Source organism: Aquarana catesbeiana, linkage group LG12 (genome assembly GCF_042186555.1).
Source record: "Aquarana catesbeiana isolate 2022-GZ linkage group LG12, ASM4218655v1, whole genome shotgun sequence".
Taxonomy (NCBI): Eukaryota; Metazoa; Chordata; class Amphibia; order Anura; family Ranidae; genus Aquarana; species Aquarana catesbeiana.
This window is the reverse complement of record NC_133335.1, coordinates 102,634,669-103,138,446: the sequence shown is the minus strand read 5'-3', so window position 1 is coordinate 103,138,446 and position 503,778 is coordinate 102,634,669. Positions and strand designations below refer to the sequence as shown.

The 503,778-nt window shown below is 44.4% G+C and overlaps 1 protein-coding gene across 5 annotated transcripts; it reads left to right on the top strand.

Moving 5' to 3' along the window:
* Nucleotides 1–39,095: 39,095 nt before the first annotated feature.
* On the top strand, nucleotides 39,096–401,381 carry MLLT6 (MLLT6, PHD finger containing). Of its 5 annotated transcripts, none has more exons than XM_073608237.1 (20): nucleotides 39,096–39,359; nucleotides 74,865–74,944; nucleotides 154,470–154,524; nucleotides 164,995–165,104; nucleotides 165,180–165,283; nucleotides 223,181–223,274; nucleotides 224,102–224,203; nucleotides 224,288–224,383; nucleotides 245,199–245,328; nucleotides 246,414–246,857; nucleotides 247,084–247,232; nucleotides 248,991–249,096; nucleotides 266,681–266,747; nucleotides 274,480–274,604; nucleotides 278,320–278,481; nucleotides 283,845–283,921; nucleotides 307,758–308,080; nucleotides 329,324–329,408; nucleotides 329,690–329,872; nucleotides 399,997–401,381. In XM_073608237.1, exons 1-20 carry the CDS (start codon nucleotides 39,188–39,190, stop codon nucleotides 400,036–400,038), a joined length of 2,706 nt encoding a protein of 901 aa, XP_073464338.1. In that variant the 5' UTR covers nucleotides 39,096–39,187; the 3' UTR covers nucleotides 400,039–401,381. The 5 variants fall into 5 exon arrangements, with proteins under 5 accessions (XP_073464338.1, XP_073464337.1, XP_073464340.1 ...); XM_073608236.1 differs by lacking the exon at nucleotides 399,997–401,381 and adding an exon at nucleotides 330,391–333,742 and having other exon boundaries at nucleotides 223,181–223,289; XM_073608240.1 differs by having other exon boundaries at nucleotides 39,203–39,359; nucleotides 223,181–223,289.
* The last annotated feature ends 102,397 nt before the right edge of the window (nucleotides 401,382–503,778 follow it).

Below are 503,778 nucleotides of genomic sequence, written 5' to 3'. Positions count from 1 at the left end.
AAAAAAAACAAGAGAAAAAGGCTCCGATAGTGTAGTAGGATATAAAATTTATTGTAGAACGCAGGCAAGAAAAAACAACTCCGCCATACAATGATTAAAACAAATGTAAAAAGCCGGCATAAAAAGCGAACAACCGCGCAAACATGGGGTGAACGACGTGATGGCGTACAGTGCGTAGCCACGCCCTACATGTTTTGTCATAAATGACCTCTTCAAAGGGGCACGGGCGACACACTGAACCATCACCTATATAGCGCTGGACAAAAACCAAGCCTCGATCTCGTCTGGGTGTCGTACAGCGCTAGACAATAATAAGGAAGCACAAGCGAAACCAGACCTCAATCTGGCATTCACCACCCAATGAAGGCTCCATATTAGAATTCCCAATAGAGGGGAGAAAAAGGGCAAAAAAACGAATGAAAATGAAAATGAAAAACAAGGGACTTATATAAATAGATAAGTCCAAGATTTGGCCCGATATATATGAGTCCAAATCGGATGTAATTATAACTCACTAAATAAAAAATGAAAGAATATTGTAACTAACCGATTGCGATTTTTAAAGTTAGTCCACCTCTGCTAAAGTAGCTCTAGATATTTAACTCGCATTAAAAAGGATGGACATTATTATTAATAATAATAATAAAAAAAAAAAATATATATATATATATATATATATATATATATATATATAATTATATCTTCCTGTTCTGCCGATCAACTGATCGTAATAGAGAGTGGAGCCTCCATCTGAGTGGGGGACACCAGATAGTGTAAACATACATCCTATGATATGTAGTCCAAAAAAGGCACAGGTTTAGGGGGAAAACTATACATACAAATCATATCTTAGGAATTATCAATAAACGCGTTTATCTCTATATCCACATTTAATCCCAAAGGTCTGAGGCAGCAAATTTTATAGATCCATTCCATTTCTAATTTGGAGATAGCACGCCGTTTAGGTCCCCCTTTCCAAGGTAATTTAAGTCTATCTATACCTACAAAAGTAGTTCCACTAGGGTCCTGCTTATGTACCTCAAGATAATGTTTGAAAACTGGATGGCCTTTAAAGCCCCTTCTAATGTTCCCAATGTGCTCGTTAAGTCTCACCTGTAGGGGTCGCACAGTGCGTCCCACATATTGAAGCCCGCACGGGCAGGTGAGGAGATACACGACATTGGTCGTGGAGCAGGTAATAAAAGACTTCATGGAAAAAGCTCGGGAAATACTATTAGCGTGGAACTGGCTGACCTTCCTTTCTTTGATGGCATTAACGGACACACCGCACAATTCCTACACCTATAGTACCCTACCAAATTTTGGAAGGACATAGGTTTTTTGATGGGAGGGTCACAAACACTAGGGGCTACACATGATTTTATTGAAGGAGCTCCTCTAAAGACAATTTGAGGTCTATCAGGGAGTAATGGTCCCAGTATGGGGTAATTTTTAACAATATGCCAGTGTTTGTGAACCAATCTTTTGATTGTGAAATATTGATGAGAATATCCCGTAATGAAGGGACAAGTAAAATTGCCATCAGTGTTGATGCCTTTCCCTGTACTCTCCAAGAGAAGATGATCACGATCAAGTTGATCCACTTGATCCAATTTCTCTTTGAGGAAATGGGCCTCATACCCTTTCTCTAAAAATCTGTCTGTAAGGACCTTGGATTGGGCCTTAAAGTCAGTAATTGTAGAGCAATTCCGCTTTATTCTAATATACTGACTTTTGGGTACTGAGTCTAGCCATGCTTTATGATGGCAACTGTCACGGGGAATAAATGAATTGCGGTCTGTGACCTTAAAATGAGTAGAGGTGAATAGAACATCTCCTTCACTCCAAATCTTAAGGTCCAGAAAATTGACGGTTTGTTGGCTGGCCTCAAATTTTAGTATGATACCTCTATCGTTCCTATTGAGACCTTCTATAAATGAACAGAGGGATTCATGGGTACCATTCCAAAGGACGTTGTCTATGTTTCTCTTGTTTTTTTTTGCACGTACGGCCCCCCCCCGGGCCCGGCCGGCGCCCCCTCCAGATTAGATGCGCTGGAATCGTCCCCTATTGGAACGTTGTTCACATCGGCTGATCCGGACGTCACCATCCAGCTGTCCCTGCAGAGGGCTGTATCTGCATGCTTACATGACCTTGCTATCAGGGAGGTCCACCATCCTTGGTAAGGGTCCATCTGCAGTATCCCCCGGAGTCACTGTCTGTCTGGATATCCCCTCACTCTACCTTCCATTCCTTCTACACTGGTGGTTTTCAAAGAACTGTGGATATGTGATTCTTCCTAACGTGACTGATGCATCTTCATTGAATTTTCTATGAATGAACTTTACTTTTTATCTACTCTTACCACTCAGGACATTTGGACCCCTCTATGTTCATTCACATGTTTATTATTTTTTATTTATTATTTATTGTGCACTTAATTCATTATTTAAGCTCACTTATCTCTAAGCTTTTTTTGATTGTGTTATGTGATTCACTAAGCATGCACAGTATATATGCACTTAAATATTTATGCAAATAATATATGAATTTAGATCAGTGATCATTTGATTGCAAGCGGACTTATATTTATTTTACTTAGGCTTATTACACAGATATTAGTGTATTTTTTGTTGCAGCTGCAGTCTAGTTTGTTTCTGTTTATTGCTTTTTAGCGCAGGTTTTTCGTTTATATTCTTACAATCTCCTGCTATGCGAATTGGATGCGGGGAGCCTTGGACTAATGGTAAAGCACTATTGGTGCAAGCTGTCCAATAAAAAAGCTGCAGTGGAGGCTGTCCTCTCACTGCAGTGTCATAGAAGGGGGCATGTGTCTAAAAGACACATGCTCCCTTCCAGTCCAACCCTCTTAACTAGAAGGAAAAAACAAGGGTCCATGGCTATAAAATTTACCCATATTCCCATGTTTTTCTCACACAGTTAAGAGGGAGAATGAAAATCTGATGCTGCTAAAAAGGTACTGTTTTAATCAAGCTAAATCATATATTATTATGTTATATGTTATAACAAGACTTTATTATTTATCTATTTACTGTGAAATTACTGGTTTGAAGATATAACTTCAAACGTCAGTAATTTGTCAGTTAAGCCACCTGCTTAAATACAGTTTTTGAAAATATAGTAAATTACCTTAAAAACAATAGATAATAATTATTTGTATATTACTTACTTATGGTAATTACCAATTGCTTACAGGGCACTTAAACCCCCTTCCTGCCCAGACAAATCTTCAGCTTTCAGTGCTGTCACTCTTTGAATTACAATTGTGCGTTCATGCTACAGTTTACCCAAATTCAATTTTTATCATTTTTTTCACACAGATAGAGCTTTCTTTTTGTGGTATTTAATTGCTGCTGGGTTTTTTATTTTTTTGCTAAATAAAACAAAAAGGGTACCGATATTTTGAAAAAAAAACAAAACTGTTTCCTATTTTGTTATAAAATTTTGAAAACAGGTAATTTTTCTCCTCCACTGATGTGCGCTGATGTGGCTGCACTGGTGGGCACTGATAGGCTGCGCTGATGGGCACTGATAGGTGGCACTGATGGGCACTGATAGGCACTGATAAGGCAGCACTAATGGACACTGATAGGTGGCACTGATAAGCACTGATGAGGTGGCACTGAGAGGTGGCACTGATGGTTGGCACTGATGGGCACTGATGGTTTGCACTAATGGGTGGTACTGAAGGGCACTGATAGGTGGCACTGATAAGCAGGGCTGATCGGTGGCTCTGATAGGCAGCACTGATCTGTGGCACTGATTATTAGACACTGATGGGCATTGATGGGTGGCACTGTGGGCACTGGTAGGTGGCACTGTGGGCACTGGTAAGTGGCACTGGTGGGTACTGATAGGTGGCACTGGTAGGTGGTACAGTGGGCACTGGCAGGTGACACTGGTGGGCACAGCCGCGGCTTTCTGAGTGAGGGACCGATGTCCCTCCGACAGAAGCCGGTGATCAGCTTTTTTTTCCCCTCACGCTGATAGCGCGAGGAAAAAAAAATACAGATTACCGAGCTTCTGTTTACATCAAGTGATCAGCCGTCATTGGCTGACAGCTGATCACATGGTAAGGGGCCGGGATCGACCCCTTACTCGGATCTGTGATCAGCTGAGTCTCATAGACTCGGTGATCACAGAGCACGTCGCGCGCGACCCGCAGGTTCGCGCAGACTGCGTTTGCTCGGGAAGACGTCCATGGTCGGCCTCCCGGCATTTAAGGCCTGTGCTGCAGCTGTCTTTCGCCTATAGTGTGGGCGGCAAGAAGTTAACCACTTGTCACCCCAAACAAATTCTGACACTTCTCTCCTACATGCAAAAATCATAATTTTTTTTTGCTAGAAAATTACTCAGATCCACCAAACATTACATAAATTGTTTTAGCAGACACCCTAGGGAATAAAATGGTGTTCATTGCAACTTTTTATGTTACACGGTATTTGCGCAGCAATTTTTCAAACAATTTTTTTTGTAAAGAAACTTTCATGAATAAAGAAAAACACTTATGCCCCGTACACACGATCGGACATTGATCGGACATTCCGACAACAAAATCCATGGATTTTTTCCGACGGATGTTGGCTCAAACTTGTTTTGCGTACACACGGTCGCACAAAGTTGTCGGAATTTCCGATCGCCAAGAACGCGGTGACGTACACCACGTACGATGAGTTTAGAAAAGGCCAGTTCAGAACCAAGCGCGGCACCCTTTGGGCTCCTTTTGCTAATCTCGTGTTAGTAAAAGCTTGGTGAGAGACGATTCGCGCTTTTTCAGACTCGTGGTTTTCAGATTGTTTTCTGCTGTTCAGTTTGTGCTTGTGGGTTTGTATCTGCTCTTCAGTGCATGCAGCAAGTGACGCGTGACTCTTGTCATTCTGTTCTTGTTTGTTCGTTACTGTTTTTCAGGTCGCTCTTTACAGGCCTTGCTGTTCTTTAGTGCGTTAAGTTACTTCGTTCTGAGCAGCCGACCGTTTTCTAGCCATGTTGCGTATGCGTACTCCTCGTAGAGTTCGTGCTGTGCGGGGGCTTGGTGTTGGGGTCCTGACCTTGACACAAGTCCAGTCCATGAACAGGGTGGGAAGGAGTTCATGGACCAAGAATTGGTTGCTTCAGCGTGACCAGTTCTGTCATATGCCTTTGCTCCGTGAGATCCATGAGAATAATCCTGATGATTTCAGGAACTGTCTCCAGATGACGGACCCCGTATTTCACCGTTTGTTGGCTTTGCTGACCCCCTATATCAGCAGGCAGGATACCTGCATGAGGCAAGCCATCACTCCGGAGCAGAGGCTCGTCGCCACCCTGCGGTACTTGGCGACGGGGAGAAGCCTGCAGGACTTCAAGTTCTCGACAGGCATCTCCCCCCAGGCTCTGGGGATCATTATCCTAGAGACCTGTTCTGCCATAATACAGGTCCTGCAGAAAGAGTATATTAAGGTAAGATTTTTATCCTTTGATATAACATTTTATTGTATTTAATGTTTGATAATATATTGTATTTCTTTCCTCATTCCCTAATTACCATGATTGGAATATGCTGTGAATGTCCCCTTTGTCCTCATGCATGCTTGATATTTTTGTAATTATTTTTGTTGTCCTTCATACATATTTGCCTTCACTTACCTCCCCAGCATGGTCTCCTGGCCCTATATTCACCTCATGTAGTCACTTAACAATTTATTTTATCAGCTCCATAGTTGTGCTTTACCCCAAACACCCCTAAAATGTTTTGAAATGTGATTTGTGCTTTAAATTAAGGCAGAGTGCCAGAGGCTTTTTTGGGGGGGTCCCCAAATCATTTGGAACCCTCCCTTCCCCCAACTGCTAAGTCAGCTGATACCAATTCTCTATCTATCCTCAATCATCTATCTGCTGACTTTGCCAAACCCATACACTAGAGCTGCACGATTCTGGCTAAAATGAGAATCACGATTTTTTTGCTTAGAGGATAGATCACGATTCTCTCACGATTCTCGCGGCGTAACATCATCTTTCACATTAAAACAAAAAAAAAATTGCGCTAACTTTACTGTTTCTTTTTTTTTATTTATTGAAGTGTATTTTTTACCAAAAAATTGCATTTGAAAGACCGCTGGGCAAATACAGTGCGACATAAAATATTGCAGCAATTGCCATTTTATTCCATATTATAAAATATTATAATATATATATATATATATATATATATATATATATATTTATATATTTTATCTCTAATGTTTGGGGGTTCCAAGTAATTTTTTTAGCAAAAAATATTGATTTTAACTTAAGAAAGAAGTGTCAGAAAAAGATTTAGACTTTAAGTGGTTAAACTTCCTGCATTTACACGTTGTTTAAAGCTTGGCAGATTGCCCAGGTTATTTGTTTACACAGAGAAGTTTATCCCTTTGATCTAAGAAGGAAGTTAGATACAATGTTTCAAGTTCTAAACTTGGCAGAATGCCTGGATGTTTTCTTTTGACAGCTGAGTGAGCAGATAATCTCTCCACTTGTTTATATGAAAGAATCGTCAAACTCAGCAGGAGAGATCGTCAGGGGAGGTGAATCGAGATCACGATTTTTTAACGATTAATTGTGCAGCTCTACCATACACACTATACCCATCTCTTTTGTGGTCAAATGTATGGATGAATTCCCCAAAGCATGTAGTGCAAGGGCCTGCCTGTATACTTTAAAATGGTAATGTTTACAGTTTTTGTATCCTATTATTATCTTAATAGGTAATAGCAGAATGTCCAAATGTGCTCAAAGGTGTACAGTGTGTATTTATATCTTTGTATTATGACACTTCTTACCTGTCCAGTGGGCTGCCAATAGTGTAACTAAGGAGGGGCTGTTCAAAGTTATACCCATTATTTAGGCATTCATCTCTCAATGAAGTGGAGAGGGTTACCTATCCAAGAGTTCCCCCCCCTATAATGTTAGAAATGGCCCATGAGAGGGGGGGAGGGGAAATATGATCGGTGTACCTTATACTTTGGTCTTTAAAAATTCCCATAAATAATTGTTATCTTGATGTTGGCCAAGAATGTTTGTGTCTAATCTGCTTTCCATGTTTATGTGCAAAAAGACAATTTTTTTATTTTTTTTTTACTCCACAGTTTCCTTCCACGCCACAGGAATGGCAGACTGTGGCCGCCCACTTTGCCTAGTGGTGGGACTTTCCTAACTGCGGAGGGGCAATTGATAGGAAACACATCCACATCAACCCACCACCCAACTCGGGGTCATACTATTAAAATTATAAGGGGTTCAATAGTATTGTGATGTTGGCGGTGGTGTCAGCTACTTATGAATTTCTGTATGTGGACATGGGGAAGAATGGCCGGATGTCCGATGGTGGATTCATCGCACAGATGGAGTTCTACAGGCATCTCCAGAATGGCAGCTTGGACTTGCCACCTCCAGAAGACAATGTGGAAGGACTCTCATTCGTCTTCCTTGCGGATAAAGCTTTTGCGCTGGGGGACCATCGTATGCGGCCATTCCCGATGAGGACCCTCACCGCAGACCAGAGGGTTTTTAATTACCGGCTGACCAGAGCCAGAAGAGTGGTGGAGAACACGTTTGGAATCATGGCCAGCTGGTTCCGCCTATTTCTTACACCCATATATATGGCGGAGTACAAACTGAATCACATTATCCTGGCGTGCTGTGTTCTACACAACTTTTTACGGCAACATTCTGCCAACTATGCTGGCTCAGTTGGACCTGAGGCCGGAATTCAAAATGAACCAACCCTGACAGTGCTTGAAAGTGGCCGTCCTGGCTTGCCCCCCCTGAGTGCCGTGATGTCCGGCTAAGATACCTTGAATTCTTTGCGGGTAGGGGGGCTATCAATATGCCCGACAATGTGTAAAACCTTTTTCAAATAAAAAAACAAAATAAGCAAATCTTTGGTGACATTTACTGCTTGTGTTTGTTTTAGCTGACCCTGACAGAAATGTGGTGAGTCCTGAAAATGGCGTGATTGTGTAACCTTACAAAGCACTGTTGGGTGTTATTTACTAAAGGCAAAGACACTGCAAAGTGGATTTGCCCTTAGGAAATAACACCCATTGTCACAGAAAGCAGCAATTAGAGCACCCCAAAAGTGTTGTAGCGTTGAGACAATAATCCACACATTCTTGATTAACAATCTTTTTAATACCTGCACAATCACATGTGCATTTAGAAAAGGTTTTTAAAACAAACCAACATGTTTGTTGTATAACAATTTTTGGGGTCACATTAGAAAAAGTAGAAATGTCCATTTAAGATAAAACAGGCATGTTTAAAACCAACAAGAAAGACACAAATCTTGAACTTACAAAGTTCACATTTGGTAGAACTTGAAGGCAATATCAGACATGAGTATTTAGAAATTGTGTTTTTGATATTGCGTTCAGATGGGGTGAAGTCACCCCCGGAAAAGCCAAATTTTGAAGATGCACACAAATAGCCGAATGTCAACATGTGCTAGCTGCCATCTTGGGGGATCAAGGGACGTGTTTTGGGGGAGCAACCCATTCCTCTCAGCTACTTTATTATTGAGGAAGGGGTTGCACCCCCAAAACGCGTCCATTGATCTCCCGTGATGGCAGATAGCACATGTTGACACACTGTGTGCCTCTTCAAAATTTGGCTTTTCTCCAATTTGACAAAAAATGTTAAAATTGTAGCACACCATAAAACAAAGGGATTTGGAGGGGTTTTAAACTCTCCCCAAAACATCGATGATGTTCTTATTTTTTTGAAGAACATCATTGATGTTTTTCTTGATGTTTTCCAAGTTCCTATGATACCCCATGATCTCCCCAATCAGGATCTGTGCACTTTCCGAGGTGAAAGGATCTGGATCCACAACATCACGATCACCTAAAAAGATAGAAACCAAAAAAAAACATGTATTATAAATATGCCGGCCTCCATCTCTTACCTGAGCCTGTGGTCGCAGACACTCACCTGTTGTGGTGCCAATTTCCACTACGTCTTCCTCCTCCTGCTCTGTTTGTCTTGGGTGGATTTCCCCTTCTTCCAGAGGTGGGGGGTCTCTGGTCTCCTCGGATGAGGGGTGTCCGAGTCTTTTCTCCCCTATGTAAAAAAAAAAAATGGTATACTTAGCACACAGATATTTAAGGGAAGAACTATAAATATAAAACATTGCTTGGAAGTGGGGTACAATTGTCTGTTTTGGCAGAGTTCCAAGATGTAGAATTTTTAGTGTCCTTTGTCAAGCTTCAATACTTTACCTGTTTTGTACAAGCCTCACAGATGGAGACACCCCTATAGTATACACTGGAGCACCTCTGGGCCTCCTAATAAAAAGGGTGTTCTTGTGTCCCACACTAGTGCTCCAGCGTCCAGATGTCTAAACAGCTGCTGAGTATCCTCTCCTTACACAGAATCTAGTTTGCATTTCATTCTAGTAACAAACCCATCTACACAACCAAATTATTTTCAGACAAGTAGGCCCTAAAAAATGTGGGCAAATGCATATGGCCAAAACAATGGTGTCTTATAGGCCGAAAGAAAAATGTTTGATACGAACAAATAATGTGCCCATGAACATGAAAGTTGACATTTTAAACTGGTTAACAGTTAAGAAAAGCACATGGAGCAGCACAAACGTAATAAACACAAAAAGACTAGGAACACAGCACAACTACTTACTTTTTTGCAGCACTCTCCGGATTTTTCTGTACTGCTCGTGTTCTCTTAATTTTAGGTCCGACCTTTCGATCGACGTACCCCTAAATTCCGGTGCAGACTTTTGACCACTTTCGCTATGATCTTGGCCTTTCAGACATTGGGGTTGGGGTAAGGTCCATACTTTCCATCATAGTTGGCCTTCTTCAGGATGTCGACCATCTCCAACATCTCCCCAAAGGACATGTTTGATGCCTTAAATCGTCTCCTTCTGGATCGGGACGTTTCTGCCTCCGGGCTTTCCTCCTCCTCCTCCTCGTTGGTGTAAATATCAGACACCTGCTCTGACTCCGCCATGTGCTCTTCCCCACTGCGCCGAATGAGAAGGGGCGGGGAATAGACTAGAAAGAACAACAGGGGCGGGCGGAGTTTCACGTGTCTATAAAGCGTAACACGCGTGCGTAGTACGTACGATCTGTGAGCGGAGGAAGGAGTAACGGAGGCGCCGATCGTGATAACGAAAGTAAGATTTAACATTGGGCCTATACCGCTTCTAGATTGAGGCCTGTATTTGCACAAGTTTAGAAGACTTTAGGCTGACATTAGGGTTTGTCTTGTGTTGTGTCTTGCAGTAAAAATGGATATCTTGAAAGATAAGGACTTTATGGCAATCTTCATTGATATGTTCAGGGAGCTGCCCTGTCTATGGGAGATAAACCACCCTGAATATAAGAACCAAACAAAGAGGAAGGCAGCGCTGGATAATTTGTTGGAATTTGTGAAGACGGTGATCCCCACGGCAGACATCACCTATTTGAAGATCCTAATTGGTGGCCTGAGGAGCACTTTTCTAAGGGAGCGCAAGAAGGTCCAGGATTCCCAGAGATCAGGAGCTGCAGATGACATTTATGTCCCCAGGCTGTGGTACTATGACAGGCTGAATTTTCTGGCAGGCCAGAGTGAACCCAGGCCAGCACTCTCCACTCTTCCTTCCACGCTTCCCCCCCCCAGCTGAGGCTTCTGAAGCCCAACCTGGGCCTTCCAGGCAGCAACATGTGGAGGAGCCCAGCTTGAGCCAGGTATAGCATTCCTCTAAATATTTCTGGTTGTCCCATCAATGATGTTAACTAGATGTTAGTTTGGAGTACTAATTTATGATTGTGATTGATGATGCAAAAACTACGACCATGTCCCTTTTTCATACACAGGGAAGTCTCAGTAAGGAGGTGGCCGGGCCAAGCAGGCTGCCTGATATCCAGGTCTCTCCCCTACACCTTCAAAGACAAAGTGGCAGGAAGATGAGTAACCTGGAGGAGGCTGCCATAGGCCTCTTTTGGAGGGCTACAGAGGCCCTGAGAAGCCCCCACAGTGTGGAGGAGGACTTTGCTGGCCTAACTGCCTGCAAAATGCTGCAGATGGAGGAGGGCCAACGACTCCTGTGTGAGTCCTTAATTTTGGAAGCTCTCAATAAGGGGTTGAGGGGCCAAATAACATGTGCTACCCACATTTGTAACCTCACACATAGTCCTCCTCCTCCTCCAAGTCCTACTACTCCTCCTCCTCCTCCAGGTCCTACTACTCCTCCTCCTCCAGGTCCTACTCCTCCTTCTGCCACATCTCCAACACCAGAGCCACAGCCGGGAAGAAAATGTGGAAAGAAGACCAGAGAGTGATGACCCTGGGTCCAGTCTGGTCTGGCAAAAGATGCAGCCTCTTGTAGTACCACAGCCTGGGGACACAGATGTCATCTGCTGCTTTCCGTATCTCTGGGACTTCTGGACCAGACTGCACTCCGTTAGATATGGACTCCTCAGGCCACCAATTTTGCAGGAAAAGATTTGATGTCTGCCCTGGAGTGGTGCAGGGTATTGCAGAGTATTGCAGAGTAGTGCAGGGTATTGCAGAGTATTGCAGGGATGGCTGAGCATGGATGGATGGATCCATGGATGTGACTGCAATTGTCACTGAGCAGCGCTGTGGGCACTACACATGCAGCCCTCAGCGCTGCTGCCATCCGATCCCTCCCCCTCTCTTCTCACAGTGTACCAATCGGTACAAAGAGGGGAGGGAGGAACCGGCGTCATGACATGATGCCGGTTTGTTTACATGTGATCGCTCCGTCATTTGGACTCGGTGGTCACGGATGTTCTCGCCCCCAGGGGGCGCGCGAGAGCGGGATTCTGGGAGAATGTCCATGGACGCCCATCCAGAATAAGCTGACCGCGCTGCAGCCATCTTTCGGCTTTGGCCCGGTCGGCATGTGGTTAAAGCAGTTGTAAAGCTAAATTTCCTGAGCTGGTCCAGGAAAGATCTCGACCATGTGGTTTGGATCCACCCAGATGCCTGGACCGGCAGCTGGCTCATCCTCTCAGCGATCCGCTTAAATCCTGAGCTAGCCCCTCCTGCCCCCTCCACAGCCCAGTGCTCCAATGAGCGCTGAAGGGGCAGAGCATAGAGCCGGTGATTGATAGTCGTGACTCTCTGCTCAGAGCGGTAGGGAGAACTGAGCGATCAGCGATGTTTGATCGCTCAGTTCTCACTGTAGAGCCGTCAGGGGACAGATGCAGCATCAAATCGATACCGCATCCACCTAGGTGAGTATACAATTTTTTTATACTTTTCTTTTAAAGTGGTTGTAAACCTGAACAAAAAATGTAACTAAGCAGGGTACCTTGTACACCTAACCATCAGAAGCCACCTGTCTCCAGTCAGAAAGATGAATCCAGCATTGTTTAATCCTCCCCGCTTTCTTTCATGCTTTCAGAGCGACACATTAAAAAAATATGTGTCGCCACGACCCCGCTCTTTAGACTAACAGACTGCATAATTTCTCTCGTGAACGTGCATGAGAGAAGGATTGGCCCAGCGTAAATCAGGTGGTGCCTTCCACGAGTTCCTATTGGTCGGTACTCGTAAAGGAGGCATGGCCAGCCGATGGGGAATCACGCCGCCTCACTGTCAACACAGACCAGCGAGTCCGAAGAAATCAAGTATAGAGCTGAGCACAGACCACAACACAACAGCCTAAAACACTGTAAAAGGAGAACACAGAGAGGACTGATCAAACTTCTGTATGCGCTGCGATACTGTGCTTGCTGGCGGGATTGTAGAGATGGGAGGCGAGTCTGCTGATATCATGACTCCACCTCCCGATCGGCACTAGATTGCAGGCAGAGACTCGGTTCACACTGGTGCAATGCGGGAAACCCTGCGAATCCAGTGCGGGTTCCCTCATCGCACCTGAATCGCCGGAGGTTCCTCTGCGAACCGCAACAGTTGTCAGTACAAAGTTAATGATACCCCAGATTGGTTTGCATGAACACCCATGCGATCCGATTATGGTGTGGACAAAAAAAAAGGTTCTGCACGAGTTTGGTCCAAATGCGATGCGAATTCAGCCATATAGATTGTATGGCTGAGAATTCACATCGCACAGACATCGCATGTGATCTGCACAGCAATGCGGTGCTAATCACATGCGATATCCGGCATTGCACCAGTGTGAACCGTCCCTTACACAGGCGGGGGCGGACAGAAATGATAGGTATAAGTACAGGGATTTTCTTTAGACCTGTGGACACATTACTGTGGTACATGTCTTTTTGGGTGCATGCAATGGAGGTTTACAGCCACTTTAATGCAGCAAATGCAAATGCAAAAAAAGATGTGCCTTTAGAACCAGTTTAAAACCATGCTTAAATTTTAAATGAACAGAATTTTCCTAAAAGTTCTTTCTCTCTGATTTCACAGTTTTCTCCAAGGATTCTCACATTTTTCAATTTAAAAACGGGAGAAAGTTGTGGGAATTTTGGAGGGTTGTACCAATACCGATACTAGTATCAGTATTGGGACCGATACCGAGCATTTGCGCGAGTACTTGTACTCGCGCAAATGCTCCCGATGCTTAATCCGATACCTGGGAGGGGCGGCGTTGCTGTGTATGACCTGAAGTCCGCGGGCGGAGTCAACAAGCAGAGCAGGGAGCGAGTCCTCAAGCAGTAGAAGTAGGTAAGCTGGCAGGGGTGCAGAGCGCAGCCGCATTTTCCATCAGGATCAGTGACGGAAGCCGTCACATTCGGTAACAGAAGTGATGTTCCCTGTAGCTGTCAGCGGTTTAACATCCCAACGCCCATCTTGGTACACCCTGCATTTGGCCGCAGTAAGCCAGCAGCGGAAATCTTGTTACACCCAGCCCATATAGTTCGGGCTGGGTGTAACAAGATGTCCACTGCTGCTTACTGCAGCTGAGTGCAAGTTGCACCAAGATGGGCGTCGCAGGCAGCATAGCATTGCAAAAAAAAATCCTCTCATCTCATGTCATTTATTGCTGCATTTCAGTGCCTGCCCATCAGTGCCACCTATCAGTGCCCATAAGTGCTGCCTATCAGAACCAGCCATCAGTGCCAGGCACCTGTCAGTGCCATCTATCAGTGCCCATCAGTTAGTGCCATCTATCAGTGCTCATCAGTCAGTGCCATCTATCAGTGCCCATCAGTCAGTGCCATCTATAAGTGCCAGCCATCAGTCAGTGCCATCTATCAGTGCCAGCCATCAGTGCTGGTCTGTATTGTGCTTTGAAAACAGTCACATGACATAAAAAAAAAGTATCGGTATCGGTAAGTACTTGAAAAAAAAAATATCGGTACTTGTACTCGGTCTTAAAAAAGTGGTATCGGGACAAACCTTGCATGACAATCTTGCATGAAAGCTTTTATAAATACAAACTGGCCAATTAGCTGCAGCCAGCTTGTTTGTAGCCCAAACTCAGCTGAAAAGCTGACCCTGGACACACAAGGGGAGTATTACTGAGGCCCCTTTCACACGGCAAGCCCGCTCGGATCTGTCTGTTCATTTTTCAGGCAGATCCGAGCGGGCCATCTATTGACTCCTATGGGGAGATGGATGTCAGCGGAGATATGTCCGCTGACATCCGTCTGCCATCCGATCCACTAAAATCAGAAGTATGGCGATATGTTCACCATCTGTCTGGGCGGATCGGATGAGATCTGATGCTGTCCGTTTTCGTCCGATCCCTCCATAGGAATCAGCGGCGCTCTGACAGGCCCCTCCCCACTCAGTGAGTAGAGAGAGACGGGCCTGTCATCCACCGTCTCAGCGGAGATCAACGGAGAGATCTCCTGCTGAGCTGGCGGACTCCGCTGAGCGGATCCGCCTTGTGTGAATGAGCCCTAAGGCCGGGTTCATACTGGTGCGACACGACACTCGTCCTACTTTGGTTCCAACTTTGCCTTGCGACTTGATGTCAGAGACGCGTTCGACTTCAATGAACAGGAATCCGACTTTACCAGGCACTGTCTGGTATGAATCTTGAGGGGGAACTCCACGCCAAATTTTAAATAAAAAACCGGCATGGGTTCCCCCTCTAAGAGCCTGGTATGGATTTTAAGGGGAAACCCCTACGCTGAAAAAACGGCAAGGGGGTCCCCCCAAAGTCCATTCCAGACCCTTATCCGAGCATGCAGCTCGGATAAGGGCCCCCCCGCCCCAAAGCACCCTGTCCCCATGTTGATGAGGACAAGGGTCTGCGGGCTTATCAGAATCCGGGAGCCCCCTTTAATAAGGGGGCCCCCAGATCCTGGCCCCCCACCCTATGTGAATGAGTATGGGGTACATCGTACCCCTACCCATTCACCTGGGGGAAAAAAGTGTCAATAAAAAAAACACACTAGACAGGTTCTTAAAGTAATTTACTAGGCAGCTCCGGGGGTTTCTTTCCGATTCGGGGCTCTCTTCCGACTTCTCCGCTCTCTCCGGCCTCTTCTCCCGCTCTCTGGTATCTTCTGCCGGGCTCCTCTGCTATCTTCTGCTTTTTGTCCGCTCTGTTGCTAGCAGTGGCCCGGTGTTCTCTGTCTTCTTCATCCGATGTTGACATGGCGCTCTCTCCCGCTGTGATGCTGTGTGCGAGATGTGCAACGACTTATATAGGCATGGGGCTTGGTCACCGGGTGATGTCACCTGGTGACCACGCCCCATGCCTATATAAGTCGTTGCACACCGCGCACACAGTATTACAGAGGGAGAGAGCATTGTGTCAACATCTTAAAATCCATACCAGACCCAAGGGCCCGGTATGCTCTTAGAGGAGGGACCCATGCCGGTTTTTTGTTTAAAATTTTGCGTGGAATTCCCCCTCAAGATCATCAGAGCACAAGTCGCATGCCAAAGTCGGATCAGGCAAGACAGCGTTCCGACTTTGATCCGACTTGAATTATATTCAGTGGGCTGATGTAGGATCAGAGTCGGACCAAAGTAGTGCAGGGAGCATTTTCAAAGTTGGGCCAACATGTGTCGGACCAGTTAAGACGGCTCCCATAGGGAAACATTGATTTTCACATGTCATGCGACATGAGCTCCCAATGTCGGAGCGTTTGTCGCACCAGTGTGAACCCGGCCTAAATGGGTGCACACAGAATCTGGTGCAGCTGTGCCAATCAAACAAGCAGCTTCTAACTTCAGCTAATAAAACGTAGAAGTTGATTGGTTAATTATGCACAGCTGCACCATATTCTGTGTGTACCAGTTTTAGAAATCCCCCCAACCTTGTCAATCAGAGGCTGTATTTGCATGTAATCGAATAGATGAGTGGGTACATGTGAACAGCTACAGGTACTAAAGGAAAATACAGTGCACACTTTTGCAAGTGCAGTTGCTCCAGAGCTTAGAGCCCTTTCACACTGGGGCGGGGGGTGGCGTCGGCGGTAAAACGCCGCTATTATTAGCGGCGTTTTACCGTCGGTATGCGGCCGCTAGCGGGGCGGTTTTACCCCCCGCTAGTGGCCGAGAAAGGGTTTAATACCACCGCAAAGCGCCTCTGCAGAGGCGCTTTGCCGGCGGTATAGCCGCGCCGTCCCATTGATTTCAATGGGCAGGAGCGGTAAAGGAGCGGTATACACACCGCTCCTTCACCGCTCCGAAGATGCTGCTGGCAGGACTTTTTTTACCGTCCTGCCAGCGCATCGCTCCAGTGTGAAAGCCCTCGGGGCTTTCACACTGGAATACAAGCATCGGCACTTTCGGGTCGGTTTGCAGGCGCTATTATTAGCGCAATAGCGCCTGCAAACCGCCCCAGTGTGAAAGGGCTCTTAGTAAATAAGGGGGAGCTCTGCTGACTTCCATCATCCAATCATGTGCAAGCAAAAAATGTTTTTGTTTTCCTGGCATGTGATTGGGTACTCTTTGTAAAGTGAAGTTTTACCTCATTTACTAAGCTTTGGAGCAACTACAACTTTGGAAAGTGCACAGTCTATTTGCCTTTAGTAAATAAACGCCAGTGTGTGCAGGCAGCACGACCGCTGGCAAGAATTTCAGGCAGCATACACCTCCGGCAAGATTCTATTGATTCTTGAAGGTGGCTGCCTCTGACAGCTGTTATTTGGTCAAAGAAGAAGTCTAGAATTTGCAGCACCTTTAAAGATGTGCTGGCTTACAAGGGCTTAAAGTGGAAGTCCAGTCAAAAATGATTTTTTTCCTGTTAATAGTATGTTAAATATCGTTATCTTTGATATTATTCATGAGATAGAGAGATTTGGAAGTATGTTATGTTTGTTAGAAACTGTAAGATAGATTACAATTCAACATGCTGCAGATTTTCTACAGTGTAGAACCACGTGGTTGTTTCTGCATGGCAATGATGGGCACTGTGTGCATGGTGTGGCACTGATGGGCACTGTGTGCATGGTGTGGCACAGATGGGCACTGTGTACATGGTGTGGCACAGATGGGCACTGTGTGCATGGTGTGGCACAGATGGGCACTGTGTATATGGTGTGGCACAGATGGGCACTGTGTGCATGGTGTGGCACACGCCCAACTGCTGTGAACGAAATATGAAAGAAATGGGGTACAAAGAAACATTTTTGAAAGTTTGGAAGGATACAGATCGATTTCTATTGCTCATTACATGTGAGTAATGAGTCTCTGTTTCCACTAGTGCAACTTGTCATGAACACATAAAGTCGCATCGCAAGTATCAGCCCATTGATTTCAATGGCAAATGTTCCTATCTATGCGACTTTTTGAAAATCAGGGACTTTGAAAAAGTGCCTGCAGTACTCTGATGCAACTTTTGATGCAACTTTAATCCAGAGTGTAAAGTCGGATCAAAGCTGAACTCAAAGTCACACTCTAAATTGCAGGATTTTGGAGTCACACTAGTGGAAACGTAGCCTAAGGCTAGCGTGTGACTTTGGAGTGTGACTTTTATGTGACTTTGAATGCAGCTTTTATCCAACTTTACACTCTCTGGATCAACGTTGCATCAAAAGTTGCATCAAAGTAGTGCAGGTACCTCAAAGTTGCTTATTTTCAAAGTCGCATAGATGGGAACGGGTGCTATTAAAATCAATGGGCTGTGACAAGTCGTACTAGTGGAAACGGAGCCTTAGTCTATGTTTCCACTATTGTGAACCCATAGTTGTATGATTTAGAGTGTGACTTTGATGCAACTTTGAGTGCAGCTTTGATCCAACTTTACGCTCTCTGGATCAAAGTCGCATCAAAGCATTGCAGCTACCTTTTCAAAGTGGTTGATTCTCAAAGTCGCATAGATAGGAACTGGTGCCATTGAAATCAATGGGCTGTGACTTGTCATGTGACTTTATGTGGCCAAAGTCACATGAAAAGACGCTCTAGTGGAAACGGAGCCTAATGTGGTTGCCTGTACTGTTCCTTTAGGCTCGGTTTCCACTATTGCGGCCCCAAAGTCACGCAATTTACAGTGAGACTTTGCAATGTGATTTTTAATGCGATGTCATGCGACTGGTGAGAACCATGGGAGAACAAGTTGCACCAAAGTCGGAAAACAAAGTAGTACAAAAACCTTTTTTGGAGTCACTGCGACTTGAGTCGCAGCAATTAGAACAGGGACCATTGAAATACATGTATTTTGACTTGTTATGCGACTTCACATGTGTCAAGTTGCACAACAACTCGCAATAGTGGAAACAGAGCCTTAGTGTATACTCATCATTGTAGACTGTGAGCTGAGACCCCAGAGCACTTCCAGCTGCACGGACAGTCCCCACACCCCTGCGTCCAGCTCCCTTCTCCAGTGGTAGTCTTCACTCAAAGCCCAGCACAGCTATACTGTATATGTGCACTGCACCTCAACCCCCCCCCGTGTCCTGTGTGGATGGGACTTTTTTAATGTCTTCATTTTCTCATGAATTAGGATGTACAATGCATCCTTATAGATGAGAGAACACTGGGCAGGAACCTATAATCAGCTCCTCCCATCCTGTAAACGCCCACTGGCTACACAGGAACAGTGTCCTTCCCCGGAAGTGATGTCACTAACTTACAGTAACCACACCCACTGACTGCTTTTAGACTCAAAAGGAAGTAGAATAAAAGTCATGTGATGGCACTTGTTACTGCAAAATAAACATAGAAAAACTGGGATTTTTTCATTTTGAGGCATAAGGCTGAACTTAGCTCACATTAATGGTTGCAGGGGAGAATTTAAGTGTTAGGGTGGACTTCCACTTTAAGTCCATTAAGGTCTAGCTCTAGTTTTCGTAAACTCCCCCCATTGTGTAGTAGTGTACTTACACCTGTGTGTTGTGGTTCACTGAAAAGCAGGTACAGTTGTTTATGCTGTATATATGTGTTGGAATGCAATTCAAAGTGAATAGCAAATTCACTTTGAATTTTCACCATTATTTTGCATCAGTTTCACTGCCTTAGTGATTACCACAGCCATTTTATCTAAGGGATATCCTGAATAGATGACCAGTCAGGGGGACTTGAGGAATGGAGTTGAGAAACATTGCCATAGACAACCTTAAGGCTGGGTTCACATATGAGCCGCATGCGACTCATAGCAGGGATCCAGTGCGTTGTGGTTCACCATTTAAGGTCCGATTTCAGCCTGAATTTTGGGCTGAATTTGGACCTGAAATGGACCAAAAGATGCACAGCATTTTTGTGCAAATAGCATTGGACCTGCTGCGGAGATATGTGAACCGGCTCCATAGAGAGCTGGTCAAAATCTCCTGCTATTGCGAAATTTGCAATAATGTGAACCCAGCCTTTGACTTCCACTGTACCAAATTTTTTTTTCATTGTGTATTGATTTGAAATATTCAGCTTTTTTTTTAAATGCTTAATTTTATTTTATTTTTCATTCTCTGAAGATTGTCTCTGCCTTCTGCAATCCCACTTGCTGGACCACATCATTGTCAGTAGCAGTGTACCCATCACCATCAATACCTGGTCAAGCAAGCACATGCACCCAAAGAAGGAAGCTCCACTTCTTCGCACCAAAAAGTAAAAAAAAAGATAAAGTTCACAATACAGCCAAAAAGTTCACAATGCAGCACAGAAATCCACGTGAGTTAAAGAGATCCATTTGCACATCAGGTAACTGTTTCCTCCACCAATAGATAGATTGCTCGCTCACCTCATATAATGGACCCCTGAACTAACAGGAAGGTCATGTGTGCTTGTCTGACTTTGGGTTATGTATAGGAGGCAGCAAGAGGTCTTGATGCACGAACAGATCCCAGTCACATGTGGATAAACAAATGAAACTAAGTTCTCTTTGCTGGCTCTAAAATATTATGACTTTAATAGAAGATAAAAACACTCACAAATGATCCTCTTGTAAAATAGCATGTAGCAGTAAACAGAATGCCGGTCTCGTATCGGCACGTCAGGATATCAGCGGGTGACATCATCCGTTGTAGCTCCTCCTCCAGTACACGTTGTGTCCAATGGGACTTTGTCAGCAGGGTGGAGCTATATTGTCACCTGATGTCTATTATAGAGTGCGGGCTGCTCTAGAAACCACAGACACCGCGAACAGCATGCACACAGTTCCACTCTGTACAGTCCACTCACTCCTCACCCCAGTTATCACCTAAATGCATAAGAAATACTTCAAAGACATAACCTACCTGTCAGAAATAAAACAGTTCAGATCGGACTTCACATTCAACCTTTCAGCCGTTAACACTTTTGTTTCAAAAATCCAGAATGATTCTCTTTGACTCAAATGTCTAATATAATTCCCTCCCCTCCAGTGCTTATTAACCCTTTCAACTCCCCAGAACCTGAGGCCACTAGGATCTCTGTTATGGCAGCTCCTAAAGTGTTTAGAGACACTGTGAGACCTCATACCGTTCTTGGTATTATTAACACGCTTGCCTATACGAACACTGAGTGGCCTAGAGGTTCTGCCTATATATTGAAAACCTCAATCACACTCCAACATATAGACGACCCCCCCCCGCATACTACACGTGATCAGGTCCTTAATCATATACTTTTTATTAGTAACCGAGGAGGTCTACAGGCTGAGCACCTCCCACATACGTAAAAGCCTGATAAAAATGAAAACAGTCCTTTTTCCTTTACTACCGGGGGGGTCCACAACCCCAGGCGCTATATCATCCCTAAGTTTAGGGGCCTGTCTATAAATAAACTGTGGATGAGTGGGAAGAACAGCTCCTAGGACCCTATCCTTCTGCAAGACCTCCCAGTGTTTAGCGACTATTTTCTCAATTTTTTTATACTGTATATTATAATCTAATATTATCTTATATTCATGTTTACTCTCTCTTTCTCTTTGATTCAGACACCAAGCAGTTCCTGTCCAAAGTCCTAATGTTTAGAATTTCCCCTTCTATCGTCTCCCTTTGGTATCCCTTTTGCAAACTGTACACACACATGTCCCTGTTCTGGCTCTCGTGCCCGCGATCGCGTGTGGCCGGTGGTCATCGCGACCGCTGGCCACACTGCTATCCCGCTTAAAGGGACTGACGTACAGCTACGACGGTTCGCGGGATCGTGCCGACCTGACGCAGTATAATGATGGCGGCTGGTCGGCAAGCGGTTAACAGAGAATAAATTCAGTTCCTCTAATCTTTCCTCATAGCTGAGCTCCTCCATGCCTCTTATCAGTTTGGTTGCCCTTCTCTGCACTTTCTCCAGTTCCCTGATATCCTTTTTGAGAACTGGTGCCCAAAACTGAACGGCATATTCCAAATGAGGTCTTACTAATGATTTGTACAGGGGCAAAATGATATCTCGCTCTCTGGAGTCCAAACCTCTCTTAATACAAGAAAGGACTTTGCTCGCTTTGGAAACTGCAGCTTGGCATTGCATGCTATTATTGAGCTTATGCTCTACCAAAACTCCCAGATCCTTCTCCACTACGGATTCCCCCAGTTGTAATCCCCCTAGTATGTATGATGCATCTATATTCTTAGCCCCCAAGTGCATAACTTTACATTTATCAACATTAAACTTAAGCTGCCACATAGTCGCCCAATTAGAGTGTATTGAGGTTGGCTTGTAAATCAGAGACATCCTGTAAGGACGTTATTCCACTGCATAATTTGGTGTCATCTGCAAAGACTGAAATTGTACTTTTAATCCCAGACCCTATATCATTTATAAAGATATTAAAAAGTAAGGGTCCCAACACTGAACCTTGGGGTACACCAGTGATAACCTTAGAATCATTAACCACTACTCTCTGAATTCTGTCTTTTAGCCCATTTTCTATCCATTTATAAACTGATATTTCCAAGCCTGTAGACCAGGGATATGCAATTAGCGGACCTCCAGCTGTTGCAGAACTACAATTCCCATGAGGCATAGCAAGAATCTGACAGCCACAAGCATGACTCCCAGAGGCAGAAGCATGATGAGACTTGTAGCTGGAGGTCCGCTAATTGCATATCCCTGCTGTAGACTTTACCTTACACATTATCCGTGTGTGGGGAACTGTGTCAAACACTTTTGCAAAATTCAAGTATACCACGTCCACAGCCACCCCTCTGTCCAAGGTTTTACTTACCTCTTCATAAAAAGAAATCAGAATTGTTGCCAACTTCTATCTTTTGTGAAACAATGCTGTCTGTTGCTTAAAATATTTTCTTCCAGCAAGAACTCATCTATGTGATCTTTTATTAAAATTTGCTCTCCAGTATCTTTTCGACTATAGAAGTTAAACTAACAGGTCTATAGTTACTTGGTAAAGACTTTGTTCCCTTTTTTAAATATAGGCACCACATTGGCCCTACGCCAATCCAGTGGTCTTATTCCCGTCATTATTGAGTCCCTAAAAATTAGAAACAATGGCTTTGAAATGACAGAGCTCAATTCTTTTAGGATCCGTGGGTGGATGCCATCTGGTCCAGGTGCTTTATCGACTTTTATTCTGTCTAAATATTTCTGGACCATATCACTTTTGAGCCATTGTGGATCATTTGGGGCTGTGTCAATACCATCCTGATTATGGACTTGAGCTCCCCCATGCTCCTTTGTATACACAGAGCTGAAGAATAAATTTAATAAATTTGCCCACACTAGATTATTTTGTAAAGGGCCTACATGCTCAGACCCAACCTTTTTACTATTAATATATTCGAAGAATTGTTTGGTGTTTGTCCTACTATCTTTTGCAATCTGTCGTTCATTTTGAATTTTTGCGTCCTTGATTTCCTTTCTACATGTTCTGTTATATTCTTTGTAACATTTAAAGGACAATAGTTTTCCTTCATTTTTATATTTTTTAAAAGCTCTTTTCTTTTTGTTTATAGCTTTTTTAACTTTGGCCGTGAGCCACATAGGTTTTATGTTTAGCCTTTTAAACTTATTGCCTATGGGAATATACTTTGCAGTGAGGTCCCAAACAGTCTTTTTGAAGAATTCCAATTTCTGTTCTGTGTTTATCGATGCCAATATTCCCTCCCAGTCTAAGTCCTGGAGAGCAGCCCTCATCCTTGGAAAATTTTCTCTCCTAAAGGTAATTTTTTTTATCTTTCCCGTATGTGTTTTTTGCCTACAGCTAACATCAAATGAAATCATGTTATGGTCACTTCTACCCAGATGTTCCTTTATATGAACATTAGTAATAAGCATGGTTTGAGATTACCAGGTCCAACAGAGCATTATTCCTAGTTGGGGCCTCAATAAACTGTACCATAAAATTGTCCTGTAATAGGTTTATAAATTTTTGCCATTTTACTGATCCAGCAGTGCCATTACTTCAGTCAATTTCCGGGTAGTTAAAATCCCCCATTATTATCATCTTCCCAGCCCTTGCAGCCCTTTCCGTCTGTGCAGAGAGCTGAGTCTCCACCTCCCCGTTAACATTGGGTGGTCTATAACAAACTCCACTGATTAACTTTGAACTACGTACATCTTTATGCAGTTCCACCCATAATGCTTCAGCCACATCACACTCTCCATCAATTAAGTCCTCATTCACACTCACTTTGAGATCACTTCTCACATAGAGACAGACCCCGCCACCTTTCCTTCTTACCCTGTCTCCCTCGAAAGTGTGCATAGCCAGGAATATTAATAGCTCAGTCATCTGAATGAATCAAGCCAAGTTTCAGCAATACCGATTACATCATAGCTCTCCTTGTGCACCAGAGCTTCCAACTCACCTATTTTGCTTGGCAGACTTCTGGCATTGGTAAACAAACACTTTAATGCATTATTACATTTTGCTCTGTTGTTTTGCATATCTTTTTTTAGTAGTACAAATGGCACTATAATTTCCAATGGTTGTTTGCAACATGAGAAATTCCTGTCACCTGCCATAACCCACCCCCCATCTATCCCCATTCCACCCCCCATAAATGTCTAACCCCCTAACTGACCTGTCTGCCCGATTGAATTCTACTTCACCCTCCCCCCTCAATCCTAGTTTAAATACTCCTCCAACCTTCCCATAAACCTCTCCCCCAGCACAGCAGACCCCCTTCAGTTCAGGTGCAAACCATCTTTAGCATATAGGTTGCACCCCAATGAAAAGTCAGCCCAGTGCTCTAGAAACCCAAACCCTTCCTTCTTACACCAGATCTTAAGCCATGCATTCAGCTCTCTAATCCCCCCTGCCTTTCCTATGTTGTGTATGGCACAGGCAATATTTCAGAGAATATCACCTTGGAGGTCCTTCCCTTCAACTTGCAGCCTAATTCTTTAAATTGATTTTTAAGGAACCTCCACCTTCCATATATTCTGTCATTGGTTTCAACATGGACCAAGACGGTCGGGTCATGCCCCGCCCCTTCTAGTAATTTATCCACCCGGCTTTCAAATGCCATTAATCACATGTAGTGGCCCATTACAACATTCATATGTAGGCTGATCTCATGCTAAAGCACAAAGGATTTATAATACTACTGGCCACACAAGGGCAACATTATCCATATGTGGATTGGATTCCCATATAGCCATGAGAATTTCTTCTAATGGACTCTGAATAATACCCAACTTCAGACCAGTCCTGGAACATACAGTATTCTACCCCAGGACTTCCTTTTTAACAGTGGCGGCTGCTCCATTAGGGGAGCAGGGGCCACCCCCCAATCCATGTGCCCAGCCCCTAATCTACATGCAGGGTGCTGGACGCATGGATTTAGAGGCTCTAATTGGCTTCAAAAAAGGGTGGGCTTGGGGTGCATAGCACTGTGTCCTGAGCCCACCCAGTTGTGTTTCATTAGCAAATTAATATTCGCTAATGTCTTCCTGCTTCTCCTCCTGGCCAATCAGGAAGTGGGTCCTGAGACCCAATTGGCCGGGAGTCTTAGGACTCCCGGCCAATTGGGTCTCAGGACCCACTTCCTGTTTGGCCGGGAGGAGAAGCAACGGCCCAGCACTTCCCATGACAAGCTGGAGCGAGGAGGAGCCTAAGGTAAGGCCACTGATCGCCGCCAAAATATGAGCATCGGCCGCCACTGCTTTTTATGAAACCTTAATAACATCAAGTTATGAGCTGCACATTATAGTATTACTATAAAGAGTAGGCAATTTCATGTTTTTGATTCAGTTTATGTAGCTTGTCCCCCCTACTGATAACATTTGTTTTTTTTCTCCCTCCCTAGGACAGTATATTGAATTCTTTCTCAAACCTTTGGTATCTGAGACCAAAGCATATTTGAGAGACACTACGCACATTATCAACATTTTGGAAGCCTTACCTTGTAATACTAATAGTATTTTAATTACAGCTGATGTTAGCTCCCTATACACCATCTTTGGTCATCAAGATGCTTTATTATCAGTAAAGTGGGCTCTTGAAGGTTCGGACCTTCCTGGTACATATAAAAATATGTGCTCAAGTGTTTAGGCTTTTGTCCTAATAAAATGTATTTTTGGTATGATACGCAGTTTTTTCTTCAAGTTAAAGGAGTTGCTATGGGCGCTCGGTTCACCCCTGGTGTTGCCAATCTGTTCATGGCACACTGGGAGGAGGAGTTTGCCAGAGTCAACTGATGTGTTACAGGCGTTAAATCGATTACCTTTTTATGGTTTGGGAGGGTGATGGAGCCAGCCTTCAATTATTTATGGATAAATTGTATAATATTAACAAAATATTGCCCTTACCTGGAATGCTGATAATGAATGTATGGTATTCTTAGGTTTAGAGGTGTATAAAGAAGGGGACCATTTTAGGACATGCAGTTATTTTAAACCGACTGATAGAAATGGGTATATCCTTTCGGTGCTATTGCGACCATAGGACATTTGTCTAAGAAAGAATTGCTCCTCAGAGTCTGAGATTTTTGCAAAAGGGATACCAAAGGGAGGCGATAGAGTGGGAAATTCAAAACATTAGGAATTTGGATAGGAACTTTGTGTCTGAATCAAAGAGAAAAAAATAGTAAACATGAATATAAGATAATGTTAGATTATAATATACAGCATAAAAAATTTGAGAAAATAGTCACTAAACACTGGGAGGTCTTGCTGAAGGATAGGGTCCTAGGAGCCGTTCTTCCCACTCGTCTAGAGTTATTTATAGACGGGCCCCTACACTTAGGGTTTTTATAGGGGGTTGACCCCCTGGTAGTAAAGGAAAACTGACTGTTTTCATTTTTATCAGGCTTTTACGCATGTGGGTGGTGCTCAGTGTTGTAAGCATTCCAAGATTAATAATAAAAAACATAAGTAATTTTCCTCCTCGGTTACTAATAAAACTATACGCTTAAAGTGATTGTAAAGTCAGAAGGTTTTTTTATCTTAATGCATTCTATGCATTAAGATAAAAAGACTTCTGTGTGCAGCAGCCCCCCACAGTCCCCCACAGCCCCCCTAATACCTGAGGTCCCTCACTGTCCAGCGATATCCATGAGTGTCTCAGCCACCTGATTGGACTGCTGATTGGCTGAGACACAGCAGCAGCGCCATTGGCTGCCGCTGCTGTCAATCAAAGTCAGGGCTCCGTGTCTGAATGAATACAGGGAGCTGTGACTCGGCTCGAGTGCCCCCACAACAAGCTGCTTTCTGTGGGGACACTGAACAGGAGGGAGGGGCTAGGATGACAGAAAAGGGACCCTAGAAGAGGAGGATCTGGGCTGCTCTGTGCAAATCCACTGCAACAGAGCAGGTAAGTGTACTATAGTATAATATGTTTGTTATTTTTATAGGAAAAAAAAAACAAGACATTACAATCACTTTAACTCTGGTACTGTTATCTTCATACCCCAGTGTGCATAGTTTACCTGAGTTGTAGACTTGCATTACACCTCTTTAATAACTTCAGACCAGGCAAAGACAAAATATCAAAAGCTTTACTCAAATACTGTAGTTACATAGCATGATGACATAGACATAAAGTGCAGTCTTTCCCTACATCCCTAGTCAGGCTTGTGGCTGCCCCAGCAAACCTACATAGCTGTTGTGCTGTATCACCCACAGTGGTGCCCTATGTGCCCCATGATCCTGCTTTACGAATAAAAGAAGAATGTAATTTATTCCGGTGTGCAGCTGTCCATATCTCTCTATTCATCCATACCTACATAGGATAAGAGTCCATTCCAGATAGCAAGCAATTGTGCTGCATGTTTGAAAATGACTTGCTAAGCTATTGCTAGACTTGCCAGGCTTCACAAGTTTGTTGCACAATTGCAGCAAGCCTGCATTGCATCACTCCATATCAACTGTCTTTGCAAACATTCTGCAAGTCTGCTGCAAGTTCTGGTTCAGTTATGTTGTGCAATAGTCATCCCACCACAGGGGTCGCTGTGGCTGAATTTTCATGCTGTAGACTTGTAGACTTGCAGAGCTCTTGTTGTAGACTCACCACTGCAACATTGCTCTTGCTAGAGATTTGACACACAAATTTGCTACAAATTGTAAAAGCGTCGACTAGAACTTATGCTTCAAGTGCTCTGCAAGTATACAACTTGCCAGTGAAAATGTGCAGCAAGTTAACAGACTTACAATGCAACACTGCCACAAATTTGTGGAAAATTATCCTTGCTATCTTGGATTGTTGGTTCATAAGAGGTTTCTTCAAGGAGAACCGCAAGTCCCAGCAGTCCCCTAATAGAGGGCATTCCGATCCTGGTATGACACTAGCGTTCCAGACTCTCCTGCGACGAGCAGCACATCTCTCTAGCTCCAAGCCCCAGGCCCCCTGGATGCAGACCACCTGACTGTTGACACAGTGACACTGACACCGTCTGCCTCATGATCCATCCATCCATGTCATTCTTAAAGAGATCAATAGACCCCCAAGGCGGCCGCAGGATTAAATGCCCAAGGAGATCCCCTCTCTATTTGTGAATCTGTAAATCCAGCGCTTATGATCTGCAACCTGGGGGGGGGGGGGGGGGTTTGTCAAGCAGCTGGTTGCTATGGTCATCTGACTAGGCTCTGTAGTATCTAAGAGTTGGGAATGTGATCTGAGATCTGTGTCTTCCTGCTTGGTGTCTAAATCCCAAGTAATCCCTCTTATTACTGGCAGTGGCGTCTGGTGCTCAATTTTCTTCTCCCCCAGCCAGCCAGCCACCATTCCCAGACCCCCGCCCGCGGCGCCTGCTTGATCGCCACTCCCCCGTCGCTCGATCGCCACATCGCTCGCCTGTCGCTCACCGGCCCCGCACTTACCCCCATCTAGGTTGCAGGTCTCGTGGCCATTTAGGTCGCAGGACCCGCTTCCAGATTGGCCGGGAGGAAAAACAGGGAGACATTAGCGAATATTAAAGTGGAAAACAAAAGTGGAACTTCTGCTTATCAGTCTCCTCCCCCCTCCTGTGCCACATTTGGCACCTTTCAGGGGGGGAACAGGTATAGTGCCTTGCAAAAGTATTCACCCCCTTTAGCTTTTTACCCATTTTGTTACATTACAGCCTTTAGTTCAATGTTTTTTTTAAATCTGAATTATATGTGATGGATCAGAACACAATACAGGCGGTCCCCTACTTACAAACATCTGACTTACAAACGACTCCTACTTACAAATGGAGGGAGACAACAGGAAGTGAGAGGAAATCTACTCCTAGGAAGGGAAATTCTCTCCTGTAAGGGGTTATTATTGGAAAAAAGGTGTATCCAGTGATGCTTTATCACCAAGGCTTGTTTCTACAACAACCCAAAAATTTCAAAATCCAATTGTCATTGGGAGAGAAAGTTAGATTAAATCTTCTCAACAGGGGCACAGACAGCAAAACAAATGTTACAGGAGTGTTAACCCTTCCCTATGCTAGCCAAAAAGCTTAAAAATAGTTTTTTTGTCTTGAGCTACGCTTAAAAAATGTACCTGTTCCGACTTACAAACAGATTCAACTTAAGAACAAACCTACAGACCCTATCTTGTTTGTAACCGCCTGTAGTTTAAGTTGGTGAAGTAAAATTAGAAAAATATATACATAAAACTATTTTTCAGAAATAAAAAACTGATAATTGGCACGTGCGTATGTATTCACCCCCTTTGTTATGAAGCCCATAAAAAGCTCTTGTGCAACCAATTACCTTCAGAAGTCACATAATTAGTGAAATGATGTCCACCTGTGTGCAATCTAAGTGTCACATGATCTGTCATTACATATACACACCTTTTTGAAAGGCCCCAGAGGCTGCAACACCTAAGAAAGAGGCACCATTAACCAAACACTGCCATGAAGACCAAGGAACTCTCAAAAAAAGTAAGGGACAATGTTGTTGAGAAGTAAAGTCAGGGTTAAGTTATAAAAAAATATCCAAATCTTTGGTGATCCCTAGGAGCACCATCAAATCTATCATAACTAAATGGAAAGAACATGGCACAACAGCAAACCTGTCAAGAGACGGCTGCACACCAAAACTCACGGACCGGGCAAGGAAGGCATTAATCAGAGAGGCAGCACAGAGACCTAAGGTAACCCTGGAGGAGCTGCAGAGTTCCACAGCAGAGACTTGAGTATCTGTACATAGGACGACAATAAGCCGTACGCTCGATAGAGTTGGGCTTTATGGCAGAGTGGCCAGAAGAAAGCCATTACTTTCAGCAAAAAACAAAATGCACGTTTTGAGTTTGCGAAAAGCATGTGAGAGACTCCCAAAATGTATGGAGGAAGGTGCTCTGGTCTGATGAGACTAAAATTGAACTTTTTGGCCATCAAAGAAAATGCTATGTCTGGCGCAAACCCAACACATCACATTACCCAAAGAACACCATCCATGTTTTTCAGCAGTCAGCAATGCTCTACAAGGCCCAGGCCTAGGACGGCACTTTGCAGGGGGCAGCAAAAAAGCTACCCCCCCGCACAAAAAAAAACAAGCCACGCCCCCTCCTCCTGGCTCCAGACAGCAGGACTCGGCCCCTTATCCGGCTCCCGTGTCACTGGATTTTATTGACAGCAGAGGGAGCCAATGGCTTCTGCTGCTATCAATCTATCCAATGAGGACCCGAGACAGCAGTTGGAGCTGCTGGGCTCGTGCTCGTCGCTGGGACAATCCGGTTCAGGTAAGAAAAAGGGGGATCTGGGGGTGTGCTGCAGCACATAAGGTTTTTCACATTAATGCAAAACCGTGAGGGTTTCAACTCCTTTAATTCTTGTAGTTATTAAATCATTAAGACCCCTTTCACACTGAGGCAGTTTTCAGGCATTTTTGCGATAGAAAAAGCCTCTAAATAGCGCCTGAAAACCACCTCCCATTTATTTCAGTGTGTCTTTTCACACTGGGGCGGGGACCTTAGAAAAAGTCCTGCAAGCAGCATCTTTGGGGCAGTTTGGGAGCGCTGTATACATTCATTGAAATGAATGGGCAGCACTTCCAAAGCGCCTGAAAAGCGATTCGGAAGTGCTGCAACACGGGCGCTTTTAACCCCTTCTTCGGTCGCTAGCGGGGGTTAAAAGCGCCCGCTAGTGGCGGAAAAGCCCAGCTTAAACAGCGCTAAAACGGGCGGGTCTTAAACAGGAAGGGGTGGTCATATTTAAATTAGGGGCGCACAAGTTTAGTCAGGCCTGGGGCAGCACAAAACCTAAATACACAACTGGCAGTCAGGACTGGGAAACTGGTCAGAGTTGAGGGAAAGATGGATGGTGCTAAATACAGGGATATTCTTGAGCAAAACCTGTACCATTCTGTGTGTGATTTGAGGCTAGGACAGAGGTTCACCTTCCAGCAGGACAATGACCCCAAACACACTGCTAAAGCAACACTTGAGTGGTTTAAGGGGAAACATGCAAATGTGTTGGAATGGCCTAGTCAAAGCCCAGACCTCAATCCAATAAAAAATCTGTGGTCAGACTTAAAGATTGCTGTTCACAAGCGCAAACCATCCAACTTAAAGGAGCTGGAGCAGTTTTGCAATGAGGAATGGGCAAAAATCCCAGTGGTAAGATGTGGCAAGCTCATAGAGACTCATCCAAAGCGACTTGGAGCTGTGATAGCCGCAAAAGGTGGCTCTACAAAGTATTGAATTTAGGAGGGTGAATAGTTATACACATTGACTTTTTCTGTTATTTTGTCCTATGAGTTGTTTGCTTCACAATAAAAGAAAAAAACATCTTCAAAGTTGTGGGCATGTTCTGTAAATTAAATGATGCAAATCCTCAAACAATCCATGTTAATTCCAGGTTGTGAGGCATCAAAACACGAAAAATGCCAAGGGGGGTGAATACTTTTGCAAGGCACTGTACCTGTTTTCGACAGGTACTGTTCACCCCCCTCCTCCTTCCTCCACCGCTGGACCAATTAGAAATCTTCGCGCATGCACAGTAGGGAACCGGCTGTGAAGCCGAAAGGCAACACTGCCGGGTTCCCTTACCAGGCATGTCAGCGGCTGAACCCGACAGCTGATCCGAAGATCGGCTGCGGTGCCAACATCGTGGGCTCCCTGGACAGGTAAGTGTCCATATATTAAAACTCAGCAGCTGCAGTATTTGTACTGTGCCTTGAAAAAGTATTCATATCCCTTGAAATTTTCCACATTTTGTCATGTTACAACCAAAAATGTAAATGTATTTTATTGGGATTTTATGTGACAGACCAACACAAAGTGGAAAGAAAACGATAAATGGTTTTCAATATTATTTACAAATAAATATGTGAAAAGTGTGGCGTGCATTTGTATTCAGCCCCCCTGAGTCAATACTTTGTAGAACCACCTTTTGCTGCAATTACAGCTGCAAGTCTTTTTGGGGATGTCTCTACCAGCTTTGCACATCTAGAAAGTGACATTTTTGCCCATTCTTCTTTGCAAAATAGCTCAAGCTCTATCAGACTGGATGGAGAGCATCTGTGGACAGCAATTTTCAAGTCTTGCCACAGATTCTCAATTTGATTTAGGTCTGGACTTTGACTGGGCCATTCCAATGCATACATATGCTTTGATCTAAAAACCATTGCATTGTAGCTCTGGCTGTATATTTAGGGTAGTTGTCCTGCTGGAAGGTGAACCTCCGCCCCAGTCTCAAGTCTTTTGCAGACTCTAATGCTGCATACACACGGTCGGAATTTCCATCAAAAAAAGTGTTATGGGAGCTTTTGGTCGGATATTCCGACCGTGTGTATGCTCCATCCAACTTTTTCAGCCAGCAAAAGATTGAGAGCCGGTTCTCTATTTTTCAGACGGAAAAAAATTCTTGACGGAAATATTCAGTTCATCTGTATGCAATTCTGATGCGCAAAAAAACACGCATGCTCGGAAACAATTCGATGCATGCTCGGAAGCATTGAACTTCATTTTCTCGGCTTGTCGTGTTGTAAGTCACCGTCTTCTTGATGGTCAAAAGTTCAGAGAACTTTTGTGTGACCGTATGTATGCAATCCAAGCTTGAGCGTAATTCCGTCCAAAAAATCTTGGATTTCCACTCGTGTCTACGGGGCATTAGAGGTTTTCTTCTAAGATTTCCGTGTATTTGGCTCCATGCATCTTCCCATCAACTCTGACCACCTTCCCTGTCCCTGCTGAAGAATAGCATCCCCACAACATGATGCTGCCACCACGCTTCACGGTGGGGATAGTGTGTTCAGGGTGATGTGCAGTGTTAGTTTTCCGCCACACATAGCGTTTTGCTTTTAGACCAAAAAGTTAAATTTTGGTCTCATCTGACCAGAGCACCTTCTTCCACATATTTGCTGTGTCCCCCACATGGCTTCTTGCAAACTGCAAATGGGACTTCTTTTGGCTTTCTTTCAACAATGGCTTTCTTCTTGTCACTCTTCCATAAAGGCCAGATTTGTGGAGTGTACAACTAATAGTTGTCCTGTGGACAGATTCTCCCATCTGAACTCTGGTAGGGGTTACCAATGTAACTTTGCTCTTGCTAGAGACTTGCCACGCAAATTTGCTACAAATTGGAAAGGTGTCAACTAGAACTTGTGCTTCAAGTGCTCTGCAAGTGTACAACTTGCCAGTGAAAATGTGCAGCAAGTTAATAGACTTATAATTCAACACTGCCACAAATTTGTGGCAAGTTTTCCATGCTATCTGGGCTTTGTCCAATCAGCACGTGTGCCCCCAGTGTCTATTGCACGAAATGACATACAGGAACATAATTTCATGCAATAGAGCCGACCTGCCATAGTACATCTGCAGTGGGCGAAGTAGTTAAAGTGCAGTTTGTTACAACCATTTGTTGTCTTTCAAATTCTCAAAACATAGCTGATAACAGCATCCAGTTCCAGGCACATGTTAAAAATACCTACATGAACATTCTAAGGCAGGGGTCTTCAAACTATGGCCCCCCAGTTGTTCAGAAACTACAATTCCCATCATGCCTAGTCATATCTGTGAATGTCAGAGTTTTACAATGCCTCATGAGACACGTAGTTCCGCAACAGCTGGAAGGCCGTAGTTTGAGGATCCCTGTTCTAAGGCATAGTTCTCCTTTACCAGGAGCCTGCATATACAGATAAGTAGCATCTGTAGAACAAGCTGTATAGCTTTGACCAAATTGAATATTGCCCTTGCTATAGGCATAGGCAATTTACATACCTCATGAAGCCTGACCAGAAAACTTCTAGGACGTTGCTGTGGATGTTGCTATGAGAAGCCAAGTGTTATTGTTTACTACCATCACAGGAGTGAGCTCTTTCTCTGTTTCAAATGCCCTCACATGTGCTTTTTCTCCCCTGATGCAGCATCTCTGAGCTCACTCCTGTGTAGGTGAGCAGTAACAGCTAGGCTTCTTTTAGCAACATCTTGGGAGTTTTCCATTCAGGCTGTTTGACCAAAGTTAAATAATGCCCTTGCTATAGATGTAGGCCATTTATGTACCTGAAAACTCAAAGAGATGGCATCATCCCATTCTGCCTTGTTGCTAGGATGTTGTAAGACGCTCCCAGCCAATTTAAACTCCCTTCCCTGTCACAATAGCTCTGAGCTTATCGATGCTGTGATGCAGGACTATGCATGGACTATGAATAGGGTTTTTAACAAAATGCGTAAGCTGCTGTAACTTGCACACTGTACCCATTATCAATAAAGTACTTTTATCAGCAGGACGAGTTGCCGGCCCTTCATCTTATACTCTCATGCTGTGATGCAGGAGGTAGTGGACCACACATGTGCGATGGTTCGTTTTCAAAGCTTGCTCCTGTGATGATGGGGGTTTGCAATAATGGCTTAGAGCAAAGGTGTCAAACTCAATTTTAATGTGGGTCACATCAGTATTATGGTTGTCCTCAAAGGGCTGGTTGTATTTATAAGACTATATAAATGTATCCAGGGCTTTTTTTTTTTGAGAAAATCGGTGCAGGAATTGAACCATGTCCCCACCAAACTGCATCAAATGGTGGGTTTGGCTAAATTGCACCAACAGTGGGAGGATGTTAAAGGGGCAATAAATACCAGGAGTGTGTTATGTGTGGAGTTTAGGGGTGCCCTATGCACAGAATGCAGTTTCAGGCGTGTACTATGTACAGTGTGCAGAGTTTAGAGGTGCTCTATGTGCAGAGTTGCGGAGTGCGCTACATACAGAGTGCTGGGTTTAGGGGTGTGCTGTGCACAGTTTACAGGGTTCAGCTCTGCTTCACAGGCTGTCCATGTCTCACTTCTACCCCTCCTTGGCTCTGACCTTTGCACCCCCTTTGCATTTGGCCTGCGTGCCTTGTGTTTAACACATGTCTGTCTTAGCAACATTATAGCAACAAGGTAGGACAGGATGATGCCATCTCTAGGAATTGTCCGGCCAGGCTTCAGGAGGTAGGCATATGGCCTACACCTATAGCAAGGGCATTGTCCAACTTTAGTCAATTCTGCAAACTTTGTTCTTAGCTACAGGTGCCCCTTACCTGCATAGGCAGTTTTTTGGTAAAGGTGTACTAACCCGTTAAATAATTTGATATGCATTGCATCTTTTTTTTTTTTTTAAGAATAAAGATCTATTTATTTTCAAGGCATACAAAAACAGGTGCAGGAGTGCATACTTTAATAATATCTTAAAGCAGAACTAAACCCATTAATATCCCAAAATAGCTACATGCTTTGAATGATGACTGCCACAGTTAGGCCCCTTTCACATGAGGCAGACTCCGTTCCTATCAGCAGGGGATCCGCTCCCAGATCTCCTGCTGATCAGAGCAGAGTGGGTCATGTCCGCTCAATTTCTGTAGAGGGTACATAGACAGAGCCCTCTCTGCCCTATGGGCAGCCAGGTGTAAACAAACTGTAGTCCATTTACACATGATTGCCCTCTCATCTGATCCGCCTAGGCGGAGGAGAAAGGATCCCCTTGCCTTTTTTTTTCTTTTTTAGCAGACTGGATTGGATCAGAGACAGGTGGATGTAAACAGACACAAGTCCGTTTACACCTGCTGGTCCATAGGCATGAATCGACTGTCCAATCAGGTCCACCTGAAAAACTGACAGGTGGACGAGATCAGAACGGTCGTGTGAAAGGGGCCTTACTATGGAGCTTATGTTAGCTCTAGAGCTGCATGATTCTGGCTAAAATGAAAATCACGATTTTTTTGCTTAGAGGATAGATCACGATTCTCTCACGATTCTCGCGGTGTAACATCATCTTTCACATTAAAACAAAAAAAAAATTGTGCTAACTTTACTGCTTCGTTTTTTTTTTATTTATTGAAGTGTATTTTTTTCCCAAAAAATTGCATTTGAAAGACCGCTGGGCAAATACAGTGTGACATAAAATATTGCAGCAATTGCCATTTTATTCCCTAGGGTCTCTGCTAAAAATATATATATATATATGTGTGTGTTTGGGGGTTCCAAGTAATTTTTTTAGCAAAAAATATTGATTTTAACTTAAGAAAGAAGTGTCAGAAAAAGATTTAGACTTTAAGTGGTTAAACTTCCTGCATTTACACGTTTTTTAAAACTTGGCAGATTGCCCAGGTTATTTGTTTACACAGAGAAGTTTATCCCTTTGATCTAAGAAGGAAGTTAAATACAATGTTTCAACTTCTAAACTTGGCAGACTGCCCAGATGCTTTCTTTTGACAGCTGAGTGAGCAGATAATCTCTCCACTTGTTTATATGAAAGAATCGGCAAACTCAGCAGGAGAGATCATCAGGGGAGGTGAATCGAGATCACGATTTTTTAACGATTAATTGTGCAGCTCTAGCTCTCACCCAAACTGTCAAATGACTGGTGTCGTAACTGATCACATATGTAGCATAGCTCCCAACTGATTTTGAGGGACTGTCCCTCATTTTGAACAAAGTCCCTCTGTCCCTCTTTCCTCCTCATTTGTCCCTCATTTTGGTCTGATCTATATAGTTGTATATAAAATGCACTTTTTATCTTTTAAAAAGTGTTTCCCAGTGCTAAACCTCTCATTCAATTTTTAAATTGCTGCATTTGTAAATTTCAGAAGCCAATATAAAAGAATAGTAGTGGTAAAAAAAAAGCACTTTTTGTATAATTCTCCTTTAAGGGGGTGTGTCCTATGCCTACATCCTTTTCCTAATAGGTGTCCCCCGTTCCCATCTCAAAAAGTTGGGAGGTATGTATGTAGCACCATGACAACTGCAGATCAAACAGAGTCTAAGATCCCTAATAGCAAGGATAACTTGCCACAAATTTGTAGCAGTGTTGAATTGTAAGTCTATTAACTTGCTGCACATTTTCACTGTCAAGTTGTACACTTGCAGAGCACTTGAGGCACAAGTTCTAGTTGACACTTTTCCAATTTGTAGCAAATTTGCATGGCAAGTCTCTAGCAAGAGCAAAGTTGCAGTGGTGAGTCTACAGCAAGAGCTCTGCAAGTCTACAAGTCTACAGCATGAAAATTCAGCCACAATGACCCCTGTGGTGGGATGACTATTGCACAACATAACTGAACCAGAACTTGCAACAGGCTTGCAGAATGTTTGCAAAGAAAGTTTATCTGGAGTCATGCAATGAGGACTTGCTGCAATTGTGCAACAAACTTATGAAGCCTGGCAAGTCTAGCAATAGATTAGCAAGTCATTTTCAAACTTGCATCACAATTACTTGCTATCTGGGAGGGGGAGCCAATCAGCGGGTCCTGGAACACGGATCTCTGTCTTCACCCAGTCAGACCATTCCCCACAGTTAGCAAGCACCAACTAGGGGACACACTTAACCCGTTGATTACCCCTGATGTTAACCCCTTCCCTGCCAGTGTCATTAGTACAGTAAGGCCCCTTTCACACGGGCGGATAGAATTCAGCTTTTAGCTGTGGATAGATCAAGTTATCTACTGCAGCTAAACTCACACAATGCTTTCCTATGGCCCCATTCACACACTGCATTTAGCAATGGTTTCGTTACATGGGGTTTTGTGCGGTTAGAAAAAATAAATTTGACTGCTTTCAGGACCAATTTATTGCAGCTATCTGAACATAACTGCAGGTAATTGTAGTGCACTATTTCTCCTGTGGATAGCAGCGGCAACAAGGAAAGAAAAACAACAGGAAGCACATCAGAAATGGCAAGAATGTTCCAACGAAGCTAAACGCAGCTGCATGTAAATGCAGCTAATTGCAATGTACAACTGCAAGTGATCACTGTGCGTGGATTTTTGGAATTTCAAAATAACAAAACATGCTTTTAACAGCGGCAGAACAGCTGCCCGTGTGAAAGAGGCCTAACAGTGCATATTTTTACACTGATAACCGTAATAATGTCACTGGTTCCCAAAAAAGTGTCAAAAGTGTCAGTTAGGTGTCCAACTTGTCCGCTGAATGTCGCAATTCAAAGAAAAAAAAAAAAATCGCTGATCGCAGCCATTACTAGTAAAATAAATAAATAAATAAAAATGCCATTAAAATATCCCATAGTTTGTAGACGCGATAACTTTTGTGCAAACCAATCAATATAAGCTTGTTGTGATTTTTTAACCAAAAATATGTAGCTGAATACATATTGGCCTAAGGCCCCTTTCACACGAGGCGGACTCCGCTTCCACAGAGTCCGACGGCTCAGCGGGATATCTCTCCGTTGATCTCCGCTGAGCCGGCGGATGACAGGTCCCTCTCTGCTCACTGAGCGGGGAGGAGCTTGTCAGGCGCCGCTGCCGCCTATGGAGGGATCGGATGAAAACGGACAGCATGTCTGTTTTCATCAGATCTCACCCGATCCGATAGCGATGGACCTGGACGTAGGGCCATCCGTCTGCTTTTAGCGGATCGGATGTCAGCGGACATGTCTCCGCTGACATCCGTCGCTCCATAGGCTAACATGGAGCGCCCGTTCAGGTCCGCCGTCAAAACTGACAGGTGGACCTGAACGGTCCGATCGTGTGAAAGGGGCCTTAATTGATAATGAAATTTGATTTTTTTTTTTTTTTTTAAATTATTGGATGGGTTTTATAGCAGAAAGTAAAAAAATACTGTTTTTTTTCAAAATTATTGCTCTTTTTTTTGTTTATAGTGCAAAAAATAAAAACCGCAGATGTGATCAAATATCACCAGAAAGCTCTACTTGTGGGAAAAAAAAGACATCAATTTTAAGTGGATACAGTGTCGCACAACTGTGCAATTGTCAGTTAAAGCGACGCAGTGCTGTATCGCAAAAAATGGCCTGGTCATTAATGGGGTAAGACCTTCCGTGGCTGAAGTGGTTAAGCGTACACAAACTAAAACCTGTGAACTGAGTTGCAGGCACCTTCATAAGTTACCGCCCGACTAAACTACCTACCACTACAATTCCTGGCTTAAACATGATTAGGAAACACAACAAGCGAACAGGTTCTGAACAGCACACTGCGCCTGCGCGTTATTTATCTGCTGCGTGAAAAGCGCTCTACGCATGCGTTACTCTGCTCACATCGTACGGTACGCACGCGCGGTATGCTGGGTTTATGCCCAATGTAACTGCTCTCTGAGCGTTGTGAGGAGAAGCTGCGCATGCGCAGTGTTTTAAGCAGGTCGGCCGTCTGGCCCCGGGAAGAGCGTCGGCTCCATGGGAGGATGAAGGAGATGGTTGGAGGCTGCTGCGTGTGCTCGGATGAGAGGGGCTGGGCCGAAAACCCTCTGGTCTATTGTGACGGCCACGGGTGCAATGTGGCCGTGCACCAAGGTGGGGCAATTCGTCCTGGAGGAGGGGCAAGTGTTGACAGAAAGGGGAGGTGTATAAACACCGGAGGGGCAATTATTAGAGAGAAAGGCGAGCAGGTGGGGGCGCTGTACTCTCACAGGGAGGGGGATGGAGTGTCAGTGACACCCGAGACGGGGTCCTTCCTCCTCTGTGTACAGGTTTTATGTGTACCCTGAGGGTGACAACTCTGCTGGATGTTATACGGGTGACACCTTCTCTGGGCTGTCACTGGTCCTCAGGACTCTGTCAGTAGGTTATTCTTTATCTGAATCATTGTATCTCTGCTGATCACGTGTTTGTGTTCTCTTATTACTTTCTCTGTGTATGTAGAAGGAAGCCAGGGCTTGACAGCTGTGACCCCCGTCATTGTGGACTTAGCACTGCTTCTGACAGGCTGACCATACATTATACAATCTGATTTGTACAGTCCCTTCTGTAAGCTGGCTGTAGACTGTGTACAATCTCCTTAGTGGTGGCCATGCAGGCTTTCTTTTATTTGATCGATGCTCAATCAAATCCGCAAACAATTGAATAACTAGAACTTCCATTGTGATTGATTTAAGCAGAGTGCAGACAATGGGGGGGGGAACCTGATGAATCCCCCACATCCACACAGGTGATTTAGATGCAGAGATCTCTCTCGCTGAGACATTATATTCTGACAGGGTGCCCCCCCCCCCCAGGAATTCACTGATCGCCGCTTGCCACCATTGTTTGCGAGCACTGATCGAATGCTGGATTTCCAGCATGATAGTTCCGATGATCTGTTGTACACATGGAAAGTTGGGTAGTTCCTGCTGAAGCAGCTGATTTTCAGCCCATGTGTGCCAGTCTTTAGATCAGAGTCAATCGGGTAGAGCAAAAGCAATTGTTTGTTTTGCATCGATAGGCAGCATTGAAGTACTTTGTTCATTAATACAAACATGTTTCAATTATGCCCCTTTCACACCTGTGCGACCTGGCACTGCAAGTCACACGCCATGATTTCCAATGTGTACCATTCATATCTGTGCGACTTCAAAGTAGTCCCTGCACTAATTTGGTCCGACTTTGATGCTACTTGAGGTCCATAGACCTCAAGATTACACAGGCATTGCTTCAAGGTATGGCAAAATCGTGTGACTTTCAGGTCGCAAAAGTGTGAAAGGGGCCTTAATCGGTTTATGAGATTACCTTGTGGAAAAGATGTGATTGATAAGTTGTGATTATATCTTGGGCTGCTCATAGATTAGTCAATTGCTGCAGGCTGAACAACAACAAAAAAAACTGACCGGAATCCCCCATCCACACAATCCTTCCCATTAAGCTATTGTATTCTGACAGTGGGGAGACTTCCCTGCCATCAGAATACTCTGATCAGCATTGCAGGCTATAGCTGATTAAGCAAGGAAAATCTCACACGGCAGTTGTACAGGAACTGATCAACTTCTGTGGAACCTCCACGCCTTTACATGCATCTTAATTTGGCCGGTCCTTACTGAACTGGCTGACTTTTGATCCATACATGGACAGCTTAGGCTGGGTTCACTTCACGTCTCTATGGGTGGGGAAGACAGCGTAAGTTCCCATCCTGCAATGAAATGCGTTGCATTTAACAGATGTGTGGGGGGTGGGTAGCTATCATTTCTTAATGGCATCCCAAATGGCAATTTCCCATGCACTAAACCGCATTAGTGCCGCAGCACCATGTGATTCAGTGTGGTGCAATTTCAAAAAAAGGTCAGGGACTTCTTTCCGCTCTTTTCTTAGGCTGCAGTACCTGGGGCGTTCACAAGCAAATGTGGGCACAAAGATGTAAATGGAGCCTTAGCTATCTATCGCAATCCACTTTCCATCAAGTTCAATTCAGTTGTTCGAGTATAGATTGATTATTTCAACCAGGATGCATTGATCAATTGTCCGCTGATCAGAAAACAAACTGATCGTGTAAGGCCACCATTAGGCTGACCATATACAGTACTCTGTACAATGTGATTGTGGTCATATGCACTTCGATTTTTTTTTATTTATTTATTTTTTTTTAAGCCAATTGAATCCACAAACCATTGAATAGCTATAACTTCTCTTCAGATGGATTTAGATCAGAGTCAGTCAGCCAGGGTGAAAATTTTGCCTAATTTTGCACTGATAGGCAGCGTTGAAGTACTTTGTTCATAAATACTATTGTATTTCGATTAATCAGATTATGAGATTAAATTGAGGAAACAGATGTGATCGATAAGTTTTGATTATAAGTTAACTATCAAGCAAAATCCACTCTCCCGCATATAGCATATCGATCGAATGAGTATAGACCAATTATTCCTGACAGGAGAGATCGTTCAGAAAAGAAATTGATCATTTATTGAAACACATACAATACGTATGGCTAACCTTAAGCTGACCATACACTGTACAGTCTGACTGCACAATATTCTTTAGGGCCGGTTCACTTGTGTGGTGCGTTTTCTGCGAGTTGCAGTTTTTTATGCACGTTTATAGCCGCGCTACCATTGAACTCTATTAGAACGCACATTTTGATGGAAGCGCTTGAAAGATGCACCTTGCTGGACTGCATTCTAGCAGTTCTAATATAGTTCAGTAGTAAAAAAAAAAAAAAAAAATGCAATGCGCACAAAAAACGCACCGCACACGTGCACCTGCCTTTAAGATGGCCATACTCTATACAGTGTGATTGTACAATGTCTTTAATAGTAGCCACAAGGACTTTGATTGAGATATATAATATACACACACATATTTTTTTTTTTTTTAATATTTTTTCGATTGTGTGATTTAATCAGAACGATCAACCAAATCCACACACAATCCAATAGCTATACCTTCTGTTCTAAATGCTTTTTCTTTGACTTGATTTAAAACAGAATTGATCAAATTGAGTTGACCAGGGTGGGAAATCACTGATAGTTTTGCATCAATTGACAGCACTGAGATACTTTGTTAATGATTACAATCATATTTTGATTGATCAGATTATGAGACTGTGTAAGGTGGACCCAGAGATGCGACCAATATAACTTACGTTCGTGAGTTACAATTGTATCTTATCTATCGATCGAAATCCACTTTTCTGTGTGGCATATCAATTGAATGGGCTCTTGACTGTAGATTGGTTATTCCTATCTTGAGAGATCGATTGGAAAAAGATATTGATCATTCATTTATTGAAAATAAATGGCCACCATTAGGCTCATTGTCCATGTTAAGTGGGGTACACACTATAAGAAAATCGGGTGAACGTTAGTCCGATTTTTCTCGATGTTTCACAGCAAATTGGAACCGATGAAAGAAAATTTGTACAAAAATTCTTATGAATATTCTCGTACGACAACAGCTTTTGTTGTTTGTTTCTGATCATGCGCAGTCTTTCTCTTCTGAGTATTCTTGTACGAAAATGGTACACATTAAACGAAAATCGTTCGTTCTGTTCCCGTACGGGAACAATTTTGGAGTTTGTTCCTTTGGAATTTTCGTACGAAAATTCGGAATCGGCTGTCGAAAGTTGTGTACACACTATACGAAAATCGTACGAAAATTCTTTGAACGAAAATGTTCGCCCGATTTTCTTATAGTGTGTACGAGTCTTTACAGTACACAGTCTTACAATCAACTTTTTAGTTCTATGAAACCTACAGTGAAAGAAACAAGTATTTGACCCCCTGCTGACTTTGTACGTTTGCCCACTGACAAAGAAATGATCAGTCTATAATTTTGTTAGGTTTATTTTAACAGTGAGACACAGAATATCAAAAAAATACAGAAAAGCACATTTCAAAAAAGTTATAAATTGATTTGCATTTTAATTAGTGAAATAAGTATTTGATCCCTTCACAAAACATGACTTAGTACTTGGTGGCAAAACCCTTGTTGGCATTTACAGAGGTCAGACGTTTCTTGTGTGCAAACCTGGTGGCCAACTACATTTCAGGAGGGATTGTGTCCCAATCTTTGCAGATCCTCCAAGTCATTAAGGTTTTCAGGCTGACGTTTGGTCACTTGAAGCTTCATCTCCCTCCTCATATTTTCTATGGGATTAAGGTCTGGAGACTGGCTAGGCCACTCCAGGACCTTAATGTGCTTCTTCTTGAGCCACTACTTTGTTGCCTTGGCCATGTGTTTTGGGTCATTGTCATGCTGGAATACCCATCCATGACCCATTTTCAATGCCCAGTTCTTGCCCAAGAATTGATGGTACATGGCCCCATCCATCGTCCCGTTGATGCTGTGAAGTTGTCCTGTCCCCTTGGCAGAAAAACTCCCCCAAAGCACAATGTTTCCACCTCCATATTTGACGGTGGGAATGGTGTTGTTGAGGTCATAGGCAGCATTCCTCCTCCTCCTCCTCCTCCTCCTCCTCCCAAACATGGCGAGTTGAGTTGATGCCAATTTATTCTTGTATATCTCTATCTCTATGCAGTGGTAATTATAAATAACTAACTAGATGGTTAGAGAGCAAGATCTCTAATCCACTCAGAGTAACAGACAGAAAAGATATACTGTATATACTATTGGAGGAAAAGCATGTGAAATTTTCAAACAACGTTCTTTCAGCGAATGTACAAAGATTTTTCGTATGAATATACTCGTTTGAAAATTGATACGTGTATAGCCAGCATAGGGCTCGGCTCGCACATATGCAGTTTGCTTTTGATCCTTTTCTGCAGTGCTTTTTGCTGTGCATTTTGCATTTCTGCACATGCAATTTTGCTGCGATTTGCATTTATGCTTTTTTTTTTTGGCCAATTTGTTGTTGGGCAGATTAAAAAATGCAAATCGCTGCAAAAACACACTACATGCTTTTCTGCAGTTTTGCCATTGAGGTCTATTGAACCAAAAAACACAGTTCTGCGTTGCACCAAGTCCTTGACCCTTTCCAAATATGCAGCGGCTGAAAAAAGCATAGATGTGAATCTGTCCCATAGGACCGGAAAAGTCCGGTCGTGTGTACACGACATAAGACGTTTAGTAGCAGCATGGTGTTTTTTTTTTTTTTTTTTTTTGTATCGCCTGTTTTTTTTGGATATGATCATTTTATATATAATGCACAATACTGGTAAAAGTTTACTTTAAATGTAATTGTAATGCCGTCTATCAGCCTCCACCTTCTCTGGGTTCAGATACTGATTTTCCCTGCACACAATCTTTAAAGTGATTTTTTTTTTTTTTTTTTTTTAACAATATGTTATACTTGCCTGCTCCGTAATGATTTTGCTCAGAACAGCCTTGATTCTCCTCTTATAGGGTCCCCCACTGACGCTTCAGGCTCTTCACACATTCACATTCAGAAGTTCTCATGCATTTATTGACATGTTTGGATGGTGTACTGAGCTGTATGTGTGCTGCACTGTATTTCCTGATATGTGAATAAATAATGAATTCTGTATGCAGGCCAACTAATCGGCTGGTTGATTATTCAATTATGAAAATAGTTGACAACTATTTTCATAATCGATTCGTTGTTTTGGCCCTAATGCTGTTTTTCTGCCATTTGCAAATAATCACACCAACTGTTGTCACCCTCTCACCAAGCTGCTTGGCGATAGTCTTGTAGCCCATTCCAGCCTTGTGTAGGTCTACAATTTTGGCCCTGACATCCTTGGACAGCTCTTTGGTCTTGGCCATGGGGGAGAGATTGGAATCTGACTGATTGCTTCTGGGGACAGGTTTCTTTTATACAGGTAACAAGCTGAGCACTCTCTTAAAGAGAGTGCTCCTAATCTCAGCTTGTTGTATAGAAGACACCTAGGAGCCAGAAATCTTGCTGATTGATAGGGAATCAAATACTTATTTCACTCATTAAAATGCAATTCAGTTTATAACTTTTTTGAAATGCGTTTTTCTGGATATTTTTGTTATTCTGTCTCTCACTGTTAAAATAAACCTACCATTAAAATTATAGACTGATCATTTCTTTGTCAGTGGGCAAATGTACAAAATCAGCAGGGGATCAAATACTTTTTTTTCCCCCTCACTGTATATATTATAAGGACCTACCTAAATTATTAAATTTTGTATCCAATCAGGCAAGCCCTTGCACTACATACTTGTTGGTAGATCTAAGGGTCACCTAACATGCTACAGTCTTTTTACAATTACCTTTTTAGAACTGCCAAATTTATGTACTATGGGGACCTACCTAATGTATCCAATCAAGCAGGCCCTTGCACTAAATACGTGTTTGGTAGATCTAAAGAATGTGCAATCAAATTGTATAGTGAACTTTACTGTCATCTTTATAGAGCAGGAGCCTTTCTGATTTAATGCTGTTTGACCTCATATTACATTGTTTTAATAAATTGGAAGAAGATTGTAGTATTGAATCATTGACTTTTCAATTGCCACACTTGGGGTATAGGGAGATAGACATTGGTACATGGTCTGCAAGCAGGATGTTCCTTATAGTGGAAGCTGACACCCTGTGAAGTTTGAGATGTTCTAAAAAATATTCGATTCATGAAAAAATGAATGAGAAGAGGAGTAGAATCTTTTTCTTCAGTTAGGGTGCGAGATAAGAGCCTAATTCTTTTGAGGTAGTTAAACGAGAGGTGAGTGGACCCTCTGGAAACATCTAATAGGAGGTCTAAGGTCACATTTAGGTGGCCGCCTATGAATTGTAGTGCTGATTCTAAGAATTGCAGCTGATGGGTATTGAGGGAGTATAAATTGGCGGGAGTGACAATTTGGTCATTTATTTTCCCATTGAAGAAAAGAAATGTATACAACGATCAGCCATAACGTAACCAGTGACAGGTAAAGTGAATAACCTTGATTATCTAATTTATAATGGCACCTGAAAGTGGGTATTAGGCAGAAAATGACACATGTTGTGCCCGAATTTGATGTGTTGAAAGCAGAAAAAAAATGGGCAAGTGTAAGGATTTGAGCAACTTTTACAAAGGCCAGATTGTAATGGCTAAACAATTGGGTCAGAGCATCTCCAAAACTGCAGTTCTTGTGGGATGTTTTCGGTCTGCAGTGGTCAGGACCTATCAAAAGTGGTTCAAGAAAGGAAAACCGGCGACAGGCTCATGGGTGGCCAAGACTTATTGATGCATGTGGGAAGTGAAGGCTGTGTTTTATGACAATTACATTGGTGTAATAAAATGTCTAATTGTCTGTCGTAGGTGTGTTTAGGTTGTGCAGGATGTGCATATGGTGCAGAAGCCTGCAGCAGTCGGGTGCCAGGACTGGTGTGGTTAGAATGTGCTGTCTGTGATATGTGGATGTGGTTTTTCTAATATCGAGCTATAGATGTCAGGAAACTTAACATTGGAGTGGGGCATGTCATGAGGTTAGAGAAGTACAAGCTTTAGCAGTTTATGATGCTCTTTGCGTTATATACTCATAGTAACTAATACTCAATCTACAATCACACAGAAATGATACCTAGGATCTGGGATATTTTAACTGTTTTATTCTATGGATTGGAAGCATGGGGGGGGGGGGGGGGAATTAATAAAAAGTGATCCAAAACAAACTTTTTCTCTACTGAAGCGCAGTTTGAAAAAAATGAAAGGTAGAAACTGGTTGCTAAGGGCAATCAAGCACTCCCCCCCCCCCCCCCCCCCCATTACCCATTATGTTAAGTGAATAAGCCAAACTTTACTATCTATGTTAAAGCCAAATTGCAGGATAATATAGAAAATAAAGGCATTTATTGTCGTTCACGTCTATGTCCAGTAGACGATTAATCGTTAATTTGCAATCTCGATTCAACCCCCTCATGATCTTAATCTAGCATTTCCACGATTCTGTATACAGCAGCTGTCAAAAAATAAAAATAAAAAAAGCCTCCGCAAATGTTTATCAATGTTTCTCAGTGCTGAGAGATGACTATAAACATTGTAACGTTTTTTGGTTCTTTAAGAGCCCTTGCACACTGGGGCGGGGGGCGGCGCCGGCGGTAAAACGCCGCTATTAGCGGCGTTTTACCGTCGGTATGCGGCCGCTAGCGGGGCGGTTTTACCCCCCGCTAGCGGCCGAGAAAGGGTTAAATACCACAGCAAAGCGCCTCTGCAGAGGCGCATTGCCGGCGGTATAGCCGCGCCGTCCCATTGATTTCAATGGGCAGGAGCGGTAAAGGAGCGGTATACACACCGCTCCTTCACCGCTCCGAAGATGCTGAAAAAAAAGTCCTGCCAGCGCATCGCTCCAGTGTGCAAGCCCTCGAGGCTTGCACACTGGGATGACAGCAGCGGCACTTTCGGGGCGGTTTGCAGGCGCTATTATTAGCGCAATAGCGCCTGCAAACCGCCCCAGTGTGCAAGGGCTCTTAGATCAAAGGGATGAACATTGGTCTAAATGAGGTCAGTTTAAACACTTAAAGTGGATGTAAACCCAATGTCATCCTTTCTAAACTACTGCCATAGGGGTTATCTATAAGGCTATACATGCCTCCTGCATGTATCTTTACCTGTCAAATGTCTCCCCTTTGTCTGTTATGAGAGCCGTAAAAACTGCATATTCTGTGGGCGGGTCTATTGTCTGGAGCTCGGTGGGTGGAGTTGTGATGTCAGTAGACTCCCCGCCCACCTCTACACTCCCCTTGTCAATATGCAGTTCTCCTGTGTGTTTCTTACACTGAACTTCTGCTATGATCTCTAACATCCAGTGAAAAGACAGGAAAGTAACCACATGACTTCAGCATGCCAAATCATGCTGAGGTGTGGAACAGCCAATCCTTGCAAAGCTGCTGAAGAAAGGAGTGGGGGAGGGAATTAAAAATAAATTCCTGTGTCTTAGGCTAGTGCACGAGATATGTAAATGACTTGTCACTCACAGCAAGGGGGAGGATTTGACAAAGTTTTTCTCACTTTGTCACGAATTGTCTCACTGAACAATAAAAGAACAATAAAAGAGGATTGCTCAGAGATGGATTAACTCTGTGTGGCAAGACTGGGCTCAAATGATAGCAAATCTTATACTCTACAGTATGATAAAATATATATATATACCATTTTTTTTTTTTCCTGGTTTACGTCCACTTTAACCACTTAAGGACCGAGCCTCTTTTTGAGATGTGTTGCTTACAAGTTAAAAACGTTTTTTTTTTTTTTTGCTAGAAAATTACTTAGCACCATCAAACATACATTTTTTTTTTTTTTTTCCTAACACCCCTGAGAATTTAATGGCGGTCATTTTGCCATACCGTATTTGCGCAGCGGTCTTATAAGCTCATTTTTTTTTTTTTTTAAAAATACACTTTTTTGAATTAAAAAATAGTACAACAGTAAAGTTAGCCCAATTTTTTTTTATATATTGTGAAAGATAATGTTATGCTGAGTAAATTGATACCCAACATGTCATGCTTCAAAATTGCGCCCGCTCATGGAATGGTGACAAACTTTTAACCCTTAAAAATCTCCATAGGCAACCTTTAAAAGATTCTACAGGTTGCATGGTTAGAGTTACAGAGGAGGTCAAGGGCTAGAATTATTGCTAGAATTATTGCTCTCGCTGTACTTGTGGTTTGAATGCCGTTTTCATATGCGGGGGCTGCTCACGTTTGCTTCTGCACTGCTTTTACACTGTTCTTTTAAACATCCCTTGTAATAGAACAAAAGCATTACGGGACCTCTTAAATATGAGATCTGGGGTCAAAAATACCTCAGATCTCATATTTACACTAATATGTAATAATAAAAAAAGTCCCATTTTTAAGAGCTATGGGCGGAAGTGACGTTTTGATGTCGCTTCCCCCCTGCAGTGGTCTGGAGGCGGGTGGGGGCCATCTTCCCCTCACTCGTCTCCATGCCAAGCCAGGGACAGGACACGGTCATCTCCGCTACTACCAATTGGCGGAGGGCACCGGAGAGCGGCGGGAGGGGGGGGGCCCTCTCCCACCGCCGATAAAAGTGATCTTGCGGTGAATCTGCCGCAGAGACCACTTTTATCTTGAAGCGGACCGCCCGCTGAAGAAGAGGATACCGGGGTTATGGCCGCTAACAACGGTATGCCTCTTCAAAGTAGCGATGTAAAACGACGGCGGGTGGTCCGGAAGTGGTTTTAAAGACCCGGCCTTTTTCTGACACTTGTTGCTGATAAGTTAAAATCAGTATTTTTTTTTGCTAGAAAATTACTTAGAACCCCCAAACATTATATACATTTTTTTTAGCAGAGATCCTAGAGAATAAATTGGAGGTCTTGTAATATTTTGTCACACTTTATTTGCGCAGCGGTTTTTAAAATGCAATTTTTTGGGGAAAAAAAAAGGCAAAGTTAGCCCAATTTTTTGTATAATGTTACGCCGAGAATCGTGATCTTTATTCTAACCAAAAATATCATGATTCTCATTTTTCCCAGAATCGTGCAGCATTAATGTCCAGAATTTTTGGTGCCATACTAAATTCCTATTAAAGGAATTGTGTACCTAGTTATCAGCAATATCCAGACTCTGCACCGTGTCAGCAGCCATGACTCTAGGTATATATTGTCCTGTACAGGCAGAAATTTGAAGAGCGATGTATGTTCCCATGTAGAACATAATGCTGGATCCTAAACCCTCCAGCCCATAGTCAGTTAGCTCTGATTGGGAGACTGGATGCACCAGAACTGGGTTGGGGAAGAGAAACCCCTAGATGTACTCAGCTGTCATCCCACTTTGTCTGCAATACAAAGAAGGATGATTGTTTATATACTGTCCAGTGACCGACAAAGGGATCTTTTAAAGCTGAACACTAGAAAAGACACAAATGTCAGCTCTGTGTTCATCAGTGCATCCTTAAATATATATATTTTTTTAAATGTAAGCAGTTTAAGCATCTGCCATTGACCTGATATTATCCTCTCGCGGTCCTTATACAGCAGGGCTGGAGTGGGAGTGGAAGAAAAAGGTACAAGGTGTCAGTCAGTTCATGTGCTGCAAGAAGGAGGCTGATAGGAGTTGAAGGGGTTGTAAACCCTCGTGTTTTTTTTTTTTTTTTTTTTTTTTTTTACCTTTTAATGCATCCTATGTATTAAGGTGAAAAAACACCTGGCAGTGACCAGCCCCCCCCCCCCGTTTTACTTACCTGAGCCCCTTCATTCACTCGTCTGAAACGCGCTCTCCCTCTCTCCACAGGGTCCCGGCTCTTTATTGGATAGATTGATAGCAGCGCAGCCATTGGCTCCCACTGCTGTCAATCAAATCCGATGACGCGGGGGGCAGGGCCGAGTCCGGCATTCGCTTCTATGGACGCAAATGCTGGACTCGGTAGCGCGCCCGCAAGGTACCCACCGGGAGAGTGCTTCTCCTAGGGGTATCTGATGCGGGGAGGAGCTGCGAGAGCTGCCGGGGAACCCCAGAAGAGGATGTTCTTGGCCACTCTGTGCAAAACGACCTGCACGGTGGAGGTAAGTATGATATGTTTGTTATTTAAAAAAAAAAGAGGGTTTACAATCACTTTAAAAGCAGACAGAAGAAAGGGGCCCAACACTACTGCTTTTCCTTTCACTGTTCAGGCCTGAGTTCAGAGGATGGAATGATAGTGGCAGAAAAAAGTATTGTGGGGGAAATCTCTCAAATGAAAGGAAATATTACAGCTGTGTGACAGACCTAGCCGGGAGAGAGACTTTTGGAGGGGACTGAATGCTAGCCTCTTGCCGATCGATCGTGGGCCCTGGCATTTGGGGGAACGGTGCTCTTTGTGAGCTGTATGCCTGGGGACCCTTGAGGTGGTACTACTGTGGATTCGGGTCCTGGTCCCCCGGGACACACAGACTCTGGGGACCCTGGATTTGCCATATTAGAAATAGTGGCTGATTCATAATGCTGGAACAGATACTGTTAGGAGATGCTGATGTAAATTCCAGCACCTGTCTGTCTGTTGCCTGCTAGAATGTGTATTGTAAATAAGTCTCTAGTATGGGATCTAAGAGTCACTAGATCCCCATTGTTGTTTGTGTTAATTAACTCTGCTATTGTGATAATGTTGATTGGGTTTTCTGAGGTACAAGACGGCCAGTCTGGCCTAACGGTCATGTCTGAGTCATCTAGGCTGTCTAAAGGGATTAGTTAATTAGCTCATGTTAATTAGGTTACAGGTGTATTGTTAGAGTAATATGAGCCAGAGGTATGCACCTCCACTTTTAGTGTATAAAAGAGCCTGTATTTTCCAATAAAAGGGATCCCTGTTTGAACTTACATACAGCCTGCCTGGTGTTTGTTCTGAGCTACCACAACTGGATTCGAACGGCACATAGCTGTAGTTCTAATCCCGGAGCATCGGATGACTGAACCATCAGACGTGCGATCTGCAATCTGACTCTATAGCAGCAGAGGAGTGTCGGGAGAGTGGAACCGAGTGAGCAAGGGGCTCGTTACAAGCTGGTTTTGTTATGTAATCTTTTAATGGGATATTTATGATTTTGTTATTTTTGGCTGGAGTTCTACTTTTAATATTTTAGGTCTAGTCATTAAATTTTTCTTCCACTAGAAGTCCAAACTTTCACGTTTGTGCTATTACTCAGCCCCCCTTTATAATACAGTTGCTTTTTTACATCAGACCCCTTCCTCTTTACATTGCAGTCTCTCCTTTACATCACAGCACAGCCTTTTATAATACAGCCCTCTTTAGGCCTGGTTCACACCTATATGTTTTTTATAGTGCTTTTTGCAGAAACACACTATAGTTCATTTGGTTGTCATATGAGACATGATTACTTCTATGCTTTTTTTTCAGGCACTGCGTTTTTAGAAGGGGTCAGGGACTTTGTTAAACGCAAAACAGTGCGTTTTTGGTTCAATAGAAAAGCATGTATTGTTTTATTTTGTTGCGGTTTTAATCTGTCCAACAACAAATTGGCCAAAAAAAGCATTAAAAATCAAAACACATTAAAAAAAAACCCCACGGTGGACTAATACTATGCTAGAAAAATCAAAAATGTGAAATATAAACTATATATAAAGTATAGTGAAATATAACAAGCTGCCAGCACTAAAGTCTAATACAAAAACTCCAAGTAAATATACATAAAGGTGAGTGCAGCGCTAAACAGACAACAAGAATTTTTTTTTCTTTTTCCAATTTTGCAAGTGAAAAAGTAAAAGAGAAAACGGAGGCAGAAAAACGTGATAACGTCACCGTTGTAGGCTCCACCATATGCGCTTGGTCACGATTGGACAGGATGGTGGAGGGCCAATCCCCAGACGACGTCCAGTTGTGACGAAATGCATAGGGTGGAGCCTACGACGGTGACGTCATCAGGATTTTGATGGGCAATAGAAAAAGAAAACCAACGGAAGCTTGAGGAGACACCGCAGACCTCATTGATGAGACATTTGGTTGTACCGCTTTTATACGTCATATATCTCATAAGTGTAAGCCACTTATTTCATTAAACCGCAATTTTAAATTTACTGCACTATGGAAGTACTTTCTTGTTTTCTGAGTGACATTGTTCCAGCAGCAGTTCCAAACATCTTTAATGGTCTTGGGGAGAACGATTTCCCTGTGCTGGGTGAGACTGCTTTTTAGCAGTCACGGATAGTTGGTACGCAGGCTACTTACTCACTTGGGTGTGGAGCTGGATGAACATTTATTTGAAGATTCTTCACGATTTCTTATCACTTGCCACCGCACACATGGATGGATGTTTGCTCTTTTTATATACGAATTGATTTTTACACAGGGACTTTGCTTCAGTTTTGCCTTTTTATTTTTCACTTGCAAATTTGGGAAAATAATTTTTTGCACTAGGACTCTGCCTTAGTTTTCTATTTCTTACTTTTTTTTTTTTTATCTGCAAAATTGGAAAAAGAAAAAAATGTTTTTCTTGTCTGTTTAGCGCTGCACTCACCCTTTATGCACATGAAAAAAAACACACCGCAAAAAGCACTGCAGAATCGGGTCAAAAGCAAACTGCATAGGTGTGAACCAGTCCTAAAGTTACAGTCCATCACCCCCTCCCCCCCTTTTACATCACAGCACCCCACCTTTTACAATACCACTTGAATTGCAGTCCATCACAGCCCCCCTCCTTCCTTTTACATCAGTGTCTTCAGTACTCCCCTCCCCCCCTTTCCAGTCCTACCTTGCATAGCAGGGCAGAGGGCAAGAGGTGTGACAGGTTTGCATGGAGAGCAGGAGCTTTCCAACTTTTCCTGCTAGCAAGTGGGTGATTGCTTGTTAGAACTGCCTGCTATACTGTGAAGATGATGGCGGGGCGGGGTAGAGAGGGAACACAGGTATCTGAATGGCGCGGCTGCTGTGGTCTGGATAGGACTGTCACTAAGTTGACACCACGGTCCGCCATTTAGTTATGCTTGTTTTAAGGCAAAGAGATGCAATATACTTTATATCACAAAAGTGTTTTATTTCAAAGTATTTGTTCATTTGTAAATAAAATAGGACTATTGTTTAATACACCTGGACCTCTTATATCTTGCAGAATAATTGTCATAAACATATACAACCTAAAGAGACACTGTCACTTTGTCCATTCAGGGCGAAGAGAGAGAGTTCTGCACATAGCCCACCTCCCAAGCATGTAGACTTCTCCATGTCTGGCATCGCATAGCGACATAAAAGTGTTGTGAATGAATTCCCTTGTCTATGTTTAAGCAGAAATTTTGTGGCTATTATTAAAGCTTAGGCTTGTGTTTTTTATTTTTATTTTTTTAAAATAACAAACATGTCAGTGCCGGTTCACACGGGCGGCACGAATTGCAGGTTGACTCACCAAGGCGACCTGCACACGACTTCAGCGGCGACTTGCAAAACGACTTCTGTATAGAAGTCAATGCAAGTCGCCTGAAGTCGCCCCAAAAATACTACAGGAACCTTTTTCTAAGTCGGAGCGACTTGCGTCGCTCCTATTAGAACGGTTCCGTAGTACAGAACGGGACGCGACTTGACAGGCGGCTAAGTCGCCTGACAAGTCGCCCCTGTGTGAACCGGGGCTCATACTTACCTCCCACTGTGCAGCTTGTTTTGTGCTTTTTTTTGGGGTCCCCCCGGCGGCTCTCGTGGCTCCTCCCCACATCAGATAACCCCCTGGGAGAAGTGCTCTCCCGGGGGATTACCTTGCAGGTGTGCTCCCGAGTCCAGCATTTTGGCATTCATAGCTGCCGACTGCTGGACTCAGCCCCGCCCCAGCATCATTGGATTGGATTGACAGCAGCAGGAGCCAATCAAGAGCCGGGAGCCCATGGAGAGAGACCGAGCGTACCCGCCGAGTAGATGAAGGGTTTCAGGTAAGTAAAAAGAAAGGGGGGGGGGGGGCTGGTGACTGTCAGGTGTTTTTTCATCTTAATGCATTAGGATGCATTCAGGTGAAAAAAACACAAACCTTTACAACCCCTTTAAGTTTTCCTAAAGCAAAAAAATCAGCACAATGATAATTACTTGCCTTTAGTGAGATGTCCCTTGTGCTGCTGTGTCCTCCTTTTGCCAAAATCTTCCTCCTTTGATCCCCCCCACTTGCACTGCTGTAACCCTCCCATGTGGCAGGGGTTAATCTAACTATGGGGCTGTGACCGGCACTCAAGAATGTCAAATAAACAAACAAAAACGTGCGCTAAAAATAGTATATGTGTGCAAAAGCAAATCAAATAGAAGCAATCCACATTAATATAGATCATAAATTATTATATTATTATATTAGAATAGCCAATAATCAAAAAGGCTAATGATAATGGAGTGCAAAATGTGTTATAGTGTTAGCAGACATAAATGAATGAAGCAGCTTACATATAAAGTGCAAAGTGTACTGGAAAGCAGCCAAACTTCAACAAATGGACAGCTTAAATTATCCCACATTAAATGCAGGGTAACCCTAAACAGTCCTGTAAAGCATGAACCTCCTCAGCAGTGAGAAGAAAAAATAGTCCATAATTGGATGTCAGAAGGAAGAAAAGGGAAGTTCCATGAACAAAGCACCACTTTAAGGGGACACCTGAAAGTTTCCACAGTCAGTCAGGTCACACAGCCAAAAGGTACATGAAGAGGAAGGAGATGAAAGTTTCCCCGTGCTCCAAAGATGTAACAGATGGACTCTTACCCGAACTGATGGACCTCCCTTCTGGCGAGGTCGTACTGGCAGGCAGACTTGGCCCTCTGCAGGGACTGTGGATGGCTCCGAGTCCTCCGGTGTATCCTCCGTCTGCGATCTGGAACAAAGGAAAAGGAAGCATTGGTTTGTTCCAGATCGCAGACGGAGCATACACCGGAGGACTCGGAGCCATCCACAGTCCCTGCAGAGGGCTAAGTCTGCCTGCTAGTACGACCTCGCCAGAAGGGAGGTCCATCAGTTCGGGTAAGAGTCCATCTGTTACATCTTTGGAGCATGGGGAAACTTTCATCTCCTTCCTCTTCATGTACCTTTTGGCTGTGTGACCTGACTGACTGGAAACTTTCAGGTGTCCCCTTAAAGTAGTGCTTTGTTCATGGAACTTCCCTTTTCTTCCTTCTGACATCCAATTATGGACTATTTTTTTTCTTCTCACTGCTGAGGAGGTTCATGCTTTACAGGACTGTTTAGGGTTACCCTGCATTTAATGTGGGATAATTTAAGCTGTCCATTTGTTGAAGTTTGGCTGCTTTCCAGTACACTTTGCACTTTATATGTAAGCTGCTTCATTCATTTATGTCTGCTAACACTATAACACATTTTGCACTCTATTATCATTAGCCTTTTTGATTATTGGCTATTCTAATATAATAATTTATGATCTATATTAATGTGGATTGCTTCTATTTGATTTGCTTTTGCACACATATACTATTTTTAGCGCGCGTTTTGGTTTATTTGAATGTTTTTTACACTGATATTGGTGTTATATTCGTGCAGCTTTGAGCTTTGAATATTCTGAAGCTTTAGCGCGGTTATAACTTTTTGTTTTATACTCAAGAATGTCAGACTATAACTGCCCTTTTCGCCCACCTTCTTCATTCATGGAAGCCGTACTACAGCTTCTATGAATGAAACACAATTTATGAATGAAGTACAGATTGATAGGTCCGCCCCTTACATTCATAGATCGTGCTTTGTTCATAGAAGCTGTAGTAGCCACACCTCAACATTGTGAGCGTGGGGGCATCGGAGGAGGAAGATTCTGGCGAAATGGAACAGCAGCACAAGGGACACATCTTGCTGGCGGTAAGAGAGAACATTTATATCAACTGAGAAGAAGTCTCCTGTTTGCCACAAGAACAAATGCCTTTTATTTACAGTATTTCCCCTCACCTCCTGTTGCAGTGACTTCAAAAATATCCATCTTGTTCTGTTCTGATGATACTGGTCACCAGAGCATAAAAAGGGTGAATCTCCCCAGCAAGGACACAGACAGCAGTAAAAACCTGACATATGACAGACATCTAGGACACCTAACTCAGCATAAACATTTGCACAGCCATTAGTCATAGGCCTTTGCACACAGAATTCGAAAAAGCCATTGTTTCCTAGTATAAAGCAACATGATTATCAAAAGTGGGGTGCTAGTGCTATGCAGATGCAATCTATGCAGGTGCAAAATGTTACAATACTTCAACACTTGCATACCTGCAGCCTCCAGTAATGTGTGCTGTGAGTCACCCAGGAGGCTGAGGCAGCTTAAAGCGGAACTTCACCCAAAAGGGGAAGTTCTACTTACTTATATCCCCCCCCCCCCCCGGTCCTCTTTGACATTTGGCCGAAGAAGAATCATCTCAGGTGAGGACAGCGCTAGATCCCTGGACAGGTCCTTCTATTAAATCGGCAGCTACGGTATTTTTTGGGGGGTGACGGCAGAACCGCTTCAAGATGCGTCACACTCGCCTAGGAGAGAAGTGAGGAAGTGCTGTGGTGGAGGGACAATATTGAATTATTTATAAGCCCCAAAACAAAAAATTCTTAGCAATTGTCTAATGGAGAGGAGGGAGTGTGGGGATGGGAAACCATACAATTAATCGTAATCAGTAAAGGGTCTAAGTGCTGGTTCACACCAGTGCGCTCTGAGAGATCGCATTTGATTTATGCCGCACCGCAGTGCAAATCACATGATGCATGTGTGATGCGTTTTCAGCCATACAGATAGTATGTCAAATATCTCATCGCATTCAGACCAAACTTGCACAGGACCCTTTTTATTTTTTTTATTTTTATTTTTTGGTCCGCAGCAGAATCAGATCGCATGCGTATTTCCCACCCAGGGGACGCGCTCTTCCCTTCTACCCGTTGTCTCTGCTCTTGATTGGATAGATTGATAGCAGCGCAGCCATTGGCTCCCGCTGCTGTCAATCAAATCCAATGATGCGGGTGCCGGGGGGGAGTGGGCCGAGTCTGGAATTCTGCATCTATGGTGCTGGACTCAGGAGTGCGCCCGCAAGGTAACCCCCCAGGAGAGTGCTTCTGCTAGGCTGGGGTTATACGATGGGAGGAGGCGCTACCAGTGCCGCCGGGGAACCCCAGAAGTGGAGGATCGGCCACTCTGGGCAAAACGAGCTGCACAGTGGAGGTTAGTATGACATGTTTGTTATTAAAAAAAAAAAAACAAAAAAAAAAAAAACGAAGCCTTACAATCACTTTAATAGACTTAGCAATTTCCTTCTCTTTCTATGCTTTGGCAGCACTGATGATGTGTTTGGCCTCCTTTTTTTTGTCTATTTTTATACTCCTCTCTGTCAGCTACACCTCCTGTTTCCTTGAATCTTCTATATGCTAATTTTTTAACTTGACTTAACTGATGTATAGATGGGTTAGTGATTATTGGTAGACTTTTTATAGAATGAGTTCCCTGTCTGTTAATACAGTGGGGACGGAAAGTATATTCAGACCCACTTAAATTTTTCACTCTTTGTTATATTGCAGCCATTTGCTAAAATCATTTAAGTTCATTTTTATTCCTCATTAATGTACACACAGCTCCCCATATTGACAGAAAAACACAGAATTGTTGACATTTTTGCAGATTTATTAAAAAAGAAAATCTGAAATATCACATGGTCCTAAGTATTCAGACCCTTTGCTGTGACACTCATATATTTAACTCGGGTGCTGTCCATTTTTTCTGATCATCCCTGAGATGGTTCTACACCTTCATTTGAGTCCAGCTGTGTTTGATTATACTGATTGAACTTGATTAGGAAAGCCACACACCTGTCTACCAAGTAAGACATCCCCTGAAAATAAAACCTACTTCCAGTTTTGCGCCTCGCTGTAATATAAGGCCTCCCCGATAATAATGCCACCCTGGAATATAAGGCCCCCAAAGCTACCGTAAAGCGTCTGACTCCTCTGGATCATAGCGGTGGGCGCCGCCGCGGAGCTCACTGATTGGCCGCAGCTGTTCAGGCAGTGCGAGGTCTCTTTAAATCAGAGAGCCCGCCCTGCCACCAGGACAAGCTGCCGCCTGCTGCTCGCTCTGCCCTGATGGAGTCTGGCTGACTCACAATTAGACCTTGAGTGAGTCGCGCGGGGCAGTAGCCGGGCACATTGTGTGGAATCTGGTAACAAGAAATTCTTGATACCGTAGGATTCACAGTGTGTCTGGTTATGCTGGTTTGTGAGGACAACTACTACCGTACCATATAAAAGTAATAGATTTCCTTTTTATCTGTTCAACAATAAATGTGTACCGTATTCTTCTTCATGGAAAAATAAGACATCCCCTGAAAATAAGACCTAGCGCATCTTTGGGAGCAAAAATTAATATAAGACACTGTCTTATTTTCAGGGAAACAGGGTGTATAAGAACTTACAGCTCACAGTGCATGTCAGAGCAAATGAGAATCATGAGGTCAAAGGAACTGCCTGAAGAGCTCAGAGACAGAATTGTGGCAAGGCACAGATCTGGCCAAGGTTACAAAAAAATGTCTGCTGCACTTAAGGTTCCTAAGAGCACAGTGGCCTCCATAATCCTTAAATGGAAGACGTTTGAGACAACCACAACCCTTCCTAGAGCTGGCCGTCCGGCCAAACTGAGCTATCGGGGGAGAAGAGCCTTGGTGAGAGAGGTAAAGAAGAACCCAAAGATCACTGTGGCTGAGCTCCAGAGATGCAGTCGGGAGATGGGAAAAAGTTGTAGAAAGTCAACCATCACTGCAGCCCTACACCAGTTGGGGCTTTATGGCAGAATGACCCAACGGAAGCCTCTCCTCAGTGCAAGACACATGAAAGCCCTCATGGAGTTTGCTAAAAAACACCTGAAGGACTCCAAGATGGTAAGAAATAAGATTCTCTGGTCTGATGAGACCAAGATAGAACTTTTTGGCCTTAATTCTAAGCGGTATGTGTGGAGAAAACCAGGCACTGCTCATTACCTGTCCAATACAGTCCCAACAGTGTAGCATGGTGGTGGCAGAATCATGCTGTGGGGGTGTTTTTCAGCTGCAGGGACAGGATCACTGGTTGCAATTGAGGGAAAGATGAATGCAGCCAAGTACAGGGATATCCTGGACGAAAACCTTCTTCAGAGTGCTCAGGACCTCAGACTGGGCAGAAGGTTTACCTTCCAACAAGACAATGACCCTAAGCACACAGCTAAAATAACGAAGGAGTGGCTTCACTACAACTCCGTGACTGTTCTTGAATGGCCCAGCCAGAGCCCTGACTTAAACCCAATTGAGCATCTCTGGAGAGACCTAAAAATGGCAGTCCACCAACGTTTACCATCCAACCTGACAGAACTGGAGATGATCTGCGAGGAGGAATGGCAGAGGATCCCCAAATCCAGGTGTGAAAAACTTGTTGCATCTTTCCCAAAAAGGCTCATGGCTGTATTAGATCAAAAGGGTGCTTCTACTAAATACTGAGCAAAGGGTCTGAATACTTAGGACCATGTGATATTTCAGTTATTTTCTTTTTAATAAATCTGCAAAAAGGTCAACAATTCTGTGTTTTTCTGTCAATATGGGGTTCTGTGTGTACATTAATGAGGAAAAAAATTAACTTAAATGATTTTAGCAAATGGCTGCAATATAACAAAGAGTAAAAAATTTAAGGGGGTCTGCATACTTTCCGTCCCCACTGTATGTGGAGAACTCTTTGACCGAAATATGGTTCTGAGAAACAGCAATGCAAAATTAAAAAAAAAAAAAAAAAAAAAAGCTCTTGCTGTGCATGCCCTTTTTTCCTTTTTTTAGACCACTTTTATTAGGGATACTGCTGGCAGAAATTGTAGTCCTTTACCCCAGCAAAAAAAAAAAACTAGTTTTTGGACTGAAAAAAAAACGCCCGCGTCTGAAGCCAAAAAGTGTTTTGTTTTCTACCAGGTCTCCAGAGCCAGACCCAAGCCAGGGGCACATTTTGGTCAAAAACCTTGGGCCCACAAATCCCTGAGCCTACAGACAAATCCTTTTTAGCATAGATGCTCTCACTTTCCAAAGTACGGATACTCTTTTCTCTAATTTTGCTCTGCTTCATGTTGTTGAACCAGACCTCCATGCTGCTCTTGCAGACCCTTTAGATCACATATTTCAAACACAAGGTCTGCGGGCCGAATCCAGGACACCAGGCCTTGTCATGTGGCCCTCTCACCCAGTTTTGCAGTCAGATCATAGCATAACTCTATTCTGCCTCCCCCAGCTCTCACCCTCCACTCCCTACTGTCCACTCCACTCCCTGCTGTCAATTGTAAACACAGAAGCCTACTGTGTTTTCAAGGGAATGCTTTGTTTTCAGCGGCTTCCGGATGTAACAGAGCTATCATGACGGAGAATGCTTTCTTGAATGTGAGAGTGAGAATGATCTCCCTGCAAGTCAGCGCCGCCTACACAGAGAGGTAAAACGGAACCAAATACAGAGAGAGATGTCTGCACGGGACAGTACTAGAGCCACCTACATAGGGAGAGGTAGCAGTGGCTAGAGAAGCAAAAAAGCTTTGGGGGAGTTGGTTCTGCACCCTGTACATAGTGCACCCCTGAACTCTGTAGCGAAACCCCTAAACCCTGAACTCTATACACCGCACACCCCTGAACTCTGTATGTAGCACACCCCTAAAAAAAGTACATACATAGTCTCCTAGATTGTAAGCTCTAACGAGCAGGGCCCTGTGATTCCTCCTGTATTGAATTGTATTGTAACTGTACTGTCTGCCCTCATGTTGTAAAGTGCTGCACAAACTGTTGGCGCTATATAAATCGTGAATAATATTAATAATAGTATTCCAGATACAACTAGCCCTTTGAGGGCAACCATACTGCTGGAGGGGCTCACGATGAAATTGAGTTTGACACCCCTGCTTTAGATTAAGGAGTCATTGCCATTGTTATACCTTCAGAAAAGTTTCAAGGTATTTGGCCCAGCCTTTTCACTGTTCCAAAGTCAAAAGGGGCATTTTCTGCATCTGAAGGCCCTAAATGTCTTCATTCGATCCTAGAACATTTTCATGAAATCCACCAGGTCTGTCATAGCTTCCCTTATCCATGGGGACTTTCTAGCCCCATGAAGTATGCTTGCTTGCATCACAACATTACTAGTTTTATAGCCCTTCCATTTTGCCTGTTTTCTGCACTCCCAAATGTTCATCAAGGTATTAGCATCTGTGCAAGCCTTTCTATGCCCCCAGGGTATTCACTTGTTGGATACCTGGATGATCTCTTACTTAGAGAACAGTTAGCACAATTACTGACAATGTGCTGTGGACTGTGTAGACGCTTAAAAAGTTTGATTGGGTCCTTAACCTTTGAAGATCAGAGCTGGGATTCACACATTGCTTGGAGTATCTAGGTCTCATTCTACACACAGCTCAGGCCAGAGTTTTTTTCTTCCACCAAAAAAACTTCTTACTTTTCACTCCCAGACTTGGACTCTACAGTCCAGGAGCCATCACAATGACATTCTTCATGAAAGTTCTAGGTTTGATGGTAAGTTCATTCAAGGCAGTTCTATTTGTTCAGTTGCACTCTAGACCCCTACAACTCAACATTCTGTCTACATAGGACAAGAAGGTGCAATCTCTGGACAAATTGATACACCCTAACACCCCAAACCAGGTTATTTTTGGCCTGGTGGTTAAGAAATTGGCTCTGGTGTCATGGAAATCCTTCCTTATGTTATATTTGATACTCCAAGACAGATACTAGGCTGGAGAGGAGTCATGGACACCTTTATGGGTGCAGCGGTCTAGGTCGATGACAGGCTCTCATTTCCCAATCGGTATACTGGAGCTTTGAGTGACTTGGTTGTCCCTACAACAAAGTGGCATACATCAGGGAGGAACCAGAAGCTTTGCTTGGGCAGAACTTTACATTCCAGCATTGCTCACCGTTCACATCCCAGGCATGGACAATTGCCAGGCAGACTATTTTAGCTGGCAGTTCCTAGAAGAAACTTTTCTTCAGGAGGTGTTGCAGAACCACTTTTGCAGGTGGGAGACAATGAATGAGGACACCCTGTACTCCAGGTTCAACACCTATCCTTGGGGATTACCTTCCACTCAAACTTGCATGCTCCCACAGAGCAGTTCTTTTCCCTCACAAGTGGTTTCACTTTCTGCGGTGCATCACTTTCAGTCTCTTTTTGACCTACAAGGTTGACAGGGATCAGTTCTCATAGCCCCCCCCCCCCCCCCCCTAACAAGGACCTGACTTTTCTGTGTCCTCCAACACTCAGAAGATCTCCCCCCAAGAGGGTTAGTTTCCTGCATTCTCACAGTTCATGCACTAGAAAGGGTACTGAATTTACAGTCTAACATTGGTAACCTTGAGTTGCCTTTGAGTAGCGCTGTTTGGCTCATATTCTTACTCCCTGTGGACCTTTTTTATGTGTGTGTGGCAGACTTCTCCCTGTTCAGCCCTTTTGGGGGTTTGAGGATTGCTGGGGAATTCTCATTTAGCATGGTTCCATATTCTTGTGCAGTCTTTGTCCTTTTTGCCCTCTCCCTCTGAGTTAGGTAGTCTGCAATCTGGGCAAGGCACCCAAGTCTCCTCAAACCAAGAAATTTATGAAATTTTGCCGGACTCTGGGAGGACTCTCCTAAAAGAGTTATTCTTATTGCCTCTTAAATCTGTCTCTCAACTCAGTTCCTGATTTGTCAGGGATCCTTATTTGGTTGGTCTTCTGACCTGACCTCTGTTGGACATCATCTAGATGCTGCTGGACCTTCATCTCCTGTAAAGGTTTTGGAATTCCCTTGCAGAAGACTGAGTGGCCTACTTCCTACCTGGACAGTGCAACGTGTATGGCCTTCCTTTCCTTGGAAGGCCTGGTGCTCCCCTGGATGGTCAGCTGGGAGGACACAATGTTACCCTGCTGCAGATTCACCCCAAGGAGATAGTATAAATCCGGAGGGCTTTGTGGAACCTGATTACAGTGAGAGAGAGGTCCTGTTTCTGTGGTTGAGCTTCAGTCCCCTGAGCAAGTCTCCTTTAAATTAGTTCCTCTTTCCTATTCTCTGTCAGGTGGTTACTCCCTAGTTTTAGTAATAGGATTCCTACCCCTCAGTCATTGGCAGAGGATTGTGCTCTTTACAGGGGTAGCTTGGATCATTTTTGGAATTTGTATGTTTGTTTGGTTAGGAAGGTTTGCAGTGTGGCCAGGGCAGCCATCAGAAATTGTGGGGCCCTTTACACAGATTTATGCCTGGGCCCCCCGAGCCTGACCACCAACATTCCCCAGGGCCCGCCCACTGGCCGTCCCACTGAATTTGCCCACTAGCTATCCCACCACATCCTTCACTGCCTCAGCCCCCCTCACACCTGCAGGCTCTCGGAGGGGGGGGGCCCCCCTCACACCTGCAGGCTCTCGGGGGGGGGGCCCCCCCTCACACCTGCAGGCTCTCGGGGGGGGGGGGGGCCCCCCCTCACACCTGCAGGCTCTCGGGGGGCCCCCCCTCTCACACCTGCAGGCTCTCGGGGCCCTCCCTCACACCTGCAGGCTCATACCCCCCCACACCTGTGCGTCCCCCCTCACGCCTGTACACTCCCCCCCCCCCCCCCCCCCCAACGCCTGTACACTCTCTCACACCTGTACGCTCTCTTCCCCCCTCACGCCTTCCCCCCTCACGCCTGTACGCTCTCTTCCCCCCTCACGCCTGTATGCTCTCTTCCCCCCTCACGCCTGTATGCTCTCTTCCCCCCTCACGCCTGTACGCTCTCTTCCCCCCTCACGCCTGTACGCTCTCTTCCCCCCTCACGCCTGTACGCTCTCTTCCCCCCTCACGCCTGTACGCTCTCTTCCCCCCTCACGCCTGTACGCTCTCTTCCCCCCCCCCTCACGCCTGTACGCCACCAGCCCCCCTCACACCTATACGCTCTGTCCCCCCTCACACCTGTGTATATATGACAGACATGTGTACACACACACAGCCACACCCCCCCTCACTTGTACAACAGCCTTACTTGTAAGGTCATATTCCTAGTCGCAGCTCTTGTTTCCACATGTGGCTGAGACACAGATAGGAGTTGCAGTCCAGGATGCATTACAGGCACACAGCACACCTGAGGAGTGCACATGCAGGAAGTTTCCAGAGGTGGCAGCAAAGAGCCCAATGTGAGCTCAATGACACAGAGCAGCAGCAGCTGCTGACTCGTACAGAAGCAGCCACGGAGCTCCCCTTCACCCACATCTGTCTTCTCCCATCCCCGCCAGATGGCCAGACCCCTTACAGGTATATAGGCTGTACCCCCACCCCCCACCCCGATGGCGGCCCTGAGTGTGGCTACCACACCGCTGAAATGCCCATAGGTATTGATGGAAAGAGTCCTACTCCTCTTTTTGGTCCTGATGTTCTTGAACAACAGTTTGGGTTACAGTATATCCTTCATCACCACCTATATTTTTATGCATGTGTTGTTACTAACCCTAACCTCTCCTACAAAAGGATTCAAGGTTGGTACACTTTAGCTTTTCAGCTTAAAGTGGTTGTAAACCTCAGACATGAAATATGAACAAAGCATATCCCTCTATAGTGTATACTTGTCTCAATTAGGGGCAGAAAGTGTAATTTCTGTCTGCTGCTTCATTCCTCTGCATGAATCGCTTCTGACAGGTTTTCCTGACAGCAAGAGAAAAAAGGTGACGGGAGGGAGTTGCAGGAGGGGGGGAATGTCCCTCACTAAGCTCTGCAGAGTGTAATTTCAGCTCTCGCCCCCCTTTTTTTTTTGGTTGCTCAGACAAGCTTTAACTATTCTGGAAGACTCCAGATAAACAGGTACAACTTATATAGCATGATTTATTTCATCTCTGTGTGTCACCTGAGGCCAGTCACTTCACTCTGTATGTGTAAGGCCCCTTTCACATGTGCGGACCGTATGACTGTATTCCATCCATCCGTTTTCAGATGAAATACGGACATACATGCATCCCTATTGGATAGCGGGTGTCAGCGGATGAACATCCGCTGACACCCGATATCATCCGGCCCCGCTTTTGTCTGATTCTGCAAACGGAAGAGAATCCTATTTTTCTATCCGTCTGCAGAGCGGATCGGATGAACACGGACAGGCGGTTTGTGTTCATCCGTTCCCCCATAGGGGAGAGCGGAGATCTGTGCAGGGACACTGTGCAGGGACCGCCCTGTCGTCCGCTGGCTCAGCGGGGATCAACGGAGCGATCCCCACTGAGCAAGCGGATGTTCATGGTTCGGATCAACACGGATCCACACGTGTGAAAGGGGCCTTAGGCTTTACAACCACTTTTAAGTGTGTGTCCCCCCCCCTTTATCCATTTTGATTTCATTCTGTGAGGACTTTCGCTCCATGCCTGTCTTTTTATGAGATAAGTTGTCTAATCTGGTAACATCCTTCCTTATGACCCTCAGTTTTTTTGAGTTTACTCAGCAGCTGATTTAATGACTTGCTGAGGAACTTAGGGTGCCTCTGCTCTGAATGGAGGAGCAACATAGACATCTTTGGACAGCAGCATTGTCAGTCTGGGGAGATGATAGCGTTAGACTAGCAGATTTAGATGGACTTGGCTATTGATTAAATCTGCAGTCCAACTAACCCTTTTTACGTAGTTAATGCAACTTAATTTTACTAAAAGTTGAAAAATAACAGACTTATTGGCCAAATTAACAGGTGCAAATAAAGAAATAAATGCCTAAATAAGGAAAAATAATGCAGCCTGCACATCTAAGAATTGGTAAGCTGCAATACAATACATTTTTGCTTTTGGGTTAAGAAAAGCTTTAAAGCTTTAATTTATTATAGCATCATTAATGTTTCAATTTAGTTTTGAACTAATTTAAAAGAAGAGTCCTAAAGTAAAGTAGATCTATCCTATCCCTTTTGTTTGTTTTACAAAAGTCCCTCCATACTAAAGGTGAGCCAGGAATGTACACGGCAGGTGCCGGCAGGGGCCAGCACAGAGGCGGGTGGAGACAAAGAGGTGCAGGCACTAGCAAAGAGTAGATGGGTGACAGTCAGGAGGGGTAGAGGGGGAAGTGCCAGAGAGGCCGATCCAGGACTGGAGCATCCCAATAAGTACGCTCCATTGAGTGACATTGGTGAAACCAGTCAGGGACCAGCACTGCTGGAGATGAGGGACTCTCCTAGCTGCCAGGGGAAGAACTCCTCCAGTGATAGTGGGGGGGCAGCAAAGGGAAAGGAAAGACAGATTCTGGTGGTAGGGGACTCAATTCTTAGAAGGGCAGAGAGGGCAATCTGTAACCAAGACCTGAAGCGCCGAACAGTATGTTGTCTACTGGGCGCTCGGGTTTGGCACATCACGGATCTTGTGGACAGATTACTGGGAGGGGCTGGGGAAGACCCGGCTGTCATGGTGCACGTTGGCACCAATGACAAAGTCAGAGGCAGATGGAGTGTCCTAAAGAACGATTTTAGGGACTTAGGAGCTAAATTGAGGAAAAGGACCTCCAAGGTAGTGTTCTCAGGAATACTACCGGTACATCGAGCCACACCAGAAAGGCAGAGGGAGATTAGGGAAGTAAACAAGTGGCTGAAGAGCTGGTGTAGTAAGGAGGGGTTTGGGTTCCTGGAGGACTGGGCCGACTTCTCAGTCGGTAACCGGTACTATAGAAGGGACGGACTGCACCTAAATGAGGAGGGTGTAGATCTGCTGGGAATGAAGATGGCCAAAAAGTTAGAGGGGTTTTTAAACTAGGCGATGGGGGGGAGGGTCCAGAGACAGTGATAGCCAGCGCGGAAGATATTCCAGAGGGTAGTATTGGGGGCATTAGTGGTAGGTTAACCAAAGCACAAAAACACAAGGTGAGTATAGTAGCAAGTCCTAGTTGCAATCTTGAAACACCCAATACGAGGACAATATGCGACTGGTCTAAACTATGTGGCATGTTCACTAATGCCAGGAGCAATGTCGGACAAGATGGGTGAACTAGAGATACTGTTGTACAAGGAGGATTTGGATTTTGTGGGAATTTCAGAGACCTGGTTCAACAGCTCTCATGATTGGCTGGCAAACATTCAAGGGTATACCCTATACCGCAAGGATAGAGAGGGTAAAAAAGGGGGAGGGGTATGCCTATATATCAAGAATAATGTACAAGTGAATGTGAGAGATGACATCACTGAGGGGGCTAGGGAGGAGGTGGAATCTTTATGGGTAGAGCTCCAAAGGGATGAAGCTAAGGGGAAAATAATACTTGGAGTATGCTATAGGCCCCCTAACCTGAGGGAGAAAGTGGAGACGGATCTCCTATCACAAATTGGATTAGCAGCAAGGATGGGAAGTGTTATCATAATGGGGGACTTTAATTATCCAGACATAGACTGGGCGGAGGGAACCGCGCATTCATTTAAGGCTCGCCAGTTCCTTAATGTCTTGCAGGACAATTTTATGGGTCAGATGGTAGACGCACCAACTAGAAATAAAACATTACTAGATCTACTGATTACCAACAATACAGATCTGATCACAGATGTGGAAATACAGGGCAATTTAGGTAACAGCGATCACAGGTCAATTAGTTTCAGTATAAATCACACAAATAGGAAACATGAAGGGAACACAAAGACACTGAATTTCAAAAGAGCCAACTTCCCTAAACTACAAACCTTGCTAAAAGGCATAAATTGGGATAAAATATTAGGAACAAAGAATACGGAGGAGAGATGGGTTTGCTTTAAGAGCATATTAAATAAGGGCATTAGGCAATGTATCCCATTGGGTAATAAATTTAAAAGAGCGAACAAACATCCTGGATGGCTTAACTCCAATGTAAAAATGCATATAAAAGCAAAGGAGAAGGCCTTCAAAAAATACAAGGTTGAGGGATCATCCTCAGCATTCAGAATTTATAAAGAATGCAATAAGAAATGTAAGGGTGCAATTAGGACGGCTAAGATAGAACATGAAAGACACATAGCGGAGGAGAGCAAAAAAAATCCCAAGAAATTCTTTAAGTATGTAAACAGTAAAAAAGGGAGGACAGACCATATTGGCCCCATAAAGAATGAGGAAGGACATCTGGTTACAAAGGATGGGGAGATGGCAAAGGTATTGAATTTATTCTTCTCCTCAGTCTTCACGAGTGAATCGGGGGGCTTCAGTAACCAAAACTGCAGTGTTTATCCTCATGACACAACACAGGAAGCACCTACATGGTTAACAGAGGACGGAATTAAAATTAGACTTGAGAAACTTAACATTAATAAATCACCGGGACCAGATGGCTTGCATCCGAGGGTACTTGGGGAACTCAGTCAGGTGATTGCAAGACCGTTGTTCCTAATTTTTACAGACAGTCTATTGACTGGAATGGTACCAGCTGATTGGAGAAAAGCCAATGTAGCACCAATATTTAAAAAGGGCCCAAAAAACATCCCTGGGAATTACAGACCAGTTAGCCTAACATCAATAGTATGTAAACTCTTGGACGGGATGATAAGGGACTATATATAAGATTTTAGTAATAAGAACGATATCATTAGCAGTAATCAGCATGGATTCATGAAGAATCGTTCTTGCCAAACCAATCTATTAACCTTCTATGAGGAGGTGAGTTGCCATCTAGATAAAGGAAGGCCCGTAGACGTGGTGTATCTGGATTTTGCAAAAGCATTTGACACAGTTCCCCATAAACGTTTACTGTACAAAATAAGGTGCGTTGGCATGGACCATAGGGTGAGTACATGGATTGAAAACTGGGTACAAGGGCGTGTTCAGAGGGTGGTGATAAATGGGGAGTACTCAGAATGGTCAGGGGTGGGTAGTGGGGTTCCCCAGGGTTCTGTGCTGGGACCAATCCTATTTAATTTGTTCATAAACGACCTGGAGGATGGGATAAACAGTTCAATCTCTGTATTTGCAGAAGATACTAAGCTAAGCAGGGCAATAACTTCTCCGCAGGATGTGGAAATCTTTCAAAAAGACCTGAACAAATTAATGGGGTGGGCGACTACATGGCAAATGAGGTTCGATGTAGAAAAATGTAAAATAATGCGTTTGGGTGGCAAAAATATGAATGCAATCTATACACTGGGGGGAGAACCTCTGGGGGAATCTAGGATGGAAAAGGACCTGGGGGTCCTAGTAGATGATAGGCTCAGCAATGGCATGCAATGCCAAGCTGCTGCTAATAAAGCAAACAGAATATTGGCATGCATTAAAAGGGGGATCAACTCCAGAGATAAAACGATAATTCTCCCGCTCTACAAGACTCTGGTCCGGCCGCACTTGGAGTATGCTGTCCAGTTCTGGGCACCAGTCCTCAGGAGGGACGTACTAGAAATGGAGCGAGTACAAAGAAGGGCAACAAAGCTAATAAAGGGTCTGGAGGATCTTAGTTATGAGGAAAGGTTGCGAGCACTGAACTTATTCTCTCTGGAGAAGAGACGCTTGAGAGGGGATATGATTTCAATTTACAAATACTGTACTGGTGACCCCACAATAGGGATAAAACTTTTTCGCAGAAGAGAGTTTAATAAGACTCGTGGCCACTCATTACAATCAGAAGAAAAGAGGTTTAACCTTAAACTACCTAGAGGGTTCTTTACTGTAAGAGCGGCAAGGATGTGGAATTCCCTTCCACAGGCGGTGGTCTCAGCGGGGAGCATTGATAGCTTCAAGAAACTATTAGATAATCACCTGAATGACCGCAACATACAGGGATATGTAATGTAATACTGACACATAATCACACACATAGGTTGGACTTGATGGACTTGTGTCTTTTTTCAACCTCACCTACTATGTAACTATATTCTCAGCATTGTAATTGCAATACAAACAATAGTTATATTTGGCAATCCAATATAGGCTTACTTGAAAATACTGCTTTCATGTTGTGAGCACTGCCAGTCTGCTGCCCAACTCTTTCCACAACTTCCTGGATTTCCTGCATGCTTTGCAGCTTCTGCTCTGCTGTTTTTACTTTTGATTTCTAAGGACTATAATTGAAATGCAGTGTGGAAATGAATATATGATTTTCCATTTTGAGTATAGACACATGTTCACATTTCTAGTCTTAAAGCACCAATCATGTTCCCTTTACCTACATAAAGGAATTGTAGATTGGGACAAACACACACTTCTGGTCTATATTATTCTGTATCTTCTTTTGCTAAAGGGCTACACTACCTAAAACTGATTTTTATTTTGTATCAGGTTATGTCTGCTCTGCCATGCCCATCGTGAGTGGTCCCATTCTCCCTGTTCTCTTTTTTTTTTTCTCTCTGGCTTAAATTTAGCTATAATTATATTGTAGGCTCTACAATTTTTGGCAGCCCCATTCCAGTGAGCTATATCGCCAGGGTACATAACCAGTTGTCAGAAACTCCTGAGAAGGGCATGTTTATGGATTGTGCATGCTACAATCAGTTCTGTGAAGAGTTTGTGCTCTGCTAGAATATAAACGTTGTTAGAATTGAATGAGAACGTGGCACACATAGGCCTGGCTCACAAGATTTTGCCATTCTGCTGTGCAGCCTCTTTGATGTTACCTCGCTGGATTAAGGACAGGTAAATATAAGTTAGTTACACTTTTTAAAGAGGAACTGCAGTCTGCTCACATAATTTGTAGTAAAAACATCTTTGCCATTCTGAAGCTTATCTCCAGCCACTTTGCATATTATTTTATATATACTGTGATTCTGTACTTGCCAATTATGCTGCAGAAATCTCCCTCCCCACTGAGTCTGGCTGCAACCATTTTAACTGTAAGCAGCTGAAGCTGCTGCCTGTTCACTTCCTGGATTTACACAGACACACCGGAGGCTCACCTGCAGCTCTCATTGGCCCTCTTATGACTCGCCCCCTCTCCCTTCCTGGCAAACTCTCACAAGCGTTAGAGCTGTTCAGACAAGAAACAGGAAGTGGGCTGTATAAGGTATTTACTGGCAGAAAAAAATGTTTTATTATCCAACGTTAAAACAACAAGGGCAGAAGATTTAATAGGTGGAAAGTTGAAAAAATGACTGACGGTCCGCTTTAAGCTGCGTTTAGCAATAAGTCCATGGCTAGATGAGCATACATAATCTGACATCTCAAGATGTCTTCTTGGCCAGTTCCTTCTCTAAAAACATGTACCGCAGTTGCAAGACTGCTTCTGGTTAGGAAGCAGGGAGGGAGACGTGCAATCGGTCGCAGCTTCAGGTTTTCTACCCTAAATGTGGCCTTACACAGTGAGAATTTCATCTGATTCCTGATGTAACGGCTGAAATTCGCTACGGGTGTAGCCCTGGTGTCACCATCCCTCTCGACATACTTCAAATTTAAAAAAGAAAGAAATTGAACAGAAAATTGTCACCCAAACTGCAGATGCATTTAGCCAACTGTAGCTGCTGTTCGGGTGTTCTAACAGCTGCTGGTACAATAGCTGCAGTGGGAGATTAGTCTGTTTGTACTGTATGGTGTGGATGGAGGAGTCTGGTAGATTAAAGTGATATTCAAGGCAATCCTTTTTTAAAAAGGAAAAAAAAGAACAAACCTGTCATACTCGCCTGCTTTGTGCAGTGGTTTTGCACAAAGCAGCCCTGATCCTCCTCTTCTCGGGTCCCCCCGCCGGCACTCCTGGCCCCTCACTCCTGCCAAGCACCCCCAGAGCAAGCAGTTCGCAATGGGGGCACCCAAGCAGGCTCACTCCCAAGCCGATGCTCTGTGTGTCCATTCACTCACAGAGCCTTGGCTTGGCCCTGCCCCCTCTCTCTCCTAATTGGCTCACTGGCTGTGATTGACAGCAGCTGGAGACAGTGGCTACTACTGCTCTGTCAGCCAATGAGGGAGAGTCCCCAGAGAGCTGAGGCTCTTGTGCATATCACTGGATTGCCATGGTGCTCAGATAGGTATTGGGGGGGGGGGGGCTGCTGCATGCTGCATAGAATGCATGATGGTAAAAAACCTTGATCCTATAGAACCCCTTTAACTGTGTTTGGCCATCTTAACTAATTGCTGATTCCTGAGAATGTCATTAATTCTGATCTCCAGCTTTTACTGACGTCTCAATAGTTAATTTGGGCCAAACTGGTCCAAATTAACTATTTACTTCACTAACTGATGCAGCAGCTCTGTAAACTGAACTGTATGTAGCCTCAGCTACTGTACATACAATATACATTGCTACGTTCCTGCAGCGGGATGGGAACTTTCCATCCCACTTCCGGAAGAAAATTTTGTAGGGCTGAGCACTACTCACCCATTCACAAGCAGCTTTGTATTCTGTGTATGAATACAAGACTTCCTCTGATTAGCTGAGGCGGGTCGATGAAGTTGCAATCTCTGTCTCACTCAGTCAGAGGAAGTTTTGTATTCATATGATACAAAGCTTCCTGTGAATGGCTGGCTGAGCAGCGCTCACTCTGACTCGATTTTGTTTCGGGAGCGGGATGGGAAGTTCCTGTCCAGCTGCCGAAACACAGATCTGTATGTAGCTAAAGCTACTGTATGTAGCCTCAGCTTTATACAGCACCCATACAGTTGTGCTCATAAGTTTAAATACCCTGGCAGAATTCATGATTTCTTGGCTATTTTTCAGAGAATATGAATGATAACATAATTCTTTCACTCATAGTTGGTGTTTGGCTGAAGCCATTTATTTTCAATCAAGTGTGTTTTTACTCTTTTTTTTTTAAAGCATAATCGAAACAGAAACTACCCAAATGACCCTGATCAAAAGTTTACATACCCCAGTTCTTAATACTGTGTATTGCCCCCTTTAACATCAATGCCAGCTTGAAGTCTTTTGTGGTATTTGTGGATGAGGCTCTTTATCTTCTCAGATGGTAAAGCTGCCCATTCCTCTTGGCAAAAAGCCTTCAGTTCCTGTAAATTCTTGGGCTGTCTTGCATGAACTGCACGTTTGAGATCTCCCCAGATTGTCTCAATGATATTGAGGTCAGGAGACTGAGATGGCCACTCCAGAACCTTCACTTTATTCTGCTGTAGCCAATGACAGGTCGATTTGGCCTTTGTGTTTTGGATCATTGTCATGTTGGAATGTCCAAGTACATCCCATGCGCAGCTTCCTGGCTGATGAATGCAAATGTACCTCCAGTATTTTTTGATAACATACTGCATTCATCTTGCCATCCATTTTGAACATATTTCCTGTGCCTTTTGTAGCTCACACATCCCCAAAGCATCAGCGATCCACCTCCGTGTTTCGCAGTAGGAATGGTGTACCTTTCATCATAGGCCTTTTTGACTCCTCTCTAAATGTAGTGGTTATGGTTGTGACCAAACAGCTCAATTTTGGTCTCGTCACTCCAAATGACTTTGTGCCAGAAGGTTTGAGGCTCGTCTCTGTGCTGTTTGGCGTATTGTAATCGGGATACTTTGTGGCATTTGTGTAGTAATGGCTTTCTTCTGGTGACTCGACCATGCAGCCCATCTTTCTTCAAGTGCCTCCTTATTGTGAATCTTGAAACAGCCACACCACATGTTTTCAGAGTCCTGTATTTCACCTGAAGTTATTTGTGTTTTTTTCTTTGCATCCCAAACTATTTTCCTGGCAGCTGTGGCTGAATTCTTGATCTACCTGACCATGGTTTGGTTTCAACAGAACCCCTCATTTTCCACTTCTTGATTAGAGTTTGAACACTGCTGATTGGCAATCTCAATTCCTTGGATATCTTTTTATATCCCTTTTGTGTTTTGTACAGTTCAACTACCTTTTCCTGCAGATCCTTTGACAATTCTTTTCCCCATGACTCAGAATCCAGAAACGTCAGTTGCAGCACTGGATTACAGATGCAAGGGTTTGTCGGGAGTCCAGACACTCATTGACCTTTTAAACACACACTAATTACGAGCAAACCGATCACAGGTGAGGATGGTTACCTTTAATAACCATTCAAACCCCTTTGTGTCAATTTGTGAGCATGTTATCAGACCAAAATTACCAAGGTATGTAAACTTTTGATCAGGGTCATTTGAGTAGTTTCTGTTGTCATTATGATTTTAAAAGAGTAAACACAGTTGAGTTGATTGATAATAAATGGCTTTAGCCAAACACTAACCATGAGAGAAAGAAATGTGTTTGTGTTATCATTCATACTCTGAAAAATGGCCAAGAAATCATAAATTCTGCCAGGGTATGTAAACCTTTGAGCACAACTGTAGCTGCTGTGTCTGTTAGTAAAGTAAATAGTTTGTTTGGACCAGCTGCTGTGCACTGCCATATACACATCTTTTACATTTCTTTTTAGTTCTGTAACGCTTTATCCTTTCTTTCAGCATGTTATGGGATTGTGCAGGTGCCCACAGGACCATGGTTCTGCCGAAAATGCGAATCACAAGAACGAGCTGCCAGAGTGGTGAGTTTGTGACCCATATGAATACTGATATATTCAGGCTTTAAAATGGATGTAAGCCTCAGGCATGAAATATGGGCAAAGCTTATCTTCATCTACTGTGTCTCTGCATGAATCACTTCTAACAGCTTTTCTGAACTCCAAGAGATAACTGGTGATGAGAGGCTGCAGCACGCAGCCTGTGATTGACAGCCACATCTGTGTACTTTCCGTCTACTGTAAGGGGAGGGATGTGTCCCTTCCCTCCAATCAGGGCTCAAAGCTCTTCTCACTGGGCTCTGCAGTGTGAGACTTCAGATCCTTGCCACCTGATTTTCATAGCTTAGAGTTGCTGTGTAAAATACTGTATGTGTTTTTAAAAGCTGTAGAGAGGAGCATGCAACAGATAAATGGGCACAACTTAGGAGGATTTGTTTTATCTCTGTCACTTCACCGGATATATGTAAAGGGTTTTCAACCACTTTAAAGAGTAACTCTGCTTTTGTTGAATAAATAACTAAATAAATTCCCTTTGAGTGAGCTACTGTACTGTATGTACATTTGTAAGTATTTTAATAGCTTCCTGACTGCTGTACATACATCTAGGTCCTCGTGGGGAAGTGGTTATACCAGGATCATAGCTGTAGCTGATCACTTTTACTGGGCATGGGATTCCTGCTGCTGTTTCCAGGCTCTAGAGTGCAGTCAGGGACCCCGGGACCACTGCATCTTGCGTGACTGTCTGGCAATTAATCTAAAAAAAATTTAGAGTGTAAAAAAAAAAAAAAAAAAAAAAAAAAAAAAAAATATTTGTGAATAAAATAATAAAATTTTAAAAAAATTAATTAGAGCTTCCTATCCTCATGCACAAATGCAAACATGCACATAGGTCTTGCACACATATGTAAACGGTGATCGCACAACACATCTAAGGTATCGCTACAGACGGTAGAGTGAGAGCAGTAATTATAGTCCCAGGAGGTTTTTACCGTAGTTTGTTGCCAGTTCATTGGCATGTGGAATTTTAAAGTGTGATATGTTTTCTATTTAATTGACGTAACATCCTTGTTTATAATTTACCTAAAAATTTTGGATTCTATTATGTTTGTGTGCACTAAAATTAAAGTGTATTTTTTTCCAGAACTTTAAGTTTCTTTCTCGAACATCACGGGACACAGAGCCACAGTAATTACTGATGGGTTATAGGGTATCACTGGTGATTGGACACTGGCACACCCTATCAGAAAAGTTCAACCCCCTATATAATCCCTCCCCTTGCAGGGATACCTTAGTTTTTACGCCAGTGTCTTAGGTGATGGACATGTAAAGATGTCCTGTGCTGAGCTCCAGGGGGAAGATCTGATACCCTATACTGGGGCAAGCCAGGCAGACCGGATCCATTCAAAGTGTCCTTTCGTGGCCGAATTGGATGGTACCCGGGCCTCGTGTCTGAAGAAACGAGGTTTTACCTGTAACGCTTCTCTTTTTAGAGAGCTGGACCCCGCATATTAGAAAATGTTTTTTCTAGCCGGGTGCTTTACAGGTCCAGAACTGTGGATCTCCCTATTCGTAGGGGGCCCCAGTCTCTGACGGTTTTTTCTAACGGAGTAGGTTTTCTCCTTTAAGGTAAATGCATGCTATGCCTATTGTGACCACCGGGGGCTGCCAAGAGCACATACCTTCACATGCTGATGTTGGTCTGTGTTCTCCCGCTGCACAGCGTCTCCGGACGGCTCCAGGTAGGATGGGATGGGGGGATTTCTCCTTCACAAATGTTCCCCCCAGGCTAGGGGGAGGCCACAGGTGTCTGAAAAGCGGTTGTACACCACTCTAGCACCGCCGCCATTGCCGCCACCATTGCCGTTACTGGTACAGGCCCATCACCACCGGCCTCTCTCCTTCCTCCATATTGTTTCCGGAGGGTCGGCCAGCGCGGGAAGTGCTCGTTTTTTCAAAATCCCGGGGGGGGGGGGGGGGGCGCGTCAGCACAGGTGCTTAGTCACTCAGGCCAGCTGCAGGCTATTTAAGGCACAGGTGCACACAGCCTTCTGGAGGAACACAGAGCTGACAGGTCGCATGTAAGGTGGGACACAGGCATTCTCCTAGGCAGCATTTATTAAGGTAACACCAGACTGGGCATTTGGTAGCAGGGCTTTTAGCCGGACTACATCGCTCAGCAGTCAGTGTTCATTTTTTGATACCTCCACCTTGTTGCTTTGCACTATGGGTAGAAGAGGTTGAAACACCCCAAGAACCAGAGACTCTAGGGGATCTCGAGTTCTGAGGACCCCCTTTCTGCAGCATCCCCCCCCCCCCCCCCCGAGGTGACAGGGACGGCTAGCCAGAGGGAGCCATTGGGGTCAGGGGCTATACCTGCCTCCGGCACTTCAGCCCCTGTATACATTACACAGGAGGTTTTTTCCTCAACCATTAGTGGTATAGAGGAGAGATTAATGGTCGTGATTACATCTTCACTCAGTGGAAGAAAACGCACCAGGCCTTCCTCTGTTTCCCAAGACCCTCAGGAAGAGGAGCTCTAGGATAAAGGAGACGAATCCCTTTCAGAGGATCGGGATGGGACAGATGATTCCTCTTCTGAGGAATCAGGTGGAGAGGGACCCTCTGCGACTTCCCAGGAGGAGAAAGTCTTAGTGCAGATTCTTACTGGATTGGTCCACTCCACATTTAAGCTGCCCCTATCTGAATCAGTGAAAGAACCCTCTTCTTCTTTGGGGTCACTGAAGCCTCCTCAAACAACACACACTTTTCCTGTTCATAATTTACGTGAAAAGCTCATTTATTCTGAGTGGGATCACCCAGACAGATGTTTTTTTCCGCCGAAAAAGTTTTCAACACTTTATCCGATGGAAGAAAAGTTTATTAAAATGTGGGGAATACCGGCCATTGATGCCGCCATTTCCTCCGTAAACAATAGTCTGACTTGTCCTGTAGACAATGCTCAGATGCTCAGGGATCCTGTAGATAAAAAGATGGAATCCCTATTGAAGGATGTTTTCTGCTTGGCAGGTTCAGTGGCTCAACCTGCAGTTGCAGCGATTGGAGTCTGTCAATACTTAAGAGACCATGTTAAGCAGGTTATCAGAGTATTACCTGAACAGCAGGCCCAGGGGTTGGCTAACCTTCCTGTGACCTTATGTTACGTTGTTGACGCCATCAGACATTCTATCGTGCAAACCTCTCGTCTTTCACTGGGGTTGGTGCATATACGTAGAATCCTGTGGTTGAAAAATTGGTCAGCCAAAGCACCATGTAAGAAGCTGCTGGCTGGGTTTCCATTTCGTGGTGTAAGGTTGTTTGGAGAAGACTTGGATGAATATATCAAGAAAATCTCTGGTGGGAAAAGTACTCTCTTACCTGTCAAGAAGAGTAAGCGTCCCTCTTTCAAACGGACTCTTTCCCCAGCGCCAGGGGCTTCAGCCTCCAGGCAGTCTCGACAGCCTCCTCTGTCTGGGTTCAGAAACAAGAGTCAACCCCAGGAACAAAAGAAGCCCTGGGGGAAGAAGCCTACTAGGCAAAACACTAAGACCTCTTCATGAAGGGGCGCCCCCGCTCGCTCGAGTGGGGGGAAGACTGCGACAGTTCTCGCAGCTCTGGCAGGAGGACTTCCAGGACAGATGGGTAATCCCCACAGTAACCTTGGGGTACAAGCTGGAGTTTCAGGAATTTCCCTCTCCTCGGTTCCTCAGATCAAGTGTCCCCAGAGACCCAGAGAAGAAGCAGTTGCTCCTTCTAGCGTTAGAGCGACTTTTGTCGCAGGAGGTCATTATAATGGTTCCCGCAAAGGACCAGGGATTGGGCTTCTATTCCAACCTTTTTACGGTCCAAAAACCAAATGGGGATGTCAGACCCATTCTGGATTTAAGGGATCTGAACCGATTCCTAAGATTTCAGTCCTTCCGCATGGAATCAATTCGGACAGTAGTCTCCACCCTGCAGGGAGGAGAATTTCTGGCATCGATAGACATCAGAGATGCATATCTGCATGTGCCCATTTTTCCTGCTCATCAGAAGTTTCTGCGCTTCGAGATAGGAGGGCGCCATTTCCCATTTGTGGCTCTGCTTTTTGGGATAGCCACTGCACCTCGGGTGTTCACAAAGGTCTTGGCCCCTCCTCTGGCCAGATTAAGGGCTCAGGGTATAGCTGTCATAGCATACCTAGATGACCTGCTACTGATAGAACGGTCGGTAGCCTCCTTGAACGGGAACTTGAGAACCACAGTCAAGTATCTGGAACACCTAGGTTGAATCCTCAACCTAGAAAAATCTTTCCTAAAACCAGTAAGAAGACTGGAGTATTTAGGTCTGATCATAGATACAAGCCAGGAGAAAGTATTTCTACCTCAGGCAAAGATCGCTGCTTTAAGGGAGCTGATTCTGGCAGTCAGAACCAAGAAGGTTCCTTCTGTCCGCCTTTGTATGAGGCTGCTAGGGAAGATGGTGTCTTCATTCGAAGCAGTTCCTTATGCTCAGTTTCATTCAGGACTGCTGCAACACAGTATTCTGTCAGCCTGGAACAGGAAGGTTCAGGCATTAGACTTTCTGATGCACCTGTTTAAGGCGGTGCATCAGAGCCTCAATTGGTGGCTCATTCCCGAAAATCTGCAGAAGGGGAAATCCTTTCTGCCAATTACCTGGACGGTGGTAACAACAGATGCCAGTCTGTCAGGTTGGGGAGCAGTTCTGGAACAGTCTGCGGTTCAGGGGGTATGGTCCAAGACAGAGAGGACCTTACCCATCAACATTCTGGAAATCTGTGTGGTAGGTCGAGCCCTAAAGGCCTGGGCTATCAGGCTACAGGGTTGCCCGGTCAGGATTCAGTCCGACAATACCACAGCAGTGGCCTATGTCAGTCATCAGGGAGGTACCAGGAGCCGAGCTGCTCAAAAAGAGGTGAACCAGATCTTAGTCTGGGCAGAGAGGCATGTATATCGGCAGTTTTCATTCCGGGGATAGAGAACTGGCAGGCGGACTATTTAAGTTGCCAGAAGTTACTTCCAGGGGAATGGTCTCTACATCCTGACGTCTTTTGGAACATATGCCAAAGATGGGGGGTTCCAGATGTAGATCTCTTTGCATCCCGATTCAACAAAAAGACAGATTTGTGGCAAGAACAAGAGATCCTCTTGCATGCGGGACGGATGCGTTGGTGATTCCGTGGCATCGGTTCTCACTGATTTATGCATTCCCGCCTATTCTGCTACTGCCGCGACTTCTTCGCAGGAAAGGAAGTCAGTACTTCTGGTGGCCCCCGCTTGGCCCAGAAGGACGTGGTATGCAGAAATAGTAAGGATGACGGTAGGTTCCCCGTGGACACTACCAGTACGACCAGACCTGTTATCTCAAGGTCCAGTGTTCCATCCTGCCTTACAAACGCTAAATTTGACGGTTTGGCTATTGAGACCCACGTTCTGAAGAGTCGTGGGCTTTCAGGTTCTGTGATAGCTACCTTGATCAATGCAAGGAAGCCAGCTTCCAGAATGATTTATCATAGAGTCTGGAAAGCTTATGTATCCTGGTGTGAATCCATGGGTTGGCATCCCAGAAAATATGTGATAGGTAGAATTCTTGATTTTCTACAATTGGGTTTAGAGATGAAGCTGGCGTTGAGTACCATCAAGGGCCAGGTCTCGGCCTTATCAGTATTATTTCAACGACCACTTGCTTTGCATTCTTTGGTCCGAAACTTTATCCAAGGGGTGACGCGTCTTAATCCTCCGGTTAGGGCGCCCCTAAACCCCTGGGACTTGAACTTGGTTCTGGCTGTGTTACAGAAACAGCCTTTTGAACCAATAAATCAGATTCCTTTGGTCTTGTTGACAAGGAAGTTAATCTTTCTGGTAGCCATTTCTTCTGCTAGAAGAGTATCAGAATTAGCAGCCCTTTCCTGTAAGGAGCCTTATTTGATTATACACAAGGATAGAGTGGTACTGCGCCCTCATCCTAGTATTTTACCAAAGGTGGTTTCTGATTTTCATTTAAACCAGGACATTGTTCTGCCTTCCTTTTTTCCAGATCCCTGTTCTCCGGAAGAGAGATCACTACATTCATTTGATGTAGTAAGAGCAGTCAAGGCCTATCTCGAGGCAACTGCTCAGATTCGCAAAACGGATGTTGTGTTTGTGCTGCCAGAGGGTCCCAATAGAGGACAGGCAGCGTCAAAAGCTACCATTTCTAAATGGATTCGACAGTTGATTATTCAGGCTTACGGTTTGAAACAGAAGATTCCTCCGTTTCAGATCAGGGCACATTCCACAAGGGCTATTGGTGCTTCTTGGGCAGTGCATCACCGGGCCTCTATGGCTCAGATCTGCAAGGCCGCAACCTGGTCTTCAGTCCATACATTCACCAGATTCTATCAGGTGGATGTGAGAAGGCATGAGGATATCGCCTTTGGGCTTAGTGTGCTGCAGGCAGCGGTACAGGGTCCTCAGGTCTGATTGCACCCTACTTGGTCGTGGTTCCCCCCCCTCTCAGATAGCATTGCTCTGGGACATACCATCAGTAATTACTATGGCTCTGTGTCCCGTGATGTTCGAGAAAGAAAATAGGATTTTTTTAAAACAGCTTACCTGTAAAATCCTTTTCTTTCGATGGACATCACGGGACACAGAGGTCCCGCCCCTCTTCTAATACACTATATTGCTTGGCTACAAAACTGAGGTATCCCTGCAAGGGGAGGGATTATATAGGGGGTTGAACTTTTCTGATAGGGTGTGCCAGTGTCCAATCACCAGTGATACCCTATAACCCATCAGTAATTACTGTGGCTCTGTGTCCCGTGATGTCCATCGAAAGAAAAGGATTTTACAGGTAAGCTGATTTTTTGATAAACCACTGCTCAAATATTGTGTGACATAAATTCTACAACAGCCACCATTGTTCTTCTCCAGGGTCTTTGCTTTCAGAAAATATATACAATGAGGGGAAAAAAGTATGTGATCCCCTGCTGATTTTGTACGTTTTCCCACTGACAAATGATCATTCTATAATTTTAATAGTAGGTTTATTTTAACAGTGAGAGACAAAATAGCAACAAAAATATCCAGAAAAATGCATTTAAAAAGAGTTATAAATGGATTTGCATTTTAATGAGTGAAATAAGTATTTGACCCCTTTGCAAAACATGACTTAGTACTTGTTGGCAAAACCCTTGTTAGCAATCACAGAGGTCTGATGTTTCTTGTAGGTGGTCACCAGGTTCGCACACATCTCAGGAGGGATTTTGTCCCACTTCTTCTTCTCTTTGCAGATCCTCTCCAAGTCATTAAGGCTTTGAGGCTAAAAAAGGGGGGGGGGGGGAGCGAGGAGGGAGAAGGTTGGAACTTTACACAAAGCATTTGGTTGCAATTGGGTAAATTGGTGATCATATAAAATATTTATTAATTTTATATACACACACACACACACACACACACACACACACACACACACACACACACACACACACACACACACGTAATGCTGGTAGCAATTTAAAAAACGGTTAAACATAATAATAACATTGACATTTTCATAATAAAAATCCCATAGTTCACCAAAATTTCATGAATGTAAACATAAATATGTAAATATGTTGCAAAGTAGTGCCTGCATGACCTATGGCCTCACTAATCCTGTTGTGAATGTGAGTATGACAAAATAACATAAATGTATTTATAAATGGCATCTGGCAGCTGTACGCGTTTAATGGCTTTGAGCCACTCATCAGGAGTCATTATATATATATATATATATATATATATATATATATATATATATATATATATATATATATATATATATATATATATATATATATATATATATATATATATATTATATAATATCTGCATAATCTGACATGTATCAACATGGACAAGGGTAGGGTAAAAGGACCCCCCCCCCCCCCAAAGGCATGTTTACTTACTGTAGTCTATGCATTGCTAGTATAATTCTGAAAATTGTGAGCCACTCGGGGACATCCATTGCCGGGAGCTGTGGTGGACAGCTCAGCGATGGCGCCCAAAACAGACATCAATGAGGGCAGGCATGGGACAATAAGGCACTCCTAGTGTGAGGTGGAAATGGTAAGTTAACCAAACAATTGGGGTCTCTGTGGGGAATATGAAATTAATTAGGAACTGGGTTGGTGAAGAGGGTAATGGGTATGGAAGTGAAAGCTGGCAGCACTAAGCAGAGAGTGAAATGAGAATAAGTGAGGGAAAGAAGAAAGTTGCCCTCCAAGACCACTGCGAAGTAGGAAGGAGTGGAAAACAAAAGTAAGGTGACTTGTGAGGGCAAAGAGTACATGGTGCTGGAGGAGGAGGAGGACTGAGATCCAAGGTGATGCATAAGATCCAGTGTGCAAAGTGCCCTGAGTGCCAAACCCACCCGGGAGGATGCCCATATAGGCCCCACCACAGGACAGCCACCATCGTCATGCATGCGTTGCAGAGTGAGAGGGGGTCATAGACAGCATTACTCCTCCTCCAAACATGACGAGTTGAGTTGATGCCAAAGAGCTTGATTTTGGTCTCATCTGACCACAACACTTTTGCCCAGTTCTCCTCTGAATCATTCAGATGTTCATTAGCAAACTTCAGACGGGCCTGTACATGTGCTTTCTTGGCCAGGGGGACCTTGTGGGCGCTGCAGGATTTCAGTCCCTTACAGCATAGTGTGTTACCAATTTGTTTTCTTGGTTACTATGGTCCCAGCTGCCTTGCGATCATTGACACCATTCTCCCGTGTAGTTCTGGGTGGATTCCTCACTGTTCTCATGATCATTGAAACTCCATGAGGCGAGATCTTGCATGGAGCCCCAGACTGAGGGAGATTGACAGTTAATTTATGTTTATTCCATTCGCAAATAATTGCACCAACTTACAGGTCTTTAGTCTTGGCCATAGTGGAGAGATTGTAATCTGATTTGATTGATTGCTTCTGTGGATAGGTGTCTTTTATACAGGTAGCAAGCTGAGATTAGGAGTACTCCATTTAAGAGAGCGCTCCTAATCTCAGCTCGTTACCTGTATAGAAGACACCTGGGAGCCAGAAATCTTGCTAATTGATAGGGGATCAAATACTTATTTCACTCAATAAAATGTAAATACATTTATAACTTTTTTTGAAATGTGTTTTTCTGGATATTTTTACTATTCAGTCTCTCACTGTTAAAATAAACCTACCATTAAAATTATAGACTGATCATTTCTTCGTCAGTGTGCAAACGTACAAACTCAGCAGGGGATAAAATACTTTTTTTCCCTCACTGTATAATATATTCTAATTCCTATTGCAGAGGATACCTAAAATCTTTTTTGTATCTCAGTGCAAACTTCTGGGAAAATAAGTGAGCCAATCACTTAAGCAGAAAATGACATTTCTAGGGAAGTTCTGTGCCCCAGCTAAGTACAGGAGACATCCAGGTTGGCATAAAATGACAACAACTGCAGGTTGAAAACTAAAGGTAATTTTTATTAACATTGAATTACAATATAGTCGGTGTAGCAATTGTATGTGCCATATCTATTTTTTCGTTTGCTATAGTTTTTTCACAAAAGTGAAGTTACCCTTTAAGAATGTTCTGGCTCTATAGAAACGCCATAACCTTTTTTTGTTTTCTTCTTCAAAATTTTCAAAGCGCGCAAGGGTTAGAATGCCTATCAGGGTTTTTTTGTTTTATTTTTTTTTTTTATATGGCTCTCCGTTTTTACTTCCGTTTTTTTTTCTCCTCTGGTGCTACACACGATGAGAAAATCAGAAGAAAGGTTCTGTACAGGGGACAATCGTTTGTTCGATTTTGGTATAGTGTGTACACAACTTTCAACATCCGATTCAGACTTTGCAAATGAAATTTTCTGAAGGGACAAACTCCAAATTTTTTCTCATACATGAACAGAACAAACGATTTAACTTGTACCATTTTTGTACAAGAAAAATTTAGAAACGAAAGACTGCGCATGATCAGGAACAATGAACAGCAAAAAAAACCCTTTGTCGTACATTTATTTCTTTCCTCGGTTCTGACTTGATGTGAAAACATCGGGCGATTGTTCCCCCGATTTTCCAGCCTTAGGTCTGGTACACAAGCGATCTCTCATTGCAGTTCAATAGAAGTACAGTCTTTTTCCAAAAGAAGATTGAATACTCTACCTGTCTGCAACCTTATGCTGCTCAGCCTTGGTGGTCTCATGGAGTCCTGCATGGAAATAGTGTGGACACTTGGTGTACATTTTTCAATGGCATTCAGAAGGATTTATTACTTGCCCCCTCATAAAAATGTAGCAAATATTCATGTCATCCTGAAACCGGGGAAGATCATGATGATTGTGGGAATTATCATTATATCGCTTTAATAAAAGTTGAGCTTAAAATTGATTGATTAAATTCTAGTTATGAGAATAGATTCTGTTCTACCACAATATAACCAAAGTTTGTCCCATTTAAACGAGAAGGGTTATAGATATTATTTTGGCCATTCATGCTAGTTGGGAAAACAGCTAAAAGATTCGGCATGCTTCTCGCCCTTGACTTCCAAAAGGCCATTGACTCTATGGCCTCATTCACACTGGACATTTGGTCATCTCTTTTAGATGCCTTTCCTCTGGGCAGCAGCATTTTGGAAGAAAAAAAGCTTGACTCTTGTAAACGCGTGTAACACATTTAGGCGCGTCAATCGATTGGACATTTAATTAATTTCATTGGTCAGAATAATAATTTATTCTGGCTCTTGAAATTAACGGTCAAGTGTTAAACCTGTTATCACGTATTTACATTTATTAATCGTTTTTCTGTCAAAATGCTGCTGCTGAAGGATGCCCTAGTAATGGGGTTTCTTTTCTGCCTCTAAACACGCCGCCTTTAAACTGTTCTAAATGCCTGTGTACATGGTCACTTAGGCTAACATGCAGGGGAATTTAGAGGCAGAAATAAAAATCCCAGACACCCCTAACAGTGTTAAAAGTGCCTAATGTGCATGAGGTCAATAGCTTGAATACTTTTTTTTTTTTTTTTTTTTTTTTTTTTTTTTATATACATCTTGAAGAAATAATGGGTTCCAGCCAAACTTTCAAACTATATTAATCCCTTTTTTTATATCATGAACCCATGGTGTCTCTGACAGTCAAGGGTTACAAGTCTCAGTGTTTTCACATATTTGGCAGCACAGAATGGCCCCAAGTAAGATGGGTTGTCCATTGCCCCTGATTCTATTCATTTTAGCACTGGGACACTTGACGATAAAGATTAGAGAAAACTCAAAAATTGGAGGCATTATGTGTAGGGGACAGTATCATTCATGTCAGTATCTGACTGTCAGTCAGCATCTCTCCTCTCTGCTCCTCCACGCTCACTGGAGCGCTGAGTTGCGGGGAGCGCTCAGCGGCTCACTGAGACAGCCATCAGTCAAGGCAGCTGGCGAATCCAGACTTCGGAAGTCGGGATGACGTGCTACCTCGACTGATTGCAGTGACGTCAGCGAAGAGCAGACTTCAGACCTTCCTCAGACTTTCTGCTGAAAACGGGTCACAGGAGTGCAAAACGAATTGCACTCCTGTGACCCTTAGAAGAAGCCCAGCCTAAAAAGCTCAGGCTGTACTTCTCATTTTAATGTTTTACTATACAACAATTTTCTATAATCTCAGGCCTTAGTTAATCAGTCCTATTCCTGAGCACTAAACATATCTTTAGACAATCAGACCCTTCTCAAAGTGGTTCTAGAAGCAGGAAATCCTTTTTTCGTTCCTTGCATTAAGGTAAAAAATATCCCAGTAGTTGTATCGACTACCCTTAACCCCCCCCCCCCCCCCCCCCTTTTTATACTTGTCTAAATCATATCTTGATCCAGCATTGTGCTCGAGTGAATCAGCACTACTTTCTGTTTCTTTCCGCACAGGATTCAGTGAGAGCCCTTGGCTCCTGCTGCTGGCAATCAAATCCTGTGAGGAATGACCAGGGCCGAACCGAGCTGTGTGTATGAATACATACACACACCCATCCCGGCTAAGGAAAAAGCTTGCACGTGTGCCACCATAGAAAGCGGCTTCCTATGGTGGCACACAGAAGAGAAGGAGCAGAGATCCTTGATCTCCTTTTTTTTATTTCAGGGAAAGAAAAAGAGCCTTTTAATATAACTTCAGCATTCTAAGCAACATCCGATTCAGATGGACATCAGATACTTTCCCTTATCTGGGAATAAACCTAAAATACTCAGTCCAAACATTATATCAGAACAAGTAGCCTTCATTATCCGGAGACTTAGACCGATGGGAAGGGATAACCCACCATCATAGTTTTCTGTGAAAATAAATATCTTACTTAGAATTTTATATTTGTTTTGGACTTTACCCATTGAGCTTTTTGGTTGGTGATTGTAAGGTTTTCCAAAATAAGATACCAACTGTCTCATCTGATTAAATTTTGATTAAATTTCACTTGCTACAGTTGAAACCAGCATGGATGTCAATAGAATCCTCTACTTGTACCCCAAAGTTGATTAATTATGTTATGTAGATGCCGCATAAAGATAGACCTACAATTCTATGGACATCACCATCATTCTCCTTAAACCTTTGGAATCTGTGTACAGTCCATAAATTTAAATCTCCCTATAGCCCTAAAGCTCCAATATTAAACAATCAAGCCTTCTCCACAGGTCTAACTTTTAGGGTGTTTTTTTGTGGCAGTCAAATAATAGTTTTTTGTTTTTTTTTTTAAGAATTGTGGATTTTTGTATTATGTCAAAACAAATTTTTAGAAGGAAAACATCAGCTACCAATTGCAGAGGCTTATTGGGATATACAGGTAACCCATTTCTTGCAGGCATTAGAACACCTCTCTGATTTAGCAACTATGATGTCAGTAGAACATCTTTGCAAAAAACAAGATGCCTGGTCACATTTCTGCAATATACAGTATGAGGTGCTCAACTCAAATTCTGAAAAATATATGGTTAGGTGGGAACAAGATTTGGATGAAGACCTAGACCCTGCAAAGCGAGATTGGCTCTCACAGCATCTAAATCCCAAACACCTCCATTATTAAAGTCAACTATAAAATACTTCTAAGATGGTATATGGTACCTACAGTAGTAGCTTCTCCTGTCCCAGGTACCTCCCCTGAATATTTCAGAGGATGTGGACAGGAGGTAACAGAATATCACATATGGTGGACGTGTCCAAAAGTTTAAAGAGGTTATGGATCTAAGTTATAACTTTATTCTTCAATTCGGACAACCCTCAAAAAGTCCCTCTGGCAAGCCCTGTTAGGTCGACCATTGGAAGAGAAACTGAGACCTACTAGAAAACTCATTTTGTGTTTTTGTCAGCTAGGATGAAAAATTGTCAGCAATTTGAATGATAACATTTATTTGAAAAAATATAGGACCCATTGGTAATCTAAACAAATTCTGTTGCTTGTTGGACACGCAGGATGGCAGGAGGGGTGTCATTCACCTCCTTATTTCTTTTTCTCTTCTCTTTCTTTTTTTCCCCTATTCAAGTGTATTGAATTTATTTGTATTCAATCATACATACAGTGCCTTGAAAAAGTATTCATACCCCTTGACATTTTCCACATTTTGTCATTTTACAACCAAAAACATAAATATGTATTTTATTTTGATTTTATGTGCTAGACCTACACAAAGTGGCACATAATTGTGAATTGGAAAGAAAATGATAAATGGTTTTCAAATTTCTTTACAAATAAATATCTGAAAAGTGTGGCATGCATTTGTAGTCAGCCCCCTTTACTCTGATACCCCTAACTAAAATCTTGTGGAACCAATTGTCTTCAGAAATCACATAATTGGTAAATAGAGTCCACATGTGTGTAATTAAATTTTGAGAAATACAGCTGTTCTGTGAAGCCCTCAGAGGTTTCTTGGAGAACCTTAGTGAACAAACAGCATCATGAAGGCCAAGGAACACACCAGACAGGTGTGGGATAACGTTGTGGAGAAGTTTAAAGCAGAGTTAGGTTATAAAAAAAAATATTCCCAAGCTTTGAACATCTCACAGAGCACTGTTCAATCCACCATCTGAAAATGGAAAGTACGGCACAACTACAAACCTGTAAAAAGGAAAATATTACTGCGTTGTCATAAATTTAAAATCGCGTGAAAAGGAGCAGCAACATCCTGTGACAAACACTATTCTAAAATAAAGTTGCGTATGGAAACGAAATGTGCATAAATTATAATAGGTTATAAAGTCCATCCAATTAAGTGACATCCAACGTGACAATATATATCAGTGCAGAAAGAGGACTTCCATTTCTAGTTTCACTGCCGATTACCGACTCCCTATGATCTCCTATTGTGATCTCTCGTAATAGGAGATCATAGGGAGTCGGTAAGTGGCAGTGAGAGCAGAGGTGGAAGTCCTACTTCTGCACATCACTTTTCCATTGGTGTACTGATATTGTCATGTTGGATGTCACTTCATTGGATGGACTTTATAACCTATTACAACTACAGACCTACCAAGATATGTCCGTCCACCTAAACTTACAGGCCGTGCAAAGAGAGCATGAATCAGAGGGGCAGACAAGAGGCCACAGCTCAGGTGGAGAATCTGTCCAAAGGACAACTATAAGTCGTGCACTCCACAAATCTGGCCTTTATGGAAGAGTGGCAAGAAGAAAGCCATAAGAAGTCCCGTTTGCAGTTTGCGAGAAGGCATGTGGGGGGCACAGTAAACATGTGAAAGTGCGCTGGTCAGATGAGACCAAAATTGAACTTTTTGGCCTAAAAGCAAATTGCTATGTGTGGTGGAAAACTAATGCCCCGTACACACGGTCGGACTTTGTTCGGACATTCCGACAACAAAATCCTAGGATTTTTTCCGACAGATGTTGGCTCAAACTTGTCTTGCATACACACGGTCACACAAAGTTGTCGGAAAATCCGATCGTTCTAAACGCGGTGAAGTAAAACACGTACGTCGGGACTATAAACGGGGCAGTGGCCAATAGCTTTCATCTCTTTATTTATTCTGAGCATGCGTGGCACTTTGCCCGTCGGATTTGTGTACACACGATCGGAATTTCCGACAACAAATTTTGTTGTCGGAAAATTTTATGTCCTGCTCTCAAACTTTGTGTGTCAGAAAATCCGATAGAAAATGTGTGATGGAGCCTACACACGGTCGGAATTTCCGACAACAAGGTCCTATCACACATTTTCCGTCGGAAAATCCGACCGTGTGTACGGGGCATAACACTGTACATCATCCTAAACACACCATCCCCTCTGTGAAATGTGGTGGCAGAATCATGTTGTGGGGAGGCTTTTCTTCAGCAGGGACAGGGAAGCTGGTCAGGGTTGATGGGAAGATCAATGGAGCCAAATACAGGGCAATCTTAGAAGAAAACCTGTTGGAGTCTGCAAAAGATTTGAGACTGGACTGGAGGTTCACCTTCCAGCAGGACAACGACCCTAAACATACAGCCAGAGCTACAATGGAATGGTTTAGATTAAAGCATATTCATGTGTTAGAATGGCCCAGTCAAAGTCCAGACCTAAATCCAATTGAGAATCTGTGGCAAGACTTGAAAATTGCTGTTCACAGACGCTCTGCATCCAACTTGACAGAGCTTGAGCTATTTTGCAAAGAACAATGGGCAAAAATGTCACTTTCTAGATGTGCAAAGCTGGTAGAGACATACCCAAAAAGACTTGCAGCTGTAATTGCAGCGAACGGTGGTTCTACAAAGTATTGACTCAGGGGGGCTGAATAGAAATGCACGCCACACTTTTCACATTTATTTGTAAAAAAAATGTTGAAAACCATTGATCGTTTTCCTTCCACTTCACAATTATGTGCCACATTGTGTTGGTTTATCACGTAAAATCCCAATATAATTTATTTACCTTTTTGGTTGTAACAGTACAAAATGTGGGAAATGTCAAGGGGTATGAATACGTTTCCAAGGCACTGTACATCTGGATTTTTTACATCCTGGTTGAGTAAGATACAGGTTTCACTGTAGGGGTATAATTTTTCTATAGAACAAGAAGCAGATAACAGAATTTAGATGTTACCCCAAAAGGAGGCATGTATCGTCTGGGAAACTACTGTAAATCATTTGCCTATGATAAGACTCGGATAAAAAATATGTTTGTATTCTGTATGTACACGTTTATAATAACAAACATTTGTCCACTGACAAAGATATGATCAGTCTATAATTTGAATGGTAGGTTTATTTTAATAGTGGGAGAATAACAGCAAAAAATCCAGAAAAATGCATTTCAAAAAAGTTATTAATTGATTTGCATTTTAATGAGTAAATCAGTATTTTGACCCCTTCACAAATCATGACTTAGTTAATGACTTAGTACTTGGTGGCAAAACCCTTGTTGGCAATCACAGAGGTTAGACGTTTCTTGTAATTGGCCACCAGGTTTGCACACATCTCACGAGGGACTTTGTCCCACTCCTCTTTGCAGATCCTCTCCAGTTCATTAAGGTTTTGAGGCTGACCTTTTGGAAACTCGAGCCTTTGGCTCTCTCCACATATTTTCTATAGGATTAAAGTCTGGAGACTGGCTAGGCCACTCCAGGACCTTATTGTGCTTCTTGAGCCACTCCTTTGCCTTGGCCGTGTGTTTTGGGTCATTGTCCTGCTTGGAATACCCATCCATGACTCTTTTTTCAATGCCCTGGCTGAGGAAAAGAGATTCTCATCCAAGATTGGATGGTACATGGCCCCATGCATTGTCTCTTTGATATGGTGAGGTTGTCCTGTCCCCTTAGCAGAAAAACACCCCCAAAGCATAATGTTTCCACCTCCATGTTGAAAATCCCTATAGGCGACGCTTTAAAAATATTTACAGGTTCCATGTTTTGAGTTACAGAGGAGTGCAGCGCAATAGAAATGTACACATGTAGAAATAATGATAGGATATCTGTGAATGGATTGTGGAAATAAAAGTCCTTAATAACTCATAGATGGGATAGAATCACACTCTTGATCGAAAATAGGACAGATGATTTCTTCACTGATACTCTTGCAAATTAAATCTGTGGGAAATTGCGCTTACCAGAAGTGATGGACCTCTAGATTATAGGAGGTCATGCGAGCCTGATAACCAGAAGCTTCAGCAAAGCAGCTTGGATCCCTTGGATATTATCCTCATGCAAGCTGGAGACCGTATACTTCTTAAATCACAGCACTCTGAATTTCCTTAACAAGATCCTATCAGAATGATTTGTATTTGTCTATCCAGCTCTGAGTTTTTCACAGCTGTGCCCCACGCCCAGTCCTGTGTACAATGTTAGGAGACCCAGCCAATAAGTCCCCAGATCTCACCTCTAGGCTGGGAAGCCTGAAATAAAAAAAAAAAAAAAACGAAAAAAACCCAAACAAACGATCCTAGTTTCCCAGCCGAGGCGGCATCTTAACATCGTGCCCGGCCTCCGAACAACCATAGAGACTCCGGGGACCATCTGGCCAACCGAAAATCTCTATCGTCAGCATCCGGCACCAGCGGATCCCTTCTCCGGTTCACCAATCACACGTTGAGTCCATAGAAGCACCGGAGAGCAGCGTGGGTTAAATGTGTCCTTAGGGAGGGGATTGCTAACTGTAGGTGTTGCTCTGAATGGGGGAAGACCAAGATCAGTCTTCCTGCTTATCAGGAACACAAGATCTCTATCTTCTCCCCTGTCAGAACAGCGATCTGCCTTGTTTACATAAGCAAGCCGTCGTTCTGCTTCTCTCGGGAACGATTGCGGGTGGCCAACGGACATCAGGTCCGCTGGACCTGCTTATTGGCTCGACCTCTGTCCAATCAGCACGCGATTGCCCCCCCTATGGCTATTGCACGAAATCACGTACAGGTACATGATTTCACACAATAGAGCCGACCTGCCGCAGTACATGTACGTTGGGCGGTCGGCAAGTGGTTAAAGGTCATGTACTGCTTTTTAGGAATATGTAAATATTTGAATATCTATAGCCTTGCTGTAGTCTTGCTTTAAATATCTGTCTACATTAGGTCATCAAGGTGCCAAAATGTTATAGTCCATGAATCCACTTTGTTTGCTTAGTAGACCGTTCCTTTTAAAGCGGCGTAGAGCAAAAAGCCCTTTCCATCAAAAAAAGTTAAATTTTTTTACATTTGGGAAGGTCAGTGACCCCCTACTAATCCCACATTAACAAAAAACCCTGTTTTATGCACTACCGCAGACTGGAAATACTATCTTGTCCAAACCTCAGGTAAGGCAGGTAAGGGAGATCAGCAAAATCAGTTAGGTGTCTGGACCCGTGGAGCATAACCTGCCACTGAGATTTTTCTTTAAAATATTTTAGGGACTTTGCTGAACCGATGGAGACATTTGTCTGTGGCACAGTCCTTTTTTTTTAGCCATGGATACTGATTTGTGACTTTACAGACAAACTACCAGTCCAGATGGGATCGCCCAATCATGTACCAACATACCTCGCACAACTCCAAACAATAAATAATGCAAAGTTGTTGATGGGACTTTTAAGGGGTCAATATAAATGTATAACATAATCACAAATCAAAATCCATATAGCAGTTATTTAAAAAGAAACCAATCTATTGATCTTTAACCACTTGCTTACCGCCTGCCGTCATTACACATCGGCTGTTTGATGACTCTCCCGAAAGCCTTGTATATTTTTCAGTGTCTTCCGATAAATATTCCCGTGGCCTATTTTAAAACTTAGATTGATACTACAAAAGTTTATATTGAATAATAGGGGCAGTCATATTGCCTATAAAATTTTGAGTAGACCAAAGGAAAGGGGAGGACTATTCCTTCCAGATTTGGAAAAATACCACGCGGCGGCAGTACTACGGAGAGTCATGGACTGGGTGCATGGTTCTCCGTATAAAAAATGGGTGCCATTAGAGGCAGAGCTGAGTAAATCAGCTCTGAGCAAGATTATTTGGATCCCAAGGCAGTATACAGGTTCCTCTAGAGAAATGGCCCCAATTACCATAGAAACACTGAGAATATGGGATAAACTTTTTAAAAATACATTTTGGCAATATAATAGTCCTTTGATGCCGTTGACAGGTAAAAATTATTTCCCCTCCAGGTAAGGATAATAAATTGTACTTAAAATGGACTTCCTCGGATTATTTGAGGTTAAAGGATGTCCTGAACGGAAATGTCCTCTGTTCACTATTAGAACTGTGAGGAAAATATGGGGTAACATCATGGGATACATGGAGGTATAGACAACTTCAACTTGTAGAATCTCTTCCGAAACCCCTTTCGCTCAGTTGGTGAGCTAAATTCATGGGAAAGATTAGTCGATCAAGGGGGGATTTCCAATGTATATAGGATGTTGATGATGCCCCAAGATGAGGAATCCCTGTGTCCCTTGGAGGGGTGGGAACTGGAACTGAATCCGTTATTGCCTGAAACAATGAGAAGTAAAGTTTTTGATTATGTTCACTCGTCTTCAATGGACACAAGGATGAAGGAAATGAATGATCAATTTATTAAGTGGTATTACGTCCCAATAAAATTGTATAACATCAGTCCACACCTGTCCCCTTTATGTTGGAGGGAATGTGGGAGGATGGAACGCATGCACATATATGGTGGCAGTGTCCCTTAATTCAACCCTATTGGAGGGAAGTATTAGATTGGATAAAGAAAATCAGTGGGGAAGAAATTGATTTTGATCCTTGGCAATGCCTGTTCTATGTAACGGTGATGCCAAGGAGGAAATATAGAGCAGCAGTTATTCCATTTCTGCTGAAAGCAGCAAAGGCATTAATTCCGAAACAATGGAAATCAAAGGTAATCCTGACAATAAAGGATTGGTTTAGGGAGGTAGATAAAATTAGGTTAATGGAAGAAGTAATACATATGCAAAATTACTCTGAAATAAAATTTGTTAGTACTTGGAGGAGCTGGTTGGAATTTAGACAAACCTAGGTTTATGTGAACTATATGGGAAGTAATTTGGTGTTCCGCCGTTCCCCGCTTTTGTTCCCCCCCCCCCCCCCCTTTGTTTTTTGTTGGTACACAATAACTTGGTACACTTTATTGGAGAAATTCTCGATGGAAGCAAAACATCGAGATTTTTTCCTCCTTATAAATTTAATAAAAAGGGTTTGAAAAATTTCCCTTTTTTTTTTTTTTTTTTTTTTCTCTCTCTCTCGCTCGCTCGCTCTCTCTCGGCACTTTTAAAGAGGATTTTTCAACAGGTGGTAAAAGTTGAGAATTTTTCTGTCTCATCAATTAATAAAAAGGGATGGGATACTTTATGTTTTACTTCTATAAGAAGGAATGTCACTAAGAGAATTCCATGTTATAATTACGGGATTAAGGTAGGCCACTGTTGGTATACAGTAACTAGGTACACTTTTTTATTGGAGTAGTTCTCGATGGAAGTAAAAATCAAGAATTTCTCCTTTTTATAAATGAATAAAAAAGGGTTTGGAAAATTCAGTTTTTTTTTTTTTTTTTTATGTAAGAAGGAAGTCACTGAGAGAATTAACCACTTCAGCCCCGGAAGAATTTACCCCCTTCCTGTTCAGAGAGTTTTTTGCGATTCGGCACTGTCGCTTTAACTGACAATTGCGCGATCGTGCAACGTTGTACCCAAACAAAATTTTTGGTGTTATTTGATCGCCTCTGCGGTTTTTATTTTTTGTGCTGTAAACAAAAAAAGAGCGTCAATTTTGAATAAAACATAATATTTTGTACTTTTTGCTATAATAAATATCCCCATTTTCTTTTTTAAAAAAAGCAAATTTTTTCTCAGTTTAGGCCAATATGTATTCTTCTACACATTTTTGGTAAAAAAAAAATCGCAATAAGCTTATATTGATTGGTTTGCACAAAAGTTATAGCGTCTACAAAATAGGGGATATATTTATAGCATTTTTTTTTTTTTTTTTACTAGTAATGGTGATCTGCGATTTTTATCGAGACTGCAACATTATGGCAAACATATCAGACAATTTTGACACATTTTTGGAGGCATTAGCATTGATACAGCGATCAATGCGATTAAAAATGCATTAATACTGTAAAAATACAAAATACTGTAAAAATGTCACTGGCAGTGAAGGGGTTAACACTAGGGGGCGGTGAAGGGGTTAACTATGTTCCCTGGGAGGTGATTCTAACTGAAGGGGGAGGGGACTAACTTTTGTTTATTATGAATGTTTCGTATACGCGTGTATATATTTATATGGGATTGAATTGAAATGGATTATTTTTATATGTATAAAAAATTGAATAAAAATAATTGAAAATTCAAACTCATATTTAGGAGGTCCTGTCATGCCTTTTTTCTTTTACAAGGGTGTTTACAATCCTTGTAATAGGAATAAAAGTGACACAATTTTTTTTTTTTTTTTAAAGGACAGTGTTTAACTAAAGAATAAAATGTTAAATAAGAAGCGTCCCGCTGAGCTCGAGTGCAGAAGTGAATGCATAATGTAAATGGTGTTCAAACCACACATGGGAGGTTTCACCGCGATCGTAATGCCCCGTACACACGGTCGGATATTCCGACGGAAAATGTGTGATAGGACCTTGTTGTCGGAAATTCCGACCGTGTGTAGGCTCCATCACACATTTTCCGACACACAAAGTTTGAGAGCAGGCTATAAAATTTTCTGACAACAAAATCCGTTGTCGGAATTTCCGATCGTGTGTACACAAATCCGATGCACAAAGTGCCACTCATGCTCAGAATAAATAAAGAGATGAAAGCTATTGGCTACTGCCCTGTTTATAGTCCCAACGTACGTGTTTTACGTCACCGCGTTCAGAACGATCGGATTTTCCGACAACTTTGTGTGACCGTGTGTATGCAAGACGAGTTTGAGCCAACATCCGTCGGAAAAAATCCTAGAATTTTGTTGTCGGAATGTCTGATCAATGTCCGACCGTGTGTACGGGCATTAGAGTGAAAGCAATAATTCTAGCCCTAGACCTTCTCTGTAATGCCCTGTACACACGACCGGTTTTGCCGTCGGAATAAACTCTGAAGGTTTCTCCGTCGGAATTCCATTCAAGCGGTCTTGCCTACGCAAGGTCAAGCAAAAGTCCGACTGTCCAGAACGTGGTGACGTACAGCACGTACGACGGGGCTAGAAAAAGGACGTCCAATAGTCAGTAGCCAATAGCTTCAGTCTCGTACTTGCTTCAGAGCATGCGTCGTTTTTGGTCTGTCGGAACAGCATACAGACAATCAGTTTTCCTGATAGGAATTGGTTCCGTCGGAAATATTTAGAACATGTTCCATTTCTAGGTCCGTCAGAATTTTAGGATGAGGCCTACACACGATCGGAATAGATGATGAAAAGCTTCCGTTGGACTTTTTCTGTCGGACATTCCGCTTGTGTGTACACGGCATTGCTCAAAACGTGCAACCTGTAGAATTTTTTAAACACTGCCTATGGAGATTTTAAGGGTAAAAGTTTGTCGCCATTCCACGAGCAGGCACAATTTTGAAGCGTGACATGTTGGGTATCATTTTACTCGGCGTAACATCATCTTTCTCATTATAAAAAAATTGGGCTAACTTTACTTTTGTCTTATTTTTTTAATTAAAAAAAGTGTATTTTTTCCAAAAAAAGTGCGCTTGTAAGACCGCTGCACAAATACGGTGTGTTAAAGTATTGCAACAACCACCATTTTATTCTCTAGGGTGTTATAAAAAAAAAAAATATATATATATATATATATACACACACACACACAGCGGGGACGGAAAGTATTTAGACCCCCCTTAAATTTTTCACTCTTTGTTATATTGCAGCCATTTGCTGAAATCATTTAAGTTCATTTTTTTTCCTCATTAATGTACACACAGCACCCCACATTGACAGAAAAACACAGAATTGTTGACTTTTTTGCAGATTTATTTAAAAAGAAAAACTGAAATATCACATGGTCCTAAGTATTTAGACCCTTTGCTGTGACACTCATATATTTAACTCAGGTGCTGTCCATTTCTTCTCATCATCCTTGAGATGGTTCTACACCTTCATTTGAGTCCAGCTGTGTTTGATTATACTGATTGGACTTGATTAGGAAAGCCACATACCTGTCTATATAAGACCTTACAACTCACAGTGCATGTCAGAGCAAATGAGAATCATGAGGTCAAAGGAACTGCCTGAAGAGCTCAGAGACAGAATTGTGGCAAGGCACAGATCTGGCCAAGGTTACAAAAAAATGTCTGCTGCACTTAAGGTTCCTAAGAGCACAGTGGCCTCCATAATCCTTAAATGGAAGACGTTTGGGCTTTATGGCAGAGTGGCCCGATGGAAGCCTCTCCTCAATGCAAGACACATGAAAGCCCACATGAAGTTTGCTAAAAAAAAACACCTGAAGGACTCCAAGATGGTGAGAAAAAAGATTCTCTGGTCTGATGAGACCAAGATAGAACTTTTTGGCCTTAATTCTAAGCGGTATGTGTGGAGAAAACCAGGCACTGTTCATCACCCTTCCAATACAGTCCCAACAGTGAAGCATGGTGGTGGCAGCTTCATGTTGTGGGGGTGTTTTTCAGCTGCAGGGACAGGATGACTGGTTGCAATCGAGGGAAAGATGAATGCGGACAAGTACAGGGATATCCTGGACGAAAACCTTCTCCAGGGTGCTCAGGACCTCAGGCTGGGCTGAAGGTTTACGTTCCAACAAGAAAATGACCCTAAGCACACAGCTAAAATAAAGAAGGAGTGGCTTCACAACAACTCTGTGACTGTTCTTGAATGGCCCAGCCAGAGCCCTGACTTAAACCCAATTGAGCATCTCTGGAGAGACATAAAAATGGCTGTCCACCAACGTTTACCATCCAACCTGACAGAACTGGAGAGGATCTGCAAGGAGGAATGGCAGAGGATCCCCAAATCCAGGTGTGAAAAACTTGTTGCATCTTTCCCAAAAAGACTCATGGCTTTATTAGATCAAAAGGGTGTTTCTACTAAATACCGAGCAAAGGGTCTGAATACTTAGGACCATGTGATATTTCAGTTTTTCTTTTTTAATAAATCTGCAAAAAATGTCAACAATTCTGTGTTTTTTCTGTCATTATTATTATTATTATTATTATTATGATTATTATTATTATACAGGATTTATATAGCGCCAACAGTTTACGCAGCGCTTTACAATATAAAAGGAGACAATACAGTTATAATACAATAAGATTCAAGAGGATTAAGAAGGCCCTGCTCAGAAGAGCTTACAATCTAATAGGGTGGGGCAGGTGGTACAAAAGGTTGTAACTGTGGGGAATGAGCTGATGGAGGTGGTAAAAAATTAGTTAGAGACATTATAGGCTTTCCCAAAGAGATGAGTTTTCAGGGATCGCTTGAAGGTAGCAAGAGTAGGAGATAGCCGGACAGGTGGAGTTAGCGAGTTCCAGAGGATGGGAGAGGCTCTGGAGAAATCCTGGAGATGAGCATGGGAGGAGGAGACGAGAAAGCTTGAGAGTAGGAGGTCTTGAGAAGAGCGGAGAGGACGATTTGGGTGATATTTGGAGACGAGATTGGTGATGTAGCTCGGGGCAGAGTTGTGAATGGCTTTGTATGTTGTGGTTAGTATTTAGAATTTAATTCACTGGGTGATTGGGAGCCAGTGTAGGGATTGGAGGAGGGGGTTGGCAGACACTGAGCACTCCAAAAGCGTTTACCCCGACTTGCTGATGCCCCGACTTAGTTGGGGTAGGCGGAACACTTTGGTGGGGGTGGGTCAGCCACATCTCTTGACCTTTGACCTCTGGGGGACAATATGGGGTGCTGTGTGTACATTAGGAAAAAAAATGAACTTAAATGATTTTAGCAAATGGCTGCAATATAAAAGAGTGAAAAATTTAAGGGGGTCTGAATACTTTCCGTCCCCACTGTAACTAAGCTACATTTCATGCTGAATAAACTAAATTATTAACGTATCTTGAATAGAAAACTATCTTTTAGACAGATTTTTACTCCAAAAGCATTTTATTTAAAAAAAAAAAAAAAAATCGATTTTAACCACTTGACAACTGGGCACTTAAACCCCCTTCCTAACCAGACCAATTTTCAGCTTTTGGTGCTCTCACATTTTGAATGACAATTACTCAGTCATGCAACACTGTATCTATATAAAATTTTTGTCCTTTTTTTCACACAAATGGAGCTTTCTTTTGGTGGTATTTAATCACCGCTGGGTTCTTTATTTTTTGCGCCGTAAAAGAAAAAAGACCGAAAAATCTGTAAAAAAAATACATTTTTCTTCATTTCTGTTATAATATTTTGCAAATTAGTAATTTTTCTTCATATATTTTGGCCAAAATTTATACCGCTACATATCTTTGGTAAAATTAACCCAAATCGGTGGATATTATTTGGTCTTTGTGAAAGTTATAGAGTCCAAAAGCTATGGTGCGAATATCTGAAAATTGATCACACCTGAAGTACTGACGGCCTATCTAATTTCTTGAGACCCTAACATGCCAGAAAAGTACAAATACCCCCCAAATGACCCCTTTTTGGAAAGAAGACATTCCAAGGTATTTAGAAAGATGCATGGTGAGTTTTTTGAAGTTGTCATTTTTTCCCACAATTCTTTGCAAAATCAAGGTTTTTTTTTTTTACTTTTTTTTTTTCCCCACAAAATTGTCAGATTAGCAGGTTATTTCTCACACACTGCATATGCATACCACAGATTACACCCCAAAACACATTCTGCTATTACTCCCGAGTATGGCGATACCACATGTGTGAGACTTTTACACAGCGTGGCCACATACAGAGGCCCAACATGCAGGGGAGCACCTTCAGGCGTTCTGGAGCACCCAGGCCAATTCTGACATTTGTCTCCTACATGTAAAAATCATCATTTATTAGCTAGAAAATTACATAGAACCCCAAAACGTTATATATGTTTTTTTAGCAAAGACCCTAGAGAATACAGTGGCGGTCGTTGCATCTTTTTATCTCGCACGGTATTTGCGCAGCAATTTTTTTAACGCGTTTTTTTTGGAAAAAAAAACAGTTTTGTGCTTTACAAAAACCAAAACAGTAAAGTTAGCCTAATGTTTTTGCATAATGTGAAAGATGAAGTTACGCCGAGTAAATAGATACCCAACATGTCACCTTTCAAAATTGCACGCGCTTGTGGAATGGCGCCAAACTTTGCTACTCAAAAATCCCCATAGGCGACGCTTTAAAATTTTTTACTGGTTACATGTTTTGAGTTACAGAGGAGGTCTAGGGCCAAAATTATTGCTCTCGCTCTACCGATCGCAGCGATACCTCACGTGTGTGGTTTGAACACCGTTTTCATATGTGGGCGGGACTTACGTATGCGTTCGCTTCTGCATGCGAGCACACAGGGACAGGGGCGCTTTAAAATTTTTTTTTTTTTTTTATTGTTCATTTTACTTTATTTATTTTAGTTTGATGCTTTTTTCCAAAAAAAAAAATTTTTGACCACTTTTATTCCTATTACAAGGAATATAAACATCCTTGTAATAGGAATATGGCATGACAGGTCCTCTTTACAGTGAGATATGGGGTCAATAAGACCCCACATCTCACCTCTAGGCTGGGAAGCCTGAAATAAAAAAAAAAAACGATCCTGGCTTCGATCGTAGCGGTGAGTCGGTAGAAGCGCGGGAGGGGGGGACATCCCCTCTCGCCTCCCGTAAGAACGATCAAGCAGTGGAACAGCTGCTATGATCGTTCTCATGGTGTAGGGAATCGCCGGCTGAAAAAGCTGATATCTGAATGATGCCTGTAGCTGCAACCATCATTCAGATATCCCCGCACAAAGTCAAGGATGTTGTATGATGGCCGGCGGGCGGGAAGTGGTTAAAACGCTTTTTTTTTTTTTTTTTTTTTTTTACACAAAGTTGTCCATTTATACAATATTTCTACCACATAACATGTACATACCAAAAATGACACCCCAAAATAGATTCTCCTACTCCTCCTGAGTACGGCGATACCACATGTGTGAGACTTCCACAGCCTGGCCACATACAGAGGGCGAGTACAGCTGAGCATGGCTCAGCATGGCAGGGTATGGCGGGGTATTGCGGAGTATGGCGGGGGCGGGGTATTGCGGAGTATGGTGGGGTATGGCGGGGGCATGGCAGAGTATGGCGGGGGCATGGCAGAGTATGGCGGGGGCATGGCAGAGTATGGCGGGGGCATGGCAGAGTATTGCACAGCATTGCAGAGTATTGTGGGGGCATTGCAGAGTATTGTGGGGGCATTGCAGAGTATTGCACAGCATTGCAGAGTATTGCACAGCATTGCAGAGTATTGTGGGGGTATTGCGGAGTATGGCGGGGGCGGGGTATTGCGGAGTATGGTGGGGTATGGCGGGGGCATGGCAGAGTATGGCGGGGGCATGGCAGAGTATGGCGGGGGCATGGCAGAGTATTGCACAGCATTGCAGAGTATTGTGGGGGCATTGCAGAGTATTGCACAGCATTGCAGAGTATTGCACAGCATTGCAGAGTATTGTGGGGGCATTGCAGAGTATTGCACAGCATTGCAGAGTATTGTGGGGGCATTGCAGAGTATTGCACAGCATTGCAGAGTATTGCACAGCATTGCAGAGTATTGCACAGCATTGCAGAGTATTGTGGGGGCATTGCAGAGTATTGTGGGGGCATTGCAGAGTATTGTGGGGGTATTGCAGAGTATTGCACAGCATTGCAGAGTATTGTGGGGGTATTGCAGAGTATTGCACAGCATTGCATAGTAGTGAGGGATGGCTGAGCATGGATGGATGGATGTCTCTGTGCAGCGCTGTGGGCACTACACATACAGCCCACAGCGCTGCAGACATCCATCCATCCCCCTCCCCGCTCACTGTGTACCGATCATTTGACGGCGCGATCACATGGTAAACGGCCGCGATCAGCGGCCATTTACCGGGATCCGTGATGAGGACCCGGCGGTCACGGATGTGTTCGGGTGCGCGCCCCAGGGGGCGCGCGAGAGGGGAATTCTGGGAGGACGTCATAGTACGTCCACCCAGAGTTATCCAACCGCCCTGCAGCCGTCATTCGGCTATGGGCCGGTTGGTAAGTGGTTAAACTTTTTTTTTCTTTTTTTATCATTGATTTTTATCTACCCTGATGTGCAGTGTTTTTGCACCAAACATTATCTTTTGGAATTATTTATTAAATGAACTTATTTATTATTAAGTTCAACCTTGGTTTTATCAGACCATAACACATTTTCCCACATGCTTTTGGAGACTTCAGATGTGTTTTTTTGCAATGTCAAGTGTATATTTATTGGTTTGCGCAAAAGTTATAGTGTCTACAAACTAGGGTACATTTTCTGAAATTAATGCAGCTTAGTTTGACTGCCTATCATTTCTTGAGGTGCTAAAATGGCAGGGCAGTACAATTCACCCCCCCCCCCCCCCAATGACCCCATTTTGGAAAGTAGACACCCCAAGGAAATTGCTGAGAGGCATGTTGAGTCCATTGAATATTTCATTTTTTTTGTCATAGGTGATTGAAAAAATGAAAAAAAAAAAGGATTTTTAATACAGCTTACCTGTAAAATCCTTTTCTTGGAGTACATCACAGGACACAGAGCATCATAGTAATGACTACCTGGGTTATACGCTACATTCAGGTGATTGGACACTGGCAACCAATAGTAAGAAATTTCTCCCATATAACCCCTCCCACATGGGAAGTACCTCAGTTTTGTAGCAAGCAATGAAGAACCCAGAAAAGAGGGGAGGTACCTCCTTTTTACTGTGATGTACTCCAAGAAAAGGATTTTACAGGTAAGCTGTATTAAAAATCCATTTTTCTTTATCGTACATCAAGGGACACACAGCACCATAGTAATGACTATCTGGGATGTCCTAAAGCAATGCATCTGAGGGGAGGGAACACAGTATTCCTAAGCCCCCATCTGGACCAAGGATCTATAACGCTGCTTGCAGTATGCTGTGGCCAAATACAGCCTCCTTTTGAGATCTAACATCCACTTGGTAAAACCTAGTGAATGTATGAACTGAAGACCAAGCGGTTGCATTGCAAACCTGAGCCACAGACACCTGTTAGCACACTGCCCAAGATGCACTAACCCCTCTGGTGGAGTGTGCTTTTAAACCCCAAGGCAGAGCCTTGTGCTTTAACTGATAAGCCTGGATAATGACCTGGCGAATCCATCTAGAAATAGTTGAACTTGTTGCTGCCTGTCCTTTCTTACGACCTTCTGTTAGGGCTGGGCTCAGCCCTTCCTATTAGAGAAGGGTTTGACAAACCTGAAGTGGAAAATATAAATTGGAAATCAAATGCGACCATACCATAGAGGTGAAAAGCAGTGTGAGAATGAAGAATACAGAGGTGAAATTGCCAGAGAGAAGGATGAATGTGTTACCATGTGGAGGATGAAAGAGAGATCTGGATTGAAATACCTGAGTGAAAGTACTGAGAAAGTAAACCGAGTGCCATGGAATAGAAGTGCAGGGAAAGAAAGAAGGAAGCAAGAGGGCATAGCAAAAGTAGAGATACCTAGTGTGCGAGATAGAGCAATGTGGAGGAAAGAAGGCCGTGACAATCCCCAAACAAACGTGGCATCCAGTGGAGTGGGGAGCCTCGAGAGCCAGAACCGCCGAGGCTACGCCCATATAGGCACCACCACGGAGACCGCCCACCAACGTCACGCCGCACACACATGGGAGGGGCGCACGGCATCGCCGATCAGGCATCGGGCGCCCGGCCAGCCGTCGCCAACGCTTCATCCCCGTAGCGTGCGTGAAGGACACCATCCAATCGAGCGTGTCAGCGTCCAGAGGGCGCGCACGTCTGATGGGGAGTGCGAGACGCTGATGCGCAGTGGCGGCAGATCCACCCCTCCCTGGGGGGAGGAGGGAGGGGCCGACAGGCATGTCACAGCTCCCAGAAAGGGGGAAACCCAAAACAGTCGGCGGTGTATTGGGGCCAAAGGGGCCACCACCAAAACCGACGAACCATTTACAAAACTGGTAACAAAATAAATTATAAATAAATCCAAAATGGAGGTAGCTAATAATGAGAATAGGATCGAGCAATTAAATAAAAGGAGGCAAATGAAATGGTATATAGTACATCACAACAAATGTGATGGGGTTAAAAAATAGAGTAAATTCACGCACTTCCATCCCTGTACATTAATATTAGAGAAGGGTTTGGGACTAAACATCCCATGGGACTTTAAATGAAACCATGACCAGATGGGGTCATGTGTTTCCATCCCTATACTTTTTCTAAGCGAAAAAAGCAGCAAAGGTGGGACTTTAAATGAAATGCGTGAATGTCCAGAAAACGAAACCGATGAACTACTAGGAAAATGTATTCAATTCGTAAAAATATAACATGCATATAATAATAATATATCAATCACAAATAGAGAGAAATACCAGCAATAATAGCAGCAATTATACATGATTAAATGAATACAACAATTTTCCATGGTACACTAGTGGGATGTTAATACACAACCATATCATATAAGGTATTGCCTACAAAATAAGCCTCCAAAAAACTAAAAAAAATATGGAATTGCGTGACGCTGGTGAAAAACGCGACAATGGTAGCTCTACGCTTTTCGTGGCTATTGTGCCACTCGTCAGGAGCAAGCGCGTATCTTATCTAGGATAGGAGATATAAAAAATGGATCTAGTAAATATAAACATGAAACAGAGGTGGGGTAGTTGAAAAGGCCCCACACAGAGTGCATGCTTACACATTGCGGTTCGTGAGATGGTGGCGGAGGCCGTACACCGCTCGACAATCGGAGACACCACCCCCTGGGAGCTGAGGTGGATGGATCGACGGGGGCAACCCAACAGGGCGCCATCCAAGGCAGACAAGGACCCCTGAGGCTCAGCCCTTCCTTCTCTGAGCTGGCCGCTCAGCTGTCAGCTAATTGCCAGCTCCTTTCTCTCCACAGTGACTCAGCTGTTGATGATCTGCTTCTCAGGCTCGCCTTTGCCTTTGGTCACATCTCAGAGACTTTTTCCTGCGTTCCTGTTGAAGACTTGCTCGGCTGACGTCCCTTCTGGCTCCTTATCCTGCTTGCTGTACTACTACGTTGATCCCTGGCTCTCTGACATTGGCATTGGCTGACTACCCAATCTGGTTACTGAACTCTAGCTATGTATTGACTATGCTCTTACCCTGTTTACCTGTTTATTATTAAACAAGTGTGATTAACTATACTTCTGTCTTGGTCTGATTCATGGTTTCTGACAAGGACAAAAAGGGAGTCCGTTTTCCGAAACTGAGCTGACATCCTTAAGTAAATCCTGATTGCCCTCACCACATCAAGTGAGTGCAGCGACCTTTCTTCCCCAGACCTAGGGTTTAGGAAAAAAGGAAGGCAAAATGATATCCTGATTCAAATGAAAATTCAAAAACCACTTTAGGCAGAAAATCCGGACGGGGGTACATGACCACTCTGTCCTAATGTAAAATAAAAAATTGTTCTTTGCAAGAAAGAGCGGCCAATTCGGACACCCTTCTAGCCGAAGTTATAGCCACCAAAAAGACCAATTTCCTAGTCAATGGGATTAAAGGAATATGCCTAATAGGCTCAAGGGGTCTCTGCAGGACTGATAGAACCAAGTTGAGGTCCCAGGGGCATAAGGGTGGTTTAACCGGCGGCCTTAAGTGTGTCACCCCTTTAACAAAGGTTCGCACTAAAGAATGAGATGCAATTGGTCTTTAGAAAAAAAATAAGGCCAAAATTTGCCCTTTAATTGTCCCCAAAGCCAGCTTCAAATCCACTCCTGTTTGAAGGAAGGCAAGAACCCTCCCAATCGTATACTTGCGAGGGTGCCATTTTTTTCCCTTCGCACCAGGCAATGTATGACTTCCAGACTCTATAGTAAATACTTCTAGAAACTGGTTTTCTAGCTTTTATCAGGGTAGACAAGAATGAACCCCTAATACTACGGTCTTTCAGTATCCTGGTTTCAATAGCCAAGCCGTCAAATTTAGTGACCGTAAAGAAGGATGGAATATGGGTCCTTCAGACAGAAGATCCAGACGTATGAAAGGGCCCCCCACTGCCAATTTCACAATCTGTGTACCAAGGTCTCCTGGGCCAAGCTGGGGTCACCAGGATTACCGTTTTTTGTTCCTCCTGTATCCTGTGCAGCAGGCATGGCAGAATTTGATCCAGAGGTAAGGCATACATCAGAGAATACTGATTCCAAGGAACTACTAACGCGTCTGTCCTGACAGCGAGTGGATGCTTGGTCCTGAAGAAAAACTTGGGGATGAAGGGACCACTCCCCCCGGCAACAATTGCTGGCGACTTAGAAAGTCCGCCTGCAAATTGTCCACACCCGGAATAAACACTGCCGAAAGAAACGACACATGCTACTCTGCCCAAACTAAGACATGGTTCACCTACTTTTGGGCCGCTTAGCTCCTCGTGCCTCCTTGGTGGTTGATATATGCTACCACTGTGGAGACCTTTGTCGAACTGGACCTGGACAGGAAGACCCTGCAACCTGGTTGTCCAGAAGAGCAGAGCTAAACTAAATATCCAAGAGATTGATGGACAAGGTCTTTTCTACTTGGGACCAAACTCCCTAGACCGATGCCTCCTCCAAGACCGCTCCCCAGCCAAGACTGGTGTCTGGTACCACCCTCCAGGTTACAGGTGGAAAAGATTTTCCGCATCTCAAGTTGCTGGTTCTCAACTACCAAGAGAGATCCTGTTTTACCTGTGGGGATAGAGACATGGGACGATCCAGGGCTTGAGCGGACTTCTTCCAGGCTTCCAGGATATTGTTCTGGGACAACCTGGAGTGGAACGGTGCGTAAGGGACTGCGTTGAAAGATGACGCCATCTTGCCCAGTAACCTCATGCACAGCCAAATAGAAGGCCTCTTTTTTTCTTTATACAATCTGGACCAGCTTCACTATGGAGTTGACCTTTAAGAGAGTCAAAAACACCTTTTCTTGAGTAGTGTCCAAGATCAGGCCCAGGTATAACAGGACCCGAGCCGGATAAAGGTCCGATTTTGTCCACATTTAGGACCCAGCCTAGGAGCTCCAAAAACTGAACTGTTCTAGTTACGTTTTGGACTAAGACAGGGCAAGATCGATCCTTTAGCAGAAGATCGTCAGAAAATATCCTACCACAGGGATTCCCTGAGACCTTAGGGATGCCAGTACCAGAGGCCAGAATCTTTGTGAACATCCGGGGGCTGTGGCTAGACCGAATTGGAAATTACGCCCCTCCACTGATGTGGACGGAAGATCGGTACATGTAGGTACGCGTCCTTGATATCTATGGATGCTAAGTAAACTTCTTTCCTCAGGGACGCTATTACTAAACGAGCCAAGTCCATACGGAAGCATCGGCCATTTAGAAACTGATTGAGGGTTTTGAGGTCCAGAGTGGGCCTTTACCTCCCCATTTGGTTTTGGCACTGTTAAAAGGTTTAAGTAAAACCCCTTGAATCTTTCTTCATGCTGAACCCTGACTATTACAACCTGCTTTTCCAGATGCCCCAAGGTCATGATCAGACATTTTCTCTTTTCTGGATCCGATGGAACTCTGGAGCCCAGAAACCGAGATGGAGGAAATTCCCGGAACTCTATTTTGTAACCTTGAGTTACAGCGGAAATGACCCACCTGTCCTGTACCAGTCTTTCCCAAGTTTTCGAAAACAGCCGTAGTCCTCTGATTTTTGGGTCCAGGGTTTTTTGTGACCCTGAGGCTTTTTAAACCCAGACGGCTGTGGCCGCCGAAACCGATTGGGAGAAGAAGCACTTGGCCCTGGAGCGTTGGGAATTTTAAGGAAGGCTGCTTACTACTCCTCTTAACAGGAAGCAAGGCGCTCTTTCCTCCTGAGATGTTTTGGATATATTTATCCAGATCCTCTCCAAATAGGCGGTCGCCATGAAAGGGAAAGGCCGAGAGCAGCCTTTTACATGGCAATTCGGCTGACCAGTTCTTTAACCATAAGACCCTGTGCATATGAATTGACAGTAGTGCGAAACGAGACATCTGCTGGATCGAGTCTTTCAGTGCGTCTACTGCAAACATAAAGCTTGAGGAAGCTCTGACAATTCCTCGGTAGATTCCTCCTGAGAAGATAGGTTCCTAACCAACCTCTTAACACGATCCTTCAGGGACTGGCAAATACTGATAGCCACAACTGCCGGCTGTACCGCTGAACCAGCCACCACAAAGGAGGCTTTCAGCAAGGATTCTAGCCTTTTATCAGCCGGATCCTTAAACACTTGGGCATTATCCACTGGACAGGTTAGGCTTTTATTCACTGAAGAAATGGCAGCATCAACCAAAGGTGTATCCCACTTCTTCCTGAATTTTTCCTCCATAGGATACAATGAAGAGAACCTTTTTGGAGGCAGGTATATCCTGTCAGGGTGATCCCAGTCAGCATAAATCACTTGCTTCAATAACTGATGCAAAGGGAACACCTGGGAACCTTGCTGAGGTTGCAAGGATCCTAAAGGGGAACAGAAGAGTTCAGGCTCCTGAACCTGGGGTAACTTAAACCCAGCTCTTGCCATCTCAGCAAGAGTCTGGATAAACAACCTTTGGGAATGGGAGGCTGAAAGTGGTTCCTCCGAACCAGATTCCTCAGCCGAGGAATCCTCAGCCTCTCCTTCCTCCCGGTCTTTTACGGCCACTCCAAATCCTCTGCCCAATCTGGTTCCAGATCACAAGGACTCATCTGGCTATGAGAGTCCTGGCGCTCAAGTGGATCTACACTGGGGCCAGACTCAGGAGAGTGAGATCTATTACGTTTTTTTTCCCTCCCTGCGTTACTGTGGCAATCATACCTGCTATTTTGCCCTCAAGGCTAGCTAGGCCTGATGCTAAGTCATCCTTAGTAACGTAAGCCGAGGCAGGGACATTGGTAGTGGCCACAATGCCGGACAAGTGCAATGGCTCGGCTAGGCCAGATGCCGCAGGTCTTTCAGGGGAGGCTGAGGCTGCAGCAACATGAGGTTGGTCTCCTGTTTTTAAAGGAGGAACACTTACCCCTTGACTCGCCTTGCTCCCTGTACCTCGTTTTCTGGAAGAAATTGCTTACAAGTGATGAGGAAAAAGTACACCCTCCGAGCCACAGGCTGTAATCCAGCATATAGCAGCTATCACAGACCTCTATATAAACCCCCCGCCAAACTTGCCGCAACTGTGTCCAAAAACCTCAGACTCACATCCCCAAATACTGCTCTGTGCCTCCACAGCGTGTGCCAGAAGCTCAGGCTTCTTATCAAGTTTTCTTGAATCTGCCGTAGATATTCGGCGCCGACTGCGCATGCGCACGTGCCTGAACGTGCATGCCCATGGTCACGTGTGCCGCCACGCGCGATTCACGGCATGCACGCCAAACACGGGCACTCCCGCGGTACACGCGCACACCTGTGACGCACAGTGCCACACGTGTACACCGCTGCTGTCAGTCTGTAACTCCGGCCACACAGCAAGACACAGAGTGCACCCAGTCCAAGAGGTCCTACACAGCATAAGCATACAGAGGGGAGACAGATTAGGCAACCCAGAGGGAGTACTCACCAATCCACACTGCAGGACCTGTTTTAACAGGTCAAATCTTCCCGCATCACGGCGGGTTGTGCCTCTGTGGACCTTCAAGGACCAGGTCCCCCTTTACTTCCATCCTTGGACCTGTAAAGCACCCTTCTGGTTACCTTGGGCAAGTAATAGACCAGGAATACCATTACTAGGGTCCAGCGCCATTTAGGACACATTACAGGCATAACCTCGCTTTCACCGAGGCTTGGGTACCATCTATTTTAGCTTTTGTGCCATCCGAAATGGATCCGATTTATAACGTCCTCACTGGGACATCATTAAAGAATTTGAAGAGTTTTAACAGCCATGACCATCACCTTCAAGACACTGGTGAAAAAACTGAGGTACTTCCAATGTGGGAGGGGTTATATGGGAGGAACTTTCTTACTATTGGTTGCCAGTGTCAAATCACCTGATAGTAGCGTATAACCCAGATAGTCATTACTATGGTGCTCTGTGTCCCGTGATGTACGATAAAGAAAAAAAATTACACAAAGTTGTCACTAAATGATATATTGCTCACACATGGCATGGTTATATGTGTGGAATTGCACCCCAAAATACATTCTGCTGCTTCTCCTGAGTATGGGGATACCACATGTGTGAGACTTTTTGGGAGCCTAGCCGCGTACAGGACCCCCGAAAACCAAGCACCGCCTTCAGGATTTCTAAGGGCGTCAATTTTTTATTTCACTCCTCACTACCTATCACAGTTTCAAAGGCCATAAAATGCCAAGATAGCACAACCCCCCCCAATGACACCATTTTGGAAAGTAGACACCCAAGCTATTTGCTGAGAGGCATGTTGAGACCATGGAATATTTTATATTTTGCCACCACAAGTTGCGGGAAAATTACAAACTTTTTTCTTTTTTTTCACAAAGTTGTCACTAAATGATAAATTCCTCAAACCTGCCATGGTTATATGTGGAATTACACCCCAAAAAACAGTCTGCTGCTTCTCCAGAGTACGGGGATACCACATGTGTGAGACTTTTTGGGAGCCTTGCCTTGTACAGGACCCTGAAAACCAATCACCGTCTTCAGACTTTCTAAGGGCGTAATATGGTGATTTTACTCCTCACTACGTATCACAGTTACAGAGGCCCTGAAATTTCCAGATAGCACTCATTTGTTTTTGAAAATGAAGAAAGAAAAGAAGAAAAAAAATATTTTTTTTCTTTTTTCAAATTTCAAAACTTTGTGACAAAAAGCGAGATCTGCAAAATACTCAACATGCCTCTTAGCAAATAGCTTGGGGTGTCTACTTTCCAAAATGGGGTCATTTGGGGGGGGGGGGGGGGTGCTATCTGGGCATTTCATGGCCTCCGAAACTGTGATAGGCCGTGAGAAGTGAAATCAAAAATTTATGCCCATAGAAAGCCTGAAGGCAGTGATTGGTTTTCAGGGTCCTGTACACGGCTAGGCTCCCAAAAAGACTCACACATGTGGTATCCCCGTACTCAGGAGAAGCAGCAGAATGTATTTTGGGGTGTAATTTCACATATTCCCATGGCATGTTTGAGCAATATATCATTTAGTCACGGCTTTGTGCAAAAAAAAAAAAAAAAAAAAAACTTGTGGCAAATAAAAGGGTCATTTGGGGGGGGGGGTGTTGAACTGCACTGGCATTTTATGCACAACATTTAGAAGCTTATGTCACACATCACCCACTCTTCTGACACTTTTTGTTTACATGAAAAAATACTTTCTTTTTGCAAGAAAATTACTTTGCGCCCCCAAACATTATATATTTTTTTAAAGCAAAGGCCCTACAGATTAAAATGGTGGGTGTTTTTGTTTTTTTTTTTTTTTTTTTTTTTTTTTACACAGTATTTGCGCAGTGATTTTTCAAATGCAATTTTTTTGGGAAAAAACACACTTTTTAAAATTTTAATGCACTAAAACACACTATATTGCCCAAATGTTTGATGAGATAAAAAAGATGATCTTATGCCGAGTACATGGATACCAAACACGATATGCTTTATTATTGCTCTCAAACGTGCAGCAGCGACAAACTACATACATTTTTAAAAGCCTTTACAGGTTACCACTTTAGATTTACAGAGGAGGTCTACTGCTAAAGTTACTGCCCTCAATCTGACCTTCGCGGTGATACCTCACATGCATGGTGCAATGGCTGTTTACATATGACACCAGACTGACGCTTGTGTTCGCCTTTGCGCATAAGCACGGGGGGACAGGGGTGCTTTTTTTTTTATTTTGCTTTTTTATTTTATTTTTAAACCGTTTCTTTCATTTATTTTAATTTTTTAAATTTTTTTTAATCATTTTTATTGTTATTGTTAGGGAATGTAAATATCCCCTATGATGGCAATACTTGGTGACAGGTACTCATTTTTTGAAAAAAATGGGGTCTATTAGACCCTAGATTTCTCCTCTGCCCTCAAAGCATCTGACCACACCAAGATCGGTGTGATAAAATGCTTTCCGAATTTTCCAATGGCGCTGTTTATATCCTGCGAAACCTAAGTCATGAAATGCTCGTAGCTTCCGGTTTCATTGTATCCATTTTTTATTGAATTTCTCCTCTTTACCTAACAGGGTTGCGGTGGCTTTTTTCCATGGCATATACTGTATGTTGGCTATTTTTTTTAAGCCACAGCGAGATCAAGGGAGGTGATTCCTGCTGCCATAGAGTTGGGATACAGGCCTTAGCTGCGTTCAGAAAATGAGTGCTCAAAGAGTTTCTGTATTTACGCTTTGGAAGATCTGAAAGATGAAGAAGATATCTAGCCGCATCAGATTCCAAATCCTAATCGGTTAATTGTCCTATAATACCTCGCACTTTAGACCAGAAGTCCTCTAGTTTCCAACAGGATCAGAAGATATGAAGCATATTGCCCTCTACCTCTCCACAACGCCAGCATATATTCATCTTTTCCAGATAAATTTTTTGTAACAATGATGAAACTTTATACCACCATGTAAGAATTTTATAACACAGCTCTTGATATTTACTAGCTGTTGAGGAGTAGTGGGCGAAATATAGATTATAATTCCATTGCTCTTTGGAAAATGTAGTATCCAAGTCTCTTTCCCATTTCAAAAAAATTCTAGGAACAGAGCCCACAGGCGGATCTATTAATAGTTTATATACCTCAGATACCCCATGGGCGGAGGGTGTTTCTATCAGACATAGGTTTTGCAATGGTGTATTTAAACGGTCTGATCTCTCCCCACGAAAAAGGGAACTCAAAAAGTGTGTAAGCTGTTGCATCTGCCACGGATCCAATGGCGGGTTAAACAGCATCTGTATTTCCGCTCTAGTCTTCAACCTTAATTCTTCAAGGTAATCGCCTAGACGAAATTTACCTTGTCTTAAAGTTTGTTTAAAGCGGCTATCTGTATAACCTGGGGGGGAATGTCGGATTTCCCAGAACTGGGTGGAGCCGAGTAATTTCCCCAACTGTCTTTGAAAAAAAAAAACTTTGTTGAATTACTCTCAGGGTTGCCCCTATGAGGAGGTGGTGTCTTAAGGTTCCCAGTACCCTTGGCTGTAGCCATGGCACACATTGAAGTGGGATCTCAGTACATGATTGTTCAATTGCTACCCAGGCTTTATGTCCCCCATCTCTACACCAAGCTAATACCCTAGCGAGGTGCACTGCCTTATAGTATCTAATTGGGTCTGGGAAAGCCATACCTCCCTGGGTTTTTGGCATAGCCAAATAGTGGTAGGACAAACGTGGATGCTTTTTTGCCCAGATAAATGCAATAAAAGCATCAGGTAGTGATTTCAAGAAGGATTCTGGGGTGACTATTGGTAGAGTCTGAAAAAGATACAATACTCTTGGTAGTATGTTCATTTTAAGAATAGCATTCCTGCCCATCCATGTGTAGGGAGCTTTATTCCATCTTTCCAGATCAGAGGAGAGTTCCTGCAATAGCGGTGGGAAATTGACTTGGAAAACTATCAATTGAAGAAGTCAATTTAACTCCTAGGTATGTCAAGTATGAAGATGCGCATGGGAAAGAGAACGACGATTGAAGAGCTTGCACTCGTGGAGGTGCCAACGTAATATTAAGTAGTTCCGATTTTTGAATGTTAATTTTAAAATTCGAAAGAGAAGTATACTGATCACACTCACTTAATAAATTTGGCAATGTGGTTTCTGGTGATGTAATGAAGAACAATATGATGATCCGACTTATCAATCAAGCAATCTTGAATATCAATACTTCCTCGGACATGTCGGAGAAATGGTCCTAAAGTTAATATAAAGATCAGTGGGGATAGATGGACATCCCTGTCTTGTGCCATTACTCAAATTAAAATATAAAGAGGTCACCTCATTGATTCTTACAGCTGCAGCTGGGACTGAATATATAGCCTCTATCCATTTACTAAATGCCTTCCCTACGCCAATATGGGTCAACGTCTCCTTCAAAAATGTCCAGTCCACCCTGTCAAAGCCTTTTTCTGCATTAGAGGATAGCAAACACAAGGTTATTTTGCGAAAATGAGCCAGATGGATAATGTCTAAGGCTCTAATAGTGTTATCCTTTGCCTTCTTAGTAGGCATAAAACCTGCTTGATCAGGGTAAATGATCTCTTGAAGGTGAGGTTGCATCCTTGAGGCTAATATCTGTGTAAAAATGTTTAAATCCACATTCAATAATGAGATGGGTCGGTATTTCTTACATTGAGCATGGTCCTTACCCTCCTTAGGAATGACTGTAATATGTGCTCTTTAGAGTATCTTTCGGTATAGGTTGATCTTCTAGCAGAGAATTCAATGCTTTTTGTAAATCTAGGACCTAAAATGGGAGCAAATGCTAGGCTAATGTATACCCGTCTGGGCCTGGGGCTTAAGCGCCTTACTCGACCTCATGTATTCATCGATTGAAATCGGAGCGTTTAGTAATTCGGACTCATCATTGGGTATTGACGGTAATCCTGATGAAGCGAGATAATCCCGAATTAGTTTTCGCTTTTGAAACCCCTGATCGGTCGAAAAATTAGACAGCAGATTATAGAGACAAATCGTATTCTCGAAAGACTTCTGCGATTTCACTCGATATAAAGTGACGTTTCCCTCTCTCCGAGTCGATATAAGGGACATAATTTCTCCGGGAGATTTCCCTAAGTGAATAGTTTACCTGATTTATTCCCATATTCATAGTATATATTCCTAGCCCTTAATATCCGTATATTAGTATCCTGTCTCAACATAGATAAGAGTTTTTCTCTCTCTAACCTGAGGTCAACTGCAACCGACTGTGAAAGTGATTTTTTTATGCTTAGATTCTAAATTTGCAACCATATCTAATTGGACTTGAAAGGCAATTTGGCTATTTTTCTGTAATTCAGTTGCTTTTTTAATTAGTAGACCTTGCATAACACATTTATGTGTTTCACATATCGTAAATGGAGAGAGGTCATCTGTATCATTTTCGTTAAAAATTCTGGTCAGTTCTATAGCGAGGTCATTTCGAAATGGACCTTCTTGTATCAATGATTCATTAAGTTTCCATGACCATGATCTTCTAACTGGCTTGTCCAGCTGAAGGTCTATAAACGTTGGAGCATGGTCAGACACCGTCTGTATTCCAATTGAGGAGTTCACTACCGGTGATAGTAAAGATTGGGATACCAGTACGTAATCGATTCGAGAGTAACTGTCATGAGGTGCCGAATAGAAAGTATAATCCCGCTCGGCTAGATACTGAACTCTCCAAATGTCTACCAATCGGACAGTTTGGAGGACTTTTTTTTATTCGTCTAAGATATGGATATAAAAGATGTGAGGCAGATTTAGAGGTGTCTAGTAATGTGTCTAGAGCCACATTGATATCTCCACCCAATATCACTCCCCCCTCCATAAAACCTTGTAGGGTATTAAGGATTCTGTCTAGGCAGCTTAATTATGCATGGTTCGGTAGGTAGATAGTGGCTAACGTAACTCGACGGCCAGCTAAATCTCCCTTAAACAGGTAACGTCCCTCTTGATCGCTCCTCTGATCAACAAATGACCATGAGGTTGTCCAAGAAAGCAGGATACTCACCCCTCTCGTCTTAGAATCAGGGGCTGTGCTATGAAATACATATGGATACCGATCATCCTGGAATTTTGGTATCTCCCCCGATTGGAAATGGGTTTCTTGTATAAATGCGACTTGTGTATGCATACACCAAAGTTCAAGTAGAACCATTGTACGCTTCTCCGGTATGTTTAATTCATTGGCATTTAAAGATAAACAGCGTGCATTGGTCATATTGAAACCCAGAATCTATAACCTGTGCACCAGAAAAGCGGGAACAGACACTGGGAAACAGGGAGGGAAGAAAAAAAAAAACATGCAGCAATTAACTAATGGGGCTCTTTTTTGAGCCTGCGCACCCCTGCGGTCCTCGCTCAGAATAGTCTAGGAAGGGAGAGCACCGGGTGACAAAAAACCTATGTGGGGGAAATAGAAACGCAATACCTGGGTGGGACGGAGTTGCTCGGAACGTATTTAAGCACTACACCAGGATCGATCCTCCATCCTGATAGCTACATACTGGGATAGCAAAAACAAAAGTCAGCACAACAAAGAGACAAAAAATAGACCTCTCTTCCTATTTTTTTTTTCTTTTCTCCCTTTCCCTTTTCTTTTCCCCTCCCCTCCCCCTCTTTATAATTAAACACAATGTTTTTTTCCCTTTAGTTCTCCTTCCTACTCCCCCCCCCCTTAACCCCCCCCCCCCCAAAAAAAAAGATAATATATATGTCGACCCCACCTCAAGACATTTTCATTATGTTATAAATTTATAATCTAGTTACATATTCCCTTTATTTCCTATATTGTATTTATAAAAAAAAAACATAATCATACCACATTGTATTAATCTATAGTCAGCTGCTACCATAATACCTTACTGGTAATCCTGAATTAATATTTTAATAGCATCCAGGCCACAAGGTCTCTTAGTGGTCTCTATTTGTAACAATTATAGCAATTATAACATCATTTATCTTAACAAAACAAAAAAAAACACGGATTCTATATGAATGTATGCACATCCATGTATGTGAACGTGTGTGAAAACACACATCTTTGTGTATGTGTGGTGTGTCAAATGCCTTCTAGAAAAATCAGTTTTATTTTGTAGTAAAAAAGTCTGTTTCATCTTATGGTGAAAAAAGGAATGGGGGGGGGGGGGGGGGGGACTGACATACACACATGATGACTAACAAAAGAAAAAAAAAAAACAATCGTTGCTATTTATGAGCAAAGATTGCATGCTATGAAAACTTTTTTTCAGACTACCCTGGCACAAAAAAGAAAAAAAAAAAAAAACCCAAAGTCATATACTTTACATGGGAATGAAGATGGCCAAAAAGTTAGAGGGGTTTTTAAACTAGGTGATGGGGGGGGAGGGTCCAGAGACAGCGATAGCCAGCGCGGAAGATATTCCAGAGGGTAGTATTGGGGGCATTAGTGGTAGGTTAACCAAAGCACAAAAACACAAGGTGAGTATAGTAGCAAGTCCTAGTTGCAATCTTGAAACACCCAATACGAGGACAATATGTGACCGGTCCAAACTATGTGGCATGTTCACCAATGCCAGGAGCATGGTGGACAAGATGGGTGAACTAGAGATACTGTTGTACAAGGAGGATTTGGATTTTGTGGGAATTTCAGAGACCTGGTTCAACAGCTCTCATGGTTGGCTGGCAAACATTCAAGGGTATACCCTATACCGCAAGGATAGAGAGGGTAAAAAAGGGGGAGGGGTATGCCTAGTAATCAAGAATAATGTACAAGCGAATGTGAGAGATGACATCACTGAGGGAGCTAGAGAGGAGGTGGAATCCTTATGGGTAGAGCTCCAAAGGGATGAAGCTAAGGGGAAAATAATACTGGGAGTATGCTATGGGCCCCCTAACCTGAGGGAGGAAGTGGAGACGGATCTCCTATCACAAATTGGATTAGCAGCAAGGATGGGAAGTGTTATCATAATGGGGGATTTTAATTATCCAGACATAGACTGGGCGGAGGGAACCGCGCATTCATTTAAGGCTCGCCAGTTCCTTAATGTCTTGCAGGACAATTTTATGGGTCAGATGGTAGACGCACCAACTAGAAATAAAACATTACTGGATCTACTGATTACCAACAATACAGACCTGATCACAGATGTGGAAATACGGGGCAATTTAGGTAACAGTGATCACAGGTCAATTAGTTTCAGTATAAATCACACAAATAAGAAACATGAAGGGAACACAAAGACACTGAATTTCATAAGAGCCAACTTCCCTAAACTACAAACCTTGCTAAAAGGCATAAATTGGGATAAAATATTAGGAACAAAGAATACGGAGAAGAGATGGGTTTGCTTTAAGAGCATATTAAATAAGGGCATTAGCCAATGTATCCCATTGGGTAATAAATTTAAGAGAGCGAACAAAAATCCTGGATGGCTTAACTCCAATGTAAAAATGCATATAAATGCAAAGGAGAAGGCCTTCAAAAAATACATGGTTGAGGGATCATCCTCATCATTCAGACTTTGTAAAGAATGCAATAAGAAATGTAAGGGTGCAATTAGGAAGGCTAAGATAGAACATGAAAGACACATAGCGGAGGAGAGCAATAAAAATCCCAAGAAATTCTTTAAGTATGTAAACAGTAAAAAAGGGAGGACAGACCATATTGGCCCCATAAAGAATGAGGAAGGACATCTGGTTACAAAGGATGGGGAGATGGCAAAGGTATTGAATTTATTCTTCTCCTCAGTCTTTACGAGTGAATCGGGAGGCTTCAGTAACCAAAACTGCAGTGTTTATCCTCATGACACAACACAGGAAGCACCTCCATGGTTAACAGAGGACGGAAATAAAATTAGACTTGAGAAACTTAACATTAATAAATCACCGGGACCAGATGGCTTGCATCCAAGGGTACTTCGGGAACTCAGTCAGGTGATTGCCAGACCGTTGTTCCTAATTTTTACAGACAGTCTATTGACTGGAATGGTACCAGCTGATTGGAGAAAAGCCAATGTAGCACCAATATTTAAAAAGGGCCCAAAAAACATCCCTGGGAATTAGACCAGTTAGCCTAACATCAATAGTATGTAAACTCTTGGAGGGGATGATAAGGGACTATATACAAGATTTTAGTAATAAGAACGATATCATTAGCAGTAATCAGCATGGATTCATGAAGAATCGTTCTTGCCAAACCAATCTATTAACCTTCTATGAGGAGGTGAGTTGCCATCTAGACAAAGGAAGGCCCGTAGACGTGGTGTATCTGGATTTTGCAAAAGCATTTGACACAGTTCCCCATAAACGTTTACTGTACAAAATAAGGTCCGTTGGCATGGACCATAGGGTGAGTACATGGATTGAAAACTGGCTACAAGGGCATGTTCAGAGGGTGGTGATAAATGGGGAGTACTCAGAATGGTCAGGGGTGGGTAGTGGGGTTCCCCAGGGTTCTGTGCTGGGACCAATCCTATTTAATTTGTTTATAAACGACCTGGAGGATGGGATAAATAGTTCAATCTCTGTATTTGCAGACGATACTAAGCTAAGCAGGGCAATAACTTCTCCGCAGGATGTGGAAACCTTGCAAAAAGACCTGAACAAATTAATGGGGTGGGCGACTACATGGCAAATGAGGTTCAATGTAGAAAAATGTAAAATAATGCATTTGGGTGGCAAAAATATGAATGCAATCTATACACTGGGGGGAGAACCTCTGGGGGAATCTAGGATGGAAAAGGACCTGGGGGTCCCAGTAGATGATAGGCTCAGCAATGGCATGCAATGCCAAGCTGCTGCTAATAAAGCAAACAGAATATTGGCATGCATTAAAAGGGGGATCAACTCCAGAGATAAAACGATAATTCTCCCGCTCTACAAGACTCTGGTCCGGCCGCACCTGGAGTATGCTGTCCAGTTCTGGGCACCAGTCCTCAGGAGGGATGTACTGGAAATGGAGCGAGTACAAAGAAGGGCAACAAAGCTAATAAAGGGTCTGGAGGATCTTAGTTATGAGGAAAGGTTGCGAGCGCTGAACTTATTCTCTCTGGAGAGGAGACGCTTGAGAGGGGATATGATTTCAATTTACAAATACTGTACTGGTGACCCCACAATAGGGATAAAACTTTTTCGCAGAAGAGAGTTTAATAAGACTCGTGGCCACTCATTACAACTAGAAGAAAAGAGGTTTAACCTTAAACTACGTAGAGGGTTCTTTACTGTAAGAGCGGCAAGGATGTGGAATTCCCTTCCACAGGCGGTGGTCTCAGCGGGGAGCATTGATAGCTTCAAGAAACTATTAGATAATCACCTGAATGACCGCAACATACAGGGATATGTAATGTAATACTGACACATAATCACACACATAGGTTGGACTTGATGGACTTGTGTCTTTTTTCAACCTCACCTACTATGTAACTATATATACTTCCGCAGGTGTCTTTAGCCATATCCAGTGGTGTCACATGTTCTCTCTGCCCTCTACTTCCACAAGTAGCTGTATACCTGTTTGTACAGTTGGCGAACAACATATCTGCCAGCAACACATAGACATTTACTACACACATTGGATACTTTAAAGTGGTTGTAAAGGCTCAAACTTTTTTACCTTCATGCATTCTACGCATGAAGGTTAAAAACCTCTGTGCAGCAGCCCCCATACTACTTACCTGAGCCCCTTCTCGATCCAGCGATGTGCATGAGAGACTTGGCTTTTGACCTCATTGGCTGAGACAGCAGCGGGAGCCATTGGCTCCCACTGCTGTCAATCACAGCAACTGAGCCAATCGGGAAAGAGAAAGGGCAGGGCCATGCAGCGGCTGTGTGTGTGAATGGACATGCAGAGCCGCAGCTTGGAAGCAAGCCTGTTCAGGTGCCCCCATTGCAAACTGCTTGCTTTGGGGGCAGGAGGGAGGGGCGAGGAGCGCTGACGAGGGACCCGAGAAGACGAGGATTGGGACTGCTCTGTGCCAGAAGCTGCTGCCTGTTCACTGGATTTACACAGATGCACACCTCCAGCTCTGCAGCTCTCATTGACCCTCTTATGACTCACCCCCCCCCCCCCCCCCCTCTCCCTTCCTGGCAAGAGAGAGCTGTGCATGATGTCATAAGCCTAGGCTTTTTACCAGACAAGAAACAGGAAGTGGGCTGTATAAGGTATTTGCTGTCATTAAAAAAAATGTTTTACTTTCCAAAGTTAAAACAACAAGGGCAGAAGATCTAATCGATGGAAAAATGTAAAAAATACTAAAGTTCCGCTTTAAGGTGATATTCAAAGCGTGCACTTCAAATTTTCTAATGCAAGTGATCACCACCAAGTGCTCCCCACCGAGATGAGCATAATCAGCCTCTTCCCAGATAGCCAGAGCTTATCCAGGACTGTAATCGCTAGTGAGCTCACCCCTCACTCTGGGTATATAGTATATTTACTTTCCGGTCAACCATCAGATGGTAGTTATTCAAACTCTTCACCATGGAAGATCAAACAGTACATTATGGAGCATAGCAATAAAAAATGTATTTATTTATTAAAAGAGATCTACTCAGAAATCCATAGGATAAAACAGGCAGTCATATTTACATAAATACGTACTAAGTAAGGTTGAATAAAGACAATAGTCCATCCTGTTCAACCTGTATAGTGTATGTGTGTCAGTGTCGGTAATCATTTCCTATATCCCTGTATTTTGTGCTCTTTAACAACTTCATCCCCGGAGGATTTGACCCCCTTCCTGACCAGAGCGCATTTTGCGATTCGGCACTGCATCGCTTTAACTGACAATTGCGCGGTTATGCAAAGTTGTACCCAAACAAAATTGACGTCCTTTTTTTCCCACAAATAGAGCTTTCTTTTGGTGGTATTTAATCGCCTCTGTGGTTTTTATTTTTTGCTCTATAAACAAAAAAAGAGCGACAATTTTGAAAAAAACTTAATATTTTTTTACCTTTTGCTATAATAAATATCCCCCAAAAATATATAAAAACTATTTTTTTCCTCCGTTTAGGCCGATATGTATTCTTCTGCATATTTTTGGTAAAAAAAAAAAATCGCAATAAGCATATATTGATTGGTTTGCACAAAATTTATAGCGTCTACAAAATAGGGGATAGTTTTATGGCATTTTTATTTTACTTTTTTTTTTTTCTTATTGGAAATGGCGATCTGCGATTTTTTTTTTTTTTTTTTTTTTTTTTTTCAGGACTGCGACATGGCGGACACATCGGACATTTTTTACACTGTTTTGGGACAATTGTCATTTATACTGCGATCGATGCTATAAAAATGCATTGATTACTGTGTAAATGACACTGGCAGTGAAGGGGTTAACCACTAGGGGGCAGTGAAGGGGTTAAGTGTGTCCTAGGGAGTGATTTTAACTGTTAGGGGGCTGGACTTCAACACACAGGACAGTGATCACAGCTCTCGATGTGAGAGAGCTGTGATCACTGTCCTGTCACCAGGCAGAACGGGGAAATGCTTTGTATACAAAAGCATCTCCCCATTTTTCCTCTCCGTGTCACGATCACGGGCACCCGACAGACATTGAGTCTGCGGGATTCACGGTCACGCGCCTGCGACACCGCTTCTTAAAGGGGACGTACCTGTACGCCCTTTTGCCTACCAGCACCATTCTGCCGATGTACATCAGGATGCGCTGGTTGGCAAGCGGTTAAGATGCACGTCCAAAAGTCTTTTAAAAATATCAATACTCCCTGCTGACACCACCAGTTGTGGAAGAGAGTTCCACATCCTGACAGTGAAAAACCCCCTATGCAGCCTAAGGTTGAACCACTTCTACTCCAATCTTATTGTGTGACCCCGTGTCCTCTTACACTCCCTGAGATGGAATGTTTTTTTTCCTACACTGGAATCACCATTGAGGTATTTGTAAATCGGTATCATATCCCCTCTCAAGGGTCTCTTCTCCAGCGAGAATAAATGTAGTGCTTGTAGTTGTTCCTCGCAATTTAGGTCCTCCAGCCCTCTTATTAATTTCTTTGCCCTTCTCTGGACTCTCTTCAGCTCCAGCACATTCCTTCTGAGGACTGGTGACCAGAACTGGATGGAATACTCCAGATGTGGCCTAACCCGAATTTTATAATGTGACAGGTGTATAGTTTTATCTCTGGAGTATATCCCCTTTTTTATGCTGACTTTGGTAGCTGCAGCTTGAAATTGCATACTATTGCTCAGTCTATCTTATACTATGACCCCCAGATCTTTCTCTATCCTTGATTTCCCCAGAAATTCTCCCCCTAGCGAGTACTTTACATTTCTCCACATTAAACCTCATTTGCCATGTAGTTGCCCACCCCATTATTTTATTCAGATCTTCCTGTAAAATTTCTATATCCTGATGTAAAGTTATTGCCCTGATTATTTTTGTGTCGTCCGCAAAGACTGTGATTGAGCTATTTATCCCATTCTCTATATCAGGGGTCCCCAACCCCCGGGCCGCGGCCTACATGCCGGGCCGTGGCCTGTTTGCAGCCGGGCCGCGAAGGCTGCACTGTATGACATGCGGCGGCGGAGCGAGCAGAGAGATGACATCATCTCTCATCGCCCTCCCTCACTTCAGGGCTGCTACCCTGTAAGAGATGAGGCGAGCGAGCAGAGAGACGAGATCATCTCTTAATGCCCGCCTGCATCTCCGCTCTTCCACGCTCACAGCGGGGCTGCTATACTGCTGGAGGTGAGGTGGGGGAGCAGAGAGATGAAATCATCTCTCACCGCCTGCCTGCATCACTGCTCTTCCCCCCACACAGCACGGCAGAACACCGCTACACTTCTGGAGGTGAAGCAGGAAAGCAGAGAGATGAGATTATTTCTCACCGTCCGCCCCCCATCACTGCTGTTCTCCCTTACTACCCACGACTCTAGGCCTGCCTCTGAACTAATGCGCACGCCTGTGCTGCCACCACTGCAGTGACAATCTTCATGTGGTGGCAGGTGACAATCCACATCTAGTGGTAGGCGATGTGGCAAATGACAAACTGCGTCTGGTGGCAGGCAACGTGGCAAGTGACAAGCTGCATCTGGTGGCAGGCGATGGTGGCAAGTGACAAACCGCATCTGGTGGCAGGCGACGTGGCAAGTGACCAGCTGCATCTGGTGGCAGGTGACGTGGCAAGTGACCAGCTGCATCTGGTGGCAGGCGACGTGGCAAGTGACAATCCGCATCTGGTGGCAGGCGACGTGGCAAGTGACATGGCAGCTGGTGGCACATTCTGCATTATTGTGAGTTGAACTATTTCATTCTATATTACAATTTAATAATGCACTTCAATCATCTTGACACCATATCAACCATGGTGCCATGATGATTGAAGCACTAACACCAGCCATTTCCCAGACAAATTGCCCGTGAAAAGCTGCATATACCCCCCCCCCCCGGGCCTTGGCACAATTTTCTTCCACAACGCCGGTCCCCGGTGCCAAAAAGGTTGGGGACCACTGCTATCATTTATGAATAACAGAATTGGTCCCAAGACAGATGAGGTACCCCATTTACCACTCCAGACTAATCTGAGTACACATTCTTTATCACCACCCTTTGGACACGCCCCTGTAACCAGTTTTCTATACAAGAACAAACTCTATGGTCCATGCCTACAGACCACAGTTTGTAGATTAAGCTTTTATGGAGAACTGTATTGCAAAATCCAGATACACCACATCCACAGGCCTCCCCCTATCTAGATGGCAGCTCACTTCCTCGTAGAAAGTTAACAGATTGGTCTGGCAGGAATAACCCTTCGTAAACCCATGCTAATTACTAGCAATGATACTACTTCAGAAAATTCAGTCTATACACTCGTCCTGCACCCCAGCTGGCGTGCTGATGTCACCGCCTTATCCTTCGCCCGATGTACATTTCATGTAACAGATCCAAGGTATGAAAAAAAGTTGGACTTTAACGGTGCAAATAATTTAAACACAATATCAAATATAATATAAAAAATAATTTTTATTTTGATAGCCAAAATAAGAATTTATATATTAAAAACAACAAAGAGCACAAAAATGAAGGAGATATAGTAATGGCTAGTACAGGCATATGTATGCAACAATACAGCAATAGTGGATTCCCAACATGTTTCGCCCATAAAACGGGCTTCCTCAGGGGATGCTGGTCGTATGCAGCGTACAGAGCCTATATCTCCTATATCTCCCGCGGCTGCGGGAACCAGGGGACATGCATACCTATCTTGTCGATCTAGATATATATCCTTTTGACGGTATGAAGCTGTATGGCCCCTGGCATTAGTCAGCTACTGACCTCTTTGTTCTGGTCTTTATCTACCATCTACGGCCACTTTAGCGCATGGTCCACTGTAGCGGTCATTCATCCCGGCAGTTATTGGTTTCTTCCTTCTTGTGTAGGAGATATAGGCTCTGTACGCTGCATATAACCAGCATCCCCTGAGGAAGCCCGTTTTATGGGCGAAACATGTTGGGAATCCACCATTGCTGTATTGTTGCATACATATGACTGTACTAGCCATTACTATATCTCCTTCATTTTTGTGCTCTTTGTTGATTTTAATATATAAATTCTTATTTAAAATACATTTTTATATTGTATTTGATATTGTGTTTAAATTACTTGCACCGTTAAAGTCCCACTTTTTTCATACCTTAGATCATATAAAATCGGGATGTGGTGCCATTACAATATTTAGGGTGTTCATGCTCATAAAAATTTTCATGTAACAGATGTCATCAATGGGGCAGCCACTGTACATAAACGGCCTGGATGGGCCTTTCCTCGTTCTGAGTGGACGTTCAGGAACTTCCTCAGTGCCCGTTCCTGTGATGGTTGTGATCACAGGACCCAGCCGAGCACAGATCGGGATATGGGCGATGTGAATGGCCCTTCCGATCACGTGACAGCTGTGTCCAATCACAGCCATCACAATGTAAACAGAGACGCGTGTCTCTGTGACAATTTGCCCTGCAGAGCTCAGTGAAAGAGGGGGGGAGCAGGGGAATCTGCAGTCTGGGAATCTGCAGCCTCTGTGACAGCTCTCTGTGTAAGGATGATTTTACACAGAGCTGTCACAGATCCCCCACAAACGGTACACCAAGCACCACTGTCCCTGTCCCTATACACAATTGTCACAGTGCCCCCATAAAACATCTGTACCAGTGCACAAAACATCTGTCAGTCCCCCATCACAATTGTACCAGTGCACAAAACATCTGTCAATGTCCTCATCACATCTGTATCAGTGCACAAAACATCTGTTGGTGTACTAGTGCACAAAACATCTGCAATAGTGTACCATTGTGACATCAACATCTGTCAGTGTCCGCCGGAGGCCGATCAACATCTGTCAGTGTACCAGTGTCCCACCAATAAATAAATACAACATTTAAAGTGGGGGAAGATGGTAGTTGCGCTGTGATGAAGGGGGGGGGGGGAGGGAAGCTACAAAGATGACTAAAGTGGCAATGTGAACTAAAAAAGCAGAATGCATGAATAGATCCTACATGCTAAAAGAACATGGGATGCAGTGCAGTGCAACGTAGCTGATCAACATGACATGTTGCGGGCAGACAAAGCCTAATATATAAAGGTAATCGTGAAACAGTGACTGCTTGAATATAGCAAAACAAAAATGCATATACCAACACAAATAGGGTGGATAATGACACAATGCAAAAAAAAAAAAATAATATATATATATATATATATATATATAATGCAAGAAAAATATATGTGGGCTAGTGCCCCATTAGCAAAAACGTGCCAGATCCTGGTGAACTACAAGTGACAAATCCCTAGGACAAACATGAATATTAGTTCTATCATCCAGTCCAAAAAGCAAAAACACGTGATGAGAAACACAAAACAAGTCCAATCGTGAAGGGAGGGGGGGGGATCTTCAGTGAGGGCACCTCCGTGTTTGCAAGCCGCTTACCTTACAGCTGTAAGGTGTACAGCCTGTGTTGCAAATGACCCGCAGGTGTAGACGTTCCGTGTATACAGGCAGTGACAATGATGAACATGCCAAGCGAAATATAAAAAATAAAAAGTATACAGCATGTAAAATAACTCTGCAACGACCACAGTGGAGGGGGGGCAAGACACACACAGGGGGAGGTTGCACTCACTTTCATGAAGTGAGTGTGGGCATCAATCCACGAGCGCCAAGCTCGTATGCCTCCAGGAGTGTCACCAATCTGGAATCTGTCCCCGTGCCTGGAAACTGGAATATGTCCCCGTGCCTCTCTCCTCAGTGTTCGTCAGGTAGAGTAGTGATGTACAGTGTGAGGGGGAAAGAGACGCACATAGCGTGATCCCATATAAAAGGTATATTTATTTAATAAAACAAGTCCAATCAACTTACATTTAAAACAATGCTGCAGTGTGTAGTAACTACGAGCGCCGAGCTCGTCTCCTGTTGTTTGTCTATGGCAGCGTCCCGTGCTCCAATCCTAATGCATATCGTCACGTCACGTGACTTCTTCAGAAGAAGTAAGGTAAGGTAAGGTAGCGGCTTGCAAACACGGAGGTGTCCTCACTGAAGATCCCCCCCCTCCCTTCACGATTGGACTTGTTTTGTGTTTCTCATCACGTGTTTTTGCTTTTTGGACTGGATGATAGAACTAATATTCATGTTTGTCCTAGGGATTTGTCACTTGTAGTTCACCAGGATCTGGCACGTTTTTGCTAATGGGGCACTAGCCCACATATATTTTTCTTGCATTATATATATATATATATATATATATATATATATATATATATATATATATATATATATATATATATATATATATATATATATATATTATTTTTTTTTTTTTTGCATTGTGTCATTATTCACCCTATTTGTGTTGGTATATGCATTTTTGTTTTGCTATATTCAAGCAGTCACTGTTTCACGATTACCTTTATATATTAGGCTTTGTCTGCCCGCAACATGTCATGTTGATCAGCTACGTTGCACTGCACTGCATCCCCACCATGTTCTTTTAGCATGTAGGATCTATTCATGCATTGGCCGTTTCTGCTTTTTTAGTTCACTTTGCCACTTTAGTCATCTTTGTAGCTTCCCTCCCCCCCCCCTTCATCACAGCGCAACTACCATCTTCCCCCACTTTTGTCCCATTTGTCCTGCCTTGGATCAGTACTTAGGTGTTGCAGCAGTGTCCTTTTAGCATAGCCCCCCCCCCCCCCCGACAGCGCAGGAGTTTCCACTTTAACATTTAAAGTGCCCCCATCCCCCAGTGCTCATGTGCACAGGCGAATGCACACGTTGGTCCCGTAAGCATACGTAAACAGCGATCACACACACATGTGAGGTATCGCTACGAACGTCAGAACAAGAGCAATAATTCTAGCACCAGACCTTCTGTGTAACTCTAAACTGGTAACCAATAAAGGCTTAGAAAGTGTCACCTATGGAGATTTTCAAATACTGAAGTGTGGTGCCATTTCACAAGCGCGCACAATTTTAAAGCTTGATATGTTTGGTATCTATTTACCCAGTGCAACACCATATTTTGCCGAAAAATTGGCTTTTATATTTTCTCTGTGTGCATTGAAATGTATTAAAATGTATTTATGCGTTAGTGTATAAAATTGCGTTTGAAAAACTGCTGCGCAAATACCGTGTGACATAAAAATTTGCAAAACCCACCATTTTATTCTCTAGGGCCTCTGCTACAAAAATATATAATGTTTGGGGGTTCCAAGTAATTTTCCAGCAAAATTTTTGCTTGTAAACAAAAAGTGTCAGACGAAGACCTGGTCTTAAAGTGGCTAATCGCTGAAGGTGCTATTTGGATGTTGCCCTTCTCTATGTGGCCAGGCTGTGAAAACACACACAAGTGGTATCACCAAACTCAGGAGGAGTAGCAGAATGTGTTTTGTGATGTAGTTGAAAGTATGCATACGCTTTGTGTTTGAGAAATAACTTGTTAATATGACATTTTTCTGAAAAAAAAAAAAAAATTCTTAATTTCCAAAGAATTGTAGACAAAAAATTACAACTTCAAACAACTTGTCATGCTTCTTAAGCTGGGTTCACACCTATGCACATTGGATGGGGGTTTTCCCCATCCAATTTGCATAGCAGGAGAATATGACCGGCTCTCTATGGAGCCAGTTCACATGTCTCTGGGGCGACTGCAGAGCGCACTGCACAGAAACGCTGTGCATCTCTGGCTCTCTGGCTCTGTTTCAGGGCCGGAATGAGGCAAAGATTCAGCCCTGATTTATCCCTGAAACGGAGAACAGGGACGCACAGCGTTCCTGTGCGATCTGTGGCCAGTTTAGGTGTGAACCGAGCCTGACTAAATACCTTGGACTGTCTACTTTCCAAAAAGGGGTCATTTGGGGAATATTTTATACTGTCATGTATTGACATATTAGGGCCTTAAGAAATGAGATCGGCTGTCAGCACATCAGGTGTGATCAGTTTTCAGTGATTGCTACCATAGCTTGTGGACTCTCTAACTTTCAGGCTTGGTTCACACTGCATGCCAATGCAGCTCACAGCAGGGGTCCTGTGCATCCTGGTTTACTGTTTCAGGTCCGATTTCAGCCCAAATTTCAGGCTAAATTCGACCTGAAACAGACCAAATGATGCACAGGGCTCCTGTGAAAATTCGCACTGGAGCCACATAGGAGATATGTGAACTGGCTCCATAGAGAGCCGATCACAATCTCCTGCTATTGCGAATTGGATGCAAGGATCTCGCATCCAATTCGCAATAGTGTGAACCCAGCCTCAAGCCTCATGCACACTGGACGTTCTAAAAAAAAAGCCAGTAATGTTAGGTGTAGAAAGTTGTAGAGTGAGTTTTTCAGGGTTTTTGTAGTAGCGTTTTGTAGCGTTTTTTTTTTTTTTCTTTTTTTTAGCTGTAGCGGTTTTTAGCAAAATTTATACTCCCATAAAAACTTATGGCTCAAGAACGTTTTTAAGCAGTTCTCAGCTTTTTTTTTCAGAGTTATAGCTTTTAAAACCCACCAGCTAGAAAACTCCCTTATCAAAAACTGCTGAGAACAGCTTATGTGTGCATGGACACATAGGATAACATGCTGGGGAGTTTGACTGCAGATAAAAACATCTGAAGCTAAAAACAGCAGCTGTAAAAACGTCCAGTGTGCATGAGGCCTCACACAGACCAAATAATATACACTGATTTGGGTTGTTTCTTTTCATACATCAGGGGACACAGAGCCATAGTAGTTACTATGTGGTTATAGGCCACCTTCAGGTGATGGACACTGGCACCCCCTAAGACAAAAATTGCACTCCCTATATAACCCCTCCCACTACTGGGAGTACCTCAGTTTTTTCGCCAGTGTCTAAGGTGTTGGTCACAAGTAAAGATATGCTGTGCTGAGCTCCACTGGAGCAATCCTAGCTGGGGCTAGCCATGCTGACCAGATCCATTCAAAGTGTCTTATTTAGGTCCGAATTGAATGGTACCTGGGCCTCGTATCCGAAGAAACTAGGTTTTGCCTTTGAATGCTTCTCTTTTTAGAGAGCTGGACTCTGGGATCCAGTACTTTTTGGTAGTGAGGCCATAAAGTTTTACTGGCAGGATGCTGTTGCAGGTCCAGGATTGTGGGTTTCCTCTAGGATCCCCTACTCCTGAAGATTTAACGGAACCCACCGTGAAGGGTGAAGATTGGGTCTGTTGGTTTACCTCAGAAAACCCTGGGGCGGGAAAGGTAATTTTATTATGAATGTCTCCTTTAACCACTTCAGCCCCGGAAGGATTTACCCCCTTAATGACCAGAGCACTTTTTACAATTTGGCACTGTGTCGCTTTAACTGCTAATTGCGTGGTCATGCAATGCTGTACCCAAACGAAATTTGCGTCCTTTTCTTCCCACAAATAGAGCTTTCTTTTGATGGTATTTGATCACCTCTGCCGTTTTTTTATTTTTTGCGCTATAAACGGAAAAAGACCGAAAATTTTGAAAAAAAATGATATTTTCTACTTTTTGTTATAAAAAAAATCCAATAAACTCAATTTTAGTCATACATTTAGGCCAAAATGTATTCAGCCACATGTCTTTGGTAAAAAATGTTAATAAGTGTATATTTATTGGTTTGCGCAAAAGTTATAGCGCCTACAAACTAGGGTACATTTTCTGGAATTTACACAGCCTTTAATTTATGACTGCTTATGTCATTTCTTGAGGTGCTAAAATGGCAGGGCAGTACAAAACCCCCACAAATTACCCCATTTTGGAAAGTAGACACCCCAAGGAAATTGCTGAGAGGCATGTTGAGCCCATTGAATATTAATTTTTTTTGTCCCAAGTGATTGAATAATGACAAAAAAAAAAAAAATTACAAAAAGTTGTCACTAAATGATATATTGCTCACACAGGCCATGGGCATATGTGGAATTGCACCCCAAAATATATTCAGCTGCTTCTCCTGAGTACGGGGATACCACGTGTGTGGGACTTTTTGGGAGTCTACCCGCGTACGGGGCCCCGAAAACCAATCACTGCCTTCAGGATTTCTAAGGGCGTAAATTTTTGATTTCACTCCTCACTACCTATCGCAGTTTTGAAGGCCATAAAATGCCCAGATGGCATAAACCCCCCCCCCCCCCAAATGACCCCATTTTGGAAAGTAGACACCCCAAGCTATTTGTTTTGAGGCATGTTGAGTCCATGGAATATTTTATATTTTGACACAAAATGCAGGAAAGTGACAAATTTATTTATTTATTTTTTTGCACAAAGTTGTCACTAAATTATATATTGCTCACACAGGCCATGGGCATATGTGGAATTGCACCCCAAAATACATTTAGCTGCTTCTCCTGAGTATGGGGATACCACATGTGTGGGATTTTTTAGGAGCCTAGCCGCGTACGGGGCCCCGAAAACCAATCACCGCCTTCAGGATTTCTAAGGGTGTAAATTTTTGATTTGACTCTTCACTGCCTATCACAGTTTTGGAGGCCATGGAATGCCCAGGTGTCACAAACCCCCCCCCCAAATGACCCCATTTTGGAAAGTAGACACCCCAAGCTATTTGCTGAGAGGCATGGTGAGTATTTTGCAGCTTTCATTTGTTTTTGAAAATGAAGAAAGACAAGAAAAAACATTTTTTTTTTCAATTTTCAAAACTTTGTGAAAATGGGGTCATTTGGGGGGGTTTGTGCCACCTGGGCATTCCGTGGCCTCCGAAACTGTGATAGGCAGTGAAGAGTGGAATCAAAAATTTACGCCCTTAGAAAGCCTGAAGGCGGTGCTTGGTTTTCGGGGTCCCGTACGAGGCTAGGCTCCAAAAAAGTCACACATGTGGTATCCCCGTACTCAGGAGAAGCAACAAAATGTATTTTGGGGTGTAATTTCACATATTCCCATGGCATGTTTGAGCAATATATCATTTAGTGACAACTTTGTGCAAAAAAAAAAAAAAAAAATTGTCTCTTTCCTGCAACTTGTGTCACAATATAAAATATTCCATGGACTCGACATGCCTCTCAGCAAATAGCTTGGGGTGTCTACTTTCCAAAATGGGGTCATTTGGGGGGGTTTTGAACTGTCCTGGCATTTTATGCACAACATTTTTTTGCAAGAAAATTACTTTGAACCCCCAAACATTATATATTTTTTTAAAGCAAATGCCCTACAGATTAAAATGGTGGGTGTTTCACTTTTTTTTTTTTCACACAGTATTTGCGCAGCGATTTTTCAAATGCATTTTTTGGGGAAAAAACACACTTTTTAAAATTTTAATGCACTAAAACACACTATATTGCTCAAATGTTTGATGAGATAAAAAAGATGATCTTAGGCCAAGTACATGGATACCAAACATGACATGCTTTAAAATTGCGCACAAACGTGCAGTGGCAACAAAATAAATACATTTTTAAAAGCCTTTAAAAGCCTTTACAGGTTACCACTTTAGATTTACAGAGGAGGTCTACTGCTAAAATTACTGCCCTCGACCTGACCTTCGCGGTGATACCTCACGTGCATGGTGCAATTGCTGTTTACATTTGACGCCAGAGCAGGGAAGGAAAGGGGTGCTTTTTTTTTTTTTTTTTTTTTTTTTTTTTTTTTTGCTTTTTTATCTTATTTTTAAACTGTTCCTTTCGTTTTTTGTTTTTTTAAATCATTTTTATTGTTATCTCAGGGAATGTAAATATCCCCTATGATAGCAATAGGTAGTGACAGGTGCTCTTTTTTTGAAAAAATTGGGGTCTATTAGACCCTAGATTTCTCCTCTGCCCTCAAAGCATCTGACCACACCAAGATCGGTGTGATAAAATGCTTCCCCCAATTTCCCAATGGCGCTGTTTACATCCGGCGAAATCTAAGTCATAAAAAGCTCGTAGCTTCCGGTTTCTTAGCCCATAGAGATGTTTGGAGCCACTCTGGTCTCTGAACAGCTCTATGGTCAGCTGGCTGAATCACCGGCTGCATTCTCAGGTTCCCTGTTGAGACAGGAGAGCCAGAGAAAAACACGGAAGACGGTGGGGGAGGGGGGCATTCCCTCCCACTGCTTGTAAAAGCAGTCTAGAGGCTAATTAGCCGCTAGGATTGCTTTTACATGAAAGCCGACCGCTGGCTGAAAAGAATGATACCAAGATGATACCTAAACCTGCAGGCATCATTCTGGTATAACCACTCAAAGTCGTGAATGGTGTACCTGAAGACAAAAAAATGGTTAACAATAAAGCACAGTAAACGGTAAAGTATAAAAAATTGCATACCTGAAAAGCAAACATGATAAAACATAATAACAATAAAACATTGCAGAATAGAATACAGTAAAAAAGAGCAGAACAATAGAGGGAGAATAGAGAGAGAGAACAATAAAACGACAACTATTTTTTTTTATTTTATATTTTTGTTTGTGTTTTTTTTTTTTTTTTTTTTTACACTTTTTTTTGTAACTTACTTTTATAACTGTAACCGGTTCCAGGTTCAGGTCTCTCAAAATGCGATGGCATATTGGGAGACCCTGTGAAAGTGTGCCTAGTCTGTGCAATGCTGTACCCTACGCTAATACTCAACTAGTGAATGGTAGCGTTCAAAACATTCACCAATGCAAAGACCAGGATTGTCAGGACAGGAGGGACAATAATAGCGGGTGTCACGTCTATATCCATGCTTGCTGCGGACACGACATCTTTTTTGGGGGGGGGTTCGCTGGGTATGGGTACTCGGGACGACATAAAGAAAGCCGACTGCATTTGGTTGGGGATGTGAATGGGGGAAATACGAGCGCTGCAGAAGTGGTGGTTCCCAATTAGGATTGGCGAATGCAGCAGGAAGGGCATTATGGGCACGACGGGCCTGTTTGTCTTTTTCTTGGTGGCAGCGGGACACTACTTGTGCTTGCCACCTCACCAGCTTGAACTGTACTTATGGAACTCGCCACGTCACCAAGTGTTACTGCAGTGCTGGTTTGACTACGACCGGGGTGTACTAGGCCGCTGGTGCTTGCCAGTTCACCACAACGCTACCAAAAAAACTATTAGCGATCGCAGGGATCAGGCCTGACTCTGCGAATGCTGCAGTTATGTGTTTAGTGTTTTGTAAGTGACAGTGATCGATCGATACTGCACTTGGGTGGGCTGGGCCAGGCAGAGGGGCAAAACGCAGGTGCTAGCAGGTATCTGGGCTGATCCCGCTAACACTGCGTTTTTGGGAACCCTAAACTGCTGGGGACGCTAGTATAAATCTGATCGGATCAGATATTGATCTGTTCAGATACTATACCACTAAGGGAGGTGTACGGTGCGTGCGTGGGTGTTAGCGGTACTGGCGCTAACCTGACGCTGCCTGGGGCTGGTGCTTGCCAGTTCACCAAAATGCTACCAAAAAAACTGTTAGCGATCGCAGGGATCAGGCCTGACTCTGCGAACGCTGCAGTTATGCGTTTAGTGGTTTGTAAGTGACAGTGATCGATCGATACTGCACTTGGGTGGGCTGGGCTGGGCGGAGGGGCAAAACGCAGGTGCTAGCAGGTATCTGGGCTGATCCCGCTAACACTGCGTTTTTGGGAACCCTAAACTGCTGGGGACGCTAGTATAGATCTGATCGGATCAGATATTGATTAGTTCAGATACTATACCACTAAGGGAGGCGTATGCTGCGTGCGTGGGTGTTAGCGGTACTGGCGCTAATCTGACGCTGCCTGGGGCGACGCATATCACCGCTGGGCGATCAGGGGGCTAAACCTTTATTCGGTAATAAACGGCGGGTGCCCTGACACTATAAAAAATAAACGAACCAACCAGCGTCACCCGTAACAGTTATACGGTGATCAGTGGTGAAAGGGTTAACTAGTGGGCAATCAAGGGGTTAAAACATTTATTAGGTAGTATTTGGGGGTCCCTGACGCTATAAAACGCTAACGGCGAACCTAAATATTTTCCTCACTAACTAGCGTCACCAGCGACACTAATACAGCGATCAGAAAAACGATCGCTTAGTGACACTGGCGACAGGGGGGTGATCAAGGGGTTAAATCTTTATTAGGGGGGTATCCTAGACCTAAAGGGGGCTAACCCTAACTGCCCTAACACACAAACTGACACCATGCAGTAATAAAAAAAAAAAAAAAACTGCTTGGTGTCAGTGTGACGGGGGGGGTGATTGGGGGGCGATCGGGGGTGTAATGTGTGCCTGGCATGTTCTACTGACTGTGTGTGTGTTTTACACTCACAGTGATGTCTTCTCTCCTCGGCGCCGGAACGGAAAATACCGAGCCGAGGAGAGATGACATCATTTCCTTTGCTGCTGTTTAGCATACAGCAGCAAAGGAAGATTCTCATTGGCTGGGAGCGATCGCAAGGGGTGGGGCCACGAACAGATGGTCTCCCCCTCACCGCTCCCAGTCACAAGCCGACCGCCTCGGGCACCGGGGGGGTCCGATTGGACCCCCCCGCCCGCGGGAGGCAGATCACATATATATACGTGATTCTGCCGACGTATACCGTCCTTAGGCGGTCGGCAAGTGGTTAAAAGAAAAAAATAATAATAATGTTGTCATGCCTATGTGTCACCACTGGGGGCTGTATTGAGCACTCACTGCCTCAAGCTGGAAACAGCGCTGTGTCAGGAGCCGAACACTTCCTCCTTCTCCTCCGGCCGAAGCAGCAGAGCCTCCGGTAAGCCTAAGGGGGGATTTGTCTCCCTGCCTGTTGCCCCCCTATGCTGGAATTCCCCCCATTGGGGGGGAAAGCGCCCGGATCCTTTGTTTAAAAAAAAAAAAGGGAATACGCAGCGGCCACTCGGTGGCTGTTGTAAACTCCCCCCGCCATGCTCGCTCTGGATCTGAAGGTACCTGTAGTCCGCTGCTCACACGGGAAAACTCGTCTTTTTGAAAACTGGGGTGGAGCCGTAGGTGGGACGGGGGGCAGGGCTAACGGCGTCGGCGTTCTCCGACGCCTGGTGCACGTGGAGGCAAGCTTTTAAAAGCACACTGTGTGCTGCTGCTGGCTGTGGAGGGACACAAGAGCAAAGAGGTGGCATTTTTTCAGGTTTGGTGACACAGGCATTTTTTCCTTTTGACACATTGTTATTGCTTCAGGCTGGGCATTAATAGCAGCAATTTTTTGCTGGACTATAGCCCTAGCAGTGTATGCATTCCTTCTGGTAGTACCTCTGCTTTGTGCATTAGGCTATGAGTGGAAGGGGGACAAGGAACTCCTCAAAGGGTTCTAAGGGATCGATTGTTTTACAACAACCTAAATCCATGTCCAAGAAAATGTCATCCTCCTCTGAGAGTGATGCGGCCGGTCAGAGTGAGCCATCAGGGGGTACTGGTGTTGCAGCAGCACTGGACACTTTAGCCCCTATATATATCACCCAGGAGATTTTTTTCTTCTACCATTTCAAGTTTGGAACAGAAGATTGATGCTATGATCACTTTCCATAGTGGATCCAAGTGTAGCAGATCCCCATCCAGTGCCCAGGACCCTCATACTGAGGTGCAAGGGGCAGGGGATCAGAAAGTTCTTCCCAGAGATCGGGAAGACGCTGATATCTCCTCTGCCGAGGATCCTATTATAGAGGGTGTAGTCTCACAAGAACGTTTGTTGGTACACTCCCTTACTAAGTTGGCTCGCTCAACTTTTTTGCTGCCTGTAGCGCAGTCTATTGATGAGCCCACCTCTGGTTTGGGATCACTAAAGCCTCCCCCATCTGGGGATGCCTTTCCTATCCATGGCTAAAAAAGCTGATGTATTCTGAAAGGGAACACCTGGATAAGCAGTTTTTTCCTCCAAAAAAATTTTCTACACTTTATCCTATGGAGGAGGAATTCTATAAGAAATGGGGGGTTCCAGCAATCGATGCTGCAATCTCCTCGGTAAATAAAAATCTCACTTGTCCGGTAGACAATGCACAAATGTTGAAGGATCCAACAGATAAAAAGTTGGAATTTTGTTTTTAAGAACAACATTTCTCTGGCAAGTTCAGTGGTGCAGCCGGCTCTTGCGGAAATTGGAGTGTCTCAGTCCATAAAGGACCAGTTTTAGAGATACTTAAGATTATTCCTGATCAGCAGGCCCAGCAATGGACTGACGTACCAGAAGCACTATGTTTTACGGTGGATGCTATGAAGGATTCTATTATTCAAGCCTCACGGCTTATGCTAGGACTGGTATATACACGCAGAGTCCTATGGTTGAAAAATTGGTCAGCCGAAGCGCCGTGAAAGAAGCTCTTGGCCAGTTTCCCATTTCATGGTGAACGGTTATTTGGAGACGATTTAGATAAATATATCCAACGGATTTCTAATGGGAAAAGTTTTCTTTTACCAGTAAAGAAGTAGTTTAAGCATTTCTCCTTTAAACGTGCATCTTCTCCAGTGCCAGGTGCATCTGCCTCTAGGCAGTCTCGACGGCCTCCACCGTCAAGCTCAAAAGGAAGACCTCAGAGGCAGTCCCAGGGCCAAAAGAGGACTTGGGGCATAAAGCAGGCAAAGCAAAATACTAAAGCCTCCTTATGAAGGGGCGCCCCTGCTCGCTCAGGTGAGGGGAAGGCTTCTGCAATTTTCAAAGATCTGGCAGGAACAATGTCAAGACAGATGGGTGGCTTCCTCAATTTCTCTAGGTTACAAACTAGAGTTCTGAGAATTCCCGTCTCCCCGTTTTCTAAGTTCAAACATTCCCAGAGATCCTGGGAAAAGGAAGTCTCTCTTTCTAGCTCTGGATCATCTCTTATCCCAGAAGGTGATATCAGAGGTTACCACAGAGGAGCAAGGTTCAGGGTTTTATTCAAACCTTTTCATGGTTCCAAAATTGAACAGGGAGGTAAGACCCATTCTAGATCTCAAAGATCTGAACCGGCACTTAAATATTCGGTCCTTTCGCATGGAGTCAATCTGATCGGTTGTCTCCATTTTTCAAGGAGGGGAATTTTTGGCATCAATCGATATCAAGGATGCATATCTCCACGTGCCGATATTTCCCGCTCATTAGACGTTTCTACGCTTCGTGGTAGAAAATAGTCATTTTCTTTTTTTATTTAAATTAATTTTTATTGTTTTCATCAATTTAAAAACCTTCAGTTAAACAATACAATCAAAAGAAAAATATCTGTTAACAGTTGTTATTGTTTCCTACTTTACCTGCTTTACCGTCAAACCTTTATGCGCCCCCCCTCCCTCTACCCTTCCCCTTGAGGATATCCGTTTGCAGTGTACATGAAAATCCCTAGTTACGTCCTTTATTGGATACGTACATTTTCCCTTTTCGCTTCCCAGCTATAAACTGTGATTGGGTAAGGCCCCTGATACGACACTCACAAGGGGCATTCCATCCTTTGCAACCAGGGTTTCCATATCTTAACAAACTTGCTATAGTTGCCTCGTCTAGTGAAAGTTGCTTTTTCCTACCATACTAACGAATTTATGGTCATAACCCAGTCTTCAGGAGTCGGGGGCTTTATTGATTGCCAGGATTGTGCAATTAATTTCTTTGCTTGATACAGGCACCTCACAATCACTATTATAGTACCCGCAGTCCCTAAGACTTCTTCGATGTGACCCAAAACACATACCTTAGGTTCTAATTCTAATGTAACCCTAAACGTGTCATTAATAATTTTTAATACCTCTGTCCCATATCTGACCAGTTTTGGGCATCTCCACACCATGTGTAGAAGGTCCCCCGTCTCCCTGCATCTAGGACACTTGTCGTCGGGTCTATGGCTGAACACATACAGTTTCTTGGGAGTGTAATAAGCTCTATGTAACAAGAGCAAGTGTGAAGCATTTTGTGAGGGAGAATCCGACACCAGAGGGCTGAATTCTAGAATCCTCTTCCATTGCTCTACAGTTATTACTCCTACATCTACTTCTAATCTTTCTTTATTCTTAGAGGACACTACCTGGGTATTCATTCTGCCCGTTATTTGTGCGTATATCTCAGATATAAGACCTTTGGTGACATCTGCCCTAATTATTTTTTGGAGAAGAGGAATCTTACTCCATTCTAGTGGGTGATTACTGAACGGATTACCCAGAGCATGTCTGATCTGTAAATAACTATAGAATGTTTTATTTGATATCCCATACTCCTGTCTCAACTCTGCAGATGATTTTAAGATAACTCCCTCATATAATTGGATCAGCCGACTTATTCCATGCCTTTCCCATTCCTTGTTTTTCCCTATAGTCAATAACTCATGGAGATGTTTATTATGCCAAATGGGGGAATATTCTGTAACTCCTCTGTACCCCATGATTCTCTTAACTGACTGCCAAACTTTAGTGACCATCTTAAGTGTTGGACTATCCCCTTGTAGCGAATCTGCCTCTAAAGCTTCCACTAATGATTTGTGCGGATTCCCCTGTAACATCATTTTGCCACTGGCATTCCCCCCTCCCGGGGTAGCACATCACCCTATTTGCTGTAATTGAGCTGCCAAGTAGTAGCTATATGGGTGGGGACAGCCACTCCCCCTTCATTGGTAGGTTGCTGCAGCGTTTGCCAGCTAATCCTGGCCTGACCTTTCTTCCATATTAACTCCCTAAAAAGGGTCTGTATTTTTTGGAACCATTTCTCCCCCGATCCAGATTGGAGAATTATGAAGTAAGTACAACAGCTGTGGCATCCAGATCATTTTAACCAGGTTGGCGTGCCCTGCCACTGACAAAGGGAGTCCATTCCAGATATCACATTTCCTTTTAAATTTCAATAGAAGTGGGACTAAATTATCACTGATATACTGATTAGGATAATTTGACAGCACTATACCAAGATATTTAATTTTCTCTGTTACTTTTAATTGAGATATTCCCCTTGGGATGGAATTAATAAGTGGATCGACCGGTAGAAGCGATGACTTCTCCCAGTTAATAGCTAGGCCCGAAAACTTACCAAACTCCTCTACTATATGCATTACTTTTTCTAGTGAGAACACCGTATCCCCCCCAAAAATAAAACGTCATCTGCATATAGCGCTATCCTTTCTTCTCCACATTTCCTTTGAAATCCCTGTAATCCAGTTGATCTTACCACACCTGCTAATGACTCCATCGCCAGGGCGAACAACAAGTTGATAAAGGGCACCCCTGACTCGTCCCTCTCTCAAGTGGAAACCTTTCTGAATATTCATTGTTCATTTTCAATGTAACACTTGGGTGATTATATAATGTTTTCAACCATCCTATGAATGTAGGGCCAAATCCGAAACTCTCCAGTACCCACCAGAGATACCCCCACTCAAGGCTCTCAAAAGCCTTGGCTGTATCCAAGGACAAGATGGCCCCAGAGCCTATATTCTCTGTCGGGGTCTGGAGGTTCATATATACCCTTCTGATATTTATGCTGGTAGACCTGTTAGGAATAAACCCCGATTGATCCAGATGTATAAGTTTTGAGATGCATTTATTCAGCCTGGTTGCCAACACCCTTGCCACAATTTTAACGTCAGAACACAATAGTGTTATTGGTCTGTAGGAGGATGCTTCAAGTTGGTCTTTACCTTCTTTCTGTATTACTACAATGGTAGCTTCTGACATCGAGAAAGGCAGACTTCCCCTTTCAGCTGCCCAATTCCATGTTTTTAGAAGCTCTGGGAGTAGCACCTCTCCGTAATATTTGTAGGTCTTCAATGGCAGCCCATCTGGACCTGGGGATTTTTGATTGGACATATCAGCTACTGCTTGTTGTAATTCTTCTAAAGCTATTGGAGAATCCAGCCTGTTCCTATCGCTTTCCGAGAGAACAGGCAGTCCAACACCCCCCAGAAACCTATCCATTTCTCTCTCATCTGAACCCTGACGTGACTTATACAGATCCCTGTAAAACTGAGAGAATGTTTGCATAATCACGGCAGGTTCGGACAAGATTTCACCAGCTGGTGTCCTAATCGTGGAGATAGCTGAGGAGGGGGAATTGGTCTTAGCTAGAAGTGCCAGCATACGGCCCATTTTTTCCCCTTCTCCGAAAAACTTACAGTTTTTGTAGTAATAAGTAGTACTGTTGACATTTTACCTAGGCTTTTTCTGTCCCCAGGGCCTCCTGTCTGGGATTTCCCCTGGGAGTGCTGGTTACCTTTTATCTGGTGACTGTGTAGGAGTATGTGCGTATCTCTCCAGCTTGGCTGCTGCTGCCTGGTTCGCCTTCTCCTTAGTTGAATGAGTGGTTTGAGAGCTTGGGTTCTCCTGGTGCTGCTGTTCCTCCCCCTTTTTCCTTGTCATGGCCAACTGTAAAGGAGTATAGGGAGATGTATAGCTGTCAGAGGTTGCCAGGCTGTAGTACTTTTTCACTCTTTTGGCTCTTTAGTAGTTCCTCTTGCAAGGGGTTATATCTGGTACTAGTTCCCACTTTTCATATGTTACCCCCTTAGTACCGCTGAGCTTGCTAGGCAGTACTAGATCGCTTCAAACAGCCACCCCACGTTGTGCATGCCGATCAGTGCATGTCTCGCTGCCCCTCGCGGGAACTCAGCTCATTGTCAGGGTAACCAGGACAGCGCTGCACGGAACGTCCACCCCGCCGTCCGGCACAGACCCCCCGCCCTCCTGAGCCTCCCAGAGGGCGTACAGGGAAAAATAGCACGCTGAGCTGGGTTAGATAGGATGGCCACAGGGGATAGAGCAGGAAGAGACCTCACACACCTCCACTCACTCCGGCATCCGGTAACGCCCCCGAGAATCGCCATTTTCAGTTTGTAGCTCTGCCGTTCAGTCTGGCCACCGCACCACGTGTGTTCACAAAGATCCTGGCGCCTCCTTTAGCCAGGTTAAGGGCTCAGGGTATAACTATCTTAGCCTATCTAGACGATCTGCTTTTAGTAGATTAATCAGTCTCCGGTCTCAACCAAAGTTTAATCTCAGCTGTAAGCTACCTGGAATTCCTAGGCTGGATTCTCTACCTAGAAAAATCCTCCTTAAAACCATCAAGGAGATTACAGTACTTGGGGTTGATCATAGATACTGTTCAAAAGAAGGTATTCTTACCCCAGGCAAGAGTTAGCTCCATAAAGGAACTGATTCAACTTGTCAAAACAAAAAGGAATCCTTCCATTCTGCTGTGCATGAAATTGTTAGGAAAGATGGTGGCCTCTTTCCAGACTGTTTCTTATGCGCAGACTGCTACAAAACACCATTCTGTCGGCCAGGAACAAGAAGGTCCAGGCTTTGGACTTTCCAATGCACTTATCCCCCGAGGTGCGTCAGAGCCTCAATTGGTGGTTGATATCCAGCAACCTCCAAAAGGGGAAATCCTTTCTACCAGTATCCTGGAAAGTGGTAACAACGGATGCCAGCCTTCTCGGCTGGGCAGTAGTCCTGAAAGAAGCATCTGTCCAGGGGAAGTGGTCCAAGTCAGAAAGGACCTTGCCCATCAATATTCTGGAAATTCGGGCAGTACGTCTGGCCCTAGAGGCCTGGACGCTCAGACTACGGAATTGTCCTGTCAGCATTCAATCCGACAATGCCACGGCTGTGACCTACATCAATCACCAAGGGGGCACGAGAAGTTGTGCAGCCCAAAAAGAAGTGTATCATGTTCTAGCTTGGGCAGAAAGCAACATTCCTTATATATCGGCGATTTTCATTCCAGGGATAGAAAATTGGCAGGCGGACTACTTGAGTCGCCAACAATTGTTTCCGGGAGAATGGTCCCTTCACCCCAACATTTTTCTGTCGATATGTCAAAAATGGGGTGTTCCGGACGAGGATCAGTTCACGTCTAGATTCAACAACAGAGTCGACAACTTTGTGTCAAGGACGAGGGATCCGCTAGCGTGTGGAACAGACGCCTTGGTCTTTCCATGGGATCAGTTTTCACCGATCTATGCGTTTCCTCCGGTTCTGCTGCTTCCGCGCCTTCTCCGCAGGGTCAAGCAGGAACGGAAAGAGGTGATTCTGGTGGCCACAGCGTGGCCCAGAAGATCTTGGTTTGCCGAGATCATAAAGATGGGGACCCTTGGACCCTGCCGATGTGGCCAGACCTTCTCGCACAAGGTCCAGTATTCCATCCTACCTTACAAACGCTAAATTTAACGGTTTGGCTATTGAAACCCACATTCTAAAGGATCGTGGGTTATCTCCTTCAGTAGTGTATACTTTGGTTAATGCTAGGAAGCCGGCCTCCAGAGTCATTTATATAGAGTCTGAAAGGCATATGTCTCCTGGTGTGGATCCAGGTGTTGGCACCCCAGGAAGTATGTCATAGGTAGGATCCTTGAATTCCTGCAAATGGGATTGGAAATGAAGCTGGCCTTGAGTACTATCAAGTGCCAGGTCTCGGCCTTATCAGTATTCTTTCAACAGCCTCTTGCTTCTCACTCTCTGGTACGTAGTTTTATTCGGAGGATAGCGTGGGCACCCCTGAAACCTTGGGATTTGAATTTAGTCTTGTCGGCTTTACAAAAACAGCCTTTTGAGCCGATATGGGAAATTCCCTTGGTTCTTTTGACGAGAAAAATAATCTTTTTGGTTGCCATATCCTCTGCCAGAAGGGTATCGAAATTGGCGGCTCTGTCTTGTAAAGGGCTATATTTGATTATGCATAAGGATAAGGTGGTATTGCGGCCTCATCCTGAATTCCTACCGAAGGTAGTGACAGATTTTCATTTAAACCAGGATATTATTCTGCCTTCTCGATCTAGGGAAGAGAAGTCACTACATTCCCTTGATGTAGTGAGAGCGGTCAAGGTCTATTTAAAAGAGACCGCTCAGATTTGCAAAACATATGTTTTGTTTGTACTGCCAGTAGGTCCTGAAAGAGGACAGGCAGCATCAAAATCTACTATTCCCAAATGGATTTGTCAAGTGATTGTTCAAGCTTATGGTCTAAGGAAGAAAATTCCTCCTTTTCGTGTTAAAGCACACTCCACCAGGGCTGTTAGTGCCTCTTGGGTGGTGCATCACCAGGCTTATATGGCTCAGATCTGCAAGGCTGCAACTTGGTCTTCAGTCCATACATTTAATAGATTCTATCAGATCGATGTTAAAGGTCATGAGGATACTGCAGGCTGCAGTATAAGTCCTCTAGCCTCTTAATGCCCTACCTTTTTGTTGTGTCTCCCTTCCTTCAGTTACCGTTGCTATGGGACACCCCACATAGTAACTACTATGGCTCTATATCCCCTGATGTATGAAAAGAAAACAGGATTTTTAAAAACGACTTACCTGTAAAAATCCTTTTCTTTGAAGTACATCAGGGGACACAGAGGTCCCTCCCTTCTTTGGTATATACTAGGGGTGCAACGGATCAAAAAACTCAGGGTTCGGATCGTTAAAAAGACAAGACAAATAAACATAAGTTTTGTCTTTTTGTTTAACACTTTTACATTACTTGAAAATATATAAAATCAAGTTAAAGTGTACAAGGCATAATCTCTTCTTTGTAACATAATGAAAAACTTAAAGTGCAACATAAAAAAAGGCATATCTCCTTCCTTCAAACATGGACCGATGGGCTATGAGCCAAAAACAACTTAAAGTGCAACATAAGAAGGCACATCATCTTCCTTGAAACATGGATTGTGAAAGCCTAGTATGTCCACACCATCAAAGAAGAATAAAAGAAAGAAAGCAAAGCATTCCTGAGCTTATAATTTCAAATTCTTTTTCAAAAAGACAAGGGTGTCTACATTGTCTGGGGAAAGTGTGGACCTCGTTGCAGTCACTATGTCCCCTGCTGTTGAGAACACTCTCTCGGAAGGAACTGAAGAGCCTGGCACAGCGAGATAGCATCTTGCCATCGTGGCAATATGAGGGTATCTACACTCATTGCTTTTCCACCGTGTCAGCGGATCACCATCCACTGTAATGCCGCTTGCTGCCAGGTAGGATGCCACCTCCTCTTTTATGATGTCAGCAGGAGTCTTGTTGTCTTTGCTGGAAGTGGCAAAAGTCTCTCCAAAAAGCTCTGCCATCGCCGACTTCTTTTGTGGAGGAGATGATGAGTCCAAGATTGCTCCTGTTGGTTCTGCAGCTTGACCCTGCAGAAAAAAATTGTTGATTAATTAAACCTATTATTTATTTTCATGTTTCATAGACATGAAAAATGTGGCAATATTATTGCCACATTTTTCATGTCTATGAAACATGAAAATAATAACATTTAAAAAAAGCCATTATTACGAAAATAAAAAATGTATTTAGATTTAAATTTATGATTTTTAAATAATATTCTTTTTCTTTACCTCATCACAGTCTTCAGTGCCCAGACTGCTCACAATCTCAGTGGTGAGGTCACTGTATGTCCTCTGGCATAGGGCAGGGTCCATGTGAGACAGGGACTTGAACCTCGGATCCAGGGCAGTAGATCTGTGAAGGTAGTCCTGTAGAGTAGGGGGTGAAGTGTATCTGTGCTGCAGGTCCTCTCTAATGGCAGTCTTGACATCTCGAGTGATGATGCTGTCTTCCACACTTGGAGCCATGGATTGTAGAATCCTTGTTTTAAGCGGCAGGATCATTGACACAGATGGTGAACTTTCAGTCCTCAGCACAGATGTAACAGTTTTGAGGGGTTTAAGCACCTGGAGGACCTCCTCTGCCACTCTCACATCATCATCAGACAGGGTAATGATGTCTTTGACATTTTTCTTCAGGGTCTTGTCGGTCAATGCAGAGTATATAGCTGCCTGCTGCTCCAGATAACGCTCCATCATATCATAAGTAGAATTCCACCTTGTTGGGACATCATGTATGAGCTTATGAGTAGGCAGCTTTAGCATTTCTTGCTTTGTCTTAAGCACACGAGCAGCTGTTGTGCTTCGGTGGAAGTAGGAAACCACCTTCCTGATCCTCCCAAGGAGGCGGTCCATCCTATTGATTGAGATTCCCTTCTGTGATGCCAAATTCACTACATGTGCAAAGCACCCTATATGTGGGCCCAGTCCTGCCTCATTCACTGCATTTATTTGATTTTTGGCATTATCAGTTGTGACTGGGATATTAGTACTGGGCCTCTTCAACTTCCATTCCTCCACTGCTTGAGTCAGTATCTGCGCAAGATGAGTGCTTGTGTGACTCTCGTAGAGGGGACGTGTCTGCAGCACCGGACTTCTCATCTCCCAGTCTGCTGTGATGAAGTGAGCGGTTATCGTCACATAGCTCTGTGCTCCCCTGGATGTCCACCCGTCTGTCGTGAGCGCAACAGAGGATGCTCGGGATAGTTCATCTACAACTTTTTTCTTCTCCTGCTCATAAAGATCTGGCACAATCTTTTCGCTGAAGTGGGGGTGCGACCGGATTTGGTAACGTGGCTCAAGCACTTTCAGCATGTGTTTAAAGCCCTCGTTTTGCATAACCAAATATGGCCTCATGTCTGCACCTATAAACACACCGATGGCTTTTGTGATGGCTTTAGCCCGGTCTGATTGTGCAACAAGTGGCTGCGTAAATGCTGCGGTGATAAGCGGTTGTTGAGTAGCTTTCGTTTTCAGTTTCACTCCTGTCAGTGGAACACCGGGGTGATGTCGCTTCAAATGCGTAGCCATGCTTGATGTGTTTCCAGTGTCATATGGCTTTCTTGTGCCAAAGTGCCTACACGCCGTCACGGTTTTATCCACTAACCTCTTTCCTTCATCATCATATTTGACAGGGAAGCCAAAATGCTCCCATACAGGGGATTTCAATGACGTGGGGCGTTCAAGCTCCTCCGTTCCTCCGCTCGCCATGACCACACTGTGTGTGTGGACTGATTCCTTCCCCAAAGTAGAGGCAGGATGTGGAAGCGCTTCGGTAGCCTGGAGGACGTTCCAGGGGAGGACGAAACAGTGGGCAGTCGTTTGCCCGACTCGCTAGTCAGGAAAGGCAGGGGAGCTCACCTGGAAAAAAGGAAAGAAACTGCGCTAAGACCTAGAAGCGATCTTGTGCGGCCGAAAATCGCCTAAGACTCAGTGGAAGCAGCAATCCTTCTGCAAAACCCCAATACAAGGAAAAAAATATAGAAAAAATAGGATTGCGCTAAACGTAATATTACAATAGTGAACGACGTAAACGACGTAAACACATGAATTGACAAGAACACCAAAAATATGAAAAATAATTAGAAAAATATATGAATCTAAAAGTCAATTTGGATAAATGGGCAAAATGCAATTAATTGAATTTGCAAAAACCTGTGAAAATTCCACCACCATATAGTCCCCACTGTAATCCAGTTATCCACAATCTCCCCCACTGCAATATCCATGTCATCTCCCCCACTGCTGTAATATCCACGTCATTGCCCCACTGTAATATCCACGTCATCTCCCCCACTGCTGTAATATCCATGTCATCGCCCCCACTGCTGTAATATCCACGTCATCTCCCCACTGTAATATCCACATCATCTCCCCCACTGTAATATCCACGTCATCTCCCCCACTGTAATATATCCACATAATGTCCCCCACTGTAATATAGCCACATGTCCCCCACTGTAATATAGCCACATGTCCCCCACTGTAATATAGCCACATGTCCCCCACTGTAATATAGCCAGTCCACATGTCCCTCACTGTAATATAGCCACATGTCCCCCACTGTAATATAGCCACATGTCCCCCACTGTAATATAGCCACATGTCCCCCACTGTAATATAGCCACATGTCCCGCACTGTAACATAGCCACATGTCCCATACTGTAATACAGCCAGTCCACATGTCCCCCACTGTAATATAGCCAGTCCATGTCCCCCACTGTAATATAGCCAGGCCATGTCCCCCACTGTAATATCCAGACTTCACACTGTATACATTAGTGCTGCTGTGCCTGTTAGTCATACCTTGCTTGCTTTAGAGAAGCCGACAAACCCACGAGTTGGGGGCGGGGTGATGATGTCAGCACGATGCTCAGCGCCGCCGGGTGTACCAAGATGGCCGCGGCTCCGGAGCTAGGCCGAAGCCGTGGACTTTCCTAAAACCCGAGGCCGCGGAGCGCTCCGCGGATCGCGGGTGTGCCGATCCGAACAGGTTGGCCCGTTCGGATCGCGGATCGGTGACGATCCGTTGCACCCCTAGTATATACGTATATTGCTTGGCTACAAAACTGAGGTACTCCCAGTAGTGGGAGGGGTTATATAGGGAGTGCGCTTTTTGTCTTAGGGCGTGCCAGTGTCCATCACCTGAAGGTGGCCTATAACCACATAGTAACTACTATGGCTCTGTGTCCCCTGATGTACTACAAAGAAAATTATTTTACAGGTAAGCTGTTTTTAAAAATCCTGTTTTTACCAAAGAAATGTAGCAGTATAAATTTTGGTTAAAATTTATGAAGAGAATTTACTTATTTGCAAAATTTTATAACAGAAACTAAGAAAAATGCATTTTTTTTTTAGATTTTTGGTCTTTTTTTTTACTTGTAGCACAAAAAATAAAAACCCCAATGGTGATTAAATACCACCAAAAGAAAGCTCCATTTGTTAAAAAAAAAATTCATTTGGGTACAGTGTTGCATGACCGTGCAGTTCTCATTCAAAGTGTGACAGTGCTGAAAGCTAAAAAATGGCCTGGGTAGGAAGGGGGTGAAAGTACCCAGTATTGAGGTGGTTAATAAATAGTTTTCAATTTTAAGAGGACATTGCGCAATGAGCATTTCTCCTTTTTATTGCTATGCTCCATAATGTACTGTTTGAGCTTCCTTGGTGAAGAGTTTGAATAACTACCTCTAGACTATACCATCTGATGGTCGGCCGGAAACAAAATATACTATATACCCAGAGTGAGGGGTGAGCTCACTAATACAGGCCTGGATAAGGTCTTGCTATCTGGTAAGAGGCTGATTATGCTCATCTCAGAGGGGGGAGCACTAAGAAATCTGAAGTGCACGCTTTGAATTTCACCTTAACCACTTGCCGACCGGGCCATAGCCGAATGACGGCTATAGCGCGGCTGGCTAATTCTGGGAGGGCGTACAATGACGTCCTCCCTTGAACGAGCATCTCACATGCCCCCTGGTACGCGCTTCCTGCAGTGTCCGTGACTGCCAGGTTCTCGGAACTCGGCGTGTCACAGATCGGAGTAAAGGGCCAATCCCAGCACACTTTACCACGCGATTGCGTCATGTCTGGTTCTTTCCTCTCTTCCCACCGATCATGTGAGGAGAGGAGGGAGAAGCGTGAGGCTGCTTGTGTTTTTTTTTTTTTTTTTTTTTAATTCCAAGTGCCCCATCCATGCCACATCAGTGCCCAGCAGTGCCCCATCCATGCTACATCAGTGCCCAGCAGTGATCTACAGTGCCCCATCAGTGCACATCTGTGCCACATCAGTACTCAGTTGTGCCCATCAGTGCCACAGCTGTGCCCCATCCGTGGCACAGCAGTGCTCTACATTGCCACATCAGTGCACATCTGTGCCTCTACAGTGCCACATCTGTGCTACATCAGTGCCACTAAAGTGCCAATACGGTGCCTGTCAGTACGTGCTCATAAGTGCCCCTCTATCAGAGGATCCTCATCAACGCCCATCAGTGCCATAAAAATGTGTCGAAAAATGCTTTTTCTTTCCACATTTTGCAAAAACATGTGGAAAAAAAAATGACATGTTCAAAAGACTCATTGTGCCTCATAGAATATACGTTGGGGTGTTTGCTTTCCAAAATGGAGTCATTTTGTGGGCGTTTTCATTGTCCTGGTGCTCCAGTGCCTTCACAAGTGTGATAGGTTGTTAGGAAATTAGATGCTTCATTAATGCTTTTAAAACGCCTCTGTATGTGGCCAGGCTGTAAAAAGGTCTCACACGTGCGGTGTTGCCATACTGAGGAGGTGTAGCAGAATGTGTTTTGGGGTGTAGTTGCAAGTATGAATATGCCATTTGAAAGAAAAATAACCTGCTATGACAATTTTGTGAAAAAAAAAAAAATCTTAATTTTGCAAAGAATTGTGGGAAAAAATTACAACATGAAAAAACTCACCATGCCTCTTACGAAATACCTTGGAATGTTTACTTTCCAAAAAGAGGTCATTTGGGGGGTATTTGTACTTTCCTGGTTTGTTAGGGCCTCAAGAAATTACATAGGCCGTCAGTACATCAGGTGTGATAAATTTTCAGAGCTTGGCACCATAGCTTGTAGACTCTGGCTCAGTTCACACTAAGGCGACTTAGCCGCCTGACAAGTCGTGCTCCATGCAGTGCAATGGAACTGTTCTAATCAAAACGACTCAAGTCGCTTCGACTTAGAAAAAGGTTCCTGCACCTTTTGGGGGGGGCCTTCAGAGCGACTTGCATTGACTTCTATTACAGAAGTTGTTTGCAAGCCGCGCTGAAGACGCCCTGCACAAGGCGGCTTCAGAGTCGGGCAACAGAGAAAATTGCACTTTTTTACAAAATTTTCGTTCTTTTTTTTTATTTATAGTGCTAAAAATAAAAAAAGCCAGTGGTGAATAATCACTTCCCACCCCCCCAAGTCAAATGATGTCGTTATATCTGAATGATGCCTGCAGCTACAGGCATCATTCACATATCTTCTTTTAGAACCAGCGATTCCCCTCACCATAAAAACAATCATAGTGGCTGTTCAGCTGCTTGATCGTTCTTTTGGTGGTGGGAGGGGAAGTAGTCTCCCCTCCCCCTCCCGCCGCCCTACGTTGCTTCTCCCAGCTCGCCCCTGCGATCGGCGAACTGGAGAAGAAACCAACCGGCGCCGGATGTTGACCATAGAGATTTCCGGAGGGCCAGATGGTCCCGGAGTCTCTATAATCGTTCATAGGCTGGGCGCAATGTTATGACGTCACGCCCGGCCTCTGCATTTGAAAAAAATGCCGCCGCCTCGGCTGGGAATCAAAGATCTTTTTTTAAAAAATGTTTTTTTATCTCAGGCTTCCCAGCTTAGTGGTGAGATCTGGGGACTTATTGACCCCAGATCTCGCTGTAAAGGGGACCTGTCACGCACTATTCCTATTACAGGGGATGTTTACATTCCTTGTAATAGGAATAAAAGTGATCAAAAAAAATGTAAAAAGAAAGCATCAAACTAGAAAAATAAAATTAACAATAATATAATAATAAAAAAAAATATTAAAATCGCCCCTGTCCCTGCGTGCTTGCTTTTAGAAACGAACGCATATGTAAGTTGTGCCCACACATGTAGACTACATTCAAACCACACATGTGAGGTACTGCTGTGAACGTTAGAGCGAGAGCAATAATTCTAGCACCTCTGTAACTCAAAACATGTAACCTGTAAAATATTTTAAAGCGTCGCCCTTTGGGGATTTTTAAATACTGAAATTTGGCGCCATCCCACGAGCGTGTTCAATTTTGAAGCGTGACATATTAGGTATCTATTTACTCTGCGTAAGATCATCTTTCACATTATGCAAAAAAATTGGGCTAACTTTACTGTTTTTTTTTTTAATGCATGAAACTTTTTTTTTCCAAAAAAACACGTTTAAAAAATTGCTGCGCAAATACCGTGCAAGATAAAAAGTTGCAACAACCGCCATTTTATTCTCCAGGGTCTCTGCTAAAACAACATATATAATGTTTGGGGGTTCTGTGTAATTTTCTAGCAAAAATTTTTTTTTTTAATGTAGGAGAGAAATGTCAGAATTGGCCTGGTAGGCAAGTGGTTAAATACCACCAAAAGAAAGCTCTGTTTGTGTGAAAAAAAGGATAAAGATTTCAAATGGGTACAATGTTGCATGACCACGTCATTCAAAGTGTGACAGCATTGGAAGCTGAAAATTGGCCTGGTTAGGAAGGGGTTTAAAGTGTTTGTTAACCCAAAAAAAAATAAATAAAATAAAGATCCTGCTCCTTTAAAGCATGTTATACAGCACAGTACTTGTGCTGTCTCATTTGGTCCCCTGTATCACCTGAAATACCTGGCTGATCCTGATAGTTTCTACCTTTCCCCCCTGTACGCTGACCCCGATATATCAGGGCCGTTGTCAGCATACGTGCCTCCGTCAGCCGCAGCCCTCCTCTGTGTCTCCTGTGTCCTCTCCTCCCCCCTCTCCCCCCTCCTCTTTCTGCCTGTCTGCTCTGTGTCCCTGCCACCCCCTCCTGTCCTGCTGCTCAAATTACTGTTTCTTTTTAATATAATCCTCTGTTTTTTTAATGTAATGGCCCCCTGTGACAGTGCTAAAAATAATGCTGTATATACTTGCCTCTCTCTCCTCTCTTGGCCTGACAGATGAAGCGGGCAGGGCCGCCTCTCTTCTCTTCTCCTCGTCTCCTCCTCCCCTCCTGACTGACATCAGCGGGGATCCCTGGCCCGCCCATTGCATCTGTCGGGCTGAAGGAGGAGATATGCAGCGGGTCAATGAGCGCAGATCAGCTCTCTGTAAACAAGGTATATACAGCATTTTTTTTATAAAGCACAGTTACAGGGGGCCATCACATTAACCACTTGCTAACCAGCCGCCGCAGTTTTACTGTGGCAGAATGGCACGGCTGGATGAAACGACATTGTGTAACATCGCTTCGCCCTTTGGCCTCTCGGGGTGTGCTACTCGCCCCCGGAACCGATGCGAGTGCCCGACGATCGCGATCACTGCGGGGCTCCCGCGATCGCTGCTGACACACCGAGAACCGAGATCTGTGTATGTAAACACACAGTTTCTGGTTCTGAGGGGAGAAGTGACTGATCGTCTGTTCATACAAAGAATGAACAGTGATCTGTCATCTCCCCTAGACAGTCCCCTCCCCCCTTCAGTTAGAACACACAAAAGGGAACACAATTAACCCCTTGATCGTTCCCTAGTGATTAACCCCCTCCCTCCCAGTGACATTTTTACAGTAATCAGTGCATTTTTATAGCACTGATCGCTGTATAAATGACGATGGTCCCAAAAATGTGTCAAAAGTGTCCGATGTGTCCGCCATAATGTCGCAGTCCCAATAAAAAACACAGATCGCCGCCATTACCAAAAATATGTAGAAGAATACATATCGGCCTAAACTAAGGAAAAAAATTGTTTTTTTTATACATTTTTGGGGTTAATTTATTATAGCCAAAAATAAAAACTATTGCTTTTTTTTCAAAATTGTCGCTCTTTTTTTGTTTATAGCACAAAAAATAAAAACCGCAAAGGTGATCAAATACCACCAAAAGAAAGCTCTATTTGTGGGAAAAAAAGGACGTCAATTTTGTTTGGGTGCAATGTTGCACGACCGCGCAATTGTCAATTACAGCGACGCAATGCCGAATCACAAAAAGTGCTCTGGCCAGGAGGGGGGTAAAATCTTCCGGGGCTGAAGCGGTTAAAAAACAGACAGGTTTATGTAAAGATACTTTGGTGGGTTAACAACCACTTTAAGTGTCCGGTGGGCAAGTGGTTAAGGATTATATATTGGGACCGTTTTTTATGTTTAGAATTGTGCACCTCGTCTTTTTTCTTGCATGATGGCACTGATTATATGAATTGGTTTAATCATTTTTGGATGCATTCAATATGTGTTATGGATGTAGCTTTTATTTCACTACATGCACTTTATGATGTAATCAATGACACCGCAGCACTTTTCTTTTTAAATGGTCAATACTAGTTCTATTTTTGTAATACAATTTCCTTACTGAGAAAGATAACTGAGACACCAGCATACAAAATTAATTGTTCTCTTTCTTCTTGTTCTTTATAGAGATGTGATCTTTGCCCACATAAAGAGGGGGCGCTAAAGAGAACGGACAATGGAGGTAAGTTAAGAGACTAGGTATTTATGGTGGCCTACCATCAGCGTATAGAGTGCAAGCATTATATAGTAGTAAAACATTCTGGCTTAAAGCGGAGGTTCACACAAAAGTGGAACCTCCGCTTTTCTGAACCCTCCCCCCCTCTGGTGTCACATTTGGCACCTTTCAGGGGGGAGGGGGGTGCAGATACCTGTCTAATACAGGTATCTGCACCCACTTGCGGGAATAGACTCCCGCGGGAGTCATGCCCCCTCCCGCACCCCCCCCTGCTGTCTCCTGGGAAACACACAGGTCCGAGGAGATAGCGGGGACCAGTTAAGACGCGCAGCGCGACTCGCGCATGCGCAGTAGGGAACCGGGAAGTGAAGCCGCAACGCTTCACTTCCTGATTCACTTACAGAGAATGGCGGCGGCAGCAGCCGAGAGTCGAGCGATTGATCGGCTTCGGCTGCCTACATCGCTGGACTCCAGGACAGGTAAGTGTCCGTTTATTAAAAGTCAGCAGCTGCAGTTTTTGTAGCTGCTGGCTTTTAATATTTTTTTTGTAGGTGGACTCCCTCTTTAAGGGCCAGTCAACACCACATGCGGCCCAGTGTGTTTGTTTTTTTCTGCATCAAAAATGCATGGAAAGTAGGTTATATGATTCGCAATGGCATAGATCACACCAGTGCAGTCAGTTCCAGGGCTTTCCAGTCTCAGAAAAAAAGTAGAACATGCTGCATTTTTCCTGCACTGGACTGTACTGGAATGCAGTAAAACTGTCAGAAACCATGAACCAGACCGAGACAGAAGTACAGTAAAATCACACTTGTTTATTAATAAAAATAAAAGGGTAAGTAGAGTAAGCGTATTTAAAGCATAGCCACAGTCCAGTAACCGGATCGGGTAATCAGCCAGGCCAGAAGTCAGGGATCAAAGTAGAAGAACAGCAAGCAGGATAAGGAGCCAGAAGGGATGTCAGCAAAGCCAGTCTTAAAACAGAAACGCAGGAGATGGTTTCTTGTGATGTGACCAAGGCGAAGGCAGGAATAAAGTGAGCTGGAGATCTCTAAGTAGGCGGGACTGACGAGCAGATCCACAACAGCTGGTTAACTGTGGAGAGAGATGACAGCTGGCAATTAGCCGACAGCTGAGCTGCCAGCTCAGAGAAGGAAGGGCTGAGCCAGCCCTGACAGTACCCCCCTCCTCAACGACCCCTCTCCCTCGGAGGACTACCGGGCTTGAGGGGAAAACGTCTATGGAAATCACGGAGGAGGGCAGGAGCATGTACGTCCGAGGATGAGACCCAGGAGCATTCCTCTGGACCATACCCCTTCCAATGCACCAGGTACTGTATGCGTCCACGGAACCTACAGGAGTCAACAATGGATTGTACCTCATATTGCTCATGGTTCTCAACCTGTATAGGGTGAGGGCGTGGCACCGAGGTGGTAAAGCGGTTGCAGACCAACGGTTTCAATAAGGAGACATGAAACACATTTGGGGTGCGCATACTAGGAGGAAGGTCCAACGCGTAAGCCACTGGGTTAATCCTGCGAAGGATACGGAAAGGCCCAATAAACCGAGGTCCGAACTTCAGTGAGGGAACACGAAGTCGGAGGATGCGAGATGACAGCCAAACCCTGTCTCCAACCTGGTAGGAAGGCACAGGCAGGCGGCTGTGGTCAGCATGGAGTCTGTACCTATCATTAGCATGACGCAAAGCCTCCTGGACTTGTGCCCAAGTGGAACGAAGACCACGGAGATGTTCCTCTAGCGCAGGAATACTCTGTGGAACAAACAAGTCAGGCAACATAGAAGGTTATAAACCATAATTCACCATAAACGGAGACAATCGGGAAACAGAATTTAAGGCACTGTTGTGAGCAAACTCTGCCCATGGTAATAGGTCTGACCAGTTGTGATGGTCAGAAATATAGTAACATAGGAATTGCTCCAAGGACTGAATGGCTCATTCTGCGGCCCCATTAGACTGCAGGTGATACGCAGAGGAGAAAGCAAGCTGAATTCCCAGCTGTGCACAAAAGGCTCGCCAGAACCGGGACACAAACTGACTACCCTTGTCGGAGACAATCACCTTGGGTAGCCCATAAAAGCGAAAGATATCCCGAGCAAAAATGGAAACCAGTTCCTTAGAAGTGGGCAACTTCTTAAAGAGGAGCTCCACCTTAAAAAAAATTATTAAAAGCCAGCAGCTACAAATACTGCAGCTGCTGACTTTTAATAAATGGACACTTACCTTTCCCAGGGCTCAGCAATGTCGGCAGCCGAAGCCGATCAATCGCTCGGCTCTCGGCTGCCCCCGCCGCCATCCTCGGTCAGGGAATCGGGAAGTGAAGCGCTGCGGCTTCACTGCCCGGTTCCCTACTGCACATGCGCGAGTTGCGCTGCGCCTCTGCACTGGTCCCCATTGTGTTCTGGGAACTGTGTGTTTCCCAGAACACAATGGGAGGGAGGGGGGGCGGGCATTATTTGCGGATATTCTGCGGCTGTCTAAGCCCGTAGTGGCTGCAGATACCTGTATTAGACAGGTATCTGCACCCCCCTCTTCCCTGAAAGGTGCCAATTGTGGCACTGGAGGGGGGGAGGAATCCGATGAGCGGAAGTTCCACTTTAGGGTGGAACTCCGCTTTAAGTGGAATACAATGACACATCTTTGAGAACCGGTCAACCACCATAAGAATAACTGTGTTGCCTTGGGAGTTGGGCAACTCCACAATGAAATCCATAGACAGGTGGGTCCAGGGCCTCTCTCCATTGGGTATGGGTTGTAGGAGGCCCACTGGAAGGTGTCGTGGAGTCTTACTCTGAGCACACACAGAACAGGCAGCTACGAAGGCAGTTACATCAGCACGTAGACTAGGCCACCAGAATTGTTGGGAAATGGCCCAAACTAGTTAATTCTTACCAGGGTGGCCAACTGCCTTGGGAGAATGGTAATTCTGGAGCACGGCAGTACGGAGACACTCTGGGACAAAGCAACGGTCACAAGGTTTCTCAGCATCGACCTAAGCAGCAAGAATTTTGTCACGCCAAGGAGAAGTGAGACTGGTGTGAACCGTAGCCAGAATATGATCAGGAGGAATCATAGGAACCGGAACCAACTCCAACTTGGAAGTGGAGGAAAATTTGTCTTGACAAGGCGTCAGCCCTTACATTCTTAGTACCGGTTAAGAATGAGACAATGTAATTGAAACTTGACAAGAAAAGAGCCCATCGCGCCCTTCTGGGAGAGAGGCGTTTAGCTTCAGACAAGAATGTGAGATTCTTATGGTCAGTAAGAATGAGAACCGGCACAGTGGTACCTTCGAGGAGATGTCTCCATTCTTTCAGGGCTAAAACGATTGCCAACAGCTTTCTGTCACCAATCTCATAATTGCACTCGGCAGGTGACAATTTCTTGGAAAAGTAGCCACAAGGATACAGAGCACTCTCATAGGTAGGACGTTGAGACAGATGGGCTCCAACACCAGTCTCAGAAGCATCAACCTCAAGGATAAAAGGTAACGTAGGATCAGAATGTGCCAACACAAGAGCAGCAACACAGGCAGCCTTGAGACTTTCAAAGGCCTTAATGGACTCCGGAGACCAACTCTGTGGGTTACCGTTCTTTCTGGTCATATTGGTCAGGGGCTTGACCAGAGACGAGAAGTTACCAATAAACTTCCGATAATAGTTGGCAAATCCCAGGAAACGCTGCAGAAGACGTAACCCCACGGGTCGAGGCCACTGTAGGACTGCCGAAAGTTTCTCTGGGTCCATCGAAAAACCAGTAGTGGAAATGACATAGCCCAGGAATTTAACCTGTTCCTGATGGAACTCACACTTCTTCAGTTTACAATAGAGATTGTTCTCTCTTAAATTCTGAAGCACACAACAGACATCTGTGTGGTGGCTTTCCAGAGATTTGGAAAATATGAGGTTATCATCGAGATAAACCACCACACATAACTTCAACAAATCTCTGAGGACATCGTTAATAAATCCCTGGAAAACTGCTGGGGCGTTACAAAGGCCAAAAGGCGTTACGAGATACTCATAATGGCCTGTTCTGGTATTAAACGCAGTTTTTCACTCGTCACCCTCCTTAATCCTCACGAGATTGTAAGTTCCTCTTAGATCAAGCTTAGTGAAAACCGTTGCTCCCTTGAGGGGGTCAAATAACTCTGTAATCAACGGGATCAGGTAGGCATTCTTAATCGTGAAACGATTGAGACCCCTATAATCAATACAAGGTCTCAGTTCACCTCTCCTCTTCTTCACAAAGAAGAAAACAGCACCAGCAGAAGACGAGGATTTGTGGATGAAACCCAGAGAAAGTGCGTCTGCAACATACTACTCCATGGCTTTATCCTCCAACACCGACAAAGGGTAAACCCGGCCACGAGGGGGAGTTGCACCAGGTTGAAGGTCAATTGCGCAATCATACGGCCGGTGTGGAGGCAAATTACTGGCTTGACCTTTGTCAAAGACTTCGCTAAAATCACGGTACTCCTCTGGCAGGGAGGAGAGTGAAGAGCTACACAGGACCTTGGCTACCTTCTGGAAGCATGTTTCACTGCATTGTGGTGACCAGGAGAGAACCTCAGCACGGAGCCAATCAAAAGAGGGGTTGTGCCTCTGTAACCAAGAATAACCAATAACCAGCGGAAACAGGAGAGGAAATCACTTGGAATTGGATTATCTCATGGTGAAGAGCTCCTGCGGCCATGGACAGTGGAACCGTCTCATGAGTCACATGGGCAGGCTGTAGAGGTCTCTTATCAAGAGCCTCAATGGCAAGTGGAGTGTCACGCAACTGCAGTGGAATCAAGTGCTTTGATACAAAGGCAGCATCAATGAACAGGCCTGCAGCCCCAGAGTCGATTAGAGCCTGTATCTCGATAGACAACTTAGCCCAAGAAAGGGTGACCAAAACCAGGGGCTTATCCTTCTGGATAACTGGGGACGACACAACACCACCTAAGGTCTGTCCATGACAGGACCTCTAGGTTCGGGTGTTCCCAGGACGGGTAGGACAAGACTTCAAAAAGTGACCTGCCTGGTCACAATAAAGGCACAATCTCTCCCTCCTCCTAAAGGCTCTCTCATCCGCAGAGAGACGCATGAAGCCCAAGTGCATGGGTTCATCTTCACTGACCGACTTGGTACCAGGAGGCATGGGAGGTGAGGGAGGCACGGGTGGGACTACAAAAAGCTCGGAGGCAAACGTAGAGGAGGCTTCCGCAAGCGCTCCTTAAAAGAAAGTCTCTCTGAGTCTGGAGTCAATGAGGATGGCAAATGAGATCAAGCTCTCCAGCTTAGTGGGTATATCTCAGGCTGCTATCTCATCCTTGATGGAATCTGAGAGACCATGAGAAAAAGCAGCCACGAGGGCCTCATTGTTCCAAGCAACCTCTGCTGCCAGAGTACGGAACTCAATGGCGTAGTCGCCAACAGTTCTCGTACTCTGATGGACATGAGGCACTTGGCAGCAGAAGCGGAGCGTGCGGGAACGTCAAATACCCTTTTTTAAAGGAGGCCACAAACTCAGGGTAACTCAAGACAACAGGTTTTTGCGTCTCCCATAGAGGGTTAGCCCAGGCCAAGGCTCTCTCAGAAAGCAAAAATATCACGAACCCTACTTTGCTTCTGTCTGTGGGAAACGCCTGGAGCAGCATCTCAAAGTATATCTCAACTTGGTTGAGAAACCCTCTGCATTGAACTGGATCGCCCCCAAATCGCTGGGGAAGTGGGGCGGAGCCAGACATACCTCTTATAGAGGTAATACTCAAGGCGGGTGCCTGCACAGAGACTGCCGCAGCAGCAGGGACGGCCTACAACTCAGGTTGTACCGGAGCAGCCACAGTGGGGGATTCCAGGTGAGCTATGCGACTCAGGAGCATTTGTAACGCCATGGCAAACTGATCTATGAGGTGATCTTGCTCATCCAATCTGGAAAAAATATTACCAACAAGTGGATTGACTGTATCTTCTGAATTCATGGCCTTCAACTACTGTCAGAAACCATGAACCAGACCGAGACAGAAGTACAGTAAAATCACACTTGTTTATTAATAAAAATAAAAAGGTAAATAGAGTAAGCGTAGTCAAAGCATAGCCAGAGTCCAGTAAGCGGATCGGGTAGTCAGCCAAGCCAGAGTTCAGTAACTGGATCGAGTAGTCAGCTGACAGGAACGCTGGAGATGGTTCCTTGTGATGTGACCAAGGCAAAGTAGGTGGAACTGATGAGCAGATCCACAACAGCTGGTTAACTGTGAACAGAGATGAGAGCTGGCAATTTGCTGACAGCTGAGTGGCCAGCTCAGAGAAGGAAGGGCTGAACCAGTCCTGACAAAAACACATCAAAAACACACCGGAATGCATTGGAACGCATCAAAAACGCACTGGACCGCAGTACAGTGGGGAGAAAAGGAAAGAGAAGAAAAAAAAACAAACACCTGGATTACATCCATAAACGCATCGGAATGCACCAAAAACATGTTAAAAACATGAGTGCAGAAACGCATCCAGAACAGATCTGAAGTGCGTTTTTGTTTTGTTAACCAGCCCTAAAAGCTAAGTTCCCCTTTTTTCTAAACTCTAGCTTCTCTATGTACCAATATACCATTAATGTTGCAGAAAAGAAAAAGCTTTCTATGTATTTTAGGATAAGACCTTACCTCAGCCTCCAGCTTGTTCCATAGAAAAGTTCATGACTTCCTGCTATGTAGATTTCGAACATGAAAACTGTTAAGACACAGGAAGTAATTCATTAGCTGACCTCATTGTCACACAACCTGCACCTGCCCTCCTCCTCCAGGAGCTCCCGCCCACCTCTGTACTCAAACTAAGTAGTCAGTAGTATTGAAAACCGTAGAAGTGTGTCCTGGATTTCTCTAAAGTTCACCATACACTATACTAAGGCTCAAAATTTCAAGTCCTGAGCTACTAGCCAGGCCTTAAGAGTTGCTCGCCACCAGTTGCCCCACCCAACCCCTGCCCCTAATTCTGCCCCTAAACATGCCTTCGTAAATGATCTCATTAAACGATTGCCGACCAGCCGCCGTCATTATACTGCAGCAGGTTGGTACGTTACCGCGAGCCGTTGTAGCTGTACGTCGGCCCTTTAAGCAGGAATAGCAGGCACGCTGCACTGCGGGGGAACAGATGTGACCGCCGGCCACACGCGATCGCAGGCACAAGAGCCAGAACAGGGACGTGTGTGTGTAAACACACAAATCCCTGTTCTGTGAGGAGAGGAGAGACAGATTGTGTGTTCCTACTAGCTAGGAACAACGATCTGTCATCTCTTCTAGTCAGTTCCTTCCCCCTACAGTTAGAACACACATGAGGGAACACAGTTAACCCCTTGATCGCCCCCTAGTGTTAACCCCTTCCCTGCCAGTGACATTTGCACAAAAATCAGTGCATTTTTATAGCACTGATCGCTGTATAAATGTCACTGGTCCCAAAAATGTGTCAAAAGTGTCATATCTGTCCGCCATAATGTCCCAGTCCCGATAAAAATCGAAGATCACCGCCATTACTAGTAAAAAAAAATAAATAAAAATGCCATAAATCTTTCCCATAGTTTGTAGACACTATAACTTTTGCGCAAACCAATCAATATACGCTTATTGCGATTTTAATTACCAAAAATACATAGAATAATACATATTGACCTAAACTTAGATTAAAAAAAAAAAACAAAATGGGGATATTTATTATAGCAAAAAGTACAATATATTGTGTTTTTTTTTCAAAAAGAAAGCTCTATCTGTGGGGAAAAAAAGGACGTCAGTTCTGTTTGAGTAAAGCCTTGCATGACCGCGCAATTGTCAGTTAAAGTGATAGTGTCGTATCGCAAAAAATGGCCTGGTCATTAAGCGGGCAAATCTTCCGGGCTGAAATGGTTAAATGACATTGCAGAATTAAGTTACAAAAATAAATATTAACAACAACAATAACTTTATAAGTAAAGCCTATCAGTGCCGCCTCATCAGTACTCATCAATGCCGCCTTGTCAGTGCCCATCAGTGCCCATCAGTGTCCATCAGTTCAGCCTTATTAGTGCCTATCAGTGCCCATCAATGCAGCCTCTTCAGTGCCCATCAATGCAGCCTCTTCAGTGCCCATCAATGCAGCCTCTTCAGTGCCCATCAATGCAGCCTCTTCAGTGCCCATCAATGCAGCCTCTTCAGTGCCCATCAATGCAGCCTCTTCAGTGCCCATCAATGCAGCCTCATCAGTGCCCATCAATGCAGCCTCATCAGTGCCCATCAATGCAGCCTCATCAGTGCCCATCAATGCAGCCTCATCAGTGCCCATCAATGCAGCCTCATCAGTGCCCATCAATGCAGCCTCATCAGTGCCCATCAATGCAGCCTCATCAGTGCCCATCAATGCAGCCTCATCAGTGCCCATCAATGCAGCCTCATCAGTGCCCATCAATGCAGCCTCATCAGTGCCCATCAATGCAGCCTCATCAGTGCCCATCAATGCAGCCTCATCAGTGCCCATCAATGCAGCCTCATCAGTGCCCATCAATGCAGCCTCATCAGTGCCCATCAATGCAGCCTCATCAGTGCCCATCAATGCAGCCTCATCAGTGCCCATCAATGCAGCCTCATCCGTGCCCATGAATACAGCCTCATCAGTGCCTATGAGTGCAGCCTATCTCTGCACAGGGATCACGGGAAGGAGAGCCGGCCGGATCAAACAGAGGATCTCTTGCTGTAACACAGCTTGTATCTGAAACGCAGGCTGCTGTTAAACAAAGTCCCGCCTCCTGAACCGGCTCCTATGGTAGACGTCACAATACTTCCCGGCTCTCCTTTTCCTCTCCTCTCCTCTCCTCTCCTCTCCTTTCCTCTCCGCTCCCTTTTAACCCCGCCTGCCGGCACCTCCCTTGAAGCCTATTTGGTCTTTTAAATATACCATTGAAAACATTGGGGTTGATTTACGAAAGACAAATAGACTGTGCACTTTGCAAGTGCTGTTGCACTCATTTTGCCCAAAGCTTAGTGCAGTGAAGCTCTGCTGATTTCCGTCATCCAATCATGTGCAAGCAAAAATGCTATATTTTTTATTTTTCTTATGCCTGTTTGGGTATTCTTTACAAAGTGAAGCTTTACCATATTCACTAAGCTCTGTGGAAAATGAGTGCAACTGCACTTGAAAAGTGCACAGTCTTTTTGCCTTTAGTAAATCAATGCAACTTTGTTATATATGTGAAATAAATGCAAAAAATACCCGTTGCTCTGTCTGTGCTGCATTATCATCAGTTAGCATAGTTCCTAGCTATTTCTGCAGACTACAGAACACCTTCTCCTATGTTGTGGAGAAGAGAGGAGGAGAAAGTGTCTTTTTGTGCTGCTCTTCCATATATATAGTATGATAAGTTAGTGTTGTCGCCCTAGAACAGAACATGTGTTACTGTCATTATCACCAGATGAATATAAAAAACAAAAATCATGAAAAACTAAAAAACAATGCACATCTAATGACTTGTATTCTGCAATCTATTACATTTTATTTCCTAAATTTGGATACGCTTTAACAGATAATTAGGAAAGGTAGACACTGTGGCGGTTATTTACGAAAGGCAAATCAACTTTGCACTGCAAGTACACTTGAAAGTGCACTTGGAAGTGCAAATCACTTTAGATCTGAGGGAAAGATCTGAAATTAGGGGAAGCTCTGCTGATTTTATCATCCAATCATGGGCAAGCTAAAATGATGTTTCTTATTTTCCTTGCATGTCCCCCTCAGATCTACAGTGATTGCACTTCCAAATGCACTTTTGTGGCAAAGTGGATTTGCCTTTCGTAAATAACCCCCTGTATGTGGTTCTTCTATTGATGAAGAATTTCTTATATTTTATATACGGCATGTCAAGGTTAGCTAATTTTGTGTGCATCTGTGCCGTTTGCCTGTTACAGTAGCACTGTAAGTTATATTGAGAGTTAAAGGGGTTGTACACCCTCGTGGTTTTTCACCTCAATGCATTCTATGCATTGAGGTGAAAGTGCACCAGCCTCCCAAAGCCCCCCTTTTACTTACCTGAGCCCGATCGTTCCTGCCCCGGGGAGGAGCACACCCGCTCCAGACTGTGTCTCAGGTCCTAATTGGATAGATTGATAGCAGCCATTGGCTCCAAGTCCTGCTGTCTGTGCCTCGAGGGAGAGCGCTTCTCTGACAGGGCACTCGAGAAGAGGAGGAACCAGGAGCGCTGCTGAGGGACCCCAGAGGAGGAGAATTGGGCCACTCTGTGCAAAACCAACTGCACAGAGGAGGTAAGTACAGTATGACATGTTTGTTTTAAAAAAAAAAAAAAACAAGCGTTTACATATCCTTTAATTGCCTCTGCCTATCTTCTGTGTTCTTATTTACAATATGTGTTTTTTTTTTTTTTTTTTTTTTTTTTTACTCTATAGTAGCAAAAGCTATTTGAAGTAAAAGATATTCTTTTTCATTTTGACACTTTCTTAGGTTGGGCACATGTGGTATGTGCACTGTACATCCCAGAGGTTCAGTTTGCCAATGTTCTGACAATGGAGCCTATTGTCCTGCAATATGTGCCCCATGATCGATTTAATAAGGTAACATTTTATTGTAATATTTATTTATAAAATTTAACCAGGATCCCTTCAGTCTGATTGTAGTTCATCCCACAGACATGCTACATCTGTGAGGAACAGGGACGAGAGAGCAGGGCCGCTTCTGGGGCCTGTATGACCTGTAATCGGCATGGCTGTCGGCAAGCATTTCACGTGACATGGTAGGTGGTACAACTACACTGTCGATTTCTTTGGCCCTGAATATGAATTAAATATTAGATAAACAAAATATTGACACAGATGTTATAGCTGGAGTCAGTATACCCATATTGCATGATTTTTGGTAAAATTAAAAACAGTCTAGAAAGGAGTATATTCGTTACTGAGTCAAATCTAATGAGTTTCAATCTTGAGTTGTGGCAAGTATACTGTATATATGTGTGTGCGTGTGTATCTAATAAATATATATATATATATATATATATATATATATATATATATATATATATATTATACACATCCACACACACAGAGTTGTGCCCATTTATTGACATGCCCCTGGTGGAATTTGTAAGATGTGGACCATCTTTTAAGAGAACATGAGTGACCAGACAGAACACATTTCTTTAGTTTTTTTTTGCCATCTGTGTCCCATTGGGGTGATTTCCCTTCACGTCCTGTTCCATAGCCAAAACAGGAAGTCAGAGGAAATCCCTACAAGGGTGAATCGCCCTAACAGGGGCACAGACAGAAATAAAAACCTAAGAGGTGTTCTAATCCCTCTCCACTCTATCCAGAACTAAAAGAAAGCGTTTTGCCTTTAGTTATGCTTTAACCACTTAACCCTAGGTGGATGTCATATGACGTCCTGGACTTTAGGTGGTGATATGATGCCTGCAGCTACAGGCATCATCCAGATATCTTTTTTTTCAACCGGCGATTCCCTCACGTGTAACAACCATCTTAGCGGTGCTTTTCCAGTCTCTCCCGTTCGATCGGAAAGCTGAAGAATGAATCTGCTGGCGGCGGCGGTTTACTATAGAGCTGGCCGGGGACCAGATGGTTCCCGGCCATCTCTATGACCCTCGGAGAACGACACGACGTCTCCTCCGGCGCCGGCAGATGTAAAACACTGATATTATTTATTTATTTATTTTTTTTAAATCTCAGGCTTTCAGAGGAGAGATGTGGGGACTTATAGACCCCAGATCTCTCCGTAAAGATTACCTGTCATGCCCTATTCCTATTACAAGGGATGTTTATATTCCTTGTAATTGGAATAAAAGTGATCAAAAAAATTTAAATTAAAGTGAAAGTGTAAAAAAATATACAATAATAATTTTTTTTTTTTTTTTTTGAAGCATCCCACCCCCCCGTGCTCACACGCAGAAGCAAACGCGTGCCCGCATATGCGTTCAAACCACACATGTGAGGTATGGCCGCATACGTTAGAGCGAGAGCAAAAATTCTAGCACAAGACCTCCTCTGTAACTCTAAACTTGTAACCTTTAAAAAAAATTTAAAGCGTTGCCTATAGAGATTTTTAAGTACCAAAGCTATTCCACGAGTGTGCGCAATTTTAAAGAGTGACCTGTTGTTGGGTATCTATTTATGCAGCGTAACATTATCTTTCACATTATCAAAAAAATTGGGGTAAATATTGGGTTTTGTTTTTTTTTTTAATTCATGAAAGTGTTTTTTTCACAAAAAAAAAAATCACGTTTGAAAAATTGCTGCGCAAATACCATGTGACATAAAAAATGCAACGACTGCCATTTTATTACCAAGGGTGTAAAAAAAAAAAAAAAAAAAATTATATATATATATATATATATATATATATATATATATATATATATATATATATATATATATATATATATATATATATATATATATATATATATATATATATATATATATATATATATATATATATATATATAAAAATTTTTTTTGGGGGGGGGGGTTCTGAATAATTTTGCTAGCAAAAAAATTATGATTTTTACATGTAGGAGAGGAATGCCAAACTTGGCTTGGGCTGGAAGTGGTTAAGGGCTGGTTCACAGCAGAATGAATGCGTTCCCGACAGCCTATTCATTTAAAGCAGTGGTAAACCGTATCCAAAAAAAAAAATTAGGCCCCCGGGTAGTTTAAGTCATAATGTACTAGTATGCATCGCATACTAGCATATTATGACAGACTTAACTGAAAACAAAGCCCTCCAGTGGTGCTCTGTCACCGCTGAAGGAGCTTCCATCTTCACCTGGTCTTCTTTCTGGGTTCCTGGGCTTTGGCCATATGAATGGCCAAGTCGGCCATGATGTCACTCCCGCTCATGCATGCGGGAGTCACTGTTTGCGGCATGGCTCTGAAAGAACGGCACAGGTATGCCGCTCCTTGAGAGCGCATGCGCCAGGGAACCTCTCTGGCTGCATCTAAAGTAAATATATCCTAAATGGTGCACGTTTAGAAGATATGTACAGATACTATAGGTAAGACTTATTAAAGGCTTACCCGTAGGTAAAAATCATACACGGGAGTGTCCTCCTACTTTAATTGGGCTACCAAATGCATGGGAACACGCAAAAAGTAAGGCAGGCATTATTTTTAAAATTGCACCGCATCAAACCACATGGTACTGCGGTACCGTGCGTTTTTTGGTGGCCGCATACACACCCACGTTTGCCAGATGCGTAGTAGTACCATTAACAATTAATGGCACTTGCTCATGTCTAAAGAGGGCAGCGCATTTCCCGCATTGTTTTAATTGATATTTGGCAGCACGCAAATCGTTTCTCAGTTTTATCAGGCATTTCCTGCACCGTGATTCAAATTAAACTATTAGGTTTAACAGAATAGCACAATCATTGAACAAACCATATCAATAAAGAAAAAAAATGTCCTTTTCAGAAGTTTGTATACACTATGCACTCCACCAGAATAGGGAAATGGACCAGTGAACCGCCGCGCATAGTGAGTGGACCAGCTTTTGCTCCGGAGGGGAGGAGCCAGGGATATCAGCAAAAAATAGGCACGTTTGGTGCGTCAAAGTAGTCAATACACCAGTGATCTCTGTCACTTTAGATGTTACATTCTGCCATATGTGTTTCAGTGCCTCACAGCTCCAAAATATATGTAGGTAAGTCCCCTTGTCTGGGCACCCTCTGAAACAGTTTTCTGAAACAGCTGGGAAAAATTTGTGTAGCTTAGAAGGCGTGTAGTACCATCTTGTGTGTAATTTCACCACTGTTTCTTTAACTGCCACTGACTTTGTGCATTTATGCATATTGGTGATCCTGTCGGTCCACTCCTCCGAAGAGGCCACCTGGCCGGTCTCCGCCTCTCAGCCAAGCATAGCAGCTGATTTTTCCAGAAGGCCAAGACCCCCAAGTAGTTATAGAGTAGAGAGATTGTCCCTCTGTCTCTAGATGAGGGGCTGCAGAGCCCCTCAAATATAGAGGTCACCTCCCACGTCTTCCGAGGAAAGTGGGTGTTAAACAAATGTCTGATTTGCAAGTACCTGTGGAATTCTGTCTTTGGTAGGGAGTGGGAGGTTTGTGGTGACGAGAAAGAGCTGATCACCCTGTCCTTTTGTAAGGCCTCCAGGGTAACCAGGTCCTTAGAGATCCACAGGGAGAAACCCCTTGAGGAAGGGAATGTGGGTTTAAACACAGGGTCCCCAAGAAAGGATGCCAACCTGGGATTGGATGGGAGTAAGGAGAACTTCTTCCTGACAAAGTCCATAAATGTAGAGACTGTCCTACCACTGCATTTAGAGCAGAAACATCTTTTGGGCGAACAGAGGTGGCCCATAATAGACTCTGTAGCAAATATGGGGCTATTGAGGCACGCTCAAAGCGGAGCCATGGGATACTATGTGGGGGAGTGTGCTATTGTGCTAGCTGTAACAGTCTGGCAGCCAGGTAATAAAGCCAGAGGTTTGGCAAACCTAGTCCACCTCTGTCACGAGGTCTGTATATCATTCCCTTACCCAAGCAGGGTTTTTTATTTTGCCAAAGTTATTGACATCTCTTTGGATTTCAACTATTGTCTGGCGGGATACATAATTAGGGAGTGCTCTAAAAAAAAATAAAAGCTTAGGGAGAATGGACATTTTCACTGCTTGGATTCTACCTAAGAATGTGATATGGTATAGGATCCATGTGTGTAGTAGTTGTCTGACGCGAGAAAACACGGGAGGGTAGTTAGCCTGGTATATCTTCTGAAGCGATGGGGCTAATTTAATGCCTAAGTAAGATAAAGTCTGAGCTTCCATAGAGAACCCAAAATTAGATTGGATAGACAAGGTAATGTTTGGGGGTAGGTTTATAGGAAGGGCAGCGCATTTAGAGATGTTAACCCCCAATCCCGAAACTTCGTGGAAAGTGTAGAGTGGAGATGAGGTTGGGTAGGGACACTGTCGGGTCGGTCAGGAACATTAGGAAGTCGTCTGCATACAAACTCAGTTTGTATTCTTGCTCGCCCTTTACATATCCTCTGATGTTGGGGTCCAAAAAAATGGAGCGGGCCAGGGGCTCGATGGCTAGAGCAAATAAAAGTGGCGACAGGGGGCACCCCTGTCTGGTTCCCATGCCTAGTGTGAGGTAGTTGGAGTTGCAGCCTGGGAGTCTAATTCGGGTGCGAGGGTGGTGGTACAGTGCTCGCAAACTGTGAATTAAGGCCCCTGTGATGCCAAATCTTTCAAGGGTCAGTTCTAGGTATGGCCATAGCACACTGTCAAAAGCCTTGTGAATATCAAGGCTTAGGAGTAGCACTTTATTTGTGGGTAAGTCTGCATCTTGAATAATGTTGGAGGCCAGTCTAATGTTGTCTGTAATTTGTCTGGTCCTGATGGCGGCGACCAGACGGAGGAGGACACATCCATGCGGGTAGACACCGCTAAAGTGTTGGAAGCTGTCGCTACATGCCAGACAAAGCTCACTACCGAGATCGAGGAGGTGAAAGTCGATATATCCTTGGTAAGGCAGGACTTCCAGAAACTGAGGGAGAGAGTCACAGAGGCAGAAGCCCGCCTCAGCAGGGTGGAGGATTCTCTCCCCCCCCTTTAGAATTCCACATACACCATGCAGCTGCAAGTAAACCAGCTCCTGCAGAAACAGGATGATATCAAGAACAGACTCCGCAGATGTAATCTCCGGTTCATAGGTCTGCCAGAGGGGGTGGAGGGGAAGGACTCCCCTACATTCTTGGAAAAGCTGCTATGTGATATTTATGGGAAGGAGGCTTTCTCCCCCACGTTCGTTGTTGAGCATGACCGCATGTCCGGCAGACCTCCACCGGCTGGAGCACCCTCGCGCACCTTCATTGCGAAGTTTCTCAACTTCAGAGATAGAGATGCAATCCTACGCCTCAGCAGAGAGAAGGGAAACATCCCTTTTGGAAACAAAATGATTGCTAAATTCCAAGACTTCTCCGCAGAGGTTCAAGGCAGATACAAGTCGTTCACTTCGCATCAAGAATGTCAAGTACGCCATGTTTCCTGCTGGGCTGTGCGTGGAAGGGGAGGACAGGGCACACTTTTTTGAGGATCTGGAGGCCACCCTGGCATGGATTGAGCAGAGAGAGACACATAGATAAGTAACTGCATATTACTCTTTATCATCTCCCTATACCTGAACAAGTCACACTCCTCACTCCCACAGTTTAAACTTCCCTTGAGTATTGCTTGCAATGCCCACTTACCGCAAAAATGTGACCTAGAAGTATATGAAACTTGTCTGCATGAACTCTGAACAGCCCTGGACATGAACTCCTATTAAAAAGCCTGATGGCTGCTCATAATATTGCAGACACCTACTATATACATCCATACCCAGATATTTGCACCCAGAGAAACCTCATGGTTTCTACCCCCACCTTTGGGTCAACTTAAATTTTTTTTTCTTTTTTCTTTTTCTTATTATTACTCTGATAACAACTGCTTTTAACAGCTTGTTGCAGCTGAGAAAGACACTACCCTAGTGAGCTCGCTATACAGAGTGAGCAAAGTCCTTTAATGTGCAACGTTATACAGTGAAGTTTCGCCCCATGTTACAATACCTGCAACCTGAGTAGGATAGAACTGATCAGCATTGAATTACACAGATCATGTGTAACTGGCAGTAAGCCTATTACTCATGCCATAGTAAAGTACCTACAAAACCTGATAACTTTTAACTTTTCCTCCATTGGTTGGGCATTGTTTATGCCACGTTGGCAGTTAGGAGTACAAGCCCGCACCAGTTTGGGTCAGTGCAGGACGGGGAGGGGGGAATGTAAGCTTTTTTATGTTGAGAGAAAAGTTCATGCACTATGTCATAGATTTATGTTTATGCTACAATGACAAACCAGTTAGTCTGTTAAAACATATCCTATACTATTCTGTACATATTAGGACAAACCCTGGGGGGATGCTGAGATCTGGAGCTCCACAATCTATTTCACACCTGGTTAAATAGCCACCTTGAAATTCCTTACATGGGATGTCCGTGGCTATTTTTTTTTTTTATATTTTTTTTCCTTTGCTATCAGTTTTTAAAATACTTTTTTTTTTTTTTTTTTCTGACACTTTTTAAACATACTTTTTTTTTTTTTTTTTTTTTCTGCTAATTAAGGGGAGTGGTTAATTGTTCCCAGGTGTATAAAAGTGTCTACACACACTCCCCTGGAGCTTGCTCCCAGCTGATGGTGGCTTGCATGTGGATTTTGTGAACACAAGTGGAATTTTTGAACTAAAGTGGGAGAGTTAATAACCAGGAGTTGAAAACAGGAGTTTAAACAGAAGTCTTCAAATCTGTAAGTAACATCTTAAACTTCCCTTAAGTAATTGTATTGTAACTGGGAAATGAGTGCTAGCAGGGTTGAAGGTTTTGCTCAGTGCACAGTGTGCCACATGTATGCAAAATTGGTGCAACAGCTCCAGGATGCATACCGCTGTGACAGATGTGAGCAGGTTGCCCTTCTGGAAGCTCGCATTAGAGATCTGGAGGAGCAAGTTGCAACACTGGGCAGAAAGGACAACCTTGAAGGGGGTCCTCTGCTCGCTGAGCAGGTGGTCAGTAGGGTTGATGTGGGGGGTGGAGGGGCAAGTCAGGATTATCAGATAGGAAGATGGGTTAATGTAGTTAGAGGGAGTGGAAGGGGCTCGCAGAATAGGAAGGCCAGTCCTGTGTTTGTGCATCAAAACAAATTTGCCAAGTTGGGTGAAGATGTGGAGGTGGCAAACACAGAGGTGGCAGCCCTAGATGTCACTGCTATCCCTAACAGCCGGGAGAGCAGCCCATCTAGTAAAGGTGGTGAGGGGAGTGCAGGTAGGCCTAGACAGTTGGTGGTTATAGGGGATTCTATAATCAGAAGGACTGATAGAATAATTTGTCGCCAGGATCGCCTCAACCGAATGGTTTGCTGTCTCCCTGGTGCTAGGGTTCGGCATGTGGTGGACCGGGTGGATAAATTACTGGGAGGGGCTGGGCATGACCCAGCGGTCTTGGTCCACGTTGGAACCAATGACAGTATACATGGAAGGTGGAGGCTCCTTAAGAATCAATTTAAAGAACTAGGCTGCAAGTTGAAGGGAAGGACCTCCAAGGTGATATTCTCTGAAATATTGCCTGTGCCATGCGCAACACAGGAAAGGCAGTGGGTGATTAGAGAGCTGAATGCATGGCTCAAGACCTGGTGTAGGGAGGAGGGATTTGGGTTTCTAGAGCACTGGGCTGACTTTTCATTTGGGTGCAACCTATATGCTAAAGACGGTTTGCACTTGAATGGAAGGGGGTCTGCTGTGCTGGGGGAGAGGTTTATAGGAAGGCTGGAGGAGTATTTAAACTAGGATTGAGGGGGGAGGGTGAACTAGAATTACATCAAGAAGACAGGTCAGTTAGGGGTCAGACATTAATGGAGGGTGGAATGGGGACAGATGGGGGGAGGGTTATGGCAGGTGTCAAGAAATTTCCCATGTTGCAAACAGCCATTGGAAACTGTAGTGCCATTTGTACTACTAAAAAATGTATGAAAAACACCAGACCAAAATGTAATAATGCATTAAAGTGTTTGTTCACCAATGCCAGAAGTCTGCCAAGCAAAATAGGTGAGTTGGAAGCTCTGGTGCATGAAGTGAACTATGATGTAATCGGTATTACTGAAACTTGGCTTCAATCCTCACATGACTGGGCTATTAATATTCCTGGCTATGCACTCTTTCGGAGAGACAGGGTAAAAAGGAAAGGTGGCGGGGTCTGTCTCTATGTGAGAAGTGATCTCAAAGCAAGTGTGAAAGAGGACCTGATTGATGGAGAGTGTGATGAGTCTGAAGCATTATGGGTGGAACTACATATAGATGGGCGTAGTTCAAAGTTAATCATTGGAGTTTGTTATAGACCACCCAATGTTAACGAGGAGGTGGAGACTCAGCTCCTTGCACAGATGGAAAGGGCTGCAAGGGCTGGGACAGTGATAATAATGGGAGATTTTAACTACCCAGAAATTGACTGGAGTAATGGCACTGCTGGGACAGTTAAAGGGCAAAAATTTATAAACCTAGTACAGGACAATTTTATGGTCCAGTTTATTGAGGCCCCAACTAGGAATGAAGCTCTGTTGGACCTGGTAATCTCAAACCATGCAGAGCTTATTACTAATGTGCAGATAAAGGAACACCTGGGTAGCAGTGACCATAACATGATTTCATTTGATGTTAGCTGTAAACAAGAAATACATAAGGGAAAGATAAAAACACTTAACTTCAAGAGAGCAAATTTTCCAAGGATGAGGGCTGCTCTCGAGGACTTAGACTGGGAGGGAATATTGGCAGCGATAAACATAGAACAGAAATGGGAATTCTTCAAAAAGACTGTTTGGGACCTCACTGCAAAGTATATTCCCATGGGCAATAAGTTTAAAAGGCTAAAAAGAAAACCTATGTGGCTCACGGTCAAAGTTAGAAAAGCTATAAACAATAAGAAAAGAGCTTTTAAAAAATATAAAAATGAAGGAACACTAGTGTCATTTAAATGCTACAAAGAATTTAACAGAATATGTAAAAAGGAAATCAAGGGTGCAAAAATTCAAAATGAACGAGAGATCGCAAAAAATAGTAGGACAAACCCCAAAAAATTCTTCAAATATATTAATAGTAAAAAGGTCAGGTCTGAGCATGTAGGCCCTTTACAAAATAATCTAGAGTGGGTGACTGGGGACAAGGAGAAGGCTAATTTATTAAATACTTTCTTCAGCTCTGTATATACAAAAGAGCATGGGGAAGCTCATGTCCATAAGGGGGGTGGTATTGACACAGCCCCCAATGATCCACAATGGCTCAAAAGGGATATGGTCCAGAAATATTTAGACAGAATAAAGGTGGATAAAGCACCTGGACCTGATGGCATCCACCCACGGATCCTAAAAGAATTGAGCTCTGTAATTTCAAAGCCATTGTATCTAATTTTTAGGGACTCATTAATGACGGGAATAGTACCGCTGGATTGGCGCAGGGCAAACGTGGTGCCTATATTTAAAAAGGGATCAAAGTCTTTACCAAGTAACTATAGACCTGTTAGTTTAACTTCTATAGTTGGGAAGATACTGGAGCGTTTAATAAAAGACCACATAGACGAGTTCTTGCTGGAAAAAAACATTTTAAGCAACAGACAGCATGGGTTCATGAAAGACAGAAGTTGTCAGACAAACCTGATTTCTTTTTATGAAGAGGTAAGTAAAACCTTGGACAGAGGGGTGGCTGTGGACGTGGTTTATTTGGATTTTGCAAAAGCGTTTGATACAGTTCCGCACACACGGCTCATGTGTAAGTTAAAGTCTACAGGCTTGGAAATATCAGTTTGTAAATGGATAGAAAACTGGCTAAAAGACAGAATTCAGAGAGTAGTGGTTAATGATTCTTACTCTGAATGGTCTAAGGTTATCAGTGGTGTACCCCAAGGTTCAGTGCTGGGACCCTTACTCTTTAATATCTTTATAAATGATATTGGATCTGGGATCAAAAGTAACATTTCTGTCTTTGCAGATGACACCAAGCTATGCAGTGGAATAACGTCCTTACAGGATGTCTCCAATTTACAAGATGACCTCAATGCTCTGTCTAATTGGGCGACTATGTGGCAGATGAGGTTTAATGTTGAGAAATGTAAAGTTATGCACTTGGGGGCTAAGAATATGCATGCATCATACATGCTAGGGGGAGTACAACTGGGGGAATCTGTAGTGGAGAAGGATCTGGGGGTTTTGGTAGATCATAAGCTCAATAATAGCATGCAATGCCAAGCTGCGGTTTCCAAAGCGAGCAAAGTTCTTTCTTGTATTAAGAGAGGTATGGACTCCAGAGAGAGAGATATCATTTTGCCCCTGTTCAAATCATTAGTAAGACCTCATCTGGAATATGCAGTTCAGTTTTGGACACCAGTTCTCAAAAAGGATATCGGGGAACTGGAGAAAGTGCAGAGAAGGGCAACCAAACTGATAAGAGGCATGGGGGAGCTCAGCTATGAGGAAAGATTAGAGGAACTGAATTTGTTCACTCTTGAGAAGAGGAGAATAAGGGGGGATATGATCAACATGTTTAAATATATAAGGGGTCCATATAGTGAACTTGGTGTTGAGTTATTCACTTTACGGTCAACACAGAGGACAAGGGGGCACTCTTTACGACTGGAGGAAAAGAGATTTCATCTCCAAATACGGAAAGGTTTCTTCACAGTAAGAGCTGTGAAAATGTGGAATAGACTCCCTCCAGAGGTGGTTCTGGCCAGCTCAGTAGATTGCTTTAAGAAAGGCCTGGATACTTTCCTAAATGTACATAATATAACTGGGTACTGACATTTATAGGTAAAGTTGATCCAGGGAAAATCCGATTGCCTCTCTGGGATCAGGAAGGAATTTTTTCCCCTGCTGTAGCAAATTGGAGCATGCTCTGCTGGGGTTTTTTGCCTTCCTCTGGATCAACTGTGGGTATAGTATTGGGTATATTGGATTGTACGTTTTTTTTTTTTTTTTTTTTTTTATGGTTGGACTGGATGGACTTGTGTCTTTTTTCAACCTGACTAACTATGTAACTATGTAACTATGTAACTATGAGGGATCCATTTAAAAGGTCTGCTGTATTCTCAATACTCAAGAAACAACATGCAGATATAGCGGTCCTGGTGTAAACACATGCTGAAGACCCAATACTAAGGGCATTTAAACGCCCGTGGATAGGATGGGCTTACATTCAGTCTACACTGCTCAGTCTAGAGGGGTGTCAGTCCTTATCTCAAAAAGCACCCACCTCGAGCCTCAGGACTCCGTGATAGACCCAGAAGGTAGATACGTATTCTTGAAGGTTAAAATACATGGGGAAGTATTATTGATACTGGCTTTCTATGTTCCACCACCATTTAGTTCGACTATCTTTTCAATTGGATTTGGCTTTATGGCACTGCACCCCTCTACTCCAGTGGTATGGCTGGGAGATTTCAATAACTAATGTTGTAAAGCGCTGCGTAAACTGTCGGCGCTATATAAATCCTGTATTATAATAATTATAATAATAATGTCCTCGACCCTAGCTTGGATAGACTGTCAATCCACAACTGCCCCACTACCAGCCCACCCGACTCGGTTTGCTAGGATGCTGACGGTCTTTAACCTAATAGACACTTGGAGGTCCAAAAATCCCATAACAAAGGCATACTCTTGCTTCTCCTCATCTCACCACTCCATGTCTCGTATCGACCTGATCCTTATATCCCAATCTTTGCTGCCAAGACTGACTGAAACAGGGTTCTCCTGCATATCACTCTCTGACTATAGTCCCTATTGGACCATGTTGTCCCTACCACATGATAAACCACCAGTCACATGGAGGCTAAACCCCCTCTGGCTGACATTGTTCCCAGAGGATGATGATATTGGCACAGACTAGGAGCAATACTTAGCTATAAATGAAGACGAAAACAATAATGAGGGCAGAAACAATCAAAACTCAGCACCACATCCCATAAAAATTGTAAACAAAAAGAGGGGAAATTGGGGTAAATAACCCAGAGACTTTTAAGGTGCTTGTGATATGAGGTAGGTGGAGTTGAACGACATGTACAGCTAATCCCATAAAAAGTTTTTTTATTACGATTGATACAAATTACAAAACATGATTAAAAAATATATTTCAATATCCACATTCAATTTTGATAGACAGTAGGCATGAGGAAAATACCAGTCAGTAGATACCACTCAACATGGTTCACTCATTTAGAGCTTCCTCAGGAGTTTAGGTATAGTTTATGGTATACTTGGAATGATAAGATATCTTATTGCATAGAATTAAACAACCACACAGTATAGAATATGCGTATGGGTGAACATGTCATATAAAGCTTTAAAGAGCTGAAAAAAAATCAAAGAATCGAATGGCAATCAAACATCAATCAAAATAATCTTACCGGGCTGCTAAAGGTTAAGTATAAATTGAATTGGTAAACAAGAGTTTCTAAAGAATAACATCAGAGATACAAGACATCAGGTGAGTTTCTCAAACACGAGTTCCTGTCTGAAATGGCCACAGAAGGACACAGAATTGATCTATCCTTGATGGAAAGATGAAATGGTATAAGAAATGGAATAACCAACCAGATGGGGTTCAGAAAGGTGCATCAACTCTGGGTACTAATTTGATATGAACAGTTACCTTGGGTAGAATCAAAACTCTTTTGCTAGATGCCAAAAATTCCTCACTGCAAACCAGGGCGGCAGTACAGGGTCACCATATCATGGAGATTCCCAGCTGATGATTGAAAAATCAAGGGGATCTTGATAGGATCCCAGGGTATAGGTGCATGAAGATATAGGCTAAGGGAACAAAAATAGAGAAAAGGGTAGTGGTAAAATAAGGTCCATATGTGTAAGCCACTCAGAGATCAAGTGGAGCCGCATATGAGACACTTACCTATAATAATGATTCAAACAGGCAGGAGGTGGGGGAGAAACATCCTCTCCCCTGGACGGGATGCCTACGACAGAGGATTGCGGCATGAAGCCGCATTCTTGTAGTCCTTCTATCCCGGTGGCGTCTGACATCACGACCGGGATGCGGACGTATGACGAGGAGGCCCAGGGTAAAGGGCGTGTGGGTAGTGGGGGGGCGGAGGCATAACGGCGTGATGCTGAAAGCGTCATTGCCTGCAATGCGCATGCGCCAAGTGGTCAGGTGTGCGTAGCACGTTGATTGTCACGGCAGAAGCCGGCAGCGCCATCTTAAAAAGCGGGATAAGGCGAGCGCATCAATTATCATGGCAAAAGGCCAGCAACGCCATCTTAAGAGAGGGAAGAATCTGAATATACTGAATGTCAAATAAAAAATTAAATAGCAGATGGCACATTTGTAATAAATCGAAAAAAAGATGGCACATTTGTAGTAAAGTTGCTGGAAAAGATATAATATCCACAGCACATCCTATCCTGGGGTTAACACCTCTAGGGCTACCAAATGAAGGGCGATTGATTATTCGCACAGTTCATTGAGTGCCCCTGGCGTCCGTGTGAACCAAAAATAAAGAGACCGGATACAGGATGGATGAAAACTCAGATGATGCCTGAATGATACTGATACTAGCTATAATCGTTAAAGTATTAATAGTAGTAATAGATGGCATTGCTAGCTTTTTGCCATGATAATTGATGCGCTCGGCTTATCCCCCTTTTTAAGATGGGGCTGCCGGCTTCTGTAATGACAATCAACGTGCTACGCACACCTGACCACTTGGCGCATGCGCATTGCAGGCAATCACGCTTTCTTTTTTATAAATTCTTTATTTAACAAGAAAGAACATGCGGATACAGAACGCCCCACAGGGTATTATACAAAGACAGTAAAAGCTGTACATCACCCTATCCATTGTTACACAAATGTAAAAACACTTTACTAAAAGTCTCCTAATGGGATAAAGTCACTCTGCGATCCTCTGCGATCCGCATGGCTCCTTTAATTTTCACGGCATGGGCTGTCTTATAAGGGAGTAATTAGGGGAAAAAAGCCGGTTTTCCACCGGCCCTTAGAAGTCGTTATCCGACAAATCATCATCGGATAGGACCAGAAACAGAGACAAGAAAAAAAGTTGAAGGAAATAGAGGAGGAAGAGAGAAGGGGGGGGGGGGGGGGGAGAGAGAGAGAGAGAGAGAGAGAAAAAAAGGGGGGGGGAGGGGTGGAGGAGGAGGGAGGAGAGGGAAGTATATGTCACAGCCAGTCCCCCAGGGATATTTTTACAGGTATTCCCCTCATGGAGGTTGGTTCACCAGCTGTCCGTATTCCTCGGAATAGATACATTCGTGACAAAAGTACAATTTCTTGGAGAATTTCTCATTTAAACCTTTTTCCGTGGCCACCAAGTCCTCCATCGAGTGTAAGTCCGCTACTCTTTTCAACCATGTCGCCACCGTCGGAGGCTGGGTCTGTTTCCAATACAATAGAATGTAGCCTTTTGCCGCCGTGAGCAAGAATGGCAATATAGATCTCCTGTAGTTCTTGGTCGGGATCTCATGGTGATGCAAAAGGAAGAACTCGGGGGACTCCAGCAACACCCGATCCGTGAACTTTTGGACAATGCGATGGACCTCAGTCCAAAAGGGCCGCACCAACCTGCATCACCAGAAAACATGGAGCAGGGAACCCACCTCTTCTCCACATCTCCAACACAGGTCTGTGCTCTGGGGAAACCTCTTGTGGATTCTTACTGGCGTGTAATACCACCGGGACAGCACTTTGTATCTCACCTCTTGGTGTCTCGCACATATGGAAGTCTTATGAGAGAAAAAAATGATCCGCTCAACCTGTTTGGCTGTGAATTTTAACCCCAGATCACCCTCCCACTTGTCAATGTAGGGGGGGTCTGACATCCGGCTGTGGGGACACCAGAAGATGGTATGTTAGAGAAATCGCGTGTCTCAATGGAGAGCAGTTCAAAAGGAGTTAGTTGCCTACCGAAATCAGCTGGTGAGGGCAGTGAGCTAATAAAATGAGACAGTTGGCTCTTTTGCCAGAAAGAGAGTCCCCGCAGTGCTGGGTCATCTAAGATTTGTTGTCTATTTTTCCATTGACCGTTGATGAGATAATGCCTGGCCTGTGATCTCTCATTTAGTTTCATATCTTGGAATCTGGGATCCCTAAGTCCCGGAGTGAAAGCCAGGTTGCCCACTACTGGGGTGAGTGGAGAAGGGAGTGGTGCGAGAGACAGGTCTTGGAAAACTTTCCAAGCCATCCGGATGGTCACCCCTACTGTGGGGTGAGACAGTACCCGTTTTGGCAAAGGTTGCTGACACCAGGGCATTTGGTCAAAACGGACTCCTGCTAAGGAATTTTCTATTTGTACCCATTGTTTCAGGGTAGCATGTCTGCTCCAGTCTAATATGCGGGTTAAATGGCAAGCTGTGTGGTAGAGGATGGCGTCAGGTAGGGCAATGCTGCCACTCAATTTTGGAAGTCTGAGTAATATTTGTGCCAAGCGTGGAGGCTTACCAGCCCATATAAAGTGAGTTATCACTCTGTTTACCGCTTTCAAGAAAGCGAGAGGAATTTGTATTGGAAGTGTCTGAAAATGATAAGAGTCTGGGCATAATATTCATTTTCACTATGCTGCAACCTCCAAACCAGGTAAAGAGACCATGCTGCCATTCCTTCAGATCTTTTTTTATCGCTGTCAGGAGAGGGGGGGAGTTGAGAGGAAAAATATCATCTGTCTTGCCAGGTAACCTGATACCCAAATATTTGATATATGAAGTGACCCATTTAAAAGGGAAATCCGATCTGAGTAGTGTGTTTAAGGCGGATGGCAAATTAACATCGAGAGCTTCCGATTTCTGGTAGTTGATACGGTATTGCGATAGTCCCTTGTGTGTCTTTAGTTCCTTAAGCAAATTCGGGATGGACACTAGGGGTTTTGTCAGGAAGAAGAGGAGATCACCCGCAAAAGCAGCGACTTTCCGGGCTAGTTTGGTACTAAGACTCATGCCTTCGATGTCTGGGTTGTTTCTTATAGTCCTCAAAAAAGGTTCGAGGGTGAGAATAAAAATTAATGGTGACAGAGGGCACCCCTGTCTCGTCCCATTCATTATATTAAACGTTGACGACAGATAGCCATTGACCTTGACCTGAGCTGAAGGGCATGAATATATGGCATATATCCAGCTCATCATGCATTCTTTCAATCCTAAGCATCTTAGGGTTTCAAATAGGAAAGGCCAGCTCGCCCTATCGAACGCCTTTTCGGCGTCCGTCGAGAGGAGCAGCAGAAGGATCTTCCGTGTTCTTGCCGTCTGAATCAGACTGATTGCCTTCGTTGTGTTGTCCCGCGCCTCTCTCATCGGAACAAAACCTACTTGGTCGGAATGAATCAGTAATGGGATCGAATTTATCAGTCGCATAGAAAGGATTTTCGTGAAAATGTTTAAATCAACATTTAACAGGGAAATCGGTCTATAATTTTGACAGAGTAATGGATCTTTCCCTTTTTTGGGTAATACTGTAATGTGGGCTCTCAGTGTGTCTCTGGGAAGGGTCGTCCCCTCTCCTGCAGCATTATATTTTATATATTATATGTAGCCATCTGGGCCTGGGGCCTTGCCTAGCTGCATTTGTGTCATTGCCAACGTCACCTCATCTGCCGAGAGAGGTTTGTCAAGTTCGCTCAGCTCTTCTTCTGGAATCTGTGGGAGGCCCGATATTCTTAGATATTCTTAAATGGCCTTTAGTTCCGCGGATCTATCTCTTTCCGTCTGCGGGGATGGGAGGTTGTACAAAGCCGTGTAATAGTCTCGGAAGACTGCAGCAATCTACTCCGTAGTGTGAATTTTATTGTGTGTCTCGTTTAGCATTTCTGGAATGTATGTGCGGGATCTCTGGGCTCTCAATGCCGTGCCAGCACCTTGCCGCATTTATTGCTATGTTCGTAGAAGGTACAACGGCATTTAGAGATTGTCTCCTTGGCCTTAAACACTGCCAAGGAACGGAGGTGATTTCGCAAGGCGGTTAATTCTGACAGGGCCTGGGATGCCAGAGATTTTTTATGAATAGTCTCTATTGCCCTAATTTTCGCTATAAGATCTACAGTTTGTTTGGCTCTTTCCTTCTTTATACGCGATCCTATTTTTACCAGGATGCCTCTAATGTAGCTTTTGTGTGCTTCCCAAACTATTGTTGAGTGTACCTCTGGAGTCACATTAGAGGAGAAGTAGTGTCTTAGTTCTCCTGCCACTTCTGCCACTATCTCTGGGGATTGTATCAAGGAGTCGTTAAGTCTCCATGTCCATTGTTTCCTGGTGGACTGTAGCAGGGTCTACATCTACAAAGACCAGTGCGTGGTCTGAAAACGTAATCGAGCCGATCGAGGCTGAGGCAACCCTAGACAAAAGCGACTGTGGCACCATCAACATGTCAATTCTGGTGTATGAAATGTGGGGGTGTGAAAAAAACGTATAGTCCTTTTGGTTCGGGTGGAGGACTCTCCACACATCCACCAAGTGGAACGCATGAAGATTTCTCTTAAGGCGTCTCAGTGATGCGTAGGAGTTCTGTGATGTGTTTCTGGAGGAATCTAAATTAGGATCCATGATAAAGTTCATGTCTCCCCCTAAGAGTACTTCACCTTCGGCGAAGTCCCCCAGGGTGGTCAAAATCCGTTTCAGAGAGGTTATCTGGTTCGAGTTGGGGAGATATAAGTTCACCAGAGTGACCAGGGTCGCCCCCAGAGTTCCCTTTACAAAGAGCGCTCTGCCCTCGGCATCGTTCCATCGATCCTTTAAAACCCAAGGTGTATTACAACGAATAAGGATGCTCACCCCCTTTGACTTGGAATCAAAGGAACACCCGTGGTATGCTACTGGGAAAAAGCGGTCCTGGAGTCTTGGTGGTTTATCCGCACGGAAATGTGTCTCCTGGAGAAAGCACACGTGGGCCTTCATACATTTTAAATTGGTGAGCACCATGGAGCGCTTCTCAGGGGTGTTTAACCCCTTCACATTGATGGATACCATGCGGACAGGGTCTAATTTATCTCCTGGCATGACTGCGACTGGATCAGGGGGGAATAAAAAAAGGAGGATAAAAAAAAGAAAAGGGGGGGGAGAGTTAGTAGTAATAAGGAAATGGTAGAAAGAATAAAAGGGAAGGGTATTAGTAAGACAGAAGAAGCAGAAAGAGTACAAGAAGTGTTAGTAGTGGAAAAACTAATACGCCAAGGGTGTAAGTGAGACCTAGTCTCTACGTGCCCTGATGACCCCCTGAAGACCAGAGGACACCAATCAGGCGCAACCCTATGTGGGGAAAGTGATTGGACACAGCCGGGTTCGGAGGCTCCCTATCCCAACCCACCCATTAAGATGCATAGAGCCAAATGCTACCGCACAGTCAGGGTCCCGCCGTTGCAACATCCCGGCAAGGCGGCGCCAAACCCCAAGCCACTCACCTGGTAACCCGGGGTCAGGCGCGGCCCACCCGGCAGGCCCGGACCCCGCGATTGGGCCTTGAAAATTCCATGCTTACTGTGTTTTGGCTACAAATAAAACCATATTACCATTCAACCTATTTAATAAAAAATTATAACATAGCATATCAAAAGCCAGTGTTAAGCGAAAAAAAGGGAAAAAAGAACCCAAAAAAAAAAAAAACCCAGCAAAGAGAAAAACCACAAATAGCGAACCCGTAATAATACAGTGCAAATAACCTCTACATAGCCCCGCTTGCATTGCTCCCAGTCCTTTAACTGATGAGGATGATGATGTTAGGTACCTGTGGTGGGGCGGTCCTGCTGGAAGTTTCCCATAGATCCACTGGACATGAACCCTACCAGCCCATACTTCATTCAATCCTCCCCCACTCCCCACCAACCTCCCCCCCACTCAACTGGAGTGGGGAAGGGGGTAACACTGCCCACCCCCCGCTCCGGTGCGTAAACTCAACAATTAGGAGGTGCATGAGCCATGTTCTGGGGTAATGTGTACACAGACCGCTCTCCCCAGCACCCAGAACCCTCCACCAATGCGTGAGGGGGGACAGGGAGAGCCACGCCAAGGATCATAACAGTAAATATGAGGCATCTCCCTGCGGAAAGGGGGGGAGAGGGAGAAGGAAAAAAAGGCGGCCAGGGCATGAGGAGGGGAGAAGGCTCAGAAGGAGGAAGATGCGGGAGAGAGGGGTAGGCATAGGAATGGTGCAGGAAGGGAAAAGAAAAGGGCGGGACAGAACTCCATCCTCCCCACCATACTCGGAAGCCCTGAGAGCACTATCCCACCCTTGAGAACTAACACATATCTACATCCACCCTTCCGAGTTACTGCCAGGGGCGGAACCATTCCGCTGTGCCATTTGAATGTAGACCTCAATCGGCGTGTCCCAATCTCAATAAAGTCACCCCATGTCCCACTGACCCCCCCCCCTCCGCCCCAATGCAAGCCTCCCGAGTCTGAATAACAGGTTCTTAGCTGTTGATCTGCATCGCCTCATTCCGGTTCTCTTTGAGCAGGGCTGGCAGTTCTGTGAAGGCTATGGGGCTGGGAAAGTTCAAGAGGACCCGGGCCAGAGGGGAAGCGGCAAAGCACATGCCCAGCAGGGACCCGATTCGGCTCGGCTCCTTGTATCACAAGGACGAGACCCCCCCACCTCACTGTATGCAAGGCAAAGGCTTCATTCTCCTATGTACGTCCATCCTGCAGGAAGCACATAGTTCACAGTGTTCTGGACGGGAACTCTCCCGGGGTCATGCGCAGTCAATTAGAGCACTGTAAAACACTAAACAAAAAGGGGAGAAAACTCTTCACACACCACCCTTCTCACTCTCAAGCTTCGTTGTCACGGGCGGTAACTGGCTGCAGGTCTCCTCTCCTCCTTCTGTTGGAACGACGTGGTAGACCCGGACCTGGAACCTGTAGAGCCTGGCGGAAGTCTCTAGAAGGCAACTACTTCAACCAGTCGGGTATGTGAAAGGGTTCCATGTTCAAGAAAAGGAACAAGTCCGGGAGATCTGCATGGCGCCTTAGTGTAAAGAAGGCTCTCTCCTTCCTTACAGTTAATTGGAGAAGAAATCCCCATCTGGATGGCAGCGCAGCCCGCCAGAGCCGTTCTAGGAGAGGCTTCAGCATAGCCCTCCTTTGCAGCGTCGCTCTGGAGACATCTTGGTAAATCAGCAGCTCTGCTCCGTCGAAGTCAATCCGATTGGTGTTCCATGCCGTTCTGAGGATTTGTTCTTTTTTTATATACCGATGCAGGCAGCATATGACGTCTCTAGGGCGGTCAGGATCTTGCGGTTTTGGCCCCAATGTGCGGTGAACTCTGTCGAACTCCATGGAGGCTGGTGCTCCATGCCCAGGAGCTGTCGGAAAATAGCTGTGATGGTTTTACTGTAGGTTCTCCAGTCCCGTAGCCTCCGGCAACCCCCGAATACGGAGGTTGTTCCTGCGGCTTTTATTCTCCAGGTCTTCGGCTTGTAGCTGCGCCTCGGCCAGCCTATCCTGGAACACTGCTTGGCTTTTTTCCAGCTGGGAAACCCGGAGTTCCAAGGCGCTCACCTCCATTTCTCCCTTCCCGACTCTTTCATCCAGGGTGTGGACTTCAGTGCGGAGCTCATGGAAGTCACGGCGGTGTTGTTCTTCCAGCCTGCTCATTAGGACTTCCATGTCGGCCTTGGTTGGAAGGGCCCGCAATAAAGATCTGATGTCCGCATCCGTTTGTGAGGATCCCGCGGATGCCTCCGAGCCACCTGGGCTGCCCGGCGATGGTAACAGTAGCGAGGGTAGCCCCTCCAGCGACTGTGAGGTAAGACTCTGTGGGGCTGCCATGGATGTGGAGGGCAGATTTTCCGGCCTTTTCTCACCGCGTGGCTCTGTAGGGGAGATTGCTGCCTGAGCGGGGGACTTGAGATACCTTTTGATCGATGTCGCTGGGTTAGCTTGAGATGATCTCCTTGTCTTCCCCCTTCTCTTAAAAGTCATTTCAGGCTGAATTTTATAGGAGAAATGGACATTTCAACTGAAATAAGGGAGTCTGGAGCTCTAACAGAAAGCCTCCTCACTCCGCCATGTCCAAGCCACGCCCCCGCAATCATGATTTCAGTGTCACGCCGTTATGCCTCCGCCCCCCCACTATCCACACGCCCTTTCCCCTGGGCCTCCTCGTCATACGTCCGCATCCCGGTCGTGACGTCAGACGCCACCGGGATAGAAGGACTACAAGAATGCGGCTTCATGCCGCAATCCTCTGTCGTAGGCATCCCGTCCAGGGGAGAGGATGTTTCTCCCCCACCTCCTGCCTGTTTGAATCATTATTTTAGGTAAGTGTCTCATATGCGGCTCCACTTGATCTCTGAGTGTCTTACACATATGGACCTTATTTTTCCACTACCCTTTTCTCTATTTTTGTTCCCTTCGCCTGTATCTTCATGCACCTATACCCTGGGATCCTATCAAGATCCCCTTGATTTTTCAATCATTGGCTGGGAATCTCCATGATATGGTGACCCTGTACTGCCGCCCTGGTTTGCAGTGAGGAATTTTTGGCCTCTAGCAAGAGTTTTGATTCTACCCAAGGTAACTGTTCATATCAAATTGGTACCCAGAGTTGATGCACCCTTCTGAACCCCATCTGGTTGGTTATTCCATTTCTTATACCATTTCATCTTTCCATCAAGGATAGATCAATTCTGTGTCCTTCTGTGGCCATTTGAGACAGGAACTCGTGTTTGAGAAACTCACCTGATGTCTTGTATCTCTGATGTTATTCTTTAGAAACTCATTTAATAATTCAATTTATACTTAACCTTTAGCAGCCCGGTAAGGTTATTTTTATTGATGTTTGATTGCCATTCGATTCTTTGATTTTTTTCAGATCTTTAAAGCTTTATATGACATGTTCACCCATACGCATATTCTATACTGTGTGGTTGTTTAATTCTATGCAATAAGATATCTTATTCATGTTTTTTTCTTATCGTTCCTAGTATACCATAAACTATACCTAAACTCCTGAGGAACCTCTAAATGAGCGAAACATGTTGAGTGGTATCTACTGATTGGTATTTTCTTTATGCCTACTGTCTATCAAAATTGAATGTGGATATTGAAATATATTTCTTAATCATGTTTTGTAATTTGTATCAATTGTAATAAAAAACTTTTTGTGGATTAGCTGTACATGTCGTTCAACTCCACCTACCCCATAGCACAAGCACCTTAAAAGTCCCGGGGTTATTCACCCCCATTTTCCCTCTTTTTGTTTAGCTATAAATGAAGGCACTGCAATACCACAGATAGTCTGGGACGCATTCAAACTACATGCCCGCATGATACAACGCGCATTAATAAGATTATACGCACTTCAGCACAGGCCATTGACAAGGCAACAAAGGATTTAATAACAGTTGAGAGAGAGTATCTGGGGGACCCCACCATTGAAAAAGCCAATGCCATTAAGTTGAGATCCAGGCTAGTAGATTTAATGCACTATGAGAAGTCTAAGCGTAAAATATTCTTTCACAGACAGAAATTGTTCGAACACGGGGAGAGGGTAGGGAAACTATTAGCCTATATGGTACACTGTGAGGAAAGACCACCTGTAGTTGTTTCACTCCACTCTCCCGAAGGTACACTAGTGTCAGAACCCAGGTGCTTGACATCACGGTTTAGAGACTTTTTTGCAGCACTGTACACCACGCGAGCCCCAAACGATACGTCTGTGATAGACTCTTCCCTTCCGACCTACCTCTCTCCCAGTTAACGGAGGAACAGGACGAGGAGCTGGAGGCACTGCTTACAGCAGATGAGATTTCGGAGGCTATAGCACAGTTCCCTGGGTCCTGGGTCCAAGGCCCCGGGCCCGGATGGCCTGTCAGGGGAATTTTATTCCACCTACTCAAAACTACTTGTCCCCAAATTGTTATCACTCTATAACTATTTTTGAAACATCTGAACTCCCAGCTTCTATGTGTGAGGCCATCATACACCCTGTTCCATATTATTATGCAAACTCTATTTCAGTGTCACAAAAAGATCTATGAGGGTGGGAGGCAATTTACATCCAAACAGCAGCTCTGGGAGGCTTTTCTAAAATCCTGCAAATAAATTCAAGCAGAAACTGTCCAAAAACTCACAAGTTCAATGGATGCAAGACTTGTGAAGCTGCTATCAAATAAGGGGTCCTATGTTAAAATATAACGTGACCTGTTAAAATGTTTAAGAAGTTAAAATGTTGTTCAAAGTTTGAAATAGCTTTTGATTTCAGTAAATATGCTGCAAACACAACAAATGCCAATTTTCGGTTCTTTACAACCTATAAAGTGTTTTGAAACTTACTGTGCGTAATAATTTAGAACAGTGCATTATAAGTTTTTTTGATTTAGGAAAAAAAAAACGTTATCATTAGGAGGTTTGTTCAATAAAATTTGAATTGTACTCTTAATTGATAACATCAGAATTATGATGACTGTTGTTTACATCAATTATTTAGGTAAATGAGAAAAATATCATTGGCATAATAATTTGAAACGGGGTAGTATTATTCCCTAAGCCAGGTAAAGACCCTCATCTTCCCGAATCATATCGCCCTATTTCCCTTCTTCAGGTAGATGTCAAGATACTTGCTAAAGTGCTTGCTATCCGCCTCAACAAGATTATATTATCACTTATACATGGAGACCAATATAGAAGGATATGGGATATAACCTCCACCTTGCTTGATATACCATCTTCCCATGAATTCATCCCTCTGTGGCATAACATAGCCTTACCGGAATATAACTCAATCCCAGACTGTGAGATGTGGAGTTCTAGGGGTATATTCTATCTGTCCCACATTGTTAATGATGGAACAATTAAAACATTTGATAGACTGAAATCTGAGTTTGCGCTTCCAGATCAAATGCAATTCAGGTATTTACAACTACACCATGCCTTTCCAAGCACAGTTTCCAACAAAAGGTATCCACATAGCTAACAATACCCTAATGGAGGCAATAAAATGCCCAGAACCCAAGAAACTGACCTCTCAATTTTATGGCATGCTATCGCTTCCACGGGCAACCATGACTGCATATGCATTAAAGGCTAGATGGGAGGACGAATTGGGACCCATAGAGGATGAGGAATGGAGTGAAGCCCTTGATACCTGTAAATTGGTTTCTCCCAAGATTTCTGACCGCCTTACACAGATCTTTATATTGCATAGATCGTATTTCACACCACTTAAAATAGCCAGATATAGCCCCAGCCAGCCCACTGGTTGCCCAATGTGTAATCAGGCCACAGGTACATTCTACCATCTCCTCTGGCAATGCTCTAGGATAACGACATTTTAGATGCAAGTGATACGGTTCTTACATGACACCATGGGCTCCCCCATAACAGTGCAGCCTAAATCCTGTTTACTGGGAGTTTTTCCAGAGCCAGAACTAGATAAGTTTACTAAAATAATCCTACATGAAACCTTATTCTCTGCAAGAAAGGTCATAGCCAGGGTATGGATGAGACCCACCCCACCAGAGCTCTCACACTGGATAGTGGAGGTGAATAATACACTACCTTACAAGAAACTGGTATACTCTTATAGAGGTTGTCCATCCAAGTATGATAAAATATGGGATAGATGGCTCAAGGATTCTGAGACCATAATATGATTCGAAAATGATGTAACATATTGTTTTTAATGACAATTGTGCAGCACTCACCCGAATAAATGATTGGTTACTCCAGATAGTAGCCACAACGTCTTATGCTCCTGTATATGTCTCAAAGAAACAATGTCATGAAAAGTCTAAGTTTTATACTGTTCATTATGTCTGTGATTTGTCATATTCGCTCTCCTTTGTCAGTGTATGTTTTCTCTTGTTCAATAAAACTTTTTTTGAGTTAAAAAAAAAAAAAAAAAAAACTGATCGCGGCTGTAATGAATTGACGGGTCTCGGCAATATAGATAAAACTCATTGAAAAAAACGGCATGGGTTCCCCCCCAGTCCATTACCAGGCCCTTTGGGTCTGGTATAAATATCAAGGGGAACCCCTAATCAAAATTAAAAAAAAAGGTGCAGACCCCCGGTGGTTGTGGGGGTCTACGGGCGGGCGGGCTTATTTGATACCAGACCTAAAGGGTATGGATTTTGGGGGGACCCCTACACCATTTTTTTTTTTTTAATTTGGCGCAGGGTTCCCCTTAATATCCATACCAGACCTGAGGGGCCTGGTATGGATTTTGGGGGGACCCACACGCAATTTTTTTTTTTTTATTTTGGTTTGCCGTTTTTTTCAATGAGTTTTATCTATATTGCCGAGACCCGACAATTCATTACAGCCGCGATCAGTTTTAAATGACCTTTTTCCTTTTAGAAATGCCATTTTGCTGTGGTACTGTTCTAAGCACGGGAAAACTGCGCCACTTTACAGCCATACTATAGACACCCCCAAGCATGATATTTAAAGGAATATTTCATTTTTATTGTTTCACTTTAAGCATTATTAAAATCACTGCTCCCGAAAAACGGACGTTTTTAAAACTTCTTTTGCATTGATACATGTGCCCTGGGGCAGGACCTGGGTCTCCAAACACTTTTTATGACAATAACTTGCATATAAGCTTTTAAAATTAGCACTTTTGGTTTTTCATGTTAGGACCCCATAGACTTTAACAGTCTTCCACGGCTTTCAAATTTGCCGCGAACACTACATAACATTCGCTGTTCGGCGAACACCCGATGTTCGAGCCGAACTTATGTTCGACTCAAACATCGGGCTCATCCCTAGTTATAAATTGAGCTGCAGTTCAATGAGTAAAATAAGTATTTGATCCCCAAGCAAAACATGACTTTGTGCTTGCCAACAAGGGTTTCTCCCCCAAGTACTGAGGTAAGACATTTCTTGAAGTTGGTGACCAGGTTTGGTTTGCACACATCTCAGGAGGTATTTTGGTCCACTCATCTTTTACAGATCTTCTCTAAATCCTTAAGGTTTCTTGGCTGTCGCTTGACAACTCGAAGTTTCAGCTCCCTCCATAAATTTTCTATAGGATTAAGGTCTGGAGACTGGCTAGGCCACTCCATGACCTTAATATGCTTCTACTTGAGCCACTCCTTTGTTGCCTTGGTGGTATGTTTGGGTCATTGTCATGACACCCATCCATGACCCATCTTCATTGTTCTGGCTGAGGGAAGAAGGTTCTCATCCAAGATTTTAATATACATGGCCCTGTCCATTGGCCCCTCAATGCGGCAAAAATCGATCTGTACCTTTAGCAGAGAAACAGCCCCAAAGCATAATGTTTTCACCTTTGTGCTTGACTGTAGGGATGGTGTTCTGGGGGTCAAAGTCATCATTTTTTTCCTCCAAATAGAAGAAGCACATTTAGGCTCCATGCACACTGAAGCGCATAAACGGTCGTTTTTGGGAGTTTGGGCGTTTTTTTTTAACAGCCCATAAACTCCCCACTATGTTATCCTATGTGTCCATGCACACATAGACGTTTATGGGCTGTTTTCTGAACGCCATAAAATTGCATTCAGGAGTCGTTTTTCTGACCACAAAAAACACCAAATGCTCTTAAACGCCATTAAACGTAGATAAACGCTCAAAAAGGTGGCTCACCAGAGTTTTTAAACGCTTTTGATCCATGAAAAAAAAAAAACAATTAAAACGCTAAAAAACGATAACGTGGAAAATGTTAATAAACGTTATTGCAAAAACATTAAAAAGCGTTGAAAGACTCACTGCAAAGCTACTGGCGTTTTTATAACATTATTTTAACATCCAGTGTGCATGGAGCCTAATCGCGGTAGACAGAACAACATCAAACTATTGGGGATCCCAGAGGCTACAGCTGGAGCCAATCTACTTCACACTGTAACAACCATTCCTAAAGTATAATTTATTGCAAAAGATAAACACTCACAAAAGTAAAATAAAATAGAGCTCACCTGGTGCTTTACAAGGCTCCTCAGGTCCATATCATGGACATCGAGCTGTGTTCAGGGGCCGCAGATGTTGTAAGTGCTGTATGGCGTCCCTGGATCCAGGAAGAACCACTCAGGAGTGGATGTGACATCACAGGAGACGGAGAGACGGCCAGGAAACACTAGAAGTGATGGTCTGACAGGATAAACTGGCTACGCGCTCAGAGCATCAGCTCCTTCTCAAGGCCTGGGCAGGAGCTGATGCTCTCAGCACGTATGTGCTATATTTCAATGTTCACAGCAGCCTCACTCTTTAGATTCCATGTAATATGAATTGAATGTTGGGGGGGAGGGGGGGCTTTTTGTAGTTTGGTTACATATTAGTCTTAGGAGCTCCTTCCTCACATAGAACTGATCTCTGACCTCTGAACTCTGCATCACTTACTGCCGTCCTCTGAGCTCTGCATCACTTACTGCTGACCTGTGAATGCTGCATCACTTACTACTGACCTGTGAACTCTGCATCACTGCTGACCTCTGAACTCTGCATCACTTACTACTCAACCCCTGCACTCTGCTTCTATTTTACCAACGGCCAATATTCAGCACAATAAAAACCACACCCTATTTTTACCATAGTCAGCTGTATGTGCCACTTTTTCTATTTCTTGCTCAGGAGGGCCCAACTTAGATCCCGCACACAGGCCCTGGGTGAAAGAATGTCTAGTTTTGTCACTGCTGGTATCAAACAGGTTCAGGTTAAAAAAAAAAAATGCTAGTGCTTTGTAAACTACATTCAGTTGCTTTTTAGTAAGCACATAACTGGTAAATGTTTGTCAGGAGTTCTGCTTTAAAGTCGACTTTGTTTACCTTCTAATCTGAGTTTGACATGATCAATTGTAACTAGACTCAGCAGGCTTTTAGAAGCATGTAGGTAGAAAAGCAGCCTCTTCATCGTGAGTCTTGGCAATTCAACCTCCTCATGTTTCAGCATACAGTTAGGTCCATATACATTTGGACACAGGCACAATTTTTGTTTTTTTCAGGTATTTATCAAAACATATTCAAGCTATAGTTATATAATGGATATGGGCTAAAAGTGTACACTCTCGGGTTTAATTTGAGGGTATATACATCCAAATCGGAGGAAGAGTTTAGGAATTACAGCTCTTAATAGCCACCCCCCTTTTTCAAGGGACCAAAAGTAATTGAATGATTGAATCAAAAGCTGTTTCATGGCCAGCTGTGGGCTACTCCTTTGTTATTTCTTCATCAATTAAGCAGGTAAAAGGTCTGGAGTTGATTCTAAGTGTGGTATTTGCATTTGGAATCTATTGCTGTGAACATACATCATGCATTCAAAGAAGCTGTCCATGCAAATGAAACAGGCCATTGTAAGGCTTCAAAAACGAAATCGGAGAGATAGCAGCAACATTAGGTGTGGCCACATTAACATTCTGAAGAAAGAAGAACATACTGGTGAGCTCAGCAACATAATAAAGGCCTGGATGTCCACGGCAGAAAAGTGGTGGATAATCGCAGGATCCTCTCTATGGTAAAGAAAAACCCATTCACAACATCTAGACAAGAGAAGGACACTCTCCAGGAGATGGGCGTATCATTGTCAAAATTTATAATCAAGAGAAGACTTCACGAGAGCAAATACAGAGGGTTCACCACAAGGTGCAATCCATTTATAAGCCTGAAGAATAGAAAAGCCAGATTAGACTTTATTGAAAAACATCTAAAAAAGCAGGACCAGTTCTGGAAAAGCATTCTTTTGACGGATGAAACTAAGATTAATCTGTACCAGAATGACGGGGGGGAAAAAAAGTGTGGAGAAGGCTTGGAACAGCTCATGATCCAAAGCACACAACGTCATCTGTAAAACATGGTGGAGGCAGTGTGATGGCATGGGCATGCATGGCTTCCAGTGGCACTGGGTCATTGGTGTTTATTGATGATGAGACAGAAGCAGCCGGATGAATTCTGCAGTGTTTACAGATATATTGTCAGCCCAGATTCAGCCAAATGCAGCAAAGTTGATTGGACGGCGCTTCACAGTACAGGTGGACAATGATCCAAAACACACTGCAAAAGCAACCCAGGAGCTTTTGAAGGAAAAGAAGTGGAATATTCTGCAATGGCCGAGTCAATCACCTGATCTCAACCCAATAGAGCATGCATTTCACTTGCTGAAAGCAAAACTAAAGACCCAAAGAACAACTGAAGACAGATGCAGTTAGTGCCTGGCAAAGCACCAGAAAGAAGAAAACAGTCTTTGGTAATGTCCATGGGTTCTAGACTTCAGGCAGTCATTGCCAGTAAAGGATTCTCAACAAAATATTAACAATGAACATTTTATTTATGATTATATTAATTTGTCCAATTACATTTGAGCCCCTGAAAATGGGAGGACTGTGTATAAAAATGGTTGCATTTCCTAAAATTTGTACTTCATATCTATGTTCAACCCCTTGAATAAAAGCTGAAAGTCTGCACTACAAATTCATTTGGATTGTTTAGTTTTTAATTTTCTTCTGTTGGCATACAGAGCCAAAAGTATGAAGATTGTGCCTGTGTCCAAATATATATGGACCTAACTGTATGTGGTGGAGATTGTAGTGGATTTAGATCTTTAAAGAGGAAGTAAACCCTGATTGGTTTTACTTCCACTTTATGTCCCTGCGAAGGTAAAGCATAATGGGCTACTATGCACCGCATAGTAGCCCATTATGTGTCGCTTACCTGAAAACGAAGCCTGCAATGTCACCGCTGTCCCCACTAGCAGCGAGTGTGCATCTTCACCCCTCTTCCATCCGGGACCCTGAACTCCGGCTCTGTGACTGGCCAGAGTTGCGTGACGTCACTCCCACACATGTGCGCGGGAACCGCCAGTCACGGCATAACCCCCTTTAGAAACGGCACAATCTGGCCTTTCTAAAGTGTGCATGCATCATAGACATTGGTGCATGGCTTTATTGTAAATATCTTCTAAACCGTGGAGGTTTAGGAGATATTTCCAGCACCTAATATGCTTTGGATTACAAGCCTCAATATAGGCTTACCTGTAGGTAAAAGTGGTTGTACAACCACTTTAAATCAACAAATGCCTGACGTCTGGAGCCACATGCCGGGCTGCTGCCCATGATGCTGCCATACCCCTGGTGGAATGTGCCGTCACCGCCTCTGGAGGAGCCAAGACCTTGGCCCTATAGGCTTGCTGGATGGACTGGACGATCCAGGCCAAATCCGTTCTGGAGTGCAAGATAAACAGGTAGACGGAGCGTCTAAAGGAGGAAGTAGCTTGCAAGTACTCCAGTATTTCGCCTACATCCAGAGGATAAACTTCAGAGGACCCCGGGGGCCTAAATGTAGGTAGGACAATTTTTTGGTTCTCATGGAACACTGAAGTTACTTTCGAGTTTGAGCCGAGCATAGGGATGAGGCCCACCCGGTCCGGAAAGAAAATCCGGAAAGGTTCTTCATGACCCAAGGACCCGATCTCCGAAACCCTTTTGGCTGAAGTGATGGCAACTAGGAAGGCAACTTTTGCAGAAAAATCTTTGATAGAAAGTGGAGCGGATGCTGTGGTACTGAGACCAGCCAGTGAGTCAAGAACAAGAGGAAGATCCCATTTGGGGAATCTTGGTCTTCTTTGGGGCCTGAGTCTTGTCGCCCCATGGAAGAACTGCCGGATTAAAGGGTGAACCACCCATGATGTTCCTGAGAAGGCTGACAGAGCTGAGACTTGAACTCTAAGAGAGCTGATGGATAGAGACAGATCTAGGCCGGATTGGAGGAAGGTGAGGATATCCCAGACTCCTGGATCCCTGAACGATCTGCCCGTAGAGGATGAGAATTCGACAAACTTGGCCCATATCCTCTCATAGACTTTATTCATGCTCACTTTTCTCAAGCACATGAGGGTGGAAATCACTCTTAAAGCGCACCCGAAAGATTCCAGCCTTTCCCTCTCTAGAACTAGACCATCAGATGCCGGACAGGGGAGCAAGACTCCCCCCTGAGAAAGAAAATCTAGCCTGGTAGGAAGAGGCACCGGTTGCCGGAAGCTGAGCTGGGTCAAGAGGGGAAACCATGGCCTGTTTGGCCAGTAAGGTGCAATCACTACCACCTCAACTGCTTCTGCTTGGAGTCTCCATAAGAACCTAAGGATGATCAGAAGCGGGGGAAAGGCGTATGCCCTGTTGAAGCTCCTCTGATCTGTCAGCACTTCTACTCCGAAGACCTGGCTGCAACAGCCCCAAGTGTAATACTTCTTGATTTTGAAGTTGCAGGGGGATGCAAATAGATCTTACTTCGGGATTGACTCCCAAGGACAGGATCCATTCCAACGTCTGCACATGAAGAGACCACTGTGTGGGAGACAGGAAGTCCGCTTGGACGTTCTGGACTCCAGGGACAAAGACCGCTGAAAACTCTCCTTTCAGGAGATGAGTAAAAGAAATTGAAGGGCACACCAGGCTGCCTGTAGTTCCTAGGACGTTTTTAGCCCGGGTAATGAAGACATGCATGCCACTTGCCTTGAGCAAGTTCTGACCCGCAAAGGGCTCCCCAACCAGCACCACTGGCATCAGTCGTGACTGTGACCCATGAGAAGGGGGCAATGGAGTGGCAGGTGAGCAGATTTCTGCGCTGGAGCCACCAGAAGAGGCTGTTCCTTTTCATTGAGGTTATGTGAATGGACTGATTGCTGTCCCCTGAGCTCCACTGATAGAGAAACCCTGTCTGGAAAGGGTGTAACTTCCACAGGGACCATTTAACCATGGGGGTCGTAGAGACCATCGTGATGATTAATTTTTAGGCACTGTGAGGTCTTTAGGCATGAGGAGCTGAGAGTCTGTGAGATTCTCCCTCGGATGACTGGGATTCTCTCCACTGGGAGAGAGATGTGTCAAACTGGGATCCTAGGCATACCAAGCGCTGAACTGGTTCCAGATGACTTTTCTCGAAGTTTAGGAGCCAACCAAACTCTAGTAGTGTGGTGATAACCTGCTCACCGTGGATCAATAGCTGCTTCTTGTCTTGGGATAGTAGCAGGAGGTCGTACAAGCGTATCCCTTTTGTTCTGATGAGGGCCACTATGGCCAGAAGAACTTTTGAAAAGACTCGGTGTGAGGTTGTCAACCCAAAAGGGAGGCAGGTGAACTGTAGATGTTCTAGCCCAACTCTGAACCCGAGGTATTTGCAGAATTTTCCTGCCACAGGCACATGAAAATAGGCATCTTTTAAGTCGATTGAGATTAGCCAATCGCTGGGTGCACAGGTTGTTGGATGGTAGATAAAGTCTCCATTTTGAATCTTTCGTGTTTTATAAACTTGTTTAGGTAGGTTAGGTCTATCACGGGGCACCATGAACTGTTTTTCTTCTGCACAAGAAAGGGAGGGGAGTATACCCCTTGAAACTCTTCACCTTTCAGGACAGGCACTGCTGCTCCTTGTACTATCAGTGAATCCACGTAGGACAGTAGCACCTGCTTCTTTTCTTCTGACCATGGAAGCAGGGTGGAGATAAATCTGGGGGTGGAGTACTGGTGAAGGATCATGTGTGGCCCATGGAGACCATCTTGATTGTCCAGTAGTCCGACACCGAGGCCACCCAGACGTGCCGAAAGAGGAACAGACGTGCTCCCACCCAATCCGCCTGGGCGGGCCCAATCTCTTCATATGACTTAGCCAGCTCACGTCCACTGGACGCCTGGCTTTTAGCAGACTTTTAGAAGGATGTCTGACCTCTACTCCAATTCCTTCTGAAATCTCGACCCAGCCTGTAAGAGTGTGCTTCCCGTGTACGCTCAGTACTGCGTCTTCGGCGCAGAGGCTTCTTTAGACCAGACGCCTATCCTGGGGCAGGAAACCCGATTTCTCACCCGTGGCTCGGGCTATGGCGCTATCCAGCCTTTTACCAAACAATGAGGGCCTCTCAAAGGTGCTAGATCAGCGGGCCAAGGGTGCAACCGTAGGGCCCACTTAGCTGTGACAGAGGATAGCATAGTCCGGGCCAACAGTTGGATCATATCGATAGAAGCTTCCCCCCCAGGAAGGCCACTGCCGGTTTCAATTCCTGGACTGCCGAGCCCCTGGCCAGATCTTCTGAAACGCCCTTAAGCACAGTTTACATTTTCTGTCCAGGCTTCCATAGCCTTGGACTTAGCAGCGAGCCATACCAGCTAGCCCATAAATTCCCTTGAGGTCTTGGTCTATTCTCCTCTCAAGACCGTCCTTGAAGGATACAGTGTCCTCTAAAGGGAGAGTGACAGGTTTGTCAGTCGCATCAATGCTGCATCTACAAGAGGCGCATTTTCCAGATATTACTCTTCCTCTGCCTAGAAGGGGTAAAATCTGGAGGTTTTTCTTGACATAGAAGTCATCTTGTCTATAGTACTCCACTCCTCGTCAATAATATCCTTCAATTTGGAAAGGAACTGGAAGAAGGAACCTTCCTTCCGCAGGTGCTTAATGAACTTTCTTTGCTTAGCCGGAGGAGTGGAAGGATCTTTCCACTTAAGGGCCTCTTTGACCGCCTTAATTAGTGGGGAAACAAGGGTGAAGCCACCGACAAAATAATCTCCCTCCAATCCGCTATCTGAAGAGCCAGGGGAGGAATTGTAAGGCTAGAATGGGCATCGTCAGCCAGGGAGGCAGATAGAGTGGTGGACTGGCTCCGCGTGCCTGGGCATAACATGAATCACACAGTGACTTGCCCTCTGGGACCCGTGACTCGCATCCCCAGCAGGCTCTGCGATCAGAGGGGCTGTCACGGGGGTGGATGCGGTGACTGAAGGAGGAATGGGAACATCTCCTCTGTTTGGAGGAGGAATGGGAACATGTCCTCTGCTGGTGGGTCCTTGACGGAGAGTCACGTCTGGACCTGGATGAGGAAGGTTGATGTTGCGGCCTGGCAATGTCCCTGTCGTTTTGGACAGTAAACTGGCGGTCTGACCTGGAAGGGCTAAAAGAGAAGCAAAAAAAAAATGACTTTAGGGGATATGTCCATACCAGTGTGGACTTGCCTCCCCCCTTCTCACACCCCATGTACCTAGAGCATGAGGGCTGGCCGCGCAGAGGTGGTGACCTGTCCATGGCAACCTGGCGGATTAATAGGTGACGATCCTGCAGCTTTGTATGAACACTCACTCGTACCAGGAGTAAGGAATGCAAATGCAGTGTAGTTTCCCCTTTTAAGAGCCATCTCAGACCCCCCCTCACCCTGCACCATAGACCCAGGCTGGAGCTTACCTTCACCTGGAAGCCTGGTGCATGGAGGAGCTGTAGCAAGTTGCCCACAGGAAACCCCAATATGACAGGGGCTGACAGGGATTTAAAATTCCCCGCCCTAATGACGTCACCCCCGTGCCCCATCTGTGCCTGTGCAATGGCGACCTGCCGTATAGTGTCTGCACGACCGCCGGGTCCCCGACTGTACCGCGCATGCACGAAACCAAGCTTTGGTTTCGCCTGAGGATGGCGCACCAGGCCGCCACCCCGAAAGAGGAAGCCGTGTCCTGGAACGCACCTGCATTCCAGGCGCTGCAAAAGCAAAAGAAACAAAAATTGCAGGAAAGAGTGGACGTGAGGGGGAGACCGATGATCACATACAAAAATTTTCTGATATGGAGGAAATCTTCAGACCTGCCAGCCGTTCCACCGCTTCCTCGCCTGGGCATACGAATGGCCGTTCCCACCACTGGACATAGGGGCCTGGAGCCGCACACCCGCCCATGGCTGGGCCCTGGGCTATCTTCACACCGCTAGGACGTATGCCCGGCAACAACCTTGATCTATTTGGATGTCCGAAAAACGTAAGTGCATTTTTTGTAGATCCACAGAGGAGGACAAAAAAGGAACGCAATCTCTACTAGTGAGCTCAAATTTATGGGAGAAGGGTCCTATAGCATTGGAGAGGAGGCGGGGTTAACCCACACATAGAATAAAGGTAAAAGCCCCACTGAATCCACATCACCATATAATGAATTGGCAAGCAATGACTGGTTCGTCAATCAGACGGGATACCTCCTGTTATACCAGAAGTTAACTATAGAACTAAATGATGTGGACAAAGGGATGTCACCAGAATGGTAAAAAATAGGAGGGTCACCTACAGTCTATATGCAAAAACTTGTAAGACTTTATTGATGAAACAAAATTGGATAAAAGGCGTCAGGTTCACCAGAGGCGGTACAGAGCGCGCACCCCCTTTATTGTACCACGCTCTCACATGTACCAATGAACAAATTACAGCTGTAACACAAAAAGACATAAAAAGTCAATAAAAAACACTACGCTCAAATAGCCCCACCTAAACTCCACAGTCCAGGTACCACTCTCAGAAGAATTAATGGACACCAAGTTGGAAAATTATTCATATAAGATATCCCGTGGCTGTCCAGTAGAGTTGGTAATTGGTAGCCGTGTCATGCATTGCTATACATTTCTTGCTCTCCACAAGCCGACTACTGATGCAGAAAGCCAGGATACTAATTGAATTTGTTTCACTCCCTAATCTTGTTAGATGATAGATGTAGACCAGACCTGCATTTAGAACCCATGTATTGCGGACCATCCCATAGAATGAGGGTTGTAAAAAGATGTCACCCTGTGATCATGAATAACTGCATAGTCTAAATTATTCCAATCCCTTCCTTCCCCTGAAACAGAAAAACGGATTTGAAGCTCAAAGTGCAAATGCCAATAGATCGCAGACAATGTAGCAGAAACATACAGATGCGTTGAAAAGTCTCTCAATTAAATAGCAACATCCTTCCGCGTGTGTCCATTCATTGACATAATAGGCGGAGTGTAACATCTGAGACTATTGTGTGAAGGTAAGCAGAGTGGTATCCAATATAGTCTCTAAGATATCGCTTTGGTATATGTGAAGTATAAAGAGTTCACCTTAGATAGGTGCTTACCACTCCTTTAGCCGTTGTGTTTGTGGCAGCGATTTCCAAAGGGCTCTGTATGTTCCCTCTGCACATCTTCACTCTCAAACCTGTTGTTTAATTGTCTGCTGGTAAAACAGGATTTGTTTCCTTCACATCAGTGAAATGAAGAGGCATTCACCGTTGACTTTAAAGGAAGTTCACCACAGTAATTTCCGGTATATTGAGCAGGAATCATATTCTATTTTGGCCAAGTAATTTTCGGCAAGATACAGGAGTTAAAATGCCATCGTTTCCATCGTTTCCCAAGATGAAGAACACCAGGAGTCACCTCATGTGTCCGTGAGAGGGACTTGGAAGGGAGAACAGGGGTGAGTTAGCGTCAGCCGCGTCGACGCCTGCGTTTCATGCACCTCACATGCACTTCATCTGGACCCCAAACAAAGGTTGCTGTAGATTATTTGTAAGGACTAGTGTCCAATCAGAACTCCCCTATGTTATTACCATTTTGTACTGCCATCTTGTGGTAAGTTAGGAGTGTTACAGATTAAATAATAAACCAAATAGACAGACAGAGTCTCCCGCAGGGAGAGTAACCTCAATTTAAATTTAAATTTAAAACCTATTGTCACAGCTTAATGTATAATCTGAATCTAAAGATGTACAACCGATCCCAGATGGAATCATTGGACCGGACCGAATAGCTCTGGAGAAGTTTGAAAAGTCCACATGTTTTTACCAATGTTAACTTCAAACTAATGAACTTTCAAGGGTTCATATCCGGGGGGGGGGGGTTAGGGAGGAAAGAGGGGAGGGGGAGGGGGGTGGGGCAGGGGGAAATAATGGGGCCAAGATAGAGCAACAGAAAGTAAGCACTGAGTTTTTACATACATATTAAGGTTCAAGGAAAATCTTCAGGCTCAATTCATTATTGAAGCCTGCCGGCTGGAGCGTATTGAACCTGAATATCCAGACTTTTTCCTTGCGATGGAGTACTGTATCGAAGTTTCCCCTCCAATCACTGAGTTTAAGGGAGTAGAAGCCTTTATCTTTCAACCCTTGGGTATTCCCTTTTATGGTTTTCTGCAAAATGAGCAGCTATCGGAGTATCTTCGTTGAACTTTATACTCTTCAAGTGCTCATTGAATCTTACTCAGTTTGGTCTTGCCGACATATAATTTCCTACAAGGGAATTCCAGGATGTACAGGACCCTGGTTGTGGCACAGTTAATAAACTAATTGATTTTATATTCATGCTTACCTCCAGAATCACTGAATGTTTGCGAGCGATCTACATGTTTACAGGTGCCACAATGAGCACATGGAAACATCCCATTGATTCTTGGCATGTCTGTGAGCCAATTTCTGTTTTGGGATCTTTGATATTCTGATAACCCACACGTAGTCTGCCATTGGAGTCTGTCAGGAAAGATGGTTTCTCATGTGCCTTGTATAATGCCCAAGAAATATCGTTTGGAAAATACAAGTGGGTCATGGCACATCTACATTCCAAATTTGGCTCTTAAGATGGTCATGCACTATGCAATCTGATTGGCCAATCTCTTTACAACTCGATATTTAGGCAAAATAGGAAATAGGAAGACACACTTGAACAAATAATTTAAAGGCTCTTGCACTACATCAAATTTAAGAGCTAACTGATTGCAGTGTATGGTCTTTAACCACTTCAGAGCCAGAGGATTTGGCTGCTCAAAGACCTGAGCACTTTTTACAATTTGGCACTGTGCTGCTTTAACGGGTAATTGCGCAGACATGCAATGCTGTACCCAAACAAAATTTGTGTCCTTTTTTCCCACAAATAGAGATTTCTTTTGATGGTATTAGATTACCTCAGTGATTTTTATTTTTTGTGATATAAACGGAGAAAGACTGAAAATTTTGAATAAAAATATTTTCTACTTTTTGATATAAAAAAATACAATGAACTCAATTTTAGTCATTTAGGCTAAAATGTATTCAGCCACATGTCTTTGGTAAAAAAAAAAAATGTCAATAAGCATATATTTATTGGTTTGCGCAAGAGTTATAGTGTCTACAAACTAGGGTACATTTTCTGGAATTTACGCAGCTTTTAGTTTATCACTGCCTATCTCATTTCTTGAGGTGCTAAAATGGCAGGGCAGTACAACCACCCCCCACCCCCCAAATGACCCAATTTTGGAAAGTAGACACCCCAAGGAATTTGCTGAGAGGCATGTTGAGCCCAATGAATATGTTATTTTTTTTGTCTCAAGTGTTTGAAAAATGACAAAAAAAAAAAATACACAAAGTTGTCACTAAATGATATATTGCTCACACGTGCCGTGGTTATATGTGGAATTACACCCCAAAATACATTCTGCTGCTTCTCCTGAGTATGGGGATACCACATGTGGGAGAATTTTTGGGAGCCTAGCTGTGTACAGGACCCCAAAAACCAAGCACCGCCTTCAGGCTAAGGACGTAAAATGGTGATTTCACTTCCTCACTACCTATCACAGTTACGGAGGCCATGACATGTCAAGATAGCACAAAACCCCCCTAAATGACCCCATTTTGGAAAGAAGACATGTCAATTTGCTGAGAGGCATGTTGAGTCCATTGAATATTTTATATTTTGCCACAAGTTTCGAGAAAATACATTTTTTTTTTCCCACACAGTTGTCACTAAATGATATTTTGTTCAAACATGGCATGGTTATATGTGGAATTACACCCCAAAATACATTCCCATAGTTGCCAACATTGTAAAAAAATTTTTAGGGACACTTTTTTGGCAGTAGGTGGAAGTGCATTATAATTAGCGGGCAGGGCATGCATCTGTAGGCGTGGCCTAGTAAAAAATGGAGAAAAGCGCCGCGCAAAAAAGGGCGTGGTTTATGTGAAATAGCGGGCATGGCTTAAATGGGCGTGGCTCAAAGGGGTGTGGTTAGAGTCTGAGATGAATGAGGGATGAAGAGGGAAAGGGAGGGAGTGGGATGAAGGGACAGCAGCCCCAGATCCTACACCACAATAGAAATATGTTTATTCCAGAGTTTAACAATCAGCAGATAAAGATTCTCCAAACACCTGGTGTTAGCACTTCAATCATCCCGGCACCATGGTTGTTGTGGTACCAGGATGATTGAAGCGCATTATTTCTATTATTACTTTGTAATATAAAATGAAATCATTCAACTCACCATAATGCAGAATCAGTGGGAGCCCTGAGCGTGTCATCAGCCACCTCGTCTGCCACCAGATGCCCCCCCAGCAGAGTCCGTCCTTACATCAGGTGCCCCCATTAGTGGAGCCTTCCTCACATCTGTGTCCCCATCAGCAGAGCCCCTCCTTACATCTGTGTCCCCATCAGCGGAGCCCCTCCTTACATCCGGTGTCCCCATCAGCGGAGCCCCTCCTTACATCTGTGTCCCCATCAGCGGAGCCCCTCCTTACATCTGTGTCCCCATCAGCGGAGCCCCTCCTTACATCTGTGTCCCCATCAGCGGAGCCCCTCCTTACATCTGTGTCCCCATCAGTGGAGCCCCTCCTTACATCTGTGTCCCCATCAATCCTCCTTACATCCGGTGTCCCCATCAGTCCTCCCTACATCCGGTGTCCCCATCAGTCCTCCCTACATCCGGTGTCCCCATCAGTCCTCCTTACATCCGGTGTCCCCATCAGTCCTCCTTACATCCGGTGTCCCCATCAGTCCTCCTTACATCCGGTGTCCCCATCAGTCCTCCTTACATCCGGTGTCCCCATCAGTCCTCCTTACATCCGGTGTCCCCATCAGTCCTCCTTACATCCGGTGTCCCCATCAGTCCTCCTTACATCCGGTGTCCCCATCACTCCTCCTTACATCTGGTGCCCCCATCAGTCCTCTTTACATGCCCGTGGTGTCCCCATCAGCGGAGTCCTCCTCACATCAGCGTCCGTCCCCAGCAGCGGAGCCGGCCTCGTATCAATGTCCCCATTCAAAAAATAATAATGAAAATGCCATAAATCTATCCCCTATTTTGTAGAGGCTATAACTTTTGCGCAAACCAATCAATATATGCTTGTTGCGATTTTTTTACCAAAAATATGTAGCAGAATACATATCGGTCTAAAATGAGGAAAAAATTTGTTTTTCACATTTTTTTACCAAAAAGTTAAAAAAAATATTGTTTTTTTTTTTTTTTAAATTGTTGCTTTTTTTTGTTTATAGCACAAAAAAAAAAGACGCAGAGGTGATCAAATACCACCAAAAGAAAGCTCTATTTGTGTGAAAAAAAAAGGGACATCAATTTTGTTGGGGTGTAGTTTCGCACGACCGCACAATTGCCAGTTGAAGCAACGCAGTGCCGTATCGCCAAAAATAGCCTGGTCAGGAAGGGGGTAAATCCTTCCAGTCCTTAAGTGGTTAATGCAGATACTGGAAACAGGTCATTTCTATAGTTAGTGACCTGCTGCGTGTTCAGTTGCTGTTTTGTTGTTGACAGATTCCCTTGAGGATCAATTAAAGTCAGTAGGAATGATGCTGTTTGTGTGCATGCACCCACTAGTGCATCATTATGACAGACGGGATACAGCCTAAAATATAGGAGTGAGCAATAGCTGGAGCTGGGAGGAGGGAGGAGGGGGCAGGATAGACGCAGTGAGAGCAGACAGATGATCTATTCTGTGTTTGGTTTCTCTTTCCACTGCTCTAATCAATGCTGTTTAGAGTAAACTTGTCAGCTACATCATGCAGTCCAAGTAGTAGGAAAGATTTTTTGTAGTTTTTCAAACAAAAATCATGTCCCAGATCCAATGGATCACCTAAGCCTACAGGTACTTCTCACCCTGGAAATGTCAATTCCTACCTCCTTCATGCCGGCCCCGTCTATCGTGTCCCCTTCAGCAGCATCTAGTGCATTCCCGGGTTTCTCAGTGTGTTCAGTGGAGAGGGGAGAGGCCTCCCCTCTCCACTGAACACAAGGGGAGCAGTCCTTACGGTAGCAGGGGGCGGCCATCTTCTTGTAGCCCGCCGGCTGTTTTTGCTAAAACATCCCCGATTTTCACGGGACAAAAAAAGCAAAATCCGGAAATTTAAACGGGACGAGCTCCGATCAGGACGAGGGTCCCAAAATCGGGATTGTCCTGGGAAAATCGGGACTGTTGGCAAGTATGCATTCTGCTGCTTCTCCTGACCCCATTTTGGAAAGTAGACAACCCAAGCTATTTGCTGAGAGGCATATTGAGTATTTTGCAGATCTCGTTTTTGTCACAAAGTTTTCAAAATTGAAAAAAGAAAAAAAAATACATTTTTCTATTCTTTCCTCATTTTCAAAAATAAATAAGAGCTGCAAAAAACTCACCATCTCTTAGCAAATACCTTGGGATGTCTACTTTCCAAAACGGGGTCATTTGGGGGGGTTTTGTGCTATCTGGACATTTCAGGGCCTCCGAAACTGAGATAGGTAGTGAAGAAGTGAAATCGCCATTTTACGCTCTTAGAAAGCCTGAAGACGGTGAAAAAAGAAAAAAAAAAGTTTGTCATTTTCACGAAACTTGTGGCAAAATATAAAATATTCCATGGACTCAACATACCTATCAGCAAATAGCTTGGGGTGTCTACTTACCAAAAAGGAGTCATTTGGGGGGGGGGGGGGGGGCTAACTGTCCTGGCATTTTATGCACAACATTAGAAGCATATGTCACACATCACCCACTCTTCTAACCACTTAACCACTTTAGCCCCGGACCATTATGCTGCCTAAGGACCAGAGGACTTTTTCCAATTTGGCACTACGTTGCTTTAACTGCTAATTGCGCGGTCATGCAATGCTGTACCCAAACGAAATTTGCGTCCTTTTCTTCCCACAAATAGAGCTTTCTTTTGATGGTATTTGATCACCTCTGCGGTTTTTATTTTTTGCGCTATAAACGGAAAAAGACCAAAAATTTTGAAAAAAATTATATTTTCTAATTTTTGTTATAAAAAAAAATCCAATAAACTCAATTTTAGTCATACATTTAGGCCAAAATGTATTCGGCCACATGTCTTTGGTAAAAAAAATGTCAATAAGCGTATATTTATTGGTTTGCGCAAAAGTTACAGCATCTACAAACTAGGGTACATTTTCTGGAATTTACACAGCTTTTAGCTTATGACTGCCTATGTCATTTCTTGAGGTGTTAAAATGGCAGGGCAGTACAAAACCCCCCCAAATGACCCCATTTTGGAAAGTAGACACCCCAAGGAAATTGCTGAGAGGCATGTTGAATCCATAGAATATTTATTTTTTTTGTCCCAAGTGATTGAATAATGACGACAAAAAAAAAATTTACAAAAAGTTGTCACTAAATGATATATTGCTCACACAGGCCATGGGCCTATGTGGAATTGCACCCCAAAATACATTCAGCTGCTTCTCCTGAGTACGGGGATACCACATGTGTGGGACTTTTTGGGAGCCTAGCCACGTACGGGGCCCCGAAATCCAATCACCGCCTTCAGGATTTCTAAGGGCGTAAATTTTTGATTTCACTCCTCACTACCTATCACAGTTTTGAAGGCCATAAAATGCCCAGATGGCACAAAACCTCCCCAAATGACCTCATTTTGGAAAGTAGACACCCCAAGCTATTTGCTGAGAGGCATGTTGCGTCCATGGAATATTTTATATTTTGACACAAGTTGCGGGAAAGTGACACATTTTTTTTTTTTTTTGCACAAAGTTGTCACTAAATGATATATTGCTCACACAGGCCATGGGCATATGTGGAATTGCACCCCAAAATACATTTAGCTGCTTCTCCTGAGTATGGGGATACCACATGTGTGGGACTTTTTGGGAGCCTAGCCGCCTACGGGGCCCCGAAAACCAATCACCGCCTTCAGGATTTCTAAGGGTGTAAATTTTTGATTTCACTCTTCACTGCCTATCACAGTTTCGGAGGCCATGGAATGCCCAGGTGGCACAAAACCCCCCCAAATGACCCCATTTTGGAAAGTAGACACCCCAAGCTATTTGCTGAGAGGCATGGTGAGTATTTTGCAGCTCTCATTTGTTTTTGAAAATGAAGAAAGACAAGAAAAAACTTTTTTTTTCTTTTTTCAATTCTCAAAACTTTGTGACAAAAAGTGAGGTCTGCAAAATACTCACTATACCTCTCAGCAAATAGCTTGGGGTGTCTACTTTCCAAAATGGGGTCATTTGGGGGGGGGGGGGGGGTTGTGCCACCTGGGCATTCCATGGCCTCCGAAACTGTGATAGGCAGTGAAGAGTGAAATCAAAAATTTAAGCCCTTAGAAAGCCTGAAGGCAGTGCTTGGTTTTCTGGGTCCCGTACGCGGCTAGGCTCCCAAAAAAGTCTCACACATGTGGTATCCCCGTACTCAGGAGAAGCAGCAGAATGTATTTTGGGGTGTAATTTCACATATTCCCATGGCATGTTTGAGCAATATATCATTTAGTGACAACTTTGTGCAAAAAAAAAAAAAATTGTCTCTTTCCCGCAACTTGTGTCACAATATAAAATATTCCATGGACTCGACATGACTCTCAGCAAATAGCTTGGGGTGTCTACTTTCCAAAATGGGGTCATTTGGGGGGGGGGTTTGAACTGTCCTGGCATTTTATGCACAACATTTAGAAGCTTATGTCACACATCACCCACTCTTTTACCCACTTGAAGACAAAGCCCTTTCTGACACTTTTTGTTTACATGAAAAAATGGTGGGTGTTTAATATTTTTTTTTTTCACACAGTATTTGCGCAGCGATTTTTCAAACGCATTTTTTGGGGAAAAAACACACTTTTTAAAATTTTAATGCACTAAAACACACTATATTGCCCAAATGTTTGATGAAATAAAAAAGATGATCTTAGGCCGAGTACATGGATACCAAACATGACATGCTTTACAATTGCGCACAAATGTGCAGTGGCAACAAAATAAATACATTTTTAAAAGCCTTTAAAAGCCTTTACAGGTTACCACTTTAGATTTACAGAGGAGGTCTACTGCTAAAATTACTGCCCTCGATCTGACCTTCGCGGTGATACCTCACATGCATGGTGCAGTTGCAGTTTACGTTTGACGACAGACCGCCGCTTGCGTTCGCCTTAGTGCGAGAGCAGGGGGCGACAGGGGTGCTTTTTTTTTTTTCTTTATTATTTTTTTGCTTTTTTTATCTTATTTTTAAACTGTTCCTTTCATATTTTTTTTTTTAAATCATTTTTATTGTTATTTCAGGGAATGTAAATATCCCCTATGATAGCAATAGGTAGTGACAGGTACTCTTTTTTTGAAAAAATTGGGGTCTATTAGACCCTAGATCTCTCCTCTGCCCTCAAAGCATCTGACCACACCAAGATCGGTGTGATAAAATGCTTTCCCAATTTCCCAATGGCGCTGTTTACATCCGGCGAAATCTAAGTCATGAAATGCTCGTAGCTTCCGGTTTCTTAGGCCATAGAGATGTTTGGAGCCACTCTGGTCTCTGATCAGCTCTATGGTCAGCTGGCTGAATCACCGGCTACATTCTCAGGTTCCCTGTTGAGACAGGAGAGCCATAGAAAAACACGGAATACGGTGGGGGGGGCATTCCCTCCCACTGCTTGTAAAAGCAGTCTAGAGGCTAATTAGCCGCTAGGATTGCTTTTACATGAAAGCCGACCGCTGGCTGAAAAGAATGATACCAAGATGATACCTAAATCTGCAGGCATCATTCTGGTATAACCACTCAAAGTCGTGAATGGCGTACCTGAAGACATAAAAATGGTTAACAATAAAACACAGTAAACGGTAAAGTATAAAAAATTGCATACCTGAAAAGCAAACATGATAAAACATAATAACAATAAAACATTGCAGAATAGAATACAGTAAAAAGAGCAGAACAATAGAGAGAGAATAGAGAGAGAGAGAACAATAAAACGACAACTATTTTTTTTTTTATTTTATATTTATATATATATATATATATATATATATATATATATATATATATATATTTTTTTTTTTTACACTTTTTTTGTAACTTATTTTATAACTGTAACAGGTTCCAGGTTCGGGTCTCTGAAAATGCGATGGCATCTTGGGAGACCCTGTGAAAGTGTGCCTAGTCTATGCAATGCTGTACCCTACGCTAATACTCAACTAGTGAATGGTAGCGTTCAAAACATTCACCAATGCAAAGACCAGGATTGTCAGGACAGGAGCGACAATAATAGCGGGTGTCACGCCTATATCCGCGCTTGCTGCAGACACAACATCTTTTTTGGGGGGTTCGCTGGGTAGCGGTACTTGGGAGGACATAAAGAAAATGCCTCTCATGCAGCCAACTGCATTTGGTTGGGGATGTGAATGGGGGAAGTACGGGCGCTGCAGAAGTGGTGGGTTCCCAATTATTAGGATTGGCGAATGCAGCAGGAAGGGCACTATGGGCACGACGGGCCTGTGTTTGTCTTCTTCTTGGTGGCAGCAGGATACTACTTGTGCTTGCCACCTCACCAGCTTGAACTGCACTTATGGAACTCGCCACGTCACTAAGTGTTACTGCAGTGCTGGTTTGACTACGACCGGGGTGTACTAGGCCCCTGGTGCTTGCCAGTTCACCAAAACGCTACCAAAAAAACTGTTAGCGATTGCAGGGATCAGGCCTGACTCTGCGAACACTGCAGTTATGCATTTAGAGTGTTGTAAGTGACAGTGATCGATCGATACTGCACTTGGCTGGGCTGGGCTGGGCTGGGCGGAGGGGCAAAACGCAGGTGCTAGCAGTTATCTGGGCTGATCCCGCTAACACTGCGTTTTTGGGAACCCTAAACTGCTGGGGATGCTAGTATAGATCTGATCGGATCAGATATTGATCCGTTCGGATACTACACCACTAACGGAGGTGTACGGTGCGTGCGTGGGTGTTAGCGCTACTGGCACTAACCTGATGGTGCCTGGGGCTGGTGCTTGTCAGTTCACCAAAATGCTACTAAAAAAACTGTTAGCGATCGCAGGGATCAGGCCTGACTCCGCGATCGCTGCAGTTATGTGTTTAGTGTTTTGTAAGTGACAGTGATCGATCGATACTGCACTTGGGTGGGCTGGGCCAGGTGGAGGGGCAAAACGCAGGTATCTGGGCTGATCCCGCTAACACTGCGTTTTTGGGAACCCTAAACTGCTGGGGACGCTAGTGTAGATCTGATCGGATCAGATATTGATCCGTTCAGATACTATACCACTAAGGGAGGCGTATGCTGTGTGCGTGGGTGTTAGCGGTACTGACGCTAATTTGACGCTGCCTGGGGCAACGCATATCACCGCCGGGCGATCAGGGGGCTAAACCTTTATTCGGTAATAAATGGCGGGTGCCCTGACACTATAAAAAATAAACGAACTAACCAGTGTCACCCGTAACGGTTATACGGTGATCAGTGGTGAAAGGGTTAACTAGGGGGCAATCAAGGGGTTAAAACATTTATTAGGTAGTATATGGGGGTCCCTGTCGCTATAAAACGCTGACGGCGAACCTAAATATTTATGTCCCTAACTAGCGTCACCAGCGACACTAATACAGCGATCAGAAAAATGATCGCTTAGCTACACTGGTGACGGGGGGTGATCAAGGGGTTAAAACTTTATTGGGGGGGTTAGGGGGGTACCCTAGACCTAAAGGGGGCTAATACTAACTGCCCTACCACAGTAACTGTCACAAACTGACACCATGCAGTAATCAGAAAAAAAAAAAAAACTGCTTGGTGTCAGTGTGACGGGGGGGGGGGGAGGGGTGATCGGGGGTGTGATGTGTGCCTGGCATGTTCTACTGTATGTGTGTGTGTTGTGCACTCACATTCCAGTCTTCTCTCCTCGGCGCCGGAACGGAAAATGCCTAGCCGAGGAGAGATGACATCATTTCCTCTGCCTCTGTGTACAATACAGAGGCAGGAAAATGATCCCATTGGCTGGGAGCGATCGCGAGGGGGGGCTTCGAATGGATGGCCTCCCCCTCACCACCGATTGCTGGGGAGGATTTGACGACCGCCGCAGGCACCAGGGGGGTGTCCGATCGGACCCCCCACCCGCGGGCAGGCAAGAACGTACCTGTAAGTCCTTTTGCCTGTCCGTGCCGCTCTGCCGACATACATCATCGTGCGGCGGTCGTCAAGTGGTTAAGGACAAAGCCCTTTCTGACACTTTTTTACATGAAAAAATATTTTCTTGTGCTAGAAAATTACTTTGAACCGCCAAGCAGCATATATTTTTTTAAAGCAGAGGCCTTACAGATTAAAATGGTGGGTGTTGCACCTTTTTTTTTCACACAGTATTTGCGCAGCAATTTTTCAAATGCAATTTTTTTGGGAAAGTAACACTTCTTTTTTTTATTTTAATGCACTAAAACACACTATATTGCCCACATGTTTGATGCAATAAAAAAGATGATCTTACGCCGAGTACATGGATACCAAACACAACATGCTTTAAAATTGCGCATAAACGTGCAGCGGCAACAAACTACATACATTTTTAAAAGCTTTTAAAATCTTTTACAGGTTACCACTTTAGATTTACAGAGGAGGTCTACTGCTAAAATTACTGCCCTCGATCTGACCTTCGGGTTGATACCTCGCATGCATGGTGCAATTGCTGTTTACATATGACGCCAGACCGACGCTTGCGTTTGCCTTTGCGCGTGAGCATGGGGGGACAGGGTGCTTGCTTTTTTTTTATATTTTGCATTTTTGTTTTATTTTTAAACTGTTCCTTTCATTTAAAAAAAAATAAAAAATTTATCATTTTTATTGTTATCTCAGGGAATGTAAATATCCCCTATGATAGCAATAGGTAGTGACAGGTACTCTTTTTTGAAAAAATTAGGGTCTATTAGACCCTAGATCTCTCCTCTGCCCTCAAAGCATCTGACCACACCAAGATCAGTGTGATAAAATGCTTTCCCAATTTCCCAATGGTGCTGTTTATAACCGGCGAAACCTAAGTCATGAAATGCTCGTAGATTCCGGTTTCTTAGGCCATAGAGATGATTGGAGCCGTTCTGGTCTCCGATCAGCTCTATGGTCAGTTGGCGGAACCACCGGCTGCATTCTCGGGTTCCCTGTTGGGACAGGAAAGCCCAAGAAAACCATGGAAGACGGTGGGAGGGGGGGGGACATTCCCTCCCACTGCTGGTAAAAGCAGTCTAGAGGCTAATTAGCCGCTAGGATTGCTTTTACATGAAAGGGTGGGCTGAACGAAAAAAAGAGATTGATCAGTGGGTATGCCCACCATTAGAATACCGCCCTTCATGCACGCACTTCTAATGATGAGCATACATGCACCATTTTTTTTTTTAACTGGTAGTGAAATCGCCTCCTACAGCTCTGGAGTCGCTGATTTTTGTTTTGCGAGAGCAAACGCTGTTGCTGTCAAGATGAATAAATCAGTGCTGCAGCTGAATGGCGTACCTGAAAAGCAAGCAATGGTAACGATAAAACATTAACTCAATAAAACAACTTGATTTTTAATGCAATCTGTGCCTAAAAAATATATGTCGAAGCAATGGGGCAATCCGCCCCTAATGTTAGGAGCAAATCGCTCCTCCACCCTTGCCCCCATGCTTTGGCATATATTCTCTTTTTTTTAACTGTGGTGTGAAATCACCTCCTACAGCGCTGGAGTCACAGCTTTACGTATCGTGAGAGCAAACGCTATTGCTGTCAGAATAATTAAACCCGTGCTGCAGCTGAATGGCGTACCTGCTAAGCAAATGATGGTTAACAATAAAACAAAGTAACATTACACTATAACAGTAATGCCCCGTACACACGGTCGGACTTTGTTCGGACATTCCGAAAACAAAATCCTAGGATTTTTTCCGATGGATGTTGGCTAAAACTTGTCTTGCATACACACGGTCACACAAACTTGTCGGAAAATCTGATCGTTCTGAACGCGGTGACGTAAAACACGTACGTCGGGACTATAAACGGGGCAGTGGCCAATAGCTTTCATCTCTTTATTTATTCTGAGCATGCGTGGCACTTTGTCCGTCGGATTTGTGTACACACGATCGGAATTTCCGACAACGGATTTTGTTGTCGGAAAATTTTATATCCTGCTCTAACTTTGTGTGTCGGAAAATCCGATGGAAAATGTGTGATGGAGCCTACACACGGTCGGAATTTCCGACAACAAGGTCCTATCACACATTTTCCATCTGAAAATCCGACCATGTGTACGGGGCATAAGACATACCATACCTGCAAAGCAAATGCAGTAAAGCATAGTAAAAATAAAACATTACAGTTCTAAAGTACAGTAACAATAGAGAGAGAACAATAGATATAGACTAGAGAGTGGACAATAGAGAGTGAACATAAGAGAGAGTACAATAGAAAAAAAATAAAAATAAATCCACAACTATTTTTGGCTTTTTTTATTTTTTTGTGTTTTTGTGTCTTTTCTTTTTTTTGCACTTTTATATAAACTGTAAACTGTAAAGGTTCCAGATTAGGGTCTCTCAAAATGTGATGGCCATCTCGTCTTTCGAGACCCTGTGTAAGTGTGCCTAGGACTGTGCAATGCTGTACCCTACGCTAATACTCCACTAGTGTGTGGTAGCGTTTGAAACCGTTACCAATGCAAAGACCAGGTTGGTCAGGACAGGAGGGACAATAAAAGCGGGTGTCACGCCTATATCCACGCTTTCTACAGACATGACATCTTCTTTGGGGATTTCTTTGGGTAGGGGTACCAGGGAGGACATGCGGAAAATGCCTCTCATGCAGCCGGCTCACTGCATTTGGATTGGGAAGTTGGGCCACAGCACCTTCTGGAAACAGAAGGGCTGTGATGATCTCTTCCTGGAATTTAAGGAAGGAAGGATCCATTTCGTCCTGAAGCTTTGTATAGCACATAAGCATTCAGCAGAGCCAATTGGAATAAATATACAGACACTTTTTTAAACCGGCATCTGGCCTTATGGGCAGTTGGGTACGGCGCCAACAACTGGTTGTTGAGGTCCACCCCTCCCATATTAAGGTTGTATTCCTGGACACAGAGGGGTTTCTCCACAACACCAGTCGCCGTAGGAATTTGGACCGTTGTGTCTGCGTGAAGGGAGGACAGAATGAAAACATTCTTATTATCCCTCCACTTCACAGCAAGCAAATTATTACATCTCAAGCAGGCTCTCTCCCCAGCCTAAGACGGGAATCTACAATCCGTTGGGGTAAGCCTGGGCGATTAGATCGCACGGTGCCACATGTGCCAATTCCAAGATCAAGCAAGTGACTAAAAAGTGGCACTCTTGTGTAATAATTGTCCACATACAAGTGGTACTCCTTTCAGAATAAGGGTGACACCGAGTCCCACACAATCTTGCCAGCGCTCCCTATATAATCTGGGCAGATCTCCGGCTCTACGTAACTATCTCTTCAATCATAAACCATAAAACTATATGTTTAGCCTTGTTGCCCTGTCACAGAGCTTATACATCTTGACCCCATATCTGGCACGCTTGCTATGAAGATACTGTTTGAATGACAAGCGGCCAGAAAACTTAATCAGGGACTCAACGCAGACAACTTGATAAGGAGTAAACAAGGCTGCAAACTGCTGGTTGAAGTGGTTTACGAGGGGCCGAATTTTGTAGGGCCGATCGTATTCAGGGTCACCCTGAGGACGACAGAGTTTATTATCATTGAAATGCATGAACCGCAAGATCTGCTCGTATCGTGTCCTGGTCATGGAGGCAGAGAACACAGCCATATGGTGAATTGGATCAGTGGACCAATATGACCGCATATATATTAGCATCAAAAGGGTTAATTAACTGAAAACACCTACTAATTGCCTAACAAGACACATCCAATGAGATAAAATTAACCAATTGTATTGGGCGTGCGCTATTATCAATGAAAAAAATGCAGTTACCCTAGCGACAGTTGCAGTTTACATATGCGGGTATTATTGCTATTTGCGCTTTAATGTATGAGCTGGTGCAGTGCCTTCTTCTCAGTAAATCACCTCCATAGTGACACATAATTGTGAAGTGAAAGGAAAATGATAAATGGTTTTCAAAATTTTTTACAAATAAATATCTGAAAAGTGTGGTGTGCATTTGTATTTAGCCCCCTTTACTCTGATACCCATAACTGAAATCTAGTGGAACCTATTGCCTTCAGAGGTCACCTAATTAGTAAATGGAGTCCATCTGTGTGTAATTTGATCTCAGCATAAATACAGCTGTTCTGTAAAGCCCTCAGAGGTTTGTTAGAGAATCTTAGTGAAGAAACAGCATCATGAAGACCAAGGAACACACCAGACAGGTCAGGGATAAAGTTGTGGAGAAGTATAAAGCAGGGTTAAGTTATGAAAAAAATATCCCAAGCTTTAAACTTCTCACAGAGCACTGTTCAATCGACCATCTGAAAATGGAAAGAGTATGGCAAAACTGCTAACCTACCAAGACATGGCTGTCCACCTAAACTAACAGGCCGGGCAAGGAGAGCATTAATCAGAGAAGCAGCCAAGAGGCCCATTGTAACTCTGGAGGAGTTGCAAAGATCCACAGCTCAGGTGGGAGAATCTGTCCACAGGAAAACTATTAGTTATGCACTCCACAAATATGGCCTTTTTATGGAAGAATGGCGAGAAGAAAGCCATGAGAAGTCCCGTTTGCAGTTTGCGAGAAGCCATGTGGGGGACACAGCAAACACATGGAAGAAGGTGCTCTGGTCAGATGAGACCAAAATTGAACTTTTTTGCCTAAAAGTAAAATGCGTGTGGCAGAAAACTAACACTGCACATCACCCGGAACACACCATTCTCACTTGTGAAACATGGTGGTGGTAACATCATGTTGTGGGGATGCTTTTCTTCAGAAGGGATAGGGAAGCTGGTCAGAGTTGATGGAAAGATGGATGGAGCCAAATACAGAGCAATCTTAGAAGAAAACCTGTTAGAGTCTGCAAAAGACTTGCGACTTAGGTGTAGGTTCATGTTCCAGCAGGACAACGACTCCTAACATACAGCCAGAGCTACAATGGAATGGTTTAGATCAAAGCATATTCATGTGTTAGAAAGTCCAGACCTAAATCCAATTGAGTATCTGTGGCAAGACTTTAAAATTGATGTTCACAGACGCTCTCCATTCTAACTGACAGAGCTTGAGCTATTTTGCAAAGAATGGGCAAAAATGTCACTTTCTGGATGTGCAAAGGTGGTACAGACATACCCAAAAAGACTTGCAGCTGTAATTACAGCTAAAGGTGGTTCTACAAAGTATGGGGGGCTGAATACAAATGCACACCACACTTTTCAGGTATTTATTTGTAAAACATTTTGAAAACTATTTATCATTTTCCTTCCATTTCACAATTATGTGCCACTTTGTGTTGCTCTGTAACATAAAATACATTTACGTTTTTGGTTGTAACATGACAAAATGTGAACATTTTCAAGGGGTGTGAATACTTTTTCAAGGCACTTTAGCTTGTGAGCCATAGCTCCCTCCTTACCCCTTTTGAGTGACCTTTGGTGTGTTCCTGCCACCAACTGTGTCTCTTAGTGTTGCAGCCTAAGAGGGAGGACTGGCTCTGGTTAGTGGTGTGCGGGCCAGGCCTGAAGTACTTATCTTTTATTGCCTTCCTTGACTATGAGGCATGTCCTTTGAGAAAGATGCTGGTGGGTCAGTGCGGTAGTGTGTCCCTGGGCACTCTTTGAAGTTAGTACCTTGGTTTTAAGTTAAATCTCTGCTGGTTGCTGTTTCTGGAACGCAAATATCCAGAAAGCCTGCTTCCCAAACTCCCACTAATTGCATGCGCTTTTATGGACTTCATGTCTTTTAAGAGCTGTGTTAGACACCCACATTAAGGATGTCACTGGGGGTAGATATTCTCTCTACCCCAACAGTAAAAGTCTAAACCTCAACATGAGAAATCTCACCCTCCCATGGAGGCAAAAAATACTTTCTCTTGTTATTCTCAAGCTTCGCTTTATAAGGCCTAAGCCAGGAGCACAGTTTAACCGCTAACCCAAAGTCCTAAAATTCCCTAAACCTTCAGGCAGGCCACTAGCATGAAGAGATGTTCCATATTAGGGTGGACACCAGCCTAGGCAGAATTGCAGATGTCTGGGCAGGAGGTGGTTTCCAAGGGCTACAAAGCAGAGTTCCATTCTCAGCCTCTCACAGAATAAAGTCTTTATCAACCTCCTTCTGTCACTGCACAGATTAGCAGGCCTCATGCAGCCCTTGACAGTCTCCAGCAGTAGAGGGTTATTGCCCCAGTTCCTGTGGTGGCATGGTTTACATAGGTGAGGTTGAAAAAACATACAAGTCCATCAAGTCCAACCTATGTGTGTGATTATATGTCAATATTACATTGTATATCCTTGTATGTTGTGGTCGTTCAGGTGCTTATCTAATAGTTTTTATAAATTGTTGATGTTCCCTGCTGAAACCACCGCCTTTGGAAGTGAATTCCACATCCTTGCCACTCTTATGGGCCGTACACACGATAGGATTTTCCAACAACAAATGTTGGATGTGAGCTTGTTGTCGGAAAATCCGACCGTGTGTATGCTCCATAGAACATTTGTTTGAGAGCAGGTTCCCAAATGTTCCGACAACAAGACTTGTTGTCGGAAATTCCGACGCACAAAAGTCCACGCATGCTCGGAATCAAGCAGAAGAGCCGCACTGGCTATTGAACATAATTTTTCTCTGCTCGTCGTACGTGTTGTTTGTCACCGTGTTCTTGATGTTCGGAATTTTTCGACAACATTTGTGTGACTGTGTGTATGCAAGACCAGTTTGAGCCAACATCCTTCGGAAAAAAATCCACGGTTTTGTTGTCGGAAAATCCTATCGTGTGTACATAGCTTTACAGTAAAGAACCCTCTATGCAGTCTAAGGTTAAACCTCTTTTCTTCCAATCTCAATGAGTTTCCACGTGTCTTTCTAAACTCCCTTCCACAGAAATTTTTTATCCCTATTGTGGGGTCACCAGTATGGTATTTGTAAATTAAAATCATGTCCCCTCTCAAGCGTCTCTTCTCCAAGGAGAATACATTCAGTGGCCATAACCTTTCCTCATAACGAATATCCTCCAGCCCCTTTATTAGCTTTGTTACCCTTCTCTGTACTTGCTCCATTTCCAGTACATCCCTCCTGAGGACTGGTGCCCCCCCCGGTGAGTAGATTGCATTCATATTTTTGCTACCCAAATGCATTATTTTACATTTTTACACATTAAAACTCATTTGCCATGTAGTTGCCCACCCCATTCATTTGTTGAGATCTTCTTGCAAGGTTTCTACATCTTGCAGAGAAGTTATTGCCCTGCTTAGCTTAGTATCTTCCGCAAATACAGAGATTGAACGGTTTACCCCATCCTCCAGGTCGTTTATAATCAAATTAAATAGGGTTGGTCCCAGCACAGAACCCTGGAGGACCCCACTTTCCACCCCTGACTATTCCGATTACTCCCTATTTATCACCACCCTCTGAACTCGCCCTTGTAGCCAGTTTTCAATCCGTGTACTCGCCCTATGGTCCAAGCCAGAGCATACTTTGTACAGTAAACGTTCATGGGGAACTGTGTCAAATGCTTTTGCAAAATCCAGATACACCACGTCTATGGGCCTTCCTTTATCTAGATGGCAGCTCACCTCCTCATAGAATGTTAATAGGTTGGTTTGGCAGAACGATTTTTCACGAATCCATTCCATGCTGATTACTGCTAATAATACCATTTTCATTACTAAAATCTTGTATATAGTCCCTTATCATCCCCTCCAAGAGCTTGCATACTATTGATGTTAGGCTAACTGGTCTGTAATTCCCAGGGATGTATTTTGGCCCTTTTTTAAATATTGGAGCTACATTGGCTTTTCTCCAATCAGCTGGTACCTTTCCAGTCAGTAGACTGTCAGTAAAAATTAGGAACAATGGTCTGGCAGTTACTTGACTGAGTTCCCCCAGGACCCTCGGGTGAAAGCTACCTGGTCCCAGTGACTTATTAATGTTAAGTTTTCCAAGTCTTCTAATTCTGTCCTCTGTTGGCCATGAGGGTGCTTCCTGTGACGTGTCATGAGGTTAAACACTGCAGTTTTGGTTACTGAAGCCCCCCGATTCCCTCGTGAAGACCGAGGAGAGGAATAACTTCAATACCTTTGCCATCTCCTCATCCTTTGTAACCAGATTTCCTTCCTCATTCTTTATGGGGCCAATATGGTCTGTCCTCCCTTTTTTCTTGTTTATATACTTAAAGAATTTCTTGGCATTTTTTTTTTTTTGCTCTCCTCCGCTATGTGTCTTTCGTGTTCTATCTTAGCCGCCCTAATTGCACCCTTACATTTCTTGTTGCATTCTTTGAAAAGTCTGAATGCTGATGATGATCCCTCAGGCTTGTATTTTTTGAAGGCCTTTTTTGCTTTTATATGCATTTTTACATTGGAGTTAAGCCATCCAGGACTTTTGTTCACTCTTTTAAACTTATTTCCCAATGATTTGCACTGGCTAATGCCCTTATTTAATATGCTCTTAATGCAAACCCATTTTTCCTCCGTGTTCTTTGTTCCTAAGATTTCATCCCAATTTATATCTTCTAGCAAGGTTTGTAGTTTGTGGAAATTTGCTTTTTTGAAATTCAATGTCTTTGTATACCCTTATTTTTCCTATTTGTGTGATTTATACTGAAGCTAAGTGACCTGTGATCGCTGTAATTGCCCCTTATTTCCACATCCGTGATTAGGTCTGTATTGTTGGTAATCAGTAGGTCTAGTAATGCTTTGTTTCTAGTTGGTTTCAGGAACTTTTATCTAACCTTTTCACGGTTCTGGAACCAAAGCAGACAGTTTGCCACATCCTGGTTCTCAAGGATCTGTATTTCTTCATTCATTGATAAAAATTCCACGTGGATTTTTTGCCTCCCTTTATCAGAGAGAGTTACTGGCCTCTGTACACATTAAGGACACATAGCTGAATCTCCTCTGTTTTTTAACAAATTAGCAACTTCTCAACCTGCTGTGGTTCCTTAAAATGTTCATTTTGGTGCCCTGCCTTGTGGCCTGTCTTCAGCACTCTCTTGTTCACCAATGGTTCTAGTCCCCATGCTTCCCTGGTTAAACTCCTATAGAGAGTTCCCATTGTAGAATACTTGGATGATCTCCTGTTGAGAGAACAGTCGGCACAACTCTTGACAGACAACATGGCAAGAACAATTCCAACCTTGTTTTAGTTTTGATTCTGAACTTTCATAAGTATGTGTTGGAACCAATTCATCCCTTACCTGGGCATGGTCCTGAACACAGCTCAAGCCAGAGATTTTTCATATACAAGAAAAGATGCAAACTCCTCCCTTCCAAACTCTGACTCTTCAGTTCTTGAGCCATCCTACCCTTTGCTTTTACATTCAAGTTCTGAGGCTGATGGTAGCCTCTTGCAATGCAGCCCCATTTGCCCAGTTCTGCTCCTGATTCCTTTAATATAATGAAGCACTAACCCCAGAAGGAGCTGCTGATATTTTTGATTTGGGCCTGTACTCTGCCTTACCACCCCCAATGACTTGACTCAGCCCCTTGACACAACTGTGGTGCAGTGTTAATGTGGAGCTGATAGGGATAACCTCACAATGTACAGTATAATAACAATATACCTTTGTTATTACCTGGGTATCCGATGTTCCACCTGTTGGAAAAGGAACAACACTCCACACAAGTTGTACTTAACCAGGAAACGTAACTTTTACTGGAATCAATATGAAAGTAGTATTACAATACTGGTACTGTCACACCAACGTAGCACAACAGCCCAATGAATATACACAATAAGTTGTACACACAAATGGTATTAACTGATCTCGGGAAGTGCGTCTCTAAGTGGGACTAATGCCAGAATGGGAAATACCTTAATTCTGGGCACCTTCCCACTTCCAGTGCGCGCTTGTAACTACAAGAAGACAATGTTATATAGCACAAGAACAATCCTTAGTGAGCTCCCCCTGCTTTAGAGTGTAAACTCTCTATTAATCACAACTAGGATGCAAGGCCTTGCAATGGAATAGGAAGTCCTCTCTTTGTCTTCTGTCTTCTGCTAGCAGTTATGAATTATAATTTGTAATCCAGTGGTCAAATACACCAAGATTAAACAAAATAGATGATGACGGTATATTCTTGTAGTGTAGTAACCCGTAACTGTCTCTGATGCAATTAACTTAATTAATATTGCAATGAAGGGTAGGCTTGAGGCCTATTTGAACTCAGTCTCTAGTTCCTTCAATTCCCCTGTGTGGGACTACAGGTCCCAGCACTGTGTTACAGAGTCAGGTGAGTGATAGTGCTTTAGGAAAACTTTGGGCAACAGCCCTCTCACCCGACCAGGTCTGTGTAGCAAGACAGCTCCCTCCGGTGTACTGGGTCTTGCTTCTCTCCGGCCGGTGCCGTCGCACCGCTCCGAAAGATAGACCAGAACCTTCTGATGACTCCGACTGTCAGCCTGGATCCTTCTCAGTTCTGTCCCAGCGTCTCTCCAGCCTGCTGGTGCAAAACAAAATCACCGGTCGTGCTGCTCCTGGTAGGTGTAGGCCGTGTTCTGTGGAACACCTCCCCACAGGTCCTCACAGGCAGGCCATGCATCCCAAAGAGACCTAAAATAGCCTTTTTATAGCCTATCCAGCATGCAATTCCGTACTGAGTCCTGCTGGGTAAATCACACGGCATGCTGAGTAGGTAGGTAGTGGTGGAAAGTAAATAAAAGTCACTTCCTCTGATATTCTTCAAAGAGCAAAAATAAAATAAAGTCCATTCACCAATTTGGCCACTAGATGGTGCCATATATTAAAATATAACACGGTTCATGAGTTAACATTGTACTACATCAATAAGCAAAAATGCTGGCGCTACAATAACATCCTATTAGCAAGAGAACATCCAATTTTGTATATCCAGAGATGCCTTCTCAGCTATCTACATGCTAGAAGAGTCTTCAAAAGATTGGGTCCTTTGAGATGCTTGAGGGCCTAAAAAGCATGATTACCAGATGGGGAAAAAACATATATCATTGGTATATACGAATGATCACCAGTACCTGCCTAATCAAAAGCAAGTCCTACAAGATCTTTAGCAGCATCATGGGCAGACAAAGCAAGAACATCAGTACAGCAATTCTGCAGAGCCACTACTGGGTCCAATCATGTTAGAGTAGGGGTCCTGGAAGATTCCTAGAAATAATTTTACTGATAGTACCACTTTGCACTAGATTAATGACAAAAGGAGCCTATTTGGTTGTTATGACCAACAGAACCACTTCTCCTCTCCTGGTTTTATAAATTAATGTATTGTTTGATTGTTCCCTTCCACCTTAGTGCTCAGATGGCTGGTCTTCTATGTGAAGAGGAGGCTCAGGAGGTCGACAATGTCAAGTACATTGGATACTGCAAATATCATTTCAACAAGATGGTGAGAGATCCACAGGTATCTTATTTTGTTTCTCTATATACTGTTTGTTGTTTTCATTTTATGTGCCACATACCTCCCTATCTGTCCTTAGAAGCACTGATTTCTGTATTTTGGTGCTGCATTTTTACCATTGAAATATATGATATGCTTTGTCTGGTAATTTCTTCTTGGTATGATCTTGTAGAAACCAGTAGTTTGCTTTGGAAATTGGAGTTGGTGGTTTTAACAAGTTAAAGATGCATTCTGTGCAGTTTGCAGATAACAATATTAAGTGCAGTTATGTATAAGTGAACAAATGATACATTTACATGCCACTTGTGCAATTAGCTGGATTTGAAATTGGCCTCTTGGAGCCCCATGCACAACACCTAATAGATGGGAAGAGGGTATCTAGTCAGGCTGTACAGTGTTGACAGGAGGAAGAGAGCGCAGATATCTCTTCTGTCCAATCAGTAGGCTGGGTTGTGTTTTGATCAGTATTTTTTGACAAGTTGTGCTGTTGCTGAAGTGGAGGTTGAGGATTGGCTGTCTGACAAGGGCATCTGGATTATAGACTGGGCTCCAAAGAACCCTTTGGCAAATAGAATAGTTTCCCTATACTGTATATATTTTAACTCCATTGTTGTATAATTAGCTGGCAGCATGAAGTTCAGTTTTTATCTTCTCTTCTAAAGAGTGTAGAGTTTGCATTTCCCTTTTTTTTCATATAGTGAACTAAGTGTAAAGAGCCTTCTTCTTGTTTGTCAGTAGCTTATTATTAGAAGCAGTCAGTAGTTGTGCTCCTTAACTCACTGTAAAAAATATGATTTCTTATTTTCCCTTATTAGAAAGTCTCCCGACTCCCTTGTCCCATCATCCCTGGCCGATGCAGTCGGTCAGCTTCCCCTTCTGTGGAAAAACCCCTCTTTTATAAAGAGCGGCAGAAAAAGGTATGTATATATTTCTACAATTTTGGTCATACTTATTTATAGATGCGCCTCTTTCTATTTGGATAACTTTTTTTACTTTCCTAGAGTCATAAGGACAGGGACCGAGTTCGACATAGGAAGCACCGCGATTCACCAGGGCACATAACTGTCCCACCCCTACTGCCTATCTCTGTGGAGAAGGTATATCTTCCTCTTCCTTCTCTGCCACTAAAATTAATTGTCAAAATAAAAAATAAAAATGTTATACTTGTTCTTCGTGTGTATGTATAATTAATAAAAAAAAAAAAAAAATATATATATATATATATACACATAATGTGTATGTACAGTATCTCACAAGAGTGACTACACCCCTCACATTTTTGTAAATATTTTATTATATCTTTTCATGTGACAACACTGAAGAAATTACACTTTGCTACAATGTAGTGAGTGTACAACTTGTATAACAGTGTAAATTTGCTGTCCCCTCAAAATAACTCAACACACAGCCATTAATGTTTAAACCGCTGTCAACAAAAGTGAGTACACCCCTAAGTGAAAATGTCCAAATTGGGACCAAAGTGCCAATATTTTGTGTGGCCACCATTATTTTCAGCACTGCCTTAACCCTCTTGGGCATGGAGTTCACCAGAGCTTCACAGGTTGCCACTGGAGTCCTCTTCCACTCCTCCATGGCAACATCACGGAGCTGGTGGATGTTAGAGACCTTGCGCTCCTCCACCTTCCATTTGAGGATGCCCCACAGATGCTCAATAGGTTTAGGTCTGGAGACATGCTTGGCCAGGCCCTCACCTTTACCCTCAGCTTCTTTAAAATTATACTCACTACTTTACATTGTAGCAAAGTGTCATTTCTTCAGTGTTGTCACATGAAAAGACATAATAAAATATTTACAAAAATGTGAGGGGTGTACTCACTTTTGTGAGATACTGTATATATACATATAGTACTGTGAAAAAGTTTTTGGCAGGTGTGAAGAAGAGCTGTAAAGTAAGAATGCTTTCAAAAATGTATATTTTAATATTTTATTTTTATCAATTCACAAAATGCAAAGTGAGCAAACAGAAGAAAAACCTAAATCAAATCAATATTTGGTGTGACTACCCTTTGGCTTCAAACCAACATCAATTCTTTTACTTTGTACACTTGCATAAAGTCAGGGATTTTGTAGGAGTCAGGTGTATGATTAACCAGTTATACCAAGCAGGTGCTAATATCCTCAATTTAATAAGTAGGTTGAAACAGTCAGTAACAAACAGGAACAGCTGTGTAGGAGGCTTGAAACTGGGTTAGAAACAGCCAAACTCTGCTACTAAGTTGTGAAAGACCGTTTTATGTCACAGGTCATACACCATGGCAAAAATAAGCACAGCAACAAGACACAAGCTAGTTATATTGCATCAGCAAGGGCTTTCCCGGGCAAAGATTTCAAAGCAGACTGGGGCTTCAGGATGGGCTGTTTAAGCACTTTTGGAGAAACCCCAAAAAATTGGCAACGTTGAGATGCAGTGGCCAAATAAACTTGATATAGCAGATGAAAGACACATCATGCTTACTTCCCTTTGACATAAGAGGTCCAGCAGTGCCATCAGCACTGAACTAACGGAAACCACTGGGACCCTGATACACTAATCTACTGTCCAGAGAAATCTGACCAGAAGTGGTCTTCATGGAAGAATTGTGGCCCAAAAAGCCATACCTCCGATGTAGAAACCAGACTAGGCGACTCAAATATTCATGAAAACATAGGACCTGGGGTATAGAAAAATGGCAGCACGTGCTCTGGACTGATGAGTCAAAATTTGAAATATTTGGCAGTAGCAGGAGGCAGTTTGTTCCTGAAGGGCTGGAGAGCTGTAGAATAATGAGTGTCTGCAGGCAACAGTGAAGCATAATGCAAGTTCTTTGTTAAGTTTGGGGCTGTATTTCTGCAAATGGAGCTGAAAATTTGGTCTGGATCAATGGTGTCCTCAATGCTGAGAAATACAGGCAGATACTTAACCATCATGCCATACCATCAGGGAGGCGTGTGATTGGCCCCAAATTTATTCTGCAGGGCAACAACCCCAAACCTACAACCAATTTCATTAAGAACTATCTTCAGTGTAAAGAAGAACAAGGAGTCCTGAAAGTGATCTGTCTGGGATTACAGTGCCTTGAAAAAGTATTCATACCCCTTGAAATTTCCACATTTCGTCAAGTTACAACCAAAAATGTAAATGTATTTTATTCGGACTATATGTGATGGACCAACACAAAGTGGCACATAATTGTGAAGTGTAAGAAAAATTACAAATGGTTTTCAAACATTTTTACAAATAAATATTTGAAAAGTGTGGCGTGCATTTGTATTCAGCTCCCCTGAGTCAATACTTTGTAGAACCACCTTGAGCTGCAATTACAGCTGCAAGTGTTTTTGGGTATGTCTACTAGCTCTTTGCACATCTAGAGAGTGACATTTTTGCCCATTCTTTTTTGCAAAATAGCTCAAGCTCTGTCAGATTAGATGGAGAGCGTCTGCGAACACCAATTTTCAAGTTTTGCCACAGATTCTCAATTAGATTTAAGTCTGGATTTTGACTGGGCCATTCTAATACATGAATGTGCTTTGATCTAAACCATTCCATTGTAGCTCTGGCTGTATGTTTAGGGTTGTTGTCCTGCTGCAAGGTCAGCCTCCGCCCCAGTCTCAAGTCTTTTGCAGATTCTTAACAGGTTTTCTTCTAAGATTTCCCTGTGTTTGGCCCCATCCATCTTCCCATCAACTCTGACCAGCTTCCCTGTCTCTGCTGAAGAAAAGCATCCCCACAACATGATGCTTCCACCACCATGTTTCACGGTGGGGATGGTGTGTTGAGAGTGATGTGCAGTTTTAGTTTTCTGCCACACATAGCGTTTTGCTTTTAGGCCAAAAAGTTCTATTTTGTTCTCACCAGACCAGAGCACCTTCTTCCACATGTTTGCTGTGTCCCCCACATGGCTTTATCGCAAACTGCAAACGGGACTTCTTATGGCTTACTTTTCAACAAAAGCTTTCTTCTTGCCACTCTTCCATAAAGGCCAGATTTGTGGAGTGCACGACTATTCTCCCAAAGGCTTTCTTCTTGCCACTCTTCCATAAAGGCCAGATTTGTGGTGTGCACGACTATTCTCCCACCTGAGCTGTGGATCACTGCCGCTTCCCCAGAGGCAGGGCTCGAGTCCTGCGGGAACGGCGTTCCTGTACTTTTTCCACAGCAGAAACGCGGTTTCCGTTAGCAGCCGCATCCCGCAATTCACATGCATGTACACGCATTCCGGTGGAGGAGGTGAGAGGTACAGATACCAGGACAGATGGACTCTGTTGTCTGCTGCATATGTATGCAGGTGACATCCTTAAAATAAGGTGACTACCAGAAGATGTTTGCTTCCTCCCCCTTCCTTCCCTCTTCCTTGGTTACGGTCCGATGCCCACCAGACCAGATCAATAGCTTTGACACTACTGATCACTTGCCGGATGATGTTTTGATTCTTCCAGTGATGCTGCAAACCACAGACAGTCAAACTTAGATGCATGTAGATTTGGCCAGAAGAAGCAGTCGATGGCTCTACGAAACGCGTCGGAATTCTCCATGCACCAGCTACTTTAACCACTTGCGGACCACCCGCCATCATTATACCGCGGCTATTTGAAGTGGAATATCGTTGTCATGGCAGCAGCTAGCAGTATCCACTTCTTCAGCGGGCGGTCCGCTTTCAGATAAAAGTGATCTCAGCAGCGGATTAGCCGTGAGATCACTTATCGGTAGCACGAGAGGGGCCTCACCCCCCTCCTCCGCCACGCTCCAGTGACCCCCGCCGCTTACCAGAGTCGCCGGTAGCGGCGGATGCGATCGGGTCCTTTCCCCTGCTTGGCATGGAGCCTTGTGAGGGGAAGATGGCCCATACCTGGCTCCATACTATTGCAGGGCGGAATTGGCGTCAAAACGTCATTTCCGCCCATGGTTCTTAAAGGGACATTTTTTTTTTTATAACAACATTTTTTTTTTTCTTTTTTTTTTCTTTTGTATGAGATCTGAGGTCTTTTTGACCCCAGATCTCATATTTAAACGGTCCTGTAATGCTTTTTTTTCTATTACAAGGAATGTTTACATTCCTTATACTAGGAATAAAAGTGACACAATTTTTTATTTTAAAGAATAGTGTAAAAATAAAAAGCTAAATAAATAAGACATTTTTTTTTTTTTTTTAACACGCCTTGTCCCGACAAGCTTGCGTGCAGAAGCGAACACATACGTGAGTAGTGCCTGCATATGAAAACAGTGTTCAAACCACACATGTGAGGTATCACTGTGATCAATAGGACGAGAGCAATAATTCTAGCCCTAGACCTCCTCTGTAACTCAAAACATGCAACCTGTACAGTTTTTGAATTTTGAAGCATGACATGTTGGGTATCAATTTACTCGGCGTAACATCAACTTTCATAATATAAAAAAAATTGGGCTAACTTTACTGTTGTCTTATTTTTTAATTAAAAAAAGTGTATTTTTTCAAAAAATAAAGTGCGCTTGTAAGACTGCTGCGCAAATACGGTGTGACAGAAAGTATTGCAATGACCACCATTTTATTCTCTAGGGTGTTAGAAAATAAATATATAATGTTTGGGGGTTTTAAGTAATTTTCTACAAAAAAAATTATTTTGACTTGTAAACAACAAGTTTGAAAAATAGGCCCAGTCCTTAAAGGGGTTGTATGGGTTTTTAAAAAAAATAACAAACATGTTATACTTACCTCCACTGTGCAGTTCGTTTTGCACAGAGTGGCCCCCGATCCTCCTGTTCTGGGGTCCCTCTGCGGCTTTCTCGGCTCTTCCCCGCAATAGCTAACCCCCCTCTGGGAAGCTCTATCCCGAGGGGTTTAGCTTGCGGGCGCGCTCCCTGTCATACACGCTGCGTCCATAGACACAGAGTGTATGACTAGGTCCCGCCCCCCGGCAGCCGCGTCATTGGATGTGATTGACAGCAGCGCGAGCCAATGGCTGTGCTGCTATCAATCTATCCTATCTATCCAATCAACAGCCAGACGGAGAAGAGGATACCGGGGGATGCGCACAGCAGGTGAACGGGCTTAGGTAAGTGAACGGGGGGCTGGGGGGGCCGTCATTACCAGGTGTTTTTTCACCTTAATGCATAGGATGCATTAAGGTGAAAAAACACGACCCTTTACAACCACATTAAGTGATTAATAACCTTTTAAAGGTTTTAAGTATCGTGATTGGCTTTTGCCACACGTTTTGCTATGTTGTCAATTTTATGTTATTTATGTAATTTGTAATAAACTCAATTTTTAACATTATATTGTTGTGTGCTTACCTCAGTGACAGTCGTACTTTCCTCAAAAGTCCCCCCTTCTTTCTATGTCACATGTGTGCCCTGTCACTATGTCCCGGGTACCTTCATTCCAGGACAATACAGTGTCCCAGAATGAAATGAGGACACACAGCCACCCTACTAGCTGATTGCTGGAACTGGTTGTTAGGGCCGTCCCGTCTGGCGTCTAGCAACCAGTGATGTCACAACCAGGGTCCCAGAGTGAGTCCAGGAGGAGTGAGGCCTGCGCTAGTGCTGCGAGTCAACCCACCTCCTCTCCTTCTCTGGCCGCAGCACCCAGAGTGACTTGCAGCCAGGGACTCACTGATGTGCATGACTAATAGTTGTCCTGTGGACAGATTCTCCCACCTGAGCTGTGGATCTCTGCAGCTCCTCCAGAGTTACCATGGACCTCTTTGCTGCTTCTCTGAATAATGCTCTCCTTGCCCCTACCTGTCAGTTTAGGTGGATGGCCATGTCTTGGTAGGTTTGCAGTTGTGCCATACTCTTTCCATTTTCGGATGATGGATTAAACAGTGCTCCATGAGATGTTCAAAGCTTGAAATATTTTTTTATAACCTAACCCTGCTTTAAACTTCTCCACAACTTTATCCCTGACCTTTCTGGTGCATTCCTTGACCTTCATGATGCTGTTTGTTCACTAAGGTTCTCTAACAAACCTCCGAGGGCTTCATAGAACAGCTGTATTTATACTGAGAAATTACACACAGGTGGACTCTATTTACTAATTAGGTGACTTCTGAAGGCAATAGGTCCCAGTAGATTTTAGTTAGGGGTATCAGAGTAAAGGGGGCTAAATACAAATGAACGCAACACTTTTAAGATATTTATTTGTAAAAAATTTTGAAAACCATTTAGCATTTTCCTTCTAGTTCACAATTACGTGTCACTTTGTGTTGGTCTATCACATAAAATCCAAATAAAATACATTTGTGTTTTTGGTTGTAACATGACAAAAGGGGTATGAATACTTTTTCCAAGGAACTGTATATGAAGAACAGAAGAATTTTAGGCAGCCTACATCCACAGAAGATTTATGGTTAGTTCTCAAATATGTTTGGAACAACCTGCCTGGTGAGTTCCTTCAAAAACTGTGTGCAAGTATACCTAGAAAAATTGATACTGTTTTGAAGGCTAAGGGTGATCACACCAGATAATTGATTTGGATTTCTCTTCTGTTCATTTACTTTCCATTTTGCTAATTGACAAAACTATTAACGCTTCTATAGGTCTATTTCTGAAAGCATTCTTAATTTACAGCACTTTTTCACACCTGCTTAAAACTTTTGCACAGTAGTGTGTATGTGTGTGTATGTATGTATGTATGTATATATATATATATATATATATATATATATATATATATATATAGACACTTTGCTACAATGTAAAGTAGTGTGTGTACAGCTTGTATAACAGTGTACATTTCCTGTCCCCTCAAAATAACTCAACACACAGCCATTAATGTCTAAACCGCTGGCAACAAAAGTGAGTACACCCCTAAGTGAAAATGTCCAAATTTAACCCAATTAGCCATTTTCTCTCCTCGGTGTCATGTGACTCGTTAGTTTTACAAGGTCTCAGGTGTGAATGGGGAGCAGGTGTCTTAGATTTTGTGTTATCGCTCTCACTCTCTCATACTTGTCACTGGAAATTCAACATGGCACCTCATGGCAAAGAACTCTCTGAGGATCTGAAAAAAAGAATTGTTGCTCTACATAAAGATGGCCTAGGCTATAAGAAGATTGCCAAGACCCTGAAACTGAGCTGCGGCACGGTTGCCAAGACCATACAGCAGACAGGTTCCACTCAGATCAGGCCTCTCCATGGTTGTCTAAAGAAGTTGAGTGCACTTGATCAGCGTCATAGCCAGAGGTTGTCTTTGGGAAATAGACGTATGAGTGCTGCCAGCATTGCTGCAGAGGTTGAAGGGGTGGGGGGTCAGCCTGTCAGTGCTCAGACCATATGCCGCACACTGCATCAAATTGGTTTGCATGGCTGTCGTCCCAGAAGGAAGCCTCTTCTAAAGATGATGCACAAGAAAGTCCTTAAACAGTTTGCTGAAAACAAGCAGACAAAGGACATGGATTACTGGAACCACATGTCCTGTGGTCTGATAATACCAAGATAAACTTATTTGGTTCAAATGTTGTCAAGTGTGTGTGGCGACAACCAGGTGAGGAGTACAAAGACAAGTGTGTCTTGCCTATAGTCAAGCATGGTGGTGGAAGTGTCATGGTCTGGGGCTGCATGAGTGCTGCCGAAACTGGGGAGCTACAGTTCATTGAGGGAAACACGAATGCCAACATGTACTGTGACATACTTAAGCAGAGCATGATCCCCTCCCTTCGGAGACTGGGCTGCAGGGCAGTATTCCAACATAACGACCCCAAACACACCTCCAAGACGACCACTGCCTTGCTAAAGAAGTTGAGGGTAAAGGTGATGGACTGGCCAAGAATGTCTCCGGACCTAAACTATTGAGCATCTGTGGGTCATCCTCAAACAGAAGGTGGAGGAGTGCAAGGTCTCTAACATCCACCAGCTCTGTGATGTCGTCATGGAGGAGTGGAAGAGGACTCAATTTTGTTGCCAGCGGTTTAGACATTAATGGCTGTGCGTTGAGTTATTTTGAGGGGACAGCAAATTTACACTGTTATACAAGCTGTACACTCACTACTGTACATTGTAGCAAAGTGTCATTTCTTCAGTGTTGTCACATGATAAGATATAATAAAATATTTACAAAAATGTGAGGGTGAGATACTGTGTGTGTATATATATGTGTGTATGTATGTGTGTGTATATGTATATATGTATATGAGAGAATTTTGCTGCTAGACATTCCATATGAAGTGTCTACATTTCTCTGGTAGCGATGTGGACATCCAAAGAAGGACCCTCTTTCTTTGCAGTGAGGAAGTAAGAAGATTCACGACCCAATATATCACATGATCATGTATTTAAGTAAAACACAGTATTAGCCTAATTTTAGGTTAGTGGGAAGGGGGGAGGGGGTATAAAACTGTTTAACCGCTTGCCGATCAGCTGCCGCTGCGGCAAGCTGGCTCGGCTGGGGGAATCGCCATAGCTGTATGTCGCGATCGTTCCCCACAGAGACAGAACGGGGATCCGCCGAAGTAAACAAGGCAGATCTCCATTCTGATGGGTTGACACACAGATCTTGTCTTTCTGCTATGCAGGAAATATTGTTTTTTTTTTTTTCAAAATTGACCCTCTTTTTTGGTATAGCACAAAAAATAAAAAGGAGGGGGAGAGACGAAGAAGAAGAGAGGAGAGGGAAAAAAGGGTGGGGGAGAATGGAATGTAGTTAGGATTAAGTGCCTAACTAGGTTTCTTTTAATTTGTCTGTGAGAGCCTGGCAACATGGACAGCATCTGACGTTTATTTGGGATTTTATCTCCCACCAGTTTATCAAACAATTGTAGTATGTTATCCCAAAACAGGACAATTTTTGGACAGGTGCCAGCAAGTATCAGGGATACAAGGATCAATTTTATGTAAAAGTGTAGGGCAGTGGCACCATCTTGCTAAGATCCGATAATCGCGAGAGGATTGATCCTATTGTTTATATGTGACCTCACTGTATTGTCATTTTGTGACTGAGGCAAGCTAAATTCACACTGTTGTGCTTGTTAAAGGGGTTGTAAAGGTTTGTTTTTTGTTTTTTTTAAATAACAAACATGTTATACTTACCTTCTCTGTGCAAGGCTTTTGCACAAAGCGGCCCTGATCCTCCTCTTCTGGCATCCCTCAGCGGCTTCTGGCTCCTCCTCTTCTTGAGTGCCCCCACAAAGAGCCGCTTTCCATGGTCGCACTCGTGCGGGCGCGCTCCTGAGTCCTGCTGCTGTGTCCATTGACACAGACAGCAGGACTCGGTCACACCCCCCGGCTCCCGTGTCACTGGATTTGATTGATTTTATCAGCAGCTCTCCTGCTCTGCTCCTCCACGCTCACTGGAGCGCTGAGCTGTGGAGGTACAGGGAGCGGCCATCTCAGCGTCTGAACGGCTCGCTGACATGTTGGGAGTCATCAGTCCAGGCACCTGGTGGATCCAGACTCCCAGAGTCAGGATGACGTGGTGCCTGGACTGATCTGTGTGACGTCAGCAGAGAGCGGACTTCAGACCGCTCTCTGCTGAAAATGGGTCACAGGAGTGCAAAACGAATTGCACTCCTGTGACCCTTAGGAGAAGTCCAGCCAAACGAGCTCAGGCTGGACTTCTCCTGTAATGAAAAATAGCTGCGAATATCATTAGTTAATGTCAGTGGAACACTTTTGTATACCACACAAATCTTGAAATATTTGACAAAGTGCCCAAACTGAAACACAATACCAACCTATTTTTTTCAAAGTGCCAAGCAGCGCTATGAAAAAGGTATACACCGGTCAGTGCAGGGACAGGCACGGACCAAGGCTGTGGCAGACATTTTCCAAAGTACAGACCTTAGTGAAGGGCACCAAGGTACATTTTTAATTAAAACCATCAAAAAACACTATCTGGCCTAGTTCTACAAGTACAAATATGTTTAAAATAACATTTATATAAAGACTGCTTATGGTATACTGTTAGACAGCATCTGTCACCTCAAGCGCAGATGCCGAGACTCTGTCTGATGCTAAGTCTCTTAAGTCCTTAGATGCTACACCTGAGGAGTTACAGGCTGCTGCTGTTCCTTCCAGACTTAAAGTGACCTAATTCACACCACTTTAAAGCGTGAGGATCAGCCTGCAGCTTCTATCAGTGCTGTCCCTAGTCTAGGCTCCTGTAGGCTCCCTTAAGGATGCCAAGACCTTTCTGGGGCACTCATTGTTTCCAGTAGTCCTTTATGGAGACTAGAAGAACACTGACAAGTTGCTGATGTCTCCCAAATGGCTGGCAGTACTAATTTATGAGGACCCTGGCTTAACAAAACTTTGACAAACCCTGTACAGTATGTGCCTATGTTTAGGGCCCCATTCACAAGCTTTTGGAGTCTCTTACTATTACATTGTTCTCTTGGCAGGCCCTGCCCTTGCAACCTGTCTTGAACACTTGTCATCCAGACTTTAGCTGACTGGGATAAGACAATAAGAAGGGATCCGGGTACTATTCAAGATGATCCCTTACTAAATGAGCGTTTAGAGTTTATCATGGCAGCCTTGAGCCACTGTGTGGATGACTTGCTGGATGTCACCGGTCTCATTTCATCTGTGGTAAAGTGTTGGCCTGTGAAACCAGCATACAAAAAGAGGCTACTTTGCATGTCCTTCAGGGGACAGCATATCCTCGAGCTGCTCTGGACACCCTTATCAATGATGTCAAAGAAGGTAAGACTAATCACCTGCCCCAGCAGAAGAAGCCTAGGCCTCAACCTGAGAAGGCCCATCCCTCTTGCAGGCCAAGAAAAGTTGCTTTAGTTACTCCCAGGCCTCTGCTTCCAAATCCAGGCCCAAACCTGGTTCCCAGTCCACCCACAAAGTCTGGTCTTCCAAGTCCCCCAAGCCCTCTTGTTCGGCATTTGTTTGCCATCCAAACTGCATGTGACACTGCACAGATTAGCAACTCTCTATAAAACTTTTGGGTCTTCTGAAGCAGGAGTTATTGCCCAGTAATGGTTCCAGGGGTTTTACTCTAATCTGTTTACAGTTCCCAAACCAAAAGGGGGCATCTCGACCATCTTGAACTCAAGTCCCTAAATTTCGTCACTCAGGCCCTGAATCCACATGGAATCCAAAGTTCTGTCATCAGAGAGACGTTCTGGCCTCTCTGAACATCAAGAATGCACACTTGCATGTCACCATTTCTCTTTTGTCTATTAAGGGAAACGGAAATTCTGAGACTGACAGGTTTACTGCTGCCTAGAGGAGAATTGGACACTTTTAGAAATATTTTGGGCCAACCCCAGTATAAACCTCCCTTACTCCCAACTAGGGATGAGCCGAACACCCCCCTGTTCGGTTCGCACTAGAACATGCGAACAGGAAAAAAGTTCGTTCGAACACGCGAACACCTTTAAAGTCTATGGGACACGAACATGAATAATCAAAAGTGCTAATTTTAAAGGCTTATATGCAAGTTATTGTCATAAAAAGTGTTTGGGGACCTGGGTCCTGCCCCAGGGGACATGGATCAATGCAAAAAAAACTTTTAAAAATGGCAGTTTTTTCAGGAGCAGTGATTTTAATAATGCTTAAAGTCAAACAATAAAAGTGTAATATCCCTTTAAATTTCGTAGCTGGAGGGTGTCTATAGTATGCCTGTAAAGGGGTGCATGTTTCCCGTGTTTAGAACAGTCTGACAGCAAAATTACATTTCAAAGGAAAAAAGCCATTTAGAACTACTCGCGGCTATTGCATTGCCGGTCCGACAATACACATAGAAGTTCATTGATAAAAACGACATGGGAATTCCCCACAGGGGAACCCCGAACCAAAATTAAAAAACAAAAATGACGTGGGGGTCCCCCTAAATTCCATACCAGGCCCTTCAGGTCTGGTATGGATATTAAGGGGAACCCCGGCCAAAATTAAAAAAAAAAAAAAAACGTGGGGGTCCCCCTAAATTCCACACCAGACCCTTCAGGTCTGGTATGGATTTTAAGGGAAACCCCGCTCCAAAAAAAAAAAAAAAAACGGTGTGGGGTCCCCCCAAAAATCCATACCAGACCCTTATCCGAGCACGCAACCTGGCAGGCCGCAGGAAAAGAGGGGGGGATGAGAGAACGGCCCCCCCCTCCTGAATCGTACCAGGCCACATGCCCTCAACATTGGGAGGGTGCTTTGGGGTAGCCCCCCAAAACACCTTGTCCCCATGTTGATGAGGACAAGGGCCTCATCCCCACAACCCTGGGCGGTGGTTGTGGGGGTCTGCGGGCGGGGGGCTTATCGGAATCTGGAAGCCCCCTTTAACAAGGGGACCCCCAGATCCCAGCTCCCCCCTGTGTGAAATGGTAAGGGGGTAAAAAATGTTAAAAATGACAAGACAGTTTTTGACAATTCCTTTATTTAAATGCTTCTTCTTTCTTCTATCTATCTTCATCTTCTTCTGGCTCTTCTGGTTCTTCCTCCGGCGTTCTCGTCCAGCATCTCCTCCGCGGCGTCTTCTATCTTCTTCTCCTCGGGCCGCTCCGCACCCATGGCATGGGGGGAGGCTCCCGCTCTTCTCTTCATCTTCTTCTCTTCTTCATCTTCTTCTTCTCTGCTTCATCTTCTTCTCTTCTTAATTTTCTTCTCTGGGCCGCTCCGCATCCATGCTGGCATGGAGGGAGGCTCCCGCTGTGTGACGGCGTCTCCTCGTCTGACGGTTCTTAAATAACGGGGGCGGGGCCACCCAGTGACCCCTCTGACGCACGGTGACTTGACGGGACTTCCCTGTGACGTCACGGGGAATGCCACAGGGAAGTCCCGTCATGTCCCGTGTGCCAGAGGGGGGTGGGGTCACCGGGTGGCCCCACCCCCCGTTATTTAAGAACCGTCAGAAGAGGAGATGCCGTCACACAGCGGGAGCCTCCCTCCATGCCAGCATGGATGCGGAGCGGCCCGGAGAAGAAGATGAAGAGAAGAAGATGAAGAGAAGAGCAGGAGCCTCCCCCCATGCCATGGTTGCAGAGCGGCCCGAGGAGAAGAAGATAGAAGACGCCGCGGAGGAGATGCTGGAAGAGAACACCGGAGGAAGAAGAATAGAAGCTAGAAGAAAGAAGAAGCATTTAAATAAAGGAATTGTCAAAAACTCTCTTGTCATTTTTAACATTTTTGACAGTTTTTTAGTGAAATGGTAGTACCCCCTTACCATTTCACACGGGGGGCGGGATCTGGGGGTCCCCTTGTTAAAGGGGGCTTCCAGATTCCGATAAGCCCCCCACCCGCAGACCCCCACAACCACCGGCCAGGGTTGTGGGGATGAGGCCCTTGTCCTCATCAACATGGGGACAAGGTGTTTTGGGGGGCTACCCCAAAGCACCCTCCCAATGTTGAGGGCATGCGGCCTGGTATGGTTGAGGGCATACGGCCTGCCAGGTTGTGTGCTCGGATAAGGGTCTGGTATGGATTTTTGGGGGGACCCCACGCCGTTTTTTTTTTTTTTTTGGCGCGGGGTTCCCCTTAATATCCATACCAGACCTGAAGGGCCTGGTATGGAATTTAGGGGGACCCCCACGTCATTTTTTTTTTTTTAATTTTGGTTCGGGGTTCCCCTGTGGGGAATTCCCATGTCGTTTTTATGAATGAACTTCTATGTGTATTGTCGGACCGGCAATGCAATAGCCGCGAGTAGTTTTAAATGGCTTTTTTCCTTTGAAATGTCATTTTGCTGTCAGACTGTTCTAAACACGGGAAACATGCGCCCATTTACAGGCATACTATAGACACCCCCCAGCTACGAAATTTAAAGGGATATTACAATTTTATTGTTTGACTTTAAGCATTTTTAAAATCACTGCTCCTGAAAAAACGGCCGTTTTTAAAACTTTTTTTTGCATTGATCCATGTCCCCTGGGGCAGGACCCAGGTCCCCAAACACTTTTTTATGACAATAACTTGCATATAAGCCTTTAAAATTAGCACTTTTGATTTCTCCCATAGACTTTTAAAGGGTGTTCCGCGGCATTCGAATTTGCCGTGAATACCCCAAATTGTTTGCTGTTCGCCGAACTTGCGAACAGCCAATGTTCGAGTCGAACATGAGTTCGACTCGAACTCGAAGCTCATCCCTACTCCCAACATGCTTCAGTTTTTTTTTCAGTTTACTGGATACCTTTTTTCTTCAAATAAGATTCTTACTACATCACTGTTGACCTGGTCCCAATTTCCAGCTGTCCAGATTGGCCTTTCCTCAGTTTGACTTTAAAGTGTCATACCTAGACCCTGCTGGGCTGGGTGGTGCAGGGCTTGTCTGAAATGTGACCTTTTGGTCTGCATTGTGGCACTTTCCCGATCTGTGTGTGCTGATAAAAGATAGCTTTAAAGTGTTGTCCAGATCCAGAGCCGTGCCACAGCACCAGGCATGACCCATTTTCTGAAAACTCCACTGAGTGTCACCCATCATCCTCTGGTTGGAGTATAGCACACTTTTCTGCCATTTGTCAAGTGAGCACCTGATGCACATGTAAATTTCCTTTGTTTGTCCCTGCTGCCTGCCTATAGTGACCTGGTCGCTTTCATCCACCTGAGCCTATTTCTGCTACCCAGCAGTTGGGTTCTTGAGTGCCTGAGTCCTTATCCTATATCCTGAGCTATATTGCGTTCCACCTTGCCATGCAACATTACTGTTTATAGTCACATGGTACACAGTTCCAGCTCACCCTCCCCTTATGGTTCTGGTGCTTCCTGCATAGTGCTCCTTGACGTTCCTAAAACTGATGGCCTGGAAGAATGCTCTCTGCAAGAGTCTATGCCATCCTCTGGAGTATTCCTTAGCTCTGTTGGGAGTGGCTGACTCCTCAGCTCTATCTCAGGAGGATTTGACTGCAGTCATGTAGGATTTTATGGACCAAATAGCACATTTAATTGATGTTGCATATTTCTACCCCTTCCCCTGTAGAATCAGGGGCCTCTGAGACTTCAGCTGCTGACACTCTATGTGGCGCTGAGTCTCAACCCTTAATGGATGAACCTGCACCAGAGGAGTCACACCCTTACTAGCAAATTAAAGGAGAGCTTTTTTTTTTTTTACTTGGTACACACAACTTTAACCACTTGCTACCCAGGCCATATGTTTTTTTTTAGCAGAGACCCTAGAGAATAAGATGGCAGTCATTGCAACTTTTTATCTTGTACAGTATTTGCGCAGCAATTTTTCAAGTTCAATGTTTCATGCATTAAAAAAAATAAAACTGTAAAGTTAGCCCAATTTTTCTATATAATGTGAAAGATGACGTTATGCCGAGTAAATAGATACCTAACATGTCTTCAAAATTGCACACGCTCATGGAATGGCGCCAAACTTCGGTACTTAAAAATGCCCATACGCGACAATTTAAAATTTTTTACAGGTTACATGTTTTGAGTTTCAGAGGAGGTCTAGTGCTAGAATTATTGCTCTTGCTCTAACGTTCGCGGCGATACCTCACATGCGTGGTTTGAATGCTGTTTACATATGTGGGCAAGACGTATGTTTTCGCTTCTGCGAGCGAGCACGTGGGGACAGGGGCGCTTTAAAAAAAAAAAATATTGTTAATTTTACTTTTATTTTTCTTGTTTGACACTTTCTTTTTACATTTTTTTTGATCGCTTTTATTCCTATTACAAAGAAAATTGAGTACTGTCCGTGATACTTTTTTTATTTGCACTAACATACAATTTTTCAGGACAAGCTTTCGGGGGAAGGTCCTCTTCTTCAAGGTCCAAGCAGTACATCCCAGTTTACTCCAGTTGAGTACTGCTTGGACCTTGAAGAAGGGGACATACCCCGAAAGCTTGTCCTGAAAAATTGTATGTTAGTGCAAATAAAAAAAGTATCACGGACAGTACTCAATTTTCTCTGTCACAATTGCACTAATACGGCTACAATCAAATCAAGTATTCCTATTACAAGGAATGTAAACATCCCTTGTAATAGGAATAGTGCTTGGCAGGTCCTCTTAACAGTGAGATCTGTGGTCAATAATTCCCCAGATCGCACCTCTAGGCTGGGAAGCCTGAAATAAATAAAAAAATAAACGATCCTGGCTTTCCAGCCGAGGCGGCGGCATTTTTTCAAATACAGAGGCCGGGCGTGACGTCATAACATCGCGTCCGGCCTCTGAACCATCATAGAGACTCCGGGTACCATCTGGCCCACCGAAAATTTCTATGGTCAGCATCCGAGGCCGGTCGGTTCCTTCTTTGGTTCGCCGATGGCAGGGGCGAGCCAGGAGAAGCTCCGGAGGGTGGCGGGGGGGGGGGGGGCAGTGCAGCCGCCAGAATCCTTCCACCTGGAAATGTGTGGATGTAGAAATATTCCTCTCACTTCACGGTGTGCTGCTATATGTAACATATGTGTCACAAAAGACTTTGCACTGCCACCGCTTCCACACTTCTCCAGTAACCGTGCCCCACCGCACGTGTCGGGGGTTGCCTACGCATGAAAATATCTATTGCGTTACATACCCCTGTGCACACCGGAGTGGGAGCAATATTTCGAGCACCAGACCTCCTCTGTAATGCTAAACGAATGACCAATAGGGAGCTTTTAAAATGTTGCCTATGGAAAATATAGGGTACTGAAGTTTGTCATCATTTCATGGTCGCAGGCAAATTTTAAATTTGACATGTTTGGTATCTATTTACTCGGCACAACCACATCTTTTATATTTTACCCAAAAAATTATGTTTTTACGTTTTCTAGATGTTTGCGGCAATATTGTGTGACATCAAAAATTGTAACTATGACTATTTTATTCTCTGGGGTGTCTGTTTTCAGAAAATATATAATGTTTTGGGGGTTTTATATAGTCTTTAGGGCTAAAATTATTTTTTTAAGCATGTGTGCAGCGAAAGGGTTAAAGTAGTAAACCCTTACATATACCCAGTGAAGTAATTGGTCTCAGGCGATACACAGAGATGAAAAAAATCCTCCAACATAAGAACATAAGTTTGTTTATCTGAAGTCTTCTCTTCTCTACATCCGTTTAATTTATAAAGCTTATTTGAGCTGATAAAAAACAGGGGGCAATGAGTTGAAGTTACATCCTGCACAGCTCAGTGAGGAGTTCTGAGAGCTGATTGAAGGGAAAGAACCCCCCCTCCCCTCCCCCTTCTCCCCTCCCCTCCCCCTTCTCCCCTCCCCTCCCCCTTCTCCCCTCCCCCTTCTCCCCTCCCCCTTCTGACAGCACACAGGAACAGAGCTGAGGCAATCAATCAGTTGGAGCTCCCCCCCTCACCTTTTTTCTCTTGGTGTCAGGAAAGCATGTCAGAAGGGATACATGCTGATAGCAGAGGAACAAAACAGTAGAGGGAAAAGACACTTAGTGCTTTTAATTGAGACACGTGCACACTGTAGAGAGATATGCTTTGTTCCTATTTCGTGTCTGAGCTTTACAGCCACTTTAAGTTGCTTCTGGGGGTTCTTTGAACTGCAGGCTGCCCCAGGTTTTACTCTTTTGTAATATGGGTCCGTTGGTGTTTTGTTTCTGTTGCCCACCTCTTAGTTGGACCAGTTGTAGCTGAATGACTGAATCTGGTCTTCTTTAATTAATGAGAAAGAAGACAGGATTTTTGTTAAAAAACATGGTATATAGGAAATCCGCCCACTCCTGTACTCCAAACGCTGCGCTAATGGAAATAAAGCCTCAATTGAGCAGCCACTTTAATGTATGTGAATATGTAAACAAAAATTTGATTTACCATGAAACTAGCCCCTACCAATAGTGAAACCAAATAGCAGCGCTAAACCAATTATATTAAATAAACAAGTGGAAAACTGCATACACAATATAAATATTATAAAGTGTAAATATTGTACTAATAATAACTCCACAACACAGTGTACCAAATAATATAAACCGTGTCCTGAAAGAAATGTGTATGATCAATTATGTGAATAAGTGATCCATAAAAACAATAAATAATGTGATAAATAATGAAAAGTCCAAGAAATTGTGATAAACAAATAGTGATATATTCCTTTTGACACTAATCCGTGACTTCAAACCAACGGATCGAAACAGCTTCTTATCCATCAGGAGTGGTCATCACCCTGTTTGGATCAAGAACATCCCTAAGGGACAGATGCTGAGAGTCCGTCGGAATTGTACTGAACAGGAACATTATTTCTCACAGGCTAATATATTGAAGGAGAGATTCCTGCAAAAGGGGTACCAGGAAAATTCCTTAAATGAGGTTATAGAACAAGTGGCTAATATCCCATGGGAAGAATACTTGAAGAAAAAAGAAAGTGTCAGCTCTAACGAACAACACCAGTGGGGGTTCATATCAAGTTTCCATTGTCAATATAGGGAAATAGAGAGGATTTTTTAACAAATATTGGTATATTCTTTGTAGAGATTGGCATTTGAGTGAAGTCTTACCAGAACACCCTAAATTTATTTATAGAAGAGCCCCTAGCTTCGAAGACAGGGTGGTGAAAAAGATTCTTGATCCACCTGGTCGTCCCTCAATAAAAATAGATCTAAATCGATTTTTCCCATGCAGGAAGTGTGTATGCTGCAGAATGGTGAGGACAAGTAATAGGGGTATGAAGAGCATTACCAATTAAGAAAATGAATCCTTTGAAATAAGAGATTTCATTACTTGTAACTCATCGTATGTGGTGTATCTTATGTGGTGCCCCTGCAGCTTATTTTACGTGGGGCGCACTAAAAGACTTCTAAAGGTGCGCATATCCAAACATATTACCAATATTAAAAATGGATGTAAATACCACAGTGTGTCCCTCCATTTTAAAGAAAAACATGATCAGGATCCCAGTTTACTCCAGTTTTGTGGGATTGACATTGTATATCCGACCTGGAGGGGTTCAAACCGGGTGAGGGACTTATCCCAACGGGAAACTCGATGGATTTTCCTTTTAAAATGTCTTTTTCCTAGAGGCTTAAACATAGAATTGGACCTCAATCACTTCATTAACAATTATTGACCCCCTCCTTCCCCGTGTGTGGATTGGGGGTCTGCTTAGTGGTGCCCTTCCAGTGGCCTTTTTTGTTTGGGGATTGGAAGTGGGATGTTCCAGGATTGTTGCACTGTTGTGCGTTTTGATCTGGGGGGGATCTCATTCCCTGTTTTGATGGAGGTGTGTTGGTTTCCAGTGAAAGAAGGGGGTGAGAGCACTATGGGGGTGCTGTTACTTATTGGACTCCCAGTGGCACGTCATTGGTCACACCCCCTTATAGTTCAAGATAGGCTATCATTTAGGTTTTTAAAAAAAATCTGTTTATTTTTACTTTCAGTTTCAATATTTTATATTTTTTATTTTTATTTTTTAATTGTAACTATTGGGCTGGTGAAGCAATTCCACTTTGGGATTTGCCAGCTTTCTTTTAGGGGTATGTATATGTCCAACCATTCATTTAGCGAGTGTGATATCACTCAGTTTTAATTCATTTTACTTTACCAGATAGGGATTATATGCCCGTTTTTATTCTTGTTGCGGGATATACCCTTAGCATGTGATAAATTATCGTGCTCACATAAACATGTATTTTTCACTTATATTGTAAACAGTATTTATGTCTGTGTCTAACGCTTTGCTGCAATGTAACACTTGCGTATGATGCGAGCGGGGACACAGGGAGTGCGCAAGCGCAGTGAAAATATGTCCGCTCGTAATGAGAGCGGAGGGTATAAAGGAGAGATTGCCTAGCCGTACAGCCAATCCCATGATTTTCGTGGCGTGGCTGTACGGCAATCGAAAACGTGTAACATAGTACGCTGCGATGGAGATCGCCATACTAGGAAGTGGGGAAGCGGTTCCAAGGGACGGGTGAGACTGTCATCAAAGAGTGCACTCCTTGGGTCCACCGTGACCACCATACGCTGGTTCTTTCGTTTGGAGTTTTTTGTTGTGACAATCTGCTGTGCTGTGTTTCTCTGCCTGATGTGATTTTTTAAGATGTGAGTTTAATGGTGGAAGAGAGTGTTATTTTAAATAAATTTCATTACGGTACTACACTGTTGGATCACTTCTTTTTTACATGTGGAGAGAGCACTTTTGTTGAAAACTCTGGATGCTATACGTTGGACCACCGGAGGTCATTATTTTACCCCCTTTCTGTGTTGGTTAAAGCCATTCAGCCAAACACGAGAGTGTGAGGCAATAGGAGCTGGTGAGTTTGTCCGCCTAAGGGGAGTGGAATCACAGTCACAGAGGTGTGGTGGAAGATTAATCTATTGAAGATCTTCATTATATCACGTCACGGATTAACGTCAAAAGGAATATATATATGAATATGAATATATATATATATATATATCACTATTTGTTTATCACCATTTCTTGGACTTTTCACATTTTTGGTTGTTTATCTAAAGGACTTTACATATTTATCACATTATTTATTGTTTTTATGGATCACTTATTCACCTAATTGATCATACACATTTTTTTCAGGACACGGTTTATATTATTTGGTACACTGTGTTGTGGAGTTATTATTAGTACATTATTTACACTTTATAATATTTATATTGTGTATGAAGTTTTACACTTGTTTATTTAATATAATTGGTTTAGCAAGACAGGATTTTTGCGTGTACTGTGAAATGGGTTTCCTACATTTCATTAAGGATTACAGGTTCCACCCATCTATGTTTGGGATCTACTCCTAGTACTGCTTTTCTACAAAACCAAAGCATTATGGGAGCAGGAAGGGTTATTTCTGGTTAGCCATTGGTTTCTTGTTTGCCATTGTCCAGTTTCACCTGAAGTCAGCAATACAACCCAACTGTATCTGAACAACTGAATCCTATGTCCCCTAATGAACTTCAAGAAATTAATTTTACAGTAAGTACAAAAATCCATTGTTTTTTACCTGCCTGACAGAAAAAATATATTTTATTACCACAATTACAAAATTGTATACAAAATCACTGTATACTCCCTTTTAAGACTGAATATTCGTATCATATTCTTTGCCCAGTCATGACTGGATTTTTTTAAAGTGTAGTGTTCTGATTCCATACAGCATGAAAGTAGTGCTGACAGTCTGGAGATCACAAGGTCAGAGTTAAAAGGCAAGAAACCATATGGACACAGGGGTCGCAAAACCGGAAGTGGAAAAAATGCCTCAGGAGCCAGCGGTGCATCTTCTACAGGTATTTTATCACAAATATTTCTCTGTTATTTGTTATTCCTGTTTTTTCTTATAAAAAGCCCCAAAAGACATATCTTGTAAATCTGTGCCTGCATGTCACTGTTCTTTCTGTTGTATTTTTTAGTTAAAGTGATTGTAAAGGTTTTTTGTTTTTCTAAAAAACACTAACAGGTTATACTTACCTGCTCTGTGCAAGGGTTTTGCACAGAGCAGCCCCGATCCTCCTTTTCTGGGGTGCCCCGGCAGCGCTCCTGGCTCCTCCTCTTCATCAGGTGCCCCCATGGAGAGCCGATTTCCCTGGGTGCATCCGTGCGGGCGCATTCACGAGTCCCGCTGCTGCGTTCTTTGACACAGACAGCAGGACTTGGCCCCGCCCCCAGCATTGGCTCCTGCTGCTATCAATCTATCCAGTGAGGATCCGAGACAGTGGCTGGAGACGCTGGGCTCGTGCACATCGCTGGAACGATCAGGTTCAGGTAAGAAAAAGGGAGGGGGGCTCTGGGGACAGCTGCAGCACAGTAGGTTTTTCACCTTAATGCATAGACTTTACAACCCCTTTAATTGCTGTTCTAGATGACCACTACCTTTACCCACTGCAATTTGACTCCCAGAGTTGACAGATACTAGCATTTGGCACATACATATACTATAAGGGGATGATTCCCTTTTTCTTCTTTTCTCTTTCTGAGCACTTCCAAAGCAGATGATTACTCTGAAGTTAACCCATGCATTGCCCAAGTGTTGCAAGCTTTACAGGTATTGGTCATATACTGTATGGCCAATGTCATAAATCTGTACTTTTTTGTATAGTTGATTATGAAAATATTGAACTGAAGAGATGTTTGCAGGGTCTGTCCCCCTAAACCAACACCCACCAGCTTCTTATATTTCAGAACTCTGGCAGGGAGATCTCCTCACTGGAGTTTCCAAAAGATAAGAAAAAACAGTGGGTGATAACCCCGTCAGCATCCACAAATACCTGAAATATCAGATTAGGTGCAGTGACTGTCTCAGACATTTGTAAATGTTCCACCTTCACTTGTTGTGGGTAGAAGTAGTCTTCTCTCACTAGATTTCCCACTGCAGGTAGTGTTTCCTCTCCTCCTGATTTGGTCACTTTCCCCAAGTTGGAAGAACAGGAGGAGGAAGAGGAGGAGGATGAAGAAGAAGATGATGAAGACACAGGGAGATCCTCCAGGCCAACACCATCATCTCCTCCAGAACTCACCTTCTCCAGCTTTGGTTCCATCATGCGCTTCTCTAGTGAATCCTTAACACATGCCCGACCATGGGACACTTCCTCTGGGGAAGCTAGACAACAGAAGTGGAGCAGAGATGGTACTGAGCCCCCGCGAGAAAAGAAACATAAAGGCAGCCAGAAAAGCAGGCATGGTCCTGGAAGACCCCGGGGGAGTAAGAACAACCCACCACATAGCATGTCCTCCTCCACGTTGCCTCTTCCTCCACGGCATTACCCACATCAATCTACTCTTCATAGTGTCAGCATGGAGTCATCCCTGCTATCCTCAGGTAAAGTAATGATACTAATGCTTGGGTGTATATATTTATTTTTTCCATCCATGTGGCCCCTTTTGGAGCATGCTGATGATGAATACATACCGACTTAGTTTTTGTAAATAACCATTGCTTCAGATTCATTTGTTCCAGCTCGTAATGGGATTATTAGGCCAGTGTAGTTATGTTGTTTTTTCACTTTTCTTTTATGCACTGGTATTATGTGACTTTCTCCTTTCAGGTATCTATACCAGTAATAAGGACCCCATCTCTGTAAGGACGGCGTGCAGCACCCCACTCCCATCCAGTATCATGTCTCATCAGACCTCCCTTCCTCCATACAGCAGAGCTTGCTCCATAACCCCTTCTTCCACAGCCTCTACCACACAGGTCAGAAATTAGTGTGGTAATGGACACTAGTCAAAATGCATTTGACTGCAAGAGTGTAATTTCTGTGTAAAAAGTGCACACTTGGAATTCTCAGAATTCTGATGTGGGTTTAGGCACTTTGCAATTAGATAATGCGCTCTACATTACTTTATTAAAAATTTGTAAATTTATATGTCACATGAACATGAGGGAAAAAACTGCATGTGCCTTTTTTATTTATTTTTTAGTGTGTTTAGAGTGTGCTCTTTTCCTATGTTCATTTGACAAGGAAAAGGTGATACCTAAAGAAAGCTATGCTAGGCTAATGTTGCTTTTATCAGCCCGTCGATATGGTGACTGCATTATTAATTTTTTCTAGGCTTTTTTTCCCCTTTACTTTCATCTGTCAATCCAACAAATAACATACCTTGTCCGTAGGGTGGCTAGGCTTACTGACTCTTGCAGGGAGCCATGGTTGTCACCCATGTTGTAGTTTACAGGAGATAGCTTGAATAAAAGATACAATTGTTTGGGCTTTCAGTAAAGTTCACAGGAAGCTACACTGCATTTCTGACAAGATCAGTAGGTATTTCTGTTCTTGCTGAAAACAAATGCAGCCACCACACCTATGGACTGGTAAGCTGCCATATATTATTTTTTGATTCTTGATTAAAGTAATTAGGCTACATGATGTATTGTATTGAGACAAACTGAACACTGAACTAATTGACCTTGGTTTAGCAATAACTCCCCTGAAGCACAGAAAACAAACATGAATGATTTGCCAGTGTGCCAATGGGAATAGCCAATTACAAAATTTATACATAGAAACACATTTTTTTTTAAATTACTGCTAGAATTCTTTTTTCCCATGTTTATCATAATGTAAGGTGGTTAAAGGGCAGAAGTTCATGCTATGTTTATTGGTTTGCTTGAAGTTGCTTTTATTGATTCTGGTTTTGCTTTAAAAGAGCATGTTCCATGGGTATTTTCAATCGCCCTGGTGACACACTGGTACTGAACAGGCAAGGCATAAATACTTTCAGATGCCCTATCTGGCAGTTTAAATTCTGAGGTTCTGTACCATGCAAATTTCAGCACTTCCTGTTAGTGTCAATAGCTTCCCTGCCTCCTGCCCCCTTCTACGCATTGCTAACCAGTTAGCAGCCTTGCTGATTAGTAGAAATGCAGAAGAGGGCAAACTGCCAACACTGTAGGAATTGCTGAAATTTTCATGTTACAGGTTCCTAGGATTTGAGTCACCTAGGAAGCTGGAAAGGGTATCTAAAGGTATGTACAGGCATCACTATGGGGCGTATTTATAAAATATTTGCATAGCAATTCACCCAGTGAAAGTGGATGTACATTTATTCTCTGCAAAAATCATATGTTATTACGCCACTTCCTATGCTTGACAGAAAACAGAAAATACCACGTTTTAAATAAAATAAAAACATATAGTATAATATAATTTTTTTTGCTCCATTTCCTCAAAACTAATGTACATGCACTTTCACTGGGGGAATTGCTATGCAGATTTGTTTTAGAGATACTCCCTGAATGTTTGCACTGTAGTCACATATTCTGTTTAGCACCCCTGTGTAGTTTACTTTACTTCAGTCTCTGTAATCTATTAGTACTGTATATCTTTTGCCTAGGGAGCCTGTTTAAATGCTCATCCAAATTATTTTGTGCAGATCCCGAGTCACATTTTAATGATAGTGACTTTTAAGTTTCTTCTTTCTTTTTAAGTTTATTGTCTGCCTGTATCTTGTATAGGTTTTCTCATTGGCTGGCTCCACATTTAGTATCCCTTCATCTCACATTTTTGGAAGTCCTCTATCAATGCCCACACTCCTGAGCCAAGCTGAAAGCAATAGGACAGGTAACTATAAAATACTTCATTTTAATTTATAATTGTATCCTAATAATATAATGCATAGGTTGCCTTTTTTACTTTGTTTTGTTACTAGCGGATTCTGCCCCCCAGTTTTCACTGTAGATCTGAGGGGGGCATCCAAGGAAAATAAAAAACAGCATTTTTGCTTGCACGTGATTGGATGATGGAAACCAGCAGAGCTTCCCTTCATCTCAGATCTACAGCGACTGCACTTCCAAGTGCAGTTGCAGTGCACAGTGGATTTGCCTTTAGTAAACCAATCCCATTGTTTTTCCACTGTAGCCTACACACAATATTCATTTTCTCCACCAGAGACTCCCCCCTCACTGCATAGTACGCACACTCCTAGCACACAAATTCTATATCCAACAGTCCTTCCCATTGCTTTCTGAGTCCAGACACATAGAAAGCCAGTTTAACCGCTTCCCACCCGTGCTATAGCCGAATGACTGCTACAGTGCAGACCTACATTGCCGGGAGGCCGTCAAAAGACGTCCTCTCCTTTGCACGCTCCCCGTGCGCCCCCTGCAGGGCGCGCGCTGTGATCACAAGTCAATGAGGCTGGAGTAAGGGGGCGATCCCGGCCCCTTACCACATGATCAGCTGTCAGCCAATGACAGCTGATCGCATAGTAAACAGAAGATCGGTAATCATTTTTTTTTCTCCTCACGCTGACAGCGCCAGAAGAAAAAAAATCCTGTCATCGGCTTCTGTGTAAGAGACATGGCCCAGAAGAGGAAGAGATACAGGCACCTCATCTTTCCCCACCAGTGCTGCCTTCCAGTGCCACCTGCCAGTGCCCACAGTGCATACCAGTGCAACCAATCAGTGCCTACCAGTGTATATCAGTGCCACCTATCAATGCCCACCAGTGGTGCCAATCAATGCCTCATCAGTGCCACCTAGCAGTGCTGCCTATCAGTTTCACCTACCAGTGCCCATCACTGCCCCCTATTAGTGCCCTTCAGTGGAACCTCTCAGTGCCACCTATCAGTGCCCACCAGTGGTGCCAATCAATGCCTCATCAGTGCCACCTGGCAGTGCTGCCTATCAGTTTCACCTACCAGTGCCCATCACTGCCACCCATCAGTGCCCATCACTGCCCCCTATCAGTGCCAACTATTAGTGCCCTTCATTGCCACCTATCAATGCCCTTCAGTGCTGCCCATCAGTGCCACCTCTCAGTGCCCACCAGTGCCGCTCTCATTGCCCACCAGTGCCAGTTATCAATGCAGCCTATCGGTGCCCATCAGTGCAGCCTCATCAGCGTACATCAATGATGGAGAAAAATTACCTGTTTGCAAAATTTTATAACAAAATGTAAAACTGTTTTGTATTTTTTTTCAAAATTTTTGGTCTTTTTTCATTTTTTTAACAAAAATTAAAAAACCCAGAGGTGATTAAATACCACCAAAAGAAAGCTCTATTTGTGGGAATACAAATTATAAAAATTTCATTTGGGTACAGTGTTGTATGACCGTGCAATTGTCATTCAAAGTGTGACAGCGCTGAAAGCTGAAAATTGGTCTGGGCAGGAGGGGAGTTTAAGTGCCCGTAGGCAAGTGGTTAAGTAATTGTGTTAACAAAGATGAGCGGGGTAGTTTATCTGTGAGAGGCTGTAGTGCAGGAACGTGTGTGAGAGAGAAAGAGATCCATGCCAGTCCGAACACAAAGCTCTCCAGCAATTTTTTACACTAGAATAGTACTGTATGTGCATTAAACTGTCAGTGACTAGTCTGCAATGTATGTGCATTGACAACTTAGCCCAAAAAATTAGTGTAAACTCCTCAGTCCCAGCATATGGATGTTAACCTAGTAACACCAGAATATATAGAAGGATGAGGCTCCTTAAAGTGAATGTAAACCCGATTCATGAAATTTGAGCTGGGCACATATATCTGCAGTGTTCTCTTATCTCTCTTCAAAGCCCTCAGTCCCGTGTGTTTGTGCTGCTCTGTTCTTCTGTTATCAGCATGATAACTTCTGACAAGTTCTCAGAGACAGGAGATAAAAGAAGTGTTGATTGGAATGTGTGTGGTGGGAGGTTGCTATGAATTAGCATATAGCTTGATTTGTAAAAGCACAGCTCAGAAAGCATTTTCCTTCTTCTGCCAATGTGGAAGGGGGGGTGCCTTCCCTCCAATCACCTGTGTCACAGAGTATGTCAGAATGACACTTCTACTGCTGAACAAGGAAGTGAAAATTCTTGCCCAATGTAAGAATTCTAAAGAATATAGCAAATTGAAGACAGCAGATATACATGTAAAACCTATGCAGGGAGATTTGTTTCATCCCTGTGTATCATCTGAGGCTGTTCACTTCACTGGGTATATGTGAGGGTTTACATCCACTTTAGGAACCAATTTAAAGAACTAGGCTGCAAGTTGAAGGGAAGGACCTCTAAGGTGATATTCTCTGAAATATTGCCTGTGCCATGCGCAACACAGGAAAGACGGGGATATTAGAGAACTGAATGCATGGCTGAAGACCTGGTGTAAGAAGGAGGGATTTTGGTTTTTAAAGCACTGGACTTTTTATTGGTTATAATCTATATGCTAAAGATGGTTTGCACCTAAATGGAAGGGGGTCTGCTGTGCTGGGTGAGGTTTAAGGGGAGGCTAGAGGAGTATTTAAACTAGATATTGAGGGGGGGAGAATTAGATTATAATGGGGCAGGCAGGTCAGACAGGGGTCCTCCCATATTGGTGGGTGGAATGGCGAAAGATGGGAGGAGGACTATGGCAGGTGATATGAAGGTTCCCATGTTACAAACAACCATTGGAAATGGTACTATAGTATTTGTATTAAAATAAAAAATAAGCAACATAAGTGTGCAAAATGTGACACTGACTTAAAGTGTTTGTTCGCCAACGTGAGAAATCTGCCAAGTAAAATAGGTGCATTGGAAGCTCTGGTGCACGAGGAGAACTAACATTTAATTGGTATTGCTGGATCTTGGCTTCATTCTTCACATGACTGGGATATTACTATTCCTGGCTATGCTCTCTTCCAGAGAGGGTAAAATGGAGGGGGGTGGGGGGATGTCTGTCTCTATGTGAGAAGTGATCTTAAAGTGAGTGTGAAAGTTGACCTAGTTGATGGAGAGTGTAATGAGTCTGAAGCATTATGGGTGTACATGGGTGTGCTTACTACAAAGGTTATCATTGGAGTTTGTTATAGACATCTCAATGTTCATGAGGAGGTGGAGACTGAGCTCCTTGCTCAGATGGAAATGGCTGCAATGGCTGGGACAGTGATAATAATGGGGGATTTTAACTACCCGGCAAATTGACTGGAGAGTAATGGCACTGCCGGAACAGTTAAAGGGCAAAAATGTGTAAACTTATTACAAGACAATTTTATGGTCCAGTTTATTGAGGCCCCGACTAGGAATGATGCTCTGCTGGACCTGGTAATCTCAAATAATTCAGAGCTTATTACCAATATTCATATAAAAGAACATCTGGGTAGCAGTGACCATAGCATAATTTCATTTAATGTTAGCTGTAAGCAACAAACACATACGGGAAATATAAAAACACTTAACTTTAAGAGAGCAAATTTTCCAAGGATGAGGGCTGCTCTTCATGACTAATGCCCCGTACACACGGTCGGATTTTCCGATGGAAAATGTCCGATCGGAGCGTGTTGTCGGGAATTCCGACCGTGTGTAGGCTCCATCTGACATTTTCCATCGGATTTTCCGACACACAAAGTTGGAGAGCAGGAGATAAAATTTTCCGACAACAAAATCCGTTGTCGGAAATGAAATTCCGATCGTGTGTACACAAATCCGACGGACAAAGTGCCATGCATGCTTAGAATAAATAAAGAGATGAAAGCTATTGGCCACTGCCCCGTTTATAGTCCCGACGTACGTGTTTTACGTCACCGCGTTCAGAACGATCGGATTTTCCGACAACTTTGTGTGACCGTGTGTATGCAAGACAAGTTTGATCCGTCGGAAAAAATGCTAGGATTTTGTTGTCGGAGTGTCCGAACAAAGTCCGACCGTGTGTACGCCCTATTAGACTGGGAGGGAATATTGGCATCGATGAATACAGAACAGAAATGGGAATTCTTCAAAAAGACTGCATGAGAACTCACTGCAAAGTATATTCCAATGGGCAAAAAGTTTAAAAGGCTAAAAATAAAATAAATGTGGCTCACAGCTAAATTTAAAAACGCTATAAATAATAAGAAAAGAGCTTTTAAAAAATATAAAAATTAAGGAACAGTATCATCATTTAAATGTTACAAAGAATATAACAGAATATGTAAAAAAATCAAGGACGCAAAAATTCAAAGCGAACAACAGATTGCAAAAGATAGTAGGACAAACCCCAAAAAGTTCTTCAAATATTTTAAAGGAGAAGTCCAGCCTGAGCTAGTTTGGCTGGGCTTCTCCTACGGGTCACAGGAGTGCAATTTATTTTGCACTCCTGTGACCCGTTTTCAACAGAGAGCCGTCTGAAGTCCACTCTCTGCTGATGTCGCCAATATCAGTCCAGGCACCGCGTCATGCCACCTCTGGGAGTCTGGATCCGCCAGGTGCCTGGACTGATACCTGTCTCAGCCTCTCAGCGAGCCACTGAAACGCAGAGACGGCCTCTTCCCGCCCCTACACAGCTCAGCACTCCAGTGAACATGAAGTAGCAGAGAAGGAAAGCTGCTGATTAACAGGCAGCAGCTCTCTGCTCGGGGAGCTGAGAGAACTGAGCCATCGGCGGTTTTTGATTGCTCGGTTTTTAGTACAGAGACGGCGGGGGACAGATGCAAGATCGGACCGATGGTAAGTATAATGTGGGAAAAAAACAGGATTCCCATACTTCTCCTTTAATAGTAAAAATGTCAGGTCTGAGCATGTAGGCCCTTTACAAAATCTGGAGTGGGTGACTGGGAACAAAGAGAAGGCAAATTTATTAAATACTTTCTTCAGCTCTGTGTATACAAAGAAGCATGGGAGAGCTCAAATCCATAATGGGGATTGTATTTTGCAAAAGCATTTGACATGGGGCGTGTCTGAGCAGCGAATGTAGCCGGACAATTCCTGCTTTCTCTCTGTCAAGTACCCGTAACATTATCCTGGAGGCTTCCCCCTGCTCCAGCCGATCCAAGGTGGGGTTCAGAGCGGTTACTGAACATGTTCAAGCGGATTTAGGAGGTCCGGTCTCAGGACCTCGTGGGGCAAGATGCTGCCCACAGCAGATCCCTATGGAAGAATACAAGGCAACAGCACAAAAACTCTTTTCTAAAACCCTGTCCAAAGATACACTGCCTCGTCCCGCAACACATTGAGGATTCCTCTGTAGTGGCGTACCAAGTGGGGGGTGGGGGGACGGCCCGCCCCAGGTGCCACACACTGGGGGGGTGTCAGGCTGGCACCCCTCCTCCGCGACTGAAGCGGTGACTGTGGGGTGGGTTTAGGCAGCGGCGCGGTGACAGGGCAAGTTAGAGCACAGAGAGGCGAGCTGCTATGGCGTTGCAAGGTGTGGGGTTGGGGGCGCACCCGGGTGACACCCGCCAGAGGGGTCACACCCATCGGCAGGGCCCAGGGCAACATCACTGCACCAAAGATCCCTTTCTCTTGCCACCGAGGGCTGTCTGAGCGGCTCTGAGCAGTTTTGGCTGTCTCACACAGCCGAGCAGAGTGTAGCCGCCTCCCCCTCCTCTCTGTTTATGTCTACACAGGGGGAGGGGACGGGCTGTGCATGTCCCGCATTGATGTGAGGTACGTTATGGGTCTGACTGTACTGAATGGGGGGGGGGTCTGCACTGAATGGGGGAGGTCTGTACTGAATGGGGGGGGTCTGTACTGAATGGGGGGTGTCTGCACTGAATGGGGGGTGTCTGCACTGAATGGGGAGTCTGCACTGAAGTGAGGAATGTACTGAATGAGGGAGGTCTGTACTGAAAGGGCGTCTGTACAGAGAAGGGGGGACTGTACTGATGGGGAGGTCTGTACTGAAAAGGGGTGTCTATTCTGAGGTAGGGGGGTCTTTACCGATGAGAGGGGGCTGTACTTGGGTAAGGGGGGTCTGAACTGATCAGAGGGGTCTGTACTGATCAGAGGGGTCTGTACTGATAGAGGGGCGTCTGTATTGAGGTGGGGACTATAGTTGGTGGAGGGGGGGTGACACCATGTTTTTCCGCACTGGGTGACACCAACCCTAGTGACCCCACTGGCGAGCTGTGACAGTGTGCAGGGGGGTTCCCGGGCCACTACCAGGGTGACATCCAGAGCCAGTCGCTGGATTCACAGAGCGGAGCAGGGTAAGCAATAGCTTGTTAATATGAAAAATTAACTCCAGCAGTTCCCGCCTTCTGTTCAGCGCTGCTCACTGTCTCTCCTTCTGCATGATTAAAGTAAGAAGGGACAGAGCTGGTGGGGTCTGTGTACCATGCAGGGGGTCCAGAACTGTTGGGGGGGGTCTGTGTAACCAGCAGGGGGGCCAGAACTGTTGGGGGTGTCTTTGCAACATGCAGGGGTCCAGAGCTGTGGGGGGCTGTATAATTTAAAGGGGTCCAGGGTGCTGTGTAATGTAAAAGGGTCCAGAGGTGCAGGGTGCTGTGTAATGTAAAGGGGTCCAGAGGTGCAGGGTGCTGTGTAATGTAAGGGTGTCCAGAGATGCATGGTGCTGTGTAATGTATAGGGGTCCAGAGGTGCAGGGTGCTGTGTAATGTAAAAGGGTCCAAAGGTTCGGTGCTGTGTAATGTAAAGGGGTCCAGAGGTGCAGTTGTGGAGAGGGGGTACACAGTAGTGACAAAGAGATATTGAAGGATGCAGAGGTTTGCAGGGGGCAGAGTGGGGTGTTTTTACATTTTAACGTGGGTGCCAGATATAGGATCTGCCCCGGCCGCCTTATGCTCTAGGTACGCCCCTGGGACACAGTGAGTACCCCGGCAGACATATTTGCCATGCCATCAGGGACTGCGGGGCCTACAGAGGACTCTGAACCGACCCTGCGGGATATTTTCTTGGAAGTGACCGCTGGCAATGCTTCCATTGCTGCCCTTACTGATGAACTCAAAGGGGTGAATACAGAAATTACATTCCTTCGGCAGGATATGCAAAAGTTAAGAGAGTGGACATCAGCTCTGGAAGGGTGAGTTAGCTCTGTAGGGGATGACATAGCTCCTATGCAAAGGGGCCTCAGCTATAACACTCAGGTTACAGCTCAATGGATGACCTTGGAAATAGGCTGAGACGTAATAACATCTGTGCTATTGGTTTCCCTGAAAGAGTGGAGGGGAAGAACCCTGTGATATTTATTGAAAAATGGTTAATCTCCATATTTGGCAATGATACATTCTCTCCAATGTTTCAGTGAAACGTGCTCACAAGGTTCCAGCGCACCCCCCACCACCAGGGGCAAATCCTCATCCTTTCTTATTTAAACTCCTTAATTATAAGGTCAGTGATGCCATACTCTCTAAAGCCCGTACCATGCCGAGGGCTCTGGTTATTGATAACTCAAAAATTTCCATTTCTTGGATTTCTCTGCCGAACTGCAGAAACAAAGGGTGCTGTTCAATGATGTGAAACGTTGCCTGAGATCTCTGGAGTTAAAGTATGCAATGCTCTATCCAGCTCGGCTACGGGTTGAGGCTAAAGGAGAGGTACACTTCTTTGTAAAGCCTGTTCTGGCAATGCAGTGGCTAGATAGGGAAGAAAAATCCCTGTGAGCTGCTTTGGCCCAACGATCAGCTCCTACATAAAATACATAATTATCTTTCTGTGCATATGCTATATTCCTCGATTGCCCAAGTTCATTTTGATATAGGCGGAGGTTTTCTACTGTTATTGTTGAATGTTCCTTCTGGTTACTATTGACTTGACTTCTGCAGAGAAACTCTATAGTACATTGGTGTGAGCTTCCACTGTTGCCCCCCTACATGGTCCTATGTGGACTACGTTTCTCTGTTTTATTTTGGGAGCCCAGTTGGCTCACCACAGATTTCCTTATGTGGCTCTATGGTCTATATACTTACTTGACTGGTTCCTACTCTCACGGATTATACATGCAAGGTACTCTGTAATTTTTCACCTGATCTTCAAATGGCTATACTGTGAATGCCCTGGTTGGCTCTTAGATTTCCCTGTTGCAGCTGCTCAACCTCCTGTATCTCACGAGTCAAAGTTCTGTACATATAAAGGTTGTGTATTCTCATCATTGGTCAAATGGTTAGAGTATTGTCCCAGAACGTCAGGGGACTGAGTAAATGAAATAAACGTCTGGCGGTCCTACGAACTATTAAAAGCCTGACTTCTTCAGTAATATGTTTACAAGAAATATACTTTTCACCTGATGATACTCCTCAATTGTCACAATGCCAATTTATCCACCAATTCCACTAAGGTAACTCCTCATACGCCAGAGGGGTAAGCGTCCTTGTGTGTCATGGGACTTGGGTTTGCGTTGACAAATGTGCTGATTGACCCTAACAGTCATTTTGTTTTTTTATTATGCTCTCTGTATGGGTTTAAATGTGTTATTGCAGGTAAGTACATTTCTCCACCATTCTCAGCTGAGACCTTAAAGACTTTGGCAAATTATATGTCCCGATTTCCTGGCCTGCCGCTTCTAGCGGTAGGGGATTTTAATAATTACCTTAATTATGTCAAAGATTAACTGCTGGGATCTACCACTAGTACAAATGCTTTGCCTAAAGGCCCTTCTGCATTTGCAAGGTTACTTGGCCTTAGGGATGTGTGGAGGATATTGCTACTTGGCTTCTCATGGGGGGCTCTCCAGGATTGATTTGGGTTTGGGGAATGATGCATTGCTTTCTGTGCTGACTGACTCCAATTATGAGGCTAGGAACATCTTGGATCATTCCCCGTTTTGGGTGGAACTCACTATCCAAGATTTTCCTAGAAAGTCCTGCTGGAAGCTCAATCCCTTTTGGTTGTCATTGTTCCCACGTCCAGTTTTGGACTCCCTGACTGCTTTCTTTGCATATAATGTAGGCACAACTGACTTGGAAATCGTGTGGGATGCCTCTAAGGCACATCTTAGAAAGCGGTTTATAAAGCATATTAATTATATTAAAACTAAAACGTCCTAGGAAAACCTAGTTTTAAGAGGTACAAAGGACAGAAACTAACTATATTGCCAATCCCTCATCCACTTTTGGACCATTGAAGTTATTTGTAGCTGGTGATTTCAACAACATCCTAGATTATACCTTGGATGCCTTCAATCCGGCCCGGGTGCAAAACCTGGATCTTGGACATTGGGCAAACTCCGCGGCTCTGGAGGAGTTATGGCGGTGGAAGCACCCTGGGGAGAGAAGTTACTCCTACCTTTCCCACGTCAGTACCTCCTCCTCCCGTATTGACTTAGCCTTTGCCAACTCAGCTATGTTGCCCCTGGTTAGCTATCTGACCGGGGGATCTCCAATCATACCCCCTTAAAAGTCACGATGAGTTTCACCAGAAGTAGACGCGCCGGGGTTTGGCGATTGCATCTCGGTTGGATGGCGGAGTCCTCGATGGAGGCCTTGGTCTCGCCACACTTGAAAGAATATTGGGATCATAATGAGGGCACCGCAGGCCTGCAGATAGTATGGGAGGCATTTAGAGCATCCACGCGTAGGATATACGTCTATACGTATACGTGATAAAATATTCCACATCTGAAGAGCTTCAGGCCCAACTCCAAAAACACATGCTCATGCGCCCTCCTCCCTGGCGGAGCTACAGATAGCCAGAAGGGCATTACTGGTTCTTTTTCAAAATCTTACCCAATGTATGTTTAAAAATCGAGCTGAAGAACTGTTCGAGCAGGGAGACAAAAATGGAAAACTGTTAGCCTACTTGACAGCTGATCGGGCGCATGCAGTGGTCCCCTGCATTTATTCGTCAGAGGCCCATGTGGTGTTACTGCCCAAGCCAGTAAAGGACCCTGTTTCTTGCTCCTTGTACAGGCCCATAGCACTGCTTAATATGGACCTCAAACTACTTACCAAAATGATCGCTAATAGGCTAATGAAAGTACCGCACCACCTGATATCGCCAGATCAGACTGGGTAATGCCTAAAAAGGCAACAGATATCAACCTCCGGAGTGTGTATACACACACTCAGTTGGAGGCCGGGAGGTCGTCTGGGGAGGCTCTAGTGTTTTTTGACCTGGAGAAGGCGTTCGATTCCATTAATTGGGGGTACATGACTCATGTATTAAACTAATGGGGTTCGGCCCTACGTTCCTCAAATGGATATTGCTGCGGTACGATCGTCTGGTGGCTGCCCTCCATCTTAATGGTGGGTTGTCGAGCACCTTTCTGGTGTCCAGGGGTGCCCCCTTTCGCCAGTTTTTTTGCACTTGTTATGGAACCTATTGCGATAGGTTTACACTCCCCCCCCCCCCCCCCCCCCCAAATACAAGGGATTAGTGTGGGTACTCTGATGGAAACTATGGCCCTTTATGCAGATGACCTGGTACTATTCATTAGGGACACCAGACCTTCTCTGCAGGCTGCACTGTCACTCCTGGGCAAGTTTACAGTGGTCTCTGGCCTCAAAGTTAACTGGACCAAGTCCAAAAAACTTCCCTTACATTCCCATCCCGTGCCTGGGCAGGCTGACCCCAATAAACCCCTACATGGGTGACACAAATTTAAATATCTGGGGCTCTTAATAACTTAATCTGTGACTGACTTTATTTGCCCCAATGTTTCCCCATTGCTTGCTATTTTAGCTAAGAAATTACACGCTTGGAAAAACCTTCCCTTGTCACTTATTGGTAAGATTAATCTGATTTAAGATGAAAACCCTGCCCTTACTTTTATACACCCTCAGAAATTCTTCAGTGTGGATCCCAAAGTCTATTTTCAAATCAATAGACAGCATGCTCTCCTCCTTTTTGTGGCAGGGAGGACTTCCCTGCCTTAAGTTGGCCATACTACAACAGTTATGGGGGGAAGGGGTCCTAACGGTACCTAACTTCTTCAAATATTTCCTTGCTGGTCATTTGACAGTGGCCCACGGCTGGCTGACTACTCCCCCAGACGATGCCTCAGTGTCCCTGGAGGCTGTCTGTGTAGGCTCATACGAGGCGCTCTCCCACCTAGTTTACAGGGGTTTGAAGTCTCCCTACTCACTTACCTCTTCTATGCGCTCAGTAATCAGGGCATGGTCTATGGTTTAGGGGTTGAGGCCATCTAGTCCAAACAGGTTTTCCACCAATCTTCCTCTGTGGAGAAATCACAATTTTACAAATTTTGTTGACTACCCGAACCCTGTAGTTTGGACAAAATATGGCATCCCTATCTTAAACCATATTGTACTAAATGGCACCCTAATGACATTGTGAATTAAAACAACGCTATGACCTACCCAACTCGCACTTCTTTGGATACATTAAACTGGGACATGCTTTTTGCTTTCAATTTGGCGGGGAGCTGCTTGACCTTGAGCCCAGCAACCTAGAATTGCTGACATGCAGTGACTCCTTATCCAAACCAGTCTCCAGTTTATACAAAGACCTCTTTACGTAGACGGTTCTTTTAATGGAAACCTGCAGACTGGCCTGGGAGACAGTGACCCCGGAGCTAGACAGGGATGACTGGGATGACATTTGGGGAACTGCATTTCAATACCTAGTCTCTACTAGGGATCGTCTAATCCGTTACAAATGTATGCATAGAATATATCTCACCCCAGCCAGATTAGCTAGGATGTTTGGGAACCAACACTCTCTATGCTGGAGATGCTCTGCACCCCTTACAAACTTCATGCACGTATTTTGGGACTGTCCCCACATTAAGCCCTACTGGCAAGACATAGCGCAATGTATCAGGTTGGTCGCCTCTGTCTCAATTTTCCTGTCAATTAAAGTATGCTTGTTGCACCTGTTTGAACCACTACTAGGGCTATACGTACTCTTCTCACCCTTCTGCTGTTTTTTGCTAAAAAACAGATTATCATGGAAGCGTTCTTCTACACCTAATTTGGCATCCTGGAAATCTCTGGTGAACAAGGCAGTACCTTTTTACAAAGCAACTTAACTGAGAGGGGGGGGGGGGGGGGCTTTGGGCAAATTCGACAAGGTTTGGGGGGATTGGATGGCATCTGTTGACACGGTTTCAGATTAAATTGAAAACAGATACAGTTAATGGTCCTTGTTATGGGATATAAAGACAGGGGGGTGTGTTTCTGGGGTTATGGGTGTTTACTGGCTGAACTCATGTTAATAGAAAGGAGTTACTTGGTTTTTAAATTCTCCTAATGGGGGGGTGGGGGGCTGAGCAACCGAAATGCAGGCACTATCCTGTATGGTTAATTGAGATGCTATTGAGCTGGTTGACTGCATACCTACCTCCGGCCCGAGGTTTAACAAATGTACATATATGTCTGTGCAAGTTGTATTGTTTTTGCTTTTATTGCTCTTTTTTTTGTGTATTTTGTTGTACACTGGTTGCATTTTTACTGTTTCTGCAACATGTGGTTTGATGTTGTATATATTTACCATAAAAATAATTTACAAAAAAAAAAGACTATTTTTTATGGCTTCTCAAATCCAACACTTGGGTGCCTTGGGCATAATGACCCTTTGGATCCTATTTGCAATCTATTAGTACCATGGGGATCCCCTACTCTTACCCTGACCTATTTAGAAGCAGGTTTCACCCATATAACACCCATTACTTCAACGTTGATTTTACTTAATACTTTATGGTCTTCTATTAGAAGCATATTGCATATACAAGGCTACTGTCCCTACACACCTGTCTCTAATGATCCAAATTATAAGGAATTGTATAAGCTGCAGGGATTTCAGGCATGGGAAAGAGCTGGTGTTATTTACATAATAGTTACACTACCGTTCAAAAGTTTGGGGTCACATTGAAATGTCCTTATTTTTGAAGGAAAAGCACTGTACTTTTAAATGAAGCTAACTTTAAACTAGTCCTAACTTTAAACAAATATACTCTATACATTGCTAATGTGGTAAATGACTATTCTAACTGCAAATGTCTAGTTTTTGGTGCAATATCTACATAGGTGTATAGAGGCCCATTTCCAGCAACTATCACTCCAGTGTTCTAATGGTACAATGTGTTTGCTCATTGGCTCAGAAGGCTAATTGATGATTAGCAAACCCTTGTGCAATCATGTTCACACATCTAAAAACAGTCTAGCTCCTTCCAGAAGCTACAAAACTGACCTTCCTGTGAGCAGATTGAGTTTCTGGAGCATCACATTTGTGGGGTCAATTAAAAGCTCAAAATGGCCAGAAAAAGAAAACTTTCATCTGAAACTCGACAGTCTATTCTTGTTCTTAGAAATGAAGGCTATTCCATGCGAGAAATTGCAAAGAAATTGAAGATTTCCTACAACGGTGTGTACTACTCCCTTCAGAGGACAGCACAAACAGGCTCTAACCAGAGTAGAAAAAGAAGTGGGAGGCCGCGTTGCACAACTAAGCAAGAAGATAAGCACATTAGAGTCTCTAGTTTGAGAAACAGACGCCTCACAGGTCCCCAACTGGCATCTTCATTAAATAGTACCCGCAAAACACCAGTGTCAACATCTACAGTGAAGAGGCAGCTGCGGGATTTTGGGCTTCAGGGCAGAGTGGCAAAGAAAAAGCCATATCTGAGACTGGCCAATAAAAGAAAAAGATTAAGATGGGCAAAAGAACACAGACATTGGACAGAGGAAGACTGGAAAAAAGTGTTGTGGACGGATGCCAAAGGTGTGCAATGCTGTAATTGCTGCAAAAGGAGGATTCTTTGATGAAAGCAAAGTTTGATGTAAAAACAATGTTATTTCAAATACAAATCATTATTTTTAACCTTGTCAATGTCTTGACTCTATTTTCTATTCATTTCACAATGTATGGTGGTGAATAAGTGTGACTTTTCATGGAAAACACAAAATTGTTTGGGTGACCCCAAACTTTTGAACGGTAGTGTATATAATGGTTCAGTGTTCAAGTCTTTTTCCGATATTTAGTCAGAGTTTGCTCCTCTCCAGAGTCAGTTTTGTAAGTATTTGCAATTAAGGCATGCTGTCCAGGCTCAAAATGGTAGAACTGGACTGACAGCTATTGAACATCCTCTAATGCAGGAGGTTCTACTAGAGTGGCAAAAAGGGGATAATTTCTAGGGGGTATTCTATTCTCCTTCATTCCACCCATGATGCCTCCACACTTCCCCGTAGGAAGATTTGAGACCCATTGATTGGGAAACTTGGGATCCATGTTTGAAATCTACCCCTTTGGTGTCGGTCTCAGCTTCACAGAAACTCTACCAACTTTACCTATTACACAGGGCATATAGGACACCTGTATAACTGTATAAATGCGGTATCAGAAGTACACCAATATGTCCAAAATGTAAAAGAGATGACGGAGATCTGTTGCACATGATCTGGAGGTGCCCTGAGTTATTCTAATGTTGGTCCGAGGTTATCTCCAAGATAGCGCAAGCGTTTCAGATTCGTCTTTTTAACAATCTGTTTACTGGGCGCATTGGAGGAAGAAACGCTTACACCTCAAGGCCACATGGCTATACTAAGACTGTTGTATGTGGCTCGTAAATTGATAGTCTGGTACTGGATGTCATCTCAGATACCCAGTAAGAGGCAGTTGGTTGACCAAGCGAATAACCTGTTAATCAGGGAAAAATTTACCTATCCGCATAGAAACGTACCTTGTAAGTTTTATAAGATGTGGCAACCGTGGTTAGATTCACTGGGTCTTGCACCACAACAGCTGATCAGGGAAAGACTTCTTCAGGGATAGCACGTTCAGTCAAGGTTGTGGAAATTTTATGAAGATGTATTTTAATATGTATTTTCATAAGTGTCTCCCAGTGTTAGTGCTCCCGCAGCCCGCTCTAAAGAGCTGATTGGGGCAGACTGACGCTGGTTGAGATCTGTTTGGTAGTGAAAAGCTCTTTGGGGATGTGGAGAAGTGTTTGCGGAGTGGGGACATGTCCGCCAGCTAAGGGCCCCTGTGCGATGCACAGAACGTTCGTCTGGTGGAGGTGTGTTTGCTCTGCAAAGACATTATCGGTTTAACAAGTGCGAGCTCGTGTCGCCCCTGTATGCCTGATCAACATATTTGTGGCACCATGAGCTTACACCTGCAGATAATCTCGTCCACAAGCACAGTAGAATAGTCCGGGTGTGCCTTGTTCTCTGAACAAGGCATAATAAGGATTCACAAACAAATAATAAGAATGGGATTCTTTGGATCGTTGTGGTTGGGAGAAGTGTTCATAGTCTCAGGCTTTCTGTAATCAGAGACAGGGGGCTGGAGATTGTGCACGCTGCCCCCACCCAGACACGCCCATAAGACCCCCCTAGTCATTGTTGTATTGGTTGTTGTATTTCCTGTGTTGTTACATCCTTATTTGGTCATTTCCTGTGAGGTCACAAACTGTGTAGGAGGCGATTGGCTGTTGGAGGCAAACCCTCCAGTTTGGGACTTCCTGTTTGTGTGTAAATAAAAGCAAGTGCACGGCTCGGAAAGGCAGTCATGCTGATGGAGCTGAGAACGTAAGCTATGGTGATGTCTGTTTACTTGGGGAAAGGGGGAGACATGGATCAGAAGGCTGCATTATACCATTATGATGAAGGGGCGCCTATAGCGCAGGTGACATGTATAGCCAATCTCTCCATGATAGTCAATTAATACAAATAAAGTTCCTTACCCAAGGTTCTTCTTATCTTGTAAATAATGTAGTACCTAAGACCACAAATTTCAGGAATTGTAACATGTTGATATGTAGTAGTTTTAGTTCTATAGGTGTTTTTTCCACTGAAGAAATAATAGTATGGTGATTTTGCGTGTCTGTATCTGGAATTTTTTTTTTTTGCCATTCTTATGTTGTAACTGTGCATAGCACTGTACCAGATAATTTTCATGATGACGTATCTAATGCGGATGTTGTTTAACTGTGCTGTTTCTTTTTTTTTTTAAATCTTGATTTAAAAAAAAAAAGCATTTGACATAGTTCCCCTACACACGACTAATGGGTAAGGTAAAAAGGTGAAGTCTACAGGGTTGGAAAGATCCGTTTGTAAATGGATAGACAACTGGCTAAAAAAACGGATTCAGAGAGTAGTGATTAATGATTCTTACGCTGAATGGTCTGATATAGGGTCATTGATTAAAAGTACCATTTCAGTCTTTGCAGATGACACCAAGCTATGCAGTGGAATAAAGTCCTTACAGGATGTCTCCAACTTACAAATGATGTTTAATGTTGATAAATGTAAAGTTATGCACCTGGGGGCTAAGAATATGCATGCGTCATTCATACTAGGGGGAGTATAACTGGGGAATCCATAGTGGAGAAGGATCTAAGGGGTTCTGGTAGATCATAAGCTCAATAATAGCATGTAATGCCAAGCTGCGGTTTCCAAAGCGAGCAAAGTCCTTTCTTGTATTAAGAGTGGTATGGACTCCAGAGAGAGAGAGAGAGATATCATCTTGCCCCTGTACAAATCATTAGTGAGACCTCATCTGGAATATACAGTTCAGTTTTGGGCACCAGTTCTCAAAAAGGATATCGGGGAACTGGAGAAATTGCTGAGAAGGGCAACCAAACTGATAAGAGGCATGGAGGAGCTCAGCTATGAGGAAAGATTAGAGGAACTGAATTTATTCTCTCTTGAGATGAGATTAAGGAGGGATATGATCAACATGTACAAATACATAAGGGGTCCATATAGTGAACTTGATGTTGCGTTATTCACTTTAAGGTCATCACAGAGGACAAGGGGGCACTCTTTACATCTAGAGGAAAAGAGATTTCTTCTCCAAATATGGAAATGTTTCTTCACAGTAGGAGCTGTGAAAATGTGGAATAGAGTACCTCCAGAGGTGGTTCTAGCCAGCTCAGTAGATTGCTTTAAAAAAGGCCTGGATTCTTTCCTAAATGTACATATTATAACTGGGTACTAACGTTTATAGGTAAAGTTAATCCAGGGAATATCCGATTGCCCCTCGGGGGATCAGGAGGGAATTTTTTCCCCTGTTGTAGCAAATTGGATCATGCATTGTTGGGGTTTTTCGCCTTCCTCTGGATCAACTGTGAGTATAGGATTGTGTATATGGGATTGTATGATTTTTTTTTTTTTTTTATTGGTTGAACTAGATGGACTTGTGTCTTTTTTTCAACCTGACTATGTAACCCAGTCTATTTACCCTTTCCCCTCAGTGATCAGCTGTAATGTATGCTCATTAACTCCTCAGTGACCTGCTCCCAGTTGATATGATTTAACCACTTAGTGCCTAGTCCCTAGCTCATGTACAACTTTTTCTCAGTGCATATTTGATAACCCCAGTCTTAAGTTCATGTGCTTTGACCACTACAATCCAGATCCTCAGCTCTTATGCAATATTTGAGTGACAGCTCTGATTCATCTGGGGTTGTTGAATTTACATCCAAGATGGCAACCCCCAGCAGCAGTCTTAGGGCTTTTGGAAGTCCTCCTAAATGAAGCTTTTACAGATAAATAAATATACATATAATCTTATGGAAAGATTGTTGTTGAATGATCTGGCAATAGGGTGGCATTGACACTAACTGCAAATATATGTTTTATACAGAGCCTGAAATAGAAGATTGCAGCTTTGTATGTAGTGGAAGTTCTCCAAGAGAAAGTCTTTCTTCCATGTAAGTATTCTTTGTAGCGCTTCGCAAAGGGTAAAGTGTTGCTGATTTCAGTAAAGTTAGGGTTATTAATAAAAGGTAGACATGACAATTAACGGTGTTACATATAGCAAGCAAATGTTAGCTTTAACTTTCCAACATGTTTTATCAGACAATACAGTGCCTTGAAAAAGTATTTATATCCATTGAAATTTTCCACATTTTGGATGTTACAACCAAAAACATAAATGTATTTTATTGGGATTTTATGTGATAGACCAGTGATGGCGAACCTTGGCACCCCAGATGTTTTGGAACTACATTTCCCATGATGCTCCACTACACTGCAGAGTGCATGAGCATCATGGGAAATGTAGTTCCAAAACATCTGGAGTGCCAAGGTTCACCATCACTGTGATAGACCAACAGAAAGTGGCACATAATTGTAAAGTGAAAGGAAAATGATAAATGGTTTTCAATTTTTTTTTACAAATATGTGAAAAGTGTGGCGTTGTCAGGGCTGGGCTCAACCCTTCCTTCTCAGAGCTGGCCGCTTAGCTGTCGACTAATTGCCAGCTCTTATCTCTCCACAGTTACTCAGCTGTTGATGATATCCTGCTTGTCAGTCCGGCCTACTTAAGCCGTTCAGCCCAGTGGATCTCTGCCTTCGCCTTGGTCAACATCACAGAAACTATCTCCTGCGATCTTGTTCAAGACTTGCTTTGCTGACATCCCTTCTGGCTCCAGATCCTGCTTGCTGTTCCACTACATTGATCCCTGACTTCTGGCTTGGCTGACTATCTGTATCGGTTACTAACTTTGGCTATGTTTTGACTAAGTTTGTTTTTTTTCTTTTATTATTAAACAAGTGTGATTTAACTGTACTTCTGTCTCAGCCTGATTTCATGGTTTCTGACAGTAGGCGAAGGCCATGAATTCAGAAGATGCAGTCAATCCACTTGTTGGTAATATTTTTTCCAGATTGGATGAACTGGATTACCGTATGGGTCAGTTTGCCATGGTGTTACAAATACTTCTGAGTTGCACGGCTCACCTGGAATCTCCCACTGTGGCCGCCCCGGTACAACCTATGTTGCAGGCCGATCCTGCTGCTGCTCCAGTCTCTGTGCAGGCACCCGCCTCGAGTATTACCTCTATAAAAGGTATGTCTGGTTCTGCCTCACTTCCCCCTGCGATTTGGGGGCGATCCAGTCCAATGCAGAGGGTTTCTCAACCAGGTTGAGATATATTTTGAAATGCTGCCCCAGGCATTTCCTACGGACAGAAGCAAAGTAGGTTTTGTGATATCTTTGCTTTCTGAGAGAGCCTTGGCCTGGGCAAACCCTCTATGGGAGACTGTTGTCTTGAGCTACCCTGAGTTTGTGGCTTCATTTAAAAAGGTATTTGACGTTCCCGCAAGCTCCATTTCTGCTTCCAAGTGCCTCATGTCCATCGAACGGAGTACGAGAACAGTTGCCGACTATGCCATTGAATTCCGTATTCTGGCAGCAGAGATTGTGTGGAACAATGAGGCCCTCATGGCTGCTTTTTCTCATGATCTCTCGGATACCAGCAAGGATGAGATAGCAGCCCGACATATACCCACTGAGCTGGAGAAGTTGATCACGTTTGCCATCCTGATTGACTCCACACTCAGAGAAAGATTCTCTTTTAAGGAGCGCTTGCAGAAGCCTCCTGTACGTGTGCCTCCAAGCTTTGCAGTCCCACCCGTGCCTCCCTCACCTCCTATGCCTCCCGGTAACGAGTCGGTCAGTGAAGGTGAACCCATGCACTTGGGTTTCACGCGTCTCGATGCGGATGAGAGAACCTTTAGGAGGAGGGAGAGATTGTGCCTTTATTGTGGCCAGGCAGGTCACTTTTTGAAGTCTTGTCCTACCCATCAAGGGAACGCCCGAACCTTGAGGTCCTGTCATGGACAAGACCCTAGGTGGCGTTTTTTCATCCCCAGTTATCCAGAAGAATAAGCCCCTGGTTTCGGTCACCCTTTCTTGGGCTGAGTCATCCGTCAAGATACAGGCTCTAATCGACTCTGGGGCTGCAGGCCTGTTCATTGATGCTGCCTTTGTATCGAAGCACTCGATTCCGCTGCAGCTGCGTGACACTCCACTTGCCACTGAGGCTCTTGACGGTAGACCTCTACCGTCTGCCCATGTGACTCATGGGATTGTTTTGTTATCCATGGCCGTAGGGGCTCTCCACCATAACCAAGTTATTTCCTCACCTAAGTTTCCGCTGGTTATTGGTTATCCTTGGTTACAGAGGCACAATCCCTCTTTTGATTGACTCCGTGCTGAGGTTCTCTCCTGGTCACCACAATGCAGTGAGACATGCTTCCAGAAGGTAGCCAAGGTCCTTTGCACCTCTTCACTCTCCTCCCTGCTGGAGGAGTACAGCGATTTTAATGATGTCTTTTACAAAGGTCAAGCCGGTAGTTTGCCTCCACACCGGCCGTATGAATGCGCAATTGACCTTCAATCTGGTGCCATACCCCCTCGTGGCCGGGTTTACCCTTTGTCGGTCTTGGAGGATAAGGCCATGGAGGAGTATGTTGCAGACGCACTTTCTCGAGATTTCATCCGCAAATCTTCGTCTCCTGCTGGTGCTGGTTTCTTTTTTGTGAAGAAGAAGAGTGGTGAACTGAGACCTTGTATTGATTATAGGGGTCTCAATCGTTTCACGATTAGAATTCCGTTGATTACGGAGTTATTTGACTGCCTCAAGGGAGCAACGGTTTTCACAAAGCTTGATTTGAGAGGGGCATACAATCTCATGAGGATTAAGGAGGGGGGCGAGTAGAAAACTGCTTTTTGGCCTTTGTAACGCCCCAGCAGTTTTCCAGGAATTTATTAACAATGTCCTCCGAGATTTGTTGCAGTTATGTGTGGTGGTTTATCATGATGATATCCTCATATTTTCCAAGTCCCCGGAGAGCCACCACACAGATGTCTGTCATGTGCTTCAGAAACGAAGAGAGAACAATATCTATTTTAAACTGGAGAAGTGCGAGTTACATCGTGAACAAGTTAAATTTCTGGGTTATGTCATTTTCACTGCTGGCTTTTCGATGGACTTTTGGCAATCCTACAGTGGCCCCGACCCATGGGTTTACGTCCTGTGCAGCGTTTCCTGGGTTTGCCAACTATTATCGGAAGTTTATTTGGAACTTCTCGTCCCTGGACAAGCCCCTGACTGATATGACCAGAAAGGACGGTAACCCACAGAGTTGGTCTCCGGAGTCCATTAAGGCCTTTAAAAGTTTTTGAGAGAGAAGGTACCACTGTGCCGATTCTCATTCTTACTGACCATAAGAATCTCACATTCTTGTCTGAGGCTAAACGCTTCTCTTCCAGAAGGGGGTGATGGGCTCTTTTCTTGTAAATTTTCAATTACATTGTCTCATTCTTGCCCGGTACTAAGAATGTTAGGGCTAACGCTTTGTCACGACATTTTTTCCTCCACTTCCAAGATTGATTCGGTTCCGGTTTCTGTGATTCCTCCTGATCGTATTCTGGCTTCAGTTCGCACCAGTCTCACTTCTCCTTTGGGTGACAAAATTATTGCTGCTCAGGTCCATGCTCCTCCCGAGAAACCTTGTTGACTGCTACTTTGTCCCAGAGAGTCTCCGTAATGCCGTGCTCCAGACTTACCATTCTCCCAAGGCTGCTGGCCACCTTGGGAAGAATCAACTCTTTGAGGCCATTTCCCAACAATTCTGGTGGCCTAGTCTACGGGCTGATGTAACCACCTTTGTAGCTGCCTGTTCGGTGTGTGCTCAGAGTAAGACTCCACAACATCTTCCAGTGGGCCTCCTACAACCCATACCCAATGGAGAGAGGCCCTGGGCTCAACTGTCTATGGATTTCATTGTGGAGTTACCTGACTCCCAGGGCAAGACAGTTATCCTTATGGTGGTTAACCAGTTTTTAAAAATGTCTCATTGTATTCCACTTAAGAAGTAGCCCCCTTCTAAGGAACTGGCTTCCATTTTGCTTGGGAGATCTTTCACTTACATGGGCTACCCAAGGTGATTTTCTTGGACAGGGGTAGTCAGTTTGTGTCCCGGTTCTGGCGAGCCTTTTGTGCACAGTTGGGAATTCAGCTTGCCTTTTCCCCTGCGTATCACCCGCAGTCTAATGGGGCCTCAGAATGAGCCTATCAGTCCTTGGAGCAATTCCTATGTTGCTATATTTCTGACCATCATAACAACTGGTTAGACCTATTACCGTGGGCAGAGTTTGCCCACAATAGTGCCTTGAATTCTGCTTTCCGATTGTCCCAGTTTATGGCGAACTATGGTTTCCAACCTTCCATGTTGCCTGACTCATTTGTTCCGCAGAGTATTCCTGCGTTAGAGGAGCATCTCCGTGGTCTTCGTTCCAGTTGTGCACAAATCCAGGAGGCTTTGCAACATGCTAATGATAGGTACAGACTCCATGCTGACCGCAGACGCCTGCCTGCGACTTCCTACCAGGTTGGGGACAGGGTCTGGCTGCAATCTCGCAACCTCCGACTGAAGTTCGCACCTCGGTTTACTGGGCCTTTCCATATTCTTTGCAGGATTAACCCAGTGGCTTACGCATTAGACCTTCCTACTAATGTGCGCATTTCGAATGTATTTTATGTCTCCTTATTAAAACCTTTGTCTGCAACCGCTTTACCACCTCGGTGCCATGTCCTCACCCTGTACAGGTTGGGAACCATGAGGAGTATGAAGTACAGTCCATTGTTGAATCCCGTAGGTTCTGTGGGCTCATACAGTACCTGGTGCATTGGAAGGGGTACGGTCCGGAGGAACGCTCTCGGGTCTCATTCTCGGACGTTCATGCCCCTGTCCTCCTCCGTGATTTCCATAGATGTTTTCCCTTCAAGCCTCCGAGGGGGAGGGGTCGCTGAGGAGGGGTTACTGTCAGGGCTGGGCTCAGCCCTTCCTTCTCAGAGCTGGCTGCTCAGTTGTCGGATAATTGCCATCTCCTATCTCTCCACAGTTACTCAGCTGTTGTTGATATCCTGCTCATCATCCAGCCTACTTAAGTCGTTCAGCCCAGTGGATCTCTGCCTTCGCCTTGGTCAACATCACAGAAACTATCTCCTGTGATCCTGTTCAAGACTTGCTTTGCTGACATCCCTTCTGGCTCCAGATCCTGCCTGCTGTTCCACTACATTGATCCCTGACTTCTGGCTTGGCTGACTATCCGTTCCGGTTACTAACTTTGGCTATGTTTTGACTACGTTTGTTCTTTTTCTTTTATTATTAAACAAGTGTGATTTAACTGTACTTCTGTCTCGGCCTGATTTCATTGTTTCTGAAAGGCGTGCATTTGTAGAACCACATTTCACTGCAATTACAGCTGAAAGTCTTTTTGGGTATGTCTCTACCAGCTTTGCACATTTAGAGAGTGAAATTTTTAGCCATTCTTCTTTGCAAAATAGCTTAAGCTCTGTCAGATTGGATGGAGAGCGTCTGTGAACAGCATATTTCAAGTCTTGCCACAGATTCTCAATTGGATTTAGGTCTGGAGTTTGACTGGGCCATTCTAACACATGAATATGCTTTGATCTAAACCATTCCATTGTAGCTCTGCCTGTATGTTTAGGGTCGTTGTCCTGCTGGAAGGTGAACCTCCGCCTAAGTCTCAAGTTTTTTGCAGACAGGTTTTCTTCTAAGATTGCCCTGTATTTGAGTACATCCATCTTCCTATCAACTCTGACCAACTTCCCTGCCCCTGCTAAAGAAAAGCATCCCTACAACATGATGCTGCCACCATCATGTTTCACGGTGGGATGGTGTGTTCAGGGTGATGTTGTGTGTGTTCAGGGTGTGTTAGTTTTCCGCCACACATAGCATTATGCTTTTAGGCCAAAAAGTTCAATTTTGGTCCCATCTGACCAGAGTACCTTCTTCCACGTGTTTGCTGTGTCCCCCACATGGCGTCTCACAAACTGCAAATGGGACTTCTTATGGCTTTCTTTCAACAATGGCTTTCTTCTTGGCTTTCTTCTTGCCACTCTTCCATAAAGACTAGATTTGTGGAGTTCACGACTAAAAGTTGTCCTGTGGACAGATTCTCCCACCTGAGCTGTGGATCTCTGCAGCTCCTCCAGAGCTACCATGAACCTCTTGGCTGCTTCTCTGATTAATGCTCTCCTTGCCTAGCCTGTCAATTTAGATGGATGGGCATGTCTTGGTAGGTTTGCAGTTGAGCCATTCTCTCATCCATTTTTGGATGATGGATAGAACAGTGCTCTGTGAGATGTTTAAAGCTTGGGATATTTTTTATAATCTAACCCTGCTTTAAACTTCTCTACAAATTTATCCCTGACCTGTCTGGTGTGTTCCTTGGCCTTCATGATGCTGTTTGTCCACTAAGGTTCTCTGGGGGCTTCACAGAACAGCTGTATTTATACTGAGATTAAATTACACACAGGTGGACTCTATTTACTAATTAGGTGACTTCTGAAGGCAATTGGTTCCACTAGATTTTAGTTAGGGTTATCAGAGTAAAGGGGGCTAAATACAAATGCACGCCACACTTTTCAGATATTTATTTTGAAAACTATTTATCATTTTCCTTCCACTTCACAATTATTTGCCACTTTGTGTTGGTCTATCACCTAAAATCCCAATAAAATACATTTACGTTTTTGGTTGTAACATGACAAAATGTGGAAAATGTCAAGGGGTATGAATACTTTTTCAAGGCACTGTACATTAGCTGAACACATTAGGTTGTGTGTATCATCTTACTAGAACTGATCATAAGGCAGAGTGTAAACTGATTGTAGAGCAGAGGGAAACTAGGAGGCAGAGTGGGAGATGATCGGGTAAGACTGGGTGAAGGGGCAGAGCAGACGCAGATCATAAACCAAGATTGGTGTGAGCGAGATAACAGAGAGAAGCAACAGCTGAATATGGAATATTGGTAACAAGCAGGTTACTGGGAAGGAAAACGGAAAAAAATGTGGTCGATGCGTATAGATAATTGAGGACAGAGGAGAGGGTGACAAAGCAAGAGCGTTTTTGGGTGGAAGGGAGAGAGGAGCAGTAGCTGATTGTGTTTCAATGGGAGAGGATGCAGAGTAGTTATGAATTCAGACAGTGGAGGTAAAGCAGGACTTATTGTAGGCTTGTGGGGAGGTTTCATGTATGAACTGTTATTTCTGTATTTTGATTACACCTTTATATTTATGAAATATAAATATAATATGAAATATAAAAATATACTAATGTGCTTGGTAGTATGTCTCCACTATGGCAGCCATTGGATAGTGTTCACAGAAATGAAAGTAGTATGGAGAAAGGGATGCATAGAATTCTTAAGACCAAGGCCAGGCCAACCCAGGGCAAGACAGGCACCCACCTCTATGAGATGGAGAGTGTACAGCTGGGGCAGGAGAAATAAACATTTTTTCCTGCTACATTCATTCCCAATGTGAACTTCCACCAGTAGATGATACAATGTCTGTATAGCACACAGGGCAATGGATTGAGAGTCATGTCCTGTGAGCAGGTGGTCAGGCTTCAAACTGACACATCCTGTGCCCATTTGGAGAATGCTGCAGTCCCCTTTTTCTGTGAGCAGCTGATCACACAAATTTTGAGCTCTGTGCTATGCCCGGAATGGTGGCAGTATTGTCATAAAACCAGCATGTTTCAATCCCGCAATCTTTTTTTTTTTTTTTTTTAAATACTATATAGTAAAGGATGTTCCATTATGTTGTTTGGTTTCTCCCTCAGGTCACCCATCAGTAGTCTCCCTCCTCTGTTTGATTCAAGTGGCCCGTCCAATAGCGACAATGTACCACAGATTACAGCCAACCTTGAACAGCTGCTGGAGAAACATGGAGAGGCAGGGGTTAACAGTAAGACTTGAGGGTTTGTGAGTCAAAATGATACATGAAAGGTAGTGCCGAGCAGGATATGGCTGTCTTATGTTGGTTTGTGATGCACAACAGTGATGTGAATATAAGCAATTCTGCAAACTGGGAAGTGCCAATGGCTGGCAGACTGGTGGGCAGTAATACACTGTTACTAGATACACTCAACAAGCGTTAAAACCGTATATAATTTTTACAACCAACTGTCAAAAAGTATATCCAGCAGCTGCCCAGGTCACTGGACTCTTTTCCAGTCTTGCAGAATGAGAATGATTCTACGGTTTCCCAGGTAGTATCTCACTGCAAGACGGATCATGGGTGCATCACAGACAAACTTCTCAGTCCAGAACGCTGCTTTAGATTTATATAATTTACCAATTTGTCAACTTTTTTGATGGGATTTCCTTTGTCTTTCTGTTGCTTGCTTTATCAGTTGTACTGCTGAGGAATTTTTTATTAATTAACCGGTTCCCGCCCGGCCTATGGCTGAATGATACTGGCACTAGCCTCTCGTTGATCCAGGTGGACGTCATATGACATCCTTCCAGATTGGGCCCCACGCGCAGACGCAGAGCCGTGCAGTGGCGTGATCTGTCACTGGCCGTGTCCACAGGACACAGCCGATGGTTGATCAGTGTACCGGCTCGATGCCGGTACCATGTTACCGCTGTGATGAATCACAGCAGGTCACATCACAGTTGTAAACAATGGATGGATTTCTTTCATGCCATCCAATGTTTACAACTGTATTGCTAGCTGTGATTGGTCAATTTGATCACATAATACAGACAGGGCCAATCATAGCCCATCTGTTTTGACCAATCACAGCTAATCACAACAAATTGCTTGCTCATAAGTAATGCACTGCTAAAAATCCTGACCACTTTCCCAAAACAGTACAATGTTACTATGGTAACATTATATTGCTCTGGTTGCAGTGTGTTGAAAAAAAATTGTAAAAAAAGAAAGAAAATGTGATTTAAATTTTTTTTTTTTTTTAAATTATACATTTTTTTTTCGTACTGTCAGTGTCCCTGATTACCGCCACACCAGTTATATGATGACACTGGTGACAGTATGTTAAAAAAAAAAAAAATGTGAAAAATTTATTTTTTATTTTCTTCATTTTCCAAAAAATGACAACTTCAAAAAAACGCCATGCCTAGTACTAAATACCTTGGACTGTCAACTTTCCAAAAAGGGGTCATTTGGGGAGTATTTATACTGTCCTGGCATTTTAGGGCCTCAAGAAATGAGATAGGCCGCCAGTACCTCAGGATTGATACATTTTCAGATATATACCATAGTTTGTGTACTAAATAATATACACTGATTTGGGTTATTTTCACCAAAGAAATGTAGCAGAATACATTTTGAGCTAAATTGATGAAGAACAATTATTTATCTGCAAAATTATAAAACAGATACAAAGAAAAATGCGTTTTTTTTCAAAATTTTCTATTTTCATTTTCATTTTTTTGTTTATTTAGCAAAAAATAAAAAACCCTGTGGTGATTAAATACCACCAAAAGAAAGGTCTATTTGTGTGAACAAAGTGATAAAAATTTAGTTTGGGTACAGCGCTACATGACCACACAATTGTCATTCAAAGTGCAACAGCGCTGAAAGCTGAAAATTGTCCTGGTCAGGAAGAGGGTAAAAATGCCCCGTATTAAAGTGGTTAAATACTGTAAATACAGTGCCTTGAAAAAGTATTCATACCCCTTGAAATTTTCCACATTTTGTCATGTTACAACCAAAAACGTAAATGTATTTTATTGGGATTTTTTGTGATGGACCAACACAAAGTGGTACATAATTGTGAAGTGGAAGGAAAATGATAAATGGTTTTCATTTTTTTTACAAATAAATATGTGAAAAGTGTGGCGTGCATTTGTATTCAGCCCCCTGAGTCAATACTTTGTAGAACCACCTTTTGTTGCAGTTACAGCTGCAAGTCTTTTTGGTGTGACGATCCGGGGTGATTAGGCTCTAGTGGTGCATGCGAATTGAAGAAATTGTGTCAGTCCTGACTGCATTTTCAAGGGCATGGCAGCCAATTTTTATTCAAAAGAAACAGAAAGTTCAAAAATAAACAGCAGATTCCCTCACAGGGGTATTCAGCATTAAAGTCCTGCTTCAAAACAAACAGCATTCAGCCTTCCTGGCTAAAAACACAGCACTCCTGCTCAGGCCTTACACCTTAGGCCTTGGTCTGTCTTCCCCAGATCTGACGCTCAGCACCTCTGTGCTGCACTGACTCCCTCCTGACTCCTAGGCCAGACCTCATTTCTGCCGGGCGGAGCTGTCTCCAAGGATGAGCACTGACCTCTATTCTTGGGATGATTATGAAGCCAGCACACAGGTGTGCAATTAGCAAGCCTACCAAAATCAGGCATACACTGCTCATATGCACCTGTGACATGGGGTTGCATCTCCACATTGGGTATGTCTCACATCTGTTTGCACATCTAGAGAGTGAATTTTTTGCCCATTCTTCTTTGCAAAATAGCTCAAGCTCTGTCATATTGGATGGAGAGCGTCTGTGAACAGCAATTTTGCAGTCTTGGTGAACCTCCACCCCAGTCTCAAGTGTTTTACAGGCTCTAACAGGTTTTCTTTTAAGATTGCCCTGTATTTGGCCCCATCCATCTTCCAGTCAACTCTGACCAGCTTCCCTGTGCCTGCTGAAGAACAGCACCCCCACAAAATGATGCTGCCACCACCATGTTTTACGGTGGGGATGATGTGTTCAGGGTGATGAGCAGTGTTCATTTTCCTCCACATATAACGTTTTGCTTTTAGGCCAGAAAGTTCAATTGTGGTCTCATCTGACTGGAGCACCTTCTTCTACATCTTTGCTGTGTCCCCCAGATGGCTTCTCGCAAACTGCAAATGGGACTTCTTATGGCTTTCTTTCAACAATGGCTTTCTTCTTGCCGCTCTTCCATAAAGGCCAGGTTTGTGGAGTGCACAACTAATATTGTCCTGTGGACAGATTCTCCCTGTCAGTTTAGGTGGACGGCCATGTGTTGGTAGGTTTGCAGTTGTGCCATACTCTTTCCATTTTCAGATGATGGATTATACTCTGTGAGATGTTCAAACATCTCTGTGAGATGTTCATAGCTTGGGATATGTTTTTATAACCTAACCCTGCTTTAAACTTCTCCACGATCTTATCCCTGACCTGTCTGGTGTGTTCCTTGGCCTTCATGATGCTGTTTGTTCACCAAGGTTCTCTAACAAACCTCTGAGGGCTTCACAGAACAGTGGTATCTATACTAAGATTAAATTACACACAGATGAACTCTATTTACTAATTGGGTTTCTGAAGGCAATTTGTTCCACTAGATTTTAGTTAGGGGTATCAGAGTAAAGGGGGCTGAATACAAATGCACACCACACTTTTCTAAAAAAAATGTTGAAAAATATTTATAATTGTCCTTCCACTTCACAATTATGTGTCACTTTGTGTTGGTCTATCACATAAAATCCCAATAAAATACATTTCAGTTTTTGGTTGTAACATGACAAAATGTGGAAAATTTCAAGAGGTATGAATACTTTTTCAAGGCACTGTATATTGACATGGTAGTCATCCATTTATTACCAAATTTACATAACACTACAGTTATGTTTTTCATAGCTATGTACAGGTTGGTGTGTTGTCAATGTAATGGTTTCATATTTGCATACACAGTTGTGGACATGCTTCAAGCTCTGCACTCTCTGCAGAAAGAGAATCGTTCCCTTCAGGATCAGATTCTGACTCTCACTGCTCGTAAAGAAAAGCTACAACTACTCAATGTCCAGCTGGCTTGTCCCTTTCCTCCGAGTTTACCGCCAACCAATATCTCTAATTGTAAGTACCTATAGTGAATATTGCTTACCTTTTCCTTTGTGTCCTTATTGATATGCAGCAAAGTTTCTCTTGTTTCTTCTTAAAGGCCAACTGCTTGTAAATTCATTTAATGGGGATTGGTGTTAGTTTTAAATTGCACTGCCTTTAGAGCTTTAGTGATCTCACACCCTGTGAATGGAAAAGCAAGGTGATGCGATTCAGTCTGAAATGAAGGAATGCAAATTAGCAATGTAGACAAAAGTAGTAAGAGTAATTTCTTTCTCGTTCTTTGAGGCTCAGTTCACACTAAGCAGACTCCAAAGTCGCGTGACTTTCACTGCAACTTTGGAGTCAAACTTTGAAGGCTTTCATGGGACTTTGAAAGGACTTTTACACTGTGTGGCACTGAAGTTGTGTCAAAGTTGGATCAAAGTAGTGCAGGAACCTTTTATAAAGTCGGAGCAACTTCAGTAGTGCTAATTAGGACAGCTCTCATTGACTAACATGGGATTTCACATGTCATGCAATTTGGGGTCTCACGAATTGGATCCCAAGTCGCGGCAGTGTGAACCAAGGATTCAGAGACATTTTATGTTATACTGCCACCTATAAGAGAAGCTTTTATCTCAGAAAATAGTGGGATGAATCTTGACCTTTATGCAATCAGGTCTGGATCAGTGTTTGGTCCTTAGTACCATCAAGTGCCTAATTTGTTGGATTGCCTGGATTTACAGTGCCTTGTGAAATTATTCAGCCACTTAGAGTTTTTTTGTGTTTTGCTGCATTAAAACCTGGAATTAATTTTTTTTTTTTTATAGGCTTTGTACCCTGTGAGGTACTAAACAGCCTATGATTCTGAAGGTGCAACTATTTCTTATTGTGACACAAACTTAAAAATTAAAATCATTAAGACAGAAAAACAGAACATGCCAGGGCCGATCCTAGGGTCACAGATGCCTGGATGCAGGAATATTTCCGGCGCCCCCACATGGGTGTGGTCATCTTACCAACTCCTCCTCTTTACAAATGTTTCTATGGCAACGACTCAAACACAGAGATGCCCCCCTAAGAAGTCTTCGTTACCCTGGCATCCTCCCATGACCTTTTAACTATAAAGAAGATAAAGGAAGAGCGTACACTAATGAGACCTGGGGGGGGGGGGGGTGGCTCTCTGATGCACACAGAGAGGGCTTCTGTTAGAGAGTTTGTTAGCAAGAGACTTAGTAGAGGTCTCATAGTAATAGTACTGCAATCATAGTACAGGAGATGGTTAGAGACTGCAGATATAATACAGGAGATGGTCAGAGACTGCAGATATAATACAGGAGATGGTCAGAGAATGCAGAAATGATACAAGAGATGGTCAGAGACTGCAGACATACTACAGGAGACAGTCAGAGACTGCAGGCATAGTGCAGGAGATGGTCAGAGACGGCAGACATACTACAGGAGACAGTGAGAGACTGCAGACATAGTACAGGAGACGATCAGAGACTGTAGACATAGTACAGGAGATGGTCAGAGACTGCAGTTCCTATGGACATTAGTAGATAATGGCCGATCGGCCCCTTCACCTGACCCAGCGATACAGCAACGTTTCCTCTAATCAGTACTCAGCTCACGCTGAATTGCCCGTGGTGCCTCCACTGGGTAGCACCCAGATCTGTATCCCTGCAATGACTCCATTTCTTTCTCCGCCAGAGATGGCGCTAGGCTGTGTGGCTTTCCCTCTGGTGGTGCAGGGCAGCGGGGTTCTCTCTCTGGTGTTCTCTCAGCACTGTCCTCTCCCTCTGGAGTCATGGGTGTACTTCACTGAAAGCTTTTCCAGGCTCCTGGCTCTCTCTCTCCCATGCAGCTGAGCATGCTGTGTGGGCTGCAGTTTCCGTGTTATAGTGGGGCTGCCAGTCCTCAGGACTACATGTCCCACAATCCTCTTCTCTGCTCCTTTTTTTATTCTATTTCTTCCCTGGCTGATATGAAGGCGGGGGAAGAAACATAGTGGGCGGCTGTGCTGGCAAGCGCCGCTCACTAGTACAGCAGCGCGAAGAGAGAGGGGGAGGGGGAAAGAAGAGCCCGCAGCTGCAGTGGCATCACTAGGGTTGGTGTCACCCCCCCTTCCACCAACTATAGTCGCCCCTCAGTACAGACCCCCCTCCACTAAGTATAGACCCCCCTCCGTCAGTGCAGAACCCGCACTAAGTATAAACCCCTCCCTCAGTACAGACCTTCCTCAGTACAGACCCCCTCCATTAGTACAGACCCCCAGGACAAACCACCCCCCTCCATTATTACAGACCTCCCCCTCCATTAGTACAGACCCCCCCAGGACAAACCCACCTCCATTAGTACAGACTCCCCCTCCATTAGTACAGACCCCCCACCTCCATTAGTACTGCCTCCCCCCTCCATTAGTACAGACCTCCCCAGGACAGACCCCCCCTCCATTAGTACAGACCCCCAGGACAGACCTCCCACCTCCATTAGTACAGACCCCCTCCATTAGTACAGACCCCCCCTCCATTAGTACTGACCCCCCCATTAGTACAGACCCCCCTCCATTAATACAGACCCCCCCAGGACAAGACCCCCGCTCCATTAGTACAGACCCCCCTCCATTAGTACAGACCGCTCAGGACAGACCCCCTTCCATTAGTACAGACCCCCCCTCCATTAGTACAGATCTCCCCAGGACAGACCCCCCTCCATTAGTACAGACCCCCCCGGGACAGATCCCCCACCTCCATTAGTAAAAACCCCCCCAGGACAGACCCCCTCCATTAGTACAGACCCCCCATTAGTACAGACTCCCCCTCCATTAGTACAGACCCCCCTCCATTAATACAGACCCCCCTCCATTAGTACAGACTCCCCTTCATTAGTACAGACTGCCCAGGACAGATCCCCCCTCCATTAGTACAGACCTCTCCAGGACAGACCCCCCCCTCCATTAGTACAGACCCCCCACCTCCATTAGTACAGACCCCCCAGGACAGACCCCCTCCATTAGTACAGGCCCCCCTCCATTAGTACAGATGCCCCCAGGACAGACCCCCTCCATTAGTACAGACCCCCCACCTCCATTAGTACAGACCCCCCCAGGACAGACCCCCCCACCTCCATTAGTACAGACCCCCTCCATTAGTATAGACCCCCCAGGACAGACCCCCCCTCCATTAGGACAGACCCCCCCTCCATTAGGACAGACCCCCCCTCCATTAGTACAGACCCCCCCTCCATTAGTACAGACCCCCCCTCCATTAGTACAGACCCCCGCAGGAGAGACCCCCCTCATTAGTACAGACGCCCCCAGGACAGACCCCCCTCCATTAGTACAGACCTCCCCAGGACAGACCCCCCCATTAGTACAGACCCCCCACCTCCATTAGTACAGACCCCCCACCTCAATTAGGACAGACCCCCCTCCATTAGTACAGACCCCCCCCATTAGTACAGACCCCCCTCCATTAGTACAGACCCCCGCAGGAGAGACCTACCTCCATTAGTACAGACCCCCCAGGACACACCCCCACCCTCCATTAGTACAGACCCCCCCTCCATTAGTACAGACCCCTCATTAGTACCCCCCTTCATTAGTACAGACCCCCCCCTCCATTAGTACAGACCCCCCATTAGTACAGACCCCCCTCCATTAGTACAGACCCCCACAGGAGATCCCCCTCCATTAGTACAGACCCCCGCAGGAGACCCCCCCCTCCATTAGTACAGCCCCCCAGTACAGACCCCCCCACCTCCATTAGTACAGACCCCCCCTCCATTAGGGTACATAAAAACACCTGGCGGCAGCTGGAGAGGAGGGGACAGCGTGCAGCTGCGCCGCCTGGGTGGAGAACAGATCACAGCAGGCAGGAGTGAGAGACACAGAGAGGAGGAGAACATGTGTCAGGCAGGGGCCGCCCCCCCCCAGCGACGTCACTGCGCGGCTGGTCTCTCTCCAACCAGAGACCAGCCACTCCAATTTAATCTCCGGCTGCTCTCCTTCTCTGACAGAAGGAGAGAGGGGAAGGGGCTTGAGCAGGAAACACAGCGGCGGTGACCGACGGAGAGAGCCGCCTCTGGACAAGGAGATTAGGAGGGAGGGGAGCACTCTGGTGCTTCAGTGCCCCCCACCTCTCTGGCGCCCGGATGCACTGCACCCCGCGCACCCGCCTAGGATTGGCCCTGGAACATGAATAAGCATTCAGCCCTCCCCCCAGATCAGTACTGGTTTATGTTTATGGTCTTGCTCTCAGTACTGCTTTGTTACAAAACTGAGACGTACTAGGAATGAGAGCAGTTACACAAGGCCACAAGGTCACTGTTTTTTTGTTTGCCATTGTCCTCCAGTAGGCAGCAATATAGCCTATATGTCTCAGAATCCTGTGTCCCTCAATGAACACCAAGAAAAGGATTTTATGGTTAATACAAAAATCCAGTTTTATACACCATATTTACCTTCCCCATGCATGATGGATTTCATTAAGTGGCCCTGTAAACTACCCTTACACAAGTTTTTATTTTACGTTCCCATATCATGAGAGAGATACTGTTTCTGCCATTGCTATCCTCCTTTAAAAAAAATCTTGTCTGCTGTATCTGTTTCAATATGTTTGAATCACAGGATTTGAACAAACATACCGTGTGAGTGTGAGGAAAGAGAATACTTTGCTCCAGGTCAGAAACTGAAAGCAAGTATAAAAAATAAGGGATACAATCAGTGCAAATAAACAAAATAAATGAATAATGCAGCTGAACACTAAAAGATCATCACATAATCCAAAACAGTATATTACAAAGGAGTGCAGCGCAAATCACAGCTCAATAAGACATAAATTAATATAAAGATAAAGTCCAATGTTGTTCCAATAAGATAGAGGTGGACAAGAAGTCCCAGACAGCACTGAGGAAAATCCACGTGATAAAGGACATGAATCCAATAAAAAAGATGACTTTCCCTCCACCTCCAGAGCACTCGCTTCGCTCACCTCAGAATGTGGACCACTGAACTAACAGATGGTCAACAACACACGTCCCATATGGGTATAAATCATCCGGGAAGGGTCCAAGACCTCCAACCGATATCCCCAGGGGTATGTATGGTGAGAAAGAAAGCAGATCTAAGTGCTCACTGACAGACTAGTTTAAAAAGCTTTATTGTTAAAATGCTACTCACAAACAGGCTTTAGTAAATCGCATATCCAGAGCAGTAAACTTCAAGATGGCAGCGGGTGACTTCAGAACGTAGTTCGTCCCCCATATGCGTTACGTTCACAAAAACTTTGTCAGTGGCACTTGCATTTTTTAAAAGAGAGGTCAGTAATGGCAGACTACATAATTCTTCTGTGACAGATGTTCATTAACAGTGTTTGTATCTTCTCTGCCTGCAGTGAGTTCCCAGGACTCCTTCAGCAATAAGAGTCCAACATCAAAGAGCAGCTTTCGAACAGAAAACTCTCCTTCTGAGGTAAGGTGGATGGGAGTGGGAGGGAACTGATGATTGTGAAATGCTTTTTTTTCCATACTTCACTGTTCTGTTCTTTAAGGCTAAAATAACTAATGGACATAATTGATTATGAAAATAGTTGTCAACTATTTTCATAATCGATTAGTCGGTCAGCCGATTAGTTGGCCTGCATACAGAATGCATTATTTGTTTACATATCAGAATGCTTTGCTGTGTGGGCTGGACTTTGCTCACCTCTCTGCTTGTCTCCACCGCCATGCGCAGGGAGGGGTAGGGTACAGTGTGCGCAGATTGGCTGGTGCCGAGGGGGGCAGTGTGGATAAGCCTTTCCGCACAACGGCAATGGGTCTGCTAGAGGAGAAGGTCTCATTGTGTGGGGAGGAAAAAGAAAACTTTGGAGTTTTTTTTTTTTTTTTTTGGATGATGGAACTGGGTTGCCTGCTTGGGACCCGGAGCTGCATGTCGGTGGTCGCTCGCGCCTGGTGCAGGCAGTAGATGGGCTAGTGGGGCCCAGGCAGCGTGACGTGATCTCTGGTTGCCTTGGCGACCTGGCGCCTAGGATATGTCGAGCCCCGATATAGCATGAGTATCGCAATCAATGTTTTCGTGCGTATATGCCCCGACGCAAGTGTTTAAGTTTGTACATGCATATATATGAGGGCCTCAAAAAAAAAATTGGGGGGGGGAGTAGGGGGGGCATATGGATTTTATGTGTTTGAGTGTAACTTAATTTTTTTTTTTTTTTCATCGCCTAGGGGACAAAAAGTCCCCTAGGTGATGATTTTTTGGTGACAGGTTCTCTTTAGACCTCTTTCACACTTGTACGACTTGTCCTTCGATTTGGCACTGCAAAGTCGCATGACAAGTCGTTCTCCATGATTTCCAATGACTACCATTCATATTAGTATGACGTGCCGACTTCAAAGTAGTCCCTGCACTACTTTGGTCCAACTTTGATCCTACTTCAGCCCATTGAATATGACTGAAGTCGGATCAATGTCGGATCGCCGTATTAACTGATCCGACTTTGACATGCGACTTGTGCTCTGATGATCTTGAAGGGGAACTCAAGGTCAAAAAAAAAACAGTATGGGTTCTCCTTCTGTTAGCATACCAGGCCCTTTGGTCTGGTATGCATTTTAAGGGGAACCCCCACGCCAAAAAAACTGCATGGCACCCCAAAATCCAAACCAGACCCTTATCCGAGCACACAGCTTGGCAGGTCAGGAAAGGGAGTGGGGACGAGCGAGCGCCCCCCCCCCCCCCCCGAACCAGGCCGCATGCCCTTAACATGAGGGGGTGGGCGTTTTCGTGTCCCCCCCACCCCAAAGCACCTTGTCCCCCATGTTGATGAGGACTAGGGCCTCTTCCCGACAACCCTGGCTGTTGGTTGTTGGGGTCTGCTTGCGGGATGCTTATCAGAATCTGGCAGCCCCCTTTAACAAGGGAGCCCCCAGATCCTGGCCCCCCACCCTATGTGAATGAGTATCGGGTACTTTGTACCCCTATATCAACAACAGAAAGAGGAGACAAGGGAGTCCCCAGAAAGCAAAAAAGGGGAATGGTCAACTACGGCTTATGGTACAAAAATGCAAAAAGGCTTTATTAAGGGTAGGGGGGGTGGGGGTATTTACATATACAAAAAATTCCAAATATATGTAAGATAAACAATGTATCTAAATAACACAGTCCGTCTCACTACACTAAACCAAAATTAAAAACCATGCTGCAACATTGATGAATAAAACTGCAGAGCGTGCCTGCAGGCCAAAAACGCATGCAGTGTCCATTTGAATCCAAAGAAAAAAGTATTGCACCAAACATTACATGGAGTAAGCTACTGATGGGATATCAAGTCTTATGTGGTCTAGTATTAACTGTGCATCAGATTGAGCAGTACTGAGAAAAAAAAAAAAAAAAAAAAACACCCACATATATCCACATAGACAGGACCTTACATAGCTGAATTAGGTGGGGTTTTTTAAAAAAAACCTCTGTTAGAAGGAAATCCTCCACAAGCAGCTTCCAACCTCAGTGCACTAAATGTGTGTTTACACCAGTTGTTTTGGAAATGGAAAGACCAGCGTTCCTGTTACTAGGTATGTCCAGTGCACAAACACTATTTCCTCAATGCAGCATAAAAGGAGCAAAGGACAAACCACTCCAAAGAAAGGGCTTAGTCTCTTTTCCAATCTAGACCAGGATGATATTTTCACAGTTCATCAGTTTCAAGTGTGTCAATCCATGCAGGAGGGTGAATGGCAAACAGATGCAAAGACTATTGATAAGCAGGTAAGGAGGGAAAGAGAAACTGCCCATTGGGCTCTCACCTCTTTCAAGTACTGGGGATGTCCTCAGACTCTGCTGTCTTGCTGTTTGGCATGGAGCGGCTCACAGTCAGTTCAGAGCAACATTCAGTGTGTAGTCACAGCATACCATTCTCCTCAATAGTAGACACTGCAGACTGTGTAATCACATGACCGGTCACATGGTTAGGAAGAGACGAGGAACCAGGAACTTTGCATTCAATTGCTGATGCGGAATTAGCTTGTGAAGTATGGTGCTGTATGCAAATCACAGGGAAACCCTTTTACATTGCTGGAAAAGGAAGCATGTTGAAGGCCTGCTGACAAGCCCTGCAGGGGCTGCGTTGACGTTTCGTACGCCTCCGCGTACTTCTTCAGAACAATTTGGCATTGAATTAGGGTTGATTTAAATAGGGAACACTGTCCAATCAGATCAAACCATGCCAAATAGCTATTTTCTGCCATCTTGTGGTCACATCAGGTAATGCAGTGGAAAAAAGGTGCCAATCAGTTGCTCAAACGAAAAAGTACTTATTTGCAAGGGGGGAGAAAGAAATACAATCTCACATATCACCAGGCATCAAGTAAAGAGCGCAATAGACATTGTAATAAATTTCCTCATAAGGTGGAATGGCCCTCATGGTCAGAAATAAATTCTATCAAAAACAACCAAAACAAGAGATAGCCGGGGAGCCTTTATAAAACACTTCAAACCTAATGTTTATGGTTCAAGAAAGACACTCAGGCTTAGTTCGTGGTTCAAGCCATTAGGTTGAAGAGTACCAAGCCTGAATATCCATTTTTTCTCTTTGCGTAGGAGTACCCTGTCAAAGTCACCCCTACGGTCTGTCAGAGAAAGGGCATAAAAGCCCTTTACCCTCAGACCTGTGGTTTTGCCCTGATGAAAATCCAAAAAGTGTTGAGCCACTGAAGTTTCTTCCTTTAGCCTGATACTCTTCAGGTGTTCCCCGAATCTAACACGCAGCTGTCTCTTAGTTTTGCCTACATACAATTTATGACATGGGCATTCGAGAACATAGAGTATTCTAGTTGTGGCACAGTTAATGAAAGACCGAATCTCAAATTGTTGACTACCATCCGAATTTCTAAAGGTTTTTGAGCGGTCCACATACTTACATGTGCCACAGTGGCCACACGGAAACATGCCGTTGACCCGAGGCATATCAGTGAGCCAACTTCTATTTGAGGGCCGTACAAACTCAGATTGCACCAGCATGTCATTGAGGTTTTGGGCTCGTTTAGCAACCATTGACGGTCTCTCACCGATAATTTGCCTCGACCCAACAGCCCGCAACAGTATGTGCCAATGTTTTGAGAGGATTGTATTAACCTGGTGCCACTGGGACCCATAGGGGGTGATAAATCTCACCAGTCCCTCAGTCTCCTGTTGTGTCTTTTTCTGGGGTAAGAGGAGGTCAGCTCTCCTCTTATGTCCTGCGATGCTCATTGCTCGCTTGAGGGTACGGTGGGGGTATCCCCTTTCCCTGAATCTCTGGTAGAGTTGTTTAGATTCGGAAAAGTAGTCCTCCTCAGTAGAGCAATTTCTGCGGATTCTCATGAACTGTCCAACCGGGATCCCACGTATCAGAGACTTGGGGTGGTGGCTATCCGCCTGTAGTAATGTATTTGCGGCTGTTTCCTTTCGGAAAGTACTAGTAATCAACCTACCACCCTCAAGTCGGATAGATAGGTCCAGGAAGGAGAGTTGATGGGGATCCGCAGTATAAGTTAGATGTATATTTCTAGTGTTGTTTTCTAGCTCTGCCATAAACACCTCCAGTTCATCTGAAGTCCCTGCCCATACCATCAGGACATCATCGATGTACCTCAGCCAGCAGCATGCATGGCCGAGGTACATCGATGAGGCATAAACTTTCTCCTCCTCCCACCAGCCCAGGTGCAGACACGCATAGGCCGGGGCCCATGGGGCTCCCATAGAGGTGCCACGCAGCTGCTGATAGTTAGACCCAGAGAACTGGAAAAAGTTGTGCTTGAGTGCAAGCTCTAGGAGATCAATGATGAATTCATTTTGGGCTCCCATTTCTGGGAAGTGTTTCTCTAGGAAGTGATATACCTACCCATTCACCTAAAAAAAAATGAAGTGATGTCTTCTAACCGGAGAGGGCTAAAAGACATCAGCGGAGAGCGGAGAAGACCCAGAAAGGGGAGAAGAACCAGCAGAGGCAGAAGACATCAGCAGAGGAGGCAGAAGATGTTGCCTGAAGAGGGAGAAGAGCCAGAGAGGGGAGAAGAAGTCGGGAGAGACCCCAGAGCTGCCTAATAAATTACTTTAAAAACCTGTGTACTGTGTTTTATTTTTGACACTTTTTTTTAGGTGAATGGGTAGGGGTACAATGTACCCGATACTCATTCACATGGGGTGGGGGGCCGGGATCTGGGGGGCCCCTTGTTACCCCGACAACCAACGACCAGGGTTGTTGGGAAGAGGACCTTGACCTCATCAACATGGGGACAAGGTACTTTGTGGTGGGGGGGCGCAGGGCCCCCCGCCTCAAAGCACCAACCCCCCCCCATGTTGAGGGCATGCAGCCTGGTACGGTTCGAAGGGTGGCGCTTGCTCGTCCCCACCCACTTTCCTGACCTGCCGGGCTGTGTGCTCAGATAAGGATCTGGTATGGATTTGGGGGGGGGGGGGGGCCCACACGTTTTTTCAGGCTTGGGGTTTCCCTTAAAGTCCATACCAGACCGAAGGGCCTGGTATGTTCTTGGAGGGGGAACCCATCCCGTTTTTTTTTTGTTTTTTAATTTGGCGTGGAGTTCCCCCTAAAGATTCATACATGACAGTGCTTGGTGTTGTCAGGGATCAAAGTCGGATCCCTGTTTATTGACATTGGACGCATGTCAGACTTTAAGTCGCAGGGCAAAGTCTGGTCCACAGTCGTACGACTGTCGTGTCGTAGAAGTGTGAAAGGGGCCTTAATGCGACATCCAGGGTCTAAAAGTCCCTGGATGGCTCCAATGTGCTCCACTAAATGTAATGCAGTACAGATCACACTGAATGACATTCTTTTGCAGCCTCGATGGCCGGGGACATAAACGTAGCTTCTGGGTCAGGAACAAGATGGGGAGGAGAGCGGATGTGTGTCATCCCTCCCCTCTATCCGGTGGCACCCGCTATCCTGACAAGTTAGCCCTGCTGCTTGCCCCGCAGCAGTGCTAAATGTTACAAAAAGCTACCTGCACAGTGCTTGGATCTGCGGGCGATATTAATTGTGTATCTCTGCAGTGAATGGGCTGATAAAACCTGGTGCCTGGTATTGGTCGAGCCCTGATATACAGTAAGGCATTCCAATTAAATGTAATTATGAAATTTCTTTGTAGATTTGATGAATGGACGAATTTCGTTTGAAAATGTCACTTGCTTTTAACATTCAATTTTAAAAATGTTTGTAATTTCTGAACAAAAACCACATACACTGTCCAAAAATGTGTTTGATCGGAAAAAGTTTTTTCTGCTCCTTCGAATTTTCCCATCACTGTGGTCTAAAACGAATGTCAATTTGACCCCACTAACTATTAGAAAATCGTATGAACATTCTTAAAACAAAAGTTTTTGAAGGAAAGATTGATTTGTGTATGGCCAGTAGTAAAAGCAGGAGCAGGTAGCTTGTATCAGACTACCTGCCAATGACAAGGGAGTCTGTCATGCATAATATTATATTACAGTCCTGTCTGAAAATCTGCAAAACAGCATTTTAGGTCTTTATATGTTTTTTCTTTTGATAAAATGTTTTAAAAGTATTGAACACGTCACAATTTTTCTAGGTAAATATCTTTCTAAAGGTGCTATTGACATGAAATGTTCACCACATGTCGGTAACAACCCATGCAATCCATACATACAAAGAAACAAATACGTTCAGAAATTAAGGTATGTGTAATAAAATGGAATACCACAGGGAAAAAGTATTGAACACGCTAACTGAAATGTATTTAATACTTCACACAAAATCCTTTGTTGACAGCTTCAAGACGCCTCCTGTATGGAGAAACTAGTCGCATGCATTGCTCAGGTGTGATTTTGGCCCATTCTTCGACATAAATCTTGAAGTTTCCGTGGGCCTCTTCTAAGAACTCTGATCTTTAGTTCTTTCCATAGATTTTTTATTGGATTCAAGCCAGACAATTGGCTGGGCCATTCTAGCAACTTTATTTTTTTTCTTTGAAACCAATTGAGCATTTCCTTGGCTTTGTGGTGGGGATCACTGTCTTGCTTAAATGTCCACCCTCACTTCATCTTCATCATCCTGGTAGATGACAGCAGATTTTTATCAACAATGTCTTGGTACATTTTTCCATTCATGCGTCCTTCAATGAAATGACGTTTGCCAGTACCCTATGCTGAAAAACAGCCCCACACTATGATATTCCCAACTCCAAACGCCACTGTTGGTATGGTGTTTTTGGGGTAATGTGCAGTTTGACCTCCAAACATGGTGTGTATTATGGCATCCAAAGATTTCAATTTCGGTCTCAACTGACCAGACTATATTCTTCAAGTAGTTCACAGGCTTGTCTAAATGTTGTACAGCAAACTTTAAACGAGCTTCAACATGCTTTTTCTTCAGCAATGGAGTCTTACATGGTGAGCGTAGACACAGGTCATGGCGGTTGAGTGCATTCTTATTGTTTCCTTTGAAAAAATTTTACCTGGTAATTCCAGGTCTTTCTGAAGCTCTCCACAAGTGGTCCTTGGCTCTTGGACAACTCTTTTGATAATTCTTTTCCCTCCTCTGTCAGAAATCTTGCGAGGAGCACCTGGTCGTGGCGTGGTGGTCGTGGTGAAATTATGTTCTTTCCACTTCCAGATTATGGCCTCAAGAGTGCTCACTGGAACATTCAGTAGTTTAGAAATCCTTCTGTAACCAATGCTATCAGTATGTTTTGCAACAATAAGGTTGCGAAGGTCCTGAGAGAGCTTTTGAGATGTTTCTTGTGTGACAACTTGGTAATGAGACACCTTTTTATAGGCCATCCGTTGAGACTGAACCAGCTGATATTAATTTGCACTGACAAATTACTGATAGATTTCAGCTGGTGTCTTGGCTTTCCATGCCTTTTGCATGTCCCTTTCTTCATGTGTTCAATACTTTTTCCCTGTGTCATTCCATTTTTATTACACAAAACTTAATTTCTAAACATATTTGTTTTGGTTTCTTTGGATGTATGGGTTGCATGGGTTGTTACTGACATGTGGCATCTTTAGAAATATAATTACCTAGAAAAATGGTGAAGTGTTCAATACTTATTTTACCCGCTGTATATCTCTTCTGTCTGTTATTCTCAGATTGGATTAGATATTTAGTTCCGTAACCATATAGCTGGTTATTTATATTTACCACTGCATATAGATATTCAAGAATAAATTGTCATTTTGTTAACATTTACATATTAACTAAATTATACACCTCACGTTTTTTGAGGTTTTTAGCCGATTAATTGAAAGAATAATCGGTCAACTAATCGATTATGAAAATAATCGTTAGTTGCAGCACAACTGTTCTTGTACATCCAAAAAAAGAGTATTGTGGAATCTAAACTTATAATGAAAACTTTTTTTATTATTCAAGGAGAGGCATAGCCAAAGCTATTTGGCCCTACTTCTCCTATGGATCACAGAAGTGCACTTCATTCTGCACTTCTGTGACCTGTTTTCAGTCGATGTCACTCAGGCAGTCGAGGCTCTGGAAAGATCACCCCTTTACACTCGGGACCCACCCTTTTGCCTGGACTGACAGGAAGACTGAGCCAGTTCCTTCCATCCCCTGCACAGCCGAGTGCTCCAGTGAGCGCTGGATGAGCAGAGTAGAGTCACCGGCTCTCTGCAGACTGAATACCGATAACTGAGCAATCAGCAGTTTTTGAACACTCAGTTCTCAGTGTAGAGCCAGCAGCTCCATTTTAGTGTAACACAAAATGAAAAAAAGTCTGCATGAGATGATCATAAAATAAACATGCCTTCAAATGAGGGACACAGGAGGTCGTAAACGTTTAGGATCTACTGCAGTCTACAGGAGGATTGGACACTGGCAAAAAAACAAAAAACCAATAGGTCAGCCCAGGATAACCTGGTTAATACCAACATGCCTTTGCTAGGGTGATAAACTGCTTATTTTCAGCTTTGCTGAGTTAAAGACTAACCAATGTTTTGCTAGCACATTTTTTCTTCTTCAGTATTTTTTCTTCAAACAACACACTCTCTACCTTCCTGCGCATTTATCCTCATCCTGGCTTTTGCAATACCCTGTCTGCACCCCACTGGATTGGATGTTGCAGGGATAGTCTGGAAGTGGCCTTCAGGCACTGGCGTTCTCATGGGACATGTTCCAGATGTGATTTCCAGGTCCACAGCTGTTGGCATTACCTCATCACAAATGCTGAAGACTCATTTATAGAAAGGGCTGGTCAGGCCAAGCATCAGGAGCAGTCTTATTTGCATAGGTTGTTGGGCATCTTCATTCCCCCATTTCTGACAGTTTTAGCCATGGAAGGAGTTGACATTGTGGGACTGAGTGCTGTTGCCATCCGCTGCGTGGATTATCATGCGTACCCAGTTTGCGCTCTCTTTTCTGCCTCATAACGTCGGGAAACATCTCTCCACACTGCTGCTCCTGCTTACAAGAGCCACCTGGAACTGCGATCTTCAATTCATTTCTACTGTCCACTACAGTAACTTTGGTCACCAACCCTCATCACCAATGGTCAGGGTTTTGTGAGTACCTGAAGCTTTTCTTCTCACCTCAAGCCTGTACATTGCCTTACCGACATGTGGTCGCAACATGCCTGATTCTAAACATAGCGGGCAGAGTGCCACTGTACTGCTTGCCCACAGCTCACTTTCTATTAGTGGTTTCAAGGCTGGTTGCAGCTTGTCTTGTGACAGTACCGATGACTACAGCTTGGAGTCATGTTACCCTCTTGGGGTCTATTCTATCCTCACGATTCTCTTTAAGTCCGTCAGGTGTGGCTACATCCTCTTCCACTTGCTTCTACCAGCGTTGGCTTCAGCCTTGGTCACTTAAAACTACTAAGGCCACAAAGACTTTCCATTTTTTTTATGTTGTCTTTATTTTGAATTTCACAAACCTTGAGCTCACAAAAACAGAAAACAGAGAGCCCAAACTGGCACGAAGACAGAGGTTACACACTTGAACATGGTGATTAAAGCATATCGGCATAACCATCGTGAATTATACATATTGAAATACAATCATATACCCGCATTATACCAATCAATAGCTATGATCCCAGTTGCAAAACTTGTTTATGAGGACCAGGATGAGCCGGGGCAGGTAAAGGGGGGTGATGAGAGTGGATCAAGCATAAAAATAGTAAAGAAACAAAATTAAGTAAATTAAATTAAATAACTAAACACAAACACACAACAGCCAGCACTATAACTAAGTAAGTAAATGATCATTCCAAAAAATATCCCATGGAACCAGGCAGGTCTGCCCCAAACTTTAACAAAACTAAGCTAGATCAGTTCCTTGACTATAGAGGTGTATGGGGCCCTAAGGCAATGGCTGTGAGGACTGTGAGATACCGGAAGTGTAATGTTTTCAAGTGGCCCAAATTCTATAAAACTTTTCATATCGGTCCTTACACGTTGCCATCCACTCCTCCGCAGCCATTATGTTTACCAAGCGGATCCAATCAGCTCGCCCCAGAACATGGGCTGTTTTCCAATGAACAGGGATCAGGCGCCTGGCCGCATTCAGGAGATGAGGTAAAACCGGAATTGCGGTAATGGCTGAGAGGAATAGATGGCACGTGGAGCAAGAACTCCAAGGGAGAGTCAGGCATCTCCATATCTAAGATCAATTTGATCTGAGCCCTGATATCCTGCCAATATGGCTGGAGCCTTGGACACTCCCACCAAATATGTAGGTAAGTGCCCTTTAGTCGACAGCCCCTCCAGCAGGTATCAGAGATTGTTGGAAAGATCCTAGCCAGGTTAGCAGGTACTCTATACCAACGAGTCAATAGCTTGAAGCAATTTTCCTGCATCTTGTGTCCATAGAACTCGCATGGGTAAGGCGATACAGGTGGTACAACTGAGCCTCTGTAAATGTATGCTGCAAATCTCTGTCCCACTCCCGCATACAGACTGGCTTACCCCTAGATTCTGACGATTGCAGCATCTCATACAAGACTGAGATTGAGTGTGGAATAGAGGGAAGCCAACATACACAGCTTCTCAAATGAAGTGAGGGAGGATGGGGGCCTGATAGCCTGAGGCAAGCTAAGGACGAAATGACGCAACTTGTATCGCCAGTCATCCATCGGGAAGCAACCAAATTGGTCACGGAACCAATCCAGGGATACCAGACCCCGTTCTTGTATGAATCTACCACAACACACCTCTCCGTCCCTTGCCCATGTACGAAAATAAGAGAGATGTTCCCCAGGAATGTACCAGCGGAAGCCTCCCAAAGGAACAAGGGGGGAGACAGGAGGAGACAATAGCCCCTGTGCATTAAGATAAGATCATCCTATATTTTCAGAGCATGGGTGGTGACAGGGGACACAAAATCTGAGAGGCCCCGATGTTCTCTGGAGAGCCAAGGGGAGTGGGATAGGTTGCGGCCAGCCAGGAATTTCTCTAAGGGGACCCATAATTTTCAGTGTACATTATGATGCCAGTCCAATATCCATTGCAGGGCAATTGCTTCATAATATCTACGGAGGGATGGAACGAACCCTAATCCCCCTGATCTCTTAAGGCGTTGCAGGGTGCGGAGGGCCACCCAGGGGCTCCGCCCTTGCCAGTTAAATTTTAGGGACAAGCTGTTGAGGGCCGATGAAGAAGGACCTGGGCAATGATATAGGCACCATCTGTAGGTAGAAAAGAATCCGCGGCAACACATTCATTTTTAAGATACTGACTCGGCCCATCCATGAGAAAGTGGTACAGTCCCATTTTAGCAAATTCGACCGTATTATTGAAAAGGCTTTCCATTTACAGCCGCTTTTCCATCTATTTTTCTATACAGCTTGGAAGCATCCTGATAAAGCCACTTATTAGTCTTCTATTTTGATGAACTTTTTGTATAAAAGTGATCTGTTCCCACTGTGGACATGGCTGTGTTTTCCGTCTTAACAAGACGGAACTATTTATCAACTATTTCTTGGGAGGATGTACTGTACCTGCCTTCAAGGACCCAACTAATAAGCCTTTTCTAGTGCCCTATTCTCTCTGGTGGAAACTGCCCTTCACCTTATCCTGGATCTGACTTACCTTATCAAATTATGTCTAATTGGTCAAAATCTCTTGAACGTATATTTTTATCCCTGGGTTGAATTCTAGATATAATATGTTTTGTGATCTTAATCTTAAATGTACTTTAATTTCACTTTAACTTTAAAGTCCATCGAGTTCAAACAACCAAAAAAAAAAAAAAAACATACAATCCCATATACATAAACATAATACTATACCCACAGTTGATCCAGGCAAAAAATCCTAGCAAAGGATAATCCAATTTGCTAAAACAGGGGAAAAAATTCCTTCCCGATTTTCCGAGAGCAATCGGATATTTCCTGGATCAACTTTACCTATATGTTAGTACCCAGTTATATTATGTACACTTAGGAAAGAATCCAGACCTTTTTTAAAGCAATCTACTGAGTTGGACAGAACCACCTCTGGAGGTATCTATTCCACATTTTCACAGCTCCTACTGTGAAGAAACCTTTCCGTATTTGGAGATGAAATCTCTTTTCCTCTAGACGTAAAGAGTGCCCCCTTGTCCTTTGTGATGACCTTAAAGTGAATAATTCAACACCAAGTTCACTATATGGACCCCTTATGTATTTGTACATGTTGATCATATCCCCCATTAACCGCTCGCCATCATTATACTGCGGCAGGTCGACACGATCTCGCGAGCCGTTGTAGCTGTAGCTCGGCTCCTTTAAGCAGGATGGCAGGTGCGGGGGTGCCGATGCGCAAGGCCATCGGTCGCAATGGCCGCCGGCCACGCGCGATCGCAGGCATGAGAGCCAGAACAGGGACGTGTGTGTGTAAACGCACAAATCCCTGTTCTGTGAGGAGAGGAGAGGCAGATCATGAGTTCCTACTAGCTAGAAACAATGATCTGTCATCTCCTCTAGCCAGTCCCATCTGCCTACAGTTAGAACACACACTAGGGAACACAGTTAACCCATTGATCGCCCCCTAGTGTTAACCCCTTCCCCGCCAGTGACATTTACACAGTGATAAGTGCATTTTTATAGCACGGATCGCTGTATAATTGTTAATGGTCCCACAAATGTGTCAGAAATGTCTGATCTGTCTGCCATAATGTCACAGTCCTGATAAAAATCACAGATCACCCCCATTACTAGTAAAAGAAAAAATAATAATAAAAATGCCATAAATCTTTCCCCTATTTTGTAGACACTATAACTTTTGAGCAAACCAATCAATATATGCTTATTGCGATTTTTATTACCAAAAATATCTAGAATACATATTGGCCTAAACTGAGGAAAGAATTTACTTTTTAAAAAAAAAATTGGGGATATTTATTATAGCAAAAAGTACAAAATATTGTGTTTTTTTTCAAAATTGTCGCTTTTTTTGTGTATAGTGCAAAAAATAAAAACCACAGAGATGATCAAATACCACCAAAAGAAAGCGCTATTTGTGGGGGAAAAAGGACTTCAATTTTGTTTGGGTACAGTGTCACACGACCGCGAAATTGTCAGTTAAAGCGACGCAGTGCTGTATCGCAGAAAATGGCCTGGTCATTGAGCAGCCAAATCTTCTGGGGATGAAGTGGCTACTGATCAAGGATGCATGCACTATCCTGTCACCATTTGAGGATGCCACAAGGATGGTGAGCAGTGACAATGCATGCATCAGTGACACTGTCCCTCTTGTCTTCCTGCTAGAGCACACGCTTCGTGGAATCGTGGACAGGGCACTTGAGGCACAACAGCGGGAGGAAGAGGAGGGACTTCCTTACCTCTCAAGGCCCCCTTTATCCATAGCATTCCTGCGGGCCCGGCCAAAGACACAGGAAGAAGAGGAGGAGGAGGATTTTGTCAGCATGGATGTAGAGGATAACACTCAGCAGCAGTCTTCAAAGGAGTTGTACTTGGCTTGGAGGATGTTGTTACGGATCATGTGATCCTTAGTGACCCAAAGGACTCAAAATCGAATGCCTCTGCAAACTTGCGCTGCATGGGCTCCCTGGTTCTGAAAAACCTGCCAAAGGACCCTAGGATTCGTGGTATCAAGGAGAGGGATCATTACTGGCTGGCAACCCTTCTCCACGTAACAAGGGTAAGGTTGCAAAACTCATCCTGCCTTTGCAGAGGGAGCAGAGGATAAAATATCTTCAGGAGGCCTTAAAGAAAGGTTTGTGCAACGCATTTCCAGACCCTTGGAGGTTACAATTTCCTGGTGCTGGACAACGTGTTGCTGAGGCTTCGTTCAGTCAGAGGAAGAGTGGTGGAGAAGGTGGTCGGCTGACCGATGCCTTTAAACAATTTTTCAGTCCTCAGCGTCAGGGTCTGATTGGTTCAAGCAACCATCGCCAGCGTCTGCATTACATGGTGCAGGAATATCTAGGGGCAAGAGCAGACTTGGAGATCTTTCCAACAGAGCATCCACTGGGTTACTGAGTCTTGAGGATGGACCACTGGCCAGAACTTGCTCAATATGCAATATACTAATGCGACCTGACACAACCTCCCTAATGTGTGTGTTAAACAACAGAAAAGAGAAAGGAATGGGACTTTGTATGAGGCATGTCACTGAATGGATACATTATTCATATCTTTCATAGAAATGTTTATTAGTTACAAATCACGTTATTAAAAGTGTCAATCTGTGATACAGGACACAATATACTATGATACACTTATATGAATATATAATTATACAAAATAAAATACAACATGATTAGCAGCACAGTTACATAAAAACACTCATCCATTCATATAATGGTTCAATAAACAAGCAATTGCTCATGGTGAGCCAAACTTGTCTGGGCATCAGTTCGATGTTTAATAGCTCATGCCAATCATCAGGAGTAAAATGCTCTGAAATTAAATCAGTGATATTTATAAATAAGGAGAACAATCTCTCAAAATAAAGGTCTAAAACTTACAATGCGGCCCAGTGGTCACGCCCAGCCTATGTCCAAGGGAAGACAGGACAGGGACGATGATCTCTCCCGGGGCTGAAGTGAGGAATCCCATGCAGACCAGAGACAGCAGCCAGGTGAAGACCAGGCGACAATGTCAAGACCATGTGTATCTGGTATATGCTTAACAGTCCACACTGCTCTGCAAGGATATGGAGATGGAACCATGTGAAATGAATGTATTATTAATGGGATAAACCTATGCCTGTGTGTGAGTGAAGATGACGAATGGTATGTAATTACTGCAGTGATGTGGGGTGTATTGGCTAAGGAAACTACAGCCAGGGAAAGTGTGTAAAGCATACACCAGATACACATGGTCGCCTGGTCTTCACCTGGCTGCTGTCTCTGGTCTGGATGGGATTCCTCACCTCAGCCCCGGGGGAGATCATCGTCCCTGTCCCCTGTCTTCCCTTGGACGTAGGCTGGGCGTCACCACTGGGCCGCATTGTAAGTTTTAGACCTTTATCTTGAGAGATTGTTCTCCGTTTAAAGGGTATCCTATATTTATAGATATCACTGATTTAATTTCAGAGAATTTTACTCCTGATGATTGGCATGAGCCATGAAACGCGCATCGAGTATACATCGAACTGATGCCCAGACAAGTTTGGCTCACCATATGCAATTGCTTATGTTTATTGAACCATTATGAATGGATGAGTGTTTTTATGTAACTGTACTGCTAATCATGTTGTATTTTATTTTGTGTAATAACTATATATTCATATCAAGTGTATCATAGTATATTGTGTCCTGTATCACAGATTGACACTTTTTATAACGTGAATTGTAACTAATAAACATTTCTATGAAAGATATAAATAATGTATTCATTCAGTGACATGCCTCACATAAAGTCCCATTCCTTTTTATTTTCTGCTGTTTTGCTCAATATGCAATTGAGCTACTGGCCTGTCCTGCATCCAGCATGCTTTCTGAACGCACATTCATTGCTGCTGGAGGCTTTGTAATGGATCAAAGAGTGCTCCTGGCCACAGACTCAGTTGCTCACATTCATAAAAATGAATCAGTCTTGGATCAGCAGCTATCAAGCACCTGATGCTCATGTAACTGATTGAATTTGCTATGGATGTGGGATCCCTTGAAGACTGCCTATGCTGACTATCCTATTCCTCCTCAATCTTGATGATGCTAGCTTTCAACAATATTTTTGATTTAGGGCACCACCACCACCACCCAAGGGCCAATTTTTCTGCCCTTGTTTAACAGGGGCATGCAGTTACAATTTTTGATCTAATATTTCAGTGGCAGGGCCCGTTCCTGCGTCCAACAAGAGTAACTATGAGGGCTTACAGTGTTGTGGCACCACCACCACCTCCAAAGGCCCAATTTTTCTGCCCATGTTTAACAAGGGCATGTAATTTCAATTTTTGCTACCAACAAGAGTAACTATGAGGGCTTACAGTGTTGTGGCACCACCACCAAAGGCCCAATTTTTCTGCCCATGTTTAACATGAGCATGTAATTCCAATTTTTGATATAATATTTCAAAGCAGGGCCTGTTCCTGCGCCCAACAAGAGTAACTGTGAGGGCTTACAGTGTTGTGGCACCACCGCCCAAGGCCCAATTTTTCTGCCCATGTTTAACAAGAGCATGTAATTCCAGTTTTTGATATAATATTTCAAAGCAGGGCCTGTTCCTGCGCCCAACAAGAGTAACTGTGAGGGCTTACAGTGTTGTGGCACCACCGCCCAAGGCCCAATTTTTCTGCCCCTGTTTAACAGGGGCATGTAAATTACAATTCTTGATATAATATTTCACAGCAGGGCCTGTTCCTGCGCCCAACAAGAGTAACTGTGAGGGCTTACAGTGTTCTGGTACCACCAACAGCTAAGGCCCACTTTTCTGCAGAGTATATAGGGCAGAAAGATGCGCTACTTTACAGGCATACTAAGGACACCTCCCCCCCCCCCAGGCATGATATTTAAAGGAATATTTAATTTTTATTGTTTCACTTTAAGCATGATTAAAATCACTGCTCCTGAAAAACTGACGTTTTTAAAACTTTTTTGCATTGACACATGTCCCCTGGGGTAGGTCCCGGGTCCCCAAACACTTTTTATGGCAATATCTTGTATATAAGCCTTTAAAATTTATCACTTTTGATTTTTCATGTTCGTGTCCCATAGATCTTAACGGTGTTCAAACAAATTTTTTGCCTGTTCACATGTTCTGCTGCGAACCGAACCATGGGAGTTTTGGCTCATCCCTACTCTCCAGTATCACGACTATAGAAATTAAACAGGTCTATAGTTACTTGGTAAAGACTTTGGTTCCTTTTTAACCACTTCAATACAGGGCACTTATACACCTTCCTGCCCAGACCAATTTTTAGCTTTCAGTGCTGTCGCAGTTTGAATGACAATTGCGCGGTCATGCTACACTGTACCCAAACTAAATTTTTATCATTTTGTTCCCACAAATAGAGCTTTCTTTTGGTGGTATTTGATCACCTCTGCGGTTTTTATTTGTGCTAAACAAATAAAAAAAGACCGAAAATTTTGAAAAAACTAAAAGTTTTGCTTTTGTTTCTGTTAAAAAAATTTGTAAATAAGTAAGTTTTCTCTTTCACTGATGGGCACTGATAAGGCGGCACTGATACAGCGGCACCGATGAGGTGGCACCAATGAGCAGGCACTGACGGGCACTGAAGATGGGCACTGATATGCGGCACTGATGGGCACTGGTAGGCGGCACTGATGGGTGGCACTGATATGCAGCACTGATGGGCATTGATAGGCGGCACTAATGGGCACTCATGGGTGGCACTGGTTGGCACTGATAGGCGACACTGATGGGCACTGAAAGGCGGCACTGCTGGGCACTGATAGGGTGGCACTGATACGTGGCACTGATGGGCACTGATACGCTGCACTGATATGAGGCAATGTGAGGCATCCCTGGTGGCACTGGCAGTGGTAGGCATTGGAGTGGGCACTGATTGGCAGCTGCCTGGGCACAGATTGGCAGCTGCCTGGGCACATAGTGGTATTTCCCTGGGGGTTTATGGGCATACCTGGTGGTCCAGTGTGGATGGCTTCCCTGGTGGTCCTGGGCGGCTTCCCTGGTGGTCCTGGGCGGGATCCGAGGGGGGGCTGTGCTGATAAACAATCAGCACAGACCCCCCCTGTCTGGAGAGCAGCCGATCGGCTCTCCTCTACTCGCGTCTGTCAGACGCGAGTGAGGAAAAGCCGATTACCGGCTCTTCCTATTTACATCGTGATCAGCTGTGATTGGACACAGCTGATCACGTGGTAAAGAGTCTCCGTCAGAGACTCTTTACCTAGATCGGTGTTGCGGGGTGTCAGACTGACATATGTATGTGAAGTCAGGGTGCCTATTTCATAAGATTTATATTATTCATAATTTTATACCAGAAAAAAAACCTGAGAAATTGATTTAGTCACATCTTCCCTTGGTGTCTATATTGGACAATCCTATATTCCTTCCAGGCTATACCACTCCTGCGACCCTCAAAACCTGGTTTAACAATTGCCTGTATCACATTAAATACTTTTTAATGGATTCTAATATAAGACCCTTTCAGGTTCTCCAAGACACATGGCACTCTTTGTAATGCCACCTGTATTGTACTGTTCAAAGATTGCAACTACTTTGGATTGTACCTAATAGACAATTAATTTTTCTTGTGCCTGTACTAAACTGTTTTCATGTCTCTGGGATCAAAAAAAAAAAACATAAAAATAAAAATGTATTGAATGAAAAATAGAAAATAGAGGGTTATGGGCTGGCCTAGCCAACCTCCAGATTTTGAATCTCAAAAAAATGGGCAGTTCATGCAAGGAAAACCACAATCATCTTGCAATTTTTGCATGAGGGGCGTGGTCAAATATTTCAGAGTCCATGTCAGAAAATTGTGGGCAGTTGTGTAAAAGGACTAAAGAAGAAAGGTTTTCCGGCGCTCAGACTTTGTGATGTCAGGAATGGAACTGTATAATGATGGTTCTGATAGAACATTAATATTAGAACAAAAAAAAGGGGGGGGGAGAGGAGGCAGCCATCCTCAGAGGGTGTCCATAGCCTGTGTGAGCATAGCACTGAAAAGGGAAGGGGGGTGTGGAGGCACCAACTCTGCTGACACTGTTATATGGTGAAGGTGTAATACATACACTTACTGGTAAGTCAGTTCAGATGGGGTGGCGATGTCCATCAGGGGTTGTGTTGTCCTGGGACGTGCTGATGTGCAGGCTTCACTGGCGGTCCTTCACCTCAGGGGATGTTGGTTCCTGGTTGAGAAAGGCTTAACAGCGGTGTCCAGTGTGTGGCGCACTGGACACCGCTGTTAAGCCTCTCTCAACCAGGAACCAACATCCCCTGAGGTGAAGGACCGCCAGTGAAGCCTGCACACCAGCACATCCCAGGACAACACAACCCCTGATGGACATCACCACCCCATCTGAACTGACTTACCAGTAAGTGTATGTATTACACCTTCACCATATAACAGTGTCAGCAGAGTTGGTGCTTCCACACCCCCCTTCCCTTTTCAGTGTAAAAGGACTACAAGAAGTTATTTCTGCTAAAGGGGGCAATGCTAGCTTCTGAGGCCAATGATTAATTTACTTTATCCACAGTACACTATTACATCTATTAATATTTTTATTGTATAGAGAATTGGCAAGACATGATTTCCTTGTGTTTTTATTCAAATATGTTTTCATATCACTGTGTGTTCCTGCTATGAGAGTGCTCCCTGTTCTGTACTTAGTACCTTTCCTTCATTTTTTGTTTATTTCACATCTGCTGTCTCTTCATTTAAGTAATATTATTTGAAAGGGAATGTACAGTGGGGCAAAAAAGTATTTAGTCAGCCACCAATTGTGCAAGTTCTCCCACTTAAAAAGATGAGAGAGGCCTGTAATTGTCATCATAGGTATACCTCAACTATGAGGGACAAAATGTGGAAACAAATCCAGACAATCACATTGTCTGATTTTTGAAAGAATTTATTTGCAAATTATGGTGGAAAATAAGTTACATAGTTACATAGTTACATAGTAGGTGAGGTTGAAAAAAGACACAAGTCCATCAAGTCCAACCTATGTGTGTGATTATGTGTCAGTATTACATTACATATCCCTGTATATTGCGGTCATTCAGGTGATTATCTAATAGTTTCTTGAAGCTATCAATGCTCCCCGCTGAGACCACCGCCTGTGGAAGGGAATTCCACATCCTTGCCGCTCTTACAGTAAAGAACCCTCTACGTAGTTTAAGGTTAAACCTCTTTTCTTCTAATTGTAATGAGTGGCCACGAGTCTTATTAAACTCTCTTCTGCGAAAAAGTTTTATCCCTATTGTGGGGTCACCAGTACAGTATTTGTAAATTGAAATCATATCCCCTCTCAAGCGTCTCTTCTCCAGAGAGAATAAGTTCAGTGCTCGCAACCTTTCCTCATAACTAAGATCCTCCAGACCCTTTATTAGCTTTGTTGCCCTTCTTTGTACTCGCTCCATTTCCAGTACGTCCCTCCTGAGGACTGGTGCCCAGAACTGGACAGCATACTCCAGGTGCGGGCGGACCAGAGTCTTGTAGAGCGGGAGAATTATCGTTTTATCTCTGCAGTTGATCCCCCTTTTAATGCATGCCAATATTCTGTTTGCTTTATTAGCAGCAGCTTGGCATTGCATGCCATTGCTGAGCCTATCATCCACTAGGACCCCCAGGTCCTTTTCCATCCTAGATTCCCCCAGAGGTTCTCCCCCCAGTGTATAGATTGCATTCATATTTTTGCCACCCAAATGCATTATTTTACATTTTTCTACATTGAACCTCATTTGCCATGTAGTCGCCCACCCCATTAATTTGTTCAGGTCTTTTTGCAAGATTTCCACATCCTGCGGAGAAGTTATTGCCCTGCTTAGCTTAGTATCGTCTGCAAATACAGAGATGGAACTGTTTATCCCATCCTCCAGGTCGTTTATGAACAAATTAAATAGGATTGGTCCCAGCACAGAACCCTGGGGGACCCCACTACCCACCCCTGACCATTCTGAGTACTCCCCATTTATCACCACCCTCTGAACACGCCCTTGTAGCCAGTTTTCAATCCATGTACTCACCCTATGGTCCATGCCAACGCACCTTATTTTGTACAGTAAACGTTTATGGGGAACTGTGTCAAATGCTTTTGCAAAATCCAGATACACCACGTCTACGGGCCTTCCTTTATCTAGATGGCAACTCACCTCCTCATAGAAGGTTAATAGATTGGTTTGGCAAGAACGATTCTTCATGAATCCATGCTGATTACTGCTAATGATATCATTCTTATTACTAAAATCTTGTATATAGTCCCTTATCATCCCCTCCAAGAGTTTACATACTATTGATGTTAGGCTAACTGGTCTGTAATTCCCAGGGATGTTTTTTGGGCCCTTTTTAAATATTGGTGCTACATTGGCTTTTCTCCAATCAGCTGGTACCATTCCAGTCAATAGACTGTCTGTAAAAATTAGGAACAACGGTCTGGCAATCACCTGACTGAGTTCCCTAAGTACCCTCGGATGCAAGCCATCTGGTCCCGGTGATTTATTAATGTTAAGTTTCTCAAGTCTAATTTTAATTCCGTCCTCTGTTAACCATGTAGGTGCTTCCTGTGTTGTGTCATGAGGATAAACACTGCAGTTTTGGTTACTGAAGCCCCCCGATTCACTCGTGAAGACTGAGGAGAAGAATAAATTCAATACCTCTGCCATCTCCCCATCCTTTGTAACCAGATGTCCTTCCTCATTCTTTATGGGGCCAATATGGTCTGTCCTCCCTTTTTTACTGTTTACATACTTAAAGAATTTCTTGGGATTTTTTTTGCTCTCCTCCGCTATGTGTCTTTCATGTTCTATCTTAGCCATCCTAATTGCACCCTTACATTTCTTATTGCATTCTTTATAAATTCTGAATGCTGTGGATGATCCCTCAACCTTGTATTTTTTGAAGGCCTTCTCCTTTGCTTTTATATGCATTTTTACATTGGAGTTAAGCCATCCAGGATGTTTGTTCGCTCTTTTAAATTTATTACCCAATGGGATACATTGGCTAATGCCCTTATTTAATATGCTCTTAAAGCAAACCCATCTCTCCTCCGTATTCTTTGTTCCTAAGATTTTATCCCAATTTATGCCTTTTAGCCAGGTTTGTAGTTTAGGGAAGTTGGCTCTTTTGAAATTCAGTGTCTTTGTGTTCCCTTCATGTCTCATATTTGTGTGATTTATACTGAAACTAATTGACCTGTGATCGCTGTTACCTAAATTGCCCCGTAAAGTATTTTGTCAATATCCAAAGTTCATCTTAATACTTTGTTATATATCCTTTGTTGGCAATGACAGAGGTCAAACGTTTCCTGTAAGTCTTCACAAGGTTGTCACACACTGTTGCTGGTATGTTGGCCCTTTCCTCCATGCAGATCTCCTCTAGAGCAGTGATGTTTTGGGGCTGTCGCTGGGCAACATGGGCTTTCAACTCCCTCCAAAGGTTTTCTATGGGGTTGAGATCTGGAGACTGGCTAGGCCACTCCAGGACCTTGAAATGCTTCTTACGAAGCCACTCCTTCGTTGTACGGGCGGTGTGTTTGGGATCATTGTCATGCTGAAAGACCCAACCATGTTTCATCTTCAATGCCCTGGGAAGAGGTTTGCACTCAAAATCTCACGATACATGGCCCCATTCATTCTTTCATGTATACGGATCAGTCGTCCTGTTCCCTTTGCAGAGAAACAGCCCCAAAGCATAATGTTGCCACCCCCTTGCTTCACAGTAGGTATGGTGTTCTTTGTTTGCAACTCAGCATTCTCTCTCCTCCAAACACGACGAGTTGTGTTTCTACCAAACAGTTCTACTTTTGTTTCATCTGACCATATGACATTCTCCCTCTTCCTCTTCTGGATCATCCAAATGCTCTCTAGCAAACCTCAGACGGGCCCGGACATGTACTGGCTTAAGCAGGGGGACACGTCTGGCACTGCAGGATCTGAGTCCCTGGCGACGTAATGTGTTACTGATGGTAGCCTTTGTTACGTTGGTCCCAGCTCTCAGCAGGTCATTCACTAGGTCCCCCCCGGGTGGTTCTGGGATTTTTGCTCACCGTTCTTGTGATCATTTTGACCCCATGAGGTAAGATCTTGCATGGAGCCCCAGATCGAGGGAGATTATCAGTGGTCTTGTATGTTATCCATTTTCTAATTATTGCTCCCACAGTTGATTTCTTCACACCAAGCTGCTTGCCTATTGCAGATTCAGTCTTCCCAGCCTGGTGCAGGTCTACAATTTTGTTTCTGGTGTCCTTCGACAGCTCTTTGGTCTTCACCATAGTGGAGTTTGGAGTGTGACTGTTTGAGGTTGTGGACAGGTGTTTTTTTTTATACTGATAACAAGTTCAAACAGGTGCCATTAATACAGGTAAAGAGTGGAGGACAGAGGAGCCTCTTAAAGAAGAAGATACAGGTCTGTGAGAGGCAGAAATCTCGCTTGTTTGTAGGTGACCAAATACTTATTTTCCATCATAATTTTCAAATAAATTCTTTAAAAAATCAGACAATATGATTGTCTGGATTTGTTTCCACATTTTGTCTCCCATAGTTGAGGTATACCTATGATGATAATTACAGGCCTCTCTCATCTTTTTAAGTGGGAGAACTTGCACAATTGGTGGCTGACTAAATACTTTTTTGCCCCACTATATTTATCAGATGTTATATTGTGCTAGGATTACACTTTAATGGGATCCTGTATTATTTGTAATTTTGGCTTTGTAAGCAGTTGAGACTCCAGACGAATCCGCTGCCACATTTGGCACCTTTTGGGGGAGAGGGGGGAGTGGGTACCTGGTTTTGACAGGTACCTGCTCCCACTTCCGGCTCAAGTCACCTTGGCAAAGTGAGCCGGAAGTTTAAACCCCAGTAACCCCCCCCCCAGCCTCCCCTCGCAGTCGGTACCATTCGTAGCTCGCACTGCAATTTGTGCATGCACAGTAGGAAATTGGCTGTGAACCTGCAGTGCCAGTTTCCCTCAGCCAAGATGGCGGTACCAGCACCCAAAAGTGGATTCAAGAATCGTCTCGTGTGAGGACACCACTGAATGCCTAGATAGGTAAGTGCCCTAATAGTAAAAGTCAGCAGCTACAGTATTTGTAGCTGCTGACTTTTAATTTTTAGAGGGGGAGGACGGATCTCCTTTTTAATATATTTACTGCTTTTCTCTCACTGTCTTAATTTGTTAATAACTCATACAGATATTTTTAATCTTTTATTTTTCTAAATTCTCTAATTTACATTACAATTTTTTACAGGATCCACACTCTGGCTGCCCGAGCAGAAGCAGTTCCTGTCTGTCATTGCATAGTACTCCTCCCCCATGCCCTCTGTCTCAAACAGCACCAGCACTTCCTACCGTGGGAGCAGAGCAGCTTATGAATGGGCTAATACGAGCTGCAGGCCCTGGAGGCCCCTCTACACTAGCAACTCTTCCTTTTCTTGGAGCTCTCTCTGGAAATCCTGGAGTGCTCTCACTAAACAGCATATTGGGAAATATCAATGGAAATCTTCAAAGCACTCTAGGACAGGTCCAGAATCCTCTACGCAGCGGGACTGCCAGCTCACATATACCAGCCAGGTGAGTTAATTAATTAAGAGCAACTGTAACCAGATCATTTGTAGGGAATCTATACTGTTTTGCATGTTTTTGATTTATTGTACACAGGAATAAAAATTTTCCTCCTGCTGGCTCCTCCTGTGTTCACAGTGCTCCCATAGCAAGCCGCTTGCTATGGGGGCATTCATGCCAGCTTGATCCCGAGCATCTGTTAACACACAGATGCCTGGTATACCTTTGACTTGGGTATTCCTGACTTTGTGTATTCCTGGGGGATTTGGGTAGCTCTTTTTTTCTCCTTGTGAGCAACATGTCTGTTGCCAAAAGAAATGGCCCTCACTCTGTGGCTATGGGCCAATCATCTAATTAGGACCAGATCTGAACTATGTGCTAAGATGAGCTTGGTGCAGGAAAAGATTGTGTCTTCTACAGTTCTCATAAATCTCAGTTGGAACCGAATGCATCAGCGGTTCCTTTTGAACCCTTTATTTCTTCCCCGGGTGCTCATTCCTCCCCCTGCCCCTCACAGTGGAGGTATTTTCCTCTGTTATGCAAGAGTTTATGGCTCAATTAGTGCACCCTGCTCCTTCCTGTGATCACAAAGGGCTAAAATGCCCACTCCCAAGTGGACTCTGACACAGCGATGCCTAATATTTCTTATTCTCTTGGGGAACCTCCAAAGGACTCATTGTCAGATACAGAGTCCCTCCCTCCCTTGGAGGAGTTATGATTTTAAGTTAGCAGTTGTTTCTCAAAACAGAAGGAAACTCATTTTCAACTGAGGCAGTGTGTTCCATCTTTAAAATTATGGGATTCCACTGTTCCTTTCTTAACCTTGATTTCCAGGATTGCTTCTCATAGACCTAAACATTTCACCAAGTGTTTCCTCTTCATTCCCTAATTAATGATTTTATGTGCAGATTGGAAATAACCTGACAAACATTTCCTTGCTCCTAAACAGTTCCTGATGCTCTATCCCTCTGCAGAGAAATTTGTCAGAAAATGGTCTACTATTTCCATAGTTCACCCACTTGTGCCTCTCATTAACATAGATGACACTCCAGCCTTTAACCACTTCTATACGCTGTCACACTTTGAATGAGAATTGTGAGGTCATGTGACGTTGTACCCAAATTAATTTTGATCATTTTTTTTACCCCCGCAAATAGAGCTTTCTTTTGGTGGTATTTGATCACCTCTGCGGTTTTTATTTTTTGTGCTATAAACAAAAAAAGAGCGACAATTTTGAAAAAAAAAAAAACACAATATTTATTACTTTTTGCTATAATAAATATCCAATTTAAAAAAAAAACAAAAAAAACCTATATTTTTCCTCAGTTTAGGCCGATATGTATTCTTCTACATATTTTTGGTAAAAAAAATCGCAATAAGCGTATATTGATTGGATTGCGGAAAAGTAATAGCGTCTACAAAATAGGGGATAGAATTATGGCATTTTTATTATTATTTTTTTTTTTTTACTAGTAATGGCGGCGTTCTGCAAATTTTATCGTAACTGCGATATTGCGGCGGACATATCGGACACTTTTGACACTATTTTGGTACCAGTGACATTTATACAGCGATCAGTCTATAAAATGCATTGATTACTGTGTAAATGTGACTGGCAGGGAAGGGGTTAACACTAGGGGGAGATCAAAGGGTTAACTGTGTGTCCTAGGGAGGTGATTCTAACTGTAGGGGGAGGGGACTCACAAGGGGAGGAGACCGATCGGTGTTCCTCTGTAATGGGAACACACGGATCGGTCTCCTCTCACCTGACAGGACGTGGATCTGTGTGTTTACACACAGATCCATGGTCCTGCTATTACCGGGCAATCGGGGGTGCCCGGCGGACATCACAGCCGCCGGGCATGCGCATCGGGCCCCCCGTGATGCGGCGGGAGCGTGCTCCGCCAGTGGCGTGCAAGCGCTCTCCACAATGCAGGAAATCCCAGGACGTCATATGATGCCCGCCCGGAGGGACGAATGGTACCTGCGGGCGTCATATGACAATACAGCGGTAGGGAAGTGTATGATTGAGGAGGGTGAAAATGTGGGGGTAGTTGCCAAAGCTATCCCATACACATAGACACCCAGGGGGAATTAAATGGACTTTCTCGGTACTGATATAACCACAAAATTGATTAATAAAATACAAAATTTTATTCTATAACAATGTACAAACAGTATCTTAAAAACACAAAAATGTATGCAAAAATAAATGATAAAATATAGTATAGTATACACCAGACAAAACTAATAGCAGGTTTCCCCGGTGCAGTTTCTGTTAGGGTGGGGTATAAATATTCCTCTACCAGTTTTGCGGTATAACCTCTTCTTCAGGAGGATGAAAGGTCTATGGGAAAACAATATATTAAAAGAAAAAAATATACAGGAAAACAACAATTGCAAGGCATGGCAAAGGTAACATAAGTATGGAAAGATCTGTTCACCCAAATGGACCAGGCACGGCTAACAGCAGAATCCCACAAATTCCCCCCCGGCGGACAAGGGGAGTGCAAAAAAAGTCTCTAGTTTAGAATAAATATATCAGGTATGAATTGTAAATATTTATTAATTATTTATCAAAGAAAATAAAGGTACTAATGGGTGAAAAATTATAGTGATGAGAAACCGACAAAGGGTGCATGTGTGGTTTAGAATAAGGAAAGGTTAGCGGGAGAAGAAGGGAGAAAAAGGACAGAGGGAAAGGTATGGGGGGAAGAGGGGATGGGGGGAGGAAGGGGGGAGAAAAGAAAGGAGTGGAAAAGGAAAACGTCCCAGAAAATTAGAAAACACCACACCGTATACTAAATAGGGATCTCACCAAATTGCAATATACTGGTAAAGAGAGTTGCTAAGGGCTGAGTTGTTGGAAGAGCAGAAGGGCTTGGATGTAAGAATACATCATCCAGGGTAGCTATCCAGTTAAAACGAGAGCCACTGGGTACTGTAGGTCTAGATAACTAGTAAGTCTGACAGGTCTCTAGATGAGAACACTGGCTGGAGGAGAAAGCACATAAGGGTGGCTCTGTGAGCAAACAGTTACAGAGTATGGGAAGGAAGTGAAAGGGAGCGGGTGGAATAGGTAACAAGAGGTCTGGAACATACTGAAGGGGGATGCATTCACAATGGTAACTTACCATATGCATACTTCTGCCCGTGCATCAGCCCAGTGTGGAGGGGTATTGCTGCTCGTCTAGCAGTCCATGAGGGCTGCTATAAGAGCTCCCCAACCCCGTGGGCGTCAATGTACGCCACCGAAGGCGGCATCTGACGTCATGGGGTCAGTTTACCCACACTGCGCAGGTGCATGATTCTGTGCTACTGCGCATGTGCGTCCCGATAGAGCCCATAGGCCAAGAGGTCCAGGGCAAGCCAGGGTGGCAAAAGCCCTAGCCAGGGTAAACAGAAGTCTGCCGGGGAGAATAAGGGGGAAGTCGTGCCGCCAAACCACCACAAGGGGGAGCAGACCGACCGCACCAATAATAACACCGAAATACAGGGTCTGATGTTTACAATTGAATGTATACCAAGATAAACAAAAATAGAAAACCTATACTTAATAAAATTAGAGCGGTAGAGAAGTGGCTTTCTGACAGAAAATTGGAAGCAATTTCTCCATATTTCTACTCTGGTGGGATCCACCCTTCAACCCATGCTCACCTCCACGCTTTTTTCTCCGAATTTGGCTGACCAGTCCAAATCAATCAGTAGGGATTTGGTGACTGCTAGCATTGACACTCATCTATTTAATTGCACTGAACTGAGGATTATTGTGTTGAACTTTGTGTGAAGCGGCACTGAATGTTTGCCAGGTTATGTCATGGGTAACGCTTTGTTCTGCTCAGATTCGCATGGCGCACTTGTCTAATACTGAATTCAAGGTTGGTTTACTTGGCACAATGTAAGTACACATATCCCATACCTTATGGGCCAATGAGGAAGCTGAAAACCACTATAGTGGACAGTGCTACTACAGGGAGTTGCTAACCCTGACACCCAATAGCGCAGCCCATCTACATAGTTACATAATTAGTCTGTTTGAAACCAATAAAAGGGGAAAAAATATACAATCCTATACCCACAGTTGATCCAGAGCAAGGCAGAAAGAAACCCCAACAAAGCATGATCCAATTTGCTCCAACGGGGAAAATGTCCTTTCTGATCGCCCAAGAAGTAATCAGGTATTCCCTGGATCACATTTACCTATAAATGTTAGTATCTAGTTATAGATATTATTTATCTAGTAGGAGTGGTAGAGGTAAAGCAGGAAGGCCTAGACCAGGGATATGCAATTAGCGGACCTCCAGCTGTTGCAGAACTACAAATCCCATGAGGCGTAGCAAGACTCTGACAGCCACAAGCATGGCACTCAGAGGCAGAGGCATGATGGGATTTGTAGTTTTGCAACAGCTAGAGGTCCGCTAATTGCAGATCCCTGGCCTAGACAGTTGGTGGTAATTGGGGATTCTAGGACCTGGACGACTAATAAGAATAATTTGTTGACAGGATCACCTCAACCAAATGACGTGCAAGGGTTCGGCATCAGGTGAACCGGGTAGACATATTACTGGGAGAGCTGGGCATGACCCAGTTGTCTTGGTTCTTGTTGGTACCATGATAGAATACACAGATAAAGGAGGATCTGAAGGTGTGTGTACTTCACAGTTATTTATTGGCATTTATTACAGGCCACCTAGTGTTAAAGAGGAGTCGAGGACTCAGCTCCTTGCACAGATTGAGAGGGCTGCAAAGGTTGGGACAGTGGTAATAATGAGAGATTTTTACTGCCTTGAAAATGGCTGGAGTACTGAACAGTGAAAGGGGGGAAATTTATACACCTATTACAAGGTAATTTTATATAAGCCCCAACTAGAAATGATGCTCTGCTGGCCTGGGTCTAGGTAGCAGTGACCATACCATGATTTCATTTAATCTAAGCTGTAAACAACAAGCAGTAGAAAGATAAAAACACCTAATTTTAGGAGAACATATTTTCCAAGGCTAAGGGCTGCTGTCCAAGACTAATGCCCCGTACACACGGTCGGACTTTGTTCAGACATTCCGACAACAAAATCCTAGGATTTTTTCTGACGGATGTTGGCTCAAACTCGTCTTGCATACACACGGTCACACAAAGTTGTCGGAAAATCCGATCGTTCTAAACGCGGTGACGTAAAACACGTACGTCGGGACTATAAACGGGGCAGTGGCTAATAGCTTTCATCTCTTTATTTATTCTGAGCATGCGTGGCACTTTGTCCGTCGGATTTGTGTACACACGATCGGAATTTCCGACAACGGATTTTGTTGTCGGAAAATTTTATATCCTGCTCTCAAACTTTGTGTGTCGGAAAATCCGATGGAAAATGTGTGATGGAGCCTACACACAGTCGGAATTTCCGACAACAAGGTCCTATCACACATTTTCCATCGGAAAATCCGACCGTGTGTACGGGGCATTAGACTTTGAGGAAGTATTTTCATCAAAGAACATGAAATGGGACCTTATGCAAACACGCTGCAAAGTATACTCTCTATAAAGAAACCCTATCCTCATTTGAAAGTTACAAAAGAAAGTAGGATAACCCCAAAAATGATTTGAACATATTAACATTAAAAGGGCCACGTCTGAGTACTTAGACCCTTTACAAGATGTTGATGATTGGGGACAAAAGAAGGCAAATGTAATAAATACCATTTTCAGCTCTGTGTATACAAAGAAAAATGGGGGAGCTCAAGTCCATATGGGGATAGTATTGCCACAAAAGAACCACAGTGGCCCAAAATGTATATGCTCCAGAAACGTAGACAAAATAAGGGTGAATAAAGCACCTGGATGCTCAAATATCCTGAAAGAGGTGAGCTCTGTTATTTCAAAGCTATTGTTTCTCATTTTTAGAGACTCCTTAATGACTGGCTTAGTATTACTTGACTGGCGAAAGGCCAATGTGATGCCTATATTTAAAAAGGAATCGGTCTTTTTCCAAGTAACTACAGACTCGTTAGTTGTAGCCGAAAAGATACACGAGAGTTTAACTACTTCCCGCCCGCCGTGTGCAGAATGACGGCCAGAAAGTGGTTCTGTTATCCTGACTGGGCGTCATATGACGTCCAGCAGGATAAGCCACTGGCGATCGGCATCTCTGACCTTGGTAAAGAGCCTATGACGTAGGCTCTTTATCACGTGATCAGCTGTGTCCAATCACAGCTGATCACAGTGTAAAAAGCCGTTTATCGGCTTTTCCTCCACTCGCACTGATGACAGGCACGAGTAGAGGAGAGCCGATCAGCTGCTCTCCTGACGGGAGGGGGGCTATTAATCAGCGCATTGATTATCAGTGCAGAGGATGCCCACCCAGGACCACCAGGGTTGCCAATCAGTGCCCAATAGGGATGGCATACAGATTAACTCCATACAGGTTAAGCTTTTATATTTAATAGGGATTTAGCAGGAATTTTGTAAAATTAGCTGTGTTTTTATCAGCTAATAATGGTTTTAATGTATTCTTTGCCAATATTTTGTTTTGTTAAACCTTTTCGCAAATACCGCGGGGCCTAAAAAATCAGTAGCACCTTATTTTTATTCTACAGGTCATATGCTTTCAGAAAATATATGGTTTTGGGGGTCTTTCACAAATTCTGAAAGCTGTAAGGGAAAAATAAAAACCTTCAGATTTTTAGAGAAATTTGGCTATTTACATTTTTGTGTACGTTTGATTTTCACCATTTTGCAAAAAGGTGCAATGTAAAAATTGTAATTTGTTATTTATTAACTCCATACAGGTTAAGCTTTTATATTTAGTAGGGATTTAGCAGGAATTTTATAAAATTAGCTGTGTTTTTAACTGCTAATAATGGTTTTAGTGTATTTTTACAAATATATTGTATTGATAAACATTTGCACAAATACAGCGGGGTCTAAAAAAATCAGTAGCAACTTCTTTTTGTTCTAGAGGTCGTATGCTTTCAGAAAATATATAGTTTTTGGGGGTCTTTCACAAATTCTGAAAGCTGAAAGGGAAAAATAAAAACTTTTAGATTTTTTTTGAGAAATTTGGATATTTACAATTTTCACCATTTCGCAAAAGTCGCAATTTAAAAGTTACAAATGTTTGTTATTTATTAACTCAATACAGGTTAAGCTTTTATATTTAGTAGGAATTTTGTAAAATTTGCTGTGTTTTTACCTGCTAATAATGATTTTAGTGGATTTTTAGCAAAAATATTGTTTTGATAAACATTTGCGCAAATATTGTGGGACCTTAAAAATTAGTAGCACCTTGTTTTTATTTTATTGGTAATGTGCTTTCAGAAAATATATGGTTTTGGGTGTCTTTTACAAACTCTAAAAGCGAAAAGTGAAAAATAAAAAGCAAAGGAAAAATTGCATAAATGGTCTGGCCACCTGAGTGTACAAAATGGAGCAAAGGGCCTAGCAGTGAAAGGGTTAAATGGGCTGAGCGGCCACTGCTGATCGCGTAACCCAGTCATTTTCTTGCCTTTTGGCCCCGTACACACGATCGGATTTTCCGACTACAAATGTTGAATGTGAGCTTGTTGGCGGAAAGTCCGACCGTGTGTATGCTCTATCGAACATTTGTTGTCGGACTTTCCGCCAACAAATGTTGGCTAGCAGGTTCTCAAATTTTCCGCCAACAAATGTATGTTGTTGGACTTTCCGATCGTGTGTACACAAGTCCGTTGGACAAAAGTCCACGCATGCTTTGAATCAAGTACGAGCCAGAGGTATAACTAGCGTTCGTAAAGGAGATATCACGTACGTCTTGTACGTCACTATGTTCATAATTGTTGGCCAAAATTTGTGTGACCGTGTGTATGCAAGACAAGTTGGAGCCAACATCCTTCGAACAAAAATCCACGGTTTTGTTGTCGGAAAGTCCGATCGTGTGTACGGGGCATAAGAATTCCAGTGGCCACACCAACAAAGCCATGTCAAAGGGGCTTTTGAGAGGAGTTATTACCTTGTTGAACACGGGTCAGACTGTGAGGCCTTTCCCCATTGGAAAATGGTTTTTCGTGTCACCCTTCTGGCTGGATCAGGAAGACCAGTTTTTACCTATATTATTTACTATTTCCTTCTCATGTCGAGATATTCCTCTTTAGTGTGACTATTTTTTCTTGGTTGTCTTACTAATGCTATCTTACAACTCGGTCTTGTTTTTATCATGTTCCCCTTATCAGGTGATGTTTTGGCCTCATCCAGTACCAGCTGTAGGCAGTTACCAGTTCTCTTGTTCACATTGGGACTGTTAGTTGTTTGCCTTTTTTCAATGGTCAAGAAAGAAAATAGGAACTTTATATTTACCATAAAATCCTTTTCTTGGAGTCCATTGAGGTGCACATGTCCCACCCCTCTGTGTTTATGATCATACTCTTGGTACTGCTTACTACAAAATGGAATGCTTGGTAGTAACAAGGGTTATCCTGGGCTTACCAGTTTGTTGTTAGTTTGCAGGGGTCCAATCGTCTTGTAGGCAAACCTATAAATCTAATGGGAAGACTTCTTGTTTCCCATAAAAATAATTTCTTTATCGTACATCACGGGACACAGAGCCATAGTAATTACTGTATGGGTTATATGGCACCTTCAGGTGATGGACACTGGCACACCCTAGACAGGAAGTTCAATTCCCCATATAACCCCTCCCCTTACCAGGAGTACCTCAGTTTTTTCGTCAGTGTCTTAGGTGTTGGTCACAAGTAAGGATGTGCTGTGCTGAGCTCCGCTGGAATATTCCTTGCTGGGGCAAGCTATGCAACCGGATCCATTCAAAGTGTCTTTTCCAGGCCGAATTGAATGGTACGCGGGCCTCGTGTACCCTCGAAGAAACAAGGTTTTGCCTGTAATGCTTCTGTTTTTAGAGAGCTGGACCCGGGGATCCAGTATTTGTTTTTTTTTCAGCCATATTCCTGCCTGGGTGCTTTACGGGCCCAGGGCTGTGGCTCACCTGATAAAAAGAGGGCCCCAGTCCCTGAAGGTTTTTTAACGCAGCCCACTGTGAGTGGTGAAGATTGGGTCTGTTACCACAGAACCCTGCAGCTGGATAAGGTAAGGGAGATGCCTAAGGAATTTTTCTAATTCTTGTGGGTTTTCTCCTTTAAAGTAAATGTTGTCATGCTTATAGTCACCACCGGGGGCTGTCAAGAGCACGTACCTGATTCCATGCTTGTCAGTCACAAGCTGCACGCTTCTTCCGGCCCAAGCTCCAGGTAAGACGTGGGAAGGGTTTTTTTTTTCTTCTCGGAATGGCTCCCCCCCTGGATAGCTTCACTCCAGGAGGCAGAGGGAGCATGGCTCAGTCGGCAGTGTGCCACGCCGCTCCCGCCGCCATTCCAATGGGTCCCATCGGCAGCTCTCCTCCACCCCAGCCCTCCTCCATGCGATCCGGTCAGATAAGAGCCCACTCGCGAGGGAAAATGGTCTATTTTGAAAAAGATGAGGGGGCGCGGTGGGTGGTTGCAGGAAGGGGCGGGGCTCAGCGGCGTTGGCGTGCTTCAGCATCCACAATGCGGGCTGTGTAGCTATAAAGTGCACCTTTTTTCAGGTGCATACAGCTGAAGGAGGGACACAGAGCGGACAGGTGGCATGTGAGTGTGGGTGACGCAGGCATTCCCAGGCACGTTTACTTAAGCATCAGGCTGAGCCTAATAGCAGCGGCAGTTGCTGGACTATTGCTCAGCAGTGGGTGCATTTTTTTGGTAGTACCTCTACATTTGTGCTTAGCACTATGACCAGAGGGGGTGGTACAAATTACATAAAAACCAAGGGCACAAAGGGGTCACCCTCAGGCCCTAAGGACCCTCCCTCTGCAACACCATCCCCCCCGAAAGACCTAGGGAGGCTGGTCAGAGTGAGCCATCGGGGTCATCAGGGGCTGCAATTGCTTCTGACACTTCAGCCCCTGTCTATATAACTGAGCAGGTTTTCTCCTCAGCTATGAGTGGATTGGAGGAAAGATTAGTGGTCTTAATCGCATCTTCACAGAGTGGAAGAAAACGCATTAGGTCCCCTTCTACCACCCAGGATCCTCAAACAGAGGAACAGTGGGAGGGGGAAGATGAATTCCCCTCAGGGGACCGTGAAGAGGCTGATTATTCCTCTTCCAAGGGATCAAGTGGGGAAGGACCTTCTTCAGCTTCACATGCTGAGAAGTTGCTGGTGCATTCTCTTAGTGAGATGGTCCGCTCCACATTTAAGCTACCCTTAACGGAGTTGGTTGAAGAGCTCACTTCCTGTTTGGGTTCACTAAAGCCTCCTCAAGCCTTGCGTGCCTTTCCTGTCCATTCATTACTAGAAAACCTTATGTATTCTGAGTGGGATCACCCAGATAAGCATTTTTTGCCTCCTAAAAAGTTTTCAACACTTTATCCTATGGAGGAAAAATTTACTAAGATGTGTAGTATACCAGCAATTGACGCTGCTATATCCTCTGTGAATACAAGTTTGACTTGTCCGGTTGACAGTGCACAAATGCTTAGGGATCCAACTGATAAAAAATTGGAATTCTTGTTAAAAAACATTTTCTCCTTGGCAGGTTCAGTGGCTCAACCTGCAGTGGCGGCAATTGGGGTATGTCAATCCTTGAGAGACCATTTGAAACAGGTGCTTAAGGTTTTCCCTGAACAGCAGGCCCAGGAGTTAGCCAAGCTGCCAGCAGCTTTGTGTTTTGCAATTGACGCAATCAGAGATTCTATTCTTTAAACCTCTCGCTTTACCCTTGGTTTGGTACATATGCATAGAATCTTATGGTTGAAAAGTTGGCCAGCTGAAGCGTCATGCAAAAAGCTCCTGGCTGGTTTTCCTTTCCACGGTGAGAATCTGTTTGGGGAGGATTTGGACAAATATATCCAAAAAATATCAAGTGGAAAAAGTACCCTTTTGTCAGTTAAGAAAAAGAGTGAACGTCCCTCATTTAAATGGGCATCAGCCTCCAGGCAGTCACGACGGCCTCCACCGTCTGGTTCAAGAGGTTGGTCAAAGAGGCACAGGCCAGTCATAAAGATGAGTTTCATAATATGGAAGATTGTTCACAGGATGTTTTTAAACTCAGACTCTCCATTTGAAAATAACCCTTCATGCAAAGACTTTATTCAACGATGCTGCAGAGATTTTTGTGCTAATTTTTTTTACAGGTTTATTGTCATTGAACATTTGTTCACTATTTAAGTGCAAATGGGGAGTTTGGGACTTTAGAAGAGCCACACAGGGTGCCTCCATCCCGGATTCAATGAAACAAATGGACTTTGAATGAAGTGGTTGACTCGTGTAGATGATAATGATCAAATTTAATGGTTGAAGTAAAAAGTATATAAATACATGACAGTGGAATAATTCATGTAAAAAGGTCAATAAATGAATGTTACCATATTGGTGCATATGCATAACAATAATACCATCATAATCATAAATCTATCATATTCATAAATATATGCATGGTCAGCACGTAGCAATGGTATATGGTATGGTCAGTACACATATCAGAAGACAGCATGATAGATAATTCAATGGATAAAAAATTGATGATGTATACAGATATATATCTTGATAAAGCACAGCTACATCCTCAGAGGCCGACGCGTTTCTGTGTAAAAACACTTCATCAGGGACGGATGTAGTAGGTATCTATAAAAATATAATGTAGAGTATAGTAAAAATTAATTCTAATGTAAGGGTAAGTATAGTAAGACAAGACAATCTTGTCAACCCTGAGTGCTTACATGCCACAGATAGCGACGGTGTGCAGTGAATGCAGAAAACAGGGCCATAGAAGTGGTCTGTCCTGGGAGCTGAGGTGGTTATGTGCCCCGAATCCAGAGGGGCGCACACGCAGAGCCCTCCAAAAGTCGCAGGCCTCTCATCCCAGTGTCCAGCATGGTGAAAGGAATGGAAATGATGATGTGCCCTGAAATAGGTAAATAAAGTGACCATTAATGGGTATGAATTGAAATGAAAAACCCAAGTGGAGGGGTGAAAAAAAGTGTGTAAAAGGGCTGGTGATGTGAACCACCTCCAATGTACTGAAGTGAGTACCTTGGAGAATCCATAAACCACAGTGGTATTTTTTTTTATCTTTCTCACCGCTGTGGTTTATGGATTCTCTAGGGTACTCACTTCATGTGTATTGACCATACTATACACCATTGCTATGTGCTGACCATGTATATATTTATAAATATGATGGATTTATGATTATGATGGTATTGTTATGGATTTGCACAAGACAGAACGCTAAAGCCTCTTTATGAAGGGGCGCCCCCGCTCGCTCGAGTGGGGGGAAGACTTCTGCAGTTCCCTAGGGTCTGGCAGGAAGAATTTTGAGACAGATGGGTGGTCTCCAAAATAGCTCTAAGATACAAACCAGAGTTCCGAGAATTCCCGTCTCCTCGTTTCCTCAGGTCAAATGTCCCCAAAGATCCAGAGAAAAAGAAGTCTCTCTTTCTAGCGTTAGACCGACTTTTGTCGCAAAAAGTGAGCTTGGTGATCCCCATGGAAGAGCAGGGGTTGGGGTTTTATTCAAACCTTTTCACGGTGCCAAAACCAGATGGGGATGTCAGACCCATTCTAGTTCTTACATAGATATAGTTACATAGTAGGTGAGGTTGAAAAAAGACACAAGTCCATCAAGTCCAACCTATGTGTGTGATTATGTGTCAGTATTACATTACATATCCCTGTATATTGCGGTCATTCAGGTGATTATCTAATAGTTTCTTGAAGCTATCAATGCACCCCGCTGAGACCACCGCCTGTGGAAGGGAATTCCACATCCTTGCCGCTCTTACAGTAAAGAAACCTCTACGTAGTTTTAGGTTAAACCTCTTTTCTTCTAATTGTAATGAGTGGCCACGAGTCTTATTAAACTCTCTTCTGCGAAAAAGTTTTATCCCTATTGTGGGGTCACCAGTACAGTATTTGTAAATTGAAATCATATCCCCTCTCAAGCGTCTCTTCTCCAGAGAGAATAAGTTCAGTGCTCGCAACCTTTCCTCATAACTAAGATCCTCCAGACCCTTTATTAGCTTTGTTGCCCTTCTTTGTACTCGCTCCATTTCCAGTACGTCCCTCCTGAGGACTGGTGCCCAGAACTGGACAGCATACTCCAGGTGCGGGCGGACCAGAGTCTTGTAGAGCGGGAGAATTATCGTTTTATCTCTGCAGTTGATCCCCCTTTTAATGCATGCCAATATTCTGTTTGCTTTATTAGCAGCAGCTTGGCATTGCATGCCATTGCTGAGCCTATCATCCACTAGGACCCCCAGGTCCTTTTCCATCCTAGATTCCCCCAGAGGTTCTCCCCCCAGTGTATAGATTGCATTCATATTTTTGCCACCCAAATGCATTATTTTACATTTTTCTACATTGAACCTCATTTGCCATGTAGTCGCCCACCCCATTAATTTGTTCAGGTCTTTTTGCAAGATTTCCACATCCTGCGGAGAAGTTATTGCCCTGTTCTCAAAGATCTAAACTGGTTCCTGAAAATTCGCTCTTTTCGCAATGGAATCAATCTGATCGGTAGTCTCCATCCTACAAAGAGGAGAACTTCTGGCATCAATCGACATCAAGGATGCATACCTGCATGTACCTATTTTCCCCACTCACCAGAAGTATCTGTGTTTCGAAGTAGAAAAACTTTATTTTCAGTTTGTAGCCTTGCCTTTCAGTCGAACTACTGCACCTCGGGTCTTTACAAAACTTCTGGCCCTTCCTCTGGCCAGATTAAGGACTTGAGGTATGACAATAATAGCATACCTGGACGACCTTCTCTTGATAGATTGGTCGGTAGCCCGCTTGGACCAAAACATGGTCATCACAGTCAACTACCTGGAATACCTAGGTTGGGTCCTCAACCCAGAGAAATCTTCTTTAAAGCCAATAAGAAGATTAGAGCACTTGGGTCTGGTTATAGATACAGCCCAGAAGAGGGTGTTTTTACCCCAGGGAAAGATGAGTGCCATAAAGGAGCTGGTTCAGGTGGTCAGGGCAAAGAAGGGTCCTTCCATTCGCCTTTGTATGAGGTTGTTTGGGAAGATGGTGGCTTCATTCGAAGCAGTTCCCTATGCTCAGTTTCATTCGAAACTGCTGCAAAACAGTATCCCATTGGCCTGGAACAAGAAGGTTCAAGCACTAGATTTTCCAATATGTTTGTCGCCAAAAGTGCGCCAGAGCCTCAGTGGGTGGAGAATATCTGAGAATCTGCAGAAGGGGAAATCCTTTTTTTTTTACAAATAACGTGGTGTTTTTATTTGAAAAAAAGGAATGATATACATATGATATACATACTACAACAATGCAGCTATACAGTATATGCAGTCAACAAGAAGGTATAGCCCGATTACAGATTGTATACAAGTCAAATATATCACATCCTGTCAACATGGAACATATAGCAAATATGGATATGCACATAGCTCACATACAAGACCCATAAATATCTCTATACAGGAATTAGATTATGATGAGTCTCTAGATATTTCTGTGCACGTATCTGCATTCTCCAGCCACGTATCCAGGGGAAATCCTTCTTACCAGTTACCTGGAAGGTGGTACCAACAGATGCCAGCCTTTCCGGTTACTGAGCAGTCCTGGAAGAGGTGTCTGTCCAGGGGAAATGGTCCAGAACCGAAAGGACCTTGCCCATCAACATTCTAGAGATTCGGACAGCACGTCTAGTCCTAAGGGCCTGGACATTCAGGTTGCAGAATTCTTCTGTCAGGATTCAATCCAACAATGCCACAGCAGTGGCTTATATCAATCACCAAGGGGGCACCAGAAGTCAAGCAGCCCAGGGAGAGGTAAACCATATCGTAACCTGGGCAGAAAAGCATGTGCCGTGCATATCGGCAATCTTCATTCCAGGGGTAGAGAACTGGCAGGCGGACTACTTAAGTCGCCAGCAGTTGTTCCTGGGGGAATGGTCCCTTCACCCCAACATCTTCCTGGCTATATGCCAAAGATGGGGGATCCCGGATGTAGATCTGTTTGCGTTCAGGTTCAACAACAAAGTCGACAACTTTGTGTCAAAAACAAAGGATCCATTCGCATGCGGAACCGATGTGTTGGTGACCCCGTGGGATCAGTTCTCACTGATTTATGCATTCCCTCCTATTCTGCTGCTGCCTCCACTTCTTCGCAGGATCAAGCGGGAAAGGAAGTCAGTAGTTCTTGTGGCCCCAGCGTGGCCCAGAAGATCTTGGTATGCAGAAATAGTAAAGATGGTGGTAGGGGCCCCATGGCCCCTACCACCACATCCAGACCTGCAATCGCAGGGACCAGCGTTCCATCCTACTTTACAAGCACTAATGCCGCCTACACACGATTGGAAATTCCACCAGCAAAACTCAGATGAGAGCTTTTTGTCGGAAAATGTGACCGTGTGTATGCTCCATCGGTCTTTTGCTGGCGGAATTCCAGCCAGCAAAAGATTGCGAGCATGTTCTCTATTTTTCGGTTGGAAAAAGTTCCTATCCGAAAATGCGATCGTCTGTACAAATTCTGACACGCAAAATTCCTACGCATGCTCAGAAACAATTCGACGCATGCTTGGAAACATTGAACTTCATTTTTTCGGCTCATCGTAGTGTTGTACGTCACCGCATTCTTGGCGGTCGAAAGTTCAGAGAACTTTTGTGTGTCCATGTGTATGCAAGGCAAGCTTGAGCGGAATTCCGTCGGAAAAACCATCCACGTTTTTTTCCACGAAAAATCCGCTCGTGTGTACAGGGCATGAATTTAATGGTTTGGCTATTGAAACGCACATTCTGAAGAATCGTGGGCTTTCAGGCTCAGTGATAGCTACCTTGATTAATGCAAGGAAACCAGCTTCCAGAGTCATTTATTATAGAGTCTGGAAGGCATATGTTTCCTGGTGTGAATTCAGGGGTTGGCATCCTAGGAAGTATGTCATAGGTAGAATTCTTGCCTTTCTGCAAATGGGGCTAGAGATGAAAGTGGCCTTGAGTGTACTATCAAGGGCCAGGTCTCGGCCTTATGGTTTTGTTTCAACGTCCACTTGCTTCGCATTCTTTGATCCGAAGCTTTATACAGGGGGTAGCGCGGCTTAATCCACCAGTTATAGAAGAAAGGGAAAGGTCTGGTGTCACCAGTGATGCACCTCCATCCCTGAAATATGCAACAAAAAAGAAAAAACTCGCCCTGGGACATTACATGAGGTTGGCACCGCTAAGCCAATAAAAGTAACAGCAGTAAATACAGTATATATTTATTTGGTAAAAGTAGTACATGCATTGATATCATCAGAAAAAGCCAATTCATACAGAGTACATATAAATGGGTAAATTAAAAAAGGTGGTACATTTGTGTATAAACAATCACATGACATACAGACATCAGGTGTACCCGACATGTTTTGCGAGTCCCAGCTCACTCTTCAGGGGTAAATGTGTATGAATTGTACCTAAGGCAAAAGGAAACAGATTGGGTATGTAGCATGTCATAAAGGTCAGACCTTTATGTTTACAGTCAATACATACTATGGACATAGCGAGACCAATAGGGACATACATTTTCTGTCTGTGCGATGCTTTCCCCCCAATCGACCCTGTGTGGGGTTCTTTCTGGATCCGCCTCCTCAGCTCCCTGGCGAGACACCTACTGCCGCTGTTTGGAGGCTGCACACCCGCTGGTTCGGCTATGTGTAGTGGTGAGTATGGGACCCTTACTCATTAGGCTCCTCTTACCCTCTGCCTAAAAACACCAACATCATGCTACATACCCAATCTGTATCCTTTTACCTTAGGTACAATTCATAGACATCTACCCCTGAAGAGCGAGCTGGGACTCTCGAAACATGTCGGGCACACCTGATGTGTGTATGTCATGTGATTGTTTATACACAAATGTACCGCCTTTTTTACCTTACCCATTTATAGGTACTCTGTATGAATTGGCTTTTTCTGATGATATCAATGCATGTACTACTTTTACCGAATAAATATATACTGTATTTACTGCTGTTACTTTTATTGGCTTAGCGGTGCCCACCTCATGTAAAGTCCCAGGGCGAGTATTTTCTTTTTTGTTGCATATTTTAGGGATGGAGGTACGTCACTGGTGACACCAGACCTTTCCCTTTCTTCTATATTGAATCCGGGTGGAAGACACCCATACAGCCTAAAACTGGTCTGCTGTCACCACTGCCCTTATATATACTACATTTGCACTTTATGTCATTGCAATGCATCAGCCAAGTAATACTTAATACACTATTTATATTCAATCTAAGGTTCACATCCCCATCCATCTGGTGTGTTGCTTTCTGCTGTTGTCGGTTTTGTTTTTTTCGCTTTTGGAGCTGCGATGTGTAATAAAGGGGGATTTCTTGTCCCCTGCTGTCCCTGCCTGCCTGGTTATAACTTGGAGGTTTAGCACTGCACGGATTCTTTTGCTGCTCTCTCTTCACCGAACACACATGCTTGTGGAGGCTTCCTGCTTGGACCTACTACTCATGCATTTATACACTTACTTCACTCAGGTATATTCATTTGTTTTTCTTACATGGTTCCCTTCAAGCACTCACCTGCAGCCTGTCTCTAATTACACAGGCTTTTTCCTATACTTGCACTTCAATTCAATTCCTTTTCCCTGTTCACCCTTTCATTTTCACTGATGCTAGTCTCTGGTATCTCTTTAACACATCCCCCTACAGTCTCCTTGTCCGCGCCATTACTGTCTCATACTATATTTACATATCGATCTTTCTATGTCATTACTCTTGTATTTTACTTATTACTCCAGATTATCTGACATACACCTTTATGTTTACAGTCAATACATACTATGGACATAGCGAGACCAATAGGGACATACATTTTCTGTCCGTGCGATGCTTTCCCCCCAATCGACCCTGTGCGGGGTTCTTTCTGCCTCCGCCTCCTCAGCTCCCTGGCAAGACACCTGCTGCCGCTGTTTGGAGGCTGCACACCCGCTGGTTCGGCTATGTGTAGTGGTGAGTATGGGACCCTTACTTATTAGGCCCCTCTTACCCTCTGCTTAAAAACACCAATATCATGCTACATACCCAATCTGTATCCTTTTACCTTGGGTACAATTCATTCACATCTACCCCTGAAGAGCGAGCTGGGACTCGTGAAACATGTCGGGTACACCTGATGTCTGTATGTCATGTGATTGTTTATACACAAATGTACCACCTTTTTTTACCTTACCCATTTATATGTACTCTGTATGAATTGGCTTTTTCTGATGATATCAATTCATGTACTACTTTTACTGAATAAATACAGTGGGGCAAAAAAGTATTTAGTCAGCCACTAATTCTGCAAGTTCTCCCACTTAAAAAGATGAGAGAGGCCTGTAATTGTCATCATAGGTATACCTCAACTATGAGAGACAATGTGGAAACAAATCCAGACAATCATATTGTCTGATTTTTGAAAGAATTTATTTGCAAATTATGGTAGAAAATAAGTATTTGGTCACCTACAAACAAGCAAGATTTCTGGCTCTCACAGACCTATATCTTCTTCTTTACGAGGTTCCTCTGTCCTCCACTCATTACCTGTATTAATGGTACCTGTTTGAACTTGTTATCAGTATAAAAGACACCTGTCCACAACCTCAAACAGTCACACTCCAAACTCCACTATGGTGAAGACCAAATAGCTGTAGAAGGACACCAGAAACAAAATTGTAGACCTGCACCAGGCTGGGAAGACTGAATCTGCAATAGGCAAGCAGCTTGGTGTGAAGAAATCAACTGTGGGAGCAATAATTAGAAAATGGATAACATACAAGACCACTGATAATCTTCTTCGATCTGGGGCTCCACGTAAGATCTCACCTTGTGGGGTCAAAATGATCACAAGAACGGTGAGCAAAAATCCCAGAACCACACGGGGGACCTAATGAATGACTTGCAGAGAGCTGGGACCAACGTAACAAAGGCTACCATCAGTAACACACTATGCCGCCAGGGACTCAGATCCTGCAGTGCCAGATGTGTCCCCCTGCTTAGGCCAGTACATGTCCGGGCCCATCTGAGGTTTGCTAGAGAGCATTTGGATGATCCAGAAGAGGATTGGGAGAATGTCATATGGTCAGATGAAACCAAAGTAGAACTGTTTGGTAGAAACACAACTCATCGTGTTTGGAGGAGAGAGAATGCTGAGTTGCAACCAAAGAACACCATACCTACTGTGAAGCATGGGGGTGGCAACATCATGCTTTGGGGCTGTTCCTCTGCAAAAGGAACAGGACGACTGATCCGTGTACATGAAAGAATGAATGGGGCCATGTATCGTGAGATTTTGAGTGCAAACCTCCTCCCATCAGCAAGGGCATTGAAGATGAAACATGGCTGGGTCTTTCAGCATGACAATGATCCCAAACACACCGCCCAGGCAACGAAGGAGTGGCTTCATAAGAAGCATTTCAAGGTCCTGGAGTGGCCTAGCCAGTCTCCAGATTTCAACCCCATAGAAAACCTTTGGAGGGAGTTGAAAGTCTGTGTTGTCCAGCGACAACCCCAAAACATCACTGCTCTAGAGGAGATCTGCATGGAGGAAAGGGCCAACATACCAGCAACAGTGTGTGACAACCTTGTGAAGACTTACAGTAAACGTTTGACCTCTGTCATTGCCTACAAAGGGAATATAACAAAGTATTGAGATGAACTTTTGATATTGACAAAATACTTATTTTCCACCATAATTTGCAAATAAATTATTTCCAAATCAGACAATGTGATTGGATTTGTTTCCACATTTTGTCTCTCATAGTTGAGGTATACCTATGATGACAATTACAGGCCTCTCTCATCTTTTTAAGTGGGAGAACTTGCACAATTGGTGGCTGACTAAATACTTTTTTGCCCCACTGTATATACTGTATTTACTGCTGTTACTCTTATTGGCTTAGCGGTGCCCACCTCATGTAAAGTCCCAGGGCGAGTTTTTTCTTTTTAATCCACAAGTTAGAGCACCCCTGAACCCTTGGGACTTGAATTTAGTTCTGTCGGCATTACAGAAACAGCCGTTTGAGCCGATACAACATATTCCTTTGGTCCTTTTAACAAGGAAGCTAGTTTTTCTGGTAGCCATTTCTTCTGCAAGAAGGATATCAGAGTTGGCGGCTCTTTCTTGTAAAGAGCCATATTTAATCATTCACAAGGATAGCGTAGTATTGCGTCCTCATCCTAGCTTTCTGCCAAAGGTGGTTTCAGGTTTTCACCTAAACCAGGATATTGTTTTACCTTCATTTTTTTCCAGAACCATGTTCTAAGGTAGAAAAGTCACTACATTCTTTGGATGTAGTGAGGGCAGTCAAAATCTATTCGAAAGTGACTGCTCAGATTCAGAAAACAGATGTTTTGTTTGTGTTGCCTGAAGGTCCTAGGAAAGGACAGGCAGCGTCAAAATCCACTATTGCCAAATGGATTTGGCAAGTAATTGTTCAAGCTTATGGCTTTATAAAGGAAGGTTCCACCTTTTCAAATCAAAGCGCATTTCACCAGGGCTGTTAGTGCTTTGTGGGCAGTGCATCACCAAGCCTCCATGGCTAAAATCTGCAAGGCCGCAACCTGGTCTCCAGTCCATACATTCACCAGATTCCATCAGGTGGATGTAAGAAAGCATGAGGATATCGCCTTTGGGCGCAGTGTAGGTCCTCAGGTCTGATTGGACCCTACTTTTGTTTGTGTCCCCTTCCCTCAGGTGGCATTTCTCTGGGACATCCCATACAGTAATTACTGTGGCTCTGTGTCCTGTGATATACGATAAAGAAAATAGGATTTTTATAACCGCTTACCTGTAAAATTCTTTTCTTGGAGTACATCACGGGACACAGAGGCCTCCCCCCTCTTTCTGGTTACACGTGTATTGCTTTGCTACAAAACTGAGGTACTCCCGGTAAGAGGAGGGGTTATATGGGGAATTGAACTTCCTGTCAAGGGTGTGCCAGTGTCCATCACCTGAAGGTGCCATATAACCCATACAGTAATTACTGTGGCTCTGCGTCCCGTGATGTACTCCAAGAAAAGGATTTTACAGGTAAGCTGTTATAAAAATCCTATTTTATGGTGAGTACAAAAATGCTTTTTTTTTTTTTTTTTTTTTTTTTTTTTGCAATATTATATGTTACAGGTACTGAAAAAAGGGTCCCTAAGTGTCCCTTTTAAGTTTTAAAAATCTAAACCACTTCCTGTACTGCATTAAGTCAACATGTTGCTCTTTTTTCTTTCTTTTGCTCCACAGCCTGTCCTCTTTGAGCACACTGTCAGAGCAGCAGAGGCAGCTAGCACAACAGTTACAGCAGATCACCACCGCTCATCTCACTGTGGTAAGCTTAATTTCTTGCTCCAAACATAGTGTCAGTAATTATTAAAGCTATAAGAAAAAAAAGCTAGTCCCAGCTGCAGTGTCCATATTCCAGCTTTCTTTTTTTTTTTGGAATACCTGGATTGCTTACTATAAGCAACAGGTTTACTAATCTATTGTGGCCAATTGTTTGGTTGTTACTGTTTGCCTGTCTTTTTGCTAAGTGCCGCACACTGCTAAAAATATATATATTTAATTAGATCAACACTTTTTTTTATAATTGACACTCTTTGTTTTTCATAGGATCAGCAAAATGTCTTGTATCAAATTGTCCAGCACCTCCAGCAGCGACGGGACCTTCAGCGCCTGATAACGCCAGCTGCACCACCTCTGCTTCCTGTGACAACATGTAGCACTATGGCATCTTCACCTGCCCCACCCATCCTTACTGCACAAGCCCCTCCTTTCCTGGGATCGCAAGGCGAGGTAAGGGTTTAGAAAATTGTGTCACTGATGAAAAATTATTTGTTAGGGGATCTGCAAGCATTTTTAACAATCATTTTCTCAAAATGATTGTGTGTTTTATCTACTGCTGCACTGTAGACTAGCACCTAGTACATGGGCTTGTGCAATGCCATCTGCAATACAGAGAGATGATTTGCAGTAAACCATAGTAACCAATCAAATGTGTTTACTACAATCATAATTATTATTATTATTATACGCGATTTATATAGCGCCAACAGTTTATGCAGCGCTTTACAATGTATAGGGGGGACAACACACAGTACAGTTCAATACAAAAGGTACAGGAGGGCCCTGCTCGTAGAGCTTACATTCTAAAGGGAGGGGGTGGTGGTACATTGGTGGTATAATTGAACCAAAAAGCGAGAGAACATCTAAAATTTTGAGTTCCTAAAATAGCAATAGAGGGGAAATCTTCTAATGGGGACACTGGTTGTAATTTTGGAAAATTTTTCTTTCACTTTCTGTTGTCTCTACAGAACAGGAAGCAGAGGAACATTTTCCCAATGCTACAATGATGGAAGAATTTTTTTTTTTTTTTTTTAAAGAAACTATCTTATTTTTTTAAACACTCTCATGACAAACAATTGTCAAAGCACTATGGGTTAAGCAAAAGAGACAACACTACTAAGGAGGCTTCCTTTTTTGCACAACTTTGTGCAGAATTTTCACTACCCACTAGATATTTTTACCAATACCTTCAACTCCTGCATTTAAGAAAAAGAAATCCCCCCTCATTGGGACTTTGTAGGCAACAGACACACACATATATATATATATATAATCAAAAAGGTATATTTTAATGAATGTACATAAAAACATTTGATCATATAATGACCAATATTAAAAGGACATGAGAAAATACTACAAAAGTATACAAAACATCATAGACAAAACAAAAAACAATAAGTTACATGGTATAAATGAGGAAAAAAAGGATTGTTACTCTCCAGTATATATTGATCCCCGGTACCCGACGCGTTTCTGGTTTAAGCGCCTTCATCAGGAGTATTAAGTAAGAGTATATGTAGTCATGATTTTGTCCTTGCATACAGATGATTCCACCATATAACAAAATGGATGAAGCAGTGCCAGTGGGGGTGTAGATGGGCACCAACCAAATATGATGATATTATGAGAACAGGAATTTACCTAGTTTTCATTTGCCTGATGCTCATAGGGAGTCAGATATGGCAGATTGCCAGAGCAAGATCTATGAGTTTATTAGGGTTAAGTGTGTGGCTGCAAACTTCCCAGGTCTTCTAAATATTAGACCCCCACGTGGATACAGAAAAAAACCTTGCTGGTTGGCGTCTCCCCGCTCTGCAGTGTTTGGAACTCCAACTCTTGCATGCTCTGCGGGCACAGGGGCAAACACTCTCGCTGGATGTGTCCACTTCTCTGCTGCTGGAGATCCTCCAGGCGGGTGCCAGGAAGGGACTGATCTCTAAAGTATACTCAGTACTGTTGTCTTCTATCCAGGATCATGTCTCTCTGAAGTGTAGAGCTAAATGGGTGGATGACATTGGAGATATTGATGGCGATCAGTGGGATATGGCTCTGGAGTCGATTCCTGTGGTCTCTATCTCAGCTTCCCATAGGTTGTTGAAGTTATTTATTCTGCATAGAACCTAGTGAACGCCTGAGAAACTACACGAATGGGGCCTGAGGGATTCTTCCCTATGTCCGAAGTGTAAAACACAGCAAGGAGATTTCATTCACATGCTATGGAGATGCCCAAAACTCAATCGTTATTGGGCTGAGGTCATACAGAGTGTCTCCCATCTAGCCCAGGTACCTGTGCCTTTCACCCTTCTAGTGTGCATATTGGGTGCAACAGATGTGGAAATGTACCAGAAAGGAATGTATATTATGATTATTAGACTACTGTACCTAGCTAGAAAACTCATAGCTAGACACTGGATGGCACCTGCAGTACCTACTGGGAAAAAATGGATTACCTATTACCTCACTTCTCCTTAGGGAACAATTGGCTTATCGCCATAGGAATGCTGTGTCAAAATTTGATTTCATCTTGCAGCCCTGGTTGGATGATCCTAATCTTGCCCTGTTAACTGTTATGAGTCATAGGAAGGGATAGGCGGAAAGAGAAAAGCAGTTACAAAGTGTTCTAGTTTTGCTTTGTTGGCTACTTGGTTTCTCTAAATTCAATAGCTTAAAAAAATAGTTTCCTACTGATTCAATAGATGTTATACCAAGTACTAAGGGTTTCTTCTATTTGTTATGCCTATGTGAATTGTAAGCTATATGTTTTAATCTGCTGATGTTTAATCCATATTTGGACAGATTGTACCCATTATTGGATTTGTCTATCTATGGCATACATTTGTATGGTCACTTTGTGCATTAACAAATAAAAAAGTTTTGATTTAAAAAAAAAACGAAGCTTCCTCTGTTGACAGGCTTTTGACTTGTGTCAATGGTATCAGTTTGACATGCTTCTAAGATTATTCAGAATTCTTTGACAGGTGCATTTGATCGGTAGTTGACCACCTTCTGACCTGCATGTGACCTGCTTCAAGCGGGTTTTACATTCCTGCAGACTTGCAAATCCCATTTAAAGCAAACATAAGTCCATCAGCACAGACGCTTAGTGAAAATGTTTGTTCTGGGGGTTAAGGGAGGATCCACTGTTGTAATTACTCAATTCTGCAAGCAGCCAGTATTTGTGTATTATTGTAAAAAAAATATTTTTAAACTACATGTTAACCCTCTTTTTGTAGTTGGATAATGTGTTTTCTACCTGAAAGGCATCATTGTTTGAGCCCTGCTTTCATTGTTTGCTGTGGATGTGTCAATGAATTATTGATGCTGCAACTTTCCCAGTGGAGACGTGTTGCAGGACCTTACACTCGTTCCTCACACTGTTTTGCTGGAGCTTAGGAGCTGCAAGTAAAGTAGCACTTTCTTTAAAAGCAAACCTTACAAGCAAATCAGCGCACAGTATGTGATAACAGAAGAGGTCAAGAAACAACATGCAGCTGGTATGGAAAGGGAAAGAGTGATCTCTGTCACAAAGAAGAGTTATGTAGATGAGGACAGAGGGATTTACTGACAGCACCTTATTGCAGAAAAGATGTAAAGATTGGGTAACAAAATTTTTTAAAATTTTAATGCAGCAGTGGAAGCATTGTCAGCCCATTGCAGGAAGCTGGAAGCCGAGTGTATTTTTTTCAGATTCACCAAGAATCTATTCTCTTTTACCCACATACACTCTTTAACTAGCTTAGCGTCCTTAGCCGATAGGGCATTACTCACCAGCTCTGCTAGAAAATTCTTAAGCTGATGATTTCTTCATTCTCCTGCATGATCATCTATCTGGCCAGATCTTGGACATTCATTCACGGCCGCTGTGAAATTTAATGTCATACTAGTCACTGAGATCTGGATATTGCACTGCCCACCTTGTGGACTCATTGTCATACTGGGCAGTAGATTTGTAGGTTCACTAAAAGTTTGCTCTTCTATTAATGGTGAGTAGGCTGTGTATAGAGGGGGATCTGGTGTGTTCCACAGTGTTAGTGTTTTCTAGCTCCTTTTTATTGTAACGGGGGAAAGAAGACATTTTTAATAAAGGAATTGTTAAAAACCGGCTATTGTCTTTTGTCACATTTCACTACTTTTTTGGTGAACATGTAGGGGTACAATGTATCCAATACCCACTCACATGGGGGGGCGGAATCTGGGGTCCCCTTGTTAAAGGGTCTTCCAGATTCCAATAAGCCCCCTGCCCACAGACCCCCACTAACCTTTTTAGTAGGTTTACAGTAGGGGACCCACAGTCTTCAGTAATTATCATGGGTTATACGCATCTATCTAAAGGTAATTTTACATTTGCAAAAAGCAAGCCTTAATTTTTTGCTAGTGCCCTTAAGTGATGGTCCTTTTCTCTTTACTGAGGGAAGCTAACTTCTTTCCTCTCAAGGTTTTCTCCCTCTGATGACTCCTCTGTCAAAATTCCTGGCGGCACAATAGGGACCCCAGCTCCTTTTGCTCCCCCTACCTGGAGCCTGACAGATGGAATAAGTGGGGCCAGCCTGTAAGGATTTGGGTTTCTAGAGCATTGGGCTGACTATAAGCTGAAGATGGACCTAAATTAATGTGGTCTGCTGTGCTGGGGGGGAAGTTTATGGGAATGCTGGAGGGGTATTTAAACTATGAATGAGGGGGAGGGAGGATTTTAGAATATAATGGGACAGAGGTCAGACACTAATGGAGGATAGAGTGGGGGGAAGGCTATGGCAGATGGTAAGGAAAATCCCATGCTACAAACAACCATTGGTAATTACACTACTACAAAAAAGATATGAAAAATACGTGTGCAAATTGCAACAATGGATTAAAGTCTTTGTTCACCAATGCCAGATCTATACCAAGCAAAATAGTCGAATTGGAAGCCTTGGTGCATGAATATAACCAGGATTTAATTGGTGTTGCTGAATCTTGGCTTCATTCTTCACATGACTTAACTAATAATATTCCAGGTTATGCTCTATTGAAAAGGAAGGGTAAACTGAAAGGTGGTAGTGTCTGACTCTATATGAGAAGTGATCTTAAAGTGAGTTTGAAAGAGGACCTTGTGGATGGAGAGTGTGGTGGTGCTTGAGGCATCATAGATGGAGTTGCATATGGGATTTCATACTTCAAATTAATTATTGGAGTTTGTTACAGGCCACCCAGTGTTAATGAGGAGGTAGAGACTCCTTGTGCAGATAAAAAGGACTGCAAGGTGTACATTAGCCCTTGGCTTTATTGAACTCGTAACCCCTTGTTTTCTTCCTGAGTACCAAAAGTGGCAGAATTACAGGAAGTGATTTAAAGCTGCTATAACACTTTGGGTTGTTCTTTAACCACTTCCCGCCCGCCGGCCGTCATATGACGTCCTTGACTTTGTGCGGGTATATCTGAATGATGCCTGCAGCTACAGGCATCATTCAGATATCAGCTTTTTCAGCCGGCGATTCCCTACACCATAAGTACGATCATAGCGGCTGTTCCGCCGCTTGATCATTCTCACGGGTGGCGAGAGGGGACGTCCCTTCCATAGGTGAGTCGAAGACGGGATCCGCCGGCCCCGGATGTTTACCATAGAGATTGCCGGCCGGAGTCTCTATGATCGTTCGGAGGCCAGGCGCGATTTTATGATGTCATGCCCAGCCTCTGCATTCAAACAAACGGTGCCACCTCGGCTGGGAAGTAGAGATCGTTTTTTTTTTTTTTTTTATTTCAGGCTTCCCAGCCTAGAGGTGAGATGTAGGGTCTTATTGACCCCATATCTCACTATAAAGAGGATTGATCATGCCATATTCCTATTACAAGGGATGTTTACATTCCTTGTAATAGGAATAAGTGATCAAATACATTTTTTTTTTTAAAAAAGTGTCATACTAAAAAAAAATAAGTAAGATTAACAATAAAAAACATTTAAAAAAAATTAAAGCGCCCCTGTCCCTGTGTGCTCGCACGCAGAAGCGAACATATACGTAGATCCCATCCACATATGAAAACTGTGTTCAAACCACACATGTGAGGTATTGCCATGAACGTTAGAGCGAGAGCAATAATTCTAGCTCTAGACCTCCACTGTAACTCAAAACATGTAACCAGTAAAAATTTTTAAAGCGTCGCCTGTGGGGATTTTTAAGTACCGAAGTTTGGCGCCATTCCAAGAGTGTGTGCAATTTTGAAGCGTGACATGTTAGGTATCTATTTACTCGGCGTAACTTCATCTTTCTTTATCGTACAACACGGGACACAGAGCAGCCATAATAATTACTATGTGGGTTATACGCCACCTATAGGTGAATGGACACTGGTACACCCAAAGACAGGAATTCCCCCTCTATATAACCCCTCCCATACAGGAAGTACCTCAGTTTTTTCGCCAGTGTCTCAAGGTGATGGTCACGGTGTATTGAAGTACTATAATATAGACAGCACCGTTGGAGAAATCCTTGCCAGGATCAAGGGGCTATGCAGTCGGATCCATTCAAAATGGCAAAAGAAAGGCAAAGATGGTACCCGAGCCTGGAGGAGGAAGAAGCGAGGTTTCTGCCTGTAATGCTCCTCTTTGGAGGGCCCCTTGGATACATGACTAAACCAAAGGTTGTCCTGGCAGAGTGCTGTACAGATCCAAGGGTGTGGACCCCAGTATGCAAGGGGGAACCGGTCCTTGAAGGTCTGTTCAAAGAACTGGCCCGTCGTGATGGGTGAAGATTGGGTCTGGCTGTGTATTCCAGCAGTATCCTGCGGCAGGAATGGTAAGTTTAAAAAAAAAAAACCTGGAAAAGGAACACATATGGTTCACTTCAAGGGATTTCTTCTAAGTAGCGAATGCCTTGCCTGTTTTTCACCACTAGAGGGTGTATTGTAACATACCTGGTGTTTACTTGTCAGTCTCCTTTTTTCTGTGTCTGGCAGCACTCCTTTGAAGACCGCATTGGCCCTCATCCTGGTCTGCCAGTTGTCCGAGGCCCTGGGACCGCCTGCCTCCTAGCCCACAGCACACAGCCCTCCCTTCAGAGGCTGGTTCCAACAACAGGAGCGGGGCAGCCTTCATCCCCCCACGCAGTCCCTCTCTCCCCCCCGAACTATCCCGATAACGGGGCCGCCTCATCCACACACGTGCCTGGGGGTCAGTTGTGGTAATGGGCCACCGTAGGACGCAGGGGGGTGTGGCTTAGGCGCGGCCAGCGTGCACGTGGGGGGCGAGCATGCACGGCGCAGGCTGTGTAGCTATACAGTTTGTGACTCTGTAAAGAGTCTGGTGGCTGACCGAGGGACACAGTATACTGGGGCATGTAAGCACTGTACAGGTGTGGATACAGGCATTTAAAGGCACGCCTGCTGGGAATTAGGCTGAGCAGTGATAGCGGCATTTATTTTTGCTGGACTACAGCTCAGCAGTGGATGCATATTGTGAGTACCTCTGCATTTTGTGCTTAGGACTATGTCTTCCAGAAAGAAAGGTGGGGGGAATACAGCAGGGAGGAGCGCAAGGACGCCACTGTCAGGATCTGAGTATCCTAATCACGCTTCCACAGTACTATCCTCCACTGAAAGGCCAGAGGCAACTGGCCAGTCTGAGCCAGTCACTAAGGACGATTTGGCTTCAGCATTAACTGGGTTGGAGGGAAAAATAGCCAACATGATCGCGTCTGTCTCCCAGTCCGGGAAGAAACGCGAAAGGTCCCCTTCTCCCCCTCCTGACCTTCCAGTATTGGAACAGGAATAGGCAGATGACATTGAGGTGCCATTGGGTGACCGGGAAGAAGGACAGGCAGATGACTCCTCTTCCGAGGATTCAATCTCAGAGGAGCCCTTCTCAGTCTCGCAATCCCAAAAACTGCTAGTCCAATCCCCTACAGAATTGGTTCGTTCTGACCTGGTCTGTGTGGTCAAGGTAAAGAAGGATCCCTCCGTTCGTCTTTGCATGAGGTTGCTAGGGAAAATGGTGTCCTAGTTCGAAGCTATGCCCAATTTAATTCAAGACTGTTGCAAAACAGTATTCTGTCTGCTTGGAACAAGAGGATCCAAGCCTTGGACTACCCAATTTATCTGTCCCCAAAGGTGCGCCAGAGTCTCAATTGGTGGTTGATGGCCAGAAATTTGCAGGGGAAATCCTTCATGCCGGTAGCCTGGAAGGTAGTAGCGCCAGATGCCAGCCTCTTAGGCTGGGGAGCGGTTCTGGAGGAGGCACTGTCCAGGGGAAGTGTTTAGAGACCAAAAAAACCTTGCCCCTCAACATTTTAGAGATTCGGGCAGCGCATCTGGCTCTAATATCCTGGACTTTCAGATTGCAGGGGTGTCCTGTCAGGATACGATCTGACAATGCCACAGCTGTGGCTTACATCAACCACCAAGGGAGTACCAGACGTCGGGCAGCCCAAAAGGAAGTGGACCATATTCTGACATGGGCAGAGAAGCATGTGCCTTTTCTGTCAGCAGTCTTCATTCCGGGAGTGGAAAATTGGCAGGCGGACTTCTTGAGCTGCCAACAATTGTCCCCGGGGGAATGGTCCCTGCATCCCAAGGATTTTTCAGCCATATGCCAAAAGTGGGGTACCCCGGACATAGATCTGTTGGCGTCCAGGTTCAACAAGAAGTTGGACAGCTACAAAGGACAAGGGATCCGCTCGCATTTGGGACAGATGCGCTAGTGACCCCTTGGGATCAGTTTTCACTTTATGCGTTCCCCCCCCCCCCAGTTCAGCAGCTATGGTGACTTCTACGCAGGATCAAGGAGGAAGGGAAGCCGGTGATACTGGTAGCCCCGGCATTGCCCAGAAGATCCTGATATGCAGAGATCATATGGTTGGCAGTGGGGAAACCATGGACTCTTCCATCCCGTCCAGACTTGCTTTCGCAAGGACCGGCGTTCCATCCTGCCTTACAATCGCTAAGTTTAACGGTTTGGCTATTGAAGCCCAAATTTTAAAGGATCGGGGGCTTTCGGGCTCAGTGGTGACTACCCTAATTATTGCAAGGGAGCCGGCTTCTAGGGCCATTTATTATAGGATCTGGAGGTCCTATATTTCCTTTTGTGAAACCAAAAGATGGCATCCTCGAAAGTATGTTATAGGAAGAATTCTTGCCTTCCTACAATTGGGGTAGAAATGAAGCTAGCCTTGAGTGCCATCAAGGGTCAGATCTCGGCCTTGTCAGTATTTTTTCAAAGACCGATTGCTTTGCATTCTTTGATCCGGGCCTTCATACAAGGGTTAACTCTTATAACTCCGCCAGTCAGGCCGCCATTGTGCCCATGGGATTTGAATCTAGTTTTATCGGTCCTGCAAAGACAACCCTTTGAGCCTTTGCGCCATATTCCCTTGATCCTTTTGACAAGGAAGTTGTTTTTTTTTTTGTTGTAGTAACTTCAGCAAGGAGAGTGTCCGAATTGGCAGACTTTTCCTGTAAAGAGCCATACTTAATTATTCCTAAAGACAAGGTGGTATTGTGTCCTCACCCAACCTTTTTGCCTAAGGTAGTGTCCAGTTTTCACTTGAACCAAGATGTCTCCTTGCCTTCTTTTTTCCCAAAACCTCGCTCTGCGGAAGAAAAATTGTATTGTCTCGATGTGGTGAGAGCTGTCAGGATTTATCTGAAGGTGACAGCTCAGATGTGGAAGACTGACTATTTGTGCTGCCAGAAGGGCCCAGAAAAGGGCAGGCAGCGTCAAAATCGACTATTTCACAGTGGATTCGTCAGGTTATAATTCAGTCTTATGGATTGAAAGGAAGGGTTCCACCTTTTCAAATTAGAGCGCACTTTACCAGGGGAGTTATGGCTCAGATTTGCAAGGCTGTGACTTGGTCGTCAGTACATACATTTACTAAATTTTACCAGATGGATGTAATGCGGCAGGAGGATGCCGCTTTTGGGCACAGTGTACTGCAGGCAGCAGTATAGATCCTCACGTCTTATGGCGGCCTACTTTGATATGTGTCTCCCTCCCCTCAGGGGCATTGCTTTGGGACATCCCACATAGTAATTACTATGGCTGCTCTGTGTCCCATGATGTACAATAAAGAAAATAAGATTTTTAATACAGCTTACCTGTAAAATCCTTTTCTTAGAGTACATCACGGGACACAGAGGTCCCTCCCCTCTTGCTGGGATATACATTGCTTTGCTACAAAACAGAGGTACTTCCTGTATGGGAGGGGTTATATAGAGGGGGACTTCCTGTCTTTGGGTGTGCCAGTGTCCATTTACCTATAAGTGGCGTATAACCACATAGTAATTACTATGGCTGCTCTGTGTCCCGTGATGTACTCCAAGAAAAGGATTTTACAGGTAAGCTGTTTTAAAAATCCTATTTTCACATTATGCAAAAAAAATTGAGCTAGATTTACTGTGTGTTTTTTTTTTTTTTAAAGCGCAAAACTATTTTTATTTCCCAAAAAAAGCGTTCGAAAAATTGCTGCACAAATACCGTACGAGATACAAAGTTGCAACGATGGCCATTGCATTCTCTAGGGTCTTTGCTAAAAAAAATATATATAATGTTCTATGTAATTTTCTAGCAAAAAAATTATGATTTTTACATGATGGAGAGAAATGTCAGAATTGGCCTGGGTGGCAGGTGGTTAAGCTTCTTGTTTTTTTTTTTTTTTTTGTTTTTTTTTTATGTTCTGGTTCACGTTTGACCTTCTCAGCAAATGCCAACTGCGCTCACATCAGCTACTTGATACAACCCTTCTCCAATAAAATCCCCATCTTGTGGGGTGTCACCAAATTAATAAAAATGCCATAAATCTATCCCTTTTTTGTAGACCTGATAACTTTTGTGCAAAGCAATCAATATACGCTTTTTGCGATTTTTTTTTTTTTACCAAAAATAAAAGATAAAAGTGATCTTGCGGTGAATCCGCCGCAGAGACCACTTTTATCTGAAAGCGGATCGCCGGCCGAAGAAGATACCGGGGTTATGGCAGCTAGCTGTTGGGACGTATATCAGCGTGCCGCGGTCCGTAAGTGATTAAAAAAGGTCTGGATTCTTTCCTAAATGTACTCAATATAGCTGGGAACTAACATTTATAGGTAAAGTTGATGCAAGGAAAAATCTGATCAGGATCAGGAAGGAATTTTCCCCCCTGCTGTAGCAAATTGGTTCATGCTTTCCTGGGGTTTTTCGCCTTCCTCTGGATCAACTGTGGGTATAGGATTGTGTAGATGGGATTGTATTTTTTATTTTTTTTTCGGTTGAACTAGATGGACTTGTGTCTTTTTTCAACCTGACTAACTATGTAACTACCGGTATGTAAAAATCTGGATTTCAAGGTCATATCCTTTACACAATTATGGCTCTATACTCCTGCCCATCTGCTCAAATCTATTGTTCAGCGATGATGTCCAAATCATTTCATATATCCAACAGCACGAGACAGGAGTACCCTCTCTCCCCTCTTATCTTTTTCTTTTTTATCACATAGCCAATCCTGACCAAATTCCATGAACATACTCCTTTCCCTTATGATACCTGCTTCAGCCCTAGTGTACCATTATTTTCTTCAATAGGCCTCACCAGGGCTCTCCCCAATCAAACCTCTGCTTCCTTTGTCTCTGCTTCACCATCTCATCCCTAACCTTTCCCTTTGCCCTTGGACAGATAGGGCACCTTGCAGATATCTGATCTTTACTCACAAGGTCTTCATAAACCCTTTACTTCCCTACAAAGCACATATGTTTTCCTTACCTCAGAGTATTTTAGATACACACAACTAACTCATTGCCTGCTCCATAATCCCCACTTATTCAAAACAGTACATAACCTAGCTTGGCAATTCCTAACAGATAGCACAGTACAGAAAAAGGGCAACTCAGTCTTTTATAACCTACTTCAGGACAAGCTCGCTTTTCACAAAATTCCTCCCCTGCTTAAGTGGGGAAACGTTTACCGAGACCCAATGGCTGAAGGCTTTAGGATCCACTTTTAAATGTACCCGTTCCATAAATTTGTGGATGCTGTCCCATGAAATTAACCTACGCTGGTATGTCACTCCAACTAATATGTAAAATGGACCCCTCAGCCTCACTTAAATGCTGGAGAGAGTGTGAGGAAATAGGGAGGTTGCTGCACATATTTTGGGGGTGTGCCGAGCTAAATAGCTTTTAGTCCAATATCTCCCAATTAATAAGTATGGTGACAAAAACACCATGCAGGCTTACTTCTAAATTAGCCCTGTTGACTATTGGCATTGAGGGATACCCACAACACATTCAAAAAGTGATTACCCACATTCTACTAGAAGCCAGGTTGGCTATAGCACCACATTGGCAATCACAGGTCCCACCTCTTCAAGATGAGGTGGTCACCCTGGTGCACACCCACATTACATATGAACAAAATGCTAGCATCTGGAGAGGGAAAACTGCAGAAAGCAGAAAAAGTTGTTTTGCAATCTTGTTATCTTTGTAACTTTTAAAAATCAATATAAATTTTCGAAAAAGAAAAAGGACGCAAGGGCTGGGACAATGGTAATAATGGGGGATTTTAACAACCCTGAGTAATGGCACTGTTGGGATAGTTAAATGGTGAAATTTTTTAACCTATTACAAGATAACTTTATGGTATGGTTTATAAAAGCCCTAATTAGAATTTTTCCTCAGAGCTTATAACTAAAGTTCATATAAAAAAATATCTGGGTAGCTGGGACCATACTATGATTTAATTTATTGTACGTTGTAAAAAAACATACAGTGCCTTGCAAAAGTTTTCACCCCCTTGGCATTTTTCGTGTTTTGTTGCCTCACAACCTGGAATTAACTTGGATTGTTTGAGGATTTGCATCATTTAATTTACAGAACATGTCCACAACTTTGAAGATTTTTTTTTTTTTTTATTGTGACGCAAACAAATAGGACAAAATAACATAAAAAATCAATGTGCATTCACCCCCCGAAAGTCAATACTTTGTAGAGCCACCTTTTGTGGCTATCACAGCTCCAAGTCGCTTTGGATAAGTCTCTATGAGCTTGCCACATCATACCACTGGGATTTTTGCCCATTCCTCCTTGCAAAACTGCTCCAGCTCCTTCAAGGTGGATGGTTTGCGCTTGTGAACAGCAATCTTTAAGTCTGTCCACAGATTTTCTATTGGATTGAGGTCTGGGCTTTGACTAAGCAACACATTTACATGTTTCCCCTTAAACCACTCAAGTGTTGCTTTAGCAGTGTGTTTGGGGTAATTTTCCTGCTGGAAGATGAACCTCTGTCCTAGCCTCAAATCGCACACAGAGTGGTACAGGTTTTGCTCAAGAATATCCCTGACCAGTTTACCAGTCCCGACTGCTGAAAAACATCCCCACAGCATGATGCTGCCACCACCATGTTTCACAGTGGGGATGGTGTTCTTTGGGTGATGTGATGTGTTGGGTTTGCGCCAGACATAGCGTTTTCTTTGATGGCCAAAAGTTCAATTTTAGTCTCATCAGACCAGAGCACCTTACTCCATACATTTTGGGAGTCTCCCACATGCCTTTTCGCAAACTCAAAACGTGTCATTTTGTTTTTTGCTGAATGTAATGGCTTTCTTCTGGCCACTCTGCCATAACGCCCAACTCTATGGAGCGTACAGCTTATTGTCATCCTATGTACAGATATTCCAGTCGCTGCTGTGGAACTCTGCAGCTCCTCCAGGGTTGCCTTAGGTCTCTGTGCTGCCTCTCTGATTAATGCCCTCCTTGCCCGGTCCTTGAGTTTTGGTGTGCGGCCGTCTCTTGACAGGTTTGCTGTTGTGCTATGTTCTTTCCATTTGGTTATGATAGATTTGATGGTACCCCTAGCGATCATCAAAGATTTGGATATTTTTTTATAACCTAACCTTGACTTGTACTTCTCAACAACATTGTCCCTTACTTGTTTGGAGAGTTCCTTGGTCTACATGGCAGTGTTTGGTTAGTGGCGCCTCTTGCTTAGGTGTTGCAGCCTCTGGGGCCTTTCAAAAAGGTGTGTGTATATATGTAATGACAGATCATGTGACACTTAGCTTGCACACAGGTGGACATCATTTCACTAATTATGTGACTTCTAAAGGTAATTGGTTGCACTAGAGCTTTTTATGGGCTTCATAACAAAGAAGGTAAATACATACGCACAAGCCAATTATCAGTTTTTTATTGCTGAAAAATAGTTTTATGTATATATTTTTCTAATTTTACTTCACCAACTTAGACTATTGTGTTCTGATCCATCACATATAATTCAGATTAAAAAACATTGAACTAAAGGCTGTGATGTAACAAAATAGGTAAAAAGCCAAGGGGGGTGAATACTTTTGCAAGGCACTGTATAATGGAAAGATAAAAAAAAATAAATTTTTTTATGAGGGCAAACTTTCCAAGTCCAAAACTGGGGGTAATAATTTCATCAAAGAATACAGAACAGAAATGGGGAATTCCCAAATTGACTGTATGGAGACACACTGAAAAATATATTACATAATCACATAGGTTGAAAAAAAGTGGCTAGAAAGTTTAAACATTTTTTACCTTAATGCATTCCTTGCATTTAAGTAAAAAATGTTTTGGCATCAGTCTCACCTGCCCCCCCCCCCCCCCCACCTTCACTTACCTGAGCTTTCAATCAATCCAGCCCTGTGCCTGTCTGCAATTCTTCTCTCCCCCCACTTCCTGGTCTCACTGGCTTTGCTAAGGCAACGGGAGCCATCAACTCCCACTGCTATCAATCAAGGCCAGTGAGGAGGGAGCAGGGTGGCAGGACCGAGTCCTGCTGTCTGTGTCAATAAACGCAGACATCGAGGCTTGGGAGTGAGCCTGCATGAGTGCCCCATAGAAATTGGCTTTCAAAGTAAGTGTAAACCTGTTTGTTATTAACAAAGAAAGGAAAAAAAAAACATTAACAGTCACTTTAATAGGTCTTGACTGTGCCCTTGAGCCATGCACCTGACCAAAGGAGGAGGTGGTAGTTGAGGATTATTCCTCTTCCCTGAGGAGTCAGATCAGGATGACATGCCTGTGGTGGAGATTTTATCCAAGCTTAAGGATACCATTGTTACCCTTATTGATGCTGTATGCTCCTGCTTAGCATTAGAGAACTACACAAGCAAGGAGACAGGAGGGAGCAAGCACCTAGTGCATTACCGCAACTGATTTATTTGAGCACGTGAAATGAATACAAAATTGAATAGTTACGAAAGTGCAACTGGTAAAAACATATAGACCACAAGATGCCATATAATATATGATATATATGTTCCAATTGTATCCCGCTATATAGCCATGCTGACGTGTTTTGAGGGCGCAACCCCTTCCTCAGAGCTGAATTGAGCAGTGCATCAATGCCTGCACACTGGCGTGCTAGTATTTGTGCATAGACTATCCGCGGCGAGCCCTAATCGCTTCCACCACGGGTCTGTGAAAACCGTAAGTGGCAAAAACGTCACTTCCAGTTGATGCATATAGACAACAGTCGTGTCCCCATAGGGTTTAGTCACCGCTAAAAAAAAAAGTCACTTCCGGTTGGTACACGGAAACAGCAGTGGTGCCCCCGTAGGGTTGTGTCGCCACAAAAAAAAAGGAAACATCGCTTCTGGTTGGTGTATGGAAACAATGGTGTCCCCACCAGTTTTGGGGTGGGGTTCCTCAATGTGTCCTTATTTGGTGATTCATTGATACACTGGTTTGTTCAGCTCTGAGGAAGGGGGTGTGCCCTAGAAACACATCAGCATGGCTGTACAGCGGGATACAATTAGAACATATATATCCTATATTGTATGGCATCTTGTGATCTATGTGTTTTTACCAGTTGCACTTTTGTAAGTATTCAATTTTTATCCATTTTACTTACTCAAATAAAATTTCTGCAGTAATGCACTAGGTGTTTGCACCTTCCTGTCTCTTTGCTTTTGTAGTTCCACTTTGGATTGTCCTATCCATGGAAGGTTGCATCCGTCTAGCATTTAGATGTGTTGCATAGTCCTGTTTACCAGTGGAGAACTTCTGAGTGCTGGAAGTGATCGTTTTGTACTACTTAGTGTTAGAGAAGCATGTTTGCTCACCCCAATGTCTCCAGCATAAGGATCCTAAAAATGCCAAAACCAGCCTTTCTGGCCCACTCACTGGTGGTGACTGGCCTCATCTGGAGATTTTTACTTCTCTAACACTCCTCCCTAAGCATTATCCTATTGAGGAAAGTTTGTGGAAGTGGGCAGTTATTGTGGTAGATCCTGCCTTTTTTTTTGGTCTTAAGACACTCACGAACCCCCAGTGGAGGATAATCCTGTGTTTAACAACCCGGTAGATAAGCGATTAGAGGTTGCTTCTGTGGTATTCTGCAAGACCATTGATGTCTGGGCTAAGCATATGGACCAAGTTACCAACCTAACAGATGCCTCAGTCCACAGTCAGTTGGATATTTTGCCTATATAGCCTTATGCTACGATATGTTCAGCTTGGCTGACTTGTTTTGTTAGATCTCTAGAATGAGTCTCCTCTCCATCCATATGCTCAGAATACTTTGGCCTAAATGCTGGTTGGCTGAGCTACCATGCAAGATGCGTCTTGAGTATTTACCATTAGTGAATGCCTGTTTGGTATCTCCTTGGATAAGTACATCAGGGAGCTTACTTGGGGTAAAAGTACTCTTATTCCCTAGAAAAAGAAGACTCGCACCTCCACCAGTGGGACTTCTGCTCCTGAAGATAGGAAAAGTTACTTTTGTCCCTCTCAGTCTTTCCATTTCAAATCGAAGACAAAACTCTCCAAATCAGCCAAAACTTCTTACCAGTGATTCCCCGCCTTTTGGAATGAGAGGATGCCTATTGACTTTCTCTGCCTTCCGAGCCCAGAAAATGTCATCTTTATGCTTCCAAACTTGCCTCTATCCTCATTATGGTGGGTAGATCTGTTAGCTGCTGCCCAGCAGCTCTTTTGCTTCCAGGGGTCATAACCCTTGTACCAACAAAAGCTTCTACACAAATCTTTTCACGGCTCCTAAACCAAAGAGTCTGTCCCATTCTGGATCTGAAGACTCTGAACATGTTCTACAAGCGCAAAAGTTCCACATGGAGACTGCTAGGTTGCTCATTGCTTCCCTGTCAGAAAGCATGAATCAGACTGAGACAGAAGTAAAGTTAAATCATACTTGTTTAATAATAATAAAAAAAAGTGAACAGAATAAATATAGTCAAAACATAGGCAGAGTTCAGGAACCGGAACGGATAGTCAAACAAGCCAAAACCTCAGGGAGCCAGAGAACAGCATAGTAGAACAGCAAGCATAATCTGGAACCAGAAGGAATGTCAGACAAGCAAGTATTTTACAGGAACACAGGACAGCGTCTCTAGAGATGTGACCAAGGCGAAGGCAGAGATCATCTGGACTGGACGGCTTAAGTAGGCAGGACTGATGAGCAGGATATCAACAAGTGAGTCACTGTGGAGAGATAGGAGCTGACAATAGGCTGACAGCTCAGCGGCCAGCTCAGAGAAGGAAGGGCTGAGCCCAGCCCTGACATTCCCTTCTTCTTGTGATTTTCTGGCTTGGGTATACATTTAGGATGCTTATTTGCACATTCCCATATTTCCTTGTCATTAAAGCTTACTGCATTTTGCAGTGGGTGATCAGCATTACTGTCCAGATTTGGTTTTCTGGAAGGCACCTATGCTGGTTTCAGGAAATGAGTAGAGCTTTTGTTAAACTTATCTTTGGAGTGGAGGAAAGGCGGGTAGAAATGCTCCCCTGTTCCTGCAGATCTGTGAGTACCCCTTGTGGGACTTGAACATTTGCCCTTGCCAATATTGCAGATCATATGCACATACGCACTGTAAGCTGGGGTAGCTTGCCTTGTCCCAGGGCCTGATGTCTTCAGCCTGGAAAATTGTCCCCTGCTTGAGTCCCCTGCTTGATTCCTCACCCTCCCTAACTCCCGTAAGCATGCCCCCCTCATCTGCATTATACATGGAAGAGTTTTCTGCATCTGCATGTCAGATTTAAAGGCAAAATTCACCTCTGTGATAGCTGACTCGAAACATAGGGGATGTAAGTCCAGCTCTTTACATTCTCCCTCAAACTTTGTCTCTGATTTGCTTGCAGTTGCCTCTGTGCTGAGAACAAGGAGGATTGTAACCTGTCCTTTTTAGATGAGTCTGAGCCTGGGGAGCCTGCGTCTGCTGGCTACTCCCAGGCTTAAGGATACAATTTTAGTCCTTATTTGATGCAGTGCATACCTGTCTAGAAAGGGAGTAATCTGTATCGGAATTTTCTAAGGTTACTGGTCTGGGCTCCCTCAATATTCTCCATCCCGTCCAACCTCACTAATACCCGCAGATTATTACTGTTATGTTCATCTGCCAGACTCTGGGTGTTATAGTTCAAGGATACGTTTAGGGATCTAGAAATCATCCTTACTGACCCCTCTGTTCTACAGAAAATGGAGCTTTGCCTGTAGCCCTGCACTACTGTGTTGTTGAACTTGCAGATATAATGTATAATCTATAACCAAAACAGTTTTAGGATTTCTACCCAAACTTGTTCACTATGCCCAAAGGAAAAGAGAGTATTTTGTCCCATTATAGACAAAGGCTTTAAATGTTTTTATCCAAGCACAATAAAACCATATATAATTTATCAGGTATGCAATTGCTTCCCTCCATCCAGGGGATCTTCTGGGCTCTGTGGATATCAAAGATGTCTACTTGCATATACTATCTTTCCAGCACATCAAATCTTTTGTTTGTCGGCTCCTGTATCTCTCCAGCGCTCCTTCTCTGGTTTTCATACAGGTGGCTTGTCCTCTTCCACCAGAGCTGATCTGTGTCCCTATAAATAAGGCTCTTGGCACACAATCGGGCTGCTTGTTAAAGGGGGTGAAGCCCTGGAAACATGTAGCAGTCCCAGTAGACAGGTGCTTCCTGTTCGTCTACTGTTGGATCTTAATAGCTGCTATTTCTTCCATGCAGTAGAGGATGCGGTGGCTTTGCCTGCCAGCTCCCAGAGCACTGTATGGTGTTCACTGTGTCCTTACCTGCTGCATGTCCTGCTTGGCTTCCTGTGGCTGTTTCTCCATCATGTTTGTCTTGCCACTGTTGGTTCCTACTTGCTGAACATCATGTTTTTAACATGTAAGTGTGCTATTTTAATACACTTTTTGTGCATGATTTTACTAACTCCAGTGCCCTTGCTCTGTCTTTTGCATACTGCCTTTGAAGATCCTTCCCAGGTCTTAGCTGAGGAGCTATATGAGTGGTCTAAACCTTTCTTGCCTCCATCCACCACCTCCCCCATGGTCCCATTTTCTATACACTATGTATAAGTTTCTACTCACGGAGAGCTGCGTAAGCTGTATGCACTCCAGTGCGCACTATTTTTTTGTCACAGTATCTTAACACTGGCTTTGCTTTTCTTTGATCCTGTAACACTACCAGTTCGTTGCCATTCCCTTTGGCTTGTTCACTGTGCTTGGGGTCTTCACCAAAGGGTAGCTCCTGTATTTGCTTCTCTACATTGCAACTCAGTATTCTGGCTGTGGGGGAATAGAGGGTACAGTCAGTGGACATTCATATGTGCCTGACGCCCAGTACCAGATTATCCCTGGCTTGCTCTTTCTTTCTTTTACAAAGGGTTTTATTGATAATCATAGCAATTTCACAGGTTAACAGTGTGGATAATGCATCATGAATAAACATAACATAAAGTTTAGCATCTTATAAATAAAATAAGTATGCTAGTAAATCAAAGAAAAACAAATAAGAATATAACAGAGGCTGAAAACAGTTTTGAGAGGGAGGTTAAAGAAGAGCTAGGGGCGAGGGGGGCGCATGCGCGAGGGACTCCAAGATGGCCGCGTAAGCCGGGAGCTCCTCACTACCCCAGCCAGCCAGCCGCCCTAGCGCCGTTTCGGAAGCCGCTGCCAGCCCGTACACAGCAGATACGGCTGGGGGAACACAGCGGTTCCCCACCCATGCCATCCACGGCAGTCAAGAAGGACCTGGGACCCCGTTTTGAGGCTGAGAAGTTACAGGCCGAATCCAAGATGGCGGCCGCGCCTCAGAAACAAGCAGCGCCTCAGACACAGGCAGCATCAGGGGGGATACAAGAACCCAGGCAAGTCATCGCTCCTGCTACTCTCCCATACCCTACCACTGCTATCTCCTATTCTCATCCCATCTCATCCCCTTCAGGCCACAACTCGGCTTTCCAGAATGAGAGCCCCCTGGCAGCCCCCTTGCTATCTCCTATGGGCCACTCTCCTCTCCCTCAGCATAATATTGACTATATGGGATGCACAGGCACAGACATGCCCCAGAATGCGGGGGACCTTTTCCTCAAACTATCCGACTTACTGGAAAGGGGCTTAGCAAATACAGCTCACAAAATAACAAATGACATTCGATCTGACTTCCAGAATCTGGGCACCAGAATTGAAGCGATTGAACAAAAACTGGATTACACAGTCTCCAGAACCAATCAAAACTCTGATCACATACAGATCGTGCAGGATCAGTTGGATGCAGCCTTAAGTAGGATCGACGATTTGGAAAACAGATCGAGAAGGGAGAACTTCAGGGTCAGAGGCATCCCAGAATCGTGCACGGATGTCCCCTCAGCAGTACAGGAATTAATTAAATCCCTTATCCCTGATATCTCTAAACATTTCCTGGAATTAGAGCCCACAGATCTCTGGGTCCCCCCAGGAAAGATGGGTCTCCCAGGGACATCGTGGTGAAGCCGCACCACTACGGAGTGAAAGAGAGCATCATGAAGCTCTCCCGTCAGCAACCACACATATCATTCCAAGGCCACGATGTTCAAATATTTGCTGACATATCGCCCATGACGATTCAAAAACGCAGATCCCTTAAACCTCTACTTCTAATCCTGACACAAAAAGAAATAAAATACTGGTGGGCTTTCCCCTTTGCTCTAAAATTCACCTACAAAGGCAAGACATACTCCTTCACCACTCTACCTGAAGGAGAGCGGATTCTCCTGTCACTGAAGCTTATATCCCAGGAATTAGAGATGGACACATCAAACATGCAATCCGGATCATATAAGAGACAGACACCAACCAGCCCAGTCTCCCCTTTGTGGAAAACCACAAAGAGTAGACGAGTAAGAGAACCGATGCCCTCCTGAATGATCTGTACACGCCCGGACAGCACCCGGACACATTACTCAGGAAACTTTCCAAGTCATCAACCTCCTTAAAAGTCCATCTTGAACTACTTAGGATCAGGATGCACGATCCCTGAACTCATCAGGGACACTAGACTTCCACTTACAGATGGATTTTTCCAGGTCTCGACACAACTGACCGATTAGGTCACCCCACACCTAGAAAAAGAATCGCTTAGTCATGCGATCTCTTCCAATGGGGCATATGTTCCTTCTCAAGCGACTCGCTAACAATTGGCTCCCACCCCTTCCCACAGAGGGCACCTAGATTCCCTACAATCAACTTTGCAAAGTATACTGAAGAACAAGTTGTTGGGACTACCCACCTGCGGGTCCGCCTTACCACCGGCTGGGGTTGTGGTGGACCAGGGGACAGACACAATGTCTCACGAGCCTAATGGGAAAGGACAGCTCCTACTAGGGTCTTTTACAGCCCCTACAACTACCCCCCCTATCGAACTCATCCCTTCCCCTCCTTCCCCTCCCTTTTTCTCCATCCTCCCACCCCCCTTACCCTTCACACATCCCCCCTGGGCGTTTTTGGCCTACAGCAGGACTTTCTTTTTGTTTTATTGTTTAATAAGCCGGCTGGATTTGATATACTTGATTTGAAATGCTTTAGTGTTGATATGGTTGTCCTCACTAGGTTGTGTTAATTACACTCTTTAGGATTACCAATTGGGTAGGTTCTGACTGGGGTAGCAGTCATGCGCCTCCATCCATCTCACGACAATGGAACCTCCATGGTCGGGAGATGGACTGATAGCCTCTTCGGAGGGCTATTATTGTTTATTGTTCGGCGACATGGAGGGGATCTTTACTCCCCCTCGATGCCGCAGGTTCCTCTTGGGACTATTCTCACGTCAACACTTGCATTTACTTTCTTTCTCTTTCTCCTTCCTTTCTATCCTTTTCTCTAACCCTATCTTTTGTTTGTGCCAGTCCACAGGATTCTTGATCGGCCCACTATCCTCCAGGCTCCAGATCCTATCTCGCGATCCGAATAACCATGCTCCACCACACCCCAGAGGAGGTAAGAGATTCCGCACCACAAACGTTCCCCCCAATTAGCCGACATGTCTAGTGGCAATTTGGTTCATCCTTCCTTTAAATTAGCCTCCCATAATGCCCAGGGACTAAATTCAGCGGTAAAGAGGCGTAAATTACTCCAATCTTACCACACACAAAAATTGGCAGTAGTCATGATCCAGGAAACACATTTCCCCCCCAATTATAACCCAACATTTCTACATGCTCAATATCCCACATTCTTCCTTGCGAACGCAGAGGATAAGACCAGAGGTGTGGCGATAATATTCGCAAAACAGTGCAAATTTAAGCCCGATTTAGTGCACAGAGACCCTGAAGGCAGATTCCTGTTGGTCAAGGGTAAAATAGATGAAAGCCTCTATTCCTTCATCTCGTATTACTCCCCCAATAAGGGCCAAACAAAATTCTTCCAAGCAATGCTACAAATTCTAAGTCCATTATTGGAAGGAACAGTAATTTTCGGAGGTGACTCCAACGTGGCCTTTGACCCAGGTCTAGACAAATCCAAACCATTAAAAGCTCAATCAATCCGCCCCACAAAAATAAGCTCCAAGATTGCGAAAATAATATATCGACAAGGCCTAGCCGATATTTGGAGAGAACTCAATCCCACTAAGAGAGATTACACACATTTTTCAAACCCTCACAAAACATACTCCAGGATCGACCACATACTCCTGTCGGTAGTACATATACCCTATGCGATTAAGGCCTATATAAAGGACACTGCCCTGTCAGATCACGCCATGGTGATCGTAACACTAAGGGGCGGTTCTCACAAACTGCCCAATACCCATTGGAGAATCAATGACACTATTCTTAATGACCATATCTCAGTCATAGAGCTTGAGAAGGACATAAAAGATTATTTTCTGCGGAACAATGGGGAGGGAATATCAGCCGAGACTCTATGGGCCGCTCATAAAGCGACCATAAGGGGAAAACTCATTCAAATATCTTCCAGAAAAAAGAAAGAGCAGAAGGCGGAGATAGAGAAACTAGAGAGGGAATTCAAGGCTCTATGCAAGCAACATAAACGGGACCCTTCTTCGGTCACAATAGCCCAACTAGACGCAGCCAGAACAGCATTAAATCTGGCCCACACAGTGAGGGCAGAGACACACTTAAAATGGAAAAGTGCAAAATTCTATATTCACCGAGATAAGATGAGTACCCTTCTAGCAAGAAAGCTATCTCCCAAAATCACTAACTTCACCATCCCCAATATTAGACTTCAGGATGGCACCTCAACCCTTAACCCCCCAAAAATCCTGCAAGCCTTTCATTCCTTCTACTCTAAATTGTATCAGCAAAATGACTCAAGGTCCGATTCCTCCTTAAAAGCTTTCCTAGATAGCATTAATATTCCAACACTGAGTAAAGTTCATAAGGATATCATGGAAGCCCCCTTCACCATGGAAGAAACATTAGAGGTCATTAAAAACTTAAAAGGGAGCTCAGCTCCGGGCCCCGATGGTTTCTCCAATCAATACTATAAAACATTCAAGAAAACTTTGGCACCCTTTATTACAAAATTCTTCAATTCTATAAGAGAAGGGTCACCCCTGGAGTCACAATTAAATTTAGCTTTTATTTCGGTCATCCCCAAGCCCGACAGGGATCCATCTCTAGTCGAGAATTACAGACCGATCTCGTTGATTAACAACGACCTGAAAATACTCACTAAAATCCTGGCTAATAGAATCAACTCCTTCATCAATCAATATATTCATAAAGATCAAGTAGGCTTTATGCCGGGCAGACAAGGACCGGACCAGGTCAGAAGGGCGGTTGATATAGTATCTTTATTACAATCGGGATGGGATGGAGGCCCAAGGCAGGAAGGTTTATTGCTGTCTTTGGACCTCCAAAAAGCCTTCGATTCTTTATCTTGGCCCTTCCTATTTGCAGTCCTAGGGAGATGGGGATTTGGGGACAACTTTATAAATACCCTGAAAGCACTGTATTCCACTCCGAGCGCCAAGGTAAAAATGCATGGCTTCTACTCGGATCCCATTCAAATAACCAGGGGAACCAGACAGGGGTGTCCCCTTTCTCCAGTGATCTTTGCCTTAGCCATAGAGATCCTGGCAATTGCGATCAGGGCTGACCAAAACATCAAAGGGGTTAAGTGCGGAGCGCATTCCCATAAATGCGCCCTATTTGCGGATGACATCCTTTTATTTGTCACTTCCCCTACTATCTCTCTTCCCAATATTTGTAATCTCTTGAGGGCATTTGGATCCTTGTCGGGGTTAAAGGTCAATATGGATAAGTCACAAGCATTAAATATTTCTCTCCCAGACGCAGAGGTGAATAGGCTCAAATCTGCTTTCAAATTTAAATGGAGCGAATCCTCGATCAGATATCTAGGGATAAACCTTACTCCTAAGTTTGAGCAACTATTCCAGGCTAATATCCCTCCCATGTTCCGCACACTAGAATCTGACATCCAAACATGGTCCAACTTTAATATATCTTGGCTAGGCAGAATTAACTCTATCAAAATGACACTTTTGCCCAAGCTCCTTTACTTGTTTAGGTCTCTCCCGATAGATATTAGAAAACACCATCTTAAACCCCTACAAGGGAAGATAATAAAATTCGTTTGGGGTAAAAAAGGATATAGAATAGCCCGGAATGTGCTTTATAGCCCCAAATCCAAAGGGGGCCTGGGTCTTCCAGACCTGTTCAGATACTTCCAAGCGGCAAGGTTGGCCCAACTTTCTTTGGTATATTTCAAAGTCGAGAAACCCGATTGGATAGAAATGGAGAGACAAGCTGCCCCGACGTATACCCTAGACTACCTGCTCTGGTGCCCCATGAAATTAAGGCCTACCATTTTAGCTCCAACATTGTCTCAATCCTTTAAATTATGGGACTCAATGAAATGCTCTCCAGCTTTGACCTCACCTTCACGCCCTCTGGAGCACATCTTCCATAACCCCCGCTTTGTTCCGGGTCTGGACATCAAGTCCTTCAAATGGTGGTTAGACAAGGGGATGTACCGTATAGGCCACTTTCTCTCCCCATCTGGCCCATTAACGCTAAAGCAATGCCTAACTAAACTCAAACTCCCAGGTTCAGAGAGGTTTAGATTTGCTCAGATATCCCATTTCCTTGCCTCCCTAATGAAGGGACAGGAACTCCCTCTGGAATTTACATCTTATGAGCGTTGGTGCGGTCAAGCACTTGACACAAGGGGGGGAATTTCTCTCCTTTATGCGTCCCTTGTGGAACCCTCCACAAAATTCTCATACATGGACTCGTGGGAAAAGGATCTGCAGGAGCCCTGGAGCCTGGAGGAATGGCATCAGAGAGGATCCACAGCCTTTAAAGGTATTCTAAATATAGCATTAATAGAAACTAATATAAAAGTTCTTATGCGATGGTACTTAGTACCCACCAGACTTGCAACTATGTTTTCTTCTGCCTCCCCGTTATGCTTTAGAGGGTGTCAAGCCCAGGGCTCTATGATCCATATCTGGTGGGAGTGTCCGAAAATAAGAGGTTTCTGGAACAAAATATTCACATTAATCCGAAAAGTAACGGATCTTCCCATCACTAAATCAGCCCAAGTGGCCTTACTCAATGCTCCATCCCCTAAAACAACAAAACACTCTCAAAAATTAATTTCCTTTATGCTACTAGGAGCTAAGACTACTTTAGCCAAAGCCTGGAAGCAACCCACAGTGTCTTTCCAGACTGCCAAAAGAAAGATATCGTGGATCATGTCACTTGAAAAAATAGTCAGCTCTATGACGGACACCTCTAAGTCATTTGAGGCGACTTGGGAGCCCTGGGCTAGACACCTAGGCATTTCCCTTATCCCAGGTATTCAAATGTCTCAGCCTAGTTGAATCGCATATTTTAAAGGGGCATAATAATAAAAAAAAAAAAAAAAAAAAAAAAAAACCTTGGACTGGATACAATCGTATCCCCCATGACAGCGAACTCTTTCTTCTTCTTCTTATTCTTCTTCTCTTCTCCTTCTCTTCTTCTCCTCTGTCTCTCCATATATTATTGTTATGTATAACGAAATGATTCCAAGTTAGCAGTGTAACAGTTATGTTTTACTTTCTGTTTACATAATGGCAGAATCTCTCTTGTCACCATCAGAATGTCTTTAACGAGTCCTAGCTTTAGACTCAGAACGGAATCCTGCTTGTTGAAGGGTATCTGATGGAAGGGTCTTCTGGCCTCATTAGGGGTCATTTATCCCCACCTCTTGGGCGGTGGCAGGTCCCCGGGGGTGGGGACAGTGGGTTTTCTGGGTTAGCCTCAATGCCCTCCCTGTGGTGGGTGGAATCCTAACACAGTATGTTCCCGTTAGGGGTGTTGGGATTGTCAACCCAAACAGGGGATATCAACATTAATGTTTCCTACAGTATCAACGGCTACTGTATTCGATTTTGAACCTATGTTTGCTTGCGTTATACTTGCATATTTACTATCCCATACTTACAAGGGATTCTTCCAACATTCCTATGTATCTTATGTTCATCAATGTACTGCACTGCTCTTTAATAAAGCTTTAAAATGTAAAAAAAAAAAAGAAGAGCTAGGGGCAGATATTAGTTGAGAAGGGAGGAGTAAAGAACAGGGGGAAAGGAGAGAAGAGGAAGAAAGGGGGAAGGGTGGGTCCTCGCGGTGGGGAGCAAGAGTGCATTCAATCCGAAGAAGGGTGGTATCAAATCTGGTGGGTTTAGTATATTCGACCCATGGCCTCCATACCTTCAGGAACTTATCATGAGTGTCCGAAAGGACAGCAGTCAGCTTTTCATTAACCATTATATCGTCCATGTGATTCATAACCGCCTCAAAACTTAGTGTCTGTGTCTTTCATGCCCTAGCTATCGTTAGTTTGGTTGCAGTAAAGAGATGCAGAGCCAGCTGGCGCTCCGGGTGAAGCAGCTCCGCAATTGGGTTGCAGAGAAGTGCCTCGAACGGATCCTTTTTGAGGTCAGCATGGAGTATGTTTCGGAGGAGGGAGTGAACTCTAATCCATAACCTGCATACCCTCGGACAGGTCCACCAGATGTGCGCCATTGTGCCCTCCTGGGAGCACCCTCGGAAGCACAGGGGAGAGTAGGCTGGAATGAACCGGGCCAGTCTAGCAGGCGTGTAGTACCACCTGTAAAGTATCTTATGGGCATTTTCTAAAAAGATGACATTCTTTGAGCATTTGGATATTGCTAAAGTCATGACCTGCCAATCCTGCGGATCAAGCTGTTTTCCTAGTTCCCTTTCCCATTGAAGGTGACAGAGCCGTGTCGGTGGTTTTTTAGAGGTAATAATAGAGGAATAGATCAGTGATATTAAACCCGAGGTTTGGGGTCTTGCTCTGCAGAAGTTCTCGAAGGGGGTCAAAATATAAGGGGTCAGTTGAGATTTTATAAGCCCCAGGAGAAAGTGACGAATCTGTAGGTAGCTGTAGTGTTCGCGTAACGGGATATCGTGAGAGGAGCGTAGAGCCTCAAATGATATTTTCCTGTCTTGCTCTTTCTTTCATTTGGTCTGAAAGCTTTTCCCAACAGATGCCACCCTGACAGGCTGGGGATGTAGTCCTGCACACCTCTTGGGTGCGGGGAACTTGGCCACTAGAGGAAGTACACATCCCAATCTACATACTGGATCTCAGCGCAATTTGGTTCTTCCTTCAGTGCATGGTTTTCCAATTCGTATCCAGTCAAGTAATGCCACTGCAGTGGTGTAAATCGACCATTAAATAGGGACCGAAGTCTCACTGTTCAAGAGAGGCTGACTTGGATGGAACTTCACATTCCGGCCTTGACCACCATGCAGAATATAAGTGTAACGAGCCCCGTGCTCGCTCGGTCCCACTCTCCCGACACTCCTCTGCAGCTATTGAATCAGATTGCAACGTTTTGCAACGTCTGATGGTTCGGTCATCCGATGCTCCGGGACTAGAACTCCAGCTCTGTGCCGTTCTAGTCCAGTTGTGATAGCTCAGAACAAACACCAGGCAGGCTGTATGTAAGTTCAAACAGGAATCTCTTTTATTGCAAAATACAGGCTTTTATACACTCATAGTGGAGGTGCAGACCTCCTGCTCATATTACTCTAACAATACAGCTGTAACCTAATTAACATGAGCTAATTAACTAATCCCTTTAGACAGCCTAGATGACTCAGACATGACCGTTAGGCCAGACTGGCCGTCTTGTAGTTCAGAAAATCCAATCAACATTCTCACAATCAACATAGACTCTTCTTCACACACGCAGAGTTAATTAACACAAATAACAATGGGGATCTAATGACTCTTAGATCCCATAGTAGACTTATTTACAATACACATTTTAGCAGACAATAGACAGACAGGTGTTGGAATTTACATTAGCATCTCCTAACAGTATCTGTCCCAGCATTATGAATCAGTCACTATTCCAATATTCATGACAATACTCCCCCCGGGAAACAGTCTAACAGCCACAGTGGGACCCCGAACGGGTCAACTCGAGGATGTTGGAAAAGTAGTCTTAAGGTTCCAGGTCCGTCTGCCGGGATAACCCATCCGCATTCCCATTTTGAGGCCCTGGCCGATATTGTATGGTGAAATTGTACGGTTGCAAAGCCAGGCTCCACCTTAGTAATCGGCCGTTCTCTCCCGCCACCCGGTTAAGCCATATCAAAGGATTGTGGTCCGTCATGACAGTAAAAGAGCGTCCATACACATAGGGCTGCAGTTTCTTTAAAGCCCAGACTAAGGCCAAACACTCTTTTTCCACGGCAGCATATCCAACTTCACGGGGTAACAACTTGCGGCTGAGATACGCTACCAGGTGCTCTTTCTCGTCATCACCAACTTGACTTAGTACGGCTCCCAGTCCGAACATGGAGGCATCTGTATGAATGACAAAGCGCTTGTTAGGATCGGGTGCCGCCAGTATGGGAGCTTGCGTTAGGGTGGTTTTTAACTGATGAAACGCTGTCTCGCACTCAGGGGACCACAGGACCTGTCTAGGGAGAGTCTTTTTGGTCAGGTCTGTCAGGGGTTTGGCTATGTCACTATAGTGGGGTACAAACTTCCTGTAGTACCCTGCTGTCCCTAAAAATGCAAGTACCTGGGTCTTGGTTCTGGGAACTGGCCAGTTTAGGACGGCCTCGATTTTTGCAGGTTCTGGCCTCTGCTTCCCACATCCCACTCTATGTCCCAGATATTGCACCTCAGACATCCCTAAATTACATTTGTCTGGCTTCAGAGTCAGGTTAGCGGCTCGGATCCTATCTAGCACTATTCCCAGGTGTCTAAGATGTTCCTCCCATGTCCGGCTATAGATTGCGATGTCATCAAGATATGCGCATGCAAAATCTTGCAGACCATCGAGGAGTTCATCTATCATCCGCTGGAAGGTAGCCGGAGCATTCTTCATCCCGAATGGCATTACTCGAAACTGGTAAAGGCCGAACGGGGTGATGAAGGCCGACTTTGGAATTGCTTCTGCTTCCAAGGGAATCTGCCAATAGCCCTTACAGGTCAATAGTCATCAGATAATGTCCCTGAGCTATTTTGCCAGGAGGCCTGTAATTTATTTTGCTTCAGGGGTTTTAGTACCAGGACTTTCTGTACGATATAAAAGGTGCGATTCTGCGCAGATCGATCATACCAAACCTTCTGCTGACTCTGGGCCGATTGCATATTCTCATGGACTAGATCGGTAAGTTCCCGCAGGCGCTCCCTGAGTTCCAAGACATAACTAAGGATGGGGAGGCCTTCTGGATCCTTTACCGCCCCCCACTGGGCCCTCACTAAGTCTAAGGGCCCCCTAACCCTTCGCCCATCCAACAGCTCAAATGGGGAAAACCCTGTAGACTCTTGGGGTACCTCTCTATAGGCGAACAGTAGATGGGGAAGATATTTCTCCCAATCCTTCCTACTCTCCACGAAGGCCTGAAGCAGCTGCTTCAGGGTCCCGTTAAATCTCTCACACAGCCCGTTAGTCTGAGGGTGGCAGGGGGCGCTCTGGAGGGGTTTAATCCCACAGAGACGCCAGAGCTGCTGCGTCAGCTCGGCTGAGAACTGGGTACCCTGATCGGACAATATCTCCTGGGGAAACCCTACCCTAGTGAATACCCGCAGTAAGGCATCTGCTACTGTATCAGCCTGGATATTGGATAAGGGAATGGCCTCCGGGTACCGGGTGGCGTAATCCACCACCGTAAGAATATACTTCTTCCCAGTGGCACTGGGGCGGGCCAGTGGGCCTATAATATCAACTGCAATGCGGCTAAAGGGTTCTCTAATGATTGGCAGGGGTTGCAGCGAGGCTTTTGGGTGATCCCCTGTCTTCCCTACTTTCTGACAAGTCTCACAGGTCCGGCAGTATTCTCGCACCTCAGCATGTAACCTGGGCCAGAAGAACGCATGAGACAACCCACTCTGGGTCTTAGCTATCCTTAAATGTCCGGGCAAGGGGATGTCGTGAGCCAGCCGCAATAGCTCCCGTCTGTATTTCTGGGGTACAACTAGCTGTTTGTGGGGACCCTGTCGCTTACCGGTACCCATTCCCTCGGTGTAACGATATAGAAACCCCCCTCCCACTCTATTCTGTCTTCCCCCAACCCCCCTGGATGCTTGCCCGCCCTGTCCCGATAACCAGCTAATGTTGGGTCATTCTGTGTCTCTTGCCTAATGTCGGAGGGAGAATCCCAGGACACAGGGTTGTCAAGTCGGGGTAATGTAGGAGGATTTGGTCTTACCTGGGTCCCCATAGGAGTGGAGTTGCCTTGAAGTTGGCTCTGACGTCGGGTGGTCACCGCCATGGCGGCCTCTGGGGAATATGAGGAAGTCAAATGCCCCAAATCGTTCCCCAAAAGTACTTCCGCGGGTAACTCACGTAGTAATCCCACTCGCACTTGTCGCTCCCCTGAGCCCCAATCCAAGAGGACTTGGGCGGTGGATAAACGTAGCACCTTGCCCCCTGCTACCCTGACTGCAACAGTCTGGCCGGTCCGGGTCGACTGGGGAATCATGTGAGGCTGGATGAGGGTAATCGTAGCCCCGGAATCGCGGAGTCCCTGGGCCGGCTGCCCATTAACCCATACTGCCTGATGATGGTGCTGCCGATTATCTCCGGCAGCAGCTTGGACAGGATCAGCCTCAAAAACTTCGCCAAACTCTTCCTGAACATCTCGGTTGGGCTCGTTCTGGAAGCAATGAGCCACTGGTCTGGATGGATGAGCAGTCTCTCGGTACCTCGTGTATCGGGTAGGACAATATGCAGATGACCGGTTTGGTTACAGGTATAGCACTTAGGTCCGTTAGGAGGGTTGGGTCGGGTTGGAGGTCTAGAGGCAGACCACTGAGGTACTGAAGTTGGGTTAGAGGCTGGTAAACTGGGCTGAGATAGTGGATAACGCTCGCTTTCGCCTGACCTTCGAGAGTCCAGATTTTCATCAGCCAAAGTAGCCGCTTGCTGTACAGTCTGTGGTCGCTTATCTCGCACCCAATCCCGTACTACCGGAGGGGTGTGGTTAAAGAACTGTTCTAAGAGTACTAGCTGGGTGATGTCCTCTATGGTATGAGCGTGGCTTCCCTGGAACCAGCCCTTAAGGTTCCGCTGCAGACGATGTGCCCACTCCACGTATGTTATGTTGGCTTGTTTCCGGGATTCTCTAAACTTACTCCGACTGGCTTCGGGTGTAATGGCAAATCGGGCTAGCAGAGCTTCTTTTACCCAGTCATAATCTTTAGCATCCTCGTCCTCCAGGGCCCGATACGCATCGGCTGCTCTGCCAGTCAAATTACTCGCCAGTAAGGCAACCCAATCTTGGGACAGTACATTATGTATCTGGCATAGTCTCTCAAAATCCTGCAGGAACGCTTCAATTTCCTCTTCTCCTTCCTTAAATAGTTTGAACGCCCGAAAGAGTAACTTACGGAAAGGCGCTGTATCTTTAGGTGTTGTCTTCGATTGCTGTATTTCCGCCATTCTCCGCTCATGTTGCCGCTCTAGTTCTCTCTCTTGTCGCTCATCCTGCAGCTGGATGTCTCTAATGGCATTCTGTATGGCGGTCTCTGATGGGTTAGCACTATATAATGCCAACCGCTCTCGAACTCGTTGCTGAAACAAGTCTTCAACTGACCGGGGTCCCGCATCACCATCCCTCTGATCCATCTTGGCTAGCTCACTGATCAGGGTGGCCTTGTTCTTTGTCCCACCGGTCCCTCCATGGCTCTCAAGTAAGTCTTTCAGCGTGGCTCTCCTGCAGGCTGCATAGCTGGCCATTCACTGTGGTGGTTTGGAGTGTCCCAGTAACTGGAGAGCAAATCCCACGGCTGCCAACCAATGTAACGAGCCCCGTGCTCGCTCGGTTCCACTCTCCCGACACTCCTCTGCAGCTATTGAATCAGATTGCAACGTCTGATGGTTCTGTCATCCGATGCTCCGGGACTAGAACTCCAGCTCTGTGCCGTTCTAGTCCAGTTGTGATAGCTCAGAACAAACACCAGGCAGGCTGTATGTAAGTTCAAACAGGAATCTCTTTTATTGCAAAATACAGGCTTTTATACACTCATAGTGGAGGTGCAGACCTCCTGCTCATATTACTCTAACAATACAGCTGTAACCTAATTAACCTAATTAACATGAGCTAATTAACTAATCCCTTTAGACAGCCTAGATGACTCAGACACGACCGTTAGGCCAGACTGGCCGTCTTGTAGTTCAGAAAATCCAATCAACATTCTCACAATCAACATAGACTCTTCTTCACACACACGCAGAGTTAATTAACACAAATAACAATGGGGATCTAATGACTCTTAGATCCCATAGTAGACTTATTTACAATACACATTTTAGCAGACAATAGACAGACAGGTGTTGGAATTTACATCAGCATCTCCTAACAGTATCTGTCCCAGCATTATGAATCAGTCACTATTCCAATATTCATAACAATAAGCTTGGAAAATTGTCAGGTGAACATTCCCAGTCATCAACATCTGTGCTATAGAGAGTGGTCTCTTCACCTGGAGGTGTTTCAAGACCTCTGCATAGGTGGGAAATGCCAGACATGGACCTCCTTGCTTCCAAGTCAACAACGCAATTGGCAAGTTTGTTCCCAGGTCTATGGGTATGGATGCCCTGGTGACTCAGTGGCATAAGAAACTAATCTATACCTTTCCCTCTCTGAATTTCCTTTCTTGTCATTTTCACAGACTCCAAACGGAGGGCATTCCAGTGATTCTCATGACACTGGCCTAGCCCAGAAGAATGTGGTATTACAGTGGGGAAAATAATTATTTGATCCCCTGCAGATTTTGCAAGTTTGCTCACTTTCAAAAAACTAAGGGTCTATAATTTTTATCATAGGTGTATTTTAAATCAACCAAAAATCCAGAAAAAACACATGATACCAATGTTATAAATTGAATTGCAGTTCAGTAAGTAAAATAAATATTTGATCCCCAAGCAAAACATGACTTAGTACTCGGTTGAGAAACCATTGTTGGCAAGCACAGAGGTATGAGGTCTCTTGCAGTTGGTTACCAGGTTTGCACACATCTCAGGAGGGATTCTGGTCCACTCTTGTTTACAGATCTTCTCTAAATCCTTAAGGTTTCTTGGCTGTCACTTGGCAACTCAAAGTTTTAGCTCCCTCCATAAATTTTCTAGAGGATTAATGTCTGGAAACTGGCTAGACCACTTAATGACCTTAATGTGCTTCTTTTTGAGCCACTCCTTTATTGCCTTGGCAGTATGTTTTGGGTTGTTGTCATGCTGGAAGACCCATGCACGACCCATCTTCAGTGTTGAGGAAAGAAAGTTCCCATCCAAGATTTTACAATACACGTCCTCGTCCATTGGCCCTTTAATGCGGCAAAGTCCGCCTGTACCATTAGCAGTGAAACAGTCCCAAAGCATAATGTTTCCACCTCTGTGCTTGACTGTAGAGGTGGTGAGCTTAGGGTTTTAGTCAGCATTTTTCTTCCTCCAAACGCAGCGAGTCGAGTTAATTCCAAAGAGCTCAGTTTTGGTTTCATCTGACTACAGCACTTTCTCCCAGTCCTTCTCTGAATCATTTAGCTGTTCATTGGCAAACTTCAGACGGGCCTGTACATGTGCCTTCTTGAGGAGGGGAACCTTGTGGGCACTGTGGGATTTCAATCCATTGCGGCGTATTGTATTACCAATGGTTTGTTTGCTGACTGTGGTCCCAACTGCCTTGAGATCATTCACAAGCTCCTCCAGTGTAGTTCTGGGCTGATCCCTCACTTTTCTCATGATCATCCTTACCCCATGAGGCGAAATCTTGCATGGAGCTCCAGACCGCGGGCAATTGATGTTTTCTTTGTATTTCTTCCATTTGCAAAAAATTGCTCCAACAGTTGTCACCTTCTGACCAAGCTTCTTGCTGATAGTCTTGTAGCCCATTCCAGCCTTGTGCAGGTCTACAATCTTGTCCCTGATGTCCTTTTGACAGCTCTTTCGTCTTGCCCATGATGGTGAGGCATGAATGGAAGAAAGAGATTTTGTGGGCAGGTGTCTTTTATACACATAACGAGTAGTTGTTAGGAGCACATTCTTAAATTGACAGGACTAATCTGTGTACCACATAAGCACATACTATAGCCAGTCTGTGGGAGCCAGAATTATTCTTGGTTGGTAGGGGACCAAATGCTTATTTTACTCACTGAACTGCAACACCATTTATAACATTTGTATCATTTGTTTCTTTTCAATTTTTGGTTGATATTCTGTCTCTATGATTTAAATTACACCTATGATAGAAATGGTAGACCCTTCATTTCGTTGCAAGTGGGCAAATTTACAAAATCTGCAGAGGATCGAATACTGTATTTATTGGCGTATAACACTCACTTTTTCACCATGAAAATTGGGTGCAAATAGTGTGTGCGTGTTATATGCCAATACTTCAATTTTAGCTGCCTCGGAGGGGACAGGGAGGGGGCGGGATGAGCGCCATCAGATTAAATATTGTGAGAATCACCTGCTTACTTGGCAGCCTCTGTAATAGGAAGCTGCTGTATTGAAGGTAATAGGGAGGCTGCTGCATTGATGGCAATGGTGAGGTTGCTGCATTGATGACAACGGTGAGGCTGCTGCATTGATGGCAGTGGTGAGGCTGCTGCATTGATGGCACTTGTGAGGCTGCAGATGGGCATTAATCAGGCTGCATTGATGGCAATGGTGAGGCTGCAGATGGGCACTGATCCTTATGTTGCTTAAATATTAAATCCTTATTACATTTTAATTTTTTTCCTGAAACTTCCCTCTTAAAATTAATGTGCGTGTTATACACCTGTGCGTGTTATACGCCGATAAATACAGTAATTATTTTTCCCACTGTAAGCCCTCATCAGACTTCTGGCACTCTCTCTATGGGCTCTCACAGGTTGCACACTTCTAAATTATCAGCCTGTCTTGTAAGGCATCTTTTCTGGTACTACAATAATACCATTGCCAAAGATCATGGACTTTATAGGCACACAAAGACGGATTATATATAAGATTACAAACCAGCTTTATTGATACATGATTAAAACACTGAACTGGGGGGGCGTGGCCGAACGGAGATCTGAGTGGACGTGCCTGGGGTGAGCTCCTGCAGCCATAGAGCACACCCAGAGCTTTACATGTCCATCGGACCCGCACTGACCCCCACGGGGGGCCCAGGGCATCCCCCAGACCATTAGGGCACTGCCTGAGATCGCGGGAGCGCCATTCGCAGAGCTCCAGCCGCCTGAGAGGACAGGCCGCGGCTTCGGCCTACCACGGGGAGCGGCGGCCATCTTGCTCCCCGGATGCCGCGCTGGCGCGGCCTGCGGCTGATCCACCTGCCTTGAGACCGGCTCTCCTCCTACTCGACCACTGGGGATATCCATCCTGCCACCCGGGGCCCGCAATCCTCCCCGTGCCGCCCTATTAGGCCAGCCAGAGGGACCTGGTAAGTGACGGGTGGCCATCTTGCTACACCCGGCGGCCTCTGTCTCTCCTGGGCCCAATCTGACCCCATCCACCCCCAGGAGCGGCCTGGCCAATCGAGACCCCCGAAGGGGATATTGAAGGAGTATCCACCCCCATCTGGCTCCAGTTGCAGCCACGTCCCTAGCCCTAGAGACCTAGTGTGGCGGTCATTTTGCTACACCCCGGCAGTCCCGTCTCCTCTGGGCCTAGTCCAAACCTCACTCACCCCCGGGGCATCCTGGCCTGGCAGATTGTGGCCCTCGACGGAGATACCCAGCAGTATGCGGGCTGCAAGACACCGCCCCGGAAACCACGAGAGGCGGCCATCTTGCTCCACCCAAGCTGCTGTATCCACATACGCTCCTGATCTCCTTCACCCCTCTGAGCCTGGATCACTACCTGTACAGCCACAAGAGTAGCCCAGCAGGGTCAGCGCCCACCTGTGGTCCCCATCCGTACAACTCTGCAGAGAAGCGTGACCGACCATGTATAGCTAAAAAAATGAGCTGCTGAGCTCCCTGGCCACCCGTAGCAGACAGGCTATACTTCAGCCATCACACATCCTTGAAAAGCATGTCCACGCACAGTTCTCGATCTACTGAGTCCACGGATCTACAACAGGGCACAATCCAGCGTTACTTGCTCCGCACATCTCAGCCCGATCCCCACACTCCCAAAGACAAGATGGCGCCCGCTCGAAACCCAGGGAAGGGCAAGCCTCCTCCCCCCGCTTAGCCGGTGACAGACAGCAGCGAGGAACCAGATGACCCCCCCGGTCCGGCACTCGGACCTACCAGCTGTAGCATCCAGATCTAGGACCTCTATTGCCCCGCTTCCGGACACAGGTCCTGGGGATGTGGCCCCTCAAGTCTCAGGAGAATCGCCTAGATCTGAAGCCTCGACCCTTCTGGCGGCCTTCCAAGCGGAGTTTGAATCCTGGGCTGTCAAAATGGAGACCTCACTCCACGAGGATCTCCAGGCCCTCCAACAGCAGGTCTCCACTAATCAGACCGCAGTGTCTGCCCTAACTGACATTCAATCTGACCATGCAGCCCACATCACATCCCTCAAGTGGGCCTTCAAGGAGCACTTGCACCATATACGACAACATCAACTACGCATAGAAGGCGGAGAAAATAGGAGCCGCGGGAATAATATATGGCTACAAGGCATACCGGAGGCCACGGCGGGTACAGACTTGAAATGACACTTCTGTCACTGCTATCCTCAACCAAGTCCTGGGAGTAGAGCCTTTGTCCCCTATTGAACTAGACCGGGTGCGCAGAGTGGGGGGGGGGCTGAGGAGGAAACATAGTGACTGCCCACGCGATGAAATGCAGGGTTCACTATTTCACCCTTAAAGAGGAACTTATGCGCAAGGCATGGTGTTTGGGTCCCGTGGACTTTGATGGTTCTGCTGTCCACCTATACACAGACCTCTCTCGCAACACTCTCCACATGCACCACATGGTCCGCCCACTGCTAGACCTGATACGTCAAGTCGGAGCAACCTACACATGGGGACACCCCTTCAGTTTTAAGGTGACCAGGACTGAGCATAAATTTGTCCTCTCCGACCCGGATCAACTCCCAGCCTTTTTCAGCTTTCTGGAGCAAGACCCAACTGATGTACCGAACTGACTGGACCCGCCAGACAACCGTGCCAGGGTGCAAACACGTAACCCTCTCCCACAATGATGCAGGCACCCAAGGTACGGATCACATTCTATTGACCCTAGACCATGTCATCCTACCTCTCCGGAAGATTAAGTTAACTCTAAGAAGTTGCTTGAAGCCATTTCAACGTTCCCCATATGACTAGCACCATCCCAGTACACTGCTTATCTCTTGTCTCCTGGGTCGATGTTTGGAACCCCCCCCCCCCAAAGAATTTTTTTGGGGGGGGGGTCCTTTTCTTTCCTTTTTACATTTTCCCTCATCTGTTCCATCTGATTACAACTGGATATGTTTCGATGGGAGACAAGATGGCCTGCTACGTACGCTAATGCCTCAGGACAGCTGGTGCACCAAATTGGTGGGCCTTCTCCCTGCCCTTTGCTAGTGTGCTGTACCTAGCTGGGGTTCGGGAGAGGCTACGGGACTTCAAATTTATAATGTTTGATTTGGATATGCAATTGTTGAGCTTCTAATATATTTTACCGCACTGGTCTAATCTCTATGTGTTTAGCAGAAATGTCCCACCTGGATACGGGTGGAGGAGCCGACAGATGGACTGACTGGGTCCACGGTCTCTTGCCACTATCCACGTGGGCTCCTATAGCTCTCTGCATATGGTTTCTCATACACCGACTAGTCTCACCTTAAAATGTTATTACACATAACTGATTTCAGTGTTACACAGATTTGTTTCCGGGGCCCCCTGTTGGGGTCTATGGATAGTATGTGTTGAAAATGTTTGCTCCCCCCCCCCATGATATTATCTCACGGATTGATATCTCCTCTGTGAAGGAGAGAGGGTGGGCTTGTGTGGAGCTACTTACCCACGCGGACCGCCATCCTCCACAGATGATCTTATATGTGTTCTGCTGTTTAAATGTCTTGTTACACTGATGTGCCTCAGTTTAGCTATATATGCCTGTTATGCTACTGGGCTCATGGCTCAGATTCTCCACCTCGACCCCCCACCCCCAATAGGCTAGGCGCGAATTGTGCCTTCTTACGTGATTTCTCACGTGGTGTCCCGTTTCAGTGGACCCCTTAGATTTGTTAAGCTTCTTATTTAGGTGTCCTCCCTACCTAGTTTTTGTCCTCTTGCTCTTACAATGTAAATGGCATCAATATTGCATCCAAGAGAGGGCAAATCCTCTATCAAATGCATAAACAGGTCAATGTTTTACTGTTACAGGAAACTCATTTCCACACAAATTCCACCCCTTCCTGCTCCAACAGGTACTTTAACAGATGGGTCCACAGTACAAACCCCTCTCAGAAAACCAAAGGCGTTTCTATTGCCTTCCACAAAACGCTTCCGATTGACCTGATAGACCAGCTCTCGGACCCCCAGGGAAGGTATGTGTTCGTAAAGTTCTCCTTCTGGGGCACGAAATTCACTATTGCCAACCTTTACCTACCAAACACTAATCAAATATCATCTGCTCTGCGTTACATGAGGATCTTGTCAGAATTCGCAGAAGATAAACTAATCATAGGCGGGGATTTTAATGCCCGCCTGGATCCACTTTTAGACTCATTAACCTCTCGCTCATCCATCTCCTTTACTAAGCTAAGGGCATTCAAACAGGCTATTTACGACCTCCGTTTAATCAATATTTGGTGGGTTCTGTTTCCAGCAAATTGCAACTATACCCACTTCTCACAGGTCCATCACTCTTATAATCATATTTACTATTTCCTTCTTGACCATAGCTGTTTGGATTGGTCACCTGAATGCAAGATAGACTTAATGGTCTAGTCTGACCACTCACCTATCTATCTGACACTATCGATCCCTTCCACACCGGTGAGGGAATGGACTTGGAGGCTGAATGATTCCCTTCTCACGAACCCCGACTGTTCCCACAAGGTTTCAGAAACCATTTCTAATTTTTTAATAGATCATGCCTCAGACACTACCTCGCTACCCTTACAATGGAGGTGCTTAAAGCTGTCCTGCGAGGAATCTTTATTCAGATGAGGACCCGTTTGAAAAAGGCTCAATCAGCCACAATAACCTCAGCAATTCAAAAGCTTTGAGACCCAACATACACGAGCCCCAATAGTGGTGACTCTTACAGAGGTCTCAACGGCTCGATCCCAACTCAAGGACCTGTATGAGGCCTCAGCTCGTACCTGTGCGGACAGACTTGCCTTACATCAGTACCGATTCCGAGATAAATGCGGTAGACCGTTGGCTCGCACCCTTCACGTCTTCCACATTCATACCCCATATTCAGGCCCCTTCTGGAGAAATGCTTTAGTGAGCCCTGCAAGATATCACAAACATTCCGAGATTTCTACCAAACACTATACAATCTACTGCCTGGCGTCTCTTCTAGCCCAACCTTTACCCGTGAGCCTGATAGACAGTCTTATATTGAGGAAACAGAGCTCCCTACTTTGGATGGCGATACAGTAGAAGAGCTGGAGAAAGTAATTACAGCTGATGAGGTAGTAGGAGCAATAGCGGCCACCCCGTCCAGTAAAAGCCCGGGTCCTGACGGTTTCACCCCTAAATTCTACAAAACATTTGCTCCCCTACTGACCCCCTTCTTGGCTAAGGTGTTCAACCCCCTATCGGAAGGCTCTGCATTTCCTCCACAAACGCTCGAAGCTCACATTGCCATTATCTCAAAACCAGATAAGGACCTTACTTTGTGCGCTAATTATAGGCCCATAACGTTAATTGAAGTGGACTTGAAAATATATGCCAACATTTTAGCCACTAGATTGCAGCCGCTGCTCCCCCGCCTCATACAGCTGGACCAGGTGGGTTTTGTAAGTGGTCGCGAGGCAAGGGACAACACCCTGAAAACCCTGCTTCTTACTGACTATGCCCCCTCCCATGATGTCCCTCTATGCCTTTTGACGGTCGATGTGGAAAAAGCATTTGACCGGGTCGACTGGCAATTCCTTCAGATGTCCCTGAAGCAGATAGGTCTGGGCCCCAAAATGCTATCCCGAATTATGTCCCTTTACTCCTCTCCTTCTGCTAGAATTCGGGTGAATGGTTCATTGTCACCTACATTTTCCATCCATAACCGGACACAAGGCTGTCCTCTATCTCCCCTTCTCTATGTCCTTGTCATGGAACACCTGGCAATTGCCTTGCGCAATAACCCTAACATCTCAGGTGTATCGATAGGCCCCACTCATTTCAAACTGGCGCTCTTTGCGTATGACCTGTTAATGTTTGTAACCCAACCCCATCTATCCTTCCCACATATAATGTGTGAATTTACGAGGTTTGGGAAGCTGAGCAATTTCAAAGTGAACCATATTAAGTCAGAAATCCTGAACATCTCACTGTCCCAGGAGGCCCTCCGCCAAGTCTCCACAAAGTATCCGTTTAAAACAGGTTCCACTTCCATCAGTTACCTCGGAATCCAAATACCCACAGAAGGATCCTAATTATTCTCTCTGAACTATGCTCCCCTTCTGCTTAGAACCAAGACGGATCTCTCAAATACGAAGAAACACCTATCGTGGCTAGGCAGGGTGAATGCCCTAAAAATGGACGTCCTCCCTCGCTTTCTCTATTTGTTACAGACAATTCCCATTTACATACCCTCCTGGTTCTTTAAGAAGCTCCGCTAACTATTCTCCTCCTTTATCTGGGGAGGGGCTCGTCCACGGATACGCTATGAGACTCTCTCGCTCCCCAAGATTAGTGGTGGAGCTGGAGCTCCAGATGCCTCTATTTACTATAGGGCAGCAGTACTCACATGTATACTTAACTGGTTCCATCATTCCTCCACCAAATTATGGGTACAAATAGAGGGCCATATCCATTCAATAGATCTCCGCGCCTTACCGTGGACCTGAAAGGAGGTATACCCCTGAGCGACCTCATCCGACAAACCATACAAATTTGGACCCGAATGAATTCCTCCAAGACCCTATCTCCCCTGAAAGGACCCATGACTCCACTCTTTAGCACCCCGGCTTTTCTACCGGCCCTACAGGGAGGGAGTTTTGGACCTTGGTGTAAGGAGGACCACAGACTACTTGCCCAAGTCCTGCGTTCAGACTCTTCTCTGATTCATGATGTTCCCTCCGGCCCATCTTCCCATAACTCAACGCATTGGCTGCAGAGGCACAGGTGATATCCTTCATTCGCACCTTCCCATCCCTGCCTGATATATTTACTGACTTAACAGACTTGGAGAGCATGCTGCTCCAGACCGCCCCCCCCCTACACATGTGGTATCTCAACTATACTCTCTCATACATATTGTTTATAATCCTGACCTCCCCCAATACACACAGGCCTGGAAGGAAGATTTGGGTCACTCCATTTCACCTGCACACTGGCAAAAGTGCTTCATTCTGACTCACAAAATATCCTTAGCCTCCAAAGCTCAAGAAAAAGGATTCAAGTTGTTGACCCGTTGGTACAGATGCCCCTCGACTTTGCACTGGATAAACCCCGAGCTCCCAGATACCTGCTGGCGTTGCTTGTCTTCCAAGGGAACCTTACTTCACGTTTGGTGGGAATGCCCCCCTGTGCGGAGGTTCTGGCAAAAGGTCCTCGACTTGTACTGCAGACTCATGGCGACCTCAATCACACCCTCTCCTGAGGTAGTTCTGCTATCTTTGCTCCTTGGACCGCTTAAATCGGTCAAAAAAGACGTTTTGCGTCACTTTCTGGCGGCTGCTAGAATGGTTCTGCCCAGACATTGGAAGTCGACGAGCATGCCTTTCCTGGGGGGTTGGGCAATTGAAGTGGACCAAATCAATAGATTGGAACGATTGTTGTCGCAGGAAACGGATAAAGAGGAGCAATTCTCCAAGACCTGGACCTTGTGGTCTATGTTTCGCTACTCCTCAGAATTTATTCCATGGGCCACAGAGGACTCCACTGACGCACCTGTGTAGCCAGAGTGGAATGTCTCTCTCTTAATTTCTACATTCCTTACTGCCTTGACCCCTCTATCCCCACTCTCTCTCTCTCTTTCTTCTTTCCCTTTAAATGTTGAAGTGCTACACCTAAATCACAATCTCTTATTTCATCAGACCGGAACGGTGGCACACAGGGTGAGCTTCCCCCTCAGAGAAAACATGTTCAGCACAGCAACAAAAGCCCTAGCCTACTTGTAATGAGTGGGCACCACTCGTTGAGTAGATAGTGGTGCTCACCTACCCTTAATAAGCCAGGTTATACGCTGTAGGTATACATGCTTATATACCACACTAAATCAATAGAAGCTCACAAATTATCTAAACCATGAGACGGTATGACACCAGTGTTGCACGGATGTATATCTCTGTTTATGTGATACTGACTGATATATATGTCTACTGTACAATTTTCCTATCTCAATTTTTATATCTCAGATTGAATTAAAACACTGAACTTGGTGAAAATATCTGATAAAAAGCATTCTTAGTACAACAAAATATCTATTCAAGGTTTTGAGCCTTCTGGCTTTCAATAGTGTATCCTTCAATTAATAGCCGACATGTTTCGCAGGGAACTGCTTCTTCAGGAGCTTCTTTGGGTGCTGAGTCACTTAAAGGCCTCATGCACACTGGAAGTTTTTACAGCTGCTATTTTTGGCTTCGGGAGTTTTTTTTCTACAGCCAGTAAACTCCACAGCATGTTATCCTATGTGTCTATGCACAGATAGGCTTTTATTAGCAGTTTTTGGCAGGGGCATTTTCTGGCTGGAAAAAAAAACCCCAGAACTAGTGGGTTTGAAGAGGAGTTTTTCAGCTGTAAAAATGCTATAACGCTGAAAAAAGCTAAAAAAACGCTGACAAAAAACTGAAAACGTGGCTATTCAGAGTTTTTGAGCCATAAGCTTTTGTGGGAGTATAGTTTTGCTAACAAAAGCTAACAGACACAAACGCATACGCTAATGCAAAAATGCTAAAAAACTTGCGTTTTTAATCTAGCATTCTACAGCTAAAGCTACAGGTATTTTTATAACTTCCAGTGTGCATGAGGCCAAAAGCATGAAAAATCAGATGCACTTGTGACTGGGCCCCTGCAGTTCCACCACTGTGGGGAGGGGGGGGGGGGGTGAACATGGTTGGCCCACTCACTCTCCTATCCTGACGTGCAGCTGTGTGCAGGACAGAGAGGGGAGATGTGCGTGAGAGGTATGAAGAACAGCAGTCACAGCTACACATTCCAAACTGTGTAAATAATGCCTGAGCCACCAACTTCCAGCCTCGTCCCTCAAATAAGTGAGCACTGCATTACACTTTGATCACTGAACTGTCCCTTTCTCTCCCCTATCTGTCTCCCTCCTCCGCTCTGTACATTGATTGCTTTTTTTTTCGTTTAGTCATTACACTGAAAAAAATAAATAAATATAATCCAATTTCCCCACCTACACATTCCAGGTGGATGGGGGAATCTTACCACTGTGGGCCAGTGGCCGAACAACCAGGGTTGCTGTCCCTGCTATTGACAGCGCTGGTCTCTGTCTCCATGGCAGCGGTGGCAGCATATTAGGACCCAGTGCTGATTACATTATGAGGTTGATGGGTGCATGCGCAAGAGGGCCAGCACAATTGGTTGTAGACAGCTGAGCTCCCCGCAGGACGCTTGGCATCGATGGCACTGCATAGCATTCTCTGACATGCTCATCGGAATGCGATCCAGATGACGCTCCCAGTCAGATCTAATGTTAGATGTGATAGTGAGTTTATTGATCAGAGCCCCAACTTTACTGGCATGGAGCTCACATGGCTGCTGAACATATGGTTGATATATATGTGATTGTACTCTTGATTCTTATAAATACTGTGAGAGTATTGATGCTACTGGGAGCATCACCTGAGTCACATCCCGATCGACGTGGCAACAGAGAAGGCTATGCTGCTGCTACTTGACCGGCAGGCGGCTCAGCTGTCTATAACCAATAGTGCCAGCCCTCCCCCACATGCATCCATCAGCCCCATAATGTAACCAGCACTGGGTTCTAATAGACTGTCATGGAGACAGAGACACCAAACCAGTGCTATCAGTAGAAAGGGGCATGACATCAAGAGGAGGCTGGGGACGCCCATGGTGCCAGAATGTCAGGGCCCGGTCACAAGTGTGACCTTTGCAACCCTGGTAGTTCTGCCATTGCGTTAGACCTTTATTTGGAGTTCCCCGTTGTGCTGGTGACATGTCTATTGTTTTCTGCCACTGTGCGTTGGGCCCAAGATGGTAGGAAGGGGGCCCCCTGTAGAACACATGAAAGGGTCTCACTGCAGGAACATAATAGAGGAGTAAAGGGCTGAAGGATCAGTGGGGAGGGCCATGGAACCAAAGAAACGGGCCCCGGGACCAATGAAATGTAGGGGGGGTCAGGGGGGCCCTCCAAGGTTTCTTGCACCGGAGCCCTGAAGGTTCTAGTTACACCTCTGCATTAAGGTACTCCTTGTAGGGCCTAGAATCAGTACTTTAGGCCCCTTTCACACCTGCGAACAGTAGGTCTGTATTTCATCTCTCCGTTTTCGGATGAAATACGGACATACATGCATCCCTATGGGATAGCGGGTGTCAGCGGATGAACATAATATGCATACAATACAACACAATAGATAAAACACAATAGCATAATATATGTCCAGAGCATAGTAAAATAAGTGGGTAACAACCACTCCACACCGTAATTAGCCATAAGGGGCCTTCTAGTGTTGTGATATTGCTTGCTGAGGACTCATATATATTACAGGGTTGGACACTCCTTGCCACCTTTAGCTGCTTATATTACAGTTACATACAAGGGCCCCTACAATGTAATAGCCTTGAATTAGGAAGCTATTTTAGCGGTGAAGTGAATCACCCTAGAAGTCCCATTATGGCTAATTACGGTGCGGAGTGATTGTTCTCCACTTATTTTACTACGCTCTAGACCAGTGATGGCGAACCTTGGCACCCCAGATGTTTTGGAACTACATTTCCCATGATGCTCATGCACTCTGTAGTGTAGTTGAACATCATGGGAAATGTAGTTCCAAAACATCTGGGGTGCCAAGGTTCGCCATCACTGCTCTAGACATATATTATGCTAATATGCTAGTGGCTGTGGACAGAGTATACTTGGACCTTGCCAAAGCATTTGACACAGTTTTTTGACACTAAATGTATTCTCTCTTGAGAAGTGGAGATTTAGGCCTCATGTACACTACTGCTGGTAAACGGGCGTTCAGAGGCAGTAGGATGCTTTTTTCAGCTGCCCCTGAACTCATACAATGTTATCTTATGTGTACATGTACACAGGTACGTTTAATGTTGCTTTTAGGCAGTTGCATTTTATAGGCTTTTCTTTGAAGGCAAAAAAATTAGTTTAGACGCCAAAGTTTCCGACGTTTCAGACGCCAAACGCGTCTAAACGCGGTACCAGCATTTAGCCGCGTTTTCGTTTAGAAGCGTTTTTAAAGGTGTCCTATTTTTTTTACATTACAACAACTTAAAAATGATAGCAAATGATGAAAAACCACTAAAAAATTTTTTAAAAATTTGTACATGTGAGTAAAATGAAAAAAAATAATCAGGGAAACTACGCAGCTGTACATACATGTTGGAAAAATATCCTACAGACATGTGCTGCTCAATCAATGGATGAGTCCAGTAGCGATGAACTCTGGTCTTCACACGCAATTTCCGACGTCTTTCCAGCCTCATCAAAAGCAACGTCAGGAGCATTTCCTCACATATGCTCATTATGGGATCCATAGTAAAAGCACCAAAATTGAGGTAGATACAAGTACACTGCTGCTCTCTCAGCTGCTGCTACTCACTCTGGTCTCACAGAATGGCTGAAATAGTTAAATAATACAGTGTTTTTGAGCTTTGGTAGGGTCTTATGATGTTATCTTAAATAAATGCTCCTAGACGCGAACGCAGCATGCAAACACGGATAAACGGGAGTTTTTAAACGCCGGTTTCAAGCTGTCAAAAAAATCGTTCAGAAGAGGTTGCCTCAGCGTCCCGTGTACATTAGGCCTAAGGGGGGATATGATCAACATATATAAATACATAAGTGGTCCATATAGTGAATCTGGTGTAGAGTTGTTCACTTTGCAGGTCATTACAGAGGACAAGGGGGAACTCTTTACGTCTGGAGAAAAAGAGATTTAACCTGCACATATGGAAAGGCTTCTTCACAGTAAGAGCTGTGAAAATGTGGGATACTCTGAGGGAAGAAAGTATTTCTCATTCGTTCATTGACAGACACAGCCTTCTTTATTCAGAATGGTAGGGTTATATCATTTCCGCAGGAGTAGGACTAGGCAGAACAAAAAAAAACAACCCCTGGCTACGCCCATGTGCTCTCCTCCGTCATTATATAACCCCCTCCCCAGTTTTTTTCTGCCTAGTCAGGAGTAAGGATCTAGTTCCCTGCTGGGATCTCTAGTCCTGGGAATTTTTTTGTTTGTTATTTTCTCTTTATCCTGGTGAGATCTACAATCACCTGCCGGGCCGGGCGACGGGCTGGACGCTTGATCCAGTGGTCACCCCAGTTTGGCCAGCGAGCGTGCACAGACCACAGCTACGCGCTAGGTCGGCCGCAGCATAGCCCCACTGGACAGGGTCTGACCCTGCGAGTTAAACTTCTTGCGAGGTCGCATATGACCGGGTCTCGGCCTGTGTCGCAGCGTTCTCATGGCCAACAGCCCCCCACTTCGGTGGCGAGGAGGATCTGTCTGGGAGCTTTACCCGCGCTTTTCGCTGGAGAGGTAAGGTGTCCCCTCCTCTCCTTCCCTGGAGTGGTGTGGGGCGCGGGTATTCCCTGGGGTGGTCAGTCCTTCCGGGGTTCTCCTCCACCCCTTCCCCCCCTTCCTTCCCCCCTTCCTCCCCCCCCCCCCCCATCCCGGGTGAGGCCCAGGCTCCCGGCCTAGGGGCTTTGGGACATGGTTCCCCTTTTCCACCTTCGGGTTGTTACTGAGGGGGGAAATCTAGAGTTGGGCCTGGGAGGCGAGTAGCTGCCGCACTTGTGGCTGAAAATTCAGGGCGCGGCCAGCGGCCTAAAATTTAGGCCGCAGCTTTGCGGCCTACCGCACTTGCAGTCGAAAATTTAGGCTGCGGCTTTGCGGCCTACCGCACTTGCGCCCGGCAGCCAAAAATTTAGGCCGCGGCTTTTCGGCATACCAGCTGGAGGTCCGAGAGTTTAGGCCGCGGCCTACCGACCGGCTGTCCGGTCGGGCGGTCCGGTCCCACCGTGGGCCGCGCACTCACGGCGGGCAGCCAAAATTTAGCCCACGGCTTTTGCGGCCTACTGGGCCACGGCTTCTGTGACCAACTGGATTGGCGCCCCGGTCTGTGCCCCTATGTGGGGCCCCGGTATGTGCCCCCCTGTGATGGGCCCCGGAATGTGCCCTCGGTGAGGGATCCCAGCATTTGCCCCCCGTGAGGGGCCCCAGTATTTGCCCCCTGTGAGGGGCTCCAGTGTTTGCCCCCGGTATTTGCCCCATGAGGGCCCCGGTTTTCACCCCTTGCGAGGGACCCCCTTTTTCGCCCCCTGTGAGGGGCCCCGGTTTGCGCCCCTGTGAGGGGCCCCGGTTTGCACCCCTGTGAGGGACCCCGGTTTGCGCCCCTGTGAGGGGCCCTGGTTTGCGCCCCTGTGAGGGGCGCTGGTTTTTGCCCCCTGTGGGGGGCCCCCGGTCTGCGCCCCCTGTGAGGGGCCCCGGTATTTGCCCCCTGTGAGGGGCCCCCGGTCTGCGCCCCCTGTTAGGGGCTCTGTTTTGTGCCCCCTGTAAAGGGGCCTTGGTTTGTGCCCCCTGTGAGGAGCCTCGGTCGACATCCCATATGAGGACCTCGGGCAGTGGGGTTCCAGTTGGTGGCCCCCTCCCCTTTGTTTTTTGGGGTGGCGCTTAGGCATATAGCCTAGTATATGGCACCCCTGCCCTCCCCTCCCCCCTCTGTCTCCTATCTGGCTCTAAGGACATGGCCCACCTTGCGGGGTGGTGACCACGCTCCCTATCTTGTCAGGGAGTGAGGATGACTGCAGTAGGGCACGAAAAAGTGCTGGATATCGCACTTATTACATCTGTGAAGTAAGCTTTCAAGGTGGGGGTGGCGGAGAGCCGATAAGCCGTCTTTTGTGGCAAAAGTGTTCCCTTTTCCCTCTTATTTTGACAATATTGTCCTTGAAGACTGGGAGGATCTACAGTGCATTTGTGTTTCTAAAAAAACAAAAAAAAAAAACAAAACAAAAATAAACGCTTGAGCTTGCTGTGAGGTACCCATTTGGGAATTCCCCTGCCTTTGCTGCATTGCCGGACCTATGGTTTAGGCACTGCAGTATGTCAGCTACGCCTCTTGGCTGTAGTTCCCCTGGTTGCTGAGCTTCTAAGGTCTCCTCAGTGGTGCTTAGACAGGTATTTTGGGGGCTACCCTGGATGTCAATACTTCCAATGGGCATCTACTGCCAGACTGCTTGCTGTTCTCCGCGGGGGGGGATATGCAAGCTCCATTGCTGCAGAGTGTGGTTGTCACGGTTCCCATGTCGGGAACAGTTTAAGACCCTGACCTGCCTTGTGTGGGTACAGAAGGTCAGGATGAAGTCTGTTAGCACGGCAGTAGCACCCCTTCATCATGGGGACCTTCTGGTTTCTAGCGATCATGAATGCTTGTTTACGCATTCCGTTATGTGCCCGAATCCAGCACTTCCTCCATTTTGCTGTGGGTGCAGCGCATGATCAGCGCATAGTTTGGCCACCACTCCTCCGGTATTCGCGAGGTGTTGGCCCTGGATCGGCGTGGTTGCATCTGTGGGGGTTTGCGGTCCTGGCTGCCTGGACGATCTTCTTCTGCCACACCTCGGCTACCCCGAAGGGCAATGTCATTTTCTATACAGACCTTGACTGATTTCAGTAGGCATCTATACTATCTGAAGTCTGCTTGGGCCCTTCCAGAACGTCAGATTATCTAAGCCCGAGCTTCAGCTCTGGCCAGCGTGTTTTCTTCTCTTGGACAAGATCCAGAAGTTGCATGCCGCGTTTTTTATTTTTCTGTCCGGCAGGTAGACCCTCTGCAGACCTGCGTGTGGGTGTTGGGTCTGAGAGTTTCTACCTTTTTGAAACGATTCCATTTGCGCAGTTCCGTACAAGCTCCCTTCGGGGAGATCCCGGCATTAGACAATTGCCCGAGGTCTCGGGACAATCGGATTCGGCTGAGTTAGGAAACCAGGGTTCCCTGGTCTGGTGGCTCGCTCTCCAGTTCTTCGGCGGGATAAATCCTTTCTCCCCTTGTATAAAACACGGTGACCACCAATGCCAGTCGGTCCAGGTAGGATGTCCTGGGACTGAGCTCTGCTCAGGGTCATTGTACGCTGGTGGAATCCGGACTTCCAGGTAATATTCTGGAACTTCGAGCAATTAGGCTATATCTGTATCATGCACGGATAGACTTCAGGGTATGGTTCTAGTCAGGCAAGGCAACCACGATGGCTTATGCCCTTCGCCAGGGCAGGTCAAATAGGCTGTGGCGGCCCTGGCTGTTGCCGGTGGGCAGAACGTTTTGTCTGGCCATTTTCCGGTGTATGCATTCCAGGAGTGGAATGCTGACAGGTGGATACCTCAGTTGGCAAGGGGTTGGACCACGGATGGGCCCTTCATCGGGCCGTGTTTCTTCGGGTTTGTTTCTGCTGGGACACTCATGAGGTAGTTCTCTTGGTGTCCTGGTTCAACTGGACGGAACCAAGGTTTCTGGTAAGGTCACGGGTTGCTCTGGCAGCTCTGGTGGCCCATAGGGCCAGTGACGTTTCCCTATGCCTTTCCTCCTCTCCAGCTTCTGTTGTGGCTTTTACGCAGGATCACTGCTGCGGGTGTTCCGGTCATTCTGTTATCCCTGGATGGGTCCAGTCGGTCTGGGTACGCCGACCGGGTGCGCCTGGTCCCCGGCGTTCCTTGTCGACTGCCTCTCAAGAAGGATCTATGGTCCCAGGGCCGTTCTTCCATCCTGCCTTAGAGTCACTGGCTTTAACGACCTGGCTGTGTTGAGCCAGGTGCGGCAGTTCTGACACTGTTGATGGCTAGGAAGTCCATCTTTTAGGAGCTTTTAACCTCCGGGTGTGGAGAGTGCATATATCCTGGTGTGAATCACCGGGCATTCATCCTTGTTCTTTCTAGGTGGCTCCAAATCTGACCCCGGGGGGGTTTAGCAGGAATACCATCGAGGGCCAGGTGTCAGCCTGGGTGGTCGTCTTCAGCATCCCCTGGTCTTGCGCTCCCTGGTGCATACCTTTATTCAAGGGGTTAGACGTCGGTTTTTTTCTACCACCGTGGGATCTGAACTTGGTGTTTTCGGTTCTCCAGGAGCTGCTCTCTCTCTCCCTCTCTCAAAATATTGGGAGATTTCACTGCTTACTCTGTCTCGGAAGGTGGCCTCTTGGTGGCTTTCACCTCTGCTTACAGGGTGTCGAAAAGGGTGGTCTCGTTCACCTTACCCAGGTTTAGGCGGTGCTTTGCCCTTTTCTATAGTTTCGTTCCTGGGTTTCCAATTGAACAAGGACATTGTGTTTCCTTTCTTGTGTCCCTGGCAACACATCCCAAGGAATTTGCTTTATCTGCCCGGGATGTGGTTTGGGGGATTCGGTTGTATTTGCCAGCCACTGATTCTTTTGGAGGTCAGGCTCTCTGTACTCACGGACAGGCCAAGAAAGAGGCTGCCTGCTTCTGTGACCTTCTGGATGGATCAGACAGATGATGACTCTGGCGCATTTTTCACAAGTTCTACAAAGTGGATGGGTTGGCATCTGCGGGTGCCTTTTTTGGCCACAAGCTTTTTGCAGGCTGCTGTTAAGAGGTTCTAATCCCTCTTGAAGGGGTATCGTTCAGGTTGGGTTTTGAGCTTGTCCTGTGTGAAGCTCCTGTTACCTGGTTGGCTTTTGTGTTAGCCTTGGGATTTTTCGCTGTCCCACCCCTCATGTTCAGCACATCTTTGGGACGTCCCTACCATTCTGGATAAAGAAGGCTGTGTCTGTCAATGAACAAATGAGAAAATAGGATTTTTTACTTACCGTAAAATCAGTTTCTCTGAGTTCATTGACAGACACAGCACCCACCTCTCTATGGAGTTTTTTGATACTTCTATTACTGCTTGCTACTAAACTGAATACCTAGAGCAGGGAGGGGATTATATACTGACGGAGGACAGCCCATGGGCGTAGCCAGGGGTTGTTTTTTTGTTCTGCCTAGTCCTACTCCTGCAGAAATGATATAACCCTACTGTTCTGAATAAAGAAGGCTGTGTCTGTCAGTGAACTCAGAGAAATGGTAAGTAAAAAATCCTATTTTGCTCCCCTGCTGATTTTAAAAGAAGTTTGCCTACTGACAAAGAAATGATCAGTCTATATCAGGGGTGTCCAAACTTTTTGAAGTGAACGTACGTGAGGGCCGTCTATTTTGCCTGAAATTCTTTGAACCATTAAAATTCGGTCTAATGCCCCGTACACACGGTCGGATTTTCCGATGGACAATGTCCGATCGGAGCGTGTTGTCGGAAATTCCGACCGTGTGTGGGCGCCATCGGACATTTTCCATCGGATTTTCCGACACACAAAGTTGGACAGCAGGAGATAAAATTTTCCGACAACAAAATCCGATCGCGTCAATTCCGACCGTGTGTGGCCTGTTCCGACACACAAAGTGCCACGCATGCTCAGAAGAAATTCCGACACGGGACAGCTCGTTCTGGTAAACTTAGCGTTCGTAATGGATAAAGCACTTTTGTCACGCTGCAATGTTCAGAATGGTTTAATACAGCGCACTCTCTTCTTCTTTATAATGTGACAAGAATTAAGTCGTTTTGATGCTCATATTCACACACACTTCTCACAAACTTTTTTCGTTACTATTTATCGGGATTCCCTCAATATATTTTGATTTCTCACATCTGACAACATATTTTTTTTTTTTGGTTTTTTTACTTTAATGTAGAATCTTTTTTTGTGTTTCTCTTTTTATTTTTATTTTTTTGGTGATTTTGATTTGTACTCCCGAAAATGTTTGTGTGTTTTTTGTGACAAGTTCCCACAACACCACTAATATGTTGTTCTATTTAATCTGTAGGAGGAGATTGTTTGGTGTTGTTGTCCCTTGTTAATTTCACATTGTACTTTAGAAATGTACCTGAATCGTCACCAACAAACTGTCCTTTTTGGATGAAAACACACACAGGAGAGTAGAATTTACCGAAAAATATTTTATTAAGGGGTCACAACTATAAACAAAGAGGGAGGCAACGCTGGAGAAACTGCAGAAGTGGGCGAAGCCTTGGACCCCCGGGGCAGACATCAATTATTTAAAAGCAAAATTGGTGGCCTGAGGAGTCCATATCTAAGGGAGGGCAGTCTGGTCCAGAAGTCCCAGAGATCCGGAAAGCAGCAGATGACATCTGTGTCCCCAGGCTGTGGTCATACAAGAGACTGCAGCTTTTGGCAGACCAGACTGAACCCAGGGTCATCACTCTTTGGTCTTCCTTCCATGCTTCCTTACAGGCTTTGGCTGTGGTGGTGGAGTTGTGGCAGCAGGAGGAGGAGGAGGAGGAGGAGGAGGATCGTCCCTCTCCATGACATCCGTCTTGTGTGTCAGTTCCCCACTCTCCCCCTTACGTAGGACTTTATAAATCAGGTCCTCAGAAATCTTGCGTTGGCCCTCCTGCATGCCCTGCAATTTGGTGGCAGCCATGCAGGCAAAGGCCTCTTCAGGACTGGGGAAGGCTCGGAGGGACGCCGAAGCCTCCTGGATCAGCCTGTACGCTGAATCCTGCACAGGACTGGGAGTGGCCTTCCTGGCCCTTTTATATGGCAGGCGGAGGGGAGGGACCTGAGACTCAGTCAGGCTGCGACTGGTCCCTGGCTTCTCTTGGCTGACACTTAGCCCCGCCTCCTCCTGGCTGCCACTAATCCCCACCTCCTCCTGGCTGACACTAATAATCCCCGCCTCCTCCTGGCTGCCACATTCCACAGCCTCCTCCTGGCTGAGGTCTTCCTGTGTATGAAAAAGGGACATAGTTTTAGTATTGTTTTCATCAATCACACACAATTTTCACCTCCTGACTGCTGCAAATTCAATGTTAACAAATATAACAGACTATCCTTCTGAGCCCAGCATTTTGCATTCTTGTCCCAATTTTGGGTGCCCACTACTGTCTATTGATATGTAAAACACTTTTTTCAATCAGCAATTAGTGATCAATAATAACATCTAGTAAACATCATTTATTTATTGACCAGAAATCTGTAGAAGAATGCTATACCTGACTCAAGCTGGGCTCCTCCACTTCTTTCTGGCTGGAAGGCCCAGGTTGGATATCGGAAGCCTCAGCTGGGGTGGAAGGAAGAGTGGAAGGAAGTGTGGAAGGAAGAGTGGAGAGGGATTCCCTGACTTCAGTGTGGTCTGACAGAAATCGCAGTCTCTCATAGTACCACAGCCTGGGGACATAAATGTCATCTGCTGCAGCTCCAGATCTCTGGGAATCTGTGACCTTCTTGCGCTCCCTAAGATAAGTGCTCCTCAGGCCACCAATTTTAGCTTTCAAATAGGGGATGGTTGCTGTGGGGACCACCGGCTTCACCAACTCCAGCAGTTTCTCCAGCGCTGCCTGCCTCTTCTGTTTATGGTTATAGTGGGGGTGTCTCACCTGCCACAGACAGGGCAGCTCTCTGTACTTGTCAATAAACAGGGGCAGGAAATTGTGGTCGTTGAACCCATCCATTTTCTCTGCAAGACACAACACAAGACAAACCCTAATGTCAGGCCAAACTCCCCTAATCTTGTTACAATATAGGCTTCCATTTCGAAGCAGTATAGGCCCAAGTTTAGATCCTACCTTCGTTAGCACGATCGGCGTCTCCGATGCTCCTTCCTCCGCTCACAGATCGTACGTAAGACGCGCGCGTTACGATTTATACACACTGCGCATGCGTATAACTCCGCCCGCCCCTGACGTTCTTTCTATTCTATTCCCCGCCCCTTTTCGTTCGGCGCAGTGGAGGAAGAGCACATGGCGGATAGACAGCAGGATCGTGCTAATTACAGCAACGAGGAGGAGGAGGAAAGGCCGGAGCCTGAAACGTCCCGATCCAGAAGGAGATTAAAGGACTCAAATATGTCCTTTGGGGAGATGTTGGAGATGGTGGACATCCTGAAGAAGGCCGACTATGATGGAAAGTATGGGCCTTACCCCTACCCCAATGTCCGAAAGGCCAAGATCATGGCGAAAGTGGTCAGGAGTCTGCACCGGAAATTCGGGGTACGACGTTCAAAAGATCAGCTCAGGAAGCTGTGGTCGGACCTGAAATTACGAGAACATGAGCAGTACAGAAAGATCCGGAGAGTGTTGCAAAAAAGTAAGTAGTTGTGCTGTGTTCCTATTGTTCTTGTGTTTATTACGTTCGTGCTGCTCCATGTGCTTTTAGGAACTGTTGTACAGTTTAAAATGGCAACTTTCATGTTCATGGGCACATTATTCGTTCGGATCACACATTTTTTTTTCGGACTATAAAATACCATTGTTTAGCCCATATGCATTTGGCCACCATTTTGAGGCCCTATACTTGTCTTCAAAGAATTGGGTTGTGTAGATGGCTTTGTTACTAGAATGAAATGCAAACTAGATTCTGTGTAAGGAGAGGACACTCAGCAGCTGTTTTCACATCTGGACACTGGAGCACTAGTGTGGGACACAAGAACACCATTTTTATTAGGGGGGCCACACAGGTGCTCCAGTGTATACTATAGGGGGGGTCTCCATCTGTGAAGCTTGTACTAAACAGGTAAAGTATTGCAGCTTGACAAAGGACACTAAAAAAGCTACATGTTGGAACTCTGCTAAAATAGACAATTGTACCCCACTTCCAAGCAATGTTTCATCTTTATAGTTCTGACATTAAATATCTGTGTGCTAATTATACCATTTTTGTTTTACATAGGGGAGAAAAGACTCGGAGGACACCCCTCATCTGAGGAGACCAGAGACCCCCCCCATCTGGAAGAAGGGGAAATCCCCCCAACACAAGATGAGCAGGAGGAAGAAGACGTGGTGGAAGTAGTCACCACAACAGGTGAGTGTCTGTGACCACAGGCTCAGATAAGAGATGGATGGCGGCATTTTTTTTAGACCTAATTTATTTTGTGTTTCCTCTCTTTTTAGGTGATCGTGAGGTTGTGGATCCAGATCCTTTCACATCCGAAAGTGCCCAGATCCTGATCGGGGAGATCATGGGGTGTAATTTACAATTGGAAATCATCAAGCAAAACATCAATGATGTTATTCCCAAATATAAAAACATCATTGATGTTTTGGGGCGAGTTTAAAGCCCCTCCAAATCACTTTCTTCTTTTGTTTGCTACAATGTGCGAAATGTTTTTGTGATTTTTCCCAAAGCCAAATTTGGAGGATGCACACAGTGTGCCAACATGTGCTATCTGCCATCACGGGAGATCAATGGACGCGTTTTGGGGGTGCAACCCCTTCCTCAATAATAAAGTAGCGGTGAGGAAGGGCTTTCTCCCCCAAAACACGTCCCTTGATCCCCCCTGATGGCAGATAGCACATGTTGACATTGGGAAATTTGTGTGCATCTTCCAAATTTGGCTTTTCCAGGGGTGATTTCACCTCATCTGAACGCAATATCAAACACAGTTCCTAAATACTCATGTCTGATATTGCCTTCCAGTTCTACCAAATGTGAACTTTGTAAGATCAAGATTTGTGTCTTTCTTGTGGGTTTTACACAGGCCTGTTTTCTATAAAATGGACATTTTGATTTTGGATAATGACACCACAAAAATTGTTATACAACAAACATGTTGGTTTGTCAGAAAAACCTTTGGTAAATGCACATGTGATTGTGCAGGTATTAAAAAGATTGCTCATCAAGAATGTGTGGATTATTGTCTCAATGCTACAACACTTTTGGGGTGATGTAATTGTTGTTTTATGAGAAAATGGGGGTAATTTCCTAAGGGCAAATCCACTTTGCACTACAAGTGCAGTTTCAGTGCAGTTGCAAGTGCACTTGTAGTGAAAAGTGTCTTTGCATTTAGTAAATAACAGCCAACAGTGCTTTGTATAAGGTTACACAATCACGACATTTTCTGGACTCCACACATTTCTGTCAGGGTCAGCTCAAACAAACACAAGCAGTAAATGTCCACAAAGAAGAGCCTGGGGGGAGATGCCTGTCGAGAACTTCAAGTCCTGCAGGCTTCTCCCTGTGGCCAAATACCGCAAGGTAGCGACCAACCTCTGCTCCAGAGTGATGGCTTGCCTCATGCAGGTATCCTGCCTGCTGATATAGGGAGTCAGCAAAGCCAACAAACGGTGAAATACGGGGTCCGTCATCCGGAGAAAGTTCCTGAAATCATCAGGATTATTCTCACGGATCTCACGGAGCAAAGGCATATGACAGAACTGGTCACGCTGAAGCAACCAATTCTTGGTCCATGAATTCCTCCCCACCCTGTTCATGGACTGGACTTGTGTCAAGGTCAGGACCCCAACACCAAGCCCCCGCACAGCACGAACTCCACGAGGAGTACGCATACGAAACATGGCTAGAAAACGGTCGGCTGCTCAGAACGAAGTAACAGAACGCACTGAAGAACAGCAAGGCCTGTGAAGAGCGACCTGAAAAACAGCAACGAGCGGACAAGATCGCACAGAAAACTCCGATACGAACTGACTGCATGCACTGAAGAGCAAATACAAACCCACAAGCACAAACTGAACGGCAGAAAACGATCTGAAAGCCACGAGTCTGAAAAAGCGCGAATCGTCTCTCACCAAACTTTTACTAACACGAGATTAGCAAAAGGAGCCCAAAGGGTGCCGCGCTTGGTTCTGAACCGGCCTTTTCTAGTCTCGTCGTACGTGGTGTACGTCACCGCGTTGTTGGCGATCGGAAATTCCGACAACTTTGTGCGACCGTGTGTAGGCAAAACAAGTTTGAGCCAACATCCGTCGGAAAAAATCCGAGGATTTTGGTGTCGGAATGTCCGAACAAAGTCCGACCGTGTGTACGGGGCATAAGTGTGTTCTTTCGAGCACTAATACACTACCCAACAAGAATTCTCTTGCCTTTGTTGATGTGTGTGACTAAAGAGATGAGCTCGGGCATGTTATTTGGATATACCGTATTTATTGGCGTATAACACACACCTTCGCTTTAATGCCCCGTACACACGGTCGGATTTTCCGATGGACAATGTCTGATCGGAGCGTGTTGTCGGAAATTCCGACCGTGTGTGGGCTCCATCGGACATTTTCCATCGGATTTTCCGACACACAAAGTTGGAGAGCAGGAGATAAAATTTTCCGTCAACAAAATCCGATCGCGTCAATTCCAACCGTGTGTGGACTGTTCCGACGCACAAAGTGCCACGCATGCTCAGAAGAAATTCCGACACGGGACAGCTCGTTCTGGTAAACATAGCGTTCGCAATGGATACAGCACTTTCGTCACGCTGCAATGTTAAAAATGGTTTAATACAGCGCACTCTCTTCTTCTTTATAATGTGACAAGAATTAAGTAGTTTTGCTGCTCATATTCACACACACTTCTCACAAACTTTTATTTGTGTTTTTTTAGTGGGATTCCCTGAATATATTGTTATTAGTTGTCACATCTGACAGTTTTATATTTTTTTTATTTTTTTTTTGGATTTTCAGCCTTTTTTTTTGTTTTAATGTTTGGATTTTTTCCAAGGCTGATCTTTGTTCAATGTTTTTTATTTTTACTCCAGAATATTTTTGTCTGTGTTTTGTGTGTCAAGTTACCCCAACACCATTGATATCTTTTATTATTTAATCTCAAGGAGATTGTTTGTTGTTGGTGTCCCTTGTTCATTTCACATTGTATATTTGAAATGTACCTGAATCCTCACAAACCAACTGTCATTTTTGAAGTAAAACACATAGGAGAGTATAATTCAAAACAAAAATCCTTTATTAAGGGATTAGAACCAAACAAAGAGGAAGGCAACACTGGATCAACAGCAGAAATTAGTGAAGCCTGGGACCCCCACGGCAGACATCAATTCTTCAACATCAAAATTGGTGGCCTGAGGAGTCCATATCTAAGGGAGGGCAGTCTGGTCCGGCATTCGCAGAGATCTGGATAGCAGCAGATGACATCTGTGTCCCCAGGCTGTGGTACCACAAGAGGCTGCATCTTTTGGCCGACCAGACTGAACCCAGGGCAATCACTGTCTGGTCTTCCTTACACGCTTCCTTCCGGGCTGTGGCTGTGCAGTTGGAGATGTGGCAGGAGGAGGAGTAGGACCTTGAGGAGGAGGAGGACTGGGGGGACCTGGAGAAGGACTGGGAAGACCTGGAGGAGAGGGAGGAGGAGGAGGAGGACCTGCAGGAGGAGGAGGAGGACCATCCCAAAGATGTGTGTGAGGTGTAATTTGGCCCCTCATACCTTTCTCCAGAGCCTCCGATATGAGGGCCTCACACAAGACTTTTTGGCCCTCCTCCATCCTCTGCATTTTATAGGCTATGAAGGCAGCAATGTTCTCCTGCATGGTGTGGGGTGCTCCCAGGACCTCTGTAGCCCTCCAAAAGAATGCTATAGCAGCCTCCTCTAGGGTACTCCTCCTACTGCCACTTTCTGTTTTCGGGGGGGTAGAGGGACCTTGATATCAGCCTGCCGGCTCGGCCCGGCCACCTCCTGGCTGAGACTTCCCTGTGTATGAAAAAGGGACATAGTTGTAATGTTTTGCATCATCAATCACAATCCTAAATTAGTACTCCCAACTAACATCTAGTTAACATCATTGATTGTACAAGCAGAAATATTTAGAGGAATGCTATACCTGGCTCAATCTGGGCTCCTCCACATGTGGCCTGGAAGGCCCAGGTTGGGCGTCAGAAGCCTCAGCCGGGGGGGAAGGAAGCGTGGAAGGAATACTGGAGAGGGATGACCTGGGTTCAGTCTGGCCTGCCAGAAAATGCAGCCTGTCGTAGTACAACATCCTGGGGACATAGATGTCATCTGCTGCTCCGGATCTCTGTGAATCCAGGACTTTCTTGCGCTCCCTCAGATATGTGCTCCTCAGGCCACCAATGAAAATCTTTAAATAAGTGATGTCTGCCGTGGGGATCACCTGCTTCACAATTTCACACAATTGCTCCAGTGCTGCCTTCCTCTTTGCTTGGTTCTTGAAATGGGGGTGGGTAATCTCCCACAGACAGGGCAGCTCACTTAGCATCTCTACGAATACTGACATGAAGTCATTGTCTTTCATTAAGATATCCATGTTCACTGCAAGACACAACACAAGACAAAGCCTAATGTCAGACCAAACTCTCCTAATCTTGTTACAATATAGGCCTCAATCTAGAAGCAGTATAGGCACAAGTTTGTCTCTTACCTTCGTTCTTACGATCGGCGCGTCCAATGCTCCTTCCTCCGCTCACAGATCGTACGTAATACGCACGCGTGTTACGCTTTATACACACTGCGCATGCGTGTAACTACGCCCGCCCCTGACGTTCTTTCTAGTCTCTTCCCCGCCCCTTTTCGTTCGGCGCAGTGGGTGAAGAGCATGATGTCGGAGTTACAGTAGGTGCATGCTAATTCTAGCAACGAGGAGGAGGAAAGGCCGGATCCAGGCACGTCCTGATCCAGAAGGAGACGTTTTAAGGCCACAAATATGTCGTTTGGGGAGATGTTGGAGATGGTCGACATCATGAGGAAGTCCGACTATGACGGAAAATATGGGCCTTACCCCAACCCCAACATCCGAAAGGCCAAGATCATGGCGAAAGTGGTCAGGAGTCTTGAGAGGAATTTCGGGGTACGAAGATCGAAAGATCAGCTCAGGAAGCGGTGGTCGGACCTGAAGTTGAGAGAGCCAGAGCAGTACCGAAAGATCCAGAGAGTGCTGCAAAAAAGTAAGTAGTTGTGCTGTGTTCCTATTCTTTCTGTCTTTATTCCGTTCGTTCTGCTCCATATGCTTTTATTAATTGTAACGTTTAAAAGGGCAACTTTAATGTTCATGGGCCCATTATTCGTTCGTATCAAACATTTTTCTTTCGGCCTCTAGAACACCATTGTTTAGGCCATATGCATTTTCCTACATTTTTTTTTGGGCCTACTTGGATGCCAAATATTTGTTTGTGTAGATGGGTTTGTTACTAGAATGAAATGCCAACTAGATTGTGTGTAAGGAGAGGACACTGAGCAGCTGTTTTCACATCTGGACACTGGAGCACTAGTGTGGGACCCCAGAACACCATTTTTATTAGGGGGGGCAAACAGGTGCTCCAGTGTATACTTATAGGGGGGGGGTACATCTGTGAAGCTTGTACTAAACAGGTAAAGTATTGCAGCTTGACAAAGGCCAATAAAAAATATACATCTTGGAACTCTGCTAAAATAGACAATTGTACCCCACTTCCAAGCAATGTTTCCTAGTTCTAGTTCTGCCATCAAATATCTGTGTGCTAAGTATACCATTTTTGTTTTACATAGGGGAGAAAAGACTCGGAGGACACCCCTCATCCCAGGAGAACACAGACCCCCCACCTCTGGAAGAAGGGGAAATACCGCAAACACAAGAAGCTGAGCAGGAGGAAGAAGAAGATGTGGTGGAGATTGGCACCACAACAGGTGAGTGTCTGCGACCACAGGCTCAGGTAAAAGAGATGGATGGTGGCAGATTTTTGATACCTTTTTTTTTGTTCTTTATCTCTTTTTAGGTGATCGTGATGTTGTGGATCCAGAACGTTTCACATCTGAAAGTGCCCAGATACTGATTGGGGAGATCATGGGGTGTAATCTCGAATTGCACAACATACAGCAACAAATCAGTGATGTTATTAAAAAAAATAACATCATTGATGTTTTGGGGCGAATTTAAACCCCACAAAATCACCTGTTTTCTTGTGGTCCAATCTTGCAAAAATGTTTTCAATGTTTAGAAAAGCCAAATTTGGAGGATGCACACAGTGTGCCAACATGTGCTATCTGCCATCACGGGAGATCAATGGACGCGTTTTGGGGGTGCAACCCCTTCCTCAATTATAAAGTCGCGTTGAGGAAGGGCTTGCTCCCCCAAAACACGTCCCTTGATCCCCCCTGATGGCAGATAGCACATGTTGACATTCGTAAATTGGTGTGCATCTTCCAAATTTGGCTTTTCCAGGGGTGAGTTCCCCCCATCTGAACGCTATATCAAACCCAGTTCCTAAATACTGATGTCTGATATAGCCTTCAGGTTTTACCATATGTGAACTTTGTAAGTTCAAGTTTTTTGGCTTTCTTGTTGGTTTTACACAGGCCTGTTTTATCTGAAATGGATATTTCGAGTTTTGATAATGCTACTGCAAAAATTGTTATACAACAAACATGTTGGTTTGTTTTAAAAACCTTTCGTAAATGCACATGTGATTGTGCAGGTATAAAAAAGTGGCTTACTCAAGAATGTGTGGATTATTGTGTCAACACTACAACACTTTTGGGGTGATGTAATTGCTGTTTTATGCAAAAATGGGGGTTATTTCCTAAGGGCAAATACACTTTGCACTACAAGTGCAGGTTCAGTGCAGTTGCAAGTGCACTTGTAGTGAAATGTGTTTTTGCATTTAGGAAGTACCAGCCAACACTGTTTTTTATAAGGTTACCCAATCACGACATTTTCTGCACTCAACACATTTCTGTCAGGGTCAGCTAAAACAAACACAAGCAGTAAATGTCCACAAAGAATTTCTTTTGGTTGTTTTTTATTTGAAAAAGGTTTCACAGATTGTCTGGCATATTGATAGCCCCCCTACCCGCAAAGAACTCCAGGTAGCGTAACCGGACATCACGGGCACTCAGGGAGGGCAAGCCAGGACGGCCACTTTCAAGCGCCGTCAGTGTTGATGGATTTGGGATTCCGGCCTCAGGCCCAACTGAGCCAGCATAGTTGGCTGAATGTTTTCTTAAAAAATTATGGAGAACACAGCAGGCAAGTATTATATGGTTCAGTTTATACTCCGCCATATGGATGGGTGTCAGAAATAATCGGAACCGGCTGGCCAGGATTCCAAATGTGTTCTCCACCACTCTTCGGGCTCTGGCCAGCCGTTAATTAAAAACCCTCTGTTCCGGGGTGAGGGTCCTCATCGGGAATGGCCGCATCAGGTGGTCCCCCAGCGCAAATGCTTCATCAGCAACGAACACAAATGGGAGACCTTCAACATTGTCCTCTGGAGGTGGCAAGTCCAAACTGCCATTCTGGAGACGCCTGTAGAACTCCGTCTGGGCGATCACTCCACCATCGGACATCCGGCCATTCTTCCCCACGTCCACATACAAGAACTCGTAATTAGCCGACACCACCGCCAACATCACTATACTATTAAACCCCTTGTAATTATAATAGTACGACCCCGAGTTGGGTGGTGGGACGATGTGGACGTGTTTCCCATCAATTGCCCCTCCGCAGTTAGGAAAGTCCCACCGCTGGGCAAAGTGGGAGGCCACAGTCTGCCATTCCTGTGGCGTGGAAGGAAACTGTTGAGGAAAAAACAATAAACATTACTATTTTTTCACAGAAACATGGCAAGCAGATTAGACACAAACATTATGGGGTGACCTCCAGATAGCATTTATTAAGGGGAATTTAACAACAACAAAGTATAAGGTACACCTATCATATTCCCCCTCCCCCCCTCATGGGCCATTTCTAACATTATAGGGGGGGTAACTCTGGGACAGGTAACCCTCTTCACTTCATTGAGAGATGAATGCCTAAATAATGGGTATTACTTGGAACAGACCCTCCTTAGTTACACTATTGGCAGACCACTGGACAGGTAAGAAGTGTCATAATACAAAGATATAAATACACACTGTACACATTTGAGCACATTTGAACATTCTGCTATTACCTATCAAGATAATAATAGGATACAAGAACTTTAAACAGTACCATTGGAAAGTATACAGGCAGGCCCTTGCACTACATGCTTTGGGGAATTCATCCATAAATCTCACCAGTAAAGAGGTGGGTATAGTGTGTATGGGTTTGGCAAAGTCAGCAGATAGATGATTGAGGATAGAGAATTGGGATCAGCTGACTTAGCAGTTGGGGGAGGGAGGGTTACAAACAATTTGGGGACACCACAAAAAAAGCCTCTGGCACTCTGCCTGAATTTAAATCAAAAATAACATTTCCAAACATTTTAGGGGGTGTTTGGGGTAAAGCACTACTATAGAGCTGATAAAATACATTGTTAAGTGACTACATGAGGTGAATATAGGGCAGGAGACACCATGCTGGAGAGGTTATTGAAGGGCAAATATGTATGAAGGACATAAAATAATAATTACATAAAAATCCAGCATGCATGAGGACAAAGGGGACATTCACAGCATATTACAATCATGGTAATTAGGGAATGAGGAAAGAAATACAATATATTATCAAACATTCAATACAATAAAATGGGATATAAAAGGATAAAAATCTTACCTTCATATATTCCTTCTGCAGGACCTGGATAATGGCAGAACAGGTCTCTGGGATGATGATACCCAGAGCCTGAGGGGAGATGCCTGTCGAGAACTTGAGGTCCTGCAGGCTTCTCCCTGTGGCCAAATACCGCAAGGTAGCGACCAACCTCTGCTCCGGAGTGATGGCTTGCCTCATGCAGGTTTCCTGCCTGCTAATATAGGGGGTCAGCGAAGCCAACAAACGGTGAAATACGGGGTCCGTCATCCTGAGAAAGTTCCTGAAATCATCAGGATTATTCTCACGGATCTCACGGAGCAAAGGCATATGAGAGAACTGGTCACGCTGAAGCAACCAATTCTTGGTCCATGAACTCCTCCCCACCCTGTTCATGGACTGGACTTGTGTCAAGGTCAGGACCCCAACACCAAGCCCCAGCACAGCACGAACTCTACGAGGAGTACGCATACGGAACATGGCTAGAAAACGGTCGGCTGCTCAGAACGAAGTAACAGAACGCACTGAAGAACAGCAAGGCCTGTGAAGAGCGACCTGAAAACCAGTAACGAACGAACAAGAATACAATGACTACTTAAAGTCACGCGGAACTTGCTTGCACGCACTGAAGAGCAGATACAAACCCACAAGCACAAACTGAACGGCAGAAAACGATCTGAAAGCCACGAGTCTGAAAAAGCGCGAATCGTCTCTCACCAAACTTTTACTAACACGAGATTAGCAAAAGGAGCCCAAAGGGTGCCGCGCTTGGTTCTGAACCGGCCTTTTCTAGTCTCGTCGTACGTGGTGTACGTGACCGCGTGGTTGTCGATCGGAAATTCCGACAACTTTGTGCGACCGTGTGTAGGCAAAACAAGTTTGAGCCAACATCCGTCGGAAAAAATCCTAGGATTTGTTGTCGGAATGTCCGAACAAAGTCCGACCGTGTGTACGCCCTATTAGAGGGAAGTTTCAGGAAAAAAACGTAAATTTTAAATAAAGAACTGTGAAGCAAAATAAGGGTCAATGCCCATCTGCAGCCTCACATGGGCCATGAATTGCCATGAATGCAGCCCCACCATTACCATCAGTGCAGCACCCCCATTTACATGAGTGCAGCACCCACCATTGCCAGGAATGCAGCACCCACCATTGCCAGGAATGCAGCACCCACCATTGCCAGGAATGCAGCACCTAGTATTGCCAGGAATGCAGACTCACCATTGCCATCAGTGCAGCCTGAAGGATTTCCCATCCATCTGCAGCCTCGGAGGGGACAGGGAGGGGGTGGGACAAGCTCCAAAAGATTACATACAGGAGAATCTGCTGTTTTCCCTGTGGCCTCTTTAATAGAAAGTCCCGCCTCCTTTGATGGACAGAACAGTCGTCCAATGGCAGCACCGGAGATGGGACTTCCTATTACAGAGGCTGCCGCGTAAACAGGAAATACTCCTGTGTGTACGGCTCTCGTCCCGCCTCCTCCCTGTCCTCTCCAAGGCAGCCAGCCTATAAATCTTTTGTGGCCCCGGTGCTGGGAGATTGTTGGGGGGCCACAAAAGATATATATGTCCAGATAACCAGGCGGGCCGTTCAAAACCGGACCGTGGGCCGTCATTGGCCCGCGGGCCGGACTTTGGACATGCCCGATCTATATCTTTAATGGCAAGGTTATTTTAACAGAGACAGAATAACAACAAAAAATCCAGAAAAACACTATTCAAAAAAGTTTTAAATTGATTTGCATTTTAATGAGTGAAGTAAGTATTTGACCCATTTGCAAAACATGACTTAGTACTTGGTGGCAAAACTCATGTTGGAAATCACAGGGGTCAGACGTTTCTTGTAGTTGGCCACCAGGTTTTCACACATCTCAGGAGGGATTTTGTCCCACTCCTCTTTGCAGATCCTCTCCAAGTCATGGGGCTGACATTTGATAACTCGAACCTTCAGCTCCCTCCACATATTTTCTATGGGATTAAGGTCTGGGGACTGGCTAGGCCACTCCAGGACCTTAATGTGCTTCATCTTGAGCCACTCCTTTATTGCCTTGGCTGTGTGTTTTGGGTCATTTGGGTCATGCTGGAATACCTATGACCGGGGGGGGGGTATTGTTCTTGGGGTCATAGTCAGCATTCCTCCTCCAAACACGTGGAGTTGAGTTGATGCCAAAGAACTTGATCTTGGTCGGACGAGCCTGTACATGTGCTTTCTTGAGCAGGGGGACCTTGCGGGCGCTGCAGGGTTTCAGTCTTTGACGGCGTAGTGTTACCAATTGTTTTCTTGGTGACTATGGTCCCAGCTGCCTTGAGATCATTGACAAGATTCTCCTGCGTTCTGGGCTAATTCCTCACCATTCTCATTGTTTATTGAAACTCCACAAGGTGAGATCTTGCATGGAGCCCCAGACCAAGGGACAGTTATTTTGTGTTTCTTCCATTTGTGAATAATTGCACCAACTGTTGTCGCCCTCTCACCAAGCAGCCCGGCAATGGTCTTGTAGTCCATTCCAGCCTTGTGTAGGTCTACAATCTTGTCCCTGACATCCTTGGACAGCTCTTTGGTCTTGGCCATAGTGGAGAGATTGGAATCTTACATATAGGTACATAGTCAGATTGAAAAAAGACACAAGTCTATCTAGTTCAACCTGTCCAATATTTAAAAAGGACCCAAAATATATCCCTGGGAATTACAGACCAGTTAGTCTAACATCAATAGTATGCAAGCTCTTGGAGGGGATGATAGGGGACTATATACAAGATTTTAGTAACGAGAAAGGTATCATTAGCAGTAATCAGCATGGATTCATGAAGAATCGTTCTTGTCAAACCAATCTATTAACCTTCTTTGAGAAGGTGAGTTGCCATCTAGATAAATGGAAAGGCCCGTAGACGTAGTGTATCTGGATTTTGTAAAAGCATTTGACATTTCCCCATAAACGTTTACTGTACAAAATAAGGTCCGTTGGCATGGACCATAGGGTGAGTACATGGATTGAAAACTGGCTACAAGGACGAGTTCAGAGGGTGGTGATAAATGGGGAGTACTCAGAATGGTCAGAGGTGGGTAGTGGGGTCCCCCAAGGTTCTGTGCTGGGACCAATCCTATTTATTTTGTTCATAAACGACCAGGAGGATGGGGTAAACAATTCAATCTCTGTATTTGACGATATTAAGCTAAGCAGGGCAATAACTTCTCCGTAAGATGTGGAAACCTTGCAAAAAGATCTGAACAAATTAATGGGGTGGGCAACTACATGGCAAATGAGGTTTAATGTAGAAAAATGTAAAATAATGCATTTTGGTGGCAAAAATAATGCAGTCTATACACTGGGGGGAAGAACCTCTGGGGGAAGCTAGGATGGAAAAGGACCTGGGGGTCCTAGTAGATGATAGGCTCAGCAATGGCATGCAATGCCAAGCTGCTGCTAACAAAGCAAACAGAATATTGGCTTGCATTAAAAAGGGGATCAACTCTACAAGACTCTGGTCTGGCTGCACCTAGAGTATGCTGTCCAGTTCTGGGCACCAGTCATCAGGAAGGATGTACTGGAAATGGAGCGAGTACAAAGAAGGGCAACAAAGCTAATAAAGGGTCTGGAGGATATTAGTTATGAGGAAAGGTCGCGAGCACTGAACATATTCTCTTAGGAGAAGACACGCTTGAGCCCTGCGCCCCCATCCCAAAGCACCTTGTCCCCATGTTGATGAGGACAAGGGCCTCTTCCCGACAACCCTGGCCAGTGGTTATCAGGGTCTGTGGGTGGGGGGCTTATCGGAATCTGGAAACCCCCTTTAAAAAGAGGGGGCCCCCACTTCCCGGCCCCCCACACGGTGTGAATGAGTCTTGGGTACATTATACCCCTACGCATTGACCTAAAAAAAAGTGTTAAAAATAAACACAGTACACAGGTTTTTAAAGTATTTTATTAAGGTAGCTCTGGCGTCTCTTCTGATTTCTTCTCCCCTCTCCAGCTCTTCTCCCTCTTCTGGCGATGTCTTCTCCCTCTGTCAGTGCTCCTCCACTCTCTGCTGATGTCTTCTAGTCCTCTCCGGTTCTTCTCCTCTGTCAGCTATCTTCTGCCTCTGTCGGGCCTCCTCTCTCCGCTGTGGGGGCTGCTACACACAAAAGGTTTTTAATCCTAATGCATAGAATGCATTAAGATACAAAAACCTTCTGCCTTTACAACTTCTTTAATACGTCCTGTATCCTTTCTGCCAGCTTCAATATACACAAGTGGTATAATATATATAAAAAAAACTGTACCATTTAAGCTCATTCGCACAAGGTTTGCCTTAGTGGGGCAATCTGGGAGAATAAAGTCTGACTCCACTGCAAACATTATTTTCTACATTTTCTCTTTCCCCTTGTGTTCAGTGTAGTGTTCTGTAATGTAGAGTTTTGGAATCTTTTTATTAGGAGCCCACAGAGTGAGAAGCAGAAGAGGGACTGAGTTGCATAAGTTACACTGGCTAGTAACAACACAAAAAGCAGCAGCAAGCTAAGAAGGTGATATTATAGCTTGCAACATAAGACACTGCACATGCACTAGGTTTTACCATCATATATGGGGACATTAATTTAGTCCAGGTCATAGATGCTGATCTTAGATGATGAGTAAATATGGATGACACCAGCCTCCTGGGTAGGAAATACAATGAAACCATTGTCAGTGGTTTACATTGATCTCTTTAAAGGGTAATAAATACCTGTGTATGTTACACCTGCACAATGCATAGCACACTTGTGTTTAATATATATTGAATGATTATCTGCATTACATTTTTTGGGGGGAGGAAAATTCTGTTTATCTGCATTACACTTTTTCTCTCAGACTTAGATCTTGTACCATAGATGATAATGGTCCTACAATGGCTGCCTCTATTTCTAATATTCAAAGAATTTATGATTTCATCCTTATGGAAAGTATTGTGTGCGCAACAATACCCTACGGGGTATTGTTTTTGAATGTTTCAATATATGTAGAGTTTTCATAGTGTGGTAATGTTTTACCAGATATCTGCACTAACTGAATGATTTTTTATTTACTGCAGCTCTCTGTAAAGTTTTGTAGCAGTGCTTTCTGGAACCAACAATTGTTGCACATTCAAAGTCTCATTTTAATGCTTGGTTAGCCAGCATCCTTATCAACCAGTGAATGACAGCAGAATGTAAGCAAAAAAAGGGCCGGCCCTTAGGTCTGGTATGGATTTTGGGGGAACCTCATGGCAAAAAAAATGGGTGTTGGGTCCACCACAAAATCCCAGCTCCTTATCCAAGCATGCAGCCTAGCAGGGTAGACGAGCACCCCACTCCTGAACCATACCAGGTCACATGCCCTCAACATACACGGGGGGGGGGCTTGATGGGGAAATCTGGAAGCCCTCTTTAACACAGGGGCCCCAGATCCCGGCCCCCCTTCCATGTGAATGAGTATGGGGTACATACCCCTACTCATTCATTAAAAAATGGGCAAAGTAAATTAAAAACTAAGAGCCTGCTTTTGACAAGTCCTTTATTAAAAAAAAAAACTAAATAAATGTCCCCCAAAGTAAATCCAGCATCAATCTTGATGAATGCTGGCCAGTGACCCGCATGGGAAAAAAAAAACTGTCGCACCTGACGCTTGGCTCCTGCTGACTTACAACTCCGCTTCCCACCTGCCACTAAATCAACTAAGGGGTGCAGTCACCCGGTGACATCACTGGGTGACCCCATCCCCTTGTGACATCATCAACCCAGCATGCCCTGGTCAATGATGTCACAAGGGGCTGCATGCTAAGGTAAGGATCTGATATGGTATGGATTTTGGGGTGGACCTCACACCAATTTTTTTTTTGTCGCATGAGGTTCCCCCCAAAATTCATACCATGGGAACTTGCACATTTTTTAAATGCCTGCTTTTTTTGCAGATGTGTCATGGTTTTTAAGGACACTGCGTGGGCCGACTCCTTAATAACCAGCTATTCATTGGGTGTTAAGGACACCAGTGGGTGCTGGTATAAATATACCGCAAGTTTTATACTAAAATACTGCATCACTTAAAGAAATAGCGCCTATGGTCGTTTAGTAGTATTTTTTTGAGAATTGCAAAATTTGCTAATTTACTGCTGATCTTAAAGCGGTAGTTGTTTTGTGAATTGAGCCCAGAATGTCTAGAGAGCACCATTGACAATAAATAGCAAACAGTGCTAATGTTAGTTAGGAGGGTGTAATAATTTTATTCCTGAATATTAGTAATAATAGTAAAATACTACTAATAGTAAAAACAAAACGTTATTATTTAAGAAACAATTCCAACCTCCCTTCTCTAATCTGTGTTGCATGCACCTGTCTCTTGTTTTTCAGAGGGGTGGTGAGAAGATGCCCACAAATCATGACAAGGGTTGAACCATACCCCCAGAATCCACAACATCTGAACATTCTCTACCCAACCAAGGGGGCCTGGAGCAGAGGAGAGGATGTTCCCAGAGTCATCAGTAGAAGGGAATATCTAGAAAGTAGGAGGTTACCCAACACAAACATATTAAGCAATGCTGTATGGTCTGTAGGAGAGCGGATTCCATGTAAAGTAGTCAGTGTTTGTATACTGAGCATTGTGGGTTTTCATGTACAAGAAGTGTTTTAAAGAAAATTGTTGCTCATAGCAACTGATCAGCTTCCAGCTGTCATTGTTCCAACATTGGCAATCACAAAGAGGAATAAAAAATCAGACCTGATGTGAACTGTTGCCTAGAGCAACCCAAGCCCTTACTATATTTAAAAGGGAGGCCTGATTGGTTTCTATGCTAAATTTATTTTTTCAAGTTCCCATAGTTTAATATTTGTGGAAAGTCAATATGGGTAGCAAGAAATTTTTGTACAATTAGCTTTCTGGATATGTGTACATGTATTTTGAAGTTATGTGCCCCATTTTTTTTTTTTTTTTACCAACATGGCAATATGAGTCACCTTCTCTCCTCCTTTCATTTTGCCCATTTGGTAGTAGAATTTTCTGCACTTGGCCCTATGCCTATTCTGTTCTCCGATAGCTCGGCAGAACCTGAAGCACCTTGTGATACAAAGTATCAGTCCACTTGAAGGATGAGCGCTGGCAAGTTTTTCTGTCTTTATTGTACTGTCCTTGTTTTCCTCTGCATACATGAGACATGTATTTTAATTGTTTTTTTAATACATATATAATATGTATACACATTCACACTTTTATTTTATTTGTTTGTTCATTGTACCCCAGTTATGCTTCTGTGAATTTTCACTTTATACACACAGTAAGAAATGTAGCAATTTATGTTGTGACTTTTTTATTACAAGATGTAGATATTTGTCCATATTTACCTTTTGGGGTAAATGTTTTTTTTTTAATTCATTTAATTGGGGCTTGGCATATTTGTACATAAACATTTATACCAATGTGTAAATAAGCATTCAGTAGCCCCAGACATTGCACCTTCCTGAAGTCACATAATGCGCCTCAATGACTGTTTGTATTAAAATAGAATTGTGTTTGATGTTTGTGACAGATTTATGCACTCTCTGGCTGGAGAAGCATGCTGGGAGTTGTAGTACCTGGCTAATCACAGGTGGTCTTAACCTGGATTGGAACAGCTTACCTGGATTGTAACAGCTTACCTGTAGGTTAAAATAAGTTGTTATTCTCATAAAGCAGGACATGTCATTGCTGTATATAAATCAACAGGTTTTGTACAATAACCGTTATTAAAGCATAACTCCACTTTTTTTTGCACTGGATACTTTGTTAATTGGATATAGAAGATATATAACAGCCCTGGCAGCATATATTATTCAATACAAATCATGGTGATTAGTGCCATATACATCAGTATGTCTGTGCCATACAAAATCAAAATGCAGCAAAATTATATATAATATATAATGTGCACAAATCTGTAAAGTGCTTAGTGCTTATATATGCAATGGTGCTCCAAACTTGCAAAGTGTGAGGTGCCACACTCCCCCTTCGGTGACCCCACTCACCAGAAACAATGGACCCTCAGCTTCGCAGTCTGGGGTCAAAAAGGCAGTGATCTATTGATCTGGGATGTGTAGGATGGTTCCTCAAAAAACTCTTCCAAGAGGGTACTTTATGACAGGATATGCCACAGTCCATAGATGGGGAAATAAAGAAAAAGCTCACAGTGAAATACCGCTAAAATAAGTTGTAGAGCACATTCTAGGTGCCACTTACAGGATATCTGGCAAAAACAGGCATCAGTGAAAACATTTGAGTCCGCTGCTGTATGGCGTGCGTTCCACGGAGGCGGAAATTGCATCAATGGTTAACATGAACCAGAAGTGCGACAACACGTTTTTCCCCTCCTCCAGGGCATCATCAAAGGATATCACTTCCAGTTCCTTGCAATCAATTTATACCCGAGGGGTGATCACTCCTCCCTCTGGGAGAATGAAGCGATCAATTACGATCAGTGTAAACAAAACACCAACTTCCTCCTCTATGACATCAGCCAGCGCTGTTTCATATATTCTATCACTTTTAAGGTTACAGCACCTTTTGCACAGCGGCTGCAGTTCTGTGTTTTTATTTATTTTGATTTTGATTTATTTAGTACCTTAGAGTTTTTGAATAGTTCTAAGGCAGTGGATATTGTCAACATTTTAAAAAAAAGGCGTTTATTACCTGATTGGTTCTCCCTCTCCAATCTGAGCAAAGTAAAAGGGTCACATAACCTCTTCCCCCACCAGGTTTGGGTGTGCTTGTGATTCACTCTCCCTCTGCCACGTGACAGCGTGAAGTGCCTTGTGATTGGCCCAGTACTGGCACATGGGGCCCAGGAAGAAGTTTAAAACTCCATATGAGCTCCAGCAATTTGGAGATTACACAAGGCTTTCTTCCCCCTCTTCTAGTCTGGTGCTAATGGGGAGCCCCGGATTACGTCTTTTCATTTCTGCTTTTTCACCCAAGATAAATTATAGATTGACTAAAAAATATCAACACTCCCTGCTGTAGAGGCTTCAAGTGGTTCTAGAGACAAAACATTAATACCTTAATGAATTCCCTGCATTAAGGTAAAAACAAATTCTCAGTATTTATATCATCCCCTCACCCTTCTGTATACTTACCTGAGTCCTATCTCGATCTAGGACTAAGCCTGACTGCAGCCTCTCTCTCTCTGCTCAAAGAGGCAGCAGCGGGAGCCATGAAGCTATTGGCTCCTGCTACTGTCAACCAAATCTTGTGAGCAGGGGGTGGGGCTGAGCCACGCTGTGTGTGTCAATAGACACACACAGCCCAGCTCAGGCTCAAGCCCTGCAGGCGTGCCCCCATAGGAAGGGTCTTGTTATGGGGTGCATAAAGAAGATGAGGAACCAAGAGTGCCAGCGGGGAACCCCAGACGAGGCGGTTCGGGGCCACTCTGTGCAAAACCATTGCACAGAGCAGGTAAGTATAACATGTTTGTTGTTTTAGAAAAAAAATGCCTTTACAACCACTTTTAGTCTACTAATAGAATCGATCACATGCAGAATGCAGCCCGATTATCACAAAGTTTACTGCAAAATAAAACAATATCTTTCCAGGTATGGGTGCTTTTATGCATAAATAGACATTTGCCAAGTGGCAAAAACATAAATTATGTATGAATTCGGCCTATTGGGAAATGCCCATATTTTGTTTGTTTCTGTAGCTAATCAGTATTGCAACAAGCTAAGTTTGGAAGATTCTCATTGGCAGACAAAAGCCTGTACAGGACTGGGGGAACTAGATAGGTAATGTATGCTGTTTACGACATTGATTACTATACTGCCTTTACTTACAGTAACAAATATTTCAGAGAGGGGAAATAGGTAAACACCTGGTGATAACCTGGATTTGAACTTCTTGGTTAAAACAATGCGCAGGCACGTAGGCAGGCATTGGTTGTGGATAGCTCGGTGCAGGCATGGAACTCTGTATGCTGAAACTTAAATGTCCCCATTACAATGCTATGATTTCCTGGTCTTTGTTTAGTTTACAATGCATACCTTTATCCTCAAACAAAGTTTGGTCCTTCATGTTTTTCACATTTTTACTAAGTAGTACATGGATTGTTTATATTGTATACGACTGTATTCTTCCTAGAAAGGAAATTCTAAGGTTAGGTAACCTCAGATAAACAAAGCACCAACTTTCATATGGTAATTAGTTGCTAATCTACACATATACATGCGAGTAATTGAAGGCTGGGTTCACACTAGAGCATGGAGCGGCTCACAGCAGGGGTTCGTTGCATCTCAATTCACCGGTTCAGGTCCGATTTCAGCCCGAATTTTTGGCTGAATTCGGACCTGAAACGGACCAAAAAATGCACAGGACTCGTGTGCAATTAGCACCAGAGCCTCTCCAGAGATGTGTTCCACGGAGAGCCGGTCACAATCTCCTGCTATGCGAATTGGATGAAGAGAAATTCGCAATAGTGTGAGCCCAGCCTCAAAGAACAAATAAATCGAAAATGCAAATTATTTTATATAAAATGTTTGTATAGCTAAAACATTTGTCTGTTTTTGATAGACTAGAGAAGGTATAGAACCTCTGTCAAGTTTTTATTGCTGTCTGTGTTCCCACCGGGGAAATTCCACTCTGGGTTTTTTTTTTAAACCTTCACGTTTCTGTCCAAAACTTTAAAAAATATTCAACTATACATCATATACAATCCCTTGGGATTTAGTAAATTTAGAAAATATACTTACCATTACCCAGCTTTTGTTCTTCAGGAGGTGAATTCACCATCCTTCAGTGAGATCCATGTGGATGCTAACTACCCCAAATCACACAAGAAGATGATCTAGTACAATACTAAATGTACTTTCCCCAGCATAAGTTTGTTTGGTGGGAGGGGTTGTGAATAAACAAGCAAACCTTTGTTTATTTTGGTTCAAGGCCAGCTTCAAAGTGGAACTTAACCCTCCTATCCTTTACAGCCAAGGAAGCTAATATCTTAGCCTTTGTTTGATTTGCAGTTGCCATGGTGCTGCACATCAACTATAATACCAGCCATTTGATGGCTTGATAGTTCAGTTAAGAGCATACATAAGTAACTAACAGTTATTGTTCAAGGCATGCCTTGGGTGTAAAGAAGCCTGTACACATAATGAAATTATCGGATGAATTATCATCCTTTTTTTTTTTTTGCATGCTAATCTCAGATCGAACCTGAAAAGTTTACTAAAGTCATGAAAATTCTCATACAATAGAATAAAAAATTGGAAGTGATGTCATGTGTTGTAATGTATTTGTATTGCATTTTCGAACGACAACTGTACAGATTAACCACTTCAGCCCCGGAAGATTTTACCCCCTTCCTGATCAAAGCACTTTTTACAATTTGGCACTGTGTCGCTTTATCTGACAGTTGCGCAGTCGTGCGATGCTGTACCCAAACAAACTTTGCATCCTTTTTTTCCCACAAATAGAGCTTTCTTTTGGTGGTATTTGATCACCTCTGCAGCTTTTATTTTTTTCGCTATAAACAAAAAAAGAGCGGCAATTTTTTTTTTTTTTTTTTAAATATTTTTTACTTTTTGCTATAATAAATATCCCCAAATTTAAAAAAAAAAAAAAAAAAAAAACTAATTTCTTCATCAGTTTAGGCTGATATGTATTCTACATATTTTTGGTAAAAAAATCGCAATAACCATATATTGATTGGTTTGCGCAAAAGTTATAATATTTACAAACTAAGGAAAAGATTTATGGCATTTGTTTTTTTTTTTTTTTTAATAGTAATGGCGGTGATCTGCGACTTTTAGCGGTACTGTGACATTGCGACGGACAGATCAGACACTTTTGACACATTTTTGGACCATTGATATTTATACAGCGATCAGTGCTATAAATATGCACTGATTACTGTGTAAATGTCACTGGCAGGGAAGGGGTTAACACTAGGGGGCGATCAAGGGATTAAATGTGTGTTCCCTTAGTGTGTTCCAACTGTATGGGGAAAGGACTGACTAGGGGAGGAGACATAACGTCATTCATAATTAATAGGAACAAATGACATGTCTCCTCTCCCCTGACAGAACAGGGATTTGTGTGTTTACACACACAAATCCCCGTGCTGGCTCTCGTGCACGCGATCACGCGTGGCAGGCTCTCTGATGGCTCTTAAAGGGAACCCCGTACCCATACAGGGTTTTGCACAGGGGTGCCATTCTGCCCCGTAAAAGGACGTGAGCCAGTCGGTAACCGGTTAAATGAAAATCATACGATCTGGCATCGTCTGAAAAAAACTTTTGTGCATATCCAATCAAATACTAATCGGATGAACTGTCTTGATCGGCTCTCGAAAACTCTGTACTAACGATCATATTATCGCACGATCGCTCCGAAATCTGTATTTTTCGTACAATTTTCTGATCGTGTGTACAGGGCTTAACTGTCTTAAAAAAGAACTGTTAAATCCACATTAAATAGGGGAGACAAGCAAATTAAAGCCCATCTGCAGCTAGTTACAGCAACAGTTTTTTTTTCTTATAGGAAACGAAGTTTAAGCTATATGAATAAAAACAAACCCTTTTCCAGCAGTATTATATTGCTTATCTACCCCTCCAACTGCAACCTTTGCTGGACAGCTTGACCTGTTACAGCAAGTAGAAAACCAGTAGATTTACTGGTAGAATCAACAGGCGATAAAACTGTTACAGGTTTGAAAATTAAGGGTGCAGTGTTAATTCCATTGTCTATAGTTCCACTTTTAAATGCATAGCGTAAGCACTAGGAAGTCTAACTTTTTCAAGGGAATGTGATAAGGAGCAAATATTACGATTTGTGTTTGTCCCGCCTGTCCCGTGATTTATTGATTATGTTGTACAAAATATAAACAGTCTTTTCCTTGGCTTTTTGTATTAGCTGTGTTGCAGCTGTTGCATCTGCTGATTGAAATCTTTACGTTGGCTGCAAACTGTACCCCATCCCAAACAAATCTATATGAAGAAAATATGACTGTTTTATAGCAGGATTTTTGAGGCACAACTTAAACAGGTTAAATCAAGTTAAAAATATAATCAACTTCATTATAAAAAATTCATAAGGTTAAAAATTCAATCAAAAAAACCCAACACTACCTCCATTTGCCATAGTTGTTTGAACATACCAAATAATTTTTTTTAAATAAAAAGGTCATTCCAACCTCTACAGGTTCACATGTCTCAGATTTATTCTATGGCCTAGCTCAACACGTTGCTTAGATTGTAATCCACTTCTTCAAGTGAAAAACTATGGAGAATAGGTAAAAAAAGCTTTGAAAACCACTAGGGGAGATGCTATATCAGGCTGAGAGAATCCAATAGGAAGACTGAAAAACACAGGGCAGGGGACCCACCAGACACTCCAGCGAGATTGCCCATTTCCTTTTAAAAAGTCACCAGAGGAAATAGCCTTCCTTTACTATCTTCCTACCATTTTTCCTTTACATATAGGGGCCACGTTTTTGGGTTAGATAAACACCCTTTTTATCTCTTCTTTGAGTTCAAATGTCCTACTAAGAATATCAGAATGGATTCAGCCCTCTTGAAAATGGCATTCAGGGGAACCTCCCTGCACCAGCTGTGGTATCCCACAGAAAATGTACCCCATAGAAGTCTATAGGGCATTGCATGACACAGCAACAGTGTTGGAAATGGCTGAATCAAGGCCAACAACGGAAAGTGTTCACTGTGACGCTTTGGGGATGCACTGGTCTATTCACTGGAGGTAGACAAGTAAGCACTAGTCAATATCCCCACCATATATTTTAACTTGTAGATCTCCTTAAAGGGCCGACAACACTGAGCGGATCTTCTGTTAGCTACTCTCCACAAGGAGAGCAGAAACCTGGGGAATATCAGTTTTGTCATTATAGATGTGAAGATGTGTAAAAAAAAAGTAACAAAATAGAAAGTAACATCATGGCAGACTGGAAAAATGAAAGTGTTCAAACATTGGCCAAGTATTGTGGCAATCTAGATTGACCAGCAAGAGCTCCCAGTGTTTGACTGGTAACAATCAGAAGAACACATCTGTGTTGTACAACTACTTCTGTTGTCTTCCAGACATTCCTACAGCTTGTTGAGCAGTATATTGATAAAATCATCTCTATGCTGTCCCTTCCTGTGCATGATCAGTGTTAGCCTGCAAGTGCAATAAAGCCCCACTTTCCTAGTTGGTGCTGACTCTCCCAGACTGAGGCTATTGTGTAGGATATTACAGGAGGTAAATATCAAGAAAAATTCAGACATATTCTTTAGTTGTATTAAAAATGCATTTTGTGCTTTTTTTATTTTTTAAGAATATGTAATTGGATGTTTTTATTTAACTATATTTATATAATTCAACAAGCATTCGGCTGTCATTCAGAATTGAATAGTACCCAGCTAGTGTGAAATAGTGCTTTGAGATGTACAGCAGGTTGTGGTGGTTTAGCCACTAGAGCAGTGGCTCTCAACTCCTGTCCTCAGGACCCAATAACAGGCCAGGTTTGCAAGGTAACTGAAATACATCACAGATGATATAATTTTGCTGCTCAGTGATTGCAGTATTCTAGTCTGCATCTCCCCAAGGTAATACTTAAAATCTGGCCTGTTGTTGGGTCGGGAGGACTGGAATTGAGAACCACTGCACTAAAGGATGTTGGCCCCTCCTTTTTTATTTTGCAGAATGTACTCTCTTCATGTAGGAAGCAGTATAACCATTGCTCATAAATCTATAGTTCTGAGTCTTTCAATTTACATTGAAGAAAAACATTTTAAAGTGAGTAAAAACTATAATATAATTTCATTAAAAGTTTTAAATACACAAACTATGTCTTTGCTATGGCTCTAGTTAATGCTATTTCTGAAAAACTTACAATCTACAGGACATGCCACTGAGCAGTTCATCTCCATTGTGTACAGCATTCAGGAATGTAACCTGTGGCAGCTGGTGCTCAAAATTTTTTTTTGGGGGGGTGGGGGGCACAAACAGCACCCCACCCCTCGGCGGGAGACAGACGGTGGCGATCACAAACCACCACACACACCCCCCCCCACACACACACACAGGAGAAGGGTGGCGGCGATCACTCAACACCCCAACCCTCACAGGTGACGGTAGGCAGCGATTCACTGTGAATGTGCTATTTGAATGTGCATAATGCCTTACCTTATGGAGGTAGGGGGAAGGAAGAGCCGGGGCCGCTCTGTCCAATTCTTCCGGTGAGCACACAGGGAGACATTCTCCTCCCGGCCAGACAGGAACAGGAAGTGTGTCCTGATACAGGATTGGCCAGTCCTAAGACTCCCTGGCCAATAGGGGCTTCCTGATTGGCTGGGAGGAGAATGAGGAAGACAATAGTGAATATTAATTCGCTATTGTCACATAAGTGGGTGTGCTCGGGGCTCAGCCCACCCTTTTTTTAAGCCTATTAGAGCCTCTGGCTCTAATCACATGCTAAAAAAAAAAAAACATTGGAATCCCTGCATCCGGCGTCCTGTATGTAAATTAGGGGCCAAACGCATCGGGGGGGGGTGGCACCCCCTGCTCCCCTAATGGAGCAGCCGCCACTGAATGTCACTTTTATTTCCTCAACCCTTACCTATATCTGCTCTGCCACTTTTTCTGCAATATTGTTCTTTTCCCTTAAAGATAGACATTAGCGATTGCATATTGGTTTGGAGACATTTACAATTGGATGACTCAGGCATAGGATTTTTTATTTTAGATGCTTACAAATGAATGTACTATTCCTTTCTAGGAATGTGAGGCAATATTTTATGTATAATTTGGAGTGTTTGTTTGCCTATTCTACTGAAATTAGCGATCATAAGACACAAAAGCAGAAGCAGATGATATAAGTGTAACGGGAACCACTTCCTGCATTTCGCTTGACTGCTTCTGTCAGTACCCTGCTTCCTCCAGTCTGGACCTTAAGATATCAGATATTATGTAACCAAGAACCAGGCGAGACTAGCTCAGTTACAAACTGGAACATGGAATGTTTATTTGAACAAACTCACATCAAAATATATACACCAGGAGGACACCCCCCTCCTGATCATATTACCCTAACAATACAACTGTAACCAGAAACATAATTAACTAGTCATTTAAACCAGAATGGGTGACTAGACTATTCAGACCCTATAACAGTGAATACAACGGACACCTTATTACAAGTATAAACAAACACATCCTACAAGAGTTTGCTAGGAGAGACAAAAGGTGTTCCAATTAGCACAATTAACAATACAAACAGTGATTCCCCCCCCCCCTCAGCCTAGTAAGCAACAGACTATAGCAGGAGACCTCAGTAGCAGACTGGCACCTACATCAAAGAGATCATTGTGGCCAGTTCTTTCAAGGAACATGTATAGTTTAGAATCAAACAAACCAGGAATAGCCTTTATATATTTCCTGGGAGATATTGTTGACAAATGGAAGGGTGACCGGAGGTCAGCCTGATTTTGTAGGAGGAGTTGGAATGCATTTAAACCCGTCCTCTATCCTCCTTGCCTGTCAACGGTTTCTCGTGTGTTCAGGCACTACTTCCGGTTTGTGACATCAGAGTGCCGACAGGTCCTCCAGGTGTCGCGCGCTGCGCTTGCCGATGGCCGCATCGCGGGAGGTCTCTTCGTTCAAGTCACAGCAGAGCGGGAGACGCTTCCTCCCACCTTACAATTTGGGGGTTTGCTTCACCCACAGGTTACGTTTTCTTAGAGGTACAAGCTCATCCTCGCAGGTTTGGTGTCCGGAGGGGGTTGGGGGGCTGTTTTGGTTACTCTCTGCGGTGGAGTTTTGTTGGGGGAGTGTGTGTTTGCTCTTGGTAGCTGGAGAACGTGGTTGTGGGGGGTCCCCCGGTCGGGGGGGGGGGGAGTATGGCCGGGGGAGGGGAAGTTCGAGGTCCGCTCATTTTCTTGGTGTAACGTAGGGGGTGGGGGGGGCAGAGCAAGGTCCGCTCTGCATGGCGTCAGGGGGAGGGGTAGGATCTGTTGCTCCTAGGATGCTAAGACTGGCAGCTGCCAGGTTTTTGTCATTATGACATTAAACGCATGGAAGGCATATTTCTTTGCTGTGCTTTTTGGTGGAGTCAAGCCTAACCCTAACTGAGCCTGTGTGGCTACCCCACTGCTATCTGACACGTTACCCAATTCATGTAACTTTTTACTGTCTTAACCTACTCCTCAATGTTGGTACCCATAGGTTAGGTACCTGGCTACCCCAATCCAAAGTTCTCTTGTGTTATGGTACCCTAACAGTGTTTTGTTCTACAACCACTCCACCATCTGTCATGCCCCTTCCCCTAATTGTGACTGCAGACTTGTTCCATGGAAAAAAAGAAAAAAAAAAAAGAATCAGACCCACCTCCAAGAAACGTGCTGGTCCATACCTGCAGGTTACCCATCACGTCTATGGGTGTTGCAAGCAGATTGAGGTGATCGTTTTTAATTGGCTTGTTCAGCAGCTTTCGTATCTCGTACATACTCACGTTTTCTCATGCAATTTATGTTTCTCATGCAATTTATGTTTCTCATGCAATCTACGTTTCTCATGCAATTTACGTTTCTCATGCAATTTACGTGTTTCATGCAATTTTTCATTTCTCACGCAACTTTCTTTTCTCAGGCCAACTGACTTTTTCCTTGTTACTCACGTTTTCCCTTGTTACTCACGTTTTCCCATGTTACTCACGTTTTCCCATGTTATGCCGCGTACACACGATTGGTTTTCTCGCCGGAAAAAGATATGACGGCTTTTCCGACGGGATTCCACACAAGTTTGCCTTGCATACACACGGTCACGCAAAAGTTTGCTGAAATTACGACCGCCAAGAACGTGTCGAATTGTTTCCGAGCATGCGTAGGGATTTTGCACGTCGGAATTGCCACAGACGATCGCATTTTCGGATAGGAACTTTTCCCGACCAAAATATTGAGAGCATGCTGGCTGGAATTCCGCCAGCAAAAGACCGATGGAGCATACACACGGTCGCATTTTCCGATGAAAAACTCTCATCTGTCTTTTGCGGGCTGAAATTCCGACCGTGTGTACGCGGCATTACTCACGTTTTCCCTTGTTACTCATGTTTTCCCTTGTTACTCACGTTTTCCCATGTTACTCACGTTTTCCCATGTTACTCACATTTTCCCATGTTTCTCATGTTTTTCCGTGTTACTCACTTTTCCCATGTATCTCACGTTGCTCATACAATTTATGTGCTCGTGCAACCTACATTTCTCATGCAGCCTCGGTGCTCACGCTACTCACGGTTCACGTTCAGTTACGTTCCTTCAGGCAGATTACATTCCTGTCACAGGTTACTTTTTTCAGTATGCTCACATTTCTCACGCAGTTTATGTTCCTCACCCAGTTGCGTGTTTTTCACTCAGTTCGTGGTTGTTATTTTCATCATTTTGCTGGGTACCGTTCATATGTTTTCGTCATTTTGAGTTTACATCTTCACGGTTAAATCATGGCATTCTCCACTGCAGTTACCTGTCTTGTTTTCAGGTTCGCAGGGATTGAGTTGGTCGTTTTTAATTGGCTTGTGCAGTGGCAAGTCTCCTCATCCGTGTTACATACTTTACATCTCAGTTTCTGTTTTATAAGTTATCACTTACCTGACACGTTTTCAGGTTCATAGGCTTGAGTTTACGTTTTTAATTTGCCTAATGTGCCTCAGGTAACCTTGCTAGTTTCTTGAGACTGGTGCGTTTTCAGTTCGGCCCAACGTACATTTCTTTATTGTCATCTCGTTCATGAGTCAGGTTCATCAACATGTTAGATCTCTCAGCAACACTCCACTGCACTGTTACCTATCACGTTATGGCTGCCAAAGGATTGAGATAATCATTTCTAATTGACTTGTACAGTGGCAAGTCTCCTCATCTGTTTCTCATATGACCACGTCATGACATCCCACTACTCATATCACTTGCCTGACACATCTTCAGGTTGCATAGGCCTGAGTTTACGTTGTTAATTTGCCTGATACGCCTCAGGTAACTCGGCTTGAATAGTTTCTTCAGACTGGTACGTTTTCAGTCCGGCAACAACGTACATTTCTTTTTATTGTCATTTCATACACGAGTCAGGTTCGTATCTACATGTTTAGATCTTACGGCAACGCTCCACTGCAGGGTTACTTATCACGTTCATGAGGAGGTTGGCTGGTGGCCCTTTGGCCCAGAGCCAACACTTTGGCAGGTGACTCTTCATCCATAACATCCTCTGATGAAAAGTCAAGTAAATCCATGCTTTCTGTGATCCATGACTTGGGAATGAGGACAGCTTCCTCTTCTCCTGAGCCCTTGAACTGCAGTTGGACAGACGCATTTCTCCATCCAATCTCATCCTGTGCAGAAACAGGTTCGTCAAGGTCAGTCAACACTTGCTGCATTTGCCATAAGACCTCCGTTTCCATAGCTGTGGGCGGAGATGAGCAAAGCACACTGTTACTCTGCTCTATTGCTGACACTTCAGCTGAGATTTCAGTACTGTCAGGTGGGACTTCCGGATAGTCCCAGGCAAAGGGAGCCCAGCCCTGGCGCTGAGCAGAGTCTAGCAGCTGTTTGTAGGCGATCTCCTGCTCCCACTCCTGAGCGGCCAGAAACTCGATATCTTCCAGTGCACTTCTGAGATATTCAGTATTTCTTCTCTGAAATCCATGATTTCCTCCAACCGCCACTCCAGATCACTCCCAAAGTTGGGGGCCTCTGACATCTTTACATACAACAGTCCCAGCCCGCAGTAGCCAAAGCCTTCCTTTGGGATGTCATCTGCTATCCAAGGGCATGCTTGGGATACATGCCACCGGAGGGCTCTATAGCTCTCCTCCAACCGCATCTCTGCCCAGACCAGCCCTCAGCTGTCTGCTCCTTGTGCGGTTTTTCTCCCAAAAGCAGCACCCACAATCCATACTGCGACCAGTACCTTTCCTGGATGGAAGAGAGAATTTTTCCTTGGTGGCGCTGCTCACAGACTAGCATTTCCTTTCAGAGTTTGCAGCGGATAGAATCATACCATCCCAGCAAGACCTGCTCTGATGCTGGTCCTCTGTGCTGTATCTGCATCTCTCGCAACCTCCTTCCGAATTCCTCTTCCATGGCGGCTGGTATCTGTATTGCCTCCGCTTCTACTATCCAGACCTTGGATCCAGTGGAGGTTTGGATATCCCAGACTGCAGGAGGCATCCCACTGCTTGCTACCAATGTAACAGAACCGTTTCCCATACTCCGCTTGAGTGCTTCCCTCAGTACCCTGCTTCCTCCAGTCTGGACCTTCAGATATCAGATATTACATCCACATTTTGTAACCAAGAACCAGGCGAGACTAGCTCAGTTACAAACTGGAACATGGAATGTTTATTTGAACAAACTATATACACCAGGAGGACACCCCACCCCTCCTGATCATATTAACCTAACAATACAACTGTAACCAGAAACATAATTAGTCATTTAAACCAATTGGTCTACAAAGTAACACTGCCCACCTATACCTTGTTCCCCACCACTGCGCCTCGGAGTATACACCAACTTATTTAATAAAAAATATATTGATGCCAGTATCCAACTACAGCTGCCACATTGTGAAAAAAGTTTACCAAAGTGTTTTTATCTGTAACGTGTATGGTGTATGTGAACCACACGTGAAATAAAACAGTGGCGCTTACTATAAACAATACACCCTTACAGTGACTAATTTACTCTACTAATTATACACCTAATACAGTGTACATGAATTATGAATAATTACAAAGTAATTATATAAATATTACAAAGTAATTATATAAAAATTATATAAATGGTGGACACCAAGTGATATGTAAAAAAAGTCTAATAACAAGTTGTAACGGAATTCAACACAACAAATCATACAAAAAATTGTGTGTACTAGAACACATTAATTGCAAGGATATGATCCAATAGCAAAAAACAGTTCATTTAATTATAGTGACAAAGTCCTCCAAAAAATGTGATATCTTCTTTCCAACTTCCAACTGTGTTATTAAACTGGTTATACGTATCACACTATTGGAGCATTTTTTTCATTCACATATGGAACGGATTCTGCACTTACACTCGGATGGATGAGTTGTTGGTTTAATCCCGTTTGTTTGGAATCATTAAGCTTTGTAGCCTTACACGCAAGTGGGGGCAATTGGAGCTGGTGAGTGAGTTTTTCATTGGGAGTGGGCTCACCGAACACTCGGGTGTGGTGGAAGTTGGAAAGAAGATATCACATTTTTTGGAGGACTTTGTCACTGTAATTAAATGAACTGTTTTTTGCTATTGGATCATATCCTTGCAATTAATGTGTTCTAGTACACACGATTTTTTGTATGATTTGTTGTGTTGAATTCCGTTACAACTTGTTGTTAGACTTTTTTTACATATCACTTGGTGTCCACCATTTATATAATTTTTATATAATTACTTTGTAATTATTCATAATTTATGTACACTGTATTAGGTGTATAATTAGTAGAGTAAATTAGTCACTGTAAGGGTGTATTGTTTATAGTAAGCGCCACTGTTTTATTTCATGTGTGGTTCACATACACCATACACGTTACAGATAAAAACACTTTGGTAGTCATTTAAACCATCCTAGGTGACTAGACTATTTAGCCCCTATAACAGTGAATACAACGGACACCTTATTACAAGTATAAACACATCCCACAAGGGTTTGCTAGGAGAGACAAAGGTGTTCCAATTAGCACAATTAACAATACAAACAGTGATCTTCCCCCTCCTCAGCCTAGTAAGCAACAGACTATAGCAGGAGACCTAAGTAGCAGACTATTCAGCACCAACATTGAAGAGATCAATGTGGCCAGTTCTTTCAATGAACATGTAAAGTTCAGAATCAAACAAACCAGGACTAGTCTTTATATATTTCCTGGGAGATATTGTTGACAAATATTACTGTCCCATTTGAAGTACTCCAAACCACATTCTCAGTGTCCATTAAGTAGCTGTCCATCATTTTCTCAGTCACCCTGTGCCCCTAATAGACACAGGGTGACTTAGACATAAGAGGGGCCCGTTGAGCTGTTTCCCAACCTCTCTAAAGTAAGTTGTGTTCCATGAGCCCCCCACCCAAAGTGACTCCTGTCACAATAAGACCTATAGCAACTGTGTTGCTAAAATTAAGGTGTAAAAAAGTGTTTCCCACTAAGAAGAAATATAATACTCTCCTCTCCTGCTGCCTGTGCTGGCGATCTCTGCTGTAGTCAAGTGAAACCACCAGATGAAGTTATTAGAATTCAACACTTTCGAGAGTGCCAGATTCCTGGTCTCCCACTGCACTTCTTAGTTTGATCCATTGGCTCTTACATTAAAGTGATTGTAAAAGGATTGTTTTTTTGTTTTTTTTTAAATAACAAACATGTCATACTTACCTCCTTTTTGTTTTTGCACAAAGCAGCCTGGATCCTCCTCTTTTCGGGTTCCTCTTCGCTGCTCCTAGCCCCTCCCTCCTTCGAGTGCCCCTCAACCAGCAGCTTGCTACAGGGGGCATCCAAGCCCAGTCAAAGCTCCGTGTATCCATTCAGCCCTGACCTGGCCCGCCCCCTCTCTCCCCTGATTGGCTGACTGACTAACAGCCGCGGGAGCCAATGGCGCCACTACTCTGTCTCAGCCAATCAGGAGGAGTATCCTGGATGGCTGAGGGGATTGTGGACATCGTGCTGGAGAGAGAAGGGGCTCAGGTAGGTAATTAGGGGGGTGCTGGGGGGCTGCTGCACACAGAAGGTTTTTTATCTTAATGCATAGAATGCATTAAGATTAAAGAAAAAAAAAAAACGGCCTTTACAACTCCTTTAATACTGTACTATAGTGTCATGGAGGGGCTGGTGGGAGGAACCCCAGTATGCATTGTGGACCATGAATGCAACATTCCCGAGTCTGCAGATTTTTCAGCCAGCGGTTTCTCTCAACGTCATTTTTCAGGGAACACTTTTTTTTGTGCACATTTATAGGTAAACTGACAATTTTAGATCCACATTAACCATTAGACAGGCTTTAACGGGGATGAGGAGGTTTACTGAAATGCACATCAACTTGTCTACTGTAACAGAGGTCATGTAGCATTCTGTTTCTAGTCATGTGAAGTGGCAGTGTCTGCCAAATATTTGGTCAAAGTGAATGAAATCTGTACTGTAGACTGCTCACAATGCAGAACTGCCAAAGGCCACAATACCTAATAGCAGATTTAGGCCACTTCATCTTGAATTAGAATTTCATGGTATCTTTTTATTGCAGCAGACAGGTATGGTTATGCTAATTTTTATACACCTACATACTTTCTATATTGGTTAAAGGAAACATTGACTGAAGAAGTATGGAGACTGCAATTGCTGACCTCTGCTTTTGAAAACACTAGTTCTTTAGCTGTTATGCTCAGGCCTTATGCGCACTAGATGTTTTTGCAGATGCTCCTAGGGGCGTCAGGAATTTTTTTTCCTGCCTCTAAACTCCCCTGCATGTTAGCCTATGTGTCTGTGCACACATAGGCTTTTAGCAGTATTTAGAGGCAGGGAAAAAAAAACTGCCAGTGTATCCAAGAGAAGCAGAGTTTTGGCAGAAAAAAATGTTTGACGCTGCTAAACACGTCTAAACGCTCGTCGTGTTTAGCACTTAATAAATGATTATTCTGGCCAATTAAATTAATTAATGCCCAAGTGCTTGACGCCTGTAAACACGCCTAAAAGCTTGTAAAAGCTTTAGACACTTTTACAAGTGTGAGGCTTTTTTTCTGCTAAAAGGCTGCTACCAGGAGAAAAGGCTTCTAGGAGAGTTTGCAAAATGTCCTGTGTGCATGAGGCCTTAAAGTGGTTCTAAAGTTAAAATGTTCTTTCTCTGCATTAACCACTTGCGGACCGCCCTCTGTAGATATACTGCCGCAGGTCTCTGCACCAGATCACATACCTAGTATGTGATCTGACACTTCCGGGTCTGGGGTGCGCAATATCCCATAGTTTGTAGACACTATACTTTTTGCGCAAACCAATCAATATACGATTATTGGGATTTTTTTTACCAAAAATATGTAGCAGAATACATATTGGCCTAAATTGATGAAGAGATTAGATTTTTTTTTCAATCTTATTGGATATGTTTTATAGCAATTTTGTTTTCAAAATTGTCGATCTTTTTTTGTTTATAGCGCAAAAAATAAAAACCCGCAGCGTTGATTAACTACCACCAAAGAAAGCTCTATTTGTGGGGGGGATAAGGACATAAATGGTATTTGGGTACAGCATTGCACGACCACGCAAGTGTCAGTTAAAGTAACGCAGCGCCGTATCGCAAAAAAAATAGCCTGGTCATGAAGAGTGGTAAATCTTCCAGAGGGCAAGTGGTTAATGTAAAAAATGTTTTTCCACTTGTTGTTCCCCCTCCTTTCCCCCAAATATTCTCGATCCAGCACTGCGCCTGGCTGTAGGACTTTTCTCTCCTCCGCTGTACTGCATGTGTCTTTGTCTATGGACACACACAGCCTGGCTTGGGAGTACATCCACACTTGTGTCCCCACAGGAAGGAGAGGAGGAGAGGACAGTGCCGACGGGGGGCTGGAGGTAAGGGGCCAATGTGTGCAATACCATCACACAGAGTATTATCTACCTTCTTTTTTATTTGTACTAAAAAAAAGGCTTTACAATCACTTCAAAGTGGCTCTAACGTCAAGACATTTCTTACCTTAAAGTGGAGTTCCACCCAAAAGTGGAACTTCCGCTTTAAGGACTCCTCGCCCCCTTACATGCTACATTTGGCATGTAATTTTTTTGGGGGGGAGTGGGTGCTTAGTTTTGAGTGGGACTTCCTGTCCCACTTCCTGCATCTACCTACGGGCCGCCTAGGCGATTCCTCCTCTCCCCCTAGGCGGCCCCTCCCTCTCTGCAATCTTCTGGGACATGTGACAGGTCCCAGAAGATTGCCTGTCCACTGGGAGAGCAAGAGCACAGCGTGACTCGCACATGTGCAGTGCGCGCATGGCCGTGAAGCCGTAAGCTGTGACGGCCGGGGGTCCACAGTTTCAATGGAGGAGAGGAGCGGGGCTCCATGCGACTGCATCGCTGGACCGTGGAACAGGCAAGTGTCTGTTTACTAAAAGTCAGCAGCTATACTTTTTGTAGCCACTGGCTTTTAATAAACAAAAAAAAGCCTGAAACTCCACTTTAATGCATTCCTGCTTTTAGTAAAATCCTGTGGGGAAAGAGCAGGAGACAGGTTTGAGCCCCGCTGTGTGTGTCTATGGACACACACAGCCTAGCTCAGGAGTGAAAAGGAGTATAATGTGTTTGTTATCTTAGGGAAAAAAAGGCATTAGAAACACTTAAAGGTGGTTGTAGGTGTATTAGGGCTCATTCAGATGCTCTTCAGAGAGCATTTGACAGTTGTAGTACCTCCTCTCCTCCTTCTTTAACCCCTTGAATCCTGCACTAGCACGCAGCAATCGCATCTATTCGCTTGAATTGGTTGTGTGCAATGGGTGCTACAGCCGCTAAAAGCGATGGGTATAATTCCTGGTATGGCCAAAAAGCAAAGCTTTACAGCCCTGGCTGCTGCCTCTGCAGCTAAGGAGGGTAGCAGTTGGAGGGTGGTAAAAGCACGGCTTAATATGGGGTTTTACCCATACCCCCCTCAACCCCACGTGCGAAAGAACCCTTAGCGCTCGTGAGACAAGCCAGTTGAGTATTGTTCATGATATTTTTTCTATTTGCAGTGCAGTACTATTTGGACCATAGAAGAAAGGTATAGACCACCAAAAGCTTGTCCTGAAAATCTAACAGTGCAAATAAAAAAGTATCGTGGACAGTACTCAACTGTGTTGACTGTCATGATAATGTGATATCTTTTAGTGTTTTCTGAGTTATTCGCTGGAAAAAGTGCACAGATCAGTACATTGTAGTTTAAACATTTTTTGTGTAACTTGCACATTGAATCCTTTATAAATAGACTGCTTATCTGCATGCATTTTCTAGGTCATTGCTTTAAAGCACTGAAAGCGGAGACATGCAGGCAACAGGCATTTTAGGAGTTCAGCAGTGGCAGCCTACCTATTTCTCAATACAAGTGTCCTTTAAAACAGAGTGAGTTAAAAAAAAAAAAAATGGAAACAATAGTATAGTTTGCAGTTTACCTCCTCTCCAACTTCTTAAACGAAAATCCAAAAAACAAATGACCCACTATGTATTAAACCATTTATTCTCTTTATAAAAAACAAATTCATAACATTTTATTATAACCCCCAATATGCTGTTTTTAATATTCACAGAAATAAATGCCATAACATCTTTATCAGTACCAGCTTACCAAAAAAAATTGTATAATGGAGATGTTTAGTAACCATATCTTATTGAAAAATGAAAAACGGGATTTGGTTTGTACTCATATTAAGGTCTCTTTCTCTACATTTATTTGCAGACACATCTCTGTTTCAGATTGGTACCACTGGGTATAGTACTATAGGTGTAGGAGGTTAAAAAAAAAAAAAAAATAGTGCAAGGACAGCGTGTGCTGTGGGCAAAACATCCCATTCTGTAAAACAAATTCAGTTAGCAAACTTGGCAGTGCTTAAAAAAACAAAATGTTTAAACTCACAGGGAGCAGCAGTGGGTCCTGTTTCATCCAAGAAGCCCTTTTTTTAAGTGGTTGTAAAACTCAGACATGCAGCATGAGCAAAGCATACCACTCTATAGTATGTAGTTGTCTCAATTAAGAGCACTAGGTGTAATTTCTGTCTGCTGCTTTGTTCCTCTGCTATCAGCATAATTCACTTCTCAAAATTTCTCCTGACACTAAGAGAAAAATGGTGACAAGGGAGGGACTTCCAGCAGATTGAGAGCCTCAGCTGTGTTTCTGTGAACTGTGTGTGTGTGTGTGTGTGTGGGGGGGGGGGGGGGGGGTGTCCCTTCCCACCAATCAGCTCTCCTCGCTGAGCTCTACAGAGTGTAACTTCAGCTCTCTGCCCCCTTTTTTCAGAACTCTCAGACAAGATTATAAATTGTGCACTTTGAATGGATGTAGAAACAAGGAGACTGAAGATCAACAAGTACAATGTATGTAGGATTGGTTTCAACTTGGCATATCACCTGAGGATAGTCCCTTCACTGGATATATGTAAGAGTTTACAACCACTTTAAGTCATTGGAGGATATAGCTCTATGTTATATCATTACCACAGGGATATCTCAAAACAGTGCCACCAAGAGGTCGCCAAAAGGGAAAACGTGACTAGTCTTCTCAAAGAAAACGATACAGGCCAGTCGAATAGCCCAAATGATGCAGACCAGTCAGATAGCCCCCTGCAAAACTTTACAGGCTGAACTGGCACCTTGTAAAATGTAGTGAATGTATGAACTGTCTGCAAACCTAGGAAATCTATGGTTGATGGTGGAAAGCTCAGGATGCACTTACTGTTCTTGTGGAATGCACTGTAACCAGAAATGGTTCTCAGTGCTTGATGGCATGTTCTTTGAAAGTAGCTTTCTGCATCCAGTGTAGGATAGTGTCAATTCATACTGTAAGGCCCTTATTTGGGCGCTCTCCACCCACAAAAAGGGAATCTAACATGCAAAATTTAAATACGATGTTCAAATATACCCTGATCTCACTGACTGTATTTAAGGAGTGTAAAGCAGTTTCCATAGGATGGAATGACAGAAGTACAATGTTGTTATTTACGTGAAAAGACAATGCTACCTTAGGCAGAAAGGAGGGTCTCAGACACAGAACAACCTTATGCTTAAGAAAGATCAAAAATGGAGGATTGCAAGACAATACCACCAGCTCCAAGACTATGCACTGAAGTAATGGCTACTAGGAATGGCATTTTGTTAGCAGCATAATCTCCTTAATACTTTTGAAAGGTGTTTTTTTCAACACTGACCAGGTAAGGTCCCATGATGGCAATGGTGGCCTGACTGGAGGGGCGACATGCATAACACCCTGAATAAAGGTGTGGATAGGCGGCAGCAACACCAGAAAGTGTTACAACAGAGCCCCCAGTGCTGACACATGACCCTCAATAGTTCTTAAGGCCACCTGCTGCTTTACCCGGCGCTAAAGAAAAGCCAAACTTCAGGGACTCAAGCCATGTAAAAGAGTTTCCCCTGTACGATAATAAATTTTAGATAATGTTGATTTATGAGCATGGTGTAGATGACCTTATCTAAAAGCTGTCTTTCTCAGAATTTGACTTTCAACATGCAGGGTGTTAAACAGGCCCTTGCAATAATCGGTATTCCAAATAGAAGGCACCAAGGTGCATCCACTACCAAACAAGAACTATGTACCTTGACCTGTGGGACCAGTTCATAGGGACTAGAATCACCAGGATACCTTAGACCTCATTCAGCATAGTAGCAATGCCAGAAGACTGAGATCTGCATTCTACATGACTGGGAGACTTCTGGGTAAAGGGCTCGCTCTCCCTGATCTAGAAATTTTCAAGTAAAATAATTTGCTTGCCATTTTTCTTCCCCTGGTATGTCTTCTGCAGACAGCTGACATGTGACTCTCTGCCCAATTTAAGATGCACAATACCTCAAGCTTTGCTGCTGAGCTCTTGGTCCCTCCCTTATATATGCCACCACCATGACATTGACTGCACCTGCACAGGGTGTCCTACCATTAGGTGCATCCAACAAAACAGAGCCCTACTGATCACTCAAAGTTGAAGCACATTGATGGAAAACAGGGATTCCTCCTGGCTCCAAGAGCCTTGGGCAGACCTAGTACTTTTCACCAGCTGCACAGTTTGGCACCTGTTATTTTGCAGCAAAGCAGGAGGAACAGCTTCCTGACCAACACCCAAGGGGGGACTGGAGCCACCAAGCTAGAGGTGACTTTGTCAGATGACTTACCTTGACTTCCCTGTTCGGAGGCAAAGACTTGTTTCTCTGCGACTTGATCTCATGCTTGAACCCAGCTGGTGTCATTTTGCTCTTCGATTGTCACGATCATGAGACCCAAAACTCACATGATTTGGACATCCTACTGCACGCTTGAAGTTGTAATTTCTTTTATTTCACGCAGAAACACCCTTTGGTTTGGTTTGTATCCAAGGTCAATCCCAGGTATTCCAGGAAAAATTAAAAAAACAGCAAGAACTTCTCAAGATTTAAAATCCACCCCAGTGCCTCCAGAGCCTGAATGTTGATGAAAAGGTGGAACTCCAGTTCTGGTAAGACTCTGCACACAATAAAGTGTAATACAAAATCAGTATGCCTCTCAACTTCAAGGCGACTAAGACTGGTGTTCAAAGGCAGCTATGAATGGCACCAATGTTATGGTGAATAGCTCCCTCCATCTCCATACCACAAGTGAAGCAGAGGAATCCCTGTTCTGTGGGCCCTCCACAGAGGAGCGACTGGCCAACAAAAGGGTGCACTTACCACCCCTTTTTTCCAGCTTCCCGGTCATAGTAGCTGGCCCCAGTATCTACAGGCTGACTGCTTTTTCTTCTTAATCCCTGTTCTCAGCATCTGTGCTCATGAGGAAAGAACCACCCCTTCCTCCAGTAGTCATTCCAAATTCCTGTAGTGATAGGGCACTGTGCCCTTATCAAACATGACAGCTGTGGCTGCCTGACTCCTGCCAAAGTCTGGTACTAAGCCCACTGCTGCAGCCTGATCTCAGTGGTCGGTCACAGCTCCCACACTCACTGGGCACACCACAGAGGGTAGATAAACCTGAACTGACTGCTTGATCATGACTTCCTCCCCTTGGGAGCACAGTCATACATTTTCCACTGGGGGAACCCTGGCTCTTTCACACAACATAATTAAAATACATTACTCCACCACCTGAGACACATGAAAGTAGAAGGGCAGGGGAGAGTGGGGAGCATTGGCTTGAAAATGGGAAGACTAGCAGATCTTTATTATTTGGTCTGTCACCCAGCCAGCAACTTGCTTGAAGTAAAAGTCCTTGCTCCTAAATGCCAGGCTGATAACTGGGCTGTCTTTTGTCTTTTTTAGTTAAATCTGTGTCCTGCTCCTGCAGGAGACACTATACCCCGTGTTAATGATTTAAAGCAGAGCTGTGTCCTCCAATAAACGAACATTAGAGTCTGTGAAGCTACCTAGGTAAGGCAAGAGTTTGTGAGAGCAGTGCTAAGCCTTCTGTGTTCGGTCAAAAAGCAGAAAGAGTACTGAACCTGGGGAAAAAAAAGTGGACTCATCGTGTGACACACTTTTTCTCTGTTTCTTAGTGATTGCGTGGAGTGTGACTCTTGATTTGGCACAAATAATGTCATGTTCAGTCCCCATCTTCAAAAAATGTGCAAGATTCTAACTGGAGCAAAAAGGCTAGAGTTGATAAACATTGTATGTTGCATACCAATTATATTTATTTTTTTTCTTTTTCTTTTTTGCATTCTAGGTTGAGTTAGGCTAGGTCCAAACGCACACTGAGTTCCATAAGAATATATGGAGGATTTAACCCAACAATTGACACTGGGAACTGTGCCTGTAATAGTTGTACAGCTGCAGAAGATGGGAATCCCATCTTCTGGGAATGGGGAATCCTCACTTTATTAACCCAAAAAGAAAATAGGTGGAGTTTTGCTTTATCAGCTTTAGGGCTGCATGTTTCTAAACACTGAGTTAGCTGATGGCTTCGCTTTAAATTGCACTTATTTTATTCAACTGATTTCTTCAATTTACAAGCCAAATATGTTTTATTTTGTATTTACTTTGTACCTTTATTTAAACCCAAACTTGGTATGTAGCAAAATGTGAATGCAGCAACCGATTCCCAGCACATTTTTAACCCTTTGGGAAGTCCCAAACCTGGAATAAACATCTTGCATACACATTGTTAATTTAATTTCTTTCAAGGTTATAGCTAATTTATAATATGTATTTTTATTGAATATTAAAATTAAAAATAATGCTGCAATGGTCAATGGCTATTTTATTTTTTCTCTCTATTTTTAATATTACCCGTGTTACTCCTTTGGAATTCTTTGTTATATTTGTAAATATTTTTGTGAGTTTTTGTCCATCTCTGCTGGAAAAACTGACAGGACTGTTTCTTATTGATTGCCTAAATAAAACATCTGTTTTCCTTTAACATTTTAATGTTCTTATGTTTTACTTTTAGAATGCAACTTCATTTTTCAGAGGCAAAAAAAATGTACATTTTGGTAATACAATGGTATACATTATAAAGATGGGATGAGGATTTTGTTTGCCATAGTGCAAATACAGTTAAAGAATGTGTAAATCCAATTTCATATTCCTGTTATGTGCTTGCTGTACCATGTACTTGTACGAAAAAGCATCCTGTTCTCTTTGTATTGCTTTTTTTGTGTGAAATCCCTGGTGTTCCTGCCAGTCTCTCTGCTTTCCTATTAAAAACTAACCACACTAGGCATGAGAGCACAGGATGGTCACAGCTGTGCTGCAAACTCAGCCTGCTCTACTCCAACGAATAGACTTGTGCTGACATCCCCCCTGCACAGCCATTCACTAGGAAGACCAGTGTGCTGTTTCTCCTCCCCCAGCTTGCTTAGCTCCTCATGAAGCTGAGAACAGAGGGTATGCAATCACTTATAAAAAAGGAAAAAAAAAGATTTATAAAGGTTCTTTTTTTGTGGTGTCTATGTCCATTCTAAAGATTTACCTTCACTTTCAGTCCTGTAGATGTAACTGCAAATTTTCCAAAGTCAATGATTTCCCTCTGTGTCTCTTCTGGTAATAATTCAAAATTGTGTTTCTTTTCATACATCAGGGGACACAGAGCCATAGTAGTTACTATGTGGGTTATAGGCCACCCTCAGGTGATGGACACTGGCACGCCCTAAGACAAAAAGTGCACTCCCTATATAACCGCACCCACTACTGGGAGTACCCCAGTTTTTTCGCCAGTGTCTAAGTGTTGGTCACGGAGTAAAGATGTGCTGAGCTGAGCTCCTCTGGAGCAATCCTTGCTGGGGCTAGCTATGCAGACAGATTCATTCAAGGTATATTTCTGGCCAAATTGAGTGGTGCCCGGGCCTCGTGTCCAAAGAAACATGGTCTTTGCCTGTGAATGCTTCTCTTTTGAGAGCTGGATCCCGGAATCCAGTACTTTTTGGTGTTAAGGCCATAAAGTTTACTGCCGGTGGTGCTATTGCAGGTCCAGGATTGTGGGTTTCCTCAAGGATCCCCGGCTCCTGAAGGTTTAACGGAACCCACCGTGAAGGGTGAAGATTGGGTCTGTTGGTTTACCACAGAAAACCCTGTGGCGGGAAAGGTAAGTGGAGTGTTTCTTATGAATTGTCTCCTTTAAAGTAATTGTTGTTATGCCTAAGTGTCACCACTGGGGGCTGTATGGAGCACATACCTTCTCATGCTTTGCTCATAGATCACACTGTGTCACAGAAGCAGCAGACTCTTTTTCTCCAGCCAGCAGGCAGGCCTTTAGTTTGGGGGGTTTTTGCTTCCTACAGACACCCCCACCTGGGCTGAACTCTTCCCCTCTTCATGAGGCTGAGTATAAGGGAGAACTGAAAACAATCAGCAATGCTGTTTTCTTTCACCACCCCTACACGGGTCAGCTTCCAAGTCTCCTCAACGCCAACCCTCCCTCACACACAAGCTGATCCCCTTGGATCAGAGGCCCGTGCTTGTGCTGGAATACTCTTTTCGAAAGAGAAAAGAGGGGGACACGATGCAAGGTGGGGGCGAGCCTTAGCACAGCATTGGCGTCCTCCAAAGCAGGAGTGTGTTTTTAAAAAATAAAAAAACTCCATTTGTGCTGGCTGCAAAGTTGTCGCAGAGACATGAGAGCAAAGAAGAGCATGAAAGAGATTTTGGTGACACAGGCATTTCCTATTTACTATTTGCATGAGGCTGAGCATTAATGGCAGTGGCTGGACTATTGCTCAAGCAGTGGATGCGATTTCTTCTGATAGTACCTCTGCTTTGTGCATCGGGCTAAGGTCAGAAGGGGGGTTAAAACACCCCCAAAATAGAGCTAAAAGGGTCCACCTCAAAACTCTGGAAAGCCTACTCATCTCTACAAATGGGATCCTCCCCTGAGAGGGAGAGGCTGGTCAGAATGAGCATCAGGGCCAAGAAGTGTTTGCAACTGTTTTCAACACTGCAGCCCCTGTGTATTTTACCAGAAGATCTTTTTTCCCTCAGCCATGATGGGTTTAAAAAAAAAAAATTTAGCGACTTTAATCGCACAGGTTCCCTTCCATTGCCCAGGACCCTCAAACTGAGGAACTAGGGGCGGGAGAAGACGAATCCCCTCAGGGGACTGTAGTGAGGCTGATGACTCCTCTCCTGAGGTGTCAAATGTGGGAGAATCAGCTGGTTTCAATCATAAGATTGATGGTGCAATTTCTTGCTGTATGGTCCGCTCCACATTTATGCTCCCTTAACTGAGTGTTTGGGTTCGCTAAAGCCTCCTCAAACTGTGCATGCTTTTTCCTGTCCATTGATGGAAAAGCTTTTTTGTATCTGAGAGGATCTCCCAGGTAAAAATTATTTTTCTTCCTAAAAAAGTTTTTTACACTTTATCCTATGGTGGAGGAAATTCACTAAGTAGGGTATACCAGCAATTAACGCTGCGATTATCCTCTGTCAATAAGAGCTTTTGTTCGACAGACAATGCTCAAATGCTTAGGCATCCAAAGGATAAAATGTTGGAATTCCTGAAAAAAACACTTTTTTCTCTGGCAGATTGAGCAGCCTGCGCTGACAGTAATTGCTTAATCATTGTGAAGCCAGTTTAACAGGTGTTCAGGTATCCTGCTTAGCAGGCCCGGGATCTGGCAGCTTTATGTTTGCAATAATTGCTTTGTGTGTTTCTATTGTAGAACCTTCACAAGGTCCTCATGCAGGTGCTTGCTTATAAACTAGCCAAACGCACAACTGCTGAGATGCCTGCGGCAACATCACCTGGAAAGCGCCCAATCTCGTCTGATCTCAGAGGCTAAGCAGGGTCAGGCCTGGTTAGTACCTGTATGGGAGACCGCCTGGGAATACCAGGTGCTATACACGTTTTTGTGCACATTGTTGCTAACACAAACAGCTAAACGCATGAGTGCAGGAACGCGTGTCAGAGGAGGATAAACTTCTTTTCACCATGCAGAAGCTCCTGGCTAGTCTTCCTTTTGTGGTGAAACAGCTATTTGAGAATGTTTGGATAATTCATCCAAAGAAATTCTAGTGGGAAAAGTACCCCCTTTTGCCATTTAAGTAAGGGAGTAAATATATTTTAATTTTTAAAGCTCCTTCTTTTGTGCCAGGGGCATCAGCCTCCCGGCAGTCACAATGGCTTCCGCCATCAGGTTCAAAAGGTAATCCTCAGAATTAACTCCAGGGACAAAAGAGGTCTTGGGGGAGGAAACCTACAAGATACTGAAGCCTCCTTATGAGGAGGCGCCCCGCTCGCTCAATAGGGGGAATTCTTCTGCATTTCTCAAGGATCTGACAGGAAGATGAATAGGGGACTTCCTCAATAGCTCCAAGGTACAAGCTGGAGTTCCAAGAGTTCCCGTCTAGTCGTTTTTTTCTCAGATCAAAACGTTCCTAAGGATCCAGAGAAAAAGAAGTCTTTTTCCCAAGCATTGGACCATTTTTTTTGTTGGCAAAAGTGGTCAGGGTGGTCCCCATGTAAGAGCAGAGGTTGGGGTTTGGTTAAATCCAAATGGACATTCTGGATCTCAAAGATCTAAACTCTTCCCCGCTCACCAGAAATTTCTACGCTTCGAGGTAGAAAATCTTCATTTCCAGTTTGTGGCTCTACCTTTTTGGGCTAGCTACTGCACCTCAAGTGTTTATAAAGATCCTGGCTCCTCCTTTAGCCAGGTTAAGGGCTCAAAGTATAACAATACTAGCCTACCTAGACGATCTACTCTTGATAGATCAATCTGTAGCCCGTTTAAACCAAAGTCTGGTCACCGCAGTCAGCTACCTGGAATACTTTAGGTTGGATCCTCAACCTAGAAAAATCGTCCTTAAAACCATCAAGGAGATTGCAGTACTTAGGGCTGATCATAGATACAGTCCAGAAAAGGGTATTTTTGCCCCAGGAAAGAATCGGTTCCTTAAAGGAACTGATTCGGTTGGTCAAAACAAAGAAGAATCCTACTATTCATCTTTGCATGAGTTTATTGGGAAAAATGGTGGCTTCTTTTGAGGCCGTTCCTTATGCACAGTTTCATTCAAAACTGCTGCAAAACAGTATCCTGTCAACTTAGAACAAGAAGGTCCAAACTCTGGACTTCCCAATGCGTTTATCCGCCAAAGTGCGTCAGAGCCTCAGTTGGTGGTTAATATCCAAAAATCTTCGAAAAGAAAAATCCTTTCTACCGGTTACCTGGAAAGTAGTAACAGATGCCAGCCTTTTGGGCTGGGGAGGAGTCCTGGAAGACGCGTCTGTCCAAGGGAAGTGGTCCAAATCAGAGTTGACCTTGCCCATCAATATTTTAGAGATTCGGGCAGTAAAGGCCTAGACGCTCAGAATACGGAATTATCCTGTCAGGATCCAATCCGACAATGCCACAGCTGTGGCTTATATCAATCACCAAGGGGGCATGAGAAGTCGTGCGGCCCAGAGAGAGGTGAATCATATTCTGTCTTGGACAGAAAACAACATCCCTTGCCTATCAGCAGTTTTCATTCCAGGGATGGGGAATTGGCAGGCGGACTACTTGCCAACATCTTTCTGTCAATAGGCCAAAAATGGTGAGTTCCGGACGTGGATCTGTTTGCGTCCAGGTTCAACAACAAGATTGACAACTTCGTGTCAAGGACAAGGGATCCGATGGCATACGGAACAGAAGCCTTGGTCTTTCCATGGGATCAGTTTTCACTGATCTATGCGTTCCCTCCTGTTCTGCTGCTTCCGCGTCTCCTATGCAGGATCAAGCAAGAGGGAAAGGAGGTGATTCTGGTGGCCCAGGAGATCTTGGTTTGCCGAGATCATAAGGAAAATGGTAGGGGACCCTTGCACCCTGCCCCTGTGGCCAGACCTTCTCTCGCAAGGTCCCGTGTTCCATCCTACCTTACAAACGCTAAATTTAACGGTTTGGCTATTGAGACCCACATTCTAAAGGACCGTGGGCTGTCAGGTTCAGTAGTTTCTGCCTTGGTTAATGCTAGGAAGCCGGCCTCCAGAATCATATATTATAGAGTCTGGAAGACACATGTCTCCTGGTGTGAATCCATGGGTTGGCACCCCAGAAAATATATCATAGGTAGGATCCTTGAGTTCCTACAGATGGAATCAGTAATGAAGCTGGCCTTGAGCATTATCAAGGGCCAGGTGTCGGCCTTATCGGTGTTTTTTTCAACGACCACTTGCTTCACACTCTCTGGTTCGTAACCTTATCCAGGGGGTAACGCGGATTAATCCCCCAGTTAAGTCACCCCTGAACCCTTGGGACTTAAACTTAGTCCTGTCGGCTTTACAAAAACAGCCTTTTGAACCGATTCAAGATATTCCCTTGATCCTCTTGACGAGGGAAATAGTTTTCTTGTTTGCCATATCTTTTGCAAGGAGAGTATCAGAGTTGGCTACTCTTTCCTGTAAAAAGCCATATTTGATTATTCATAAGGATAAGGTTGTATTACGGCCTCATCCTAATTTTCTACCAAAGGTAGTGTCAGGCTTTCATTTAAACCAGAATATTGTTCTGCCTTCATTTTTTCCAAACCCTCGTTCTGTGGAAGAAAAGTCACTACATTCTATTGATGTGGTGAGAGCGGTCAAGGTCTATTTAAAAGCGACTGCTCAGTTTCGTAAAACAGATGTTTTGTTTGTGTTACCAGACAGTCCTAAAAGAGGACAGGTGGTGGCGAAATCTACCATTTCTAAATGGATTCGTCAAGTGATTGTTCAAGCTTATAGTTTAAAGAGGAAAATTCCTCCTTTTCATATTAAAGCGCACTCCACCAGGGCTGTTAGTGCTTCTTGGGCAGTGCATCACCAAGCCTCCATGGCTCAGATCTGCAAGGCCGCAACTTGGTCTTCAATCCATACATTTACCAGATTCTATCAAGTAGATGTAAAAGGTCATGAGGATATCGCCTTTGGGCGCAGTGTACTGAAGGCTGCAGTATGAGTCCTCTAGTCTCTTAGTGCCCTGCTTTTGTTGTGTCTCTCTCCCTTCAGTTGGCATTGCTATGAGACATCCCACATAGTAACTACTATGGCTCTGTGTCCCCTGATGTATGAAAAGAAAATAGGATTTTTAAAACAGCTTACCTGTAAAATCCTTTTCTTTGAAGTACATCAGGGGACACAGAGGTCCCTCCTTTCCTGGTATACACGTGTATTGCTTTGCTACAAAACTGAGGTACTTCCAGTAGTGGGCGGGTTATATAGGGAGTGCACTTTTTGTCTTAGGGTGTGCCAGTGTCCATCACCTGAAGGTGGCCTATAACCCACATAGTAACTACTATGGCTCTGTGTCCCCTGATGTACTTCAAAGAAAAGGATTTTACAGGTAAGCTGTTTTAAAAATCCTATTTTTTTTTCTTCACTTTCAGTCTCAGGGATAGTGGTCACAAGAACAGGCAAATAAGGTGACTTTCCCTAGCAGGGGCACCGGCATCGATAAAAATCTGACAGGGCTTCTGACCTCTATCCACGCTATCCAAAAGTTAAAAACGAATTTGGCTTTAGATATATAATTGTTTATTTTTATCAATTTACAAAAAGCAAAGTGAGAAAACAGAAGAAAAATCTAAATCAAATCAATATTTGGTGTGACTACCCTTTGGCTTCAAACCAACAATAAATTCTTACACTTGCAAAGAGTCAGGGATTTTGTAGGATGAGTCAGGTGTATAAATAACCAATTATATCAAGCATATGCTAATGATGATCAATTTCATATGCAAGTTGAAACACAGTCATCAACTGAAACAGAAACAGCTACACAGGACTCTTAAACCTGGGTGAGGGACAGACAAATGCTGCTTAGGTGAGATTGCGGAAGACCTTTTCATGTCACAGGTCATACACCATGGCAAGTCTGAGCACAGCAACACGATACAAGGTAATTATACTGCATCAGCAAGGTCTCTCCCAGGCAAAGATTTCAAAGCAGACTGGGGTTTCTAGATGCACTGTTCAAGTCCTCAAGTTCAAGCACAAAGATGGGCAACGTTGAGGACCATAGGCGCAGTGCTCAGCCAAGGAAACTTAATGCAGCAGATGAAAGACTTGTCATGCTTTCTTCCCCTTAGCAGAGAATTGGCAGAATCCAGTGGGACCCAGGTACACCCACCTACTTTCTAGAGAAGTCTTGCCAGAAGTGGTCTTAATGGAAGATTTGTGGCCAAAAATTCATACCCCTGACGTGGAAACAAGGTTAAGCAATTCAACTATGCCTCAAAATATCAGAACTGAGGTCCAGAAAAAAGGCAGCAGGTGTTCTGGACTGATGAGTCAAAATTTTGAAATATTTGGCTGTAGCAGGAGGCAGTTTGTTCACAGAAGGGCTGAAGAGCGGCTCAAAAATAAGTGTGTCTGCAGGCAACAGTGCAGCATGGTGGAGGTTGCAGGGTTGGGGCTGCATTTCTGCAAATGTAGTTGGAGATTTGATCAGGATTAATGGTGTCCTCCGTGCTGAGAATAACGGGCAGATATTTATGCATTGTGCCATACCATCAGTGAGGCGTGTGACTGGCCCATATTTATTCTATAGCAGGACAACATCCCCAAACATAAAGCCAATGTCAATAAGAACTATCTTTAGCGTAAAGGGTCCTGGAAGTGATGGTTTGGCCCCCACATGGCCCCGATCTTAACATCATTGAGTCTGTCTGGGATTACATAAAGAGACAAAATGATATGATGCAGCCTACATTCACAGATCTGTGGTTAGTTCTCCAAGATGTTTGGAACACCCTACCTGCCAATTTCCTTCAAAAACTGTGTGCAAGTGTAACTAAAAGAATTAATGCTGTTTTGAAGGCAAAGGGTTGTCATATATTGATTTTATTTGGATTTCTCTTCTGTTCATTTACTTTCAATTGTGTTAATTGATAAAAATAAACTATTAACACTTCTCTTTCTGAAAGCATTCTTATTTTTCAGCATTTTTTCACACCTGCCTATAACTTTTGCGCAGTAGTGTACCTTAAGGGGTCTTCTTTACTACTGGTATCTTTTAGTACTGTCTCATTACTGGCAATTGTCATTACTAACCCAACAATGACAAAGCTTAAAAACAAGATGGCAGATTTGCTCTCCTAGTGCATTCAGACTACACATTTTTATACTTCCACTGGCTAAAAACCATATCTGGCTGTTTCTTTTCTGTCTGTGTATGCATGCAGGGGTTCCAAGGAATAACAATAAACAGCAATAGGGATGAGCTTCGAGTTCAAGTCGAACTCACGTTCGACTCGAAAATCGGCTGTTCGCAAGTTCGCCGAACAGCGAACAATTTGGGGTGTTCGCGGCAAATTCAAATGCCGCGGAACACCCTTTAAAAGTCTATGGGAGAAATCAAAAGTGCTAATTTTAAAGGCTTATATGCAAGTTATTGTCATAAAAAGTGTTTGGGGACCTGGGTCCTGCCCCAGGGGACATGGATCAATGCAAAAAAAAGTGTTAAAAACGGCCGTTTTTTCAGGAGCAGTGATTTTAATAATGCTTAAAGTCAAACAATAAAAGTGTAATATCCCTTTAAATTTCGTAGCTGGGGGGGTGTCTATAGTATGCCTGTAAAGGGGCGCATGTTTCCCATGTTTAGAACAGTCTGACAGCAAAATGACATTTCAAAGGAAAAAAAGTCATTTAAAACTACTCGCGGCTATTGCATTGCCGGTCCGACAATACACATAAAAGTTCATTGATAAAAACGGCATGGGAATTCCCCACAGGGGAAACCCGAACCAAAATTTTAAAAAAAAATGACGTGAGGGTCCCCCTAAATTCCATACCATGCCCTTCAGGTCTGGTATGGATATTAAGGGGAACCCCACGCCAAAATAAAAAAAAAAAAAAAAAAACGGCGTGGGGTCCCCCCAATGATCCATACCAGACCCTTATCCGAGCACGCAACCTGGCAGGCCGCAGGAAAAGGGGGGGGACGAGAGAGTGCCCCCCCTCCTGAACCGTACCAGGCCACATGCCCTCAACATTGGGAGGGTGCTTTGGGGTAGCCCCCCAAAACACCTTGTCCCCATGTTGATGAGGACAAGGGCCTCATCCCCACAACCCTGTCCGGTGGTTGTGGGGGTCTACGGGCGGGGGGCTTATTGGAATCTGGAAGCCCCCTTTAACAAGGGGTCCCCCAGATCCTGCCCCCCCTGTGTGAAATGGTAAGGGGGTACAAAACTACCCCTACCATTTCACTAAAAAACTGTCAAAAATGTTAAAAATGACAAGAGACAGTTTTTGACAATTCCTTTTTTTAAATGCTTCTTCTTTCTTCTTTCTTCTATCTTCCTTCATCTTCTTCTTCTTCTGGTTCTTCTGGTTCTTCCTCCGGTGTTCTCGTCCAGCATCTCCGCTGCAGCGTCTTCTATCCTCTTCTCCTCGGGCCGCTCCGCACCCATGGCATGGGGGGAGGCTCCCGCTCTTCTCTTCATCTTCTTCTCTTCTTCATCTTCTTCTCAGGGCCGCTCCACATCCATGCTGGCATGGTGGGAGGCTCCCGCTGTGTGATGCGTCTCCTCTTCTGACAGTTCTTAAATAACGGGGATGGGGCCACCCGGTGACCCCGCCCCCTCTGACGCATGGGACATGACGGGACTTCCCTGTGGCATTCCCTGTGACGTCACAGGGAAGTCCCGTCAAGTCACCGTGCGTCAGAGGGGGGTGGGAAGAAAGAAGAAGCATTTAAATAAAGGAATTGTCAAAAACTGTCTCTTGTAATTTTTAACATTTTTGACAGTTTTTTAGTGAAATGGTAGGGGTAGTTTTGTACCCCCTTACCATTTCACACAGGGGGGGTGGGATCTGGGGTCCCCTTGTTAAAGGGGGCTTCCAGATTCCGATAAGCCCCCCGCCCGCAGACCCCTACAACCACCGGCCAAGGTTGTGGGGATGAGGCCCTTGTCCTCATCAACATGGGGACAAGGTGTTTTGGGGGGCTACCCCAAAGCACCCTCCCACTGTTGAGGGCATGTGGCCTGGTACGGTTCAGGAGGGGGGGCGCTCTCTCATCCCCCCCTCTTTTCCTGTGGCCTGCCAGGTTGCTTGCTCGGATAAGGGTCAGGTATGGATTTTTGGGGGTCCCCACGCTATTTTTTTTTTTAATTTTGGCGCGGGGTTCCCCTTAAAATCCATACCAGACCAGAAGGGTCTGGTATGGAATTTAGGGGGACCCCCACGTCATTTTTTTTTTTATTTTGGCCAGGGTTCCCCTTAATATCCATACCAGACCTGAAGGGCCTGGTATGGAATTTAGGGGGACCCCCACGTCATTTTTTTTTTTTTAATTTTGGTTCGGGGTTCCCCTGTGGGGAATTCCCATGCCGTTTTTTATCAATGAACTTCTATGTGTATTGTCAGACCGGCAATGCAATAGCCGCCAGTAGTTTTAAATGGCTTTTTTTCTTTGAAATGTCATTTTGCTGTCAGACTGTTCTAAACACGGGAAACATGCGCCCCTTTACAGGCATACTATAGATACCCCCCAGCTACGAAATTTAAAGGGATATTACACTTTTATTGTTTGACTTTAAGCATTATTAAAATCACTGCTCCTGAAAAAACGGCCGTTTTTAAAACTTTTTTTTGCATTGATCCATGTCCCCTGGGGCAGGACCCAGGTCCCCAAACACTTTTTATGACAATAACTTGCATATAAGCCTTTAAAATTAGCACTTTTGATTATTCATGTTCGTGTCCCATAGACTTTAATGGTGTTCGCGTGTTCAAACGAACTTTTTTCCTGTTCGCATGTTCTGGTGCGAACCGAACAGGGGGGTGTTCGGCTCATCCCTAAACAGCAACATGAGCATTGACTTATAAGCCCTTGACTTATAATCCCTTTTGTACAAAACAAGGGGTTGTAAATTAATGCTCATGTTGCTGTTCATTGTTGTTCCTTGGAACCCTCTGCATGCATACACAGACAGAAAAAAAACAGCTAGATATGTTTTTTAGCCAGTGGGAGTATATTTGGGCATGTTTAACGTAACATGCAAAAATAAATAAATACATTTAGGCATGCAAAAGTGTGAAGGGGCCCTTGCAAGCGTAACTCCACTTTTGTTGAGAAAAGTGAGAAAAAAAAAATTGATCCCCTGTTGATTTTGTGTTTGCCTACTGACTAAGAAATAATCAGTCTATAATTTTAATGGTATGTTTATTTTAACAGTGAAAGACAGAATAACAACAGAAATATCCAGTAAAACGCATTTCAAAAAAGTAATACATTGATTTGTATTTTAATGAGTGAAATAATTATTTGATCCCCCAATCAGCAAGATTTCTCCCAGGTGTCTTCTATACAGGTAAGGAGCTGAGATTAGAAGCACTCTCTTAAAAGGAGTGCTCCTAATCTCAGTTTGTTACCTGTATAAAAGACACCTGTCCACGGAAGCAATCAGATTCCAGTCTTTCCACCATGGCGAAGACCAAAGAGCAGTCCAAGGATGTCAGAGACAAGATTGTAGACCTACACAAGGCTGGAATGGGCTACAAGACCATCGCCAAGCAGCTTGGTGAAAGGGTGACAACAGTTGGTGCAATTATTCGCAAATGGAAGAAACGCAAAATAACTGTCAATCTCCCTCAGTCTGGGGTTCCATGCAAGATCTCACCTCGTGGAGTTTCAATGATCATGAGAACGATGAGGAATCAGCCCAGAACCATACAGGAGAATCTTGTCAATGATCTCAAGGCAGCTGGGACCATAGTCGCCAAGAAAACAATTGGTAACACACTACGTCGTGAAGAACTGAAATCCTGCAGCACCCGCAAGGTCCCCCTGCTCAAGAAAACACATGTACAGTCCCGTCTGAAGTTTGCTAATGAACATCTCAATGATTCAGAGGAGAACTGGGTGAAAGTGTTGTGGTCAGATGAGACCAAAATCAAGCTCTTTGGCATCAATTCAGCTCGCTGTGTTTGGAGGAGAATAAATGCTGCCTATGACCCCAAGAACACCATCCCCACCGTCAAACATGGAGGTGGAAACATTATGCTTTGGGGTGTTTTTCTGCTAAGGGGGCAGGACAACTTCACTGCATTAAAGGGATGATGGATGGGGCTGTGTATCATCAAATCTTGGGAGAAAACCTCCTTCCTTCAGCCAGGGCACGAAAAATGGGCCGTAGATGGGTATTCCAGCATGAAAATGACCCAAAACACATGGCCAAGACACCAAGGAAGTGGTTCAAAAAGAAGCACATTAAGGTCCTGGAGTGACCTATCCAGTCTCCAGACCTTAATCCCATAGAAAATGTCAGCCTTGAAATCTTAATGACTTGGAGAGGCTCTGCAAAGAGGAGTGGGACAAAATCCCTCCTGAGATGTGTGCAAACCTAGTGGCCAACTACAAGAAATGTCTGACCTCTGTGATTGCCAACAAGGGTTTTGCCACCAAGTATTACGTAATGTTTTGCAAAGGGGTCAAATACTTATTGCACTCATTAAAATGCAAATAAATTTATAACCTTTTTGAAATGCGTTTTTTGTTATTCTTTCTCACTATTAAAATAAACCTACCATTAAAATTATAGACTGATCATTTCTTTGTCAGTGGGCAAATGTACAAAATCAGCAGGGGATCAAATACTTTTTTCCCTCACTGTATGTACATTGCAAAGATTTTAACAAACTTTGTTACAATCTCCAATTTTTTGTCATTCTGTAGAAATCACTGTGTGTTTGTCTGTGTCCATGTGGGAAAGTGAATCTAATGCGAGTGGTTTTTATAATTATCATTCAGCTGCAGCACCTGCAAAGCTCTAATGAGGAAAGCTGCTGGGTCTGCATCCCTTTAGCCGTGATTTCCTTTTTGGGAGTATCTCACCAAAAATGACATTTTTGTTGCAGGGGATGCCTGAAATATGATTTGTATCTTGGTGTAGACTTCTGGGAAAACCAGTGAGCCAATCACACAAGCAGGAAATTTTTTCTGGGGGGCGTTCTGTACACATTCTGTGTACAGAACACCTCCAGGTAGCCATGTTGCATTGCATGTACAGAAAATTACAGAGCTGCAGATTGAAAAGGAAAAATCACTTTTAATAACATTCAATTACAATATGACTTGAGTCGCAATTGTAAACTCTCTGCTATTTTTTTCTTTATTTGCAATTTGTTCCCCACGAAAGTTGCGGAAAGCTGAACTCCAGGCAAACAGCTAAATATACGTCTTAGATAGAGATATTGTAATCATAGGCGTGCGCACGGGGTGTGCCGGGTGTGCCTGGGCACACCCTAATCACCCCGTGCTGTGTCCAGAGATTTGCCCCAAAATGCTGCATCCAAGAGAGTGTGTGGCCCGCTGCCTGCGAAACAGTTTCACAGGCAGCAGATTGTGAGAATTGCCAGAGCTGTTCAGTGTATGAAACTGTCAGATAATGACACTGCATGCAGGGAGAGACACCAGCTGTCAAAATGTCGGGGTGATGTCGGGGGTGGGCGGGACAGAACAGCCATTGAATACCAGCCAATGGGGTGGGGTCTGGGCGGGCCGCTACATTTATGTGGCCCCGCCCCCTCTCTGAAGCAGCTCAAACATTGGCTGGTGTTTATAGCGCTTGGTCCCGCCCACTCCCGACATCGCGGCTGAGTTGTAAGTCATCACAACTCAGCCGCGATGTCGGGGGTGGGCGGGATCAAGCGCCAACACCAGCCAATGATTGGGCTGCTTCAGAGAGGGGGCGGAGCCAGAGAAATGTAGCGGCCCGCCCAGACCCATCCTATTGGCTGGTGTTTGGTAACTGTTCAGTCCCGCCCACCACCAGCATCACCGCTGACTTTTAACAGCTGGTGTCTCTCCCTGCATGCAGTGTCATTATCTGACAGTTTTATACACTGAACAGCTCTGGCAATTCTCACGATCTCCTGAATGTGAAACTCCCCCTCTCTCCTATCTGTGCCACCCAATGCTGCCTATCAGTGCCAACCAATGATGCCAATCAGTGGCAACCAATGCTGCCTATCAGTGCAAACCAATGCTGCCAATCAGTGCCAACCAATGCTGCCAATCAGTGCCAACCAATGCTGCCAATCAGTGCCAACCAATGCTGCCAATCAGTGGCAACCAATGATGCCAATCAGTGGCAACCAATGATGCCAATCAGTGGCAACCAATGCTGCCTATCAGTGCAAACCAATGCTGCCAATCAGTGCCAACCAATGCTGCCAATCAGTGCCAACCAATGCTGCCAATCAGTGCCAACCAATGCTGCCAATCAGTGCCAACCAATGCTGCCAATCAGTGCCAACCAATGCTGCCAATCAGTGCCAACCAATGCTGCCTATCAGTGCCAACCAGTACTGCCTATCTGTGCCAGTGCTGCTTATCAGTGCCAACCAATTCTGCCTATTAGTGCCAACCATTGTAAACCAGTGCTGCCTATCAGTGCAAACCAGTGCCGCCTATCAGTGCCAACCAATGCTGCCTATCAGTGCCAGTGCTGCTTATCAGTGCCAACCAATGCTACCTATCAGTGCCAGTGCTGCTTATCAGTGCCAACCAATGTTGCCTATCAATGCCAACCAGTACTGCCTATCTGTGCCAGTGCTGCTTATCAGTGCCAACCAATTCTGCCTATCAGTGCCAACCAGTGCTGCCTATCAGTGCAAACCAGTGCTGCCTATCAGTGCCAACCAATGCTGCCTATCAGTGCCAACCAATGCTGTCTATCAGTGCCAACCAATGCTGTAAATCAGTGCCAACCAATGCTGTCAATCAGTGCCAACCAATGCTGCCTATTAGTGCCCATAAGTGCTGCCCATCAGTGCTTCCAATCAGTGCCCATCAGTGCTGCATATCAGTGCCCATCAGTGCTGCCTATCAGTGCCAATCAGTGCTGACAATTAGTGCCCATCAGTGCTGCCAGTCAGTGCCCATCAGTGCTGCCAATCAGTGCCAACCAATGCTGCCAATCAGTGCCAACCAGTACTGCCTATCCGTGCCAGTGCTGCTTATCAGTGCCAACCAATTCTGCCTATCAGTGTCAACCATTGCAAACCAGTGCTGCCTATCAGTGCCAACCAGTGCTGCCTATCAGTGCCAACCAATGCTGCCTATCAGTGCCAGTGCTGCTCATCAGTGCCAACCAATGCTGCCTATCAGTGCCAACCAGTACTGCCTATCAGTGCCAGTGCTGCTTATCACTGCCAACCAATTCTGCCTATCAGTGCCAACCAGTGCTGCCTATCAGTGCAAACAGTGCTGCCTATCAGTGCCAACCAATGCTGCCTATCAGTGCCAACCAATGCTGTAAATCAGTGCCAACCAATGCTGCCTATCAGTGCTGCATATCAGTGCCCATCGGTGCTGCCTATCAGTGCCCATAAGTGCTGCCCATCAGTGCTGCCAATCAGTGCACATCAGTGCTGCATATCAGTGCCCATCAGTGCTGCATATCAGTGCCCATCAGTGCAGCCTATCAGTGCTGACAATTAGTGCCCATCAGTGCTGCCTATCAGTGCCAATCAGTGCTGACAATTAGTGCCCGTCGGTGCTGCCTATCAGTGCCCATAAGTGCTGCCCATCAGTGCTGCCAATCAGTGCACATCAGTGCTGCATATCAGTGCCCATCAGTGCTGCATATCAGTGCCCATCAGTTCAGCCTATCAGTGCCAATCAGTGCTGACAATTAGTGCCCATCAGTGCTGCCTATCAGTGCCAATCAGTGCTGACAATTAGTGCCCATCAGTGCTGCCTATCAGTGCCACCTACCAGTGCCCATCAGTGCTGCCAGTCAGTGCCCATCAGTGCAGCCTATCAGTGCCCATCAGTGCCAATCAGTGTCCATCAGTGCTGCCAATCAGTGCTGTGAATCAGAGCCTATCAGTGCCCATAAGTGCTACCAATAAGAGCCCATCAGTGATGCATATCAGTGCCCATCAGTGCCACCTATCAGTGCCCATTAGTGCCAATCAGTGCTGCCTATCAGTGCCACCTATCAGTGCACATCAGTGCTACCAATTAGTGCCCATCAACGCTGCCAATCAGTGCAGCCTATTAGTGCCCATTAGTGCTGCCTATCAGTGCCCATCAGTGCTGCCTTAGCAGGGATGGTGGAAACCCCTCTACAGATAATTGCAATACAAATTACCTTCGAGTGCAACAACTATTTAGTTGGAAGGTTCACACCATTATAGCACTTTGGATTTTTTATTTTTTAGAGTGTTACACTTAATTGTATATGTTTTAGTTACAGTTATAATGTGAATTATTGCACTTGAAGTTAATTTCCCACCACCCCTGCTAAGTCCATGTCTTTATGGACCTTGTTTTGTGCACTGGTGCGCAGTCATGTTGGAAGGGGTCATCCCCAAACTGTTCCCTCAAAGTTGAGAGCATGAAATTGTCCAAAATGTCTTGGTATGCTGACGCCTTAAGAGTTCCCTTTACTGGAACTAAGGGGCCAAGCCCAACCCCTGAAAAAAAACTCCACACCATAATCCCCCCTCCATCAAATGATTTGGACCAGTGCAGAAAGTAAGGTCCATAAAGACATGGATGAGCGATTTTGGGGTGGAGGAACTTGACTGACCTGCAAAGAGTCCTGACCTCAATCCGATAGAACACCTTTGGGATGAATTCGAGTGGAGACTGCGAGCCAGATCTTCTTGTCCACAAATGCCCTTCTGGAAGAATGGTCAAACATTCCCATAGACACACTCCTAAACCTTGTGGACAGCCTTCCCAGAAGAGTTGAAGCTGTTATAGCTGCAAAGGGTGTGGCTGCACTACTGCTGATCTCCTGAGCTCCAGAGAGGCCTACTGATCCAGGGAGCTTGATTACTCCCTATACCCAGAGTGGATGCAGGAATCTAGGGTGGACCCAGGGGAGGATCCCCCGGATGGCCAGAGTACCGGTCCTCCCATACCAGTGTTTGAGGACCTGGGAAATGGCCCAGCTAAAGGTGAAAGCCTGTCAGCCTACAGAAAGAAGGTTTGTGCTAGGATTGCGAGAATTGCCAAGGAGGAGGAAGTACTGGCGAAGTTGAAGTTTGACTTCAAACATAAAAAAATTGCAAATGACCGGCTTCACAGTTCCAAGAGAAGACAGATGCGGCCTGAGTTAATGGCTTTGGAGGCTAAAGTGGAAAAGCAGAGTCTGCTGGTGGCCGCATTGAAAGAAACCAGCGGAGCTTTCAAGGAGAAATATGGCAATGAGGATCGCTTCCGTACAATGCGCAGAGGGCCCATAGAGTCCAGTGGAGGAGAAGCATCACCAGAGTGCAAGAAAGAAAGGTCAGTGCAAAGCAAAAAAGTTTCTTCGGGCTTGGACTGTGTTTCTGGCCAGCACGCTGGAAAATCTTTACGTTCTGAGCCAAGTATCAGTATGCCTGCAGAAAGTGGAGAAAGCTCTGGCACACAGGCTGCGGGTGATCAGCAGTCAGGTGTTTTGACTGCCAGTATGCCACTGGGCCAAGGAAGTTCTGTGCCCTTGTCACCGCAGCAGGAGGCTATGGAGCAAGATGATCCATCTGAGCCTGTGAAGGGAGCAGGAATGCTTAAATTAATCACAGAAATGGAATCCCCTTTGCATGGTCGCAAGTTTTCCGTGTCTGGATCATCTGAGGATGAAGAAGAGGATAATGATGTCCCCCCAAAACCTTTGAAACATCGGTTGGCTGAAAAAGCTGTTTTTGTTAAAGATTTGCCTATACAGCATAATGGAGATGTAGTTCCTATAGATGGTGCTGTAGAGGGCAGTGGAGAGCAAGCTCATCTCCTGGCTGAGACTCCCACCTGTGTACAGAGAGCCAGTGAGGGGTGTGCAGACTCTGCTGTGAAGAGTGCTGATAAAGACATCTCTGCTGTTATTAACCCTTTAGTTACTGGTAATGAAGTAAGAATTACCAAGGGTAATGTAGATGATATTTCTGTGTCAGAAGTGTCTGTTCCATCTGTTGATGATAATGTTGTTTCTAACTTATCTAGAGAGGGGTCTGTAACTAAAAGTGATGTGCAGGATGTTGCAAGGAGTGCAGTTATTTCCTATGCTGCAGCGGTGGCTGCACCTGTCCCAAGGGTGAGTAGGGCCAGTTATTCTGCGGTCACTAGGACTGATGTGGGTGAAGGTCAGGCCAATCTGACACCATCTGGTAGCTCCTTTAAACGCCGCAATGTGGTCCAATTGAGGTGGACTGGAGAAGGCCCCCCCCCCAAATAGGAGAGATGTGGTGGACCGTATTCTGGGGATGGGTTTTAAAGCGGAGGAGATTTTTGCCCTTATCAGCCCAGTTGGGTCATATGAGTATGACCTCTCCTTTGTCAAGGCGGAAGGATTAGATGTCTTTTGGGAGAGGTATGAGCAGAGGTGGAAGGAGTCCCCAAAATGGGCAGGTTTGTCACCCAAAGTAATCTCTCGCCAGCCATTATATAAGAACGTCACCATTCTAGTACGCAATGAGTCCATTCCTGCTCCGGATCTGGTGGTGTGGTTGGGGAGATATGCTGATGTCCAAGCTCCATTGAGGAAAGTTGTAGATGATAGGGGGATTTGGACAGGAGGATGGACGGTGTTGGTAAAACTGCATGTCACGGGTAATGTTGTTAAGCACATCCCTTCGTCTGCCTTTATAGGTCGTGACAGGATTATTACTTTTTATGCAGGGCAACCAAAGTTGTGTCATCGCTGTGGTGAAAAGGGGCATTTTTCAAGCTCATGTTCTGTGCAGAAATGTTCCCTCTGTCAGGGCTCAGGGCATGTTGCAAAAGACTGCAATAGTATTCGTTGCAATCTTTGTAACAAGTTAGGTCACCCCTATAGTCTTTGCCCTGAAGCCCTCCATAATCAGCCAGAGGTGGTGGAAGAACTTCTAAGGATGGAGGAGGAGGAACGTGGGGGGAAGCAAGGGGTTGGTGGAGCTGTTTCAGCTAGTCCTGAGGGTCCCCCCCAGGTGTCAGTTTCCCAGCCTGAAGGTGTGATCCCTACTGTGTCTGCTCCCCAGTCTGTGCTCCCTACTATGTCTGTGTCTACTTCTGTTGTGTGTTCTTCCCCAGTGTTTCAAGTGCCCAGTGTTCCAAAAGTAAATAAGTCATCCAGATTGGCTGAGGCTGCCAAAGGGGCAGATTCGTGCAGATCTGAGGTGGCAGCTTCATCTGGGCCTTCCCTAAGGCAGCGTAAAACCTCTAGTGGAGGTTCTAAGGTGAAGAAGGGGGAAGTTGCCACTGCTAATAATGTAGATGAGGTCTTTCAGGGTAATGTTTCAGGGGAGGAGGGAGAGTGGACCAAGGTGGGGAGAAGGAGGAATAAGGTAGTCCTGACCTCTGCCTCCTCGGTTTCATCCTTAGAGGTAGATGATCTACCGCTGGGAAACAAGTTTGGGTCCTTATCTGAGGGGGAGGAGGAGTCTTCTAATTCCATGTCTCAGATGGAGGAGGATGAGGTAGAGTGTTCTCTAAAGAGGTCAAGGTCTCCAGTAAGGGGGGAGGGAGCTCAGGCTAAGAAACGCCTACCTCAATCATCCTGATGGCAGTTCCCACTCCGATAAAGTTGGCAACGATTAATGTTGCCAGCATAAAATCTGTAAGGGCTCGTAATATGGCCTTATTTTTGCTCAGCGAGATGGATGCTGATATTTTATTTTTGCAAGAGACCCGGCTAAATAGCCTTGCCGATGTCCACCTGGCAAAGAGGGAGTGGAGGCGTGGGCCCTCCTTCTGGTCTCTTGCGGCTGAGCCTTACAGCGGAGTTGCAGTACTTTTTACTGGCATGGTAACGTGTCGGCGGGTTATCGAGGTAGAGATTGGAAGGTGTATGGTCCTGGACGTCTCTGTGAAGGGGCATGATCTGCGTTTAATAAATATTTATGGACCTCAGACTAGATGGGAGAGGAAATGCCTCTTTACAAAGATTAAGCCTTTCCTTTTTACATCTCGGCAAGTTGTCTTTGGAGGTGATTTTAACACCGTTACTAGGCCCAAAGACAGGAAAGGCTCCACTGACAGCCTGAGATATGATAGCGTTTTTCTTAATACGATAGCCAGAGAAGCAGGTCTGGAAGATGCGCATATTAAGCGTTGCCCAGACAGCACGGGGTACACATTTAGGCGAGGCAGTTGTGAGAGCAGGATAGATAGGTTTTTTTTAAAAGGGGACTCTGCCTTTTCGGCTCCTGAGTGTCGTATGGTGGAGTTTTCTGATCACCTTTTGCTGTCTGTGATTCTCAATGCTTCAGATATACCACCTAAAGGAAAGGGTATTTGGAGGATGAATTCGGCTCTGCTGGATGACGAGGAGGTAAGACAATCTTTTGAGGATTTTTTTCAGGCTCAGGTAACCATCCTGGATTTCTGCAGCAGTAAGTCTGAGTGGTGGGAGCTTGCCAAAAGCCGGATTAGTGGGTTTTTCAAGGCCATAGGAAAAAGGAAACAGCTTGGTAAGTACATTGCCTACCAGCAGCTGCGGAGAAAGCTTGATCGCCTTGTCTCGAGTGGTGGAGATTCCGGGGCAATCTCTGAGGTGAAACTTCTCCTTAGGAAGTATCAGTATGACCGGCACGCTTCTTTGGTTCTGGAAAGGGACTACGGGAAATATCACTCGCCCGACCCTTATCAGAACTGCAAACAAAGCGCAGCAGTTAAGACGGTTGTTGGGCTAAGGGATAGTACGGGCTCTTTGACGAAATCCAGGTCAGGGATCCTGGAGGTCTCAAGGTCTTTTTATGTGGATCTTCTGGGGGAGAAGTACCTCGATCGGGCAAAGATGTCGAGTTTTCTGGATTCTACACCAGGTTTGGGAAATAACATTCCGCTTGCAAGTTTGACAGGGGGAATCACAGCAGAAGAGGTAGTCAAAGCTATAGATGGTCTGGCTATTAAGAAAACCCCTGGGCCAGACGGATTGACGGCTGAATTTTATAAGATTTTCAAATCCAGCTTGGTACCTTATCTTGTGGAGGTATTTAACGGCTGTCTGCAGGAGGGTTCACTCCCTCCCTCCATGAGACAATCTGCTGTGATTCTGTTGTCAAAAGGCAAGGATCCCTCGATGATTGAGAATTGGCGCCCCATTAGCCTTCTCAATGTCGATAGAAAGATTCTGGCGAAGATAATTTTTTGGCGCTTGTCGTCAGTAGCAGACAGATTGCTTTCTCGTCAGCAGCACTGTTCGGTCCAGGGCAGAAGCACTTTTTCAGCGGTGTTAGCTGTCCGGGAGGCTCTGGAACGTTGCAGGGCTGAAGGTTGGGGAAAGTATTTGCTGGCACTGGATCAGGCGAAGGCTTTTGATCGTGTCAATCATGAGTACCTCTGGCTTCTCCTTGACAAGTATGGCCTGGAGGGTGGGTTTATTGGATGGCTTAAGACTTTATACAGAGAGGCAGAGAGCTTCATGCTTGTTAACGGTTGGGTTGGACAGCCCTTCGGGGTTGGATCGGGAGTGCGCCAGGGGTGTCCGCTGAGCCCTTTGCTATACGTGTTCGCAATCGACCCCTTCATCAGAAGGGTAGAGAGCGGACCGTTGTGCGGGGTGCCGGTGGGCATTACTGGTGAGCCGCCCTTGAGGGTTGTAGCCTATGCTGATGACGTTTCTGTCTTTATCTCTGGGACAGAGGAGGCACAGGAGGTGGTTTCAGTTATAGAGCAGTATTCCGAGGCATCAGGCTCCAAGGTCAACCGTGATAAAAGTGAAGTTTTTTGGATGAGCGAGGGAGGTGAGAGCTTTGCACTTCCGGACACCTTCCCGAGGCCTCAGCAGAAAGTCAAAGTATTAGGCATCGAGTTTGGCCCTGATGATTACAGTAAGTCAAATTGGGAAGCCAGGCTGAATGATGCTGATGTCAAGGTGAAATGCTGGAAAGGGTGGCGGCTCTCCTTGAGGGAAAGGGTGGACTTGATTAAGACCTACCTGATTCCTACCTTTTTGTATGTCAGCTTTGTTTGCATCTTGCCAGAGTCTTGCTATACTAGGATTTATAGTTGTTTCTTCCAATTACTATGGGGGAACAGGCTGAATCTTGTGAAGCGGAATGTGACTTACCTATCTAGGTGGAAGGGTGGCCTAGGGATGGTCAACCCGGTTGTGTTCTTCTCTCTGATGTTTTTGAAACATAATTTTGGTAACATGCTAGCAGAGAGACCGCCTGGATGGGTGGGTATTTTCCAGATCTGGTTTAGACCTTTTCTGGGCTGTTGGGAGAGTGGCGGGCCAGTGAAAAGCCTAAGGATCAAGCATGGTAAGCTCCCGGCTTATGTTGCCCTGTGCCTGAAAATTCTTAAACGGTGGCATGTGACAGCAGAGGATATCAGGTCCCTTCCTAGGAGACTCCTGGGGGAGAAGATCGTGGGTACTGTCTTTCATGCGCCACTGGCCTTAAGGGATTGCCCAGGTCATATTATGAGGGAGGGTTTACGTTTAATAAATTCTGAGCGGATTCCCTTGAAATTTAGGGACCAGGCCTGGCTCGCTTTCCACGGTAGGCTCTATGTGAGGGGGAACGTGAAGTGCCGCTCTTTGGACAATCGTGGTTGTCCAAGAGTGGAGTGTCAGGGTGAAGTGGAAACCATGGACCACTTCTTGCTTCAGTGCCCTTTCAATATAGAAGTCTATAAAAAGGTGGGGAGGGCTCTGAATATTCCTTTCCTGCCTTGCATGTCTTATGCTGAGTGGGTGTATGGAGCATTGCAGAATCGCAAGGGATTTGATTTGGACACTCTTTTTCTAGTCAGCTTAGTAGTCCGATATTACACCTGGAATGCACGGTGTCAGGTATCCCTTCGGCAGAAAGTCCTTCCTGTTCCGGTGGTGGTGTGTGAGATTCTTGGTGAGGTAGGGAAAATTCGGGGTCTTGAGAAAGACAGATGGCGGCAAAGGGTCTGGATAAAGGCGTGGAGGAATATCAGGCCTGTAGCTGCTGTTTGTTGATCTCTGGGTGTTGGGTTCTTTCCCTGTTTTCTCTCTGGACACTCCTTTTAGATTTTCAAGGATAAACATAATTTTGAAGAAAGGCTACATACACATGATAATCTATGTTTCTTGGTCTGAATGTTAATCAAGTTGAGTAATGTGTAGAATTGTTGAAGATGTCTGTGCTATTTAGTGATATATGTATATAGTATAATATAATACAGTGATATTCCTCTTGGTTGAAAAAAAAAACCCTTTTGTTCATATATTATAGGTTGAAGTAAGCCTTTATTATTAAGTTTAGTCGTATATACAATATGTTATGCATATTTGAAAAAAAAAGAAAAGAGGAAATATATGTATGTGTGTATGTATGTATGTATGTATGTATGTATGTATATATATATGTATATATGTATAATATTTATTTTTTTATATTTTTGTATAAAAAAAAAAGTTGGAATGTGTTTCTTGTTTGCAAGATTCTCAAATAAAAAAAATTGCCAACTCAATATTGAACCCTATGGACTAAGACGGCATTAAAGTTCATGTGCGTGTAAAGGCAGGCGTCCCAATACTTTTGACAATATATATATGTATGTGTGCTTGAGCTTTCGGGTGCACACCCTAATGCAATAGGCTGCGCACGCCTATGATTGTAATGGTTTTACCTGCTGTAGGAATTGCATTTCTGTACATCAGACCTGAGATTTACACAGCCACAATAACATTTATAGGTATTTCTCCTCTCGCAGGCTGTGACTGTATAATGGATATGGGAATGTCATGATGAATGTCTATTCCAATATATATAAGTACATGCTTTATAGCCTGACATATATATCAGCTTCTGCTTATCAACCTTAAAACATATTCAGCAGATATTTGCAAAACTTATCCCTCCCTTGCTGTGGAACTGAAGAGTTAACTGGACAGTTAACTGAAGAATCACACCTCTTCTAAAAATACACTCAAAGATAACACCAACTTTTCAGAAGAAGCAAGAACATTGCAAGAACATAGCTACTTCCTCATATGGAAGCCTATATTTTTTTTTGTCACAATGAATATATATATCTTGTGGTTGTTTTGTGGTTTGCATGCACCAGCCTTATCTGACGTATCTTAATCTTAACGCAATGGTATATAAGTCTTGAAAAGAGAAAATATTAAAGAGAAAGTATTTTACTTTGAACTGAGTATCTCAGCGTAATTACTTCACCGCATGCACGCTCTATATTCTATTTGACCAGGGGCAGAAATAATAATACCGGACCTTGGTTCTGGTTCTGATCCAATACATCTGGTGCCCAACGTGGGGCTCGAGGCTAGGCCCAAAGGTTAGCCGATCCAGAGGAAACTGAGGAGAACCAACACGGGCGGGGCAGAGACTTATCACCTCTGAGAAAACGGTAAGACACTTTTCATATCTAGTCTACTGTTTATCCTGTACCCGTGGCTGGTTAATCTCTGTGTCCATATTGGCTTCCTGCGGTCCTCAAATAATGCGGTCCTGCGGTCCTCATATATTTTGCCTCGAGTCTGTTGATATAATAAGGAACTTGCAATTATACAGTACCTGTCCATGAGAATGTGTTTCCAGCGCGATCCCATCGGGCTGGTTCTTGGCGACAGGGTACTGTACACCTCGCGCTGGCTGCAATAGGAAAAGCATTTCCTATTGCAGCGAGCGTGAGAAAGATTTCCCCTCCAGGAGCATACCAGGCCCTTAGGTCTGGTATGGACTTTAAGAGGAACCCCCTACGCCAAAAAAACGGCGTGGGAGTCCCCCCAAAATCCATACCAGACCCTTATCTGAGCACACAGCCCCGGCCGGTCAGGAAAGGGGTTGGGGACGAGCGAGTGCCCCCCCCCCTCCTGAACCGTACTAGGCTGCATGCCCTCAACATGGGGGGTGGGCGCATTGGGGCCCAAAGCACTTCGTCCCCATGTTGATGAGGACAAGGGCCAGTTCCCGACAACCCTGGCCGTTGGTTGTCGGGGTCTGTGGGTGGAGGGCTTATCGGAATCCAGGAGCCCCCTTTAATAAGGGGGCCCCCAGATCCCGGCCCCCACCCTATGTGAATGAGTAGGGGGTACCCCTACCCATTCACCTGGGGGGAAAAAGTGTCAAAAAAACACTAGACAGGTTTTTAAAGTAATTTATTAGGCAGCTCCAGGGTTCTTCTTCCGACTTCGGGGGTCTCTTCTGACTTCTCCGTTCTCTCCGGCCTCTTCTCCCGGTGTCTGGTTCTTCTCCCGCCCTCCGGCCTCTTCTCCCGGTGTCCGGTTCTTCTCCCACTCTCCGGCCTCTTCTCCCGGTGTCCGGTTCTTCTCCCACTCTCCGGCCTCTTCTCCCAGGGTCCAGTTCTTCTCCAGCTCTCCGGCCTCTTCCCCCAGTGTCCGGTTCTTCTCCCGCTCTCCGGCCTCTTCTCCAGGTCTCCGGTTCTTCTGCCGGGCTCCTCCGCTATCTTCTGCTCTTTTGCCGCTCTTTTGCTACCGTTGGCTCGGTCTTCTCTGTCGTCTTATTCCTTCTTCTCTTCTTCCGATGTTGACACGACGCGCTCTCCTGCTGTAATGCCGTGTGTGAGATGCGCAACGACTTATATAGGCATGGGGCGTGGTCACCGGGTGATGACCCCGCCCCTTATGACGTCACAGTCATGCCCCGGCGTCACAAGGGGCGGGGTCACCGGATGACATCACCCGGTGACCATGCCCCAGGCCTATATAAGTCGTTGCACACCTCGCACACGGCATTACAGCGGGAGAGAGCGTTGTGTCAACATTGGAAGAAGAGAAGAAGGAACAAGACAACGGAGAAGACCAGGCCAACGCTAGCAAAAGAGCAGAAGATAGCGGAGGAGCCCGGCAGAAGAACCAGAGAGCGGGAGAAGAGGCCAGAGGGCGGGAGAAGAACCGGACACTGGGAGAGGAGGCCGGAGAGCAGGAGAAGTCGGAAGAGACCCCCGAAGTCAGAAGAAGACCCCCGGAGCTGCCTAATAAATTACTTTAACCTCCCTGGCGGTATGATTATTTCGGATTTTAGGTGCTGAAAGTGGTACAATTATTTTGCATGGAAATTTGGCGTTTTATATTGTAGGCCTGTAATTCTTAACAATAACACACTTAAATCTGTCCAAACAAGAGTCTAGTAGATATCCCGGGTATGATGAAGTTTGAAACACAAAAACATAAATTATAATATAATAAATAAATATAAATAATTAAAAAAATAATAATAAAATACATTTCCCCACGATTCACTATCGCTCAATTCTGCAAGTGTTCTAATTTACTATCGCTGTTTTCTAGCTGAGCTAAAGCCACTTTTGCCATAAAGGGACACTTTTTGGTTGCTATGGACAATCTCCAGTTTCCAGGCAGAAAGAACAGTATATATCATATAAAACTGCATGCAGTGCATGGGCCAAAGCACTGGGGACAAAAGGGATGTGAAATAATTTCATAATAATTACAGTACTGTATGTGTTATGATTTGTAAATTTTTTTTAATTTGCCGCCATGTGTCGCGCCGCTCGCAGGGAACGGAGCCTGGCACAGAGAGGCTTCAGAGGAGACAGAGCCCACGGACACTGCGGGGGACATCGCAGGATCCTGGGGACAAGGTAAGTAACGCCGCATCAGGATCCTGCAATGTAATCCCGAGTGTGGCTCGGGGTTACCGCTAATGGGACTGAAATTTAACCCCGAGCCACACTCGGGATTACCGTCAGGGAGGCTACAAACCTGTCTAGTGTTTTTTTTTATTGACACTTTTTTTCCCCCAGGTGAATGGGTAGGGGTACGATGTACCCCATACTCATTCACATGGGGTGGGGGCCCCCTTATTAAAGGGGGCTCCTGGATTCCGATAAGCCCTCCACCAGCAGACCCCAACAAGCAACGGCCAGGGTTGTCGGGAAGAGGCCCTTGTCCTCATCAACATGGGAACAAGGTGTTTTGGGGTGGGGGGCCGCAGGGTGCCCCCCTGCCCCAAAGCTCCCACCCCTCATGTTGAGGGCATGTGGCATGGTACGGTTCAGGAGGGGGGGCGCTCACTCATCCCCACCCCCTTTCCTGACCGGCCAGGCTGCGTGCTTGGATAAGGGTCTGGTATGGATTTTTGGGGGACCCCACGCCATTTTTTTTGGCGTAGGGGGTTCCCCTTAAAATCCATACCAGACCTAAGGGCTTGGTATGCTCCTGGAGGGCAACCATTGCCAGTTTTTTATTTAAAATTTGCCATGGAGTTCCCCCTCATGATTCATACCAAACACATTTTTCCTTTCCCGATGAGCGAGCCAGCTCGGCGCTGGCTCCCATGACGGGGCTCACAGGTGTCAAATCTCGCCGATAACAGCGGCAAGATTGACACAATATCGCGGTCACCTACTGTATCTGCCGCCTGTTTTGTTCTATTCTGTTTCGTTGATTGATCTTGTGTTGGCTGTTGGAAATGAGGGATTGATTATATAGTCACGGATGGAATTAGTTGACGTGGATTAAATTCCTCCTGGGGTATAAATAATTATGCGATAAAGCACGGGTGCGGTGAAGCACGGGAGAACCAGGAGGGGGCGTCAGGATCCCATGAGGATCTGAACAATCCTGTATTTCTCTACGGTCATCATATACCTTGGTCACATCTTGTTGTTTTGATAATGTCATGTCCTAAGTGTGTTTGTGGACTGTTGTTTGGGATACACAAAGGGGGTTGGTTAAAGTGGTCGAGCCAGGGTTTAAAAGGGAATGTCTTGGTTATAAACCCTTGTTAGCGGAGATCACAGATGTGTTGGTATTCAGATTAAATGTGCATTACCCAGTTAAACTTGAGGTTGGCAAGTCACCACAGGCTATAGAAAGTGAAGTTAGAAGGAGGGGACATGCAGCCGAAAAGTGTCCATAACAACCATAACAGCTTGAAGAAAGGAAAAAAGCCAGAGTGAGAAATTTGGGCTCTGAGTTGGGACATGTAGATGACATTTAAAGTAGTGCATTATTGAATTTTATTTTATCTGTTATGTCTTGTTGAGAGTAATAAGTGGTCACATATTACTCGGCTCCCCTACCTGCGGCCACCTCCGGTGGACAGGGCTGTGCTGTGACTAGTCTACATTTTGGGAAGGCGCATGCAAGGAGGCTTGCTTGGCAGCCGAACACAGTAGTCGTTCCTTCCTTCCTTTCTTTCTTTCTTTCTTTCTCTCTCTCTCTCTCTCTCTCTCTCTCTCTCTCTCCTTTTGTCCTCGTTAACTTGAGACTGTGATATAGTCTGAACCGGTACCAGGTGACGGATAGAGGAATTGTCGGACCCTTGAGTCCAAGACAGCCTCGTGACCCATCTGAAATCCTGAGTAGACACATAAATATCTCAGTCATCAAGACAGAACGTAGCAAGGTAGCCTTATATATTGGAGGGTGGTCCGAAAGAGGACAGGTGGCGGTCAGAGGAATTGTCAGACCCTTGAGTCCAAGACAGCTTCATAAAACCGCCATACAAACCCTGAGCCAGGACACATAAACTCTTCAATAGCTAACGATGGGGCAAAAGTTAGAAAGGCCCAAAGAAGGCAGCTTGGCCTGTGATTTGGTGCTAGAGCGGGAAGGAGAGGGTGCTGTTAAAAAGGAAAAGAAATTGGCAAAAGTGTGCGGGGTTGATATGCATTTGGGCGGAAGGCTACAGGTAGATGAATGGCGTATAATTTGGAAACGTAAAAAAGGTCTGTTGTCAGATCACGGACTGCTACGAGCAGCCGACGCTTGGTTCAAAGTTGCAAAAGCTATTCATGAGGAAGGGTGGACAGAGCAGGAAACAAATCAAAATGGTCGTATTGTATATGTGTATAAAAAAACAGAAAAGAGGAAGCTAAATAGTCAGCCACCGCCCTATAATGGCGTCTGGTCCCCAGGAAGTAGGTACTGGCCTTCGTCTACCACCCCTCTGTTCCAAGTGACACCTCTCCCTACCGCCCCTCTGCTAAAAGTGACAGAAGAGCCTCTGACACCTCCCCCGTCATGCTTAACAGTAGACAAGGCACACTTGTCTTTGTATGGCTCGGGTGGTTGCTGCCACACACGCCTGACCCAATCTGTACCACCTGCACTACCGCCCACACCGGAACCTACCCAGATGTATCCGGTGATAGACCAGTCCTCGGGATCATATTACAAGGCCCACCCCATTAATGACAAGTGTTACAGACGACGGCTCCGTGGAGGGGGGGGACCCGGGCACCTCCTCCACCCAAGCCTCAGGAGGTTCCTTCCCCAACAAACCCAGAACTAGGGACTCAGACTCAGCCCGATTCCTCCCCTCAAAGCCCCAACCAAAGTCGCGCTGGTCCTGTCAGGGTGCCCGGAGCTGACATGCATGCCGGAACAGGTACAATTCCAAAACGACAGACTGTTACATTTCAAGGCACACCACGCATTGAATCCATTCCCCTGTATAACTCCCAAGCTGAAGACCCTGTGTCCGGTAACCCGTTTGACAGCTTGCCACTTGACAACCCACTCTGGCCATTTAGTAGTGACTCACTTCCTCTGTTACGTCCCTCACAGAAGCCCATGGTCCCTCGAGCCGGAAATGAACCACCTCTCAGGCCATCGAGACCCTCACACCACCAAAGACAATGGCCCCTTCATGTCACCACCGAGAGGAATGCCTACGGCACAAGGGGCTCCCCTGATGTACGTAATTTTACGCCCCTCTCAGGCTGCATCTCTTGGCGCGAGCCTACCAGACTCTGAAAAACAGCCCATGCCATTTTACAGAAGGATCACCCAAATCCAAAAGACATACGCGGCTGCATGGTGAGATTTTGTGAGCCTGTGTGAGATGAAGGCAGGAGATGCCTACTGGTCAGTGATGGAGAAACGCTTTGATCAGTACTACTGTGACAATACTTACGACTCAGGATGTGACTTCGTGAGTCAGTTAAAAAGATGGGCTCAAGACCGCTTGGCAGACCAAGCGACTAGTGTACAAGAGGACACACAAGAAAAAGGCGAATCTGTTGAGAAACATCACAATAGAATAGCACAAATGTTTACTGATTTGGGTTTTAGCATGCTGAACAAAGCACACAGACACATGCTAGCTGCCGCATCACATCCTATCACGCCCAGAGTATAGAGTAATGGAGCTTGAGAAGTTGTTATTAGTGGTTATTAGGTCTAGAATCCTCACAGAGCAGTAGAAAGGTAGCTCCTCTCATGATGGCCTCTGACACACCGTATCTGTGCCCACCAGTACCAACTCCGTGTGTCTGCTACACACATGAAAGCACTCAGTATCAAAAACATGACATCCCACCTCGCCCACCACCATCCCTCTCTGGATCACATGGACCTTCTCCGCTAGGATGCAGGAAAGCCTGTGTCACCTGCCCCTGCCATGGTATCCTCTGGAGACTCAGGAGGCCCTCTTGCAAAAATAACCCTAAATGCACCTCACCAAAGAAAGAGTTGCTGCAATCAAGGCCATCTCTTTGCCTCAAGGTCAAAAGCCCCTTCACGCCTTTCTAGGATTAATCTCCTACTGCCATTCTTGGATCCCAGGAGCCTCCCTCTTGATGCAACCCCTTTATGATGCTCTGAAATCTGACCCTTACCTGCTTTCCCCAGAGGCTGTGGACAATTTTGAAACTTTGAAGGAGATCCTCTCAACGGCCCCTGCTTTTGGCCTCCCAGACTATGAAAAGACTTTCAAACTGTTTGTCTCAGGGAGACAAGGGCATGCTACAGAAGTTTTGGCACAGGCCCATGGCAACAGACTCAGACCCATTGGGTATTACTCCTGTCAGCTGGACTCAGTGGCCAGGGGGGGACCCTACTGCCTCAGAGCCGTCTTTGCAGCCCAAGTTTTTCTGGACAAGACCGCTGACCTCGTGTTGGACCACACTTTGATCCTCCTTGCCCCTCATGACTAATTGCCATACTAAACCAAGTACAGCCCAAACACCTGTCCTCGCAGAGGCACCTCAGACTCCAGTGTGCCTTGCTTCTCCCCGATAACATCACTATCCTCCGATGTGATACCCTTAACCCATCCACTCTGCTTCCTCTTCTCGAGGGGGGAACCTCTTTGGAAAATGACCCTCATCTCACCGCTCATAACTGCTTCGAAGTGATGAAGATGGAGACATCACACCTACCGACAGTCAGTGAAACAGCCCTTGAGAATCCTGACTTGACAATTTTTGTGGATGGTTCCAGATATGCAGACAGCACTGGACGGTACCACACAAGATACGCAATCACCTGGCAGATACCGCTGCAAAACACGCTGCAAATGGAACGGGAGAAGTGGTCAGCAGAGTGAATGCACCCATCCTGGATGACCCAATAGATACCCCTGAAGAAACTGTGCAAACCACTAAGATTCTACAAAACCTTCCCGTGGACAGGGCTCACCTCAAGGAGCAACAGGAGGCAGCTGACAAAGAAGAGAACGAAATATGAAGCCATAAAAACTGAAGGAATCATGGAATTAAGCAAGAGACTGTCTGCCACGTGTCCCATTTGCATGTTCTCCGCATGGCCCGAAGCCTGAAGGCTATCCCGTTACCAACATGACGGTAAAGACCACGGCTAAAAGACTTCTAACAGAAATAGTGTGCAGATATGGTGTTCCAGAGGTCATACAGAGCGATCAGGGGCCGGCTTTCATGGCCTCAGTGACCAAGGAATTATGGGCAGCTTTAGGGGTCACACTAGCTTTCCACACCTCATATCATCCTCAGAGCAGTGGGAAGGTGGAAAGATTAAATGGCACAATAAAATCTAGAATGCTAAAAATGTCTCAGGAAACAGGAATGAGTTGGCTAGACAGCCTGCCCATTGCCTTATTCAGTGTTAGGTACACTCCAAGGGGAAACCATGGCCTGTCACCCTATGAGATATTCTTTGGTCCAGCCCCCAGACTGGGTTGTTACTTCCCACAGCAATTACAGCTCCAATCTGATGTATTGACTGATTATGTGACTGCTTTATCTCAAGATTTAACCGGTATCCATTCGCAAGTGTTTTCTTCCATTTCAGATCCTGAGTTAGATACAGGAACACACAAGCTGGTTCCCGGTGATTAGGTCCTGGTAAAGAAGTTAGTGAGAAAACATACTCTTGAACCCAGATATGATGGTTCTTTCCAGGTCCTAACAACTACCACATCAGTAAAAGTGGCCGGAAAGAACTCGTGGATACACGCCTCCCACTGCAAGAAAGTCCCTGTACCTGAGGAAGAGGCCGAGGAGACCAAACCATGATTCTGTATATCCTTTTCATTGTAATCATTGTTCAGGCACAGGAGGTAGCCATCAAACAGAAGGATGGTATAACACAATTCTGGTACAATTCATCCAATACACATGTTGCCACCTTTATATCCTCTTGCGAACAGATAATTCCAGGTGCTATGTACAAGATCCGGTCCTGGGATGAAACAGTAGGACCCATGACTGTGTATGTATGCGTCACTGATTCCTATTGGGGTAACAACTGTGATTCCTGGGGAGCAATGGGTTGGAACACTGGGGGTACAAACCTGAGAGTGCCCAGAATAGAAAGCATAATAATGGGAAGCCACTCTTAGAATGACAATGGAAGATATAACGGGGGGGGGGGACCCCTTGGGAATTTCACTAAGGGTTACTGTGGATCTTATAGTGAGGTGTCCGCAGATCTGGTGCAAAATCAAGTCCAGTCTTTAGGAGACGTGTACTGGGTCTGCGGGGACATGAAGATCAGGCGTAGGATCAAAGGACAGTGGACAGGAGAATGTGCACTGGCTAAGGCCATAATGCCTCTACATATTCTCTCAGGAAAACCCAAAGCCAGATGCAAACAATGCACCCAGGCCTAACAGGAGGCGTAGGAGTGCCCCAGCAGGAAGCCTTAACCCTCATGTATACATAGATGCCGTTGGGGTCCCTAGAGGGGTCCCAGATGAATTCAAAGCAAGAGACCAAGTAGCAGCAGGATTTGAGTCCCTGATCCCCATCATCAATGTAAACAAGAATGTAGACTGGATAAATTACATCTACTATAACCAACAAAGGTTTGTTAATTACACTAGAGATGCACTCCAAGGTTTAGCCAAACAACTGAAAGCCGCTTCACACATGACTTTCCAAAACCGTATGGCCTTAGATATGGTCCTAGCTGATAAGGGGGGTGTGTGTAAGATGTTACCTGAAACGAGTACATGTACTTATATCCCAGATAACACTGGCCCAAATGGTAAAGTGACTTTAGCTATTCAGAAACTTGAAAGTTTGTCCAAGGAACTAAAAAGGAATTCAGGGCTCTCCAACCCCTGGCATCAGTACTTCACCTGGATCAAGGGGGGATGGCAGGGAATTTTAACACAGATCAGAATAACCATACTGATAATTCTAGTGACCCTAGCTGTCATGGTCTGCTGTGTTCTTCCCTGCCTTAAAAAGTGTGTAGAAAAAGCTGTTGACCAATCAACTCCAATGTTTGTGAACCAAGAAATACCAGATGATGATGATTATGTGTTACACTCCGTTACAGTCACTTCCCCCCGGGATGCAACACCATAGGATTACAGGGACAGACAGCACCTAATTGCCCTTCTCTAAGCTGTATCGAGGGGGGTAGTGAGTTAGTCGCTGCTTTTCTCTATATACAGCCCAAAAGAGTTGCTGAGGGGAATGGGCCAGGTGGGTAGGACCTTCAGTATAAGGGACAGTATTGAAATAGACAGTTTCAAGGGGGGACTGTAATAAATATTGGAATGTCATGATGAAATGTCTATTCCAATATATATAAGTACCGTATTTATCGGCGTATAACACACACTTTTTTCCCCTTAAAATCAGGGGAAAGTCGTGGGTGCGTGTTATACGCCGATCCCCGCTATCGCTATGTGAATGTCGGCGATCGCCGCCGACATTTACATAGCGAGTAGTTTCAAATATGGCGCCGCGGACTTCGGAAGGACTCGGCGGTGCTGAACGAGCGCCGCCGAAATCACAGAGCCGAGATACACATAGTCGGGTGTATTCGGCTCTTTCCGGCGCCGCTCACTGTCACGCCCACTCCCGCCATTGGACCTGTGTTATGTCCATCATAGGGCGGGACTGGGCGGGACTGTGAGCGGCGCCGGAAAGAGCCGAGAACCCTCAGCTATGTGTATCTCGGCGGCGTTCGTTCACTTCCGCCGGCGCCGAGTCTCTCCGAACTCCGCGGCGCCATATTTAAAACTACTTCTATGTGTATGGCGGCGGCGGCAGCGGCAGGAGGCATGGACACTAGGCTGCACTGGGGACAAGGCTGCAGGGACAAGGCTGCACTGGGGACAAGGCTGCATTGATAAGGCTGCACTGGGGACAAGGCTGCATTGATAAGGCTGCACTGGGGACAAGGCTGCATTAATAAGGCTGCACTGGGGACAAGGCTGCATTGACAAGGCTGCACTGGGGACAAGGCTGCACTGACAAGGCTGCACTGGGGACAAGGCTGCATTGACAAGGCTGCACTGGGGCAAAGCTGCACTGACAAGGCTGCACTGGGGCAAAGCTGCACTGACAAGGCTGCACTGGGGCAAAGCTGCACTGACAAGGCTGCACTGGGGCAAAGCTGCACTGGGGCAAAGCTGCACTGGGGCAAAGCTGCACTGACACTGAAAAGGCTGCAATCAGGGCTGGACTGGGACAAAAATTTGGCCCTGAACTTCCTCATGACCGGCCCACTTTAATTTTGAGTGTCCCCAACAGCGTCCCCCTTACATTAGAGTGTCCCCAACAGCATCCCCCTTACATCAGAGTGTCCCCAACAGCGCCCCCCTTACATCAGAGTGTCCCCAACAGCGCCCCCCTTACATCAGAGTGTCCCCAACAGCGTCCCCCTTACATCAGAGTGTCCCCAACAGTGCCCCCCTTACATCAGAGTGTCCCCAGCAATGCCCCCCTTACATCAGAGTGTCCCCAACAGCATCCCCCTTACATCAGAGTGTCCCCAACAGCGTCCCCCTTACATCAGAGTGTCCCCAACAGCGCCCCTTACATCAGAGTGTCCCCAACAGCGTCCCCCTTACATCAGAGTGTCCCCAACAGCGCCCCCCTTACATCAGAGTGTCCCCAACAGTGTCCGCCTTACATCAGAGTGTCTCCAACAGCGTCCTCCTTACATCAGAGTGTCCACAACAGCGTCCCCCTTACATCAGAGTGTCCCCAACAGCGCCCCCCTTACATCAGAGTGTCCCCAACAGCACCCCCCTTACATCAGAGTGTCCCCAACAGCACCCCCCTTACATCAGAGTGTCCCCAACAGCGCCCCCCTTACATCAGAGTGTCCCCAACAGCGCCCCCCTTACATCAGAGTGTCGCCAACAGCGCCCCCCTTACATCAGAGTGTCCCCAACAGCATCCCCCTTACATCATAGTGTCCCCAACAGATCCGCCTTACATCAGAGAGTCCCAATCAGCAGCTCCCTTCACATCAGAGCCCCCACCAGCAGCCCACTTCACATCAGAGTCCCCACCAGCAGCCCACTTCACATCAGAGTCCCCACCAGCAGCTCCCTTCACATCAGTGTGTCCCCATCAGAAGCCCCCTTCACATCAGTGTGTCCTCCCTCTCCTCCCCCTCCCACATGTACTCACAGTTTTGAAGGCAGCTTCTCGTTCCCCTCTCCAGTCATGTGATAAAAAGTGATAGGGGAGAGAGGTAGGAAAGTCTGCCGTTGGTCTATCTCCCCCTGCAGGCTGGAGGGAGCAGAAAGCCTAATGCTCTCTCCAGCATATGACGGAAGCTGCTCCTCCTGACAGGAGTGAAATTGCGATCAATCACTGTTAGAGAGGAGCGGCTCCAGGACTGCACCTGACTGGCCCACTGAGCCATCGGCCCACCGGGAATCTCCAGGTAGTCCCTATGGCCAGTACATGCCTGGCTGCAATGACACTGAAAAGGCTGCAGATGAACACTGATGAGGCTGCATTGATGGGCATTTTAATGTAAGTTTCTTTTCCTTAAACTTCCCTCCTAAAAGTTTTTTTCCTTAAAATTCTCTCCTAAACTTGGGGTGCGTGTTATACGCCGGCGCGTGTTATACGCCGATAAATACGGTACATGCTTTATAGCCTGATATATATATCAGCTTCTGCTTATCAACCTTAAAACATATTCAGCAGATATTTGCAAAGCTTATTCAGCTTCCTTGCTGTGGAACTGAAGAGTTAACTGGACAGTTAACAGAAGAATCGTACCTCTTCTAAAAATACACTCAAAGATAACACCAACTTTTCAGAAGAAGCAAGAACATTGCAAGAACATAGTTACTTCCTCATATGGAAGCCTATATTTTTTTGTCACAATGAATATATACAGTGGGGACGGAAAGTATTCAGACCCCTTACATTTTTCACTCTTTGTTATATTGCAGCCATTTGCTAAAATCATTTAAGTTCATTTTTTTTCCTCATTAACCACTAGGCGTCCGCGCTATAGCCGAAAGACGGCTACAGCGCGGACTCCAATTGCCGGGAGGGCGTCCCTGGACGTCCTCCTGTTCACTTCCGCAATGCGCGCTCCCAGGAGCGCGCATTGGGGAAATTCTGCTCTGGCCGTGTCCCTTGGACACAGCCAGTCACGGATCGCCGTAAACGGCCAATCACAGCGGCCGTTTACAGCGCGATCCGAGCTTCCAATGACAGATGATCTCAAATGTAAACATATGAGATCATCTCTCATTGCCGGCTTTCTCTCCTCACACAGAGACCGTGTGTGAGGAGAGAGAGCGATCTGTGATAACTGTGAGTGCCGAGCCTTTAGTGAAACACAGTACAGTGCCCATACAGTGCCCATACAGTGCCACATCAGTGCCACAGTGCTTCCATCTGTCATCAGTGCCATCTGTCAGTGCCATCTGTCGTTAGTGCCACCTGTCAGTGTCACCTGCCACATCAGTGCCACCTGTCAGTGTCACCTGCCACATCAGTGCCACCTGTCAGTGTCACCTGCCACATCAGTGCCACCTGTCAGTGTCACCTGCCACATCAGTGTCACCTGTCAGTGTCACCTGCCACATCAGTGCCACCTGTCAGTGTCACGTATCAGTGCCATCTATCACCAGTGCAATCTGCCAGTGTCACGTGTCATCAGTGCCACATATCTGCCATTTTTCATCACTATGTCACAAAGAGTATATTCAGCCGAGGAGGCATATAATATTCTTGCGGCCGACGAGAGCAACGGGGAGCTCTCCGCTTCAGATTCCTATTCAGATTCTGAGTCTGACGTGGACTACGAGCCTGTCCTCAGCAGTGGTACACTGACAGCCTCAGAGGAGGATGAGAGTCCGCCCGCCAGACGAAGACGTACTGGTGAGGATGCAGTGCCATCCACCAGCACCGCAATGCCATCCACTATCACCACAATGCCATCCACTATCACCGCAATGCCATCCACCAGCACCGCAGTGCCATCCACCAGCACCGAAGTACCTCGACAAAGTCCACGTACCAGTGGGGTGTCACCTCAGGCCCAAAGGGTTAGGTCCCATGCCAGCCTTCCCTACTCCCTTGAGAACCCCTTATGGCTGCCACCCAATTCAGGAGAAGCTATCATTCCCCCTTTTACTGCCCAGCCAGGAGTCCAGGTGGATACGGAAAATTTTTCACCATTAGATTTTTTCAACCTTATATTTACTGAGGACATGCTTGCATCGATTGTGGCCCAGTGCAATCTATATGCCCAACAATACATAGCAAGTAACCCAACGTCCTATTATGCCCGTCCCTACGAATGGAGAGCCCTAACAGTGGAGGAGTTTAGAATTTTTTTGGGCCTCACATTCTGTATGGGACTAACCAAAAAAAATGTATTACGTTCCTATTGGTCTACCCTTCCCATCCACCACATGCCCATCTTTTCCTCTGTAATGCCCAGAACCAGGTATCTCATGATTATGAGATTCCTACACTTCAATGACAATACCCAGTGCCCTCCCCGAAATGACCCACATTTTGACAAGCTATATAAAATTCGCCCACTACTAAAATATTTTTCTGATATCTTCCCCCAGTTATTTACCCCAGACCAGCACATATGTGTGGATGAGTCCCTGGTCAAATTTAGTGGCAGATTGGGCATAAAACAATTTATTCCCACCAAAAGGGCCCGCTATGGGGTGAAAATGTATAAATTATGCGACCGAGCTACAGGATATACCTATGCCTTCATGGTATACGAAGGGAAGGACACCCAGCTACATCCCCCTAATTGCCCAGAATATATCGGATCGAGTGGGAAAGTCGTTTGGGAACTCATAAACCCACTCCTGGAAAAAGGCTACCATCTATATGTGGACAATTTTTATTCTAGTCTGCCCCTGTTCCGAAATCTTCACAGACAGAAGACTCCAGCATGTGGCACCACAAGGAAGAACCGGAAGGGCTTTCCTCAAAGCCTCGTGAACAAAAAGCTAAGAAGAGGGGAAATGGCGAGCTTGAGGAATGAGGAAATTCTGGCTGTGAAGTGGAGGGACAGAAGGGACGTCTACGTGCTTTCATCAATCCACAATAACACCGTCGTGGAGATAACCAGGAGGAATGGGGTAATCCAAAAGCCCACATGCATCTTTGAATACAACAAGTATATGGGGGGTGTCGACTTCAACGACCAGATGCTCGAACCCTATCTTGCCACGAGAAGAACATACCAGTGGTATAAAAAAGTTTCAATATATTTGTTCAATTTGGCCATATATAACAGCTATGTTATTTATCATAAATCCACTGCAAGCCCCAAATCCTTCCTTGGATACCAGGAGGAAATCATCACTGCCCTGATATACCCCAACGGCCCACCAGAAACCATTCGATCCGATGTGATTAGTAGACTGTCCGAACGCCACTTTCCCGAAAAAATCCCCCCCAGACCAACAGGCCAAAAACGGCAGAAAAAATGCTGGGTGTGCTCCAAAGGAGGAGTGAGAAGAGACACTACTTTTTATTGTCCCCAATGTCCTTCCCAACCAGGCCTCTGTATAGTTAACTGTTTCCGCCGTTACCATACTTCACTAAATTATTAGTGAAGTATGGTAAACATAACCCTCACTTCCTGCCATTTACCTTAACACCCCTTATGCCTCTGCTTGCTCTGTAACTGACCCTGGCTTGTTTTTTGACCACGCTTCTGCCTACCGATTCTGTTTATATCTCTGCCTGATCTGGAACTGACCCTGGCTTGTTTTTCGACCACGCTACTGCCTACCGATTCTGTTTATATCTCTGCCTGACCTGGAACTGACCCTGGCTTGTTTTTCGACCACGCTTCTGCCTACCGATTCTGTTCATACCTCTGCCTGATCTGGAACTGACCCTGGACTGTTTGACCATCCTTTTTGCCTGCCTCTTGGACTGATCTTGTACCCTGCTACTGGACTAGTGGGATTCATAACACAGGGGTCTCACATATGTGAGGGGCTCCAGAATTGTTTTTCTGGATGAAGAAAACATTTTTTTTGTTTTCTCATTCCTAGATTAGGGTCTGGAGACTCGGAGGCTTCAAAGAGATTTGGGTGGGAGAAGCCTCTACCCCGTCCCCATTCTGTCCTGAACGAGGCCCTACTTCTGCCTGCTGCCTGTAGGACCTATGCCATCATGCCTCTGCCTGTTGCATGAACTGACCACACCACATGGATGGACCATGTTCCTGTCTACTACCAGGATCAATATTTTGGCACTGCTGACAATCTCTGCCTGCACTGACCCTGGACTGTATATGGACAGTATCCCTGCCTGCTGCCTGTACTGACTATGGACAGTGTTCCTGTCTGTTGCCTGGATCAATTGCGTTCGCTTTTGCTGACCAAGTCCCTGCCTGCTGCCTGGACCAGTGCTATCCTCCTGTGGACAACTGTGCTACTAAAACTACAGGTAATCTTTTTTTTTACCCTTTGCTCAGCAGAATGTATTTTGGGCTGTAATTCTTGGTATGTGCATGCTATGTGTCCCTAGAACACCTGACGGTGTTCCTTGTATGTGGCCAGGCTGTGTAAAAGTCTTACACATGTGGTATCGCTATACTCAGGAGGAGTAGCAGAATGTATTTTGAGGTGTCATTTTTGCTATGTACATGCTATGTGTTGGAAATAGCTTATAAATGGACAACTTTGTGTAAAAAAAAAATGCGTTTTCATTTTTTTCCACATTTTCCAAAAACTTCTGGAAAAAAATGAACCGTTCAAAAGACTCATTATGCCTCATAGATTATACGTTGGGGTGTTAGCTTTCCAAAATGGGGTCATTTTGTGGGCGTTTCCATTGTCCTGGTGCTCCAGGGCCTTTAAAAGTGTAATAGGTGGGTGAGAAATGAGATGTGTAATTTATGCTCCTAAAACCCTTGAAGGTGCTATTTCAGTATTGTGCCCCTGTATGTGGCCAGGCTGTGTAAAAGTCTTACACATGTGGTATCGCTATACTCAGGAGGAGTAGCAGAATGTATTTTGAGGTGTTATTTTTGCTATGTACATGCTATGTGTTGGAAATATCTTATAAATGGACAACTTTGTGTAAAAAAAAATGCGTTTTCATTTTTTTCCACATTTTCCAAAAACTTCTGGAAAAAAATGAACCGTTCAAAAGACTCATTATGCCTCATAGATTATACGTTGGGGTGTTAGCTTTCCAAAATGGGGTCATTTTGTGGGCGTTTCCATTGTCCTGGTGCTCCAGGGCCTTCAAAAGTGTAATAGGTAGTTAACAAGTTAGATGTGTCATTTATGCTCATAGAACACTTGATGGTGCTCCCTGCATGTTGGGCCTCTCTATGTGGTTAGGCTGTGAAAAAGTCCCACACATGTGGTATCGCCATACTTAGAAGGAGTAGCAGAATGTATTTTGGGGCGTCATTTGTGGTATACACATGCCATGTGAGAGAAATAACCAATTACAATGACAATTTTATGGGAGGAAAAAAAAAAAAAATCTTCATTTTGCCAAGAATTGTGGGAAAAAATGACAACATCAAAAACCTCACCGTGCATCTTACTGAATACCTTGGAATGTCTACTTTCAAAAAAGGGGTCATTTTGGGGGTATTTGTACTGTCCTGACTTGTTCGGGTCACAAGAAATGAGATAGGCCACCAGTACATCAGGTGTGATCAATTTTTTATGTTTTGCACCACAACTTGTAGACTCTATAACTTTCACACAGACCAAATAATATCCACTAATTTTGGTTATTTTTACCAAAGATATGTAGCAGTATAAATTGTGGCCAAAATTTATGAAGAAAAATTAATAATTTGCAAAATTTTATCACAGAAACGAAGAAAAATTCGTTTTTTTTCTAAATTTTTGGTCTTTTTTCATTTATAGCGCAAAAAATAAAAAGCCCAGAGGTGATCAAATACCACCAAAAGAAAGCTCTATTTGTATGAAAAAAAGGACACAAAATTCATTTGGGTACAGTTTTACATGACTGAGTAATTGTCATTCAAAGTGTGAGAGCGCTGAAAGCTGAAAATTGGTCTGGTCACGAAGGGGGTTTAAGTGCCAGTTGTCAGGTGGTTAATGTACACACAGCACCCCATATTGACAGAAAAACACAGAATTGTTGACATTTTTGCAGATTTATGAAAAAAGAAAAACTGAAATAACAAATGGTCCTAAGTATTCAGACCCTTTGCTCAGTATTTAGTAGAAGCCCAAAAGAGTTGCTGAGGGGAATGGGCCAGGTGGGTAGGACCTTCAGTATAACGGACAGTATTGAAATAGACAGTTTAAGGGGGGGACTGTAATAAATATGGGAATGTCATGATGAAATGTCTATTCCAATATATATAAGTACATGCTTTATAGCCTGACATATATATCAGCTTCTGCTTATCAACCTTAAAACATATTCAGCAGATATTTGCAAAGCTTATCCCTCCCTTGCTGTGGATCTGAAGAGTTAACTGGACAGTTAACAGAAGAATCGCACCTCTTCTAAAAATATACTCAAAGATAACACAGAAAAACACAGAATTGTTGACATTTTTGCAGATTTATGAAAAAAGAAAAACTGAAATAAAAAATGGTCCAAAGTATTCAGACCCTTTGCTCAGTATTTAGTAGAAGCACCCTTTTGATCTAATACAGTCATGAGTCTTTTTGGGAAAGATACAAGTTTTTCCACACCTGGATTTGGGGATCCTCTGCCATTCCTCCTTGCAGATCCTCACCAGTTCTGTCAGGTTGGATGGTAAACGTTGGTGGAGCCATTTTTAGGTCTCTCCAGAGATGCTTAATTGAGTTTAAGTCAGGGCTCTGGCTGGGCCATTCAAGAACAGTCACGGAGTTGTTGTGAAGCCACTCCTTCGTTATTGTAGCTGTGTGCTTAGGGTCATTGTCTTGTTGGAAGGTAAACCTCCGGCCCAGTCTGAGGTCCTGGGCACTCTGGAGAAGATTTTCATCCAGGATATCCCTGTACTTGGCTGCATTCATCTTTCCCTCGATTGCAACCAGTCGTCCTGTCCCTGCAGCTGAAAAATACCCCCACAGCATGATGCTGCCACCACCATGCTTCACTGTTGGGAATGACAGATGATGAGCAGTGCCTGGTTTTCTCCACACATACCACTTAGAATTAAGGCCACAAAGTTCTATCTTGGTCTCATCAGACCAAATAATCTTATTTGTCACCATCTTGGAGTCCTTCAAGTGTTTTTTTAGCAAACTCCATGCAGGCTTTCATGTGTCTTGCACTGAGGAGAGGCTTCCGTTGGGCCACTCTGCCATAAAGCCCTTTCTACAACTTTCTACAACTTTCTCCCATCTCCCGACTGCATCTCTGGAGCTCAGCCACAGTGATCTTTGGGTTCTTCTTTACCTCTCTCACCACGGCTCTTCTCCCCCGATAGCTCAGTTTGGCCGGGCGGCCAGCTCTAGGAAGAGTTCTGGACGTCCCAAATGTCTTCCATTTAAGGATTATGGAGGCCACTGTGCTCTTAGGAACCTTAAGTGCAGTAGAATTTTTTTTTGTAACCTTGGCCAGATCTGTGCCTTGCCACAATTCTGTCTCTGAGCTCTTCAGGCAGTTCCTTTGACCTCATGATTCTCATTTGCTCTGACATGCACTGTGAGCTGTAAGGTCTTATATAGACAGGTGTGTGGCTTTCCTAATCAAGTCCAGTCAGTATAATCAAACACAGCTGGACTCAAATGAGGGTGTAGATCCATCTCAAAGATGATCAGAAGAAATGGACAGCACCTGAGTTAAATATATGAGTGTCACAGCAAAGGGTCTGAATACTTAGGACCATGTGATATTTCAGTTTTTCTTTTTTAATAAATCTGCAAAAATCTCAACAATTCTGTGTTTTTTTGTCAATATGAGGTGCTGTGTGTACATTAATGAGGAAAAAAAATGAACTTAAATGATTTTAGCAAGTGGCTGCAATACAGCAAAAAGTGAAAAATTTAAAGGGGTCTGAATACTTTCCGTCCCTACTGTATATCTTGTGGTTGTTTTGTGGTTTGCATGCGCCAGCCTTATCTGACGTATCTTAATCTTAACGAAATGGTATATAAGTCTTGAAAAGAGGAAATATTAAAGAGAAAGTATTTTACTCTGAACTGAGCATCTCAGTGTAATTACTTCAGTGCGTGCACGCTCTATATTAAATTTGACCAGGGGCAGAAATAATAATACCGGACCTTGGTTCTGGTTGTGATCCAATACAACTGGACAATGAAGAAAAAAGCAAAAGAGTAGCCATACACGTATCAAATTTTTTCTGATTCCTGGTGAATCAATAAAAAAATGTGTTCTGTAGGCGGTTCTGTCAGCACCACTCTGCTTAACAGAAATTTACTTTACAGTGTACTTCTGTTGAAGCCAGGTGGAAAATTTTCGGCTAACCAGTGCCTGCATCCAATAGCCAGCAATGCAAATTCCTGCTGTTTATCACGGATAAGGAAATCAAATTATTTCTCTCATTCAGCCCATCTCTGCCACTGTGCTCTTTCAACTAATCCTCTATCAGCATGTTTACAAGAGGCTGATAAAAAAAAATCACATTCAGGTACTTACACTTCTTGCATTTAAAAAATACATGTATTATTAAATACAGAGCTGTATTTATGTGTGTCTTTTATATCTGCCTGGAGTTGAGCATCAGTTGTTCCAGTAGAAACTCATTGATTGTAATGTGATTATAAGGCGGTGACTGGGAACAAATGATGGCAGTAATATACAGTGAGTCAAAAAAGTATTTGATCCCCTGCTGATTTTGTAGTTTGCCCACTGACAAAGAAATGATCAGTCTATAATTTTAATGGTAGATTTATTATAACAGCGATAGACAGAATAACAACAAAAATATCCAGAAAAACACATTTTAAAAAGTTATAAATTGATTTGCATTTTAATGAGTGAATTAAGTATTTGATCCCCTATCAATCAGCAAAATTTCTGGCTCCCAGGTGTCTTCTATACAGGTAACGAGCTAAGATTAGGAGCACTCTTTTAAAGGGAGTGCTCCTAATATCAGCTTGTTACCTGTATAAAAGACACCTGTCCACAGAAGCAGTCAATCAGATTCCAATCTCTCCACCATGGCCAAGACCAAAGAGCTTTCCAAGCATGTCAGGGACAAGATTGTAGACCTATACAAGGCTGGAATGGGCTACCAGACCATCGCCAAGCAGCTTGGTGAGAGGGTGACAACATTTGGTGTAATTATTCGCAAATAGAAGAAACACACAATAACTGTCAATCTCCCTCGGTCTGGGGCTCCATGCAAGATCTCACCTTGTGGAGTTTTAATGATCATGAGAACGGTGAGGAATCAACCCAGAACTACACAGGAGAATCTTGCAAAATGATCTCAATGCAGCTGGGACCATAGTCACCAAGAAAACAATTGGTAACACACTACGCCATGAAGGACTGAAATCCTGCAGCGCCCATAGGGCCACCCTGCTCAAGCTAGCACATGTACAGGCCATCTGAAGTTTTCTAATGAACATCTGAATGATTCAGAGGAGAACTGGGTGAAAGTGTTGTGGTCAGATTAGACCAAAATTGAGCCCATCAACTCAACTCACCTTGTTTGAAGGAGGAGGAATGCTGCCTTTGACCCCAAGAACACCATCCCCACCGTCAAACATTGAGGTGGAAACATGCTTTTGGGGTGTTTTTCTGCTAAGGGGACAGGACAACTTCACTGCATCAAAGGGACAATGGACAGGGGCCATGTACTGTCAAATCTTGGGTGAGAACCTCCTTCCGTCAGCCAGGGCATTGAAAATGGGTCATGGATGGGTATTCCAGCATGACAAAGACCCAAAACACACGGCCAAGGCAACAAAGGAGTGCTTTAAGAAGAAGCACATTAAGGTCCTGGAGTGGCCTAGCCAGTCTCCAAACCTTAATCTTATAGAAAATTTGTGAAGGGAGCTGAAGGTTCGAGTTACCAAATGTCAGCCCCAAAACTTAATGACTTGGAGAGGATCTGCAAAGAGCAGTGGGACAAAATCCCTCCTGAGATGTGTGCAAAGCTGGTGGTCAACTACAAGAAAAGTCTTACCTCTGTGATTGCCAACAAGGGTTTTGCCACCAAGTACTGTCATGTTTTCCTAAGGGGTCAAATACTTATTTCATTCACTAAAATGCAAATTAATTTATAACTTGTTTGAAATGTGTTTTTCTGGATATTTTTTGTTCTTTTTCTGTCTCTCACTGCGGCTACCCATCGTTACAAGCAGGATCTGGCTTTCCTGATTAGGAATTGTATCTTTGACATCTTTCCCTTAGAGATTTGTGCTCTTAACTGTGCGGTCCAGTCCTCCTGTTGGTATTACCCTGTTGGGACCTGGCACCCATAGGAACTATGCTCCAGTTGGTATACTAGATGACATTCGGCAATGGTGGTGTTTGCTCTGCTCTTTAGACCTGTACTAGTAGTTATTTGTTTTCTATACAGTTATAATGAATGAATAATGTCGTGTTAGGCCCTGATGAAGCGAAAATAATTCTTTGAGAAACATGTTGGCTGACAATCACGAATGAACTCTGAAATATACTACTGGATGGTCATATTGATGTTCTTACATGTTATGCCTGTTATGTTATACAAATAATTTTAACCATTTTTGAATAAATAAACTTATAATTTTTTTTTTAAACCTGTGTGGTACTGACCTACTATCAATAGACGTACTGTCTCCTGTTTTAACCACTTAAGGACCAGCCTCGTTTTGGATTTTAGGTGTTTACATGTTTAAACAGTTTTTTTTGCTAGAAAATTACTTAGAACCCCCAAACATTATATATTGTTTTTTTTATAACACCCTAAAGAATAAAATGGTGGTCATTGCAATACTTTTTTTTTGCACCGTATTTGCGCAGCGGTCTTATAAGCGCACTTTTTTTGGAAAAAAATTCACTTTTTTGAATAAAAAAATAAGACAACAGTAAAGTTAGCCCAATTTTTTTTTATATTGTGAAATATAATGTTATGCCAAGTAAATTGATACCCAACATGTCATGCTTCAAAATTGCGCCCGCTCGTGGAATAGCGTCAAACTTTTACCCTTAAAAATCTCCATAGGCGACGTTTAAAAAATTCTACAGGTTGCATGTTTTGCGTTACAGAGGAGGTCTAGGGCTAGAATTATTGCTCTCGCTCTACCGGTCGCGGCGATACCTCACATGTGTGGTTTGACCACCGTTTTCATATGTGGGCGCTACTCACGTATGCGTTCGCTTCTGCGCGCGAGCTCGTCGGGCCAGGGCGCTTTAAAATTTTTTTTTTTATTATTTATTATTTATTTTACTTTATTTTATTTATTTTTTTCACTGTTTTAAAAAAAAAAATTGGATTACTTTTATTCTTATTACAAAGAATGTAAACATCCCTTGTAATAGAAAAAAGCATGACAGGTCCTCTTAAATATGAGATCTGGGGTCAAAAAGTCCTCAGATCTCATATTTACACTAAAATGCAAAAAAAAAAAAAAAAAAAAGTTGTTAAAAAAATGACACAAAAAAAATTGTGCCTTTAAGAGAAGTGGGCGGAGCCGACGTAATGACGTCGCTCCGGCCGTCCTATGGTATAGAGACGAGTGGGCGCCATCTTGGCCTCACTCGTCTCTATACCCAGGCACAGGAAGGACCCGATTGCCTCCGCCGCTACCGACGGCTCCGGTAAGCGGCGGAGGGCGCGGGAAAGCGGCGGGAGGGGGGGTGGCACCTCTCCCGCCGCCGATAACGGTGATCTCGCGGCAAACCTGCAGCAGAGACCACCGTTATCGTGTACAGAAACGCCGGCCCTAAAGATGGATACCTCGGTTGTGGCAGCAGCTGCTGCCGTTACCGAGATATCCATCTTTAAAAAAATGACATAAATATACAGTGGCCAGTCGTTAAGTGGTTAAAATCCCACTTATCCTAGAAAGAGGGCCATCTTTCTGTTTATTTGTGTGTTTCATATTTAGGGATTGGGAGAACCGTCTCTGTTTTCCCCTGTTTATAGTCCAACCACCTATCTTTCTAAACAATATGATAATTTCTTTATCAGTGGGCAAACGTACAAAATTAGCAGGGAATCAAATACTTTTTTCCTTCACTGTACCTCTTTCCTACATTATTTCCTGCAAGAATTTTATGTAATCATGGCTGAGGCGGGGTGGGGACTAACTTTACTCTGTTCATTTGGTGTGTCTTTAATATGGGGGTGTAATGATTCAGTCAATAAAGATTTCTACAGGACCCAGTTATCAGTTTCCTTTCTGTTGTAAAATGGCAACATTTCTAAATAAGGAATTATTATGAAAAAAGGCTTACATAAATAAGTGGAGACAGTATTTGGCCACAGTCTACCTTTAATAGTAGTTGGAATACTTGGCAACCAACCGCTGTCAAGACACTTAAACACTTTGGTCAGAAGAATGTAATGTACAGTACAATATACAGAGAGTGCAGGAGTCAGGGTTTTGTAATGCACAAAATGCAGGGACCAGGAGAATATTGCACACAGAGTGCAGGGGTCAGGAGTTAATTATTGTAGTTTTTAAAGGCCACCCAGTGTTAATGAGGAGATGGAGACTCGGCTCCTTGCATAGATAGAATGACCTGCCAACGCTGGCACAGTGATGATAATGGGGGATTTTAACTACCCTGTAATTGACTGGAGTAATGGCACTGCTAGAACAGTTAAAGGGCAAAAATGTATAAACCTATTACATTACAATTTTATGGTACAATTCATAGAGGCCCCCGACTAGGAATGATGCTCTGCTGGACCTGGTAATCTCAAACCATATGGAGCTTATGGAAAGATTAAAAAAAAACTTGATTTTAAGAGAGCAAATTTTCGAAGGATGAGGGCTGCTCTCCAAGACTAATGCCCCATACACACGGTCGGATTTTCCAATGGAAAATGTCCGATCGGAGCGTGTTGTTGGAAATTCCGACCGTGTGTGGGCTCCATTGGACATTTTCCATCGGATTTTCTGACACACAAAGTTGGAGAGCAGGAGATAAAATTTTCCGACAACAAAATCCGATCGCGTCAATTCCGACCGTGTGTGGCCTGTTCTGACACACAAAGTGCCACGCATGCTCAGAAGAAATTTCGACACGGAACAGCTCGGTCAGGTAAAATTAGCGTTCGCAATGGATACAGCACTTTCGTCACGCTGCAATGTTAAAAATGGTTTAATACAGCGCACTCTTTTCTTCTTTATAATGTGACAAGAATTAAGTAGTTTTGCTGTTCATATTCACACACACTTCTCACAAACGTATTTTTTTGTTTTTTTCTTGGGATTCCCTGAATATATTGTTATTTGTCACATCTGACATAATTTTTTTTTGTTTTATTTTATTTTTTTTTTTTTTATTTCAAGCCATTTTTTCGTTTAGATTTTATGTTTGTATTTTTTCCAAAGCTGATCTTTGTTATTTTTAGTTTTACTCCAGACTATTTTTGCGTGTGTTTTGTGTGTCAAGTTACCACAACACCATTGATATCTTTTATTATTTAATCTCAAGGAGATTGTTTGTTGTTGGTGTCCCTTGTTAATTTCACATTGTATTTTTGAAATGTATCTGAATCCTCACAAACCAACTGTCCTTTTTGAAGTAAAACACACATAGGCAAGTATAATTCAAAACAAAAATCCTTTATTAAGGGCTCAGAACCAAACAAAGAGGGAGGCAACGCTGGATCAACAGGAGAAATTAGCGAAGCCTGGGACCCCCAGGGCAGACATCAATTCTTGAACATCAAAATTGGTGGCCTGAGGAGTCCATATGTAAGGGAGGCCAGTCTGGTCCAGAAGTCGCAGAGATCCGGAAAGCAGCAGATGACATCTGTGTCCCCAGGCTGTGGTACCACAAGAGTCTGCATCTTTTGGCCCACCAGACTGGATCCAGGGTCCTCACTTTCTGGTCTTCCTTCCACGCTTCATTCCGGGCTGTGGCTGTGCTGTTGGAGATGTGGCAGGAGGAGGAGTAGGACCTGGAGGAGGAGGAGGACTGGGAGGACCTGGAGGAGAAGGAGGAGGAGGACCTGCAGGAGGAGGAGGAGGACCATGTGCGAGTTCGCAAAGGTGTGTCTCAGATGTAATTTGGGCACCTTTAAATAAATACCTTTATTAAGAGCCTCCAATATGAGCGACTCACACATGAGTTGTTGTCCCTCCTCCATCCTCTGCATTTTAGAGGCAATGATGGCAGCGAAGTCATCCTCCACGGTGTGTGGTGCTCCCTGGGCCTCTGTAGCCCTCCAAAAGAGGCCTATGGCAGCCTCCTCTAGGGCACTCCTCCTCCTGCCACTTTCTCTTTCCAGGTGTTGGGGAGGGACCTGCAGATCAGGCAGTCGGCTCGGCCCGGCCACCTCCTGGCTGAGACTTCCCTGTGTATGAAAAAGGGACATGGTTTTAGTTTTTGCTTCATCAATCACAATCAGAAATTAGTACTCCAAACTAACATCTAGTTAACATCATTGATTGGACAAGCAGAAATATTTAGAGGAATGCTATACCTGGCTCAAGCTGGGCTCCTCCACATGTTGCTGCCTGGAAGGCCCAGGTTGGGCGTCAGAAGCCTCAGCTGGGGGGGAAGGAAGCGTGGAAGGAAGACTGGAGAGTGATGACCTGGGTTCAGTCTGGCCTGCCAGAAAATGCAGCTTGTCATAGTACCACATCCTGGGGACATAGATGTCATCTGCTGCTCCGGATCTCTGCGAATCCTGGACTTTCTGGCGCTCCCTTACATATGTGCTCCTCAAGCCACCAATTAAGATCTTCAAATATGTGATGTCTGCCATGGGGATCACCTGCTTCACAATTTCCAACAATTGATCCAGCGCTGCCTTCCTCTTTGTTTGGTTCCTGTAATGTGGGTGGTTAATCTCCCACAGACAGGGCAGCTCCCTGAGCATGTCAATGAATATTGACATGAAGTCATCTTGTAATAAGATATCCATGTTCACTGCAAGACACAACACAAGACAAAGCCTAATGTCAGACGAAACTCTCCTAATCTTGTTACAATATAGGCCTCAATCTAGAAGCAGTATAGGCACAAGTATGTCTCTTACCTTCGTTCTTACGATCGGCACGTCCAATGCTCCTTCCTCCGCTCACAGATTGTACGTAATACACACGTGTGTTACGCTTTATACACACTGCGCATGCATGTAACTCCGCCCGCCCCTGGCGTTCTTTCTAGTCTATTCCCCGCCCCTTTTCGTTCGGCGCAGTGGGTGAAGAGCACGTGGCGGAGTCCCAGCAGGTGCCTGCTAATTACAGGAATGAGGAGGAGGAGGAGGAAAGCCCGGATCCGGACACGTCCCGATCCAGAAGGAGAAGATTTAAGGCCACAAATATGTCATTTGGGGAGATGTTGGAGATGGTCGTTATCCTGAAGAAGGCCGACTAAGACGGGAAGTATGGGCCTTACCCCAACCCCAATATCAGAAAGGCCAAGATCATTGCGAAAGTGGTCAAAAGTCTGCACAGGAATTTCGGGGTACGACGATCGAAAGATCAGCTCAGGAAGCGGTGGTCGGACCTGAAATTAAGAGAGCCCGAGTACCGAAAGATCCGGAGAGTGCTGCAAAAAAGTAAGTAGTTGTGCTGTGTTCCTATTCTTTTTGTCTTTATTACGTTCGTGCTGCTCCATATGCTTTTCTTAATTGTTGTACAGTTTAAAATGTCAATTTCAATGTTCATGGGCCCATTATTCGTTCGTATCAAACATTTTTTTTTCGGCCTCTAAAACACCATTGTTTAGGCCATATGCATTTTCCTACATTTTTTAGGGCCTACTTGGATGCAAAATATTTGGTTGTGTAGATGGCTTTGTTACTAGAATGAAATGCAAACTAGATTCTGTGTAAGGAGAGGACACTCAGCAGCTGTTTTCACATCTGGACACTGGAACACTAGTGTGGGACACAAGAACACCCTTTTTATTAGGGGGCCACACAGGTGCTCCAGTGTATACTATAGGGGGGGGCTCCATCTGTGAAGCTTGTACAAAACAGGTAAGTATTGCAGGTTGACAAAGGACACTAAAAAAGCAACATCTTGGAACTCTGCTAAAATTGACAATTGTACACCACTTCCAAGCAATGCTTCCTATTTATAGTTCTGCCATCAAATATCTATGTGCTAATTATACCATTTTTGTTTTACATAGGGGAGAAAAGACTCGGAGGACACCCCTCATCCGAGGAGACCACAGACCCCCCACCTCTGGAAGAAGGTGAAATACCCCCAACACAAGCTGAGCAGGAGGAGGAAGAAGATGTGGTGGAAATTGGCACCACAACAGGTGAGTGTCTGCGACCACAGGCTCAGGTAAGAGATGGATGCTGGCAGATTTTTGATACCTGTTTTTGTTTGGTTTCTCTCTTTTTAGGTGATCATGAGGTTATGGATCGAGATCCTTTCACATCAGAAAGTGCCCAGAGCCTGATCGGGGAGATAATGGGGTGTAATTTAGAATTGGAAAACATCAAGAAAAAAATCAATGATGTGATTCAAAAAAATAATAACATCATTGATGTTTTGGGGCGAATTTAAAACCCCACAAAATCTCTTTTTTTTGTGTGGTACAATCTTTTAAATTTTTTAGCGATGTTTCGAAATGCCAAATTTGGAGGATGCACACAGTGTGCCAACATGTGCTATCTGCCATCACGGGAGATCAATGGACGCGTTTTGGGGGTGCAACCCCTTCCTCAATAATAAAGTAGCGGTGAGGAAGGGGTTGCTCCCACAAAACACGTCCCTTGATCCCCCGTGATGGCAGCTAGCACATGTTGACATTCGTAAATTGGTGTGCATCTTCTATATTTGGCTTTTCAAGGGGTGACTTCACCCCATCTGAACGCAATATCAAACACAGTTCCTAAATACTCATGTCTGATATTGCCTTCAAGTTTTACCATATGTGAACTTTGTAAGTTCAAGATTGTTGTGTTTCTTGTTGGTTTTACACAGGCCTGTTTTATCGTAAATGGACATTTCTATTTTTGATAATGCCACCCCAAAAATTGTTACACAACAAACATGTTGGTTTGTTTTAAAAACCGTTTCTAAATGCACATGTGATTGTGCAGGTATTAAAAAGTTTGTTAATCAAGAATGTGTGGATTATTGTCTCAACGCTACAACACTTTTGTGGTGATGTAATTGCTGTTTTCTGAGAAAATGGTGGTTATTTCCTAAGGGCAAATCCTCTTTGCACTACAAGAGCATTTTCAGTGCAGTTTCAAGAGCACTTGTAGTATAAAAAGTGTATATGCCTTTAGTAAATAACAGCCAACAGTGCTTTGTATAAGGTTACACAATCACGCCATTTTCAGGACTCCACACATTGCTGTCAGGGTCAGCTAAAACAAGCAGTAAATGTCACCAAAGATTAAATTTGTTTTTTTTATTTGATAAATGCTTCACAAATTGTCTGACATATTGATGGCCCCCCTACCCGCAAAGAACTCAAGGTATCTTAACCGGACATCACGGGCACTCAGGGAGGGCAAGCCAGGACGGCCACTTTCAAGCGCCTTTAGGGTTGTATCATGTAGATTTCCGGCCTCAGGCCCAACTGAGTCAGCATAGTTGGCAGAATGTTGGCGTAAAAAGTTATGGAGAACACAGCACGCCAGGATTAGATGATTAAGTTTATACTCCGCCATATGGATGGGTGTCAGAAATAGGCAGAACCGGCTGGCCATGATTCCGGTAATTAAAAACCCCCTGTTCCTGGGTGAGGGCCCTCATCGGGAATGGCCGCATAAGATGGTCCCCCAGCGCAAATGCTTCATCCGCAATGAAGACGAATGGGAGTCCTTCCACATTGTCCTCTGGAGGTGGCAAGTCCAAGCTGCCATTCTGGAGATGCCTGTAGAACTCCCTCTGGGCGATGACTCCACCATCGGACATCCGGCCATTCTTCCCCACGTCCACATACAAGAAGTCGTAATTAGGCGACACCACCGCCAACATCACAATACTATTGAACCCCTTATAGTTGAAATAGTACGACCCCGAGTTGGGTGGTGGGACGATGTGGACGTGTTTCCCATCAATTGCCCCTCCACAGTTAGGAAAGTCCCACCGCTGGGCAAAGTGGGAGGCCACAGTCTGCCATTCCTGTGGCGTGGAAGGAAACTGTTGAGGAAAACAAAAATAATTTACTATTTTTGCACATAAACATGGCAAGCAGATTAGGCACAAACATTCTTGGCCAACCTCCAGATAGTATTTATTAAGGGCAAAATTAACACCAAAGTATATAGTACAACCTATCATATTCAACCCCCCCCCCCCCCCTCATGGGCCATTTCTAACATTATAGGGGGGGGAATCGTGGACAGGTAACCCTCTTCACTTCATTGAGAGATGAATGCCTAAATACAGGGTATTACTTGTAACAGCCCCTCCTTAGTTACACTATTGGCAGCCCACTGGACAGGTAAGAAGTGTCATAATACAAAGATATAAATACACACTGTACACATTTGAGGACATTTGGACATTCTGATATTACCTATCAAGATAATAATAGAATACAAAAACTTTAAACAGTACCATTGGAAAGTATACAGGCAGGCCCTTGCACTACATGCTTTGGGGAATTCATCCATAAATCTGACCAGTAAAGAGATGGGTATAGTGTGTATGGGTTTGGCAAAGTCAGCAGATAGATGATTGAGGATAGATAGAGAATTGGGATCAGCTGACTTAGCAGTTGGGGCGAGGGAGGGTTTCGAAAAATGATTTGGGGACACTACAAAAAAAAGCCTCTGGCACTCTGCCTGAATTTAAAGCACAAATCAAATTTCTAAACATTTTAGGGGGTGTTTGGGGTAAAGCACTACTATGGAGCTGATAAAATACATTGTTAAGTGACTACATGAGGTGAATATAGGGGCAGGAGAGCATGTTGGGGAGGTTATTGAAGGCAGATATGTATGAAGGACTTAAAAAATAAATACCTAAAAACCAGCATGCATGAGAACAAAGGGGACATTCACAGCATATTACAACCATGGTAATTAGGGAATGAGGAAAGAAATACAATATCTTAGCAAACATTAAATACAATAAAATGTGATATTAAAGGATAAAAATCTTACCTTCATATACTCCTTCTGCAGGACCTGGATGATGGCAGAGCAGGTCCCTGGGGTAATGATCCCCAGAGCCTGGGGGGAGATGCCTGTCGAGAACTTGAGATCCTGCAGGCTTCTCCCTGTCGCCAAGTACCGCAGGGTAGCGACGAGCCTCTGCTCCGGAGTGATGGCTTGCCTCATGCAGGTATCCTGCCTACTGATATAGGGGGTCAGCGAAGCCAGCAGACGGTGAAATACGGGGTCTGTCAGCCTGAGAAAGTTCCTGAAATCATCAGGATTATTCTCACGGATCTCACGGAGCAAAGGCATATGAGAGAACTGGTCACGCTGAAGCAACCAATTCTTGGTCCATGAACTCCTCCCCACCCTGTTCATGGACTGGGCTTGTGTCAAGGTCAGGACCCCAACACCAAGCCCCCGCACAGCAGGAACTCTACGTGGAGTACGTATACGAAACATGGCTAGAAAACGGTCGGCTGCTCAGAACGAAGTAACAGAACGCACTGAAGAACAGCAAGGCCTGTGAAGAGCGACCTGAAAAACAGTAACGAACGAACAAGAACACAATGACTACGTAAAGTCACGCGGAACTTGCTTGCACGCACTGAAGAGCAGATACAAACCCACAAGCACAAACTGAACGGCAGAAAACGATCTGAAAGCCACGAGTCTGAAAAAGCGCGAATCGTCTCTCACCAAACTTTTACTAACACAAGATTAGCAAAAGGAGCCCAAAGGGTGCCGCGCTTGGTTCTGAACTGGCCTTTTCTAGTCTCGTCGTACGTGCTTGACATCACCGCGTTCTTGGCGATCGGAAATTCCGACAACTTTGTGCGACCGTGTGTACGCAAAACAAGTTTGAGCCAACATCCGTCAGAAAAAATCCTAGGATTTTGTTGTCGGAATGTCCGAACAAAGTCCGACCATGTGTACGGGGCATGAGACTGGGAGGGAATATTAGCATAGATGAACACAGAACAGAAATGGGAATTCTTCAAAATGACTGTATGGGCAATAAGATTACAAGGCTAAACATCTTTGTTTAAAAAAAGATTACAAGGCTAAAAATAAATGTGGCTCATGGCCATATTTAAAAAAAGCTACAAATAATAAGAAAATAGCTTTTTAAAAAATATGACAGTGAAGAAACACTATCATCATTTAAGATCAAAGATCATAACAAAATATGTAAAAATGAAATCAAGCCTGCAAAAATTCAAAACAAACAACAGATTACAAAAGAGAGTAGGACAAACCCCCCAAAATTCTTCAAATACATTAATAGTAAAAAGGTCACATCTGAGCATGTAGGCCCTTTACACAATAACCTGGAGTGGGTGACTGGGGACAAAGAGAAGGCAAATGTATTAAATACCTTCTTCAGCTCTGTGTTTACAAAGACACATGGGGAAGCTCAAGTGCATAATGGAGATGGATTTTAACACAGCCCCAAATGAACCACTATGGCTCAAAACTGATATGGTCCAGAAATATTTAGACAGAATTAAGGTGACCTAAAATAATTGAGCTCTGTCATTTCAAAGCCGCTGTTTAATTTTTATGGACTCTTTAACCACTTCACGCAAACTGCCGTACCCGTACGTCGGTACTTTGACGCTAAATACCGTTGTTATGACAGCAGCTAGCTGCTATAAATAACCCCAGCATTTTCAGGAACGGCTTGAGTTTCTCTTTATGATAAAAGTGGTCTCTGCGGCAGGTTTGCTGCGAAATCACTTTTATCGGTGGCGGGAGAGCGCCCTCCCGCCATGCTCCGGTCGTTTCCGCCGCTTACCAGATCTGTCGGTAGGGACGGAGACGATCGCGTTCACTCCCCTCACTGCCTGGGTGCCGAGTGAGGGGAAGATGGCCCCCGCTCGGATCCATAGCATTGGAGGGCGGAAGGGACGTCAAACGTCCCTTCCGCCCAATGCTCTTAACCACTTCACGCAAAATGATGTACCCGTACGTCTGTACTTTGACGCTAAATACCGGGGTTATGGCAGCAGCTAGCCGGTATTTTCGGGAATGCCGTGCGTTTCTCTTTAAGATGAAAGTAGTCTCTGCGGCGGATTCGCCGTGAGATAACTTTTATCGGCAGCGGGAGAGGTGCCAACCCCCTCCCGCCACGATCCAGTCGCCTCCGCCACTTACCGGACCCGCCGGTAGCGGTGGAGACATTTGCTTCCTCTCCTGTGGATCCCTGGCTGCCGACTGAGGGGAAGATGGCCCCTGCTCAGCTCCTTGGCATGGGAGGGCGGAAGCGACATCAAACGTCACTTCGGCCCATAGCTCCTAAAGAAAAATGTTTTTAATTTTTTCAATTATTTTTTTATTTTTTATTTTTATTGCATTTTAGTGTAAATATGAGATCTGAGGTCTTTTTGAGATCTGGGGTCCTGTCATGCTTTTTTTCTATTACAAGGGATGTTTATATTCCTTGTAATAGGAATAAAAGTGACCCAAAAATGAAAAAAAAAAAAATAACTGAAATAACTAGAAAAAAAATAATAAAAAACTTACAGTAAATAAGAAAAAAAAAAGTTTTTTTAAAGCACCCTGTCCCAACGAGTTTGCGCGCAGAAGTGAACGCATACGTGAGTAGCGCCCACATATGAAAACGGTGTTCAAACCACACATGTGAGGTATCACCACGATCCTTATGCCCCGTACACACGGTCGGACTTTGTTCGGACATTCTGACAACAAAATCCTAGGATTTTTTCCGACGGATGTTGGCTCAAACTTGTTTTGCCTACACACGGTCGCACAAAGTTGTCGGAATTTCCGATCGACAACCACGCGGTCACGTACACCACGTACGACGAGACTAGAAAAGGCCGGTTCAGAACCAAGCGCGGCACCCTTTGGGCTCCTTTTGCTAATCTCGTGTTAGTAAAAGTTTGGTGAGAGACGATTCACGCTTTTTCAGACTCGTGGCTTTCAGATCGTTTTCTGCCGTTCAGTTTGTGCTTGTGGGTTTGTATCTGCTCTTCAGTGCGTGCAGTCAGTTCGTATCAGAGTTTTCTGTGTGATCTTGCCTGCTCGTTGCTGTTTTTCAGGTTGCTCTTCACAGGCCTTGCTGTTCTTCAGTGCGTTCTGTTACTTCGTTCTAAGCAGCCGACCGTTTTCTAGCCATGTTTCGTATGCGTACTCCTCGTAGAGTTCGTGCTATGTGGGGGCTTGGTGTTGGGGTCCTGACCTTGACACAAGTCCAGTCCATGAACAGGGTGGGGAGGAGTTCATGGACCAAGAATTGGTTGCTTCAGCGTGACCAGTTCTGTCATATGCCTTTGCTCTGTGACATCCGTGAGAATAATCCTGATGATTTCAGGAACTTTCTCAGGATGACGGACCCCGTATTTCACCGTTTGTTGGCTTTGCTGACCCCCTATATCAGCAGGCAGGATACCTGCATGAGGCAAGCCATCACTCCGGAGCAGAGGCTCGTCGCTACCCTGCGGTATTTGGCCACAGGGAGAAGCCTGCAGGACCTCAAGTTCTCGACAGGCATCTCCCCCCAGGCTCTTCTTTGTGGACATTTACTGCTTGTGTTTGTTTGAGCTGACCCTGACAGAAATGTGTGGAGTCCAGAAAATGTCGTGATTGTGTAACCTTATACAAAGCACTGTTGGCTGTTATTTACTAAATGCAAAGACACTTTTCACTACAAGTGCACTTGCAACTGCACTGAAACAGCACTTGTAGTGTAAAGTGGATTTGCCCTTAGGAAATTACCCCCATTTTCTCATAAAACAACAATTACATCACCCCAAAAGTGTTGTAGCGTTGAGACAATAATCCACACATTCTTGATGAACAATCTTTTTAATACCTGCACAATCACATGTGCATTTAGCAAAGGTTTTTCTGACAAACCAACATGTTTGTTGTATAACAATTTTTGTGGTGTCATTATCCAAAATCAAAATGTGCATTTTATAGAAAACAGGCCTGTGTAAAACCAACAAGAAAGACACAAATCTTGATCTTACAAAGTTCACATTAGGTAGAACTTGAAGGCAATATCAGACATCAGTATTTAGGAACTGTGTTTGATATTGCGTTCAGATGGGGGAAAATCACCCCTGGAAAAGCCAAATTTGGAAGATGCACACAAATTTCCCAATGTCAACATGTGCGACCTGCCATCACGGGGGATCAAGGGACGTGTTTTGGGGGAGAAAGCCCTTCCTCACCGCTACTTTATTATTGAGGAAGGGGTCGCACCCCCAAAACGCGTCCATTGATCTCCCGTGATGGCAGATAGCACATGTTGACACACTGTGTGCATCCTCCAAATTTGGCTTTGGGAAAAAATCACAAAAACATTTCGCACATTGTAGCAGACAAAAGAAGAAAGTGATTTGGAGGGGTTTTAAACTCGCCCCAAAACATCAATGATGTTTTTATATTTTGGAATAACATCATTGATGTTTTGCTTGATGTTTTCCAATTGTAAATTACACCCCATGATCTCCCCGATCAGGATCTGGGCACTTTCAGATGTGAAAGGATCTTCATCCACAACCTCACGATCACCTAAAAAGAGAGGAACCCAAAATAAATTAGGTTTCCAAAAAAATGCCGCCATCCATCTCTTATCGGAGCCTGTGGTCGCAGACACTCACCTGTTGTGGTGACTAGTTCCACCACGTCTTCATCCTCCTGCTCATCTTGTGTTGGTGGGATTTCCCCTTCTTCCAGAGGGGGGGGGGGGGGGGGGCTCTGGTCTCCTCGGATGAGGGGTGTCCTCCGAGTCTTTTCTCCCCTATGTAAAACAAAAATGGTATAATTAGCACACAGATATTTAATGTCAGAACTATAAAGATGAAACATTGCTTGGAAGTGGGGTACAATTATCTATTTTAGCCGAGTTCCAAGATGTAGCTTTTTTAGTGTCCTTTGTCAAGCTGCAATACTTTACCTGTTTAGTACAAGCTTCACAGATGGAGACCCCCCCTATAGTATACACTGGAGCACCTGTGTGCCCCCCCCCTAATAAAAATGGTGTTCTTGTGTCCCACACTAGTGCTCCAGTGTCCAGATGTGAAAACAGCTGCTGAGTGTCCTCTCCTTACACACAATCTAGTTTGCATTTCATTCTAGTAACAAAGCCATCTACACAACCCAATTCTTTGAAGCCAAGTATAGGGCGTCAAAATGGTGGCCAAATGCATATGGGCTAAACAATGGTATTTTATAGTCCGAAATAAAAATGTGTGATCCGAACGAATAATGTGCCCATGAACATGAAAGTTGACATTTTAAACTGTACAACAGTTCCTAAAAGCACATGGAGCAGCACGAACGTAATAAACAAAAAGAATAGGAACACAGCACAACTACTTACTTTTTTGCAGCACTCTCCGGATCTTTCTGTACTGCTCATGTTCTCGTAATTTCAGGTCCGACCACCGCTTCCTGAGCTGATCTTTCGATCGTCGTACCCCGAATTTCCAGTGCAGAGTCCTGACCACTTTCGCCATGATCTTGGCCTTTCGGACATTGGGGTTGGGGTAAGGCCCATACTTTCCGTCATAGTCGGCCTTCTTCAGGATGTCCACCATTTCCAACATCTCCCCAAAGGACATATTTGAGTCCTTCAATCTCCTTCTGGATCGGGACGTTTCAGGCTCCGGCCTTTCCTCCTCCTCCTCGTTGCTACAATTAGCACGATCCTGCTGTCTATCCGCCATGTGCTCTTCCCCCACTGCGCCAAACGAAAAGGGGCGGGGAATAGACTAGAAAGAACGTCAGGGGCGGGCGGAGTTATACGCATGCACAGTGTGTTTAAATCGTAACACGCGCGCGTCTTACGTACGATCTGTGAGCGGAGGAAGGAGCATCGGAGACGCCGATCATGAGAACGAAGGTAGGATCTAAACTTGGGCCTATACTGCTTCGAAATGGAAGCCTATATTGTAACAAGATTAGGGGAGTTTGGCCTGACATTAGGGTTTGTCTTGTGTTGTGTCTTGCAGAGAAAATGGATGGGTTCAATGACCACAATTTCCTGCCCCTGTTTATTGACAAGTACAGGGAGTTGGCCTGTCTGGGGCAAGTGAGACACCCCCACTATAACCATAAACAAAAGAGGCAGGCAGCGCTGGAGAAACTGCTGGAGTTGGTGAAGCCGGTGGTCCCCACAGCAACCATCCCTTATTTAAAAGCTAAAATTGGTGGCCTGAGGAGCACTTATCTTAGGGAGCGCAAGAAGGTCACAGATTCCCAGAGATCCGGAGCTGCAGCAGATGACATTTATGTCCCCAGGCTGTGGTACTATGAGAGACTGCGATTTCTGTCAGACCACACTGAAGTCAGGGAATCCCTCTCTACTCTTCCTTCCACGCTTCCTTCCATACCAGCTGAGGCTTCCGATGTCCAACCTGGGCCTTCCAGCCAGGAAGAAGTGGAGGAGCCCAGCTGGAGCCAGGTATAGCATTCTTCGACAGATTTCTGGGCAATAAATAAATGATGTTTACTAGATGTTATTATTGATCATTAATTGAAAGTGTTTTACATATCAATAGACAGTAGTGGGCACCCAAAATTGGGACAAGAATGAAAACTGCTGGGCTCAGAAGGCTAGTCTGTTATATTTGTTAACATTCAATTTGCAGCAGTCAGGAGGTGAAAATTGTGTGTGATTGATGGAAAAAATACTAAAACTATGTCCCTTTTTCATACACAGGAAGACCTCAGCCAGGAGGAGGCTGTGGAATGTGGCAGCCAGGAGGAGGCGGGGATTTGTGTCAGCCAGGAGGAGGCGGGGATTAGTGTCAGCCAGGAGGAGGCAGGGCTAAGTGTCAGCCAAGAGAAGCCTGGGACAAGTCGCAGCCTGACTGAGTCTCAGGTTCCTCCCCTCCACCTGCCATACAAAAGGGCCAGGAAGGCCACTCCCAGTCCTGTGCAGGATTCAGCATACAGGCTGATCCAGGAGGCTTCTGCGTCCCTCAGAGCCTTCCCCAGTCCCCAGAGGAAGCACTACACTAACTTGTAGCTTTAGCTGAACACTGTGCAGAGGTTACACTACACTAACTTGTAGTTTTAGCTGAACACTGTGAGGAGGATGCACTACACTAACTTGTAGCTTTAGCTGAACACTGTGCAGAGGTCGCACTACACTAACTTGTAGTTTTAGCTGAACACTGTGAGGAGGATGCACTTCACTAACTTGTAGCTTATTTAGCTGCCTGCGGTAGTGATAGGATCAGGAAAACACCACCAACCTTCTACAGGTAGCTCTAGCTGAACACTGTGCAGAGGTCGCACTACACTTACTTGTAGTTTTAACTGGACACTGTGCAGAGGTCGCACTACACTAACTTCTAGTTTTAGCTGAACACTGTGAGGAGGACGCACTACACTAACTTGTAGCTTTAGCTGAACACTGTTCAGAGGACGCACCACACTAACTTGTAGCTTTAGCTGGACACTGTGCACTACACTAACTTGTAGCTTTAGCTGAACACTGTGAGGAGGAAGCACTACACTAACTTGTAGCTTTAGCTGAACACTGTGCAGAGGTTGCACTACACTAACTTGTAGTTTTAGCTGAACACTGTGAGGAGGATGCACTTCACTAACTTGTAGCTTATTTAGCTGCCTGCGGTAGTGATAGGATCAGGAAAACACCACCAACCTTCTACAGGTAGCTTTAGCTGAACACTGTGCAGTGCTCGCAAAAAACTAACTTGTAGCTTATTTAGCTGCCTGAGGTAGTGATAGGATCAGGAAAACATCATCAATCTTCTACAGGTAGCTTTAGCTGAACATTCTGCAGAGCTCGCAAAAAACTAACTTGTAGCTTATTTAGCTGCCTGTGGTAGTGATAGGATCAGGAAAACACCACCAACCTTCTACAGGTAGCTTTAGCTGAACACTGTGCAGAGGTCGCACTACACTAACTTGTAGTTTTAACTGAACACTGTGCAGAGGTCGCACTACACTAACTTCTAGTTTTAGCTGAACACTGTGAGGAGGACGCACTACACTAACTTGTAGCTTTAGCTTAACACTGTTCAGATGACGCACTACACTAACTTGTAGCTTTAGCTGAACACTGTGCAGTACACTAACTTGTAGCTTTAGCTGAACACTGTGAGGAGGAAGCATTACACTAACTTGTAGCTTTAGCTGAACACTGTGCAGAGGTCGCACTACACTAACTTGTAGTTTTAGCTGAACACTGTGCAGAGGTTGCACTACACTAACTTGTAGTTTTAGCTGAACACTGTGAGGAGGACGCATTACACTAACTTGTAGCTTATTTAGCTGCCTGCGGTAGTGATAGGATCAGGAAAACACCACCAACCTTCTAAAGGTAGCTTTAGTTGAACACGGTGTAGAGCTCGCAAAAAACTAACTTGTAGCTTATTTAGCTGCCTGCGGTAGTGATAGGATCAGGAAAACACCACCAACCTTCTACAGGTAGCTTTCGCTGAACACGGTGCAGAGCTCGCAAAAAACTAACTTGTAGCTTATTTAGCTGCCTGCGGTAGTGATAGGATCAGGAAAACACCACCAACCTTCTACAGGTAGCTTTAGCTGAACACTGTGCAGAGGCCGCACTACACTAACTTGTAGTTTTAGCTGAACACTGTTCAGAGGACGCACTACACTAACTTGTAGCTTTAGCTGAGCACTGTGCAGAGGTCGCACTACACTAACTTGTAGTTTTAGCTGAACACTGTTCAGAGGATGCACTACACTAACTTGTAGCTTTAGCTGAACACTGTGCAGAGGTCGCACTACACTAACTTGTAGTTTTAGCTGAACACTGTGAGGAGGACGCACTACACTAACTTGTAGCTTTAGTTGCTCACTGTGCAGAGTTTGCACTGCACTAACTTGTAGTTTTAGCTGAACACTGTGAGGAGGACGCACTACACTAACTTGTAGCTTTAGCTGAACACTGTGCAGAGTTCGCACTACACTAACTTGTAGCTTTAGCTGAACACTGTGAGAAGGACGCACTACCCTAACTTGTAGCTTTAGCTGAACACTGTGCACTACACTAACTTGTAGCTTTAGCTGAACACTGTGCAGAGGTCTCACTAAACTAACTTGTAGCTTTAACTGAATACTGTGAGGAGAACGCACTACACAACTGTAAATAGTCTAGCTGCCTGACTGTGGTACTAATAGGATCAAAAGAACACCAGCAATTTTCTTCAGGTAGCTGTAAATACTGTAACAACACAAGCCTGCCTGTCAGTAGCAAGATAAGAGGAACGGATCTAGCTAAACTGAATACAGTATATATATATATATATATATATATTGTAATGTTTGGGGGACCAGCTAGATCGCAGGACACAGGCTTTTCACTCAAAAGGAGATTTATTGAACTTAAATAGCTTTACAGCAGCAAAAACAAAAGAAAAAGGTTTTAGTCTCACCGACTTGCAAAGTCCAGAACTGCTATCGCAGTTAAACAATCCTTAATTTCTGTTGCAGGTAGCTTCCCCTGGCAGGAGACTTCCAGGCAGGACACTGCTATTCACTTTTGTTGCTGCACAACAAACACCATCCACCATCCACATTCTCCTTTACACTCCTCCACACCCTCTCCAACTTCCTGTCTTGTTTTAAACCCACTTCCTCTGACAGGTGAGTTAACCCTTTTTGTTCCCTTAAAGGGACCACAGTCCAAACAGAGGGGAAACATAGCGTCCTTCCAGGACCCAGCCACGGCGTCCTGTACATATCCCCCCCCTGTGCCCCAACGCCATGGAGGTGGAGGCAACAGTGGAGCTCAAACAATGGACTCGGGAGAGGGCATCTGCATTTTGATGCAGTCTCCCGGGCCTATGCTCCACTACAAATTTAAATTCCTGGAGTGCCAGGAACCACCGAGTAACCCTGGCATTATTCCCTTTACCCTGTCTCAACCATGTTAAAGGGGCATGGTCAGAAATCAGCCTAAACTTCCTCCCCAAAAGGTAATATCTGAGGGATTCCAGAGCCCACTTAATGGCCAGACACTCTCGTTCAATTATAGCGTAGTTTTTTTCCGCTGGTGTTAACTTCCTACTGAGGAAGACTACCGGGTGCTCCTCTCCATTAATAACCTGTGACAACACCGCTCCCAATCCTACATCAGAAGCATCAGTTTGGACAACAAACTCTTTTGAAAAATTGGGTGCTACCAGGACAGGGTGTTGGCACAGTGCCGACTTGAGCTCCAAAAAGGCCTTCTCAGCGTCTGCATTCCACTCCACCATGACCGATTTCCGACCCTTAGTCAGATCGGTCAATGGAGCCGCCAACGTGGCAAAGTTGGGTACAAACCTCCTGTAGTATCCCACCATGCCCAAGAATGCACGTACCTGCTTTTTTGTGAGGGGACGGGGCCAACTCTGTATAGCCTCTACCTTGCTGACCTGAGGTTTCACCACCCCTCTACCCACGATATAGCCCAGGTATTTCACCTCCTCCATTCCCAAAGCACATTTTTCAGGGTTTATTGTAAACCCCTCCTTCCAAAGAGAGTCCAGCACTGCCTGGACTTTGGGCAAGTGTGATTCCCAGTCTCTGCTAAAAATGACTATGTCGTCCAAGTACACTGAGGCATATTTCTGGTGAGGTCGTAAAATCCGATCCATTGCTCGCTGGAATGTGGCTGGAGCAGTTTGCAATCCAAAAGGCATCCTTTTGTACTGAAAACTCCCCTCTGGGGTAGAAAAAGCAGTTTTCTCTCTAGCAGCCTTAGTCAACGGGATTTGCCAATATCCCTTGGTAAGGTCTAATGTAGTGATATACCTGGCTGGACCTAGTCTCTCAATAAGCTCATCTACCCGGGGCATGGGGTAGGCATCAAACCGTGAAACTTCATTAAGTTTCCGAAAATCATTGCAGAATCGCAGAGTCCCGTTGGGCTTCGGTACCAACACAATCGGGCTCGACCACTCACTCTGCGATTCCTCAATAATCTCCAGGTCTAACATCTTCTTCACTTCCTCTGAAACAGCCTTCCTTTGGGCCTCTGGGATGCGGTAGGGCCGGACAAAAACTTTGACTCCTGGTTCCGTGATGATATCATGCTCTATGGTACTCGTGAGCCCTGGCAAGTCTGAAAATTTTTCTTTATTTCTCTGCAAGAACTCCTTTGCCTGCTGGCTTTGGGTTTTAGACAGGGTATTTGCTACTTGGACACTCTCCACCCCAACCCGAGGCTCCAATCTTGCACTAGCCAGGGAGGTCACTGGTTCCCTCTCTGTCCAGGGCTTTAACAAGTTTACATGATATATTTGATAGGGTTTCCTCTTACCCGGTTGGTGGATTTTATAATTCACCTCTCCCACTTTTTCTACAACTTCAAAGGGGCCTTGCCACCTGGCTAAGAATTTACTTTCCACAGTGGGAATCAACACCGCTACTCGATTCCCCACTTGGAAATTCCTTATTTTAGCAGCCCTATTATAGACTCGTCGTTGAGCCTCCTGAGCTTTTTGTAAATGTTCCTTGACTAGTGGCAACACAGTTCGGATCCTCTCCTGCATTTGGGAAACATATTCAAGAACACTCTTATGCTGACTAGGTTCACTTTCCCATTCCTCCTTAACAAAATCCAGTAGTCCGCGAGGTCTCCGCCCATATACCAACTCGAAGGGCGAAAACCCAGTGGAGGCCTGGGGCACTTCCCGGATAGCAAACAGGAGAGCTGGTAACAGACAGTCCCAGTCTTTCCCATCCCTTTGTACAACTCTCTTAAGCATAGATTTAAGGGTCTTATTAAAGCGTTCCACTAACCCATCCGTTTGGGGATGGTAGACCGATGTGCGCAGCTGTTTAATCCGGAAGAGCTTACACACGTCGGCCATAACTCTCGACATAAACGGGGTGCCTTGGTCCGTTAGTATTTCCTTGGGAAAACCAGTCCGTGTAAACAACTGGAATAATTCCCGGGCAATAGCCTTAGAGGAGGTATTTCGCAGGGGTAGCGCCTCAGGATATCGGGTGGCATAGTCGAGAATCACCAGTATGTAGGAGTGACCTCGAGCCGACTTCACCAAGGGACCTACTATATCCATGGCTATCCTTTCAAATGGGACCTCAATTATGGGCAGAGGGACCAAAGGATTCCGGAAGTGGGTCACCGGAGCGGTCAACTGACAGGTGGGACAAGAGGTACAGTATCTCCTTACCTCTGCTTTCAGACCTGGCCAGTAAAACCGGTCGGTGATCCGTGCCTCCGTCTTTTCAACTCCCAGGTGTCCCCCTAAAACATCATCATGGGCCAGGTCCAGGACCTTGCGTCTATACTGTTGGGGTACCAATAATTGCTCTACCACATTTTCTCTCACTTTGGTAACCCGATAAAGCAATTCATTACATATTGCAAAGTGTGGCCACCGCTCATTCGCACCTGGCTCTTGGGGAACCCCATTTAATACTACCACCTGTTCCCGTGCATGGGCCAAAGTGGGGTCCTGCATCTGGGCAGTACCAAATGCCCCCTGCGGAACACCCAAATCCGGCAGGGCAGGGGTAACGGCCACTTCCTCATCCTCTTCCCCCAGCATTACCTGAAGTGGGAAAGGTTCCCCCCCCTCTTCAGTGTTCAGGTAGGTCTGTGAACCACACATTTTGACACCCTTAATAACATCAGCACTACTTTCATCACCATTAACCAAATCATTAGCATTTTCAAGAACATTCGGCATTTCAGGGTTATTTCTCTCAACCACAGGAACAGAGGGACTAGTTTCTCCCCAGTCTCTGGACCGTTCAGGTAGTTCTCCTTGTCCCCACAGTTTTGCAAATAATGGACAGTCTCGTCCTATGATAACATCATGTACCAAGTTTTTTACCACCCCCACCTCTTGAGTACCAGTGCCACATGCTGCGGAGATGGTCACCGAGATGAGAGGGTACTCTCTAGTGTCCCCGTGAATGCACACCACCCGTAAAGTTTTTCTTACCGGACCGATCTTCCCAATTACTCTAGGATGGATCAGGGTTACCATACTTCCGGAGTCCAGCAAAGCCCGGGCAGGGAGGTGGTTCACTTGGACTTCACACTCGAATTTCTCTTCTCCAAGATCGATATGTGTTGTACATGCTTTATGGGCATAAAAAGACCCCCTCCGAAGAACCCCGCATTCCATGGGCTCCTCTTGCAGTGGGCAGTGGGCCCGGGTATGGCCCCAGGAATGACATCGCCAACATTGTACATCCCCTCCTCTCCGAACAGGAACAGGTCGCTGAGAAGGTATCGGGAGTGACTCTTGACCTTCTGGGGTGTTGGTTCCAGGGCTCCGGGGAACGTCCTTTCGAAGGGCAGCAGTCGAACGAATAGGCCGTGGCAGACTGGGTCCTTGGCGCTTGGTAGGGCCAAGCAGATCCTCCACCACTGTGTATCGTTCTACCATCTCGACAAGGAGGTTCACTGTTTTGGGGTCTCCATGGCTGACCCACCGTTGAAGGTCGTCTGGCAGTGACCTTAGGTATCGGTCCAGCACGACCCGCTCCACGATTTGGAGGCCAGACAACATTTCGGGCTGCAGCCATTTTTTTACCAGTTGCACCAGGTCATGCATTTGAGACCGTGGTGGACGATCTGGACGATACTTCCATTGGTGCACTCGTTGGGCCCGAACAGCTGTAGTTACCCCCAAACGAGCCAATATTTCTGCCTTTAATTTTTGATAGTCTTTAGCGTGATCTGGTGGCAGGTCGAAGTAGGCTTTTTGCGGATCTCCGGTTAGGAAAGGAGCAATTAGGCCGGCCCACTGGTCCTGGGGCCACCCTTCTCTCTCTGCCGTCCTCTCAAATGTAGCAAGAAATGCCTCTACATCATCACTCAGGGACAATTTCTGCAAAAAATGGCTTGCCCTCACGGTCACCTGGTTGCCAGGGGCAACAGCCGCTTGCTCACGGCCCTGAGAAAGCTGCTGCACTACTTCTTTTAAGGCAGTCACTTGAGCCTGCATAACCTCTTGCTGGGTCGCTTGCTGGGCTGCCAACTGGGCCACCAACAGGCGAGTGTTTTCTTGCTGTACCTCATGGCGAGTCTGCGCTTGTATATTAGCCAAGGACAGCTGTTTAATTAGCTCCTCCATTGCTTCAGCTTTCAGGGTTTGTGCGGCTTTAACCCAGGACATAAATCCACTGTACTGTCCCTTTAAATGTCAGTTTTAAGTCCAATACACAAAAAAAAAAAACAGCAAGAAAAATGCCTGTTACTCTGTCCTGCCCGCATTCTCCACCACTTGTAATGTTTGGGGGACCAGCTAGATCGCAGGACACAGGCTTTTCACTCAAAAGGAGATTTATTGAACTTAAATAGCTTTACAGCAGCAAAAACAAAAGAAAAAGGTTTTAGTCTCACCGACTTGCAAAGTCCAGAACTGCTATCGCAGTTAAACAATCCTTAATTTCTGTTGCAGGTAGCTTCCCCTGGCAGGAGACTTCCAGGCAGGACACTGCTATTCACTTTTGTTGCTGCACAACAAACACCATCCACCATCCACATTCTCCTTTACACTCCTCCACACCCTCTCCAACTTCCTGTCTTGTTTTAAACCCACTTCCTCTGACAGGTGAGTTAACCCTTTTTGTTCCCTTAAAGGGACCACAGTCCAAACAGAGGGGAAACATAGCGTCCTTCCAGGACCCAGCCACGGCGTCCTGTACAATATATATATATATATATATATATATATATATATACACACACACACAACACATGGGATGCATAGATATACATAATACATTGTAAGTGCAGCTCACTCACTGACTGTCCTGCCTAATCTATTTACCTTAAATCAAATGACACTGTCTCTCTGTCTATCTCTCGCTCTTTCAACGCCAGAACACACACTACACAGGGCCGCCGTGCAGGCAGCCTTATATAGTGTGGGGCGTGTACTAAATCCCCTGAGCCATAATTGGCCAAAACCTCCTTGGCTTTGGCCAATTACAGCTCTCTGTTCAGATGGCGCAGTGATTGGCCAAGCATGCGGGTCATAGTGCATGCTTGGCCAATCATCAGCCAGCAATGCACTGCAATGCCGCAGTGAATTATGGGCCTTGACGCGCCACATGAATTTGGCGTGAACGGCCCATATCGTTCGCAATTCGGCGAACGGGCGAACAGACGATGTTCGAGTCGAACATGGGTTCGACTCGAACATGGGTTCGACTCGAACACGAAGCTCATCCCTAGTCTGCATAGAACTGCAGATTTACGGGCGTGTCGAGATTTACAACTGTATATTTTTATGTGTGTTTGCATTATATCTGCATAACTGTACGTACTTACGTACCTAGGTGGTTGCATAGTGGTAGACCAACATGGTTTTGGGCTTGCATCCTTGGGGGATTGTGTATAAGGTTTTGGCAAATCTAGTTGCTACTTTATTTACCTGTTATACGCCTTAAAAGAGAAGTAAGGGAATTTTTTGGTCCCATGCTACATCTGTCCCCCGGGCCTCTACACTGAGAACCTAGCGATCGAACACTGCTGATCGCTTGATTTTCAGAGCTCTGTGAACAGAGGACTGCAGACTGTAATTCACAGCTCTCTGCTCTTCGCCCTCCTCGCTCATTGGAGCACTGGGCTGTGGAGGGTGTCAGCCTAGGCACCTTGCAGATCCAGACTCCGTGGTCGAGATGACGCGGTGCCTGGACTGAAATTGGTGACATCAGCAGAGAGTGGACTTCAGTCCGCTCTTTGCTGAAAACGGGTCACAGGAGTGCAAAACTAATTGCACTCCTGTGATCCATAGGAGAAGTACAGCCAAACAAGCTTTGGCTATACTTCTCCTTTTAAATGGCTCCAGAAAAGAGAGGCGGCCGGGTGAGACATGGACTCCAGCCCATAGTTGCCAACATTGTAAAAAAAATTATAGGGACACTTTATTGGCTGTAGGCAGAGTCTTATTATAATTAGGGGGCAGGGCATAGAAAAAATTTGTGGTGCGACACAGCGAAAATGGGCGTGGTTTATGTGTATAGTGGGCATGGCTTAAATGGGCGTGGCTCAAATGGGGTGTGGTTAGAGTCTGAGATGAATGAGGGATGGAGGGAGAAAGAAAGGAGGAAAGAAGGAGAGAGAGAGAGTGAGAAAGAAAGGAGGGAAGGCGAGAGAAGGAAGGAAAGAAAGAAAGAGGGAGGGAAGGAGAGAGAAGGAAGGAAAGAGGAGTGGAGGGCAGACCCAGATCCTACAGCACAATAGAAATGTTTATTCCAGAGTTTAACAATTCATCAGATAAAGATACTCCAAACACTTGGTGTTAGCGCTTCAATCATCCCAGCACCATGGTTGTTATGGTGTCAGGATGATTGAAGCAAATTATTTCTATTATTACATTGTAATATAAAATGAACTCATTCAACTCACCATAATGCAGAATCAGTGGGACCCCTGAGCGTGTCACCTGCCACCAGATGCCATCAGGTGCCCCCAGCAGAGTCTGTCCTTGCATCAGGTGCCCCCAGCAGAGTCTGTCCTTGCATCAGGCGTCCCCAGTGGAGTCCCTCCTTACATCAGGCATCCCCAGTGGAGTCCCTCCTTACATCAGATGCCCCCCCTTACATCAGGTGTCCCCCCTTACATCAGGTGTCCCCCCATTGGAGCCCCCTTAATCAGGCATCCCCCTATTGTTGCCCCCCTTATATCAGGTATCCCCCATTGGAGCCCCACCTTACATCAGGCATCCCCCTATTGGAGCCCCCTTATATCAGGTGTCCCCCCATTGGAGCCCCCCTTAATCAGGCATCCCCCTATTGTTGCCCCCCTTAATAAGGCATCCCCCTATTGGAGCCCCCTTACATCAGGCTTCCCCCATTGGAGCCATTCTTACATCAGTTGTCCCCCCATTGGAGCCCCCCTTACATCAGTTGTCCCACTATTGGAGCCCCCCTTAAATTAGGTGTCCCCAGCGGAGTCCCTCCTTACATCAGGTATCCCCAGCAGAGTCCCTCCTTACATCAGATGTCCTCCCATTGGAGCCCCCCTTACATCAGGTGTCCCCCCATTGGAGCCCCCCTTAATCAGGCGTCCCCCTATTGGAGCCCCTTTAATCAGGCGTCCCCCTATTGTTGCCTACCTTACATCAGGTGATCCCCCCACTGGAGCCCCCCTTAATCAGGCCTCCCCCTATTGTGCCCCCCTTAATCAGGCATCCCCCTATTGGAGCACCCCTTACATCAGTTGTCCCCCCATTGGAGCCCCCCTTACATCAGTTGTCCCCCCATTGGAGCCCCCTTACATCTGTTGCCCCCCCATTGGAGCCCCCTTACATCAGGTATAGCTGGTGTCTCTGCCGCCATTACGGTTTCCCTGTTCCCCGAGGGGGAAGAAAATAGAGGCGGAGCCAGCCGCGTGGCTACAATAGGTGCTGCGGCACCACCCACTCCCGCCCCTTTTTATAACAGGCCACAGAAGGACCGGCAGCGGAGCGGGGGGTGGGCGGCGCCGCTGCAGCTTAATTTCTATTGTAGCCACCCGTGTTCTTCTTCTGGTCTTCTTAAAAATGGCGGCTGGCGGAGACAATGTGGACCTCTAGCGGCAGCGGCGGGACGTTTCCCGGGACACAATAAAATCGTGAAAAGGGTCTAAATCCTGGGAATGTCCTGGGAAATTCGGGACAGTTGCCAAGTATGCAGCCTCAGATCCAGTGATCTGGCGGTGTTCACATCTACTGACCTGACCCACTGTGGTGTTTGGCATTGCAGTGATTCTTAACACATTAGAATGTTATTAGGAGAGTTTAGCGGAGCTGCAATGGACTGCGACCACATCACCCTGAACATGCCTGATCGCCGTTGATCAGAGCCTAAGCAAGATCAAGCCTGGTTAGTATTTGGATGGGAGTCTGCCCTGAAATAACAGGTGCTGTAAGCTTTTTCCCTCCTAAGTAAGGGAGGCATCTGAGGCTGGTGTGTTTTGAGAGTATCTTAGGCATGAGGATTTTAGGGTGTCTCTGAGGTGGTTTGCTCTGTCTTTAGCTGGCAGAAGCCTGGTAGGTTAAGTACGCCTCTTGGGACCTTCTGGGTCTGCCACAGTCATCAGTCTTAGGCCTTGCATTGGCTCTTGGAGCAGAAGTTATGGGCTTATTATTGTAAATACTCGACCGGTAGTGGTTCCAAAACCAAATGGGGGCATGAGGTCTATCTTAAGACCTCAAGCCACTGGACATCCTTCTGTTTCAGATAGGCTCGGTCTGTTCAGTGATGACCTCTCTGCAAGAGGTAGATAGTCCATAGTCCTCAATAAAGCATATCTTCATGTGACTTTTTTATTTATTTTTTTCCAAGCTCATTAATGGTTTTTGCAATTTGCAGTAGAAAGTCGTCTTTTTTCATTTTGTGTCTCTGCCCTTAGGGCTGGTCACAGCTCCCGAGGGTTCACAAAGCTCCCAGCCCTGGTTCCAGATTTTCCTTCGATACTGTTTTGAATTCAGAACAAAATCTTATATTATTATATCTACCCCTTTATCAAATTAAAAAGCATGCATGCCATGAAGTAATCCAGCTCTGACACTCAGAGTTCAGAATAAAAAATTTCTGATCTCCTTATTTCCTCTTTCACAGTTTTATACATTTTTGCCAGACAAAAAACAAGGCACTTGCAAAACTGTGTACAAAATTGTAACATTGTCTGAGTTTTTTAGCAGCTTCAACAGTTTTAGCAATAATTTCAGCAAACTTAACAATTGATCATAGCTATTATTAAATGTCTTGGTAATTCCCTCTTGAAAACATCGGATATTGACGTCATGTCTGCTGTGAGTGCAACTAAGTCTGTTTATAACCTGTTGCGGTTTGGCTTCAGACTGAAAATAAGGAACTAGCAGATATCTGCTGTTTTCTGAAAAGTCTTAAAGTTAAGAATTTAACCAGCCAAAACTTCTGATGCAATATTACATTTGAAATAGCCATTTTAATATTTTTACCTGGCAACACCTTAATCACATCACATTAAAATCCTAATCCTGGCCCGTTCCCCTGCAACTCTTTTCAACTGTATATAGAGGAAAACAATGACTAACTCATTACCCTACTCGATACAGCTGGGAGGGGCAATCAGGTGCTGTCTGTCCCTGTGACCTTATGGCGTTGCTTCTCGAGGGGAGGTGACTGTAAAGGAGTGCATTTCATAATTTTCATCTGGTATTTCCATGAATGTAGAAGAACATTGGTCAATGGCTTTCCCTACACACTTTTTAAGAGGGGAGAATACAGCAAACCATAACAACCAAGGTCACCAAAATTATCAGGATGGTTATTCCTATCTGTGTTAGTAATCCCTGCCACCCTACCCTAATCCAGGTGAAATATTGATCCCAAGGGTCGTTGAGCCCTGAATTCTTTCTTAGTTCTTCGGACAAATCCTCAAGTTTCCTGATGGCCAAAGTGACCTTATCGTTTGGGCTAGTGTTGTCTGGGATGTAGGTACAACATGTACCTGTTTAGGCACCATTTTACACATATCCCCCTTTTTAGTTAGGACCATATCTAAGGCCATGCTGTTTCCTCCTTCCAATGTTCACACAGGGAATGGTTAGTGGTTGTGTTGGTAAACAGGCTAAGGAAACACGTCTCATGTTCGGGGGGTATGTTTAGGGGTACTGTTCCCAAATGAGGCCTAGCCCCCCCACCTACATAACAGTTGGTCTTGTTATGTTTCTCTGCACTGTACCTCATCCACTCTAGCCACAAGTTGACATCTGAGAACCTGGTTTCTGTGGCCATCGTTTCCTTGAAGGTAGGGTCTGCTATGGCCACCATGTCCCCTAACTTCTGTGTATGGGGCTTCAAAGGGTTTGAGCTAGCTGTGGATTGGGGAACTTCCCACTCAGGGTTATTGAACATATCTTTCAGTTGGAGAGGCTTTCTAAAACCGGAATACCCACTTCCCCACCATAGGCCCAGAACATAGGTCCCACTGTCTTCTGGGCTAGGATTCTCAATGGTCAGCCTGAACTCTTTGGTGTAAGGCTGATCTGTGTGTTTGTTGATTGTCATTCTATCTAAGAGTGACTTCCCATTTTTGTCTTTTCTATTTTGGGTGTTTTCAGGTTTGTTCCCCCAGTTTGTACCCCCAGTGTTCCAACCCACTGCTCCCCAGGAATCACAGTTGTCACCCCAATAGGTGTCAGTGACGCATACATACACAGTCATGGGTCTTACTGCTTCTTTCCAGGACCGTATCCCATACATAGTACCTGGAATTATCTGTTCATAAGAGGATATAAAAGTGGCAACGTGTACTGGATGAGTTATACCAGAACTGGGTTACACCATCTTTTTGTTTGATGCTATCTCTTGCCCCTGGGCAATGATTACTATGAAAAGGATATACAGAATCATTTGATTCCCCCGGCCTCTTCCTCAGGTAGGGACTTTCTTGCAGTGGGAGGCATGTGTTCACATGTTCTTCCCGGCCACCTTGACTGATGTGGCACTTGTTAGGAGAACCCAGAGAGGACCATCATATCTCTGGGGACCAACTTGTGTGATCCTGTATCTTGCTCAGGATCTGGAATGGAGGAAAATACTTCCAAATGGATATAGATTATTTCTCGAGATAAAGCAGTCACATAATCAGTTAATACATCAGATTGGAGCTGCAACTATTGTAGGAAATAACAAACTAGTCTGGGGCCGAACCAAACATTATCCCATAGGGTGACAGACCATGGTTTCCCCTTGGAGTGTACCTAACACTGAATAAGGAAATGGGTAGGCTGTCTAAGTCCAACTCATTCCCGTTTCCTGAGACATTTTTAGCATTCTAGATTTTATTGTGCTGTTTAATCTTTCCACCTTCCCACTGCTCTGAGGATGGTATGGGGTGTGGAAAGATCATGTGACTCCTAAAGCTGCCCATATCTCTTTGGTTATTGAGACCGTGAAAGCCGGCCCCTGGTCACTCTCTAAAACCTCTGGGACACCATACCTGCACACTGTTTCCGTTAAAAGCCTTTCAGCCGTGGTTTTTGCTATCAATCAATGCATATTCATATCGGCCACTCTTTGAAATCTGGATGTGGTCGATCTGTATCCTTTGAAAGGGGTACAGGGCCTTTGCTAGATGCTTCAAAGTTACCTTTTCTATTCTTCCTGGGTTACATTTAGCACAGATAGTGCATGACTTGCAAAAGTTGTTGGTAAGTGGTGTAATCCCCGGGGCTAAGTAGTATTTATTGATCAGGGCATTCAAAGTTTTCTGACAGATGAGAGGCACTGTGGGCCCACTGTACCATTGCAGGAAACATTGATTGTGGCAGACACGGCCTCTTGTTTAATTCCATGATCCCTTCAGTTTCTATGGCTCCTTTCTTGATCCACACTTCTTTTTCTTCTTTGTCAGCTGCATCTTGCTGCTCCTTGAGATGGGTCCTGCTCACAGGAGGGTTTTGTAGAATCATGGTGGTCTGTACAGTTTCTTCAGGGGTGTCCACTGTACCATCCAGGATGGGTGCATCCACTCCACCGCGCGTCTCTATCTTAACCACTTGAGCCCCGGACCATTATGCTGCCTAAGGACCAGAGGTCTTTTTCCAATTTAGCACTGCGTCGCTTTAACTGCTAATTGCGCGGTCATGCAATGCTGTACCCAAACAAAATTTGCGTCCTTTTCTTCCCACAAATAGAGCTTTCTTTTGATGGTATTTGATCACCTCTGCCGTTTTTATTTTTTGCGCTATAAACGGAAAAAGACCGAAAATTTTGAAAAAAAAAATTATATTTTCTACTTTTTGTTATAAAAAAAATCCAATAAACTCAATTTTAGTCATACATTTAGGCCAAAATGTATTCGGCCACATGTCTTTGGTAAAAAAAAATGTCAATAAGCGTATATTTATTGGTTTGCGCAAAAGTTATAGCGTCTACAAACTAGGGTACATTTTCTGGAATTTACACAGCTTTTAGTTTATGACTGCCTATGTCATTTCTTGAGGTGCTAAAATGGCAGGGCAGTACAAAACCCCCCCAAATGACCCCATTTTGGAGAGTAGACACCCCAAGGAAATTGCTGAGAGGCATGTTGAACCCATTGAATATTTATTTTTTTTGTCCCAAGTGATTGAATAATGACAAAAAAAAAAAAAAAAAAAAATTTTACAAAAAGTTGTCACTAAATGATATATTGCTCACACAGGCCATGGGCCTATGTGGAATTGCACCCCAAAATACATTCAGCTGCTTCTCCTGAGTACGGGGATACCACATGTGTGGGACTTTTTGGGAGCCTAGCTGCGTACGGGGCCCCGAAAACCAATCACCGCCTTCAGGATTTCTAAGGGTGTAAATTTTTGATTTCACTCTTCACTGCCTATCACAGTTTCGGAGGCCTTGGAATGCCCAGGTGGCACAAAACCCCCCCAAATGACCCCATTTTGGAAAGTAGACACCCCAAGCTATTTGCTGAGAGGCATGTTGAGTCCATTGAATATTTTATATTTTGACACAAGTTGCGGGAAAGTGACACATTTTTTTTTTTTTTGCACAAAGTTGTCACTAAATGATATATTGCTCACACAGGCCATGGGCATATGTGGAATTGCACCCCAAAATACATTTAGCTGCTTCTCCTGAGTATGGGGATACCACATATGTGGGACTTTTTGGGAGCCTAGCCGCGTACGGGGCCCCGAAAACCAATCACCGCCTTCAGGATTTCTAAGGGTGTAAATTTTTGATTTCACTCTTCACTGCCTATCACAGTTTCGAAGGCCATGGAATGCCCAGGTGGCACAAAACCCCCCCAAATGACCCCATTTTGGAAAGTGGACACCCCAAGCTATTTGCCGAGAGGCATGGTGAGTATTTTGCAGCTCTCATTTGTTTTTGAAAATGAAGAAAGACAAGAAAAAACATTTTTTTTTTCTTTTTTCAATTTTCAAAACTTTGTGACAAAAAGTGAGGTCTGCAAAATACTCACTATACCTCTCAGCAAATAGCTTTGGGTGTCTACTTTCCAAAATGGGGTCATTTTGGGGGGGTTTTGTGCCACCTGGGCATTCCATGGCCTCCGAAACTGTGATAGGCAGTGAAGAGTGAAATCAAAAATTCACGCCCTTAGAAAGCCTGAAGGCGGTGCTTGGTTTTCGGGGTCCCGTACGCGGCTAGGGTCCCAAAAAGTCTCACACATGTGGTATCCCCGTACTCAGGAGAAGCAGCAGAATGTATTTTGGGGTGTAATTTCACATATTCCCATGGCATGTTTGAGCAATATATCATTTAGTGACAACTTTGTGCAAAAAAAAAATAAAAAAAATGTGTCTTTTTCCCGCAATTTGTGTCACAATATAAAATATTCCATGGACTCGACATGACTCTCAGCAAATAGCTTGGGGTGTCTACTTTCCAAAATGGGGTCATTTGGGGGGGGTTTTAAACTGTCCTGGCATTTTATGCACAACATTTAGAAGCTTATGTCACACATCACCCACTCTTCTAACCACTTGAAGACAAAGCCCTTTCTGACACTTTTTGTTTATAAGAAAAAGTTATTTTTTTTGCAAGAAAATTACTTTGAACCCCCAAACATTATATATTATTTTAAAGCAAATGCCCTACAGATTAAAATGGTGGTTTCATTTTTTTTTCACACAGTATTTGCGCAGCGATTTTTCAAATGCATTTTTTGGGGAAAAAACATACTTTTTAAAATTTTAATGCACTAAAACACACTATATTGCCCAAATGTTTGATGAAATAAAAAAGATGATCTTAGGTCGAGTACATGGATACCAAACATGACATGCTTTACAATTGCGCACAAACGTGCAGTGGCAACAAAATAAATACATTTTTAAAAGCCTTTAAAAGCCTTTACAGGTTACCACTTTAGATTTACAGAGGAGGTCTACTGCTAAAATTACTGCCCTCGATCTGACCTTCGCGGTGATACCTCACATGCATGGTGCAATTGCTGTTTACGTTTGACGACAGACCGCCACTTGCGTTCGCCTTAGCGCGAGAGCAGGGGGCGACAGGGGTGCTTTTTTTTTTTTTTTTTCTTTATTATTTTTTTGCTTTTTTATCTTATTTTTAAACTATTCCTTTCATTTTTTTTTTTTAATCATTTTTATTGTTATCTCAGGGAATGTAAATATCCGCTATGATAGCAATAGGTAGTGACAGGTACTCTTTTTTTGAAAAAATTGGGGTCTATTAGACCCTAGATCTCTCCTCTGCCCTCAAAGCATCTGACCACACCAAGATCGGTGTGATAAAATGCTTTCCCAATTTCCCAATGGCGCTGTTTACATCCGGCGAAATCTAAGTCATGAAATGCTCGTAGCTTCCGGTTTCTTAGGCCATAGAGATGTTTGGAGCCACTCTGGTCTCTGATCAGCTTTATAGTCAGCTGGCTGAATCACCGGCTGCATTCTCAGGTTCCCTGTTGAGACAGGAGAGCCAGAGAAAAACATGGAAGACGGTGGGGGGGGGATTCCCTCACACAGCTTGTAAAAGCAGTCTAGAGGCTAATTAGCCGCTAGGATTGCTTTTACATGAAAGCCGACCGCTGGCTGAAAAGAATGATACCAAGATGATACCTAAACCTGCAGGCATCATTCTGGTATAACCACTCAAAGTCGTGAATGGTGTACCT

Bases quoted from the DNA above. Each gene is read 5' to 3' on its own strand.
- MLLT6 (XM_073608236.1), top strand. From the start codon at position 39,188: ATGCGCAGTGTTTTAAGCAGGTCGGCCGTCTGGCCCCGGGAAGAGCGT. The intron at 224,204-224,287 runs GTATGTATATAT...TTACTTTCCTAG, and splicing joins ATAAAGAGCGGCAGAAAAAG to AGTCATAAGGACAGGGACCG. The intron at 247,233-248,990 runs GTCAGAAATTAG...TATCTTGTATAG, and splicing joins CCACAGCCTCTACCACACAG to GTTTTCTCATTGGCTGGCTC.